Raw genomic sequence first — 576,716 nt, forward strand, 5'->3', positions numbered from 1 at the left:
CATCCATTTTGTGATGCCAAGGCTCGAGTTAACTTTAACCGGGGTTCACAGTTACATACATGTCGTGCCCCTCTAGAAGGGTGGAATGCTACCCCCGTCGCCAGAATTGGTGAGGGGGTAGTATTCCAATTCGTATGACACCTTACTTGACATGTTTTGATAACGTTATACCAGAGTTAGCATTTAACCGCGAGGATTATAATGCACTTAAGAGTATATGGTATAGCGTTATCATGGAACAGCTATTAGGACTTGGTTCCGCAAGCTGCAGACGGGCTCAGCTCATGCCAGAGCACCATCTCACATAATTCCAAGCACTCTGCCTTCAGGATTGATAAGGCCTGCCACAGGAGTGACTGATAGGAATATATGTGTCCATTTTAGGGTTAGATATAGGTACACTATATCTATAGCAAAGGGTGATTACACCACCTTGCCCCAGCTGTCATGCAGGAGTGTGGCTCGCTGATTAGAGCGGCAGACCCTGATGCAGAGGTCTGGCCCGGGACCAGGGTTCAATTCCCGACGCGGCAGGGTCCTGAGCCCAAAATGTCCACGGACTCGATAATTCTCGCTTCGGTCCCTATTCTAATCATGGGGTCCCACGCTGCAACTCTGGGCAATAGTTGCTTAATCTCCACTACGGCGACCCGCCCGCTGCGGGATGCCTGGCTTTCACCCTGGGGATACCCAGTAGGGGTTATCTCACAGGGAAAAGCCAGGACGGGTTCCCAAGGCAAGCGCCTTGATGTCTTCGGGTGATATGTGCGCTATATAAGTCGCAATAAATTTACATTACATTTACATGCAGCCAGTTGTGTCAGTTTTAGATGGCCAGCCAGGGGTGGCATAATACATGCTTCAGCCCCTGGTAGGCCCTGGGTACACCTATGCCCTGGATACCTAAGGTATACTGTACAGGGACTGATAAGGTGGCCCAGTACCAATTGGTAAATGCACCTAAAGTACATGGTTGTCAATTTAGAGAGAGAACAGCTAGGCTGTGGGTCTGATTAGCAGGCCCACAGCCAGGGAAAGTCGTAAACCATTGAAGCAAAAAGCAAAAATCTGGGGTGACCATAGGATTGCAGACCCCACTCTCCTACATACATTAAATACAGTTTTGTATTTACAAATAGTCTAGAAAATGTTCTCCGTCTGTGCCACATACCAATTAAGAACCGCGAAACAGCAAAAACAATTGGGGGATGAGTGTCATACTTTAAAACCCTGCATGCTTGAGTGCATTGACTGAAACCTAAGTTTCTACAAAGTGGTGTCAGCCAGAATTTCCTTATGATCTTATAGGTGAGGTTCTGTGAATTCTGAACCCATGGGTTCCATTTTGTGTATGGCAGCCATTTTGTGGTTGCCCTCACATAGGCCATGATTGTGGCTGAAACTAGTCTTTTAAGGACATGTAGACCTTAGCTTGAGTTCATGCTGACTCCTGTTTGACCTGAGTGAACTGACCATGTTGCCTGAAGCTGACCTTGTTAAACCAGTTCCTGCCCTTTAGCTGATCAAGATTGAGGATCAAAGCACAGGACATTGTAGAGTTTGGTATGCACACCCCCCCCCCTTATATTGCTTCTTATCTGTTTCTATTCCTTCTTTTATGGTCTGTTTATGATATGGGTTGTGGTCCTTTTATTATGGGTTTGTCCGGCTTGTGTAAGAAGGAATGTTAGGTATTTTGCATGCTTGCAAAAGCTAGGACTGCCCCTTACTTGTATGCTGACGTTTGCCTCTGTTTTATGTATTCCTCAGACTACCTCATTGAGTTGCTACGGCTTCTGTGTGACGTGGCCTCACTTATTAAATTTAATAAAGATGTCTTTTCATATTTTCAGCTTCTGTGCCAAGTTCTTTTTTATTAGTAAGTATTCCCTGAGAATGAAGATTACAGTTCTTCAAATGGCGCCCACAACGTGGGCTTCATCAGAGAAGTGACTTTCTGTGGGAGTGATCTGGTCAGAGGACTGAAATCTACTGAGGAGGACAGAACAGGATTCTACTAAGGAGGTACCTGTGCACAGGGATTCTGGAGATTCTTTGATTCTGCAGCCCAGTATATTTCTGATCTTCCTGATTTTGATCCTCCACATGATGTCACTCCTGACTGAGAAACCTTTTTGGCGTGAGTATTCTATAAAAGACCGTTAGGTCATGTAGAACTTGACAGTTAGAATTTGGATAACCTTTTGATTAGTAAAAATAAGAAGTACAAGTGGGTCGCTCCCACGACTTTGTTTGGTTTCTTGGTTTTGATTTGGTTATTGCAATTACCAAAGCCGAGGGATTTGGTTTCTTGTTTTTTGATTTGGTTATTGCAAATTACCAAACCGAGGGGCTCGTATATTTGCGAGTGTATTGGTAGAGGTAACCCCTTGAAGTTTGAAGCTAGATTAGTGAGCTATAAGATGCCTAATCTTAGCAAATTTGGGACTGTAGCTTTGGAACTTTGAAATTTGAGTTGGCCAACTTTGGATTTGTATAGGTTTGGATATGCGAATTGAAATTTGTGTAGGCAGGTAATGAGGAGATATTTCTCCATTTGGTTTAGTTGAACGGTGCACGTACGAAAAGTACCTTAAGCACCACTTTGATTATAATACTTGCGTATTCCGCAGTATTTTTTGGCATGCCTGTTTGTAAGCTCACATGGAAAAATGTGTTGCTGTTTTGGAAGGTACCATATTGTGATGTGAAGTAAATTAGCCGGCCCCCCTAAAGGGAATATCTAAATAGGTTTAGATTTACAAACATATTTCTTCCTTGGTGATTTTGTATCCCCAGGGAATTAAAATATGACATAATACAAAACAAGGATCCTTTGTTCTGTGCAGTTTTATGAATGAAGATATGCAGAACGATTTTGTTTGGTGTTCTGCTAGCCAAAGCTAGTGAATTGAGCGTATTTTCGCTTCTTGGACATACATCTGTCTGTTGGGCTGTTTTTGCAGTCTTTTGAAACACAATTGAGAAGCGTTTCTTGTAAATATGACTAATAACTAGTATTTACAAATGGTTTGGTTTAAGTACAGTCTGTGGGTTGTCCTTGGTTTCTGTCCTGAGTATTGATTTGTGGGTTAAATGTGTGTTTAAATGTCTTTGTGGGTTTCCCATTAGTGCAACTTCTGTAAGTACATAGCGATGGCGCTATTCACGAGATGCATGGCTAAAGCGCGCTGTATTGTGTGTCCTGAGTGGTTTGACCCCTTTCTGTTTATGTCTGAAATGAGCTCAATGTCTGTTCGTGGTTTTTCTTGATGTTTTCAGTCTATTAAGCAACAATTTGTAAGCATATTCTTGGGTAAACAGACATAATATCGATGCAAAAATATCGACTGGACATAATATCGAGGTAAAAATATAGACTAGACAATATATCGACCAGACATAATATAGACTACAAAAATATCGAGTACTATCGATATTAATAGCCAAAATATTGAATCAAAAATATAGACTAGACATAATATCGACTAGATAGAATATAGACAACAAAAATATCGAAAATAAGGTAAGTTTTTAATAATTTGTAATAATTGTGTAATATAAATCTGTAGCGGGTTGTGGGTTTATAAGGGATAGGGTGGGAAGTAATTTAATTATAATTAATTAAATCTGTAATATAATTGTAACTGTTAATTAATTATTAATTGTTAATTAATTAAAATATAATTGGTAATTAATAATAATTGATTAATTGATCAATAATTAATTTTTCGTAAAATATTTTCTGTAGCGGGTTGTGGGTTTATAGGGGAATAGGGTGGGAAGTAATTTAAATATAATTAATTAATTATGTAAAATAATTATAATTGTTAATTAATTATTAATTGTTAAATAATTAAAATGTAATTGGTAATTAATTATAATAGAATAATTGATCAATCATTATTTTCTACTAAAATAATTTTGGTAGCGGGATGTGGGTTTATAGGGGAATAGGGTGGGAAGTAATTTAAATATAATTAATTAATTATGTAAATTAATAATAATTGTTAATTCATTATTAATTGGTAATTCATTAAAATATAATTGGTAATTAATTATAAATATTTAATAGATAAATAATTAATATTTAGTAAATTATGTTCTGTAGTGGGTTGTGAGTTTATAGGGGGATAGGGTGGGAAGTAATTTAATAATAATTAATTAATTATGTTAATTAATTAAAATTGTTAATTAATTAATAATTGTCCATTAAATAAAATGTAATTGGTAAATAAAAGTAATTGGTATTTGAAATTAAATTTAATTGGTAATAATATTTCTATTAATTATATTTATTTATGAATTTTTTACTTTTGCTAATGTTGCACTCACTGGAGTGGGAATAGTAATTTTTACCCCGATGCTATCCATCGTTTTCCCTACTGTTGCACCCACTGGAGTGGGAATAGTAATCTCTACCCCTACGCTATCCTGCGCTTTCCCTACTGTTGCACCCACTGGAGTGGGAATAGTAAATGTAATCCCTACACTATCCAGCGCTTTCCCTACTGTTGCACCCACTGGAGTGGGAATAGTAATTTGAACCCCTACGCTATCCAGCGCTTTCCCTACTGTTGCACCCACTGGAGTGGGGATAGTCATTTTAACCCCTACGCTATCCAGTGCTTTCCCTACTGTTGCACTCACTGGAGTGGGAATAGTAATCTTTACCCCTACCTATCCAGCGCTTTCCCTACTGTTGCACCCACTGGAGTGGGAATAGTAATCTCTACCCCTACGCTATCCTGCGCTTTCCCTACTGTTGCACCCACTGGAGTGGGAATAGTAATCTTTACCACTACGCTATCCAGCGCTTTCCCTACTGTTACACCCACTGGAGTGGGAATAGTAATTTTAACCCCTACGCTATCCAGCGCTTTCCCTACTGTTGCACCCACTGGAGTGGGATAGTAATTTTAACCCCTACGCTATCCAGCGCTTTCCCTACTGTTGCACCCACTGGAGTGGGAATAGTAATTTTAACCCCTACGCTATCCAGCGCTTTCCCTACTGTTGCACCCACTGGAGTGTGAATAGTAATTATAACCCCTACGCTACCCAGCGCTTTTCCTACTGTTGAACCCACTGGAGTGGGAATAGTAATTTTTAAACCTACGCTATCCAGCGCTTTCTCTACTGTTGCACCCACTGGAGTGGGGATAGTAATTTTAACCCCTACGCTATCCAGCATTTTCCCTACTGTTGCACCCACTGGAGTGGGAATAATAATCTTTACCCCTACGCTATCCAGCGCTTTCCCTACTGTTACACCCACTGGAGTGGGAATAGTAATTTTAACCCCTACGCTATCCAGCGCTTTCCCTACTGTTGCACCCACTGGAGTGGGAATAGTAATGTTTACCACTACGCTATCCAGCGCTTTCCCTACTGTTGCACCCACTGGAGTGGGAATAGTAATTTTAACCCGTACGCTATCCAGCAATTTCCCTACTGTTGCACCCACTGGAGTGGGAATAGTAATTTTAACCCCTACGCTATCCAGCGCTTACCCTACTGTTGCACCCACTGGAGTGGGAATAGTAATTTTAACCCCTACGCTATCCAATGTTTCTCTACTGTTGCACCCACTGGAGTGGGAATAGGAATTTTAACCCCTACGCTATCCAACGCTTTCCCTACTGTTGCACCCACTGGAGTGGGGATAGTAATTTTAACCCTTACGCTATCCAGCGTTTTCCCTACTGTTGCCCCCACTGGAGTGGGAATAGTAATCTTTACCCCTACGCTATCCAGAGCTTTCCCTACTGTTACTCCCACTGGAGTGGGAATAGTAATTTTAACCCCTACGCTATCCAGCGCTTTCCCTACTGTTGCACCAACTGAGTGGGAATAGTAATCTTTACCCCTACGCTATCCAGCGCTTTCCCTACTGTTGCACCCACTGGAGTGGGAATAGTAATTTTAACCCCTACGCTATCCAGCGCTTTCCCTACTGTTGCACCCACTGGAGTGGGAATAGTAATTTTAACCCCTACGCTATCCAGCGCTTTTCCTACTGTTGCACCCACTGGAGTGGGAATAGTAATTTTTACCCCTACGCTATCCAACACTTTCTCTACTGTTGCATCCTCTGGAGTGGGGATAGTAATTTTAACCCCTACGCTATCCAGCGTTTTCCCTACTGTTGCACCCACTGGAGTGGGAATAGTAATCTTTACCCCTAAGCTATCCAGCGCTTTCCCTACTGTTACACCCACTGGAGTGGGAATAGTAATTTTAACGCCTATGCTATCCAGCGCTTTCCCTACTGTTGCACCCACTGGAGTGAGAATAGTAATCTTTACCACTACGCTATCCAGCGCTTTCCCTACTGTTGCACCCACTGGAGTGGGAATAGTAATTTTAACCCCTACGCTATCCAGCAATTTCCCTACTGTTGCACCCACTGGAGTGGGATATGTAATTTTAACCCCTACGCTATCCAGCGCTTTCCCTACTGTTGCACCCACTGGAGTGGGAATAGTAATTTTAACCCCTACGCTATCCAATGTTTCCCTACTGTTGCACCCACTGGAGTGGGAATAGTAATTTTAACCCCTACGCTATCCAACGCTTTCCCTACTGTTGCACCCACTGGAGTGGGAATAGTAATTTTAACCCCTACGCTATCCAGCGCTTTCCCTACTGTTGCACCCACTGGAGTGGGAATAGTAATTTTAACCCCTACGCTATCCAACGCTTTCCCTACTGTTGCATTCACTGGAGTGGGAATAGTAATTTTAATCCCTACGCTATCCAACGCTTTCCCTACTGTTGCACCCACTGGAGTGGGAATAGTCATTTTTACCCCTATGCTATCCAGCGCTTTCCCTACTGTTGCACCCACTGGAGTGGGAATAGTAATTTTTACCCCTACGCTATCCAACGCTTTCCGTACTGTTGCTCCCACTGGAGTGGCAATAGTAATTGTTACCCCTACGCTATCAAACGCTTTCCCTACTGTTGCACTCTTTGGAGTTGGAATAGTAATTTTTACCCCTACGCTAGCCAACGCTTTCTCTACTGTTGCACCCACTGGAGTGGGAATAGTAAATTTTACCCCTACACTATCCAACGCTTTTGCTACTGTTGAACTCACTAGAGTTGTTACAATAAATTTTAACCGTTTTGCTATGCTACGGTAAAAATATTATATATGTTTATTTAATAATATGTTTTATATATATATATATATATAGGTATTATTTATGTTATATATTTTTTATTTACATTAATTATTTATTAATATTACATTAATTTAATAATTTTAACTAAGTTTATATTAAATATATTTATTATTATATTAGTTTTAAGTTAATTTAAAGACATTTAAAAAGAACGATATTTTGACAGTCTATATTTTTGTAACTCGATATTTTAGAGTTGATATTTTAGTACTTACCTGTTTGAAGATAGACAGTCGATATTTTGTCCCTCGATGTTGTATCCTCGATAATAATGTATCTCGATATTTTTGTGGTCGATATAATGTCAGTGATCCATATTCTTGGGTCTGTTGCTAAATAAAATTGCTCTTTTTAGAAAGAAAAAAAATGGCGCAAACATTTTGTCATGTTTCAAGTTAGGCATCTGTGCTTGGGCTTATAAATGAATGCGTCTAAAAATGATAGGCAAGGGATGCAGCTTGCTCTTATATGTGGAATTATCAAAAATAATTGGGTTTATTAAAAAAATTATTAATTATGAAAAATAATTATTAAAAATAAGTGCTACAAAATTCGTTTTTTACTATTCATGAAGCTTAATGCTTATACTATGACATCCTAGCATTAAAATTTAATTTAAGTTGTGCTATACCGCATAATGAGAACATTAGCATATGGAATTTCAATTAGCGCAGGCGTACAAAACTCATTTTTCTAAAGATTTACATGGGATATGTCTGATTAAAAATCTCTGTAATTTGTAAAGAACATTCTGAGGATGATTAATATGTATCACAAGTATAGGATATTTATTTTTAAGTGCCCCAAACATCAAAGTCGAATTTGGGTAAAATAGACCATTTAAAACAGAATTCTTGCCATTTATGATAGCTTTAAAGTGCTTTAGGCTTCAGTAAATGCATACATTTAGGTGTAATACAAATTTGCAGACTGTCCCCATTTGGGGTTTTCTTTTAAATGGCCCAGTGAGATTCATTTAATGTTGCTGAAATGAGTACCATGGCATAGGGTAATAGCAAACATCTGTTCTAAAGATGGTTTGTTATGTTATTATGTTTTGCAAATTAGTCACAGTAACTGTTTTAATAATCTAAGTATAGAAATAAATTGTAGCCCCTAACAGGAGTAATATATATATCATGTGTTTTAAATAGGGTTGGTTATTGCAGGTTAGAAAGAGTTGGGAAGGTTTTTTGTCTTTTTTCAGCCTTAAGAGTGAGGAAGAGATAGAGGGCTGGGGAGCCCGCAAGGCAGATTCTGACCTTAAGGTCAGTAAGGTGAGAGTTAGAAGTAAGTGTAAATAGATGGAGAAATGATTGCTTGGAAAAGCAGGGCCTCAAAGGGTGTTGGCGCACGGGACACGCAGAGTGTCAGTGAAAGAATTTTACTTTTGGAAAGTTAAAAGGGCTTCATGTTGCAAACTGACTGACAAGATGGTAACAATTAAGTAATGGATTTTTTTTTGTGTCTGTTAATGTGTATCATGTTTTTTCTTCTGATTAAAAGTTATAATTGATGTCTGTTTGTCATGAGAAATGTCTCTCTTTTGTGTGTTGTGCATTTTTTCTTTTTGCTTCTGCTCACAGATCATTCATGGATTTTTCTGGGTGATTTTAAGGCTGACAAGACACGTGAGTTTGGTTGGTTGATAAGAGATGTGTTTTTGCGTAATTTCTTTGAAAAGAAATGTTTGTACATTTTACATATTCTTGCATTTTATCCTTTTATGAATTGTTCCTGCTGGTCCTGTGTGTCAGAAGTGACACACAGTAAGTTGCATTTGACAGCCAAATCTCCACTACCTGGTGATTTGCTGTCAAAAGGAGGGTGAGGATTTTAAACCTGACAAATTAAGCAGGCCCGAATATTGTTAGTACATGACCTGGTGTTGTGCGTCACCGCTCAATTATATATGCTATTGGTTTGTCTATGCTTTTTGTGCTTGATATACAGCGAGTATATCTGATGGCTTGACATGTCCGTTTTCTCCGTTTTTTTGTGCATGTTATTGTTTTATATTGCTGCTTATAATACTATTACAAGTTTACCTGTTTTGTGAATGGATATACATGACGATGTGTATCCTGCAAACAGTTGGGTAGATTTGCTTTGACACTAAATTTCACAGAAAAACAGACAACACTTCATCAGTGTATGTCAAATTTGGCTTTAATGGCATTTGAAGGAAAATAAAAAAGAGATATACAGAACCAAAGTATGTCACATGCTGTTAGTCACGTACTGCCCCTCCCCTTAAGGAACAGGCAGCCCTAAAATTATGTATCCTGAATTGGACGTAAGGATAAATTATAGATTTGTGACTCTTGTACATGGTGACCTAATTTTTATGTTACATTAGTCAGTTTTGTTCTGCTTCCTAAGTAGTGTATCGCTTTGTACTATAAAGGAAACAAGGTTTCATTTTTCCCTGAAGAAGGAATTGGAACATTAGCTGAGATTACCGTATATGCTGTAGCGGCCAGTGGTAGAGTTTAAATTGTGTACTATTTTGACTTTTTGTGTATCACCCATACTCTTGGTATTGTGTCACAAACTTGACTATCACCTGAGTAATTTCTTGTTCTTCCTATAGATTTTTCTTTTGACATTTCTCCCCTGATTGATGTCACATTGTGCCTAGTTATTGGGATTTTAGCTGTGTCCTAGTTCCATTTCCCTTGTCCATATTCTTTTCATCAGTTACCCCATTTCTTTATTGTTGGTGAATTATTCAGGTTCACCCTTCCAGATTGTAGTAATGTACTAGGAACCCCTATATTATGTATAATTCCCTTTTGTATGACTAGACTGTTTTTTTTAAAAAGAATTTTCTTTAGGCCTAACTCGAGGTTTTTCAGTCTAACCGTTATGGTAGTGATGGACTGGTTAACTGACTCAATGCTATTATAAGACAAGTTTCCACATTTTGATTATTAGCCTGTGTATTGCGTAGTGCACTTGGTGCACAGTTATTAAAAGGGAGGTATCTACATGTCCCTGATAATCTATATTATGCAATTTTTCTTTTGAGATGTTCTAGATAAGGAATTTAGGAATACCTAGCCTTAATCATGTCGCTATCTACCCTTAGATGGTGGAGGATATGCTCTCACACGGAAACCCAATTGAAGAGCCTAGAGGCACTGTTTTGCCTACTGCCTTTGTCTTTGTATTGCCTTTGAGAAATGACAGTGTATTCTAGACCAGAATTGTCCCATGGCATATGGCCACTCCTTTGAAGATTGCAGGCCACCTGCTTGCAGTCCCCTTGTTATACAATGAATTGTTTAAAGCATCGCACTTGCTCCATCAGACGGCATTGGACATCACAGAACAATAATTTCAGTGCAAAGAGCGAAAGAGAAGGATTCTTGTTGTTTGAGGCTTCAGTTTTCCACCCACCTGTCATGTGCTGGCAACCTCTGACAGTGTGCAGTCCCTTGAGCCCCTTGGCCTGAGTTTTGGCCACACAGCCCTTTTTCCTTTGGTCCAACGGAAGTGCAGTGCACCGGAGGATCCAAGATTGGCAAAAGGCACTCCATTTTGGTGCCCATGAAAGAGCAGCCTGAGCGTTCTCTGACACTGAGTAATGAGCGTTGGAGCCTGAGAATGCAGACCCGGATCTGCATAAGATGATCTGTGCCCTTGATCAATGAAGAGCACGCTATCTGTAGTGCCTGCCGCAGAGGAGAGATATTGGTGCACTGCCTTGAGACATTGAGACTTTCAAATGAGCTGTTAGTGTTTGCCAGGAGGGCACTCCAACGGATACTGGAAAGGACCATTTTCATGAAAGGCCTGAACGAAGAGGCCCATGCAACAACTGGAGCAGATATGATGGACAATAGAAGCCTGCCAGAGAGGCTTTTGAACGAACTCTGAGCATAGTTGGTTTCACAAGTGGTTTCCGTGTGATTGCATAAAATAGGTTTGAGGAGACTGATCATTATTGTTTTACTGGCATTGTTTTAATGTAGTATTCTGTTTAGTAAAAGCAGAATAAAGTCCATTCTCTGTGGAAGAGTATCCCTTTTCATCTGAGAGCATTAATAAGGATCGCCACTGTTTCACCTGAATATATAATAAGTTACTGAAGTGCATAGGAGCCATAAAAATGTTACTAGATCATTTTAGGATTTGCTTTCTGCTTAGAGTTGTGAAAAATTATAATTTTGTTTGTAATAGTGGTCATTACTTTCTCCTGTTGTTCATATGTTCTTAATAACATGGTTTCTAGTATTTGTAAGCATGACGTTGTCTTTTGTGGGTTGGATCATTTTCACTACCCAATTGACTTCTGCACCCACCTCCCAACCTATGTCTTTTCCTACTACTACTTCTTTGCATTCTTTTCATATCTTACCTGAACACAAGCAGATTAGAAGATCGGAATTTGTGAATAATTCCTTTGTACAGTTTCAGCATCAATACCAGTTAGTAATGAACACCACTAATTGTTGGGTGTGTGGTCTTATGCCACATACTACAGATAGAGGTATTCCCTATTTGGTTCTGCCATTTAGTTACAACGGATCTGTATGGGCATATCAGCCGATGTTTATTTATGCCAACGAAGTCTATCCCTTGTGTTCCATGAAAATAACTCGAGTAATAGTGCCTTCAAACTGGTTTAACAAGGTCAGCTTCAGGCAACAGGGTCAGTTCACTCAGGTCAAACAGGAGTCAGCATGAACTCAAGCTAAGGTCTACATGTCCTTAAAAGACTAGTTTCGGACACAATCATGGCCTATGTGAGGGCAACCACAAAATGGCTGCCATACACAAAATGGAACCCAAGGGTTCAGAACGAAATCCCTAAATACGTAGTGAATCCATCGGTCTAACCTGATAAAAACACTTATAGTTGTCGTACCAACTAGTTACGGTTCGCTAATATCAAATTCGTAACGAACCCATGACCTTTATGAAACGGGTTCAGAATTCACGGAACCTCAGACCCTCCTTTTACCCTTACATAGGCAATAACCTAAACTCACGTCAATCTGAATCCAGGTCTATATTCATCAGATCATCAAGATGTTGCTGGAGCATAATCCTATTACTTAGTACCTCTCTTGGGACAGGTCTCCTTGCACTTGTAGTAGCACAGAGGCCACATATAGCAGGAGCGCACTGCACACAAAGACAGAACAGGAAAAGAATCGCTAAAGCCATCCCAATGATCATCAGAATCTTCCATCCCCAGGTCGATAACAGTTCCCAGAACCATCCAATCAATGACCAATTTCCTTTATCCACATGTGTAGACTCAGAGATGATCTTAGGTAACTTGGAAATGGCCTGGTATACCGTAGGAGCATTGTCTGGTATGAAAACGCAGCAACTTGATTGGATCACTCTACATACCCCACCTCGATCTGCGAGTATGACGTCTAAAACCATACGATTTAGTAACGTCGTAAGGCGATCCGCTTGAAGCTCAGCTGTCAGATTACTAAGGGCACCAGCAGTTTCGTTTATGGTGGATTCAACCACTCTCGTCAATTTTCGTAAACCTCTACTGTTACCCATAGGTCCCCAAAATGGTAAGAAACCCTTAAAGAAGTCTCCCACTTCTTGTCCAGCAGTATCTTCCTGATCGAAGACACCTCTAACAACTCTCGTCTTGTGGTAATCTGAAGCAACAGTATACGTAGGAGGCAACAAGTATCCAACATAACACGTTCCCGAAAAATCAGGGGGCAACCATGTATATGCTCTGTTGTAACAAACAAAATATGTGCCCTTAGCTGCCAAAAACGGCGGGGAAGATTGAGACGTAAAAACGTACGTCTGAGTACAAACACTCTTCCCCAGCTGAGCTTTCGGATTTTTGCCAATACCTTGCAGACAAAATTGACTTCGGTGGGGTACGACCCAAATCAGAGGGGACCTCTTTCGTTTCTGCCTTTCACTCAGACTAACACTGTAACCAGTCGTGTTCCATCCAACATAAGCCGCTAACTCTTCCTTAGGAATAGTCCAATACGTGTCGATATCTCTGCTCATATTCATAACTCCCTTCACCAAAGCTTGATTACTTAAGTTATCTCTCATGGAATGTAGAGGATAAACTTCCAGGGCGTAAATGAACATAGTCTGAAAAGCCCATATCGACCCATTCTGACTAAACGGTAAAATCAGATAAGGAACAACTCTACCTGTAGTATGTGGCATAAGACCACACACCCAGCAATTAGTAATGTTCACTACCAACTGATGCTGGTGTAGTAGCTGTATGAATGTGTTATGTACAAATTCTGACCTTCTAATCTGCTCGTGTTCAGGTAGGACATGAAAAGAATGCACAGAAGTAGCAGTAGAAAAAGACATAGGCTGAGAGGTGGATGCAGAAGTCAATTGGGTAGCGAAAACAATCCCACCCGCCAATGCTAACGTCATGCTTAAAAACATCAGGACACATGTTATCAGAAAACATTTGCTGTACATTAATTTACACAGTTTCATTTTAGAGTTCATTCTCTCAGCAGCTCTCTCTGTCCCAGGAAACTCCATCCTCTAACCGTGCTGTTCGCGGCAGTTGGTTCTTCCGTGCTAAGGAATGCGTCTGTCAGTCCAGGGAACGCCCTGAAACCAACCAGAACCGTCAACCTTGTGTCTATGGCCTGCAATCCCAAGTCTTTATACCACGACCCTACAGCTGAGCTTGGATGGCAGCTCGAAAAAGAAAAATAGGCCAAAACAGTTTCTTGGATGAGAGAGTGCAGTTCTAAAAATCAAAAAGGAATTGTTTGCTTTATTAGTTCATTGTTCCTAGGTCGTAGATTATAACGATCTTTTCCAGGCTTCGTTTGACTTTGGAATAATAGTTCAGGTTCAGTAGTGTGGAGTCTAAGGCACAGCTTCTTGAAGGACATCGCCATCTTCTTTCTCGGAGCCTCTCCACACCAACTCAGCGTCGCTAAACGGTGAAAACTTCGGCACCCTTTCAGTCTCTGAATCTGCAATACCTTCACGGACCCACTGGTCGTACGGCAGAGGCAACGGCGCCCTCTTACAATGTACGCCGTGGATCCAGTTTTTCTTCCCAAAAACCTTTACTGAAGTCCTCATAGATAGCAGGACTTGGTACGGTCCATTCCAGCGGGGCTGATCATTCTTAGTCCGCTGACAATTCCTCACTAGGACCCAGTCACCGGGATTGATGGTGTGACCTGGATCCACAGATGCTGGTGGCAAGTTGTCATGAACCTGTTGATGCAAGACACGCAATTTAGCCGTCAAATCATACAAATAGTCCACCAAAACAGGATATTCGATGTCACTGAACTTCACTGGCCTCGGCACTCCCCACACATTCGCCGTGCTAATGGCAAAGCATCTGGCCATTTAGGACCAGAGCTCGCCTGTATCTTGGCAAGTTTTAACTTAAGAGTGCCATTATAGCACTCCACTAGACCAGCTGATTGGGGGTGATTTGCAGCGTGAAACTTTTGTCGAATTCCTAAACCATCACACACTCTCTTCATCACTTGACCCACAAATTCACTCCCATTTTCACTCCAGACCATTCTCGGCAAACCATACCTAGGGAAAAACTCCTTAACAAGGGCTTTAGCTGTGGAGAAGGCAGTATTATCTTTTAGGGGATATGCTTCTACCTATCTCGAACAGGCACAAACAACCACGAGTATTTATTTCAGGTTGTTGCATCTCTCCATATGGATAAAATCTAATTGCAAAACCTCAAACGGATATGTCGGGGACGCAAAGTGACCAGCTGGAGTTGGAGTTCTGAGGTTCCGTGAATTCTGACCCTGGGTCATAATGGTCGTGGTTCTGTTACGAATTTGGTAACAGAGAACCGTAAACAGTTGTTGCCAAGAGGTGACCTACTTAAGTCATCTCTTGTCAAAGGAGGGAAGAAGGTTGACCCCAGAACAAATTCAAGCGATTGAGCGAATGACTGTACCAAGCACACAGAGAGAAGTGCGTGCTTTCTTGGGTATCACGTCATATTGCAGACAATGGTTACCGAATTTTTCTCTGCTGGCCAAACCTCTGTTGGCACTGACTTGTAAAGATACACCGAATCCCCTCTCGTGGTCTGACGATTGTCAGAAAAGTTTTTCGGAATTACGTGATGCAATGTGTTCGGCTCCTGTGTTGGGTACCTCAGACTATAGCAAGACGTTTACGTTGTGTGTGCACGAGAGAGAGGGATGTGCGTTGTCAGTGTTGACACAATCTTTTGGGGACAAGCAGCGTACATGCGCGTATTTCTCGTCGACGTTGGATCCGGTAGCTAGAGCGTTGCCGAGTTGTTTGAGAGCCACAGCGGCAGCAGCTGTTTCCATTCGACAGTCTGCTGGTTTGGTGATGGATAGTACGTTGATTGTGATGGTTCCACATGCAGTGGATACCTTGTTAAACAGGACCAAGACACAGCACTTAACTAGTGCTCGATTGTCAGGTTATGAGTTGACACTCTTAGCGAGCCATGTGTATATAAAGAGATGCAACACGTTGAATCCAGCTACGTTGTTGCCGATTTCAGTGGAGACAGTTGTTTCTGAACATCATTATTTTATTTTTTTTGGACAGAGGAGGAAACGAAAGGGTGAATAGACCATAGGGACACTCCTCTTTCAAAGTGTGATGGTACCTTATGGGTAGATGGTTCGTGCTTCAAGCTCCCGAATGGTGATACGACTGCGGCATATGCTGTTACGACTTTGCATACGATTGTTGAAACTACACGTATCCCACATAACTCAGCTCAAGCAGCAGAGCTGATCTGATTGCATTGACAAAAGCGTGTGTGTTGTCAAGAGGGAAACGAGTGACTGTGTACACTGATAGCCAGTATGCGTTTGGTGTGGCTCATAGTTTTGGACGATTGTGGAAAGAGCGTGGGTTTCTGACTTCGCATGGAGCTAAGATTCAGCATGGTCAGTTGGTAAATGAACTCCTTGAGTCACTTACTTTGCCGTTGCAAGTTGCGATCGTGAAATGCAGTGCACATAAGAAGGTTACCGATGACGTTGGTCGTGGTAATGCGTTTGCAGATGAAGTTGCGAAGGAAACGGCAAGGGATGTGATGAGTCGAATGTATGTTGCGGGTCCGGTGAGATGGGTTCCGGATAGAGGAATGTGTGAAGATACGATAGAGAGTGTGAAGTCAATTCAAGCTGAAGCTACAGAGAAAGAGTTGAGCGTATGGAGAGAGAGTACGGGTAAATTGGATTCGAATGGTTGTTGGGTTGAGTTGTCAGAGCATCAGCAATGGTTGTTACCCGATGCGTACGTGTTGGCAGTGGTTACAATGGCGCATGGATTGGCTCATATCAGTACGAAAGGAATTTGTAAGTTGTTGGCTCCAGTATGGCAAAATGCTGGAATTCCTAAGTGTGCAGAGAATGTGGTCAAAAATTGTATGGTTTGTCTGATGTACAATCCTGGCAAGGGAACTCCAACTCCAGCTGGTCATTTTGCGCCTCCGACGTATCCGTTCGAGGTTTTGCAGATAGATTTCATCCACAGGTGCAACAATTTGAAATATGTACTCGTGGTTGTTTGTGCCTTTTCAAGATGGGTAGAAGCATATCCCCTGAAAGATAATACTGCCTTGTCCACAGCTAAAGCCCTTGTTAAGGAGTTTTTCCCTAGGTACGGTTTGCCGAGAATGGTCTGGAGGGACAATGGGAGTGAATTTGTGGGTCAAGTGATGAAGAGAGTATGTGATGGTATAGGAATTCGTCAAAAATTCCATGCTGCAAATCACCCCCAATCAGCTGGTTTAGTTGAGTGCTATAACGGCACCCTTAAGTTGAAATTGGCCAAGATACAGGCGAGCTCTGGTCTTAAATGGCCTGATTCTTTGCCATTAGCACTTCTGTCAACAAGGATGACTGTACATTCTAGAGTGGGACTTAGTCCCTATGAAATAGTTTTTGGTCGCCCGGCAAACATATGGGGAGTGCCGAGGCCGACGAAATTCAGCGAGATTGAACACCCTTTATTGCTTGACTATCTGTATGATTTGACGGCTAAATTGCGTGTCTTACACCAATAGGTTCATGACACATTGCCTCAGGCTTCTGAAGATCCAGGACACGCCATCGATCCTGGCTCCTGGGTTTTCATTAAGAATTTTCAGGGGACAAAGAACGATCAGCCCCGTTGGACTGGTCCCTACTTGGTGCTATTGTCTACGCGATCTGCAGTACGAGTGCAAGGGAAGAAGAACTGGATCCACGGCGTGCATTGTAAGAGGGTTCCTTTGCCTCTGCCGTACGACCAGTGGGTCCATGAGGGCATTCCTGATTCAGAAACTGACACTGTGCCTCGTTTTCTGCCTTTTAGCGATGCATGTTTAATTGGGACGAGTTCTGAGCGTGAAAGCGTCAATCTTCTGCCAGAAGCTGTGCCACCGGCAGTTCGACTGGACACTACTGAGCCTGAACTTTTATTCCGTGACCAGACATTGCCCGATAAAGGCCGTTATAATTTACGACCAAGAGTCATGGGACAAATAAAATAAGAAATTTTCCTTTTTACTATTTTGGAAATTCAGCTCTCCTATCTGAGAAACTGTTTTGGCCGATTTTTGTTTTTCGAACCGCCATCCGGGTTCAGCTGTAGGGTTGCAGTGCAAAGACTTGGGAGTGCAAGCCGAAGACATAAGGTCGAAGGTTCTGGTTGGTCCTAGGGCGTTCCCTGGACTGACAGACGCATTCCTTAGCCGGAAGACCCAACCGCCGCGAGCAGCACGGTTAGAGGATGGAGTTTTTCGAGATGGAAAGACCTGTTGAAGAAATTCGTTTTAAGAGCAAAATGTGCCGAATTATGAGTAGAAAGTGTTTTTTGATATTATGTCTTTTCATGTTACTTAGCTTCATGATGTTCTTGATGGGATATATTATATTCTCTTTTCAAGTGACGTTTGTACCCACTACACAGCCCATACCTTCTTCTACTGTTTCTTCGCATTCCTTTCACCCTCTGCCTGAACATGAGTCCATTAGGAGATTGGAATTCGTTAATAACTCCTTTGTTCAGCTTCTGCACCAACACCAGCTAGTAGTGAACACGACAAATTGTTGGGTGTGTGGCCTTATGCCCCATACTACTGATAAAGGTATTCCTTACCTGGTCCTGCCATTCAGCTATAATGGTTCCGTGTGGGCATACAGAACGATGTTCATCTATGCTCGTGAAGTCTACCCCCTACGTTCTGTGAAAGACAATCCAAAGAATAGTGCTCTAGTTAAGGGAATAGTCGATATGATTAAAGGAGCTAATTCCTATGAGACTATCCGAGAGATGAGACACTAGCGTATATTGGATGGAACGTGACCGGATATGGATCTAGTCTGAGTAAGAACCAGCAAGCGAAAAGATCCTCTCCGATTTGGTTGTACCCCATCAGGGTCATTACTGTCTGCAAGGTAATGGCAAGAATCCGAGAGCTCAGTTAGGGAAAAGTATCTGCACTGAGACGTATGTTTTTGCGTCCCAGACTTCCCCATCGTTCCTAGCAGCTAAGGGTACCTATTTCATCTGTTAAAATAGAGCATATACATGGTTGCCCCCCGATTTCTCGGGCACATGTTTTGTCTCGTTTCTGTTGCCTGCTACGTATACAGCTCTGGCAGATTACCACAAGACGAGAATTGTTAGAGGTGTCTTCAGTAAGGAAGATACTGCAGGACAAGAATTGGGAGATTTTCTGTAGGGTTTTCTGCCGTTTTGGGGACCTATGGTTAACAGCAGGAACATACGGCAATTGACAAGAGTGGTTGAGTCCACCATAGTTGAAACTGCCGGTGCCCTTAGCAACTTGACTGCTGAGCTCCAGTCGGATCGCCTTATGACTCTTCATAACAGGGTTGCGTTAGATGTCATACTTGCAGATAGAGGAGGGGTATGTAAATTAATTCAATCGAGCTGCTGCGTTTTTATTCCAGACAATGCTCCGACAGTGTACCAAGCCATTTCCAAGCTACATAAGATCTCCGAGTCTGTGCATGTGGACGAAGGAGATTGGTTGTTGATGGGATGGTTTGGGGGATTGTTATCCACTTGGGGATGGAAAATTCTGATGATCATTGGGATGGTATTAGCTATCCTTTTCCTGTTCTGTCTTTGCATACAGTGTGCTCCTGCTATATGTGGCCTTTGTGCTACTTCGTGCTCGAGGAGATATGTCCAGAGAGAGTTACTAAGTACTAGGATGATGCTACAGGAACATCTTGATGATCTGATGAGTATAGACCTGGATTCAGATTGACGTGAGTTTAGGTTATTACTTATGTAAGGGCAAAAGGAGGGTCTGAGGTTCCGTGAATTCTGACCCTGGGTCATAATGGTCGTGGTTCTGTTACGAATTTGGTAACAGAGAACCGTAAACAGTGAGCTCAGCAAGCATGAGTGTTTCCGTCATGTTACATTGATGGATTCACTGTGTATTTGACGATTTCGTTCTGAAACCCTTGGGTTCCATTTTGTGCATGCAGCCATTTTGTGGTTGCCCTCACATAGGCCTATGACTGTGTCTGAACAAGTCTCTGGGACACGTACACCCTAGCTTGAGTTTGTGCTGACTCCTGTTTGACCTGAAGTGAACTGACCCTGCTGCCTGAAGCTGACCTTGCCAAACCAGTTCTTGCCCTTTAGCTGGTCAAGATAGAGATCAAAGAGCAGGACATTGCTGATTTTATGGTACACGCACACACCTTTCTATCTTGCTTCTCATCTGTTTCTGTTCCTTCTTTATGGCCTATTTACGATGGGGATGTGCCCGTTTTTATTATGGGTCCGTTCGACCTGTCTAATGAAGAATATTAAGTTTAACATATGATTGATTTTGGGCTGGACAAACTGAAAAATGGGCTTGTCATCATGCTCCTGCTTTTGTCGTGGAAACATGTGAGTGGTCAAACTGTAAATAAGGAATGTTTGCCTGAAGCACAATTTTTTGTATAAAAAGGGATGGCTTGCTTTGTAAAGTTGAGCAGTCTCCTGAGAACATACACTGTGTTGTACTTCTAGGATCTCTGTTACTGGCTGCAGCCAATAAATTTGATCTTTGACGTCACCAAGAAGTACCCCGTGTCTCTGTATTCTAAGACAGGTAGACCCGGAGACTTTGGGCGTTTCCCCTGGCGCCGCCAGGTCTTAAATAACCCGGTTCTTCAGTTCCCTTACCAGGATTGTACATCAGACAAACCATAAAATTCTTGACCATATTCTCTGCACACTTAGGAATTCCAGCATTTTGCCATACTGGGGCCAACAACTTACAAATCCCTTTTGCACTGATATGAGCCATTCCATGCGCCATCGTAACCACTGCAAGCATGTACGCATCAGGTAACAACCATCGCTGATACTCTGACAACTCAACCCAACAACCATTCGCATCCAATTTACCCGTACTCTCTCTCCATACGCTCAACTCTTTCTCTGTAGCTTCAGCTTGAATAGACTTCACACTTTCTATCGTATCTTCACACATACCACCAGCCATAACCCATCTCGCTGGCCCTGCAACATACATACGGCTCATCATATCCTTCGCTGTTTCCTTCGCAACTTCATCCGCAAATGCATTACCACGGCCAACATTATCCGTAACCTTCCGATGAGCACTATACTTCACAATCGCAACTTGCTTCGGCAAAGTAAGTGACTCGAGAAGTTCATTCACCAACTGTCCATGCTGAATCTTTGTCCCATGGGATGTGAGGAATCCTCTTTCTTTCCACAAACGTCCAAAACTATGGGCAACACCAAACGCATACTGACTAACGGTATACACATTCACTCTCTTTCCTTCAGACAAAACACACGCTCTAGTCAGTGCAATCAACTCTGCTGCTTGCGCAGAATTCTGTGGTATACATGCTGTCTCAACAACTGTATTTAAAGTTGTGATAGCATACGCTGCAGTCGTCTCACCATTCGGAAGCTTAAAACACGAACCATCAACCCACAGCGTACCATCCACATTCTCAAAAGGAGTGTCTTATAGATCCACTCTAGCTTTTGTTTCTTCCTCTGTACGAAGAAAACAATCATGCTGTTCTTGAGCATCCGTCTCTGTAGAGATCGGCAATAACGTAGCTGGATTCAACACGTTACATCTTCTGATGTGGACGTGGCTAGCCAACAGTATCAACTTGTAGCCTGAAAGACGTGCACTAGTAAGGTGCTGTGTCTTAGTCCTGTTTAATAAGGTATCCACTGTGAGAAGTTGGCCTGATATATGATGCTCACTAGTTCTAGTGATCACCTTGTATCAGTCCAAACAACCCCTATGGTGATTGGTTGTAAATCAACCTTATAGACCAGCTATCCTAATGGCAGCATAGACAAAGCAGTCTTAGGCTAAACTCTTTTGGCATGTGAAGCCAGCTGTTTTACCACAATATAAACCCTTGAATGCCAGATGAAAGGACACCACACAGGTTGTTATGAAAATAAACAGTCTATTTATTAATAACAACACCTCTGAACTCTTTATGAGGTCAGAGGGCTAAGCACATGACAATCTCTTATGAAAAATACGACAAGTTGCACAAAATTACAATGGTGCCCTAGGGGCACGACAAACCATATACTAAGTAAGTGGAATGTGAAAGTCGATAAAAGGAATGGAGCTGTCCAGAGGCTGTAGGATCGATGGGACCACGCTACACTAACACTAGGTAAGTAATAGGAGGCCCACGGAACGCATGTGCAGAGTGTGAACTCACACGCGAGATGCGTAACAACGTCTATGGACAGTACGGTTCAAGTAAAAGGTAAGTACGGACAATCCTGACTGGTTAGAACAACAACGACTGTGGAATTGGACACTCGGAGAGTTAGACTACCCTTGAGCACCGAAATGCTCTCGTTACCTCACCCACGGGCTGCGGGTGCATAGGTGCCAAAGTGTGTCGGGTTCTCGCGTTGAAGTCAATGGAGCCTGAAAGAAAAGATGCTGCAGGCGACCAGGAGGAAGGTGTACGGTGCGATCCAAGGGTGGATCGGTGAAGGAGAGGACCTGAAAGCAGAGGGGACAGTGTTCAAAGTCACTAGCCAGTGACCGGTGTGGATCCAGGAAGGAACCAGATGCTGTCGTAGCAATCTGGTGAAGAGTGGACGCTTGACTCTGCAGCCATGTGGACCAGGAGATGTCTTCGACAACCAGGATGGCAGCACGAGCTGTCCCATAAAGGCTCTCGCTGTCGGCGGTGTCGGATCCGGAATCGGAGTCAACAGGCCTTGGCAAAGGCAACCCACGCGGTGAAGGAAAAAGACGTCTGGTGCAAACTAGAAGAGCCCGGGGTGCCCCTCTTTTGGAAGGGAGCAAGGGCCAGTCTGGAGCAACCAGACTAGCAGCAAAGATGCAAAGGTTCATCGTCTAGCAGGCCACTAGCCAGCCGGCAAGTGACCAGACAACGCGTCGAGCAGCAAACAAGCAGAAGGGCCCCACACAGATCTCGTGGATGCTGGAGGGCTGATCTTCCGTGCAGGCGCTGCTCGGGGCTGGGGCTTCTCAATCCCCACAGCACTTGGTCGAGTTTACCTCGGGAGTCGTGCTGGAAGAGAAGTGCAGGTTCGTTCTAGAGGGCCAGTCCCACGTGTCTCGTCTCACCCATGGGTCTCAGCTTTGCTGTAGATGTAGGTTGAGGTCGGAGAGGTCTGGGAATCCGGGTCTCGTTGGGCTCTGAAGTCTGGATCCTCGAGGGAAGACGACAAAGAGAAGCCGCTGGACGCTTGATGGTGCCTGCAGTTGCAGGGTGGACACTCCTTGCCCACAAGGGAGATTCTTCAGTCTTCTGTGGAGCAGAACGTCGAAGGCCAGAGTTTCTTCTTGTTGAATAGTTCAGGATAATCTAATTTGGAATGGGACCAGCTCCTACCTTTATTCTCCTAAAGGGGGCTGCACTACTGACTAGGTCCCTCCCCTGGGTGGGACCAGGAAGGGGGGTGGCTACACCCCCTATCCTTTGTCCGGTTTCGCGCCAGAGCTGGGGCAGGGATGCCCCAGCAACTGGTTTGAACCGGTGTATGCACAGGACACCTTGTGTGCCCCAGGCATGTCTCATTCCTTTCAGTCCTCCCTACCTCAATACACAAAACCCTGTCTGGGGTGGTGCTAGCACCTCCCAAGGCAGGAAACTCTTTGTCCAGGCCGCCCTCGCTGGAAGGACTCCCAGCAGCAGGAGGTCAGACTTGTGTCTGTGGTGGCAGCATCCATTTTGTGATGCCAAGGCTCGAGTTAACTTTAACCGGGGTTCACAGTTACATACATGTCGTGTCCCTCTAGAAGGGTGGAATGCTACCCCCGTCCCCAGAATTGGCGAGGGGGTAGTATTCCAAATCGTATGACACCTTACTCAACATGTTTTGATAATGTTATACCAGAGTTAGCATTTAACCGCGAGGTTGATAATGCACTTAAGAGCATATGGTATAGCATTATCATGGAACAGCTATTAGGACTTGGTTCCGCAAGCTGCAAACGGGCTCAGCTCATGCCAGAGCACCATCTCACATAATTCCAAGCACTCTGCCTTCAGGATTGATAAGGCCTTCCATAGGAGTGACTGATAGGAATATATGTGTCCATTTTAGGGTTAGATATAGGTATACTATATCTATAGCAAAGGGTGATTACACCACCTTGCCCCAGCTGTCATGCAGCCAGTTGTGTCCGTTTTAGATGGCCAGCCAGGGGTGGCATAATACATGCTTCAGCCCCTGGTAGGCCCTGGGTACACCTATGCCCTGGATACCTAAGGTATACTGTATAGGGACTGATAAGGTGGCCCAGTACCAATTGGTAAATGCACCTAAAGTACATGGTTCTCAATTTAGAGAGAGAACAGCTAGGCTGTGGGTCTGATTAGCAGGCCCACAGCCAGGGAAAGTCGTAAACCAGTGAAGCTAAAAGCAAAAATCTAGGGTGACCATAGGATTGCAGACCCCACTCTCCTACATAACCCCCCCAAACTTAGGGACATTAAACTAACCTTGACCAGTTGAGTCTTCCTGTTCTAAGTGGAAATACCTGGAGAGACCATCTGCATTGCCATGGTCAGTCCCTGGTCTGTGCTCCACTGTAAAGTCCATCCCCTGTAGGGAAATGGACCACCTAAGAAGTTTGGGGTGTTCACCCTTCATCTGATTTAGCCATAAGAGGGGCTCATGGTCGGTCTAAATCTTGAAGTGAGTTCCAAACAAGTATGGCCTCAACTTCTTCAGGGCCCAAACCACAGCAAAGGCCTCCCTCTCAATAGCTGACCAACGTTTCTCTCTAGGGGTCAGCCTTCTGCTTATAAAAGCAATGGGCTGGTCATGACCATCAATATTCAGTTGAGACAGAACAGCTCCCACACCCACCTCAGATGCATCTGTTTGGACAATGACGGTTTTGGAGTAATCAGGACTCTTGAGAATAGGTGCAGTACACATGGCCTGCTTTAGGTCATCAAATGCCTTCTGACAGCTAACTGTCCACTGAACTTTCTTTGGCATTTTCTTGCTTGTCAAGTCATTAAGTGGTGTCACAATGGACCCATAATTTTTGACAAACTTCCTATAGTAACCAGACAGGCCCAAGAAAGCTCTGACCTGTGTCTGGGTGGTTGGAGGAGCCCAGTCCTTTATGGCCTGTATCTTGCTCTCCAATGGTTGAACCTGGCCTCCACCCACAAGGTGGCCCAGGTCCACAACCTGACTCTGCCCTATCTGGCACTTAGTAGCCTTGATAGTGAGGCCTGCCTTTTGCAGGGTCTCCAAAACTTTCCTCAGGTGGATCAGGTGATCCTCCCAGGTGGAGCTAAAGACAGCAAATTCATCTAGATATGCTGCACAGAAGTCATCCAACCCAGTGAGAACTTGGTTCACCAACCTTTGAAAAGTAGCAGGTGCATTTTTCAAACCAAAGGGCATCACCACAACTTGGTAATGACCTCCTGGGGTAGAACATGCTGTTTTGGCCTTGGCATCCTCAGCTAACCTGACCTGCCAATAACCAGCTGTTAGGTCAAATGTACTTAAGAAAGTTGCAAAAGCCAACTTCTCTATCAGTTCATCTGCCCTAGGTATTGGATGGGCATCTGTCTTAGTGACAGCATTGAGTCCCCTGTAGTCTACACAAAACCTCATCTCTCTCTTACCATCCTGGGTGTGAGGTTTAGGCACTAGAACTACAGGACTAGCCCAAGGGCTCTCTGAGGGTTCAATGACTCCCAATTCCAACATCTTTTGTACTTCCTTCTTTATGCAGTCCCTGACGTGGTCAGGTTGCCTGTAGATTTTACTCTTGACAGGCAGACTGTCACCAGTGTCCACCTCATGGGTGCACCAGTTTGTCTGACTGGGGGTCAGTGAGAACATTTGCCTGAAGGATTGAAGAACCTGTTTACAATCCTCTTGTTGATGTTCAGAGAGGCTGTCAGAAAAGACTACACCATCTACTGACCCATCATCAGGGTTCTGAGTGAGCAGGTCTGGGAGAGGGTCACTCTCTTCCTCCTGTCCCTCATCTGTGGCCATGAGCAAGCCCATGTCCTCCCTGTTGACAAATGCCTTGAGCCTATTCACATGAAACACCCTGTGGGGGCTCCTGGGAGTTCCCATGTCCACCAAGTAGGTGACCTCTCCCTTTTGCTCAATTATGGTATGGGGTCCAGACCACTTGTCTTGGAGAGCTGCTGGGGCCACTGGCTCCAACACCCACACCTTCTGTCCTGCATGGTAAACAGTTAGGACAGCCTTTTGGTCATGCCAAGCTTTTTGAAGTTCTTGGCTGGCCTCAAGGTTTTTAGATGCCTTCTCCATGCACTCTGCTATCCTGGAGCGGAGACCAAGTACATAGTCCACTATGTCACGCTTAGGCTTTTTGAGAGGTAACTCCCATCCTTCCTTCACAAGACATAGGGGTCCTCTTACAGGATGCCCAAACAGAAGCTCAAAAGGGCTGTAACCAACCCCCTTCTGTGGGACCTCTCTGTAAGCAAACAGGAGGCAGGGTAAAAGGATGTCCCATCTTCGCCTAAGCTTTTCAGGTAACCCTTTTATCATCCCTTTGAGGGTCTTGTTGAATCTCTCAACAAGCCCATTGCACTGTGGGTGATAGGGTGTGGTAAATTTGTAATTTACACCACACTCCTTCCACATTGCAGTCAAGTATCCTGACATGAAGTTTGCACCTCTGTCAGAGACAACCTCCTTAGGAAACCCCACTCTGGAGAAAACTCCAAGTAGGGCCTTGGCCACAACAGGAGCTGTAGTGGTCCTAAGGGGAATAGCTTCTGGATACCTGGTGGCATGATCCACTACCACCAGTATAAATCTGTGCCCGGATGCTGTTGTGGGGTCCATTGGTCCAACAATGTCAATCCCCACTCTTTCAAAGGGAACCCCCACCACAGGTAGTGGTATAAGGGGGGCCTTTGTTGTGCCACCTGATTTGTCACTGGCTTGGCAGTTGACACATGAGCGACAAAACTCTTTAGTGTCTTCAGACATATGAGGCCAATGAAAGTATGGGGCAAGCCTGTCCCAAGCCTTGTTCTGGCCTAAGTGACCTGCAAGGGGAATCTCATGGGCTAAGGTGAGAAGGAAACCTCTAAGAGACAAGGGTATGACCAGCCTCCTGGTAGCACCAGGCATGGGGTCTCTTGCCTCAGAGTATAGGAGTCCATCTTCCCAATAAACTTTATGGGCACCTGTAGCATTCCCTGCAGCCTCAGCAGCAGCCTGCTGTCTGAGGGGTTGAAGAGAGGAACAGTCTAATTGGGCCTGTCTCAAGTCTGCCCTGGGAGGTCCCCCTGTCCCAAGAAACTCAACCTGATCAGGTTCAAGCTCTTCTAGGACAGTTCCTTCTGGGGTCTCTGGGTCAGCCTCCTGAGAGGGCTGATCCTCAACCTGAGGCAGGGGGAAGGCTCTGCCTTAACCCTACCATTCCTTCTCTTGGGTAGTGTCTGGTCCATTCTTCCAGGATCCAGCACTTGTTCAGCTGGGCATTTCTTGGCCTGTGACCTAGTCACAGCAAGGACATGTGAGGAGAGACCTAGCATTTCTACATGAGTCCTGTACTCCACATCTGACCACAGTGAGGATTCCAAATCATTGCCCAAAAGACAATCTACTGGGAGGTCTGAACTAACTACAACCCTTTTGAGGCCAGTTACCCCTCCCCAGGAGAAATTAACAACTGCCATACTGTGATTGTTAGTGACATTGCTAACATTGGTCACTAGGTAATCTGAACCTAGCATGATCTGGTCAGGGTCCACAAATGTTGGTGTCACCATAGTGACACTGGCACATGTGTCCCTGTAGGCCTGAGCCATTTTTCCATTGATTAAAGGCGTTTGTCTGTATTTGCCCAGAGTACTAGGACTTACAGTAGGGGTCATATCCATGTCCCCAGTACAAACAAGAACTGCCTGAGTAGGAATTCTGACTAAGTCAGAAACCACCTCAGTTCCCAGTGTTAACCCAACTATAGCCTTGGGAGGTACACTACCACTACTAACTGTACTAGGGGGTGCAGGTGTCTTAGGGACAGTAGTGGTAGGAGTTTGGCCTTTCTTGGTGCACTCACTAAACCAGTGAGTCTTACTTTTACAGTATTGGCACCATGGTTTCTTAGGACCATCATTCTTCTTCTTTTGGGAAGTTTGGGACCCACCCTCCTTAGGTTGTTGGGGCCCTGTTGAAGACTTCTGGTCATTTTGCTTATTCTCATTACCCTTCTGGTCTGCTTTCTTCTGGCCACCACCCTGGTTCTGGTTCTGCTGCTTGACCCTTGTTCTGACCCATTTATTTGCGTGTTTGTATAGCGCTATGAATAAACTCCCAAAGGAGTATCTCCGCGCTTATGACACCTGGAATCAAGACTTAGAAGGAGCCACAGGGAATATGATTTATAACTAAAGCTCATATGGACCAGCGGATTATTATTTAACATGAACTAAACAAAAAAGTTTTTAGGCATTTTCTGAACTCGAGGTGATTCCTACACTGTTTTAGGGAAAGCGGGAGGGAGTTCCAGAGACTGGGGCCTACCACAGACAAAGCCCTATCTCCTTGCCTGGATTTAGTAATTTTGGGAATGTTTAGCAAATGTTGTTCGCCAGACCTAAGGGTACGGGTAGGAACGTATGGAACAAATTTTGTAGCTAAATACTCTGGTCCCAATTCATTAAGGCCTTTGTGAATAATACAGCAGGTCTTAAACTTCACTCGCTGCCGTATAGGCAACCAGTGTAGTTTATGCAATAAAGGTCTGGAGGGGGACCTAGGAGGTGCATTAAGCACCAGCCTCGCTGCTGTATTTTGTACCACCTGTAGGCGGTTAAAAACCTCTTCATTAGCTCCTGCCAGAAGACCATTGCAGTAATCAAGACGGCTGATAATCAGAGCCTGAACCAAGGTTCTCCTGTAAGAATCAGGGAGGAAAGGAAAAATACTCCGAAGGAGACCAATTACGTGAAAGCATGTTCCTACCGTAATGGTGACATGATGTTTCATAGTCAACTCAGGTTCTAATCTGACTCCTAGATTCTTGATCACTGTTTTGGGCTCAGGAACTGGGCCCAGATCGAGAGGCCACCAGTCAGGGGACCATTGGACCTTTACATCACCGAAAAGCATCACCTCCGTTTTTCCAACGTTGCATTGAAGGAAATTGGAGGCCATCCACCTTGCAACTGCCTTCATTCCATTGGAGAAAGATTGTATTATCTCCGATGTAAGATGTTTAAAAGGGAAGATCAGCTGCGTGTCATCAGCATATGACACTGGGTGGAATCCATAAGCTCTGGTTACATCTGCCAAGGGGGCCACATAGATGTTAAACAAAGTTGGGCTCAAACATGAGCCCTGTGGAACCCCCTTGGTGATGTTAACCTCCTCCGACCTAAAGTCACCCATGGTGACAGATTGGGTGCGGTTGGAGAGAAAGCTTCTGATCCATTCCAGTGCAGTACCACCGATTCCACTCTCAGACAGGCGTTCGATAAGTATGTTATGGGAAATAGTATCGAACGCTGCCCATAAATCTAACAGTACCAGGATTACGGAATAACCTTTGTCCTGGTACAGTCGAAGATCGTCTGTTATCGACAGCAAGGCCGTTTCAGTACTGTATTTTGGCCTAAAGCCTGACTGGGATGGATCGAGGCAGCCAGATTGTTCCAAATAGGTGGATAGATGTTTGTTAGAATGCTTTTCGGTGATTTTCCCCAAGAATGGTAAAAGGGAAATAGGTCTAAGATTAGACAGATTGGTCCAAGGAATAGATGAATTCTTCCTGATCGGTCTAACAAGAGCTTTTTTCCAACATTGTGGAACGACTCCAGATGTTAATGAGAGGTTTACTAGCCTCTGAACGTCAGGGGCCAGTGTGCTCCCTAATGGCCCCATGAGTCTGGCTGGAAGCCGGTCTGCCGGACTTCCGCTTTTAATATCCATAAGTAATCTATGGACCTCACTCAGTGAGATTTCTGGAAATTCATTAAAGGAGTGAGATTTGGTAGCTTTAGTAGATGGCATATGCACCAAAGCAGAAAGATCTTGATTACTATTATCAGTGTTTGTCATCTCTATTCTCCTATAAATAGCATCAATTTTGTCCGAGAAGAAACTCGAGATACTGTCGCAAAGATGTTGTGAGGCCATGTCTACGCTCTCGCACGCAGCTGGTTTCAGAAATGTATTGACAATCTGGTACAAGGTCTTTGAATCGTTACCAGCTGCCTCTAACTGAACGGTGATATAATGCTTGCGAGCAGATCGTATGGCTTTATGATAGGTGTTAAGAGCCATCTTATACTTAACTTTATCTCCTTCCAAGTGCGAAGTTCTCCATGTTTTTTCAAGTTTCCTAGCTATACGCTTAAGACTACGCAAATCCTCCGAATACCAAACTTCATGTTTCTTAGTAGGATTTGTTTTGAAGGTCTTTATCGGGGCAAGTTGTTCTACTACATCACCAATTGCTGAATCCCACTTTGAAAAAGCAGTATTAATGTCGTCTGTACATACGACTAAGGGTGGAAGATATTTTTTTCCAAAAGTGATGTTGGTGATTTTATGCCACTGCCTTCGTTTAGATGGAAGATGGGCATGTACAGAGGATCGCGGAACATTTATTGGCATGAAAAACTCAAGCATAAAATGATCTGTCCAAGGATATTGTTTGGGTTCATTACATTCAATACCAAAAAGATGAAGGAAGCTAATCTGAGGATCCAAAGGGAAGAACTTGCCCTGGCCAAAGAGAAGCTTGCCTTTGCTAGAGAGCAACAGTTGAGTGGGGTAGTCCCCACTGGTGGCAGCAATATCCCTAGGGATAGAGACAGGAGTTTTGATAATAGACACCTGAGTAAAATAGTGCCCTCCTATAAGACAGGAGATGATATCCACAAGTGGATAACTGCTTTGGAGAGAGCCTGCAAAGTACAGCAGGTACCCCAGAGTCAGTGGGCAGCTATATTGTGGCTCTCCTTTGAAGGTAAAGGTAGAGACAAGCTCCTCATTGTTAGAGATGAGGATGCTAATGATTACCAAGTCTTGAAAACTGCACTGATTGATGGGTTTGGCTTAACCACTGAACAGTACAGGTTGATGTTCAGGGATACCCAGAAAACTCAGGCTGTCTGCCTTCTTTCCCAATTCTTGGGGAGAGGTCAGATCTGAGTCAATCAAGTGCTGATGCAACAACTGGTTCTGACAATTATTTAAGATTTGCTCTCTCATAATTAGATTATACAATCCTGTGTAATCAGTAACTTTACTTCCCAGTAACCAGCCTTCCAAAGCCTTAGTGGCACAATCAACAAAGTCAGTCCAATCTTGAGCCTGAGTTTTCTGGGTATCCCTGAACATCAACCTGTACTGTTCAGTGGTTAAGCCAAACCCATCAATCAGTGCAGTTTTCAAGACTTGGTAATCATTAGCATCCTCATCTCTAACAATGAGGAGCTTGTCTCTACCTTTACCTTCAAAGGAGAGCCACAATATAGCTGCCCACTGACTCTGGGGTACCTGCTGTACTTTGCAGGCTCTCTCCAAAGCAGTTATCCACTTGTGGATATCATCTCCTGTCTTATAGGAGGGCACTATTTTACTCAGGTGTCTATTATCAAAACTCCTGTCTCTATCCCTAGGGATATTGCTGCCACCAGTGGGGACTACCCCACTCAACTGTTGCTCTCTAGCAAAGGCAAGCTTCTCTTTGGCCAGGGCAAGTTCTTCCCTTTGGATCCTCAGATTAGCTTCCTTCATCTTTGCCTCATGCTCTCTCCTCTGAGGGGAACTCATCCTCCTCTGAGCAGATGCATGAGAGGCACGAGAGTGTACAGATCTAATGGAGTCCCTAGAATGAGACCTATCTCTTCTAACTCCATGGTTAGGCCTGCTCATGGACAGCACTGGGGGTCCCCTAGTATTATACATAAGTAAGTCTATGTTGGTCCTGGTGAGTCTGCTGACTACTACAGGACCTTTGTCTGCCTCATCCCCAGAGGACTCTTTCTCTTCTTCCTCTTCCTCAGCTACATTATCTGTTTCAGGGAGGTTGGAGTCTGGATCACCAGGTGTACCTTCTAAGGGGGGCATACTCCTATCTGGATTAGAGGGGTCTGTGTTGGCAGCCCTTCTGGCATCATATGTCTCTAAGAGACCTAACAGAAAAGGAGTGGTAGGGTTAGGACCCTGTTTCAATTTCCTGGAGGTACACAATTGTCTCATCTCCTGGAAACTGAGAGCTGCATATCTGGAAAGGACCTGTGGAGGGTCACTAACCACTAGGGGAGTCTCTGAAGACTCTCCATGGGTAGACATGCTTTCTAGTGAGGTGTAAGTGATGCACCTACCTACACTATGGGTTTTCCTACTGATCCCTTGCTAAGAGTTGTAGTCAGGGTGTGCTAGGCCCTTTCTACTACAACAGCTGGTTCAGTAGAACTCAGAGTATTTCTAAGCTTGTTATATGTACCTAGGTACCTTATGTGATCTTTCAAATGATATTTCAAGATTATATGTGGTAAAAACAACAGCAAGCTCAAATCCCAACCGCTGCACACCAATGTTAGAAGTTGGCCTGATATATGATGCTCACTAGTTCTAGTGATCACCTTGTATCAGTCCAAACAACCCCTATGGTGATTGGTTGTAAGTCAACCGTATAGACCAGCTATCCTAATGGTAGCATGGACAAGGCAGTCTTAGGCTAAACTCTTTTGGCATGTGAAGCCAGCTGTTTTACCACAATATAACCCCTTGAATACCAGATGAAAGGACACCACACAGGTTGTTATGAAAATAAACAGTCTATTTATTAATAACAACACCTCTGAACTCTTTATGAGGTCAGACGGCTAAGCACATGACAATCTCTTACGAACAATACGACAAGTTGCACAAAATTACAATGGTGCCCTAGGGGCACGACAAACCATATACTAAGTAAGTGGAATGTGAAAGTCGATTAAAGGAATGGAGCTGTCCAGAGGCTGTAGGATCGATGGGACCACGCTACACTAACACTAGGTAAGTAATAGGAGGCCCACGGAACGCGTGTGCAGAGTGTGAACTCACACGCGAGATGCGTAACAATGTCTATGAACAGTACAGTTCAAGTAAAAGGTAAGTACGGACAATCCTGACTAGTTAGAACAACAACGACTGTGGAATTGGACACTAAGACAGTTAGACTACCCTTGAGCACCAAAATGCTCTCGTTACCTCACCCACGGGCTGCGGGTGCATAGGTGCCAAAGTGTGTTGGGTTCTCGCGTTGAAGTCAATGGAGCCTGAAAGAAAAGATGCTGCAGGCGACCAGGAGGAAGATGTCTGCTGCGATCCAAGGGTGGATCGGTGAAGGAGAGGACCTGAAAGCAGAGGGGACAGTGTTCAAAGTCACTAGCCAGTGACCGGTGTGGATCCAGGAAGGAACCAGATGCTGTCGTCGCGGTCAGGTGAAGAGTGGACGCTTGACTCTGCAGCCACGTGAACCAGGAGGTGTCTTCGACAACCAGGATGGAGGCACGAGCTGTCTCTTGCAGGCTCTCGCTGTCGGCGGTGTCGGATCCGGAATCGGAGTCAACAGGCCTTGGCAAAGGCAACCTACGCGGTGAAGGGAAAAGACGTCTGGTGCGGACTAGGAGAGTCCGGGGTGCCCCTCTTTTGGAAGGGAGCAAGGGCCAGTCTGGAGCAACCAGACTAGCAGCAAAGATGCAAAGGTTCTTCGTCTAGGAGGCCACTAGCCAGCCGGCAAGTGACCAGACAATGCGTCAAGCAGCAAACAAAGCAGAAGGGCCCCACACAGATTGCGTGGATGCTGGAGGGCTGATCTTCGGTGCAGGGACTGCTCGGGGCTGGGGCTTCTCAATCCCTAAAGCACTTGGTCGAGTTTACCTCGGGAGTTGTGCTGGAAGCAAAGTGCAGGTTGGTTCAAGATGGCCGGTCCCACGTGTCTCGTCGCACCCACGGGTCTCAGCTTTGCTGTAGATGTAGGTTGAGGTCGGAGAGGTCTGGGAATCCAGGTCTTGTTGGGCTCTGACGTCTGGATCCTCGAGGGAAGACGACAAAGAGAAGCCGCTGGACGCTTGATGGTGCCTGCAGTTGCAGGGTGGACACTCCTTGCCCACAAGGGAGATTCTTCAGTCTTCTGTAGAGCAGAACGTCGAAGGCCAGAGTTTCTTCTTGTTGAATAGTTCAGGATAATCTAATTTGAAATGGGACCAGCTCCTACCTTTATTCTCCTAAAGGGGGCTGCACTACTGCCTAGGTCCCTCCCCTGGGTGGGACCAGGAAGGGGGGTGGCTACACCCCCTATCCTTTGTCCGGTTTAGCGCCAGAGCTGGGGCAGGGATGCCCCAGCAACTGGTTTGAACCGGTGTATGCACAGGACACCATGTGTGCCCTAGGCATGTCTCATTCCTTTCAGGCCTCCCTACCTCAATACACAAAACCCTGTCTGGGGTGGTGCTAGCACCTCCCAAGGCAGGAAACCCTTTGTCCAGGCCGCCCTCGCTGGAAGGACTCCCAGCAGCAGGAGGTCAGACTTGTGTCTTTGGTGGCAGCATCCATTTTGTGATGCCAAGGCTCGAGTTAACTTTAACCGGGGTTCACAGTTACATACATGTCGTGTCCCTCTAGAAGGGTGGAATGCTACCCCCGTCGCCAGAATTGGCGAGGGGGTAGTATTCCAAATCGTATGACACCTTACTCGACATGTTTTGATAATGTTATACCAGAGTTAGCATTTAACCGCAATGTTGATAATGCACTTAAGAGTATATGGTATAGCGTTATCATGGAACAGCTATTAGGACCTGGTTTCGCAAGCTGCAAACGGGCTCAGCTCATGCCAGAGCACCATCTCACATAATTCCAAGCACTCTGCGTTCAGGATTGATAAGGTCTTCCATAGGAGTGACTGATAGGAATATATGTGTCCATTTTAGGGTTAGATATAGGTATACTATATCTATAGCAAAGGGTGATTACACCACCTTGCCCCAGCTGTCATGCAGCCAGTTGTGTCAGTTTTAGATGGCCAGCCAGGGGTGGCATAATACATGCTTCAGCCCCTGGTAGGCCCTGGGTACACCTATGCCCTGGATACCTAAGGTATACTGTATAGGGACTGATAAGGTGGCCCAGTACTAATTGGTAAATGCACCTAAAGTACATGGTTGTCAATTTAGAGAGAGAACAGCTAGGCTGTGGGTCTGATTAGCAGGCTCACAGCCAGGGAAAGTCGTAAACCAGTGAAGCAAAAAGCAAAAATCTGGGGTGACCATAGGATTGCAGAAGCCACTCTCCTACATCCACTGCATGCTGAACCATCACAATCAACGAATTATCCTTCACCAGTCCAGCAGACTATCGGATAGAAACAACCGCTGCCGCTGTAGCTCTCAAGCAACCCGGCAACCCTCTAGCTACCGGATCTAAAGTCGATGAGAAATACGCGCATGGACGCTGCTTGTCCCCAAAAGATTGTGTCAACACTGACAACGCACATCCCTCTCTCTCGTGCACATACAACGTGAAAGGCTTGTTATAGTCTGGAGTACCCAACACAGGAGCCAAACACAATGTATCACGTAATTCCGAAAAACTTTTCTGACAATCGTCAGACCACGGAAGAGGATTCGGTGTATCTTTACAAGTCAAAGCCAACAGAGGTTTCGCTAATAGAGAGAAATTTGGAATCCACTGTCTACAATACGATGTAATACCCAAGAAAGCACGCACTTCTCTCTGTGTGCTTGGTACAGTAATTTGCGCAATCGCTTGAATTCGTTCTGGGGTCAACCTTCTTCCCTCCTTTGACAAGAGATGACCTAAGTAGGTCACTTCTTTGTGACAATACTGCAATTTAGAAGGTGACACTTTATGATGCGAGTCCAACAAATGTCGCAACAAAGAAAGAGTAGCTTCTTTACAATTTTCCTCATCATCAGCAGCCACTAACAAATCGTCAACATACTGAATAAGAGCACTACCAGCAGGCAACGCAATAGTATCAAGCTGAGCTTTCAAAGCCTGGCTATAAATAGAAGGACTTTCACAATAGCCTTGAGGAGCTCTCTTAAACCGGAAGCTTCGGCCTCCTAAAGAGAAGCCAAAAATATCTCTACTTTCCTCGGCAATTGGAATGCTGAAGAAAGCATTCTTCAGATCTATAACCGAAAACCAAGCAGCTGAAGCAGGAATCAAAGTCAACAAAGCAGTAATATCCGGAACAACTGGAAACTGTGGCACGACAATTTTGTTAACCTCTCTAAGATCAATCACAAACCTGTAAACAGGTGGCTGAGAAGAGTCAGTGCGCTTTAGGACAGGCAAAACCGGACTGTTCCACACATTACCTCTCGTTTCTTCAATCACATCTTTCTCAATCAAATCATAGATGATCGCTAAAAGCGCTCTTTCACCATCGCTAGAAATCCTATACTGGGGAATGCGCGGCAATTTAACATTCGCTTTAAGCGTTACAACCTAAGGTGGAATCTCCAAACGACCCACATCATTAGGACCAGTAGCTCAAAGAGTATCAGGGAGAGAACGCAATTCCGGTGGAAGCCGATCTTTAGACAAAGACTTCGGAGAGATCACTTTCTTACCCAATGTAAGCTGTACTCCCGAAGTAGAACAATGCAATGTCGCATTCAACCTTTTCAACAAATCCAAGCCCAACAAATTCTCGCCACAACCTGTCGTTAAAATGAGGGGTGCTTCCAATTCACAAGGTCCTATAGAAAGAGACAAGGGACTAGAAACTGGATTACGAACTGGGGCGCCAGAGAATCCTACCGAAACATTTGTTAAGCCAGACAAAGGTGCGCCAGGGAGTTTAGAGTGCATGATAGAACTCTTCGTCGCACCAGTATCCAAAAGAAAAGGCTCTACTACACCCGATGTGGCTGCTGCAACATAAGGCCCACTCTGATCTACTGGAACCGACACTACTCCCTCTCTTTGTCTATGGCTGTCCTAGCAATCATTATAGTCAGCATTCTCACTCTCAGCATAATAGTCATCAGCATAGTACTAAGTCGATCGACCAGATGTAGTCTTCTGTTGATCAAAGTAATTCATAGAATTTTGTGGAGGAAAGGAACGTTCGTTCTGAGGAAATGCACCTCGTCCTCTACCCCTAGACACTTGCTGAAAACCACCACGACCTCTCGGGGCCGGCATACCACTCGCATGTTGCCGTAAAACAGGGCACTCATTTTTATAATGACCTTCCACCTTACAATACGCACACTGATTCAAACCCAAGGGGGGTCTTGGAGGAAAATACCCAGCGTTCTGTTGCGGTCTCTAAAACTGTGGAGGTTGCTGAAACTGTGGGCGTTGCCGTGACTCTTGCTGATTCAAGCGAGGCGGATACGCCTGCTGCAAAAGAACCTTTGTCTTTAAGTCTTTGGTCTTTTTCTATACTCTTTCTATCTCATCCTTGTCCCTATTCTTGTAGTACTGTGCAGTCACTAATATCTGGGCCGACGAGGAAACAGCCCAAGAACTCTCAGAATCTTTCAACTTATTAGAAAGTTCAGGGAGCAAATTATGACAAATTTATCTACGAACAATCTTTGCCCACCTTCCGTACTCATATCCTGACCACTATGATCTATAAATGTCTCTTGAAACCTAGTGAAGAAATCAGATACACTTTTGTCCTTCTTCTGCTTACATGCTGCTAACTTGTCCCAATTTACTCGTAACGCTGGCATCATCGTCTTCATTAAATTAATAATTCTACCTGGCAATTCTGTAACCAAAGGTTCAGGTTTAGCACCTCCCTGTTGTCTACCATCCACCGCAATAATATTTGCCCAAGTATCTCCTAATTCTACCGCATGATTCTCATGACGAATCTTTGCCCATAGAGGTTGAGGTCCTACATTACCCAACAGCATATCTATGTCTGCCAAATTCATGATGCATGCGTCAACTGTCTGGGTCAATTCTTTGTAATAGCCAGCAGGATTCTTACGGGGATCAGGTAAGGTCTGCTTAAGAGCCAAGACCTCTGCTCTCTTCCAAGGGACATGTACCCATACTCGCTGAAAATGAGGCAGAATAGCTGGATTAGTGTTTGGGTCCCCTTCCTTCCAAACTGGGGGAACTTCTCTCATGGGATACTGTCTTGCTTTTCTTCTAACAGAGGAATCAGGTTCAAACAGTCGCTGAGAAGGGAAATCGCTCCTTAACGCAAGTACCATCGCAACTGCATTCTCAATTCCGGGACCCACTATCGTCCCTTTCGCAAACTCAGACTGGACATTTAGCAATTCTACAGGGACTGAACCCAAATCATTATCTTCCCATTCCTCACGAAGGAAAGTACACATAACTTCAAAAACATACCTTTGCTTGGGTGCTTCCCACTGCTGGAAAACATCCATAACTGACTCTAAGTTATACCTTGAAACCCATCTGCGAGCCAAGAGATCTAACACTGGCCGTTCTTCGGGACCAGGTAGCTGACTACGCATTTGTTTACGTGCAGAAACAGGGGTCATACTCAATGACCCAAAGAAAGGAGACAAAAGACCAGTAACAGTATCAGTCATTTGTTGTCGAGCAGAAGGAGAAGCTGTCCTAAGGACAGGAGACAAAGTATTTTGAGGTGATAGAAGCGTAGGGTTAGTAGCAAGAGAAGTTGAAGGTACAGGAGAATAAGGCAAAGTAGTTCCAGACAAACCCGATAGCAAAGTCGGCGGCCCCAGAGGAGGCTGTGCCGTAGGAGGAAGAACCAGCTGAGGAGGAGCTGGTGGCTGAACAGCAACAAGAGGTTGTGCTACTGGAGGTTGCGGAGGTGCAGTAGCACTCTGTGCATAAGGGGGTGGCAATCTCAACAAATGTGACATCAAGGGATCCTTCTCAGGGTCCTTCGTTGCATTCTCAAGAAGAGATGGCAATGCTGGATAACATTTATCAACAGCCATATTTTGTTGTCTATCTGACACCTCAATTGCTTTATCTTCTTCGTTTTCTTTAAACTGCCTAGCAGCTTGCATTATTGATACATCCTTTTCTCTTTTATCTCTTTTAGCTTGTTTAATTTCTCGTTGTCTGGCTTCTTTACGCCAAAGGCGAAAGGAGTCAAACATTGCCGGACGGGCTTTCTTCCTAAATAATTTAACTTCTAAATTATCTAGAATCTCTGTGTCATAGTTACCATGATGTGGCGATTTTTGAAACACTGTCTTTCCTAGTGTATCGGACCCATACTTCATTAAACATAATGGGGCCCACGCCGTGTTTAGAGTAGAGCTCATAAGTCGGAGCTCCAACTGGAGGTATCGGACATGATTCCTCCAATCGGGAATCCCTGTTACAACCACAACCAAACCAAGTACCAAATTTGCTACGATTAGGCATCTTCGCTCACTAATCGAGCTTCAAACTTCAAGGGATTATCTCTACCGATACACTCGTAAATATACAAGACCCTCAGCTTTGGAAATTGCAATTTTCAAATCAAAACTAAGGACCAAACAAACTAAGAACCAAGAACCAAGAACTAAAGACTGGGAGTGACCCACTTATACTTTACTGAGGTATCAGTCACGCCACCAGAAAATCCGTCTATCGTCTCGGCATACAAAGCATCACAAATGGGTCCAAGACAGGGCGACAGTCAGGGCAGCAGTCCTTCGTAGCCGTCAGGAAAGCGGGAAGCCTCGCAGAAAAGACCTTCAGTCCACATTCGACATGCCAGGGTCGATGAAGTGGTGGCCGTCCTCCAGAATTTCCTCACGAAGCTCCTCACGATCTTCAGGCTTGGACCGGTACCGCTGAAGTCGCCCCACATTGGGCGCCAACTGAAGAACCGGGTTATTTAAGACCCGGCGGCGCCAGGGGCACGCCCAAAGTCTTCGGGTATCACCTGTCTTAGAACACGGAGACACGGAAACTTCTTGGTGGCGTCAAAGATCGAATTTATTGGCTGCAGCAAGTAACAGAAGTCCTAGAAGTCAACACGGTATGAGTTCTCAGGAGACTGCTCAATTTTACAAAGCATGTCATCCCTTTTTATGCCAAAAATCACATTCCAGACAAATACCTAAGATTTACAAACTGTCCAATCACATGTATCCACACCCAAAGTATCGCATGACGGAAAAACACACTTTTCAGTTACCCGGCCCATGATCAATCATTGGTCAAACCCAACATTCTTCTTAAGACAGGTCGAACAAACCCATAATAAAAAAGGGCACATCTCCATCTTAAACAGACCATAAAGAAAGGAGCAGAAACAGGTGTGAGTAGGATAAGGCATATTTGTGTGCAATAAAAGTTTTACGATGTCTTGTGCTCTGATCCTTAATCTTGATCAGCTAAAGGGCAGGAACTGGTTTGACAAGGTCAGCTTCAGGCAACAGGGTCAGTTCACTCAGGTCAAACAGGAGTCAGCACGAACTGGAGGTACATGTACTTAAAGGACTTGTTCAGCCACAGTCATCGGCCTGTGTGAGGGCAACCACAAAATGGCTGCCATCCACAAAATGGAACCCAAGGGTTCAGAATGAAATCCCTAAATACGTAGTGAATCCATCAGTCTAACCTGATAAAAACACTTATACTTGTCGTACCAACTAGTTACGGTTCGCTAATATCAAATTCGTAACTAAACCATGACCTTTATGAAACGGGTTCAGAATTCACGGAACCTCAAGTTCCTGCCCTTTAGCTGATCAAGATTGAGGATCAAAGCACAGGACATTGTTGAGTTTGGTATGCACACACCCCCCCCTTATATTGCTTCTTATCTGTTTTCTGTTCCTTCTTTTATGGTCTGTTTATGATATGGGTTGTGGTCCTTTTATTATGGGTTTGTCCGGCTTGTGTAAGAAGGAATGTTAGGTATTTTGCATGCTTGCAAAAGCTAGTACTGCCCCTTACTTGTATGCTGAAGTTTGCATATAAAAGGCCTCTGTTTTCTGTATTCCTCAGACTACCTAATTCAGTTGCTACGGCTTCTGTGTGACATGGCCTCACTTATTAATTTTAATAAAGATGTCTTTTCATATTTTCAGCTTCTGTGCCAAGTTCTTTTTTATTAGTAAGTATTCCCTGAGAATGAAGATTACAGTTCTTCATAGGCAGGGCAAAAAACCAGGACATGGAGTTTATCCTCTAGGGCATATTTACATGCCCGGCATATGGGGTTCTCTGTATTATCCCATTTGCTGGTAAATGCCCTAAGCGGGAGACTTCCAATCCTAAATTGCATGTAAAGTTTCCTCGCCAATGGGGGGTAGATTAGATCCAAAAAGTCCTCCTTTTTAGGTTCTATTTTTACTTGGAGGAACTCTGCTGTTAGCCTTCCCACTGTAGTACACCTACGAAGAGATATTAGATTATGGTGCTTAAAGTGATGGACCAACTCTGTCTTAGATAACCCTGGGCAAGTTACTTCAGGATTATCCCAAAGCTCGAGTAAGCCAATCCTGGTACTGACTGCCTTAATATGTGAGAGACACAGAATTTTCTCAATTCTTAACGTAGCCCAGACCTCCAGGAATTCTTTTTTGTGGGAGACTAATACAGGCACAGACAATAATCTTTTCCAATACATCAAAGGCTGTAGTGCTACTTCCTCCTCTATAGGGACTAGCCCCAGGTCCATGCGTAGGGAAACAAACGGTGTACTGACTGGTAGACCCAGTAAATTCCTCATAAAGGTATGTTCTACTTTCATGAGGCTGGATGTACTTTGATGTCCCCATAGTTCCGCCCCATACATAGAATCTGTTCTAGCCTGAAGTTTATACATTTCTATGACCGGGGCCGCTGGCTTAAATTCAGATATTCTGTGCATTTTTGCAATCCCCCCCACCACTTGAGATAACCTAAGAGCCGCCTTTTCTGACTGGATGCCCCAGTCAAGATGTTCTGTCAAAGTGATGCCTAGGTACTCAAAGGTCTTGACTCGCTCCAAAGAAATTCCATTCAAAAGTGGATTTGGACGAGTCTGCCTTGGGGGATTAAAAATCATAAATTTGGTCTTTCTTATCTAAGTTTATTTCTAAACCTCTCAATGCACAGAATGCAGCAAAACCATCCAAGGTTCGTTGGATACCCGTTGATGTTTTGGACAACAGCAAAGTTTTGTCCGCAAACATCAACGCGGGCACCCGACCTGAGACTAACCTAGGGGCATCATTATCCTTTACTCCAAGCAGATGGTCTATAAGCCCATTTATATAAAGACAGAATAAGGTGGGGGCCAGGACACACCCCTGGCGCACCCCCTATTTTCACTGGGAAGCGGGCCGACAGTTCTCCGTACTTCCCACACCTGACTTGAGCATAATTGTCAGTATGGAGTCTAATTAGCACATCCAATAGATAAGTAGGTAGGCCCAGATCAGATAATGCACTCCACAGCTTATCCCTTGGCACTAGATCAAATGCAGCCCGTAGGTCAACAAAGATGGGGTAGAGGCTGCCACCCTCCACACTCACCGTTTTCCAAAACAATACCTGGAGTCTAAATATCTGATCAAGGGTTGAAGTACCCGGCCTAAACCCAGCCTGCAAAATGCTCAGGATCTCCTTTTCCTCTATCCACCCCTGGACTCTGTCTAGAATGATCCTACCCATCAGTTTTTGTGTGATGTCTATCAAACTGATAGGCCTGTAGTTAGACGGCAGTAGAGGACAACCTTTTTTGTGGATGGGAACTATCTCCGCTCCACGCCAGGTATCTGGCGGATCCATGCCCTTTAATATTGCATTACAAAGAACACCCAAATATGGTGCCCAAATTTTCGGTTCAGACCGAAATAGATCCCCTGGAACCTTATCCAGGCCAGGCGCCTTGTTGGGTAGGAGTTTGGCTATTGCGGCTTCGACCTCACTTAACGTAATATCCCAGGCCCCCTCCAATCGATACTTATGGAGGGGTCCTAGGGTGGGGAACAAGGAGCCCTCTTCACCGGAATATTCGTAGAGAGCTCCAAAGTGGGCTTCCGAGACGGCAGCTGCTATGTTCGGTTCGAAAGCTGTTCTGCCCTCTCTCGCCCCAGGGCTCATAATAGCCCAGAACGATTTAGAGTCCCTTCGTGAGAGTGCTGTTCTTAAATCTTCGCATCTATTTGTTTCCCAATCTTTCTTTTCCTTTTTAATAACCTGATTATGCTTAAGCCGGCATTGCTTGATACTTGGCTTATCCTTTGCTTTTATTGCGGTTAGCAGTTCTTTTTTTGCTTTCCGACAATCAGCATTATACCAGGGTTGAGTTGCAGTTGGGCTTGCCTTCTTACTTCCTTCGGGGTAGAACACATCAAACAGTTTGGCACCCAACTGTTTATGAATTTCCAAAGGCCTAGTCAAAGATTCTTGGTAGGTGTCCTTATCCTCAGTCTCTCCCATTTCTATCAACTGTGGCAAAGCCTGTTGATATATACCTGCAAGTTTAATTGGGGAGTCCTGTAAGTATGACCATTTCACTCTCCGCCTGTTGTTAGTTAGCAGGAGGGGCTGTTGTACAGCGTTGGGCTCAGGAACAGGGTTTGACAGCCCAAAACTCCCTGGTTTCAATGTCAAAACCAGGGCATTGTGGTCACTGTCTTTCCTCGGGTAAACCCTGAAGTCCAGGACCTTATCCAAATGTCTAAGTTCAACCAGTATATAATCAATAAGGAGTAGTTTCTGTCCTGTAACTCCAGTTCTGTAGTAGGGGTATCTCTGTTATAGTCATAATCTAGTGAATAGTCCCGCCCATGTGCGTGGACCCCGGAGCAATCAAAAATAATCTCTTACAGTGTCAAAAAATGCAGAAAATGCATAGACACTTAAGAGAGAATTTAAAGACAGATAATGCAGCCAAAAAAGGCTACACTGTCCAGTACTTCAACTAGAAATTCCACCATAAAATCCACAAAACAGCAAAGCCTGTACAGATTTCCCTTGCTTAACAGCAAAATCCCTCAGGAATGATAGAGAGAAGAACCTGGACAGACAAGCCCCATAGGCTGCCATTATGTGGCTTAATTAGGATACTGTGCCTTTAAGGAACCTTCCAGAACCTTCTCTCAGTATCCCAGAATGCATAGCAGGTCCAACTTAGCCTCAGTTCTTTTCGAGGGCGTAGGAAACGCCAGACCTGTAGCATTATGATCATGAACAACACTCCACCGGGGAGGCGGGAGGGCGCTTATGACTATAACAGAGATACCCCTACTACAGAACTGGAGTTACAGGACAGAAACTACTCCTTCTGTAGTAGGGGATCTCTGTGTATAGTCATAATCTAGTGAATAGAATGGCAAGCCCATCCCCACACCAAGCGGCGGTGGAGAGTAAAAAACGCCACTACTGTGCGAACAGATTCCGCAGCGAAGCCTGCCCAACCTGAGCGTCTGTCCTGGCATCAGAATCCAGGCAGTAATGCTTAGCAAAGGTATGGACCGACTTCCAAGTGGCCGCCTTGCAGATCTCTGCAATGGGAACATTACGGAGCATAGCTGTCGTAGCAGCTTTGCCCCTGGTGGAATGAGCCTTAGGTTTGCCCCCTAAGGTCTTATTAGCTTTGCAGTAACACAACTGAATGCAGGACACAATCCACCTAGAGATGGACTGTTTAGAGGTAGCAAGACCCGTCCTGACTGAACCATAATTGATGAACAATTGGTCTGACCTACGAACATCTTTAGTCTTATCAAGATAAAACTTCAGCACCCTCCGCACATCCAGGGAATGTAAAGACCTTTCCGCCGGAGACGAAGGATTCTGAAAGAACGTAGGCAAAGTGATAGTCTGATTGATATGAAAATCAGAAACAACCTTGGGAAGAAACTTAGGGTGAGTACGCATAACAACTTTAGCATTATGAAATACAGTATAAGGTTCCTGGCAACACAATGCCTGAATCTCACTCACCCTGCGGGCCGATGTAATGGCCACTAGGAACGCCGCCTTCCAGGACAGGTGCTGCAACGAAGCCTTATGAATGGGTTCAAAAGGCTCCTTCATCAATCTGGACAGCACCACATTCAAGTCCCATGAAGGCGAAGGAAGCCTGACAGGAGGGAACACTTTCTTCAAGCCTTCCAAAAAATCTTTGATCACAGGGATCTGGAAAAAGGAAGTCTGTGAAGGGCCTTTCCTGTAGGCAGTCAAAGCGGCCAGATGAACCTTAATGGAATGGACATTAAGGCCCGACTGCGCCAGATGAAGCAGATATGGAAGGATGACATCTTCCTTGCATGACGTAGGGTCATAGTTCTTAGACTTGCACCAGATGCAAAACCTCTTCCACTTGTAAGCATAGGAAGTCCTAGTGGAAGGTCGCTTAGCCTCCTTCAGTATGCCCATACAATCCTCTGGGAGATTCAGATGGCCATATTGCACTATTTCAGGAGCCATGCCGCCAAACTCAAAGACGAGAGGTTGGGGTGCACCATCCGCCCCCCGAACTTCGTGAGAAGGTCCGGCCTGCACGGCAGCTTCATGTGAGGAAGGAGAGAACGGTGAAGCAGGTCCGTGAACCACCACTGTCTGGGCCATTCCGGGGCAATCAGAATCATTCTCGCCCTGGACTGGGACAGCTTGATGAGAACCGCCGGAATCAGGGGAATTGGTGGAAAAGCGTACAGAAAGCTGTTCGACCAGTTGATCCATAACGCGTTCCCCAGCGTCCCTGATTGGTAGTACCTGGATGCGAAGCCTCGGCATTTGCTGTTTTCGGCGGTGGCAAACAGATCTACGTCTGGAGTTCCCCACCTTGCGAAGACTTCTCCTAGTACTTCGTCGTTTATGACCCATTCGTGGTTTTCCTGCACGATTCTGCTCAGTTCGTCTGCCTGAACATTCTGCACACCTGGCAGATGGGTGGCCGTTATCGACAGTCCTCGAGCCAGAAGCCAGTGCCATATCGCCTGCGCCGCCTGCGACAGAGTGCGCGATCTCGAGCCCCCCTGCTTGTTGAGGTAATACATCGTTGTCGTGTTGTCCGTCTGAACAAGCAGAGAGTTGGTCTGAAAGGACGGATGAAAGGCCTTCAGCGCCAAGTGAACAGCTCTCAGTTCCAGGAAATTGATGTGGTACGTGGACTCCGTCGGGGACCACGTCCCTTGAATTTGCAGGTCTCCGGAATGCGCCCCCCAACCTTGGAGAGACGCATCCGTCACGATGGTCTGTGTGGGAATGTCCTTGTGGAAGGGAACGCCTCTGAGGAGATTCTCCTTCGAGCACCACCACTTCAGAGACTGAAGAGCATGTAGAGACAGTCGTATCCTGTCGTCCCAAGAACCTCTCCTCTGGTCCCACTGATCCTCCAAGCACTCCTGCAGAGGTCGCATCTGTAGCCGTGCGTGAGGAGTGAGAAAAATGCAAGAGGCCATCGATCCCAGTAGAGAAGACACGGTCCTCACAGTCGTAGACGGAGTTTTCATGAGAGCCTGAGCCTTCCGAACGAGCGATAAACGTCGCTCTTCCGAAGGAGACACGCTTGCTGACAGCGTATTGATGGAGGCCCCCAAGTACTGGATGCACTGCACCGGAATCGGGACCGACTTGGACATGTTGATGTGCAACCCCAGCTTGTTCAAGAGAACGCACGTCTTCTGGAAGTGTGCTCGAGCTTCCGAGAAGGAGGAGGCTTTGATCAACCAATCGTCCAGGTACGGGTAGACAAACACCTTGTTCTTCCTCAGGTGTGCCGCTACCACTGCCATACATTTTGAGAATGTCCTGGGTGCAGACTTCAGTCCGAAGGGTAGCACCGTGTACTGATAGTGATTGGTGCCGACTTGAAAGCGCAGAAATTTTCTGTGTTTGCATGCAATGGGCACGTGGAAGTATGCGTCCTGTAGATCTATGGCACACATCCAGTCTCCCCGTTGCAGCTGAGGGTAGATCTGATGCAACGACAGCATGCGAAACTTTTCTCTGCGAATCCACTTGTTTGCCTGCCGCAAATCCAGAATGGGCCTGAACTCGTTTTTGTCCTTCTTGCGGACAAGAAAGAACCGAGAGTACAGACCTCTTCCTCTTTGAGACAGAGGTACGTCTTCGATCGCCCTTTTTCGTAGCAGAACGTCCGCCTCCGTCTGAAGCTCGCGCAGTTGATACTGCGAGCTGACGGGAGGAATCGATGGAGGAGGGCTGGTGAAACGTAGACTGTATCCATTGCAAACAATATTCAGCACCCACTTGTCCTGAGTAATTTTTCTCCACTCTGCCAGAAAAAATTGAACGCTTCCCCCCACCGGAGCGGGTAACGGACGAGGGGGAAGTAACAGCTCAGGGACGGGACCCGGCCGGGCCCTTGGTCGCGGTAGAGGACTGTTGACGACCTCTACCACCCTGTCGCTTCTGGAAGGGCTGCCTGTACTGCTGCTGCTGCTGCCGCTGTTGATGTTGACCAGCAGACTGCCCCCTTCCACGACCCTGCGCCCCAAACCGACGCTGGTACTGTCGGAAGGGTTTCTTTTCCTTGGGCTTTTCCAGGCCCACTGCCGTCAGGGTCTCCGCTTCGGCCTTCATCCTGGCCATCTCATCATCCGCGTGCTTCCCGAAGAGGGTATCTCCGGAAAACGGGAGATTCGCCACGCGTTGCTGTGCCTCCGGTTTCAACGATGTCAACCTGAGCCAAGCATGGCGTCTCTGGTGAATCCCGTGGCAATATCCGTGCGCGGACAGCAACGATATGTCTGCTGCGGCGCCGATGGCCTGATTAGAGACCAACATCCCCTCCTTGACGATCTCCACAAAGTCCTCCTTGCGGTCTCGAGGGACGAGGTCTGCGAACTGCTCCATCGAGTCCCAAAGGGACCGGTCGTAACGTCCCAGCAAAGCCGAGTCACTGGCTGCCTTCATGGACGAGGCGGATGTCCCACACGCCTTGCGACCAGCAGAATCGATCCACCGGCTCTCCTTGTCCGGAGGCACCGTGGACGCAGGGGAGGTGGCATGAAGCTTCCGAGCAGCAGTCACGATGACTGAATCCGGTACCGGGTCCTTCCTCAAGAAGGCTGGGTCTGAGTCCGGAGCCCTGTACTTTTTCAGTATCCTGGAAGGTACAGATTTCACCGTTGCCGGCGTCAGGAATAGCTGTTCGGCGGGCTCAAGGAGCCCCGGCACCAGAGGTAACAGGGGGCGAGACAAGTGCCTTTTGTGTAAAGTCTCAAAGATTACCGAGGTAGAAGCCGTAGGCGCTTCAACCTCAATGCCCAACTTCGCCGCACCACGCAGGAGAACCTCCTGAAATGTGCTAATATCGTCAATCGGAGACACCCTAGTCTCCGGCGAATCGGACAGCGTGGGCGAGTAGGAACGGGTCCCAGACGGAGAACGTGACCTGGACCGACGTCTCTTGTGATGATGCCTGGATCGTGATGAAGATCCGCGGCCACTCCTCGACTTGTCCCGTCTGCCCGAGCGAGACCTCGACCTCTTGGGCCTCGGACGCTCCTTCGGCCTCCCAGGGTCAGGAGCTCCAGGCTTCTTAGGAGTCTTCTTCGGAGGCGTCGGGAACTTAGGCATCGACACCCCCCTCGGTGGGATCGGGGGTGGAGGAGCAACCGGACGCGGGTCCCGCGGAGCCGGCTTCGGAGGCGGGGTAGGGGCCTTCGGAGGAGGACCCTTCGGCACAGCCGGCCGCGGAGGAGGCGTAGACGGCCTCATCGGAGTATCCACCCCGGAATGCGCCGGTCCCGGCGAGCCATCACCTCTACCAGAGAGTGGGGAGCCCCCCACAGTCCTGGGCCTGTCCTTAGGACCTCCAGACGCTGAAGACCGGTGTCCAGACGACGACCGATGCCCCCTCGACGTCGAACGGACCTTCGGCGTCGACCGAATCACACTCCTCGACGTCGAACCGTGTCTCCGTCTCGACGTCGACCCCGACCAGATCGACGAGCCACGAAACCTCGACGACGGGCGATGGTGCCTCGACGGCGACCTCGACCTCTTCGCCGGTCTCGACGTCGACTTCCTGGATCGCTTCGACGGCGAACCTTTGGACCTTCTCGACGTCGACCTCTCCGACCTTCTCGACGTCGATCTCCTTGACCGTCTCGACGTCGGCCTTTTGGAATGCTTCGACGTCGACCTCTTCGGCGCCGGAGATGCCTTTCGTCTCGACGGCGACCTTGACGACGAGGATCCCCTCGACGACGATGTCCTCGACGGCGAACGGCGGTGTCGCCTCGACGGCGAGCGCCGACGCCGGGCCCTCCGATGTCGATCACTCGACGCCGACAGCGACGACGAGGATATCGACACCGGCTTCGACGGCGGCCGGAACACGTTCCTCGACGTCGACGGGCGACGTTTTCTCGACCCAGAGCCCTGGGGAGACCTGGAACTGGCCGTTGACCGTCCCCTCGACGTCGTGGTCAGCGCAACTGACCCAGACGGAGACCTTGGGCGAGGGCTGGTCTTCCTGCCCCTGGGGAGCCCCCCAGAGGCCTCAGCATGGGTAGAAGGAGCCCCTCCTGACCCACCTCGTGCCTTCAGCTTTCTCTCCTCAAGTCCCTGAAGCCTGATCTTCTTCCTCTCCTTCAGGGTCCTTCCAGAGAAGCTTCTGCAGATCCTACACTCCTCAGGGATGTGGGAAGAGGGAAGGCAGAGAATACAGACCTCATGGGAGTCTGTCTTGGCCTTCTTTCTTGAGCACTCAGGGCATTTGTCGAATAATGCAGGCATTATGGACAAAAAAGAGTGCAGAAACACAGAAAGAAAGTCACCAGAGTACTTTAAAAGTACCAAAAATCGAAATCAGTGTAAAACACTAACAAAAACCCTTGAAAGGGAGAGCTCAATGCTCCAGGGTCCTGCTTGCAGGAGCCGGAAAAAAGAACTGAGGCTAAGTTGGACCTGCTATGCATTCTGGGATACTGAGAGAAGGTTCTGGAAGGTTCCTTAAAGGCACAGTATCCTAATTAAGCCACATAATGGCAGCCTATGGGGCTTGTCTGTCCAGGTTCTTCTCTCTATCATTCCTGAGGGATTTTGCTGTTAAGCAAGGGAAATCTGTACAGGCTTTGCTGTTTTGTGGATTTTATGGTGGAATTTCTAGTTGAAGTACTGGACAGTGTAGCCTTTTTTGGCTGCATTATCTGTCTTTAAATTCTCTCTTAAGTGTCTATGCATTTTCTGCATTTTTTGACACTGTAAGAGATTATTTTTGATTGCTCCGGGGTCCACGCACATGGGCGGGACTATTCACTAGATTATGACTATACACAGAGATCCCCTACTACAGAAGGGTATTATGCCCTTCTCTATTAAAGGTTGGTAAACCAGGTCTGTCTGATTTTGTCCTCCCGTTACAAGCCCTCAGGGATGATGAGAGGGAAAAAGAGTTTATTTGAAGAACTAGTGGCGTCCATGCTCTAACAGGTACTATCTGTGGTTCTGGGATGCGCCAATACTGGTCCTCATCAGCTAATCCATCTAAACCTGCGCTGCTAAGAGGCTCAAATTGGCAGTTAAAATCACCACCTACTATTAAGACAACTGCTGGATCAAGGGTCGCGATGAACTGCCTCTGTGCGTCAATAGTTCCAGATTCTTGCCCACTCTGCATAGGCCTCGAATAGATATTAAGTAGGGCAATTTGTGTGGAATCTGAGAACGTTAAAAGAACACATTGAAAATCAGGTGAGTTAGATGGTATATGGGCCGCTTTAGCACCCAAGTGTATGCCCACCCAGGAGCTTAAGCCCCCCGATGGTCTACCCGTGCCCACTGTTGTAGGCAGTATATTGAAGGTGGCAAAACCGCCCATCGAGGTCTCTTCCAGCTCCCACATCTCTTGCATTAAGCAGACATCGCACTTTTCTATAAACAGATCCCAGTCAGGGGAAGATAATTTGCTTTTGATCTCTGCCAAATTCCAAGAAAGAGTTTTAATGTTACCACACGTTACCCTAGCCCTTGTGACACCTGGTACCCTCGGGCAACAATCATTGGCAGTGTGAACAATCGGCTCCCAAGCCGTCAATCTATATGATCTAAAATACTGAATCTATTACTTTGAGGAAACGTGGCAAGTATAGGGGTGAATGTGTTTACTCCCTTCCAGTTTGCTGCCCCCGCTTGGTCTCTATGGCGAGACGTATCCTGAGCCCCCCCAGGACTGTCCACCTCTATTACTAATGGGATCAGGCTGAGGAGTGGGGTAAAAGTAGGATAGATGTAGGGATTGAATTTGCGTTTCAGACCGTGCTGGAGCCCAGTTGCAAATATATTCCACAGCACGTCTGTTTCTGAAATTAATTATTACGCAATCTCCCACAATGGTTTTTTGCCTAGGCCCTACCCAATCCACTCGTCTTGCAAACAATATTTCGCCAGAAACCTGTAAGGGAAGAGGCCTATTGAGGTTGAGCCACTGCATGCATTTATTTTTAAGCTCGCTATAAACCTCTTTTTTTCCCTGGCTCAAAGCTAGGACTCCTGCGAGCACCACCACATATGATAATGACTCTGGAGGAAGATCAATACGTGGCAGAGCTTTTATTAATTCTCCATGGGGCGTATTTCTGCTTGCTCGGGGTTGTTGATTCTCGGACCCACTCACCTCCCCAGTCACCCTCCTTCTAATCGAATAATTATTATTAATTACAGCAATATCCCTTGGTCGGGGTAGGGGTTCATTAGGTACTGCCACCAAAAGAGATGGATCAGGTATGTTATTACTAGTAGACAGGGCATGTTGGTTACCATCTCCATTATGTTGCAACCTATCATGGTTTCCATTCACCCCTGTATCCTGTAAACCATCCTGTACCTGAGCGGATTCGTACAATGATTCTAGGGGCAAGAGTCTGTTTTCTATCATATTGAGTCTTTCATAGATAGGGAGACAAGTCTTTGTAAAGATAAGTTCTAATTTGCCCCCAAAAGACAGCTCCCAGCTCAGTAGGACACACATCACTAAAACTCGTTGTAGGTATAGCCGCTTGTACAGTGAGCGGGCTTTCAACTGGGCTGTTTGGAGTTCTTGTACTTTGTACTTCCCCCTCGTTATTCAGTTTTTGGATTTGCACTTTCCTATTTTTCAAAGGGTTGGGGTCCGATATGCTTTGGGTGGCTGGGGTGGCACCCGTAATATCAGGGGATATATGCAAATCTTCAGTGACTTGTAATAAATTACTCCCCTCGCCATTAGCTCTTATTATTGCAGTTTCAGGCCCTTGTTGGTAGTTAGGCGACATTGCGTGTACCAACATATCCATAGATGACCGTTTGTCAAAGGCAGGCTCCAACGATAGCCTTCTTTCAGTCAACTCTTTTTCGTGTGCCAGCATGGATGATGCCCTCGTGAGGAATTGGTCCAGGGTGTCCACTAATGACCCGCCAGTAATGGACTTCCTCCCCTTACCTGCCTTGGTGGTAGTCATGACAGTGTTGGGAAGGAAGACAGCTTCTACAGTACTTGTTTGTTGAAATCATAGCGTATCAGTTGTCAATCTATCAGGCTGCCAATATGGATATTCGTGCACTAACCTTAATTTGCAAATGGAAAGGGGGGCCCCGTCCTGTCCTCCACCGGCCTCTAACGGGCTCAAACGGGCCCACCCTTGGTCCGGGCTGCGCCTGCGCACGTCCCGCGCTGCGGGAGTCACCGCGACCTTTTAAGTGCTGCCCGGTGCTTGGGATGACGCCTCAGGCAAGCGCCGACTAGGAATGCTGGGACTTGTAGTTCCGGGACCGCCCGCGTTGCCAACAGTGGGACGTCTCGGTGAAGAATGCAGGAGGGCGTCTGTAGGCATCTGGTTTAAGGGCGCAAGGAGTGTGTCCTGTTGAAACCCCCGTCAATGCAACAGGTAAGCAGATAACTCAATCCTGATACTGGTATATAAGCTTTCTACGTCGAGGCATACCAGCCAAAAATATTCTTCCCAATGAATGTTTTCGATTTTCTGGAGAAAATCCTTAGTGTCCTTGATATGTGATGTCAGGTCTTTGACATATTCTGCTAAAAAATGGTCCACGTAGCGGGAAACATTTTCCAGCAAACTATTCTTGCACGATACTATGGGTCTTCCTAGGGGTTGTATAGGATTTGTATGTACTTTGGGAAGTAGATAGAGGGTGGGAATAGTTGGTGTCTCATTTTTTAAGAATTTGGTTTCATCCCAACTGAGTAGGTCGTTGTCAGACCATTCCTGAAGATATTGGAAAATTCTGGTCTGTAGTTTGTTTGGGTATGGTGTATCTTCTCTGGTGTAGCATGTAGTGTCTGAGAGCTGTCTCATAGTCTCTTTAATGTAGCTTTTCTTTTCCCAAATTACAATGTTACCCCCTTTGTCGGAGGGTTTGATTATAATTGTGTCATCTTTTTGTAGATCGCCAAGGGCTTTTCTATGTTCTGTGGTTAGGTTATGTATTTCTACTGGTTTGCCAAGGATCTTTAAAATGTCATTATTCACCAGGTCATGAAAGACATCAATGTTATCCCTTGGTAGTTGAGGTCTATATTTAGATTTGGCTCTAAAGTGTGTACTCACTTTAGTTTGTGGGATGTGTGCTACATTAGGTGTTGCTGTGTCAAGAGGTGAGTCAAGAGAGATATGAGTTTGTGGTGAATCTGCTGGTTCTTCATTTCTAAGGCTCTCAAGTGTTTCTAAGATGTCCACCTCGTTCAGAGATCGGCTACATTATCCTGTCCATTAAGACCCTGCTGTCTATTCTGATGGATTGTAAACAGTTTTAACTTATGTACAAATAGGTACATGTCAATTCGTGTCTGTGCATAGTGTAGAGGTGAATCAGGACAGAATGTCAATCCTAGTTTGAGGACTTGTTTTTCACTTTCAGTTAATAGTCTACACGAAAGGTTCATTACCGTTAATTTCTGTGGTTGTTCTGCCATTATTTGCCTCTCTGGGTCTGGCCCCTGGTTCCCAGGCCAGTATTGTTTGTTTTGATGCGCCGTTCTCGCCGTTTCTTGGTTTTGTTCTTCCCCCTCGGCCTTGATACCTTGTCCTTCCTCGAATCGATTGTTCGTTTGCCTCTAGCATGAGGCGCATTTCCTCGGAAAAAGCCGTTACTTCTGCTGGGCAGATGTTGGTGTTGTCAGTTGATCTGGTTTCTAAGCTGAGGCTTGTCCCGGATTCCCATCTGTCTTTGTCTGCTGCTCCTAGTGCTTTGTCTTTTCAGGAGTGATGGTCGCAGCTTGTCAAACTTTCTGGCAAAATATATATATATTTATTTTTAACATACTTACTTATGAGGGCTGTCAGCCTTCTACCTGTATTCATCAGATACTATGTCATTTAAATTTGATATTTCCCAGCAGTAGTATACAACTTGTATCAATTGGCCAGGTCACTTCAACCATTCGCTATCTTCACTGTGACGACATGGTACTTTTTCAGAAAGAGCACAACCACACACAAAGTAGTTCCCTGCTGTGACCATATTAGCTTTTTGAGACCAAAACATTTATGCTTATAGCCAATTTTTATTTTTATTTCTATTGGTGAGGGCCTAGCAACTTCCCAGCAATAAGATTTTACAAAAACTATGACAAAACAAAACAAGCATTTACAAAATCAAAGACTGGTGGCGAACGCCCAACCTATCGACTTTCTCAATGCTTGTTTGGAATTCCAAGAGAATAGAATAGGGCAGTGAAAGGAAGCCAGTTGCATATCCGTATATTTAATACATTTAGAGAATGTAATATGAGGAGTAAAGCAATGGAGAAGGGACTTGGGCCTCAGGAAACATAAGCTTTGACTCGTCGCTAATAATACTACAAATCACCCCGTGCTGCGTGAATCCTCCAAGCACCACAAGAGGAAACATACACGGGAAGGAATCCTAAATGAAAAAAAGCCTCACGATGCATCCTCTTAGGTTTTGCATTGTCCCATCCTTTCCTACCGAGTGACTTTGCTTGGAATAGATTGGTTTCATGGCAGCAGCACAGAATAGGAAAAGCATTTAGTGTGGGTGGTCCATGTCCTTAAGTCACCTCTGCTTCCCTTCATGGAGCTGGGGCCCTGGCATGCCTGCATTATGACTGAGGGTCCCTCGGGAGGTGGGTTTGCCAGTGCATGGCCGGCTATTATGTGCCAGAGCGCTGACATTTTCTCCCAGGTCAGTGCAGGGAGGAAGTGAGCAGGATGTTATCAGCTTCCCGCCTGTGTGACCTGCTGTGCAGGGGCATGTAAAAAGGTCTGCGTCCTGCACCCCGCCCTGGAGTCAACCTTCTGACTCCTGTCTGCAAGCCATGTCCTGGAAGATGGATGTGTTTCCACCCAGAGTACAGGATAATGCCGCGAATCTGAAACCTCCCAATGTGTCTTTATAAGGGGCAGAAATGGAACAAACATGCAGGATAACTAAAAACAGCATCCTTAAATGCTTGAGTTATTGTTAAAAAAATAGGATCCCTAATTCAGTCTATAATATTGATAACAATATCACAATGCCAGTATTTTTTTTATTATTAATATTGACGATAATTCAAATACTAATACTTCAAACAATAATACTTCTACGAATAATAATAAAAATATTGCGGACTACACTAATTGATTTATTTTGTGGACCTGTAACTTAGATGTTATTGATTGCAACGCAATCATGCCCATTTTGTCGACCTTATAAATAAGTTGAGTCAAAGTCTGTAGCAGTTGCTAAACCCACAGCTATGTGGCAGCTGGAACAACTTGTAAATAAGCCTTTATTGTTTAAACTACTTTCAGTTATTGAAAAAATCTGCATAAACTCCTATTTTTCTCTCACTTCTGCAGACATTCTCAGATCCCACTCTTTCTGCTATTCGTTTCCTTCAGGTACAAATTCCTTCGTAGCAAATCTGTGAAAGAAAATGTTTTGAGAAGGTCACTAGAGTTCAGGTAGTGCTTTTAAAGCAAGAAAGAAAAAAAGCAATGCCACCAAGCAGGGTGGCTGTCTGTCTTTTGCCACAGTGTCTTTTTCTACCTAGAAATGTCATTCCCTAATAGTGAAAATAAAGATTGTCCGGGTGTAAATTAAAGAAGGGTGGGGGATGCCTCCCTATGTATGAGGCAGAAAAAGAAAGGGTCTCTGGGTTCTAAGAATGCGTGGTGTGCTCACATGGAGGGGTGACAACAGGAGGGTAATCCAGGGAGAGCTGATTTGTTCTTGGGCTGTCAAGGCAGAAACCTACCAAGTGCTTCATCTAATTCTTTTAGTTCCTTTAAACTTGTGTCGTGCTAGTCTGGGTTTGGTATGAACCCTGGCCCAACCAGGGGAGATATTGGCCTTTCAAACTAAATGTGAAAAATAAAGGGGTAGAAGGAAAAATGGCAGGGGTGAGAAAACTGACACATTCAGCTGGGAACTTTCATCCTGCAGTGGAACCAGAGGCAGAAAATATCCTTACTATAAATTTGGCAACACCTAAGGATAATCGCAAAGCAATTATTGTCTAGGCAAAAAGCGAATCCGTCTAGATTTGGTTAATTTAAAGGTTGAGGAGGCAGTAAGAATTGTCATGACATTAGAGATACAGAACATTGAAATTCCCTGCACTTTGAGCTCTAGTTTAGCCAACGTTTTGAAAAACTATCATAGGCTGCCTTGTCTCAGTAACCTACAAATGGGAACACATCTTTCTTCTACAGACAGAACTCACTAGCTTCTCGGATTGTTAAAGGTCCAAGGTACAATTTGCATGATTACACACTGTGCCACGTCCTACCAAGGATACAGGGGTAGGAAATGTAAAAAAGTAGTGCCAGTGTGAGCACAGTGCAAGAGAACAACAACAGAACCCTGCCGACACTAAATCAAAATAGGTCCCAAAAAGGAATCCTTTAATTTTAAGGGGGTAACAATATATAGTTTCAAAGCCAAAACAACACTTTATAGTGAGAAATGTAATGTTTATTCATCATTTTATTCATATTTTTTCGATTTCATGATTTTTGAAATTTTATGAAAAGCATTATATATATTAAAATCTATACATGATTTAGATAAATACAATTAATAGAGTCCCACACATTCCACGCACATCACTCACTCAAAATCACAATCATATCAGTTGGACTGCCTATCATTCACACAATCTTTCATATCCTTATACAGCATACAGGTACATCAATGCCTCTACGTGAAGTTTAAGATGGTCAACAATTCATAAACAAAGGGGGGTGTTGGGCAGATGAAAGATGGAACACAGGATCAAAAGATGTACAATAAATCCTGCCACCAACAAGAACCACGCCGACGCGCGTTTCGGTTTACTGGCCCACAGAGGCCACACCTTCGTCAGGGCGATGAGGTACCGAGTTAATGGGGGGACACACAGAGGCTGTAAATAGAAGAAAAATATATGTACATAAAAGAACAGTAGCGTTTATGTCTTTTCATTAAGAGATATAACATCATTTATTTTGTGTGTTTGGCTTTGAAATCAAAGGTTGCTCCAAAGAATGCAAAAATCTTTTAAGAAAAACAGAATAGGAACCAATTAGGGATAGGGGAACAAAACCATAGAAGCATATGATCGAACATATTATACATCAATAGACTCATTTATTCCTCCATATACACACACTCTGTAGAAAAAAGAAACGGAGATCACAGACAATTTCAAAAGGGGTGCTCATTGAAGAACAGGCATTATGGGGGGGGGGAAGAAAAGCATAGGGCCAAATGGTATCATCCCAGTGAATTAAGTTGGCCCAAGTACTCAAAGGTGAAAACGAAAAATACGGCTAATTCAAAGAATAACTCACCTGAACTCGATTTAATTTCTGCTTTATCGACCCACCCTCAAATGCAGGGATGGGGTAAATCCAAAAGCAAAGCTCCTTTCAAAGACCCTCAGGAAGGATCGTATAACGTATGCACGATTTTCAGTAAATTTCACGGGGGGAAGGGAGGGGCCACAACCTATAAATGGATTAAAGGGAAAAAAAGGGCAATACCAGTTTAGAGAATATAGCACAGACAGGGGGCTCATTAGACAGAGTACCGGTGGGCAGGATACAGTAAATCCTAACACCATTGAGTATATCGTCAAAGCCTGTCTAGACCTACCTTAATATGGTCGCCAAAGTGGAATACAGTGACAGGACTTGGGGATGGCTGAAACGTGACAGTGTGGTTCTGAAAATCTGGATTCATATAATAGTTCTGGACTCGAGAATTAAAACTTCGTCGAAATATGACGAATTTGGTATCAAAAGACCGAGAATGACGAGTACATCATGTACATGTATTTTCGGCGTGTTCGAGTGACGATTTCACCTCGAAATCGTCATTTACATTCTGAACCCTTGGCTCCCATTTATATGTTGCCCTTTACATAGGCCTTAATCCAGTTGAATTTGATTCCACAAGGACACATACTCCTTAATCGACTTTTCCCTGACCTCAGTACAAGTTGGAACCATTGCCCCAGGCCGAACTCGTTAGGTCAGTTCCCTCCCAGTGGCCAAGCAAGATAGCATCTAGGCTCAACAAACCATAAAACCATTTCAGCGCGCACACCTGCCATATCTCGCTCACATCTATCTCCACTCTTTTGCTTCACTGACTTTATGGTGGGGAGGTGCCCGTTTTTATTAGGGGTCCGGTGTTATCTGATGAAATGTTGGGCCTTGCCAAATGATTTGTTGCCGGCAGCACGAAGTGAAATATGGACATGTCATCATGACTCTGCTTTTTCTTTGAACCAGAATATGTTAACTATTTTCTTTACAACCAAGAATGTTTTGCCTAGGGCCTAGAATCGTGTATAAAAAGAGAAGCCTGACTTTGTAAAAGTGTGCAGTCTCCTGAGAACATACCCGTATTGTACTTCTAGGACACCTGTTACCTTGGCTGCAGTCTCCTGAGAACATACCCGTATTGTACTTCTAGGACACCTGTTACCTTGGCTGCAACCAAGGTAACAGGTGTCCTAGAAGTACAATACGGGTATGTTCTCAGGAGACTGCACACTTTTACAAAGTCAGGCTTCTCTTTTTATACACGATTCTAGGCCCTAGGCAAAACATTCTTGGTTGTAAAGAAAATAGTTAACATATTCTGGTTCAAAGAAAAAGCAGAGTCATGATGACATGTCCATATTTCACGTCGTGCTGCCGGCAACAAATCATTTGGCAAGGCCCAACATTTCATCAGATAACACCGGACCCCTAATAAAAACGGGCACCTCCCCACCATAAAGTCAGTGAAGCAAAAGAGTGGAGATAGATGTGAGCGAGATATGGCAGGTGTGCGCGCTGAAATGGTTTTATGGTTTGTTGAGCCTAGATGCTATCTTGCTTGGCCACTGGGAGGGAACTGACCTAACGAGTTCGGCCTGGGGCAATGGTTCCAACTTGTACTGAGGTCAGGGAAAAGTCGATTAAGGAGTATGTGTCCTTGTGGAATCAAATTCAACTGGATTAAGGCCTATGTAAAGGGCAACATATAAATGGGAGCCAAGGGTTCAGAATGTAAATGACGATTTCGAGGTGAAATCGTCACTCGAACACGCCGAAAATACATGTACATGATGTACTCGTCATTCTCGGTCTTTTGATACCAAATTCGTCATATTTCGACGAAGTTTTAATTCTCGAGTCCAGAACTATTATATGAATCCAGATTTTCAGAACCACAACAGTCTCCAGCTAGGCGGCTTTATAGGGTCTTATTCTAATCCTGAGACCTATATGGGGTTTAACACCAAAAGAAAACGAGTTAGATTTAGGCTAAGCAACTACTAGGGACAAGCGGAGTTCAAGGGGCTTAAAGGGCCATACCTAAGTTACAGAGAAAACCATTCAGCGGGCCTCCCCTAGACTAAGATGGACAACGGGGCTAAACATGGTTACCTTATGCGTAGTCACATAGGAGGCCGAGATTCGCCCTTGACGTTCAACGCCGCTCTTTATGCAGATAAACTATATTCCAGGATAGACAGAGGGCGATCTGGGGAAAGAATAAAAATGAAAGTAAAAATACACTTCAGGGGAAAGCGCCAATCCTCTTTATAGAAACCCCGTTCTTAAACGATACAGCCTAAAACCGAAATGTCTACGGCTGAGAGAGGCACGACCCAGGGGACAGCCCTCATCCAGTATTTACAGATAAATAATGCCGCAAATGCCCGAACGGAAAAATCAGGAAGAGCGAGCCCCGATAACACTTACCATATGGCTGCGTAGTAGCGCCTTCACGAGGGGGGGTCTGAAACACGCAAATGCGTCTATCTCTTCCAAAAGGAGCCAGGGAATAACCATTGTCTCCTGCTCCATTTAAAACGGAAGTCATCTAGGGCCGCCCATCAATTGGCGGCTATCTGGGAGGTAGTAGAAGTCAAAGAAGGGCCGGATCCCACACTGGGTTGGTAGAAGGAAAAAGGGCAGGGGTGAGACAACTGACACATTCAGCTGGGAACTTTCATCCTGCAGTGGAACCAGAGGCAGAAAATATCCTTACTATAAATTTGGCAACACCTAAGGATAATCGCAAAGCAATCATTGTCTAGGCAAAAAGTGAATCCGTCTAGATTTGGTTAATTTAAAGTTTGAGGAGGCAGTAAGAATTGTCATGACATTAGAGATACAGAACGTTGAAATTCCCTGCACTTTGGGCTCTAGTTTAGCCAAAGTTTTGAAAAACTATCATAGGCTGCCTTGTCTCAGTAACCTACAAATGGGAACACATCTTTCTTCTACAGACAGAACTCACTAGCTTCTCGGATTGTTAAAGGTCCAAGGTACAATTTGCATGATTACACACTGTGCCACGTCCTACCAAGGATACAGGGGTAGGAAATGTAAAGCAGTAGTGCCAGTGTGAGCACAGGTCAAAGGCTCGACTTACATTAGCCCTAGAGCTACAATAGATGAGAAGTAACAGAGTTCACTAGAAAGGGGCAGATGGCAGCAGCGTATTATGTGGCACGAGATGTCCTTTTATGGGAAAATGTCTAAACATAGAGGAGAAAAACAACTGAGACAGGAGTTGGTGACTGTTCTTGCGGTAATACCTTACTGTTATGCCAGATAACTTTATTTCTGGAGAGTTAGTTCATGTTTGGAGATGCAAGAAAATAGGTGTTGACTGTAGCCTATTCATTGTGTGTGATGCACATTTCATACAAAATAAAAATACTCCAGTGAAAGAAAAGTATGAATACTTACAATTCAACTGTCCAAGGCCTTGAGTAATCATCTAACTCCTAAAAAGCCAACGTCAGTGGATCTTGCACCGTTCAAGTGGTAAATCCACAGGCACAGTAAAATAGATGACATACTACTGTCCAACAGATGGAGGAGCTAACGCCCAAATAAGGTTTCTTTGATAGTAGGCACAAAATAAGCCTTTAAGAAAATTCTGTATCAAATAGATTGCGTCAAAATTTGAGCAGCAAGGATACTTTAACACTTTGACACGTAGGCCTGGATTACAAGTGTCACAGAGGGGTAAGTGTGACTTATAGCACTGATAAATTCGAACTTCCCAGCGTTCAGAATTTCCGTGCTTTCGGGGAATTCGATCACTTCACTGAAAATACAATACTCTTTTCTCTTATTAGATCCTGGCAGGTTTGACTGCTGACATTTAACGAAGAATGCACACTTTATTGCACCCGGTAATAACCTAACCTGGTAAACTCAGTACTGCTCAGAATTCTGATCCCTGTGCAAAACGTTGTTTTCACAGGGGTATCGAAATCTCTATCCCTCTCAAATCAGGGCCATTAATTTTAATGACCTTATATTAAGTTCATACTCAAGCTTTCATCGGAATAGAAAATAACACTGAAAATATTTATCTAATTTACAACACCTTGGCGAGAGTAGACATGGCATTGGAGATTCATTAAAAACCTCGGACCACTCGCAACAAAAACTTGCAGTGAAATTAATTAATAAATGCTATGACCAAATCCCTGAGACTATTCCACGCAGATACACCCAGTGAAGTTTTGAAAAACTCTGGATTTTTTAAACTTCATGAAGTTTGAGAAATGTCAACCTAAAAATTCACCTTTACTGATGCAAAAAGTTTTTCAGTGCACAGCAAGATAACAGTCACTGCATTGGGAGATAATTTTTATTATAATGAAACTCAGCCAAGATGCAAAAATGTTTCCCTTTTCACTCTCCATTGTACTATTGTAAATGTAGTTTACTGTACAGTGTTGTTATACATGATACACTCTGCTAAATGTATGGCTGAGTCAGCCTTGTATAAGCACCTATAATAAATAAATAAAATATAAGTATACGCGTAAAGCTCAGTACCTTACTGAAGTCTGCATTGTTTTCTTTAAAACTTACATATCACTAGGGTGCGCCCATTGTTAGCCAATGTTGTGGTGGCAATAGTTCCTTCTCATTTTCACAAAATAAGTAAAATCCACACAATGCTTCAATTGCTTTAATGGACTTATCCTTAATGTGTTGCATATTGAAATGAATATCAAAAATCATTTGTCTTGCAATTACTTTAAGAGTCCTTCTCAAGAGTGAGTGTGCACTCTATAAATACACCTGTTATGGTATTAGGTGTGTAAATGTTAACAAGTTTCAGCTTGCTAGAAAAACATGATTAATTTAGGGATGCTTCATTTTGCATAACTGGGCCACACCATGCCACATTGACAATCATTCATGAAATGCTGCAGAAAAGTGCTTTTCTATTTTAGGTGTACTGGCATTCCATGTGCATGTGTCTTTCTTTATTACAGAAAATGAATAATAATACAGCCTCATCCAAGGGTTGTCTTAAACAAATGTATTAATAGTTGGTTCTTTCTATGGAGAGAAGGATGTGTTTCTGTTACAAGTTCAAGGTCACACAGCCAAGCGTTGCTGTAGTTGAACAAGGTATTGTAGTTCCGTGTTTTATAATTAGGCTATCTGGTTTTAGGTTTAAACCTATAATAACTGATGAAACCACACTGAAAGGAAAATAGCCATCACTGGTGTAAACATAAAAAAACTGAAAAAACACCTTTGCAACCTTAAACTAAGTGCCATTCAAAGAAAGGAAAAGATGAGTGAAAGAGACATTTATATTTATTCCTGGGGGGGCCAATTCAATATAACATTGTTATACAAGGTATCATCAAGAAAGACTGGGCTAACATTATTCTGTTTGAGTTTTGTAATTTAGGGATTTCACTAGAACATTGCCTGTTCTTCCTTCTGCTTTTTTCAGTTTTGTCATCTTTGGTCTAAAGATGCAGTGTTTAGAAGCATGTTTTAGGTCTTATTCAGTTATTTTATGAACAGTATAGAACTGGGAAATATCAAAATCATATTTGATATTTTGGCTACATTTGATTTCACTGATAGGTAAAATGGCTGGTTTCATAAGAATCTTTCTTTATATTTACCATCACATTTGCCCACAGACAGAGAATAGGTGAAATCCTTTGATACATCAGGCCCCTTTCCTAGTGAGTCAGTATTGATTGTAAGTCAATTGCCAAACACCCCAACCTTTAAATATTCAATGCAAGATGTAGTGACAGGTATATGTGAGAAGAATGTTGTCACCAAGCATCTGAGCTAGTGGTGAAAACATGACACCAGACGGTTGGTAAACATGAAACACAGTGTCACTAGGAATCATGCTGAAAAAAGTTCCTACCAAGTTCCCCAAAAATTGGAGTGATATTGTTTGTATTTGCAGTAATTCAGCTACTTATGTGAAAAAGTTGTATGATGGTCTGTACAAATCGATACCTGAGCTGAAGTGCTTCCCTGTAAGAGATCCTTGTAACTGGTTAGATGGCATGCTGAAAGCATCTTTACAATCTTCAGGGTTAATGAAGAATGCTATTGACTTTGTAGTCCATTCTGGTGCAGTAAAAATGTATTTGGACCTCATATATCCTTTTCACACGGTATCTACACACATGCGCTATCAGAGCATAAAGCAAGAAATAATTATAATTAAATTAAAATTCCATAAACACTGGAAAAACACTGTTTCTGTTGATTTTAATGGTGTGAAAATGTGTAACCACTGATTACCACTTTTTTTTAAGGTATTGAAAAAACCCCACCAGAATTTACCAAAAATAGAAACTGAAAACAGGAAAGCCTATTTATAATGTATGATTTCATTGTCCTAATTAAATGTGGACAGGTTTATTCACCAAGATGCTTTAGCAACTAGGAGGTACTAAAAGTGTTGCACCGACTACCATTTTTATTGGTAATATTTGAAAGATTTTTAATCCCACCCTTCTTTGTAAGGGCATGCTATTAAAATGCACGTACCTTCTGTCACAAAATAAATGATATGTTATTTTGAAGGGGAACCAGTGATCTTTTAGGGTTTCTTGGAAGACTCACTTCCTGTCAGTCTATTTTGCTGATTTATTTAGATACTTATAATTATGTTCATTCTCTTTTGACTTATTTAACCTTTTTGCTTTCTATAATTACACTATTTTTTAATAAACCCAGAAGGTTATTAACTTTAGAATCTTGTCAGGAGCCGGTTTTATTAATAGCCTTGGACTAAGTCTTTGAGAGACTCAGATAGTCCCCTTCCCACCTAAAGACCCTTTAATTTCTTAATAAAAGCATCAATACAACTGATAACTATTAATTCATGTTGTACAGCAAATTTCACAACTCTCCTTTCCTTCTCTACCTCTTAGTCCACTCACCTCTTGTTCGTAGAAGTGTACAGTGAAGAAAATCTTACAATTAGGATTGGCAAAGCCATTAGGTCTGGCAATAACTGCCAGCCTTTTGGCCGTAAGCACTGGGAATAGGGATGTGGAGGTGCCTCAGCATCCCCAAAATGGCCATGCTGGAGTTCAGGCGGTAAATGAGCAATAAACATGACTTTAATTATAGTTTTATCCTGTCACATTTGCAGTGTGTTCAAAGACACAGATCAAATGTCAAGCTGTTTCTTCTGACAAAGTACTGCTCATGTGTTTAACATTGAGATTGAGGCTTACTTTCTATAACTGTAAAGTGAGATATTTTTGTAAAGTGTACTATGCGACCATTGTATAAAGCTGCCTATTTATATGGTATACCAAAAAGAGGTATCCCACGCAAAGGGTCCAGGTATTCCCTTACAAGTGGACAGGGGTTTGCTCTATCAATCAATCAATCAGTGACACTTATAAAGCGCGCTACATACCCGTAGGGTCTCAAGGCGCTGGGGGGGGGGGGTGCCGCTACTGCTCGAACAGCCAGGTCTTCAGCTTCTTCCTGAAGGAGAGGTGGTCTTGGGTCAGGCGCAGGTCGGACGGGAGGGAGTTCCAGGTCTTGGCGGCCAGGTAGGAGAAGGACCTTCCTCCTGTAGTCGCTCTTCGGATGCGGGGGACGGCGGCGAGGGCGTGGTTGGCTGATCGGAGGTGGCGTTTGGGAGCGTAGAAGTTGACTCGGCTGTTGAGGTAGCTCGGGCCTTGGTCGTGTAGGGCTTTGTGTGCGTGGGTGAGGAGGCGGAAGGTGATTCTCTTGTTGACGGGGAGCCAGTGAAGGTCTCTCAGATGTCCGGAGATGTGGCTGGATCGTGGGATGTCGAGGATGAGTCTGGCTGAGGCGTTTTGGATCCGCTGGAGTCTCTTCTGGAGCTTGGCGGTGGTCCCGGCGTAGAGGGCGTTGCCGTAGTCCAGTCGGCTGGTGACGAGGGCCTGGGTGACGGTCTTCCTGGTCTCTGTGGGGATCCACCAGAAGATCTTCCGTAGCATGCGTAGGATGTTGAAGCACGCCGAGGAGACGCTGTTGACTTGCCTGGTCATGGAGAGGGAGGAGTCCAGGATGAAGCCCAGGTTTCGTGCATGGTCTGTCGGTTTGGGTGCGGTGCCCAGGGCGGGAGGCCACCAGGAGTCGTCCCAGGCGGAGGGTGAGGAGCCCAGGATGAGGACCTCCGTCTTGTCCGAGTTCAGTTTCAGGCGGCTGGTCGTCATCCACTCGGCTACCTCTTTCATCCCTTCGTGCAGTCCCAAGGTGCTCTTTTAGTGAGTAGTGTGGTCGAGCAGCCTTAGGGTTTTCAGATGGGAGTCTTAGACATCCACTGTACACCAACAGCCAATACAAAATACACACAACTCAATAAGGAGATCCACACCAATGTATAAATATAACATTTATCTTTATATAACTTTAGGTGCCAAAATCGTCAAAATCAGGTGAGTGCTTTAAAATAGCAGGTTTGAACAAATCAGGTTTTTGATACTTTAAATCGTAATTGAAGCACTTGGTGTCAATGTTAACTTTGCAATAAAACATACAGTTAATACGGTCACTTAACAGCAAGTTACAGGACCCTTCCTCAAGTCTTAAGGTTAGCATGGGACAAGATCCCAGGCAATACCAACAGGTCTCTTCACAAGGCACTGAGGCATCAAGGGGCAGAGGGGTGTTTGTCGGCATTGGGTGTTTTTGATACTTTAAATTGTAATTGAAGCACTTTGTAGTAATATTAACTTCTGGAGGAAAAACATATATTGTATTAGGGCCCTCCACAGTGACTTACAGGACCAGTCTTCTGCACTTAGGGTGAGCATGAGGCAAGGTCCAAGGCAGCACCAAGAGTTCACTTCAGGCAGCACTGGGAGGCTAGGTGCACAGATGCCTTACAGCATTGGGTGCCCCATTCAAGTCTAGGGAGATCGGTCTATCAGAAAATAGGCTGCATGCTCAGATTGGAGGATCGGTTGGACTGATCTAATAAGGGGTCCCAACTCTTGCGATGCTTAGGGATGCCTTTGGTCCTCTTCTCCCTTGGCAAGGGTCAACGGGTGCAGAAGTGTCTTTAGGTGTTAGATTTTTGTCACTGGAATCACTCAGGGTAGATGGGGCCTGCACACAGAGGCTGCAGACAGGATCGGGAAGTCCACCGTGGGCAAGTCCAAAGTGGGCTTTGTTTCTGGGCGGCCACATGGCCCACTTCAGCTCAGGCCAGGAAGTGCGGGTGCAGTGGTGCCTTGTGGTGTTGAGTTTTTTCAGTTCAGGAATCTCATAGTCTTCTTTGGTGTTTGGTGTGCCTACAGGTTGCAGGGAAGCAACCTTGCTGCTCCACAGGAGTTCATGAGTCCTTGAAGAAGTGCTGAAAGTACTCCCAGGCTTTGGAGGATCATCAGCTTGCAGGACAAGATGACTTTGGTTCAATTGTCAACAACAAGCAAACAGGCCCACAGGGCTGGTGCCAAGACAGTTGGTTCTTCTGCAGTTCTTGTGTTTGCAGCTTTTCAGCCATTCTCCTTCTTTTGGTCAGCAGAATCTGATTTCTTGGTTCCAGGGCTCGTCCTAAATATGGAATTTAGGGTCTTTAGGGGAGTGTAGGTTAGTAGCCAATGTGCTACTTACCCCTGGGGTCACTATGCCCCATGTGTGACCACTTCCTGGGGAAAGTGGGCATAATCCTCTCCCAGAGATCCTAAATTGGCCATCACCAAGATGGTTACTTCTGAAAAGCCGTATCCACTTCAAGTAGCCCAGGTCTGGGGTGGCACTTGCCTGGGGATGGGCACTCCTGCCTTGCCTCGCTAATTTTCCCACCTGTCCTGCTGCCAAAGGCTCTGGACAAAGGAAATTAGTTCCCTCTCTTGTCAGAGGAGCCAGATTTGTGTACCAAAGGCGACTGGCCTCTTTGAAGCTCCCCAACCCTGGAATGCTAATCCTCAGGTCATCCTGTGGGTGGGGGGTGCAAAGCACCTTCTGTCCGAGCCGGCTTGGTTTATGGCCCCCGAGAGCAATGGGCCTCACTCTTGGGGGTCAGAAACCCATCTCTGGTATCAGGCTGGCATAAAACAGTCAGCACACCAGTAACTAGTAGGTTTTGAGGGGGCACATCTAAGATGCCCTCTATGTATTTACTAAATCCAACACTGGCATCAGTGTGGCTTTATTAATATGAGATGTTTTATATCAAACATTCCTTTTATTCAGTGAAGCCAGCATTACTTTAGGCTCTACGTACCAGGGGTACTATTTACTAGGAACTTACAGAGGGCATAAAGACATCGCCAATTGGGGAAAATAGGTGTACAGATCTGACATTGGGAAACTAGTTAGAAGGAAACCAGTGCACTTTCAGACAAAATCACATCAAATACCAGGCAAAAAGTGGGGGCTAGGGGGTGACCATGTCAAAAAGGACATTTTCCTACAGCCATCATGCTGGGGTACAGGAAGTGTAGAAAAATAGTGGGACATGTAGGGTGTGATTTGTTTTTTAACACTCAACAATATTTAAATACCTGTACAATATTTCAAAATATATGACTAGATAGGAAAGCACAAATGAAGCACATTTTTGTATCTCTGAAGGGTGATGGGACCACATATTTTAATATAATCAAAACAAAGCAAGACACTTTTCTTGATGATTCTCAAAAGATGCCTGAAACCCAATTTCCACTCATTGTTAGAGTGCTATATAGATTCATTAGTACAAATTTAGTAGTTGTGTGCAAATTAAGTAGTCATTTTAATGGAAAATGTGGTTTCTGTACATGGCAGTGTGTTACCACACCATGCTATCTTAAGATATTTGTGACAGTGAGATCCTAAATCCATCACCGGCTACTTACCTCATCCATGCCATTCTCATGCGTAGCTCATTTGCTACACTTGTTCTTTTTTAAACCCTTGTATTTTTCACAATCCACTTCAATGATCCTCTCCCCTTGCCTAAAACTGAATGTGACTTTGTGTGATGTAACTGGTGATCATGTAAAGTGCACAGTACCTTTGGGATAAGTTGTGCTGTATAAAACCACAGATTTTTTTTTTAATATTGATGGGCTATATCAATACTTCCTTTGCTACGTTTTCGGTACTGCTGGGACCACGACAATATAAAAAAGTAACATTGTCTAAAATCAAAAATATTTTTGTGGTCTTTAAAAACACATTGTTATAGTAGTCCATGGCATGGAAGGGAACTACTTTGTGTGCAGATGTGCTCTTGTTAGATTCACAATTGTTTACTGTTTAGTTCATTAAAACCAAAACAAAAGCACTTCATCCTTTAAAAAACAATGTTGAACTACTCCGTAAATGCTGGAAGCTCATAATAAGACAAAAAATTATTTTACTTTTTTGCGTTTTTGGCATCTATCGTTGATTCACAAAAATAAGAAGGGCGAAAACATGGAATAATATTAGTTAAGGGCACATCCATCATATGAGCTATGGAGCAGTGATCGTAGATAAAAAATAATACAGACTATATAAATATTTGCATACAAGATTAAAAAGGAAAAATCGGAACCAGCTTTTCGATGAACAATTTAAGATGAATGCAGCTACAAGCATAACCTGTGTAAAAGCAGCAGTGGGTCTTATGTAGAAGGCTTAGGTATGGCTGTTGAAACGGTCACAGCATGATGGAGTAGCTGGCATGATCTGTCATGCAGTGAGTTTGGCAAGTTCTTATACTATTCTCTGCAAGAGCTAAACATTTCACAAACCTGCAGCTGATAATGGAATCATCTGGTTTAAAACATGCAATTACTGTTTCCCTGCATGTGCCATGCCATGGTCCAGTAAAAGAGGTCTCAAGAGCCATCTCCTTTCCTCCATAAGTTCAGGGAACATGCGATGAAATGCAAAATATCCTCTTTATCAGATCCACAAAGGGAGCACTCGTCAGGGCCCCCCACCTTCTCCCAAGGTGGTAGACTAGATCTAAACGGAGAGAGACCAATTCTGTACCCCATATACCTTAGGTTCAGGTAGAATGAATAAATTTCTTCGATATAATGTTGTTTTGGTTTTTTTATCGTGTAGTTTCCAACTATCATCTATGTATACGACCTCTTTATTTATTCATTTCTTTTTTTATTTAATCTGTAAAGAGACTAAGATTCCCTTCTCACTAGCGATGTTTAAATCACCCAAATTAGTTAGATATAAAATATTGAATTGGTTTTTTAAAAAACGTGATGGTATGCTGAAAAGGTATTCACTCTTTTTGATGAATTCAATGACTCCACTGAGTGACGCTATTTCTGGTTTAAGGATTAATATGGGAGTAGATATTATAGCTAACTAGAACAGATCGAGGTTCTCAACACTTTCAAATTTGTGAAAAATGGATCTTTGTTAACGCCGAATGAAATGGCCACATTATTATATGGAAATTTTCTTTTGATAAACTCATATAATTTGTTGTATAAGTCTTTAGTCCAAATTGATTTAACTCTGATTTATCAATTCTTCCAGTTAACCAATGATCTTTTTTGGTCTTCACTTTTTAAGAACCCTGGAAAATGGAGAAGTAGTTTAGCGCAAAGCAGGGAGGATGATTTAAGCGTTAAAGCAATTAAAAAATGGGACAAACATGAGAACTCTAAATTAACCGATGTTTCTTGGACTATATTAAATAAGTTTAATTTCAGTGTTCTTAGAGGCGCCAACTGGCGAAGAATGCTTTTTTTTAGTAAGTGGCTTTTATACCGCACTCCAGCAGCTATTGTAAAAATGTATAGCAATATTTTATCTACGTGTTTTAGATGTAATCAACTGGACTTAGCCAACTGGTCCCATATAATTGTTTACTGTCCTAAAATTAGGGTATTCTGGGATGGAATATTTACCTTTCTTTATGCCTATCTAAAACTTACGATTCCTTGTTACGTTAACCTAATTATTTTTGGATTTGATCCAGAGCTTAAATTACCCGAATCCTTGGCGAAACTAATGTATATTATAGTAGCTGTCGCTAGATCATTGATACTTCAGTATTGGAGGTCAGAGACAGTTCCAACAGTAGATGAGTGGTACCATAAAATTAAGAAAGTCAGAAAAAATGAATTTATATATGCTCAAAGGATTGGAGGATTGAGGAAATTTACAAAAATTTGGGAATCTTACTTTGACTAGACTATTTTTTTTTTCTGAGTATGAGTATGATTTGTAAATTCAACTTTAGATGTCGGAACTCCTGAGGATATGCTCTTTTGGAAATGTATTCTATTGTTTCTTTACACTATTTGGACTAATTGTATTAAAGGATTGTCATGAACTTCAATAAAAAAATGAAAAAATAAAATAAAAATCTATGTATGCGACCTCTGGACGACCGTAGCTTTGTCTTCAAGCAATGAGGTCTTTTTGACTAGCAAGTTGACTATTTTCTTGAAGGCTTCTAGATGTGCTCTTGTGAAAGAGCAAAATACTATCACTTATAGTGAAGTTCACCAATGGCTGATGTCAGCTGATCACTGCCTCATGCCGCAAGCTGTAGTTTACAGGAGAAATATGTAGATGACACAATAACAGACCAATGGATGAAGAGAACTGGCTAAAAGCCACTGTTGGCACATACAGTATGCATATAATTTTTTTCAAAATTAAAAGATCTTGGCTAACATCAGACCAAAAAGAAATAAATGCTTGAATAGATTCAGATTGTTACGCTTCCTAAAGCGCCGGGCCAGAGCATACATGTACTTGGGTGTGCAGCAGGTACAGTGGCACCATGACCCAAGGTTGTAGTGGGCCAATTTCACCTCAATGACTGCTTTTTTTTTTACTGCATAAGTGAATTGTGGGCCCTCGTGCCTTGCCTGCATTCAATCCCATTACAAGCTATTCACACCACTGGGCATGTTCTTGCCTTGTAACAACATGATAAGTAGTAATAAATAAAAAGCACTCATCACGTAATATTTAATATATCATAAGTATTTGTAAAACACATGTTTCGTTCAATCTAGGGTCTCAAGGCGCTGAATAATAACAGACGTTTATTGTTACCCAACGGTACTAATTTTATCGACCTCGGATGGGTGAAAGGCTGGGTGGCCCACCGGGACTTGAACTTGTAAAATTGAGGTGGAATACAGGCCCCTGGCGTGGGCGCATTAGTCCACTAAGCCATCAGACCCTGTTATCTGATATTTTTGTAAAACGCTATAATGTTGAGGGCTCCATCACAGCCTCACATATCGTAGTAGTGAAAGTCCGCTTGTGCCTCGCGCTCCTAACGCCCCAGGCTTCCGCCTATGTGTTTTTAAGGATCACCGGCCTGTCGACAGCAGTCATGCGCCGAGAGCCCCCGCGAAGGCGACATGTGCTTTCCCCTGTGCATGACGATCGGCTTCCCTTCTGAGCCAGCTGTCTCCTCTGTGAGAAATGGTTCCCAGAGGCAGTTTTGGAAACACAAAGAGCATGTTGCTAAAGCCATAAATTATGCTTAATGTCTGTGTTTGGGCCAAACGAGGCTACGGAGTGCGCACTCGGTTCGTTCATGATTTAGGCGCGATGACAGGCCGACCTCCTGCGCTAAGAAACTTTGCAAGCAGTAAACAAAACACTTTACCTCCGATATTAACGCAGTCAACAATTTTAATGGTGACGCTCACAATAAGACTCGTTTTCAGTGGGAAATTGTTTATCATTCAAGTTCAATTCAGGGAGATAATGCAGGTCCCCGAAGCCACTGTGGCGCGGGGGGTGGGGGGTGGTGGGGGAGCTGGACTCTTTAGGGGTGGGGCAACCATTGAGGGCCCTCCATTGATCCCCCAACCAATGAATATGTGTGAGGAAGCGAGACTAAGGAATCCGCCATCACATTCTGTATGGGGGGTAAATGAAGGGCACCATTTTGCTTCACGCCACTGGTTCAGTATAAATGTTTTTGCAAAAGCTACACAAGTCATCCGTATGGCGCTGGGTCATGTGCTAGTGTAGAAGCGGTGTAAGGCCGGGAAAAGATGCCGGTTGGAAGCTCACGTGCCCCGACTGGATCTCTCATATGTCTTGCGTCTTCTCTCCCAAACATCTGCCTGACTGATAGACTAGGGTTGCCATCCAGGCCCAGAGGGAATGCAGTTTCGGATCGCTCTTTGGAACATCAGGTGCATTGGGGTGCACCAAGTTGTGCAGTGGGTTGGATTGTGGTAGGCTCAGAAGAAACACTGAAGTTCCCACTCACAGTCATGCTTCTGATCTACCGCCACACAGAGTGCCTTGTTCAGTGTTAGCATGAATCTTTCTACTGTGGTTTTGGCCTGGGGCCATTGCAGGGTGAACCTCTGGTGCTTGACACCAAGCATTGACAAATATTCTGCAAATTCTGCTCCCTGGAAGGGGGACCCATTGTCTGTCTTGATTGTGTCAGGGATGCCATATACTCCAAAAGTCTTTTCTAGTTTGGCTTGACGTAGGTAAATGTAGTGGTGGCTACTAGTTCTACTACAGGATGTTTTGATCGATCATCAACCATCGCCATGTTCAGCACCCCACCCGGGAAACTTCAAAAGTCCATGCTCAGCCTTTCTCATGTCATCATGGGCCCCGCCTCAGTCACCAGGGGAGCTGGTACAGTAGGGTTACCGAGGAGCAGCAGGTCAGGCAGAGCTGTACTGTTTCTTCGATCTTACCATCCGTCTCTGGGAACCAGACTCTATTTCTCATTCATGCCTGCATTTTTCCACACCCTGCTGTCCCTCACGTGCCAGGGCAATTGCACGGTTCTCCAACTCTATAGGGATGACATTGTGATGACCCCTCATAATGATAACCTCCACCATAGAGCTTAGTTTGTCTCTCACCTTCCATACTTCTGATGCAATGAGTTTTTGTCAGGGTGCCATTGCTTTTCATCTCACAAGAACAGCCTCCAGGCATTCTTGGTAATTGCTTACTCGACCCGCTGAAGGTTATTGTCCTCTTTAGTTGCTCGCCTGATATCATCAATCGTCATCGTGTCCGAGTAGGTCCCCCGGGTCACTATATGGGCAAACTCCTCTGCACCATCACTGTCAGTTTTGGCGTCTCATTCACATTCGGGCGAAAGCCTTGAAAGAAAGTCTGCCAGATTGTCAGCACCAGGTCTGTAAATTACGCTGAAGCGGTACAGTAGCAGTTGCGAACAGACTCACTAGCGGCTTGTGGTCTGTGATCACCTTAAACTCTCAGTAAAAGACATAAAGGTGAATGTGGTGGCACATCCGCTACATGGCCAGAGCCTCGCACTCAATTAGTGCATAGCAAGCTTCTGTGGCGACTCGCAAACAGTAGGGAGGCCTCAAACCAGGTTCTTGCTCTTGTTTCAGAACTGCTCCTAGTCCTACCGAGCTTGCAGCCATCGCTAGTTCTGTTGCCTTGTCTGGATCAAAATATGCCATTGTGGGTTCTACCAGTAGGACATCCTTGATTTTGTTGAGCGCTTCCTGTTCCTCGGAGCCCGACGACCACCTGACTTCTATTTTTGTGAGTGCCTGGAGGGGCTCAGATAGGCTGGCCAGGTTCGGGAGGAACTGTCCACTGTACATTTCCATACCTAGGAAGCTGCGGACCTCCGTTGGGATTCTTGGAGCTGGTGCCTCTTTGATGGCAGCTGATTTCCTGGGATCCACTTGTAGGCCTTCCTGAGAGAATACACACCCAAAGAATTCCACTTTGAGCTCAAAGAAAGACTATTTGTCCTTGTGCAGTGTCAGCCCACCGTCCTTAAGGTGCTGAAGGGTGGTCTTTAGGCTCTTGTGATGGTACACCATGGTGGACAAGAACATTAGGAATTAATCACTAATGTTCAATGCTCCTACTAGCCCTGACAGAGTCTCTTTTATGGTATTTTGGAAGACCTTAGCTGCTAAGGAAATCTGAAAGTTGAGCTGTTTGTTACAGTGCAGCCCCAGGTGCATTGAAAAAGTGCTTATGTACCTGCTGTCAGGGTGATCCAACAGCTGATGGTAGCCTCATTAAGATCTAATTTGGAGTACCATTTTGCCCCATTGAGGTCAGCAATGATATCATCCATTGTTGGTGTTATGTAGCGTTCCCTTCTAATAGCCCTGTTTGGTAGTCTCAAATCAATACACAACCTGATAACTTCCAGCCGTTTAGGTTTTTCCATAATCATAAGAGGTGAAACCCACGTGGTGAGCCCAGACACCTTTTCATTATTATCCATTGGTTCCAACTGCTGGGGCTGTGTAGGGGATGAGGAAAATGTCTTCTCCTTCTTCTGGATCTTTCTCTACAGAGTCCTCATCCGGACACCAGTCACCACTCATGCCGGCCTCTCATTCACAGACAATTGTTGCAACATTCAGGTCAGGGGTCTTTGGCCTCTGCCTCTGTGCTAGACCTGGTCAGAGCTCACGGAGTTTCACTCTGTGGAATTTCGCAGAATTACCAAAAACACAGTGAAATTCCGCACAGCTCTACCCACCCCTTACCTACACCACACATGTTATTAACGGAGACCCCCAACCTCCTCCTGCGACGGCCGAGATGCACTTCACCCAACAAACACATACACACATTAAGAAAGGTTGCAGAGACTCCTTCCACACTTACACATTATTCGTCATTAGAGTAACACCAACATCCTGCAGTTACCAACATCTTTCCACATTACTAACAAACTAACACGCAAGCGCACACATACTCTTTCTCGCCCCTATTCTCTCTGTCTTTGTAAAAATTCGGGCATCCAGAAGGGCATTCTGGCGCAGGCTGAACATTAGCTGTGACTTCAAGCTATCAAAATTGCCTAGCAGATGTGCAAAATGTCTTCTGCTTTATTTAGATTGTAATGTTTTGTAATCTCATTAGTAAACAAATGAGTGAGGCTGACAATGAAATCATAGGAGCAGTTTCATGGCGCAAAAAGCTATGCACAGTTATTTTGTTCCAATGGTATTTCTTTATAACCCAACATTCCACTCACAGAAAAGGTCTCAGAAATCTAAGCCATTTTTTATATGTGGGGGATAATGGACGTCAGGGAGCACAGATGACTTGCCAGGTCTATAACATGCTGTGGCACACAATTTGTTTTACTTTAGTAAACTAAAAACCACCTCCACCAGCATATGGTCTCCTCATGTTGGCACACTTGTTTGGAAATAACGCACAGGAAAATGCTACAGGGAGCTGCAATACCTTCAGTGATCAGTATAATTAAATAATATGTGTTTATGAGAGCGTATGACCCTAAACTCGAAGGTTTCCTACTTTACTTACACCCTGGTACCAAATTATTTTGTGAGATAATCGTGTTAACTCACAAACATTGTGTTTGGGTCTTTTGGAAGTTTTCAGAGAAAACGTGTATTTCTAATTCTTTTTTATAGTAAATGCACTATTCTGAGCCACTGTTTGTGTGCACGGAGGTCCTTTCCACTGCAGTGTCACTCTGTGCCTAAATTACATTTCAGGCTCTTCATGCCTTGAGTCTAATGATTGACTAATTCAAGTGAACACACCAGGGGATTCATTTATAAATCCCATGGTGTACTCATTTTTGGGGGGAGAGCACAGGCTACTGACAATCAATTCCTGCAATATGGCATCTCAAATAGGTGGCACTGGGGGACCTGGTCTATTGGGCTCCTCTCAGACCAATATACCGAGCACTTTGTCATTAGTTCCCATCCCCACGGAAAGCCCGACAGAGGTATTAAAAATGTGTAGCTTCTTGAGCTAGAATATTGCAGGCCTTAGCTCGAAGCTTCCCTCACCTGAATGGAACTCTTTTATTAAGAATTATGATATTTGTGCCTTTCATGAGACCTGGGCAGACACACCCAGGTTTTGTGAAGGTTATTTGAATTATTCCATAGCAGCTGTGAGGGAGGGGAAAGGCAGGGCCTCGGCAGGTCTAACAATGTGGGTTCGGCAAGAGCTTAAAGCGAACATCCACGTTATCCCCACCAAGAGTAATGACATTCAAGTGATTAAATTAACCCTTAACACCCACTTAGCGATTCTGTTAATCAACATCTATGCTAGAGGTACAAGGGGGAAGCATTCACTAGTTTTAGTGGCTCTGTAACAGCTCCTTAATACCTTACCAGACATTACCAAGGTAATCGTTATGGGTGATTATAACATTACATTTGAACCGCTTACCTTGGAAGACGCCATATGGGCTGAGGCAGAAGATAGGAACTGGTCGGTTCCAACGCTTGAGCTGTTGCCAATAAGGAAGTGGACCGATGTGATCATTCAGATGAATAGTATTTGCATTGAATGAGGCCTAAGGGCCTTGAATGGCCTTACAAAATCAGACAGGCTAGGTTCACCAACCTTTAATAATGGGTACTCTACAAGCAGAATTGATTACATACTGGTAAGTCTGAGTCTATGGTCATCTGTGGAGAACATGATGATTATTGATCGGGTGGAAAGTAATCATAACCCGCTTTGTTGCTGCATGTTTTTAACTTGCTCCTTGCCTGACCTACTTCACGGGGACAGCAGTTATATTGGGGAGATTGTTCAAGCCAATGACCTGAGGAGACTTAAGTGGGTCCAGGCTAAAGAATCTCCAACTCTCCTTGATAATATAGCACAAAGCTTGCAACTTGCCAATAGAGAGCTCGAGAGCAGTGCATTACAGATTGGAGCTCATGACAGCTCAGGAAACATTCATACTGTTTTTTTTAATAACCAAAATGCCCGCACAAGTTGAGGGACGCTGGTACAATGATGAATGCCGGACGGCACGTGAGGCTCTAGGGAAAGCGATTAAGGGGGGTATTCCACTTAAATTACGTGAAGCACGGGCATACTATAAGGCAGCACAACATAGGACCAAGAAAGCATGGGAAGATCAAAGATAACAAGACCTGCGGGTGACTTGTGCTTCTAAGGACCCTAAGCTGTTTTGGAACACACAAACAGGGGCCAGGCGGAGCGCCCTCAGAATTATGTTTCTGTCACCGCCTGGGTCAACCACTTTAAATCTCAATATGCTGCCACCCCCCCCCCCCCCCCCCAGAGGGAAACCTACACCCTGAGGGAGGTTGAGATTGCACTGAGTTCCATCTTACCTGGGAAAGCTCCAGGGCCCGATGGCATACCGGGCGAAACCATGTTATATGACAAACCAAGCTGGTGCCAATACATTTTTTTTACTTTCCAACACAATTGCCCAAGGGGCATTGATTCCTGCATCCTGGAAAAATGCAGAAATCATCCCTGTTTTTAAAAAAGGGGACAAAGACTGCCCTGGGAACTACAGGCCAATTAGTCTTATTGACTGCGCCCAGAAAATAGTTGGAAGGATGGTCCTAAATAGACTCCCTCAGGGAGCCCTATGCAGGGTGCAGCAGACCTTAGCACACACCATCCATGTACTTAACTTTGTGTAAAGCCAGCACCTGGTGTCATCGCATAGTAAAGTAAGAACGCAAACAGACTAGTCCTCAAGGAAACTTGCGGAGTCAGGAAATATTAAGTGTTCACCCTTCCAGAAACATGCCGAGTGATGTTAAACATATTAATGATTTGGTCCAAAAAAAACTTTCAGCCACGTAAGAGATTCTATGAAGTCTGAATTGGGCAAACCAAGAACACAGCAAGGTTCAATATTAAGTCTATTTCTGTTTTTCAGAACGATAAAATGGTAGACCACAACCAGCTACTAACAAATAATGACAATGGAGTGAGGGCTGATAAAGCTATGCCTGACTTATCTGGAAGATCTGCGTCTGGTTACTGAGATTAGAAAAAGCTTGGTTCAACATTCATTGCTGATCCAATCTACCATGGCCATCCAGCCTTATTTCATTTGTAATCTGAGTGGCTACGAAAGGTTCCTGTTGACTCATTTTAGGTTTAACACTTTTCATCGTCTGGTAACCTTTCCCAGATCAATGATTGGTCGTAGCTGTTAACACCTTTCCCATGTGATGACGTATCAAATCAATCGCTAATCCATGTGGTTATTTTTTGTAAATTTTACGTAGAACCGAGAAAGCTCTGGTTAATCCCAAAATTAAAAAATTTTAGGCTTGCGCCAATCTCGTCCTGCCCTTATCATACTGCAACTCGTGGAGACAGAATGCCTGGTGACAAATATTGTTAAATTTCTGCAGTTCTGTATCAGCCATAGGACTTATTTATAACAGAAATACTGTCGTACTTTTTCCACCATTCTACACTCTGCTCTCGATTTGAATCCAATATAACCTTAGCGCACTATTCTGAAAGGTAACATTCTGGTAACTTGCAGAACAGTGCACTAAGGTTATATTGAGCTGTTATGTTTGTACTAATTGATTCAATGCCTATTAGATTCCCAACGTTAGACTAATGTTCTGATTTGTTACCTTTGCCTCAAATTGTAAAGCGCTCTGATATCCTTCGGGATCAAGTTCGCGCTATATAAAACTTTTTAAATAAATAAATAAATAGACTCCAGGGGCGGATCGAGGAGTTCAGAATCCTATCTCCTTTCCAAGCCGGATTCAGAGTTGCAACAAGCACTATTGACCAAGTTTTCAGATTCATTTTAGTTTACTGGAAGCAAGTTATTCTGGGTAAAGGTAGTCTTTATGCCGCCTTTGTAGATCTTAGGGCGGCCTTTGATTTAGTCCCCCGTTGGAAGTTTTGGCTTGTCCTGAAATGAAACAACTAGGTCTTCCACTGGATCTCCTAACCCTCATCAGCAGACTTCATGAAGATAAGAAGGCCCACATTAGATGGGGGGGACAGGGGGAAGTCACTGAATCATTTCCGGTGGAACGTGGTGTTAGACAGTGTGGTTCTGAAAAATATGGATCCGTAATAGTCCCGGACTCGAGAATAAAAACTTCGTCGAAATAGGACGAATTTGGTATTAAAAGACCGGAAATGACGAGTACATCAAGCACATGTATTTTCAGTATATTCGAGTGACAATTGCACCTCGAAATCGTCATTTACCTTCTGAACCCTTAGTTGCATGTTGCCCTCTACATAGGCCTTAATCCAGTCGAATTTGATTCCACAAGGACACGTACTCCTTAATCGACTTCTTTCTGACCCCAGTACAAGTTAGAACCATTGCCCCAGGCCGAGCTCGTTAGGTCAGTTCCCTCCCAGTGGCCAAGCAAGATAGTATCTAGGCCCAACCAGCCATAAAGCCATTTCAGCACGCACACCTGCCATATCTCGCTCACATCTTTCTCCACTCCTTTTCCTCACTTACTTTATGGTGGGGAGGTGACCATTTTTATTAGGGGTCCAGCGATATCTGATGAAATGTTGGGCCTTGCCGGATGATTTGTTATGGGCAGCACGACGTGAAATATGTACATGTCATCATGACTCTGCTTTCTTTTTGTAATCAGTAACCATAAATGAAATACCGCGCACCCAAGGAATGTTTCGCCAAAGGGTGAATATTAGGTATAAGAAGAGAAGCCTGACTTCATGAAAGTGTGCAGTCTCCTGAATATACTTGTATCGTACTTCTAGGACCCTGTCACCTTGGTTGCAGCCAATAAACTAATCTTTAACTTCACCTAGAAGACTCTGAAGTTTCTGTGGGTCTGACTCAGGAGAACCCGAGGTCTTTGGTGTGTTGATCCCCTGGCACCGCTGGGTTACCGGTTCGGTACCGGTTCCTAAAAACCCAGTACCTCATTTGGCGCCCAACGTGGGGCGATTCCAGTGGTACCAATCAGCCTGAAGATCGTGAGGAGCTTCGTGTGAAAATTCCGGAGGAGGGCCCACCACCTCATCGACCCCTGCATGTCGACGTGGTCCGAAGGTCTTTACTACGAGGTTCCCCGCTTCCCGACGGCTACAAGGACTGCTGCCCTGGCTATCGCTCTGATGTTGGACCCTTGACATTTTCGGTAGAGCGAAACGCTGAGACGAGTCTTCTGGTGAAGCCATCGATAATTTTCAGTTAAGTATAAGTGGAGCGTCTCCTAGTCCTTAGTTGGACTTACTTTTGTGATATCTTAGAGATACATAAAGGTTTTTATTGGTTCTTGCAAGTACCATAACCGAAGGACTCGTGTTTTCACGAGCAATATCGTAATCGATAACTCCTTTGAAGTTTTGGAACTAGACTAGAGAAGAAGGATGCCTAGTCTTAGACTCGGAAATTTGTTTTGTCTTGGTAGTAATAATAGGGACTCCCGATTGGAGGACTCATGTCCGGTTCCTCCAGTTGGAACTCCGACTTACGAGCTATACGTTAAACATGGGGTAGGCCCCATCGTTTACAACGAGGTATGGATTAAATACACTAGGAAAGACGGTGTTTTAAAATGGCCCCAATATGGTAGCTTTGATTCTGAAATCTTAGACAACCTTGAAGTTAAACTCTTCAAAAAGAAAGCCCGGCCGGCGATGTTTGACTCTTTCCGCATATGGCGCAAAGAAGCCAAGCAAAAAGAAATTAAATTAGCTAAGAAAAATAAGAGAGAAGAAGGACTTTCAGTAATGCAAGCTGCCGTGCAGTTTAAAGATAATGAGGAAGAGCAGATAAATGAACAATTGCACAGGCAACGTAAAATGGCAATAGATAAGTGCTATCCAGTTTTGCCGTCTCTTCAGCAAGGGACAGAAAAAGAGCGTGAAAAAGACCAATTAATGTCGCAATTGTTAACTTCGCCACCGCCCTATGCGCAGAATGCTACAGCACCCCCGCAACCTTTAGTTGCACAATCTGCGCCTCTGGCTTTTCCACAGCACCCACCAGCTGTTTTTCAGCTGGCTCCTACTTCTTCGGTGCAGCCTCCTCCAGGCCCACCGACCACTTCTGTTGCTCCCGTGTTTTCTACGATCTTGCCTACTGTACTTTCTACAAATGCCCCTTCTATGATTTTGCCTAGTACCACATCTATTATTCCTCATACCTCTTCTGCCATCTCTGCATCCGCTTTACCTCACCCCGTTCTTTCATCTGTTTGTTCTTCCGTTTCACCTTCCCTTCGGCAGAAAATGGCCAGTACTGTTACTAATCTTCTTTTACCACTTTTCGGGTCGCCTGCTACGACCCCTAACATAGGAAGAAGACAGTTGCGAAGTCAACTGCCCGATTATCAAGAGAGAGATTCCCTGAATAATTTAGCTCGGAAATGGGTCATGGACACTGCAAAATATGATTTACAGTCTGTCATGGAAGTTTTCCATCAATGGGAAACAGCGACACAGAGATATGTGTTCGAACAGATGTGTGTTTTTCTTTGCGAAGATTTAGAAGACAATGATCAGGAGTGCCTCCCACAAGAGATGTGTCGTATAAGGTTCAAGTTTAGTCTGGGTATGATTGTAGGTCCCGATGTGGAAGAAGCAGTTGAAATGCTATTATCACATCGAAGTAAGGGAAGTAGTTCTGGGTCACCATCAGAATCTAATGCATCTAGTAGGAAAAAGGCACGACAATACCCTATGAGAGAAGTTCCCCCACAGTGGAGAGAGGGTGACGCGACAGCTGTCCCACCTGTCCTGCCCCACTTTCACCGTGTATGGGTACATGTCCCATGGAAGCGAGCTGAAGTTTTAGCACTCAAACAAACACTACCAGATCCGCGTAAAAATCCTGCAGGGTACTATAAAGAATTATCGCAAACTGCTGGGTCATGTATTATGAATTTAGCCGATATCGATATGTTATTCGGGAACGTTGTTCCACAGCCTTTATGGGGAAAAATTCGTCATGAAGATCATGACCAGGAATTAGGTGACACGTGGGCTAATATTACTGTTGCAGATGCACGACAAGTTGGTGGTGCAAAGCCTGAGCCCCTGATAGCGGAACTACCTGGTAGGATAGTAGATTACATGAAGACAATAATGCCTGCGATACGTGTACATTGGGATAAGTTATCTGCATGCAAGCAAAAGAAAGAAGAAACTGTGTCAGATTTCTTCACCAGATTTGAAGAAACATTCATTGACCACAGCGGTCAAGATATGACCACAGAAGGTGGTCAGAGATTGTTCGTCGATAAATTTGTGCACAATCTGCTTCCAGACTTGTGTAGAAAATTGAAAGATTCAGAAAGCTCTTGGGCAGTCTCATCTTCAGCCCAGATATTAGCTACCGCACAGTACTACGAGAATAGAGACAAGGATGAGAAAGATAAAGTAGAAAAGAAAACTAGAGAACTCAAAACGAAGGTTTTGCTACAGCAAGCTTATCCTCCACGTGGTGGTGGTAATAGAAATAATAATGGTCCGAATCACTACCGGAACACTTTTCAGCAGCCGCAGAGAAACTTGCAGAGATTCGATTACAATCAAAACCGCATAGGTCCCAATCAGTGTTTATACTGCAAACAAGAAAGTCATTACAAATATGACTGTCCTGCCCTGCCACAACGAACAAACACATTTTCTGGTGTAAGAGGTCGTGGTAGTCAGCAAGCGCCCAGAGGTAGAGGGCGTGGAAACACCCCTCAGGACGCACGTCCCCTTCCACCACAAAACTCTATGAACAGGTTTGACCAGCAAAATAACGTATCTGACAGGACAGCGCAATACTACGTCGATGAGTATTACCCAGAAAATGAGCAGTGGGAGAGTAACGATTGCTAGGACAGCCTTAGACGAAGAGAGGGAGTCGTTTCAGTTCCAGTAGATCAGAGTGGACCTTACGTTGAGGTGATTACATCGGGTGTGTCAGAGCCTTTTCTGTTGGATACTGGTGCTACAAAGAGTTCTATCATGCACTCCAAACTCCCTGGCGCACCTTTGTCTGGCGAAATGAACGTTTCCGTAGGTTTTTCTGGCGCACCAGTTAGAAATCCGATTTCTGACCCTTTATCTCTTTCTGTTGGTCCTTGTGAATTCGAAGCACCCCTTATTTTGACAACAGGTTGCGGTGAAAATTTGCTAGGATTAGATTTGCTAAAAAGATTGTATGCGACTTTGTACTGTTCTCCCTCAGGAGTACAACTTACTTTAGGTAAGAAAGTGGTTTCTCCCATGTATTTGTCGAGAAATACGCTTCCAACAGAATTGACACTTCTTCCGGATATTCTTTGGGCTACTGGTCCGAATGATGTAGGTCTTTTAGAAATTCCACCGTATGTTGTAACATTGAAGTCGAATGTCAAAATGCCACGAATTCCCCAATACAGGATATCCAATGAGGGCGAAAAAGCTTTGCTAGCGATTGTTTACGAGTTGGTTGAGAAAGACGTAATTGAGGAAACACGAGGAAATGTTTGCAATAGTCCTGTTCTGCCTGTTTTAAAACGAACTGACCCTTCTCAGCCACCTGTGTATAGATTTGTGATTGATCTTAGGGAAGTAAATAAGATAGTGGTGCCACAATTCCCAGTTGTCCCCGACATTACAACATTATTGACTATGATTCCAGCATCCGCATCCTGGTTTTCGGTGATTGACCTGAAGAATGCTTTCTTCAGTATCCCGATTGCTGAGGAAAGCAGGGATATTTTTTCCTTTAGTTTAGGTGGTCGCAGCTTTCGCTTTAAACGCGCTCCTCAAGGCTACTGTGAAAGCCCCTCAATATACAGTCAAGCTCTGAAAAGTCAGCTCGACGCAATGGTTTTGCCCAAAGGTTCCACTCTCGTACAGTACGTGGACGATTTGCTCATAGCCGCGGATACTGAGAAAATATGTAAAATGGCCACATTGGCACTACTGCGTTATCTATGTGATCTACATCACAAGGTGTCACTTTCCAAGCTCCAATATTGCCGACAAGAAGTGACCTACTTAGGTCATCTCTTATCGAAGGAGGGAAGGAAACTGACCCCAGAAAGAATTCAGGCAATAGCAAAATTAAATGTGCCAAGAACGCAGAGAGAAGTACGCGCTTTCTTGGGCATTACATCGTACTGCAGACAGTGGATCCCAAATTTTTCGTTATTAGCCAAACCCTTATTGGCACTAACGTGTACAAATACACCCAATCCCATTCCTTGGTCCGATGAGTGTCAGAAAAGCTTTCTCGAATTACGCACAGCATTATGTTCGGCCCCTGTGTTAGGTAACCCCAACTACAATAAACCTTTCACATTATATGTCCACGAGAAGGAGGGTTGTGCATTGTCTGTGCTGACTCAGTTATACGGAGATAGACAACGGCCATGCGCCTATTTTTCGTCAACTTTGGATCCGGTAGCACGAGCATTGCCAAGTTGTCTAAGGGCCACAGCAGCAGCAGCTGTTTCTATTCGACAGTCTGCAGGTCTAGTAATGAATAATACACTAATCGTGATGGTTCCGCATGCAGTAGATACATTGTTAAATAGGACCAAGACACAGCACTTAACTAGTGCTCGACTGTCCAGTTATGAATTGACGCTACTAGCAAGCCATGTGCACATCAAAAGGTGCAGTACTCTGAACATAGCCACATTGTTACCAATTACTGAGGAATCGGATGCTTCAGAACAGCACGATTGTTTCCTCAGAACGGAGGAGGAGACCAAAGGGAGAGTTGATCTATCCGATACTCCTCTCGCCGAATGTGATGGTACATTATGGGTGGATGGTTCATGCTTTAAACTCCCAAATGGTAACGTGACTACAGCATATGCTGTCACAACTCTGCACACAATCGTTGAAACTGCGCGAATACCACATGGTTCGGCTCAAGCCGCCGAACTCGTGGCGTTAACGAGAGCATGTGTGTTATCAAAAGGAATGAAAGTGACTGTCTATACCGACAGTCAGTATGCTTTTGGAGTGGCTCACAGTTTTGGACGACTGTGGAGAGAACGTGGGTTCCTGACTTCGCATGGAGCTAAGATTCAGCATGGTCAGTTGGTGAATGAGCTTCTTGAATCACTGACGTTGCCCCTGAAAGTAGCGATCGTGAAGTGTAGTGCACACAAGAAAGTGATTGATGATGTTGGTCGTGGAAATGCATTTGCTGACGAAACTGCTAAAGAAACGGCAAAGAATGTGATGAGCCGAATGTATGTTGCGAGCCCAGAAAGATGGACTGGTGATGTTGGAATATGTGAAGACACGATAGAAAGTGTGAAGTCCATCCAAGCTGAGGCCACGGAGAAAGAGTTAAGCATGTGGAAAGAAAGTACAGGGAGAATGGATGCAAATGGTTGTTGGATTGAATCTACAGAGCAACAAAGATGGATGTTACCCGATGCATATGTGCCTGCAATGGTTACAATGGCTCATGGGATGGCCCATATCAGCGCGAAAGGGATTTGCGACTTGTTGGCCCCAGTGTGGAAGAATTCAGGGATTCCCAAGTATGCAGAGAATGTTGTCAAGAATTGCATGGTATGTCTGAAACACAATCCTGGTAGGGGAACCCCAACTCCAGCTGGTCATTTTGCACCTCCTACGTATCCGTTCGAGGTTTTGCAGCTAGATTTCATACACATGGAGAGGTGCAACAACTTAAAATATGTGCTCGTGGTTGTTTGCGCCTTCTCAAGGTGGGTAGAAGCCTATCCCCTAAGGGACAATACTGCCTTGTCCACAGCGAAAGCCCTTGTGAAAGAGTTCTTCCCCAGGTTCGGAATGCCTAGAATGGTCTGGTCGGACAACGGAAGTGAATTTGTGGGTTGTGTGATGAAACGAGTGTGTGAAGGGCTAGGCATTAGTCAGAAGTTCCACGCTGCAAATCACCCCCAATCAGCTGGATTAGTGGAATGTTACAATGGCACGCTTAAACTTAAATTGGCCAAAATCCAAGCGAGCACGGGTCTTAAATGGCCCGACGCTCTACCCTTAGCACTCCTGTCCACCAGAATGACTGTGCATTCGCGAATGAAACTCAGCCCCTATGAAATAGTCTTTGGTCGGCCAGCCAACATATGGGGAGTGCCTAGGCCCACGAAGTTTAGCGAGCTGCAACACCCCATTTTGCTCGACTATCTGTATGAATTGACGGCTAAATTGCGTGTTTTATATCAACAGGTCCACAACACCTTGCCTCCGGTTTCCGAGACACCGGGTCACTCCATTGACCCTGGCTCCTGGGTTCTGGTCAAGAATTTCCAGAGGACAAGAAACGACCAGCCCAGATGGACCGGACCTCACCTCGTCCTCCTGTCTACAAGGTCGACTGTTAAAGTGGAGGGGAAGGCCAATTGGGTCCACGGGATCCACTGTAAGAGAATACCTTTCCCTCTGCCACATGACCAATGGGTCCGGACAGGAGGCGCTGACTCAAAGCGCACAACTGATGAACGCGTAAAAGAAGCTAAACGCGATTGTGACAGTAAGGACATTTTTCAAGAAACTACGCCGCCATCAGAACAATTGAACTCTGTGGAACCTGAGCTACTATTTCCGGACCAGACAGCACCCGGGAAAAGACGCTATAATTTACGACCGAGAAAAACAGACTAAAGTAAAAGTGATTTATTTTTTTGATCCGAGAGAAAAACCTGTGGACTAATAAAATAATAAGTTTTTCCTTCCAAAATGCTATTTTGAAAATGCAGATTCTCCCATCTAGGTAACTTGCTTATTTTTGTTTTTTTTGAACCGCCATCCGGGTTCCGCTGCTAGGGTCGCGGTTGATTAAAGACTTTTGGGTGCAGCTGACAACAATAGGTTGCTGGTTCCAGTTGGTCGAAGGGAGCCACCCTAGACTGACGGAAGCATCCTTTAGCAGAAACAACCTACCGCCGCGGGCAGCACCTTAGAGAGGATGGAGTTTCCTGATGTGGAGAGAACTGCCAGACAAATGAACTTTAAGCAGAGACTTTTGAAAACAATGAGAAAGAAAATTTTTATAATGATGTGTATTTTTATGCTATTTAGCGTAATGGTGTTTTTGATAAGCTGTGTTTTATTTTCTTCTCATATGACATTCACGCCTACTACATCACCCATACCTCCCCCTACTGTTTCCTCTCATTCTTTCCACTCTTTGCCTGACCACGAATCAAATAGGAGATTAGAGTTCATTAATAACTCCTTCGTTCAGCTATTACACCAACACCAACTTGTAATGAACACAACCAACTGTTGGGTGTGTGGTCTCATGCCCCACACCACGGATAGAGGTATCCCCTATTTGGTCCTGCCATTTAGTCACAATGGGTCAGTATGGGCATATAGGACAATGTTCATATATGCACGAGAAATCCAACCCCTACGTTCGGTAAAAGACAACCTCAAGACTAGCGCCCTAGTCAAGGGTATAGTTGACATGATCAAGGTAGTAACTTCTTACGAAGATACCCCGGATGATGAGATACTTGCATATGTAGGTTGGAATGTGACCGGATATGGCACTACAGTAAGTGAGAAACAGCAAGCCAAGAGATCGTCCCCAATCTGGATCGTACCCCATCAAGGTCACCTGTGTCTGCAAGGTATTGGTAGGAATCCCAGAGCTCAGCTAGGGAAGAGTGTCTGCGCAGAAACGTATGTTTTTGGATCTCAGACTTCCCCTGCCTTTTTAGCCGCAAAGGGTACTTATTTCATCTGCCACGGAAGAGCCTATACATGGTTGCCCCCTGACTTCTCGGGCTCATGTTTTGTTTCATTCCTGTTACCTCCCACCTACACAGCAGCGGCGGATTACCATCGGACAAGGGTAGTTCGAGGTGTTTTGAGTAAAGAAGACACTGCGGGTCAAGAATTTGGTGACTTTGCAATGGGTATTCTGCCGTTCTGGGGAGCCATGGTTAACAGCAGAAACATAAGGCAATTGACAAGGGTAGTTGAATCCACCGTGATTGAAACTGCTGGTGCCCTTAGTAACCTGACTGCTGAGCTCCAGTCGGATCGACTGATGACCCTTCAGAACCGGGTCGCTTTGGATGTAATACTTGCGGACCGGGTGGGGTATGCAAATTGATCCAGTCCAGTTGTTGCATTTTTATTCCAGATAATGCTCCAACAGTGTACAGGGCCATCTCCAAACTACATAAGATTTCCGAATCTATCCATGTGGACAAAGGAGATTGGTCATTAATGGGATGGTTCTGGGGGCTGATATCTGCCTGGGGATGGAAAATTCTGATGGTCATTGGGATGGTCTTAACCATTCTTTTCCTGTTCTGTCTATGCATACAGTGTGCTCCTGCAATATGCGGCCTCTGTGCTACATCATGTGTAAGGAAGCCTGTGTCAAGACACGAACCCAGCACTAGAATGATGTTGCAGCAACACCTCAATGACTTTAGGAATATAGATCTGGACTCGGATTAACATAAGGGTAGATTAATTGCCTATGTAAGGGCAAAAGGAGGGTCTGTGGTTCTGAAAAATATGGATCCGTAATAGTCCCGGACTCGAGAATAAAAACTTCGTCGAAATAGGACGAATTTGGTATTAAAAGACCGGAAATGACGAGTACATCAAGCACATGTATTTTCAGTATATTCGAGTGACAATTGCACCTCGAAATCGTCATTTACCTTCTGAACCCTTAGTTGCATGTTGCCCTCTACATAGGCCTTAATCCAGTCGAATTTGATTCCACAAGGACACGTACTCCTTAATCGACTTCTTTCTGACCCCAGTACAAGTTAGAACCATTGCCCCAGGCCGAGCTCGTTAGGTCAGTTCCCTCCCAGTGGCCAAGCAAGATAGTATCTAGGCCCAACCAGCCATAAAGCCATTTCAGCACGCACACCTGCCATATCTCGCTCACATCTTTCTCCACTCCTTTTCCTCACTTACTTTATGGTGGGGAGGTGACCATTTTTATTAGGGGTCCAGCAATATCTGATGAAATGTTGGGCCTTGCCGGATGATTTGTTATGGGCAGCACGACGTGAAATATGTACATGTCATCATGACTCTGCTTTCTTTTTGTAATCAGTAACCATAAATGAAATACCGCGCACCCAAGGAATGTTTCGCCAAAGGGTGAATATTAGGTATAAGAAGAGAAGCCTGACTTCATGAAAGTGTGCAGTCTCCTGAATATACTTGTATCGTACTTCTAGGACCCTGTCACCTTGGTTGCAGCCAATAAACTAATCTTTGACTTCACCTAGAAGACTCTGAAGTTTCTGTGGGTCTGACTCAGGAGAACCCGAGGTCTTTGGTGTTTTGATCCCCTGGCACCGCTGGGTTACCGGTTCGGTACCGGTTCCTAAAAACCCAGTACCTCAACAGGGCTGTGTGATGGCCCCTACGTTGTTCACGCTATATATTAATGGAATAGCTGAATGCGTGAGCAAAAACTCGACCGATGCCCCCATATTAGCAGGTGATAAGGTATCCATCCTGATGTTTGCCGACGACACGCTGATTCTCTCGAAGACCCGAGAGGACTTAAGAAAGCTCTTAAAATTTTTGAGGATTTCAGCTGTGTGAGGGGATTGGAGGTCAACGTGTCTAAGACAAAGCTAATGGCATTTAATGCACGAAAGGCAAACACGAGAGGTTTTGCAATGAAGGAGGGCCCCCTAGAATTTGTCAATGAGTTTACCTATTTGAGAGTTAACTTCCAAGGCAGTATGAAGTGGGACCGGCAAATTGATCTAGCCTCACTCAAGCTCAGACAGATATCCGGGGCTCTTTGTCAGGAGCATAACCATTCCATATCAAAGCCCATCAGCCCAGCCCTTGAAATCTATAATCTGAAAGCGTTAGTTCAGCATTGTATTGTTCAGAGGTATGGGGCTGTGAGAATCTTGTTGCCCTTACCTCGGCAGAGAATAGGTTTCTAAGAAATATAACCAGACTTCCCCAGAGCTCCCCAATGTGTCCATTATTACTAGATCTAGGCAAAAAAAACATTGCAGCCATAGCCAAATTGCGCCCCCTCTTGTATTGGAGGAGACTGTGGACTACTCCAGAACTTGTTGGCTATGCCCAGGGTTTCTTAGACATTATTAAATCAGACACATTGCATCAAATCAAATGGCTCAGGGCAGTCCGAAATCTTTTAGGGGAGCTAGGATTGACAGCATTGTGGACCGACCCTGCAAATTCTACTTTTCCATCTAAATCTATGCTCAAGGCTAAGTATTGGAAACAGTTTGCATTGAATAATATCAGACAACAAACGTCTTCCTCCCTTACGGGCTGCTTTTTGGATTACAAATTGGTCCCCAGGCTGGAATTATACTGGGATGCAATCACGAAATCCATGGATCGTAAATTGTATTTTCAGTTCAGGGTGGGGTCTCTACCAGTAAGATCTTTCACCGTGAAATGGTCATCACACTTGTCAGCTGGGTGCCCAGGATGCACTGCCGAAATTGAGACAACGGCGCATATTCTTTGGGTTTGTGATATCCATGCTGCCCCACGTCGTGCCTGGCTGTTACCAATATGCAAGCTACTTGGCACCAGGGTAGCGGCGGAGGCTGATCGAATTTTGCGAACAGATACATCATTACCCATTGTACTAGCTATGGCGAAATTCCTAGGCTGGGCCTGGATCTTGAGGGCGCGTCAAATTGCACATTGTCCTTGATTGTATTTAATAACTTTTTATACTGTTTTTGTAGTGGGTATATGTCCAATGTTTCATTCTTTTAACCTGAGGTTTTTACTGGTTTTAAAGCTCGTTTTTATTCATGGGGTTTTAAATGAATTTATGTATAATATCTGTTTTAAATCAGGACCCTTATGTACTCTTGTGGCTTTATATGTTTTTATGATTGTAAAAATCGAATAAAGCTTTATGAACAAAAAAAAAAGAACATTTCAGGAGATAGATAGATAATAAGTATGAGGTCTAAGCGGCAGCCCATGGTAGTCACACTTATTCCAGGACCCCAAAAATGATCCGACATGTGAGATATATGATCCGAGTGACATTTAAAGTTTACATTACTGGTTCAGAAATGCGCTGTGGAAGGGGGAAGCTGCTGCTTGATGGCTGTCCACTTTGTGGAAATTATCACCAGTCACATACTCATTGCAGCTCCTTATGCAGTAACAGACAGTACACAAACATCTGTGTGTTCCCCTCCCACACACCACCAGGCCTCCCAGTGTGAACGCGAAGCCCCCATAATGTCTTAAATCTCATTTCATAATGCAGTCAGCCTCAGTTTTATTAAGATGTTTAAAGTATCGGCTGCATGCGAACAATTCTCTTCTTGCTTTTTTGTTCATTATCAGCTTTTACACCATGTGTTCAGAGCGTATTTGTAATCACAAAGCTAATATTTTGCTCTCAGAGGCGCATTACATATGTGAGAGGATGCGTGTCCGCTCCCTGTACAGTCACCTGCAGGCAGCAGCTGACGCACTAAAATTAAGCACAATGGCCCCACAAAAGAGGTTCAAATGCACAAGTCTCAGGGAAAAGAAAGTCAAAACTTCACCAGTCCATACAACGGCACAAGTGGGCTACAATAACAAGTATCTCTAAGTGTCAACATAGGGTGAGTGCCGGTAAACTCTGGCATGTGGCGGTTGGCAGAGTTTTTGCCAAACTCCATGCTCCAATCAGAGCATGGAGTGGAAAACCTCCAGGAACTCGGCCAGCAGTGCGGCATTTATGGCCCACCCCTACTCTGCGTCCCTTTTCGCAGAATCTGCAGACTCTTGCAAAGTGGTTCAGTTTGTTGCATGCTGAGCAGCTTTCCACCAGATGGTATTCTAGGCCATAGATGTGCAGGATGCATCAGCACTTGTGTTCACTCTTCCTCTACTGGGCAGAGGCCGGCTGTGTACTGCATCCGCCACCTCAGATTTTATTACTTGTAACTTTTGCCTGTACCTACTCCCAGCTCCTTTGTTGAGTTTCACCTCCATCTCCTCAGCCTTCTGCTGAAGTGGTCGCATGTGTGAACTAGGATCAGTATGTCTTCTAGAATTTTCCCTGGTTGTCTTAGGATCAGTTTCCTCAAGTTCAGCGGCCTGCAACCTTGAAGTAATTGAGCCATGACCTCCTTCTGTTGGTTGTCATTGATGTAAGTACTTGACATGGCTCATAGCCATGCATAAAAAGTGTCCACTGCATCCCCTTCCTTATGCCTGGCCTGGCACAATTTCAAATGTTCAAAAGGGGGGTTAAGCTGAGGGTCAAAGTGTGCATTTGGGCCGCATTGTGGGCATCAACAACCCTGTAGCTGGGAGGTGCTGAAATAACTTGAATATTTGAACTCCCCCAAAGTGTATCAACTGGGATCGTTGACCTCATCATGCATTTCTCTTGTGGCCCTAAAGTAGTTTTCAAGTCTGCCCACAAATACTTTCCATCTGGAAACGGCCGTGGCAGGGTCTGAAATTGCTGAATGGTGTGAGGGCTCCGATGGCTGAGGCCAGTGTTGCTGCAATATCCGGGCCTGGGTGGGCACCTTGATCCTCATCCACCTCTACATGGTCCACCATGCTGGATTCCTTCTAGAACTGCAATGATGTGAATAGGTAACGGCGTGTTCGCTGTGTGTGTGTGAGTGGTACTGGGATGACCATATCTACTCCTTGTAAGTGTGCCCAGGTCTCGTGCTTCTTCCCTTCACAGTCCTTAATACTTGCACTCTTTCCTTGTAGTATTTTTTGTTGTCTCTTCTTTTCTCTGCACTTTTGTCATTTTCTCTTCCACTTTTTTCACTTTTGTCCTTAAGCTGTGTGTCAATAACATGTGATTCCCTTCCTGTAAGTGCTTTCTCCCTTTTCACCATTATGTATGAGTTGAATGCATGCCCCACTGTATGGACAATAATCCACTGTACTCACAATGCCATTCCTGTTCTGAAGCCGGAGAATGAATTCACTGAATTCTCCTCAGGTTTCATCTCGATGCAAGCATGCAACGCTGATGGTCGGACTCGGGACTGAGGCCTCACCGGGCCTTCCACGCCAAGTGTCTCCAAGCTTCCCTCACCCTGTGCAGGCTGTCAGCAAGCAGCGCGGCGAGCACCAAAAACCACTAGGTGGAGCTTTTCCATCATCATTCAGCTCCACTAGAGCAGAGATAGGCAGCGAGCAAGTTTCCTGAATGGCTGCAGAGACTAAGGATACATGGAGGTAGCCTGTTACCCTCTTTCTGTCCTGCAGTGTGGTCGTGTGAGATCCAGCACCTCCAGGCACCTGCAAACACTTTCCACCCTTATTGCCAATGTGCTTTTGGGGAGGAAGCGTAAGGCCATGAGCCTAGGCCAGAATGTCATTTAGAGAGCACTGTGAATATTGGCATTGACACTGGGGTGTACTATTTGGGACTAAGACCGAGCAGCTTATTCCTCTTTTATTTATCAGCTCAGCCACTGCCAGCTGAGCTGGTGGGTGCATACATCATGGCTCATTGCAGTGAGCCCGTATACCTTACAACAGGTCCCACAGCGAGTCAATGAGCAAAATTAAAAGTACATGTTTAGTCATCACTTAGAATGACAGTGCTTATCGCATCTGATAACAGTTATAATGCATTGCAATTAAAGCCCCTAAAAGGCATCACAATGATAATCACAGGATTAAGCATGTACAGCCAGACACACTAGCAGAAATGTCCAGTAACATAACCCCAATTTGCTTATCTTTTCACATTACACATATGATTTCCAGTCCCCAAAAATAAACACATCATATCAATGCACCATTGTGCAATTACACCTTTCCATCTCTAGGGGGTGCCACTTCAATGACCATCCAGGTTTCACCAGGCACCCTTCAGTACAGTCCCAAGCTTCCTCTCTCAGCTGCAGAACTAAAGTTCCAGCATTGGAGTAGCTTTAACAACCCTGGCTAACACTTGAGAGGTTCTTTCTTTTAGGTCCCCCAGATACAGAGGGTAGGGACTTCCAAACTTCGTCCTGGGGGAGTCTGTGTGCTCCTGCAGCTCCCCTGCACCTTAGCAACCACTTAGGGGTGACCCTGTCCTCCTGGGGTCACCACACACAGAAAACAAGCCGATTTTCCTCGCAGGCCGGTCTGGGCCAGCAAGGCATTATGGGGCGCTTTCCTCATGCCTGTGAATAATAGATACACCTAACAGAAGGTTCAGGAGGAAAAGTCGCATAGATTGTGCAACCTGACATGTACAATTAAAACAAAGAAAAAAGAGAAAGGGAAGAGAGAGAAGCCTCTAGGATCATAAATTCAACAAGAGTTCATTCAAAAAATGAAGGGATTTATAATTTATTACACATTTTTAAAGGTTAAAAAGAACAATTGCGCTCAAGATAAAGTGTTGGATATGCAAAGAAACACATATCATAAACCAAACAAGTGGCTAGACAAATAAACATTACAAGTGCAAAGGATCAACACACAGAGACATAATAATGTGTCCTTCAATAATTATGGCCACAAAAAAGCGTCGACGGTGTTTCGACCGCTGTATTACTGTACGGTCATCATTAGGACTTGAATTTACTTGAGCATTACACAGCTTAGTCTAGCCACTTGTTTGGTTTATGATATTTGTCTTTTTGTATACCAACACTCTATCTTGAGCGAAATTGTTCTTTTTAACCTTTAAAAATGTGTAATAAATTATAAATCCCTTCATTTTTTGAATAAACTCTTCTTGAATTTGTGATCCTAGAGGCTTCTCTCTCTTCCCTTTCTCTTTTTCCTTTGTTTTAATTGTACAGGTCAGGTTGCACAATCTATGCGACTTTTCCTCCTGAACCTTCTGTTAGGTGTATTGATTATCTGTCCCTGGTTCAGGGTTGTTCGACAGCCCCTATAGTATTTGAATGTGAATAATAGAGCAGCGGCTGCTTCGCTGCTTGGGGAGAGCTGTGCTGCCATCGTTGGTGATCTCAATCCGCATAATTTTCTTCTGGGGGGCAGGATCCCACCGTGGCACCCCGTGTGCAAGTAAGGGTGGAGAGCAGCGCAGGGAGCCCAGCCCCTGTGGCTCTCGCTGGTCCCCCGACTGGAAGACACAGAGGCTGCCGCTGTTCGGGCAAGCCTGTGGGGGAGTGCAACGGAACTCCCAGCACACGGGGGTCCGGAGTTGGAGATCCCGGGCCCTTCCAGTGAAACTTTCACAGGGAGCACCACGACAATCCCAGACTTCCGCCTTGGCTTCGGACTCGGAGTCGGGGTCCCGGCCCTAGGGAAATCTTTGCAGGAAGTGCGACTGCGCTCCCCAGCTTTGGCTTGTCCCACCAAGGGGGACGCATGATGACATGCCCCTCACCTCTTCACCGCAGTCACCTGGGCCCAGAGTTGGGGATCCAGGGCCCCCAAGATCTTCACAGGGAGCGCAATGGCACTTCACAGCTTTATTTTTAGCGGAGCCCAGAGTTGAAGGTCCCGGGTCCCAGAGATCTGTTCGAGGAGGGGCGCGATGGTGCTCCCCTACCTCCGGTGTCATCGGGGGGCCAGTGTGGGCTCTTGGCACCCCCCCTTGGGTGCAATTTCATGGGGGGCTCGATGGGGCACCCCGACTTTCTCTTCTTCAGGGGGCAGCCCCCGGGACCTGACCCACCCTGGGGGCACTTCTAAGACCAGTGGCAGAGCCGCAAGCAATTAAACATCAGTTCTTTTAGAGGTCAAAGGTCACCTACCTTCTGGGGGCCATATCTCAGCCCCCAGGGGACCTATTTGCACCATTTTCATCTCTTCTCGCTCCTGATGGCCAGCCCCAGCCACCTGGAGCAATGTTCGCCACCCTCCTGGCTTACAAGGGGGTGAACTCAGCAGGGAGTTGCCTTCCCTGGCTCCCTGGCCCAGCCTTTCACCTGGTTCTCCTTCTGGGCCTCACTTCTCCTTGCGCAGAGGCCCAGGCTTCTCCTCACTGGTCCTGGAGTTCCCCCAAGGAGAAGTCCTGGATCCTGAGACAGTCAGGGGTTTCCTCCTTCCAACTGCCCATTGCGCCAGGCTCCAGCACCAGTCTTCCCCAGCAAGACCACACCCCAGAGAGAGCTCCTCTTCCTGAGCAAGACCTTTTAAAATAATTTTGAGGGGGTGGCAGGAAGGTACTTCTGCCCTATCCTTCAGCAACACATCACCTCTCTGCCCCTGCTCCCTCCTTCCTGCACAGGCCTCTGGGATTGTTGAAAATGTCGTCGTCCAGGGGTCTCATGCCACATGGTCTCTGAAAATCCCCCCTTGCTGCCTCCATGGCCAGGGGCAAGCCTGGTGCCTAGAAGCGGATGACACCTGCTGATGGATAACCTGCAGCTCCACCCCCATCTCTCCCTCTTGGAGATAAGACCTTCAACCCAGGAATGCTTAGAGGAAGGGCTAGTGAGGTTCCGTGACAATTTTAAGTGATGTTTTCTACTCGCACGAATATGGTCGAGTCTGGTATCTAAGAACCGCAAATGACGAGTTTAGTAAGTGTGCGCAGTTTCGCTGTGTTAACTTAAACCGTTCATTTGATATGTGAGTTTTTCATCTGTACCCACGGGTTCCATCTTAGATACGGCATCCATTTTGTCTCTTGCCCTCAAGTAGCCAGCGAAAGGACGATGTCCGCTTCGCGACCCTGGGACTTCCAAGATATTCGTAGAAGACACATGTTCTTTGTAAATATCTTTTACGATGAGGGGGATGATACTGTAAGGCAGATGGCCCCGCTCGAGGCTCATCTTGCCGTCCGGTTTATTGTCTCAGCCGTGCATCTCATTAGGCACGTCCCTTTGATGCCTGTATCTCGTGTTTCCCGATACCTCCCCTTTTACACTCTTTTTAATCCCCCACTGTTTCCATCTTACTCTGCACCTGTCTTTGTCCCTATTTTTGATCTGTTTTACTGCCGATTGGAATTCACTAAAGTTGGGAAGATGGGTTTTTACAGTTGGGAACCGCCAAATGTTTCCGCACTTATGTTCCGGACCTTATGTGTACCAAAGTGACCAAAGCGACCCCTCTGGGGGATAATTATGGGAACCAGGTTGTAAACTTTTGTGTACCATGTTGTCCTATGAGTTAATTTTGTATAAAAGGAGCGATCCACAGAACCAATTTGAAGCAGTCTCCCCAAGTTGCACGTGTTGTACTTGTCGTGACTTCTGTGTTCCCTGCAGTAATAAACCTTGAATCTTTGACGCCGAAGGAAGTGTCCTGTGTCTCTGTAGTTTGTGCGCCGAAACAGGTATCCCATGAAGGTTATAGGTGTTGTTCCCTGGCACCGCTGGTACTGTTAAAAAGTCCAGTCCTTCAGTTGGCGCCCAACGTGGGGCGACTTCAGCGGTACCGGTCCGGTCCAAAGCCTGATGATCGTGAGGAACTTCGTGTGAAATCTCCGAGGGAAGGTGCACCCCGCTTCATCGATCCTGTTGTCGAAATAAGTGGCCCGAAGTTTTTCCCTGCGAAGATTCCCGCCTCCTGACGGCTGCGACGGACCGATGCCCTGACTGTCGACCTGTCTTCGACGCCCGGCGTAGACCTTATGTACAAGCGAGACGATAGACGGGCCTTCCTGGTGACGCCATTGAAGTTCTGAGTTAAGTATTTGTGGGTCGCTCCCAGTCCTAAGTGGTTGTTCTAGCTTTTTGAAAGCTTTGTGGTTAGCCTTTAAGGCTTTGTGGTAATAGCTCTCCGAGCTTTGTAATAGCCTTAAGGCTTTGTTGTATTGCATGGTTCCATTGCATTTGTGGTTCTTAGTATTGGTTCTTAGTATTATTTGACAGTTGCAATTGCCAAAAACCGAGGGTTTTGACTTACACGAGGTTTTATTGCTTCGGTAATCCTTGAAGTTTGATACTAGGTTAGTGTGCACGATGCCTAGCCATAGTGATTTGTTTCGTATTTTCAAATGTTGCGCAATGGATTCCCGGTTGGAGGACTCATGTCCGATACCTCCAGTTGGAACTCCTATTCATGATCTTTATAGTCGACACGGTGTGGGTCCCATAATCTATAATGATTACTGGATCCGCTATACAAGGAAAGATGGTGACCTCAGATGGCCACCACACGGAACTTTTGAACTTTCGATTTTAGATAATCTTGAGGCTAAATTATTTTTAAAGAAAGCTAGGCCAGCTATGTTTGATTCCTTTCGGATATGGCGTAAAGAGGCCAAACAGAAAGAAATCAAACAACTTAAAAAGGATAAAAAGCAAGAATTTGTTCCGATAATGCAAACTATAAAAGAATGTAGACAAGACAAAGAAGAAAAAGATATGGAAATCGCTACTAGATTGCATCACGTGAAAATAGATAAATGTTACCCAGTTTTACCGAATAATCTAGAAAAGAAAGAAGAAGATTTAAAGGAGGATTCCTTGCTATCATACTTAATGAAATCACCACCTCCTTATGTACAGGGTGCTACTGCTCCTGTAGCTCCTCCTATAGCTCCTCCTGTTGTTCCTCTTGTTGCTCCAGCGGCTGCGGGCCAGCCCGCTGTTAACCCTACGTTTGTTCCACCACCTGTCCTCGTTTCTACTGCTCCTGTACCTGTACCTTTGCAGACTGTTGTTTCTGCTACTCCGACTATCTTGTCCGTTCCTACTATGCCTTCCTTCACCTCTAGTGTTGTTGCTCCTGTTTTTCTTTCTCCTTCTGTTCGTAAGCGTGTTCCTAACTCTGTTGCTACCCTTTATTCACCTCTTCCTGGTCCGTTATTTTCGTCGGATTTATCTGATACTCCTCAGAGACGGAGTCAGATCCCTAGTGGTAGGGAGAAAGAGACGTTAGTAACAATGGCACATAGGTGGATAAGATATCCTGCTAATTACACTCCGCGTGTAGTATTTGATACGTTTTCTCAGTTTAATGAGCCAACGCAGAGATTCGTATTTGAGGAGATGTGTAACTTTTTGAGAGAAGAATGGTACAATGATGAAGTAGAGAATGTACCGTCCGACATAATTGAACTCCAGAGTCACTTTTCGAACGGTATGATTATAGGAGACGATGTACGACGTGCTGTGGAACGCTTATTAGCATTCAGACCCACAGCACATTCTCGGGTGTCATTAGATGATACCACTGAGAATTGGAAAGCGGTTCCTGGTCAATATCCTATGAGAGAGGTTCCGCCGCTATGGGTACCTGGTGACCCCGGTGCAAACCCTCCGGTTTTACCACATTTTCGAAGGGTGTGGATACATCTTCCATGGAAACGATCGGAAGTTTTGCAAGTGAAGCAATCCTTACCCGATCCGCGTAAAAATCCGGCTGGTTATTATAAGGAGTTATCACAACTGATAGAAGCTTCTATTATGAATATTGCCGACATCGACATGTTGTTTGGCAATGTTGTACCGCAACCAGTTTGGGCTAAAATTCGTCAAGCCAATCACGCAGCTGAATTAGGGGGTGATTGGGCTGCACTGCTAGCAGCTGATGCATTACAAGTCGGTGGGGCTAAACCTGAACAGTTGATCTTGGATTTGCCTCAGAGAATCATTACGCTCATGAAAACTCTCATGCCAGCGATGAAGGTGAACTGGGATAAGTTATCAGCTTGTAAACAAAAGAAAGACGAGAGTGTCTCAGATTTCTTTACAAGGTTTGAGGAAGCGTTTGTTGACCACAGCGGCCAGGACATGGGCGCTGAGGGAGGTCAGCGGTTATTCGTTGACAAATTTGTTTCAAATTTGCTGCCTGAGCTATGCAACAAATTAAAGAATTCAGAAAGTGCGTGGGCAGTTTCAACCCCTGCGCAAATATTAGCAACGGCTCAGTATTATGAGAATAGGGAAAAGGAAGAAAGTGATCGTGTAGAAAAGAAAACGAAAGAACTCAAAACGAAGGTTTTGTTGCAGCAAGCATACCCTCCACGATCAAACCAAAATGATGCACAACAGCAGTATCGACCACGAGCGCAGCTCGATAGAACACAGCCGCGCTCTGACAACTTTGATCCCAGATCTTCACTTGGGTATAATCAGTGCGCATATTGTAGGAAAGAGGGACACCTAAAATATGATTGTCTTGCTTTACGGGACCGTCTGAATGGTGTGTCGACACGAGGAAATCGTGGCGGTGGTCCCCAACCGGCACCACGTGGTAGAGGTCGTGGTTCATCCCACAATCAGATTGATCATCATCAAAATCAATCGGATGCAAATAATTATTTTGATCAGCGAAATGCGGGGTCAGTTCGATCTGCACAGTATAATGTTGATGACTATTATATAGACCACGAGACTGTTGTAAATGACCACTACTAGGACAGCCAACGACAAAGAGAGGGAGTAGTGTCAGTTCCGGTCGATCAGAGTGGGCCTTACGTTGCAGTGACTACATCGGGTGTAGTTGAGCCTTTTCTGTTAGACACTGGTGCGACGAAAAGTTCCATCATGCATTCAAAACTCCCTGGCGCACCTTTGTCTGGCTTAACGAACGTTTCCGTCGGATTCTCTGGCGCCCCTGTTAGTAACCCAGTCTCTAACCCTTTGCCTCTTATGATTGGACCTCGTGAGCTAACGGCTCCACTGATTCTATCTACAGGTTGTGGTGAAAATCTTTTGGGCCTAGATTTGTTGAAACGATTATATGCAACATTGTATTGTTCCCCCGAAGGAGTGGAACTTACATTGGGAAGGAGAGTGATCTCTCCCATGTATTTATCGGTTGATAAATTCCCACCGGAATTGAATTCCCTCCCTGCGTCCTTATGGGCCACAGGTCCCAATGATGTGGGCCTGTTAGACATTCCACCCTATGTGATTCAATTGAAACCAAATGCGCGATTACCGCGTTTACCTCAATATCGTATTTCTCTGGAAGGCGAACGAGCACTGTTAGCAATCGTTCATGATCTCATTGGAAAAGGTGTTGTTGAAGAAACTCGTGGAAACGTGTGTAATAGCCCTGTATTACCAATTCTGAAACGAACTGACCCAACTAAACCTCCTGTGTATCGTTTTGTTATAGATTTGAGAGAGGTAAACAAAATAGTGGTTCCGCAATTTCCTGTGGTCCCTGACATTACAGCTTTATTAACAATGATTCCGGCATCTGCCTCCTGGTTCACAGTGATCGATCTAAAGAATGCTTTCTTTAGCATCCCGATTGCAGAGGAAAGCAGAGACCTGTTCGGATTCTCATTAGGAGGTCGCAGTTTTAGGCTAAAACGCGCTCCACAGGGCTACTGTGAGAGTCCATCAATCTACAGCCAAGCACTTAAAGGTCAGCTTGATGCCTTTGTATTGCCTAAAGGTGCAGCTTTGATTCAATACGTTGACGATCTTTTAGTGGCAGCTGATACAGAAGCTATTTGCAAAATGGCTACAGTATCATTATTGCACTATCTACATGACTTGCACCACAAGGTATCACCTTCAAAGCTACAGTATTGTTGCCAAGAAGTTACCTATTTAGGTCACTTATTGTCAAGAGAAGGGAGGAGGTTGACCCCAGAGAGAATTGCAGCGATTTCCCGAATGACTGTGCCAAAAACCCAGAGAGATGTTCGTGCCTTTTTAGGTATTACGTCCTACTGCAGACAATGGATTCCAAATTTTTCATTGTTGGCGAAACCATTGATAGCCCTTACGTGCAAGGATGTTTCATCCCCAGTACCTTGGTCTGAAGAATGTCAGAAAAGTTTTTCTGAATTGCGTGATGCGCTGTGTTCGGCTCCTGTGTTGGGTACCCCTGACTACAGTAAGCCATTTACACTATACGTTCACGAGAGGGATGGTTGCGCGTTGAGTGTTTTGACACAATCTTTTGGTGGTAAGCAACGCCCATGTGCCTACTTTTCTTCGACTTTAGACCCAGTAGCAAGAGCCTTGCCAAGTTGCTTAAGGGCAACAGCGGCAGCTGCGGCGTCCATTCGACAGTCTGCAGGTCTAGTCATGGATAATATGCTCACGGTAATGGTTCCGCATGCAGTCGACACTCTATTGAACCGAACGAAAACTCAACATCTGACAAGTGCAAGATTGTCTGGATATGAGTTGACGTTGCTGGCCAGTCATATACGGATAAAACGATGTAATGTGTTGAATCCAGCAACATTGCTGCCGATCGACGCAGAATCAAGTGGTGAAGCAGTACATGACTGCTATCTCAAAACTGAAGAGGAAACCAAGGGTCGCATTGACCTAAAAGATACTCCATTGACAAATCCCGATGGTACTTTGTATGTGGATGGTTCTTGTTTCAAGTTGCCGAACGGTGATGTGACGACCGCGTATGCTGTAGTTACATTGAGAACGATTGTGGAAAGTGCAAGATTAAATCAAAATTCGGCTCAGGCTGCTGAGCTAATTGCTTTGACGAGAGCGTGTGTATTGTCTAAAGATAAACGGGTGAATGTGTTTACAGATAGCCAGTATGCATTTGGTGTGGCACATAGTTTTGGACGACTGTGGAGAGAGAGAGGATTCCTTACGTCACATGGTACGAAGATTCAGCATGGCCAGCTTGTAAATGATCTTTTGGATGCACTTACATTGCCTAAGCAAGTGGCGATTGTTAAATGTAGTGCGCATCGTAAAGTGATGGATGATGTTGGTCGTGGTAATGCGTTTGCGGATGAGACTGCTAAAGAGACTGCCCGGAACATTAGCACTCGAATGTATGTGACGAGTTCGGTTAGGTGGCCTGCAGAATCAAGTATGTGTGAAAACACTATCGAGAGTGTGAAAGCAATTCAGAATGAGGCCACCGAAACTGAAAAGACGAAGTGGAAAGAAAGTACGGGAAAGTTGGATGCGAATGGTTGTTGGACTGACTTATCGGAACAGAAAAGATGGATGTTGCCTGATGCGTATGTGCTGGCTATTGTGACTATGGCACACGGGTTAGCACATATTAGCGCGAAAGGTATCTGTAAATTGCTGTTTCCTGTGTGGAAGAATGATGGTATTACGAAATGTGCTGAACGCTTGGTTAAGAATTGTATGGTGTGTTTGATGCACAATCCTGGTAAGGGCACTCCCACTCCACCTGGTCATTTTGCCCCTCCTGCGTACCCTTTCGAAGTTATCCAGTTAGACTTTATCCACATGGAGAGATGTAATAATTTGAAGTATGTGCTGGTTGTGGTGTGTGCATTTTCTAGGTGGATTGAGGCCTACCCCCTTAAGGATAATACGGCTTTATCCACGGCAAAAATTTTACTCAAAGAGTATTTTTCCCGCTACGGAATGCCTCGGGTTGTGTGGTCAGACAACGGAAGTGAGTTTGTTGGGAGCGTGATGAAGAGTGTGTGTCGCGGGTTAGGGATTGTACAGAAATTTCATAGTGCCAATCATCCTCAGTCAGCTGGTTTGGTTGAAGGGTACAATGGCACCCTTAAACTTAAGCTAGCAAAAATTCAGGCTACGACAGGTCTTTCGTGGCCTGACGCTTTACCCTTAGCATTACTATCAACAAGGGCAACTCCCGAGTAGGGCTCAGTCCCTATGAAATAGTGTTCGGTCGTCCTGCCAATGTTTGGGGGGTCCCTAGACCGGGTGCCTTTTGTGAACTTGAGTATCCAATGTTAATCGATTATCTTCATGACTTGACTGCTAAACTGAGGTTAATTCACCAACAGGTTCACGAAGCATTGCCAACACAGATGGAGGGTCCAGGCCACCAGCTCCAGCCCGGAGATTGGGTGGTAACACGCAATTTTTCGCGCAAGAACAATTTGGATCCCAGGTTCACTGGACCCTACCAAGTCCTCCTTGCCACAAGAACTGCAGTTCGTCTTGAGGGGCGGAAACACTGGGTGCATGCCACCCATACCAAGAAAGTCCCCATTCCGTTGCCAGCAGACTCGTGGGTGAGGAAAGGCATTGCATCAACTGAAACCGAAGGATTGCCGGCATTTGTACCTTTCAGCGACGCACAACCTGTCGGAGAATCCTCAGTGCAGCAAAAAGGCATTATTGAACACTTGTCATCAGAGGACTTAAGACCAGAACATTCAGCTGATCAACAGGGCGTTGTCCCTTCAACGGATCTTTTGTTTAACGAACAGACACGTCCTGGGAAAACCCGATATTTTTTAAGATCCAGCACTAAAGACTAATAAAAAAACCCCGTTCTGTCCCTTGACAAGTGCATTATCCCGTTTTCCATGATCAGTTTGAACACTCATACTATTGTAATTATTTTGTATATATTCATTGAGCTTCGTTCCTTACACTTTTTGTTTCCACAGCTGAGAGACATTTGTTTTTATACATATATATATATATATATTTGTGAAATAAAGGCCGTAGGGCCGCGCGTGTACTTCCTCCTGGTTAGTAGGTCTTGACGATAGGTTAAAGACCGTCGATTCTTGGGAACTCCTAGGAATTGACTATTGCTACACAGAACGAAGTGCGTCAAGAAACGTTGCGGACGGTCATAGGGAATGGCATTTTTGAAGCTGATGGACTTGGAAAAAGCTCAAGCACAAAGATTCAAGCTGCAGCAACTCAGTCGTACCAAATGTTTTGTCTCCCAAATATTTGTACTGTTTGTGACTGGTTCTGCGTTATTAGCGGGTGGAGTGTATTATACAATGTCTTACTTCTTGCCTTCTACTATACCTACTCCTACCCCTCATCTTAAACTCATCTCCACTGACTCTCCTCATTCTTTTCACATCTTACCTGAACACGAGCAGGCTAGACGTGCAGAATTCCGCAACAATTCCTTTATTCAACTCCTTCATCAGCATCAGTTAGTGGTTAACACCACTAATTGTTGGGTGTGTGGGTTGATGCCACATACTACGGATAAGGGAATTCCATATCTGGTGTTACCGTATAGCTCCCAAGGGTCTGCTCGAGCATTTCAAACAATGTTTCGAAGCGCACTGGGTTTCCACCCCATTCGAGAACCACGTTCCCCCTACTCTGGTCCTACTTCGTACCAAAAATCTTTGTCGATAGCAATAGAGGATTTAGATAGCGATATCTATGATCCTTCGCTTATCCCTGAAGAAGAAGTACAAGCCTATAGGGTTTTAAGTAGAGGCGAATATAGTGTGTTCACTAATGAAAAACAGCTTAAAAGTTCACCTCCGATATGGGTTGTACCCCACATTGGTAATTTTTGTCTAATAGGTCGTGGCCGTAGATCGAAAGCCCGACTTGGAGAGAGTGCTTGCACTGAAAATTACATTCTGCCAATGGTCTCCTCCCCTGTGTTCCTGGCTGCCAAGGGTACATACTTTATTTGTCATGATCGTGCATATGCATGGCTGCCCTCTGACTTCATGGGCTCATGTTTTATCGCAAACTTGTTGCCTCCGACGTTTACTGTAGATGCAGATTATCACAAAACTAGAGTTGTGAGAGGCGTAGTTAGCGAAGAGGATACTGCCGGTCAAGAGGCAGGAGACTTTTTCAAGGGTTTCCTCCCATTTTGGGGACCTATGGTTAATAGTAGGAACCTAAGACAGTTGACTCGAGTGGTAGAATCGACAGCTAATATTACTGCCAGTGCCCTTGGTAATATCACCACAGAACTTCAGGCGGATAGACTTATGACGTTACAAAACCGTATGGTTTTAGATGTGATCTTAGCAGATCGAGGTGGGGTATGTAAGGTGATCCATTCGAGCTGCTGTATTTTCATTCCTGATAACGCCCCGACTGTCTATCAAGCCATCTCGAAGTTGCATAAGATTTCCGAATCCATACACGTGGATGTAGGGGATTGGACGCTACTTGGATGGTTTTGGGGCCTGATGTCGACTTGGGGTTGGAAAATTCTGACGATCATTGGAGTCGTTGTAGTGTTCCTGTTCACGTGTTGCCTTTGCGTGCAGTGCGGTCCTGCCTTATGTGGCCTCTGTGCTACAACGTGTATGAGACAGCCACCTGTTACCAAAGGGTCTCGATTGGACAGAGCTATGCTACAACAACATCTCGAGGGTCTGATGAATATCGAATATGATTCCGACTAGTGCTTGCCTACATGAGGGCAAAAGGAGCGTCTGAGGTTCCGTGACAATTTTAAGTGATGTTTTCTACTCGCACGAATATGGTCGAGTCTGGTATCTAAGAACCGCAAATGACGAGTTTAGTAAGTGTGCGCAGTTTCGCTGTGTTAACTTAAACCGTTCATTTGATATGTGAGTTTTTCATCTGTACCCACGGGTTCCATCTTAGATACGGCATCCATTTTGTCTCTTGCCCTCAAGTAGCCAGCGAACGGACGATGTCCGCTTCGCGACCCTGGGACTTCCAAGATATTCGTAGAAGACACATGTTCTTTGTAAATATCTTTTACGATGAGGGGGATGATACTGTAAGGCAGATGGCCCCGCTCGAGGCTCATCTTGCCGTCCGGTTTATTGTCTCAGCCGTGCATCTCATTAGGCACGTCCCTTTGATGCCTGTATCTCGTGTTTCCCGATACCTCCCCTTTTACACTCTTTTTAATCCCCCACTGTTTCCATCTTACTCTGCACCTGTCTTTGTCCCTATTTTTGATCTGTTTTACTGCCGATTGGAATTCACTAAAGTTGGGAAGATGGGTTTTTACAGTTGGGAACCGCCAAATGTTTCCGCACTTATGTTCCGGACCTTATGTGTACCAAAGTGACCAAAGCGACCCCTCTGGGGGATAATTATGGGAACCAGGTTGTAAACTTTTGTGTACCATGTTGTCCTATGAGTTAATTTTGTATAAAAGGAGCGATCCACAGAACCAATTTGAAGCAGTCTCCCCAAGTTGCACGTGTTGTACTTGTCGTGACTTCTGTGTTCCCTGCAGTAATAAACCTTGAATCTTTGACGCCGAAGGAAGTGTCCTGTGTCTCTGTAGTTTGTGCGCCGAAACAGGTATCCCATGAAGGTTATAGGTGTTGTTCCCTGGCACCGCTGGTACTGTTAAAAAGTCCAGTCCTTCACTAGGCCTCGGATGCTACAGCTTGGGGAGGAAGGTAATTAATCCAGCCTGGCAGGATCACACCCAGCCAGGCTCTGGTTATGAGCTGAGTCGGTGGAATATGACAGTTCCAGATGACCCATAAGCAGTACAGATATGGCATTGGACTCAGCAGAATGCTTCTTTTTACACAACTTACAGTGTACTGTGGTGCGTGTCTGGAATTTGTAGGCCCTAGGGGAGTGAAACTACCCCACCTGGTCCTCATTTTCATAGGAGAGTAATAGAATGTTCCGTCAGTGAAAACAGTAAAGCACACTGACTTTCCCTTACATTTGTCTTCCCATACTATAAAGCCTATTCCATGTAACCATCCAACTCTGCATAATTCATGCCACAACATTCTATCTGTACCTGCTCCTGGGCTGCACACAATAGGAATCTCCCCCGCGCAGCCCCTACATGGGTGCACATGTATGTGCCCACACGTGTCCACATATAATTAGTCTGGTGCCCCTTACCCTGGCCGCAGCGGCCTTCTCTCACAAGGGGTTCACCGGTGAAATCCACATGCAGTCTATTTCATCATGAGTTCACTGAGGGTGAGTCCCAGCTTTTGAGGCTCTCCCACAGTAAAAGCTCAAAAATTAGGGGTTCAAATAGTTAAGAATCCGGGCGGTTTCTACCATAAACACAGAGCATAACATTCCAGAAACAAAACAAAAACCTTCAGCCACGAGTACCCCAGAACCTTTAAAGTGCCCAGTCTTTGAAAGCTCTGCAGGTGTGAACGAAAGGCAGAGTAAAGCGCTATACAAGTGTATATAACATAACATGCGATGTAAATTGTTGCCAGCAGTAACCAATATCAGTCTCTCACAATTGGTGAAATAGAAAAGCGGTGAAATGGTATGGCATCCCAGCGCTGTCTGCAGTTTGTATTTGCAGTTTGTGTCTGACTTTCCAAATGGTTTTGAGGTTTCCATAGACCTAAGTGTTTTACTGTGTCAGTACTGTGAATAGGTCAGTTTCTATAATATGGGCATATATCATCTTTAGTGAGTCGTGGGGGAATGATGGAGGTGGTATAAAATCACCAACAGTTCTGCTAGGATGATAGACATGATGTTAGCATGAAGTATCGGAATTTCCTGTCAATCAATGAAGATGTCAGCATATAAATAAACGTTTCTATTTTTAGTCCTACAGCACATTTACAAAATCATACAGGACTCTCTGCTCTGAATCAGTATAGGGGCTTAAACAGCTATAATGTAGAGAGTTGAAGTACCCAAACCAAGCAACAAGATCTAGATCTATCATCCTTTCAGATACATCCTGAAACCTGGCCTTCAGCTAGGTACTCCTCAGTGATGGCAGCTGAAGAATCCTGGCTGAGGCTCCCTCGCACTTCTTTAGACTATAGGGGCCAGATCTACGAATCTTCCAGTCTGCATTTCTTAAATATTGACTCCTAAAAAATCGCTTTTCAGGAAATGCAAAATAGAATGTACAAAAATAGAGATTTTCTAATAGCAATTCCCTCAGAGTAGAAATCGATATTAGGAAATCGCTATTTAGGAAATGCTAAACCATTCAGTTTAAATGGTCCCACATGGACGAATGGTTTTGCATTTCTAAATCTGTAATTCCCAAATAGAAAATCGCAATTGGATAATGCAAAACCAAGAGTGCCTATGGTCCTAAACCCCCTGTTGATGCAACCCCCAAAAAAAAGTAGTGCACATGTAAAGCTCACAAATGCCCTAGAGGCTTGTGCACGCTCCATGGCATTAAAAAAATGCATTGTAAGTGCATTTTTTTAAAATTGCACTTGATTATCATTGGCTTGGAATCAATGGTAGTAGCATATCCTAAATACCCATTTCTCATTTAGGAAATGCTTTGTGCATGTTCTTCGGAAATCGCAAATAGGAAATCCCTATTTCCAATATCCTACTTAGGGAATTGCAAAATGTGATTGCTACTGGGCATAAATGTCATTTTGCGACCATGCTTAGGCCTTTGGACATATTGAAAGCAAGCATTGCATTTCTTACTGGACCAAAATTGCGATTCAGTCTATTAATAAATGCACTTTCCTTTCGCACATCTGGCCGCAAGCACCTACACACACAGCCAGATTCATCATTGAAAAATGGGCTCGCAAAGGGCCAGATTCTGAGAATCTGGCCCTTTGCGAGCGCAATTTTTGCATTTGGGATTCATCATCCCAAATGCAACAATCGCTAATTGCGAACTCGCATATTTGCGAGGAATTGCATTTAAGGAATCTCTATTTCCAAGTGACTAGAGGCAAGATGGCCGCTGGTAGGCTGTAGGGGGAAGACGTGTCTCTCCTCTCTCCCTGAAGTTCTCGAAAACAGAGATGGAAATGTGCGTGCTGATCAGCGGGTGGTTTCCTTGATTGCACGGAGAAACGGGGATAACGGGGATAACGAGGATATGGTGTACTTGCTCGAGCAGAAGAGCGAGAAAGATTTTTCGGTGCTTTCGAATACAGCAGGATTTAAGTTATACCAGCAAGAACCGACTGCCCAGACGGTGAAGATAACGGCGGTGCGGGCACTGACACGCTCGGCTCAGGTGATTGCTAGGTTTACTGGCTGGACTCGGCTACATTATCATAGAGCGCTTGCTGCTTCATTTAAGTACTGGGGTATGATGGCTCCAAAAGTAGTGAAGAATCCGAGAGGTGAGAGGGAGAAAGCTACCCGGTCCGACTCAGATGTACCGGCAGCTAACCTCAGAGCGAAGAAATTACTTCGGGGCCAGGAGGAGCGCGATAACCTGCGTGCCGGTGATCAAGATAGGAATGCTCTGACGGATGATTGGGCTAACAGCGCGACAGAGAGGAAGAGGAAAAAGGAGAAAACCAAGGCGGCAGCTACCAAGAAATGTAACGCAGGCGGTAAAACAGCTGACCAGACAATCATGAGGCAATCTACAGTATATGAGGCTTTTCTACCTGTAAGTATCAGCGCCTGCACCCGCAGGACATCGGTGAGTGCAGTGGTTCCCCCAGCTCCTGTTGTGGACGAGTCAATCTCCACTCCCGCCCCACAACACTCGGAACAGGACGGCGCTTTGGACACAGCTCTGACGGTGCCGGTGAGCACGGAGGCGGCGGCCACAGCAAACGAGCAAGGGGCGGGGCAATGTGTCTCAGAGCAGTTGGAAGGAGTAATGCTGCAGGCGGACGGCGTGGAGCAAAACAGAAAAGAGAATGAGTGTGATCTAATGGAAGGGGGAGAACAGGCGGTGAGTCAAGTTCGAGCGAGTAGTGCACCGCAAATGGAAGGGACACCAACTTGGCAGGAGCGAGGGGTTGGAAATAATGGAAGAAATATTGGTAACAATGGCAATGGCAGCTGCCAGGCTGAGAAGGGGTTTATCTCTGTCGGTGGAGATAAGGACATGGCACTAACAGGGGGGTCGATAGGGAAAGGGAAAGAAACTGCAGAAATACAGGCTGAGGGTATGATTTTTTCCCCGGAAGACACTACAGGCTGGGTGGCTTCTCAAGAACTGGCTAGATCCGGACCCATGATAACAGTAAATGGTATGGCTATTGTAGACTCTGATGAACTTCATGCACAAAAAGGAGGAGATCCTAGCAGGCACCCTTTGGCAATATCAGGTTCTCCTTCCGATGAATGTTTTTTCTCTGTAAATGAGGGTGAGGAGGATGAGAGAGAGCTGGAGGAGGAGGGGGGGAGCATTTCTATAGCCTCTTCAAGCTGTGTGGAGACAGAGAATGATCAGACAATGTCTGGGTTAGCTACAGAGGCAGTGCTCACGACAGAATCTGGAGAAGGTTCAGCTCAAAAGTTACCTGTTAAAAGTAAGTCAAAAATTTTGACAAAAAAGCAAAGGAAGTCAAAAAGTACTATAAGTCCTATAGATGCTGGTATTGCAAAGCGATTGGATTGGGATTGCCCGGCGACATCACAGATGCACCAAGAGACTGCTGGGGTGTCAGGAGACAAAAATATAGGTGCTGTAGAACCAGCACAGCAGGAACTTGAACAAATGCAGAGGCAGAATCAGAATCAGTCTCAGGGGGAGACGCCACTAAAGGGTTTGAAATGATGTTTTCAATGCTGGAGCAAATACAGACTGAGGCGAGAGTGGAAAGTCGTAGAGCCAGGCAGGAAAGCAAAAAGATACAAGGATCTCTCCGCAAAGTGAATAAGTTATACGCAGATTTGTCGGGGAGAGTCACAGAGGTGGAAGAAAGAACCGGCTTGTTAGAGGATGAGATGAAGAAATGGCAGGAGTCAAGGCAGGAGCAAGAGAAGACTACATCAGATGTCCTGTGGAAATTGGAAGGATTTGAAAATAGACAGCGCAGAAACAATATCAGACTCTTGGGTATTGCGGAGGGGAAAGAGGGGCAGGATGTGAGAGCGTACGTTATTGAGCTACTCAAGGGTGGGCTTCCTGGCATAGAGGGCTGGGACTGGGAGTCGGAGGTACAGCGTGCGCATAGATTTCCATTCGCACAGAGAAAAGGGAATATATCAGGCAAGCCTAGAGCAATACTTATTTACGTTGGTAATTATTTGTTGAGAGAGGAGATAATGGCAAAGGCAAAACCACAGGCTAAGTGCAGGTATAAAGATGTTGAGTTTTTTGCGAGGCCTGACTTTTGCCACACAACTGTAGAAAGGAGGTGGAGACTGCGGGAGCTGATTGTTCCCTTTCAGAAAATGGGATGTGAGGCATACCTGATGTTCCCTAGTAGGCTAAAAGTGGTAAGGGATGGACAGTTTAAAATTTTTGATTCTGAAATTAAAGCTCAGGAATTTTTGATATGGCTGAAAGATAATAGCCCACAGTCCCAGACGCAGGCTGATAAAGAGCGAGTGGTAGCCCTGGTGACGCAAGGAACCAAGAAGTTGTAAAAGTACACAAAATTGATGAGAAGTACAAATGATCATAGCAAAGTAAGCTAGGAATTTGTATATATATAGGTTATTTTCATCTTGTTTGTATAGGTTGGTATTAAGAAAGGGGGAGTGGGGGATACGGCGTTCCCGGATAGTCACAGCTGCTACATATAGGTCCGATGGACCTATTTGCCAGTAGGGGGGGTGGGACAGTCAGGGTGGGAACTCAGGGGGGGGGAGGGCAAGGGAGGGGTGAGGAACAAAAATGTTGGAGATATTGTAGAGGAACAAAGAAAGTAAGTCAGAAGACAATGACTAATAAAAGAAAATGGTATGATTGTTATATGGCTGCTAGCTCATCTTGTATAAGGCTTGTGTTGTGTATTGATATAAGAAATGTTGACTCATTTAATAATCCAGAATGAATACTCGAATAATGACATGGAATGTCTGCGGGTTAAATGACAGACAAAAGAGACAGAAGGTGGCTATTTTAATTAAGAGTCTTAGACTAGATTTCTTAATACTGCAAGAAACACATATTCAGGTGACTGAAATTCATCTGCTTGAACAACTGGGACTTTCCTTGTTAGCGTATTCAAGACAGGGGTCTAGGAACAGGGGAGTGGCAGTATTAGCAAAGCAGAGAGACATTACTACTAGGAAAAAATGGGAGGATGTATGGGGGAGATGGGCTCTGATAGAATGTTTGGTAGGAGAACAATGGGTAACCCTTGGTTCTATATACGGGTCTACAGGGGACGATGCGGACATTTTTGAACAGGTTGATATAGAGTTGGCAACTTGGGCCCCATATGTAGTAATAGGGGGGGATTTTAACATCAATGGAGCAGGAGGTTTGGGATTAGGGTTAGGACCCCCAGTTAAATATCAAGGAAAGAAAAAAAGAGTGTTTCAAGCGGTTTGCTCACTAGCCAGGAATAATGGGTTGCTGGATGTCTGGGATGCACTCAAACCAGGAGAGGATGGATACACATACTATTCTGCACCGCATAAAGTAAGTTCAAGATTAGATTATTTTTTGGTTAGCAACCAGGGTGTTGAAGGCGCACATATCGAGAGATTGCCAAGATTATTGGCGGATCATAACCCCCTGATCATAAATCTGAAAGGATTATTATCGGTAAGGGGGGGTCGGTCTGGACTTTTGAAAGAGCACTGTTGGAAGATGAGGCATATATTCAACACATGAAAATTTGGATAGTTGAATACCTGACAATAAATAGAGATACAGCAAATGTAGGGATGGTCTGGGATAGTTTTAAGGCCGGGGTGAGGGGAGAAACTATAAGTTTTGGAGCAAGGAAAAGAAAGCAGGAACAAGAGAGAAGTCAGGCTTTAAAAAGAGAGATATTATTAGCTGAGGCAGAAGTGAGTAAAGGTCTAGATTCACTCAATATTAATGGATCTGTACCAAACCCTGCTATAGTTAAGTTAGCGAAACTGAGAATGGAAGCAGAAGAACATATAACGGCAAAGGCAGTTAAACAATATGTGACTAATAGGGAAAAATGCTACGAGTTGAGTGATCGAGTAGGTAGGATGTTAGCAGTCAGAGCAAGGCAAAAGGCATCGATTGGCGAGATAAAGGCAATAAAAGATAGTTCGGGAAAGGTGGTAACAAGTGTGCAGTAAATTAGAGAAGTCTTTAGAAAATTCTATACAAAGCTATATCAAGAAAGCAATGTAATAGATTCGGGAGAGATAGCGGCATACTTGAATGACTATGCAGGGGTGGAATTGGATGAATCAGAGAGAAAGAGACTAGACAATCCGGTAGATCAACAGGAGATAGGAAGTGCTCTGAGGAATCTCCCATCTGGCAAAGCAGCTGGGCCGGATAAGATCCCGCTGGAATTTTATAAGGTATTCTGGGAAGAGATAGGGAAGGATATGGTAACTACAATGCAACAGGCACAGAGGGGTTTATCAATACCGAATTCTTGGTCTGGAGCAGAGATAGTTGTCATTTTAAAGAAAGGAAAGGCTCCTACAGACCCGGGCTCGTACAGACCAATCACGCTAATGAACACCGATACAAAGATCTATTCAAAGGAATTGGCAATAAGATTCGCTAGCGTAATAACACCATTAGTTACTATTAGTCAGCATGGATTCATACCTGGGCGAGGAACCACGCATCACACACGGAAACTAATCACTCTTTTCGACAAAATGGAAGTTATGGGCGAACCACTGGCGGTTTTATTGTTAGATGCCGAGAAAGCATTCGACCGCGTATCCTGGCTGTACTTGTGGAGTGTCTTGGAAAGAGTGGGTTTTGGGAGAGGCTTTCTGACGGCAATAAAGACTCTCTACAGGGATCCGGTGGCCACGATCAGGATAAACTCGGGAATAACTGAAAAAGTGATAATTAAAAGGGGTACTAGACAGGGTTGTCCGTGTTCCCCATTACTCTTTGCTATATATCTGGACCCGTTAATACGCAGAATGGAAGGGAATGGGAATATACCTCCAGTGGTTACGCTCAGGGGGGACTGCAAGATATTGGCTTATGCTGATGACGTGGCTGTTGTAACACCAGTACCCACAGAGGCTATCAGATATCTGGAAATGGAGGCTATAAAATTTGGAAAAGTGTCAGGTTATTCTTTAAATACTGGGAAAACACAGATTATAAAGAATAGTAAGGCAATGTGTCAAGATCCACGAGTTGTGCAGACAGGGACATACCTGGGTATAACGATCACTGCAGAGCTGGGAAAGGTAGTAGAACTAAATATAGATCCTATTATAAGGAAGGTTGGGAAAGATCTAGACAGACTTAATAATTTGCACCTTACAATAGTCGGCAGAGTAAATATTATAAAGATGTTAATTTTGCCGAAATTTCTATATATTTTTAGGACAATTCCGTTATGGTTTGATAATCTCTGGTTTAAAAAGATCGAAGGAATGATCAATAGATTTATCTGGTCTAAAGGTAAAACTAGGAGAGCAGCAAGATTTATGGCACTACCAAGAGAGAGAGGCGGGTGGGCCTTACCGGACTTGAAACTCTATTATTGGGCAGCAGCCTTACAGTATATGGTCGGTTTAATAGGTGGGGCAGAAGTAGAAGGGGATGATGATTTAGGATCATTGGCAATATATGGTCTATTGTTGGGGGATGAGGTAAAAAATATATTTTTGAAATTTTTTGACACTGCTTACTTTAAAAGGACACGATTTAAGACTATTTTGGGAGCTCATAACATCTGGAAAGCTTTTATTAAGAAATATGGCTTAGGGAAAATTAATAGATATACGAGAATAAAAGATAATTCATTATTCCCTGAGGATATTTTTTCTGATTTAGTGTATTTAGAATGGTATAGGAAGGGTATTATAAGAGTAGGGGATTTGATGGGCACACAGGGGATGAAGCAATTTGTACAAATACAGGAGAAATACGGTTTGGCAGCAAGGCATTTTTTTAAATACCTTCAAGTAAGAAGTTTTTTGGTGAACAAAAGAGGCGGCCCGAGAGGATTTGAGAAAATCTCTATACTTGAGGCGATACATAACGGAGTAAATTGCACTATTAAAAGGTTTTATGCAGAGTTAGTTGAAATAAAACCAGATGACCTGGTTAAGTGGGGGGAAAGTTGGTCGACTAAGCTGGACATAGATTCGGAATGTTTTAATTTGTCACTAGAATTGGGACAAAATATTTTGTGTTCTGCAACACTACAGGCTCAGCACTATAAAACTATCTACCGGTTGTATTATACTCCGGCAAAACTTGCACAATGGGGGGCGACCACTGGGATTAACTGCCCTAGATGTGGAAGTCTGCAGGCTGATGTAGTTCATATCTTTGCAACATGTCCATGTCTATCAACCTTATTAAATGAAATACAAATTTTTTTACGAAGAGCATTGAAAATAACTGTCAACTTAACCCCCACAATTGTGCTTTTGGGAGTGAATTCAGGCAATGCATATGGAGAGGGTTGTTATTTTATCTTTGTTGCAATGGCCGTTTTTAGATTATGCATTGCCTCAGCATGGCTTGATCAGGCACCACCAGTATTTCAACAATGGTTAGCTAAGGTTTTAAACAGCTACAGTTTGGAAAAAGCAATATATTCTAGAAAAGGAAAGTATGGGAGGAGATTAGGATTGAAAATATGGGAGCCGATAGCAAAATGGAGAGAAGAAATATAATGTATATAATGTATATAATATATGGGTTTGTAATATTTAGTGTGGCAGGAGGGAGGACTCTTAAGTGACTAGTAGGTAACAAAGTGTCACATGTTTCTTCTTTATGGTTTGTTAATTTTAGGTGCCCCACATGATTGGACTGATCAATTACTAATCTTAAGCCCCACCTGATGTATATGTTCCTCTATGTGTAATGTAATATAAGTTATTTTTCTTTTCTTATATTGGATAAATGATTGAATGTACATAGTGATATGTTCCTCACCCCAGGTGCTGGGGGGAAATAATGTGAAAAAAAAGTTCTCAATAAAAAGAATTTAAAATTAAGAAAAAAAAGGAATCTCTATTTGAGATTCCTTAAATGCAATTCATTAACCATTTATTATTTGCGAATTCGCTATATCTGGCCGCTATTTACCGCGAAGTCTGACTTGGTGGTAAATAGCGAAAACTTAGAAAAATGCACTTTAGTGCATTTTTCTAAGTGGTATGTTACACAAACACATGTCCTTTGGACATGTGTGTGCGCAACATCAGGCTAAATTTACATTTCAGGGTTGCTACAGGGTGTCCTTTGGATGCCCCTGGCACCCTTGAAATCGCATCCTTATTTGCGATTAGCAAATTGCTAATTGCAAATAAGGAATAACTCCCCATTCATTCCTGAATCAGCAATTTGCTAATCGCAAATAAGGAACATGTAGAAATCGCAATTATTTTTGCGATTTCTACATGAATCCCGTTTTGCGAGTCTTTAATAGCGATTCCTTAATAATCGCTATTAAGGTCTCGCAAAACGGGACATTGATGAATCTAGGTGACAGTCTTCCATCGCCCCCCCCCCCCCTCACACATCTCATTTTCACCTCGTTGCTACAGGGAATTGTTCCCTCTAGCTGGAAGGCCGCGGTCGTCAAGGCATTACTAAAAAAAACCTCCTTGGACCCCTTAGACTTAGCCAATTATAGGCCAATTTCTCTTCTCCCCGGAACCAGTAAGATTGCCGAAAAGCTCGTGAATAAAAAACTTTCAAAATACCTGGAAACTAACAATCTGCTGAAAAGTTCACAGACTGGATTCCGCCCAGGGCAGGGCACGGACATCGCCCTTCTTGCAGCGGTGGAGGAGGCCAGAGTACTTCTGGACGCAGGAGGATCAGTGGCAGTGATCCTCCTGGACCTCAGTGCGGCCTTTGATACCGTTAACCACCGGCTCCTCATTCACCGACTTAGGAATATCGGTGTGGAGGGAACTGCGCTGACCTGGCTTTCTTCCTTCCTGGGCCAAAGATCCTTTCAGGTCTGGGAGAATGACACCCGCTCCTCCGAAACACCCCTCCAATGTGGCGTGCCTCAGGGTTCTTCCCTGAGCCCGACATTATTTAATATCTACATGTCCCCATTGGAGGAGGTCGTTAATCCGTTCGGAGTGAGTATCATCAGCTACGCTGATGATACTCAATTAGTGGTGTCTTTATCTCACCCAAGTCAAGAACCAGCGGACTCATACAACTGTCTTACGCAAATACAAGGATGGATGAATAGCTCTTCTTTGAAACTCAACGGTTCAAAGACAGACATTCTCCTCCTTGGCCAGAAGGGGCTGTCCCTCTCACAGAATATCTGGCCCCCCTGCCTGGGTGAACCCCCTGAGCCGAAGTCCGAGGTTAAAAGCCTGGGTATTTGGCTTGACAAAGATCTGTCTTTCAAGACACAAGCCAAGAAAGTTGCCGGGATGTGCTTTGGACTCCTTAAGTCGATCAGGAAGATTCTCCCTTTACTTCCGTCGACCTCCCAAAAACTGTTAATCCAAGGCCTTATTTTATCAAGGTTGGATTACAGTAATACCATCTACCTAGGCGCTCCTGAGGCAACCTTGGACAAATTACAAAGGATCCAGAATTCCGCGGCTCGGATCCTCACCAATACCCCTGCCAGAGATTCGGCCAAACCAGCTCTGAAGCTCCTCCACTGGCTCCCAGTGAGAGAGCGAGTGAAGTTCAAGGCCCTAAGTCTGGCTCATAGACTTTTACAAAACAAAGGTCCTCTCATTTTAAGGAAATTCATCAGACCTTACAAAGCTCCAAGATTCTTACGATCCGATCAGGAACATCTTATCACCATCCCTAGAGTCAAGAAGGCACGTACTGGTGGAAGGCGCTTCTCTGTCCACACTGCCCGTCTCTGGAACGCACTTCCCTGCGACCTTAGATCAGATCCAGACTATCTTCGATTCAGGAAGCGGCTGAAAACGCACCTGTTTCCCTAATTTTATTCCCCTTCCCTTGCCCCTCTGACCTCAGATGTATGGATCTTAGCGCTGGGATACTCACGGGTGACTACGCGCTCTATAAAATTTAATAATAATAATAATAATACATTGGCTGTTGTTTCAGTACTCCCAAGTGACACCAAGCTAACATTGTTAGCATTTTCTAAAACTCTGGTCTGGTCAGCAGCCCTCTGCAGCTCTAACAGGCTGAATAATAACTAACTCCCTTACACTACTTAATCCACTTACACTCAGATAAGGCATAACTGATATGGATCTTGTCCATCCCTCAGTACTGTACCAGCCCACGAATCAGTCTTCACCAATCGAAAAAGGCATGGAATAAATTAAAAGTTCTGCCACACACTGCAAGTTGCAAATAGCTACGTTCTATGACTGCTTCTTGATACCTCATAATGACATTCAGATACGGGATGATATTAACAAAGTTAATTCCAGCAGATTTCCCTGACACTTCTTCCTCCACCCATAGCTGATCACATCACAAACTTTAAAAAAAAATATCATACAGATTCATCATAAGATATACCATAAAGAGACCTGCAGAGCTGCTCAAAGCTGCCAGCTTACTGAAAACAATAAACTGTGTGTCTGTCTCTCACACCGTTCATCCACAAAACTACAAGCACTGTGTTTCGGAGCAGATAAGTGCACCTAGTGGTCATCACGCAGAACAATGAAACACTTCTCACATAAAATCAACAAGCATTTACAATGCAACGGTTTCGCCTTTGGAAAAGTTAGAGCTATTGGCAATGTAAAGGACAATGCCATTTATTTATCTGTTTTCAAAACCAACACATAAATACAAATTTTTTCATTTACAATGCCAATAGCTCAAACATTTCCAAAGGCGAAACCGTTGCATTGTAAATGCTTGTTTGTTCTTGTAGTTACATCTTAGTACTATTACACAAAGTATATTTCCAGAACGGCTAACATCCTATAATGGAATTTGGTCATGCACGTTAAATGGGCAGGTGTACGGGAGGAGGGGGCATCTTCGCGGTCTTGTGCTCGGTTTGGAGTTCAGGGATCTCTGTCTTCCAAGAAGGGGGGGGAAAGGGGGGGGACAGATCAATTAACAACTCAAAAGTGAAAGTGAAAGGCAGCAGAAATCTCCAGCTGGAAAGCACTTATCTGAGAGACATTGGGACTCAGGGGAAAAGAGACACTCGGAGACAGGACGGAAAGAGAAGCCCAGGAAGGGGCGGGGCCATGGGGTGGAAGAGACCCCTGTTGTTGTACGAGACAGAGAAACAGACACCCGCCTTAAAGGAAATGCAGTTCAAGTGGGCATAAGACCTGAGAAACAGGAAGAGACAGCCATGCTGGGGATGAGTCGGCCACCAAGGGACTGAGAGATTCATTTTTATGTAGAGACACCGGGGTAGGCAAACAGACACCCCATGAGGTAAGGAGACATGCAGCCAGGGTACAGACAGCAAAGCGGCTTTGAAAACGACCATTAGGGAGAGATACTCACACCCAGAAATTAAGTCCCCCCCAGTGCAGAGACTCACCCGCAGCAGCACTCAGCAGCAGAGACAGTTTGTAGATCGTGGACAGCTGCGCCATCTCGAGAATGCTGAAGAAAGGACGCAGGAGACGTGTGATCCTCTGCTTCCAAGTCAAGCTGCCTCCGACGCTTGGCGTGTCAACACTGGCGATGCGTCCTGCGCTGGTGTCTGTCTTCTGTGTGCCCCGACTGTACTGTTGTCGCTGCTGCAGTGCCCGCCCACTCAGGTACGCAAGCACTGCCACGAGGCGTATCTTGTTGCTGTGCAAGTAATGCCGGAGAACTCAAGGCGGCGCATGGTGTGCTGCAGGCTCAGAAACTGCATCATCTAATCTCGATGGCTGATGTGCCTCGAAAGTGGGAAGGAGGCGTGGAAATACCTTGACAGCAACAATTTACTGTGATTGTATTGAAGAGGGTGTGACACTGACTGCAGCCCTCATTTACTGAAGTTAGTCTTCTGACCAGCGCCATCTGAGAGGACACGGACGGCGGGAGGGGGCGGGAGAGGACACGGACGGCGGGAGGGGGCGGGAGGGGGCGGGAGAGGACACGGACGGCGGGAGGGGGCGGGAGAGGACACGGACGGCGGGAAACGTGCACAGGACAGCGAGGGGGGGGCGGAAAGGCACACGGAGGGGGCGGGAATGGACAGACTTTCAGTGAAAGGGGAGGGAACGGGAAAAAACGTAACTCCGCCCTGGGAAAAAATCTCGGGAACGCCCCCGAATCTGGTCCGGCCTTGACGGACAGATCTCTGTTCCAATGGCTAGCCTCCATTTATGGAGCTAGCCAATGGGACAGAGGGGCGTATTCCAAAGTCCTTACTGAAATCAAGAAATTTCTCTGGAGGCGGAGCTAAGAGCTCCGCCCTCCAGCGAAATCTAAAAACAAATATGTCACACTTCCAACCACACACCCTACAGGACATCGCTTGCTGCCCACGTAAGCAAGCACTTCAGTGCTCCACTTTAGGGTAAGCGCAATACAAAGGCTGCAATATAACATAATGACTTGTGTTTTTATAGAGGTCTTAATATTGCAGTTTTGACATTTCAAAGTTATCTATAAACATGTGTCACTTTTATCCAATATAATGGTACTCATTTCATTGACCTTGAAATTATGAAAGGTCGACATGATGGGGATCTATTGCATGACCTGGAGGTAAAACAATGGTCAGCTGACGGCGGTAAAATAACTCTACTATTTTACCGTATGATGTTATATTAAGTTGATCCAAGAATGAAATTTCAGTGTGACCATCCTTAGAAAAAACACTTAATGAAGTCTGATTTTGAGCAATTTGACGGTCTAAAGTAAGAGGCGTAGTCATTTTCTGTTCAAGTTCATAGTGATAGAATACACAAGCTGACAACCAATATAGGAATAGACTGGTGACACAAACAAGAACAATAGGTAAATAAATCTATGGCACCTTAGCCAAAACTCCAGCTTACCAACAGACTGAGGACAGACCAACTTGCTGTGCTCGTTGGAGATATGTTCATTCTTGACTCTACTGGCCCTCGTCCTTTTTTTGCAACCTTCACCTCATTTTCCATGGTGTAACTCTGGGTGACCTCTAAGTTCATAGAACTAAAAGAGACACTTCGATGTAATTATAGACTGAACTACAGAGAATATGTGTTGATTGTTATTTAGTTCTGCTAGTCTTTTAAGTTTTTCTAATTTCTCTTCTCCTGGGATGCCACTCCAGCTGCACGGTATCGTGGCTCCTATTTTTGTTTTGATTGTGTTCACTCTGGAGTTCCATTTTGGTGTCTATTGTCTGTGACAAGTGGAGTGGAAATTCTATTATTCAAACTTTGCACAAACACTTGAACAAGTCCTACGGAAAGCATCAGGAAGCTGTAAATATTGCAATCTTGGCACAGATCTGCAATGCTGAACTCGATAATCATAGAGCAAAAACTATTGCTGTAAACCTTGCTTCCATGGAAGGGATGCAAATGAACGCATTAAATGTATTATTGTATTAACAGCTACTACTTTATAACCCACAGATGAGTCACCGATTCAGGGCGCTTAAAGTCACTTTAGGTTTGTAGAACTCTGAAAACCCTGACAGCATTAAGTTAATTTAGCCAGTCCTTTGATGGTATTCCTAGAAGTATACAAACTGGCATCCAGAATGAACAAGCATTGGCAAAGACAATAGATCTTACATATGCGAGAGCTATTGGCTTTGCCAATGTGTTTTAACCATGTTGCACAGCTGTTCAGCATGACTAAAAGTTGGTGACATAGTGGGGAGTGGCGTGGAGTGGAAAATAGAGTGGAGTACAGTGTTGTAGAATGGAGTGGTGTAGGTTGCCGCGGAGTGGCACAGAGTGGAGGTTTGTGCAATGCCGTAGAGTGGAGAGACGTATTGTGGAGTGTCGTAGAGTGGAGTGTCATATAGTGGAGTGTTATGGAGTGCCGGGGAGTGTTGTGGAGTGGAGTTGATTAGAGTGAAGTAGAGTGGTGTAGGGTGGAGTAGAGTGGTGTAGAGTGGTGTAGAGTGGAGTGGGGTGGCATAGAGTAGAGTAGTGTTGTAGAGTGCAGTGGCATAGAGTGTTGTAGAGTGGAGTACAGTGGAGTGGAATGGCGTGGCGTGTCATAGAGTAGGGTCGTAAAAGGTCATGAAGTGGAGTAGAGTGGCATAGTGTGGAGTAGAGTAGGGTGGAATAGAGTAGTATTGAGTGAAGTAGAGTAGAGTGGCGTGGAGTGGAGTACAGTGAGTGTTGTAGAGAGGAGTGTTGTAGAGTGGAGTGTTGTAGAGTGGAGTGCCATGGAGAGGAATGTCAGTGTGGATGAGCATACAGTGTAGGGGTATAGAGTGTTCTAAACTGTTCTGGTGTTGAGTGTTGTAGAGTGGAGTAGAATGGAGTGGAGTGTCGTATAGTGGAGTGGAATGGAGTGGAGTGGGATAGAGTAGTTTGCTGTGGAGTGCCATGGAGTGGAGTGATGTAAGTGGAGTGGCATAGCGCAGAGTAAGGTAAAATGTGATAGAGTGGAGCAAAGTGTCATAGAGTGTAGTAGAGTAGAGCGGTGTAGAGTAGAGTAAAGTGTCATAGAGTGTTGTGGCGTGGAGAGGCGTTGAGTGGAGTGGAGTTGGATACAGTTGATTGTCAAAAAGCAGAGTGTTGTAGTGTGGCATAGAGTGGAGTAGGGTGTCAAAGACTGAAGAGACATAGAGTGAAGTCGAGTGTCGCAGAGTGGAGTATAGTCAGGGCGATTGGAATTATGCTATTCTGCGGCTGCCGTGATTTGTGCATAATTAGGGATTTGCCCCATTTGAAACATAATCCATCATCTGCTACATAATCGCAGATTTTAACAAAAAAAAACAGTTTCTTGCTCAAACGGATCAAAAGTTACAAAACATATGGCGAATCGTGTTTCTGTGCACCAGAAGGCTTTTCGAAAACATTGGCTGGTCAACTTTCAGTTGCTTATTGGTGTATTTCGATGATAAATTGGTACTACTTCAGACTGACTCTTTTCTCAGTCACTTTTACCAGGTGTAAAAATGTAAAAATAAGGAATTAATACTGTTATGAAAACGTGCTGCATCATGCTGCATATTTTGCCTTTTATTACTGCATAATTTAGCCAACCCTGCCACATAATTTGGTCTTCTGCTGTCGCATAATTCCTGGGACCCTGAATATAGTGTCTTGTGAAAGAGTAGAATAGTGTGGTGTAGAGAGTAGTGGAATAGAGTGGAGTGATTGAGAGTGGCTTAGAATGAAGTAGAGTGTCTTAGAGTGTCATAGAGTGGAGTAAAGTGGAGTGGGATAGAATAGAGTAGAGTGGTGGAGAGCGGCATAAAGGGTCATAGAGTGGGGTAGCATAGAGCATTGTGGAGTGTCATAGAGTGGAGTGTTGTAGAGTGGAGGAGTATGGAATGGCATACATTGGAGTAGAGTGTTGTAGAGTTGAGTGGCGTAGAGTAGAGTATGCATGATGTGATAGTGCACTGCCAACAGAAACAACGCATTTTCAATTGAAATGACCATTACATTTGCACAGACATGCAGTTTTTCTGATACAAATGTGTGGAAATGGCATCTCCTAGTGTACTGATTTTTTTGATTGGATAAAATACTTGTTTCCAACACACTTAAGAATTACAATTATTGAATATACAATGTACAATATACAATTATTGTCAGATAAATCCTCTTACTTTGAAGTCAGAGAAAGAAAAGTATACATCACGCTCAATCAGAAGACAGAACTCAGTTTGGCCTCTGTCTTTGAATGCACAGCAAATGTGACAAAATAAGATCAAAATTTAAAGGCCTGTTTACAGAAATCAAGCACCTCTGGAAAAATACAATAAACGGGCTATGGTCCACGGGAGGGAAAAATACATACTAGATAGCCTAAAACAAATAAATCCAGCAAATACAAAGCAAAAAAATAAGAGTTACAAAATACAAAGCTAGTGGTAATGCATTCTAAGGTCAGCTTTTTGAATGCTCCCAAGAAGTCTTTAGCAACCAGACAGCTGTGACCTAAAAAGCACAATGCACCATACTAATTGTGGTAAGCACTGTACCAATGTGATTGATATATATTGACAGCACATGGGTGTACAGACATATTTGTTTTTGGGTAATGAGGCCCTTTTTTGATTAGGAGTGTTACGAGCTGTATGCTCCAACCTGTTTTTCCTGGGGTTCTTCCAATTACTTCACTTTCAATGCTGCTTTTGGTGTGGTGTCCTGGGTATTGTTTAAGAGTACAGAAGATGGGTTTCTGGCTTTTTATGCTTCATATGTCATGAATGAGATGAGGACAGGAGGGACCTGGGGGTAATGCCCTATTACTTACCGGTATTCTTCCTTAATCCTGGTCCCGTTGTCCTCTTCTCATTCATGATGTCCCTCCCGAACGGCCTGCCTTCCTGATGGTGGCTCGGTAGTTCAGAAATAATGCTGGGTATGTACTGGTTAAGTTATCCTGGTGGGAGGGGGTGAGGTAGAGGGTCCCAGCATTCCTTTTGTTCTTTTTTCTGTCTGAGAGATGGTTATCTTCATATAAAATGAATGAGAGATGGTTATCTTCATATAAAATGAATGGGAGAAGGGCAATGGTAATGAATATTACTGATAAGTAATAGGGCATTATTACTTGGAACTTGTGTCCCATATACCAGGTCCCAGATTTATCAAACGGTTTTACTCATTCTGTATCTGTGAGAAAATGTATTTATACAGATGGCCGCAGGCTCTTAACATATTATGTTTCTTCATAAAGGCAACGGAAAATTCATAAAACATATTCCAGTAACAAGTGTTGTTTTACAACTTTAATATTCAGCAGGGAAAAGAAAACATTCATTATATATGAATTTAAGAGTTAAATGAATAATGTGCAAAATGGTGAGGTACAGAGGTTGGTGGGATCTTTTAAACTGTTGGGTGGCAGGTGGTGAACATTCAGGCAGGTGGAACTCGAACACACAAGCTGTATTGCACTGACAAATAAAGCTGATAGATCAGCCTTTCTCAAGTGGTGTTTAAGGTATTTAATAATACGGACAGTTTAAAAGCAACCAGCAAACCAAAGTGTGTGAATTTTGTATTATGCATGCACACAAATTTGCACAACATGATCACCGTCATTCAAACATACATACATTATTGCAGAATAACACAACTACAAGTATCCATGCACACAGAAACCAACACAACTGTCTTTATGCATACACAGTGAAAAACCAAATAATACAAGAACCCATGAACAACAAACACACAGAGACATAGACTTACATAGTTCACAGTGTACACACGAGTGACACACGGAAGGGGGTGGACGCATAGTGAGAGGCCTGATCATGCAAACCGCTACATCCATCAATGAACGTATAGTATACTACATGTGCAGACAATAATTCACACAAACTAACAAACATATAGGTACACAAGCACAAAGAAAAACAGGTACCCAAACATTCACTGTTCTGGCGACCCCATTACATAAATCATAAGACACCCAGACACAACTGCACATGGAGATGTAGATACCTTTTCACACAGCCCAATAGACATACAGTCACCAGGATCAAAGAGCACCCATGCAGACAGAACAAAATACATATAGCCACCAATAAACATGGAATTCACGTGTCCATGCTCCCAGACCAACTAACATACAGGCACACAGATTAACAGGCATTCAGACATCCATGCAGAAATCCCAAAAGACAAACAGGCATTTTTGCAAAAATCCATTGGTACACATGTACCAGCCATAAGGTATACAGTGACATATATACAAGTTGGCATGCATGCACGCATAAACTACAAACATAGAGCCACATTCATAGAAATAAACATATTCACACTTATATAACACACATGCAAGCACTCAAAGTTACCACCAACATAAACATAGTGTCAAAGTTATAAACACTGCACATGAAATGTGGAATATAGACAGAATAATGAACAGATGGATGAATGAATCCTTGTGCTTGGATCTATGCATAATTGATGAAGGGAATCACCTATCTTTAATTTGACTTCTCTGTATGGACCATCAAATTTGAGCTGTAGAAAGAAGTAGTCTTAATATCAATCCTGTCCTTGGGCTTTGCTTGGAGAAATTACTTTTTCAATGGGATGGAACACTTCAGTACTGATGACTTTCCGATTCTTGCAATTTATCAAATATTCATTGAGTCATTACAAATATAACTCTATAGAGTCCAAACAGTTTGGGACGTAATCTGGAAGAAAAATGTAAAAGTCCGGATGGAGATTTATTGCTCCACCTGAAAGTATCTTTAAATTCTGTCCTATGCGCAAACATTCCCAGTAGGACACTTAGAAGGATGAAGGATGGTTTTCCAGTCACAGTATAGGGAATGTCTCATGTGACATGTTGTTTTTAGGTCTCTGCTTTAGACAGTGCAAATGTTCTGTCTCGAACCGAGACATGCTGTATCTACTTCTGAGCTTACAGCCCACCTATAGGCTTCCCATTTGCTGGCACCATCGTCGCTCCATTTATTCTACTCCCCATTTGTCAAGGACATGCAGAGGTCCTATCTCTATCTGTGTTTAGCACTCTTTGAGAACACTTCCCAACAAGATTTAAACATATGCTACGGGCATCATAGGACATTGTTTCAGGACTACTTTTTTAGGTTTCGCCTGGAGAACGGAGCGTAAGCTCCGCGTCCAGAGAAAACTCTTGATTTCAGTAAGGACTCTGGAATACGCCCCCCTGTCCCATTGGCTAGCTCCATAAATGGAGGCTAGCCATTGGAACAGAGATCTGTCCGTCAAGGCCGGACCAGATTCGGGGGCGTTCCCTACATTTTTTCCCTCTCCACCCACTTCTGTTCGTCATCACGGTGGTGGGTGGGTGTTATTTTTTTTTTGGGAGTCTGCCTGTTTTCTTCTTTTGCTAAGTGTTTGTTGTTGGAGTTGGCTGCAGGATTCGAGTTCCCACGAGGCGATCAGGTAAGGAGCATTTTGTTTAGAAATGTGCGTGCGCCGTGATCCTTACCCCCCCTCGCTGTCCTGTGCATGTTTCCCGCCCCCCTCCCGCGGTCCGTGTCCCCTCCCGCCCCCCTCCCGCCGTCCGTGTCCCCTCCCGCCCCCCGTGTCCTCTTCCGCCGTCCGTGTCCCCTCCCGCCCCCCTCCCGCCGTCCGTGTCCCCTCCCGCCCCCCTCCCGCCGTCCGTGTCCCCTCCCGCCCCCCTCCCGTCGTCCGTGTCCCCTCCCGCCGTCCGTGTCCTCGTAGGTGCTTGATGTATTTTGTATTAAAGTCCGCGCTATATAAAATTGCATACATAAAAAAAATAATAATAATAAATAACAGTCTGTGCACGGAGGACGGGGCCCTCCTCTTTCTGACTACCAGGCCCTGTCGGCGGCCGGACATGGAGGAGCGGACGGTCCTGCAGGCGCCGGGCTCCATCCGCTGCGGGGCGGGCTCGGCTGGGCGTGCCCCGGGCTGGTGAGGCGGGCCCCGTCTTGATCCCTCATCGCTCCCAGCAGCCTCCCGCGCACAGGCTGAGGCTCCCGACGGGTACATCGGAGCCGGTCGGACCTGGAGCTTCCAGCAGGTACTGAGAGCTGCTGGGCCTGGGGAGGTGGGGGCTCCAGGGAGCAGTGGCGTATCCCCCTGGAAAAGCCTCTGAGTGCTGAATGAGCCCAGAGCCTGCTGCTTCTCACAGATGCGCAGGGCAGTGGCATAACGAAAATGTAGCCTCCCGTTCCTACAAAGTACATCCCCCCCCCCCGGCTCCTGACCCAGTCCTGACCTCTAATGCTAGGGACGTGCCAGTGGTGGAGGGGGGGGGGGCAGGGGGCTCCGGAGCTCCGAGCTGCCCATCCTGCGTTTCAGCTTTTGTTATGCTCCTGGCGCGTGAGCCCCTCTCCCCCTCCTCTTGCAGGGCCCACAGCTGCCGCTTATGCGCAGGGCAGTGGCAGGTGGTGGGGGGTCTGGCAGTGAGGAAGGGTCCAGAGACGTGTGTTATGTGCTTTAACTCCCCATCCCTCAGCAGCAGGGGCACCCCTCACATACATGAACGCCAGCCCTGGCCGGGCGCAGCGTGTCTGTGATTGTTGAACCTCGTTGAGAGACCTGTGACTGCTACAGCGCCACTGCTCTGATGAGGTCACTCACAGCGTCTTCTCCTAGAAGACCCCTCTGCGATGGTGTGGGCGCTGAATTATCTTTTTTCACGTGGGTTGTAAGATCATTTGAAAATACAGTCTGCACCAGGGGGGCTCTGCGGGCCTCTTTGAGGCGCGAATCCTTGATTTACAGGTTGTGCCCAGAGTACACACTACGAGGCCTTCCACCCGCCGAGCGACTCTTCCTGCGTTTTTTGTGAACGTTGCTTGGTTTCCTTTCGGGGTCTGATGGCACATTTAAGGGGCTATCAGGTAAATATGTCATTTTAGGGACGGGTGAGGCCGGTCTTAGTTTATCTTCAGTCAGAACTGTGGGCAGGACAGTCAATGTGGTGAAGTTTCATTGATGTGGTTTGAAGGTCGCACATGTAGATCACTCATAGCTGCGTGGGCCGGTGCGCCTGCTGCAGAGACCTGGGACCCCAACTTGCACGTGTGTTTGGAGCCGGCGAGCTGGTTGGAAAGGTGTGCGGACCAAACATTTGATCCACAGATCAGTGATTTCAGGTGTGTTCCTCTAATGAGTTAAATTAAAGCAAAAAATAAAGACTACAACACCCAGAAGGCTTTTCGCTATCACACAAAAGTCCTGCACTGCTAGCAGTGTCCCCAAAGACCTAGAGGGAGGTTGTCACTATATTTCATTTTTGTTGTCTGATTGGTTGTGGGCTTGCCTTTCACAAACAACTTTTAGTCTCAAGTTCAATAAGCTTTAGTGGAAACTACTAGCCCCTCGGAGAGAGTTAAGACTGCAAGCCCCAGAATGCAATTCGTTTACTAGTAACCTGCACACGTCACTTTTTCCTCCTGTACTTCACCGTTTTCTGCCCCATGTATTTTGTTTGCTCACAATTGTCACTTTTGCCTCATGTAACTAAAAGTTTGCTTTTGTAATTTGTTCACTTGTAATTTTCTCCTCATGTATCAGCTTTGTTCCTATTGTGAAGCGCTCTGACGCCTTTGGGTAAAGTCCGCGCTATATAAAAACGCATAAATAAATAAAAACAAAGTAACGAAAATTTACCCTCCCGTTCCTACAAAGTACATCCCACCCCCCCCCCCCGGCTCCTGACCCAGTCCTGATCTCTAATGCTAGGGACGTGCCAGTTGTGTGGGGGGGGGTTGGGGGGGGGGGCAGGGGGGCCTGGAGCTCCGAGCTGCCCGTCCTGCGTTTCAGCTTTTGTTTTTGCTCTGGCGCGTGAGCCCCCCTCCTCTTGCAGGACCCACAGCTGCCGCTTCAGTAATGTTTCGTGTGGCAGGGGCTGGCAAGCGAATATTCCATGACCACAGGATTCCACCCTGTCGGTCTATTCACATATGTTCCGAGCTCCTTGTCCTACATTAAGAGCAGCCCTCTCCCCTACATTGCACAGTACCTAGAGAATGAGAACAAATGCTATACATTCTGTCACACACAGGCATTGTGTAAAGATGGACTACTGCACACTAGCAGTTACAACAACCAGCCATGAAACACGCATTTCATCCATATCTTAATGGACCTTTTACGGAGTAGGAAGTAGGTATAGGTGGAATCGGCTTGAGCCCCTATTTTTCACTTTTGAATAATGCCTTGCTCTGGTTGCTGTTCGTGACAGTGATTTCTAAGTACTAATCATCTTTGAGCCCCCCGCCCCCCCTGGCTTTTTTCTTACTGGAGGGTGTGGATTGCTGGTGCTGTCCATTTCCACCAAGCTCTTTCATGTTTGGGGGTGGTTTTAAAAAAAAATAACTTAATAGGCATATAGGGATATTACATAGACCGTGTATATCATAAGGATTCCCTCTATTAGCTTACCACGTCTCCCAACCCTGTCCCTGCAGGAATAAATAATCCAAATCCCATTACTTTTTCTGGGATGTTTCTTCTGTTAGGGTTCAGTCCTTCAATGTACGAGGGTGCAGAGGGATTTGATCTGACATTTCTCGAACACCAAGAAATCACAGACGTCCACTAAAGCTTTACGTGCATTGGTCATTTCAGGGAATGGGGTACCAGGGCCAGCCGGGGTAGTGGACGGGTGTGGAATCATTGTGTGAATATGCTGAATGGGATTTTTTTTTAATGATCATGGAGGTGTTCCAGAGCATTTTGTTTGTCTGTTGAGTAGGGGCCTGGGCTAGCTATATGATTAGAAATTACTAGATGACCAGTCCGATCTGGAAGAAGCCTGTCTTTGCATGATGGATAAGATGAAGTAGATATAGTCATGTCAAGGCTGTTGCCTTTGGAATGTGTTTCAACACTGCCAAGAGATGCATTTACATATTGCTGTTAGTAGTGCGTCATGCATGACCGGTGGAATCCTTCACATATGTAAAAAAAATCCTTGTAAAGCTCTTGTTGTGCGCTGGATGGACAGAGAACTCCTTAGGCCATGAAAGGCCTTGCCCGATGTAAGGCCACTGTGCTCTTCACACAAATAAACTACATATATGAGGAATCTGTGTCTAGCAAAGGGCCACATAATCTGGTGAAAAAGCCCAACTGCAGAAAATCACTCCAGGAATGCTGTAAAACGTTGAAGAATCAGGCTTGAAGGAACTCGTGACCACTCAGTCCAGTGTGGCAACACAGCTGGAGTGAGCCCAATTCCAAAAGAAACAAACGCTGGAGATCATAAGAAAAATACAGGGACAAAAATAAATGCACGAGGGGCACTGATGTTACCGAAAAATACTTCAAGTGGGTTGTGATACATACAGTGAAGGCTGATTTTGACACTTAAATAAGCCACGAGAACTGGAAACGAAATAGTCCATCTTGGATTGGAAAGTTTTTCATGCCAGAAACAAGGAAGCCTTCACCTTCTTAGATAGGTCTTAGCGACAGTAGTTCCTGGAGCCAAAAAATATGTTGAGGAGAGTAGTCATACTTGTTTGTGTCACGAGATGCCAGAACAGCCCCAGAACACCCTCCAGTGAGAGCCCACACCATTCTGGAAATTGCCTTTGCACAATGGAAGAGAAGCCCGCCAACAACCGAGGCAATTGTGAGCATGCACTCCAAAGGTCCAGTGAGGCATGGCATAACCACCTGCCTGGAGGAGAGCGGCCAGAAGTGCACCCAAGTCAGGTCCAAAGCAGCAGGCATCAGCCTTTGAACTGAAGAATCTCACACAGGCAAGTTTTGCGTGTGCCTCTGTTGCCTGCTTGTGCTCCGGTTTTGCGTGTGCCTCAGTTGCCTGCATGTGATCCCGTTTTGCGTGTGCCTCTGTTGCCTGCTTCTGATCCCGTTTTGCGTGTGCCTCTGTTGCCTGCTTGTGTTCTCGTTTTGCGTGTGCCTCTGTTGCCAGCTTGTGCTCCGGTTTTGCGTGTGCCTCAGTTGCCTGCATGTGATCCCGTTTTGCGTGTGCCTCTGTTGCCTGCTTCTGATCCCGTTTTGCGTGTGCCTCTGTTGCCTGCTTGTGTTCTCGTTTTGCGTGTGCCTCTGTTGCCAGCTTGTGCTCCGGTTTTGCGTGTGCCTCTGTTGCCTGCTTGTGCTCGGGTTTTGCGTGTGCCTCTGTTGCCTGCTTGTGCTCCGGTTTTGCATGTGTGTGTGTGTGTGTGTGTGTGGCTCTATGTGTGGGTGCAAATGCAATAGGTGTCGCATTTGCGAGAGATTAGGCAATTGGCATTGTAAATGACAATGCCATTTATTTATCTGTTTTCAAAGCCAACACATAAATAAAAATGTTGTCATTCACAATGCCAATAGCTCTAACTTTTGCAAAGGCGAGACCGTTGCATTGTAAATGCTTGTTATTTCTCTAGAAATAGATCTCGTTTTTTTGAATAACACTGCTTTACACGGGCACTATAGTATACATTTCCTCCAAGCGATTTTTAAACGGGCTTGTAAATCGTCTTCTTACGGTCGGTGCCACAATCATATTGCAGTTGTTTGTCATTAGAAATATTTATATTAGTAATGTATTTTAATTTCATATTGCTTTACTGGACATTTTTTGTGATATTTGCTTCTTTTGGTAGGATAAATACTTGTTTTGGGCTTTTTTTTTAACCAGGGGAATATTGCTTGTATTTTACGTTTGGTCTCTATTAGTGAGTGGCTTCTGCATGTGCAGTGTCAAACAGTGTCACTCTATCGTGCCAAGACAGCGCCGGTCCTGCTCTGTATATGTGAATTGTCCAGAAGAAAAGTGAGTATTACTTAAGAATGTGTGATACTTCTCCACACACACACCAGTTGCATGCAGCTCATGAGATTTCAGATCTGTCCCATGTCAAAAGCAATAATCTGAAGTGATCTGGACTGTTCTTTTGGTTCCAGAATGCACAGTAACAGTTCTGGGTTCGTTATTGTCATCGGACTGTGGTCAGCTTGTCACCTCTTCCAAAACAAGGTAGTAAACACATATGTAACAATAGTATATGCCTACTACATATCATGTAAGAGTTTTTTCACACTATTCTGTGGTGCATCAATTTGTGAGCTCTACTTCTGAACTTGGCATTACTCTTGCGCACAGTTCACAGTGCAGGAAGTGGTACTGACTGATATTAACAATCCACAAACAGGAAGATCTACCGTGACTCACTGCCCTTTAATAGCATGGGAACTGGCAAACGATCTGTCAAAGTTAAGTAATATAGTCTGAATAACTGAGCATGATATCACATCGCACCCCAATTTCGCCGTTTCTGTTATCATGCACTCCTATTACCGAGACCGATTGGCTAATGGCTATGCCAAGGTTGTTCTTCTATGGAGAGATCTACTTGGCACAGAAGTACACAAAAGAGAATAGACATCCTGTGCAAATACAAAAAGAAATCTGCACTTAAGCCTTTTTTCACACATTTTTTTTGTTGAATTTACTATTGTGGATTAGTCCACACTCAGAAAAAGAAATCTACAGTAGTAAAGTAATTTATGTTATTTCATGTTATGTCGATTTGTATAGTGCACTATCACCTGTGAGGGTACCCTGCTGCTCTGCAGGTCTGGGTCCTAGCCACATGGGCTAGGGGTTATTCGATGGCGCAAGATTTCAGTTTCTTGCAAAACTCAAGAAGGGAAGTGGAGGCTCTAGTGTGTGTTGGGAGGCGGTTCCATGCTTTTGCAGTGATGTAGTAGAATGCTCTTCCATCGGTTCGGTTTCTGTGTATGCATGAGATGTCTGCAAGAGGAAGTCCAGTGGAGCAGAGGTGTCTGGAAGGTTGATGGTAAGACATGTGGCTTTTCAGGTATGCCAGTCCTGTTTTGTGAAGGGCTTTGAAACTGTGGGTGAGGAGTTTGAACAGTGTGCACTGGTGAATTGGGAGACAGTGAAGCTTCCTTAGGTGTGGTGTGATGTGAGTTCTGCATGGAAGGTTGCTGATGAATCTGGCTGCCGCGTTCTGGATGCCTTGCAGTCTTTTGGTGAAATGCTTGGTGATTCCAGCATAGAAAGAGGATCCATAGCCAAGTGTGCTGGTGATAAGGGCATGGCCGATGGAGTTCCTAGTGCTCCTTGGGGACCAAATCAAGAATTTCTGCAGCAGCCTCAAGGTGTGGAAGCATGATGTGATAGCAGCATTGATTATGTTGGCATGGCCAACTAGTAGTCGATGATGATCAGGAGATTCTAGTCTGGAGATTCTGGAGCTGGGCTAGGCGCAGACAGGCACAGACAGACTTGCCTTCCGCTGTGCATGTTTGCTGAATGTCTGTGCTGTAGCTGCCATTAAGTAGGTCCTGGGAGGGAGGAGGAGGAGGAGGAGGAGCTCAGGGGTAAGGAGAGGTGCAGGAAACGAGAGAGCAATATAGAGGCCAAGCACGAGAAAAAAGGTAAAACGTGGCGCAGAAGAAGGGAAGCAGAAAGAACAGCAAAAACAGTACACACACATAGGAAATGCAGCTGAAAGGGAATTATCAGATAAAGTAAAAAAACAAATGGGCAAACAACCAAACTGGCAGAGAACAATCAAAACAGTGGCAAGGCCACACACCAAGACAGCACATCAATAAGGTAGGAAAAACAATTTGTGGAAAAGACGAGACCGAAAACTATAAAAGCAGGTAGAGACAAAATAGTGAGGAGGTACACATAAACTAGGGACAAAGAAAAAAGATGGAACACTGTAACAACAGGCTGAAGCAACAATGAGGTGGCACAAAACAATTAGCAACAAAGACAAAAGGTAGAAAACGGTAAGAACAGGCTTGGGCAACAATGAGCCAGCACAAAACAGACAACGACTAGTGGTAAGCTAAGGATAGACATTGAAGGATCTGGCAAAACTAAATATGATAGAAAGAGAGCGAACGTAAGGGAGCAGTAGGGAGTGTGAGGGAGCAAGAGAGAGCGAACGAGAGACCCTCACGAGGGAGATGAGCAAGGTGGGCGCCTCATGCACTGAAGCAGGTCTACAAGGGCCTTGCATGGTTGGTTGACCACGCACAGGTAAGTCCTAGAAACTAGGGCTATTCACCTTCTTACTGGCTGGTCCATACTGCTGCACCATTAAGTACATCCGGGGAAGGGGGGCGAGGACTGCAGGAGGCTAGGCAATGAGGAGCGTGGAAGGCAGGAAGTGGGAGAGCAGTAAAAGGGGCAAGCACGAGGAGGCAAGGAAGGACAGCAGAAAGAATACAATTAAATAAACTAAACAAACAAATGGGCAACCAATGGATCTGACAGAGAGCAAACAAATCAATGACAAGACAAACAACAAGAAAGCAAACCAGTGGGGTGGCACAAACAAATGTTGGCAAAGAGAAAGAAGGAAAATGGTAAAGGCAGGCAGAGACCAAACGGTGAAATGGCACAGAACAACTAGTGACAAAGACAACATATGGAAAACAGTAAAAACAGGCAGAGACAACAATGAGGTGGCACAAAAGAGTTTGTGAAAAAAGATGGAAAATGTTAACAAGCATTTTCAATGCAATGGTTTCGCCTTTGGAAAAGTTTGAGCTATTGGCATTGTTAATGACAACATTTTTATTTATGTGTTGGTTTTGAAAACAGATAAATAAATGGCATTGTCACTTACATTGTTATTAGCTTAATCTCTGGAGTCTCTAGAACTCCATAGCACTCCCTAGCACTGTGCACTTCCTAGCTTCCCTAGTCCCTCCGCACCTCTTAGCATTGTGCACTCCCTAGCTTCCCTAGTCCCTCCGCACCTCTTAGCATTGTGCACTCCCTAGCTTCCCTAGTCCCTCCGCGCCTCTTAGCATTGTGCACTCCCTAGCACTCTCTAGTCATTTCCTAGCACTCCTTAGTCACTCCTTAGTCACTCCCTAGTCACTCTGCACTCCCTAGTCACTCTGCACTCCCTAGTCACACATGCACACTTAGAGCCACACCCCCCCAAAGCCACACACTCCTCCCAGAGCCACACACACACCACCCCAGAGCCACACACCACCCCAGAGCCACACACACATACACACTTTGAGCTACACATATATAGCCAGAGCCACACACATACACACTGATTACAAACACACCCAGATGCACACACAGAGCTACACATACATACCCAGAGTCACACACATAGAGTTATACATACACCCAGAGTTACACACACATATACACACACATACAGAGCCACACACACATACACACCTAGAGCCACATACACACACCCAGAGCCACACAAAGACATACACACACAGAGCCACACGCACACACACACATCCTGAGCCACACACACTCAGATCCACACACACAGAGCTCCACACACACACACCTAGAGACACACATACACCTAGAGCTACACGCCGCTTGCAAGCTGTCTAGGCTCGACCTAAAAATCAGAGTGGAGAAAATAAGAGTGGCAAAGTGTTTTGTTTCTAATAGATAGATTACTGTTGTGTGGCAAAGTTCGTAAACAAACTGGGGAATTTTCATCTGGGATTTGTATACACTAGGGTACTGCAATCTACAAGTCAATATGCTAAGCGTAATTACTGGCAAATGTAAAACATTGGCTTTATCAGTCATGTGACAGTACCAAAACTTATCCTAGTAGAAACCACCTTTCACAGAATGCAGAGTTAAAATGATTCATTTTTTACAAAACTGGTAGCGACAGAAGTACGATGTTGAGATTCAGCACCGTGTTGGTTGCTGCTACTGGGCACATGCATTAGTCGTAAAGCTAACATTAATTTAGAGGCTTTATACCTGCCAACAATTATGCCGACATCGCCGCAAAACAATGTCACTGAAGCCAAGCATGCATGCTTAGATAGCTGCAGTACCTTTTTTAGTACAGTAAATTGATCAAACATCCTGGCCATTTACAATTAAGAGTGGAAGTACGGATAGATAGATTTTTTTTTTTTTTTAAACAACGAGATAGAAACAATTACTTTCATATGTAATAATTGGATTTACGATATTAAGAGGCATGGGAAACATGCACAGATGGGCAAATGTTCTATATCTGTGATTTAAAAAACTCTTTCTTCAGCAACACCAAATCCCTGCATTTTTTAATATTAATTAAGAAGCCTCCTTTTCAAAAAAATGTGTGCCCCAAGGCCAAGGGATTCCTGAAACCCGTCCTTCACATCTGACTTGGGCATTTCAGACGAATAGGCCTCCAAGCCCCCCCGAGGTCTGGCTCCTTTTACAAGATGTGCAGAAAACAGGGGCTAATGGGGCTTTGCTGAATGCACGGCTCTGCATGTCTCCTCCTGGGAGGCGGCCGAGCAGATGTGATATGGTAGGGAAGCAGCATTACTGATGGCGTGCAGCCCAAGGAAACTGCCAACCCCGTACACAGAAAGGACACGCCCCTGCAATGTGTTTGCCACCTACATCTACCACCAAAATAGAGGCCAGTTTAATATATCATTACCACAAAAAATGCATATGCAAATAATGTCTGCTGGATTCCAAGAGTCTTTGAAACATTCACTGGCACGCTGAAATATGAGTCAACTCGCCTAGCTTTTAATGGAAAGGGTACAAGGCTGACTAAAATGTGTAACTGACCATGGTCAGGTGCATGACGGGAATATGACTATATGTATCCACTTGTAATAAGTGGGCACCAGACTTAAGCAGTGGCTACAATGATGTTGACTGTGCACGTCAGAAAAACATCCAAGGGTCGCAGTGCACACAAAGCGCCTTGCAGATGCCTGCAGTGTGTAACGCACACGTTTCTCAAGTAACTCAATGCACAGGAGCTCGTGGAACACACAAGCCAAAGATTGTTGTAGGGACCGGATATGATGCCCCTGAGCTCCTCATAGATGCTCTCTGTAATTACATTTACTTTGATAGAGTTTGCACAGCGCTGTGCATGGCAGATATAGCTGTTAATCAATAGGATTCGTTGTTGAGACTCGTGAAGGATGAAAGGCTGATTTAACCCGGGTTAAATGTGAAGACTTGACCTGGTGATTAAACACGGACCTCAACACTGATTAGTTCATTTTAATAAGTTATATTACAGAAGAGCTACAAGTTATCTTGCCAAATGCAAAATTATTTTTCAAAGGCGAGTTCAAAATTAATAAACCTACTGGTCAGTAATGCCAAAAAAAATGGAAAATGCATGTGAAGGGCAAGCTATAAATCAATGCACAACTGCTACAACATAATCCATATTTTACAGGTGTGCTCGTCTTTATGCAGACATACATAGCCATGGCCCTTTTTAAATCGCATATGATATCCTCCCAGTGATGCTCGGCGTAAAAACACTACTCACAGTCGCTTCCACCCCCATGTTTTGGCAGCAGTCGCTTTTCCGTGATCTTCACGATGAGTACTTGAAAGTAACCACTCCACGCACAAAAAATACTCACTCGGCGCGAGAGAAGAGTGGTCGTGGTCAAATGAGGACAAATTTATGCTAATCTTTGATAAACATTCACAAACAAACATTTATTTCGCTTTCGACACGTTGGCCCCGTTTGAAAGCATGGAGGCGAAGCCAGGATGATGTGTGTGTGTGGGGGGAAAGAGGGGGGGGGGCCTAACATAAAGATGCAAAGGACAGCTTACAGGCTGCCACAGAGCATAAATATTCAGAGAGAAGATTATAGGATTCGTGCAGAAATTGCCGCGCTCCTCGTCCACATGACACCGCTCAGCTATCACGCCCAGCTGCCCTGCCTCTCGTGCCTCCCAGCAGCGCTGTCTCAGGATTCGCAGGACGTCTGGTCTCAGAGCAACGGCCGACGCCCCGCAGCGGTGCTCCTCCACTCCAATGGCTGCCAGGCACTTTTCGAGCCCTCCATCTCGGGCCTCGGTGCCTCCGCCTGCCGGCAGTCTCCACGGTTTCATCCGCGGCCCCGTATACGGAGGAAAAAGACACTCAGCAACACGGGAGGGGGCGGAGATGTTCCTAATGCCGTGGTTGAACCCGGGAGGGGCGGGAGAGTACACGAACGGCGGGAGGGGGGCGGGAGAGAACGAGGGGGGCGGGAGAGTACACGAACGGCGGGAGGGGGGCGGGAGAGGACGAGGGAGGCGGGAGAGGGGCAGCTAGGAACAAATAAGGAGACCCGTCCCGAGCAGCAAGGGAGGTGCCGGCAATGCCGGAACAGACTCTGGGGGCGTTCCCGGCGTCGCGTGACGTCGGCAAAAGCCAAAGAATCTCGGGAACGCCCCCGTGTCTGGTCCGGCATTGATGGACAGGCCCCTCGTCCAATGGCTAGGCTCCATTTATGGAGCTAGCCAATGGGACGGGGGGGCGTGTTCCAGAGTGCTTACTGTACTCAATAGATTTCTCTGGAGGAGGAGCCTAACGGCTCCGTCCCCCAGCGAAACCTAAAAACAGACAAAGGCAACAATGAGCTGGCACAAAACAGACATGGGCAAGTATAGAAATTGAAAGATCCGGAAAACCTGAGCGAGAGCAAGAGAAAGAGAGAGAGAGCGATTGAGAGATAGCGATAGCAAAAAAGAGAGAGAGTAGGAGAGAAACAGAGAGAGAGAGAGAGCACCAGGAAGGAGAGGAGCAAGGTCTGTAAGGGCCTTGTCTGATCAGAGGATCTGAAACAGGTAATTACTAAGGGCTAGGTCTATGCACTTGCTTAATGGTGGGTCCACACTGCAGCGGCCATTGTGTAGGTCTTGGGAGGAGTGAAGAGTTCAGGAAGCTGGGCAGTGAGAGGCATGGGAGGTGGGAATCAGGAAAGCGGGAACAGGAGTGAGCATGTGGAAATAGGTCATGCGCAACTGGGAGGAACAGAAACAGCGGCATAATGGCACGCAAACATAGGAAAGGCAGCAGAAAGGGCACAATCGGATAATGTCAAACAACAAATGGGCAAACTCAAAACTTACAAAGAACAAACAAAACAGTGTCAAGGACAAACAATAGGACAACACATCATTGAGGTGGCATAAACAAATAGTGGCAAAGACAAAGAAGTAAAATGGTAAAAACAGACAGAGACAAAACAGTGAGGTGGCACAGAACAGCTAGTGGCAAACACAAAAGGTGGAAAATGGTAACAAAAAATAGAAATAGGCAGAAGAAATAATGCGCTGGCACAAAACAGACAGTGGCAAGGGCAGTCAAAGAAATATCTGTAGAACCTGACAGAGAAAAGAGGGAGAGAGACAGAGACTGTGAGGGAGCGATAGAGGGAGAGAGAGGGAGAGAGGGAGAGAGGGAGAGAGAGAGAGGGAGAGGGAGAGGGAGAGAGAGAGAGAGAGAGAGAGAGAGGGAGAGGGAGAGAGAGAGGGAGAGAGGGAGAGAGAGAGAGGGAGAGGGAGAGAGAGAGAGAGAGAGAGAGGGAGAGGGAGAGAGAGAGAGAGAGAGAGAGAGGGAGAGAGGGAGAGAGAGAGAGGGAGAGGGAGAGAGAGAGAGAGAGAGAGAGAGGGAGAGGGAGAGCTCTTCAGGAAGGAGAGGAGCAAGGCAGGTGCCTCATAAACCAGAGTGGGGTCCTCAAGGGCATTTTTTGGAGGGATTGTGTTGCCATCAAAGTTACATCATGGAAGTCGCAGTGATTGTGAAAAAGCCAATCATCACACAAAGAACATGCATAGCAAATAAATTATGCTGATTCAGGATAGTGTGGTAAGGGGGTGGTATGGAGCTTGTGGTGCTTTCTAGAGCACACGGTTGCACATATATTAGTAAAGCATTGTCATTTACAGGCAGAATATATTTCATTGAAATGCAATCAAAGTTTGTACAGACGCAGTTTTACTGACAAAACTGTACAGCACACAAATGGTAATATGTGGAAATCGGGTTGCAGCAAATATCACATATCAGAATTATAAAAAATTCGCCTCATTTGTGCTTTCATAACTGCTATGTTTTGGTTTGTAAATTTTATTTACAGGTATTTAAATGCTGTTGTGTTAGAATTTGTCAGAATACACAGCCTAACATTTGAACTCTATCATTGAACAAAAGAAAAAGGACAAGATAAAACGAATTTTAATTACATGTTTTGATATATTTAAGGTTGGATGCCTATTGTCAAAGCCAAGTTCTTCCAGTTCTTCCTTAGAAAAACCACACAACCACAAACGACTTACCAAGGTGCATTCTTGCACTTACAGAAGCAACAGGGCCGCTTCTGCTACTAACAAGATAGCGCTAATCTAAAGCATGAACAAGGAACTTTCAGCCTGATTCCTCATTCTCCCGTTTTGCGAGCCCCTAATAGCGATTCATAAGGAATCGCTATTAAGGACTTGCAAAACGGGATTCATGTAGAAATTGCATAAAGAAATGCGATTCCTACACATTCCTTATTTGCGATTAGCAAATTGCTAATCGCAAATAAGGAATAACCATAGGAATGCCCATAGGAATGCATGGGGAGTTATTCCTTATTTGCAATTAGCAATTAGCTAATCGCAAATAAGGATGCGATTTCAAGGGTGCAGGGGCGTCCAAAGGACACCCTGTAGCACCCCTGAAATGTAATCTACATTGGTGTTGCGCACACACATGTCCAAAGGACATGTGTGTTTGTAACATGCAACTTAGAAAAATGCATTTAAATGCATTTTTCTAAGTTTTTGCTATTTACCGAGAGGTCTGACCTCTCGGTAAATAGCGGCCCAAAATTGCATTTTCGCAATTTTAAAATGCTTCATGAATTGCATTTAAGGAATCTCAAATAGAGATTCCTTAAATACAATTCTTCGCAAATGTGCGAATTCTTAAATAGCGAATTTGATGAATCCCAAATGCAAAAATTGCACTCGCAAAAGGCAAGATTCTGAGAATCTTGCCCTTTGCGAGTGCAATTTAGCTTGATGAATCAGGCTGTTAGTGCTCCAAATTCTCTGAAACAAACACATGAATGCACTCACCACATCAATCTGAATGTTTACCACATCAGAAAAGGACCCCAAAGACTCTAGACAAGGGAAGGCCAGGGCAGGCGTCAGGTAAGCCCTTAGGCCTACAGCGAATAGAATGATGGATGCCGTATAGGCGTTATTCCATTCGCTATAGAAAAATGCCGTTTCCTGACCCTCGTGGTTGAATCAGACCATATACGTCCCAAGTGGATCCAGTAGAAACGATGAACAACTGGTCTTCTATCATATCGATCAGGGAATTCATACATCATTGAAAAAAAAGAACTGAAAGCTGGTCTTTTTTGATTTTAATTGATCAAAATCTGGACCAAATCTTTAACTTCGTCATAAATAAATAAGTCATTAATTTAAAGGCAGCAATTTACATCCATTGTTACTATGTGCTATATACAGGTGTCAATTCCAGAACGGCCACCTAAAATCTTCATTCTTCTGAAACCCATAAAATGAGAGGCAAAGTGTTGGGTACTAGAAACAGGCACTATTTATAGCTTCTCAAAAATGGGTAAATTTCAAGGCCTATGTACTACAAGATAGTGCTCTTAATATTCAGACCATAAATGGCAGTACTTGCCTTCACTTCATTAGAAGTAGTTCATTGTAGCTACGTTTTCTACGGTTTCCTGCATATATTTATGTAGAAGGAGGCATTGCATGCAAAAAGGTCAACATTTGCTAATTGTATATACGAGGTACAAACATTTCCTGCCTACAGTTATTTGTGTGGGTGGTCTGTGTTCATTAGTACACGCAGATAGTAAATCTGTTGCTAAACCTCCCGTGTCCACACTCATTATTGCTTTGTGTCGAGCATTATGCAGCATAAAACGTTTTACCTCATACAAAGGACAGATAAACAGCCATGTGTCCCCCTAATCCACAAATGCGCCCTTTATGTGCCTGGTATTAGAATGGATTAGTCCCTTAACCACAACGAAAGATGCTTTTTCCACATCAGCACGAGGCATTAGGGACATGTCAGCAAACAAGTGATAAGAGATCACCCTCTTGTGGGATAAAATACTAGCTAGTTTGGGAAGAGGTGTTCATTTTATGTCATGTTGTGTTATACAAGTGACTCGTTTTTTATAGCGCTTCATAGAGCACGACTGCCATTTCTAACCGCGACGCTAGTGCATCTTATTGTTACCCAATTTAATAGTACTCAATGTATCTCAGTTTGTAAAAAATACAAAATACAAAATAAAAATACTGGGGCAAGCAATCCTAGTTTTGATTCCTCTTTCTTTCACCATTAAACACTTTCTGCCACTTTATCTCACACATTTAGATTCTATTTTATCTCAGTTTACCCCCTTAGTTACATTTTTCCAATCTTGCTTATTCTCTTTCATCACCTCTTTCTCGATGGTCTCTTCCATGCTGAGTTTTAAAATCTGATAATGAAAAATTGCTCTTGGTCACCAAAAATGAGTGCCAACTACCTGCGGCCTGCAGCCCAAATCAAGCAGGGGTATATTAAACTCACAAGGATGAAGTGTTGAGTTGCCTTTTCCTAATTTTGATCTTATGATTTGCAAATCTCAGCAGATGTCAGTACCCAGAGTGTTACCTGCTGGTCCAACCAGAGAGTCTAATCATTCTTCTCTAATTTGCTCCCAACAACAAATCAGCTGCAAGAGAATGCTTCATAAATGGCCCCAATATTACAATATAGAAGAGGCAAGTGCTTGTTGTTGCCTAAGACAGTTATCAAGTAGTGTTGTTCAAACACTAAATCTGCAATCATAGGATAAAAAGGGTCACAGATCGCTGCTTCATTGTGGGCGACCAGCAACGCCAATAATCATGGAGAGATGTATATGATTTATGAGCACGAAGCATAAACACCTATTTCCTTACATGCACCACGTTACCATATTCACTCTGTAATGCTTACTGTCCATTACATATTAGGAAGCCACCATTACACAATTTGGTGGGCTAACAGAAAAGTACATGGTTTCACCCTGGTAGCCCACAATGCAGAATTTTTATAAGGGCGTGACCTATGTGAATGCATCCCACCTTCCGTCAGGTGGGTCTATCATGGGATGCTTAATCAGACCTGCTGGAGGCTTTGTAAAATTGTCCAGAACTAGGGCGTCAATTTCCTTCCTGCTTGCTTGGTGATTTGAAGATCCGCAGGTCATCATGTGAGATGGTTAACACATCTGAGCCCGCATTACACAAAGTGCCCTGAGGGTGCAAAGGGTATTTGCACTCGCTTTGGATACCCCAGGGCACTTTAGCATTACAGAAGGGGCCGCAGACCCTTGTGCAGCCCCTTCTGTAATACCGATAGTGCTGGCGCACATAAAGCGCCAGTGCTATCTTCAGGGGGCATTCCCTCGTTTGAATGGGGGCATGCCTTATGCAAATGAGGGAATCTGTTTGCCTCTGCGCCCGCACACTGTTACAGATGCCGATGAAGAGCCAAAGAAGCTCTCAGGAGGCGCACTGACAGTTCACTGCAAAGCAGCCGCTCTGTTTTTCACAAGAATGTGCTGCCCCCAGGGCAGCGCTAGTTCGCTGCTGCCCTGAGGGCTGCGCATTCATCATATTATGGCACATTTTCCTCCATTGAGCTGGGCGTACCTTTTAAAAGTGTATAATGCGACCCCTGATATCGTATTTGCATCATTGTTTCACGGGAACGGGTATTCCACATTCCTCTGGGTTTGGCCTTTATCCACTGGGAGTAGGTTCATGGTCGCCTTTCCCATACAAGGCTGCAAGAATGTTTATCTCTAGATCCAGTTTTGAGATATGATGAGCTTGTTCACAAATATGGTAATGATAACTGAAGCATTTAACCCCTTCGCTGCGGTGCGAGAGGTGGCGGGGCTGGGCGTGGCGCTGCCATACTGAGGACGGCTCCCGGCCATCATGAGTCACAGTAGGCGTGTGCTCAAGACTGCCGTGAGCTGTCTGAACATGCCCAGTGATTAATTCTCCCGCACAAGCGAGGAATTAACCGTGCGTGGGCGGAGCGGCAACGTTCGGATGGCTCCCGGCCGTCATGAGCACATGACTACCATGACTCATGACGGCAGGGAGCCGTCATGAGCACACAAGGTGTTAAAGCTTCTCACTCATTCACTTTTCTTCTGGTTTGTGAATTGTCAGAAACAGTTTACAAACCACAAGATGGCTGTCACGTGTGGCAAAAAGCTTCCTAGCGAATCAGGAATGACTTTTGGTTCCAAACTGTAGTATGAAAACGAGTTTGTGCATCTAAGGGTGCACTGCAGACACACATACATTGGGAAATGTTTACTCTAAATTCTCAGAACCTAACACATGGACGCACAAACCACATGAACTATATTGTTTACATTGGTCCTAATGCCTAGCGTATGTGTGCTTAGCTTGCTGCAATTCTGTGGAACACATTTTGCAATAGAGGTCGCAAACATCAATAGACTCAAGCTTCAATATCAAATAAAACATCTGAGAGCTCACTGTAATGTTTGCACTCCTTGAACAAACAGCACAACATTGTAAAAGAAATATCTGTGTTGTATGCGTGCTTTTGTTTTAGAAAGCTCCATATAGATTCATCAAGTAGCACCAGAGATAGTATCCAAAATTGTTTCTGCCACAATAAAGATAAGCGCGGAGATACCCTTTCGAGGGTTGACTTCCTGCGCTATATAAGTACAAAAATAAATAAATAAATATAAGATAAGAAGAAAGGCATAGTGACGCCCTCATTGTTGCATGGTATATTTTACATTATGAGCCATTGTGATTGTCAAGCTGCAGTTCCCAGCGGAAATCAGTTTTTGATTTTCTAATAACTTAAAGTCCATTTGATGAATCAGCACAATCTTTGGAAATTTCTTGAAGCATTCATCTTAGTTTGTAGAGGTCGAGGGCGTGGGAGGAGCAAAGGGATCCGGCTTGATATAAAAGAAAGATTTCCATTTATGTCCTGAAAGGATATTTGGTCTAAATTACATTACATTTGAATATGTTGTTTAAAACCTAAGAGTTTATTATGAAAATAATCACTGAGGAGAAGAAGTATGCTTTACGGGATGTATAGCCACATATGTACATGATAAGGACTGGGATCAGCTACATAAACAGTTTGCAAGGGAAAGTAGCTCAGAAACAGACACACGCTTACTCGCTGTATGAACACAACAAATAAGGGTTTTAACAGCACACCTCTTGTTATAATATCAATATCCCACTGTAATCAATGTAGTTACATTAAACCCGCAACATAGAGACACTCATAAAAATATTCTTGTAAGAAGGGATCCAAAGCATGCGATGATCTTGATATTCTTTTATTCAAAAACACTTTATTAAAAGTTCCAGCAACCACCTTGCCGACACGTGTTTCGTCTTACAAAGACTTTTTCAAGGCAGCAAAATTATATATCATATGTCCAAGTGTCCGGATGATTAGATTCGATCTCCAAAGTCACTTTAGTGGCGTGCAATGTAACCACGCTGTCTCAATCCATAGTGCAATCAATATTCGATCATTTGGTGTGTAGGCCAATCCACGGTCCCGTAATATAAGTAAAAGATACCCATGGGTAGTGCAGGAGTTAGATGTCACCTCACACAGGTTGATGTCCGTGGACTGGTTAGAACCTCCGTTTCCAACTAAAATGTGGAATACCCAATAATGCCTCAGTATATAGTATATTCCTGTAATACATTCTCAATAACGTCGCATAATTTAAAAAACCACAGAAAGTGAGCGTTGTGCCCCACAGTTCAGTAGGTCATGACCATAATACGTCTCGACCTAATCCACAGTAGCAATCCGAGGGACGTGATAACCCTCCTTTCCGACCTAGGACGCGGAACACCCAAGTTCAGACTTAGTAATTGTTGATACTACACGTATACATAACTGTTCTTTGAATGTGCGGACGTTTCTCTTGTCTTAGGGAACACTACTACCCAAAGTTTTCTGGTATAATACTCGCTGTATGAATTTGACATGGCTAGAATAAGCCATTAATGTAATGACAGAAGTTTGGAATAGGGCCATTAACCACCTAACCCATACTTAGCTAAACCTAAATCTAGCAAAAGCCCTGACTTAAATTCAACGAGACCTAACACTCGCTCACTCCATCAAGGAGGATGAATATTTGTTATGCTAATAATGAATGAGGTGGGAGGGTGTGGTATGGGTTGGGATTGGGAGACAAGTAGGCAAATAGCAGGGCCACTGCAAATATTGGAAACCACAAAAGCTCAGGTACAGACCTGAGAAGGGAACAAGAGGCCAAGGGGGCTCTAGAAGTAGGTCAGCCTCCAGTTAAATCAATTATCACAAAAATAGACCACTTCTAGACAAATAATTACCAAGTAAATGTGGATTGTCCAGCAGTACTGGGGCATCTCACAAAAAGTGATGGACTGGCATCACACACCGCCTGGTGTCATGCTTCATCATCTGCCAGTCCTTGCCCTCCAGAAACCCCGTTTGGTGGAGGACGGGCATACACCTGGAGACAGGGATGCACTTTCTAAAGTGAGTGGGGGCCCTAAGGGGATAGTGAATTAAAAGGCCATCAAGAATTCCCCCATGAAACTTTATTTAGTAAGGGAACCCTGTGGAATTAAAACCAAAGGTGCGGTGAATAAGAAAACAATCATTCAGTCACCGCCATGTGATTTTCCAAAAGACAAGAGGTCAACATGTTTCAGCCATAGTGTCCCAAAGGTACAGGGCTTTCGTCAGGACCAAAAAAGGGCCTCCAGTCTTACCCTACTGTATAGGTAGTGCCACTCTGTGGATATGACCTATAGTCCTTGTCCAATCTAGAGGTCCAATGACCCAATAGGTAGGAGCAATTTGCTCCATGGGAGGCGAGGGTCTGGGGGTACCCCGTGGTTGCACACGTGCATGTGGGTTGATTCCCCGTCGGATCACCTATGTCGTACCGCTCTCGATTCCTCCCCGGCGACCAAATATTATCATTATTATGTGCCTATAGCTGTTAAAAAATGTGTCCACATTAACTCAATTTATTATGCTGCATGAAACAGTCAAATAAGTTGTGCAAGTTTAATGTGAAAGAAATTTTCTTTGGCAATATAACTGTGTAGCTTCTTATTTTGTTTTAAAACCACATTCATTAAGTGTTTGATAAAAGTGCCATCTCATGATTTCATGCTTTTCAACTTTTTCAGTTACTTGGGTAAAAAACCTTCTTTTAAATTAGTCAGGTGGTCGTGGAGTAATTAATGTCAAGTACTGCAATACATAGTAATTATGCATTTAAAATTCACAAGTGTGCAGAATCAAATAATTCCAATGGCCCAAAATACTGAGCAGCATTGTGTGAATACTACAGTTCCTGTCTTTTTTTTGTTTCCTTAGACTATCCTGTTGGTCCCGCTGAAGGCCAAGAGGAGGAAAAGGTGGAAGACTCTCCAAGGCCTGTCAGAAAATAGCCTCTCTGCCATGCCTTGGAGAAAATTCAGTCAATTGCAATGGCCTTCCATGTGGTGGTACTGAAAGGCGAAGGCTACTGCAGCAGTTTACTCACCCCCCCCCCCCCAGCAGGTAAAAATGAGCCATCAGAGCTGCAGCAGGAAGCCAATTCACACCACCCTCACTGCTTCCAGCCTCCTCTCCACATTGACCAGTCCCATCCCTCCACAACCAGAGGGGTGGGTGTAACTGGCGTAATTTCCTGTAGCGTAATTAGAAGCATAATCTACAATTTAGAGCTATTTTCTTAGTGCAAACTTAACCCTTGTGTGGTAACAAGCCTCAGCCAGGCCTACTAGTGCAAGGGATTCGCCCTTCTCTGCTTAGAGTCCTTAGACCAATAATAACAAGTTGCCACAGAAACTGGAATAGAAAAGACAGAGTTTATTAAACCTCATGAGGTGGAACTACATTCACACAACACCCTTCGGTATTCTTCAACAGAGAATGGGCATGGAAGGCACTGTACTCAAATGGTTTGCCTCTTTCCTCACAGACAGATCCCAAATGATCAAGATTGCAAATAGTCTCTCGTCTCCACTGGTGGTTGGTCAAGGCGTCCCTCAAGGTTCTATCCTTGCTCCCACTCTGTTCAATCTCTATCTGGAACCATTAGGTAACCTTCTAAGCAAATCTGGAATCCTCTACCATCTCTAGGCGGATGACACCCAAATCTACCTCAAGGTGTCTTCCCCTCATGATCTCTCACTACTCAGCTCTACTTTCAACACTATTCACAACTGGATGCTAGTTCACCAACTCATTCTCAATCCCTCCAAAACGGAATTCCACCTCATATCTAGCTCTCTCTCTCCGCCTACTGTTCAAGCCTGGATGGATCAATCAAATGTACTCAACAGTAAACCCATCATTGTGGATTGCGCTAAATCCTTAGGTGTCATACTTGACAAAAGACTCAACCTCATCTCACACATCAACTCCATGGCCTTGAGTGCACGTTATCAACTGCAACTTTTATGGGGGATTCGTCGGTTCTTCCCGGAGAATGACCTAAAAACCTTGGTCCAATCGCTAGTTCTTTCTAGACTTGACTATTGTAATTCTCTTCTGACTGGCCTTCCCAAATCTCACCTTTCTCCCCCTCAAATCCATACTCCATTCAGCAGCTCGCTTCATTTCAGGGTCCAAACGAAGTGACCACATCACTCCTATCCTGTCTTCTCTCCGATGGCGTCCCATTGAGGCTAGAGCTATCTACAAAACAGTGTGCATCACCCACAAAGCTTTGCACTCTTCCTCCCCTCGCTATCTGGCGAATAAACTCAAGCTGTCTGGAGGCTCAAGACCTTCTCGGAATGCGGAAACGTTCCTTCTTGAACCCCCCTCCTTCAAAAGAGAAAAACTGTTGGCACAATCGTTCTCAGGTAATGCAGTGAGAACCTGGAACTCGCTTCCTCCTTCGCTCCGTGCCATCACCTCCATCCAGATCTTCAAAGCAGACCTCAAATCTCTTTTATTCCAAAGACACTCTCAGAACTAATTCCCTCCTTCTCAGACCCTGCCAGGAAGTTCTTTAGTCATTGTAAATTTGTCACATATGTTTATATGTTTGCTTATACATCCTGTGCTTGCTGTGTTTGAAATTGTGTTCCTTTTGCCTGCGTTGTTTTGATTCTATGGCCTGCTATTGTTCGCCAGGAAGTTCTTTAGTCAATGTAAAATTTGTCATATTTATTCTTACTTTTGCTTATACAGTCTGTTCATGCTATTTTTGTTTGGTCTATTCCTGCAACAGTTCTCTCATGTAACGTAACGGGTTCTATTGTACAGTGCTCTGACACCTTCGGGTAAAGTCTGCGCTTTATAAAAATGCATTAAATAAATAAATAAATAAAATAAATAGAGTATGAGGTAGCACACTGACTAGAAGGAGCTTGGTCCTTATATACCCACACAGGGGCTGAAATGAAGGCGGTACAAGGCACAGAGTGTTGGTTTCAAATACATATAAGGTCATACAGAGCGTGTGCTAGCAACAAGTGGGAAGGGCTCACAGTTAGCTAATTCTGGTGGACACATCTTGACAGTTACAAATTGGAGACAGCTGCATGCTCAAGTGAGCATGTGCAAAGCAGAAGAGGATAAATATATCTTGTCTCTAGGCAGATTTCAAGAGCAGTTAACAGGAAGGTAGGACAGAGCACATGGCAAACAAAATGGCAGACAGAAATACAAAATGGATTCCTTAAACGGACAAGATAGTCTCTAAATACAAGATGTTTTTTGCTAATGCTTAACCTAATCATTGCTAATTTACGACAGACGACCCTTTCAGCATTTGCTGAAGACATTCGTCTGTCTAGGGTGATCTGGATCTGCATCCTGTACATTGATGTTAATCATCTCAGTAACTTCACTATTTAGCATTTGTTGTTCTTTTGTAATATTTCTTTTGGCAGGTGTACAAGCAGTGATGCACATGGAGCAAATCATGGGACCACATTGTATACAAGAACAGCATGTAAATAGTATCACCAGCAGTATACATAGAATAGTCAGTAGCTTCCAGCCCCAAGTAACAAAAAGTGTCCATATCCAGTTTGAAAATGTCCATGTACAAGTCTCTAGGTGAATGTCTGCAGCAATCTTATGCAGCTTAGAGATTGCGTCATAAACTGAAGGTGAGTGGTCAGGTATATAGACTCAGCAACTGCTACCGATGATGCGGCATGCACCACCTCGATCAGCCAAAATCACGTTGAGCACCATCCTATTTTGGAGTGCTACAATTCTTGCAACTTGCAGTTGTTTTGTAATGTTCCCAAGTGCCATAGCTGTCTGATTGGTGACAGCTTCCACTACACGAGGCAATCACCTGATCTTTCTGCTATTCACTGCAGCACCCACAAAGAAAAACAAACCCAAATTGAAATCGACATATTGTTGCAGAGCCGAATCTGTCTGGTCAATCTCGTCAGTACTTGTTGTCCGTTTATATCTATTCTTAGAAATATCATTGTACAGTTTCAGGTAAAGATGATATGATGCAGGTGCTAAAAACATAGGTGGTAACAAAAATGATATGTAGCATACCCCTGACCATCCAACAGGTAATTGATAATATCCTTTATTACCACAAACAAAGTAGGTGCTGTGCGACGATATAAAACTACTATTATTAACACCCTCAATGTTCAGCATAGTTATAAATTCACTTCGTCCTACGGGAATTCTCCCAATACTGCCAATACATAAATCTGCTTTTGCTCTGGTTACAGAAATCACAAAGGGTCCAATGTTCTTCATATTCCTCACATTTGTGAAGACATATGGTGTCGAAATATTGTCCGGTTGGTATTCATCCCATTCCCATGTAGTCCCTTTAGCTTGAGGATAACCATTTTCATCTTGGTAACATTCTTTATTTAATTGAAAAATTATTCCATAAGCAAACAAAAGGGCATACCAAGCTTGACATGAACCATTATGGGAAAAAGGTAGAGGAATAAAAGGTGTTCCTCCTTTCTTCTGGTGTGCAGGTATCATCCCACATACCCAACAATTGGTAGTATTTGTAGCATTATGGGTATGATGTAACATCTGAATGAATGTGTTATTCAGATAGGACTGTCTATGTTTCTGCTTATGATAAGGAAGAGTGTAATAGTAGTGTTCCAGTGGAGCTGAAGTAGTTGCAACAAAAAGCTGTCGAGCAGGGACTGTTTTCTCAATGAACCAAGTGGTTATTGCCAAAACCACCAGGGCAACAACAAACCCTACAGCACAAATCATTTTCCTATTATTCATTTCAATGACCACGATGATCGATCTTTCTAAGAACCAGTCAAAAAACAATCGTTGGAGCTCTTCTCCCTTGTGTAGCCGTTGATTTCTTCACCACAGGCCAAGACGGGTGTCACTACACTAATGCACTGCTGATCCCCCCCTTGCCTCATTGGCTCTCCGTTTCAAAAACCCAGGGCGGTAGCTCAACCAGTCTCATGCAAAACTGCAGATTATTTCCTCGGTCTCAAATTGTATTGCGATGTTCCAGGAATCGTGTGGTCCGAGAAGACTTCCGTAGACTCATCAGATGAGATAGCTTGACCCTTCTCCGTCCTTAGAATCTCTCGATGGTCGGTCAGCACAGCAGGTTCCACCAAGGCGGGCAATACGCGCTTACAGTGCGTGGTATGGAGCCAGTTCTTTCTGTTCATCACTCGAACCGCTGTCCTTGTAGCCAACAGCACCTGTTCCGGACCTCGCCACCTCGGCTCCAAGCTGTACGATCTGTCGAATGCTTTTATTATCATGTGATCACCGGGACGGAGGTCATGGGTCTCACCTGTAGATCTGTCAGGAAGAGCTTCTCGAACCTGTTGATGAATAGAGGTCAAACTGTCAGTTATTTGTACCAAATAATCATTCAACAGAACACAAGGTACTTCATGTATGGGGGGTGGCTTAGGAACTCCCCAAATGTTCATCGGTCTTCCAAATACTACCTCATATGGTGTAAGACCTGATCGTGAGTGTGGTACTGATCTTATGGATAACAGTGCCAAAGGCAATGAATCTGGCCACTTTAGGGACGTGGAAGCCAGTACTTTCGCCAGCTTCAATTTTAAGGTAGCATTATACCTTTCCACCAATCCTGCTGATTGTGGGTGGAAGACTATATGGAATTTCTGTTTGATCCCTAATCCTTTCATGACATAATCAACAACTTGCCCAATAAAATGAGGTCCGTTGTCACTCCACAACATTTTACAAACACCATACCTAGGAAAAAATTCCTCCAGAAGCACCTTTGCTGTGGTAAGAGCAGTATTATCCTTTGTAGGGTACGCCCCTATCCATTTACTGAAGGCACATACCACCACTAGGACATATTTTAGATTATTGCAGCGTTCAAGTTGGATGTAATCCATCTGCAAAACTTCAAAAGGTGCGGTTGGTGTAGTAAACCCTCCTGTAGGAGTTTGTGTCCCTTTTCCAGGATTGTACTGCCAACAGATCAAACAGGACTGTACCACTCTTTTAGCTGTGCTGGTAATTTCAGTATGCTCCCAGACTTGTGTAAGCAATTTAGTTATTGCTAGAGCCAGCCCATGTGCTATTTGAACCATCAGTTGTAAATAGGCTGCAGGCAATTTCCATTTATTCATTTCTTTGTTACGCCAACAACCCTCATCGTCTAACATTCTTCTTTGGAACACTGCTCAAGTTCTTCCACAGAGGCAGATCTCTGTATATACAATACTTCCTCCCTAGCATCATGCCAACGCTCAGCTTGTGATTTTACTAAATACATAGGTGTAGTGCTTCGCTGTATTGCAGTTTCACGAGCTACACGATCTGCAAAGGCATTTCCCTGTCCTATTTTGACAGTGATCTTCTTGTGTGCGCTACACTTCATAATGGCAACATTCTTCGGATATGTAAGTGCAGTCAAGAGATTATGTACTAATTCTCCATGCATTATCTGAATCCCTTGGGATGTAAGAAAGCCTCTTTCCTTCCAGAGTAGGCCAAAATCATGAACCACTCCAAAAGCATAGCGGTTCTACATTGAAAATTTTCACACATAAGTCAGTACTAAGCTCACATGCTCGTGTCAAGGCTATTAGTTCAACTGCTTGAGCCGACTTCTGTGGTATGCGAGCTGTATCTACTGCATGACGTACTAGCACCAACAGTTTGTGTGACAAAACTATCCCTTCACTCTGATGTATGGACACAGCTGTTGCTGCAACTGAACCAAAACATCCAGGCAACGCACGAGCAACAGGATCAAGAACTGCAGAAAAATATGCACAGGGACACTGCTTGTCACCATGTGTCTGTACTAAAACTGACAATGCACATCCTTCTTTCTCGTGTACAAAAACTGATAATGCACATCCATCTTTCTCGTGTACATAGAGTGTAAAGGCCTTCGTATAATCTGGTGTGCCTAACACTGGTGCAGAGCAAAGAGCTTGTTTCAACTGGCGAAAGGCATTTTGACATATATCTGTCCAAGGAAGAGGAATCGGAGTGTTCTTAGTCAAAAATGCTAGCAATGGTTTAACCATGTGTGAAAACCCCAATATCCATTGCCTACAAAATGAAGTTAAACTAATAAATGCACGGACATCTTTCTGTGTGGAAGGTACTGGAGTGTCTAGAATTGCTTGAATGCGATCTAATGTCAGTGGAGGCCCTCCTTAGACAGAAGGTGTCCTAAATAGGTCACCTTCGGTCTACAATATTGCAATTTCTTCCGTGATACTTTATGGTGATGTGTCGCAAGAAAAAAAGTAAGGACAAAGTACATTTTTCACACTGCTCAGGTGTATCAGCTGCCAACAAGATGTCAGCGACATATTGTATGAGAGACACTCCTTCAGGAAAAATAAAGGAATCGAGTTGTCTTTTTAAGGCTTGACTATAGATACTCGGACTCTCAATGTACCCTTGAGGAACTCTACAAAATCTGTATGATCTGTTATTTAAAGTGAAACCGAACAAATATCGGTTATCAGGATGAATAGGAATCGAGAAGAAAGTGTTCTTCAAATCCACTACTGAAAATGTAGTTGCTGTTGGAGGGACCAGGGTAAGCAATGTCGTTATGTCAGACACTACAGGGTACTGTGGTACTACAATCTTGTTGACTTCTCTCAAATCAATGATAAATCTATAAATCTTAGTGTCAGTATCTTTTTTCAAAATGGGAAGAATCGGACTATTGCAGACATTATAAGGAACTCCTTCCACCACTCCCAACTTAATCAAATCTTGTACAATACGTGAAAGAGCTGCTTCTCCTTCTCGAGAAATTTTATACTGAGGCAATCTCGGCAGTATAGCACCCTCCTTGACACTAATATGTACTGGTGGAATAATCATTTGTCCTACATCGGTGTCTGAAGTAGCCCACAAAGTACTAGGGAGTGAAGCTAGTGCAATATCCTCTTTAACAATACAGGATCTCTCAATCATGGGGTGGTTGTCATTTAAAATAACCCTTCCGGAGAACATCGTATCGTGGCCCTGAAATATTTGAGCATGTCAAGACCCACAATGTTGACTGGTGTATTTGGAGAAAGCAAAAATGGACATGGATCAGTAAACTTATCAACATGGAGTGCAAGTGGTTGTGACAATGGGCTAAGGGTGGATGTTCCATCAAAACCTATCGATGTAATAGTTAAGCCAGACAGTGGAGCCCTTGGAATCAAGTGTTTAGACAAGGCGCTACCAGTAGCTCCTGTATCAACCAGAAACTGATCAGTAGAACCCAAAACATGTGCTGTAACATAGGGACCCTTCTGATCTACTGGAACTTCAACAGATTCCTTACCCCATCCTAGGCAATCCTTTGCATGAGCAGAATCTTGCAAATTAGACGGCTCATAGTCGGACATTTGATATTGATTCCGTCTGTCAAAAGTATTAGCCCCCTCTTGTCCACGTGTATTAGCATCAAACCTAGCACGATCATTTGTATTTCCTCTAGGCCCTGAATATCCTGAACGATTTCTCATTTGTCCCCGACCACGTGAACCCTGCTGAGCATGTAGCACTGGACAATTAGAAATCCAATGTCCGAATTGTCTGCAATATGCACACTGATCAACAGACAAATCTACATGAGGATAGGGAGGAAAAGACGAACCATAAGATCCACGTCTACCTCTATTATTACCTCTAGAAGGTGGGCCATAAGCTTGAGCCATCATAACCTTTGTTTTTAACTCTTTAGATTTTTTATCCTCCTTACTTTTCGCTTCTAATACTTGTCGTTCATAATACTGAGCCATAGTTAGGAGAGAAACCAGAGAGGAGGAAGTCCATGAACTTTCACTCGCCTTTAGGCGACTAGCTATTTCTGGCAAAAGGTTTGTGACATATTTATTGACAAACAGATGCCTACTCGTGTCATCTGTCAAGACTGACCACTAAAATCGTGAAATGCTTCTTCAAAGCGTGTGCAGAAGTCTGAAACTGATTCATCTATCTTTTGCTTACAAGACGCTAACATAGTCCAATCTATCTTTTTAGGGGGAATAATTGTCTTTAATTTAACCAAGATAGCTGCTGGAAGATCTAAAATTAGCTGACACGGTTTTTGTGCAGGTTCTCTTTCTTCATCTAATTGTTCTATATCTGGCCACAATGCCCCAAATACCACATGATCATCAACCTTACGCACAGTTCTCCACATATCAGGCGGTAATATTAATCCAAAAAACAAATCAATGTCAGACAAAGTCATAGTACAAGAGCAAATGAAACCCTCAATTTCTTCCTAAAAAGCTGTTGGATTCTTTCGCGGATCAGGCAATGCATTTTTAAGAGCCATGACAACTGCTCTATTCCAAGGATTGTAAACCCAATTATAAATAAAAAACCCTTTCGCAGCAATAGAAGTTTTATCATCACTTGTGCCTGTTCCTTTAGGAGGAACATATAAAGGTGCGGTTTCATATTTACAACATTCTTATCTGTTTCGAGCGTCAGAACTCATGCCATGTTGATTCTACATGTTTGTGCAGCTGCGTCTGCTGCATTTTTTGCATCCCGCAAACAGACGGCTTCATCAAGTAGTTTAACCAAGAGCCTGATCGTGTCAGCCACCTGGGAGAAGACAAAAGAACCTTCACGTAATTGCATACAATCAGATGCTATATCATCTGGCTCTACTTCCACCTAATATATCCTAAATCGCTCAAGAACCTCTCCAGCAAATATCTTGGTGAAATATTTTTGTTCCCTTCCTGACCAATTTTGAATAGTATCTAAGATTTCAGAAGCAGTATTAGTACTACGATCGGCTTTAAGCGCCGCAGATCTAATCTGAGAGGAACGTTCGGTATTTAACATTGAGCGATAGTCTCTGGCTTTATCCTGCTCCGTAGGAGAGTCCTCATCTGACTCATCACGAGCAGAGGGAAGAGTATACGGAGGTGGACAATGATCTAATAAGAGAGAATCATCTTGGGGTTTATTAAGAATAGGATAAAGAGGCCTACGAAGAGCGTATTGGCCATTTACCTGTAACTGACGCTCCCTATCTTCCCTTTCTTTAATTTTTTAATCTCTTTATTTTTCATTTCTAATGCTTTCGCATGCACACTTTTATGCTGTTCTTTTTCAATCAAGTCCTGTTCATGCTTCATTCGCTCACACACTTCTTTCTCCCACTTTCGCACACAGTCAAACATGTCTTGCCTAGCCTTTTGCTTGAACATCCTTTGCTCCACATACTGAATTTTTCGCAAATCAAATGACCCATGCATAGGCCAACGCAACTCAGGATCCTTGCGGGTGTATTTATTCCACAATGTGCTGTACATTATGAACGAAATACCATATTTAATACACATGTCGCTATTAGGCGTCCCCTCCGAGGGGGCTGGTTGTGCTTCATCGATTCCCAAATTGGTACCACTACAAAAGCAACACATCTTACGAAGTGTGCTGGAAACAGTCATGCCAAAAATAGTGCAAAGTATGCAGTATTATAATCAAAAGTAGCGCTTAAATTACTCTTCATACGTTGCGCCGTTCAAATATTCTTAGAAGTAGAGAAAAATCTCCTCATTACCTGCCTATATGTATTGCAACACATGTATATACATATTCATAGGACGAGTTACATATTTGGCCAATTCCATATACAAATGCCACAGTAAGCGTTTCTAAACTACCTTACCAATACGATGCGTCAAACTTATAGCAAGTGCCGCCAAACAGCTCTTACCAATCAAATGGTGTCCAGGTTCCTACTGCCAAACTCTCAAATCGACCAAACGGTCACTGCACGGCGAATCAACAGAAGAGATCTCAGTCGAGGACCGGCGCCACCTGGATGGTCAGATCAGAAAGAAAGGGAAAACGCCGTGGATGCCAAGACTCAGGTCTCCTCGGCAGTGATCACGTCCAAAGCGGGATTCCAATCCTTCATCTCGACCAGTCCTTCGGGCATCCGAGTCGCAGATGAGCCCCACGTTGGGCGCCAGTTTGTGGTACCAAGTCTCAGCCAGGCCTACTAGTGCAAGTGATTCGCCCTTCTCTGCTTAGAGTCCTTAGACCAATAATAAGAAGTTGGCACAGAAACTGGAATAGAAAAGACAGAGTTTATTAAACCTCATGAGGTGGAACTACATTCACACAACACCCTTCGGTAGAGTATGAGGTAGCACACTGACTAGAAGGAGCTTGGTCCTTTGATACCCACACAGGGGCTGAAATGAAGGCGGTACAAGGCACAGAGTTTTGGTTTCAAAAACATATAAGGTCATACAGAGAGTGTGATAGCAACAAGTGAGAAGGACTGACAGTTAGCTAATTCTGGTGGACACATCTTGACAGTTACAAATTGGAGACAGCTGCATGCTCAACTAAGCATGTGCAAAGCAGAAGAGGATAAATATATCTTGTCTCTAGGCAGATTTCAAGAGCAGTTAACAGGAGTGTAGGACAGAGCACATGGCAAACAAAATGGCCGACAGAAATACAAAATGGATTCTGTAAACGGACAAGATAGTCTCTAAATACAAGATGTCTTCTGCCAATGCTTAACCTAATCATTGTTAAATTACGACACTTGCATCCAAAATGGGTCAGAGGATGAATTGTGAGCTACGAAAATAGCACTAAAGGACACAGGACTTGAGGACACGAACAGCACTTACCAACAGACACTCGCTTTCACTTAGTTCGGTGTTCCTGTGCTCCTGTGTCGGGATTTTTGACCCAAATCCCTCTTTATTATCCAAGCTGGCATAATCACCTATTTTCCATAATTTTGCATCACAAGAGTAATGCATAATCCCTGAAATTACTCTGATTACTCCTGCACAATTAATAGTTCACCCAGGCCAAGTAGAGATCTTGCCCAATGGCCAAAAGGACATTTTAGAGAGGATGGAGAGACTAGATTGGTATTTCAATTACTGATGGCATGGGTGTGATGTGGGTGGTAGGATTGGGGTGAGTAGATTTGTACCTTTTCAGGTTTTGGTAAGAGGTGGGTCTGTTGCGGGTGGTATGAGTGTGATCAGTTGGTGAGCAGGTAGTGTTAGTATAGTTACATTTTTGTTTAGGGCTCACGGAGGTGTAGGATATGTTATTGGTGGTGTTAGTTGGTATCAGTTGGGGAAGGGCTAGTGTATTCTGTGTTTTTTAAGGCTGGTAAGACTGCCATGCATGGTTGGGTTTATCCTAAAGAAATCCATTTGCTGTTATAGATAACGTTCTCTTATTTTATTAAGTTAATGGTTTGCCAAACCTGTCTAGTCACAAAGAACAGAGATTGTCCATTCATCATCCTCTCCTGAGCTCCCTTACAACGCTACCACCAAGGCTGGCCTCCACTCTCTTGCAATCAATTTTGGAAAACTGAACATGTCCTCCTATGCACTCCCCTTAATGACTGGTGTCGCCATAGCCCCTTTCCATCACTAATAAATATCTGCTTTCCTTCCCTCTGCAGTCACCACAAAGGAGTAATATACGAAGAATATAAGACTTATTTCACTTATTACACTGTCACTGCCAAACCTAAACAGCTCAATTTTCCTCACCTGCCCTGGAATGTATGCCTCCTCCCACAATACTTGTAAGTAGCTGCTGGTGCAGATGCTTTACCCAAGGAACTAGCTGTGGTGTCCCTAATTGGCCAAAAGAGGGAAGACATCACTGCAAATGAGCTTTCCTATTTTGTGAGGAGCAAAATGGTTGTTCACCATTAAAGAAGGCATAATGAGTGGCAAATCCAAGACAGAGTCCAGCGTGAAGCAATATAGTGTTTATTCGTTCAGAAATTGAGATGTCCTATATTTTTTTTCTCAATGGAAACGCAGTCATCAACCATCAAAACGACTTTATTCGGCATGAAACAATACCATAAAAGTACAGTGTTAAAAAGCATCACAGAAGATTTAAACCAGACTAAAAATATATATACAATCAGTTCATAAAATAGGGCCAATTCTTCGTGAAATTCATGACAAGTTACACTTAAAATCTGTCAGGTTGGAGCACAAGTGAGTAATTCGTATATACTGAGGGTTTACCCACCCCCACATAATTCATTATTTAAAAGACATTTTTTACTAGTGTAAAGGTGCTAAAATCAAGTACATTCACCCTCTTGTGTTTCTGAGTCTCACAGCCGATCTTAAAACATTAACAGTACAAAAAAGTGTTAAAACCTCTGTGGACAGTTTCAAGAACAGTACGGACACCTCTGCCTGTTTGAACCTGGCGTTCTTTAAAATGCATTTTAAAAATAACTTCCTAGGGCGAGCATAGTGAGGACATAATAAAACAAAGTGAAGCGTGTCCTGCGGAGACAGTTGATCGCAACCGCATGGAACCTTCATCTCTATAAAAGGTGTGTACCCTGCGGGAACTGCCAAAATGTGGTGGAGTAGGTTCAACCTGAATCGGGTCATTAAAAATCTGTCCTGTACATTGTAAATGTGGGACAGATAAGGTTCCATGTCCAGACAGGATTTGGCCAACAGGTGAGCTCTCACCGATGGTTTGGTCAGCTCCCTATCTTCCCTAATGGATGCCACTTGCTTTAAAAATTCCATCTTAATGAGGCCCTTGTCGCGGGGTAACAATTTTGTTGGATGGTTAAAATAATCAACATAGCCCAGGCCCGTCAGAGTTTCCCTCACATATTTCAGCCAAGTGATATTCCGACCCCGATCCCGGGCAAAATAATCCATTATTATCTGCTTAATTAGTGAAGCTTCAGGGTTTGTCCATATTTTAATCTAACATGTGAGAGGTTTAAGTTGCGACCTGTCACTGATGTAAGTGAGACCCAATTCCTCGTGGATGATATGGGAAGGTGTACTCTGGGGAACTTTTAATACCCGCCGCAAATATTGTTTTTCTTCAGTTTGAAGCTTCTGTAGGTCAATACAGCCCCAGAACTCACTGCCGTACAAAACTTTGGCACAGCATATGGAACTATACAATTTCAGTATTTGCTCTGGGGACCAACGACCCAGCCTTCGTGCGAAGTCCATAATTGCCCAACGGAACTAATTATTGTGCTTCATTTCTCATCTGCCAAGGCTTTAAAACTAAGGCGGCTATCAAATAAAATCCCCAGATATGAAAATGCCTGCACTTTTCCAAACAGTGAGTGCTAATCATATAATTACATTTCCTGTTTGGAGTTTTTCCCATTTCCATGATATATGATCTGGAGAGGTTGGGGGACAGATCTAAGCTCTCCATAAAACGGACAAAACCGTCTATAAGGCACTGGAGTCCACGTGCAGTGCGTGCCAGAAGCACCGCGTTGTCCGCGTAGAGCAAGACGAGGATCCCTCTCCTTCCTATCCTTGGGCAATCAACCCCTAGAGCTCTGAGTGCCTGGTCTAAACCATTTATATATAAAGTGAATTGTAAAGGCGCCATGATTCAACCCTGTCTCAGTTCCTTGGAACATGGGAAGGAGTCGGTGGTACTACCCTCCTCGTTGTATCTGACCTGGGCAGAGGTGTTCTGGTGCAATACTCTTAGGATGTTTACCAATCCTGGATCAACTCCAAGAGCCCCCATTAGTTCCCACAATTTCTTTTGATTTACCCGATCGAAGGCTGCCGTTAGGTCCATAAAAGCCAAGTACACTGTTTCTTCGCTGGCAACAGTGTACTTGGCTACCAAAAGGTTTAAATTAAGGCATTGATCGGAGGTTGAATGGCCATACTGTAGTGGGCTGGTCCCACATGTTGAGCTGACATAAATAGACGCTGTAGACCAGACCAGGTACAAGTAGATGATGTTTATTAGTTCTTTAGATGTAGATATCAATAGCCCCATCAGGAGCAGCCTCCTAGCTGCTCAGCCCCTCCTTAACTGACTCCACTCATGCATCCAACATTCACTCACAGACCAACACTCTAACTGGAACACTCACACTGTGGCTGAGCAGCTTTATGCAGATGAGTAAAGGGACATAAATACAACATGAGGATACTACATTATCCTCTTCTCTCAAAAATGGAAAACAAAAGATAAAGACTAAGAAGAGAAAAACTATGCACAGTAAAAATATACAAACGTCGCAAGAAATCTGTAAACCCAGGGATGAATATGAAATAGCATCGCAAGAGGGAAAACAGACATCCAATTAAAGAAAGAAGTAAGAAAGTGAAAAGATAGAAATACACTAACACCATCCTCCTCCTTTAATAATGAACAGATAAAATAAGAACGTACTGAATAAAGAAGACTGTGGCGAAAACCAAAAACGCCACCCCACTAGTAAGGGACACTATGGGACTAAGACCCACGTGCAAAACTGTTTGGGACTGGCACCCAAAATCATCTAACAAAGGTGGGACTGAAACCCCCTTATAACAAAGGTGGGACTGAAAACCCCCTTTTGAACTGAGAACTGGGGTTAATAACTGTTAACGTGAGTTGGGACTTAAAACCCACTCTGGCTCATGGGACGTAAAAACCCACTTCCATATGTAAAGTGTGAACAATGGGACATGGGACTAAAAAAAACCCACTCCCATCCCAAGGCAGGGATAACATATCTGTATGCAGGGGTCATGGGACTGAAAACCCACTCCCATCCCAAGGCAGGGATAAGCTATCAGTAAAATGGGGTCATGGGACTTAAAACCCACTCCTATACCAACAAAACATCAATAGAGAACACATTTTGAACAGTTGGTATACTGTGGAGATGGGACAAACCCACTCCTATGCTAACAGAAACACCTTTAAATAACACATTTATAGAAGTTAGCATGCTATAAAAATACACTACAAGCATATAGATTTCATAAATCTGTGAAGAAAAAACATTTTTTTTTTGTTGTGGTAACACATTGACAATGGTGTGCCTGTCACCGGGATGAGGTAACAAGCGCAGAGCTATTTTTAAGAACCAATAAACGTTTAATGTTTCTAAAATGTCACAAGTGTGCCTGTCACCGTGTTGAGGAACAGGCATAAAAAACACCAAAGGGCTTGCCGACATGTCGTAAGAAAGTACATCGCAGAAACTGACAAGTGAAGATCGGAAGGACAAAGTACTTGGCAGCATAAAGATTTACCTTGCAGCAGTACTAGAATCGTGTTTGCAGGAGCATAACAGTACTTAAAAAGCTTGGCGAGAACTGAAAACTGACAGGTTGAAATTTCCTGCCTGGTCAAGTGTCTTCAGTGTCCAAAACATCTATAAATAGGAACAAACTCCAGCAAAGAAGTGTCGATGTACTCACAAGAAGAAATGGTGAGGTATAGCGTCGCTGGCGCAGACAATCCATCTTGAATGTCATTAATTTGACGAACAAAACTTGTTGGTCTATGAAACCAATTGCCGCTTGTGAAATAAAACAAACAGGTTGAAGCTTCCAACAACAAAATGGCGTCACGTTTCTAACGCATAGCCGGGTGGCTCACGGCGCGTTACTGAATGCAGGCGTGACAAGGCAGCAGAATTGAGCGACTGAGAAGGACGTCATCCAGCAACACGGAGGAAAAAACGTCACCAAGGAACAGCTTGCTACCGTGCGACTAAAATGAAACGGTGAGTAGCGCGTGCATGTTCTTTTTAAATTTAAACGATGTAATGCTGTTGCTGGTAAACACTTGAGCATTTAGAAGTAAATCGCCCCAAACTCACCAAATAACTCACGGCTCCATTCCTGATTCCACATGACCTGTTAGTCAACACGGCTCCTTAGAAAGAAACTGTTGAAAAACGTTCCAGTTACCGTCTGATCCACTCTGGGGCACAGAAAGACCAAAGTAAAGCACACTTACACAATGGAAAAAGAAACAGTCTCTGCCTCGACAAAAATGAGTAAAAACTCACTCAAAGTTTCTCTACTTGTGTAATAAAATGTAATTTCAATACTTGCCAGTAATTTCCTGAAACTTGCCGCAGTTGTCCTTGAATAAACTCATGTATGTTCCTTAGACTGTACATACTGCCAGCCTCTTCAATGAACACACCCTAAGCGATGTGTTGTAAATAGTTGGGACCACAGGTGTACCACAGGAGGTTTATTGTAGGAGAAAAGCATGGAGCAACCTCAACGCAAGCTGGCCAGGCACAAACTGTCACCAACTAGAACACTAGGAGGAGGCAGAGCCATCTACATTCTGGAATGAATGACACAGGTAAGAACTATGGTAGAGCATGGAAATAGAGGAAAGATAAATATACAACACATCTCCTCTCGTAGAATAAAACACAAGAAAAAAAAGAAACTTAACAAAAAAAGGAAATGTCGTGGAAAGGAAACTTAACTCGAAATAAGAGCATTTGTAAAACGATGGAAAAGTTGTAAGAGCATTTGCAAAACGATGGAAAAGTTGTAAGCAACAGTTGAGAAGCATAAAACAAAAGTTGTGAAGCACAAAACAGTCAATGCAATAAAATTAGTCATAGAAAGGGACACACGTCACCCCTCTAAGACTTAATCACAACAAAAATCATTCAAATAAGAAGGGGTTTTATGGGACCTCTGAGGTCTGGGAACAGGTAAAGAGGGACTGGAAACAGCACTGGGGTTGGGAGCAGCATCAACAGGGTCAGGGGCATCCCCTCCACCATTGTCCCTCACCAAAGGATTAACGGGAACAGGCACAGCAAGAGCCGGATCCGGAACCTGAGAGGGAATAAATATGAACCCTGAAGTGGAGAGATCCCGGGCAGGCACGGGGGAAGTAGGACCAGGACAAACACTAGCTTTGACACCAGCTTTCTGATAGAGGGCAACCCTCCTTAAATTCCATTTTTCCCCATTCGAGAGAACAACATAGTGAGGGTAGACCGTTTTCACAAGAAAAGGACCACGGAATTTTGACAAGCCTCCTGAAACACGACCAGACTTCACCTTGACCAAGTCGCCTTTCGTAAGTTTACAGTGAACAATTTTAGCTGAAAGTTTACCACCAACAACAGGTTTGCATGAGAGGTCCTTAGAGGACATATTCACAGAACTCTTATTGGAGACACTCTTAACTGGTAAAGTCACAGTACTCTTACAAGGAGACTTAGGAGCCACTTTGGACGCACCATCTAAGAGAGACTGAGAGACCAAGTCCTTGAGCCAAAATGGGATGAGTTTGGTGCTGGGAACCCTACCCCTCATCATTTCAAAAGGGGATTTGAGATGGGAGCCGTGAAGAGTGGTGCAATACGCATAGACCATTTCACTAACAAGGGAAGAGACAGACGAACTACTGGAGAGTGCCATTTGAACGGTACCTTTCACTAACCTGTTGAGGCGTTCGCAAAGGCCATTGCCCTGGGGGTTGTAAAGAGAAGTCCTATGGTGAGAAATGCCACATTCAGACAAAAAGGCTTTCATCTCATGTGAGACTAACTGCGTACCATTGTCAGTTATAAGAACGCTAGGAAAGCCTTCCCTAAAGAACAAGGAACTGAGGTGTTTAATGGTAGAGGCTGTGGTGATGTCCTTAAGAAACTCCACGGACAGCCATTTCGAGTGGCAATCCACGATTACAACAGCAAACCTCTGGGAAAGGGGTAGCTCAGCCATAGGACCTATGAAATCCAGACAAATGGTGTGCCACGGAATTTCAGGGAACTGCAGCACACCCATCTCAGACCCCGCAAAAACTTTAAGTCTCTTCTCCCCCTCTTTGCAAGTATGGCAGTCCTCAACCCAAGAAGAAACCATGGAGTCCATACCGGGCCACCAAAAATTCAACTTGAGACGTTGTTGCGTCAGGGTTTGGCCAAGATGACCCTCGTGGGCTAAAGAAATGAGTTTGGGTCTCAAGTCAACAGGAGGCACAAATTTGTCGCCACGCATGACAACATTATCATTGTAAACAGACAGATCATCAATGACCTTAAGGAAGGGGCGAACAGAAACATGGAGACAGCTCTCCCTGCGAGAACCCAACCTTATCAACTGGATGACTTCCTGTAAAACATTGTCCCTGGACATAGCTTCAACCCACTCAGAGCGAGAAAAGGAACCCTCAGTTAGCAGAAGAACATCATCAATCCAGGCAACATTCTCATCAAGACCGTCTAGACTGAAACCAACATCAGTACCTGGTGGAACGGCCAACCTAGACAGGCAGTCAGCCTGGAAATTTCTCCACCCAGAGATGTGGGAAATATCAAAGTGGTATTCTTGGAGTTTGGAGGCCAACCTTGCCAATCTTGGGGAACCAAATGCTCCACCCCCGGGAGAAAGAATGCGTATAAGGGGTTTGTGGTCAGTCTTAAGGTTGAATCGAATGCCCCATAGGTAAGGTCGAAAGTGATGAGCACCCCACGCAGCAGCCAAAGCCTCTTTCTCGATAACAGAATAGTTCTGTTCACTCTTGGAAAGAGTACGCGAGGCAAAAGCAACCGGCCTGTCGCCGTCTTTGTGTGATTGAAGTAGGACCGCACCAAGACCATGGGCACTGGCATCAACCAGGAGAGTAGAGGATTTCGCAGTATCAAATGGTGCCAGCACCTTGGCATTGCAGATGGCTTCCTTGATGCCCTTAAAACACGCTTCCAATTCAGGACCCCAGGAAAATTTACAACCTTTCTTCAACAGAGCTCTCAAAGGCAATGTCTTCTCTGAGAATTTCTCTACGAACTTGGAGTAGTATTCGATTAAGCCCATGAATGACCGCAACTGGTCCTTGTCAGACGGGCAAGGAGCTAGGCGTATTGCATCAAGAAGATTCTTCTTTGGTCTGACTCCATTGACAGAGATTTCATGTCCCAGGTACTCAATGTTTTCTACAAGAAAAGAACACTTCTCCCTACGTAACGTAAGACCAGTGTCCCAAATCCTGTGTAGGACATTTCTGAGAACGTGGTTATGGTCTGCCACAGATTTGCCAAAGACCAAGATATCATCTTGAAAAAATACAACATTTTTGAGCCCCTTGAAAATTTCGCTGACTAACCTTTGGAAGACACTCGCCGCCGAAATCAACCCGAAGGGAAGGCGAGTAAATTGGAAGATCCCCTCCGGGGTGATGAAGGCGGTCAGATGCTTCGAGGATTCATGGAGCTTGACCTGATGATAGGCACTCTTCAGGTCGAGTTTGGAGAAGTACCTCGCCCCCTGAAGAGTGGAAACCATCTCTGTAATGTTTGGTAAAGGAAAGGTGTCTGCAACGACACTCTTGTTTAAGGACCTGAGGTCCACACAAAATCTCAATTTTCCGTCTGATTTTTTGGAAATAACGACGGGCGAAATCCATGCTGATGCTTCTGTGGGTTCAATAACCCCGGATTGAAGCATCTCCTCAATTAGGAGTTTCACTTCATCGCGGATGGAGATAGGAATTCTCCTTACACGATGTTGCACAGGCAAACTATCTTTCTTTAGTTTTATAAGATGGGCATACCCCCGAAGTTCACCCAACTCCTCCCTGAAAACAGACCCAAATTCAGAGAGTATAAACTCAACAGAGTCATCATCCACCACCATTATTTGGTTCTTTGCTCTGGGATTGATCACAATATAAAGATCATATTGGTGTACCCACCCTAAGATGGGAGGACCATCAATAGAAACATAAACTTTCCCAAAGATAGACCTCTTCTCAAAGGTAATCTCGGACTCAAAGAAGCCAAGGATTTCAATTTTCTGCCCATTGAAACCCTTAGGGGAAATATCACTGGGATGTAACTTGACCCCTTCCCAAAAGGCATCAAAGGTAGACTTAGGTATAATAGTATGACGAGAACCTGTGTCAACCATCAACAACACTTCGTGGGAGTCAATCTTAAAAATGGCTTTGGGTCTGGTTTGTCTAGGATCATCACAGATGACATCCACATCATCAATGACCAGGAGTCTATCGGGTTCAACTCCAGAATCATCCACATAGTCATCGACAATATTCACTCTCTGCTTGGCTTTGCCCTTGCACATTTTGGAGAAGTGCCCGACTTTCCCACACTTCAAACACTCTTTGTTAGAGGCAAAGCAAAACCTTGCGTCGGAAGAGTGACTACTGCTGCCACATCTGTTGCAGACCTTGTTCACTGAGGTTTTCTTCGCAGTAGGTCTGGGCCTGTTCTTCACTACAGCAACATTGTCTCCAGAGCAGTGCTCACACTCCACAACACCACCTTTGTCAGAAACCACAGAGACTTCCTGATGAGAAGAAGGTTTGTGTGAATCCAAGACCTTCATGCATTTACTAGATTCCTCAATGACTTTGGCTAGATCTATAGCGTCTTTCAAGGTCGGGTTCTTAGCAGCCCATAGCCTCTCTTGGATTTTCTTACTAGAGCACTGGACTACCAATTGATCTCTAATGAGCTCATCGTTCATTGAGCCGAACTTGCACTTTATAGACAGTTCCCTAAGTCTGGCCACGAAGTCATCTATAGTTTCTGAATCTTTTTGGCGTTGTGTATAGAATTTATAGCGGTTCATAATCAGATTCTCCTCCTTTGCAAATCTGATCTCTAAACGATTAACCGCCTCTTTAAATTCATCAATTTCTTGCCCACTAGCTCCAAGTGTGATCGGTAAAAATCTAAAGACCCTCTGCCCTTCCTTGCCCAGTGTACTTAAAAGAATAGCTTTTTTCCTTTTGGGTGAAAATTCCTGCCCATCCAGCGCTTCCAGATAATTGTCAAACATTATGTACCAGTCTTCCCAAGGTATGTCTGGAACACCAGGCTCGGGCAAGAATTGAGGAGGTAAAGTAACCATAAATTGTTGTGCCATAATTGTCAAGTTGGCTGAGTCAAAAGTGCTGAAAGAAAATTTTTTTTTTTTACAACAAGTTGAGTTCAATTTGACAATAAAACATACCTTTTTCACAGAAATTGTGCAAAAACGATGTCTGGGCGCTGCGACAGGAATATGAAGGAGTTTATATTAAAAACGAGCAAAATCCGCGCTGGATTCGCGTTAGGATGATTCAATATGGCTGCCGATCGAAATCGAGGCTTGAAGGGCAAACACTTGGAGTTAAAATGGCCGCCGCTGATTATAAGGTTATGATTTCACCAAAACGAGGTTTGGAACGCACAGGAAGTGCGCGTGGAAGAAACGAAGTAAAGAGGTGTCTCACGTGTGACGGTAGACACTGTTGTCGTCAGTAGAAGAGGCGTCTCCTAGGCAACTATAGAGCTCGCGCTTCTTCGCCGATGAAAGACGTCTCCTAGGCAACCACGCAGTTCGCTCTTCCAGGCAGGTCAGGCAGCATTGACGCGTCTCCTTGGCAACAATGTAGCTCGCGCTTGAACGTCGATGGAAGACGTCTCCAAGGCAACCATGAAGCTCGCGCTTCTACGGAGATCAAACATCCATGACGTCAGCGCTGGTTGCGCTCGAGCTGCACTGTCCGATGTAATTATCCGTAAAATTACTCACAATTTCTCAGATGGACGTCTTCTTTCCAAAATGAAGGGAACCAAGGAGAAATTGATGAAATCAACACGCAGCAGGTTCGTTTCTTGTTAAGGATGCTCCGCTCTTTCTGGTACAGAATCTTGAAGGGATCCACATCAAGATGAGGTCTTCACCAGTACTGGCCAGCCAATAAACGTCGCCAAAAATTGTTGTAAATATCCCACTCTCGTCGCCAAAAATTGTTGTAAATAGTTGGGACCACAGGTGTACCACAGGAGGTTTATTGTAGGAGAAAAGCATGGAGCAACCTCAACGCAAGCTGGCCAGGCACAAACTGTCACCAACTAGAACACTAGGAGGAGGCAGAGCCATCTACATTCTGGAATGAATGACACAGGTAAGAACTATGGTAGAGCATGGAAATAGAGGAAAGATAAATATACAACACGATGCAGTACCAAAGTCCACTTTGAATGCATAGTCACAAAAACTGGACGCCTCTCGCCAAAAAGTACACTTTAACCCCTCTCTGGTGGGCACTTTTGAAGCACAGTCACAGTTTACTCAGACTTTTATTGTCTTTAAACAAGCAGTTGCCGCTAATTTTAGACTCTGTTTCTTCGAGCATGTCCACCTCTTCTCGAACAGTGCAATTTTGGTTATTCTTTCTTAAAATCACTAGCCTTTCGGTAATAAGTGCACTTTAGCCACACTCTGTTGGGCAATCTTGAAAAACAGTCACAGAAAGTTAAGCGTTTCTTCCAACTTGGCATTCAAATCTCGTTTAACCAAGGAAATAGCCTCTCACAAATGAAGCAACCTCACGCTTTAAGTCACTTTGTAGATATCAATAGCCCCATCAGGAGCAGCCTCCTAGCTGCTCAGCCCATCCTTAACTGACTCCACTCATGCATCCAACATTCCACTCACAGACCAACACTCTAACTGGAACACTCACACTGTGGCTGAGCAGCTAGATGCAGATGAGTAAAGGGACATAAATACAACATGAGGATACTACACATACCTAAACCCATACTGAGTGTCAGTGATTATATCATGTTCGTCCGCCCAATCCATTAGCCGATTGAGGATGGCCCTGCCTAGAACTTTCACTGTTACATCAATAAGGGAAATGGGCCGATAACATTGTGGGCTATCCCTATTACCCTTTTTAGGTCTCGCCTGTCGATGCGCATGCGCATCGAGCAAGCGAGACTATAGGGGCTCATCCAGACTTTATCTAACTTGCAAGGAATCGTGGCGATTCCTTGCAGTGCCCGTGACTTTTAAGCTCAATGCGCATGTGCATTGAGCTTAAAAGCGCGTGCACATGCCCCCAGCCGCCTGCCTTGCCTACTCTCTCTCACAGCCTCCCCCAGCTCCGCCCCCTCACTACTTGATTGCACGGCCGCTAGGCCGTGCCTCCCCTACTCTCCTCCCCCCTCCTCCTCTCCTCCCCTGCCTGCCTGCCGCTAGGCCGTGCCTCCCCTACTCTCCTCCCCCCTCCTCCTCCTACTGCCGTGTCGCACCTCTCCCCTCTCCGCCCCCTCCCCTGCCAGCCGTGTTACGGTGAAAGGCTTGTATTCTCTCCCTGCTCGTCATTTCTAGCATGTTTCCGTCCCCACCGCCATATGTTCACCTCCTCTCCCCCCTCTCCATCCGCCCTTCTCATCTCTTTCTGGCCTCACCTCGCACCTTATTTTCTTCAGGACAGTCTGGATGCTTCACAGCTCCTCTGGCCTCCCTGCCCCCTCCCCCCATTTGCTCCCGAGCCGCATTTCTCCGCCCCCCCCTAATCACAGCAATGCCAAGAGCTTGTTGTTTACAGGAATCCTCTCTACAAACCAGCACATTTATTGCAGCCAAAGCAAGTATCTTTACTTTCCAGGAGGTTCGTAATGTTCATGTTTGTAATCGTACTCCTTGCTCTACTGAAAATACTTGACGGCAGAGAGCAAAACAAACTGGACTCCAGGAATTTTACAATTCCTAAAGCGGACTTCATTTACTTATTTATTTAATGCGCTTTTATATAGCGCAAACATTACCCGAAGGTGTCCTTCCCCTCCCTTGTTCCTCCCCTCCTTCCCGCGTGCACCATGCAGTCCTTCCGCGGCTCACTTCTTTCCCCACATTTCTACCTGGGCTGCTTCTAATCCTGTGACCACCCTCTCCACTTTGCTGTCTCTTACTCCACGTGGCCTGTCTCTTTTCACTTGTTCTCTGACTGCCTTTGTCCCAGTGCCTCCTGATGCACACCACCACACACGTCACTCTCTTGACCTCTCTGCGCAGTCTCTCGTGCTCCTTCACTCCTTCCGCTATGCCACTTCCCCTCACCATTCCATTGCACCTACTCCTCCCCCCCTCCTCCTCTCCTCCCCTGCCTGCCTGCCGCTAGGCCGTGCCTCCCCTACTCTCCTCCCCCCTCCTCCTCCTACTGCCGTGTCGCACCTCTCCCCTCTCCGCCCCCTCCCCTGCCAGCCGTGTTACGGTGAAAGGCTTGTATTCTCTCCCTGCTCGTCATTTCTAGCATGTTTCCGTCCCCACCGCCATATGTTCACCTCCTCTCCCCCCTCTCCATCCGCCCTTCTCATCTCTTTCTGGCCTCACCTCGCACCTTATTTTCTTCAGGACAGTCTGGATGCTTCACAGCTCCTCTGGCCTCCCTGCCCCCTCCCCCCATTTGCTCCCGAGCCGCATTTCTCCGCCCCCCCCTAATCACAGCAATGCCAAGAGCTTGTTGTTTACAGGAATCCTCTCTACAAACCAGCACATTTATTGCAGCCAAAGCAAGTATCTTTACTTTCCAGGAGGTTCGTAATGTTCATGTTTGTAATCGTACTCCTTGCTCTACTGAAAATACTTGACGGCAGAGAGCAAAACAAACTGGACTCCAGGAATTTTACAATTCCTAAAGCGGACTTCATTTACTTATTTATTTAATGCGCTTTTATATAGCGCAAACATTACCCGAAGGTGTCCTTCCCCTCCCTTGTTCCTCCCCTCCTTCCCGCGTGCACCATGCAGTCCTTCCGCGGCTCACTTCTTTCCCCACATTTCTACCTGGGCTGCTTCTAATCCTGTGACCACCCTCTCCACTTTGCTGTCTCTTACTCCACGTGGCCTGTCTCTTTTCACTTGTTCTCTGACTGCCTTTGTCCCAGTGCCTCCTGATGCACACCACCACACACGTCACTCTCTTGACCTCTCTGCGCAGTCTCTCGTGCTCCTTCACTCCTTCCGCTATGCCACTTCCCCTCACCATTCCATTGCACCTACTCCTCTACCCCCCCCCCCGCCCCCAATCTCTGGCTACGCCTCACTTCTTCCACATCATTATTTCCCCAGCCCTCCCTTTGCTCCCTCTCACCATCTGTAAGCATCTTCAGGTGCATTCTTTGCATGCCCTGTCCTCACTCTCCTCGTGTACCCTCTAGAGCAGCACTCTCTTTTATAATGTTCTCTCATCCATTTTCTTCACATCACTTCTCTTTGCCTCCCATTTCTTACAATATTCCACCCTAGAGTCCTCACCCGTCACTCTTTCTTTCCTACCCTTCTTACGCATCCACATTTCATTCTTGTCTCTCTTCCCTCTGCTTCTCCTTTCTCTTCTCCCCTCCACTATTCCCTCAGAATCTTTTTCCCTCCTCCTTCCTATGCTCGCTCCCTCACCCTTCTCCCGCCCTCCATGCCCTTCACTTCTCCAGCCTCCTTCCCATCCTCTCATCCTTATCTCATTGTTTTCGTCCCCTCCGCCATCGTCTCTTCTGTATCTCGTTATCTTCTCCACTCTTGCCTCATTTTCTTTATTTTCTCTCCCTATGCTTATCCGTCCTCATCTCCTTCTGTTCTCCCCACCCCTCTTTCTCATCTTACGATGTTCTTTCCTCGCCTTGCAGCGTCCTACTTCCCCTCTTCCTGCGTAAACCCCTTCTCTTCCCCACATCTGTTTTATTCTCTCCCTGCTCGTCATTTCTAGCATGTTTCCGTTCCCACCGCCATATGTTCACCTCCTCTCTCCCCTCTCCATCCGCCCTTCTCATCTCTTTCTGGCCTCACCTCGACCTCGCACCTTATTTTCTTCAGGACAGTCTGGATGCTTCACAGCTCCTCTGGCCTCCCTGCCCCCTCCCCCCTGATCTCTTTCTTGCTCCTCTCCTCTCCAGCCTCCTTTTCCTCTATAGTCTCTTTCCACTCCCATCTCTTTTGAGTCTGTCTCTTCCACCTACATCCTCGCCCTTATCTCATCCACCCTCCTTTCACCACCTTCCATCCTTTTCTCCTGGTCCTTCTATCCAACTCTTTATCCTCTCACCCCCATCTCTTTCCTGCCCACTCCCCATGCTTCTCCATTTCTTCTATTTTTTGTGCCTTCTTCTCCTCTGATTGTACTCGTTTTTCGTGCCTTCTGCTCCTCTGAAGGCACTCATTTTCTTGCCTTCTGCTCCCCTGATTGCACTCGTTTTTTTCTTGCCTTCGGCTCCCCCACTCCATCCATCCATCCATCCCCCCCACTCCATCCATCCATCCCCCCCATTTCATCCACCCCCCCACTCCATCCATCCCACTCCACCCATCCATCCCACTCCATCCATCCACCCCCCACTCCATCCATCATCCATCCATCCCCCCACTCCATCCATCCATCCCCCCACTCTATCCATCCATCCCCCCACTCTATCCATCCATCCATCCATCCATCCCCCCACTCCATCCATCCATCCCCCCACTCCACTCTATCCATCCATCCCCCCACTCTATCCATCCATCCATCCATCCATCCCCCCACTCCATCCATCCATCCCCCCACTCCATCTATCCATCCCACTCCATCCATCCCCCACTCCATCCATCCATCCACCCCCCCCACTCCATCCATCCACCCCCCCACTCCATCCATCCATCCATCCCCCCACTCCAACCATCCATCATCCATCCCACTCCATCCATCCATCCATCCATCCATCCATCCCACTCCATCCATCCATCCCACTCCACCCATCCATCCATCCCACTCTATCCATCCATCTATCCACCCCACTCCATCCATCCATCCATCCCCCCAATCCATCCATCCATCCATCCCCCCACTCCATCCATCCATCCCCCCACTCCATCCATCCATCTCACTCCATCCATCCATCCCCCCACTCCATCCATCCATCCATCCATCCCACCCCATCCATCCATCCACCCCACTCCATCCATCCATCCATCCCACTCCATCCATCCATCCCCCCCACTCCATCCATCCATCTCACTCCATCCATCCATCCATCCCCCCACTCCATCCATCCATCCATCCCCCCACTCCATCCATCCATACCCCCACTCCATCCATCCATCCCCCCACTCCATCCATCCATCCCCCGACTCCATCCATCCCTCCCCGCCCCACACTCCATCCCTCCCCCGCCCCACACTCCATCCCTCCCCCGCCCCACACCCCATCCCTCCTCCGCCCCACACTCCATCCCTCCCCCGCCCCACACTCCATCCCTCCCCCGCCCCACACTCCATCCCTCCCCTGCCCCACACTCCTTCCCTCCCCCGCCCCACACTGCATCCCTCGCCCACACTCCATCCCTCACCCACTATGCGCTACCACAGCATCACTGAACGCCACAGCATCACTCGTCGCCGCCACAACATCATTCAGAGCCACCACAGCATCAATCTGTGCAACCATTCAACAACAACTGATTCAAATATGTTCTCTCAATGTTTCAAACTTTATTACAAATGTCACAAAAAAATGTTAATATTTCACTTCTGTTCTTGTATTTTCATCACAATAAAATACACTAAACATAATCTTCCAAAAAGTTATTTGCAAAAGTTTAAGCTATTGCAATTAGAAATGACAATAACTTTTATTTAAGTATTAAATATTGGAAAAAATACAACCCATTGTTATTTTTAATATTAATACATCTAAGTCATGTAAATACAACACATATTGCATTACAAATGCTATAGGTGTCACGTTTGCAAAAGTTAACACTATTGGCATTGTAAATGACAAAGTTATTAATTTCGTTATTTTCAAAACAAAAACATAAATAAAAAATTTGTCATTTACAATACTAATACCCCTAACTTTACTAATGCGAGCCCTATTGCATTGCAAACGTATTATTTATAACATTTTTAAAAGATTGTGATTTGTCAGATCAATACATGTAAGACAGGGGAAAACTAAACATGTACCTTTACTAATGCCATAGATGTAACATTTGCTAAATGTATAGCTATTGGCATTTCAAATAACAAAATTAATACTTTTATAATTTGTAAAACATAAACAAAAATTAAAAAATATTTACATTTACCACACCAAAATCTTAAACTTTTCTATTGCGAGACCTATTGCATTTTCAATGCTTGTTAAAGATAGGGACTATTTTGGCCGTGGACCAGGACGCTGGCATACCTGACTCCACTGCTGCATTTATAACTCAGGTTAGTATGGGCGCCCAGAGTTCTACCTGGCTCATTAGGAGATCTGGAGGGATCCCAACTGGCCCGGGACCCTCAATGTCCGCTTTTATCTCTCCCAGGCAGAAAGGTGTCTGAGTTGGGCTCACGCTTCCTTCCTCTGCTACAGTCAGATCGTTAATACTGCCATGATTGTAAAGGCCTTGGAAGTGCTCGAACCAAGACTCTGGTAGGATATGACATGCTAGCTTGTGTCTGTTTGTACAAGGGTCATTAATAACTTTCTAGAAAGCGGTCGACTCGGCCGCTTCTCTTAGGTTCTCCCATGCCTGCTGCTGCAATGAGGATTTGCAGCATTTTAATGCCTGTTTATACCGCGCCCTACAAAAGGACACCTTCGTTTTATCTTTAGGGGCAGTTTTTAAAGCTGACTTCAATTCCCTCAGGGCGGTAGAACATTGACGATCAAACCACCTAGGTCTGTCCAATTCCTTTTTCGGCGTTCTACTCCTGAGCAGGCCATCAATTTGTTTGGTGACACCCTCAAATGCTTTGATCAAGTCTGCCCCCTCCACTGTTAAATCTAGTACTTGCAAACCTGGTGTTCGCTCTCTGAAAGTAACGCTCTATAGAAAGCTTCGCCATTAATATTAGCTCATCTGAGTCTCCTACCCTGATTGGTGGCTTTAATTGTGCCACAGGCCTCCCTTCGGCATAAATGCTTGTTCGGGTTGGGGTCCCTAATAGACAAGACCAGGGGATTGTGATCGCTAAAAATACTGACCTCTTTGTTAAAACTTGTAATCCAGCACTTTAACGTGTTGGTAACAAAAATAAAATCAATAAAAGTGTCCCTTCCTCTGCCTTTAAAGGTTGGGTAAACTAAACTGTCCTCCCCCACTCTGATCAGGTCCATAGTGTGTGTGAGGGCATGTGTACCCAAGACCTTGCTTAGCTCGCTTCCCTCCCTAGCGTGTTCCAGGTGCAAGCCCTCTTCCAATGGGCAAGAGAACCAATCCCCCCTACTAATTTTCAGGTAGGGGCAGAGATGGCAGTTAAAATCGCCCCATAGCACCAACTGAGAACTCATCGCCCCATGCTCTTGTATTCCTGCCAACCGGCACTCCAACACGACCAATCTTATTAAGGTCTGTCCCACTATAATGGCATTATAGAAGTTAATGAAAATTAGTTTTAGACCCTTATTGTGATACCTGGTCCCTTGCATAAAATCCGAGTCCCAGCCCAGGTCATACCATCTCCCCTGTAACCTCAAGTCCACATAAGTGATCATACCACCCTTGGCTCTCCCAGCGGCTGCCTTGCATGCAGGAACAATGTACATTTTGTATCCTTCTAAAGCAGATACACTGCTGTTTACCTCCCACGTTTCCTGTAGGCAAATGATGTGGAATTTATTTATATAGGCTAGCCAGTCATGGTTTTTCAGTTTGGAGGACAGTCCTGCTATGTTCCAGGAGATTATCTTGATGTCTCCCTGTCTTAGGCCGACTGGGCATTCAGGCCTGGAACAGATGTGCGGACTATGGGATTCAGTGGGTGCTCGGGAATTCCCCACTGGGCCTTACCCACTGTACTCTCCATGTCCAGCAGGAAGAGTGGGTTCATTAGACTTTAGCATGACTGTCCCTCCTATGTCTCCATTAAGGGGCAGACCCTCCCGTATAACACCATTCCCAGGTGGCAGCCCTCTAGTCAGTCAATCTATTTCATTTAGGGCTGAGACACTGTGAAGAGGTGCGTACCGATTAGTTAACGGGACTGTCTGACCCTCCCAATCTGGTCCGGCTAGATGTCGACTGTAATCATCACGTTTTTTTACACGCATCATGTCCCTGTAGAAAAAAACCAAGGGGGAGCATTCTGATGCTTGAGCCGCCCTCCTCCTGATACGTCCCCTTGCGTTGATTAGAAAAAAGATCTCTTTCCAGCTCTGGATGCCTTAAGTTTAAAATCACACAGTCTCCTGGAAAACCCATCCTGCTATTTCCAATACAGGACACCCTTCTTGCCATAAGAATGTGCCTATGATGTGAAATATTAAAACCTGCATTATTGATCAGCCAATGGGCGGCCTTGTTAATCAGGGTTCACGGGGTTTCTTCTCTGTCATCACTACAGGCTGGGACCCCTGTCAAAATCACTGTCTAAGGGCATGATGCTGGTGGTAGATCTAGAATCTGGTGCTCCGTGCAAGGACAGCTGATAATGGCACTGTGTCATTGGGTGTGGCTGTTCTTCCCCTAGGGTGTTTGGGGGCTGTGTTAAGGTTAGGCCTATGAGCTGGCCTTTCCGCCCTTATCTGTCCATTATCTTCCCAAGCGCTAGTTGGAACTGGGGCATTGCCATTAGTGGTTCCCACCATTAATTCCTTATTTGCATCCTCCTTTGTTCCTTCAGGCTGTCCGCAGTGGGAGCTGACTACGAGCATGTGGCAGCCTCTATTGCCCCCGCCCTGTGGGAATGTTGCCCCATAGTCGTGAAGGACAGAATGCTGACCTGTGCTAATAACAAGGAGAGTTTCCCTTCTATCGCATTCATTTTCTCATACACGGGCCCCAGATGGGTAGTTAGCATTGTTTCCAACTTAGACCACAATACCTTTTCTGCTCCCTGATTCATCTCTGCCTCCCTTCAATTTTGACACTGAGAGTTAGCTGCGGGCCCCCCTGCTTCTTTAGCCCTGCTCACTTTGGCCGCACCCCTCTGTTTTGGTTTGGGTTTCGACATATAATGCCCCCCCTCCCCCTGATTTGATTACCTGGGGCCATAGAGTCGACTAGAGGGAAGGCCATAATTGGTGTGCTCATGACTTTCAGGGCCCTTTTAGATCCGGTGACCACCTACCAGCATACCCTTGGAGTGGTTCCTGTGCCTGGTGGATCTACAACTGGCACAAGCTCTTCTTCCCCCTTCCCTACCCCGTCGGGTGACAGAGAGATTAAATGGGGATGCCCCTCCGTCTCTTCTGTGATGATCTGTGACTGAATTAGATCGGCAACTGGCGAATCGGTAGATTGTGTTGACAGACCCGCCCCCTGTAAAAAAGGAGTGGCATGAATTAAGGCCTTTATATTGTTGCCAGAGGTTGGATTAGGTTGGCCTGAGGGGATTCCAACATTAGGTGATTTGCACGTAGCTATAGTGCCCATGGAGGATCGCTTGTGTTCTATGATCGTGTCCAACGAAAGACTCTTCTCTGTCAACTGTATTTCGTGGATTAACAGAGACCCCGCTGTCGTGAGGAAAGCATCAAGAGTCCCCTTTACCCCACCCCCCACCACAGAGCTTATGGCTTTGCGTTTGCTCATTCTAGGGACTAATGGCTTATATTAAGCTTATATTAAACAGGATGATAGTAAAAAAGAGTCAACAAAAACAACAAGGGTCAATACATTGATGGCTATTGAAGTTCTATTATGGTTCTGTCCCGTGGGCCCTGGGATATCCTGGGTCCTTGGAGTCAAGAAGGAGTCCATCGGCCGCCTCCTGGCGCTGGGTGATGAGATGCGGAGCAGCTGCTTGATATTTTCAGACCAGTCCGTGGGACTTCTTCCCAGTATCTTCCGGTACAGCAGTAATATGGTGCTCCAACTACAGACGTAAGGGGGGTGGCCCGTCCCAGCCTCTTCCGGCACCTGACGGGTGCGGATGGGCCCGCCCTTGGCCCGGGCTTTGCAGGTAGCAGGTAGGTGGTTGTCTCGGGTGAGAAGAGCCGTTCCCCTCACGGCGTTAATGCAAAGGCTTTTTGGTTCGTCCCACGCTGCGGGAGCGCCGCGCTGAATATGAGGGCCTGCTCCTGCGCCCCCGGTGATGTCAGCACGTGGTGCCCTGCCGTGCTAAGCCCTCTGGAGCCTGAAGTCTGTAACTGCCTAGCCGTCCCCCTCATGGCGGCGTGGTGCAGTGATACAGCTGGGCCCCAAGGAAGCTGGTAGATGGTTGTCTCGGGTGAGAAGAGCCGTTCCCCTCACGGCGTTAATGCGAAGGTTTTTTGGCGCATCCCCACGCAGTCATAAACTATATGTAATTCCAAGGTTATATAAGTCACAGGCAAAGTGTGGATTACATTATCTATAACTATCTATAAGTGAGGAATCATTAGGAAATTACTTTGGCAACCGTCGTCTGTCTATGGTATAGATTTTAAAAAAAAGGACACCCTGTATTGCCTTATCTAACAGTTCAATATTCTCATTAATTTCCAGTACAGTAGAGTGGGGGGCCCCTTTGCAACTTTTTGTGCTCCTCCTCTAATGGTATACAGTTGCTTACACCCCATCTGTCCTGACAAGTGTGAGACCTGACAACGGTGAACAGAGATTACAGCACAATGAATCTCAGAACTTCTGGAAAAGGTTAGGGGCTCAATTAAAGGTTGGGTGGGTGAATTACAGCAAACGTGAGAGGGAGATTGACAGAGCATACAGCCAATCCTTGTGCATGGCACATCTGTCAAGGAAGGAAGGTGACAATTAAGTCAATCAGTCTTTAGCAGACAGCAGACTCCCAAGTTAATTACCTAGGTTGAAGATCGAGGAACAGTTAAAAAATATTTATAATCTAAAAATAAAATCTATTCCTCATAATGGTGCAACTGCATTCTGGCATTGTCTTTCTGGCATTGTCTATCTTGGGAACAAGGCTGAACCATACAGAAGGAGTGCCATGGTGGTCCCCTGCAGAAGAAAAACCCTTTTGAATGACAAAGAAAGGCCAGTATTTGAGAGCCGAGGTAAAAATGGTGTGGGAGGAGTCATAGGGCCAGATGTAGGTAATTGCATTTTACCGATTCTTAAATACCGAATTTTACCGATTTGGTATTTATGAGTCTGTAAATGGGGGAGACACTTACTTGAGGAAGGGGGGAGGCGAGGAGGCCCCCACTGCAGCCGCCACCGCCAGGAGTCATTTCTTGCTGACCACAGCGCCGCCGCCCCGGGACTACACCTCCCGGCAGCCTCAGCGGCGGCGCTGCATTGACACGTCACCAGTGCGCCAGGAGGCGCTTCAAAGCTGCGCTCTGCTCGGCGGAGCGGGGGGAGACACTTACCTGAGGAAGGGGGGAGGCGAGGAGGCCCCCACTGCAGCCGCCACCGCCAGGAGTCCCTTCTTGCTGACCACAGCGCCGCCGCCCCGGGACTACACCTCCCGGCAGCCTCAGCGGCGGCGCTGCATTGACACGTCACCAGTGCGCCAGGAGGCGCTTCAAAGCTGCGCTCTGCTCGGCGGAGCGGGGGGAGACACTTACCTGAGGAAGGGGGGAGGCGAGGAGGCCCCCACTGCAGCCGCCACCGCCAGGAGTCATTTCTTGCTGACCACAGCGCCGCCGCCCCGGGACTACACCTCCCGGCAGCCTCAGTGGCGGCGCTGCATTGACACGTCACCAGTGCGCCAGGAGGCGCTTCAAAGCTGCGCTCTGCTCCGCTTCGCGGGACGCCGGGCGAAGCCCGGGCAAAGGGCGGGCCCTCTGTGGCCCTCAGAGGCACGAGGAGGACGGGCCGGGCTACCCCACTTGGTTTCATCAAAAGAGGAGGTACAGAGACGTTTAATTTTTTTAATCTTTACCGTTTAGAACTGTTTGAACTTGTTACTGTTGTTTCCGGGGTTCTGCTTCCCAACTACTATGTCCATCTGGGAAGAGCTGAATGCCCTGTGTGGCACAAATTATGTCCCGGATGCACCAACCCCCCCCCATAGCGGGCAGAGACACTGATCAAATAATCTGTACGCCCCTGGATGTACCTTCATCCCCCGAAACAATCCTCTCTCAAGTTAATATACTGCCCCGTGGCTTAACCAGTAAAAGTAATCATGACGAGGAAATAGACAATACCAATCAGATTCTATCAAACACTGATCAAATGTGCTGTAGCCCATTATTATCCCCCCCCAACCCAACCTTATTAGCGTCGGATAAGGTTGGGACTCGAACAAATGATTCTGCATCCCCCCTCCAATCGACCCTACTAGCTCAAATCGAGCTCCCAGGAAAGTTCAAACTTCTGATTCCCCCATTACAACACCCATTCCAAGTGGCCGCTATGCTACTTTTAATCCCGGACATGCCCCTCACAGAGTTCCTAGGTTTTCTCAAGAAAGAAAGCATCGAATTGATCTACCCCCCGAAGCCGCCCCATATGTCACCGTTCTCTCTGGGGTCCCTGCACTCATTCCGGGCAAACGTGAATTACACCAGGACCTGCTGAATAAAGCCATCTTTTGGCTCAAAAACAATAGACCGTTACCACCTGCCCTAGATGGCGGGATCCTGAGCGTCAGGAGGGTGGGGTGGCTAGGTTTGCTGCCCAAAGATATTCCGGGGGACTTGATATTAATTAAATTCAAACACAGGAATATTGCCACTTATTTACGATCTACCCAGCCCACAGTTGGAGATGGTCCCATCTCTATCTGGTACCTGTATGATTTTTACCCTGGCCCCCGAGCACCGAATCATAATACCTGGTGAAAAAGGGGACTCTGTGTATCTTGGGTTATTATTTTGAATAGTCGATTTGTTAAATTATTTTAGTTTTTTTTAAATAGTTAGTTTTCTTTTAATCTTGTAATGAACTGTTGAGTTATTTTTTTGCATGTATGTATTTCTTTCTGTTGCTTTTATGATTTTTAAATTTAATAACCGAATAAAGTATTTGAAATTTGAAATTTGAAATTTGAGTCTGTAAATGCAATGTAGGTAAAAAGTCTGTGTTTTTTACCGAATCGGTAAAAATCGGATTCGGTCATTCAGTATTTACCGAATCTGTATTTACCGAATCGGTATTTCCCATTCATTCTAATGGGCCTTTTGGCCCATAGGAATGAATGGAAAATACCGATTCGGTAAATACCGATTCGGTATATACCGAATCCGAAAGCAAAGAAAAGTGAAACTGATTTAGTCAGCCAATAAGGTGCCACCACCCTCCCCCTCCCTACCAGGAAGTGGCTACACAGGCAGCTGCAACTAATTAGAAGCTTCTGGAGAGGCAGTTAGAGCTGAGCTGAGTCCCTGAGCAGCAGAAAGAGTTGTGTGAACTTTTAAATTAGAAAAATGGGAAGCAGCACAGACAAAGATCAGCCAGAGAGGAAGAGGAAACTAAAATTCAGCAGCATGGAGCAGCAGGTCCTTGTTGAGGAGGTGGTGAAGGAGTACAGAAAACTGTTTGGCAGGCAGTCCCTCACTGTGGCTGAATCTGCCAAAAGGAACATTTGGCTGCACATTCAAGATAAAGTGAATGCAGTTGGAGTGACTCCTAGAGATATAGAGGACCTTAAAAAGAGGTGGTACGACCTCAGGAGCCTGACAAAAAAAGAATTGGTGAACACCACAAGCAGGCAAGCAAAACTGGTGGAGGGAAGGACCCAGCACCCCCCCTAACTGACCTGGAAGAGATGGTGAGCTCAACCATAGAACTTGAAAGCGTCTGCGGACTGGGAGAAGTAGACAGCTCAGCCAGAGCTGCCAGCAGAAAAGGTAAGACGCATGCACAGCAATCCCCCCCATACCATCATCCTTCCCTTTACCCTATGTGGCTAAGTGAACCCTAGTCCAGTACAGCTAGCACTATACAGGAGCAATGCATTATGAGACATGTAGTCAGGAAATGAAAGACAATGTCATACAGCATAGCAACCAGCAAGTTAGGGAAATGATTCCAGACAGAAAGAAGCGCAGGCAACATATACATTGTTCAAGTGAAAATTATTTAATTGTAGTGGGTGTGAGGCAGTAGCACTTAGCTAATGTACGCTCATATGTCCACAGGTGAGACATCTCGCAGGCGTTCCCGGGAGACTGAAGGCACGGCACCAGAGAGGGATGGGAGTCAGGAGTCAGGTCCAAGTGCACAGAATGTATCACAGGACACAGGTGCACCAAGTACACAGCCACCATCCCAAGACACAGAAATGGCTCCAGAGTTGCAGACATCCCCAGAGCGTACACAATCCCCTCTGTTACTGTCATCCCCAGAAATGCCAGCATCACTGCCTGTGACAACACCTGCCGCACAACAGAGCAGGAGGCATGTTGTTGCCCCACTATTGGAAATGGAGTCATAAGCAGGTGACATGGAGGGGGAAGACACACACACCTTGCCTGGTGAAGGTAGCACTGCCGTACTGCAGTCCAGTGCAGAGGTGTCCCGTACTGTTTCCAGACGCGGCAGGCTCCGAGAAAGCAGTGTAGCTGCACGTGTTGAGTGTCCCAGTGTGTTCCGTGGCCTGGAGGGGAGCATGGTGAAGATCCAAAGGATGCAGGGAAAGGCCATTATGTCTGTCCAACGCCAAATGACGACCCTAAACAACAATATGGAAGACATACAGAAGGGCATCAGAGAACTAGTTGATGTCAACCAGGAGATTGCAGCAGGGATGCATGATATGTCACAATCGGTGCAGCTTCTGTGCACCAAACTAGATAAGGAAACTGCATCAAGGCGCAAGGAGAAGCAGCGTGCGCAGCAACAAAATAAAGCCATCAATCGCCTTGCCACAGCCACTTCCCTGCTATGCATGAGATGCATAAACATGCAGGAGGGACTCACGCAAAATAGCAATGAGGTTACTAGGGGCATTGCAAGTCTGACCAGTGCTTTTGAGGTGATGATACATGCACAAACAGCACAAACTGCTGCTCTGGATGTGCCAGAGAGTGAAGGGAGCACAAGTAGGAGCAGCATGGCAAGCCCCCTTGTCGCAGAGACACAAAGGAGCAGCAGGCGCCAGGGTGAGGCAGCAGCCCAAACGCCAAGCGAAGACAGCCAGCCACAAACATCTGGCACTGGTAGGCGTGGACAAAAATGAATAATTCAGTTAATGGGGAAGTGACCCAGGACTAACAGCATTGAATGTACATTATTTGAGTTGCACAATTGTGCTTTGGGAACCTGCGTAGTGACAAAATTAAACTACGTTGGGTGCATACTGTCTGTGTCTCTTTACTTACTTAAAAGTAGTTGCGTGTGATCTCTGACCGTCTGTGTCTGCCATCTGTTGGTATTGCAACTCCTGCAGTGTTGGGTTCAGGCAGTGCTTGTTCGTCATCATGGTCCTCATATACAGATAATTCCACCTCGGTGCCCTTCTTCATGGCAAGGTTGTGCAATTTTGCACAGGTTGCAATCATCTTGCAGCAGGTCACTAGTGTGTATTGGCGTGCCCCTCCACTTTTGTGGAGGCAGCGGAACCTGCTTTTCCACAGGCCAAATGTGCGCTCCACAATGTTCCTGGTAGATTTGTGTGCCCTGTTGAATCGCCTCTGGCTGAGGGTTGAAGGGTTGAGGTAGGGTGTAAGGATGAAGGACCAGACAGCATATGCACGGTAAATTTACCGATTCGGTAAATTTTCAGAGTCGGTAAATTTACAGAGTCGGTAACTTTACCGATTCGGTAAATTTACCGATTTTGTCGTTTTTTGAGCCCCTACATCTCGAAATGCAAATACCGGTCGGTAACGGCCAAAAATCGGTATTTTCGGCTGTTACCGACCGGTATTTGGCTACCTTCATCTGGCCCATAGTGAGGAGCATAGGCTTGCATACCTTTACCTAAAAGTCAAAATTAGCTATCCCCATCATGTCCACAATATACAACTTTTTGCCACTCCAGCCTCTAGTCAGCATTATTCTAAATAAATCACCTCTTCCCAAACCATTGGGTGTGCGTCTTTGAGACTGCTTTGAAAAGATGAAGATAGAGTTGCATCCTTCTCCTGGATGTTTTTGATAGGACCTGGGGATCCAGGTTCGAGTCTTGGCATCGGCGCAACATCCTATGATCTGGATACCTTCATGGGTGATTAGCCGCCGCTCGACAGATCCAAGTATTTTTATTATTATGATCTTATTTTCTTCCAAATAGAGACAGACCTGTTGAACAAGAAAAAGAAAAGAAACTTAGACTTACAGTCAAGGTAAACTGATATGTTTCTTTAGAACAAAGAGATGTTGGTGTGCAAATAAACTTATGTAAACTTGAACTTTTTACCGTTTGGGTGATCATTCAGGATGTAGGTTTCTACATGTCTCTGGGAATGTAACTTAATTTGCCTTTGTTATTTGCAGTTTATTTACGTTTCTGGGCACATGCACACTAAATATAAAAATAAGAATGATTTTCTTTTGTTTTTGTTATTATACTTACTACATCTTCTTTTTCTTCTTTTTTTAGAGGCGACGTTTGTTTGCGCTTCTAGTATTCATTTTCACATCCAGGTACATCTTCTAGAGGATGATCACTCCAACACTTGAGATGCCATAGAAATCACCATCATCCACTGTTGAGCCTTCCGGGTTTTATTTTTATTCTAATTTCTTTTTTTTCTTTTTTCTTTTAAGAGAAGATATTCTTTTGTGCTACTAGTATACTACTTTTCAGTATAGAATGTAGAGTTTTGTCTGCATTTGGACTTCCTCCTGACCCTGAGAAGTGCACCAACTGCACTGAAAACTCACTCAGGTGTACTGGCTGTAATATATGCTAGAAACTTTATTGCCAGCCAGCTGAGTTTTGGCCCATGTTCCTTTTTTGCATGCTCATGTATAAATGGCTCTTGATCAATGTGGAATTCTGTTTGGCCATCCAAGCAGTTTTGTAATATCTTCTTTATTGTCATAGTTGTTGACCTTTACTGCTTCTGAGTTCTGATGCACCTTTGCTCTTGATTTCAGGCCCTGAATGCCAAAAACTAACCAATCTAAGATGTTGTCTGTAGTGATGCATTTGGTGTTTTTAATGTTATTAGCCGGTGCGGCTGGGACTGCGGATGGTGCTTCCACTCACAATGTAGCTGCTGCAGTTGGGACATGCTTCTAGATGCGGAGTGACATCAGAGTTCTCCAGAGGTGGGTGACAACTGTACTTTGCTCTATCAACTTTTGTCTTTCAGTTCAATCTCTTTCTTGTTCTACATACATAAAGACATTAGTACTGAACATGCAATAAAAGTAGGTAAACTTGTTGGTATTGTGGAACAGTGTAGTGGCACAGATGTACTCTTCAGAGGGCACAATCTCTACTTGCAGCCTTAAATTTGTACACCAGCTGCTTCTTTGTTAAAATTGATCAATTATTTTTCTATCTAACACAAATGGGCCTACAGCGAGTGCAACAATTGGTTTGCTTGCCTCATGGTATGATTCTTTTTTTGCTAGCTTTCATTGTCACATTATCAAATGACACTGGCATCTCATTTCATTTCATAAAGCTTTATTTCGATAAATTAATATCTTAAAAGCTAGGCAATCCAATGTAAAAAGTATACAAAATGGACCATAATACACACAATTTAAAAACTAAGTATACAATAAAAACTTTAAGATTAATCATTTCTCATTTAAAAAAACCAATGAATAGTTAAAAAAAATTGTCAGGACAGCTGCGTAGTGGTACAAGGAAGAGGGACATGGTTGGAAATTTTAGTCCATTTTCAAATTTCATGCTTCAAGAGTTAGCCTTGATTTTATGCGCTCTAATGCTCCATGCCCATTTAAGATATTTAGCTAATCCACAGGCGTAAAGGTCCAGAGTGTCAGATTTTAAGATGCGCAGATCAACTTTATGGCTTCCAGTGCCCATCTGCTTGCATATTGGTTTCAACCAACAACCCCTTGGCACGTTATATGCTGGGCAGACAAACACAAAGTGTGCAATCGTCTCGATGGGATCCTCGCAGCTTGGACAAAGAGTTGTGGTTTGATTGGGAGGATTCCATTGTGCAGTCATCTCCCTCGTAAGAAGCGTGCCTGTCCTGAACTCAAAGTAGAGGGCTCTATTGCGTGGTTTTTGTATAAAATCAAGATAGGGCTCGTAACGGATAAGAGGCTTATGCAGCATGAACTCTTCTGTGAGCCTGCCCATTCTCAGATTGAGAAGATCGTTTTTAGCAACCCACTGCCAGTACAGCCTCTTAACTTCTGCTTTTGGCGGGGCAGTTCTATTTTGCCATTCTTCATTAAGGTCCAGGTCATGCAGAAGTTTCTTTACGCTTTTGAGCCAATGGACCTTATGCCACCCATCCATATCCATTATCTCCCTCAACCCTGCTGCATATTTCAATAGCTCTGGGGTCCGCCACAGGCGTACCCATAGCAGGAGTGGGCGAAGTCTTGCTGTGTCCCTAGGCGAATGGCAGCCTAGATCATATAAAAGGGGCTTGGTGGGTGTCCTCTGAGGGAGCATCATTAGGTCTTTTAAAAATGTATTCTCCGATTTTACAATTTGGTCTATATTAGAAAAAACCCACAGTTCGGTGCCGTAAAGGGACGAACTTTTACTGCCTTAGCCTTGTAGATTGTAAGGGCGGGGGCAATTGGTCTGGTCGTAGAGGAGCAATGCTATTTTAATATTGACCCCACCACCCTTTTATGGGACAGAAGCATTTTCTGAGTGTGTGGTGACCAATTCATAGAATCGGCGATACGGATACCCAGATAGTCGAAGGTGGTAAACCTTTTCTAATTGGACTGAGTTTAGCAGCGGAGGGTTTCTGAACGTTCTAGATAGGTTAAGTGTAAGGAACTTAGCCTTCAGGGTGTTAATGGACAACCCTCTACTAATACAAAACTGTTGGAAACTGTCCAAAAGGGTTTGCAGGCCATTCGGGGTCTTGAAATGAGGAGGGTGTCTTCGGCGAACAGTAGTGTTGGATCATTTTCACCCGCCAGGGATGGTGCATCCGATGGTATTTGCTGTAACTATTCGAACACCCCATTCACATACAAAGAGAATAGGGTGGGAGCTAGCAAGCATCCCTGGCGCACTCCCCTGTTCACCGGTATGCAAGCTGTTTTTTCCCCTGGTGACCTCCATCTCACTTGGGCATAGTTGCCCTCATGAAGGCGAATCAGTATATTCAACATGTGCCTAGGAATCCCCTGTTCTGCCAAGACCTGCCACAGTCGCTCACGTGGGACCATGTCAAAGGCAGTCTTTAGGTCGATAAAAGCGAGATAAAGACTGCCTTTGCCTATTCTGACCTCCTTTCAATACAGGAGGAGCAACCTGAACGCCTGCCCAATTGTCCCCATGCCTGCCCTGAATCCAGCCTGGTAATCCGAAAGGACTTAATTCTCATCCGCCCATGCAAGAATTCTCTCCAACAAAACTCGTCCCACCACCTTTTGGATCGAATCTATCAGGCTTATTGGGCGGTAGTTTGCAGGGTTGTCCCTGGCCCCCTTCTTAAAAATCGGTACAACTTCACCCCCCTCCCAGGAGTCAGGAATCGGGCAGCCACTGTCAATTGCATTAATTAGGGATGATAAAATTTTTGCCCAGTTGACAGGATCTGCTTGAAGAAGGTCCCCTGGCAGGCCGTGAGGTCCTGCAGCTTTTGCCGGGACTATTCGCCGAATTACGGTTTCTACCTCTAGTTCAGTAAAAGGGTATCTAGCGGAGTCCACGGGAGCTGCCCAAGGGTCAGTTGGTGGACCATCTAGCATAGCTTCCCCATCATCGCCATATAGGCTCTGGAAGTGGTCATACCAAGTTTTACTTGAGATGTTGTTAGTGATGAGTTCGCTGGCAGGACGCGTTTTTTTTCTGAGGAGATCCCAAAAAAGATTGGCATTCATCCCCCGGCCTAGCAGTAAATAATGCCTGCCAATGCTGCTCCTCCCAGTCTTTTTTTGCTTTAAGCACTTCCACCTTATACTCCCTTCTTGCTGTCAGAATCCCAGATGGAGACTTGCTTTTAACAGCCATTATGAGTGCAGATTTTTTATGCCTGCAGGATGCCGTATACCATGTATCAATAGAGTTAGTACGCAGATTATGTCTCCTGCCATTTGTGTAGAAAAAAGTACCCAAAGTTTTAATAGTGTTCTCATATATTAGGGGTGTGTTCTGTATGGCTTCTGCATCAGTGGTGATATTTTGCAACCCAGTTAGGGCCCCTATTAGGGTGGCTCTAATGCCCACACTGGCATTTAGATCAGCCACTTACAGCATTCCCTATTCACTCTCAAGGGGTATTGATCTCATCATTGCTGCCCAGGGGGACAGTGGCTCAAGGACTGATTTATTTCCAATACTGCTGAGTCCCTGAATACCAACCATAAATGTTCATGATCTACAGTAGCCGATCTATTGTCGTCTCAGGGTTTGTCATATGAAGCAAAACATCATCTGAGTCCAGGGCTATTCTGTCATCCTTTGTGGTTTTCCATCTTAGTCACCTCATTGGGGCATCCCACTTGATTCAATTTGCCAGGGGTTCCAGTAGCAACCCAAATAGAATAAGTGACAAGGTAAGTCAATGCCTAGTACCTCTCTGTCGGAGGAATAGTGGGGACAGTGCCCCATTCACACTGACTCTGGCCAGAAAATGTAGGTAAAGGACCCCGCCCTAAGCCATTGTCTTGGTACCTATACCTACTTTGTGAAGAGCTCTGAACATAAAATTCCATTCCAGGGAGACAAATGCCCTAGACCATGGGTACTCACAAACTTTCTCTCGGGGGCCAAATTTACAGTGTGGTTTGTGGCCGAGGGCCGCACAGGTGGAGGCGGGGTCAGTGGGGGATGGGGGCGGGGCTAGAAAGAAAAAAACTGTGACCATGAAGTTGAACACAGGCCCCTGCAGCTGACCCGTTCATCCACTGAGCCAACAGACCTGCATACACACACACCTCTCTTTCTCTCTCTCTCCCTAACTCTCTCTCCCTCTGTCTCCCTCCTTCTATCTCTCTCTCGCTCCCTCCTTCCCTCTCTCTCTGTTTCCCTCTGTCTCTCTGCCTCTGTCTCTCTCTGTCTTACCTCTCTTTCTCTCTCTGTCTCCCACCCTCTCTTTCCTTCCCTCTCTCCGTCTCCCTCCATCTGTCTCCCTCTATCTGTGTCCCACTGTCCATCTCCCTCTGTCTCCCTCCCTCCGTCTGCCCTCTGTCTGTCTCCCTCCCTCCCTCTGTTTGTCTCCATCGCTCCCACTGTCTCCCTCCCTCCCTCCCTCTGTCTCCCTTCCTCCCTCTGTCTGTCTCCCTCCCTCTGTCTGTCTCCCTCCCTCTGTCTGTCTCACTCTGTCTTTGTCTACCTCCCTCTGTCTGTCTCCCTCTCTCCTTCTGTCTGTCTCCCTCCCTCTGTCTGTCTCCCTCTGTCTGTCTGTCTCCCTCCCTCTGTCTGTCTGTTTCCCTCCCTCTGTCTGTCTGTCTGTCTGTCTGTCTCAGTCTCCCTCTGTCTGTCTCCCTCTGTCTCCCTCCCTCTCTCCCTCTGTCTCCCTCTCTCTGTCTATCTCCCTCCCTCCCTCAGTCTGTCTTTATCCCTCCCTCTGTCTCCCTCCATCCCTCCCTCTGTTTCCCTCCCTCCCTCTGTCTCCCTCCCTCTGTCTGTCTCCCTCCCTCTGTCTGTCTCCCTCCCTCTGTCTGTCTCCCTTCCTCTGTCTGTCTCCCTTCCTCTGTCTGTCTCCCTTCCTCTGTCTGTCTCACTCTGTCTTTCTATCTACCTCCCTCTGTCTGTCTCCCTCCCTCTGTCTGTCTCCCTCCGTCTGTCTGTCTGTCTGTCTCTGTCTCCCTCCCTCTCTCCCTCTGTCTATCTCCCTCTGTCTATCTCCCTCTGTCTGTCTCCCTCTGCCTCCCTCCCTCCCTCCCTCCCTCTGTCTTCCTCCCTCTGTCTCCCTCCCTCCCTCCCTGTCTCCCTCCCTCTGTCTCCCTCCCTCCCTCCCTGTCTCCCTCCCTCTGTCTGTCTCCCTCCGTCTCCCTCTGTCTTTCTGTCTCCCACCCTATGTCTGTCTGTCTCCCTCCCTCTGTCTGTCTCCCTCCCTCTGTCTGTCTCACTCCCTCTGTCTGTCTCCCTCTCTCCCTCTGTCTGTCTCCCTCTGCCTCCCTCCCTCTGTCTCCCTCTGTCTGTCTCCATCCCTCCCTCTGCCTGTCTGTCTCCCTCTGCCTGTCTGTCTCCCTCTGCCTGTCTCCCTCCCTCTGTCTGTCTCCCTCCCTCGGTCTGTCTCCCTCCCTTTGTCTCCCTCCCTTTGTCTGTCTCCCTCTGTCTGTCTCCCTCTCTCCCTCTGTCTGTCTCCCTCTGTCTGTCTCCCTCTCTCCGTCTGTCTGTCTCCATCCCTTCCTATGTCTGTCTCCCTCTCTCTCTCTCTGTCTGTCTCACTCTCTCTGTCTGTCTCACTCTCTCTGTCTGTCTCTATCGCTGTCTGTCTCTATCGCTGTCTGTCTCTATCGCTGTCTGTCTCTGACCATATCTAGCTCCGTCTGTCCCGGTCTCTATCTGTCTCTGCCTCTATCTGTCTCTATATGTCTTTATCTGTCTCTATCTCTATCTGTCTCACCTCACCCAGCTCTCACTCCCTGCTGCCCTCGGTCACCTCACCCGGCTCTCATTCCCTGCTGCCCTCCCACCTCACCCGGCTCTAACTCCCTGCTGCCCTCCACCTCCCTCACCCGGCTCTCACTCCCTGCTGCCCTCCACCTCCCTCACCCGGGCTCTCACTCCCTGCTCTGCCCTCCCACCTCCCTCACCCGTGCTCTCACTCCCTGCTCTGCCCTCCAACCTCCCACACTCTGCTCTCACTTCCTGCTCTGCCCTCCCACCTCACCTGGCTCTCACTCCATGCTGCCCTCTCACCTCCCTCACCCAGGCTCTCACTCCCTGCTGCCCTCCACCTCCCGCACCCAGCTCTCACTCCTTGCTCTGCCCTCCACCTCCCTCACCCGGGCTCTCACTCCCTGCTCTGCCCTCCACCTCCCTCACCCGGGCTCTCACTCCCTGCTCTGCACTCCACCTCCCTCATCCGGGCTCTCACTCCCTGCTGCCACCCGGGCTCTCACTCCCTGCTCTACCCTCCACCTCCCTCACCCGGCTCTCACTCCCTGCTCTGCCCTCCACCTCCCTCACCTGGCTCTCACTCCCTGCTCTGCCCTCCACCTCCCTCACCCGGGCTCTCACTCCCTGCTCTGCCCTCCACCTCCCTCACCTGGCTCTCACTCCCTGCTCTGCCCTCCACCTCCCTCACCTGGCTCTCACTCCCTGCTCTGCCCTCCACCTCCCTCACCTGGCTCTCTCCCTGCTCTGCCGTCCACCTCCCACACCCGGCTCTCACTCCCTGCTCTGCCCTCCCACCTCACCACGCTCTCAGTTCCTGCTGTCCTCCACCCCCTCTCCCCTGTGCGTCAGCCTGGCTGACACAGCCTCCCGGGCACCCCAGTACTTAACAGGTCTTTAAACGACCATTTGTTTGTTAATGAGGCTTTGTTCACCTCTTAGCGCCCCTGCGGCTCCACTCTTACTGTGGCTGGATTCGCCCGGGCCCCCACAGAGCAGTGTCTCTGACTCGCACTGCTGCTCCCCGAGGTGTTTGCTGAAAAAAAAACACACACAGGTGCGATGTCTAAAGCTCCGCGGGCCGCCACTGAAGGCTTGCCGGGCCGCTACTGGCCCGCGGGCCGTACTTTGAGTACCCCTGCCCTAGACGCATCCAACTATAGGACCATTGTTGGCTCATCCAACCCTTCTGTGTCCAAGATGCTACATATAGTCTCCTAAGGTTTCATCCATGGTTTCTGTTTCACATGATGCCCCATTGGCCAGGGTGCATCAACCTGTTAACGACCAACACAACGGGTTATCAAGGAACATGGACAACATTTTTGTTTCAACATTCAGAAATGAGATAGGCCAGTTTGAGGCACATTTTTGGGGGGATTCCCCTGTTTATGGATGACCTCTATTGTGGCTAGTCTAAGGTTGAGTGGGAGGCAATCTTCAGCCCTGCTCCACGTGCATATTTAAAAGGAATGCTGACACATTACAAGCAATCATCTTATATAATTCTGTAGGTAGGCCCTTGGGCCTAGAGTTTTCTGTGATTAAAGTAAAGTAAAGTCCACATTTGTAAAGCGCACAATCACCCGTAAGGGTCTCTAGGCGCTGGGGGCCGTCGGGAAGATTAAGCGAGCTATTGCCCAGAGTCACATGGTGCTGGGCTAACCTGCCGCCGGAGCCGGGGATCGAACCGTGGTCCCCAGATTCCAGCGTCAGTCGCCCTGGCCGCGGCGCCACACCTCTTCCCCGGCGCCACACCTCTTCCCCGGCGCCACACCTCTTCCCCGGCGCCACACCTCTTGATTGCAGTTCGTTGATGGTCTCTTCAATTTCATTTAGCAATATTTTAAACACCATGTCCTCTATAGCCCTAGCCAGTACACTGGGTAATAGTACATCTTCCCAGGATGGTTTGCATATCATCCTCCCTTAGGATTCTCTGTGAGGCATTGAGGCCCCAAAAATATCTAGCAAATGTGTTTGCTATGTAAAGGTTCCTTTATGCTTTGGTCCATCTCATGGTCTTATTCCTCATTTCCCACTAGTCAAGCAGCTTGCCTGCAATAATACTGACTTCATATAGCCTTCTTTGTGTCACCAAGAATAAGCTACAAGCCTTTCTGGTTGCATTCTCTCAATATTCCTTTTTTAAGGATTAAGCTTGTACCTCAACTCTTCCTTATTAGTCTGTACTGATCTCCCTTCCAGGTTCAGTATATAGACCCCAATTCTACTCAAATCAATATGCTACATATTGTTGATTCAAGAGTGATCCTCCTCCCAACAACTTCCTGCCCAGAAGAGGTGTAGGAGGTACGCTGTGTTGGGCACATATGTTGAAAAAGAATATGGGCTGCAATTTATGTCAGTGGTGGTAAGATACTTCATCCCCTCATTTGCCACTTTCTTGACAACAGTATCTTTCTTGCAAGCCATTTTGTTCACTTCTTGTTGGTCAGCAGAACAAGCAGAAGCACTGATCAGAGAGATTTCTGAACTCTGGTAGAAGTTACTTTACAGCTATCTCTCCAACTCATCTCAGCATTGTCCACCTACAGACATTAAAAAATGTGAAAGAAGACAGTAAAACTTGGCCATTCTAGGCAATCATATAAAAGTCATTGTCATAAAAAGAATACATCTATGTGTATCAAACACACAAAAGTGAATGGAAGAAATGTTTGCAATAAGTCTAACCACTAACAATCGCTCGGGGTAGAATTCCAACTCATCATTCTTTTGCTCCCATTGCACCTTAGTTTGGACCTAGCCATATGCGAATCATTCTTGACCCAGCTCCAATAGGAACTGTCCAGAACTGCCAGGCCACATCCAGGGCCTCGCAGCAACCCCGGCCTGCACACAGTCTGGCATGGGGTTACTGCTAGACCTGACTTGCTGCCAGTCCCTGTGCCCAACCACCCACTGGTATCCATACCTCTTTGAGTTTGTACAGCTGACTATGTGATGCTACAATATAAAGGGTCTCATTTTAAGCATGGCAGTCCAAATGACTTTGTCAAAGGGTTAATGCAGCAACACTTAACAAGTGGGCCTATTGACTAACATATATAAAGCCGACCTATTATCTTTGCCAAATATCTGCCAGTAATAATAATCAAATGTACATTATGAAATGTCTTACATGGCATCAAATATGTAAACTCATACATTGCAATATTTATTAACAAGGATTGCCATCATGTTTTAAATGAAGTCTTATTTAAAAAAATCTCGGTAAGTCTTACTTTTAACAAATTTCAGGCCACAAAGTGCAAGCAAAGAACCAACCACAACAGAACCTTGCACTCCAGCTGATGATCATACAGCTCCAGCTTGGAATGCTTTAAAAATATATGGTAAGGTCATGAATTTAATGACCCAGCAGACTTACTGTTTGTTTAATTTTGCCCGGGAGAGGGAGCTGGTGCCCCCAACCATGCTAAAAAAATGCTAGATAGAGCTCCTGCCCCTTCTATGAGAACCCACTGCTCCGGAAAATGTATAAAACTGCTTAGATGAGTTCCCTGACGATGGGGACCCCATATCTGATCTAGGCTCAATGAGGGAGGCCTGACACCTTTATCTGCTAATAATGATATCAACCCCAGGAGATGGGGGACTCTATGCCTCATGGAGGCTTGGGTAGGGAGCTTCACGCCCCCCCCTTTAAAATTACAGCAGGCCTCGGGGGATGGTGTCCCTGGGGCCGTAGTCGACTTGGGGAGGTGGGCCCATTCCCCCTTACCCATCATAATATGTGCTAGGACATGGAAGATGGGGTCCTCAAAGCCGAATTCGGTAGGGGACTCACACGTGCCCCCTCCTCATTTTTATAAAAATAAATATAGTTTGACGCAGAGGCCCTGACCTACCCAGGGAGTTATCCCTTTAAAAATAGAAAAAAATGCATGTCATTTCCTTTCTTTTTGTACCACGATCCTGCAGGACCTACCCACAAGGGTTAAGGGGGCAGGGCAAAACCCACTCTGTTCACACATATTGTTTTTCTAAAAAACGTTTTCATTACAGGGGAATAAATCCCTTAGTCCTGTAGTGGCAGCTGCAACATTTCTTTTAATGAGGAGGCCAGCCATCAGAGCGCTTGCATTGGAAAAAAATCCTCAGACAGTCTGAAGAATTACATTTTTTAATTTCAGCCCAACAATCGAGATATACAATGTTTTTAAACATTAATTTCTCAAAAACTACTGTTCAGATTTATACCACATCACTAAAAACAAGCTTTCAGAACCAAGATCTAGCTCTCTGCCAAATGTGGTATAATTGGGTTCAGCCATTTGGGCTGTAGTGCTTTAAAACATCTGTATTGAAATTGCATGAGGAAATTACATTTTGAGACCCTCCTTTTTCTCATCTCCAACTTGACAAATCATCCTGAAACTTTCCAGAAAGGAACGGAAGTAAAAAGAGCACTTTTTGAAAAAAATCATGAAGATTAGTCAAATGGTGGCAAAGTTATTAGAAAACCAAAAAATGATTTTCCTATTGTAACTGGGTCATAGCTCTAACTACCCATTGGTGAACAATGTATAGTTTCTGTAATCTGTTGACAAAACTGAATCAACATGTATTAAACATTTTTTTATAAATATTATAAGCCATGATCGAAAGGGCACAGTTTAAGTCTTCGAACATGTGGGAAAAATTCTACAAAATGAGAAAAAAATGCTTGGTGAACTCCAATTCCCATTGGACGTCAATGGGAGCCAGGGAAAGTGTATAAAAAATATTTAATTGTTTTAAAATAATAAAACCGTGGACTACAAACTACAACAACCATTACACAAACACAATATAGGAACAGGAAATATCGATGAAAAATGCCTAAATCAGCTAAAGATCAGTCGACACCTAAAGGGAGCAGAAAAGGTTTAATTGTGGCTTAAAAGGATTATTAATAAAAAATCAGATACACACATTGGTTTCACAAAATGCTAGCCAAACACACGGCTTGGAAAAGCAGAAGTAATGGAGAATAAAGACAAGATCACTGTGTATGATGCAGACACTGGTTTCTCAAAATGGTGGCCAAGCACATGGCAAAGATCAATGAGTTATGGAGAACAAAGACAAAATGGCCACCTATGGGACACACACTGGTTTCACAAAAGGATGGATGAGCAATTGACAAGGGCATAGGTGGTATGAAGGACAAAAAGACCATGACTGCCTCTAAAAAACATTGGTTTCGAGGGGAGGAGCCAAGATGGCGATCGGGATGGCTGCATAACCGCTTGGCTCCGTGAGCCCTCCCGCCCCGCACATATATCCTGGCGATTAACCTGAGTAGTTTTTGCTAATTTCCGTAGGTGAAGGGAAGCATTCACTTACCGTCTGTATTTTAGGGTCCACCGTGCAGTAGACCCGAAGAATTGTCTCCGTCTTTTTGGCGGCATTCGCGGTGCTGCGGCCGGGATCTCGAGTGAGGGGAGTGTCCGGCCGTGACTGCAACACCAGCGTCCTGTGGTTCAGATGGGAAGCCGGTCGGAGAGAACCTGAGAACCGCGAGCCGGAAGAGGTGATGCCAACCCACTCCCAATAGTGGGTTGCCCAGTGGGAGGTGCGGTGTGGCTGGGATGGAGAGAGTCCATGATGCCCAGTTCCCCTTCGGTGTGATACCCGGTTGTGTTAACGGCCCTCCCTGGGAGCCGGTGGGTGACTCCCGGGCGGCAGGGAGCTTGTTTAGCCTTTCGGTGACTCTCCTTTCTGCTGTGTGCCCTGGCTATTGAGATCCCGCTGTGAAGCCTGCCCCTCCCGGGGGTCGGGCCCGCTCCAGAGGTGCGGTGGAGGGGGAAGAGACCGTGATGGCTGAAATGGCGGATGATCCTTTCCCGTGCACCCCTCACCCAGGCAGAGAAACCGGTGCACAAGTGAGTCCCAGGGTCTGGCTCTGTGAGAAACCGCCCACGCCCAAAACTATCTTGGCTGCACTAACAACCCTGCAGACAGCCCTGATCCGAGAGGCCCGAGATTTGGGACAAAGGATGGCCGCCATTGTTGTCCCGCCATCTTGTAACGGCACGGATCGCTTTCAAGGAGGCGCCGCTGTGTCTGCCTCTGCTTCCTCGACACATTCCCCAGATGAGTCTGCATTCTTGGAGACGTGGATTGATTTGGTTCAGGAGCTTACTGTGGATGTCCCTGTGGCGCATGTGATTGTCTCACCGGGGCCTTTTTTTGGTTTGCGAGTGGAGGAGCAGCGTCGATACGCGGCTTGGGCGGCCCCGTCGGGGCTTTGGCGCTTCCCGCATCGTGTGTTTCCCTTTCCGTGTATGGCGGGACTGTGTTCGGACTCAAGACTGTTGGCGGTGTTGACATTGTTCCAATCAGACTTCCGCCATGCATCCTTGGCGAAACCTTGGCGGCTGGGATCCTATGGAGCGGCGCCATTGCTTTACCCTCTCGGTGTACCCGGACCCTTTGTGCTTCTTTGTCTCCCGTTTGAGGGGTGGTTCAACGTTGGTACTATTGACAAACGGGGCCAGGGGTGAATTCGATTGGACTATGGAGGGACTCATGACTGGTTGATGGTGATTTGAGGGGCGCTTAGCGGGGATGTCTTTGATTGCGTTATACGTGATTATTGCTACCTGTACTTCTTCTACCATTACTGTTTATACGATTTTTGCACGCGGAGGTGGGAGGGACCGGATGACCAGATTGGTGGCCCTTCTCCTGTATTTTTTCTCTTCTTTTTCTCTTTTCTTCTCTGTATTTCGGGTCTCTTATTTTGGGCGACAGGCACGCTGCTGGGGGGGTAGGCCATAGCCTTTTGCAGGGGTGCAGGGTTGAGGGTTGAGGGATGGGTTTGTTATTTTGTTCTATCTTTTTTTCTATGGCCCTTTGCCCTTTTTCTTTTTCGATGTCGTCGTCTTCCATGTCTCCCATATTGTGTTTCGTCTTGAGGGGTGGGGCTAGTTCGCCATGTTCGCTTAGTTTTGATTGCATCTATCCTGACTCACACACCCCCTCCCCCGTCTTTTCATCTCTGGCGAAAAATCTTTTGCATCAGTTACCTGTTTTGGGATGTGTGTGATTATGCGACATTGACTTTCAATTTATTTTTCGTTATTATAAACTGAACCGTCTCAGCTCCTTATTATCGCATGGTACTTAATTTTATGATGTATCCTGGACGCTACTCAGCTTTTGACCTCCGGACCGCTATATGTTTTTGTACTGTATTACTTTTTTAATCAATTTGGATAGCGGCCGGCCGGACTGGTTGTAGGCCCATGTTTGTATCTCCGTGCTATGACAATAAAGGTTGTTAAAAAAAAAAAAAAACATTGGTTTCACAAAATAGCAGCAAATAAAGTGGAGGCATGGAGGTCAATGAGAATATGGCTGTATAGGAGACTCTGGTTACACACAATGGTCGATGAGCACACAAAAAGAGATAGAAGAGGCATGGAGGACAAAGAAATCATAATCAGGTGCCCTGGCAGGAGCTCCATTTCTGCTCCTCCATCCACAAACAGTTGAAGTATTGCAGAGAAAGGATTACACAGATATATACCCAAATGTGTCTGTACCAATCCATGGGCCTATACACAACCAACAAAACAGCAATGGGAATACAAAAATCAACCAAGATAAAAGCAAAATAATAACATTACACCATGTATGATGCAGACACAGCTTTAACAAAATGGTGGCCAAACACATGGCAAAGATGGAGGAGTCATAGAGAACAAAGACAAAATGGCTGCCTGTGAGACAGATACTGATTTCACAAACTGATGGGCAAGCAAATGACAAGGGTAGAGGTGGCAAAGAGGACAAAGAGAACATAACCAGCTGCTCAGGCTGGAGCTCCTTTTCTGCCCTTGCATCAACAAACAGTGTGAAGCATTGCAGAGGAAGGATTACACACACACACATCTATATGCAAAGTGCATCTGAGCCAATCCATGGACCTATACACCACCAGCAAAGCAGTAATGGGAATGCAACAAGAAAAATAATTACCCCAGCCAAATACTTTTAAAAGTTGAAGAAATGCACATTAAACAACAATCTCTCTCTCTCTATCTCTCACTCTCACTCTCTCTCACACACACACACGCACACACACACACACACACACACACACACACACTCTCTCTCTCTCTCTCTCTCTCTCTCTCTCTCTCTCACTCTCTCTCTCTCTCTCTCTCTCTCGTAGGCAACTGCATGGGGAGCAAGGTGGCTGAGAACGAGGAGAAATGCCAGGCTACTTGAGCCTGGCCCCTGGAGACACAGCCCCACCCAACAATTAACAGCCATATGCATGAAAATAACCTAAATTGGGCATGAATTCATGGCCATCCTCAAGCTCTAAAATAACAAAAAATATCACAAGCACAGCAGCAGCAAGAATGTGAAAAATATATTACAAAACGACTTCAGCTACCTATACCAGATTACACCCCAAGCAATAAAACACCATTGTTTAATCACAAAAATAAACCATCGCAAAATGGGCATGGTCTGAACTCCCTAGTCCAAACTCCAGCCCATCCAGCAATTAAACAAACAAAATTTAGACAATCCAAAAAAGGACAAATAATAGACTTGCCTGTCCTCCCTCAAATATCAAACAATTTCCAAAAGGCTACAATGACCTGCTTGATTTTCAGAAAAAAAAATATAAAACTTCCAAGGGTGGTTAATGCAGCAGAAATTGCAGACAAAGGATAAATGATGCTTTCTCTCTTAGGAGAGCACGAACTGGAGGCCGTCTGGTTTCCTTCAACACGGCCAAGCTCTGGAATCACCTGCTTGAGTACATACCGCTCAAACCCAATTATCTGATATAGAATCTTAAGTAAGCACTCTGACACTGTAGATATTTGTGAACGTGTGCTTTATTCCCGGAGCGCCGGGAGCTTCCAACTGCTAGGAACGGTCGGCGCCAATGGTTACAATATGGCCGCCTTCCGTTTCCTGTAATTCCCTTTCCTGTACTGCAAGCGGAACACTAGACCGCTACTACATATCTCCCCCCTTTATGCATGTCAACATAGATTTAAAGTTCTTACTTCCAGTTCATGTCATAGTCCTTGAATTTCTCTGGTACCTTTACTCTTCTTCCCACCCGGGTCTTCACACTTTCTCTGCTCCTGTCTGCCTCCAGCTCATTCCCAATCAACCTTTCTTCTGAGCTCCTTTCTTCATTGTCTATAGCCTCTCTTTCGCCTTCTGTCTTGTATCCGCTCCTTTCTCTTTCTCTAGTGCTCTCAATTTCTCCTTCCTCTGACACTTGCTGTGTTCCTTCCATCACATTCTCTCCATGCCTTCCACTACGTTCTCTTTCCTCCTCTTCTTCTACTTGCTCTGCTCCTTCCTTGGTCTCCACTTCCCAATTCAGAATCTTGCTGCATTTGGCCATCCTGTCCATGGACCACACTTTACCGTCACTTAGCAGTGCCGATCTGGCATAGGGCTCGACAACTTTCAAGGGTGGTGAGAATTTGCTTTCACCCTTTCTCTTCAGAATGGCCAGTTTGACCCGAACCCACTCGCCCTTTTCTAGTCCTGCCTCATGGGTATTCCTCCTCTTATTGTAGTGGGCCGTGTACGCCTCTTGTGCTTTCTCCAGGTTTCTTCTGACTACCGCTGGAGACCACTTACTTTGCACCACCAACTTCCTCCACGCCACATTGTCCTTCGTGAAGGCCTCTCTACCTCTCAGCACTTTAAAAGGGCTGTATCCAGTGCTTCCTGGGGTGATGCGATACGCCCATATCATTTTCTCCAACTCCTTTTCCCAGTCCAAACCATCGTCTATAGCCGCTTGGATGGTGCCCATGATCACTCGATTGAAACGCTCTACCTGACCGTTTCCCGCAGGGTGATAAATCGGTGTATGTTTCACCTCAATGCCGTTTCTGTCCATGAAAGCGGTCCATTTCGCAGAAGTGAATTGGGGTCCATTGTCGCATGTGATTATCTTGGGGATTCCTTCTCTAACAAACGTGGTTCGCAAGAAACGCACCACCGCTTCTGTGTCCACATGCTCCATTATTTCCACCTCCGGCCACTTCGAATACTTGTCAATGAGGACGACTGCATATTTCGGGGTTCCTTCTTTGTCGAGTACCGGGCCCATAATGTCCACTGATATCATTTCCCATGGCCCGTCAGGTACTGGAAATCTTCCCAAAGGAGGCCTCAGCATGCTCTGTGATTTGTCCGACTTGGCGCACGACTCACACTTTCGCACATGACGTTCTACCTGCATGTCGATGGCGGGCCACCAGTACGCCTGTCTGGCAAGTGCTTTTGTTTTTGTGATGCCTTGGTGTCCTTCATGGAGCAAAGACATTAGGTGTTCCAGGATGCTGTGTGGAGGGATCACTTTGTCTCCCCTGAGTAAGAACATCGGGTTGTCTGCTAACGATAGTTCATCACGTACCTCCCAGTACCTCCTCAGTTCCTCCTTAAGGTGTCTTTTTTCCGGCCATCCATGGACTACGTATCCTTTCACTGCTTCTAAATCGGCGTCCTCTCTGTATGCTTTTTCCCATTCTTTGGCGCTTATTACCTCCTCCATGTCTTGTATCGTGGCAACTACATATCCGTCCCTGTCCTGTGTTTCGCTACTGTCTGCTTCCTCCATGGCCGCTGCTCTGCTTAGAAAGTCTGCTACTTTGTTTTGCGGACCTGGAATATGTTCCACTTCGTAAACGAAATCTAGCAGTCTAAGTGTCATCTTGGCGATTCTGGGAGTAGCGTGTTCATGTCCGCTGGAGGTTAGCACTCGGACCAAGGGTTTGTGGTCCGTTCTCACTAGGAATTTGGCACCCCACAAGTACTGCCTGAATTTCTCCATAGCCCAGACCACTGCCAGCATTTCTTTCTCGACAACGCTGAACTTCTCCTCATTGGGGGCCAGGGATCTCGAGGCGAAACTGACTGTCGACGTCTCCCCCGTCACCGATCTCTGTGTTAGGACTGCGCCCAGGCCGCGGTCACTGGCGTCCGTAGTGAGGATGGACTCCGCACTGGGGTCGAATCCTTTCAGAGGAATGGCTACACTCATCTCTTGCTTGAGGGCATCGAATTCCTCCTGTTCATCTTGTCCCCACTGGAATGCATTCTTCTCTCTGAGCAATTGGCGAATGAAATGCGTCTTCGTGGCAAAGTGGGGAATAAATTTACTGTAATACTCGGCCATTCCGAGAAATGACCGAACGTCTTCTTTCTTGCCCGGCGTGGGGGTTTTCACGATGGTATTCATGTTTGTTTTCTTTGGTGTTATCCCTTGCTCGCTTATTTCATGGCCTAAGTATGTGACAGATTTCACTCCCAGCTTGCACTTGGACCATTCAGCCGTCAGACCATTGTCTTGCAACGTGCGCAACACCTTGTGGAGCTTCTCATTGTGGTCTTGTTTCGACCTGCCCATCACCAGGATGCCGTCTTGAAAGAACAGCACGTCTTTTATGTCCTTTAGCAATCTGTGCATGAGTTTCTGGAAGACGGCCGCTGCCGATGCTAGGCCAAACGGCATCCTCACGAACTCATAACATCCGAAAGGCGTAATAAAGGATGTGAGATGGCTGCACGACGGGTGCAATCTTACTTGATGGTATGCCGATGACAAGTCCACAGTGGAGAACCATTTGATGTCTTTTGTCCTTGCCATCATCTCATTGATGCGAGGGAGTGGAAATTTGTCTATGATGATGTTTTTGTTCAACTCCCTGAGATCAACACAGAGTCGTACCTTGCCATTTGGTTTTTGGGCTACCACCAAAGGTGAAAGCCATTCTGCGCTCTCAATAGCTCTGATCACACCTTCTTTCTCCAACCTTTCCAGTTCTGTCTGCACGGCGTCCCTACTGCGGAAAGGAATGTTCCTCACTTTGTGTACAACCGGCTTTGCATCCTCCTTAAGTTTAATGATATGATTATATTTTACGAGTTCGCCAATTGCGCCATTGAACACCTTGGGGTATGCTTGCTGCCACGAACTCGTATCTTCCTCTCTATCCATGTCCATAAGCAGGATTTTCTCAATGCCTCCTGGGTTGACTTGGATTCCCAACGCTCCTTGGTCCTTCCAACTCAACACTGAGGGACCTTTCTCCGCTACGTACAGCTTACAATCGGCGTGGCGGCCTCTGAACTCGAACAGGAGGGGACAGTATCCCAACATGGGGATCTTTTGACCCGTGTACGTGACTGGTCTCAAGTCCATCGGTAGCAATGTCTGTTTGATCTTTGGTGCGAACTTGTCTTCCCATACTTGTCTTTGTATGATGGATATGGGTGCACCACTATCTGCAATCATCTCCATTTGTATTCCCCCAATGTGCATGTTCAGTCTGGGCTTATCCGTGTCTGACCCATCCATTTCCAATACTTGGACATCTATGTACAGGAACTCCACCTCTTCTTGATTGCTTTCCTGGTCGCTTGTCTCCTCTTCTCTTTCTTGGTCCATGTATCGTACCATTGCGTCCTTGGGTTTTCGGCGACATACCTTCTCATAGTGCCCGAAGATGTTGCAGTATGCGCACTTCACCCTGAATGCGGGGCACACTTTGTCGTTTCCTAGATGTGTCGTGCTACCACACCTGTAACAACTGGGTCGACCTCCTTTGTTGGTCTTGTCATCTTTTCGGTACTTGTAGTTATTGCTGGGCTTTCCTCCCTCCTGATTCCTTCGCATGTCTTTCTGTCTTGGTCGGTCATTTCTCGTAGGCGTCATTATCCTGCAGACCGTCTGCGTTTCTCCGGCTTCCTTTTTCGCCGCTTGTGCGCAACGTCGCGACAATTCCGCTTTCTTGACCATCGCCCAAATTTCTTTGAGTGGAGCATCGCCATTAACCCACAACTTCTCCTGTATGTGCGAGCTAGCTGTGTGCATTATTATTTGGTCCCTAATGAACTCGTCGTGTAGCGTGCCAAATTTGCACGTTTGGGCCAATTTTCTTAGCGCTACGACATACTCGTCCACTGTCTCAACACTCCTTTGCTTCCTCTGAAAGAAATTGTATCTGTCGATAGCCACGCACACTACCGGCCTGTAATGTGCATCCAGATCATCGATTGCGTGACCAAACACGTCGACGTCATTGGTGTCTCTCTCAGCCTTCACTATGGTGTCGTACACTCTGATCCCTTCTGGACCCAAGTTATGCAAAATAATTTTCTTCTTCCTCTTGCTCGAGAATGGGGTGTCGCCTTCTTCTTCCAGCGCCTCCAGATAATTTAGGAAGTATCTCTTCCAGTCTTCCCATTTCCTCTCTGGTTCACCCCCTTTTGTCAGGAATGGGACTAGGTGAGTGAGGGATGTTGACTGGGACGCCATTTTGGGTGTGTGTCTGCTATGCTGCACTGTTCGGCTCGCCCCACTTGGCGGACTCCCCGGCGTGTGTTGCTTGTCTGCGTCCCCTGTACTGCTCTCCCCGTCGCTCTCTTCCTCTTTCCCTGTCTCTGTGTGACTGGTCTGCGCCTGAAAGCTATCCCTTGTAAATTTGCTCTCCGAGCCTGTTGCATCCGCTGATTTCCCTTGTTCCGCCAGAATGCCGGGCTGGGGGCACTTTGGAAGGGATAGTTTGTTCCTTGCTGTGTATCCTGCGTACTCTGCGTGCAGTGTGTTTCAGCTAGGTGCGAGGTGCTTCCCCCAGTTATTGGTGTGCCAGTAATGGTTCATCTGCCATTCCCCCGCTTATCTATGGATGCAGGATCTCTGTTATACTCTTTTTGAGGGCTGACCTGTATTTCGCGCTCTTTTTCCTGCTTGAAATCGGCTCCTCTGCCGCGCTCCGGTGTATCAGCGTTAATTCCGCCCAATGCGTGAGGTCTCGCTGTTGTAGCGTGCTCTTGGGATCAGATCCCATCTATCGTCGCCATTATAGAATCTTAAGTAAGCACTCTGACACTGTAGATATTTGTGAACGTGTGCTTTATTCCCGGAGCGCCGGGAGCTTCCAACTGCTAGGAACGGTCGGCGCCAATGGTTACAATATGGCAGCCTTCCGTTTCCTGTAATTCCCTTTCCTGTACCGCAAGCGGAACACTAGACCGCTACTACATCTGATTTCTAGAAATGATCTTAAAACTTTCCTCTTCCCTTGTCTGCTTACAGCTTATCAATCAATCAATACATTTGTAAAGCGCACTACTCACCCGTGAGGGTCTCAAGGCGCTGGGAGGGGTACGTAAGGGCGCCACGGATAGCGCTGGGATGCCCTTGGGTAACCATGCGCTTTACAAATGCCTTTTTCATTTAATTTCTCCAGAATCCAAATTCATAAAGATAAAGGACTCAACAAAGAACAAGGAGGAGCCTTCAGGACAGAAAGAGAAAAAATGATACTCTAAAGCAGCCTCTCTCTATATATAAATGCTAACAATACATAAATAATGTGAAATGGTTTAAAGTATATGAGATTACACCAGTGCAAAGAAAATGTTGCCTTCGCCTGCTTGTAATGGTTTTGAAATAGGAATAATTATTGCACAATGCTTGCTACCATTTCTTCAGTGATGATTTTATTTGCAGATTTATATAGTGCCCGAAGGTATTAGAGTGCTCTATATGAGCATCAGTTACGTTACACAGGACACATACATATTTGGTAGGCACAAGGGAGGTTAAGTGATTTGCCAGAATCACAGGATGCTGAGACAACCCAAGGATCGAACCTTGTTCCCCAGTTTCAATGTCGGCAGCTCTGGCCGTGAGGCCACATCCTCGCCCTGAATAGCATATGATATGAAAGTTTCTTTGGTCTCTTTTAATCTTTTTTCATGTTGATTCTCAATTATTCTGTATGTGATTGAGATGTTAATGCTCCACTGCCTTTTGGCTAGGTTTGCGCTATAGAAATACTTCATACATACATTAATGAGTTGCCATGTAAACTTGATCTTGTGATGTATTCCTATAGGTTCTGAATCGATCCCCCTATTCCTGACCCTATTCTAGTTAAACAAACCAACAAGTTAACTAGCAGTCAGCCCATGAGGCAGAAAACCCCCATGATGCAGATACCGTTATCTGACGCAGTCACACTACGGCACAGGAACGTGTTATCTGATTAGGTCATAACGCTTGCGATCTAATTAGACAAGCGATATTTCTCCAGCCCCTGATAAGGCATACGGAGTTCTCATAACAAATCAAACCTATGACAACCTGGGCAAAACCCTGCGGCCATTGTTTTGATTTCACCGAGAACTTCAGTAAAAGAATGTGCTAACGAGCAAGTCGTATGACATCCTTATTGACGTATCTATGTCCATCCTTACGTCAATCTCGGCACCTTAAAGGTATAAATATTACCGATCTTGCCCTATGCAAACACACGCGTGGTGACGAGACGGAGCAGCCATACTTGCCGAAGCGAAGAGCAGAGCAGACCCCGCTGGCAGCAGCCCCGCCTTTCTGACGCGCTGAGAGAAGCTGCTTTCTCCTGCCGAGAAATCCAGCACCGGCGTTTCTGGGTAGCCCTCGCAGGCAGCCTGGAATATTGAGACCAGAGAGAGAGATACCATTCCTCATTCATCCTAACTTCCAGGTACAGAACTGAATAACCCCTCACAGAGAATTCTTAAGTTATTCACTTGGCAAAAACAAACTTAACTTAAACTGTAACTTTCTATTCCCGCCCTCGTATTAGACTTAGGTCAGGTACACGGGGTAGGCGTATCTAGAAACACCAGTTGAGTACGTTTAGTCAAATGTATATGTGTATGTAATATATTTTATTCATTTTAAAACATCATATGGCTTAGAAACCATATCAATGTTTTTACAGTATTATTTTATGCTATTGCTTTTAATGTATGCACTTTACTTAACTATAAGTATTGCAATAATATCGATCCATTTCTCTTGTATGAGAAAAGAGACTGATCAATAAATAACACCTTTTTATTGAACACGCCCGTCTCTTCCTTTTCTCTACATTCTGATGAGACTAAGAATGCACGTACTGACTGAGTAAAATAATTTGCCTTTTGTTCACACGACTCTCGAGATTTACTCTTGATTAGGGGAGAGCAAAGTTGTCATGTTCTATGGTTGTCAGAAACTAAATCCCTTCTTGTCTAATCAGGGGAGTTAATTCTTTCCTGAACATTCGAGAAAGTTTCTAGTGAACTCTGAGCTAAGCTGGCAAACCCAAAACTTTAAGTCTAGTATCGACAGTAGTAGACCTAGTTAACGTCTGGTCTAGGCCTTTACTGCTGTAGGTATTATTCCAATGCGCAGAGCCTATTGGGATGATAGGAACTACACTACATGGCGCCCAACGCGTTTGGAAAGGGCGATAAAACTAACGTAAGACATTTAGAGTAACTCAGTCGTGCTTTCTCATTCAGACCCCTTTTCCCATAATACTCCAAAGACGTCTGGAGTGGGTGAAAGGTTATATCCGCCAGACCTCGCAGGAGGGAACTCCTATGTATGGTTCTTGGTATAGTCAACGTTGAAGGATACACAGTTCCAAAATATTGTGCATCTAATCTTTGTTTCCACAAGAAACCTGATCTGCATACAAACAAAATAACCTTTTGGACAGTAAAATGTCAGACAATGAGGATGAAAGAGAGGCAATTAGATTAGCAACTGAACTCGCAGCAGCTGATGCTACCATGCAGACAGCAGATGAGGATATAATACTCATCCCGGTCATCAAAAGGAGATCTATAACTTTAAAACTTATAGAAAATGGACTGACACCTAGAGGTGGCACAGTCATATTCGTAATTGAGGCACACGAATATCGGCAGACAGAGGTATACTATTCATGGATACATTTTCCAGCAGCAAATGCTGTAACAAAGTACTTCCACTATTACAAAATAGAGGAACCTCCTGAAACGTACACTCCTTTCGAGGAGGTGGAAGTACCACTCAAATTTCAAGAGCATTTGCTCTTATTTGATGGCGCCCTAAAACATAATAATCACATCACCAGGCTCGGTCCTTTAGGTAGACCAGGAGCAACGTGGCCGGTCCTAGCCGGATACACACCACATCCAGACATCAATGAGATGCCAGCAGCAGAGCTGTTAACACAGCTAAAACAATTAATAAAAATACATAGACAATTAGTCCAGTATGTGATGCGGACTTCAACAATTCAGCCAGCGATTAAACTTCCACAGCTGACCCCTCACCAGGGGAAAACAAATAAAATTACACCACAGAACATCCAGTCCTGTCTAGGGAAGGTACCGGCTAAACGGGAACAAATACCATTCTGGTTGGCACAGAAAATCACCCAAATAGAGGCGGTGTTTCCTGACACCACCCCATTAGAAAAACACAGGATTCTGACTATCTGTCTCCCAATGGGAATCGCACCACACATAGAGGACTGTGACACTTGGGGTACAGTCTTTGCTTCCATCTACACAAAAACGCACGGTGTTCCATCCATTTCGGTAATACCAGATGTGCTAAAACAAATTCAAGATGAATATGGTCCAGAACCCGCTTTAACTCTTGGTATGAAATTACTGAAAGACTTCAAGCAGGTCTCGGCTATACTATTAGCCAACATAAAAGGAGAAGCAGCAAACGTGGCGATCCGCCAGAGGTTAAAAGAGACAGATATAGCAGACCAACCAGCTGAAATAGCCAGAATCATAGAAAAATCCTATGAGGAACTAGGCAGAGATAGTTTAGGTGGGATACCAGTAAAACCACAACTGATTGAGAGTCCTGAAAAAATATTTTATAACAATAAATCTACATCACCAAAAAAGAACTGGGATGGAAACAAACAATCCAATCCTAAAGAAAAGAAATTCCAGTCCCGAGGAAGGTCTCCTAGGCGAAGAGAAAAATCTCCGAACCAGAGACACAGGTCACCACAAAGTGACCCCTCTGGGAATAGATATAACCTTAGAAATAGGGATAATATAAAAAAGCCTGATAGATATCAAGACATTGATACACGTCCCTCTCAATCTTTTCAGACTTCCTCGCAGAAATCGGAAAGAAGAGGACGATCAGAACAAAGAGAAGAGCACGCCAAGTCCAAAGACAAGGAACCTGCTCAGCTAAAAAAGAAATTACAATTTCCAAAAAAGAAGGTAGCCAGTATCAAGGTAGTTAACAATGCCGAGAATACTGAGGACACAACTGAAAAACGGAGAATGGGCTCAGACAATGCTAGACAGCGCAGCAGAAGTGAGCATAGCTCGCAAAGTCCTTATGAATCATCTGGAGACAGTGGACACGAATGAATATCTTCAAGTGGAAACTGCGGACACCAGAGTTAGCAAACCTCACAAAATATACGAAATAACATTGCGTATAGAGGGAGATAAGACTAGGAAAATAAGGGGACTATTTTGGGATAATCTCTCCAAGGGCTACGATATCCTTCTAGCTGAAAAAGACTGGCCACCAGAGTTTGTCAGGGAGTGCCCTCATGGCGAAGAAATAATTATGCCTGCCTTCTCAAATCAAATTCCAATTCATAAAAAATACACACTTGCTAGAAAGTGGGCAGTGGCTCCAGCTCCTGCTTTATATAAAAATCACGTGGGATGGGATGAGGATTCTCCTCCTCACAAAATCTAGTTAAAATCACAACCTACTGCACAAAGGCAGTACCCAATTAAGCAAGAAGCTAAAAAACAGGTAAATGAAATACTAGATCAGCTAGAATACCAGGGGGTGATTGAAACTTGCACCTCACAAATGAACAACCCTTTGTTTCCGGTCTCCAAACCAGACAATTCATATCGTCTAGTTTTGGATTACCGACACCTTAACACATGTTGCAAAACTTTTGCAGTCCAAAACTCACACAGTGCTGCACTAATGAATAACATAGTGCGCAAAAAATACAAAACAACCTTGGACATCTCTAATGGATTCTTTTGTCAAAACATAGCACCAGAGAGCAGATATTTAACTGCATTCTCAATAAATGGCACTCAAAAACAATTCTGTCGGTTAGCCCAGGGGTACAAGAACAGCCCGGGGGTATTCTCAGCGAGAGTAACAGAATTACTACAACTATATGATGATGAAGCATTATCTTATGTCGATGACATTTACTTAACAGATGATGACTTGGAGACTCACTTGAAGAGAGTGAACACCATAATACTTGGGTTCGCAGCAGAGGGTTACAAATTCAACTTTAAAAAATCCAGAATTGCCCATCTGACAGTCCTATTCCTAGGATATGAGTTATCAAGTGAAGGCAAAAGCCTGGCTGACAATTTCCTAGAGAAATGTGCCGTACTCCAAGCACCTAGAACACTAAAAAACTTACAGTCGATTCTAGGCTTCCTAAACTTCGGAAGAACATACATTGCAAATTACGTAGAAAGGGTCAAACCCCTTTATGATCTGATAAAACCAGATTTTAAAAGATCCAATTGGACTCAAATACACACAGAAATTTTGAGATCCCTACAAACAGACATGCTAATTAAAACAAAATTAGAAACACGTGATAACACACGCAATCTTGTGATTCGAGTCATCCCAGGGAGATGCGGATTCACATACCTGACCTCTAATGAGGGAGAAAAGGTACCAATTGCATTCAAATCACACTTGTACACAGAAGCTGAACAGAAATTCAGCAACAAAGAAAAAATTGTTCATGCAGTTCAAACCGCAATAGCTAGAGAAAAAGATCAAGCAGACGGTAGACATATCACAGTCAGAACAGCTGAATCAGCCTTTGAGGCATTAACAACACCGTGTAATTTACCAACAACAACATTGAATCCGGAATGGATACAATGGGTGAATTCAATCACAACGGACAAAGTATACTACTACTTTGATCCAGAACTAGAAGAAATGGAAAATCTAGAATATGAAAAAACATACCCTCTGCCAATCGACATTCTGCCTTTACGACATTACGCCTGTGTAATCTATACAGACGGACAGGCTCAACCCTCCGTTTGGGGAGAACAAGCATACAACCCCACATGTGAGATTACAAAAGAAGTGTGGCGCGGAGGTAAACTAAAACCTCTATTAACAAAGACACACTCAGTAGAAACTAATTCAGAACAACAAACTGAAATATTAGCTTTGAAAATGGCGCTAGATAATGCGGATCGCGAATTCCCGACACTTATAGTGTCAGATTCATATTACTGCGTCAAATCATATAACAAGGATTTGCAGACATGGATTCAAAACGGTTACAAAGATAACACAGATGCACCAATAAAGCAGAAACTGCTCTGGGAACAAATAGCTCTTTTACAAAAAGAGCTACCACAGACTCACGTGACACACTCACTGAGTCATCAGCGTGATGGCGTTCACGTTGCAGGGAATTCATTGGCTGAAACAGCCACAGCGGCAGCCACTAAATCGGCTCCCGTAGTTCGAAAAAAACGTACATTAAAATACATTGACGGTGAAACAGTGCTGGCAGTGAGAACGTCATCAAAAGGCGACTGCTCAGCGTTACCGATCAATTATCCACTCAATTATACATACATAATCGATGCAAACTCCGTCCCTTTTGCTCGAATCCCTGGAGTGGGGGATAGAGTGATTCCAAACATGGACAGGAGAAACTTGTTAATCGCAGACGCACATATGGGCGAGGGTCTCAGACACCTCAAACTAAAAAATTCTCTGGAAGAATTACAATCAAGGGACTGGTGGCCAGGCATGAGCCTGCGTCACACCATGTTTGTAAAAAACTGCCCAAACTGCAACAGAGATCGCAGTGGGGAGAGAAACCGTTTAATACCTCGTCGTTCTACTCCAGAAAAAATCAGGAGTAAAAAGGAAGGGTTGCGATTGACATATACAGGCTAGTTCCACTTATAATGTAGATCACCAGCACTCGGCTGACGTCCGGACTGTTATACAAAGATTTGCGAGTCTAAATGGCATATACGCTAAGAGCATGCTACGTTTGACCATTGTCTCCACTCTAGCCCTCAAGCCTGAGGGGAAACATGACCAAATGAGCATAGCCCAGCGGGAATCTTCTCACTTCCTTCCTGAGGGTACGGGATGGTGTAAAGAAAAAACCAAGGCATAAAGCAATCTATAGCGGAAAGGATATTAGGTTCGGGAGCTGGGTGGGTCAAACATCTAATAAGTGTCCAACGTAGTCTCAATAACTTGCCAAGAAATTCTCTGAAGGGATTCAGTGCGTACGAATTATTATTTGGAACTAGGATGATGATCTCTGACATTGATAGTCAGACTTCAGTGGTGAAAGAAAAAAGCTTTGATATCAAAGACCGTTTGGCTATTTTGCAGGACTTAAACAAAACAAGAAAAGACCTGAGCAACATAAAGTTGAAACAACAGCCAACAACCACTGAAGAACCACCACCTGTCCCAGCAAGACCTGTCTGGATTCCGAAAGTCGGGGATTTAGTCAGGGAAAAGATCGCGGTAAAGAAGGAATTTGGGCCTTCTTACAGAAAAGCAGTTCCTGTCTTGTCTGTCAACGGGACAAGATCAGTTGTACTACCGCCACTTGCTGGAAAAAAGGAGAACCGAGTTGTATCCATCGACCTGGTAAAACCACAACATGTGGCCGATAACAAACAGTAGGCCAAGTGGACTCCCAATAAGTAGCAGAACACCAAGGTTTGCTACCAGTACAGAGGTCCTAACGAAGAGGCTCATCACATTCGAAACGCCTACAGAAAAACAACAAGGACTATGCAACAATGCAATAGAACTCAGACCTCTGAAAACCCAAATAAAAACATTTAGCAGAGACACACCAATCTATAATGAAGTACCAAGTGAAAATGCAAGAAACAGAAATCCTGAACCAATTGGAACAATTGACAGAACAGCATCCGGCTACTTCATAAACTTCGATGATTCCTCTGAAGGCTTCAGTGAATCAAAGACACAGCCATCATCAAAAACCTTTAAAGATAAAGCTAAGGAACTTTTGAAACAACTGAAAGAAACATATCTGATTTCTCCATGGATTGAATTTTGGGTGGGTTTTGGTGCATTTATCCTCATACTTTGGCTCATCATGATACTAACATTGGGACGCTTCATTGAGGGAAAATATGCTAAAATGGACACAGCAAGTCAGAAAATCAACTTGATCCTCAAACCACACACATCTTCACACGTCGAGAAAAGAGAACTTTCTTCAGCCAACTTCACAGCCAATCCGATACCTGGTGGGGTAGCTTGGGACAACACTGACTATGAAATTTATGGTCCGGTCGAGATCCTGAAATATCCACACCAAATTAAGATCTCCTTGAGTGACTTTGTAAAACCAAACTCATTTGATGATGATTGGGACTTCGAAAGCATTAATAATATGATGTCTGACTTAGTAATGTCTGCTAAATTTACCAAACATGATTATTTGCAGGGTTCTACAAATTATGATAGTATGTACTGTTATAACCACTATGGTAACCATTTTTTACATAGATCTGCACAACCTAGAAATGTTTTAAATTATAATCAATGGGAACATTGTGCAACACCTCCAAAAGGGAGCCCAAGAACCGTTTACGACAAATATTCATATTTTTCAGGTTTTAACACAAGTAATGCTGAAATATTTTATTTTAAATTGTCAAACAAAACAGGGACCAAGACCATGATAACCAACACAAAATTGTTATATTCAGACTCATTCTTTGAAAACATGAATACTTTTGGTTTTGATTATTGGGACAAAAATGTTGAATTGAAAAGTGTTTGGGGTACAAAAGAATGGCAAGTACAGGGTATAGAAGCTTTGTTTAGAGCCTGCATGATCCCAGAACAAATGATATTTTTAAATGACACTGTTCAACAAACCACCTGTCTTGGCCTAGCCAAAATCAAAGATTTAAATAAACCGTCTATTCCAAAGCCAACAATGTTTAGCAACACTTCTACAGATGAAGAAATAGACGTAAACCATATATTAAACCAAAACAGAACACATCCTGATTGGAAACAGTGGTTGATCTGGCCCACAGATACTAATAACTGTCAAGACAGATTCCTGAACAAAACACAGGGGTTCAAAATGACCAGGCCAGACCCTAGATATCCCCAAAGACATCACCCAGGGATAATAACAACCTACAGTGTGGGCAAATTATGCCTTCAATGGCTACAAACTTCCACACTGGCAGAAATTAAGCAACACCTAACTTTACTTACTGATGGTGCTGACTTGCGTGATTTCACTTTGGGACCACGCAAACAGCGTCAAAAACGTTTCATAGCAGCCTCTGTATATGCAGCATACAATGAGGCCTGGAAGGTTACTCAAATTGAAACAGCAGAGAGAATACGGGAAATTGACCGTATTAATTTGGAAAAATCACTTTCTGTAGTGGACAATGGGTTAATGACTCTGTCCTCCAGAATTTTTTCTTTGGACAGCATTGTGTCTTCAGCAATCGACATATTATCGCAAGACTTACTGTTATTACAACACGGTCAGTCACAATTGCGCTCTATTGTACAGCTTGGCTGGACGTTACAAAATCTGCGTTCAGGCTATGTGCCTTGGCGTTTAATCAACACAACGTCACTATTCCAAATCTTTAACCTTACTGATAGACAAATCAGTATCAGTATAGCGCAAAGGGGTGCTGATTATACAATCCTGAGCATTGAGAAACTTGAGAGATTACCAATGACAATGTCAGAACGACCTGTCAGTGAATGGATAATACATGGGATAATAAATATTCCAATCTCAACCTTCAGGTTTCAATACTGCCAAAAATATATACAGGCTGGCATGTACGAGAAATTGGGAAAATGGTACCTTAAAACAACATGGAACCTGCCCTATTCACATGCATGTGTCAGTAATAAAGGACAGAAAGTGTTTCTTAGTGGCAACAATTGTGCGATGTCACTAAGTGGCACACTTCTGTGTAACGGAATTAGTTTGCATGGAGCCTGTGAAGGGAATTCATACAACCTTTCATGTCACCAGCAAGGCGCACCTGCAACAGAAATAGAACCATTCTTTCAAAGACTCTATAATGGGAGTTACATTCTTATTGTAGACCGCAAATGTTGTAGTCTTATGCCCGGGACTCCTTATCTAGTAACTACGACTGCGAAGGTCAAGTGCTGTGGACGCTCATTGGTCCCCAGCTCCTTCCCAGACAGGGAGGCAAGGGCATGGCCCGATTTGAAAATTACTTCTATTCGAATAGATACTTTAAGCAGAATGAAAACAGTGCTTCTTCAGACGCCTACCAGGCTCTCGTCATCAAAAGAAACGTATGATCTACAAGTCGCAAGGACGACTGCAGAGATACATACATTATTATCAACTAATTCCCCCGTACATTTCGCGGAAATCCTGAATGAAATCTTAAATATTTCTGATACCAATGGGTTCTCAAAGGTATTTAAGACAGTATTTTCGATGGCATTAACACCATTCAAAGCCATACTGGGTATTTTTCCAGATTTCGTCCATTCGATTTTTGTCGGACTTCCCCTGATCCTGGGACTAATTGCAGGAATCCTATTCCTAGTCCTTATTTTTCGTTATGGCAACCCATGTCACAGACAAAACTCTTGCGACAAGGGAAGAAACAATCCTAGCCATTGGATACCGGGACCGGATATCAAAAATCCTGGGACTCTCCCGGCTTAGAGACCTGAACATGACTTGGTTTCTATCATTTCGACCAATGTGGCAAAGATGTGTTTTACCTGTATTGAGGTGTCTGCTATGCGGAGAAGAATGCGTGTTAGACACCTGTCTGACGCTACAATCGGATGCGCCAATGGATGCAGAAACATTGTTGAGCCCGATCAAGGTTCATGCTTTGTGCTGCCCTCAAAGGCTACCAATCCTGATGACGGCATTCGTGGAAGCTTCACCACTACGATTGATGGGTAGTGAAGTTCAAGATGAAAGCAGCATCGAACAGGTACGACCTTCTGTCAGCAATGCGAATCAGAATGTCAATGGAGACAATCATGCACAAGAATGCATGATTACACCTATTTCCGAGTTAGTGGAACTTTCCCAGGAAGCTGTTGACAGTTTTTTCGAAAGCCTGAATGATATGATGTTCTCACCTGAACAGAAATAGAGACTTTTGAGCAAGCTCGCACACGGCGTTCCCTGAATTCGGCCTTCAACTTTAAAAATAAAGTCACATGAACAGATTTTCCCTCCAGTTCACGGACAGCAATTTTTCAGCGGCCCCAAATATTTTTGCATATTTTTCGGGACACTATCTTCTGCTTAAAGTAAGAACTATTCTTAAAGAACTAAGGTTTCTAAATTTTAGATAGCTTATAGACATAGCTTATAGACATTAGCTGCCCGCTGGTACGTTCATAAATATTTTATTCTGTGATGGAATGGTCTCGAACTTTTTTTCTGTATTAAGAAGCCATTTCATGTGTAATTCTCATATACCAAATAAGCAATAATGTATACAAATGCGATTACTTTGGCATTATTCTACAGCTTGAGTGCATACAATACATATGACTGCAATTTTTCCGTATATTTGAAAAATTTCAAAATGCATTTATGTATTTTGGGGTGGTAAGGTATACACTATACTCTATAGTATGTTGTACTATGTTATACTATGCATAGATTAGTAAATATGTACATAGTTAGCGTGGAGTGGGTGTGATGTATTCCTATAGGTTCTGAATCGATCCCCCTATTCCTGACCCTATTCTAGTTAAACAAACCAACAAGTTAACTAGCAGTCAGCCCATGAGGCAGAAAACCCCCATGATGCAGATACCGTTATCTGACGCAGTCACACTACGGCACAGGAACGTGTTATCTGATTAGGTCATAACGCTTGCGATCTAATTAGACAAGCGATATTTCTCCAGCCCCTGATAAGGCATACGGAGTTCTCATAACAAATCAAACCTATGACAACCTGGGCAAAACCCTGCGGCCATTGTTTTGATTTCACCGAGAACTTCAGTAAAAGAATGTGCTAACGAGCAAGTCGTATGACATCCTTATTGACGTATCTATGTCCATCCTTAGGTCAATCTCGGCACCTTAAAGGTATAAATATTACCGATCTTGCCCTATGCAAACACACGCGTGGTGACGAGACGGAGCAGCCATACTTGCCGAAGCGAAGAGCAGAGCAGACCCCGCTGGCAGCAGCCCCGCCTTTCTGAGGCGCTGAGAGAAGCTGCTTTCTCCTGCCGAGAAATCCAGCACCGGCGTTTCTGGGTAGCCCTCGCAGGCAGCCTGGAATATCGAGACCAGAGAGAGAGATACCATTCCTCATTCATCCTAACTTCCAGGTACAGAACTGAATAACCCCTCACAGAGAATTCTTAAGTTATTCACTTGGCAAAAACAAACTTAACTTAAACTGTAACTTTCTATTCCCGCCCTCGTATTAGACTTAGGTCAGGTACACGGGGTAGGCGTATCTAGAAACACCAGTTGAGTACGTTTAGTTAAATGTATATGTGTATGTAATATATTTTATTCATTTTAAAACATCATATGGCTTAGAAACCATATCAATGTTTTTACAGTATTATTTTATACTATTGCTTTTAATGTATGCACTTTACTTAACTATAAGTATTGCAATAATATCGATCCATTTCTCTTGTATGAGAAAAGAGACTGATCAATAAATAACACCTTTTTATTGAACACGCCCGTCTCTTCCTTTTCTCTACATTCTGATGAGACTAAGCATGCACGTACTGACTGAGTAAAATAATTTGCCTTTTGTTCACACGACTCGAGATTTACTCTTGATTAGGGGAGAGCAAAGTTGTCATGTTCTATGGTTGTCAGAAACTAAATCCCTTCTTGTCTAATCAGGGGAGTTAATTCTTTCCTGAACATTCGAGAAAGTTTCTAGTGAACTCTGAGCTAAGCTGGCAAACCCAAAACTTTAAGTCTAGTATCGACAGTAGTAGACCTAGTTAACGTCTGGTCTAGGCCTTTACTGCTGTAGGTATTATTCCAATGCGCAGAGCCTATTGGGATGATAGGAACTACACTACAATCTGAAACTGATTTTAAATGGAGTGCAAATATTTCAGCAATACATGAACAACAATATTTTAACCACTACACCCAAGCACACCCAATCATTATTTCTTTACTCCAATCAATATACAGGTTCAATAAACATATGAGAAAAAGTCTTTTCAAAATATGGTCCAAGTTCCTCAAATTTCGACTTCAAAAAAGTGTTCCAATCACACTCTTCAATCAAATCTTGTGTGCTTTATTTGAGTCAAGTAAGAGTTGACACAGCAGCAGCCGACGTGTGTTTCGCCCACAGGGCTTTTTCAAGGCTGCAGAAAAATGTATATTCATGGCCTTTTAGACAATAATCCCCCATTATCAATGTTTCAAGTATATACAATCTTATCTTGAATAAAGACATATATCCTATATGTGTTCTGCTAATGTAGCACTGAGCACAACTGAAGAACCGGGTTGTTTAGGACCCGGCGGCGCCAGGGGCACGCCCAAAATCTTCGGGTTCACCTGTCTTAGAATACAGAGACACGGGACTCTTCGTGGTGACGTCAAAGACCGATTTTATTGACTGCAGCCAGTAACAGAAGTCCTAGAAATCGTCACGGTATGAGTTCTCAGGAGACTGCTCACTTTTACAAAGCAAGTCATCCCTTTTCATGCCAAAAATCACATTCCAGACAGAACATCTAATATTTACAAACTATCCAATCACATGTATCCACACCAAAAGTATCACATGACGGTAAAACCCACTTTTCAGTTGTCCGGCCCATGATCAATCATCGAACAAACCCAACATTCTTCTCTAGACAGGCCGAATGAACCCATAATAAAAGAGGCCACAACCCATATCATAAATAGACCATAAAGAAAGAAACAGAAGCAGGTAACAGTAGGATAAGGCATATTTGTGTGTAGTAAAACTTTACGATGCCCTGTGCTCTGATTTTAGTTTTGATCAGCTAGCGGGCAAGAACTGGCTCAGCAAGGTCGGCTTCAGGCAACGAGGTCAATTCACTTCGGGTCATGTAGAAGTCAGCACAAACCCCAGAAAAAGGGCACGAGTCTTAAAGGCTCATTTAGCCGCAGTCATCTGCCTATGTGAGGGCAACCACAAATGGCTGCCTTATATAGAATGATAACTATGGTTCAGAGCAGAATCTTCAAATACACTGCGAGTCTTCGTGTGTAACATGGCGAAAACACTCGTACTTGCCAAACTCATTAGTTACGGTTCATTGTTACCAAAATCGTAACGGAACCATGACATTTAAAACACGGGTTCAGAATTCACGGAACATCACAACATGAATTCATTAATATCTTTTTGATTATCACATCACATTAACATATTGTTTATTACTGGACAGTACCCCCAAAGTACAGTCTTATTTATGTTGGAGGAAAACATATGTGATACTGAAAAGATGAATTGAATCTCATGCATAATCACCATTTGTGATACACTTGTTTATCCAAATAACAGTGGCCATAAAGACCATTGAGTATTTGTTATTTGCTAAATATAGTGATAGCTAGTGAATATAAACACCCATCACCTCATGCACAATTGACTATGAAGTCAACTATTTTATCTCACCTCCAAAACTGTATGTTCATTCAGGACAATACTTTTTGAATATTGGCTGCCAGGGTGTAGTTCAATGATTCATTTTGAACCTTTTATTTTCTCAATGGTTCTCTTTCTATAAAAAAATCATTTGTATGAATTGATTATAATCATACTGGTTACATAGTGTATCTACGGCAAATTGTTTTAGACCAGATGAGATATTTTGTAATTGCAACTTAAATTTAAATCCTAAAATTAAGTGTGTGTTCTTCGATTTTTATCGTTATCTCACTGCCCGATTTAAATTTCAGCTTAATTACGTTGCACTAAGAGTTGTCAAAATGGGACGAGCAGATGAAATATTATGCACATCCATATTCCTCATTGACTTAACAGCCTTTACTGTTAGATGTACTTATGTTTATTTATATAGCTCGAAATGTATTAAATAGACACTATTTAGAGCAATGATATTTTTAACATTGTTTACGTAACCGCATTCTAACCAGTGCATCTTGATTCAATGATGTTTTTCTTTAAAAAAAATAATTACATATATTAATGTTTAAAAGTTACGGAACCTTATCCCATAACTGCACGAAAATACACCCCTTTAATTTAGGCAGCCTCAAGTGACCTTAGGTCGTCTCAATAGATCCAATATTCCAACGGATCTTGATAAATCCAGGATCCTATTTGGTACCCACGTGGTGCACATAAACAAATGAGAAGGAGAAAAAGACAATGCTGCGTGTTAGACAAAAGTGCGGATTTCATACATTCCGCTACCCTACGCGCCCCTCTTACACTTAGGTAGTCCTTATTTAATTGGATTTAATCTATAGTTCCTACCTGTATACGACAAACGTTTTCTTCGGCACGTGTCTCCTTTTACGGTCTCATTGCAAACGCGGACTTAATGTAGCCGCCATTATTTTATTCTCCTTTGACCCGCAATGGGACTTCTGCATAGAAAACAGACTAGCTTGTATATAGAGCAATTCCTGCCTTTCGAACAGAGGCGCCATGATATAATCAGGGTGATTTAGAATTATAATGCAAGAAGCTGTCATTTCTGCTGTATATTAGGGGCATGAGAAGTTCCATTGCCAATTATTCATCTTAATTTATTATATGAATATCCCCGTTGCCTGTTTGTAAAATACAAGTTAAAATTTTAATTTGTAAAGGAAAAATAATTTTTTAAATTTCTATATTTTATTGTTTTCATGTTTTTTTATAAGTAACCAATTACTGGATGTCTTTTTCATATATTAAAACGTTTTAAAACATCAGCATAGCCGACATTATTTATTTCTCCTTGAGACAGTAGACGGAGGGTCTACATGTTTTCTTTTTTTATTTTTTATACCACCAACATAGATGACGGACTTTGGCGTTCTGGCCATATAGTAAGGATTTACATACCGAGACACAGTTAAAGGACATGTCTCTGAGAAGTGAGACCTAGTCACATCATGCTTCTTAATTCAGCTAAATAATCAGTTCAGAGAGAGAAATTTTAAACAATTGTAAGTTATGCACTTGAATTAATTACCAGTGATTTAATGTTACCTGCCTATCAAATCATATCTGATGCTTCTAGTGCATAATAAGCATTCCAAAAAATGATCTATTTCAAACAGAACCCCCATTCTGTGCATTTGGCATGAGATTTGTCCATTTATATAATTCATCAGTCGTTATCTCACATTAACCCCTAGAAGACATGTTCTAATTTCAGTATAAAGAATGGAATTATGTTGATTATTCTTACAGAAATTCATGAATATCCTTATCAATATTGATCCCACATTCTACAGCCCGAAGTTTAATAATCCAAGAACTTTCTGATCTACGGAGGCAAGAAATGTTATTTCCACCTCTGGGACCCATATCAACGCTATCAATTCCATGAAAACGAAGTCTATGTAGCTCATTAGAGTTGTGTGTGGTATTGAAATGTACGGCTAAGGGATATTGAGTATTATTATTTTTTATGGCCCGAATATGTTCTTGAATTCTGTCTTTTAATGACCTAATGGTACTCCCTATATATATTTTGCCGCATATGCAGATGATACAGTATACCACATATTTGGTGTTGCAATTCATAAAGCACCTAATAAAGTAGGTCCTTTCTGTATTATATTTCAAACTCTGTATTTTCTGTATGCCAAAGCAACATATATTACAGCTACCACAGCGATAGTACCCATAGGGTGCGTTTGGTAACCAAGTTGTGTTTTTTATTTCTGGAATGAGGCTTGGACATAGATGTTGTCTTAATGTACGACCTCTAGCATGGGTCATAGTGGGATTCCTGCCTACCACAGATTGTAGGGCCGTATCATGGGTTAGTAAGTGCCAATGTTTCTTGAGTATTCGGTATACATCCGTACTGGCACTAGAATATGGAGTAATAAAGTTGTATTTCTTAAATGTCTGTTTCTTTGTTTTATTCTGTTTGTTTGTCAACAGACTATTTCTTGTGATCTTATCCACCTTCTTTCTAGCTTGTTTAATGACATCCTCAGAATATCCTCTCCTTGCAAATCGATCTTCTACAATATCCAGCTCTTTATTTAATGCGGATTTCTTACTACAATTACGTTGACTTGCGAGGACGGATGGGCACTCGTAGCGTGCAATGTAGAATCACACTCTGTGATTTTCCTAAATGGTAGTGTAGTTAATTTGTCATTTTCAATATTGATTGTGAGGTCTAGAAAGTTGACCCGTTTAGCACTATATTCTTCAGTGAAAGATAAGTTAAACTCATTATTGCTAACATATGCACAGAATTCTTCAAGTTCTCTTATTGATCCTGCCCAAAAGAACTGGACATCGTCAATAAATCTGCCCCAGTATAGGATATGTTCCAAGAGATTTGCTGGGCAATTGCGCCAAATAAGAGTATGTTCAAAAAGACCCACATAGAGGTTTGCAAACGAGGGGAAAAATTTAGCCCCCATCGCCACTCCCCTAGTTTGACGATACCAGTGACCATTATGTATGAAGATGTTATTCTCTAAGACCAATTTGATTAAGTCAAGTAACTTGATCGTATGTTCATAGCAATTTATGGGACGACTATCTAGAAAATGTTCTATGGCTTTAAGGCCTAGCTCACACGGTATACTTGTGTATAATGAACATACATCCATTGTGACCAATAGATGTCCTGTTACCCATTTCACATCAGATACCTTACTAAGAATATCACGAGTATCCTTGATATAAGAAGGCAAGTTAGTTACATTTGGTTAAAGATACATATCAAAGTACTCTGATATTTTTTCAGTCGGCGAGTTAATGCCCTAAATAATTGGTCTTCCGGGAGGAAATTTGCCTCGTTTATGTATTTTTGGGAGTACATATATACATGGATTAGTTGGTGTTTCATTAAAGAGATATTTGTATTCAGTATCAGAAATTAGTCCTTCTCCTCGCCAATGTTGTAGTCTTTTTTCAATTAATGCAACTGTAGATTTAATAGGGTTGCTGGCTAATTTGGTGTAAGTGGTTTGGTCTGTGAGTTGTCTATCTATTTCATGTAGATAATCCGCACGATTCATGAGAACTATATTACCTCCCTTGTCTGCCTCACGGATGACAAGGGAGGTATTGCTAACAAGATTTTTAAGGGCTTCATTTTCATCTTTTCAAAGATTGTGTTTGACTTTATGATGTTTCGCCATAAATCTGTCCTCAAGTTTGTATAAATCATCATGTACCAATTCCTGAAAGGTATCAATTACATTCGGACCAGGAAGTTGTGGTGTAAATCTGGATTTTGTTTTAAGCCACTGTCTGCCCTACTATATGTGTCCAAGTTGAGTTCTGATGACAGGTTTTGTATGGATGTTATTGATTCCTGTTCATTTAAGGACATTAGTAATTGTAATTGTATGGCCTTCACATCCTTTATTGAGTGTGTTTGTTCCACCCTCTCTATAATGATTGAGTTAGAAGACATATGTTGTTTATCTACAAAAATCTTGTGTAGCTTCAATTTTCTAGGGAATTTGAAGCAACTAACATGCAGGGATGTAAAATTCGGATAAGCATTCGGACAAAACCCAAGACCTCTGCTCAAAAGATTTATTTCAACTTCTGTAAGTACATGGATAGAAAGATTGACAACATTGATATCATCTTTATCATTGGTACATTTGTCATGATTTGTGGCTGCTGTGATCGTTCTGCTGATCTTGTAGTCATCCCTACTCTTTTCTTCACATTTGGATCTTGATCTGCATTTGCCCCTACTGGTCTTTTTGAAGCCCGTTCTTTTTGAAGGGCTTGCTTGTTGCCCTTTCGAAATCTTTGAAGTTCTAAAAAAAAGGATGACTGCAGCTCCCACAGGCTCATAGCTGCCACATTTGGGTATTCAGGTCTTTGTCTATGTAGGGTGGGAGGGTAGAATGTGGATCGAGGGGAGTCAGCTGAAAGGAAGCCGGTGGTTCCAGTATACTTGAGCCACGACAGTCACGAACTGAGGACACCCTTAAGTGCACAGAAGTGTATATATTTCAATATTATTAAAGTTACGTTTTTGATTCTATAACAAATACAAAATGAATCTCTAAAATGTCAGAGCTCTCAAACCTGCAACAGGTTGCAAACTCCGCTGGAGGCCCAACTCTTGCCTACATGAAGAAAGGTTCAATATGGAAGCACCAGGGTCCCAGTTGTGAATCCTTAAGTCATGTAAGTGACATCCATGCACTCTGATTAACACCATCAAACATACACACCCACATACAGACAAACACACATACATACCCACATAAGTTCACACCTACCTTCATGAGGACTGGCCCTTGACTGTAATAGAGTGTGCATTTTCGAATCTAATTCTATGCACACTTTGATGCTGGGGTACATTCTAAATTGGACTGAGGCACATATAGTTGCACTTTTAGTTTTTGATACACTCAACAAAAAGAACCTAAAACACTATGGGACTGGTCCTGAGGCTTTAGAGTGCACTGGCAGTCACAAAGATAGTGTTTGTCTGGGCCTGTCAAGGTTTAGGTGTGTGCGTGTGTGTCTGTGTGTTAAACATGCACAAACAAACACACTTTCAAGAAAATCTTTTAAACAGAATAGTAGCCAAGATGTAAAAAAAACTCTGAACTTTCACTGTATCTGTTCTTTTCCTTGAAACTATGACTCAGGAACCAAACAGCACAAGCCACGTAGTCAGAGACGAACATAACAACCTTTAGAGCCATCATGCCATCGTATTTCCACTGCATCTGATTGGCAGGGGTGCATCACATTTCACCTAGCTTGATTTAGAAATTGCTCACTCTGAGGTTTTTCATTGACATTAATGGGAAGTTGCCAGAGTGAGCAGCTTTTACTCCTGGCTTTTCATTTATACCATTGGCACCAACACTGTTTCCTCTGGTCCTGGCAGCCTTGAAGGCAGCAGTGGGAACAGAAAGTAGACTGTGCTCATAACGCTCAGCTTCATTCTGAAGTTCTCATTACCTGTCCAACCCACAGCCCTTCATCAGTGATTAGGAGAGCGTTGAGGGACATGGCCGGACTGGGAACCCAAAGCAGCCCTGGCAATTTTGTAGTATCAGCCCTGGGGGAGAGGGGCTACACGTGTGAAGCACTGATGCTTTTAAAACTGGGGGCTGATATTGCAGCACTGCTGCAAATCAGGCCTGCAGTAACAAACAAGCATTGAAAATGAGACCGGTCTTGCCTTTTATTAAGTTAAAGCCATTTACTTTGCTAATGGTATCGTATAGCAAAGTAAATGGCTTTACCTTAATGAAAGGCGAGACATATTGCATTTTTAATGTTTTTTTTTAATAGCGCTAACCTCTACCGGAGTTATGAAAGCGCCGCAATGGACGATCATGCTGGTACCCGATTCACTGTCACTCATGTCATGCCATCAGAGAGTAGAGAATGAGTAGTAGAGAGTGATTAGTAGAGAGTGAGTAGTATAGAGTGAGTAGTAGAGTAGTAGTGAGTAGTAGAGAGTAGTAGAGAGTGAGTAGTAGAGTAGTAGTGAGTAGTAGAGAGTAGTAGAGAGAGAGAGTAGTAGAGTGAGTAGAGAGTAGTAGAGATTGAGTAGTAGACAGTGAGTAGAGAGTAGAGTAGTAGAGAATAAGTAGAGAGTGGAGTAGTAGAGAATGAGTAGATAGTAGAGTAGTAGAGCGTGAGTAGTAGAGAGTGAGTAGTAGTGAGTAGTAGAGCGTGGTAGAGTAGTAGAGAGTAGTAGAGGGTGAGTAGTAGAGAGTGAGTAGTGGAGAGTGAGTAGTAGAGAATGAGTAGAGAATAGAGTAGTAGAGAGTGATTACAGAGTGAGTAGAGAGTGAGTAGTAGAGAGTAGTAGAGATTGAGTAGAGAGTAGTAGAGAGTGATTAGAGAGTGAGTAGAGAGCCTCTTATCACACATATAAGACCCAGCCTGCCTGCTCCCAGCATTCAAAGTCCATGCCTTGGATACCACTGCCAACACTGACCAGCTGCATCACAGACTGACCCTTCTCTTGCCGTTTCATGTTGGCGGCGTCATTTCCCCACTCAATGCCCCTCATACATGTTATCGTCCTGGGAAGGATGACACGCTGAGTCGGCCCAATTACAGACGTCGAACTCAGCAACCTTTTCCTCAGCGAAATGAGAAGCAGCAACTCCAGGTGACAGCATCGCCCGGTACTGAGGGCTTGCGATGAGACCCCCGTGTCTAACGAGTACCACAGAAGTGAGTCGTGCGGAGCATGAATGTGACGAGGTGGTCGTGGCTGCGCTGCTGTCCGGTGCAGAGGGAAATAGTGTATAACGCCAGCAGAAGATGGAGGCTCAGCATGGCGGCGTCAGATGAGGGTGGGGAAAGTGCGCTCCCGGGGCGAGCGGACGGGAAGCAGACACCCTTGTGAGCAGATGGGAGCAGTACAATGATCCCATCCTACCTTCTATGTTTGTACTGTGTATATTCATCAAACACGTACAGCCGCATTTGAGAAAAAAAGGACTATTTACATACAATGTGTAGTTTTGCGTCGCCCAATCATAACTCTTGTGCACTTTGCTGCTGTGTTGTCTTTTGACTTTCGGGACGTAGACTGTCGGGTTAAGAAGGCGGCGGTCGCAGCCCCTGTTCTCGATCAAGCTGCAGGAAGTGCCTTGTGCCACCTTCAGCCCATACTCGTAGCCACCTTTAATGTCACCAGGACCTTCAGCGTACACAAAGGACTCCGCGCACATGCTTTTCCTCATAACTTTTTTTTTTTAGCTCGATCCTTTCTAAATTAAAAGATGTACAGTGCAAGGAGATCGTTGCATCGCAGGTGAGATTAAATGGCGAGCGATTGCAACACGGTTAACTAAACATAAACGGGGGGCAATGGCGCAGGAGGCTCACCCAATGAGAGACGGGGACCCCATCACTTTATTATATCAACGTTGGACAACGTAAGTTTTGTCTCACGGAGACTCTGCCAAAGGAAGCATGGTTTCCGAAGGGGGCGAGTCTTCCAGTTATCACATATTTCCCTTCAACTGATGCTTCCCCACTCAGAAGCCCACACCAAAAGGATGGGTGGCTGACGCCGCTCTACTACTAACTTCTTCTAAAAAAAAAAAAAATTCTGCTAGGTTAAGAGTGGACTCATCTACCCAACATGGCTACCAGCTATACACAGCAGCCTAAAAGCTCCTCTGCCGCTAGCAAGGCCAGATACTTGGACTGAACTTTCAAAGATTCATCTCCCTGTTCAGTCATATCCAACCTATCCATTAGACACATCATCGCCTTTAAACCAATGCTTGTCAATCTGCGTGGAGAGCAGAGAGCACTGGTCCCGCGCCTCCCATGTATGAATTGATCTTGAGCGCTACACCCCCTCTTATGTCCTTCTCCGGGGGACTTGGTAAACAAACTAATAAACAACAGACATAAGTACAACTCGAGGGGCAAAATACCCACCTTCTGACTAGTGTAACCTTTTTCAACCAGAACCCATATACAAGCTTGATAAAATAAAAGGATCACATATGTCAAATTGTTCTAACCTCAGACGGCGTCCTGTTTCTGAGCTCTAAGTGAATTCTATTTTTCATCTCCGTCTCGCTTAACTTTACTCGTCACTCCCCCTTGACAGTACCTGTAATAGGGGATTGCGGAGATCGGTCGGGGCTCCAATAGAGATTGAATAGGGTAGGCTTCGTGCAATGGATGGCGGAATAGCTCAGCCTCAACGCCAAGTTACTCTTTCAGGAGCGAGGAGGGAAAACAAGCGCGTCCCGAAAACGAAAAAAGGATCGCGCCGGAGCTTATCTTTATGGGGCCATGTGTTTGAAACACATGGCCCCATAAAGATAAGAATCCTTTGCGACACCAGTAAGTCAAGCGAGCCAGTCCAGGTGGGACGGCTCAAAGAGAGAAAGCTTTTTGAAAGAAAGTGCTCTTTCCCAATGGCTGGCCACCGTTTAGCCTAAACGGTGACGTCGGCCAATGGGAAAGAGGGGCGGGGCTTAAAGCCCGCTAGTGAACCCTCCTGTTGACACTAAATCTCACCAGTGAGAATGCGCATGTGCACAGTCTTACGCTAGGCTTCTACCTAAAAAATGCCGAACTGCACAATAACACAGCGGCTTTTGGTGCGGCCCTGGAGAAAGGGCCGCAGCACTAGCTGCAGTGATATTGAGCACTAATAATGTCACACATTCACCCCAGTCCAAAGATCTGGGCCCAAATCCATCGTTTTTCCACTCCACACCACCCTGGGTTAGACAATGGCGATATGCAAATCAGCGCTGACCCTGTGCCCCATGGGAACAGTCCAGTCCGAACTACAAAAGCCATGTCCTTCCCAGAACGGAAACAAGCATCCGAGGACCAGCCCGGTTTCGAGGTAACACCTCTCATCAGCCCGGATAGCTTGATTCCAGTGGTGTGGAGTGCCTGGGACTCACGTCTGAGCATCCCCAGTACACTTAGAGCGGTACCTGCAAACACAACAATGATGGACAGAATGTGGATCAATGTCACACATTCACCCCAGTCCAAAGATCTGGGCCCAAATCCATCGTTTTTCCACTCCACACCACCCTGGGTTAGACAATGGCGATATGCAAATCAGCGCTGACCCTGTGCCCCATGGGAACAGTCCAGTCCGAACTACAAAAGCCATGTCCTTCCCAGAACGGAAACAAGCATCCGAGGACCGGCCCGGTTTCGAGGTAACACCTCTCATCAGCCCGGCTAGCTTGATTCCAGTGGTGTGGAGTGCCTGGGACTCACGTCTGAGCATCCCCAGTACACTTAGAGCGGTACCTGCAAACACAACAATGATGGACAGAATGTGGATCAATGTCACACATTCACCCCAGTCCAAAGATCTGGGCCCAAATCCATCGTTTTTCCACTCCACACCACCCTGGGTTAGACAATGGCGATATGCAAATCAGCGCTGACCCTGTGCCCCATGGGAACAGTCCAGTCCGAACTACAAAAGCCATGTCCTTCCCAGAACGGAAACAAGCATCCGAGGACCGGCCCGGTTTCAAGGTAACACCTCATCAGCCCGGCTAGCTTGATTCCAGTGGTGTGGAGTGCCTGGGACTCACGTCTGAGCATCCCCAGTACACTTAGAGCGGTACCTGCAAACACAACAATGATGGACAGAATGTGGATCAATGTCACACATTCACCCCAGTCCAAAGATCTGGGCCCAAATCCATCGTTTTTCCACTCCACACCACCCTGGGTTAGACAATGGCGATATGCAAATCAGCGCTGACCCTGTGCCCCATGGGAACAGTCCAGTCCAAACTACAAAAGCCATGTCCTTCCCAGAACGGAAACAAGCATCCGAGGACCGGCCCGGTTTCGAGGTAACACCTCTCATCAGCCCGGCTAGCTTGATTCCAGTGGTGTGGAGTGCCTGGGACTCACGTCTGAGCATCCCCAGTACACTTAGAGCGGTACCTGCAAACACAACAATGATGGACAGAATGTGGATCAATGTCACACATTCACCCCAGTCCAAAGATCTGGGCCCAAATCCATCGTTTTTCCACTCCACACCACCCTGGGTTAGACAATGGCGATATGCAAATCAGCGCTGACCCTGTGCCCCATGGGAACAGTCCAGTCCGAACTACAAAAGCCATGTCCTTCCCAGAACGGAAACAAGCATCCGAGGACCGGCCCGGTTTCGAGGTAACACCTCTCATCAGCCCGGCTAGCTTGATTCCAGTGGTGTGGAGTGCCTGGGACTCACGTCTGAGCATCCCCAGTACACTTAGAGCGGTACCTGCAAACACAACAATGATGGACAGAATGTGGATCAATGTCACACATTCACCCCAGTCCAAAGATCTTGGCCCAAATCCATCGTTTTTCCACTCCACACCACCCTGGGTTAGACAATGGCGATATGCAAATCAGCGCTGACCCTGTGCCCCATGGGAACAGTCCAGTCCGAACTACAAAAGCCATGTCCTTCCCAGAACGGAAAAAAGCATCCGAGGACCGGCCCGGTTTCGAGGTAACACCTCTCATCAGCCCGGCTAGCTTGATTCCAGTGGTGTGGAGTGCCTGGGACTCACGTCTGAGCATCCCCAGTACACTTAGAGCGGTACCTGCAAACACAACAATGATGGACAGAATGTGGATCAATGTCACACATTCACCCCAGTCCAAAGATCTGGGCCCAAATCCATTGTTTTTCCACTCCACACCACCCTGGGTTAGACAATGGCGATATGCAAATCAGCGCTGACCCTGTGCCCCATGGGAACAGTCCAGTCTGAACTACAAAAGCCATGTCCTTCCCAGAACGGAAACAAGCATCCGAGGACCGGCCCGGTTTCGAGGTAACACCTCTCATCAGCCCGGCTAGCTTGATTCCAGTGGTGTGGAGTGCCTGGGACTCACGTCTGAGCATCCCCAGTACACTTAGAGCGGTACCTGCAAACACAACAATGATGGACAGAATGTGGATCAATGTCACACATTCACCCCAGTCCAAAGATCTGGGCCCAAATCCATCGTTTTTCCACTCCACACCACCCTGGGTTAGACAATGGCGATATGCAAATCAGCGCTGACCCTGTGCCCCATGGGAACAGTCCAGTCCGAACTACAAAAGCCATGTCCTTCCCAGAACGGAAACAAGCATCCGAGGACCGGCCCGGTTTCGAGGTAACACCTCTCATCAGCCCGGCTAGCTTGATTCCAGTGGTGTGGAGTGCCTGGGACTCACGTCTGAGCATCCCCAGTACACTTAGAGCGGTACCTGCAAACACAACAATGATGGACAGAATGTGGATCAATGTCACACATTCACCCCAGTCCAAAGATCTGGGCCCAAATCCATCGTTTTTCCACTCCACACCACCCTGGGTTAGACAATGGCGATATGCAAATCAGCGCTGACCCTGTGCCCCATGGGAACAGTCCAGTCCGAACTACAAAAGCCATGTCCTTCCCAGAACGGAAACAAGCATCCGAGGACGGCCCGGTTTCGAGGTAACACCTCTCATCAGCCCGGCTAGCTTGATTCCAGTGGTGTGGAGTGCCTGGGACTCACGTCTGAGCATCCCCAGTACACTTAGAGCGGTACCTGCAAACACAACAATGATGGACAGAATGTGGATCAATGTCACACATTCACCCCAGTCCAAAGATCTGGGCCCAAATCCATCGTTTTTCCACTCCACACCACCCTGGGTTAGACAATGGCGATATGCAAATCAGCGCTGACCCTGTGCCCCATGGGAACAGTCCAGTCCGAACTACAAAAGCCATGTCCTTCCCAGAACGGAAACAAGCATCCGAGGACCGGCCCGGTTTCGAGGTAACACCTCTCATCAGCCCGGCTAGCTTGATTCCAGTGGTGTGGAGTGCCTGGGACTCACGTCTGAGCATCCCCAGTACACTTAGAGCGGTACCTGCAAACACAACAATGATGGACATGGGGCACAGGGTCAGCGCTGATTTGCATATCGCCATTGTCTAACCCAGGGTGGTGTGGAGTGGAAAAACGATGGATTTGGGCCCAGATCTTTGGACTGGGGTGAATGTGTGACATTGATCCACATTCTGTCCATCACTGTTGTGTTTGCATGCACCATGTGGTGGCTGGCACACGGGAAACATCATTTACCACGAAGGCATTACCACTAATAACGTTTACCACGTGACACTTACCACGCAAACGTCTTTACAACGAGGGTGCCTTCCACGATGTCTTTACCACGGGCTGGGGGGGAGACGTGGTATTCCTTCAAGTCGTTCTGCGTGGGCTTGGGGGGGCAGGGGGTGGGGGGGCAGGGGGGGGGCGTGGGCTTGGGGGGCAGGGGGGGGGGGCTCGGAGGGGGGCTGGGGGTCTCCCCGCCAAAAAACAAACAAAGGAGCGGATTACTTAAATTAAAAAAACGAACTTCAGTACCACCGAAGAAAAAGGAAAGTGCCTCCCCCAAAGACGTGCCGTGTACGTGAAAATAGCAGTCCTTTTTTAGTTTTGGTAGACGTGTTTTGACGCTTGTTTCGATGGTGAATTGAAGTACGGGCTGCTGGTGAAAGACAGGAAGGTGTCAGGTAAGAAATGAATCTTTATCGTTTGTGCTTAAAGGACGTTAAAATGCGTGGTATAATCCTTCGTTGCAAATTCCAGCGTGGTAAAGCCACTTGCGAACTAAAATTCGCGTGGTAATGCCATGCGTGGAACTTGTAATCGTGGTAATATCATATATTCCTGGCACACGGTGCATGAATGTGTGTGGGGGCACTACATGTGCCCCCAAGGCCACATTACAGTGGCCTACAGGGGACTGGGGCTCTGCTTGGAAACCCCAAAGTACCTTTATGAACAGGCAGTCAGAGAGGGACATCTTAATCCTGACCAAGGTGCCTGAGCAGGTACCACTTTTATTCAGGATCACGCTACCGACTGCCACACCATCGGGGTCAGTAGATCTTGTCGGAGGAGGCAGTACATCCCCCCACAGTTAAGGGTCAAACAGCCTGTATCATAATGCAGTGGTCGGCCCAAAGGGCAGTATGTTGGAGGGACTGCCACCGATGGCCTGTCGGCGGCAGTCCCACTGGTATCGTAATGACGCCCATAATGATTTGGATGTAAGGCCAGCAATAAAGATATCCTTATGCAGTCAAGGTGCTAATGACAATATGCTTTAATAATCAACATTTTCCGTAATGGAAAATGGTTTAGGAAGTATCATCTTCATACGCAAAGCTGGCAACACGGACACAGGAATACATTTAAAATAAAAACAAGTAAAATCAAAAGAAGAAGGGAATGAAGATTCACTGAAGTGACTGGGTTGAAGAAGAGCAAGAATATATGATGTCGCTTGATGTAGGCTGAGCTCCCTCATGTTTTGTCATGTGTTGTGACTGGTGTAATTCACATAATTTAAGGAATTTCACATTACTTTTGTTACTTGAAATTTCGAAAATTGCGCCATTACACCATTTCACATAACTATGTGGCATTCGTGATGAAAAATTACGGTGAACATGCAATTTGCTGTGCCACAAACACACGGGAACAACAGAACACGAGTGGCTGTTGTTCTCAGTGCTTTTGCTTACAAATATCACAAAATGATGGAGTTGTACTTTATGTAAATATGCGTAATTTTGAATAATTGTTTTGACCTGTCATTTCGCATAATTGTGCGAAAGCAAATTACCCGGATGTTGTTTACCCTTTTTCAAAACCACTGGATTAATTTATTTTATATTATATGGATTACGAAGATTAATTCTTTACTACTAGTAACAGGACGTGCACTACTCAGATTTAGTCCAGTTGTCACAGTGTCTGAGGCTGTGATATTTGGGGAGCAAGTCTGAGGTTAATTTCATAGTCTCGCTTAGCACTGGGAGCCCCGAGAGTCAGTGTGCATTAAATACCCCAGCATTGTTTCTCAGTGTTCTCAAAGGCCTGTTCACATTCACTTGAACTTGTCAGCTCCACCGTGTGATAAAGACTCCTAATGTTAATGCTTTTTCGAGTCCATGATAGCGGGGGTTCATTGACTTTTAGTTCTTGCCTCCTGTGGGCTGACAGTATCTTCAGATAATTACGTTTTTAGTTGAGGGAGTTCTGACATTGAGAGCAATCACCAGCCTGTAAGTAGGACCATTTTAGAAAACACTTCTGTTTAGAAAGTCTTGTGATGTGTTTCTGTACCTCTGCAGCAAAACTGAAACACATGTGTCTAACATTACAGACTTTAATTAATATTTCAGGTAGAGGTATTGAAATACTAAATACCTCAGGCCAGTTTTTACATTTTAATTGACAGCACTTTGCATTGTGGGTCTTGTTGGTCTGTTGTTAAAATGAAAAATGCAAAAGAAGAACTCACAGAATGCACTCTTTTGTATAAATATGTGAGCCGTTCATTGTGGTACAAAATCTGGTCTAAGATCTGTTCTACTCCAAGAGCTGCCTATTTTACACATACTTTATTTTTCTATACAATAGAGTGATTATAACCCCTAAATCTTGCAGAAATATAAGGATGTTGATCATGCTCAGGACACAAACCACATTTGTTAATTACTTTTCCTACCTGGGTATTGTGTTTGAAAAGCGGGGCTTATGGAGCATAGCCATGAACACCAGAAAATTGTTGTTTGCATAGGCCATGGGAGCCTGAATACTTTTTTCTAGGAAACTAGATAGGCGCCCCATTGACGATTTATTGACCATCTACAAAGTTAAATGCATTCCCGTTGCTATCTATGGAGCAGGCATCTTGGGTTTTGCAAACACAGCGTCTTTACAGTTGGTTGAGAATAGGTTTTTAAAATACCTTTTAGTAGTCCCAAAGAGTACAGCAACGTATATTTGCCGTACTGAGCTCGGTGTATCATATTCATCCGACCAAATTAAAATCCAGCCAGTGTTACTCTGGCACAAGGTTTGGACCAGTTCTGTGACTGGGCTTAACCTGGATATGACCATTGATTGCCAGAACTTGCAATGGGCACACTGCATCCCATGACTTGCTTTCGTTAAAAACTTCTTGAACGATTTAGGCCACCCTGAGTATTATGCCAACCCTGATAGCTTGTTCCACATCATCAGGAAGGAACTGAAATGACTATGTCTAGACCACCTGGAGACGATTAGACTGTCCGTCAATGTTACGAAATCGTCTGTCAGAGAACACCACCTACTCCTGACACAACCAGAGCTTCAACCTTATTTATCCATTACATCAGGTAACTATGAAAGGATGCTGTTGATGTGTCTACGCTTAGGCAACTTTCATAATAGGGTTACTTTTCCTAAGATAAATGACTGGTCCCATACCATGTGCCCATGTCCATGTGATGATATCTCGGCTCAGTCAATAATCCATATTATCTTTTTTTGTAAATGTTATACTCTTATCAGGAAAAGATGGATCTTGCCCATTTTAAAATGGCAAGACTTGAGACAATGTCGACCTGCTTTTATTAAGTTACAATTCCTGAAAGAAATAATGTTCATTGATCACATTGCCAAATTCCTGAAAGGGGTGGTCAGATCTAGAATGAGCTTGCAGGGTAATGCCTTATTGTAGTTGCATATGAATTTATTGTATGTTCTAATTACCCCCGAATTGTGTTATAAGTTCTTTTTTTAAATTGTAATTTACATATTATTTATTGGACTGTTAAATTTAATACTTACGTTCTGCCGTAATAGTATCTTCTATTTTTATACTGTGCTTTTATGATTTGACATTTTAAATCGAATAAAGCATAATTTGAATTTAAATTTGGTTCACATGATTTACAACTGTGATCATGTTTATCTTTTCCAGGTTCAGCGTTGGAAAATAATTTCCAACATTGTTAATATTATTGTTCTTTTAATGTTTCAAAATTTTCTCTGACGAAATATGGTTTTGGAATGGAATAAATGAACCAGTAAAGGTTTACTGCTATAGAACAGATTATTTCCAATTTGCACGATATTACACAACTTTCCTATAATGCATAAAAGAATAGGTTATTATATGAAAATAAAATATGTTTGCTTAATTGTTCACAATTTCATCTGCCATAGTTTACATTTATTTTCTGTGAAATGAATGTGGTTGAAAGTATTTTTTCCCATTTTTTTTAATTACACCTTATTTGCTATCTTATATCCTTTCTTCCCCGTTCTTTTCTCTCTCTTGTGTTTTTACTTGTTTAAAAATCTATAAAATAAGTTAACTCCTCTTCTGCTAAATATTGTATTATTTTATGTAGTACATTAGAGCTTTTTGTTCATGTTAAATCCGTCTCTTTTGTAATTCGAATATGTTAAAAGCTACTCTTTTACAATTCACGTATTGAAAACAAGGATGTACTTTTTAATTCAGTTAAACATTTTAAACAAAAAAAAATATTGGTTGGCAGAATTGCAGGGACTTGAGATGGCCACTAGTCTTTAGAGCTCTTTATCAAGTGCCAGGGTCCTCTTGCTGTCTCAGTACCACAGATTACCAACTGAACACTGCAGTGAAGTATCAACACAATGAAGATGGCATCCTCATATTGGAGTAGAAATTAGTTTTAGCAGCACAGAGTGCTGTGAGCTTGTGCATACACCCCCTCTAGTTTAGCCACTGAGGCACAAGGCACATTGAGAGATGACCAGTGGAAGTGGTGGGACCCTCCAGTGCCAAGCGATAGGTAGAAATTGACCTGAGGAGCACCAACGGGAGCAGAGAGACAGAGGGGATGATAGAGAGCTCTGTTTATGTTGGGATGTACTGGGTCTTCGGTGTGGCTTGTTCATGACTATGGAGTGAGGCCTGCATTAAAGGCAGCAATTAATGTCCCAAGCTGAGGGGCTGTTTGGACCATCTCACTCATCTCCTGAGGGATCTCGCACCCCTGTTGCGGTCTTCCTCACACATTATGATCTTGGCCTCACAATGCAGTGTAGTGAATTTTGTCAGTGAATCGTTTTGACTGTGTTACAGTTCGCTGAACTGCTGCTTTAAGAGGCCACCACTCAGAAAGGCATAAAGGAAGGAGAGACTTGTTCAAACCACAACATTTAGAAGCCAAGCCTGACCAAAAGGGATCACCAATGGTGACCTGACAACTGGTGAAAGGATTGCGCTCAGTGCTACTAGTTGAAACTAAAGACAGATATGGCAGAGAAAACTGAATCAACTGAAACAGCAACGAAGGCTGTAGAAAATAAATTTGAGTGTCTACAAGGTAGAGTTCTTTGTGTAGAGCATGGTCAGATGGGAGTGGAAGGATCCACTTGCTGAAGAGCCAGAGGGTGACAATCTGGGCTGCGCTGAAGGAGTCCTCTTCTTATAAACATTGTGCAATTAACACAAGAGTTAAACTAAAAGCAGGATTGAGCTCTTGGATGACTTGAAATAGCTGCGTCCATCTCAGCATGCTCAGAGTGCCATCTACAATCCAGGGTGACACTCTCCGTAGAAATAGAAATTATGTCAAAGGTGAAAGGACTACAACCTATGCAGTGGCTTACCAACTTACTCTGAGGCTAACAGTATCTAGTATGGTGACTGGTAGAACAGTAATGGTGTTGCTGCACACCGTGTAGTGGATGTAACAGGTGAACAGTGACAAATGCTCTTGTTCATTCCCTACCTGAACCCTAGTATATTGGCCTGGAAGAGGACAGTGATGCTGATAGACTTCAAGAATAAGTTGGTGACACATGGTTTGGTGAATCGCATCGGCAGGCTTCAAGGAGAAGCTTATTTGGTATATCTGGGTATGTAGAACATTTTATTCTAGTGTCACTCAGCCATATTGGCTCCCAATGGACAGTGGACGTTTTTCTATTTCGCAGTGTGATGTATGTTACCTGGATGTGTTGGTGGGGGTCTGACTTGGTGATCAAAAGGGGGCGTCCTCCCCATGAAAGAATGTGGCAAAGTTGAGTGCCTCATTATCGATTTCAACGAGTGAATTTAGAATTGCTATCTCCACCTTTAGGCCTTATATTGGGCACATTGTTTCCTATATGTTTTAGCTAACGGCAAGAATTACATTTTCTATGTCATTTACTTACTGTAAGAGACATAGGGCCCGATGTACGACAAGATTTAGCTTGAGCAAATGGATTTGCCCTCTTCTGCTCCGTTTTGCCTTTCCTGCTTGTTTATCTACCCTCCGATTTGCCTTTTCTGGTTGTTTCTCTGCCCTCTGTTTTGCCCTATTCTGCTCTGTTTTGCATTTTCTGCTCCTTTTTCTGGCCTCTTGTTTTGCCTTTCTGCTTGAACTTCTGCCCCCTGTTTTGCCCGCTTCTGCTTAGTTTTGCCTTTTCTTTTACTTTCTCTGTCCTCTGTTTTTCCCTCCTCTGATCTGTTTTGCATTTTCTACTTGTTTTTCTGCCCTCTGTTTTGCCTTTTCTGCTTGTTTCTCTACACTCTGTTTTGCCTTTTCTGCTAATTTTTCTGCCCTCTGTTTTGCCTTTACTTCTCGTTTTTCTGCTCTCTGTTTTGCCCTCTTGTGCTCGTTTTTCTGCCCTCTGTTTTGCCCTCTTCTGCTCTGTTTTGCTGCTCCTGCTTGTTTTTCTGCCCTCTGTTTTGCTTCTTGGCTCATTATTCTGCCGTCTGTTGTGCCTTTTTTCTTGTCTTTCTGCCCCTTGTTTTGCAATTTTCTGCTTGTTTCTTCCTTCTCCCCGCCGTTTCCTCAAGACCTGTCGCAGGTGGAGCTGGCACGAAGGAGTCCTCGCTCCCCAGCACCCTGATACTGGTGACAGTGTCGCGCTCTACAAATGCTGTTTGATGGATAGATTTAAGGAGTGTGCTGTGGGTTCCACAAAGCACCCCAGCATTTTGTGTGCATTAAGAATTAGAAGAAAAGTATATTGGCGACTCAATTGCTCTTAGGCCACTTTAATGCTGGATTATGGTCTGCATCAGGGAGGAATCTCAGCTGAGCATGTTGATCCTTAAGGATTGTCTGTCTCATGATCATGCTAGTAAGATCCTGTGGAATGCATATGTTAAGGACACCTTTAATATTTTGAGTAGGGAGTATTTATTTCACAGCCCCCAGTGCTTGAATACCTTCGAATTGAGGTGGGTAAAGAACTTTTTCTGGAACGCAAGATGTTTCATAGAGAGCAGTCAGAATTGATGAAACCCTTTCTACGGGGACACATGCTGGTAAAAACAGTTCAGGTCTTGGAACCGTATAAATCTATTGAAAATAGCGACAATGACAGATTATCTTCTGGCTTTTTCCTAGCAGTTGGAGTCCGTCTTGCTCCCTGGGTCCTTGCGGCTGCGACAATGTGTCTCCGCTGGTCACCATATACTTTATGATGGGGGCCTTCCATTGATCTGGCCGTAACTTTGCTTCTCTGCCAACATTTTTACCTGCTGCGACGGAGGAGAGCCCGGAGTCCTGAGGGGCCACCGCGCTCGAGATGGTTCGCGAGCGCCGCCGAGAGCCGCCATTGTTTGATGGCGCGTAGGGACTACACATCCCAGCGTCCCGCGCGCTAGCTCCACACGGGGTCACGTGCACCAGGTGGTGCTTAAAATCACGAAAGGGCTACCCCAGCGCGGGACTCACGCGGGTGGGCCCGTCCTTGCCCGTCAATGGCCGGAAGAGGCTGGGCCACCTCACTAAGAGGCTGGACTTGGTACTTTATATTAAGTCCTGGGGTATTGTTTTATTGTCTGATTTATTTTGGTCTGCCCTGTATAACTTGCTTAAAACATGAATAAGACCAATACTCCCAAAAACAGATCCATAGTGGGGACCTTAGACGCCTATTTGCTAAGGGTAGAAACAGCTCTAAATCACGAGATTGCGCTCACACAGCGAAGATTGTCCCTTGAACCCCATCTCCCGCCCAATAGACTCTCTCTGACACCTACAATGTTGTCATTGAATGTAATTGATGAGACCCCCTCTTTAATTGATAGTTCTCCAAGTCAGGTGGGAGGTGATTCCCCTCCAAGTCCTAATCCAGCACTATTATCTAGGCTTAATAATGTAAGCCCGCATGTATATAACTAGAGGGCAAAAAGCAAAATGTTAACAAAACCACACAAATAAGGAAGAACTGCCTGCAAATAACCCCAAAGGGAAGGGTAACCCAAACCAACGTAAAGTTGCTGTAAATCCCACTGGAAGGAAAGGGAAAAAGGGCAACGGTCAGGCAGATAGTGTTCCTGACCAAAATAGTTTAGGTAAGTCGGAAGAGGATGAGAACTTTTGGGGACGAATGGAGATTTTGATATCAGCACTCTTAGAGCCTATATATTTAAAAATCACCACTATATAAACTCGGGTAGCTAATATTGAGGAAAAGATGATTAACATCTATCAATCCGTCCAGACAGCTCATACCAAGACATAAGTCCATCCATCCCCGGCCAACACAAGAGAAAACAAATCCCTTCATTTTCTAACCTCTAGGACTGGACTTAAAAACTCTCTGTTTTCTGAATTCAAAATGGCCAGAAGGGTTAGCTGGGTAGGCTCATCCCCTAAATCCCTGAATGGAGATTGTGTCACCTTAACGTTTAGGACCCCGCTTTTGGTATGAAACAACATTGAGGGGGGCTTTAATGGGACGGTTAACACTGAGGTTATCAACATTTTACCCTTGGGTTTCTTTTGTCGTCCCATAGATTTTGTAAGGTACCCAAGCTCCCAACACCTAGTAGAAAATTACTTGGATCCTAAGCAAACAAGATACTGTGTTCCGACATCAAATCACTTTGAGGTTTTGAGTGGCCTAGAAACTAATGATTGACTGCAAATGGAGAACTTCGTAAATCTATCTAGCGAAGTAGTTCACTACAATTACATGCTCAATCAGGGGGACCCTATGAGTAAGAGGGTGGAGAAGTATTTTGGAAAAAGGGGACCCCTATATAATACTCTTTCACTTGCTATACATAGGGAAAAACTTGAATTTAGAAAAGGTCTATAGCCAAGTGACAGAATGATCATATATTTTGATATCTAGGTATGATCAGTTAATTAACGTCATGAACATGTTCAGTCCAACTGTATTGAGAAACTTCAAACGGTAACTAGTTGGATATTCAATTTTATTGATGTTTTATATTTGCATTTAATAATTGTTTATATAATTTTTTTCTTTTTTTCTCTTTCTTTTTTTTGGATATCTTTTTTTAAATATAATATATGAAGTGATTAATATTGCACATGAGAATCGTATATTTACATATTCATAACATTCAATTGAAATTTAAAAACATATTAGAAAAAAACAACACATGATCAATAGACTTGAAAACTAAACAATTGGGTTGAAGGCAAAACGGTAGATAACACTACGCGCGTTTCGGCTCTTGGGCCTTCTTCAGGTGGCCGTCTATTGCTAGTAGAAAAGTTGAACCCAGACTTGATATATTGCAGAGATAAAATTGAACAGCAAAAAGGAGGGAAGAGCGCTCGTGAATAGAGATTTCTTGATATCTGTTAGAGTGCAGAAGAACAGAGGTACTGTTGTGTGCGTACGCTTCAATCGTATTATGATGTAGTAAATATCTAAATCTTCGTAGATGGAGACTGGTCGAGATGTACTGTTTAAAGCTGATGCTGTTAGATGTATGACAACTTTTGCTATAATAGGTATTTATAGTGAAATCTTAATGCTTGAACCTTCTTCTAAAGCAAAAGGAGTTGACAAAGAAAGCGCAGCGATGATTAGGTAGCGTCTTTTTGTTGTTTTTGAGTGACCTTAAATGAAGTGGTCTATAGCTTTCCAGGAGCTAGGATCAGTTAGATGTATGCATATTTTTGGAGACGTAACTGTCGAAAAGCGACCGATCGTACAGAGCTCCCTGTATGTTTGGTGACCGGTGAGCCGGCTGTCTACGGGCGGGAAACCTGGATACAAGAGGGTGGAGAAGGACAGGATCCCGGGGATTGAGGGTACCATCAACGGGAAGGTGGTCTCTGAAGTTGGTTCTGAGCTAGTGCACCCTAATGGGTCTTTGTCGGAAGATGTCAGCCCTTCTTTACTTGCTCCAACCACTGTTGTAATTCCATTATGTTATATCACCTCTGGGAACATTGCTGGAATTAAGTCAAAAATTAATAATCCACTTTGGCAGGACTTTATTCAGTCCCAAGTCCTGCTTTGTTTTCAGGAAACTTGGAGCAAGAAACCGGTCCATTTTAATGGGTATAAGACCTATCATACCCCGGCTGTCGAGGCAGTGTATGGGAGAGCTAAGGGTGGGCTGAGTGTTTATCTTTCAAACAAATTGAATTTAAAAAGGGTTATAGAGCCTATCAAAGATGTTTATTTTCAATTTTTGGTACTTGATCTGGATCCTGTTACTTCGATTGCCCTGGTTAACTTCTATAACAATATTCCCCCGGGTGAAGTATCAAATGTTATTAATAATATGTCTAAAGTAATGGCTTCCCAGGTTATAAGTAACAAGAAAGATGTGATGATTCTTCTGGTAGGCGATTTTAATTGTACTTTATGTAGAATGGCTGAAGATATCAGATGCGGAGTGTTATGGGAAGCGGTACAAAAGGGGGTGGTGATGGACGGAGCATCCGAACCAATCAAACACTCACACCCAGTCAAAAGATCTGGTTTGAATCCATCACTGTTCTTTAGCCCACTCTGCCACCCCAGTTCAGACATGGCTATATGCAAATCAGTCTGACCCTGTGCCTCATGGGAACAGTCCATCCCGAACTGCCAAGCCATGCCTTCTCTGGACCGGAAACAAGCTTCCGAGGACCGGTTTCTGGCATTACAGACATCTTCAGCCCGGCTTGCTTGAATCCAGTGGCAAAGTGAGCAAGGGACTCACGTCTGAGCATACCCTGCCACACTTATGGTGGCCAAAAGCGGTACAAAAGGGGGTGGTGATGGACGGAGCATCCGAACCAATTAAACACTCACACCCAGTCAAAAGATCTGGGTTGAATCTATCACCGTTCTTTAGCCCACTCTGCCACCCCAGTTCAGACATGGCTATATGCAAATCAGTCTGACCCTGTGCCTCATGGGAACAGTCCATCCCGAACTGCCAAGCCATGCCTTCCCTGGACCGGAAACAAGCTTCCGAGGACCGGTTTCTGGCATTACAGACGTCTTCAGCCCGGCTTGCTTGAATCCAGTGGCAAAGTGAGCAAGGGACTCACGTCTGAGCATACCCTGCCACACTTATGGTGGCCAAAAGCGGTACAAAAGGGGGTGGTGATGGACGGAGCATCCGAACCAATTAAACACTCACACCCAGTCAAAAGATCTGGGTTGAATCTATCACCGTTCTTTAGCCCACTCTGCCACCCCAGTTCAGACATGGCTATATGCAAATCAGTCTGACCCTGTGCCTCATGGGAACAGTCCATCCCGAACTGCCAAGCCATGCCTTCCCTGGACCGGAAACAAGCTTCCGAGGACCGGTTTCTGGTATTACAGCCGTCTTCAGCCCGGCTTGCTTGAATCCAGTGGCAAAGTGAGCAAGGGACTCACGTCTGAGCATGCCCTGCCACACTTATGGTGGCCAAAAGCGGTACAAAAGGGGGTGGTGATGGACGGAGCATCCGAACCAATTAAACACTCACACCCAGTCAAAAGATCTGGGTTGAATCTATCACCGTTCTTTAGCCCACTCTGCCACCCCAGTTCATGGCTATATGCAAATCAGTCTGACCCTGTGCCTCATGGGAACAGTCCATCCCGAACTGCCAAGCCATGCCTTCCCTGGACCGGAAACAAGCTTCCGAGGACCGGTTTCTGGTATTACAGCCGTCTTCAGCCCGGCTTGCTTGAATCCAGTGGCAAAGTGAGCAAGGGACTCACGTCTGAGCATGCCCTGCCACACTTATGGTGGCCAAAAGCGGTACAAAAGGGGGTGGTGATGGACGGAGCATCCGAACCAATCAAACACTCACACCCAGTCAAAAGATCTGGGTTGAATCCATCACCGTTCTTTAGCCCACTCTGCCACCCCAGTTCAGACATGGCTATATGCAAATCAGTCTGACCCTGTGCCTCATGGGAACAGTCCATCCCGAACTGCCAAGCCATGCCTTCCCTGGACTGGTAACAAGCTTCCGAGGACCGGTTTCTGGCATTACAGCCGTCTTCAGCCCGGCTTGCTTGAATCCAGTGGCAAAGTGAGCAAGGGACTCACGTCTGAGCATACCCTGCCACACTTATGGTGGCCAAAAGCGATACAAAAGGGGGTGGTGATGGACGGAGCATCCGAACCAATCAAACACTCACACCCAGTCAAAAGATCTGGGTTGAATCCATCACCGTTCTTTAGCCCACTCTGCCACCCCAGTTCAGACATGGCTATATGCAAATCAGTCTGACCCTGTGCCTCATGGGAACAGTCCATCCCGAACTGCCAAGCCATGCCTTCCCTGGACTGGAAACAAGCTTTCGAGGACCGGTTTCTGGCATTACAGCCGTCTTCAGCCCGGCTTGCTTGAATCCAGTGGCAAAGTGAGCAAGGGATTCACGTCTGAGCATACCCTGCCACACTTATGGTGGCCAAAAGCGGTACAAAAGGGGGTGGTGATGGACGGAGCATCCGAACCAATCAAACACTCACACCCAGTCAAAAGATCTGGGTTGAATCCATCACTGTTCTTTAGCCCACTCTGCCACCCCAGTTCAGACATGGCTATATGCAAATCAGTCTGACCCTGTGCCTCATGGGAACAGTCCATCCCGAACTGCCAAGTCATGCCTTCCCTGGACCGGAAACAAGCTTCCGAGGACCGGTTTCTGGCATTACAGCCGTCTTCAGCCCGGCTTGCTTGAATCCAGTGGCAAAGTGAGCAAGGGACTCACGTCTGAGCATACCCTGCCACACTTATGGTGGCCAAAAGCGGTACAAAAGGGGGTGGTGATGGACGGAGCATCCGAACCAATCAAACACTCACACCCAGTCAAAAGATCTGGGTTGAATCCATCACCGTTCTTTAGCCCACTCTGCCACCCCAGTTCAGACATGGCTATATGCAAATCAGTCTGACCCTGTGCCTCATGGGAACAGACCATCCCGAACTGTCAAGCCATGCCTTCCCTGGACCGGAAACAAGCTTCCGAGGACCGGTTCCTGGCATTTCAGCCGTCTTCAGCCTGGCTTGCTTGAATCCAGTGGCAAAGTGAGCAAGGGACTCACGTCTGAGCATACCCTGCCACACTTATGGTGGCCAAAAGCGGTACAAAAGGGGGTGGTGATGGACTGAGCATCCGAACCAATCAAACACTCACACCCAGTCAAAAGATCTGGGTTGAATCCATCACCAATCTTTAGCCCACTCTGCCACCCCAGTTCAGATATGGCTATATGCAAATCAGTCTGACCCTGTGCCTCATGGGAACAGTCCATCCCGAACTGCCAAGCCATGCCTTCCCTGGACCGGAAACAAGACTCACGTCTGAGCATACCCTGCCACACTTATGGTGGCCAAAAGCGGTACAAAAGGGGGTGGTGATGGACGGAGCATTCGAACCAATCAAACACTCACACCCAGCCAAAAGATCTGGGTTGAATCCATCACCGTTCTTTAGCCCACTCTGCCACCCCAGTTCAGACATGGCTATATGCAAATCAGTCTGACCCTGTGCCTCATGGGAACAGTCCATCCCGAACTGCAAAGCCATGCCTTCCCTGGACCGGAAACAAGCTTCCGAGGACCGGTTTCTGGCATTACAGCCGTCTTCAGCCCGGCTTGCTTGAATCCAGTGTCAAAGTGAGCAAGGGACTCACGTTTGAGCATACCCTGCCACACTTGTGGTGGCCAAAAGCGGTGCAAAAGGGGGTGGTGATGGACGGAGCATCCAAACCAATCAAACACTCACACCCAGTCAAAAGATCTGGGTTGAATCCATCACCGTTCTTTAGCCCACTCTGCCACCCCAGTTCAGACATGGCTATATGCAAATCAGTCTGACCCTGTGCCTCATTGGAACAGTCTATCCCGAACTGCCAAGCCATGCCTTCCCTGGACCGGAAACAAGCTTCCGAGGACCGGTTTCTGGCATTACAGCCGTCTTCAGCCCGGCTTGCTTGAATCCAGTGGCAAAGTGAGCAAGGGACTCACGTCTGAGCATACCCTGCCACACTTATGGTGGCCAAAAGCAGTACAAAAGGGGGTGGTGATGGACGGAGCATCCGAACCAATCAAACACTCACACCCAGTCAAAAGATCTGGGTTGAATCCATCACCGTTCTTTAGCCCACTCTGCCACCCCAGTTCAGACATGGCTATATGCAAATCAGTCTGACCCTGTGCCTCATGGGAACAGTCCATCCCGAACTGCCAAGCCATGCCTTCCCTGGACCGGAAACAAGCTTCCGAGGACCGGTTTCTGGCATTACAGCCGTCTTCAGCCCGGCTTGCTTGAATCCAGTGGCAAAGTGAGCAAGGGACTCACGTCTGAGCATACCCTGCCACACTTGTGGTGGCCAAAAGCGGTACAAAAGGGGGTGGTGATGGACGGAGCATCCGAACCAATCAAACACTCACACCCAGTCAAAAGATCTGGGTTGAATTCATCACCGTTCTTTAGCCCACTCTGCCACCCCAGTTCAGACATGGCTATATGCAAATCAGTCTGACCCTGTGCCTCATGGGAACAGTCCATCCCGAACTGCCAAGCCATGCCTTCCCTGGACCGGAAACAAGCTTCCGAGGACCGGTTTCTGGCATTACAGCCGTCTTCAGCCCGGCTTGCTTGAATCCAGTGGCAAAGTGAGCAAGGGACTCACGTCTGAGCATACCCTGCCACACTTATGGTGGCCAAAAGCGGTACAAAAGGGGGTGGTGATGGACAGAGCATCCGAACCAATCAAACACTCACACCCAGTCAAAAGATCTGGGTTGAATCCATCACCGGTCTTTAGCCCACTCTGCCACCCCAGTTCAGACATGGCTATATGCAAATCAGTCTGACCCTGTGCCTCATGGGAACAGACCATCCCGAACTGCCAAGACATGCCTTCCCTGGACCGGAAACAAGCTTCCGAGGACCGGTTTTTGGCATTACAGCCGTCTTCAGCCTGTCTTGCTTGAATCCACTGGCAAAGGGAGCAAGGGACTCACGTCTGAGCATACCCTGCCACACTTATGGTGGCCAAAAGCGGTACAAAAGGGTGTGGTGAGGACTGAGCATCCGAACCAATCAAACACTCACACCCAGTCAAAAGATCTGGGTTGAATCCATCACCGTTCTTTAGCCCACTCTGCCACCCCAGTTCAGACATGGCTATATGCAAATCAGTCTGACCCTGTGCCTCATGGGAACAGTCCATCCCGAACTGCCAAGCCATGCCTTCCCTGGACCGGAAACAAGACTCACGTCTGAGCATACCCTGCCACACTTATGGTGGCCAAAAGCGGTACAAAAGGGGGTGGTGATGGACGGAGCATTCGAACCAATCAAACACTCACACCCAGTCAAAAGATCTGGGTTGAATCCATCACCGTTCTTTAGCCCACTCTGCCACCCCAGTTCAGACATGGCTATATGCAAATCAGTCTGACCCTGTGCCTCATGGGAACAGTCCATCCCGAACTGCAAAGCCATGCCTTCCCTGGACCGGAAACAAGCTTCCGAGGACCTGTTTCTGGCATTACAGCCGTCTTCAGCCCGGCTTGCTTGAATCCAGTGGCAAAGTGAGCAAGGGACTCACGTCTGAGCATACCCTGCCACACTTGTGGTGGCCAAAAGCGGTACAAAAGGGGGTGGTGATGGACGGAGCATCCGAACCAATCAAACACTCACACCCAGTCAAAAGATCTGGGTTGAATCCATCACCGTTCTTTAGCCCACTCTGCCACCCCAGTTCAGACATGGCTATATGCAAATCAGTCTGACCCTGTGCCTCATGGGAACAGTCTATCCCGAACTGCCAAGCCATGCCTTCCCTGGACCGGAAACAAGCTTCCGAGGACCGGTTTCTGGCATTACAGCCGTCTTCAGCCCGGCTTGCTTGAAGCCAGTGGCAAAGTGAGCAAGGGACTCACGTCTGAGCATACCCTGCCACACTTATGGTGGCCAAAAGCAGTACAAAAGGGGGTGGTGATGGACGGAGCATCCGAACCAATCAAACACTCACACCCAGTCAAAAGATCTGGGTTGAATCCATCACCGTTCTTTAGCCCACTCTGCCACCCCAGTTCAGACATGGCTATATGCAAATCAGTCTGACCCTGTGCCTCATGGGAACAGTCCATCCCGAACTGCCAAGCCATGCCTTCCTTGGACCGGAAACAAGCTTCCGAGGACCGGTTTCTGGCATTACAGACGTCTTCAGCCCGGCTTGCTTGAATCCAGTGGCAAAGTGAGCAAGGGACTCACGTCTGAGCATACCCTGCCACACTTGTGGTGGCCAAAAGCGGTACAAAAGGGGGTGGTGATGAACGGAGCATCCGAACCAATCAAACACTCACACCCAGTCAAAAGATCTGGGTTGAATCCATCACCGTTCTTTAGCCCACTCTGCCACCCCAGTTCAGACATGGCTATATGCAAATCAGTCTGACCCTGTGCCTCATGGGAACAGTCCATCCCGAACTGCCAAGCCATGCCTTCCCTGGACCGGAAACAAGCTTCCGAGGACCGGTTTCTGGCATTACAGCCGTCTTCAGCCCGGCTTGCTTGAATCCAGTGGCAAAGTGAGCAAGGGACTCACGTCTGAGCATACCCTGCCACACTTGTGGTGGCCAAAAGCGGTACAAAAGGGGGTGGTGATGGACGGAGCATCCGAACCAATCAAACACTCACACCCAGTCAAAAGATCTGGGTTGAATCCATCACTGTTCTTTAGCCCACTCTGCCACCCCAGTTCAGACATGGCTATATGCAAATCAGTCTGACCCTGTGCCTCATGGGAACAGTCCATCCCGAACTGCCAAGTCATGCCTTCCCTGGACCGGAAACAAGCTTCCGAGGACCGGTTTCTGGCATTACAGCCGTCTTCAGCCCGGCTTGCTTGAATCCAGTGGCAAAGTGAGCAAGGGACTCACGTCTGAGCATACCCTGCCACACTTATGGTGGCCAAAAGCGGTACAAAAGGGGGTGGTGATGGACGGAGCATCCGAACCAATCAAACACTCACACCCAGTCAAAAGATCTGGGTTGAATCCATCACCGTTCTTTAGCCCACTCTGCCACCCCAGTTCAGACATGGCTATATGCAAATCAGTCTGACCCTGTGCCTCATGGGAACAGACCATCCCGAACTGTCAAGCCATGCCTTCCCTGGACCGGAAACAAGCTTCCGAGGACCGGTTCCTGGCATTTCAGCCGTCTTCAGCCTGGCTTGCTTTAATCCAGTGGCAAAGTGAGCAAGGGACTCACGTCTGAGCATACCCTGCCACACTTATGGTGGCCAAAAGCGGTACAAAAGGGGGTGGTGATGGACTGAGCATCCGAACCAATCAAACACTCACACCCAGTCAAAAGATCTGGGTTGAATCCATCACCGTTCTTTAGCCCACTCTGCCACCCCAGTTCAGATATGGCTATATGCAAATCAGTCTGACCCAGTGCCTCATGGGAACAGTCCATCCTGAACTGCCAAGCCATGCCTTCCCTGGACCGGAAACAAGACTCACGTCTGAGCATACCCTGCCACACTTATGGTGGCCAAAAGCGGTACAAAAGGGGGTGGTGATGGACGGAGCATTCGAACCAATCAAACACTCACACCCAGCCAAAAGATCTGGGTTGAATCCATCACCGTTCTTTAGCCCACTCTGCCACCCCAGTTCAGACATGGCTATATGCAAATCAGTCTGACCCTGTGCCTCATTGGAACAGTCCATCCCGAACTGCAAAGCCATGCCTTCCCTGGACCGGAAACAAGCTTCCGAGGACCGGTTTCTGGCATTACAGCCGTCTTCAGCCCGGCTTGCTTGAATCCAGTGTCAAAGTGAGCAAGGGACTCACGTTTGAGCATACCCTGCCACACTTGTGGTGGCCAAAAGCGGTACAAAAGGGGGTGGTGATGGACAGAGCATCCAAACCAATCAAACACTCACACCCAGTCAAAAGATCTGGGTTGAATCCATCACCGTTCTTTAGCCCACTCTGCCATCCCAGTTCAGACATGGCTATATGCAAATCAGTCTGACCCTGTGCCTCATGGGAACAGTCTATCCCGAACTGCCAAGCCATGCCTTCCCTGGACCGGAAACAAGCTTCCGAGGACCGGTTTCTGGCATTACAGCCGTCTTCAGCCCGGCTTGCTTGAATCCAGTGGCAAAGTGAGCAAGGGACTCACGTCTGAGCATACCCTGCCACACTTGTGGTGGCCAAAAGCGGTACAAAAGGGGGTGGTGATGGACGGAGCATCCAAACCAATCAAACACTCACACCCAGTCAAAAGATCTGGGTTGAATCCATCACCGTTCTTTAGCCCACTCTGCCACCCCAGTTCAGACATGGCTATATGCAAATCAGTCTGACCCTGTGCCTCATGGGAACAGTCTATCCCGAACTGCCAAGCCATGCCTTCCCTGGACCGGAAACAAGCTTCCGAGGACCGGTTTCTGGCATTACAGCCGTCTTCAGCCCGGCTTGCTTGAATCCAGTGGCAAAGTGAGCAAGGGACTCACGTCTGAGCATACCCTGCCACACTTATGGTGGCCAAAAGCGGTACAAAAGGGGGTGGTGATGGACGGAGCATCCGAACCAATCAAACACTCACACCCAGTCAAAAGATCTGGGTTGAATCCATCACCGTTCTTTAGCCCACTCTGCCACCCCAGTTCAGACATGGCTATATGCAAATCAGTCTGACCCTGTGCCTCATGGGAACAGACCATCCCGAACTGTCAAGCCATGCCTTCCCTGGACCGGAAACAAGCTTCCGAGGACCGGTTCCTGGCATTTCAGCCGTCTTCAGCCTGGCTTGCTTGAATCCAGTGGCAAAGTGAGCAAGGGACTCACGTCTGAGCATACCCTGCCACACTTATGGTGGCCAAAAGCGGTACAAAAGGGGGTGGTGATGGACTGAGCATCCGAACCAATCAAACACTCACACCCAGTCAAAAGATCTGGGTTGAATCCATCACCAATCTTTAGCCCACTCTGCCACCCCAGTTCAGATATGGCTATATGCAAATCAGTCTGACCCTGTGCCTCATGGGAACAGTCCATCCCGAACTGCCAAGCCATGCCTTCCCTGGACCGGAAACAAGACTCACGTCTGAGCATACCCTGCCACACTTATGGTGGCCAAAAGCGGTACAAAAGGGGGTGGTGATGGACGGAGCATTCGAACCAATCAAACACTCACACCCAGCCAAAAGATCTGGGTTGAATCCATCACCGTTCTTTAGCCCACTCTGCCACCCCAGTTCAGACATGGCTATATGCAAATCAGTCTGACCCTGTGCCTCATGGGAACAGTCCATCCCGAACTGCCAAGCCATGCCTTCCCTGGACCGGAAACAAGCTTCCGAGGACCGGTTTCTGGCATTACAGCCGTCTTCAGCCTGGCTTGCTTGAATCCAGTGGCAAAGTGAGCAAGGGACTCACGTCTGAGCATACCCTGCCACACTTATGGTGGCCAAAAGCAGTACAAAAGGGGGTGGTGATGGACGGAGCATCCAAACCAATCAAACACTCACACCCAGTCAAAAGATCTGGGTTGAATCCATCACCGTTCTTTAGCCCACTCTGCCACCCCAGTTCAGACATGGCTATATGCAAATCAGTCTGACCCTGTGCCTCATGGGAACAGTCTATCCCGAACTGCCAAGCCATGCCTTCCCTGGACCGGAAACAAGCTTCCGAGGACCGGTTTCTGGCATTACAGCCGTCTTCAGCCCGGCTTGCTTGAATCCAGTGGCAAAGTGAGCAAGGGACTCACGTCTGAGCATACCCTGCCACACTTATGGTGGCCAAAAGCAGTACAAAAGGGGGTGGTGATGGACGGAGCATCCGAACCAATCAAACACTCACACCCAGTCAAAAGATCTGGGTTGAATCCATCACCGTTCTTTAGCCCACTCTGCCACCCCAGTTCAGACATGGCTATATGCAAATCAGTCTGACCCTGTGCCTCATGGGAACAGTCCATCCCGAACTGCCAAGCCATGCCTTCCCTGGACCGGAAACAAGCTTCCGAGGACCGGTTTCTGGCATTACAGCCGTCTTCAGCCCGGCTTGCTTGAATCCAGTGGCAAAGTGAGCAAGGGACTCACGTCTGAGCATACCCTGCCACACTTGTGGTGGCCAAAAGCGGTACAAAAGGGGGTGGTGATGGACGGAGCATCCGAACCAATCAAACACTCACACCCAGTCAAAAGATCTGGGTTGAATTCATCACCGTTCTTTAGCCCACTCTGCCACCCCAGTTCAGACATGGCTATATGCAAATCAGTCTGACCCTGTGCCTCATGGGAACAGTCCATCCCGAACTGCCAAGCCATGCCTTCCCTGGACCGGAAACAAGCTTCCGAGGACCGGTTTCTGGCATTACAGCCGTCTTCAGCCCGGCTTGCTTGAATCCAGTGGCAAAGTGAGCAAGGGACTCACGTCTGAGCATACCCTGCCACACTTATGGTGGCCAAAAGCGGTACAAAAGGGGGTGGTGATGGACAGAGCATCCGAACCAATCAAACACTCACACCCAGTCAAAAGATCTGGGTTGAATCCATCACCGTTCTTTAGCCCACTCTGCCACCCCAGTTCAGACATGGCTATATGCAAATCAGTCTGACCCTGTGCCTCATGGGAACAGACCATCCCGAACTGCCAAGACATGCCTTCCCCGGACCGGAAACAAGCTTCCGAGGACCGGTTTTTGGCATTACAGCCGTCTTCAGCCTGGCTTGCTTGAATCCACTGGCAAAGGGAGCAAGGGACTCACGTCTGAGCATACCCTGCCACACTTATGGTGGCCAAAAGCGGTACAAAAGGGTGTGGTGAGGACTGAGCATCCGAACCAATCAAACACTCACACCCAGTCAAAAGATCTGGGTTGAATCCATCACCGTTCTTTAGCCCACTCTGCCACCCCAGTTCAGACATGGCTATATGCAAATCAGTCTGACCCTGTGCCTCATGGGAACAGTCCATCCCGAACTGCCAAGCCATGCCTTCCCTGGACCGGAAACAAGACTCACGTCTGAGCATACCCTGCCACGCTTATGGTGGCCAAAAGCGGTACAAAAGGGGGTGGTGATGGACGGAGCATTCGAACCAATCAAACACTCACACCCAGTCAAAAGATCTGGGTTGAATCCATCACCGTTCTTTAGCCCACTCTGCCACCCCAGTTCAGACATGGCTATATGCAAATCAGTCTGACCCTGTGCCTCATGGGAACAGTCCATCCCGAACTGCAAAGCCATGCCTTCCCTGGACCGGAAACAAGCTTCCGAGGACCTGTTTCTGGCATTACAGCCGTCTTCAGCCCGGCTTGCTTGAATCCAGTGGCAAAGTAAGCAAGGGACTCACGTCTGAGCATACCCTGCCACACTTGTGGTGGCCAAAAGCGGTACAAAAGGGGGTGGTGATGGACGGAGCATCCGAACCAATCAAACACTCACACCCAGTCAAAAGATCTGGGTTTAATCCATCACCGTTCTTTAGCCCACTCTGTCACCCCAGTTCAGACATGGCTATATGCAAATCAGTCTGACCCTGTGCCTCATGGGAACAGTCTATCCCGAACTGCCAAGCCATGCCTTCCCTGGACCGGAAACAAGCTTCCGAGGACCGGTTTCTGGCATTACAGCCGTCTTCAGCCCGGCTTGCTTGAATCCAGTGGCAAAGTGAGCAAGGGACTCACGTCTGAGCATACCCTGCCACACTTATGGTGGCCAAAAGCAGTACAAAAGGGGGTGGTGATGGACGGAGCATCCGAACCAATCAAACACTCACACCCAGTCAAAAGATCTGGGTTGAATCCATCACCGTTCTTTAGCCCACTCTGCCACCCCAGTTCAGACATGGCTATATGCAAATCAGTCTGACCCTGTGCCTCATGGGAACAGTCCATCCCGAACTGCCAAGCCATGCCTTCCTTGGACCGGAAACAAGCTTCCGAGGACCGGTTTCTGGCATTACAGATGTCTTCAGCCCGGCTTGCTTGAATCCAGTGGCAAAGTGAGCAAGGGACTCACGTCTGAGCATACCCTGCCACACTTGTGGTGGCCAAAAGCGGTACAAAAGGGGGTGGTGATGAACGGAGCATCCGAACCAATCAAACACTCACACCCAGTCAAAAGATCTGGGTTGAATCCATCACCGTTATTTAGCCCACTCTGCCACCCCAGTTCAGACATGGCTATATGCAAATCAGTCTGACCCTGTGCCTCATGGGAACAGTCCATCCCGAACTGCCAAGCCATGCCTTCCCTGGACCGGAAACAAGCTTCCGAGGACCGGTTTCTGGCATTACAGCCGTCTTCAGCCCGGCTTGCTTGAATCCAGTGGCAAAGTGAGCAAGGGACTCACGTCTGAGCATACCCTGCCACACTTGTGGTGGCCAAAAGCGGTACAAAAGGGGGTGGTGATGGACGGAGCATCCGAACCAATCAAACACTCACACCCAGTCAAAAGATCTGGGTTGAATCCATCACTGTTCTTTAGCCCACTCTGCCACCCCAGTTCAGACATGGCTATATGCAAATCAGTCTGACCCTGTGCCTCATGGGAACAGTCCATCCCGAACTGCCAAGTCATGCCTTCCCTGGACCGGAAACAAGCTTCCGAGGACCGGTTTCTGGCATTACAGGCGTCTTCAGCCCGGCTTGCTTGAATCCAGTGGCAAAGTGAGCAAGGGACTCACGTCTGAGCATACCCTGCCACACTTATGGTGGCCAAAAGCGGTACAAAAGGGGGTGGTGATGGACGGAGCATCCGAACCAATCAAACACTCACACCCAGTCAAAAGATCTGGGTTGAATCCATCACCGTTCTTTAGCCCACTCTGCCACCCCAGTTCAGACATGGCTATATGCAAATCAGTCTGACCCTGTGCCTCATGGGAACAGACCATCCCGAACTGTCAAGCCATGCCTTCCCTGGACCGGAAACAAGCTTCCGAGGACCGGTTCCTGGCATTTCAGCCGTCTTCAGCCTGGCTTGCTTTAATCCAGTGGCAAAGTGAGCAAGGGACTCACGTCTGAGCATACCCTGCCACACTTATGGTGGCCAAAAGCGGTACAAAAGGGGGTGGTGATGGACTGAGCATCCGAACCAATCAAACACTCACACCCAGTCAAAAGATCTGGGTTGAATCCATCACCGTTCTTTAGCCCACTCTGCCACCCCAGTTCAGATATGGCTATATGCAAATCAGTCTGACCCAGTGCCTCATGGGAACAGTCCATCCTGAACTGCCAAGCCATGCCTTCCCTGGACCGGAAACAAGACTCACGTCTGAGCATACCCTGCCACACTTATGGTGGCCAAAAGCGGTACAAAAGGGGGTGGTGATGGACGGAGCATTCGAACCAATCAAACACTCACACCCAGCCAAAAGATCTGGGTTGAATCCATCACTGTTCTTTAGCCCACTCTGCCACCCCAGTTCAGACATGGCTATATGCAAATCAGTCTGACCCTGTGCCTCATTGGAACAGTCCATCCCGAACTGCAAAGCCATGCCTTCCCTGGACCGGAAACAAGCTTCCGAGGACCGGTTTCTGGCATTACAGCCGTCTTCAGCCCGGCTTGCTTGAATCCAGTGTCAAAGTGAGCAAGGGACTCACGTTTGAGCATACCCTGCCACACTTGTGGTGGCCAAAAGCGGTACAAAAGGGGGTGGTGATGGACAGAGCATCCAAACCAATCAAACACTCACACCCAGTCAAAAGATCTGGGTTGAAACCATCACCGTTCTTTAGCCCACTCTGCCACCCCAGTTCAGACATGGCTATATGCAAATCAGTCTGACCCTGTGCCTCATGGGAACAGTCTATCCCGAACTGCCAAGCCATGCCTTCCCTGGACCGGAAACAAGCTTCCGAGGACCGGTTTCTGGCATTACAGCCGTCTTCAGCCCGGCTTGCTTGAATCCAGTGGCAAAGTGAGCAAGGGACTCACGTCTGAGCATACCCTGCCACACTTGTGGTGGCCAAAAGCGGTACAAAAGGGGGTGGTGATGGACGGAGCATCCAAACCAATCAAACACTCACACCCAGTCAAAAGATCTGGGTTGAATCCATCACCGTTCTTTAGCCCACTCTGCCACCCCAGTTCAGACATGGCTATATGCAAATCAGTCTGACCCTGTGCCTCATGGGAACAGTCTATCCCGAACTGCCAAGCCATGCCTTCCCTGGACCGGAAACAAGCTTCCGAGGACCGGTTTCTGGCATTACAGCCGTCTTCAGCCCGGCTTGCTTGAATCCAGTGGCAAAGTGAGCAAGGGACTCACGTCTGAGCATACCCTGCCACACTTATGGTGGCCAAAAGCGGTACAAAAGGGGGTGGTGATGGACGGAGCATCCGAACCAATCAAACACTCACACCCAGTCAAAAGATCTGGGTTGAATCCATCACCGTTCTTTAGCCCACTCTGCCACCCCAGTTCAGACATGGCTATATGCAAATCAGTCTGACCCTGTGCCTCATGGGAACAGACCATCCCGAACTGTCAAGCCATGCCTTCCCTGGACCGGAAACAAGCTTCCGAGGACCGGTTCCTGGCATTTCAGCCGTCTTCAGCCTGGCTTGCTTGAATCCAGTGGCAAAGTGAGCAAGGGACTCACGTCTGAGCATACCCTGCCACACTTATGGTGGCCAAAAGCGGTACAAAAGGGGGTGGTGATGGACTGAGCATCCGAACCAATCAAACACTCACACCCAGTCAAAAGATCTGGGTTGAATCCATCACCGTTCTTTAGCCCACTCTGCCACCCCAGTTCAGATATGGCTATATGCAAATCAGTCTGACCCTGTGCCTCATGGGAACAGTCCATCCCGAACTGCCAAGCCATGCCTTCCCTGGACCGGAAACAAGACTCACGTCTGAGCATACCCTGCCACACTTATGGTGTCCAAAAGCGGTACAAAAGGGGGCGGTGATGGACGGAGCATTCGAACCAATCAAACACTCACACCCAGCCAAAAGATCTGGGTTGAATCCATCACCGTTCTTTAGCCCACTCTGCCACCCCAGTTCAGACATGGCTATATGCAAATCAGTCTGACCCTGTGCCTCATGGGAACAGTCCATCCCGAACTGCAAAGCCATGCCTTCCCTGGACCAGAAACAAGCTTCCGAGGACCGGTTTCTGGCATTACAGCCGTCTTCAGCCCGGCTTGCTTGAATCCAGTGTCAAAGTGAGCAAGGGACTCACGTTTGAGCATACCCTGCCACACTTGTGGTGGCCAAAAGCGGTACAAAAGGGGGTGGTGATGGACGGAGCATCCAAACCAATCAAACACTCACACCCAGTCAAAAGATCTGGGTTGAATCCATCACCGTTCTTTAGCCCACTCTGCCACCCCAGTTCAGACATGGCTATCTGCAAATCAGTCTGACCCTGTGCCTCATGGGAACAGTCCATCCCGAACTGCCAAGCCATGCCTTCCCTGGACCGGAAACAAGCTTCCGAGGACCGGTTTCTGGCATTACAGCCGTCTTCAGCCCGGCTTGCTTGAATCCACTGGCAAAGTGAGCAAGGGACTCACGTCTGAGCATACCCTGCCACACTTGTGGTGGCCAAAAGCGGTACAAAAGGGGGTGGTGATGGACGGAGCATCCGAACCAATCAAACACTCACACCCAGTCAAAAGATCTGGGTTGAATTCATCACCGTTCTTTAGCCCACTCTGCCACCCCAGTTCAGACATGGCTATATGCAAATCAGTCTGACCCTGTGCCTCATGGGAACAGTCCATCCCGAACTGCCAAAACATGCCTTCCCTGGACCGGAAACAAGCTTCCGAGGACCGGTTTCTGGCATTACAGCCGTCTTCAGCCCGGCTTGCTTGAATCCAGTGGCAAAGTGAGCAAGGGACTCACGTCTGAGCATACCCTGCCACACTTATGGTGGCCAAAAGCGGTACAAAAGGGGGTGGTGATGGACAGAGCATCCGAACCAATCAAACACTCACACCCAGTCAAAAGATCTGGGTTGAATCCATCACCGTTCTTTAGCCCACTCTGCCACCCCAGTTCAGACATGGCTATATGCAAATCAGTCTGACCCTGTGCCTCATAGGAACAGACCATCCCGAACTGCCAAGACATGCCTTCCCTGGACCGGAAACAAGCTTCCGAGGACCGGTTTTTGGCATTACAGCCGTCTTCAGCCTGGCTTGCTTGAATCCACAGGCAAAGGGAGCAAGGGACTCACGTCTGAGCATACCCTGCCACACTTATGGTGGCCAAAAGCGGTACAAAAGGGTGTGGTGAGGACTGAGCATCCGAACCAATCAAACACTCACACCCAGTCAAAAGATCTGGGTTGAATCCATCACCGTTCTTTAGCCCACTCTGCCACCCCAGTTCAGACATGGCTATATGCAAATCAGTCTGACCCTGTGCCTCATGGGAACAGTCCATCCCGAACTGCCAAGCCATGCCTTCCCTGGACCGGAAACAAGACTCACGTCTGAGCATACCCTGCCACACTTATGGTGGCCAAAAGCGGTACAAAAGGGGGTGGTGATGGACGGAGCATTCGAACCAATCAAACACTCACACCCAGTCAAAAGATCTGGGTTGAATCCATCACCGTTCTTTAGCCCACTCTGCCACCCCAGTTCAGACATGGCTATATGCAAATCAGTCTGACCCTGTGCCTCATGGGAACAGTCCATCCCGAACTGCAAAGCCATGCCTTCCCTGGACCGGAAATAAGCTTCCGAGGACCTGTTTCTGGCATTACAGCCGTCTTCAGCCCGGCTTGCTTGAATCCAGTGGCAAAGTGAGCAAGGGACTCACGTCTGAGCATACCCTGCCACACTTGTGGTGGCCAAAAGCGGTACAAAAGGGGGTGGTGATGGACGGAGCATCCGAACCAATCAAACACTCACACCCAGTCAAAAGATCTGGGTTGAATCCATCACCGTTCTTTAGCCCACTCTGCCACCCCAGTTCAGACATGGCTATATGCAAATCAGTCTGACCCTGTGCCTCATGGGAACAGTCTATCCCGAACTGCCAAGCCATGCCTTCCCTGGACCGGAAACAAGCTTCCGAGGACCGGTTTCTGGCATTACAGCCGTCTTCAGCCCGGCTTGCTTGAATCCAGTGGCAAAGTGAGCAAGGGACTCACGTCTGAGCATACCCTGCCACACTTATGGTGGCCAAAAGCAGTACAAAAGGGGGTGGTGATGGACGGAGCTTCCGAACCAATCAAACACTCACACCCAGTCAAAAGATCTGGGTTGAATCCATCACCGTTCTTTAGCCCACTCTGCCACCTCAGTTCAGACATGGCTATATGCAAATCAGTCTGACCCTGTGCCTCATGGGAACAGTCCATCCCGAACTGCCAAGCCATGCCTTCCCTGGACCGGAAACAAGCTTCCGAGGACCGGTTTCTGGCATTACAGCCGTCTTCAGCCCGGCTTGCTTGAATCCAGTGGCAAAGTGAGCAAGGGACTCACGTCTGAGCATACCCTGCCACACTTGTGGTGGCCAAAAGCGGTACAAAAGGGGGTGGTGATGGACGGAGCATCCGAACCAATCAAACACTCACACCCAGTCAAAAGATCTGGGTTGAATCCATCACTGTTCTTTAGCCCACTCTGCCACCCCAGTTCAGACATGGCTATATGCAAATCAGTCTGACCCTGTGCCTCATGGGAACAGTCCATCCCGAACTGCCAAGTCATGCCTTCCCTGGACCGGAAACAAGCTTCCGAGGACCGGTTTCTGGCATTACAGCCGTCTTCAGCCCGGCTTGCTTGAATCCAGTGGCAAAGTGAGCAAGGGACTCACGTCTGAGCATACCCTGCCACACTTATGGTGGCCAAAAGCGGTACAAAAGGGGGTGGTGATGGACGGAGCATCCGAACCAATCAAACACTCACACCCAGTCAAAAGATCTGGGTTGAATCCATCACCGTTCTTTAGCCCACTCTGCCACCCCAGTTCAGACATGGCTATATGCAAATCAGTCTGACCCTGTGCCTCATGGGAACAGACCATCCCGAACTGTCAAGCCATGCCTTCCCTGGACCGGAAACAAGCTTCCGAGGACCGGTTCCTGGCATTTCAGCCGTCTTCAGCCTGGCTTGCTTGAATCCAGTAGCAAAGTGAGCAAGGGACTCATGTCTGAGCATACCCTGCCACACTTATGGTGGCCAAAAGCGGTACAAAAGGGGGTGGTGATGGACTGAGCATCCGAACCAATCAAACACTCACACCCAGTCAAAAGATCTGGGTTGAATCCATCACCGTTCTTTAGCCCACTCTGCCACCCCAGTTCATATATGGCTATATGCAAATCAGTCTGACCCAGTGCCTCATGGGAACAGTCCATCCCGAACTGCCAAGCCATGCCTTCCCTGGACCGGAAACAAGACTCACGTCTGAGCATACCCTGCCACACTTATGGTGGCCAAAAGCGGTACAAAAGGGGGTGGTGATGGACGGAGCATTCGAACCAATCAAACACTCACACCCAGCCAAAAGATCTGGGTTGAATCCATCACCGTTCTTTAGCCCACTCTGCCACCCCAGTTCAGACATGGCTATATGCAAATCAGTCTGACCCTGTGCCTCATGGGAACAGTCCATCCCGAACTGCAAAGCCATGCCTTCCCTGGACCGGAAACAAGCTTCCGAGGACCGGTTTCTGGCATTACAGCCGTCTTCAGCCCGGCTTGCTTGAATCCAGTGTCAAAGTGAGCAAGGGACTCACGTTTGAGCATACCCTGCCACACTTGTGGTGGCCAAAAGCGGTACAAAAGGGGGTGGTGATGGACGGAGCATCCAAACCAATCAAACACTCACACCCAGTCAAAAGATCTGAGTTGAATCCATCACCGTTCTTTAGCCCACTCTGCCACCCCAGTTCAGACATGGCTATATGCAAATCAGTCTGACCCTGTGCCTCATGGGAACAGACCATCCCGAACTGTCAAGCCATGCCTTCCCTGGACCGGAAACAAGCTTCCGAGGACCGGTTCCTGGCATTTCAGCCGTCTTCAGCCTGGCTTGCTTGAATCCAGTAGCAAAGTGAGCAAGGGACTCACGTCTGAGCATACCCTGCCACACTTATGGTGGCCAAAAGCGGTACAAAAGGGGGTGGTGATGGACTGAGCATCCGAACCAATCAAACACTCACACCCAGTCAAAAGATCTGGGTTGAATCCATCACCGTTCTTTAGCCCACTCTGCCACCCCAGTTCAGATATGGCTATATGCAAATCAGTCTGACCCAGTGCCTCATGGGAACAGTCCATCCCGAACTGCCAAGCCATGCCTTCCCTGGACCGGAAACAAGACTCACGTCTGAGCATACCCTGCCACACTTATGGTGGCCAAAAGCGGTACAAAAGGGGGTGGTGATGGACGGAGCATTCGAACCAATCAAACACTCACACCCAGCCAAAAGATCTGGGTTGAATCCATCACCGTTCTTTAGCCCACTCTGCCACCCCAGTTCAGACATGGCTATATGCAAATCAGTCTGACCCTGTGCCTCATGGGAACAGTCCATCCCGAACTGCAAAGCCATGCCTTCCCTGGACCGGAAACAAGCTTCCGAGGACCGGTTTCTGGCATTACAGCCGTCTTCAGCCCGGCTTGCTTGAATCCAGTGTCAAAGTGAGCAAGGGACTCACGTTTGAGCATACCCTGCCACACTTGTGGTGGCCAAAAGCGGTACAAAAGGGGGTGGTGATGGACGGAGCATCCAAACCAATCAAACACTCACACCCAGTCAAAAGATCTGGGTTGAATCCATCACCGTTCTTTAGCCCACTCTGCCACCCCAGTTCAGACATGGCTATATGCAAATCAGTCTGACCCAGTGCCTCATGGGAACAGTCCATCCCGAACTGCCAAGCCATGCCTTCCCTGGACCGGAAACAAGACTCACGTCTGAGCATACCCTGCCACACTTATGGTGGCCAAAAGCGGTACAAAAGGGGGTGGTGATGGACGGAGCATTCGAACCAATCAAACACTCACACCCAGCCAAAAGATCTGGGTTGAATCCATCACCGTTCTTTAGCCCACTCTGCCACCCCAGTTCAGACATGGCTATATGCAAATCAGTCTGACCCTGTGCCTCATGGGAACAGTCCATCCCGAACTGCAAAGCCATGCCTTCCCTGGACCGGAAACAAGCTTCCGAGGACCGGTTTCTGGCATTACAGCCGTCTTCAGCCCGGCTTGCTTGAATCCAGTGTCAAAGTGAGCAAGGGACTCACGTTTGAGCATACCCTGCCACACTTGTGGTGGCCAAAAGCGGTACAAAAGGGGGTGGTGATGGACGGAGCATCCAAACCAATCAAACACTCACACCCAGTCAAAAGATCTGAGTTGAATCCATCACCGTTCTTTAGCCCACTCTGCCACCCCAGTTCAGACATGGCTATATGCAAATCAGTCTGACCCTGTGCCTCATGGGAACAGACCATCCCGAACTGTCAAGCCATGCCTTCCCTGGACCGGAAACAAGCTTCCGAGGACCGGTTCCTGGCATTTCAGCCGTCTTCAGCCTGGCTTGCTTGAATCCAGTAGCAAAGTGAGCAAGGGACTCACGTCTGAGCATACCCTGCCACACTTATGGTGGCCAAAAGCGGTACAAAAGGGGGTGGTGATGGACTGAGCATCCGAACCAATCAAACACTCACACCCAGTCAAAAGATCTGGGTTGAATCCATCACCGTTCTTTAGCCCACTCTGCCACCCCAGTTCAGATATGGCTATATGCAAATCAGTCTGACCCAGTGCCTCATGGGAACAGTCCATCCCGAACTGCCAAGCCATGCCTTCCCTGGACCGGAAACAAGACTCACGTCTGAGCATACCCTGCCACACTTATGGTGGCCAAAAGCGGTACAAAAGGGGGTGGTGATGGACGGAGCATTCGAACCAATCAAACACTCACACCCAGCCAAAAGATCTGGGTTGAATCCATCACCGTTCTTTAGCCCACTCTGCCACCCCAGTTCAGACATGGCTATATGCAAATCAGTCTGACCCTGTGCCTCATGGGAACAGTCCATCCCGAACTGCAAAGCCATGCCTTCCCTGGACCGGAAACAAGCTTCCGAGGACCGGTTTCTGGCATTACAGCCGTCTTCAGCCCGGCTTGCTTGAATCCAGTGTCAAAGTGAGCAAGGGACTCACGTTTGAGCATACCCTGCCACACTTGTGGTGGCCAAAAGCGGTACAAAAGGGGGTGGTGATGGACGGAGCATCCAAACCAATCAAACACTCACACCCAGTCAAAAGATCTGGGTTGAATCCATCACCGTTCTTTAGCCCACTCTGCCACCCCAGTTCAGACATGGCTATATGCAAATCAGTCTGACCCTGTGCCTCATGGGAACAGTCTATCCCGAACTGCCAAGCCATGCCTTCCCTGGACCGGAAACAAGCTTCCGAGGACCGGTTTCTGGCATTATAGCCGTCTTCAGCCCGGCTTGCTTGAATCCAGTGGCAAAGTGAGCAAGGGACTCACGTCTGAGCATACCCTGCCACACTTATGGTGGCCAAAAGCAGTACAAAAGGGGGTGGTGATGGACGGAGCATCCGAACCAATCAAACACTCACACCCAGTCAAAAGATCTGGGTTGAATCCATCACCGTTCTTTAGCCCACTCTGCCACCCCAGTTCAGACATGGCTATATGCAAATCAGTCTGACCCTGTGCCTCATGGGAACAGTCCATCCCGAACTGCCAAGCCATGCCTTCCCTGGACCGGAAACAAGCTTCCGAGGACCGGTTTCTGGCATTACAGCCGTCTTCAGCCCGGCTTGCTTGAATCCAGTGGCAAAGTGAGCAAGGGACTCACGTCTGAGCATACCCTGCCACACTTGTGGTGGCCAAAAGCGGTACAAAAGGGGGTGGTGATGGACGGAGCATCCGAACCAATCAAACACTCACACCCAGTCAAAAGATCTGGGTTGAATTCATCACCGTTCTTTAGCCCACTCTGCCACCCCAGTTCAGACATGGCTATATGCAAATCAGTCTGACCCTGTGCCTCATGGGAACAGTCCATCCCGAACTGCCAAGCCATGCCTTCCCTGGACCGGAAACAAGCTTCCGAGGACCGGTTTCTGGCATTACAGCCGTCTTCAGCCCGGCTTGCTTGAATCCAGTGGCAAAGTGAGCAAGGGACTCACGTCTGAGCATACCCTGCCACACTTATGGTGGCCAAAAGCGGTACAAAAGGGGGTGGTGATGGACTGAGCATCCGAACCAATCAAACACTCACACCCAGTCAAAAGATCTGGGTTGAATCCATCACCGTTCTTTAGCCCACTCTGCCACCCCAGTTCAGACATGGCTATATGCAAATCAGTCTGACCCTGTGCCTCATGGGAACAGACCATCCCGAACTGCCAAGACATGCCTTCCCTGGACCGGAAACAAGCTTCCGAGGACCGGTTTTTGGCATTACAGCCGTCTTCAGCCTGGCTTGCTTGAATCCACTGGCAAAGGGAGCAAGGGACTCACGTCTGAGCATACCCTGCCACACTTATGGTGGCCAAAAGCGGTACAAAAGGGTGTGGTGAGGACTGAGCATCCGAACCAATCAAACACTCACACCCAGTCAAAAGATCTGGGTTGAATCCATCACCGTTCTTTAGCCCACTCTGCCACCCCAGTTCAGACATGGCTATATGCAAATCAGTCTGACCCTGTGCCTCATGGGAACAGTCCATCCCGAACTGCCAAGCCATGCCTTCCCTGGACCGGAAACAAGACTCACGTCTGAGCATACCCTGCCACACTTATGGTGGCCAAAAGCGGTACAAAAGGGGGTGCTGATGGACGGAGCATTCGAACCAATCAAACACTCACACCCAGTCAAAAGATCTGGGTTGAATCCATCACCGTTCTTTAGCCCACTCTGCCACCCCGGTTCAGACATGGCTATATGCAAATCAGTCTGACCCTGTGCCTCATGGGAACAGTCCATCCCGAACTGCAAAGCCATGCCTTCCCTGGACCGGAAACAAGCTTCCGAGGACCTGTTTCTGGCATTACAGCCGTCTTCAGCCCGGCTTGCTTGAATCCAGTGGCAAAGTGAGCAAGGGACTCACATCTGAGCATACCCTGCCACACTTGTGGTGGCCAAAAGCGGTACAAAAGGGGGTGGTGATGGACGGAGCATCCGAACCAATCAAACACTCACACCCAGTCAAAAGATCTGGGTTGAATCCATCACCGTTCTTTAGCCCACTCTGCCACCCCAGTTCAGACATGGCTATATGCAAATCAGTCTGACCCTGTGCCTCATGGGAACAGTCTATCCCGAACTGCCAAGCCATGCCTTCCCTGGACCGGAAACAAGCTTCCGAGGACCGGTTTCTGGCATTACAGCCGTCTTCAGCCCGGCTTGCTTGAATCCAGTGGCAAAGTGAGCAAGGGACTCACGTCTGAGCATACCCTGCCACACTTATGGTGGCCAAAAGCAGAACAAAAGGGGGTGGTGATGGACGGAGCATCCGAACCAATCAAACACTCACACCCAGTCAAAAGATCTGGGTTGAATCCATCACCGTTCTTTAGCCCACTCTGCCACCCCAGTTCAGACATGGCTATATGCAAATCAGTCTGACCCTGTGCCTCATGGGAACAGTCCATCCCGAACTGCCAAGCCATGCCTTCCTTGGACCGGAAACAAGCTTCCGAGGACCGGTTTCTGGCATTACAGACGTCTTCAGCCCGGCTTGCTTGAATCCAGTGGCAAAGTGAGCAAGGGACTCACGTCTGAGCATACCCTGCCACACTTGTGGTGGCCAAAAGCGGTACAAAAGGGGGTGGTGATGGACGGAGCATCCGAACCAATCAAACACTCACACCCAGTCAAAAGATCTGGGTTGAATCCATCACCGTTCTTTAGCCCACTCTGCCACCCCAGTTCAGACATGGCTATATGCAAATCAGTCTGACCCTGTGCCTCATGGGAACAGTCCATCCCGAACTGCCAAGCCATGCCTTCCCTGGACCGGAAACAAGCTTCCGAGGACCGGTTTCTGGCATTACAGCCGTCTTCAGCCCGGCTTGCTTGAATCCAGTGGCAAAGTGAGCAAGGGACTCACGTCTGAGCATACCCTGCCACACTTGTGGTGGCCAAAAGTGGTACAAAAGGGGGTGGTGATGGACGGAGCATCCACAGGGTCAGAGCTGATTTGCATATAGCCAGTGTCTAACCCAGGGTGGTGTGGAGTGAAAAAAAATGATGGATTTAGGCCCAGATCCTTGTACTGGGGTGAATGTATGACATTGTTCTACATTCTGTCCATCAACTGTATTTTTTGCAATTTTCACCCCGAGTGGGCTGGGTATGCTCAGACGTGAGTCCCAGGCTCTCCACACCACTGGAGTCAAGCTATCCAGGCTGATGAAGGCTGATAGCCAGAAACCGGTCCTTGGATGCTTGATTCCGATATGGGAAAGACATGGCTTGGTAGTTCGGACTGGACTGTTCCCATGAAGCACAGGGTCAGAGCTGACTTGCATATAGCCAGTGTCTAACCCATGGTGGTGTGGAGTGCAAAAAAACAATGGATTTAGGCCCAGATCCTTGTACTGGGGTGAATGTATGACATTGTTCTACATTCTGTCCATCAACTGTTTTTTTGCAATTTTCACCCCGAGTGGGCTGGGTATGCTCAGACGTGAGTCCCAGGCTCTCCACACCACTGGAGTCAAGCTATCCAGGCTGATGAAGGCTGATAGCCAGAAACCGGTCCTTGGATGCTTGATTCCGGTCTGGGAAAGACATGGCTTGGTAGTTCGGACTGGACTTGTCCCATGAGCCACAGGGTCAGAGCTGATTTGCATATAGCCAGTGTCTAACCCAGGGTGGTGTGGAGTGCAAAAAAACGATGGATTAAGGCCCAGATCCTTGTACTGGGGTGAATGTATGACATTGTTCTACATTCTGTCCATCAACTGTGTTTTTTGTTATGGGAAGCGGGCATGTGTCAATCTCATTTTAATCATACTCCATTGGGTGAACAACTAAATGAAGTACTTAACAACTTTGATCTTGGTTTTGTAAATGAATTATGTTTATTGCCATCCTCCTTACCGCCAACATTTAATGTTAGGGGCTGTTGTTCTACTATTGATTATGCTCTTGCCACTAGTAACCACGCTAACAGAATTTATTCTTTTAAAGTCTCTGACAACGCACTAAGCGATCACTTCCCTCTCTGTATGGCCATCCTACTGCCAACGAAGAACACCTTAAGGAGTAATAAAAAAGATCGAGTTCGAGAGAACCTATCTATTGGTAGCACAAATGGGTACTCTTTACGATGGGCATGGTCGACCAAACAGAAATACTTAATATAGTTATAGGTAAATGTATGTCAGCGTTTGCGATCTGCCTGGGCAAAGATACCGCCCCTGAAACTTTCCTCACCTCTTTTTTAACCATTACAAATGTAATAAGGAACTCCCTTATGAGGCAATATAAAAACAATAGAGATCAGGGAGGATGGTTTGACTTTAAATGTACCCAAGCCTATGCACTCTTAAAGAAAGAGCTACACAAAACCAAAGAAGTACTACTGAGGTGAGGAGACTTAGGAAAGAATATAAGTTAGCTGTCAGAGACAGGAAGAATATGTTAAAACTAGAGGCCTGGGAAACCTTGCACGTAGCATCTGTAAATAATGATAGTGCAGGTTTCTGGAAGATTATCAGAACTCCCTTTTTAGTGGAAGAGACTGGTCCCAAAATAGATATAGTGATCCCAGAAGCGGACTGGATTGGGCATTTTGCCCATGTGTATGAGGGAGAGGAATTATCATCTTCCCCTTGCCCATCTATTGCCTATTCCAGATCGAGGAATTTGGCGTTTACCTTTGAGGAGGTTAAAAAGGCACTCCATGCTAGTAAGGGTGGCAAGGCTCCTGGCCCGGACGGTGTCCCCATAGACATTTTTATGGCAAGCATTTCTCTGTGGGGGCCCTGTCTGGTCCAGGTGCTTAATGCAAGCTGTACTACGGAATTTTTGTCTACCTGGGTGGAGTCCATAATCGTGCCTATCTTCAAAAAAGGGGATAGACATGATCCAGGTTGTTATAGACCTTTCTCCCTGTTGGATTATTTTACAAAGATAGCTGGACGGATAATCTTGGACCGTCTTTTGGACTGGGCTGATGACAATGCCATTCTATCTGACTTACAATATGGTTTTCGGACCGGCCTAGGAACAGTGGAGCAGGGCTTAAATCTTTTAATGTTGGTGGGAAAGTACACAAGGGCTAAGAAAGGAAATCTGTTCCTAGCTTTTGTGGACCTCTCGGCCGCATTTGACTGCGTGGTCCGCGATAAACTATGGAGTCTGCTAGGACACTTAGGGGTTGATGAAAATATTATTTATTTTCTTAAACGTTTTTACAGTGACGCATCAGCTCGCGTCCGATATGGCCTGAAGGGTGAACGCACGGCTAAGATCCCAATTAGGAATGGAGTCAGGCAGGGATGTGTCCTGGCCCCATTTCTTTTTAATTTGTATATAAATGGTTTGGAGGGAGCCGTGTGCAGAGATAGCTTAGATTCCCCGTACGTAGCAGGCTGCCCAATCCCGGCCCTTTTGTACGCAGACGTTGCTGTGTTAATGTCTCGTACCCAAGTGGGCCTTCAGCGCGTGGTGGATAGTTTTACACTCTTCATGAAAGATCTTGGATTAAGGGTAAATTCATCTAAAACATTCATCATGCGCTGTGGCAAAGATTTTAAGACCAAAAGGGACATTTTTAATGCAGGACAGAAGCTTGAGGCAACCAAGCAATTTTCTTACTTAGGTATATTATTTGCACAGAATGAGTCTTGGGCCCAAACTGTAGCAGCGAAGAAATTGGCGATGGTACGTTCTACTTTTGCCCTCAAGACTTTTGCCAAAAAATTGGGTATAAGACCTCCCGCTGAGCTAATTAAAATCTATAAGGCAAAATGTGTATCTGCTGCTATTTATGGGAGTGGGGTATGGGGCTTTGTAGACCCAACACCCATTCAGGTCGTTGAAAACTCTTTTTTAAAATACATTTTAGCTGTACCAAACAGTACCTCAAGCTATATCTGCCATGCAGAATTAGTACTTCCATTCATATCTGACTTGATTAAGCTTGAGCCTGTGCTACTATGGCACAGGCTGTGGACTAAAGAGGAAACCAAGCTGAATAGGGAAATTTTGTCGGATATCTTGAAATTGGAAAGAGTAATGAGGATCCCCTAGCTGAGTTATGTGTTTAAGTTTTTCAAGGATCTTGGCAAAGCAGAATACTTTTTAAATCCTCTCACTATCTCGGCCGTATCTAGAAAAGACCTGAGGAAAGAGGGCCTGCCTCTGTTGGATACTCTAAGAACGTCAACAGAGGTTTTAAAACCAACTGTCCTGCAACACCAATTGCTATTAACTACTTTCAATATTCAACCCTATTTGGTTTGTGTGCCTGGCAATTACGACAGATTCCTTTTATTTCGTTTTAGGCAGGGGATCTTTCATAGATTGGTTAGTTTTCCAGTCATTAAGGACTGGTTGTGAGATCTCCAGTCTTGCCCCTGTGACAATGTGTCTCTCCAAAGCACTATACATGTTGTTTTATTTTGCAAATTTTACACTACTACTAGGCGCAGGACTTTGTTGCCTTTTTTTGAGACAGATGGGTCTGCGCCAATGTCGTCCAGCCCTGTTATGCTTACAATATTTGGATACTGAAAGAGGCGTTGGAATAATCACATTCCTCCTGAAAAAAGTGATATATTGGAGAAAAACTATGATCATGTAGTGCACTTTATGTATAGTGATGATGACTTGAGCGGAAATCACCCACTAATGAATTGTTGTATATGTTTTTATAGTCTTTTCTTTCAATATGGTGATTTTGTAAAATGAAATGAAATGTGACACATTTTTAACTTGTATGCTTTTATGATTGCTTTCAAACAATCGAATAAAGCTATTTTTGATTTGATTTGATTTGATGTTTTGCAGCTATATTAGGTTACCTATGAGAATGTTTATCATCCCTTTGTTGAGATCCCTGAATTTTATCCAAGTTGGACCTGGTCTTATGTTCTTGCAGTTCTTAACTTATGAACTCATCATTTTTAAAGTCTCTTGTTTTTAAGAGCTGCTATGAGATTGAGGTCTTCTAGGCTTAATTACTTCTCTCGCTGCTATTTGATGATCTTATGTGATTATGGGGGTTGCTATTTTATTGGGTTTTATCTGCTGATTTTATCATTTCATGTTCAATATGAATTTTTATCTTTTTAGTGCATGTTGTTTACATCTATGATATGGCTGTGTTTTTATGCTGTGCTCTTTTATGGTTATGATTATAACTGAATAAAGATTCTACTACTTCTGTGCAATCTGCGTATGCTCCTTTCCATATAATACTTTATTTGCATCTGTTGTACAGAGATGTTTGTCCTCACCTTAATTACATATATACTTACATCTCTCTTCTCTCACATATAATATCAGTAGACTGAATTACACTAGGGTTCTGATTGTGCTATATTAATTAAATAAATAACCATGGAAAATATAGTGTAATACAGGGGTGGGTGGAATTTGCGTAATCGCGTTACACAAATCTCCGCGAACACGCAGAAATTCCGGGAACACGCGGAATTGCTTGTTCGCGATGCTTTTTTACTGTTTGCAATCGCTGTTTGCATGCTCGGGGGAAATATCTTGCGAACACGCATTTTGAGAACGCGAACAAGCAAAAAATGTCACGAAGTCGCGGAACGCAAAATTACCCAAATTCCTCAAATTTCTCGAGCGGGACGGAATTTACCGCCCAGGCCTAAATACAATTACAGCCTTGCAACTCCGACCCGATTGCAGACAGTCTGACATGCACCATACTTGCCTCCAAATTGGACAGAATAAGTTCAACTAGATTATGAATAGTGTGCAGAAACAAATCAGGTATCACAAATAGGAGGAACCTGTGAACTCACTTTGAAGAAAAGTTACTGAATCCCAAATGGGCAATTCATGGTTTAAATGTTGTGGATGTTTAATCCTAAACATGGCTTTGACTATGCCCCCTTTGGTTCTTGCAATTGCTACAACGAAATAATGTCCCTTGGATCACCAGTTCAAGAAAGCAAATGTTCCTGTTTTTTTTAACTTAACATATGCTAGTGGGCTAAGTAGTATCTATAAAATTGTTAGAACCCTCTCCTGTCCAATATGTGATGGATAGCATCAACAATGTAGCAGCACACTGCAAAACAGTTTTAAAAAACACTAGGCTAATTATGACCTTTAATATTTTGTGTACACCTCTGAAAAGGCGAAACCAAATGATGATGAAAATTATTGATTGAGCTCTTCTGTTAATAATACGTTTGCAAACATCTGAGAGTCACTAAGCAACAGTCTTGGATGTCATTGTAAATGTGCACATTGGTTGGAGTGTAAACACGTGTGCTCTTCTGTATGGACGTTTAACAGTGGATGGGTCTACCCAAATGCTAGCAATCAGTAATTTTTGGCAGATCCATACACATTCTTAGGGGACCCCCTTACTTCTGATAATAATCAGAGACACGCTTTGTATAAAATGGCAGTATGCCACCTAGCATATCCTGTACATTTTTCAAACTCATAAATGGCAATTTTCTCACTTTGTGTTAATACCATTGCATGATGTTTTGACCGGCCATAAAAACTGATGACAACCCTCCACCTGTATGGAAAATGTAGAAAGGCATCTGGTATGATGTTGCGCTGACCTGCCTATACCAGAAGCTGTCAGTTATACAATACATTGATTTGTAGTTAATGATTCTGAAGAGTTAATGACTCACTGAAAGTACAGAGTAGAGTTGACATGGTCATAATACTAACACAATAACATTGTATTAACTACTCGGTCTATGCCAGAACACACCAAAACTGTAAAAATAAACCACAAGGAACAAATCAAACAGGTTGTTACTCAAGATGTGCTGGATGGAGCACATGGACCTTGCCCACAGAATCTACAACGGTTCCAAAAGGAGCAGAGGATGACAGTTACATGGTTTGTATGACTTTGAAGGTCTTTGGTGGAACTGACACACAATATGTTAAATAAAAAAGTTCCAAGCTACATCACATGTCACAGCCGTAGCTCATGAAAATCCAGACTGATAAGGTGTATCACCAAAAAATGATTAGACTGAAAGGTGCATCTCTGGAATACCCTGGATTAGATTGAATGGTGCATCTCTGGAACACCTTGGACCCAATCGCAGAGTCCATAGCATCAATAAGGCTATGGATATAACCTTGTTCAATAGTCTATATCTCAACCACCAAGGCAGGCAATGAACCCCTCAACTGCCTATACAATACATGCTCCACTTTCTAGAATCTGATCTCAATGCCTTTCAACACAAAAATCATTTCCATCCATGATGCACTCCCTGCTGCTGATTATCAACTGTGAACAGTGGTTACGTTAGTTGTTCTTGAACTTAGCACTGCGCAGTAGACCCAAGCACCAAGTGGCAAGGAAATATAACAAATACATTCATGGTTTAGGCATATCACATGGATAAAATATTTGTAGTGTTCAGCCACTTTCAGTATAAAACTTGTAAATTAATAAATCCCATGTTTACCATACAGCTTGTCAATTACCATTTTATAGTTGAAGAACAGTGATTTCATTTGAGCACCTCTTTCTCTAACTGGGTGCTGCTCTGTACTCCTTTCAGATAAAGTTTATGTAAGGGAAATAACTTATGAAAAAACTAGCCTCTTATATTTGTGATAACACTAATTCTCTTGTAAGACGTGTAGTACGGACGATAGTGTCATGGCAAGGACAAATTCAAAGTGGATGGATATATGTGCAGGCCGGGCATAGTTTATACTCCCCATTGTTAATATGCAGGATCGTGACCACTATTCTGGGTGCTGTGCGATGACTCTGCAAGTTATTCTTGGTTTATGTAAGTGAGGGAAAGCAAAAAGAGTGGTCTTATGCTTAGAGTGGCTTGGGACTGTTATGAGAATGAACAGTGATGGCGCCAACTCTCTTTTGGAATGTTGAAAGGTTAACTTGTGAATTTTTAGAATGAATCTGAGAATCAGATCGCTCAACCTAATACAACCTGCAGTGATACCTTGAATAGGGGTCTTCTATCGAGGCAGATGCCAACAACATCCGCCTGGGAATGCCTGCGTGATTTTCCTCAGTCCGGAAATGCCTGTGGTTGACCACTCTCAATATCTGATGAAAGAACTCCCACAATCCTAGAAAGATGTATCATGTAGTGACTCATTGCCTTGACCAGAGTGCAGAAGAAGGAATGTCAGTGGCATCAAATAGTGGATGAGTGTTAACATATTGATTAAGAAAAACAGTGCATCAGTATTGCTTCTATATGTTAGTTTGTTAGTTTATTTATTTTTGCATAGTTTGTTAAAACCATTGCAACACAAAAATGTTTCATTACAAACCCATAAAATCTCCATAATTATAAAAAGGTAAAACATTCTATTAAAAAGACTGTACATTAAAAATTCGGATTTAGGCAAACACTTGATCAGGCAGGTTATATCCTGAAATGCATATCGCAATTATTTACACCACGGTAATTCTTGGATATAATACTTTGTTTATAAATGCATAGATAAATATTAAAAGTTAGTTTTCAGTCAGTATTTTTAATTTCCGGCAATTTCTTAGTGCATGCTGTCAAAAATTTTACCAGGGCACAGTTTAGTTGAGGATCACTTGAAGCAAGGCATGCCAGAACTGCTTGTCTCCTTGTTCGAATTCCCCGCTGATTGAATTTTGCTTTTAATATTTGTTGACGTTCTTGCGAGAGTTGTTTACAGTAGCACAATAGATGCAACAGGTCTTCTGATGCTAACCCGCATAGGCGGCATCTAGGGTCCGCCTTCTCCTTCAGCCAGGGTGGACAATGTTGAATACCGGGCAACAAGCCAAGTCTAAACTTCATAAACCTAATTTTTGTGTGCTTAGCGTAACCTGTGTTAAAGTACTTCTGGACTGCTGGATCACAGTACGTATTCAAGGTCATCCAGCCGTGAGACCTTTTTGCAAGTGAATCTTTATCCTCTAACCACGATAGATATTTGACTGATTTCCAGGTTAATTTCTTGAGTATACCGGGGCTAGGGGGAATTTCCCACAACTGGTTCAGTCCAAGTTTTTTTAGTCCATCTTTGAGATATTCCGCTGCAGGTGAGGTAATATATCTGCTTATCTCTTTCCACAGCTGTGCATTTATTGTCCCTGGAGCGGCTCTTCGTATTTTGTCCCACGTTATGATATATGCCCCATGTCTTGCCAGTGATTGCTTCTGGATACCAAACTCAAGCCTTATTTGCGAGGGGGACGTGTATTTGGGCAGTCCGAATATAATCCTAATCGTGTTTGTAACTGTGGAGTCCAGTAATTTGGCATCTCTTCCTTTCTGGGCTTCACTTCCATAAGTTATTGCGGGCAATAACTTTGCACGAATCACCTCGACTATAGGCAGAATCGACGGGCCAGTTAATTTGGAGTTCAACGTTTTTAAAGAGATTGCCAAAGCGATACCTTTGCACCTGATACTGTTTCTTTGTGCAAGGAATTGACCTCCTTTGTCGATCTTTACACCCAGATATTTGTATTCCGTGGTACTGTCTATACGGGTATTACCCCAGTACCAGGTTGAGGACTTTTCCCTTTTTTTACTCACAGTGATGGTTTTGGTTTTGTCGAGATTTATTGTTAGGCCATTTTCCTTTGATTAATCATGAGTTGCATTTATAAGATGTTGAAGGCCTACTCTCGTTTTACTAATCAAGACTATATCGTCTGCATATAGGAGACGCGGTACTAAGATATCTCCCAGTTATGGGGCGTGCGAGTTGCAGGCGTTTAGTTTCAGTACAAGGTCAGCTACAAACAGGTTGAAAAGTGTGGGCGCCAAAACACAACCTTGCTTAAGCCCTTTGTCCGTTGGAATGCGTCTCAACAAGTGTGTTCCATCGCCCAGCTTAATCTGGACCCAGGTGTTAGTATGCAGGCTTATCAGGAGGTTTAGAAGGGGTTGGGGGAGCCCCCAGTTGTAAAGTTTGGACCACAATCTGTTGCGTTTTACATGGTCGAAAGCTGCTTTATAGTCAATAAAGCACAAATGTAGGGAGCTCCCAGTGGTTTCCCCTCTATCGAAAAGCATTGCCATTGTTATTATATTTGTGGTCATCCCCACATTCTTTGCAAAACCAGTCTGATTTAAGGGGATGATAGATTTTGCTTCTGCCCAGGCCTGTAGTTCTTCCAGGAGTGTTCCAGCAAAAGATTTTGCCTCATTATCCTGTAATGCCACTAACCGATAGTTCTGCGGCTCTGACCTATCCCCTGCCTTGTGGATTGGTGCAATGATGGATCCCCTCCATGACTCTGGCAGAATATTTGTCATCCTTATTTCCCAAAACAGTGGTTCTAATGCTTCTGCCCAAAACGTTGGCTCTTGCTTATAGAGTACAGGTGGTATACCATTTGGGCCAGGGGCCCCTTCCCTCCTTCCCTTGCCTATTTGCTTTTTTATGATCATAGTTCGACTAGTTGAAGTATTGGCAGTTAAGCTATCATTATTAGTTTTGTTTTGTATGATCAGGTTTATTCCTGCATGTGCAGCGCTGAGAAAAGCATCGTGGGAAGTACCCGAGGAGTATTCCCCTTTTATTCCTGACTCCATAGCTTCATGGAAGTGGGACCCGAGATATTTTGACCAGACTGCCTCAGAAATGTTAGAGGTAGTTATTTGGATGGACAAAACTGTTCATGGTTCTCCAAAAACGTGCGCTGTTGTTTTGTTTTATATCAGCATGTAGTTTCGCCCACATTGCATTCTCTTGGTCTCTTTTTGCATCCTTTTTTAGTTTTTTTAACTGAGCCTTTTGCCTTCGCAATGAGTTTTGTAGTGTTAAATCTTGGGGGTTCCACCGTAGCTGTCTCAATATGCGGTAGATAACTCTCTTGTTGTGCCTTATTTCTTTCAGCGCAAGTTGAGATATCGATTTCACTCCACCAGTTCTTTGTTGGGTTTTTGGCTTAATGATCGTAGTGTAAGCTGCCATGGTTTCAGTGAAGCTTTCCCACTTTTTGACTTCATCTGATCCGGCTCTCCGTTCAAAATGCTCCTTAGCAACTCCAACCATTCTGCAATGTGTCTCTGGCCCAAATTTGATTCTTTTCAAATTAATAGTATAGTCTGCACCTTCGGTGGACCGGCAGTGCTCAAACACTTGGACTGTTGTTCTAAACTCAATTTCCTGTGGCCGGTGATCACTATCCCCTTTGTCCCCTAAACGAAATAGAGTATTATATTGAAACAGGTCCAGGGAGACAAAAGTGTAATCCAGAATAGTATTGTTTCTGGATGAGCAGAATGTTGATACAGGGGGATTGTCTCCTCTTGATCTGTCATTTAGTGCTCTTAAATGTAAGTGTTCCAGTTCTTCCAAGGCCAACAGTCCTGCTTTTGTTTGCTTGCTAGAAGGTGGCTCCCCTTGCGTTGGGATGTTCCAGATTGTGTTTTGTATCAACATTTCAGCGTCCGCGGAGGACCCAATTAGATTTAGGTTTAGATCACCTGTAAGAATGAGCTCCGCCGATGGTCCTTCAATAATATATTTTTCTATCAACTTGCACATTTCTTTTATTAATTTACCTTTTTGCTTGGGTTGGATATAGACATTAATTATTGTGATGTTGAGGTCCGTTGCTAGTATTGAACCTGAGCAGTTTACGTTTAAAGCAAGACCTGCAGATGAAGAAAAGCCTAGATCCTGGACATTGAGATTGATTCCACATGCAACATATGTGGCCAAGCCCCCCTGTAAGTGGACGTATTTTGCCTCAGCCAGTGCACTTGTATAGAAGCGCATAAATCCTTGCAAGTGTGGAGGTTCTCTCAGCCAGGTCTCTTGTAGAGCCACAATGTCGAAGTCCCTGATATATTCAATGAAATCCGCATCCAACAGTTTGCTTGCCAGGCCATTCACATTCCAGGAACATATCCGTAGAGACCCCCTTATGACTGATCTTTCTCTTTTCCCTCTAAGTCGTCAATCTGTTCCCCTGTTGTTTATAGTTCTTGAGATCCATCTTATGTCGGTGTCCCATTTTGGTATTGTTGTTGGGGCTTGATTACTTTCACGTTCTGCCAGGACGACTTCTCCATTTGTTTTACTTTGCCCCCTGGCTCCCTTCAATACCGAGGTAATGGACCTGCCATCGGGTGCCAAGTTTCCAGTTGTATGCTTTGGCTTCAACAGGTCGGGATATCCTGGCTTGATATGTGGCATAATGGTTATCCCCTAGTTCTTAAAAGTATCCCTTTCTTGATATATCCTTTGTGCGATAATAGAAGAGCTCCATAAAGCACGCGTATTTTCCCCAGAGTCAGCATCCTTGGCTTTAATAAATTCTATCGAGACTAGATCAGTTGACATGATTTCAGACAGGGTTGGTATGTGAGATATTAAGCGAAGAATGTTTCCGCGATTCAAAATGTCAAATCTGCCCTTAAAAACGTATTCCGGTGTAAATAGCAATGCTGTTGTATCCTGCCAATTTATGCCGTTGGATTCTGATTCTTGCATATTTGATTGTGCGGCAGCATATAACTGGTATACTCCTGTTTTTCTATGAGTATTGCTTCTATTTGGAATCCCCATCAGTGGCTAAAGTTATTTTTTCATTAACATGTTAATATTTGACGTAAGTAAATAAATTATTAAGGAAGTCAGTCTAAATATGTCAACATTCATAGTTTCGGGAAAAGGAGAATCTCAAACCAGCAAGTGTATAATTTGAAGTTACTTGTTGTTAGACCCATTCAGGCAACCATAGGGCAGAGAGGGGCTACTGAGCCCAACCGTGGTGGCAGATGTTGTTATCTAAAGTTGTGCCTATGTCCGTCCTGCTATACCTCTACAAACTGGGCTAAGTACCCTCTTTCTGCACTTGACTATCAGGTTATCACAGGTGAGAAGTCAACGGCATGTCATGATGTTTGATTGGGAGGCAAGCTCTCAGAACCCAACAGTCAAATAACAAACACAATAATATACTGCCTTTGCTTAACTTTTAGTTAAAAGAAATACTTTTATCATACACAAAAGGAAATCCTATACACACCAAATGTGGTTCAGGTACAGGATTGCAATCTCCCTACGAGGTCTAGGAAATGATGCTACCCTCTATGTTGCCGTCTCCACCCATTCTCTAGGGACGTTCCCTTGCCCATCGTAACGTTACCAAGGATATGGTTACAGGAGTAGATTAAGCACACGTGCAAATAACTGTCAATTACCCCAAATGTTAGCTTATAGGTCCAGCAAGTTTGCATTTGCAAAGATCAGCATTCTACCAGCAAACATCCTCTGCTTGGATCAGGCACACATTTTTAGCTCATGTGGGCAGAGCCCAATGTTACCTGTTCAAATGGCATGGTAAATCAGCTGCACAGGCCAATGCGGTCAGTGATTGTGCACTCCCAGGCTTCAGCACCGATGACTGGAGACCATGGAAGTTGATCCTGAGTCTTCCTCAACCAATGGGTTTGAACTGCACACTCTGCTGGTTCGACAGTTGTCACAGCCTCTGGGCTGATGACAGCAGTAGGTTGTCTTTAGAAGATGTAGTCGCTGGTGCCCAGGCTGGCAGAGTAATTTCCTCTCTGAGCAAGCAGAAAGGCTTCTAGGCATGTAGGCAGTCCCTCTGCTTCCCCAGTACAGCCTTTACGTTAGGTGAAATCTCTCACAGCAGGTAGCAATGGTACTCGCTCCGAGCAGAAGTACCCATTAAATTTATAAAGGTTGTCCTCTCGCCATACTTCCTCACTTCAGTGTCTGGGTCTCTTTTTCTCCTAGAAGCTATAGGAATGCAGGCAATACACTTCCACTGTGTGGCGGCAAAGCTGTATCCTTTCTGCCTCGCCTGTCATGCTAAACCAGCGAAAATCCCAAATCAATTTAATTGGTCCTAGTACTCAGACTCCCACCACACACAGTGTCCTACTAGCACAAGTTGTGTTACACACCATTGGCGCATATACACACTCAACCTTCACACAGGAAGTCAGTGCAAGGTCTGGAGTTCACATAAAAAACAAGTCTTTACACAAGAGTCAGTAAACTCTGAACATGTTTGGAACATTTTAGGGGGTTGTCTTTGTAAAACAAAAATAATGATGGCGGGTGCATCATCCCATTGTGGCAAGATGGGCTGGTTGGCTTTGATAGTAACTAAAGATATGTTGCCTGAGGGGCTTTCAGGAACTATTTCCTGCTGAATTGACCCAATTAAAAAATACATTAAAGCACTGTAAGCGCTAAAAAATATAATTCTATAAATAAACCGTTTTGTTCTATCTTATTGAGATTATGCAATATTTAAGGTACTTATCCTTCACGGTTATGATGGCGGCTATGCCACATCCTCCACATTGCTCGTAGACATCACATCAAACCAAAGGGTCAAAACATGCATTTAGATAAAGGGCCTGATTTTGTGTTTGGTTGACTGGTTACTTAATAACAAACGTGATATATATCTTGTCTATCTTATTAAAGTGCAGTGTACCCTATCATTCTTGCAATAAGGTAGATAAGCTATCTGTCACATTTGTGATGAGGACCCGTAAGTCCCAAAGTCCTTATCACAAGGAATATAAATGTGAGCTACCAGAGAACTATGCATAGTCCAACCTGAACACAACCATCAGGAAAGTCCAGGGTCTTTAATAGTGCTGTCATTGCTCATGGTGTTAAAAAATAAAAAATACATTTGTGTGCGTACCCTTAGGATGCCATGGATGCTTTTGATGCAAGGGCTTTAGGATGCATGCGTGTTATCGATTTTGATTTTGTTAGCTAAGGTTCTAGCATTCTGCGTATAGACATGTATTAAAGAGTTTGGGTATGAGGGACAAAGATACCTAAAAAGGTGAGAAGTCTACTCTCTTAAGATAACTTCTTCTTTTGGAATAGGTTTCCCTAGTTTGAGGGGAATCACAGAGAACCCCAGCGGTAGTCCGTAAATCTACAACAGTCATAGATATCTAGGAAATCATGATTTAATAATAGGCACTTGTGTGGGCTTTCCTGTAAGTGAATAATTTGTATGAATCAATGATGCACAAATGAGAATTTGCAATATAACATTCAAATATTTTTCTTGTTAGTGAAAATATGTTACTCTGAGATGAAGCCCTTCTCTTACACTTCCATGCATTGAGGGGGCTTCCTTCCCTTTATCTCCCTGGAAAGGCACTTCTTCCTCTCCCTCAAACAAATACATTTGCATGAGTTTCCAGGGTGGGAATCTACCTGTTCAATGTTTGTCAATAACCACAAATCTATGAGTCTACAGGTGTTCACTTAATGTTGCATGCTTCTCTACTCTAATAACACATGGCTGCCTCATACTAAATTTAGGAGGATACAAAGTTCACTAAATGGCATCTTTTCAACTGTGATAAGTGATGGTAAATCAGACTGTATAATCCACTTTATGATATTATTTGATCACCTAATTTACACTATGTTGTGCAAAGCGCTTTGTGAATCTGGCCTATGGGAAGTACAGAACACCTAGAGAGTCATCAATAGTGGAATAACAAAAAAACATTTCTAATCTAAAATGTGATGAATGTAATTGGCCTCAGCTCTGATTGCTTCTACGACTTAGGCTGACTACACAATTTTAAATATGACATAAGTCCCGATTACAAATGTATTATTGGGTCTGATTCTAAATGTGATAATACCATAGGACCTCTGGGCAGGGTCTGCAGATACAATAATATCTTAGCCTCCGCCAAACCTCTTACCCAGCATGGGAAGAGGACAATGTTCCCAGTAAACCTGCTGATGACACGTGCACCCACGAGCCATGAGCCTGAACACAGCAAGACGCTGTGGTTTCCGGCTTCTATTTGACACCTGCTCAGAGGAGGTGGTAAATGGAAGCATTAGACTCCCTGGAACAGGGAAATACATGCAGATTTGGACCCAGTTATCCCGAATTTGCACAGCTATTCCCCATTCCAGATAGTTTAACTCATAACTGCAATATGAGGTGCAGAGGTACCAACTGGAATCCGTATTTCTCCGCATGGGGGACTCGTTATTATCAGCCACATCGAACAGCCTAGCAATCTGAATGCAAATAAAATAATGCAAATGCAAAAGGATAAAAATATTGGAGTTGCTTAGAAAATTACTTTAAATATCAATATTTTACAGAGGATATACAGCACTGTATTTAACATCCAAGGATGTTAATTATGAGTAAATTTGACTAGGAGGTGCTACCGCAGGCTCGTCATGTGGTACCCCAAGCCCTTGCCACACATGGTTTGAGGGATGATAAAGGCAGTGCCAAGAACATTAAGAAAACTGGGCTGTAGGAACTCTATTTACCTACTTTGTATCCCATTCACTTTGGCTAGCCCCAAATAGGTGGCTGCTGGGAGTTTAAAGGGGCAACAAGGGTCAGACCTGTGATGACATCCATGGTTAAACGATGAATGATGCACTACAGCTACCCATAACATGTTTAGTGAAATCATGTCCATGTTTAATACAGTGCACACATTGCTGAAACAAGTTGACAGTTTCAAAACGAAAAGTGGTACATTTACACTAGTATGGATACTCTGATAAGTTGGTATAAATGTTTCACATTTGGGAGTTCACAAGCTCATTAGAAGGCAGCTTTCCAGGTTGACTGTTAGGAATGTCAGATGACATCTCCTACTCCTCCAATGCGGAGTTAAATTGAGTGTATAAGAGTATTGTGGAAATTGCGGTCAAAGTGCAAATGCACATTTCGTTCTTCGACTTTCTTTTGAGGAGGAAAACAAACTTTTCCATGGAGAAAGCCTTTCCCTTACACCCCTACCAAGTTGGTGGGTGTTCCGTCCCTTTCCACCCTGGAAGGGAAGTCACTCCAGCCCTTAACTGAAAAAATCTCTGACCATTTCCATTGTGTGAAAGAGTCAGACAGTAGTTGGTGAATGCCGACAAGTCTAGGAGTTTTTTGGGGAACCCATGCCATAAACCTTCTACTCACCACCCATTGCATGAATTTTCCTGCTGCGTAACAGTAAACGTTTACACGTAAGTAAAAGCGTTTACGTCTTACCAGCATCTTTTTGATGAAAGCTGTCAGGTGTGAAAAGAGCCCTTCAGTGATGTACCACACACTGATGGGGTCCCCGTGTAGAATGTAATGAGGTGCCCCTGAGCCTTCCATATCTCACAGATGTTTATCGACCTTGGGCTGGACGAGGCCCCCCTGAAGATTTGGGGCCCCCTGCACGGTAGGGGCTGCAGGGGTCTGTGTTATGCCACTCCAGCCATTTTGATTTTCAATGTAGTTTTATAGCATTAAGGGGCAGATGTACGAAAGTGAGTATTTGCTATTTCATAATTTTAGTGATTCGCTATTAGGAAATTGCATAGTGTGTCATGCAATAGTGTGATTGATACTGTGAGCAATTCGTAGTGGGTCACAAATAGACATGCCTCATGAGTAATCATGAGGCAGGTTGCAATTTGATACCCTTTGTGAATGGCTAGAATCACAGGGAAGATGGCCTGCTGGGGTCAGCGGACTACCATGTCTGTGATTGCTTTTTAAATAAAGCATTTTTTTCGTAATGCAGCCGATTTTCCTTAAAGGAAAACTGGATGCATTTCAGAAACAAAAATTAAAAGCTGCCTTTCCGTGGGGCCACTGCCTGCTCTTAAAAAAATCTTGGCACCCACATTCACAAAGGGCTTCCCGTTTGCGAATGTATTACCACCGACTTGAAGTCAGTGGTAAATGCAAGTTGTTTTGTGTCCCCTTTCCTGATCGCAAAACATTCCTGCAATATATACCAGTGCAACTCGTTATTAGGAAGGGAGGCCCCCTCCTAATAGTCACTTGCAAACTCTATTGTGCGAGTTGGTAATAGGTTACCAATTTGCAAAATAGGGTTGGCACATGCCAAAAAGCATTTTACCGGGAGCAAATGGCCCAATGGGCTATTTATTAGTGGTAAAATGGTTCGTACATCTGGCCCTTAGTGGCTTTATCAATGTATTTTTCTCTAGGCTAATTTGGTAAAGTCAGTCACTTTCCTTTGCGAACCTCCCTTCCGACTTAGACACTTGAACTGTCCTGCAGTGTAAAATGGAAACACTGGAGACCTCAGAATGAACTGCTAGCAAGAGAATGGGGAGGAGGAGCCTTCAAATGCGCTGCTCGCTGGAAGAGCTCTGCAGACAGGGTGTTAAGAGTGTGTGGACCGGAAAGCAACTTTCGACCAGTTCGTGTTGCGTACAGCAGCCGGCAGCAACAACTTCCGCTTTTTCCAGTCCATTGGGGAAAGGGTAGCTAAGTGCAGCTGCTAAATTAGACTGCAGGGGAAAGAAAATATAGCTTAAAACAACAGAGCACATTGAACTTTTTTAAGGACAGGAGTGATTTACATGGGAAAAATTTAAGGTGGAAAGGTTACACTTGAGGTTGTTTCTCGAAACTGAGGCACAGCTGGGTCGAGGCTGCCCCAAATGTCCTGTGTTGTTTAAAGAAACCTGTAAAATGATTTTAACATATCATGTGACAGGTAATTGTCTTAGAATGTATGTACAGAAAAACAATTAATGTATTACCATCTCTTGTATAACAACCTTCAATACAGTTGTATACTGTGTACATTCCCTATGTCACTTACCAGAAACTGTAGAAAAGTGTTAAAAAGCTGCATGTATGCCTTGAGTATTGCCATCACTGGATTTACCTCATTCCCTCTTTCCAAAGTGTCGAGTCGCAAATCATATTGAGCAGTGCTATATAAATAGAATATATAGGTAAATGAAATTGCATTTTTTCGTTCTGGTGAAACATTGCACTCTGTAAAAGCCATTTGTTCACGTAAATAAAATGCATTTGCAAAGCCAAAAGGTCTGGGTGGCATGTGCTAATTAATGCGGTGCAAGCATAAAGAAGCAAAAAGCTGTTTCTTTTGAAGGTTTCATTCCCTTCCATTCACACCTATTGTTTGCTTCTTTATCAAATAAATGTTGAATAATTTTTGTTTCTATGTCAATTAAATGTTGAATGTTACGAAACTGTTTTTTTAGTATTGCCTCTTTGGGTTTTGAGGTATGGAAAGCAAGAAAAGACAGTAATGAAGGCTCTCTGGCAACTTGATCTTATTTTGAAAGCAAAACAAAAAAGAGCGCCATATGGAAGGCACGGCAGCCTTCGGCATACATAGAATGTCTTATGTTTCTATGAAATAAAATTGTAAAAACTGGTCATGGCAGCACATATGGCACATTCTTGCAGGCAGTCGCGGCCGGCATGATTCGCGGGTGGGGGGCTGTGGGGTCGCGCGGGTAGGGTGGGGTTAATTAAAAAAAAAATTTAAACGTAAAACATACCATTGCCTGGGTCCCACGTCGCGTCTCATTCTCTCTGCTCCTCGCAGAAAGTAGGCAGCCTCCCTCTCCTCCCCTAAGCCAATAACAACGCTGCAATGGCAGTGTTGTGATTGGCTGGGACGCCGACCACACAGGCATCTATGGGGAGGCCGTTTTCTCCATGAAGGCTGCATTCATCCTACATAGAGAAAACGGAGTGTTCATGACTGGTTGGCTGACCGAACAGTCAGCACCCACAACAGTGTGCAAGACACTACTGCCATGCCTGGAGCAGGACCGCCCACTCGCCCACCCACAAAAAAGCCCTGCTTTCTTCTTTCTCGCAGTACGAGAAGCGATACATAAAATGGTCATCCATAATACCATTTTATGTTTCTGCTTCTCACACTGCGAGAAAGCAGTGGGGCGACGCTCCTCCGTCCACGTGGAGGAGCCGCCCCTGCTTGGAGGGAAGTTCTTCAAGGGGAACAAGTGGAATTGTCAGATGGAGATGAAGGAAGGAGCGAGCTGGGAGTACCAGGAACACCTGAGGGAAGGAGGGAAGATAGTCAATGAGATAGTGGTGGGTGAGGGAATGAGGGTCACAAAAGGGAAAAGGAAGGGATGAGAGTGAGTAAGAAGTGAGCAGGCAAATGAGGAACTTGTGTATAAGATCAATTTTCATGATTTTATAGTACTACATAGTCACAAAATGCACTTCACAATGCATTAACCATCCACAACCCCACTGCTGAAGAGCGAGGAGGCTGGTGGTCATTTGAAAAGGAAACTGCTGTCTAAGCAGCCACGGCCCGTGGAGGGAGTTGCGGTTTGGCAGAAAGGCGGGGCAGGGGAGGGGCAGGGCGCGGGGTGCTAAAAACCGGATTATGGATAATTGGAGGTAAGTAAACAATTTAATCAATAAAACGAATTTCGTAGTACGCCCTGCATCGCAAAATGCGATGCAGCCTGCGCTGTGAAATTCGTTGTATTAATTACATTATTTAATTACCTCCAATTATCCATATTCCAGTTTTTAGCACCCCCCACCCTGCCCCGCCTTTCTGCCCCACCTCAACTCCCTCCACCGGCCGCGGCTGTGTCTTAGGATCTCACAATGCAATATTGATGACAAAGCCTTAAATGTAAAATCATTCTAGCCCCGTGAGAATGGATAACGTCTTTAGGCATCTGATTATCTAATATAAAGTCAAATTATTAGACTCAGACGTCTGGGCTACCCAAACAACAAAGTGAAGAGAGGCATCTTCTGGGATTTCCTGAATTTTATGTCATCACTTTTGAGTGACTTAAGTAGGTATTAGAACGTGCCACAATGCAGTTCCTATTTTGCTGAAGGGAAATGCTGAATTTTCCTGATCTGTTTATGTTTGACCTTGTATTTATCCTCAATCAGGGACCTGAGGTTTTGTGATGGTTGATATGGAGTAAAAACTCGGAGATGTATTTAGGTGTGTAGTTATGTAGAGCATTGCGGACAATGCATAAGGTTTTAAGGAGATCCTTTTTTCACAGCAACACAATGCAAGGATTTGAGGGTCATGGTGATGGCACAGTGGCGTTTCATTCCTAACATCATTCGAGCATCTGAGTTTTGTGCACATAGCAATCTTGTGAGGGATGAGTTAGAAAGACCTCTCTAGAGCCCATTGCAGTAACCAAAGCGGAACATAAAAACTGCCTGCATCAAGGTGATTTTCTAGAAACAGAGCAGTAATGGTTAGATCCCTTTCAGCTGTAAGAGGTGGAGAAAAGCTGTTTTTCAAAGTGTGTTGATTTGTGGCAAGAATGAGAGTTTGCAGTGAAAAAGTATACCAAGATGTCATGCGTTGAACACTGGATTGGGGGGAGTCCCGTAATCCACTGGCCATGCTGGAGAAAAAGAGGATGTGTTTGCCTGTCCAAAAGGCATGATTTCAGTATTCCCCACCATTGACGCATAACCAGTTGCGTTGTATCAAATGATGAGAGGAGATAGATATTGGGAGAGCTTGGATAGAGATTCTGATCATCCTCGATTCTTAGGTGGAGATGGATGTCATCAGTATACACAATACCAAATCTTATAGGAGACCAAGATGGGAGTCAGTGTTCCCACATAGACATTGAATAAGATAGGAGGCAAGGTGGAGCCCTGGGGTACACCATCTTGAAGAAGCTATTTTTGAGAGGAAGTTTCCCTTCTTTGGTTGGTGAATGTAGTTGTGCAGGTATGTTTATCCACTTTTTGCTGGGAGATTCTTCATAACACTTTCTACATTTAATGTAAGTTAATCAATTGCTGTAGCCATCAGTGAGTGACCTGTAGGTCAGGAGAAACTTTAAATCTTGTCAAGGCCAATTGAGATTTTCCTCCTACAGATGCCTACTTAGGTAATAGTAGCACACATTATATATTCATAGCATATAAAATAGCATACATTTGGAAGTGGACCCTATATTAACAACTGGTCAATGTTTTATATCTTTTAGTTCTGTAATATTATTCCTGAGTTTCTCCTCCCAGTCTCAGACTATTAGGATCAACCTTTTTAACCATAAATAGAATTTAAATAAAGATCTTTTATTACAGCCGAATCTATAATCAAGTTTCTTCAATATTTCAAAGGTTGTTCTTTAGCATTCCTAGTTCTATTTCGGTGTAAATACAATAGAAGTAACAAAAATAGGCATTGGGGCGTTATAGGCGACATTCCAGTGGATATTTCCAAACAAGAACTGCAATCGCAGTGTTAATTTCGTCACTTGTTTTCCATGAGCGCCCTCACTTGATAAATGACTTAAATTGCACTTGGATTGTTTTCGTAAATTGCCATTCATGCTTCCACTTGAAGCTTTCAGGGCAGAATGAGTTCAGGCTATCGACAGCTCTTCCTGTTCACATTCCGAGCTCGTGATTTAAGGAGCATTTCCCTCCGCTAAAGAGGCCTATGCTGTGTGACTGATCACCCTGAATATGGTCAAGTGGTTTAAACTTACGAACAAGGAAAGTGTTAGATTTTGACGACAGGTTTCAGTGACGACTCAAATAGTCGTGCTGCACATTTGGAAACAGCTGGCTCTTCAAAAGCGGGGTTTATGTTAGCAACAAGATATAGTTTGAGGTTTGAGTCATGAAATTTTGGAATAGTAATAATAATATTTATATGAGACACAGGCAAGGTGTGGGTTGCATAAATGTGTTTTTACACAATCAATAGTTACAGGTTGAACTAAGGCCCTCGTTAGAAATGGCTTGTCAAAAAATGCAATAATTATAGGTTCATTTAAAATCTGAAACTCCGGGGATCCGAATTTCACCAGTGTGGTAATCATCATCTTATTGCCTTTTAAAATATGGAACACCATGATCATTTTGGTGCTTTGTGCACCAAAATCTGTATATACAGGTATTGACTGGGCATTTTCCTCTGGTAAATTCTGAGTGATATGGTAATTACCACAAAACTTGTAATTTAGATTGCTGAGAAAGCAGGAGCATAAACGGGGAATAAGGAATAGTAGATGCCATTTGTAATGTGACCCAAAGTCATTCAAGTGTGCTGATAGTCTTTCAGATTGTGAGCTTCCTAGAAAAATACTTTGGTGTCCTCTAGGTTATTTCTTCATCTTACGATCTTTGCAAGAATATTTTGGTTTACTTTCAGAACAAGATCGCTTTTCCTATAACCACATTTAAAACCTTTCTCCGCACAGACCTTCAGGTTATATTTTATTCCTCATCTGATCATTTTCTACCTGCTTACTCTTTGAAGATGTTTTCTGCCTTCCCCGTTGATGGTGCTCTTTCTAAGATCACATTGATCAACTCTGGGTCACCACCTGTCCCTTGTCCTACGTGGATTGTTATATCCTTCATACATATTTTAGCTTCTCATTATATGCAACTTCGTAAGCACTCTCTGTTGAAGTGTGGTTTCTATGGCTTGAAAGAAAGCCACTATTAAAAAAACCCTAAAGATGCGCGGCCACGAAGGCTAACTTTTACTCCTTATTACTCTTTTCCATTTCTTACTAAGCTCACCAAAGGTGTTGTGAATTTGCAGCTATTTGGCTACATCAAAGAGCACAATTTAATCGACAAGGCCCAAGTTCCTTAAGCTTAGAGCACGAACAAAGGGACTAAGGCCGTTTTGTTCTCTGCTCTCAACAAGCTTAGATTTGTTGCCCCTTATTTTTTTCTCTTGGATCTGCGCCACCTTTGATCTGGTCTTCCACTCTAATCTACCAGAGAGGATCCTGGTCATTGGGATAGGAGATCATGCCTTGGGCTGGATAGAGTTATTCTCCTAGAGTCTCAAGCCAGTCCATTCCGCTTTTTACTTCCAACAGTAGTGCCACAGGGCTTGGATTTAACCCAACCTTGCTTAAAATCGATTTGGGGCCCCAGAAAAATTGATTCAATCTTTTGGGATAACATTTTTGAGTAAAGACACCTTTCCAGAATTGCCTTCGATTGGTAGTATTTTGATGACCACTAACCCTTATTGTTTGAATTCTACTAAAACCAATGTTATCATCTTTGTTGTTAATGCTTCCTAGTTCCAAGTTTGCTGGCCATTCCTGCTCATTGGGCTTTTACCTTAGGCATCAATCAAAGTTTTAAAGCTCATCAATATTTTTGTATCTCTTGAAAGATTTGAAAAGGTTACTATTCTCAAGTTTGTGAGATACATCTAGAAGGTTGTCCGTTGGTTTGAATTATTTATATCTCCTTTGTAAAAATCGTTTGAAAATATCAGCCTGGCCCAATTGTTTTCACTCTGTTGGTGTTTAACATATACTTCTGGATGTGTTTTTCACTATACTGTTTGTCTTATACTTAACCTAATATCACTTCTATATCCTTTTCAGGTCTTGGGTGCAAATAGCTTTAACTGACCATTGTAGAAAGATGTATTGAGGACGTTACATGAGCACCAGTTATATTATGCAAGGTCACATTCATTTTCTAAGGCATGGGGTGATAAAGTGATTTGCCCAGAATTACAGGATGTTCAGCTGTTGGCGAGGCTCTAACCTGGTTATCCAATTCCAAAGTTTGCAGCTTTTGCCACAATGCCAGATCCTCACCCATTGCTCATAGTTGTTGGTTATCTTCTTCTCTATTGCATTTCCTTACTTCTTATTCAATGACTTTCCTTCATCTTCTTGTGTTTGACCCTGTCATGGTGCACAGTTTTGCAATCTTTCTGATTGAATGAGTTGTATCCATTCACCTGGATGCAATCGGGCAGTACATTTTTCTTTTCCTTTAAGCACCCCTTGGGAGTACAATGGTTTTTCCTCACTCTCTGTTGTGTGCTTGTTTTGTTTCACATTCATGCCCCTCTTTATCTATGCATGTTTGTTGTAAACAGAAGTCAATTTAGCTGAGGTGTAGATTACATAAAATGGATTATTTATCTTAGTTGCAGGAAAGTAATATGTTCCAATAGAAAGCTTCAAAGATAAGCGCCTCCAGGAGCAGCTCCCTGCTGCTCAGCCCACACTCCAACTGACACTCCAACACATAACATGCACCATTGCATTCCAACGCATTACCATGCACCAACATTCCACACAGGACACTCATACTGGCTGAGCAGCAGATAGAACACATCTCCTTCTTTTAGAGAACACAATAACCATATTGTGAATTAACAGATGGGCATGTTGCAATTTCATAAAGACAAAAGAGATGCATGAAAACATATTGAATGTAAACATGACATGATGTTGCTTATACATAAAAGACAATGTAAAGCAATAGAGAAAATAAAAACAATTTTGCGCATACCAAATGAACATATAGCAATTTCATACAGTAACAAAAGAGACATGCATGAAACATATTAGATGTTACATGATATGATCTCACATTACATAAAAGATCATGCATGTAAACATATTAAATGTAACCCACATCTCCCACTTCTTCAAAACTTAAGAAGAGTACCATGCACTCTATCACACCCCCACATCTTATACGAAACCCAACAGGAAGTAACAGGCAACCCCAGTTATACCACGAAACACACCAGCTGGCCAGACAATTATAAAAGGCAGCACGCTATGGAAAATAACACATACGTGGTGCAGCAGTCAACAAACAACACAGAGCATAAAAATGAACCCACACACCATTAAACCAGTACAGGACTCAATCGCCCACCAAATAACATTCCCACCAAGTGTACAACAGCAAAGAATGGGTGAAATCCACCCCACACTTCATCCCTAGAAGAAAGGGAAACTAGTATACAGCAAGCAAGCATACAGTCCACAACAGGTAACTTAACATCTAGTCATCCCACACAAATCATCTGAATATCTGAATCAGAAATGGTTGACCTGACCTCTCACAGTCATCCCACTCAAAACATCTGAAGTGGGTGACTTAATCTCTCGCAGTCATCCCACATAAAACACATCGGAAGCCAAAATGGGTGACTTAACCCCTCGCAGTGATCCCACACTTAGGGCTCCATTAGGATGACGGGCGGACATTGTCCGCCCGCCACCCTATCGCTGAACGGGACCGCCCGCCATAAGGGCGGGGGTCCCGTGGGGGGAATTAGGATGTGCCCGCCACAGTGGCGGGCACATCCTGTAGTTTTAGCATTGTGGCGGGCGGTGCACTCTGCACCGCCCGCCACAATGTGAAAAATGCTTTTTTACATTTGCATATGCAAAGCGGCAGGCACCGCGCGGTGCCTGCCGCTTTGCATATGCAAATGTGGGGGGGGTACCATAGGTACCCCCCATGTGCCCCCCGACAGTGGTGGCAACCTGGGGGCCCTGCAGGGGGCCCCCGCACCAATCTCCGCCTGCCTTTCCGTGGCGGCATTGCCGCCGCGGAAAGGCCTCTACATATTGCCATTGTAATATGGCTGGCGGTGTCCATTGGACACCGCCACCATATTAATCTATTACCGCCGCGGTCGCAGGGCGACCGCGGCGGTAAAGCGGCGGACGGTCTTTCCGTCCGCCATTGTCCCCTCCGCCATCCTAATCAGGCGGAGGGGAAAACGAGAGTGGTTGTCGGGCGGATTGCCTCCGCCAGGGTGGCGGATTGCCTCCGCCAGGGTGGCGGTGGCCACCGCCACCCTGGCGGAGGCAATCCGCCCGATATCGTAATGGAGCCCTATACGTCTGAAGTGGGTGGTCTAACTTCTCGCAGTCATCCCCCACAAAACATCTCAATCAGGAATGGGTGACTTATCCTTTTTCAGTCATCCCACACCAAACATCTGTATAAGAAATAGGGGCCAGATGTAGGTAGGCATTTACCGGTCGGTAACGGCCGAATTCGGCCGTTACCGACCGGTAAATGGAATTTGAGATGTAGGGGGCATATTTTTACAGAATCGGTAAATTTACCGATCGGTAAATTTGATATGTAGGTGGGACTCTTTTGAGTCCCACAAGCCTTACCGAATCGGTATTTTACCATCAAATTCAATTTGATGGTAAAATACCGATTCCGGTGTGCATGCACATGTGTGCATGCACACCTGTGCCATATGACAGGCAGACCTGCCCTTAGTGCAGGTATGCCTGCCACATGGCACCCGAATCTGTTTTGGGGGTGCTAGAGGGTGTCAAAGTGACACCCCCTGCACCCTTGTGAAATTCGGTATTTACCGATTCGGTAAATACCGAATCGGTAATGCCCATTCATTCCTATGGGCTTCAAAGCCCATAGGAATGAATGGGCATTACCGGTCGGTATTTACCGAATCGGTAAATACCGACTTTTACAGATTCGGTAAATCCACATCTGGATTTACCTACATCTCCCTCCTTATATATTTCCCATTCATAAATACCGAATCGGTAAAATTTGGTATTTATGAGTCGGTAAAATATATTTACCTACATCTGGCACTAGGTGCCTTAACCCCTCGCAGCCATCCCACGAAAAACTTATGAAGCGTGTGACTTAACCTCTCACAGTCATCCCACACAAATTATCTGAATCAGAAAAAACAAATGAGTGGCAGTCATCCCTCAAAGAAACCACAACTGTATGCACATGTGAAAGGAACCTTGCATACAGTAGGAATAACACATACACCATAAAATACGTCACCACCAGAGATCATCGGTAGCGACATCCACCTAATAGAAAGATTGTGCATCCAAGGAAATGACTCATACACTATGAAAAACTATCACAGCTGTACAGACACTAACACAGCTATCACAGCAGCACACACGCTCCTATTAATCGCACCAATAAAAAGATCACTGACACAGCAATATGCACACACTGACACCCACAAAACGTTAAATGTACAAAACAACAAAGAGCCTTGAGAGACTACTCTAAGACTCCCCCATCACATTATCCTCAAACATAAGCTTCTGTCCTGTAACAAAATACCCAGGGAACCAGAGAATGTTCCAAAAAGTTCCCCATCCCAGACTTCAGAATAGAGCTTCCGGATATAGTCAATCCATAAAACATCTACAGTTTATGCCAACGTCCAATGCCAAATACAAGGCTTTGACTTGCTGACTTTAAATCAATGAAACATTCTGATGAATGCGCTCATTACCACGTGATGTTACAATGATGAGAAAGAGGAACAGCATGTCAGCCAATCACCCATAAAGTTAGATCCAGCATGAACTACTGCTTGCTCCAAACTAGTGAATGTGTGATAGCCACGGCGTCATCCTGATGACTGTATCTTTCGGGAAAGAGGCAGGGCCACAAAATATTTATCTGGTGGGTAGTACTCAGAGACTACATGACACACTGGAAACAATGACATCCAGGCAAGATGGCACCACGCTCGGAAGGACAGGACCGGGTGGCTCCAGGCACATACGTGCAGTAAAACTACCTTGCACAGCTCGCATTCCAGGATACCAGCTGAGACACCACCGATCTCCCCCCAGCAGCTTCACATTACCTGTGGACATGGGAAGGGGTGTGCGTACCTCAGAGAACGCAGGTCTTGCGGTCAATTCAGACACTGCATCTTGTAACGGCAAAAAAGGCACATACATCAGAGTAGACAATTTGCCGCAGTGTAACTCACCAATCTCGAACTGTGGAAGAAAAGTGTAATAATATTGCTGGTCCCGCAGACTGTTACTGCAGGTTTCTTCCTCGATAACCACACGCTGCCAGCATCTTCCACACAGGCATTTGACAACAAAATCTGTGCAAATGTGGACGCCTGTACTAATACACTGGAGTGAAGGCTGTTTGATCTTGTAGAACATGTGTGTGGTGAGCTCCAGGGCATCCTAGATCTCCAAAACACACAAAGTACAGAGGGGTGAGAGGAGAAACCCTCTTCGACCTCCCGCTCAATAATTAAATAACACAAAAAGAAGAGGGATAAACCATTAAGTGGAGATAGAAAACGTGTGTGGGAATGCAGCATTTTTGTCAAACTTCCCTCACACACAGTAAGCTGTGTCATGCTTCATCATAGGGCTGCTAACACACCTCCGCGCCAGCCCAACGCTGGAGGTGGAGCAATAGGGACTGGAAGACAATACAACACAAAATGTGATAGTGGAATCACAGGTGAGATAACAGTGCAGAACAAGTGATGATAAGTAATATAAAACTGGTACCGGGGGATCCTTATTCCAATTTTAATATTAGGTGCCCCGTCCAGAATATAAAATAAATACGTGGGTGACAGGTTGGAGAGCTTATAATGAGATTCCAACCCCCCCTACTCTACAAACATGTCGACATGTTTCAGCCAGTTACGAGAAGAGGGTAAACCCGGAGTGACTGGGACCTGGGTGCTAGACAGTATATATTAGAGTGGTCCCAGTGTATTGGTAGCATTCACATAAAAGGGAGAAATGAACAAATCAAAACTGACATCCAGGGTATTAAATGAAAAAAAATAATAATATTCAACCAATGTTGTTTAATCACAATGGCGAAATGCATCTTATGCAAAGAATAAATCTTAAGGAAAACCTAACTGGGTAACAACATTCACATGAAAGGTGCCCAGAAAAGGGGGGAGGGAGTGCAAGATGGTATGGTGGTGATAGAGAAAGTTTGTGGTGGTGACAAAATATCACAAGCAAATCTGGCATATATTGTTCATATACAGGATGGTCAAAGTACACGTAGTATATACATAATTGCCATATAGCACATGAATTCACAGTCTATTCATTACTGTTGAATGGGTATTGGCAAGAGTTCTAGTGTTGACGTTTCGACCCCTTTTCCCGTGGGTAACACGATTTCCTCAATACTTAAGGATATCATAGTGGTCGGTAAGTGCTTGTGAGACTAAATCCCCCGCCAAAGTACTCAGTAATTGACCCATATCAAACATCCCATCGTCTCAGTAATTTGTAATGCAACAATGTTTTTACAGTCTGGCAACTAAATGCGCACCACCTCCATCCGCCCCCTGTGTGCCCCGCTTACTGCTTTCAAGGTCAGCTGTTTGCCCACATAATTCGTCTCTCCAGCATCCTAGATCTCTGCAGGCTCCAATACCTTGTAAAAGTCTTCATAATTCCACAGCAGTTCTCTTGAAGCTTAATTTACTTGTAGACTTGGTTTCTCAGTTTCGCTCTGTAAATTAACTTCTTTAAAACACCTTACACACATAGTTCCTTCCTTACAATCATCACCAAAATGTTGTAAACAGAAGTCCATTTACACATCACGGGCACCCTCACATTCCAAACCATCACCATGCAACAACATTCCACCCAGGTCACTCATACTGGCTGAGCAGCAGGTATAACAATTTTGTGTCCCTCATTTCCTTTATTGTACTCCCATCGTTACCCACTCTTCTTTTGCTTTTTGTTCCTCCACCAGGTCCTCCATTGTGCTGCCACACTCCATATTCTTCCATTGCTTTTCAATCCCCTCCACCAGTCCCTCTATGGATTTGCCACCACTCCCAACTCATCCCTTGCTTTTCATTCAGTATCTTCAAACTCCTCGCCATTGCTATTCTGTTTGTGCGCCTTACCCCACTTCTTCATTTTCTCCCACCTCTTTCCCATGCTTCCGTTGCTTCTCATCCACACCAGTTGTTCCATCCCTCTGCCACTCTCCATGTACTTTCTCTCTTGTGCTTGTAGAACTGGCTTTTTGGAGACCCCTCCCCACTAGGAGAGTCAAAGCCAGTGGTGCAGGGGACACCTAGAATCTACGGGTTCTTCTTGCTTAAATCATACATTACCAAAGAGACCAGGACAACCAGCCATGGAGGGAAATAAGTTATTTATTAGCTCGAGCTAAGGACAGGGTCCCAGAATGGTACAAAGACAATTCTATGGAGACTGCTGCTTTACTCCGCAGCCTAAACATATTTATAGCACACCATGCCTATTTGCACAGTACAAGTTCCTTATTCAGATAAGTTCCTCTTCTGACAAGTTCTTCGTCAGTCTTGTGTGGTGCAATCGTGGCCTGAGGACATCTGTCTCTGACAATGTACGCAGCCCCGTGCTTCGTTGCCCAACTGGTGTGGTCATGGGGCACAGCCTCATGCTTCCTCTATCAGTTGGTGTGGTCACAGTGCACAGCCTTGTGCTTCCTCTATCAGTTGGTGTGGTCACAGGGCTCAGCCTCGTGCTTCCTCTATCAGTTGGTGTAGTCACAGGGCAGCTGGTCGTGACAGGCTGAGTTACCAACAATGGTCAGGATGTGGCTGAGTCTCTGGTACAACTGGGGGGGTGAGGCACACAGGCAGCTTCTCGGAATCGGCTCGACCACAAGGAGCAGGGAGGGTTGGGCAAGTTTTGGCAGGGACGTGGAAAGCAATTCTTCACCAGGTTGCCGAGAGCATGGCAACACAAAATGGAGTCATGTGGGTCATTTTAAAATGCAGTTCAACAGTCCCTCATTTTGCCATGCAGAGGCAACAATCAATTGTTGTCTAGATCAATGTCCATCATTTCCTGGACCTCTCTCTCGATCTTCAATGCACTGTACTCTAGGACATCTTCATTACCTAAATTACTTAACTTGGAGTTTAATAAATATATATATATATATACCACCATAATTAGGTCTCTCAACCGACACACATATAACTTGAATAGGGACAAAACCAGATCATCTTTTACTAGTCAGAATGGGAAGCAATCCATGGGCCTTACAGCTAGTAGATACTATCATTACCCCATCTGTGTCAGTCCTTGTGTGGTATCAAACGGGCCATAGATATTATCAATGCTTTCAGGTGAAATGGTGATACTCTTTGTCTGAGTACGGGCTTGATACTGTTCTACTAAACAGAATACTACTCTTAAATGATGCCAGCAAACAGTAAGAACAGTCACACAAATTCACTTCTGTTGGGCCATTTTGGATGCTAGAGGCAGAGCCACTTCCTCTTCCATAGCAATTTAGTCAAATGGAAACATATTTAACATTCGCTTTATATTATTGCACTGGAATTGCTTGTGCAACTATGCCCAAACTCCATTCTAAGCCTCTTTGGTAGGCTTCTATCGTCCATCAAATCTGCTTCCATTTTCTTCTTCCGCGTTGGACCTCTCGATCCAGGCCTTTCCATGAAAATAGTGCGTCTTAGTATCTGTTGGAGTGCCCTCCTGGCAAACACTCACAGCTCACTCAAAAGTCTCAATGTCTCAAGGCAGTGCACCAATATCTCTCCTCTGCGGCAGGCACTACAGATACCATCCTCTTCGGTGGTCGTGGGCGCAGATCATGTTGTGCAGACCCAAGTACTGTTAATCTGGAAAGAGCAACAGGCTTTCAGGTTCAGCAACACTCTCATGCTCCAACACTTGTTATTCAGTGTCAGAGGACGCTCGGGCTGCTCTTCCATTCTAATTTACTTTAAACATAGTTATTATAAATGTAGTGCCTTTTGTCAATCTTGGATCCTCCAGTGCACTGCCCTTCTGTTGGAGCACAGGAAAGGAGGGGGTGTGGTCAAAACTTAGACCAAGGGGGTCAAAGAACCGCGCACTGTCAGAGGTTACCAGCACATGACAGGTAGAAAACTGAAGCCTCAAGCCAGCCCTGCCGTCAACAACAGGGATCCTTCTTTTGCGCTCCTTTGCACTAAAATTCTTGTTCTGTGGTAAACAGGGAACCAGCCCAATGCCGTCTTATAATGCAAACACAATACTTTGGAAATACCATTGATGATACGCTGGCGATCGCTGTCCAGCCTTGCTACTTTCTGGTTGCTGGGACGGTAGGTCCAAAACTTCCGCCCCTCATCTGTAGCTGTCACTGATGGGAGTTAGGACTCATCTTTGTCACCGTTCTGCAGGTTATTATGACTCTTCCTTTTACTCTGGAAGATCCCGCAGAACCTAGTGATGTAGGAAATGTGACACAGTTTCCTTCAAATTAGCGAAAAAACAATTTATTGTATTTAACAATGGGACTGCAAGCAGGTGACCTGCAATCTTCAAGGGAGTGGCCAGACTCCATGGGACTTTCAGACTGGAAAACATCGAAGTGGGCCAAAAGAAAATTCTTGAAAACCAGCCTGGTCATACAGAAGGGATTTATACATAATATGGGGATCCCTGGTACATCACTGCAGTCTGGGAGTGTGAACTTGAACAATACATCAACCATAATAAAAAAGGGCTGACTGGTGAAAGGAATACGGAAAAGTGAAATCGGACTAGGACACAGCTAAAATCCCCAATAACTAGGCACAATGCGATATCGATCAGGGGAGAAGCGGCAAAAGAAAAATCTATAGAAAGAACAAGAAATTACTTGGGTGATAGTCAGGCATGTGACACAGCACCAAGAGTACGGGTGATACACAAAAGACCAAAATAGTACACAAATTTTAACTCTACCACCGGCTGCTACACCATATACTGTAATCTCAGCTACTGATCCAGTTCCTTTCCCGGGGAAAATGTAACTTGGTTTCCTTTGAGGAACAAAGCCATAGACTACCTAGGAAGCAGAACAGGATTAACTAGTGCAATATCATGAGAAAAGTATAGGTCACCTTTAGCAAGAGCCACAGATTTATAGTTCCTTCTTAGGGTCCAATCAGGGAGCATGTAATCAAGGGCCGCCCGTCCCTTAAGGGAAGGGGCAGTAATGTGACTAACTGCAGGTGACAAGCATTTAATCCTGTATAACTTTTTTTTATTTTTCTTCAATACCATTATAACTAAATAGACATGCACTGGTGAAGTGTTGTCTCTCATGTTCACAGCATGAAATATCATATCTGTGGAATTTAGTAACCAGAACAGGTCCAACCAACTGTTACGATGGGCATTGTCATGACCATCCCCTCACAACACAGGGGAGCTTGTAATAGTATCAAAAGTAAAATTTGTCAAAACAACGCAAAAATTAAAAAAACACGCATAAGATAAAAACTCACATGCCAAGCCATCAGATATACTTGCTGTATACCAAGTACAAAAAGCATAAACAAATTACAGTGGCACATGCAAATGAGCGGTGACACACAATACTCTGTCATGCACTTTGTGCACAGTGAACCTGCAGCCCAAAACCCAATATTTTGGCCTGCTTAATTTGTCAGGTTTAAAATCAAAAATTCAATTTCCTTACTTTCCTCACCCTCCTTTTGACAGCAGGTCACCTTAGTGGCGATCGGCTGTCATACAACTTACTGTGTCGCTTCTGACATACAGGACCAGCAGGAACAATTCATAAAAGGACAAAATGAACAAAAATAGAAAAACACACGAACATTTCTTTTCAAAGGAGTTATGCAAAAACCACATCTTTTTTCAACATACTGCTGACAGCACCCTTCTTTTTTCAATTTGCATGTTGATTAGGTCCCACAGGTACATATGGAACACTCGTTCCACCACCTCATGGAATGGGCCATCACTGATGCATTTGCTGTTGACCTCTGCTTTTCCACTACTATCCTACACCTACTGTAACATTCTTGGTCCGTTCTAATCTTCTTTTACCCTTATTTCCTACCTGTAGTCATTGAGGGCGCGTATTTCACCTTTTTCCTCACAACTATGACGTTTTATATATATATATATATATATTTTTTTTTTAACCAACTAACGTGTCTTGTCAGCTTTAAAACCACCCAGAACAATCCATGAATGATCTGTGGGCAGAAGCAAAAATACACAACACACAAAAAAAAAGAAACTTCATATAACACATAAAAATATCGATTGTAACTTTTAATCAGGAGATAAAACATAATACACATTAACGGAAGACAAAATAGAAAATATACTTAACCATCTTGTCAACTTTGCAATGACTAAACATGTAAGCATGTCAAGCCACCTTAATTCTGACTTTCTAAAAGCAAAACTTTTTCACAGACACTCTGTGTTTCCCTTGCGCCACAATTTTTCCTGTGCAAAATAAATCTGAATTTGCTAATCATTTTTACCTAGGCGTGTAGCCCACAAAATTCTAAGAAAGAGCTACATCTAAGACTAATGCAATATTTTATTTTCTGTTAAATGAAGGCAACCATGAACACACATTTGTCTAAAACCTGCCGGAGTGTCAGTGTTGCCATCTACGCCAACAACGCGATCTCTCCAGACAGGCTGTACCTCCCTCATTGGAAGACCCTTATTTAACAGAACACCAGATAATGAGTCTCTGTAGGCTACTAGCATGATCAGATGGCATAATAGTGCTGGGCCCTGTATGTCCCATTTTTCATCCTTATGGCGAAGGCCAGACAGACCTGGGGGTGGATCTAATTCTACAAAATCCTCCCACATTTGGATCAGTATGTCACACATTTCACAAAAAATACCAATCTGTTGGATGCGTGTCCACTGATCCATCGTCAAACATATATCCTGAACGATGTACATAGTGTTATTTTCTATCCACCTACGAACCTTTTGACTCATAGCTAGTTGTTCCTGTGTGTTCCCTATCAGTTTGCGCAAAGTGCGTCATCTGGGAGTGGGTGGCCTAGGCGGAGTTACATAAGGGATATGATCACGGACCACTGACCAAGCATTCGCTAGTAGCCCTGCACTGGGGGAAGGTGTCAGACGACTGTCAACAAGGAATGTGTTAGTTGCAACGGGAGTTGAAGGCATATTAAGTTGGGCAGGCACGGGACCAGTGGAAGGTGCAACAAGGGGAAGGGAAGTGTGTACTTGCATTGGTACAGTGGCCTGAATAGTTGGGCCGTTGGGAACAAGTGGCTGAGGAATCGGACAAACCAGGGCATGGGCAGGGGCATCAACTGGAGCAGTAGCGGGAGACAATTGTGCGGGATCAGGGGCTGGATACATGGCGGGGGTATAGGGTGGAGGGGTGCTCAACATAGAGGACATGAGAGGGTCATCCTGCTTGTCCCGGGCCGTTTCGGAAACCTTCTTTGCAATGTAACATCCATCTATCTGCATTCGATGTAATCTGTCATGTATTACTATATCCTCTTCTATTCTCTGATTATCATGATTCTGAGCTTTCTGAATCACACTCATACGTATTATTTTAGCTTTGTTCTTTTTGAGTTTGATTTCTTTCTGTTTGAACTCCTTTCGCCAAACCCAAAAGGAATCAAACATCGCAGGTCTAGCTTTTCTTTGAAACCAGTGCCAAAGCGAGCAAAACATAATTGGGCCTATGCCATCTTTAGCATAAACTTCATGATTAGGGGTCCCCAAAGGAGGAATCGGACAAGATTCCTCCAATGCGGAGTCCTGTGTACAATAACAACACCATTTCCAAAACTTACTAAATCCAGGCATCTCTAGACGTGTATCCTGGTTCCAAACATCAAAGTGTGAAATCTAACGTTTACAGCATATAACTGTACTTACCCTTTGGTTTTCGGCTTTTGCAAAAGTCGAACAATACCTAAAACAAAGATACAAATCACCAAAGAAGTGGGCCACTCCCACTCTTACCTGACCATTAATCTTCCATCACACGGCAGGTGTCACAAAGGTCCCGATCTCCCTAAACTAGGAACCAGAACTGGGACGTCAGTCGGGGCCGCAGTCGGGTAGCCCACTGGAGGGAGGAATCATGCAATCGGAGACCTCAGGACCACAAAGACAATTTTCAGCTAGTGTAGTGGCGCGCCTCCCTTAGCGTTCGATCACAGACTCCTCACAACCACCAGGCTCGATGATGACCACCGAAGACGCCCACGTTGGGCGCCAAATTGTAGAACTGGCTTTTTGGAGACCCCTCCCCACTAGGAGAGTGAAAGACAGTGGCGCAGGTGACACCTATAATCTATGGGTTCTTCTTGCTTAAATCATACATTACCAAAGAGACCAGGACAACCAGCCGTGGAGGGAAGTAAGCTATTTATTAGCTCGAGCTAAGGACAGGGTCCCAGAATGGTACAAAGACAATTCTACGGAGCCTGCTGCTTTACTCCGCAGCCTAAACATATTTATAGCGCTAGCCACACCCATTTGCACAGTACAAGTTCCTTATTCAGATAAGTTCCTCATCTGCCAAGTTCTTCGTCAGTCTTGTGTGGTGCAATCGTGGCCAGGGGACATCTGTCTCTGATTGCACAATGTACGCAGCCTCGTGCTTCCTTGCCCAACTGGTGTGGTCAAGGGGCACAGCCTCGTTCTTCCTCCATCAGTTGGTGTGGTCACAGTGCACAGCCTCATGCTTCCCCTATCAGTTGGTGTGGTCACAGGGCACAGCCTCATGCTTCCTCTATCAGTTGGTGTGGTCACAGGGCAGCTGGTCATGACAGGCTGAGTTACCAACAATGGACAGGATGTGGCTGAGTCCCTGGCACAACTGGGGGGGTGAGGCACACAGACAGCGTCTCGGAATCGGCTCGACCACAAGGAGCAGGGAGAGTTGGGCAAGTTTTGACAGGGACGTGGAAAACAATTCTTCACCAGGTTGCCGAGAGCATGGCAACACAAAATGGAGTTATGAGGGTCATTTTAAAATGCAGTTCAACATGCTTTTCAGTCCCATTAGTTGTTTCTTTGCACTACCATCTCTTGACTCTCTTTTTGAAGCTTTTTCCCTCCATTCTACAGCTCCATGCCATTGTTCCTCCACCTGCTCTATTCCACTATAACTCAAGGAGCCCATCGGACCATTGGAGGAACAGTAACCCCTACGATAGGTGCTTGCTCAGTCACTGCCATAGGCAGTACAATGTCCCTTCCCGCCTTCCCTTTCATGGTGTTCCTCCCACTACCAAAAGGCAGGCAGAAGTGACTGTGGGGCCCCTAGAAATCCCCCCTTGCCCTCTGGGCCTCAGCTATGGGATCTGGGGGCACCTATGGTGCCCCGCTAAGCATCCCTGCACCATGTGGCAGGCACGGCATGGTGCCTGTCACAAGGTGCAGGGGTGTTTCAAAACATGCCTTTTTCGGGCAGCAGCACAAGCCTCAATGCTAAGAGGCATGTTTTCAGCTGCCTCCACGGTGGTCGGATCGTAATTTGCCTGATGGGATCGCCGACTCCCTGTTGGCTGGTCGCATTCCCGACAGGATGGCGGTCGGACGCTCGTCCAACCGCCATCATTATCAGCCCCTTAATATGGGTTACTGGTGTTCTCTGAAATGGCATTGGCCTAGAAGTTCAGTTTTAAATGTCCCTTTTGAGTCAGGGCCAAAGCTGATTTGTATATTGATTGTCTCTGTTTTTAGTGGTACATCAGTGCTACATTGAGTAAAAATAAATATGGATTTGTTCTTCTGATTCAGTCAGATGACTTCATGTTTTTAAGGTTGATAAGAACTTAAGGGTGCTCTGTAACCTGACAGGTGTGACCTCCAGGAAGAGGGCTTGTTGAAAAAGATTGAGGGGCATATTAGCAAGAAGCACGTTAAAATTACCACTGTTTTAGCTGCAGGACACTGCCGCTAAAATGGCGATAATGGTCTTGCTAATATGTGTTATAGAATTCCAATAGAAGCCCAGGTTAGATGTGCAGGATATCTAACCTGGGCTTCTATAACGCATATTAGCAAGCCCATTATCGCTGTTTTAGCGGCAGTTTCCTGCCGCTAAAACAGCGATAATTTTAACGAGATTCTTGCTAATATGCCCCACAGAACTTTCATAGAAGTGAAGAAAGGAGATGTTGGGGTAATGTTGCCTTCAATTGAGTTGATGTAATCTCAAAGGAATTTTTGAGAAGCAAGCTAAACTTTTAAAAAGCCTATTTCTTTAACCTGATAAGAGCATGAATGTTTTTTTATTCTTATCTAATATGTCTGAAGTCTTTAGAAATTGGAAAATCTATCACATAAATATATTGCTTACACTGAGGAAGGCCCACCATGAACTTTTGTATGCAATTAAAGTGTTCGGGTCATCTATAATGCATACATTTATATAAGGAAAAGACTTAACACTCAGAATCTTTACTATTTCAGGACACAGTCTCTCTCTGAAGACCACCCATTTGAAATTAATTCAATACATTTTCATTGACTGTTTTTAGATGAATTATAACATTAATTAAAGATGTCTCAGCATAACAACCAGAAATGGGAATGTGTTGTTAAGAAAGCAAAAACTGTGATTGCCACCAAATAATATAATAATATGAATAAGTGAAGGGCTATTTCTGAAAAGATTGTGCGTCCGTTCTTATTTATCACAATTAAGATACCAACAGGAATTGAGTGGTCAAATCGAGAACATACCTAGTGCTGGGTACAAATACCTATTTATTTCTCAACCATTTCCCATCCATTTTGAAGTAATTATTTATTAGTAATATACATTTTTTTCGTTTTATAAAGGATTATTAAATAAACAATAGAAACAGGGGGAAAGTAATTACAAGTTGCCTTTGTTTGCAAACAGCTGACCTGCTTTGCGACACCTATTCTTAACTGTATTCTCCAATGTCCCATCGTCTTATACAGGTATCTATTAATGCATGTGTGTTTCATAATAAACCAGATAAGCCGGTAAGACTTATGGTTAGTGTTCTACACAGCTTTCATATTCCCAATTAAAAAATCTTTAAAACATTTTCAATTTATTGAATGCATGACATTTGCAAAGCATGACATATTATTTCTCTTCCAACAGTTTTCTTCTGAATTTCATGGTCAATATATTATCATTCAAATCGCTGTATTCCAAATTAATATGAATAATAAATGTTCAAAGTACTCATAACTTCCCCATATTAATCTCCTATTTTTTATATCAATCTACGAGCCATGGAAAACTAAGAGTACTTCTTCTGAAAACTTTCTGATCCATGATCCCACCAGCAGTGAAAAACAGATTGTAATTTTTGTTTACTGAAACCGCTTCAAAAACGAAAGTACAATCCAAAAAAAACTAACAATACATTTCAAATTTATGCTGCAAATTTATACTGCAAAATATAAACTATTGCATGAATAGACGATTTGTGCTTATTAAAAAAATGTATCATAAACAATATGTGACATTTAGATAAACATTTAAGGCTATTGTTGATTAAGATTTAGGTATAGATTTCGGAAGAGGACTGGAGTTATCGTAAAATAAAGTTTTGTAGTTAGGCTTAGTTTGATGATGGTTTTAATCTGTTTTGCTGTGGGAGAATGTGCTGCAGTGATCTGATTGTTAAAGACCAATATTAATGCAAATCTTTGTAGGAAGGGTTTATTTGAAAATGCATTTTTTTGTAATGCTTTATTCAATAAGGTTTTGCCATAACTCCTAAATGTCATGGATATCTGGTTTATCTCTTACTCTAATTCTGTGATAGGTGAGATCCGCTCCACAAGCATTTCTCAAAGTAAAATTAAGATGCAGTCTTTGGGCCTGGTTACGACTTTATGGGTGCTACTCCCGCTTTGCTCCGGCACAGCACTACCAAAGCTGTGCATGGTACGCCCACCAGATTACGAGTTCAACTTGTGTCTGGCAGGCAGGCTTTTCTTTTCCCAATGCTATGGTGGTGCCCTGAAAATGGGCCTGCAATAGGAACACAAAAGCAGCTCCAGCATGGCATGGACTGTGAAGTCCATGCCGTGCTGGAACTTGGGGTGCATGCAGACTGGGGGGCACATGTGCCCCCCTGAATCCATCCCCATGGTGTCAGGAGCATGGGGGCCATTTAGGGCCCCCTTTGTTTCCCCACCGCCAGCCTTTAGAGGTGGGCTCACTGCCATAAAAAGGCTGGCGGTGGGGAAACTCATAATATACTCTGCAGACTGCGGAGGTCCTGCCTTGCATATTGTATACCCCTGTCCGCTGCGCCACCGCCAGGGAACGGCTGTTCACTGGTGCAGCTGGCACAGCTGTGGTAGTTCGAATTGCTGCCTCGGAATACAGCGGTTGCAGGACAGTCCACCGCTGTGCCACCGAGAGTCTGGGGGTCAAAGACCACCAGACTAGTAAAATGGCCCTGTGTTTTTAGCACATTGCATTATATTTAAGCCAGACACAATCTCCTCTATCTCTTCATGTGGCATTCCAATATTACTACCTCTTACATCCACACTTACATTGAGAGTTTACCAGAGGCAGTGCGTTTTCCACAAAAGACCAACATTTTGCACAATTAGACACCGTGTATCAGGATGCCAAGCTCAGCATGCATCTTTGCTTTATCTTGGCCTAGAACACTTAAGTGCTTCTTTAGTCACAGTCATTTAAAAGGGCACGCCACATGCTGTGAGGAGCACCAGGTAGGAAATGCTCCCACAGGACTGCCAAGATCTGTGCCAGATGATATAGGCCGAACTCAGGCTTTTTCTGTGACACCATTTCATAGAAGAGGGGGGCATGGTGAAGCCTTATGAATTTTCTCACACACCCTGGACCTTGCCTTTTTCTGTTAATTCAAACATTTCCAAAATATTTTGAGGCAACATTCTCCCTATAGAGAACACCTGTTTCTTTATCCAGATTCATTTTTTCTCTCACACATTTCATTTTAAGACAACTCGCACAACAATGCCATGATTCTCCTCCCCATCCTCCATTCTCCTTCATTTTTTTCATAAATAATTTGAAATACCTTTATCCACTTGTCTTGGAGATTTCATAGGCACCCATTATCCAACCTTCCACTCTCCCACTTACCTCATATTTTCGTGGTACCATGCCTGAGACTTACTTCACAATCCTCTCTGTCACATTTTAAATCTACTCACACCACTTATCCTACACTCATCTCATTCATACAGGAGAATACTTAGTATCCCCTCTTCTTCCTATCATTAACTGATCATTAACTAAAAGGGTTGACACACTAGTTTTATTTTAGCCACGGTATCCTAGAACATTTTTCTGTGCTCTCTTACTGGCATTCTTCTTGTCACCATGAGTGACAAACAACCCTTCTCCATTGTGTTCGGACTCTTAACCATTCTGTTTGTCTGAGGCAAATACAATGTATGTTTCTGAAGTTGTACTCCTTCCTTCAACCTCTGTCAACCTTTTTTATGTGACAAGCTGCCCATCATTATCTATCTCTATCACCTCTGGCATCCCAGCACTACTAAGTTTCTTCTCAAAACTTCCACCACTGTTCTGTTATTCACAGCCCTTCCATGTTCCACAATCAGCCACCTTGACAAATAATCAGACATCACCAGCAAAGACTGCTTATTGTCAAGCAGCCATCTGATAGGCACATGCTATCCAGACCAAGTTTAATTCATAGCTTGTTGTTCACCTGAACCTATGAAGAATATGGTCTAATACGTATCCAATAGTTTTGCCGGGTTGTACAGTTCACACACGTTCTTACACTTTCCTCCACCTGACTCTCCATAACAGGTCACCAGAAAACCTTTCTGACATTTGCTTTGTTTTCTTCCTATTTCAAATGACCTTTATGTTCCCAAACAGTTGACTTTTTTACAGAAATCAGAGGAAATACAATTATGTTGCTTGTATATAGCTTACCATCACATATACTCAGTTCATCAACATTTCAGAACCTATTCCCTCTTCCATCTTACCTGCATCATCAGCCCATCAACTTGCAATCTTGTTCTTAAATTTGATGAAGAAATCATCATATATCACTTCCTTTCCTCCTCTCTCAAGGTCACTTCCCTCACAATCAATATCTCACATTTTTGTCAAACTTCTGCTTTTTTAGTCTTTCTACTGGAAACCTAGAAAGACTGCCCATTGCTTTATTTTTTGTTCTGTGAATATACTCCACAATAGTATTATGCTCCTGCATCTCAATCATTCATCATGATATTCTGCGCCATGTCATATCCTTACTACTACCTGTAAATACAAGCATTGCATTTGTGTGATCTATCCTAATAATAAATGATAAAACCAACAAATAAAGTCTGAAATGCTCCATCCACCAGGAACTTGACAAAGTCTCTCCTTCCAAAACTGAGTAGCTAATTTTTTCTCCCTTCAGGACCATTGACACAATAGCCACCACAAATGTGAGGCCTGATTACGACTTTGGCGGTTCGGTGCCGGGTCTGTCCTGCCACTACACTTCCAAAGCCATGGACAGGGAACTCATCAGATTAGGAGTTTCCTCCTGTCTGGTGGGTTTTGTTTTTAACGTTCCCATAGTGGTGCCCGAAAATTGGGCACCGCAATGGAACAATAAAAACAGTTCCTGCACGGCATGGATTGTAAAGTCCATGCCGTGCAGGAATTTGTGTGCATGCATACAGGAGGCCACTTGTTGTGTGCATCCCAGGGTTCAGAGGCGCAAGGAGGCCCTGGAGTGCCCCCTTTGTTTCCTCTCCACCAATGGTTTTCATGGAGATGGACCTGGCAAGAAAACCGTAGCAAAGAGGAAACTTACAATATGCTTGGTGGGACCATTGCGGTCCCACCACGCATATTACTGCCTCTACACCACCGCACCACCACCAGTGAATGGCGGTTCCCTGGCGGCTGCGGCAAGGCAATCACGGTCTGACCACCCTAATTTTAATACGGCGGTCCGGAGACCTACACCGCTGTGCCTCCGTGAGTCTATTGGTCCGTGGACTACCAGACTCGTAATCAAGGCCTTGGTTAAGTATCTACTGAAAAATATCAGGTGACAATAACATTGTGTTTACAGTATTGTGTCTAAAAAATTATCATAGACAAAATATCAAAGGTAAGTATATCTTAGTTTGCATTTTTATAATATCAAAGTTTAATATGTAGCTTGCTGTCATATTGTGTTTTTGATTATGTAGCTTTATTGCACCATATTTTGTTGTTATTTCATTTCTTATGATATTGTGAAAATCATGTGTAATTATTTTTAAATAACAATATATTAATACATACATATTGTTGGCAATGAGTGGGTAGAGATTTTTATTATATATATATATATATATATATATATATATATATATATTACCTACTGGCGGTCGCCAGTAGGTATATATGTTTAGGATTTTTTCTCTATGGGATTTTTGAAAATTCTATGTCTAATAACTTTGGCGTTTGTGGACGGAATTGGCATTTTCAGGAAAATGGAACATTTTGTTTCTGAGCAGCCCCTGAAAATTCGGGGGGGTTTCGTCAAGAGGGGGCCGAGAAAAAAGGGGAGTCCCAAAACGGGGTTTTCCCATGTTAATTTCCATAGGGCGGTTGGCCTCACTTTTAGCCCGAACGGCTGAATGGATTTGCATGAAACTTGGCAAAATTGTAAGGACTGTTAGCCCGATGTGCCTTTGCTAGGTCTCAATATATGTGCTCCAGTGGATTTTGATAAATTCAAAAAAATATATATATCTGTAACAGCGCTCCGGGTAGCGCTCCGGTTCGCGTACTTGACGCGTAACGGAACTTCGCGAAGCGAAGCTGATTGGCTCTCCGGTGTCTGTCAAACTGTAAACAGTCCGGAGCGGCCGCCATCTTGTCTCTCGGTAGGATCGAGAGACAAGAGGAGGCCAAAACAAAGGGGGAAATGACCATAAGGGGGCATAGTAGATCCTCCCTGACCCCCTAGGTTTGATGTGGAGGCTTTAAAAGGGCCCCGCGGGGCAAAAAAAAAAAAATCCGGACGCCATCTTGTCTGTCAGTAGGATCGAGAGACAAGAGGAGGCCAAAACAAAGGGGGAAATGACCATAAGGGGGCATAGTAGATCCTCCCTGACCCCCTAGGTTTGATGTGGAGGCTTTAAAAGGGCCCCGCGGGGAAAAAAAAAAAATAATAATAATTTCCGGACGCCATCTTGTCTCTCGGTAGGATCGAGAGACAAGAGGAGGCCAAAACAAAGGGGGAAATGACTATAAGGGGGCATAGTAGATCCTCCCTGACCCCCTAGGTTTGATGTGGAGGCTTTAAAAGGGCCTCGCGGGGCCAAAAAAAAAAAAAAACCATCGGTTTTTTGCGTGGGGTGCGCCCGGTACGCGCACCGGAAAGCGGTCCGGGGAGCGTACTATGAGGAAAAAAGAATGATAGACTTTTCAAATATTGTATGTTTAATGATTGTTCGTTTTGTTGTTTTTTTTTGGTTTTTTTTATTGATTGTTCGTTTTGTTGTTTTTTATTTTTTTATTTATTTATTTATTTATTTTGGTTGTACTTAATGAATTAGATATAAAAATGAATTATGTCTCAAACAATTTTTAATTATTAAATAAAAATTTATTGGTCAGAATTTTCATAGTTCAATAAAACTTCCAGTATTACATCATCTGGAATCTCCTCAAACATGCATGTTTCTATGTCTTGTAAGCATTCAATAAATTGTTCATCCAAAGACTGATCCATAAAATCTTCATCTAAAAATTCTTCATTTAAAATCTCCTCAGATGTAATGTCGAAGGAAACATTGATATTTTCGTGCTCCCCTTCCATTTTTTTGCTGTAAATAGCATAAAAAATAACTATATCAGAAGAGTTAGGGCACTGTTGGGTTTAAGTTCAGACAAGTAATTCTAATTTTTTCACAGTGAAGTTAACTTTGGGTAGTGTATGGTAACAGGCAGGAAGTAGAAATATAAAAAAGTGCCTGTGAAGAAGTGTAAGTAAATTCATAATTATAGCAGAGAAGCCTAAGTCAATCTATAAATATAAAAGAGGAGCCTATCTGTATCTATAACTATAGCAGGGGGACAGTAAATAATTATCAAAACACGTTTTTACAAATTAACTTAAAGTGCTCCTTACAAATTATCAACTTACTTTACAGAGAGGTAAAAATGCTATTGAAATGTACTTCAGGAAGTAGTAGTCAAAATGGCTGTGTTTCTCTCTCTTTCTTTATATATATTCAGGTACATAACCATTCAAATGTCAGGTAAAAAAAGTAGAAAATGAAAGTAACATTTTAATTGGTTGTCAATTCCAACACTTCAGATGTGTTTTGTGAAGTAATTTACCTCAGGGAATTTAGAGAGGTCTGCAGGCTAAATGGTTAAATGGAATTCCAACCAAATTTGTGAAAATGGTAGGGATTGGTATGTAGTATGAGCTAATCTATATTTGGTGAAAGTGTCTCCAGTGGTTTTTCTCTAAATTACTTTCCCACCTTTTTTATGCGATCGCGTCTCACTGCGCGCCCCGGTACGCGAACCGGCAGTGTTACGGGAGTCCTCCATTTTGTGTTTCGGTAGAATTGAGATACAAGATGGAGGGCAAATAATGTTCAGAATGGGTAGAAGGGGGCATGGTAGACGTATCCTGACCCCCTAGGTTTTCCGAGGGTGGCTGAGGAGGCCCATATGTGCGAAAAAAAACCATTTTTTTCAAATTTCCGCACGGTTTGCGTCCGGTGCGCGTACCGGGTAGCGATCGGGAAAGCGTAAATTGTGAAAATTAGTGAAAAAAGGTTACATTTAAAATTTGTTTATAGTGATCATAGTTAGGGTAGCTCTGAGAAGAGCTTTTGGGTCTGTGGTACATTTAGGTACTTATAAGTAGGTACCAATACATAGTCTTAAATTCAGGATGAAAACTCTGTTCCCCTCATCTGAGAAGTGAACTCCATCTCCTCTGTAGATATCTTGCATGTAGTAACGCAAGTTATTGTTGTAGATGCAGCCCATTCCATGGTCTCTAATGTAAGCTGAAACAGACTTATTTACATGCTTCCTCGATTTCTCAATTTGTGGACAAAATTGGTTTGACCACCTCCATTTCTGTCTTTGGCATATATTTGAATATACCAAGGCAGTTTGAGGAAAAAGTGCCAACAATTGGTCGAAGGTGTCCTTTAAAAGCATTTCCAGACCTACCCCAGTCAAAGTGCCCAAGTCATTTCCTCCACAGTGCACAATTAACAGGTCAGGTTTTGGCAAATGCAAAAAGGTTTTCACCAATGGTATTAATTGGTGACATTTTAATCCACTTGATTTCCACATTTTGTAAATTGAGGTTAGGTAAATTTCTGTTATCAGTATACCTTTGAGCCCAGTAGATGTAACTATGTCCAACAATCCAGACAGAAAACATGGTGAGAGAAGGTTCTGCTGCAGTTAGATGAAGTGTGGGAATGAAATGGCAGTTGAAAAAATAAGAGTTTATAATGAAAATAACTGTGGAGTTTCTGTGCTAATGATTCAGTAGCAGTGATTGGTGGATTTTGATTGCTGAAAACAGAAAGTTAGGGAGCATGGATGAGTTCTTTGAAAGATGTAATTTGAATGGTCAAGAAAAAATCATTTTATGAAAGATTGCACTGGATACGCAGGTGCACTGAGAGTTCAGAGTTCAATTGAAACATTGTTGTGTGAACTTTCAAACACCAGAGGTCTTTCAGGAGGTGGTTGCTATGGAAAAAACGCAGAAAGGGCAGAAGGGGGAAGGGTGTTGATTTGAAAAAAGTGAGGGAAGAGTTTTGATTGGGTGACATTAGAGATATGTGTGATGAATTACAGCATTTCTGTGCCATTGTTGGTTGCAATCTCTGGAGTGCATACCCTTTGCTCTTCTGAAGACAAATTGGTGTGTGTCTGAGACTGATTTCAAACTCAAAAAGTATTTGCTAAGGTGAGAAAAGATTCATTTAATTTAAATAGAGAATAGTATGCTTTAGGGAGAAAATTAAGAAGAAAGTTGTGTATTTAAAATGTTGCTTTGTGTCAAGTGTTTTACAAATAGATTTTGATTCTTTGAGTTACATAGCCATGTTAAAAGTGACGCAAAAATGGTGCAAGGGCCTTAAAAAAACGCTTTCATGTGTCTTAGGGCATTTTAAGTCACTTTCCATGAATATGGTTGAATAATTGTTTTACATGATGGGTTTAAAAACGTTTTTTGAAATGAATTAGGTTTCTTAATATGTACTGCTAGAGTTTCATAGGTTGCTTGGGATATATTAACAAGCAATTGAGGGCCCGATGTAGGTCGGTCGGTAACGGCCGAAAATCGGTATTTTCGGCCGTTACCGACCGGTATTTGAGCTTTGGTATGTAGGGACACATATTTCACAGAATCGGTTTATTTACCGATTGGTAAATTTACCGATTCTGTAAAATATCGAATCGGTATTTCTACCGATTAGGTAAATTTGGTATGTAGGTGGGACTCTTCTGAGTCCCACAAGCCTTATCGATTCGGTATTTTAGCATCAAATTGAATTTGATGTTAAAATACCGATTCAGGTGTGCATGCACACCTGTACCATATGACTTAAGACCATAAGGCTTCAAAGCCCATAGGAATGAATGGAGCATTACCGGTCGGTATTTACCGAATCGGTAAATACAGATATATACCGATTCGGTAAATGGAACATCTGGATGTTCCTACATACCCCCCTTCTTATTTAGCGATTCTTAATTACCGAATCGGTAAAATTCGGTAATTAAAAATCGGTAAATAAGTCCTACCTACATCGGGCCCCAGGTGTGCATGCACATGTGTGCATGCACACCTGTGCCATATGACAGGCAGACCTGCCCTTAGGGCAGGTATGCCTGCCACATGGCACCCAAACCTTTTTTGGGGGTGCTAGAGGGTGTCAAAGTGACACCCCCTGCACCCTTGTCAAAATCTGTATTTACCGATTCGGTAAATACCAACCGGTAATGCCCCATTTATTCCTATGGGCTTCAAAGCCCATAGGAATGAATGGAGCATTACCGGTCGGTATTTACCGAATCGGTAAATACAGATATTTACTGATTCGGTAAATGGAACATCTGGATGTTCCTACATACCCCCCCTTCTTATTTAGCGATTCTTAATTACCGAATCGGTAAAATTCGGTAATTAAAAATCGGTAAATAAGTCCTACCTACATCGGGCCCTCGAGTCCCTTTGATGTTATTTTTCCCATTTTAATTTAAGACATTTCCCCGTGGTGCAAGGTCCTTGTAAATACGCCCCCATGTGTGCTTGGCAAATTTAGATTTTGATTGTTTGAGTTACATAGCCATGTTAAAAGTGATGGAAAAAAAGGTGCAAGGGCCTAAAAAAAACGCTTTCTTGTGTGTTAGGGCATTTTAAGTCACTTCCCCATGAATGTAGGTATATAATTGTTTTACATGAAAGATTTAAAAACGTTTTTTAAAATCAATTAGGTTTCTTGATATGTACTGCTAGAGTTTCATAGGTTGCTTGGGGCATATTTACAAGGTCTTTGAGTCCCTTTGATGTTATTTTTCCCATTTTAATTTTAGACATTTCCCCGTGGTGCAAGGTCCTTGTAAATACGCCCCCATGTGTGCTTGGCTAATTTAAGTACTGATAGGGTGTGCTTCTACATAGGACCTGTGTTGTGTATTCAAATTTAGACCAGAAAATCACATTTATGAGAAGGTCATATTGGTGTCTGCTTCTTCAAATAAATATTGAACTGAGAAGTATTAAACTGAGGGTAAATTTCATCTGCAACCCTGAGTAGGTCTCACCTCAAACAAACCTCTAGATAGTCCACACCTTATCGTCATCTTGAATCAATCATTTAAAGTGTTATGTGCAGATTTATGATGGCCGTGCGCCTCTTTTGTGCTGCTGTTCCGTCACTTTTATAATGCAGCAGTGATTTACAAGATGTACCATGTTGCAAGATAGGCCTCACTTCATTGGTAGGCCTGCACATGTATTATCTCCTCTATATTCTTCAACAAGCCTAAATTTCATCAGCAACCCTGAGTAGGCCTCACCTCAAACTTTTGTGACGCAGCGGCGGAGCAAAAGATGCGCTATGTTGTGACATATTTACAACTTGAAGCATCAAGGAAGATGTGTCATGCTGTAAAGTCCTGCCCCACATGAAACGTGCGTTAGGTTTCATGTGGGCGTTTTGTTGCAGGGTGGGCAGTCATTTGCATGAAAGCCCTGTAAAACTAACACAGTAAAATTAAGAAGATTTCACTGAGTCACATTTATGGCATTGCTGAATCAAATCCTTACGCCTGTTTGAAACAGGCATAAGGAGTGATGCACCATGCAATGTGTGGCTTGCCCCTGTGCATTGCAGTAGATATGTCGCGCTTACGACGTGATTCCTGTAATGCGCTGCTTTTGTGGCACAGATGCGTGACGCATCTGTGCTGTTTTTGCTCAATGGTGCTCTGCATTGTAAATGCGGCACATCATGGGTGGCAGAGCAGTGGCGCACGTTAGCTGGTGCATCCCTGGGGATGCGCCAGTTAACATAAATCTGCCCCATTACATTTAAGTATGAGCAGGGGACACAGAGTTGGTGAGGCTTATCCAAGGTTAAGAAGAGATGAGTCCTGTTCACTGAAAACTTGGACATAGGCCCCACCTCCTCAGCATCGCTGGACATGGTTAAATAATATCTGCAAAATGTTACTCTTGTTAAACAATTTTACAATTATAGTCTCTGAGATTTGTCTCTTACTCTGCAACATCTCATTGTTGTTCTCTTTTTTTAAAGATAACGACAACATCAAGCATGAGTGATAATGAGCAAACTGTTGATCTCGATATTATCATTGAAATTGTGATTGAAACATCAGTGGAAGTAGATCCCTTGGATGATTTAAATCCTGAGGATGATGAAGAACATGATGAGGATGCCGATTTGTCAGAATTGTATGACATAGGGTGGGAAGCTGACCTGCTTGAGCCTATGGAACTATAAACATTTATTTTTAAAAGTTACTGGAAATGAAAAGTAAACATGTAAACCGTTTCATTTAAAATTAAACACAACTTCAAAAACAGGTTGTGTGTAGTGTTTTTATTAAAATAGTCAAATATGCTCATAAAATTAGTTCAGATTCACATATAAAAGATCACAGGTCAAATGTAGAAGCATTCCATTTCTTTGCAACTATTTGTGAGTTTTAATTTTCACAATGCACTAAAAATTATTGTATGTAGAATTTATAACTAGTATGTTAATTTTTTGACGACTGTTATTGATTTACTGTTTGGTAATAGTGGTTAATAACATTTTTTATTATATTTTACTACAGATTCAACTGCAGATCATTTCGAAATTAGACAATGCCATCTAAGGATAGAATCCGAAAGGTTACAAAACGTCAAAGACAGCAGATTAGTAAATGCTTGCAGCAGTCCTCTACAATAAAATCTCGTCAAGTCACCAAGAAAGCTCCGGGTAAGAGAACAAAATCATTCCTTAGAAACATTTGTAGAAACAAAGTATACCTACAGAACAAGTTTTAGTCCAGAAAAAGAGAGCCAATTTAAACGGAAAGGAAAGGCCAAACAAAAACGTTACTGGTAGAGCAGGAGATAACTCTGTGCATGGTAGTAGAAGGAAAAATCAGTTTAGGGACATTCGTAGACGAATGTTCCGCAACAGGATAATTGGTAATTTGTTAAAAAATATTAAGAAAGGTCAACAGAAAGTGGTTTTTTATAAGAGAAAAAAAAAAGTTGAGAAAATTATTGATCAGGCTTTTGAAATTAAGCGAAAGTTATTTATTTTGATAATCAATAGAATTAGGAAACTAAACAAGGTAATTTATGATTTAAAAACAAATAGTAGATGGAAGAGAACAGTTAATCGTAGTAATTTTTGTGAAGTTTTTTCAGGAGAATGTTTAGTTTAGTTTAGTTTATGGCATTTGTTAAGCGCTTGGTTGCGCAGAATGGATGCATAGTTCAAGTTCTGAGGCATTTTTTAATGAGGAGAGTTACTTTCAGGATAATGATTTGGTGCATGCAGTTGACACCAGTGGTCGAGCTTATGAGGTGAAAGATGGTAGTCCGGTTGAAAAAGAAAAACTTGTGACAACAGAGGCAGAAGAGGTGTTAGGTAATGAGGTTTTAGGAAGACGTCCTAAGGGACCTGTGTACACCTGGAAGTGTAGTAGTATTTGCAGTGTGCGACAGGATTCCATCAATTTGCTTTGTGATTTTGTACGGACATTTAATAAGAAAAGTTTGAAACAGAAAATGAAGATGTTGCAAGAATTAGATCCTTGCAGAGTGAGGGAAGTGACAGGTTTGCATGGTCATTCACTGGCTTGTCTTTCCAGGAGAGTATGCCTGAGTGTTTTTCATCATTTCAGGATGCTAGCAGTGCATCATAATAAAGTGAGGAAATTAGTTAGAATGTTGTATTATGCTAAGAGTCCAGCAATTATGCTTAAACAATTATGCACTGCTCTTTTGCATGGTTCTGAAGTAGATGTGAAGAATATTTGTGAAGAAATTGAGTTTTGTTACTTTACAAGTAAAGAGGAGAATGTTGAAATTGACCCAGAAGAAGAGGGTAATGTGGAAGATAGTGTACAGGTTTCCAGTACAGATAATTTTCAGAAGGAAATTGCCACGTTTCAGGTGAAATCAAGTGAGAGGCCTAATTTCACTTGTGTGTGTTGTCGACGAACTTATTATAAGAATCAGACTAAGTTAGTGGATTTATATGCGAAAAGTGAAAGGGAAAATAATAGTGAATGGAAGGATTTTGCAACATACTTGATGGTAGAAAATTCTTTTGATTTGGGATTGGATCAACGTGTGTGTACTTATTGTTGTAACAAATTAAATCAAAACCGGATGCCTGCCAGAGCGGTTCATAATAATCTGGAATTGGTTGAGATTCCTTCTGAATTGAAGGATTTAAATACTTATGAATCTATTTTGATTCAAAGTATCCATCCCTTTCAGGCTATTGTAAGAATGGAGCCAAAGACAGGGAAATTGCCTCCATCAGATTTACAGAGAGGATTAAAGGGAAGAGTTGTTTATTTGCCTCTAGATTTGAAGAAAAACATTAATACAATTGGAGTAGAGAAAGTGGAAGAGGAACCTCTGGTTATCTTAGTTAATGGGGTTCCGACAAAGAGTAAGAAAATATGGCAAGATTTAGTAGATGTTAGGAAAGTCAAAAAGGCAACATTGTATTTGAAGAAAAACAATAAGTACTACAAGAATATATATGTTGCAGAAGAGGAAGTAAGTGAAGAAGAGGATAGCGATTTGTGTGCTGGTCAAATTGAGAAAGTAGAACCCTCTAAAATGAAGAAATATATGAACATTATAGTGTTCATCCTTTGCATTCCAAGGAACTCATGGGGAATGCTATTGAGTTGTTTCAAATGAAACAAGCCAAAGGGAGTCCCGTTAGTGTTTGGGAGGAAAGTTTGGAAGCTCGGTGTTTCCCACAGCTATTTCCAACAGGTCAAGGAGGAAGATATGATGAGCGACCTGATCAAATTCCTGCTTCTGAATACCGGACTTTACGATTGTATGCAGAAGATCCTAGGTTTCGTCAATGCATTCCCTATTTGTTTCATCTCCTGTTTGAAAGCGATCTGTCTGGACTGTCATATGCAGTGAACCACATCTTGAAAAGTGGTGTACACATGCAAAACATCTCGGCAAGTGACTTTATGGATAAAGTCAATGTGCAAGACAGTATTTTGGATTCTCACCTGATTAATCTCATGGCGTGTCAGCGTGGTACTAATGAGTACTGGTACCGTCGTCATGGTGATTTAAAATGTATGCTGAGGAACTTAGGAACTCCCACATGGTTCCTCACTCTCAGCTGTGCCGAGTATGGCTGGGAAGACTTACTTGAATTTCTACGAGAGGCAAATGGAAACATTGAAAATATCGAATTCAAGACACCCGGAGAACTGTGCTCTTTGGATCCAGTGAATGTATGCAGGTACTTTAATCATAGATTTGAAGCTATGATGTCTTTCATCATGAACAAGAAAAAACCACCTCTTGGAGAGGTGTTGGATTTCTTCTGGAGGAAGGAGTACCAAGCAAGAGGTGCTCCTCATATACATATGCTGCTGTGGATCAAAGATGCACCCAAATTTGGAACAGATCCAGATGACTTAGTGATGAGTTTCATAGAAGAGTATTCTACATGTGCTGTTCCAAAGGCAAAGGAAGACAAAAGCCTAAGAGAACAAGTTTTACGCTTCCAAAGCCATCGTTGCGTAAAGTACTGTAGTCGTAAATTCAGAAACAAGGACAAGTTCTACACCAAATGTCGTTTCGCCTTTCCACAACCGGTGATTTCTAAAGGAAGAGTGAACAGTTTGATGTCTTCGCTGCGACATAATGTGATGAAGAAATCACCCAAAAATACATACAATTTGAAAAGGAACGAAGAGTCCAAGTACATCAACGACTACAACCCAGTGATTTTGTCCATGTGAAATGCTAACATGGATATACAGTTTGTGGCTGATAACTGTATGGCTGTGGCTCAGTATGTGACATCTTACATCACCAAAAAAGAAAAGACAGAATAGAAGGATATGTGGGAGGACATTTCCCATGAAAAGAGCCTCAGTAAGAAGTTGTACAGTTTCAGTCTGAAGATGTTGTCGCATCGAGAAATCGGAGCTTACGAATGTTCTGACCGGTTGTCTTCAGCAAGTCTCTATGCCAAATCAAGGAGTATCATTTGGGCGAGTCTTGGTCTTGCTGCAACGCGTAATCGAGTTCTGAAACCTGTACGGGAAATTGAGTATTTGGCGGAAAAGGAGCCAAACAGTACAGATATTTTGAAGACCAACATGTTGGATACATATTATCCAAATAGAAGCAGTCACCTCGAGAATGTTTGTCTGTATGAGGTTCTGCAAAATTACATATTCAAGAGGAACATCAAAGAAGATATTGATAAAGGAGTGTATGCTGTAATTGGAAGTGAGGGATGTCTGGTCAAGCAAAGAAAATGTCAATTGGTAAATCATCGAAAATTGAGTGGTGAATCTCCTGAAAGAAAAGAGTTTTTCTATTTAGCTCTTTTGCAACTTTTCAAGCCTTGGCGTGCAGAAGAGGAACTGCTTGGAGATTTCCTCTCTTACGAAGACTCTTTCAATGCCGCCAAAGAGACCATAGAATGTCCTGTTTTTCCCAAATATCTAGAAATGTTGAATGCGGAAATCGAGCAGGAAGCAACGATTGCAGCCGAGACTGCTAGAGACAGTTCTCAGGACAGTCAGAGTTCTGTTTCATTGAGTCAGGATCCACTAGGAGGACCAGTTATCGAAAATGAAGCTGCCACTGCCATGATTGAAGTGGAAAGAGCCATGGCACATGCTCAGGAGGATGCGGTTAACTTAGAAGACTTGGAAAGACAACTGAACGTTGAGCAGAAGAAAATATATGACGAAGTTACCAACCAAATTGATCATGGATTAAGTCATGAGAAGAAAGAGTGCTCATGTACGTTGTTGAAGCCTGTCCGACTGTACGTGAGTGGAGAAGCGGGAACTGGAAAAAGTTTCCTCATTAAAGCAATTTCATGTTATTTGCAGAAAAGGACTGAGTCATCGCTGTCTTGTGTTGTCACCGCTCCAACTCGACTGGCAGCACATAACATTAAAGGTATTACTTTGCATCGTCTACTGATGCTGCCAGTGGAGCATGATAACAAATTACAATACCACAAGTTATCTGGAGATGCTTGTTGTGAAGTTTCAAGAGTGTTGAGGAAAATGAAACTTCTTATCATTGACGAAGTAAGCATGGTTTCCAATGTCATGCTTGCATTTGTGCATTTGAGAATGCAAGAAGTTCTCAAAACAGAGTATGATGTGTTATTTGGTGGCAAACACATCATTGTTTTCGGTGATCTTCTGCAGCTGACACCAGTGAAAGGACAACCTGTGTTCAAAATGCTCACGCATGAAGATACCAGGACAGGAAGTGCCTAGGGAGCATTGGCAACGTCAATATATGGTTAAACTTCAATTATGCTGAACTGCGTGAAAATATGCGTCAGGCGAAGGATGAAGATTACAAGAATATTCTACAAGATGTTAGAATCGGAAAAGTGACCGAGCATGGGAAAGAAGCTTTACATGCACGATTACTGTCAAATTTGTATCCAGAACAAGACGTTGTGCCTGAGAATATTTTTCAGAAAATTACTGAGAAGAAATCTGGAATATGTTTGATGCCAACTCTTGCAGAATGTGCCATCTTCAACAACAAAATGTTGCATTTAGAAAACCAAGAGATTGTGAAACTGGAAGGTATTGACAGAGTAGAGCATATGGGATCAACAATTATTTTGTCTGAGAATTTGAAATCAAAATTGGATTCATTAGAGAAGACTATATCTAAAACTGCAGGTTTTGAAAAGACTCTGAATGTGTGCTTAAATTGCCGTATAATTTTAAGAAGGAATTTACATGTTGAAAGAGGTCTGGTAAATGGATCAATGGGTAATGTTGTTGATTTTGTGAAATACAGAAATAGAGATGGAATTGAATTTTTAAAAATTACATTTGATGTCATTGAGGAAGTACAGCTAATTGGTCGTTGCTCTGCTAGGTTTTTGCTTGTAAAAGACTTATATGTTCGCCGTAAGCAGTTTCCTGTTTGCTTGGCATATGCGGTGACAATCCATAAATCGCAAGGTTTAAGTGTAGACAGTGCATTGGTGAATATTGGCAGTTCTGTGTTCAAGGAGGGTATGGCATATGTGGCATTGTCACGAGTCAGAACTTTATCGGGATTGTACTTGATTGAGTGTGATGTCACAAACATTTGTGCGGATCTAGATTGTGTTAAGGAATACAATAGGTTAAGAAGAGAGTATGCGCCACATTTGCCTCAATATCCTTTGTTTGAGAAACGTGTGGTAGGCCGGAAACGAAGAAATGTGACCGATAGTAGGGAGGTTCTAGCAAAAAGACGAAAAGTCGATGAACCTGAAATTATAAGCAGAAAGAAAAAGGATTCTGTTGAAGATGTTGTTGGTTTTCAATTTGAAAATAGTTCTGGTGTCAACTGCTATGCTAATGTAGTGGTTAATGTTGTCTTGTCTCTAGAAACTTTAAAACAACAGATTGTGATCAATTCGGATCAAAGTTTTTGCTGCTTGCTGAATTCTGTGTTAGAGAAATGTAGCACTGATAGAACAAAATTAGAAAGTGTGTCTGAAATTCGAAATCTGTTAGACAAATGTTCAGGTCAAACGCAATTCTCTCAAAATATTCAGCAAGATTGTCAGGAGTTTTTAATGTATATGCTTGATGTATTGCAAGATGAAGGTGTAGATGTAGATCACCTGTTTGGCCTTTCTTATCAATGGCAGCATGACTGCGAGAATTGTAGGGTATCAAGTACTAGTAGTGTAGACTCAGAAAGATTTATATATTTAACTTTGCCAGACAGTAAATCAGTGTCCTTTAATAAGCTAGTAAATTCAGCCGATCACAACATGGAGTGTAGCCAATGTAAGTCAGCAATGCTGTCCACATTATTTATACAAACATATGGCCAGTATGTCATTTTAATGTTCCGACGATGTAGGCCTGATGGAACAAAATTGACAACTTTAATTAAAAATTTTGTGGCTTCGCAGTTGTCAATATCAGGAAGGACTTTTGTAACTGCAGCAATTATATATCATGACGGTCCTTCAACAACATCAGGACATTACACAGCTTATTTAAAGTCTAGAAACGGCTGGTCATTCTGCAATGATTCTGTTTTAACTTTAAAAAAAAAATTGCCTTTTGACCTTAAAAATTCTTACCTGGTGTTTTTACAACCAAAATTTTAGGGAAAGAATCTCGGGATGTGCTCTGAGGAAATTCAAGAGGTTCTAATGGCTCCTACACTATTTGGCCTTGAGGATAAGTGTAGTACAGAGTCAAAAGTTAAATGTGGAAATGTGGAACATGAGTGAGCAAGAAGGGTGAGATATTACTAGTACAGGATTGTGAAAGTGATCTTGAACGTTTTCTTTCTAAAAGTTGCGGAAAAAGAAAATGACGGGATTTGCTTAGAAGAATTCCAAGTGTTATAAATGGCTCTTACACGATTTGGCCTTGAGGAAATGTGCGGTAGAGAGCGAGAAGTCATTTATTGTATGTAACATATTTGTCAAAACGATGGAGCTTTTCTTTCAGAAAGTGGCGGGCAGAAAATAATAGCAGCACAACAGAGTATAAGCTGTTCATAGGACATCCTTCGACGTCATGGAAAGTAAGTTACTTTTGAGGAGTTCTGATTTCTGATTGGATATGTTATATGGGTTTTTTAAACACAATCATTTTGATTGTGGTTTTTTTTCCCCGCTGTTATATGATGAATACCTTCAACTCACTGTTTTTAGTGAAATTTGATACATTCTGAGAACAGCAAAAATAAACCATTTAACATGTATAATATTTCTGTACCTTTTTGTATTTATGATATTCATTTAGAACTGTGTAGGAGGCATGGAGAAACTGAGGCTTCTGTAAGTGTCAAGGGAGGTGAGTAATGTACATTGCTCTTTTGCATACAGTCCTCACCTTCTCCATACTCTTGGATATGCTATACTAAACCTGCACAATGACATACCTAAGCTGAGGAAATACAGGTGATGTGATTGTGAAATGAGCAAAAAAAATTGCACGTTTTTCAATTACATTACCTGTGTTTCCTAACATTATGAATCACATTGTGCAGATGAGGTTTAGGCCTGTCCAGGGATACAGAAGAGGTCTGGCCTTTGTTCAAGAGTGCAGTGGACATGACTCACTTCCTTGGTAGGCTTGCACATGTATTATCACCTCTGTACTCTTCAACAAGCTTAAATTTCATCTGCAACCCTGAGTAGGCCTCACCTCAAACAAAGCTCTAGATAGTCCACACCTTATCGTCATCCTGAATCAATCATTTAAAGTGTTAGGGGCAGATTTATGATGGCCGTGCGTCTCTTTTGTGCTGCTGTTCCGTCACTTTTATAATGCAGCAGTGATTTACAAGATGTACTATGTTGCAAGATAGGCCTCACTTCATCTGCAACAAGATACCGTCAGTTTAAAATGTATATATTTAGGACTGTGTAGGGGGCATGGAGAAGCTGAGGCCTCTGTAAGTGTCAAAGTTGTTGCATACAATACTCACCTTTTGCGTAGTCTTTCATATGCTAGACTACATCTGTACAATGAGATACCTAAGCAAAGGAAAAACACAAGTGATGTGATTGTGGAATGAGCAAAAAAAATTGCACGTTTTTCAACTACATTACCTGTGTTTCATAACATTACGAATCACATTGTGTAGATGAGATTTAGGCCTGTTCAAGGAGATAGAGGAGGTCTGATGTTTGTTCAAGAGTGCATTGGACATGACTCACTTCGTTGGTAGGCCTGCTCATGTATTATCTCCTCTGTACTCTTCAATAACTTAAATTTCATCTGTAAATCTGAGTTGGACTCACCTGAAACAAATCTGTGGATAGGCCACAACTTATCAGCATTTAGAAACAATCATTTAAAATGTTAGGGGTAGTTTTATGATGGCCGTGCGCCTCTTTTGCGTCGCTGTTCCGTCACTTTTGTGACGCAGCAGCAGTGCAAAAGATGCACCATGTTGCAAGATAGGCCTCACTTCATCTTCAACAATATACCCTCAGTTTAAACTGTATACATTTAGGACTGTGTAGGGGGCATGGAGAAGCGGAGGCCTCTAACTTTATTTCTTTGTAAAATTGGATGATTGTCAATCTTTTCCCTTGTCTTTTTTAATTTTTAAATACATGTTTTAATATTTTTCAAATTTTTGTTCTTTCTTTCACAGATTGAAAGTATAAAAATAACAAGTGACTAAGTTAACGAAAATTATAAGGTAAATGTTTTGTACTCTTTTCGTTACGTTTCTATCACATTTAACTTCTATTAGTTCCACTGGTTCATTTCTTTAACCCTCAGTTTTCTGCCTTTGCTACTTACCTCATTCCTTTCTCTATTACTTACTTACTCTACTCCTTCCACTCCTTTTCTCAGTCCCTCTGTTCTCATAGTTACTCACTCTTGTTCACTCACTCCGTCTCTATTACTCTCACTGTCTCTGACTCATCACTCTTTCACTACTTCTTCATTATGCTTTCTCCGTGTAGTTCAAGCATACTAAGGGGCATATTATCAACACAGGCAATAAAATTATCGCTGCTTTGATCGACAGAAAACTGCCGCAAAAGCAGCTTTAGCGGCAGTTTTCTGCCGCAAAAGCGGATTTAGCGGCAGATTTCTGTCGATAAAAGCAGCGATAATTTTATCGCCTATGTTGATAATATGCCCCTATGTTATTTACATTTCTTTGCTGTTTCAATCATTCCTTTTCTGTTACTTCTTCTTTTCTGCTTTCTGTTTTTTCTCTATGTTATTCCACATGTTTTAATCTTATTTTGAACATTCACTCACATTCCCAAAAAACTCTTGTTTATTATTCTTCTCCTCTCCTTTTTTTCTTTCATTTCCTTATCTATTTTGTTTTTCACAATTATACCCTCTTCCATATTTTCTTTGGTAAATAGATCTATTAAACAGTATTTCTGTGTTACTCCCTCTAGCTGTCTTTCTTTTAACATTACTCTCTGTTTCCTTCCATTATACTTACTCTTTTTTTTTTTTTTTTTTTGGTTCGCTCCCGGTTCGCGTACCGGCGAGCGAACCGGGAAGCGAACCAAAAGAAATAGAGGTTTCCAGAGTGCAAACATTCTAGCAATTTTTTTATAAAGGGGAGGTAGTTCTGAAAAGAACTTTTTTTTTATTATTTTTGTTCTTTTATATTTTTTTTATTATTTTTCTGAACATTTTTTTACTTTTTTTGTATTTTTTGAACGGTTTTATATTTTTTTTGTTTTTTTTGGGGGGGGAACGAAAACGATTCATTGTAAAGGGCTCAACAGGAGCAACAAAAAAAAGATAATTTATTATCTGAATCATTTTGTACAAACATGATTGTCAATTGCTAAGTTGATTAGATTGATGCTACTTTCTCTGTAGCAAATCATCTGACCGCAACGCACGCACACTTGTTTGACTGCCCCGAACCTCATCTGTATATTTGGGACCATGTCCCTCGCCTCTGGTCCCGTCACTTCCTGTACATTTGATCTACTGGCCACAGGAGGAGGGTTATACTGCAGGTGACGTACCTGCGCAGCACTGTAGTTGATAGGGTGCCACCTGTCCATATGGTGATGCATTGTATAATTGCCATAACTGTATTTTTTATCTGTCCCTCTGGACAGATCTTTCTTGCAGATAAGGCAAGTTACATACCGGGCATTCACTTTTTTTTGGCCCCGGGGATATTTAAAAAATTGCCAAATATAATTTTCTTTGACATGAGACCTCCTGGGCTCCTCAGGCAAAAACTGCCTCTCTTGCTGCTCTTCCTCTTCTTCCTCTTCTTCCTCCTCTTGCTGAATGATAACTTCAGCAGGTGGTCCTCTCTTCCTAGGAGGTGGTGGTGGTGGTGGGGGTGCACTAGCTGAAGCTACAACACTTGCCATTGCTAAGTGATGAAAAAAGGTCTTCCTCTCACAAAGATGAAAGTCAGAGTGAGGAAACAAGGAGGGGTTTTCATCATTTGAGAAAAAAAATAGTTCTAAACCAATGAAAAGTGATATTTTTAGGTCACATGACCTAGGCTTACATCATTAGGAAACCAAAAGTGAAATGAACCAATAAAAAGTGTTATTAATAAGTCACATGACCTGTTATGCTTACGTTATGCGCTCCGCGCCGCGGCCCGAATTGCTTCCGGAAGCTGCGCTTCGCGCCTCGCTTCGCGTACCGGAGCACTTCCGGGTGCGCTAACGCGACGCGTCAAATCACGCATTACGCGACAACGTGATACGTCGCGCTTACGCGACGCGTCACGATGTTGTTTTCTAACGCGACAGTTGCGCAAACGGAACGTTTACTGGTTCGCGGACCGGGTCGCGGCAGCAAATTGAGCTAACGGAAAGCTAACCGGTTAGCGGACTGGGAGCGAAACAAAAAAATAATTAAAAAAAAATGTATTAATAAACATATAAAATATATTTTTCCTTTAAAAGAATAATACATTTTACAGCTTTTGATATTTGCTATTAAAAAAACATTGAAATTCACTGAAAAAACCATAGGTTATAGACCATATATAGTTAGGAATTAGCATTTACAAAACCTTGAAAATTCACTGAAAAAACCATAGGTTATAGACCATATATAGTTAGGAATTAGCATTTACAAAACCTTATTTTACTCACACAAAACCATTGAAATTCCATATATAGTTAGTTACACTAACTATATATCGCGCACCCGCAATCCACTGCTGATGATGTCACATATTACATCATTCATGACATGGTCAGTGACATCACTGATGACATCTCAAATGACATCACTGATGACATCACTGATGACATCTCAAATGACATCACTGATGACATCACTGATGACATCTCAAATGACATCACTGATAACATCTCAAATGACATCACTGATGACATCACTGATGACATCTCAAATGACATCACTGATGACATCTCATTTGACATCAATGGTCACATCACTGATGATATCATTCATGTGACAATACAATGCATCTCCTCACACTTTAATATAACCTCTGTTACACCCAGTGTTAAATACAGAATATAATTTTTTAAACCATTGACACACCAATACTAGTTACTACATACGCACTCACTGATTCCTACGTCTACACACACATTCACTCATTCCCCCATACAATCATTCATACATACAATCACTCATCTTTACAACACTATCATATGCACTCATACACCTATACAGACACTCACACTCTGCCACTCATCCGTGGAGTTACTCACACACCTAGTCAGTCCTGTAAAGAATCAATCACACTTCCATTTTCTGATCTATACAGTTAAACATAGAGTACCTTACATTTTCAAACATATACTAACACATACTTACTCTCTTATACAATCATTGATACAAGAACACATTGATCTGCACAGAGTCACACATCTCCCAGCCAGCCACACACACACTCAGTCTCCCATTCATATACTTGGACAATCAATGAATAACCCATATAGTTACTCATATAGCTACTGATCAACACATGCAGCAGTTTACAGAACAACAGACATAATGATGCACAAATTAAGACAGTTTAGTCACTAACCCATGCATTCAGTGAGACACATTTAATCACTCACTCATACAGTCAGTCACGCACCTACTAAATCCTTCATCCAGACACTTCTACATCTACTCATTCTTCAATATGTAAGACATATTTAAACTTTACAGAAACACACAGTCACTGGATGATGTCATCAGTGATGTCATCAGTGATGTCATTTGAGATGTCATCAGTGATGTCATCAGTGATGTCATTTGAGATGTCATCAGTGATGTCATCAGTGATGTCACTGACCATGTCATGAATGATGTAATATGTGACATCATCAGGAGTGGATTGCGGGTGCGCGATATATAGTTAGTGCAACTAACTATATATGGAATTTCAATGGTTTTGTGTGAGTAAAATAAGGTTTTGTAAATGCTAATTCCTAACTATATATGGTCTATAACCTATGGTTTTTTCAGTGAATTTTCAAGGTTTTGTAAATGCTAATTCCTAACTATATATGGTCTATAACCTATAGTTTTTTCAGTGAATATATATATATATATATATATATATATATATATATATATATATATATATATATATATATATATATATATATATTCCAAACGATCTCTTCCTCTATGAAGCTGACAAGGGGACACAGCGGGGTCTCCACGAGAACCATTTATTAACACAACAGCATGACGCGTTTCGCGTTAAGCCTTTTTTGATTGCCTCTGACACCTGAGGTTTTCACTGTCCTTGCTTTTTGAATATGCTGCCCCACTCCTATTGGTGGGAGTACAGCTGACCACAGTCCATTGGAAGAGCATCCATGCAGCACCTCATCACGGACTGCAATTCCCAACATGCATCTTGACTCTTAAGCTGGTAGAATGTCTCTTACAGCCCGTTGATTTTTATGCTTCTCATAATGAGTACGGGCTATTGTTAAAGAAACGTGGTCATATGCAGATCTTTATGTTGCCTTGCCATCCATTATGGCAACAAATCAGTCTCATGGCCCTGCCAAAAATGCCAAACTTGAGCAAACTGGAGACGCTAATACAGTGAACGCGCCTCTCTGTGAAGTCACGGACTGTTCTTTATACAGCAGTACCTTGCTCCATTTGGTTATGGCGGTCCCGAGGTTTATAAATATTAGTTCTGTTTTATTGTTTAAATAGTCAAATTTTTTTTATTTGTTTATTTACATGACCACTATTTTTTGTTGTTGTTTGTTATAATGTAAATTTGAGTTGTAGGATTTACTGGGGAATTCAGTGGTCAGTGTTGTTTTTTAAATGATAAATGTATTAATATCATTTGATTAATATATTGAATTTTCATTCGTTATTTATCTGTTTGCATACTTATTACTTTGTTTATTTACTCCTGAATTTAATATAAATTGATATTACTTGAATGACATGCTTATTATTCAATTTTTATAAATATAAAAACATTTGCTTATTGCTTAATGTATTACCTGTTTAATGGTTGACATTGTTACATATGTTTTACCATTTTTATTATTATATAATTATTTATTATTTGCTTTTTTGCGTGTGGGATAATTGGGAAAATGTGTAAATAGTGTTCTTTAAAATATGGGAAATATATAATTAAAACGTAAAATTAATTATTTTGCTGTTATGTTTTATAGCTCTTGCTAGATCTTGAACACAGCAGGAGAAAACTGACCTGGGGGTGCTGTTTTCACTTTGCTCTACAGACCTTTGCTGCTGTCACCACTTCTCGCCGCAGGTGGGAGCCGACCTGAAAACAACAGCGCAGGAACAAGCGCGAGTCGGGGAGCAACAGCAGTCGCTACAGGGGTGGTGCGCATCAGGGACTCAGTTGCCCAGGAGTCCCTGCATAGCCACAGTTAGCTCGGCCAGGCCCCCTGGTAGCCACGCCCCCCGCTTGCGACGCTCACCTATATCAACGGTCAGTGTAACGCCCAGCGGGACGCGAGCGGGACGCCGGACGAAGCCCGGACAAAGGGCGGACAGTCTGAGACAGTCCGAGACTGACCGTGACTGGACTGGGCCAGGCTCCTTACCCGTTGTCATCGTGGTCCTACTGTGGTATCCTCATCGTAAGATCTACTGTTATCAACATTTTTGAGGATTGTTTGTGCTGCCTGCAATCGTCAACTGTTAATATCTGTTTGCCCTTGAGTTTCTATTGTAAGTGTGAACCATCCCACTGTGTGCAATATGTCCAAACAAAAGTCTTCTTCCGTTTCTAACACTATGGACAACTACCTAGTGCAGGTAGTGAGTAAAATCAACAGCACAATAAGGATATCATTGGGCTTGAGTTCTACACCCAATATCCCAAAACAGAGCTCTTCGCCAGAACCTAACTTGGTAGAAGTTCCGATACAGGTTCATTGTAGTGATTCTCCAGATATTGTGTTTCCCCCTGATGACAACTTCGACAAAACCATTCCTTCTGCCGTTAATTTAGACAATGACTCCTTAGATCAGTCAAACATGATTGTAGATAATTCTCCCTCCCCTGTGTCCATGCCAGTAACAAGAGCAGTTAGAGCGTGTAGAAAGGGCCAGAATAAACGTGGTGGGTTATGCTCTAGTAGGAAAAGGACTGCCTCTCCACCTAAACTTTTGGCCACAAAAGAGACAATAGGGAAGCACGGTGGGAAGGTGATATTGGAGGATGATCAAATCAAAAAACTAGTGAGCATGATTGATTCAAAGATCAAATGCATTGTTAAACCGTTGGTAGCCAAAATTGACCAGCTAACAGCAGAGGTACATAGGTTAGGGGGATTCATAAATAAGTCAGTGGAGGAGGTGGGTAATACACCAATTCCAGTTTCAAATAGAGCTGAACCTATAGTGAATATCCCAGAGGCCGGGATAGAGGGTAGGGATAAAGTGGTACCAAATCTCCATCCGACCCAGCACCCAATACCCAACGACGTTCAGGTAATAGTCAACGAAGTTCCCCCATTAAAATCCACCGGATGGGCATTGAGAAAGGCCCGGTTCAACTCATTGTAGAGGCCTCCCCCCCTAGTCTTGGTCTTGGCTAATATGCCTTCCATAAAGCCGGGCCAAGTGGAATCTACATCTTCTCTGATCAGTAAAGCATTTCATTGGCTATCCAATAACATGATGATATCCCCATGGGTAAACAGCAGTAAGCTGAGGAAATTACTATGGCAAGAACGGTGGACTGGATAGGGAATGGTGTGAAAAAATTTAAAGGTGGTTGTGTAGTATTGCATTTTCAAAGTCCAGAAGTACTCCCTGATGTTTTGAGAAATTTATTTCCTCCACAACGCAGGAGTACAGACATCATCCCGTTAACTTTAGATTTTTTCTACAATAGAGGTAAAACAGGGAATTCGAGTATATTAAAGACAAAGTGGAACCCGGTGTCAAACAAGTGGGGCAGGGGTCCCCTATCCAGTGAATGGGGAATTAGTCTTGAAAACAAATTTGGGGCACTGTCAGACTTGAACGAATGTGATTGACTTGAGATGGCAGACAGCGTAGTGTTTAATGAATCAGTTGAGCTAAAGAATATAGTCATTCCTACAGAGAAGGGGATTGGTCTCACAAATGTTATTTCCTTGATCACAGGGAAAAGGGTAGATGATGTAATCATTCCAAGTAATAGAAATGAGAACAAACACTCTGAGTCACAGTCTGTCTCCTCTATGTTAGTATCACGTCTTGCTCCCGGTCCAGTTGCATCTCCACTCGAACTCTCAGGTTACCAGCATACTAATATAGCTTCAGAAACAGGGTTGGTGGATGTAACTCAAGGTATATTTAGATCCCAGGCTCCGCTGGGTTTAGTAGCAGATGAAGTAGTTGAGACAGGGTTGTCTCTTCTTTCCTGGAATATTGCTGGAATCACTAATAAGCTGTCATCCCCAGAATGGTGCAAATTTATAGACCAATTTGATATTCTACTGTTCCAGGAAACATGGTCAGTGATCCCAATACATCATCTTGGGTACCTTAATTTCCAAATCTCAGCTGCAAAAAATCCTAAGGGTCGTCCTTCAGGGGGCCTGATAATTTGGGTCCGCCAAACATTATGCTGTAGAATCCAGCAAAGGAGTTCTCCACTAGACGACATCTTGTCAGTTAACCTTACTTGGGCTAATGGACAGGGGGTGGCCATTTTTAACATCTATGCCAGGGGAGTAGCGGGTGGCCAAACATCAGAAGTAATCACCGCTCTTGACCTTGAGCTCGAAACTCTCCCAACACAGCTGTCTTTTATTGTTGGGGGTGATGTTAATACCACATTCAAACCGCTTGGCCACGAAGACCAAACCCTAACAGAAGAGGAGGACAGCAAGTGGGGTGTCCCTCAGCTAGAACTACCCGTAGTTAGAAGGTGGACAGCGGCGGCCATCCAACTGAAGGCCTTATGTCTAGCAAGAGGACTCAGAGCAGCTAATGGACGTACCCCTTCAGATCGACAGGGGAACGAAACATTTGATAATGGTAGGTTCTCCAGTCGAATAGATTACTTCCTAGTCGATATTAGAGAATGGCATAGGCTGATTGACATGGCTGTTAAAAACCGAATGGAGAGTGACCACAACCCTCTTTGTATGGTTTTTAAAGCAAATATGGGGTTAAGAGAATTAAACCAGGGGGGTGGTAAAATCCCCTTAGATATTGTAGCCTTGAACAACCAACGCCATATAAAATGGGGTAGATAAATTGAGAACACAGAGAGGTTGGAGGAGCTTAAAAAAGTGGTGGTCGAAGAAGTGGGTAAGATAAATCCATATGTTACAAACCAAAATTTCCCTGAAATCATGCTTGATGCACATATGAACTTTTTTACCAAGCTCCAGGAGTTTTTCAAGAAGCCGACGAAACCAGAAAACGTCCACAAACAATTGCCCAAAATGGGATGGTATGATAAGTCCTGTAGAGTGGCCCGCTAGAATCTCAGCACCGAACTTAGAAATAAGAACATTTTAGGTGTGAGAAAAGCAAGGGATATATATAGGAAGGTACAGAAAGAGACTAGGAAAAAGTGGGACGAGGCCCACTGGCGTGATCTTAAATCTGCCTGTGATACAAAGCACCAAAACCAATTTTGGGCCTTGGTCAAGTGGGATCGAGGAGGGGTGGCACAACCCCCGCAAAATAATGTAGCAAAAAATCAATGGGTTGAGTTCTTTAAGCCACAATACGCTCGTGATCCAGCTGAAGGAGAGTATACCTTACCTCTTACAGTTTTTTATCAATGCCAGTTATTCACCTTAAAAGATGTCAGTATAGCGCTAGATTGCGTGATAGGGGGCCGTGCCCAAGGAATGGATGCCATACCTGCTGATGTGTTCTTAAGCGATCGTCCATCTTGGTGTCAGTACTTTGAGAGGCTAGCTAATTCAGTGGCCAGGGGTGCACCAATACCGACCTCATGGAAGGGTGCAGAAATAATTCCAGTCTTTAAAAAGGGAAATAAATCATTACCTAGTAACTATAGACCTATCAGTCTTATAGACTCTGCTCAAAAGTTAATAGGTCTATTAGTGAAAAACAAACTGCAAACTTGGATTGAAGAAAAAGACATTTTATACCCTTATCAAGCTGGGTTTCGTCCTTGCATAAGTTCAGTTGACCAGGTCTTCTTTTTCATAGCTCTCTACTGGAGGAACGTGATGCTAACCAATGGGACTCTCTACGCTGTTTTTGTGGATTTAAAATCAGCTTTCGATTTAGTTCCTCTTTCTATGCTTTGGAGGGTGCTTGCCGAAGCTGGGATGGCCCCGGAACTACTGACGCTACTCGTCCGCTTACATGAGAACAATTACGCTAGAATTAGGTGGGGGGCCCAAGGTGAGGTGACTGACACATTCCCCGTCGAACGTGGGGTTCGGAAGGGGTGTGTTTTGGCACCGACACTGTTTTATATTTACATCAATGGCATTGTAGACCATCTAAGCCGTTCTCCCACCGACGCACCTGTTTTAGCAGGGGCACGCGTGCCTGTTCTCATGTTTGCGGACGACACGCTCATAGTTTCTCGCACACCAAGTGGGCTCCAGAAGGCAGTTAACTCTTTTGGTGAGTTCTGTCAAACACGTGGACTTGAGATAAATACATCCAAAACCAAGTTCATGTGTCTGAACCAGTGGAATACTTTCAAGGGCTCAATTAATTTTAACGGTATTCCCTTAGAACAGGTTGAGGCTTTCACATATCTAGGGATAACCCTTCAGTGTAATATGAGCTGGAAAAACCACATTGACATGGCTGTCTTAAAATTCCATAGAAAAACAACAAGGAGAGCAAGGGTTATGTTCACCGAGGGTGAACGGGGAGTACTCCTGTACCCCTGGGTATAAATGCAGAAAAACAAATGAAGGAGTACCACCAGCAAGGATTCGCAGGTTGCTATGGGGGTAGAAGGTTCTTTCAAAATGGAGAAAAGTCTCCTTTTGTTAGAAACCCCTCACTCATCACCTAGTGATGACATGCTTCATCATCGGGGTCCACCCTAATGACCTAGCGTCATTAGGGTGTGCTACAACACCTGATTACAGTGGAGCAGGTTGTGAGTGATGGTGTGTGAGAAAAAAGGGAAGTAAGTGTGTTAAAAATTGTCCTGGTTTGAACTTGAGAAGAATAAAGATTTTTTATTAGTAAGCAACTGGACAATGTTAAAATCGTGGCGAGATAAAGTGAGGGCCGTGATGAGCCCGTGTATCTCTCTATGTGATGGGTCTACATGTTTCAACCTTAGAGGTTATAATGAACCAGGTTTTCGTCAGGACCTTAAAACCAAATTGGTGGACGGTCTGCGTCCCCTAAAAGACGCACCCAATCCTACCAAATGGGACCACTGGAAGGCAAAAATGTGCCTGTGGTATCGGCTCGCACCACAATGGGTGAGCTCTAAAAATCAAAAAGCCTGTAAAAGAAAATGCGGACAAATGTCACATATTGAGCGTATTTACAAGCCTGTAACGTAGTGCAGTGCTTCAACCTAGTGCCTGCATGCTGTCTATCCCCATAGAATGGTGAATTCAATAGTAGCTTCGAATTTTTAGCGTTACTGGTATAAGGCTCAACTCCAACATGCCTTAGTGGGAGGAGGGATGTGAAAGTGCACAATGAGGGACGGTGCAAATTAACCGCAACTTGCACACTGAATACCATAGGTGCTGTGATTGTTTTAGTCTATTCACAACTTTCACGCAATTCAGTGAATAACCACAGAGTGGTTCATTGCCATAGCGCCGTGCTGACTCGCATATCGACTAGTTTGTGCGAGGCTATATCCATTAGATAACACATGTACTGTCATGCTAAATTGTACAACACAAAACCAAACAAACATGCCAAAGACACGTGACAGACAAACAGAAAAAGAAACCAAGGCTCACTCTCGATGGAGTGTTCGAGGACTTCATAGGGCAGGGGAGGTTACTCTCGTGACCAAACGTATTCTGCAAGACATTGTTTTGAAAAGGGGCGTTATTCCGAGATAAATCGGTTTCAGGACGGCAGAGCCGTGTCCTGTGTGCGATAAGAGGCGCTCGGTGCCTGAATGCCGCCCTAGATGAAGAGGGGGGATTGTACTTACAGTTTGCCGGCGAGGACTCTGGCTGGTAACCTACTTAAGCATGGGCGTAAAATCCGCTCCGCTCGCGGATTTTTCGGATTTTCGGCAAATCCGCAATCCGCGAACGCTCGCGAATTTGTCGAAAATCCGTGAATCCGCTCGCGGCGGATTTTTTGCTTGGTTGCGGCGCGCGGCGTGGTGCACGGCGTTCACTTTCCGTCATTTTAGCGTTTGCCGAGTTGTTTTTCTTTGCGAGTGACGCGCCATTTTAGATCTTGCTGCGTGTTCCCGCGGGAGTTTGTCGCCCGCGAATACGTACTCGCGGCTTGCCACCTTGCACAGCACACCTCGCGAGAGTTCGCAATTGCGAACATGTAGTTGCGGCGGAAAGGAACAATCTCGCACTTGCGAAATAGAGATTTTGCAATTTCGCACAAGAAAATCACCAGCAAACAGGATAAACCTTCAGAAAATTATGATTTTTATCAGAATCACTCCTCAGGTTGACATTTGCATGGCCTTTTTTTTTGCAAGGAGTCCATTTTGGGGGGGGGGGGGAGGAAGGAAGTGCCCCACAGTCTCCAACTTCCTGTTCCTGTCCAGCAGGCTCCTCCCAGTGCTTTGTCCATCTCCTGGTCACTTTCATTTGGATCTGGAGCTGGAAGGATTACTTTTTGTGGGTGCTGCTGGATATTTGGATTTGAGGCCTTTTTGACTGTCTTTGGATCACTTTTGGATTAGAAATCAACTTTCACAAGTAAGTTTGTTTGGGGCATTACAGTTGCTGCAAGTACAATTTTGGAACTTTTTCAGAAAATTAAATAAATTATATTGTGGGTAGCCACAGTATCCAGTAGGACCAGGGTTGGTTATGGGTGCATGATACAACTGTTTTGTTGAATTTAAACACCATTGAGGCCATGGATGGGCTGGGATTGTGCAGATTTTATTGTTTTTTGTCGTTTTTTTGGGCCTGCTGGTGTGGCCCTTTGCCCAGGGGTGGTGAGTGTTGCATGGGCCTAGTCTTTCTGTGGGGTGTCTTCTTGAATTTAAACATAATTGAGGCCATGGATGGGCTGGGATTGTGCTTATTTTATTGTTTTTTGTCGTTTTTGGGGGGCTGCTGGTGTGGCCTTTTGCTTGCCCAGGGGTGGTGGTGGTGCATGGACTGAGTGTGCCTGTGGTGTTGTCTCACTCTCTTTGATGTAAACATCATGGATGGCATTGGATTGTGGTGATTTCTGGCTGTTTTTCTGTTTTTTGGGGGTGTACTGTTGATGTGGTCTGGCCATGTGGGTGGTGGTGGTGGCCATCTTGAGTGCTGGCTGGTACAGGCAACATGTGCTTGGGGTGTAAGGGGGCCATTTTGAGGAGAGGCAGTGTCTGAGGCCTGCACTTATTTTGCCTACTTTTCATCCCTTATGCCCAGGGGTAGTGAGTGTTGCATGGGCCTAGTGTTTCTGTGGGGTGTCTTCTTGAATTTAAACATAATTGAGGCCATGGATGGGCTGGGATTGTGCTTATTTTATTGTTTTTTGTCGTTTTTGGGGGGCTGCTGGTGTGGCCTTTTGCTTGCCCAGGGGTGGTGGTGGTGCATGGACTGAGTGTGCCTGTGGTGTTGTCTCACTCTCTTTGATGTAAACATCATGGATGGCATTGGATTGTGGTGATTTCTGGCTGTTTTTCTGTTTTTTGGGGGTGTACTGTTGATGTGGTCTGGCCATGTGGGTGGTGGTGGTGGCCATCTTGAGTGCTGGCTGGTACAGGCAACATGTGCTTGGGGTGTAAGGGGGCCATTTTGAGGAGAGGCAGTGTCTGAGGCCTGCACTTATTTTGCCTACTTTTCATCCCTTATGCCCAGGGGTAGTGAGTGTTGCATGGGCCTAGTGTTTCTGAGGGGTGTCTTCTTGAATTTAAACACCATTGAGGCCATGGATGGGCTGGGATTGTGCAGATTTTATTGTTTTTTGTCGTTTTTTTGGGCCTGCTGGTGTGGCCCTTTGCCCAGGGGTGGTGAGTGTTGCATGGGCCTAGTCTTTCTGTGGGGTGTCTTCTTGAATTTAAACACCATTGAGGCCATGGATGGGCTGGGATTGTGCAGATTTTATTGTTTTTTGTCGTTTTTTTGGGCCTGCTGGTGTGGCCCTTTGCCCAGGGGTGGTGAGTGTTGCATGGGCCTAGTCTTTCTGTGGGGTGTCTTCTTGAATTTAAACACCATTGAGGCCATGGATGGGCTGGGATTGTGCAGATTTTATTGTTTTTTGTCGTTTTTTTGGGCCTGCTGGTGTGGCCCTTTGCCCAGGGGTGGTGAGTGTTGCATGGACTGAGTGTGCCTGTGGTGTTGTCTCACTCTTTTTGATGTAAACATCATGGATGGCATTGGATTGTGGTGATTTCTGGCTGTTTTTCTGTTTTTTGGGGGTGTACTGTTGATGTGGACTGGCCATGTGGGTGGTGGTGGTGGCCATCTTGAGTGCTGGCTGGTACAGGCAACATGTGCTTGGGGTGTAAGGGGGCCATTTTGAGGAGAGGCAGTGTCTGAGGCCTGCACTTATTTTGCCTACTTTTCATCCCTTATGCCCAGGGGTAGTGAGTGTTGCATGGGCCTAGTGTTTCTGAGGGGTGTCTTCTTGAATTTAAACACCATTGAGGTCATGGATGGACTGGGAATGTGCAGATTTTATTGGTTTTTGTCGTTTTTTTGGGCCTGCTGGTGTGGCCCTTTGCCCAGGGGTGGTGAGTGTTGCATGGGCCTAGTCTTTCTGTGGGGTGTCTTCTTGAATTTAAACACCATTGAGGCCATGGATGGGCTGGGATTGTGCAGATTTTATTGTTTTTTGTCGTTTTTTTGGGCCTGCTGGTGTGGCCCTTTGCCCAGGGGTGGTGAGTGTTGCATGGGCCTAGTCTTTCTGTGGGGTGTCTTCTTGAATTTAAACATAATTGAGGCCATGGATGGGCTGGGATTGTGCTTATTTTATTGTTTTTTGTCGTTTTTGGGGGGCTGCTGGTGTGGCCTTTTGCTTGCCCAGGGGTGGTGGTGGTGCATGGACTGAGTGTGCCTGTGGTGTTGTCTCACTCTCTTTGATGTAAACATCATGGATGGCATTGGATTGTGGTGATTTCTGGCTGGTTTTCTGTTTTTTGGGGGTGTACTGTTGATGTGGACGGGCCATGTGGGTGGTGGTGGTGGCCATCTTGAGTGCTGGCTGGTACAGGCAGCAACATGTGCTTGGGGTGTAAGGGGGCCATTTTGAGGAGAGGCAGTGTCTGAGGCCTGCACTTATTTTGCCTACTTTTCATCCCTTATGCCCAGGGGTAGTGAGTGTTGCATGGGCCTAGTGTTTCTGAGGGGTGTCTTCTTGAATTTAAACACCATTGAGGTCATGGATGGACTGGGAATGTGCAGATTTTATTGGTTTTTGTCGTTTTTTTGGGCCTGCTGGTGTGGCCCTTTGCCCAGGGGTGGTGAGTGTTGCATGGGCCTAGTCTTTCTGTGGGGTGTCTTCTTGAATTTAAACACCATTGAGGCCATGGATGGGCTGGGATTGTGCAGATTTTATTGTTTTTTGTCGTTTTTTTGGGCCTGCTGGTGTGGCCCTTTGCCCAGGGGTGGTGAGTGTTGCATGGGCCTAGTCTTTCTGTGGGGTGTCTTCTTGAATTTAAACATAATTGAGGCCATGGATGGGCTGGGATTGTGCTTATTTTATTTTTTTTTTGTCGTTTTTGGGGGGCTGCTGGTGTGGCCTTTTGCTTGCCCAGGGGTGGTGGTGGTGCATGGACTGAGTGTGCCTGTGGTGTTGTCTCACTCTCTTTGATGTAAACATCATGGATGGCATTGGATTGTGGTGATTTCTGGCTGTTTTTCTGTTTTTTGGGGGTGTACTGTTGATGTGGACTGGCCATGTGGGTGGTGGTGGTGGCCATCTTGAGTGCTGGCTGGTACAGGCAGCAACATGTGCTTGGGGTGTAAGGGGGCCATTTTGAGGAGAGGCAGTGTCTGAGGCCTGCACTTATTTTGCCTACTTTTCATCCCTTATGCCCAGGGGTAGTGAGTGTTGCATACTTGCATGTCCCTAGTCTTTCTGTGGGGTGTCTTCAATGTAAACATCATGGATGGCATGGGATTGTGCTCATTTTTCTGTGTTTTGTCGATTTTTTGGGGTGTATAACTGAACTGATGTTCCTCTGTCTTCCATTGCTTTTAGGTGCACAAGAAGACTCAATAGAACCACCAGTGCCAGGAAGAAGTCCTGCAGCGGTGTGTGCAGCATAACGTCACGCGACGTCACGTCTGGACACAGAACCCTCTGCAACTCGTGCAACTGCTGCCTGCTGACCTGCTCTGAAGAAGATGGCCCCAAAAAAAGTAACCCGTAGCTCCTCTAGCAAGAAAGGTGCCAGTAAGGAGCAGAAGAAGCAAGTTACCAAGGACACTGGTGTGCCGCCCGCCCCTTTTTTTGTGAGTAAAAAAAAAAGTATGCCTGCAGCAGCTGCAGCGGGATCTGCTGGGGACCAAGCTGGCAGCAGCACCCCCGCTCCATTGGGCTCAGTGCCACCACCACCACCACGCCAACTTAAGTCCAAGCCCTTGAGTGCTGCAGAGGCAGCCAGTATACTTCTTCAATCACCATCGACCAGTGATGTTGGCTCATCGCAAGAAAGCAGCAGCAATGTCCCTCAATCAACACAGGTTGTTGTAGCTCATCTGACGAGTGTTGAACAACCACAGCGGCAACAACAATCACATGTGCAAGTACAAGCCCAAGTACATGTGGAAGGAGAGGCAGCGCAAGGAGATGCGCATGCAGAGGTGCATGGAGGGTCACAACAAGTGCCCACAATAGTTGTTCCTCCCGAAGTAGGGGCACATCAGGAAATCGACAATCAAGGCGAGGTATCATTTGAGGAAGCCACTCCTCCTGATGATCCTTCATTGTCTTCCACAACCCTAGCAAGGAAGAGATCAAGGGTGGTGTCTACATCCTCTTCAAGCACACCTCCTTCTGATGATACGGATCAAACTTGGGAACCAGCACCACAGCCGTCTGAGAGTGAGGCACACCATGATCCAACAAAGGTACTTAAGCGTAAAAGGAAGCTCGTCCAAAGTCTCAGACTTATGGAGTGTGATGAGGCTCAACAAGAAGTGGCGGATACTGCTGCTGATGAAGACTCTGCCAACGACGACCCAGTCATCATAAAGGTCACTGCAGCCCCAGCGGGCATGCAGCAAACAGACATTTTGACCCTAGCCCGAAGAGCTGCTGCGCGTGATGATGATGATGATGATGTTGTCGATGAGGAGGCAGTGGAAACACCACAATCATTGGAGTTAAGTAGTACACCAACTCGTCCCGCTTCCATATTTCTTTCTGGCAAGAAGAGACCTGCGTCAACCTCGACCTTAATTAGTGGCGGTGAAAGTGGAAAACGTACAAAAGTTGGCCAATCCAGATCCTCCACTTCATCTGGCATTAGCTTCATGACCACCACCACCACCAGTATCGCCGCCTCCTCCAGGTCCCACAGACACTTCAAGTCCCCAGTTTGGGACTTCTTTACTGTTTGTCCCAAAAATCCAAGGTTTGCCATTTGTACCCTTTGTAAGCTTGCAGTTAGTCGTGGTAAGCCAGGTAGCAACTATGGTACCGGCGGCCAGAGTGGTCATCTTGACAGAAAGCACGGTGTCCAATGGTTTGCGCACCTAGCTGCGATCAAGAAAGGCCAAAATCAAGGAAACGTTGATGTTTCATCTGATGTTGACGAGCAGGAAGAAGACGTGTCAAACACTTCCCTTACACCCAGTACCCCTCTCAGCAGCACACCCAATGTGAGGCACACTAAGAGTGTTGGAGCGAGTGAGACACCAACGCACAAAAGTTCACCAGCGAGCAAAATTGGGTCAACGAAGTCATTATCAGCCCGTAAATGCTTGGTCCAGGCCAACATTAGAACAATGCTTACTTCAGACGTGCCATATGAACGCAACCACCCACTGACGCGTCTGTATAACACTAAGCTGGCTAAAATGCTAGCTGTGGACCTTCTACCTTTTTCTTTTGTAGAAGCGGTAGGTTTTCTTGAATTAGTTGCAACGCTCTGCCCTAAATGGAAGGTTCCGAGCCGGTTCTATTTTGCCAGAGTTGCGGTTCCAGCACTACATGAAGATGTGCTGCAGGCGATTGGGGCAGCTTTGCAGAAGAGTGCTGTTCACACAATACATCTGACAACAGACATGTGGACCAGTGGCCCAGGCGATGATTACATGTGCATCACTGCACACTGGGTCTCTTTTTCAGGTGTTATAGCAAAGCTAAACGCAGGTGTTGACCCGGACCAAGTTTTCAAAGCTGCTCGGAAACATGCAACACTAGCCATGTTTGCCTTGGAGAAAAGTCACACAGCAGAAAACCTTTTGGAAGAGTTTGACAAAAAGGTGTTGTCAATGCTATCCCCCCTAAAACGCAAGATTGGTTATGTTTCCACGGATAATGGCGCCAATGTAGTTAAGGCCATGTCACAGGGTCACCATGTTAGAGTGCCGTGTTTGGCGCACTGTATCAACCTGGTAGTTCAAAAATTCTTGAGTGATAAAGAGAGTCCAGCGTTCGAGGTAATGGCCACCTGCCGCAAAATGTGCAACCATTTCAGCCATTCTTTTAAGGCCCGGAAGCATCTGCGGAGACTGCTACTTCAACGTGGAATGCCAGTGAAAGCACTCATCCAGGAGGTGGCAACACGTTGGAACTCAACCTTCTACATGCTTGAGCGTCTGCATGAGCAGTATACGGTACTCGATCACTATTTCTTGACAGAGGCTACATCTCAGAAGGAGGACCTGCGGATGAGTAAGGCGCAATGGGCCATAGTTAAAAGCCTGACAGACATGCTTCGTCCTTTTGAGTTCTTCACGCGTGCAGTCAGCCAGGAGGACTGTAATTTGGGAAAAGCTATCCCATTGTTGTGCATACTGGAGCACCAACTGATGGCGGTTTCTTCTGAGTTTGAAAAAGATGAAAAAAAAAAAAACCATTTCATTTTGTCTGAGAAATTATTACATCGCCTACGTGGTGATGAACGTCTTAAAAACATCAACTCAGATCAGCATTACATTTGTGCTACTATTCTGGATCCACGCTACAAAAAGGCGCTGGCAGACAACGCATTCTTTCCTTTCGCTGATGCAGATGTTCAAAAGTACAAACATTGGTTAGCCTGGTCAGCCAAGAGGTTTGAAAAAGAACGGCAGGTTATTGAAGGAGAAGCCAGTACATCAGCATCAGCATCAGCAGGCCATCCGCAGTCACAAGAATCCACTTCTGCACCTGTGGCTGGGGCACAAGTGACCTCTCAGCCGTTAAAGACACCGGCAACTGGATCATCTGCACCACACACAATGACAACACTAACAGTGGCTGGGGAGGAGGATTGGCTAAGTTTGATGGGGTATGGTTCTCTAAAAAATGTCACAGGCACAGCAAAAAGTAAGCAAAGTGGAGGAACAGTTGATGACCTTGAGTCGATGGTGCAGGACTATCTGAATGACTCAACAGTGGTCTTTCTTAATGAGGAGCCATTGCAGTATTGGCATGGCAAAAAACAATTGTGGCCACAGCTCTACAACCTGGCTATAAACTATTTGTCTTGCCCACTCGCAAGTGTGTCTTCTGAACGTGTTTTCAGTGCTGCTGGTGGCATTGTAACTGCCAAACGGAGCCGCCTATCGCCCAAAAATGTGGAGCGGCTGACAATGATCAAGATGAATCAGCACCTCATACCACCAGATTACAAAGTGCGAGAAAGCACGCCACATGAAGACGATGAGGACAGCAACGTAGATGAGGGGATTTTTTCTCTGTTCGGTGCCACTGACCTCATCCAGCCTGAATTCGCAGAGTATGATGACGAAATCTTGTTCTTATTCCCTGACACCGAGCCCTGAAAATGAGACAATCAATCAAGAACTTTCTTTTTCGTCCTTATTCACTTTTATTCCTGTGTGCTTTGTGTCTCTCTTTCTTTGTTTTGCACAGTTAATTTAATTCAAACTTTAATCACCTAATCCCAAAAAGAAGACCATCATCAGAACTGTCTTCACTTGTTTGCTTATTGATTTGAAGGTGCCGCAGTCTACATTCCTCAGGTTCACAAGTTCTGAAGAACATGCTCCTCTATCCTCCTCCTCCAGACTGCGATTTCCCTCCAAGCAGAGTGCTGGATTACGCACAATGAAGAAAGACTCAGCACTTGTGGGGGTGTTGTACTTCTTTGCGGGTGAGTTGACGGTTTTGGGCCCATTGCTGTGAAGCTCTAATAATGGACAAAAGTGTTTTGGACCAAATATGAGGTAAAAATTTCTTGCCGTTTTTGCTGACTTGCTTGCCTTTGAGGTGCTCTTTGGCGGGGTTCCGGGGGTTTGTGTGTAATTTTTGGTGTCTGTCGAAGCACTGCTGCGACAGTCTAATCTTGATTGCATTTGCTTTTCAGGAAATCCGTGGTGGAAAACAGGAGTTATGATGATTGATGATGACCTAGCTGCACAGCGCGTTACTTTGGACCGAAGGCCGAGAGATATTGTAAGTATGAGATTTAGCTTTTTCGCTGTTTGGGGGTGTTGTCGGGTGTTTTTTTGCGGGTGGGTTGGCGCCGGCGGGTCTTGCCTGGGGCATTCCTGGGAAGGTCTAAAACCGGATACAAGTATTTTGGACAAAATCCATAAGGAACAGCCTTTTTTTTGCCATTTCTTCAGACATCTTGCTCAATGTAGCTTTTGGGGGGCTTCCTGCTGTTCGTGGGTGGGTTGCGGCCGGGGTCTCTGTCGAAGCACTGCTGCGACAGTCTAATCTTGATTGCATTTGCTTTTCAGGAAATCCGTGGTGGAAAACAGGAGTTATGATGATTGATGATGATGACGACCTAGCTGCACAGCGCCGCGTTTGGACCGAAGGCCGAGAGACATTGTAAGTATGAGATTTAGCTTTTTCGCTGTTTGGTGGTGTTGTGTCGCGTGTTTTTTTGCGGGTGGGTTGGCGCCGGCGGGTCTTGCCTGGGGCTTTCCTGGGAAGGTCTAATACCGGATACAAGTGTTTTGGACAAAATCCATAAGGAACAGCCTTTTTTTTGCCATTTCTTCAGACATCTTGCTCAATGTAGCGTTTTGGGGGGCTTCCTGCTGTTCGTGGGTGGGTTGCGGCCGGGGTCTCTGTCGAAGCACTGCTGCGACAGTCTAATCTTGATTGCATTTGCTTTTCAGGAAATCCGTGGTGGAAAACAGGAGTTATGATGATTGATGATGATGATGACGACCTAGCTGCACAGCGCCGCGTTTGGACCGAAGGCCGAGAGACATTGTAAGTATGAGATTTAGCTTTTTCGCTGTTTGGTGGTGTTGTGTCGGGTGTTTTTTTGCGGGTGGGTTGGCGGGTCTTGCCTGGGGCATTCCTGGGAAGGTCTAATACCGGCTAGAAGTTAGTTGGACAAAATCCATAAGGAAACACCAGTTTTGGCACTTTGTAAGTTAGGGTTCGTTAGGGTTAGCCCTAGCAGCAGGATTGCATGTGTTTAGGGGGGTTCTATTGCAACGCGGTTCTGTTGTTGTAGAGCACTGTTGGAGCGATGCTGGCTATGGATACTTTTGCTTGCAGGCAAGTGGTTTGAATACAATCCACGGTCTGTATTTGGGTCTACTGTTACTTTCAAAGTACGTTTTGTAACCATTTTTCTGCTAGGCATCATCAAAGTGTGACTTTTTGAACCACACAGCGTACATACCTTTTATTTATTTATCAGTGGTATTGTAATAGCACTTCCTGTTTTCCGTTCAATAATTACAGGCCGGGTTTCAGTCAACATCCGCCAGGCAGGCAGTGGACAGGGTGTCTCTTCTGTCAGTGGTCACCACCACATTGATGGACGAAGCGTCAGCTGGAATGGAGGAGTGCCGCCAATAAGAGGAATTGTTTGCTGCATGCAACTTACTTACCAATTTCAACAGGACAACTCCAACAACATACGCAATACAGATACAGTATCCATTGTTGTCTTTTATTCTATGAGTGTGACTGCATGTGCTTACCTTTACTTTGTAACCAAAGATTGTCTGTAAACTCTGTATCTTCAATTATTGTTTGTCCATGCTCTGCTTTTTTTTTCTTCTCTCAACAAAACCTACCCAAAAAGAAACCCCCATTCCCATCCATTTTACAAACCCTAACCCTCTTCCCCCGGGCTGTGTTGTTTTGCTTGATGTCTGACTAAAATGACATCAATAATTCCACACACTTGCTGGGGAGGATAAGGTGATAGCAGCAACAGGCTGGTGAAGGAATACGAGGATATCTTCTAGACTTACTCAGCTTCAGTACTATATCTTCTAGTAGTAGTAGCCAATGTCAAATAAATTCAACGCAAGTACTAGTTATACTTGCAATACTTTACCATTTGTTAGGCTACATTATGGCACTGTTCTAGTGTACTGTCACCTGCTATTTTCTCGATCGTACCGTAACCGTTGTAATGCTACAGTAAGGAGTACAAACAAGGTTTCGTTTTCTTTTTTTCCATAGGCATGCAACTGCCACTGTGTCACACCACTAGTAACACCGCAATGAGGAAATGTCACCCGCCCAGGAATGACAACGTTAATCCCCATTTCACCTGGAGCCAGCCCTGGGCCTAGCCCTAATTTCTAACACAAATTACAGGTAAGATAAGCGTTTGGTGGGAGGTAGTATAATGGAGTATTATTTCGGAGTAGACAAGAGTTTGACGGTTGTACTACTAAAGTCCTACGACTGTTCAGGAAAACAAAGTTACTGTTACACCCCCGCCCCCCACCCACCAGACTGAAAAGCAGTAAAAAACAGGTATGGTCAGATAAAGTAGTTGAAAAATATATTTATTTATCCCTAACAAAATAATCTCCCTCACCCACCCTAACCCCAACGATTGTCTCTGAAACGTCCCAAAACGATCCCAACTCCCAAATCCCACCCCCCAAAAGTCTATAAAAAAAGGGCAAGGGACACTCCACTACTGGAGGGTGCTGGTGCTGGTGCATGATGCGGCATGGGCATCATACTCCTTGCGGAGGGTGGCAAGCTCGGAGCGGAGGCCCTTAACCAAGGTCTTATACCTCAGGACCTCCTGCTCCAGGTTGGACATGCGGACTCGTAGGCGGTGTTGGCGTTCCTTGCAGCTCCTGTGGGGGGCAGCTGGTGTTTCCGGTGCTTGGCGGTGGCGGTCGGCTTTCTTAGCCCGGCTCGGTCCCGCTGGTTTAGTCACGGAGGAGGATGCAGTCGAAGATGTTGCCCCGCTCGACTGCGTGTCCTCCTCCTCCTCCAGGGCCACCAGCCGCCGATACTCGGCGACTGTGGCCTCCAGCCTCCGTTGCCGGGCCAATCTAGCCTGCTCCCTCCTTGTTGTTGATTTGGAAGAAGGAGCAACTATATGAAGAAAGAAAGACATAGTCTGTAACCAATGCTCCTTATTAATAACACAAAGTGATTGAGCCGAAAGTTGGGTCACAGAGTACAAGTAGCAAATTGAAAGCACAGTACATAACTATTGAGGACAGTATCTATGTAACCCTCCCACTTCTGCATCCTTGCTCTAACAGTAGTGGTAGTTTAATGAACTAATTCTACGACCACTATGGACTTCCATTACAGTCGACTATGACAGTACACCAGTCTTATTCTTCTTCTTCTCTCTTGTTTAGGGAAATGGGTACGTTATCTTATGCAAGCCGGCAGAATGACATGGACACAGCACAGTGAAGTTGCACCCGAGAAAAAAAGTTGCACACCATGATGATGGAGACAGACTTGCGTTACTGTACCGGTCCAGTACATGCAGGTGGTGAAGCTATTACTTTTCTATTACGGGTGGCACTGAGAATACTCTGTTACAAGGGCTACTGCTTAATTAATTTACCTTTCACCCTACAGTGCAAATGAGTACTAGAAAAGGAAACTGAAGAAGCTAACTAATTTGATTATCTATCACTTCACATGGGACGTATTTAATGACAGATGAGATGACTTTAGGTCCTTTGCTTAATATTGAGTGAACACAGTGATACACCCACACATGAATGACGTACTACAAGTAAACTAAAGTTATTAAGAGAGGTACGGAGTGTCCACCGTAATAACCAGATATATGCTGTGAATGCAAACGCAATACAAAGTACTGCTACTATTCATGGAAGTATTGGACACATTTACAATTTCTTTTCCTTGCCTTCCCTGCACTGGGACGGACGTGCGGGTGCGGTGGTACATGCTCTTCAAGGTAACACTTACTTCACCTGGCGACCATCTACTCTCTCTAGATACACATTTGCTATGTAAGAGTCAGAGAATACCATGCTCCAGGCATCCATTCATTCAAAGTATACGCACACATACAGTTTCTGTTTCACCCACCCAGGCTGCTGTCCTTCCACCCATCCTTGCTTCATCATTGACCCAGCCATGCACCATACCATATTCTTTCCTTCCCAGCCACCTCTGGGTCCAAGCAAACACATATCGTTCTTCTTTGCCAGCCATCATACAAGTTCGCGTCCCACTTACTTACACCCTTCTTTCGCTTTTCGTTCATCCCATCCATCACGTTCGTCTAAGAACTTATTGGGATTCTTCTCACCAAAAACTTCACAGCTAAGTCGAAGTACATTTCGAGGAGGCTACTACCTGGTTGATTTGTAATTGTAATACACCCGTGCAGAAAGCACACTATGCAGTCTTCAATCTCAATAAGTAAGGAATATATAGCTTACCTGTTTCCGCCACCACCGTTTGATCCCCCACAGGAACGGCCACCAGCTCTTCTACCGCCGCATCCTCCCCAGAGGCCTCCGAGTCCAAGTCCAACACATCAGCCACCTCCGCGCTGGCCCCGTCACCAGATGTTACACCTACAAAGTACATTTAAGAAAGTTAGAATACACCACTCACTACTATATAATATTTGGTCTAGGAGAAATGTTAAAAAAACAGAATACAATGTAATAATTTGTGACTGTCTACTCCATAGTAAAAATGTCCCATTTTCCAGGGAAGGCTGTTGTCTTGCTGCACTTTTATGCACAACTGATGAATGCTTGCTTTTGATTTTTAACACGCACCACTTTTTCTCCTAACAGACAGAAGCTTGACTCCTGAGTCCTAAGAACACGACCAGGATCAAGTTCAAAGTAGGTGAGAGTTCGGCTCGACCACAAGAAATGTGTCCAATTAATCGTCAGCACTAACCACTTTTCCGTTTACAGTTAAATAGTTTTATGACAAAGTAGATTTCAATAAATGTGTTTACTTTTAATAAAGCTTTTACACTTAAATAGACTCTGTGGTTTTTGTTCCTCTAGACTAGAGTGGATGAGCTAAAGGTTTTGGAATTTTTGCAAGCATGAGTGCCTCTGACACTTCTTGACTGTGCTGTGACTCCGTACTACTCTCTTGTCCTGCGTACGATAATCTAGAGATCATTGGGGATCTATAATCGGTGACTTCGGGAGCTGAATGACTCTGCCACACTATCTAGTCAGTAAGGAGACAGTGCATAGAGGTATTGCTGAATATAATGGGAGTCCAATGGAATTGCCAAATGTCCAATCTTAGTTAGCTACACAGACAGACTAATAAGAATAGTCTAGTAATACCACAGGGAGTCATCATATTCGAGGCAGGATAAGAATTTATATCCAGTCTACAAGAAGATCAAAGACGATTTAGAAAAAATCGAATGAGGAACGCTAGGAAAAAATAGGTACTGTTTAGTAAAATGTAAACTTACTGGGGCCAGCAAAGGAGCCCTCGCCTGCCCGATCCTGGCCTGCATCCTCAGCACCCTCCTCCTGTGTCCTCTTGCCCTTGGGGGGAGCTGATGTACAACATGAAAGAAAGAAAAACCATAAAACATGGATGAGATTTTTCAACCAAATCAAACATTTCAAAAGAACAATAACAACATATTTTGGAAAAATAGCAAATAGATAGACAACTATTCCACGGGATCTATCTCATGTGGTATACTACGTTATTCGTATTGCCTGATTTGCGGAACGTTGACTTAGAAAGTTCCTATGTAACTCAATAAACAGACTACTAAAGAGGTTTGCCTAGGCCTGGCACTGCAGGCAGTAGTGCACAACACGTGACAGACAAAGTCCATCCTGCTTGCAGATCAGTGAATACTCAAACTATCAATCCACCCGCCACCACCGCCACTATTTCTTCTGATAGCCATGTGACTGTCTAAAGGAAGGACACTGGACTTCAGTCTGTTGGGGCTGATTTATAAGTCCCTTGCGGAAGTTGCGGCTGATTTTCCTCCATTGTTGCGTGCCTTTTCTGACGCAGCGGCAGAACAAAAGACTCGCCATGGTGTTGGTGCGGCGTATATATTAAAAAAAAAACACACATATGGGCATATGGGCGATGCATCACGTTGTAAAGCCCTGCGCCATCAGGGGGCGTTCCGGCGCAAGGGAGGGCGTACCTGCGCAGGAACGAATCCTAAAAGTGGCTGAGGGAAATCTACAAGATGTCAATCAGTCATTTTTATGACAATGATGCATGACTCAAACCCTGCGCGCTTGAAGCCGACGTACGGCTTGATGCAGCATTGGGGAGATAGGGTACCCCAGAGCATTGCTGGAGCTGCGCCATCGTTGGCACGCAACTCCAGCAATGCGCTGCCTTTACGGCACAGATGCGTAAGGCTTCTGTGACGTTTTGGGCCAATGGGTGGTGGTGGCATGGCACACAATTACTGCCGCATCCCTGCTACTTTGCAGGGATGCGCCGGTAATTGAAAATATGACCCTTACTGTCTAGCATTACGCAGTTCTTTTCTTTACAGTACACTGATACATAATTTCTCAGGCCAATGAAATGCTTCTGAACACAACATACAAAACAAAGAAGCATAGTAGCAAGCAAGGCTACTGAGAAGGAGAGCAGTGCACCTGAAAATGAAATGCATAGAAGATTTTGAAATATAATTTACCTCAATGTAATCGGCAGCATTATTGCTCTTGGTAAAGAACAAAGATTTGCAAATAACAGAGCAGGATAAAACAGAGTAGTAAATGTACTACTACTACTACTCACCAAGCCCGGGGACCTCTACGCCGAGCGCGTCCAGCAAGTCCCGCTCCCGGTCCATGACATCGGTCCAGCGGTGGGTGGCCTGGTTATATGTGCGCCGGACCCCAGAGATCTTGTACATGGCCCGGCACACCTTCTCCCACCGCTGGCGGCGCTCCCGGATGCCATAGCCGGTCGCGATCTTGCCGCCTCCCAGGATCGTCTTGGGGAGGCGGCGCTGGACATGGAAGATCAGTGCCGCCACTTCCTCCGCGCTAAAGATCTCCCTCGGGACCACTTGCTCCCCCCTTAAACGCCCGCACGGGAGCCGGGCACGGGGTGCGGGACCCTTCCCCTTCTCAGGGTGCTTCCCGGCTCCCTTTACCATGGTCTGGGCAGAAATAAACTTAAATGATAAAGAAGAAATAGAATAGTGAAGAAGAAAATAAAAGAGTTTAAAAAAGTAGTTTAAAAGTAACTAAAAGCTGCAGAAAACACAAAAATATAGAGCTAGAAAAATAGAGGGTTAGATAATAAGTAAAATTAGATCAAAAAAACTTCAAACAAGCAAAGGATGGCAGAGATTGAGAGAGGATAGAGAAAGCATGCCCAGAACCATAGCAATGAATGAGAAACAAGATGGCCGCGCCCGTTCACGACCGCGTGGGTAAGTTCGCGCGAGATTTTCCTTGCGAGTACGCGCGAACTTGTACTCGCGAGCAGCACACTTTGCGAGATTACACATAGCGGGCGGAAACGGAATTACGTCACGCCAACAAGATGGCCGCGCCCGTGTACGACCGATAGGGTAACTTGGCAAACGAATAGCTAGAAGCGCCTCGCGAACACGCGCAAGATCACGCGAACATACACGTCGCAACAAAAACAATTTTGTATTCGCACGTATTCGCGGCTTCCGAAATCGATCTCGCACGGATTCGCGCCCCAAATAACGCGCGAAATTGCAAAAAAAACGATTTTAGCTAAAATGAAAGCAATGAGCAGGTGCAAAAGTTCAAACTTAACATTAGTAACATTCAAGGTAGTGCTTCCTGATGGGCCCCTCCAGAGTTTGCAACAATTCTATGACCCTGCTATGACCCAAACAGCAGGCTCATAGAATAGCACCATAAAGGTCCTGTAAAAAAAAAATTTCACTGCAACAAAAAGCAAATTACAGATAAGGAAGGAAGCAGGTGCCAGCCAGACTGGAACTTTCAAAATTACTGACACATTAATGAAACACAAATTAATTGATGGCAGTTGAAGAAGGGCAGGTGTGCTAGCTTTTTTCAACCACCATAATCTACAGTAATAAATAAACCTAATAGGTGCCTGTGAGGATGTACTAGAGGGTGGCATGGGTGTCCCAGAGGGTGGCAGTGGTGAAACAGAGGGTGCTGTGAACCTGTGATGATAAACCAGACGTAGAAACAACATAGTCGCGGCCGTTGCAAGCCGAAAAGTAAGTTCGCAATTGCGAACTTGTCCCAAAATCGGCGCGAACACGCGCCAACACAAAAAACGGAAAAATCCGCAAGTCCGCTAGAGTTCGCGGATCTTCGCGGATTGCGAATCCGTAAATACGCAAGTTCGCGGATTGCCAATCCGCAAAATCCGCCCATGCTTACCTACTACCTTCTCCGCCCTGCTAGTAATGGGCTGGGCGTAGGCATGAGTAGTTAACTCCGGCGCGCTACCGTGATGGGCGTGGTTAAGCCGCGATCACGTGCGCGGTGTCTAGGCAACCAAAAAGAGTTGGGATGGTGGCTGCACTGGGTCATCGGGGCACAAAACAGTAGTGAGTTCGATCCTTGGGTCTGCTAGATTGTTAGCAGTACCGGGGAGAAGAGAAAATTCCACCAGCTGGCGGGTGTAGTGGCCCATAAACATAAAGCCTCATTGACTAAGCCTATCACCCCTGACCTAGAAATTTATAATATGAAGGTGATCAGTGCCTCTTTATACGGTTCGGAACTTTGGCATTTCTCCAACTTGAAACAACTAACATTGGCGGAAAATAGGTTTTTTCGCCGTCTGATTGGGGTTCCCCAAAGTACTCCAACCGTAGCACTGGCATATGACCTTGGCAGGAAAAACATTGAGGACTTGGCACGGCTGTGACCCCTATTATACTGGAGACGCATCATGACTACTCCTGAACTTGGGCACTATGCCACTGCCCCTAAGGACATCATTAGGGCAGATCGCTTTCATTCGATCCCGTGGCTAAAGGAAATACGAGGGTTGCTCACTAAGCTGGAATTAGACCATCTGTGGAATTCTTCCAATGTTGAAAGCTTTCCACCAAAGGCTATACTAAAAAACATGTATTGGGAAATGGTATGGTCGACCGCTTATAGCATTGGTTCTAACATAAATCTAACTGGACGTTTTTCGGATATCAAACCCGTACCATTTTGTGAGCCATATTGGGACATTATTGAAAGGCCATTTGATAGAAAATTGTATTTCCAATTCAGAATCTTCCTACAAAGGCGTTTACCCGCAAATGGTCAGTAATTCAGGACGATAAATGTCCCCTTTGTAAAGATTTGATAGAGAACATTGCTCATATACTGTTTGTTTGCCCCCTTTATGTTAGCCCACGACAAAAATGGATAAAACCAGTGTGCTTAAATCTAGGTATGCGCAGGTGTATAGAGGCGCTAAGATTGCTGGAATCGGACTGTACACCTTGCTTGGCGACTGCTGTCGCAAAATGTTTAGGTTGGTCATGGACCATACCCACCCGCACTTTACAACAGCTAGATACCGCTCGATGAATTAACTGACACCGTTCACCATAGACTAGTTTTAATTATACAGGTTTTATTGAACCATTTTAATTAGTATGTATAATTTGTTTCTAAAATTGTAATATGACAGCACCATGTTTAATGAGTTTTTTAAAATAATGATTTTAACATTGTTGTAGTATTTATTGTGTAGTGTAAGATGTAAAAATTGCTTTTATGACTTGCTGTCGAATAAAGCTTTTGAAATTTTTTGAATTAGTTTTATTACTTATTAGGTGTGATAATTTAGGTGGTTTGAGGGATACTGTTTATTTTAAAAATGGTTTCTTTAATGCACTGACAAATCGTGACACAATTAATGCTAATTATTTGCTAATTTGAGAAACTTTTTTTATTTTGTTTATATATTTAGATTTTTAAAAGTTTGTATTAAATAAACTTCCATTTATAAAGCACATGGTTAAACCCAATGGAGTAGCCCCATGCTAGGATAGCGACCCCAAAGGTAGAAGAAAGTAGAGCACAGCCTAAGCTGCGATAAAAGGGGAATATTGAGGGGACATACAGAAAGTCCCAAATTAGAGTTGAAACAGCCAGGATTTTGTTGTTTATGAAAATTGTTTTCAGTAGGTTTGGCTCTCAAAGTCAGTGGCAGAGCGTTCCACTTTTTGGCAGCCATATAACCAATCCTGGCCCGTTGGATTTTAGATACCCTCACCAGGTGGGCTCCCCTAGATCTAAGATTGCTGGCAGGTGTGTAAGGGCTTATCATTGAGCGGAGGTAGCTCAGGCCTTTTTTCCACATGATTCTGTGACAATGGCACATAGCTTTATAGGTAATCCTCTTCTCCACTGGCAGCCAGTGGAGAGAGTGGACAGAGCTTTAGTAGTGTATGCTCTTCTGGGCAGGTACAATACCAGGCGTGCAGCAGCATTCTAGATGAGTTGAAGTGTGCTGAGGTTTTTTTTTTAAACACCTAGGTAGAGAATGTTACCATAATCTATCTGTGATGTGACTAGAGCGTGCACAATGGTTTTTCTAGCTGCAGCCGGTAATAGATCTAGGAGTTTCCTTAGGACTTTGAAGGTCCCAAAGCATTTTCCAGCCTTCCTTATTTGGTTCTCATATGAAAGATTAGTGTTAGGAATGGGAGGTCTCGAGTTGGCAGAGGTAGGTACTTTTGTCCAAATAAGGGCCCTTGCTTCGAGTCAGGGTAAGGGGGATACACTTCGAAAGTAACCCCTGGTCACTCCCTTGGTGACCGGTGAAAACACTACAAATGGACACAACACCAGTTTAGAAAAATAAGTAATCTTTATCCAAACCAAAACAAGACCAAACAACAAAAATCCACAATACAGTTATCAAGATATCCTAAAAAATAGGTTATTCACTCCATTAAAGTTTGAAGCACAAATAGCTCCACCTGGAGTTATTACGACGTTGTGACAGATGAAAATACCAAAGAACGGTGCCGACCTCAAAGTGTACGGTGTCAGGCGTGTAGTCAAGCAGACCCCCAAAGAACAGTACTTTGGATTTGATGAAAGCAAAGATGGTGCATGGCGTCAGAGAGGTGATGCTTTGTCGGTGCTGGGCGGCATCGGTTTCTCATGACTCCAGGGGAAGTGAAGCCTCGGTTCTAGTTGACTTCACTGGGGCTAGCTCCTCGAATCTTGTTTGCAGCCATTTCTGAACCAAAATCAGATCAGTATCTAAATTCCCTGTAAGTTTGCATGGGTGTTGACAGAGAGCTGCCGATAGCATATCTGCTGTCACTAAATGGAAAGCTCTGGATTGACGAGTCACCTCCTTCTGTGTTCTTTGCCTGGGCCTAGTCTCTTATGAGATAACAAACTTTATTAAAAATTGGTCAGACCAAAGGACTGGGAGCCAGATGTCCGTCGAGTGACAAGCCAGGGACCTGGTATTCAATAGAGCACAATGATAGTGCTGGGTGGGAGATGGAAGAACAGGATTTGGCGAAGCCGTTGGGCGCCAACCACAAACAGGACAGCCTTTTCCCAGAAGGCGACCTCCGGGGAAAAGACATTTGCAACCCAAAGGATAAGCGCGCAGGGATATCAAAGCATCCGCGCTGTAAGAAAACACCCCGGAAGGTCGTGAGCGGCACATACCTTAAGGCCAATGGTGTGCCCCTGCTAGATATGAGACGTAGCCCAGAGTCCCGCCTCGTACGCCTCCGAGACGCGGACGAGCGCAGACGGGCAGGACTCTGGAACGACTCAGGCGCAGGGAGGGCGCGACCGCTGCGCGTCACCGCTGCGCTCTACAGGCGAGCTTTAAATAGCGTCGTCTCGGCGTCCCAGGTCACCTGGACGCTCCAAGATGGCGCTCGCGCTTCTAGCCCTAGCCAAGATGGCGCTGACAGCCACAACCTCCCAGTAACCCGGACCCGCCAAACAGCGGTGATGATTCCTCAAATTACAGTGCAGGAAAGGGGCAGCCCACAGTTAAGACCAGGGGAGAAGGCAGAAATTAAAATTAAAAATAAATCCAAAAACGGGGATTTTTAAAATTTGCACTAAGCAGACGAGCGCGCGACCAGCGCGACCAGCAGCAAGGTGCCGAAGTAAATCTCGGCGTCAGGAACCTAAACAGGCTCACCTCCCAGCCAGCTCGCCCTAAATAGCGTCGTCTCGGCGTCCCAGGTCACCTGGACGCTCCAAGATGGCGCTCGCGCTTCTAGCCCTAGCCAAGATGGCGCTGACAGCCACAACCTCCCAGTAACCCGGACCCGCCAAACAGCGGTGATGATTCCTCAAATTACAGTGCAGGTAAGGGGCAGCCCACAGTTAAGACCAGGGGAGAAGGCAGAAATTAAAATTAAAAATAAATCCAAAAACGGGGATTTTTAAAATTTGCACTAAGCAGACGAGCGCGACCAGCAGCAAGGTGCCGAAGTAAATCTCGGCGTCAGGAACCTAAACAGGCTCACCTCCCAGCCAGCTCGCCCTAAATAGCGTTGTATCGGCGTCCCAGGTCACCTGGACGCTCCAAGATGGCGCTCGCGCTTCTAGCCCTAGCCAAGATGGCGCTGACAGCCACAACCTCCCAGTAACCCGGACCCGCCAAACAGCGGTGATGATTCCTCAAATTACAGTGCAGGTAAGGGGAAGCCCACAGTTAAGACCAGGGGAGAAGGCAGAAATTAAAATTAAAAATAAATCCAAAAACGGGGATTTTTAAAATTTGCACTAAGCAGACGAGCGTGTGACCAGCGCGACCAGCAGCAAGGTGCCGAAGTAAATCTCGGCGTCAGGAACCTAAACAGGCTCACCTCCCAGCCAGCTCACCCTAAATAGCGTCGTCTCGGCGTCCCAGGTCACCTGGACGCTCCAAGATGGCGCTCGCGCTTCTAGCCCTAGCCAAGATGGCGCTGACAGCCACAACCTCCCAGCAACCCGGACCCGCCAAACAGCGGTGATGATTCCTCAAATTACAGTGCAGGTAAGGGGCAGCCCACAGTTAAGACCAGGGGAGAAGGCAGAAATTAAAATTAAAAATAAATCCAAAAACGGGGATTTTTAAAATTTGCACTAAGCAGACGAGCGCGCGACCAGCGCGACCAGCAGCAAGGTGCCGAAGTAAATCTCGGCGTCAGGAACCTAAAACCTGCATGTCCTGCATCGGCACATTTCTTTTTTTTATATATATATTTATTTATGGTATTTATAAAAATACAAACAAAATATCAGGAGAATCGTTATATGGGTTGGCAGTCTGTTACATGGTAAGTGGTTATGGTAAACATATCGGAAGACAACACCTTAGTTCGTTATACAGTGGTGGTAGGATAAGGATAGACTAGGCGGAGAGTAAAGTGAGAATAAGTGTAGAAGAGGGATAATACTGGAGCAGCTTAACTAACAAACATTCTGAAGGTTGCATGTAGTACGATGGTTACAGCACATTGAGTCATTCTAGTTTTATGATGGGTCATCTGGGGTCAGAATCTTGTCCAAGGCATGCCACAGATTCCTGCAGGAGGCCTTCCAGGGCGAGTAACCTAATGCCAGGGTGCCCGCCCCTCTTAGGTAGGTGATCCAACTGAGCCACCCTCTGTATGACGTTTTAGAGGTATCTTTCCAGTTCGTAAGTATTAGCTTGACTGCAGCAGTTTTCAGTAAGTCCATTAGGTCTCTTTCTCCCTCCGAGGGAAGGTCTGTTCGGGTGAATGCTGTCGTGAGCGAGGCGAATTCTCTTGTTATTTTACTGTTGAGTGATTTGTCTATGAAGTCGAATACCTCTCCCCAAAACCTTTTGAGTACCGGGCACAGAAAGATGAGGTGCACTAGGTCTCCCTTGCTTGTGTTACAGTTCCAGCATGTAGGGCTGTCTCTGAGGCCCAGTTTGTGTAGTCGGTCTGGGGTCCAGAATGTTTTGTGTAGCAACCAAAGTTTAGTCTGGGCCAAGACTGGGGTGATTTTATTGTGGGTGGCGGAGACCCATAGTATGTTCACCAATCGCTTAAGGGGGGCTGTGTGCGGCTGTCCCAGTATTCTTCCGTTTTGTTGTTGATTTTGGAGTTTTGTGGGGTAAGGGTTTTATATAAGAGTGAAGCTTGGTGTCCCAGTTTGTTTATACTAGTTACATATTAGAAGATTGATGAGAGGGTGTTTGTTAGCCTGGCCTTTGTTATGGCTGTCTTAATCTTTAGGAAACTGTAATAATCAATGTCTTCCAGTTGGTGGGAAGTTTTCAGTTCTGCGAGCGTCAGGGGTGAGGCACCAGTTTCTAGTTGAGAGGGATGTGAGATGCCCTTTTCTATCCAATTGTTGAAGTTGAGGCTTTTCCCATTGTACTTTATGGTGCTATTGGCCCATAGAGATTCCAATTTAGACCCTTTGATACTGACCTCCATTTTTTGATCTAGTTTTAGAAGGGCTATCTTGGTGTTTTTCAGTATTGTGTTGTTTGCGAGTGGTTGTGCATTGGCCGTGAGTAGGGCTAGTGGTTCTAGATTGTTCAGTATTCCCTTTTCTACCTGTAGCCACACCAGTGAGTATCCTGGTGTTTGTTCGATCCATTGTGTGCCTTTTTAGGCTTGAAAAGCCAGTTGAAAGACTTTAAAGTCAGCTAGGTTCACCCCCCCTTGATTTTTATGTCTTCTAAGTTTCTACAGACTTATCCTTGCTTTTTTATCCCGCCAGAGGAATTTGGTGCACATTTCATCTACTTTCTGAAGGAACTCATCTGTTAAGAAGATTGGTAACATGCTTGTAAGGTAGCTTTGTTTTGATTCTTCCCCACCATGTCATAAATTTAGGTGACCAGGCTTCCAGCTGTTTCTTGATTTTGTCTAGTAGGAGTTTCTTGTTGTGTCTTACAGAAGAAACCAGGTCAGAGCTGAAATGAATACCAAGATATTTGATGTGTTTTGTCTGCCACGTGAGACCCGAGCTTCCCAGCACTTCCTTCGAGCAGTGAATATTTCATGGTTTACACTCTGACTTATCATTATTCAGTTTGTACCCTGATAGATTGGCATATTCACTGATTGTGGACATGAGTGCTTCTATTGAGTCTTTGGTTGTGTCATTATCAGTATGTCATTGGCATAAGCCGCTACTTTTACTGTCGTTTGGTTTATAACCACCCCCTTTATGTTTTCATTTAGTTGTATATCTTGGATTAATGGCTCTAGGGCTAGGAGGAAGAGTGCCGGTGAGAGCGGGCACCCTTGTCTTGTTCCTTGTTGGAGTGCGAATGGTTCTAAGAGCGAGCCGTTTATAGTGATATTCGCAGTTGGATTCTGGTATAGGGACGTTGTCATCTTGATGAACTCCTCTCCTAGGTTATATGTGTGGATACATTGCTCTAGGAAGGCCCAAGATACTTTATCGAAAGCTTTCTCTGCGTCTAGCACAATGGCTACGGCTTAGGATGGGCTCTCAGAGGTTTGTTCTAAAATGTGGCATAGATGACGGGTGTTGTCGCTGGCCATTCTGCCACGCATGAAGCCTACCTGGGTGTTGCTTATCAGTTTGGCCAATAACTTGTTTAGTCTTACAGCTAAGATTTTTGTGCAGATTTTACGAATCCACATTGATAAGTGAAATTGCCCTGTAATTTTTCGGTAGTTGGGGGTCCTTACCTTCTTTAGGTATTACTGTTATTGTTGCTTCTGTCATGGATGTGGGTAACTTTCTCATTGTAGCTGTTTGGTTAAATACAATTTTTATGATCGGGGCCAGTTGGGGTAGGAAGGTTTTGTAGAAGTCTGCCGTGTATCCGTCTGGGCCGGGGGCTTTGTTCTTTTTCAGTGACTTGACTGCCATTTCTACTTCTGTGTCGCTCATCTCTAGACCTAGATTAGTGCTATCTGTGTGGTCTAGTTTCAGTAAGCCCAGCCTTTCTATATATTTTTTGCATCTTTCCTTTTCTAGCTTCTTACCGTTCCTGTATAGGTCTGAGTAAAATTGTCTAAATGTTTTAAGTATGTCCCTGTGTTTGGTATGTGTTATGTTATCCGCGTCGGTGATCGACGAGATAGATATCTGGTTGCGCTTGTGTTTGAGGTACGATGCTAGGAGTTTCCCTGCTCTGTTGGATTCGCATAGGTTTAGGGCTTTGCATTTGTTGAACCACATCCCTGCTCTCTCACTGACGATTTTGTTGTACTCATACTTTCAGTTTGTACGGTTATGTAGGACCGTGTTGTCGCGTTTATCGTTTATGAGCTCCTTCTCTAGGTCTTTTATTTCTCGCTCCAGTACTGTTAGTCTTAGGTTCGATCTCTTATTGAGTCTAGCGGAGATTTCTATTACTTTCCCTCTGATTGTGGCTTTTAGTGCGTCCCACAGTGTGTTCATACTGACTTCATTAGTGTCGGTATTGGCTATGTATTCAGCTAGGGCTACCTCAACTTCTTTTTTGTGGCTAGGTTCTGTGACGGTGTTACTTCTGAATCGCCATCTTCTGGGAGTGGCCTCGTTGTGGGATCCCACCAGTTTTAGGCTGATTGCAGAGTGGTCTGAGACTAGTCTTGGTTCAGTCATGTGTGTGTGGCTCCCTGACAATAGGATGTAATCTATTCTTGTGTGTGATTTGTGTGGGTTTGAGTAAAAGGTGTAGTCTCTTGTAGTCGGGTATAGCAATCTCCATGCGTCTTTGAGGTTAAATTTTGTGCATATGTTGTGGAGTGCTGCATGGGAGTTGTTGGGGTGGAACTGACAGTGGGATTGTCTATCCAGCAGTGGGTCTAGTGGCATATTGATGTCACCTGCTACTATTAGTAGCCCGTTTTGTCGTAGTTTTGATAGTGCTTCTGCTACTTCTTACCAGTATGGGAGGTCGTCTGAATTTGGACCATATAGGTTACTACGTGGAACTGGTCCTCACCTCTTGAGATGTTTGTGATCAACATTCTACCCCTTTTGTCGTGTGTCTGCGAGTTTAACATCAACTTGGACTTTTTGGAGATGAGGGTTATTACACCACCTCTCTTCTTGGTGGAGGGCGAGCACACCGAGTGTGCTATCCAGTTAGCTCTAAATAATTTGTAGCCTTCCTCATCTAGTTTGGTTTCCTGCAATAGGACAATGTCGCTGTTTGATTTTGCTAGGTACTCTATGACCTTCCTGTGTTTGATGGTGTGATTCAGGCCTTTAACATTTAGCAAGGTTATTTTGAGGTCTTCGGTGAGTGTGAGAAGTTGGCCTGATGTATGATGTCTCCAATTCTGGGGGCACCTTGTATCAGTCCAAACAATCCCTTATGGTGGTGGTTGTGTAAGTCAACCTTGAAGACAAGCTATCCTAATGGTAGCATGGACTAAGCAGCCTTTAGGCTAAACTCAAGAGGGCATGTGAAGCCAGCTGTTTTACCATATGCAATCCTGTTCAAATGAAAGGACACCACACAAGTTATATATTATAAAAATATATGTAGTTATTACTAGAATAATCCTCTGTACTCTTTATGAGTGTAGAGGCACAAGCGTTTAAACAAAAGCACAGTTAAACATTCAAAAGTTGCACATTTATGGATAGGGCCGATGGCCACTCAAACCATATATAAAAAAAGTGTTATAAGTATCACTTTACGAACAGTGGTAAGGCATGGGGCCTTGGGAATTGCTGGGACTACACTGGACTAACAGCAGTTAAGACGGGAGTAGCCCGCGGGAATCGGGTGCAGCGCTAAAAGCACACACATACACCAATGCAAAGTCAATGGTGCGTAAAAGTTACAAAGTTACTGTTTTAGAAGTCTTCCGACTGGACTAGAACTTAGCCACTTAAAACTAGGACACTAGAGGTGTAAACCACTACAGGAGGACCGGCGTTCATGCGTTACCTCACCCACAGGAAGCGGGAGCATAGGTGCCAAAGTGTGTCGGGTTTCGCCGTGGAGTTCTATGGAGCCTGGAGATGAAGATTCTGCAGGCGGCCAGGAGAGAAGAGTCCGGTTGGATCCAAGGGTGAATCTAAGATGTAGAGTACCTAAAAGCAGAGGGGACAGAGTCTGGGTCACTAGCCAGTGACCAGGATGGAACCAGGAAGGAACCAGGCAATGTCGGGCGCAATCAGGTCGTTGTTGTGAAGCTTGTCTCCACCGCCACGTAGTCTCTGGGGCACCGAGGATGACCAGGAGTGAATGACGAGCTGTCCCACAAAGGTTCTCGCTGTCGACGGTGTCGACTTCCGGATCGGAGTAAACAGGCCTTGGCAAATGCAACCCACGCAGGATTTGAAGATCGCTTCTTGGTTGGACCAGCAAGGTCAGATAGATTGCTCCTTTTTAGGGGAGCGAGGGACAGTCTGGACCATCCAGACCAGCAGTGTAAATTTAAGGATTCGTTGGTACTAGGGCCACTAGCCAACGGGCAAGTGACTGGACCAATGTGTCAAGCAGGAAAATGCAAAAGGGCCCCACGCAGCACTCGGTGAGTGTAGAAGGGTGATCTTCAATGCAGAAGCTGCTCGGGGCTGGGGCTTCTTAAACCCCTATGCACAGCTTCAAGGAAGCCTTGGAAGTTGCACGGTCAGCACTTTTTAGATTTTCCAAGATGGCCGGCTCCACGCTTCACATCATCTCCATGGGTCTCAGATTCACTGAGACTGTGGATCAAGCTGTTAGAAGTCAGGGAAGCTGGGTCTTGTTGATCTCTGTTGCTCAAGTTCTGGCGGGAACTGCAACAAAGCAAACTGTTGGGCGCTGGATGGTGCCTGTTTGCACAGGGTGGTCACTCCTTGACCACAAGGGAGATTCTTCAGTCTTCCACGTTGAGTGGGATGTCCAAGGGTCCAGAGTTCTGTATCAAAGTTTCAGTCAGGATAATCTAATGCTCCTGGGCACATCTCCTACCTTTATTCCAAATCAAGGGGCTGGATTACCTGCTAGGTCCCTCCTATGGGTGGGACCACGAAAGGGGGTGGTTACACCCCTTTCCCTTTGTCCAGTTTCGCACCAGAGCTGGGGCTGGAGTTCCCCAGAACCGGTTTGACTGGATTTTGCATGGGACACCTTGTGTGCCCCAGGCAGTGTCTAGTTTCATTCAACCCACCCTGCTACGATCCACTATCTCCTGTCTGGGGTGGTGTGACACCTCCCTGTGACAGGAAACTCTTTGCCCAAGCCTCCCCTGCCAGGTTTCGGTCAGCAGCAGGAGGCCAGACTAGTTTCTGTGGCAGCAGCATCCATTTTGTGATGCTGAGGCTCTGTTTAGAATTAACCGCGTTTAAGTAAAGTAGCATGTCTTCTCCCTCTAGAAGGGTGGAATGCTACCCCCGTCACCAGAACTGGCGAGGGAGTAGTATTCCAAAATGTATGACACCTTACACGACATGTTTTGATAAAGCCAAACCAAAGTTAGCAATAACCGCGGGGATTATAATGCACTTAAGAGTATATGGTTTGGCAATATCCTGGAACAGCAGTAAGGAAATGGCTCAGAATGCTGCAGACAGGCTCAGCTCATGCTAGAGCACCATCTCTCATAAAACCAAGCATTCTGCCTCCAGGATTGTTAAGGCCTGCCATAGGAGTGACTTATATGTATATATGTGTCCAGATATAGGTTTAGATATAGGTATACTATATCTAAGCAAGGGGTGACTACACCACCTTGCCCCAGCTGAGGGATCAGCCAGTTGTGTCGATATAAATGGCCAGCCAGGTGTGGCAAAAGTTATGCTGCAGCCCCTGGTAGGCCTTGGGTGCACCTATGCCCTGGGCACCTATAGTGCACTGTACAGGGGCTGATAAGGTGTCCAGTACCAAGTTGGTGATGTACCTATAGTACACAGTTATGAATTTAGAGAGAGAACAGCAGGCTGCGGGTCTGATTAGCAGGCCCACAGCCACATTAAGTCGAAAACCAGTGAAGCAAAAAGCAAAAATTGGGGTGACCATGGGAAAGCAGACCCTACTCTCCTACAGTGAGTGAGAACGGGTTATTGTTAGCCATTATCTAAGTTTTGGAGCGCTTGCTACCTGTTCCCGATACTCAAGGAACTACTGCAGTGTGTAGACTCAAGCTCAGCAGAGGGTTTTTTCTACAGACGGATAACTACTGGTTGTTTCCATTTCAGTGGAACTTCGCCTTAGGGAAGAATGTATCTCTAAGCTGCTGAACATAGGGCAGAATGGAGTCCATTCTTAGCATCAGAATCTTTGGCAGAGAATGATCAAGAGAGGAGCCCGATTTGATGCTCATGGCCAGGCCCTTCAGATCATCTAGCATTGGGGTCTTGAATCCAGGGAGACCTGTCATCCCAGATGGTATGACACAGGATGTGTCAAGATTGATATGGCTACGTGCTTCTGAAGGGAATGTGTCATATATATTAGCTACTGTGGAGGAGAAGAAGTCAGCAATTATATTACAGTTCTCAGGGGATTTCGGAGGAGAGGCCATTGTGTGCACTAGTGAAGACAAGGATTTGCGAATTGAGAAATGTTCTTTGGATGAATTATTGGCTCGCTTCATTTTATCAGAGTAGAATGCAGAGTGAGTTTTCCTAATCAGTGCATGGTACTGTTTGAGCTTATGTTTGTAGACAGTTTTGCTAGTAAAGCAGTAATCCATCCTCCACTTGCGCTCTAGGCGTTTACAAGTTATTTTGGCTATAATCAGAGTTTCGTTGAACCAGGGCGCGAATGTATCTCTAAGCTGCTGAACATAGGGCAGAATGGAGTCCATTCTTAGCATCAGAATCTTTGGCAGAGAATGATCAAGAGAGGAGCCCGATTTGATGCTCATGGCCAGGCCCTTCAGATCATCTAGCATTGGGGTCTTGAATCCAGGGAGACCTGTCATCCCAGATGGTATGACACAGGATGTGTCAAGATTGATATGGCTACGTGCTTCTGAAGGGAATGTGTCATATATATTAGCTACTGTGGAGGAGAAGAAGTCAGCAATTATATTACAGTTCTCAGGGGATTTCGGAGGAGAGGCCATTGTGTGCACTAGTGAAGACAGGGATTTGCGAATTGAGAAATGTTCTTTGGATGAATTATTGGCTCGCTTCATTTTATCAGAGTAGAATGCAGAGTGAGTTTTCCTAATCAGTGCATGGTACTGTTTGAGCTTATGTTTGTAGACAGTTTTGCTAGTAAAGCAGTAATCCATCCTCCACTTGCGCTCTAGGCATTTACAAGTTATTTTGGCTATAATCAGAGTTTCGTTGAACCAGGGCGCAGAAACCTGCTGCCCTTGTGTGTTCTTTGTGATCCAAGGTGCTAATTTATTTAGAGCATTAACTATCCATTTTTTTATATCAGAGTATGGCTTATTGACGCTGTCTCCAAGTTGTAGGGTAGTACTTGAGAGGGTCTGAATGAAGGTTTCAGACTTCAACTTAGTCCCCTTCCTTCGGGTAATCGTCTGACTAGGCTTAAAGGGCAGGGGGGTCAACAAAAAAGGGGTGGAAAAAGCTATCAAGTGGTGTTTTGACCAGGGAACGATTAGCTGGGTGTCTATGACAATCTCTGTAAAGTTGGAGAGTATAGGATCTAGCATATGCCCTAATTGGTGGGTGGGGTAGTTTACTTTTTGAATCAGATTCGCAGTTCTCAATTCCTTACATAGAGAGTGAGACTCCAAGTTAAATTGTTTGTCAAAGTGCATATTATGGTCGCCTAAGATTATCAGGTTATTATGGTGAAGTGCTGGCTGAACAATCTTCTCAGCAAGACTGGATATGAACTGTGCCGCAGATCCAGGTGGCCGGTAGATTAGGAAGCCCATTAGAGCATAGTCTTCTACTGTGGCCACAGTAAAAAAGATGGCCTTACAGTTTTCCACCGAACTTAGAAATAAGAACATTTTAGGTGTGAGAAAAGCAAGGGATATATATAGGAAGGTACAAAAAGAGGCTAGGAAAAAGTGGGACGAGGCCCACTGGCGTGATCTTAAATCTGCCTGTGATACAAAGCACCAAAACCAATTTTGGGCCTTGGTCAAGAGGGATCGAGGAGGGGTGGCACAACCCCCGCAAAATAATGTAGCAAAAAAACAATGTGTTGAGTTCTTTAAGCCACAATACGCTCGTGATCCAGCTGAAGGAGAGTATACCTTACCTCTTACAGTTTTTTATCAATGCCAGTTATTCACCTTAAAAGATATCAGTATAGCGCTACATTGCGTGATAGGGGGCCGTGCCCCAGGAATGGATGCCATACCTGCTGATGTGTTCTTAAGCGATCGTCCATCTTGGTGTCAGTACTTTGAGAGGCTAGCTAATTCAGTGGCCAGGGGTGCACCAATACCGACCTCATGGAAGGGTGCAGAAATAATTCCAGTCTTTAAAAAGGGAAATAAATCATTACCTAGTAACTATAGACCTATCAGTCTTATAGACTCTGCTCAAAAGTTAATAGGTCGATTAGTGCAAAACAAACTGCAAACTTGGATTGAAGAAAAAGACATTTTATACCCTTATCAAGCTGGGTTTCGTCCTTGCATAAGTTCAGTTGACCAGGTCTGCTTTTTCATAGCTCTCTACTGGAGGAACGTGATGCTAACCAATGGGACTCTCTACGCTGTTTTTGTGGATTTAAAATCAGCTTTCGATTTAGTTCCTCTTTCTATGCTTTGGAGGGTGCTTGCCGAAGCTGGGATGGCCCCGAAACTACTGACGCTACTCGTCCGCTTACATGAGAACAATTACGCTAGAATTAGGTGGGGGGCCCAAGGTGAGGTGACTGACACATTCCCCGTCGAACGTGGGGTTTGGCAGGGGTGTGTTTTGGCACCGACACTGTTTTCTATTTACATCAGTGGCATTGTAGACCATCTAAGCCGTTCTCCCACCGACGCACCTGTTTTAGCAGGGGCACGCGTGCCTGTTCTCATGTTTGCGGACGACACGCTCATAGTTTCTCGCACACCAAGTGGGCTCCAGAAGGCAGTTAACTCTTTTGGTGAGTTCTGTCAAACACGTGGACTTGAGATGAATACATCCAAAACCAAGTTCATGTGTCTGAACCAGTGGAATACTTTCAAGGGCTCAATTAATTTTAACGGTATTCCCTTAGAACAGGTTGAGGCTTTCACATATCTAGGGATAACCCTTCAGTGTAATATGAGCTGGAAAAACCACATTGACATGGCTGTCTTAAAATTCCACCAGCTGGCGGGTGTAGTGGCCCATAAACATAAAGCCTCATTGACTAAGCCTATCACCCCTGCCCTAGAAATTTAAAATATGAAGGTGATCAGTGCCTCTTTATACGGTTCGGAACTTTGGCGTTTCTCCAACTTGAATGTATTAACATAAGAATGGGACCCCCTCTATCTTTACTACAATGGTCAGGGAAAGAGAGGAAAAGCAAAACACTATAAGAAATATTCCCCCTTGACCTCTACAATTCTAACGATATACCTCCAACACTTATACTTTTATACTTTAGTACATAGTGGCAACATCAACATTTTTTTGGATTTATAGTTTTATTATTTTTTTATATTTAGTTATATTTCATAGTACAAAATTTCATCATTTATCAATTTATCATATCAACTTCTACATTTCCAAAAACACATTCTATAAAACACATAGTACTACAATGAGATCAATAAAAGCCATTCCATGCAGAGAAAACAAGTAGAAATTTTTTTTTTGCAATATGTATTGTTTTTTATTTCAAATTGCCAAAAATTCAGTCACTCAGATTTTGTATCAATTGAGTGACATTACCGAAGAGGATATGATCGAATTTATTAGAGTGCCATATATTTCACAAAGGAAACAAAAATCCAACATTTGGACAAGAATGCGATACTACTGCATCAATTTGATATCATATAATATAGGCATAATAATTTTTATCTCTCGATAACATTCTTAGTAAGTTTTTTGGGATGTAATTGTGCGCCTTCGGTGGGGAAATTATTCTGTCACATACCAAGAAATATTTTCGTTGAGGCCCCTTCTGACACTATCGAAATAAAAAATCCAAAAGCATTCCCGCTTTTTCCTGGTTCTTTCCGGTAATTCACCTTTCCTGCATTGGATTTTTTCAAGAATGCACCACTTCAATTCTGACTCCTTATGATTTTGATCTATACAGTGTTGGGTCAGAGGTGATGTCAGCTTGTTCGTTCTTACTGACGATTTATGTTCGCTAAATCTTAGCCTGAATTCGCGTCCTGTCTCACCTATGTATACCGCCGAAACGCGTCGACCTGGCGTATAAATTCTCACTTTAATCTGCGATCCCTCAGACGCAGAATTGGGAGTGAATGTAGTATGTATGATGAGAGTTGGGTGGATGTATTTGTAAGAATGTTAAAAAAAAATTCTACTTGTTTTCTCTGCATGGAATGGCTTTTATTGATCTCATTGTAGTACTATGTGTTTTATAGAATGTGTTTTTGGAAATGTAGAAGTTGATATGATAAATTGATAAATGATGAAATTTTGTACTATGAAATATAACTAAATATAAAAAAATAATAAAACTATAAATCCAAAAAAATGTTGATGTTGCCACTATGTACTAAAGTATAAAAGTATAAGTGTTGGAGGTATATCGTTAGAATTGTAGAGGTCAAGGGGGAATATTTCTTATAGTGTTTCTCCAACTTGAAACAACTAACATTGGCGGAAAATAGGTTTTTTCGCCGTCTGATTGGGGTTCCCCAAAGTACTCCACCCGTAGCACTGGCATATGACCTTGGCAGGAAAAACATTGAGGACTTGGCACGGCTGTGACCCCTATTATACTGGAGACGCATCATGACTACTCCTGAACTTGGGCACTATGCCACTGCCCCTAAGGACATCATTAGGGCAGATCGCTTTCATTCGATCCCGTGGCTGAAGGAAATAAGAGGGTTGCTCACTAAGCTGGAATTAGACCATCTGTGGAATTCTCCCAATGTTGAAAGCTTTCCACCAAAGGCTATACTAAAAAACATGTATTGGGAAATGGTATGGTCGTCCGCTTATAGCGTTGGTTCTAACATAAATCTAACTGGACGTTTTTTGGATATCAAACCCGTACCATTTTGTGAGCCATATTGGTACATTATTGAAAAGCCATTTGATAGAAAATTGTATTTCCAATTCAGAATCGGGACGCTTCCTACAAAGGCGTTTACCCGCTAATGGTCAGTAATTCAGGACGATAAATGTCCCCTTTGTAAAGATTTGATAGAGAACATTGCTCATATACTGTTTGTTTGCCCCCTTTATGTTAGCCCACGACAAAAATGGATAAAACCAGTGTGCTTAAATCTAGGTATGCGCAGGTGTATAGAGGCGCTAAGATTGCTGGAATCGGACTGTACACCTTGCTTGGCGACTGCTGTCGCAAAATTTTTAGGTTGGTCATGGACCATACGCACCCGCACTTTACAACAGCTAGATACCGCTCGATGAATTAACTGACACCGTTCACCATAGACTAGTTTTAATTATACAGGTTTTATTGAACCATTTTAATTAGTATGTATAATTTGTTTCTAAAATTGTAATATGACAGCACCATGTTTAATGAGTTTTTTAAAATAATGATTTTAACATTGTTGTAGTATTTATTGTGTAGTGTAAGATGTAAAAATTGCTTTTATGACTTGCTGTCGAATAAAGCTTTTGACATTTTTTGAATTTGTTTTATTACTTATTAGGTGTGATAATTAAGGTGGTTTGAGGGATACTGTTTATTTTAAAAATGGTTTCTTTAATGCACTGACAAATCGTGACACAATTAATGCTAATTATTTGCTAATTTGAGAAACTTTTTTTATTTTGTTTATATATTTAGATTTTTAAAAGTTTGTATTAAATAAACTTCCATTTATAAAGCACATGGTTAAACCCAATGGAGTAGCCCCATGCTAGGATAGCGACCCCAAAGGTAGAAGAATGTAGAGCACAGCCCAAGCTGCGATAAAAGGGGAATATTGAGGGGACATACAGAAAGTCCCAAATTAGAGTTGAAACAGCCAGGATTTTGTTGTTTATGAAAATTGTTTTCAGTAGGTTTGGCTCTCAAAGTCAGTGGCAGAGCGTTCCACTTTTTGGCAGCCATATAACCAATCCTGGCCCGTTGGATTTTAGATACCCTCACCAGGTGGGCTCCCCTAGATCTAAGATTGCGGGCAGGTGTGTAAGGGCTTATCATTGAGCGGAGGTAGCTCAGGCCTTTTTTCCACATGATTCTGTGACAATGGCACATAGCTTTATAGGTAATCCTCTTCTACACTGGCAGCCAGTGGAGAGAGTGGACAGAGCTTTAGTAGTGTATGCTCTTCTGGGCAGGTACAATACCAGGCGTGCAGCAGCATTCTAGATGAGTTGAAGTTTGCTGAGGTTTTTTTTTTAAACACCTAGGTAGAGAATGTTACCATAATCTATCTGTGATGTGACTAGAGCGTGCACAATGGTTTTTCTAGCTGCAGCCGGTAATAGATCTAGGAGTTTCCTTAGGAATTTGAAGGTCCCAAAGCATTTTCCAGCCTTCCTTATATGGTTCTCATATGAAAGATTAGTGTTAGGAATGGGAGGTCTCGAGTTGGCAGAGGTAGGTACCTTTGTCCAAATAAGGGCCCTTGCTTCGAGTCAGGGTAAGGGGGATACACTTCGAAAGTAACCCCTGCTCACTCCCTTGGTGACCGGTGAAAACACTACAAATGGACACAAAACCAGTTTAGAAAAATAAGTAATCTTTATCCAAACCAAAACAAGACCAAACAACAAAAATCCACAATACAGTTATCAAGATATCCTAAAAAATAGGCTATTCACTCCATTAAAGTTTGAAGCACAAAATAGCTCCACCTGGAGTTATTACGACGTTGTGACAGATGAAAATACCAAAGAATGGTGCCGACCTCAAAGTGTACGGTGTCAGGCATGTAGTCAAGCAGACCCCCAAAGAACAGTACTTTGGATTTGATGAAAGCAAAGATGGTGCATGGCGTCAGAGAGGTGATGCTTTGTCGGTGCTGGGCGGCATCGGTTTCTCATGACTCCAGGGGAAGTGAAGCCTCGGTTCCTTACTGTGGTGCAGGGGAGGTGAGACGTTAGTTCCTTACTGTGTTGGGGAGGTGACATCAGTGGTGGCGAGGCATCGGTTCCTTGCCACAGTGCAGTGTCAATGGATTCGGGAGTCACCCATGTTGAGTATCGGCTCTATGTTGATGAAGCACTTGCATCAGTGAAGTCAGGGTTGCGGTGTGTCTCAGGATGGTGCGTCGTGGATGTCACGAGCTGTGTCCTCGGCTCCGGTGCAGGTAGCAGCCTCGGTGGCGACTTCGGAGTCGATGAGGCACAGCATCAGCAGGCGTCGGGCCTACGGTGCAAGTTGGTGTGGTGCATCGTGCTCTTCACGAGCGGTGCCCAGGGCTTCAGTGCAGGATACGGCATCGTTCGCCAGCGTCTGTGTTGCAATTTTCTTCTGTGGCAGCTGAATCAGCAGTTCCAGATGCAGAGAGACAGAAGAAATGATGTATTTGTGTCCCTGAGACTTCAGAACAGGAGGCAAGCTCAATTTCAAGCCCTTGGAGATCTTTTCCCCGAGCAGGTGACAAATCAAATAGAAAAGTCATTTTCTCCTTCCCTTGGCAGCAATTAGCTACTGCAGGCCAACCCCAGACAGCAAACAGCACAGGGGCAGTATTCCTCCTCAGCTTCTCCGGCTCTTCTCCTTGGCAAAGGTTCCTTTTGATTCCCAGAAGTGATCTAAAAGTCCGGGGTTTGGGCCCCTCTTTTTATACAAAAAACTCCTTTGTTCTTTGAAGGCAGAAATTGTCTGTACCCAGTCAAAACCAGTTCTGTCCTTACTGTGGTAGCTTCCTGGCAGGAGGTGGAGAGAACATTGTTGAAGGCAGACCAAGCCCATTCCGGTGAAATTAAACCTCCTCCTCCCCCTACTCTAAATACAGCCCAGGTCTATTCAGCCCGGCCCGACTCATCAGGCTCTCTGGAGCAACTGACCCTCTCCAGCCCCTGTCATCCAAAAGCCAGTCGTGCAATACACAAACCTAGCAGAGGCACACTGAATGGTTAAGTAAGAAAATACATACTTTCTAAAAGTGGTATTTTCAAACACAGAATGTAAAAATCACCTTCACTAAAAGATGCATTTTTACATTCTGAGTTCAGGCGTACTAACTTTATTTTCCTACCTTGTTCCCAGATGCAGTTATGTTCATAAGATGTTATAAGCAAACTCCCCATTCTCTCCTATGGGAGCAGGTAGCCTTGCAATACTGAAAAACGGAATTGGCAGTGATTCACTATCAGAACATGACACACACATCAGGGCATGTCCTACCTTTCACATACACTGCACCCTGCCCACAGGTAAATCTTGGGCCTACCTTAGGGGTTTCTGATATGTAAGAAAAGGGAAGGTTAGGGCCTGCTACGTGGGTGTCCTTGCCAAGTTGACATGACAGTACTAGATTGCACACAGGGTCTGCAATGGCAGGCCAGAGTTACATTTACAGGCTTCTTATGTGGGTAGCACAATCAGTGCTCAAGCCCACTAGCAGCATTTGATTTACCGGCTCCAGGCACACACAGTGCACTGTACTAGGTACTGGCTAGTAAATCAAATCAGCCAATCATGGAAATACCAAGTCCTACCAACAATTTACAAAGGGAGCACTTGAACTTTCGCACAGAATAGCAGTAGCAAAGTGGCCAGAGCATCTAGACCAGCAAAACTGAATCCAACACACAGCAACACACAGGTAGCAAACGCAAACATGCAGGGGAAAACCACAGCTATGGTGCCAGGTCTAACATTTAGGATCAAGACAGTCCCCCAGATTCTTAGTTTTTGCTTTAGGGACCAGTGTTTGCCGCAGGATCTGGGGCCACCAAGCCGATGACCAGATAGAGGGTGACTTTCCAACTATTTTCACTTTGGTTTTATTGCCATTTAGTTTAAGGCAATTGTTGGACATCCATGAGGCGAGATCTCTAAAACAGGCTGAGAACTGATTAGCCACTGTCTCCGTATCATGAGATAGGGTGACAATAAGTTTTGTGTCCTCCGCATACGGCACAATGGTTACATTGTATTCATCTACACTTTCAGCAAGGGGGGGCAATATAAATATTGAATAAGGTGGAACTAAGTATAGAACCCTAAGGGACCCCTTGCATAAGGGGAATGCTCTTTAATAAGTGTGGGTGTTGTGCGACTTGGAAAATGCAAGAAAAGAGGAATGACATCATCCATCATAGAGCTTAGCCCCTAACCCCACAAAGCCTTAGTCGATGAAGAAGTAGGCTGTAGGATACAGTGTTGAATGCTGGCCTCAGGTCCAGTAGGATCAGTGCTACAGCATGTCCTGCATCGGCACATTTCTTTTTTTTATATATATATTTATTTATGGTATTTATAAAAATACAAACAAAATATCAGGAGAATCGTTATATGGGTTGGCAGTCTGTTACATGGTAAGTGGTTATGGTAAACATATCGGAAGACAACACCTTAGTTCGTTATACAGTGGTGGTAGGATAAGGATAGACTAGGCGGAGAGTAAAGTGAGAATAAGTGTAGAAGAGGGATAATACTGGAGCAGCTTAACTAACAAACATTCCGTAGGTTGCATGTAGTACGATGGTTACAGCACATTGAGTCATTCTAGTTTTATGATGGGTCATCTGGGGTCAGAATCTTGTCCAAGGCATGCCACAGATTCCTGCAGGAGGCCTTCCAGGGCGAGTAACCTAATGCCAGGGTGCCCGCCCCTCTTAGGTAGGTGATCCAACTGAGCCACCCTCTGTATGACGTTTTAGAGGTATCTTTCCAGTTCGTAAGTATTAGCTTGACTGCAGCAGTTTTCAGTAAGTCCATTAGGTCTCTTTGTCCCTCCGAGGGGAGGTCTGTTCGGGTGAATGCTGTTGTGAGCGAGGCGAATTCTCTTGTTATTTTACAGTTGAGTGATTTGTCTATGAAGTCGAATACCTCTCCCCAAAACCTTTTGAGTACCGGGCACAGAAAGATGAGGTGCACTAGGTCTCCCTTGCCTGTGTTACAGTTCCAGCATGTAGGGCTGTCTCTGAGGCCCAGTTTGTGTAGTCGGTCTGGGGTCCAGAATGTTTTGTGTAGCAACCAAAGTTTAGTTTGGGCCAAGACTGGGGTGATCTTATTGTGGGTGGCGGAGACCCATAGTATGTTCACCGATCGCTTAAGGGGGGCTGTGTGCGGCTGTCCCAGTATTCTTCCGTTTTGTTGTTGATTTTGGATTTTTGTGGGGTAAGGGTTTTATATAAGAGTGAAGCTTGGTGTCCCAGTTTGTTTATACTAGTTACATATTGGAAGATTGATGAGAGGGTGTTTGTTAGCCTGGCCTTTGTTATGGCTGTCTTAATCTTTAGGAAACTGTAGAGATCAATGTCTTCCAGTTGGTGGGAAGTTTTAAGTTCTGCGAGCGTCAGGGGTGAGGCACCAGTTTCTAGTTGAGAGGGATGTGAGATGCCCTTTTATATCCAATTGTTGAAGTTGAGGCTTTTCCCATTGTACTTTATGGTGCTATTGGCCCATAGAGATTCCAATTTAGACCCTTTGATACTGACCTCCATTTTTTTATCTAGTTTTAGAAGGGCTATCTTGGTGTTTTTCAGTATTGTGTTGTTAGCGAGTGGGTGTGCATTGGCCGTGAGTAGGGCTAGTGGTTCTAGATTGTTCAGTATTCCCTTTTCTACCTGTAGCCACACCAGTGAGTATCCTGGTGTTTGTTCGATCCATTGTGTGCCTTGTTTGGCTTGAAAAGCCAGTTGAAAGACTTTAAAGTCAGCTAGGTTCACTCCCCCTTGATTTTTATGTCTTCTAAGTTTCTACAGACTTATCCTTGCTTTTTTATCCCGCCAGAGGAATTTGGTGCACATTTGATCTACTTTCTGAAGGAACTCATCTGTTAAGAAGATTGGTAACATGCTTGTAAGGTAGTTTTGTTTTGATTCTTCCCCACCATGTCATAAATTTAGGTGACCAGGCTTCCAGCTGTTTCTTGATTTTGTCTAGTAGGAGTTTCTTGTTGTGTCTTAAAGAAGAAACCAGGTCAGAGCTGAAATGAATACCAAGATATTTGATGTGTTTTGTCTGCCACGTGAGACCCGAGCTTCCCAGCACTTCCTTCGAGCAGTGAATATTTCATGGTTTACACTCTGACTTATCATTATTCAGTTTGTACCCTGATAGATTGGCATATTCACTGATTGTGGACATGAGTGCTTCTATTGAGTCTTTGGTTGTGTCATTATCAGTATGTCATTGGCATAAGCCGCTACTTTTACTGTTGTTTGGTTTATAACCACCCCCTTTATGTTTTCATTTAGTTTTATATCTTGGATTAATGGCTCTAGGGCTAGGAGGAAGAGTGCCGGTGAGAGCGGGCACCCTTGTCTTGTTCCTTGTTGGAGTGCGAATGGTTCTAAGAGCGAGCCGTTTATAGTGATATTCGCATTTGGATTCTGGTATAGGGACGTTGTCATCTTGATGAACTCCTCTCCTAGGTTATATGTGTGGATACATTGCTCTAGGAAGGCCCAAGATACTTTATCGAAAGCTTTCTCTGCGTCTAGCACAATGGCTACGGCTTAGGATGGGCTCTCAGAGGTTTGTTCTAAAATGTGGCATAGATGACGGGTGTTGTCGCTGGCCATTCTGCCACGCATGAAGCCTACCTGGGTGTTGCTTATCAGTTTGGCCAATAACTTGTTTAGTCTTACAGCTAAGATTTTTGCGTAGATTTTACGAATCCACATTGATAAGTGAAATTGGCCTGTAATTTTTCGGTAGTTGGGGGTCCTTACCTTCTTTAGGTATTACTGTTATTGTCGCTTCTGTCATGGATGTGGGTAACTTTCTCATTGTAGCTGTTTGGTTAAATACAGTTTTTATGATCGGGGCCAGTTGGGGTAGGAAGGTTTTGTAGAAGTCTGCTGTGTATCCGTCTGGGCCGGGGGCTTTGTTCTTTTTCAGTGATTTGACTGCCATTTCTACTTCTGTGTCGCTCATCTCTAGACCTAGATTAGTGCTATCTGTGTGGTCTAGTTTCAGTAAGCCCAGCCTTTCTATATATTTTTTGCATCTTTCCTTTTCTAGCTTCTTACCGTTCCTGTATAGGTCTGAGTAAAATTGTCTAAATGTTTTAAGTATGTCCCTGTGTTTGGTATGTGTTATGTTATCCGCGTCGGTGATCGACGAGATAGATATCTGGTTGCGCTTGTGTTTGAGGTACGATGCTAGGAGTTTCCCTGCTCTGTTGGATTTGCATAGGTTTAGGGCTTTGCATTTGTTGAACCACATCCCTGCTCTCTCACTGACGATTTTTGTTGTACTCATACTTTCAGTTTGTACGGTTATGTAGGACCGTGTTGTCGCGTTTATCGTTTATGAGCTCCTTCTCTAGGTTTTTTATTTCTCGCTCCAGTACTGTTAGTCTTAGGTTCGATCTCTTATTGAGTCTAGCGGAGATTTCTATTACTTTCCCTCTGATTGTGGCTTTTAGTGCGTCCCACAGTGTGTTCATACTGACTTCATTAGTGTCGGTATTGGCTATGTATTCAGCTAGGGCTACCTCAACTTCTTTTTTGTGGCTAGGTTCTGTGACGGTGTTACTTCTGAATCGCCATCTTCTGGGAGTGGCCTCGTTGTGGGATCCCACCAGTTTTAGGCTGATTGCAGAGTGGTCTGAGACTAGTCTTGGTTCAATCATGTGTGTGTGGCTCCCTGACAATAGGATGTAATCTATTCTTGTTTGTGATTTGTGTGGGTTTGAGTAAAAGGTGTAGTCTCTTGTAGTCGGGTATAGCAATCTCCATGCGTCTTTGAGGTTAAATTTTGTGCATATGTTGTGGAGTGCTGCATGGGAGTTGTTGGGGTGGAACTGACAGTGGGATTGTCTATCCAGCAGTGGGTCTAGTGGCATATTGATGTCACCTGCTACTATTAGTAGCCCGTTTTGTCGTAGTTTTGATAGTGCTTCTGCTACTTCTTACCAGTATGGGAGGTCGTCTGAATTTGGACCATATAGGTTACTACGTGGAACTGGTCCTCACCTCTTGAGATGTTTGTGATCAACATTCTACCCCTTTTGTCGTGTGTCTGCGAGTTTAACATCAACTTGGACTTTTTGGAGATGAGGGTCATGACACCACCTCTCTTCTTGGTGGAGGGCGAGCACACGGAGTGTGCTATCCAGTTAGCTCTAAATAGTTTGTAGCCTTCCTCATCTAGTTTGGTTTCCTGCAATAGGACAATGTCGCTGTTTGATTTGCTAGGTACTCTATGACCTTCCTGTGTTTGATGGTGTGATTCGGGCCTTTAACATTTAGCAAGGTTATTTTGAGGTCTTCGGTGAGTGTGAGAAGTTGGCCTGATGTATGATGTCTCCAATTCTGGGGGCACCTTGTATCAGTCCAAACAATCCCTTATGGTGGTGGTTGTAAGTCAACCTTGAAGACAAGCTATCCTAATGGTAGCATGGACTAAGCAGTCTTTAGGCTAAACTCAAGAGGGCATGTGAAGCCAGCTGTTTTACCATATGCAATCCTGTTCAAATGAAAGGACACCACACAAGTTATATATTATAAAAATATATGTATTTATTACTAGAATAATCCTCTGTACTCTTTATGAGTGTAGAGGCACAAGCGTTTAAACAAAAGCACAGTTAAACATTCAAAAGTTGCACATTTATGGATAGGGCCGATGGCCACTCAAACCATATATAAAAAAAAGTGTTATAAGTATCACTTTACGAACAGTGGTAAGGCATGGGGCCTTGGGAATCGCTGGGACTACACTGGACTAACAGCAGTTAGGACGGGAGTAGCCCGCGGGAATCGGGTGCAGCGCTAAAAGCACACGCATACACCAATGCAAAGTCAATGGTGCGTAAAAGTTACAAAGTTACTGTTTTAGAAGTCTTCCGACTGGACTAGAACTTAGCCACTTAAAACTAGGACACTAGAGGTGTAAACCACTACAGGAGCACCGGCGTTCATGCGTTACCTCACCCACAGGAAGCGGGAGCATAGGTGCCAAAGTGTGTCGGGTTTCGCCGTGGAGTTCTATGGAGCCTGGAGATGAAGATTCTGCAGGCGGCCAGGAGAGAAGAGTCCGGTTGGATCCAAGGGTGAATCTAAGATGTACAGTACCTGAAAGCAGAGGGGACAGAGTCTGGGTCACTAGCCAGTGACCAGGATGGAACCAGGAAGGCACCAGGCAATGTCGGGCCCAATCAGGTCGTTGTTGTGAAGCTTGTCTCCACCGCCACGTAGTCTCTGGGGCACCGAGGATGACCAGGAGTGAATCACGAGCTGTCCCACAAAGGTTCTCGCTGTCGACGGTGTCGACTTCTGGATCGGAGTAAACAGGCCTTGGCAAATGCAACCCACGCAGGATTTGAAGATCGCTTCTTGGTTGGACCAGCAAGGTCAGATAGATTGCTCCTTTTTAGGGGAGCGAGGGACAGTCTGGAGCATCCAGACCAGCAGTCTAAATTTAAGGATTCGTTGGTACTAGGGCCACTAGCCAACGGGCAAGTGACTGGACCAATGTGTCAAGCAGGAAAATGCAAAAGGGCCCCACGCAGCACTCGGTGAGTGTAGAAGGGTGATCTTCAATGCAGAAGCTGCTCGGGGCTGGGGCTTCTCAAACCCCTATGCACAGCTTCAAGGAAGCCTTGGAAGTTGCACGGTCAGCACTTTTTAGATTTTCCAAGATGGCCGGCTCCACGCTTCACATCATCTCCATGGATCTCAGATTCACTGAGACTGTGGATCAAGCTGTTAGAAGTCAGGAAAGCTGGGTCTTGTTGATCTCTGTTGCTCAAGTTCTGGCGGGAACTGCAACAAAGCAAACTGTTGGGCGCTGGATGGTGCCTGTTTGCACAGGGTGGTCACTCCTTGACCACAAGGGAGATTCTTCAGTCTTCCACGTTGAGTGGGATGTCGAAGGGTCTGTATCAAAGTTTCAGTCAGGATAATCTAATGCTCCTGGGCACAGCTCCTACCTTTATTCCAAATCAAGGGGCTGGATTACCTGCTAGGTCCCTCCTATGGGTGGGACCAGGAAAGGGGGTGGTTACACCCCTTTCCCTTTGTCCAGTTTCGCAGCAGAGCTGGGGATGGAGTTCCCCAGAACCAGTTTGACTGGATTTTGCATGGGACACCTTGTGTGCCCCAGGCAGTGTCTAGTTTCATTCAACCCACCCTGCTACAATCCACTATCTCCTGTCTGGGGTGGTGTGACACCTCCCTGTGACAGGAAACTCTTTGCCCAAGCCTCCCCTGCCAGGTTTCGGTCAGCAGCAGGAGGCCAGACTAGTTTCTGTGGCAGCAGCATCCATTTTGTGATGCTGAGGCTCTGTTTAGAATTAACCGCGTTTAAGTAAAGTAGCATGTCTTCTCCCTCTAGAAGGGTGGAATGCTACCCCCGTCACCAGAACTGGCGAGGGAGTAGTATTCCAAAGTGTATGACACCTTACACGACATGTTTTGATAAAGCCAAACCAAAGTTAGCAATAACCGCGGGGATTATAATGCACTTAAGAGTATATGGTTTGGCAATATCCTGGAACAGCAGTAAGGAAATGGCTCAGAATGCTGCAGACAGGCTCAGCTCATGCTAGAGCACCATCTCACATAAAACCAAGCACTCTGCCTCCAGGATTGTTAAGGCCTGCCATAGGAGTGACTTATAGGTATATATGTGTCCAGATATAGGTTTAGATATAGGTATACTATATCTAAGCAAGGGGTGATTACACCACCTTGCCCCAGCTGAGGGATCAGCCAGTTGTGTCGATATAAATGGCCAGCCAGGTGTGGCAAAAGTTATGCTGCAGCCCCTGGTAGGCCTTGGGTGCACCTATGCCCTGGGCACCTATAGTGCACTGTACAGGGGCTGATAAGGTGTCCAGTACCAAATTGGTGATGTACCTATAGTACACGGTTATGAATTTAGAGAGAGAACAGCAGGCTGCGGGTCTGATTAGCAGGCCCACAGCCACATTAAGTCGAAAACCAGTGAAGCAAAAAGCAAAAATTGGGGTGACCATGGGAAAGCAGGCCCTACTTTCCTACAGTGAGTGAGAACGGGTTATTGTTAGCCATTATCTAAGTTTTGGAGCGCTTGCTACCTGTTCCCGATACTCAAGGAACTACTGCAGTGTGTAGACTCAAGCTCAGCAGAGGGTTTTTTCTACAGATGGATAACTACCGGTTGTTTCCATTTCAGTGGAACTTCGCCTGAGGGAAGAATGTATCTCTAAGCTGCTGAACATAGGGCAGAATGGAGTCCATTCTTAGCATCAGAATCTTTGGCAGAGAATGATCAAGAGAGGAGCCCGATTTGATGCTCATGGCCAGGCCCTTCAGATCATCTAGCATTGGGGTCTTGAATCCAGGGAGACCTGTCATCCCAAATGGTATGACACAGGATGTGTCAAGATTGATATGGCTACGTGCTTCTGAAGGGAATGTGTCATATATATTAGCTACTGTGGAGGAGAAGAAGTCAGCAATTATATTACAGTTCTCAGGGGATTTCGGAGAAGAGGCCATTGTGTGCACTAGTGAAGACAGGGATTTGCGAATTGAGAAATGTTCTTTGGATGAATTATTGGCTCGCTTCATTTTATCAGAGTAGAATGCAGAGTGAGTTTTCCTAATCAGTGCGTGGTACTGTTTGAGCTTATGTTTGTAGACAGTTTTGCTAGTAAAGCAGTAATCCATCCTCCACTTGCGCTCTAGGCGTTTACTAGTTATTTTGGCTATAATCAGAGTTTCGTTGAACCAGGGCGCAGAAACCTGCTGCCCTTGTGTGTTCTTTGTGATCCAAGGTGCTAATTTATTTATAGCATTAACTATCCATTTTTTTATATCAGAGTATGGCTTATTGACGCTGTCTCCAAGTTGTAGGGTAGTACTTGAGAGGGTCTGAATGAAGGTTTCAGACTTCAACTTAGTCCCCTTCCTTCGGGTAATCGTCTGACTAGGCTTAAAGGGCAGGGGGGTCAACAAAAAAGGGGTGGAAAAAGCTATCAAGTGGTGTTTTGACCAGGGAACGATTAGCTGGGTGTCTATGACAATCTCTGTAAAGTTGGAGAGTATAGGATCTAGCATATGCCCTAATTGGTGGGTGGGGTAGTTTACTTTTTGAACCAGATTCGCAGTTCTCAATTCCTTACATAGAGAGTGAGACTCCAAGTTAAATTGTTTGTCAAAGTGCATATTATGGTCGCCTAAGATTATCAGGTTATTATGGTGAAGTGCTGGCTGAACAATCTTCTCAGCAAGACTGGATATGAACTGTGCCGCAGATCCAGGTGGCCGGTAGATTAGGAAGCCCATTAGAGCATAGTCTTCTACTGTGGCCACAGTAAAAAAGATGGCCTTACAGTTTTCCATATTAGCGGCCTTGGTGGTTTACTTTAAGGATAGTTTAAAGATTATTGCTACCCCTCCTCCTCTTTTAATAGTGCGGTCTTGCACATAATATTCCATACCTTTGTGGTAGGGTATATAGGATGTCTGGAGTTAAGGATTCATTAAGCCAGGTTTCTGTTGGAGACATGGCGTCAGGCTGTTTTTCCATAAGAATATCAAAAACGTTGTTTTTGTGTTTAGTCAATGACCTGCAGTTAATTAGCAAAGACTGCAATTTGAGCTTGCTAGAATGCAGCAGCTTTTTTTTTTTTTTTCAACTGTTTATTGCATCTCTCACGTAATACACCGCTTTCGCGCCTACAACCCAGGGGCCGGCAGCATGTCAGTCGTGGCGATAAGAAGATAAGAACAGTTTGACACAGCCTCGTTACCGACAGCCTGGAGGCCCGGTGGCGTTTGGCATTAACGTTTGCTACGTGCAGTGTATTGTGCGCAGAACATAGCAGATACGGTATCACAGTAGAACCATTTTAACGAGTCATATGCATAAGCATACTCAAAATGGAGGTATAACTTTCTTAAAAGAAACACAAAAAACAAAGAGAAGTATACAAATGCAATACCAAATGACGTCTCATAAGGTGTCACTCTAGTCTCAAGCATTAAGTGTACAATGCTTCAAACTTACTCAAATTGCGCAGTCAAAGCAGGGGTAGTGGTCCACAATAAGGGGACACATACACCTCGAGCACTCAAGGCAACATCTCCATCTAGCGTTCCCATTCGCGTATGCACAGGTTGCAACGCCTTAGTGTGACAGGGCGCCCAGTCAAAAAGGGGGGGCGGGGAAACCTCAGAGAGAATGTATGTATCAAATGAATCATCCGCGGGTATCCTCCCAGCCTTCAACCGATACCCTCCGGAGCCATCGCAGGTGTAGGGGTGTGCTGACTATTCTCAATGGAGCCTGCTATATATTCGCGGTATGGGCCCCAGATGTCTATCGGTCTGGATGCGGCAGGGACCATGTCCGAGTATTCGGTACTGTTGAGATTGCAGTGTGCCATGCTCCGGAGCCAAGAGCAGTGCAGTGGGGAGCGTCGGTCGCACCACCGTAGCGCAACTTCTCGTTTTGCTAGTAGAAAACCCAGTGCCGCCAGTCTACGTATTGACTTCGGAAATTCAGCTACATATCCCAGGAGAGCGATCTCTGGGATTGGGGCCAAAGTCAGGTGCAGCATTGAGCTAAGTGTGTTGTGTACTCGGGACCAATAGTCAGCCAACCTAGGGCAGGACCACGACAGGTGAGCAAAGTCAGCGAATGGGCCTCCGCACTTGGGACAGGTGTGAGGTCATGATGGGTCTATTCTGTGGAGCCGCGCTGGTGTGAAATACAGCCTACGTAGAAACTTGAAATGTAAAAGTTTGTGTTTGGCATTAATAGAAACGTTTTGTGTCGCTTTACAGCACCACTGCCATTGATCATCCGAGATGGCGTATCCCAAGTCCGTTTCCCAAGCAGCACGGACCACCTGATCTCGAGAGGGGAGGAGGTCGCAGCACATTCGATACAACTTAGAGACCAAATGAGAGCCCGACGGGTGCTGTATGATAAAAGTAAGGGGTGCCATATCCTCGGGAGGGAGGGGGAAGGAGGCGAATGAGGCGCGTAACAGGGAGCGCAGTCTGGTAAGGACAAAGGAGTCCATGAATGTCCTATCCGCAAAACGGTGATCCTCCGTCAGTGTGAAGGCATGACCTTCCGGGAATAAATCCCCGATAGAGGTTATATGGAACTTGGTCAATGTTTGCCGCACCACCGCTTCTCCAGTGATCGGGAGCCAGGAGGCATTTGGCAACGGGAGGGCCGGGGAATACAGCCGTGGAAGGCCTACCAGGCGGCCCAGCCTCCCCCATGCCCAGCACGTCGCCGAGACTGTCTGGATGTCTTTCGGGTCTCTAGGGAAGCCCGACGGGAGTGTGGTAGATAATAAACCCGGCAGCACCAAGTCCGCCTCCGGTTTCAAATATGGGATTCTAGCGTCAGGGTGAAACCACGGGTATGCGTATGTGCACTGCGCTACCAGAAAATAAAGATAAAAGTCAGGGACGCCCAATCCCCCCGCTCATATGGGAGCATTAACACGTGCCAAGCCACATGCGGGGTCTTGTTACCCCATACCAGTGTCAGGAGGGAAGAGCGGAGCTGCGTGAAGAAAACTTTGGTAAGGCGAATATGGATATTGTTGAACAGCTATAGAAACCTCGGCAATACTATCATTTTAATGATAGCAACGCTGCCGGCCATGGACAGTGGGAGTCTATTCCATCTTTCAACCTGCCCCTCTAGTGTCGTCAGTGCAGTACCATAATTCAACCTGATAATGGATTCCGTCTCCAAGTGTATATGGATGCCTAAGTATCTCACGGAATCCCGGCACCACGCAAGGGGGAAAGAAGTGGGCCATTTAACAGTACTGGGCGTAAGCGGGAACATGACCGACTTGTGCCAGTTAATACGAAGCCCAGAGAATTTGCCAAATCGGGTGATTTCCAAAAGCAAAGGTTCCAGGTTGGTCTGGGGCTGCCTGACATAGAGGATGGTATCGTCCGCATATAACGAGACCAAAAGTGGGTCGGTGCAAAATTGAAGGCAGCGGTGCAAGTGTCTTTCCTGGAAATGACGGACCATGGGGTCCATCGCCAGAATGTACAGCAGTGGGGATAGGGTGCAACCCTGCCTTGTACCGCGCGCCAGCCGAAACTGGGCAGTGAGTGTACCATTTAAGCGCAATCGAGCCACGGGAAGAGTATATAGTAATTCAACTGTGTTGACCAAGCATTCCGGGAGTCCCATGCGGCGCATCACAGACATCAGGAAAGGCCACTCCAAGGAGTCGAACGCCTTTTCGGCGTCCAAAAGAATCGCCGCCGCCGGTGTTTCTGGGTCTACCCGGTGCAGGACAGAGAATAGGGTGCGGAGGTTGAGGGAGGTGGAGCGGTGTGGGATAAAGCCCGATTGGACAGGAGAAACTATGGATTCCATCAAGAGCGAGAGGCGAATGGCGAGAACTTTCGCTAAGATCTTATAGTCCAGGTTCAGGAGGGACAGTGGGCGGTAAGATTCACAGAGTGCAGCGTCTTTTCCCAGTTTAGGTAATAACACAATAACTGCCTCCCGTAATGTGGGGGGTAGACAACCAGTTTCAAGTGCTTCAGCATACATCTCCACCAAATGGGGGATCAGCAGATCCTTATAAGCTTTGTAGAAGTCGGCTGAAAACCCATCCAGCCCGGGGGCCAAAGAGCTCTTCATGGAGTCAATGGCCTCCTCCACACTATCCGCCGTTATGGGATCTGCCAAAAAATCAACCATCCACTTATCCAGATACACCATTGCAATCTCATTCAGATAATCTCCTCGTTCAGCAGTGTCGTTCGTCAATGTAGAGGTGTAGAGTGATGTGTAATAGGATAGAAAAGCGTCGCAGATCTCAGGCGTGGTGCGTAATGTGTCTCCCGTCTGCCCCCTGAGTTCAGTGATATATGAAGAGGAGTGCATAGGACGGAGTAGATGTGCCAATAACCTGCCCGGTCTGTCACCCTCCCCATACTGTCTGGCCGTGTATGTTCTGGTCAAAAAACGGAGCTCACGTTCTGCCTCCTCTCTAAACTCCACCATCAGTTGTAAGCACCTGCGCTCTCTCTCCTCTGTGTGCTGTTGAAGCTGTGCAGTGTCTAGCTACGCTATGTCGCGCTCTATGCGAGAGAGGGCAGCACGCACCTCGCGTAGCATTCCTGTGTGTTTAGCGATGCATACCCCCCTGATGGTTGCCTTAAAACCCTCCCAGAGGACAGCCCAGGTGTCCACCGTGCCCGTGTTCAATTCAAAGTAGTCGACTATGGCCTCTCTAAGTTCTTCCGTAAAAACTGGATCCAGTAAAGCCTTACCAGGGAAACGCCATTTCCTTTCATAGCCCCCCTCCCGCGGGACCCTCAGCCGAAGCACTATTGGAGAATGATCCGATAGCGTGAGTGGAAGTGTAAGCAGGTCCGTTACCCACCCAACCACCTCCGGGGATATCATCCAATATTCGATCCTGGTCCACGTGTCATGAAACCCAGAGTAGTGTGAGTAAGCAGGTGTGGAAGTGTGTAACAACGCCTCAATGTCTACTAGGGAGAAGTGTGCGCAGATGTCACGCAGGACTGGGCGAGACTGGGGTCTCGCATCCGCGGTGGCTGCCGTGCTGTCTCTTGAAGGATCGAGAAGCAGATTAAAATCACCGCCAATCAGTATGAGGCCTGGGTCTGAGTTTAACAATTGTACCTGCAGATCATTGAAGAAAGTGGGAGCATCGGTATTAGGGCCATAGATCTCAACAAGCGTGGTCTTGTGCCCCATTAAGGTACCCGTAACGATGACGTATCTGCCATCCCTGTCGAGGATAGTGTGGTGTAGTTTAAATGGTAGTCGCTTGTGTATGTAAATCGCCACCCCCCTGGAGTATCTATTGTAGTTGGCAAAGAAGCGGTGTGTACCCCAGCTTCTGGCCACTCTGTGGCTGAGTCGGTGGTCAAATGGGTCTCCTGTAGGAAGACAATGTCTATTTTATGCCTATCTATATAGTTCAACACCTGTCTACTCTTTTTGTTGTTGTTCAAACCCCTAACATTCCAGGTCATCATACACAATTCCGAGGGGCCCGAGTGTAAACCTAATGCAGCCATGGGAGCAAAGTAGGGTTAAATGACCAATAGCATGAGCAGTTCAGTACCAAGACAGTGATTGCATAGACTTGTGGACACCTGTAAACAAACCAAAACCCAACAAAACCCCGTTCCCACCCTCCACCCAACCTCTTACAAAACACAAAGAGGACCATCCCACCGCGTGAGGAGGTAAAATAGAACATCATTAACAGTTGAAGCGTAGTTGCAACGGAAACCTCCGGAAGGAAGAAAACAAGAAAATCCCCAAGCATGACGGCGGCCGCCAGGGGGGGTGGCAACGCCACAACATCCGGGCAATCAAAGCACTATTGCTAGGCATGCAATCTAGTGAGTCCCCAGCATTAACGTCAGCGTCCCAACATGTGTAAGGAGAAGTATGTTGAAGAGTACAGGTATCAGCCATGGCCAGTGTCCGTGAACAGGTCCACGCTTTGTTGAGTACCACCCTGCGCTGGGGACGGCGCCCTGGAGCTGGATGAGTTCTGGGAACCCCTGGCCTTGTAAGTGTGACAAAAGTCTTGCACCTCCGACGGGGAGTCGAAGATGCGGGCCCTGCCAGCCACTTCCACCCTGAGGCGTGCGGGGTAAAGCATACCATATTTCAGGTCCAGGTTTCGAAGGGCAGCCTTGACCCCAGTGTATTTTCGGCGCACCTCCTGGACCATGGCAGTAAAGTCAGGGTAGAAGGATAGGGAATCGCCTTGCCATCTCACCTCACCCTTCTCCCGGGCGGCACGCAGGGCTGCATCTCGGTCTCTGAAATTCATAATCCTGGCGATGATAGGACGTGGTGGTAAGCCCTGCTGTGGTCGCGGCCCAATGGAACGGTGAGCTCTCTCCACCACAAATCCCGGCGTAAACTGGTCCCTTCCAAATAGGTCAATGAGGAGTTTCTCCACGAAAACATCCATCCGGCCGGTTTTGGTCGATTCCGCCACACCCAAAATGCGAATGTTGTTGCGTCGTCCACGCGCCTCCAAGTCCTCATTCTTTATGGCCACCTCTTTCAAGATATTTTCCACCCGCTCAAGACGTTTAAGCGTTTTAGCGTCCGCGTCCTTAATATCAGAAATGCGGGCTTCGGCCACGTCCAGGCGGCGGTCATGGAGCTTCCTTTTGGATCCCATGTAAGCAAGCTTTTGTTCCAGCGTATCGAATCTATTGTCCAGTGCCTTGAACCCAGCCCTCATCTTGGACATCATGGTCGCTACCATTGTAGTGGCATTATCCAGCTGGGTAGGGGGCACCACTTCTGATGAGGTGCCCATAGCATTGTCAGTGCTCAGCAGAGGGGTCTTATCGAAGCTGAGCTTACGCTGATTGGGGTCCCTCTTTCCCATGTCGGCCAAAGGTTCTCCAGACCCGTGCTGCAGCAAATGTGCCAGGCGGGGGGCAATTGAACCGTTCTATCGTGGGTGAACCAGGCCAGTAGGATAGTGTGGCAACTGTCCAGCAAGGGGCACAGCGCTCGGAGGTCTTGCAGTGCACAGGCTGTGGCAGGCAGGGCAGAATGGGCTGCCAAGACCAGTTCCCGGTGGGCATCAGGGTGGCCAGTGTCCAGGGGAGTAGGCAACCGGTACACCGCTACTGATCAGGCATCTGGGCCAGGACTGTCTGCCAATTGAGCTGAAGGGCTCTGGGGTCGTGGTAGGGTGGTTTCGTGCTTGCCGCGCAACGGCGCGACCATCAGAGAAGATCGCGGACCAGGGCTGGTCGGGCTGCTGAGCGTTCACTCCACACCCCGCTCCATGCGGCAGACTGTCCTAGGGGAACCTCCAGAGGGGGTAAGGCAGGGTCGCCTAGTCCCGCAGCAGTCCCGAACCGAGGGCCATCCACCCCCGCCCAGGCGTCCCCTCCCAGCACCCAGCCGCCGCCCGCCCCCCCGGTCCCCGCCCAGGGCAATCACAACTCCAGCCCCCGGCTCCGGCCCGCGCACTAGGCCCGAAGCTGCGCGCGGTCCGGAACCACGGAGCCAGCGCCGACAACCCCCCCGGCCGGGACCCGTCAGGCAAGCAGGGCCCCCAGGCGCCCAAAGCAGACCCAGGACAGCAGGCGCAGCGCCCCGGCGCGAAACTCACCGGAGATCCAGGCGCAGGGAGAGCGGTCGCCGGTGGGGTGGCGGCTCGCTCCTCCGCCGGTATGGCCCTCTCCAGGCACCCCCAAGCCCAAGTCCGGTGTCGATCGGCGGCAAATCGCCGCGGCTGCAGGATGGTGAAGGAGAGCGGTGTCAACGAAGCCTCAGGCCCTCAGGATGTCGTGCGGGATCCGCCCGGATGGCGGAGCTTCAAGCAAAGGCGGCCATCTTAGTCGCCTCCGTGGCCACGCCTCGAATGCAGCAGCTTCATATAAACTGGATTATACTGCCCTCATAGTAAGTATAATCCAGTTTATATGAAGCTGCTGCATACTGCTATGTATAAGAATACACATTCCCTCTCCTCCTTGTATACACATTCTCCACTGTTTGTTGAGCTAGTGTGAGATTAGTGAGTTTACACATCCTCCAAATAGACATTTTGCCAAGCTGTTTGTTAGGCTTGAGTTATATCAGTAAATCTCCCCTTACCCCATATGTTAGAATAGTAAGTCTGAAACTGCACAAAGCATGCATTTCCAATATGATTGTTAGACTTCTGTTTGAATATTAAATCTAATTCCACCAAATAATCATTTTCTCCAGCATTTGTCGCACTGCAATTATAATATGAAATCTGACCCCCTCATTCCTCAATGTATGCACTTTTCACAATGTTTGTTTGACTGGAGTTAGAAAAGTAAATGTACCCCTCCCTCCAAATAGACATTCTCCATCAGTTTTGTTAGACTGGAGTTCGATTAGTAGATCTGATACTCCCCCCATAACACTAATGTGTGCATTTTTCCCAGCGTTTGTAGGAGTGCAATTTCAATTGTTTCATTTATGTTCATTTTTTATGATTTTGGATTGAAACTACTGTACTCTGTATTACCTTATCTTGTTAGATTTATCTTGATAGATTTTTTAAAGATATTTTGATCATATTTTATATACAATTGTATATTTTTAATAATGTTTTAATTATTTAAAAGAAATATATATTTTCTGTTGCATATTTAGAAAATATTTCCTGTTATGGTTTTTAGTGTTGTAATAATGATTGACTACATTTAAAATATTGTTTTGAAAAATGAATATGTATATGTTTATGTTGTGTTTTATTCTTTAAGATAAATTATTTATGTTATATATTTATAATAAAAAATATTCTTATTTTATTATAAATGGCATTGTATATTATGATTTACTATTAAAATGTATTTGTTATTCATTGATCTTGTCATTTTACTAATTTCTAAAAAGATATACCTTTAAACTTGCCAAATGATATAAGTTATATATATACTTGGCCATTGTGATTGTTTAGTCTATAACAGGGTACTTTACCACATGAATAACAAAACCAAACTGGCATATAATCACTGATATATTGCAGTGTTATGGCAGTTTATTCAACGTTCCCCGTTTCAGTTACCCCTTTTCTATGCGCTGCTATTATGCAGGCAACAAAAAGGTACTTCACCATATGAACACCAAAAATAAACAGGCAAATATCCACTGTAATGATTTACAACATACTGCATCCCTTGTCTTGAGTTTTTCGTAATGTAGTAAAATGTTTAGACTCACTAATCACAAATAAACTTTGATTCACCTTTGTGAGAAGTTGGCCTGGCATATGCTGTCCACTATTCTACTGGGCACCTTGCACCAGTCCAAACGACCCTTATTGATGGTAGGTTTAAGAGAACCATTATAGAAAGCTATCCTAGTGGTAGCTGTGGAGAGCAGCCTTCAGGCTAAGTATTGAAGGAATGTAAAGCAGCTTGTTTTACCAGTCTATAACTTCATGAATGATCAAATTAAAGGAGAACCACACCAGGTATATATAAAATATATATGTATGTATTCTGAACACACACCCCTCTAGTCTCTTTATGAGGCTAGAGGTAAAAGTACACAAGTTAAACTTAAGTAGCACACAGTAAATTAGCACAGTAGACGTTTTTCCCTAGGGACCTCACAAACCATATACTAAGAAAGTGGTATAAGTACCGCTGTGAGCATAGAGACAAGGCCTAGGGCCTGTAGAACCACTGGGGCAACCAGGAACCACCCAGGGTAGGGACACAGGAGACTCACGGGGGACGCGTGCAGTGTCTAAACACATCCGTGAATCACCATTGACTTCTATGGAGAAAGTTGCGATTAGATTTTTAAAGAATAAGGACACTGAGGAGTGGACTAGGAACAAACCCCTTCAGTACTGGACAGTTCGAGAGTCAAGACCCACGGGAGCACCGAAGTGCTCGTGTTACCTCACTGAGGGAAGCCGGGTGCATAGGTGTCTTTTCGTGTTGGGTTTCGTCGTCGTTTCCCATGGAGAGGTGCAAAGAAGTGCTGCAGGCGACCAGATGAAAAGTGTCCGGATGGATCCAAGGGTGGATCGAAGATCTGAAGAACCTGAAAGCAGAAGGGACTGAGTCTGGGTCACTTGTCAGTGACCAGGGAGGCAACAAGAAGATGCCAGCCGATGTCGGGTCATTTCAGGAGCAGAAGGTGAAGCTTGACTCTTCAGCCACGAGGAACAGGAGGCGACGACGACATCCAGGTGCTGGATTCGAGCTGTTCCTTGTCGGATGTAGAGTGCTGCAGTGTCGGTATCCGGTTTGGACCCAACAAAACTTGGCAACAGCAACCCACGCAGAATGCAAAGATTGGCTTCGGTGCAGACCAGCAAGGTCTGAGGAACTCACCCTCTGGAGGGGAGTCAGGGCACATCTGGAGCAACCAGGAAAGCCCAAGAAACTAAAGAGTTGCCTTCGTGGGGACCCACCAGTTGACGGACTACGGATCGGAAAGGAGCCTCAACCAGGATTGCTAGAAGCGGGCCCACGGAACACTTGAGGAGTGTAGGCCCACAATGTTTGGTGCAGATGGTGCGCAGGGCTTGGACTACAAGTAGCCCAATGTACAAATTCGAGAAAGCTTGGGAAGTAGGTGTACTTGCAAATAGGCACGTGTCCAGGAGTTCTGGTCCCACGTCTCTCGTGATGACTGCGGGTCTCAGCTTTGCTGGGATCTCGTGTCGGCCTCAGAGATGTCTGGAAGTCAATGTCTTGTGTTGCAGATTTTTCGGGATCTGGCAGGAGCCTCGAAAATGCAGACCAGCAAGATGCTTCTTTGGTGCCTGTTTGAACAGGGTGGTCACTCCTTGACCCCAAGGGAGATACATCCATCTTCTAGTCGAAATAGAATGTTGAAGTTCCAGAATATATGTTGCAGAGTTTCGTCCAGGGTAATCTAAAATCCTAGGGACTGGGTTCCTATACTTATACTAAGTTTAGTGGATGGACTAACTCTAAGGTCCCACCTATGGGAGGACCTGGGAAGGGGCTGGTTACACCCCTTCCCCTTTGTCCATTTTCATGCCACAGCTGGGGCTGAGTGCCCCAGCAACCGGTTTGAACTGGGAAATGCACAGGGACACCTTGTGTGCCCCAGGCACTGTCTGAGAAGCATTCACTGACTGCACCCACCCTGCCCCAATACACTAAAGCCTGTCTGGGGAGGTGGTTACACCTCCCTGGACAGGAAACCTATTTTCCAGGCCTCCCCTGCCGGAGTTTCATCCAGCAGCAGGAGGTCAGACTCGTGTCTGTGGCAGCAGCATCCATTTTGTGATGCTAGGGCTCTTTTAAACTATTACCGGGTAAGTAAAGGTGTACATGTCTTCTCCCTCCAAAATGGTGGAATTCTACCCCCGCTGCCAGGACTGGCGGGGGGGGGGTAGGATTCCAAAGAGTTTGACACCAAACACAACATGTTTTGATGCAGCCATTCCAAAGTTGGCATTAACCGCGAGGTTATAATGCACTTAAGAGTATATGGTATGGCTGTATCACAGAACAGCTATAAGGAAGTGATTCCGAAAGCTGCAGAGGGGCTCAGATCATGCTTGGGCACCCTCTCACACAAATCCAAGGACTCTGCCTTCAGGATTGTCAAGGCCTGCCATCAGAGTGACTTATAGGTTTATATGTGTCTGTATATATATAGGCAGAAATAGGTATACCATATCTTATTAAGGGGTACTTACACCACCTTACCCCGGCTGCAGTAGCAGACCTGTGGTACCATTTTGGAAGGCTTCACAGGGTTGGCATAATGCATGCTTCAGCCCCTGATAGGCCTCTGGGGTACCTATGCCCTTGGTACCTAAGGTCCAATATACTAGGGACTCACAAGGGTAACCCAGTAACCAATCTGGAGTGTACCTAAAGTACATGCAATCAATTTAGAGAGAAAGCAGATAGGCTGGGACCCTGGATAGCAGGATCGTATCTAAACTAACTAAAAAAAAATCAAAACACCAGGCAAAAAAGTGGGGGCAACCATGTAGTCAGATTCCACCTTCCTACAACCTATTTAATTTATTGTGAAATGAGAACCCTTGACCTGTATGTCTTGTAATACTATGAAAATTCTACTTGGTACATGTTCCGCCCTAAAGGATTGTGATCATGTGATTGTAGGGCTGAGTTTGGCCTTTTATCAGACACTCTGCACTTTGACTCTATGATCCAGATGAAGGCCGTAGGCCGAAACGCGTTGGTTATTTTTACCTGAATGCACTTGCACTTTGCTGGTGATAATTAGAAAATCTAAAAAGAAAACAAACTTTGTAATACCTTTCTGGCTGCGTGGGTGCCGTCTTCCTGAGCTCCTGTGCGGACACAGCAGTGGCGAGTACAGAGGGCTGGCATTAGGAATTGTATAACAAGTAAAACAGAGTCAGACCACACAGAACGAGCACCTGAACGTGGAGCAACTTCCGGGTTCCGGCAATCAGAGGGAATTCTGTGAAGGGAAGCAGCTTCCATCACCTGTGTCGAGAGAGGAGGGGTGAGATACAATGAAGGATGTGGCGGACTTTAGCTGTACGGTAGGAGACTTGTGTGGGTAACACTGTTGGTCTCTCTGGGGGGCTCGCCGGAGGGATGGTGTCTCAGGGTTGGCCTCTGTGGGTCCCGCCAGGTCTCTTTGCCGGTCTCTACCACCATTACCGCAACGCGCATGCCTGTAAATGAACTGACACGGTAACTGCAGTTAGGAATCCAGGAGGATTGGATTCCAAATTGTGGGCTGAGGACATGCCCCACATGCAATATATTTCAATCACTCACAAATCAGCAGCGGATGAAAGGGACTTGGAAAGTGAGTTCTTCCCACTTTAAGTGCATTCAGGATTAGTGCACACAAGGAATATTGGCCACAATGATCATTTTATAGAACCAAGGACATATATCAGAAATCGAATATCTCACAATGGCTGACAGATGTGGAAAAGAGAACGCCTTCTCAATGAAATGCTCGATCAAGAGGGAGAGTTAACGAACATCAAAATAGAGACATGTTTCCCAAGTCAGGGAAGTACACCCAAACAGGGGAGGATCCTGGTGGTGGGAAGGAGCCATGTTCAGCAAGTATGTCCACTGCAATAGCATCCCCAGGGGATTCAGATTTTTTTCTTCCCGACATTGTGCGATTTAGACCTAGATCTACTATCGCAATGGCGATTGGACACAACCAAAAGCTGCATGAAATTGATTAACACCCTTATAATTCATGCAGAGCGTAGGCTCAAACAAGCAATGGAGAGAGTTACAAATTTGTAGAAATCAATTGAGAAATTCAAGGAGTCCACTGAAGGGGCAAAACTATTTGAGGAGCTGGAAATAAAGACTAGAAAAGCATGAAAAGGAGGTACAGACCACAAAACTCAGGAAGTTCCATCGAGACAAAGTGGACTATGCCACCGGCAGGGTGTATACATTTGCTCGGCGCTATGATGTTAATTTCAATAAGCAAACTATGGATCAGATTTGTGAGCAGGAACAGGTGAAATTATGAAGCGCAGAAAGCTCAAAAGCAAGTTTGGGGGAAGAGGGGCCAACCAACATCCGAGTAAGGATGGACTTCCCAAGTGTCGAACTGTATTTTAAAATGACCAACATGACTCCATTTTGTGTTGCCATGCTCTCGGCAACCTGGTGAAGAATTACTTTCCACGTCCCTGTTGAAACTTGAACAACCCTCCCGGCTCCTTGTGGTCGAGCCGATTCCAAGAAGTTGCCTGTGTGCCTCACCCGCCCAGTTGTGCCAGAGACTCAGCCACATCCTGTCTATTGTTGGCAACTCAGCCTGTCACGACCAACTGCCCCGTGATCACACCATGTGGACGAGGAAGCACGAGGCTGTGCCCTGTGACCACACCAACTGATAGAGGAAGCACGAGGCTGTGCACTGTGACCAGACCAACTGATAGAGGAAGCACGAGGCTGTGCCCCATGACCACACCAGTTGGGCAAGGAAGCACGGGGCTGCGTACATGGTGCAATCAGAGACAGATGTCCCCTGTCCACGATTGCACCACACGAGACTGACGAAGAACTTGTCAGATGAGGAACTTATCGAAATAAGGAACTTGTACTGTGCAAATGGGCGTGGCTAGTGCTATAAATGTGTACGCTGTGGAGTAAAGCAGTAGTCTCCGTAGAATTGTCTTTATACTATTCTAGGACCGTGTCCTTAGCTCGAGCTAATAAATAACTTACTTCCCTCCACGGCTGGCTGTCCTGGTCTCTTTGGTAATGTATGATTTATGCAAGAAGAACCCGTAGATTCTGGGTGTCCCCTGCACCGCTGGCTTTGACTCTCCTAGTGAGGAGGGGTCTCTTAAAAGTCGGTTCTACACAGGGGAGATGCAGCTTCTCCGAATGAAGACAAGAGGGACAGGACGTAGGTCACAGACAAGAGAGGAACCACAACAAAAAGCACAAAAAGAACTAGACAGTGCAACAAAAAGCAAAAAGACAACAACTAAAGAAGTGAAAAAATGAAAACTTTTGATGGAACTGTGGATGAAAAGGTTAAGGATCAACTGGTCATCAATTTATCATCAAAACAATTGAATTCAAAACATCTCAATTTGCTCAGCAAAGGTGTAACTTTCTGCCCATCTAAAGGGATGGATCTGGCTACAACCAGGGTAGATCTTTACAAATTCTGTCAAAAAATTGAATAAAAAATCATTTTATAAATCAAATTTCAAAAGACCCTGTAATCCCAGAATCCCAAACTCTGATACCACTTACAGCAAATGACATAAAAGCTTTACAAACTCTGCATAGCCTGGAAAACGAGAATTCATAAAAAAACAACTCACTCCTAATTGAGGCTGCAGCCAATGAAGAACTCTGTGATGTGATGGGCATAGGGACCACCTGTTCTGTGAGTAGCCAGTCACAGATGTGCTCTAGATTGTGTCCCCAACTCCCACCTGGCAACAAGGTAGATATCTTTCATGAGCATATGAGTGCAGATCTCAAGGATATCTACTTGAAAGAGAAAAAAAGACAGAAACTTAAAAAAACAAAATATGACAAGTAACGACTGGTGGGCTTTAAAAGACCTCCAAGGTGATTATAATATAATCATAAAACCCTCAGACAAGGGGGGAAAAATTGTGCTAATCGATAGCCAGAATATTACCAGGAAATTAGGAGACAACTGATTGACTCTACATGTTAAATTAAACTTAAGGAGGATCCAGCACCACAGACCACTATACAATATCACAAGCTGTTGAGTGATTGGCACAAATAAGAACTGCTTGATGAGGAGGAATATGGATATCTTCTAACAACTCATCCTATCACACCCACAATATATACGTACTTCCAAAAATCCATAAGAGTCTGGACAATCCTCCTGGTTGTCCAATTGTGAACTCATGTGGCTCACTGTTGGAAAATACATCACGTTTTGTAGACATTTTTTTTTTGATTTGTTGAAAACCTGCCTTCTTATATGCGCGACACAATGGACTTCCTCAATTGAATTGGGGGCATACCCTGGAAAGAAGAATATGTGATGGCCACAATAAATGTGGTCTCACTATATACCTCCTTTCAACATGAGGATGGAATAAGGGCAAACTAATTTTTCTTGAGAACATGTTTCCTGAACTGCTACAACATACAAACATGTTGCTTGACATGATGCAGTTCTGCCTGACAGATAATGTCTTTGTCTTTGACAAACAAGACAGGGGAACGGCCATGGGAACATCTTATGCACCAACCTATGCCAACCTGACCATGGGTTTTTGGGAAGCAGAACACATATGGGCTGAAGAGAACAGACAGATAATGGAAAAATTGGTATTGTGGGTACGCTATATTGATGATTTATTTGTAATTTGGCAAGGACCCATAGATAAACTGAAAATCTCTTAATAAGAATCCTCTCCGATTAATATTCACTTACACAATGAGTAAACTAGAAATAGAGTATTTAGATATCCTTGTATATATTCAGAATGAGAAAATCTGCACTACTCTATTTCTACAACCACTCGCATAATCTGCCTTGCCCTTTTGCTTTTGCTATCTGCCTGGACTCTGTGTTTCGAGCGCTGACACCGAGAGCAGCTTTACAGCAGAAAGCTTCGTTTGGTCCTGGGAGCCCGTGCGCTCCATTCCTGATATTTGGTGCAGCAGAGGGAGAAGGCTCTTCATTCTACCAGCGGGAGCGGGACTGCGAGGCCCAGAGGTGCTAGCGCTTGTTAATCGCACGCACCTGGTGCCTCTTCCCGCCCCCTTCCTGAAGGAGTATTTACTTCTCGTGGCCCCCGCTCCGCGGGTGCCACTCGCATAATCTGCCTTGCCCTTTTGCTTTTGCTATCTGCCTGGACTCTGTGTATCGAGCGGTGACACCGAGAGCAGCTTTACAGCAGAAAGCTTCATTTGGTCCTGGGAGCCCGTGCGCTCCGTTCCTGATATTTGGTGCAGCAGAGGGAGAAGGCTCTTCATTCTACCAGCGGGAGCGGGACTGCGAGGCCCAGAGGGGCTAGCGCTTGTTAATCGCGCACACCTGGTGCCTCTTCCCGCCCCCTTCCTGAAGGAGTATTTACTTCTCGTGGTCCCCACTCCACGGGTGCCACTCGCATAATCTGCCTTGCCCTTTTGCTTTTGCTATCTGCCTGGACTCTGTGTATCGAGCGCTGACACCGAGAGCAGCTTTACAGCAGAAAGCTTAGTTTGGTCCTGGGAGCCCGTGCGCTCCATTCCTGATATTTGGTGCAGCAGAGGGAGAAGGCTCTTCATTCTACCAGCGGGAGCGGGACTGCGAGGCCCAGAGGTGCTAGCGCTTGTTAATCGCGTGCACCTGGTGCCTCTTCCCGCCCCCTTCCTGAAGGAGCATTTACTTCTCGTGGCCCCCGCTCCGCAGGAGCCACTCGCATAATCTGCCTTGCCCTTTTGCTTTTGCTATCTGCCTGGACTCTGTGTATCGAGCGCTGACACCGAGAGCAGCTTTACAGCAGAAAGCTTCGTTTGGTCCTGGGAGCCCGTGCGCTCCATTCCTGATATTTGGTGCAGCAGAGCGAGAAGGCTCTTCATTCTACCAGCGGGAGCGGGACTGCGAGGCCCAGAGGTGCTAGCGCTTGTTAATCGCGCGCACCTGGTGCCTCTTCCCGCCCCCTCTCCCTCCTACATATGCCGGACATCTAACGCGAACGCGGGACACGCGCGGACAGAAGCGCGGACGAAGACCGGACAAAGAGCGGGCCCTCTGTGGCCCTCAGTGGCCGAGGTAGGCTGGGCTGGGCCTTGTCATTATCATTTTCACGTTAGCTATTGTAGAGCGCCAACTAGTGACATTTTAAAAGAGATAGATTTCGAACTTTTACAAACATTTAATATTCGTATATCTAAGGATTCACCATAAGACTTAGTTATTGGTATAAATATCATCTGAGCTATATATTGTTGCCTGGTCGCCACTTCCTGTAGGATGACTGCAAAGACATTACGTTCCGGAAGAGTTCTAGGGGGAAGGTCGTGTATAAAAACAAGATCTAACCCCCTGAGGAACAAATCTGATAACGGTGTCTTAATAAAAGGTCAGATGCAGTTATTGAAATTATGGGAACAACCGGTGGATAAATCGTCGACAATCCTGGAAGTTGCTGGTTCTCAGATGGTGCCTTTGGTGGGGGCTCCGTCGGTTGTGGAAAAAGAATCCACCTCTGAGTCAGTCTTTAAAAACCCTTTGTCCCCCCAGCCAATATCTATTGTGGCTAACCTTCCAGTTTACGCTTCTGGGGGAAAACTGCCGGATAATAAGTTAACAGTTATAAATGCACCTCGACCGAAGACTTCAATCGGTGCAGAATGTCCCGACGTGGCCTCAAAAGGAGAGTCTTTCTTGTCTAGTATTGACCTCGAGTTATGTGGCCGCTATATGGAGGATGGAATTTTGAATCATTTGAATCCTAGTAAGACGGCATTGGGAGCTACGCCATCAGGTTTATTGTTATATAGTAGTACTCCCTCTATAAAATCTAATGACATTCCTTCACTACAGAATGATTCTAGGAGTTCACTACTTAACCTATCTGGCATTTGCCCCATTGCCGCTTCTGGACTGCCGAAAGATGATAGGCCTATTTCTGAATGTTTAATAGTATTAGAACATTTACTGGCTTCCATTCTATCTTTATTGAGCAAATTCGTGGGGAACTCTGACTGCACCTTGGATTCGGTTACACAGATATTGAAAGTCCTATTGGAAAAAAGGGCAGAAAAGGGTATTACCGTTCCGGAGATTGTTCAACCAAATCATATAGTCAGCAATAATTTATCGGAAAAAAATGCTCCCGCAGGTATTCCAGAAGTATGTAATAAACATGAGTTATCAGGGATGCCTACTCCATCTGCTTTAAATGACATGAAGGTATTGGAACTTATCCAAAAAGAAGAAAGTGTGTTGGAGGTGGACCCTAATGCGGGAAAGGAGGTATTCCCAATTTTTACCCTTGAAAAAAAGGAGTCTGAAATGATATCTGGTGAAAACGATAAAGATAGTAAAAGCAGAAAGAATAAAGGAAAAAATAGGAAACCCGTTCGTAAGTACAAGAAGAAAAAACAGAGGCAAATTATCTTTCAAAAACATATAAGCATTGTAGATCACAATGTAGCAGAGATTGAAGATAAATCCCTATTGGACATGTTTTCTAATAAGGCGACTAATGGTACTAATGGTTGTGTTGCCAATTGTTCACTTAATATCGGTGTCAATACTACGGAAGTTACTCATCAAGAGGACCATTCAGTATTGCCCAGCGCTCCATCTGTAGAAGTGACGAGAATCATGTCTACTGAATTAGGGGCACTTAACCCTTCAGCGCCTACTTTTCAACTGTCGGTTGATGCTACTAAAAACTCTGCTCCTCTCCAATTTAAAGCTTCTAACTTATATGCGGATACCTTGACTTTGGACTTCTTGCCATTATTTGACTCTGATCTATACCTAAACAGGTCATGGTTGCTTAACTGTTTTAAGGATATTGAATGTTTAAAACTAATACAGTCGAATGACATTGACTTGGTTTCCTTAGTAGGGTATGAAAATGGTCTATGTGTACGGGCAAAGTTCTACTCCAAAATAATAGTTAATCTAGTGTTACAACAGGCAGAATCACTCCAATGTAGAGGGATTGATGTGTTACCCTTTTTGCAGATGGGAAAGGATGTTATACCTAGGTAAGGGGTAACAAGGCGGGGTGTTATGCAGGAGAATATGTCCAAACCTAATAAGGATTTACAAATCAGAGTCTTAGGAGGTAAACGTATGGTTTCCCAGATTTTACCTACTCCTTTGAACATGATTGCTCCTATAACGGAGGATAAACATCAGTGGAACTGGCTTCCAGGTGTTTTGTCTAATAATAACTCAGATAATTCTAGACGGTCTCTACATCTTTAGCAGCCAATTAAAAGTCATATCTTGGAATGCAGCAGGGCTGCATAATAGATCGGAGAAACTTGACTTTTTATTTTCTTTAAATGCGGATGTGATATGCATTCAAGAATCCTGGTGTAAAAATAGTCTATATGGTGGAAAGGATTATTTTGTGCTTGAGGCAGCAGCCACGCCGGCTAAAAAAGGCCTCGCAAAAGGGGGAATTGCCTGCTTTTTGTCTACTTCATTGCAATGGCAATTTTCTCACTACGTTGACACAAGCAACCTTTTTCAGGCTATAACTATTAATAATCTAACCAGTATAGGCAGCCAGCGTTCTTTAGTACTTATCAATGCATATATCCCACCAGAAGTTGGTTTTAATACGGTTCTGAAGCAAATGTTTTTATATGTTAAACAGCTATTAGAAGGTGACCAGCCCCCATATATATTACTCATGGGCGATCTGAATAGTAAAGTATCCCACTCAAGTGTAAATCTGTTCAGAAATAAGTTTAAAGAAGAGGCTTACAATATACCCCAATCTACCTTTCCAATTAAATTAAAAACCAGCAAAAGAGGAAAGATAATGTTACAAGAACTTAGTTATTTAGAGGGGTTAATTGTAAATGGCAGGATGCCATCTGATACACCTGCTAAATGTACGCATAGGTCCCCTAAGGGTGAATCTATTCTCGACTATGTAATAACAGACTATGTCTCTTTTTTTCTTATTCAGGACATAATGGTCTCTCAAACTTCTATGAGCGATCATAACGTGATCAGTATATCCCTTTCATTACAACCACAGGTTACGGACTCTTGGTCTTTAAATGCTGGAGGAGTTTCTTTGCTTTATAAGTCAGGTAGATGTTTCTGGAACCCGACAACTATGAAGGGTTTGCAAAACATTCTTGCAGAAACCTTACTGGAATTAAATGAATGGCAGGGTATGGAATTCTTTCACTTTGAAAATTTTATGAAAAAGCTTACTGCGACTGCAAAGAAGCCTAGATATTCCAGGAAAGTGACTTTTGTTCCTAGTTTATTGTTGCCTTTAAATAAAGAAATAAATAAATTAGTAAGGCAACAATTTCTTTTTAGATCTACGGAAACTACTAATAAGTTATCCTTATTAAAAAGAAAGAGGACCAGAGTGAGAGCAAAACTAAAGAAAGAAAATGAAGACTCTCTCTGGATTAGCCTAAGGGAGGCTTCTGTCTATGGTAAATCTAGAGAATTCTGGTCCTTAATTGGAAAGGGATGTGGAGCAAGAATCTCCCCTATTCCCGTTTCTATTCCAGATGATGTTTGGTGCTTATTCATATTGAATTTGTATGCATCAAATGGTGTAGAGAGCGCAGTTAGTGATTTTATATGGGACTATAGGTTTGCTATGGATCCGCCATCTGAGAAATCCATTGCTTCAGCGATTAAGAGTATGCGCTCTTCCGGAGCATTGGGACCAGATGAGTTGCCCATTTCAGTATTGAAACAAGACGTTACTACTTGGAGCAGGATTCTCTTCCCATTGTTTAAAGCATGTTTTTTATTAAGATCAGTTCCTACATCTTGGAAGGGAAGTATATTAATACCCTTATTTAAGAAGGGAGAGCGGGACAAACCCATGAACTATCGTTTGATCGCTCTATTGGACGCTGTTGGAAAAGTTTTTGCCAAATGCCTTCTAATATTAATTTCTGATTGGGTGGAGGCAAATAATATTTTACCTTTGGAACAGACTGGGTTCCGAAAAAAGCATAGCACACTTGATAATTTGACTGCTCTGCAAGTGATTATGGACAAATATGTAAGAGTCCGTGGAGGTGGGGTATATGCGGCATTCATAGACTTCTCCACAGCGTTTGACAAGGTGGACCGTCCAACGCTGTGGAGAAAGCTTGCTGTAATGGGTATGCCGCCACTTCTACTGGAACTTGTAAGATCTCTTCACTCTAACGCCTGGTGTAAGGTGTTGCAAGGTGGAGAAAGGGGTCTTTCTCAGGCCATTCCATCTGTAAACGGGTTAAAACAGGGGTGCTTATTGGCCCCCTTGTTGTTTTCTCTATACACTGCGGATCTTCCCGCTTCCATTGCAGCGAGTGCTGGGTTAGCTCCGGTAGTTGGAGGTTCATCCATTTCTGTCTTAATGTATGCGGATGATATCCTCATTTTAGACCTAACACCTAAGGGCTTATCTAACCGCCTTCAAGCTTTACACATATTTGCAGAGGTACATTTTATGAAGATTAATGTTTCGAAAAGCAAAATTATGTGTATCACAGGAAGGAAGAAATGTAGATCTGTACATTTTGGATGGGCTATAGGAGGCCAGAGATTAAAACCTACACCTTTTTAGGTAAAGTAATCTCGGCATTCCTTAGCGAAAAACCCCATATTGAATATACTTCCCGTAAGACATTGGCACATGGTATGGGGTTATGTTCACTATACTCTGCTACAGGGAAAAGACACTTTGCCCGTTTTTTGGAAGTGTATAATGCAAAAATCCCTGCAACTCTGCTCTATGGAATAGAATTGGTGGAGTTAAGACATTGGGGCTTTTTGCAGACAATGGAGGGAAAGGTTTTAAGAAGAATTTCTTCTTTTAATACAGCTTGCTCTGTGCCCGCATGCAGGCTGGAATTTGGCCTTCGGAGTTGTTGGGTACAGGGACTGATTGCCCTGGTAAGATGGGTGGCCTGTTTGGCCAGAGGTGATCCAGGTTCCTTACGGGCATATATAAAAAAGGAACTGCTGGGCAATCTAAATGAGTTCTCTTTATTAGTAAAAGTTTTTAGAAAAGCTGTAACATTGCTAGAGTTGGATGAAAATACCCTGTTTTCGCTCTCTCCTTCTCAACTAAAGCTTCAGCTGAAACATGTATCTTGGGAACTCTGCTTTAAATTGGATATGATTGCTTTACATGGAAAGAATGGGGGTGATTTACTCCTAAACTCGTATTCAATAAAGGAGGCCCAACAGTATGTTTCTTGGAATATCCCTCATCGAGTACGAAGGCTATGGTACCTTTTGCAACATGATTTGCTCCCTTTAAATTCCCTTCTAGCAAAATGGTATGGAACATCTCCCATATGTAATTTTTGTAATAAAGCAGTCCAAGACCGAAATCATGTTTTGTTTATTTGTCCTACATTACGTCCATTACGCGCTAAATGGCTGAGATCTATTTGCCTACAATTGGGAATTTTTCATGCTCTTTTTTGTCCACCCAATGAAATGTTTTGCTTCAAAATTTTTTATTTTTTTAGGAGTTTTTTAGACATTTATTAATGAAACCTGTAGACTGCTATTTGTGTATTCTCCGGTCGGTGTTTATGTTGTGATCTTTTAATTGGTTCTTTTGTGTTCAGTATTGTATAATTTTCTGTATATTTCGATGCATTGTTGTGTGATTGATATATGTGGCCCTCGTTTGAGAGCCAAAAACATAATAATAAAAACTTGAAAACTACAACCAACGGCCTGCATTAGCATTCTTACGGCAAACAGTGCTTATCCCAAGTGTCTAAAGTGGAGTGTGCCTTATGGGGAGTTTCTCCAAGCTCGTCAGTGACCCAAACACGTCATGATCAGCTGGAGCAGTGAAATGTAATGAACTGAGTTTGCACAAAATTGGAGTCTGTACCCTTTTTCCATGCAAGTGTGGATTGTTTGGGGACACGTTCTTTGGATATATATATATATACATATATTTTTGTAAAATATTTTATTACCATATGCAAAACTTATTCCCCACCTTCTCAGGCCCTGCATCCAACCCCATACAGTCAAGAAACCCTTGGTCATGAGCAGAATGGGGTTGGTCACAGAGCCTGACTTCCAGTCACGCTCTGCAACCACCCCCCATGGAAATCCTACCCCCACTGTGCAAGGCCATGTTCTGTGCATGGCATGGGGTGGGCTGCACCCAAAGCACTGCAGAGAGTCAAGCCCCTGCTAGTGCATGTAGCACCAATCCTCATGCTGCTATTGGCCCCGGTACCCCATCCCGGGTGCCTTTGGTTTTTAAAAATGGTAGGGGGTCACATGCTCACCTCCCAGAGCCTCACGTAGCCCCAGGAACCCAATACCCTATTCCTTCTTTTTTAATAGAGGAGAGTGTCAGTGTTTGCCCCCTCCTGAAGTCTCTATTAGCCTCAGGGACCCCAGTTCCCACAGCTATCCTTAGGCCCAAACACAACGATGGGGGCCACGGGGGTGCCCCAGGGTCTCATCCCCAGTCAGCTTGGGCATCAGACCCAGCATTGCTCCAGCTTGTAGGAGTGCTGCTTCTGCTTTCTTCCATTGGCCAGGAGTAGTCAAAGTTTTTCCGCCTGCAACAGCGTGGGCAACGAAACAAAAATGTCCTCCCATCCAGTGGGAGCATAATTGTAGCTCTCGTTATAGGGCAGCAGACTTCTTTCCCTGTCTGCAGCGCGGTGGGCATAGAAAATTACTTTGTCGTGGGGTGGGTTTCCGGGACACAGTTCAAGAGCTGGCACTAGGGAGTTGGTTACCCAGGGCCTTGTAGGGCTCAGAGAGGAGGGGCCATGTGCGCAATGTCAATGTAGGAGATTGATAAAGCACACTGTTACCAAACAGTGTCCTGGTGCTAACCAGTGATCGGACAGGGGACAGGTTTCTTACCAAAAGTCTGATGTCCTGAAAAGCCAGGTTTTCAGCTCACGTGTGATATTAAGTAGGAACGTGGCAGATTGAATGGGTAACAGAAGCTTTTTCCAGATTGTTGAGGTTCCTAGATAGAAATGTTTGCTGCCCTAGTTCTTTCTGTTGAATTTTGGTCCACCATAGTACTAGAGTAGGAAGATCTGAGTTGTCTATTAGGCGAGTACCATCTGAGTTTCTGGCCTAAATATTGTGGTCCTTGTTTATGCAAGGCTTTGTATCCATAACACAATGCCTTAAATGAGATACTCTCCTTCACTGGCAGCTAGTGCAGCTGCTTAATGGTTTTCCTGACTGAGACATGATGAGGGTATGAGTTAGAACTCTAGCCATTGTGTTCTGCAATAGCTGAAGTTTCCTAAGATGTTTAACCATTGCAATAATCTAGTCTTGCCAGTACCGAGGCCAATATGACTGATAATGTTCTGGGATAGATGTTAGAATCTTTCTGATTTATCTTAAGATGAAATAGATGGATGATGTCCATGCATTGATCTAGACACTGCACGTCCATTGGGTCTCTGGTCTTAAGAATCGGCTGTGTGCCTCCCACCCTAAAGGTAATCTTTTGGGCCCAGGGAATGGGGTCTCCAAGGTCAGTACAGATTTGAAGATGGGAGCAGTATACCACACTTCTGAATAAATATATTTTTGTCCATGAAGAATGGGGCTATTGAGTTTGGGACGGGGTACTGAAGAACCGGGTTATTTAAGACCCAGCGGCACCAGGGGCACGCCCAAAGTCTTCGGGTCCACCTGTCTTAGAATACAGGGACATGGGACTCTTCGTAGTGGCGTCAAAGATCAAATTTATTGGCTGCAGCCAGTAACAGAAGTCCTAGAAGTCATCACAGTATGAGTTCTCAGGAGACTGCTCAATTTTACAAAGCAAGTCATCCCTTTTTATGCCAAAAATCACATTCCAGACAAATACCTTACATTTACAAACTGTCCAATCACATGTATCCACACCAAAAGTATCGCATGACGGTAAAACCCACTTTTCAGTTACCCGGCCCATGATCAATCATTGGTCAAACCCAACATTCTTCTTAAGACAGGTCGAACAAACCCATAATAAAAAAAGGCACATCCCCATCTTAAACAGACCATAAAGAAAGGAGCAGAAACAGGTGAGAGTAGGATAAGGCATATTTGTGTGCAATAAAAGTTTTACGATGTCCTGTGCTCTGATCCTTAATCTTGATCAGCTAAAGGGCAGGAACTGGTTTAACAAGGTCGGCTTCAGGCAACAGGGTCAGTTTGCTCAGGTCATTCAGAAGTCAGTTAAAGTGTACATGTGCTAAAGACTCGTTCGGCCGTAGTCATCGGCCTATGTGAGGGCAACCACAAAATGGCTGCCATATACAAAATGGAAACCAAGGTTCAGAACGGAATCTTCAAATACACTACGAATCCTTGGGCGTAACGTAGCGAAATCACTCATACTTGCCGAACTCATCGGTTACGGTTCCTCGTTACCCAAATCGTAACGGAACCATGACATTTGAAACATGGGTTCAGAATTCACGGAACCTCAGTACGCGTGGCCCCTACCCTTTGTGATGAATTTGGTCCTGGAGAATAGGGGCCTGAGGGTCCATCCTTAATTTGGAAAGTGGGGCCATATGCCCCTCCTCCCCTAATTAATTTAAAAAGCTAAGTGCAACTGGTGTTTATTTCATTTTTTTAAAGAAGTGATTGCAACTTATTTTTTTTAATATATTAATTTGGCCAAGGCCTGTCCCTCTAGTACCTTCCCACCAACAGGGCATATGAGGGCAGGGTATTCCTACCCTCCCCTCTTATATTATTTTTATAAACTACACTCAGGACAGGGGACTCAGAGTCCTGTAATGGAGGCCAGCAATATTTTTCTCATGTTGTAGTCAGCCAATCAGAGCCTTCCTTCCACAGGAGCAAGATGGCAAAAGAGTAAAAAAGCCACCCTGGACCAATCAGAAAAGTTCAGTTTTTTTTAAACTAGGTTCATTGGACTCTCCCTGAAGTCCTCGAAACAATCATCCAGAAATACAAATATTTGTCAGCTTCAAATCGCCAAAACTACTGAACGGATTTACCCAAAATCACACAAAGCATACTTTCACGTCCAAGATCAGTCTTCGTCTTCTTGCCAAATGTGGTGCAATTCAATTCAGCAGTTTTTGTGATATCACGGACCAAAAAAGTCTATTGAAAATTCATGGAGATTTAGCATTTTAGGACCTTCCACCCCCTTTTTCTCAGCCACTGTTGACGTACCACCCCTAAATTCTCTATGCACAAACTAAGTTTAAAAAAGCATTGTTTAAAAGTTTTGTGAAGACTAACCAAATCATATACATATATATATATATATATATGGAACAAAGAGTTGCCCCTGGGTGGGTATGCACTTACAGGTAGGAATTAATGCCAACGCAAGGGCGCGAGCCGCGAACAAAGTCCTTTTCCTGCCAGATGCATTTCGGGCCAACGCCCTCTTCAGTGGCAGACCATGTGACATGACGGCAAGCGGCAAGCACCAGTAAATACCCACAGTAATTATATGCAGGTGTAACACCTGAAGCAATGCTTTCTGGGACTGGTGGTTTAGTAGAACCCAAGTGGGTCGCTGCCGCCATTCACATGCAAAAAAGTATTAAAAGGATTGCCAATGTCCCCGCAGGCACCCCGCAAGTAAAAGGCACCTCCCGCACCACAGTAAGCTGCCCAAATGAGGTTGCTGTGGACACGCTGTTTTAGGGCGGTAGTGCAAACCCGCGACCGGGCCGGCCGCGAACAAATGGAAGAAAGAGTTGCCCCTGGGTGGGTATGCACTTACAGGTAGGAATTAATGAAACGCAAGGGCGCAAGCCGCGAACAAAGTCCTTTTCCTGCCAGAGGCATTTCGGGCCAACGCCCTCTTCAGTGGCAGACCATGTGACATGACGGAATGCGGCAAGCACCAGTAAATACCAACAGTAATTATACGCAGGTGTAACACCTGAAGCAATGCTTTCTGGGACTGGTGGTTTAGTAGAACCCAAGTGGGTCGCCGCCGCCATTTACATGCAAAAAAGTATTAAAAGGCTGCCAATGTCCCCGCAGGTACCCCGCAAGTAAAAGGCACCTCCCGTACCACAGTATTCTGCCCAAATGAGGTAGCTGTAGACCCGCCGTTTTAGGGCGGTAGTGCAAACCCGCGACCGGGCCGGCTGCTAACAAACGTAAGAAAGAGTTGCCCCTGGGTGGGTATGCACTTACAGGTAGGAATTAATGCCAACGCAAGGGCGCGAGCCGCGAACAAAGTCCTTTTCCTGCCAGACGCGTTTCGGCCTAACGCCCTCTTCAGTGGCAGACCATGTAACATGACAGCAAGCGGCAAGCACCAGTAAATACCCACAGTAATTATACGCAGGTGTAACACCTGAAGCAATGCTTTCTGGGACTGGTGGTTTAGTAGAACCCACTTGGGGAAAGCACGGAAGTATTTCAAAGGGGATAATTAAGAGACATCAGTCAGTGCCTATGGATACCAGGAATCTTTGAGATCTTGACAACATTGTAAACGCCCACCAGAGGGAAGTATTTTAAAGGAATCAGCAATCACCTGGCATCTAATGGCGGAATACATCGATGTCCATAGATCTCTCCCCCGAAGAAGGCCGAGTAAATGTGCCGAAATGCATTGGGAAAAATAAGATTAATGCCCACTTTGATTAAATACTGAAAGGAAACCGTGACTTTGTGCGACTCATTTCTTTCCCAGCTGGGGAAGGTGTTACGATATTACTCACGGCGTTGTCCTGCCGCGGAGTTACGCACCTCAAGAAGAGTGCCATTCCTGCCCGCAAAAGAACGTTTGGGAGAAGAGCAGAAAAGCTTCAGGGCAGCGGCAGCCACCAGAAACTGGATTCTGGCGTGAGACCCCATTGTGCATCAAAGTGGCATGTGGGGAACGGAAGTATTTCAAATGGGATAATTAAGAGACATCAGTCAGTGCCTACGGATACCAGGAATCTTTGCAATCTTGATAACATTGTAAACGCCCACCAGAGGGAAGTAATTTAAAGGAATCAGCAATCACCTGGCACCTAATGGCAGAATACATCGATGTCCATAGATCTCTCCCCCGAAGAAGGCCGAGTAAATGTGCCAAAATGCATTAGGAAAAATAAGATTAATGCCCGCTTTGATTAAATACTGAAAGGAAACAGTGACTTTGTGCGACTCATTTCTTTCCCAGCTGGGAAAGGTGTTACGATATATATATATATATATATATATATATATATATATATATTCACTCAAAAAACTATAAGTTTTAGTGGTGTTATAGTTAGCTGGACATTTTACTCATACAAAACCAATGAAATTGCTCCTATATAGTTAGTTGTACTAACTATATTTCGCGCACCCGCAATCCACTGCTGATGATGTCACATATTAGATCATTCATGACATGGTCAGTGACATCACTGATGACATCTCAAATGACATCACTGATGACATCACTGATGACATCATCCAGTGAATGTGGTTTGCTTCGTTATTTAAATATGCATTATATATATAGCAATTTACATTGAAGAATGAGTGGATATATATAAATAAATATTTGGATGGAGGATTTAGTAGCAGTGTAATTGACTGTTTACTTGACCAATTTATAATGTCTCACTAAATATAGTGGATAGTGACTAAACTGTGTGAATATCTGTATCACTTTGTCAGTTGTTGTGTAAACTGATTCTACAGTTGGTTACTAGCTATGTGAAAGTCTATATTAGTTATTGATAAGTTAACTGAGTATTTGTATGGGAGTGTGAAAGTGTGTGTGGTTCGGTGGGGTGTGTGTGACTGTCCAAAGATGTGTGAATAGTTGATTCAGTAGATATATGAAGTTAAAACTACATGTTCTAACAATTTGGGTCAGGGAATCTCTTTATGGGTGTGGTGATGAGCAAATATATTTCTCAAAGGTACAGGTCCAACAAACTAGAAAAATAAAAGGCAGTGTATGTGTCAGTTGTTGTATATAAATAAGTAAACATAAGACACAATGATTTTGTGAGTGACTGTATGGATAACTGTATACTTGTAATAATGATTTTATAATTCACTAAGTATGACTTACTATCTAAATGAATAGAAGAAGTGGTGTTTGTAAAAGTGTTTTGCTAAGTAAATATGTAAGTATGATCCATTGTTTGCATAAGTGAGTAGGATGACTTCATATGTGAATAGGATGCGTGCTGTTGTTTAATGTCGATATAGTTGTATAAGTATTTTTGATAGTGTTCTATTGTTCATTGACAGCATGTATGAGTGAATCCATAGGTAAGTGATTAGATGTGTGTATACATCTATGAATCACTGAGTGGATTTTTAGATACTTGTATTGCTGTGACAATGGATTTAAATATGATACTCTGTATTTTACAAACAGTGATGAAAAATTGGAATAGTGTATGAAAAGGTGTATGTGATTGTCACGTGGATGATGTCATCAGTGATGTCATCAGTGATGTCATTTGAGATGTCATCAGTGATGTCACTGTCCATGTCATGAATGATCTAATATGTGACATCATCAGCAGTGGATTGCGGGTGCGCGAAATATAGTTAGTACAACTAACTATATAGGAGCAATTTCATTGGTTTTGTATGAGTAAAATGTCCAGCTAACTATAAAACCACTAAAACTTATATTTTTTTGAGTGAATTTCAAAGGTTTTTTAAAAACGAATTCCTAACTATATAACTCCTGAAACCTATGGTTGTTTCAGTAAATTTCAAAGGTGTTTTTAAATGCTAATTCCTAACTATATAAGGCCTGAAACCTATGGTTTTTTCAGTGAATTTCAAAGGTTTTTTAAATGCTGATTCCTAACTATATAAGGCCTGAAACCTATGTTTTTTTTCAGTGAATTTCAAAGGTTTTTTAAATGCTAATTCCTAACTATAACTGGTGTGTAACCTATGGTTTTTTCAGTGAATATATATATATATAACATTTCTATGGCAAAATGAAACCCCTCATTTTGTTCCTTTTCAAATAAAAAGTATTAAGTGTTACCACTTTATTCCAATCAAGATGACTTCAGGTGTGCCATACTTTTGTCATAAGTAAGACTGTTAGCGTTCTAGTTGTTCTATAGAACACTCTGGGACATTCTGTCATTGGGCTATAGTTGGGCTACATCTGGCTGATATTTGGGCTACATTTGGGCTCTTTTGTCTCTGGTGGCCATCTTGGGAGACTGCATATCAGAATTCTTTTAATGAAATATAACAGGATTTGAGAAGTCACTCAAAATGTGCCCTAATTTTTCTTTCTTCAGCACTAATCATAATTTCTATGGCAAAATGAACCCCCTCATTTTGTTCCTTTGCAAATTAAATGTTTTAAGTGTTAACACTTTATTCCAATCAAGATGACTTCAGGTGTGCCATACTTTTGTCATAAGTAAGACTGTTAGCGCTCTAGTTGTTCTTTAGCTATAGTTGGGCTACATCTGGCTGATATTTGGGCTACATTTGTTTTTTTTTGTCTCTGGTTGCCATCTTTGGGCTACATTGGGCTACATTGGGCTACATTGGGCTACATTTGGGGTCTAACATATATATAGCCCAATGTAGCCCAATATATATTTTTTCAAAGTTAATTTTCGTAAAAACCACTGGAGCACATATCTTGAGACATAGCAAAGGCACATCGGGCTACCAGTCCCTATAATTTTGCCAAGTTTTGTGGAAAACCATTCAGCCGTTCGGGCTAAAAGTGAGTCCAACCGCCCTATGGAAATTAACATGGGTAAAACACGTTTTGGGACCCCCCTTTTATCTCGGCCCCCGCTTGACGAATCCCCCCCAAACTTTTAAGGAAGGAGCGGAGCGCCGCGAGGCAACGTTAAGGAACATTTCAGGAAGATTCCTCAACCGGCGCCAAAGTTATTCCCAATAGAATGTTGCGATTTCCCTATGGAAAACAATCCTAACTATATATACCTACTGGCTATCGCCAGTAGGTAATATATATATATATATATATATATTCACTGAAAAAACCATAGGTTTGACACCAGATATAGTTAGCTGGAAATTTTACTGACATAAAACCATTGAAATTCCCGCGTTATAGTTAGTTGGACTCACTATAACTTGCGCGCCTGCAATGCACTGCTGATGACGTCACATATTACATCACTCATGACATGGTCAGTGACATCACTCATGACATCACTGATGACACCATCCAGTGAATGTGTGTCTTTCTGAAAAATAAATATGTTTTATATATGTATATGTAAAGGTCGATGGAAGAATAAATGTTTAAATAAGTGTCTAAATGTTGTTGTTTTTTTTTAATTGATTGGTTATCTGGCTTATTAAGTGTATCTTAGTGAATACATATATTAGCGAGTAATGTTTAAATATTTAAATATATGTATCAGTGTTTCACTTTGTGTATAAGTGGCTGCATGGGTTGGTGAGTAGCTACATGTGTGTGTATATAGGTTATTAGATGTTTTTTTTAGTATCAGTATGAGTGTCTGTATGGTTTGGTGGGGGTATTACTTAGCACATAGATGCATCAATGACTGACTCACTGTTTGTATGTGTTTTGAAGACAGCATATGTGCAGGACTGTATGGGTGGATGAGTGTGTGTATGTGTGTGTTAGTGAGTGAATGACTGTCTCACTAGTGTCTTTATCAGTAACTACATATGTTTTAATCTAGTATATGTGAGTATTGATGTATATAAGTGAGTATATGTGAGAGTGAGAGATTATAAGAATTTCTGTTTAAATAAGTATGTGTTTCTATAAGTGATTGTTTAAGAGAGTAAGTATGTGTAAGTTTCCTTAGAAGTAAGGTGGTAGTGTGTGTATAGCTGTATATGCAAATAAATGGATGTTCAATAGTTTATTTGCATGTGTGAGTATGTGTGTGAGTAACTTTTGGATGACTGTCGGTGTGTAACAGGATGTATAGGTGTATCACTACATATGATGAGTGAGTATATGTATGAGTGACTATATAGAACTGTTGGTGAATGAGTGGATGTGTATATAGATGGTGGAATTACTGAATTGGTTGTTGTAACTGGTATGGGTATCTCCATTTTTTTGAAAAATTTAGTTTCTATTTTTGAATATGTGTTTCAAGGGTTACATTACACTGAAAGGAGGTCTGTCACTCTGTCACAAGGATGGTGTCATCAGTGAAGTCATAAGTGATGTCACTGACCATGTCATGAGTGATGTAATATGTGACGTCATCAGCAGTGCATTGCAGGCGCGCAAGTTATAGTGAGTCCAACTAACTATAACGTGGGAATTTCAATGGTTTTATGTCAGTAAAATTTCCAGCTAACTATAACTGGTGTCAAACCTATGGTTTTTTCAGTGAATTTAATAGGTTTATTAAATGCTAATTCCTAACTATAACTGGTGTGAAACCTATGGTTTTTTCAGTGAATTTCATAGGTTTTGTAAATGCTAATTCCTAACTATATATAGGGCCTCAAACCTATGTTTTTTTCAGTGAATTTCAAAGGTTTTTTAATAGCAAATTTCTATAGATATGAAATATAATATTTTTTATAATGATACCTATATTGTATATTTATGTAATACTATTTTTTATGTATATTGTTCATGTTTATTTTTTTTATTTTTTATGTTTTGCCATGGAGCGCTCCCGGTGCGCGTACCGGTGAGCGTACCGGTAAGCGCAGTCTTGCGGCACGCCCCGGTGCGCGTACCGGTGAGCGTCCCGTTAGCGCTATTGCCGCGAACGAAAACATCATCGTGACGTATCGCGTAGCCACGTGATGCGTCTTATGACGCACGGCGTAAGCGCACCCAGAAGCGCCCGAGCGCATACGATCGCGCAACGTACGCGCCCCGGGGCGCGTAGCGTAAGCACGTCGGGTCATGTGACCTGAAAATAACACTTTTCATTGGTTCAGAACAGTTTTTTTTTCCAAATGATGAAAGCCCCCACCTTTTTTCCTCATTCTCACTTTGTACTTTGACTGAGGAAGACCTGTTTCTAGGAAGTGAGAAATGGCTACAGTAGCAGCAGCAGCAGGAGCATCTCAGCCACCACCACCACAAGGACCACCACAACACCACAGTGGTGGTGAAGAAGAAGAGGAGGAGGAGGAGGAGGAGGAGGAGAGGCAGTTCCTGCCTGAAGATAATACCCCCTATAAACCCAAGGAGCACTTTGTGTGGGAGTTTTTTAAAATCCCAAGGGGACTAAAGAAAGTAAATGCTCCAAAAGTGACATGTCTCATCTGTGGCACTGTACTTTCCAGGGGGAACCCTGCAAAAAAATATTCATTTGGCAACAATACAATGCTTCGCCATATTCAACGCAAGCACCCAAACAACTATGCTGCGGCAGAGGTCAGAGAACTGACAAGAAACCCTCCCCAATCTTCTCCCAGCACCTCCAAAAGAAAACAACCCTCTCCATCGGGTCCAGAGACAAGGGAGATGGTCCCAAATATCCAACCCCAGTTTGGAGATTATAAAATAGTTTGTAAATATTGCGGGACTACCATTTGCTATGGAGAGCAAAGTATCAAACTGATCAACCGTGCTGGAGACAACCACAAATGCAAAAAGAATCCTTAATTTTTTCCTTATTTTTTTTGCTCCAGTTGAGCCGTTTACAATTCCCTGGTTTTTGTTTGTCCCCATAAAAATTACAAAAAAAATATAAAATTGTTCATAAATGCCAAAAAAAGTAAAAAATTTTCAAAAAAACTATAAAAAAATATGAAACAAAAAGAATAAAAAAAACAGTTCTATTTAGAACTACCTCCAATTTATTAAAAAATGCTACATTTTTTAAAAACTCTGTCGCTCTTTTTTTCTCCAGGGTACGCTCCCTGGTACGCTACCCGGTGCGCGTACCGGGCGCTCCCCCCGCGAAAATCGGATTTTTTTTTTTTTTTTGCCCCGCGGGGCCCTTTTATGGCCCCCACATCAAACCTAGGGGGTCAAGGGGGGTCTACCCTGCCCCCTTTTGGTCATTTCCCCCTTTGTTTTTGCCACCTCTTGTGTCTCGATCCTACCGAGACACAAGATGGCGGCCGCTCCGGACTGTTTGGAATGTTGACAGACACCCGAGAGCCGATCAGCTTTCTGCTCGTGAACTCGCGTAGCGCGCTGGAGCGCGCCCCGGTGCACGTACCGGGGCGCGCATATAGATATATATATTTTTTTGAACCTAAATTACTCAAAATCCACTGGAGCACACATCTTGAGACATAGCAAAGGCACATCGGGCTACCAGTCCCAACAATTTTGCCAAGTTTGGTGGAAATCCATTCAGCCGTTCGGGCTAAAAGTGAGTCCAGCCGCCCTATGGAATTTACATGGGGAAAACACGTTTTGGGACCCCCCTTTTGTCTCGGCCCCCGCTTGATGAATCCCCCCCAAACTTTCAGGGAAAGATCGGAGCGGAGCTGGCCATTCTCTTGGATAAATTCAGCCAATTCCGTCCATCAACGCCAACGTTATTCCCAATAGAATGTTGCAGATTTCCTATGGAAAACGATCCTAATTATAACTACCTACTAGCGACCGCCAGTAGGTGATATATATATACATAAAAATATATATAATATTCTTTTTTTAAATATTACTTTTATTTCAAATTATAATATCTATGTTTTTTTAAATAACTTTTATTTCAAAATACAATACTGTTAATTACAATTAAATATACTCACCAATATAATTTTACAATTTTAGACTATGACATTTTGGTAGTAAATATTTGGCTACAATATTTTTGTACAACAATATTTTTGTGATCAGTATTTCACCACATGAAATAAAAATATATGTATGCCTTTTATGTTAGTGTCTGTTATGCAGTTTACATCAAACTTTCCAAGAGAAGGAGCTTCATGTTCTCAAGTCTTCACAACTTAAAATGATTTGTTACAGTCACCATTTCACGGATACTTCTTCCCCTTCTTCATCCTTTCCCCTAGTGGGCGAATAATATTGGCAAAGTCCTTAAAGAGTTTGAGTAGTACTCTATGAATTCACCTTCCCCCATGAAAGAAGCTTACCTTCTCTTTATGGTGATGAGTAGCATCCTTCTTTATTGGTTCCACTAAATCAATTTTGGACAAATACCCCTTCTGGAAATAGCAATCTTTAGGATTGTCAAAGATCATACACTTAGCTGATATTTCTTATGTTTCAATGTCAAATCAATCTTTTCTGACCTTTGCAATAGCTCACACCAACACTCTTTGAAGTCCTCAACACCTTTCCCAGAAACCATGATACTGTCCCGTAACAACACAACTTTCAGTGCAACTGAAAACAATTTCTTCCTTGATCTCTGTAAGACTTAAGCTGTACATGTAATCGTAAAAGGCATACTTTAAAACGTGTAAGCCCCCAAAGGTACTATAAATGTTGTTATGTTAAGTTATGTTATGTTAAATTTCATTTCTATAGCGCACGGCTACTCGAGTGGAGTGTCCCGGCGCTTTATTTTTGGCAGCTCAGAGAAGAAACATAACACCATATAAAACTTTAATGAACAGTGAACAGAAAACACACTACAAGGTAAAAAGCCAGGTTTTAAGACCCTTCCTAAAAGATAGAAGATTGGATGTACCACGCAAGGCCAAAGGCAGAGTATTCCAGAGCTGTGGTGCCCTCAGTCTGAAGGAGCGTCCCCCGATACGGGCCTTCTTTACTCGGGGAACTGCCGCCAAGAACAAAGATTCAGATCGCAAAGATCGGGCCGGGTGGTAGAAAACAAGCCTGCGCTGCAGGTATTTTGCTCCAGAGCCAAACAGCGCTTTATGAATATAAATAGGGTGAGCTAGATAGCTTGAGTCATCATATAAAACTATCTGGTGGTAAGCAATAGGCAAATCCTTAATCATAATACCCCTGACAGTTCCATTAGTTACTCAGAAATGTTTACTAGAGGTGGGTAGCTCAGCCATACATTGCCATTTAGATCTCTTAAATCTACATGCAGTCACACCACATTGTGTCCATCCTTGGCAGTCAAAGCTATTGAGGTACGTGCTCAACTCTACCACATCTTGGGCCAGATGTAGGTAATTTCGATTTACCGACTCTTAAATACCGACCCATACCGAATCGGTATTTAAGAGTCGGTAAATTTGAAGGAGGCAGATGTAGGTAAAAAATTACCGATTCTGTAAGAGTCGGTATTTACCGATTCTGTAAATACCGAATCTGTATTTCACATTGATTCCTATGGGCCTTGAAGCCCATAGGAATCGATGGGAAATACAGAATCGGTATTTACAGAATCGGTAAATACCGAATCCTGCAAGGGTGCAGGGGGGTCACTTTGACACCCTCTAGCACCCCAACTACAGGCTTGTGTGCCATGTGGCACACATACATACCCTAAGGGCATGTCTGTGTGTCATACTGCACAGGTGTGCATGCACAGATGTGCATGCACACCAGAATTCGGTATTTTATCACCCAATAGGATTGGGTGGTAAAATACTGACTCTCAAGGGCCTGTGGCACTCTCAGGAGTGTCATCTACATATGGATTTACAGAATCGGTATGTTTACCGATTCGGTAAAATACCGAAGTGGTAAATTTACCGAATCGGTAAATATATCGATTCCGTAAATTCCGACCCACCTACATCTCAAAAGCCAAATAACGGTCGGTAACGGACGAAATCGGCCGTTACCGACCGATATTTGGCTACCTACATCTGGCCCCTTGTGTGCTACAGAGATCACCTCTGTTTTCAATAATGTCTTGTGTTCAAATCCATCCAAATTTCCAAGCCTATTCTCAAACATCCTAGACAACTTAGCCACTACATCCATTTCCTCCATAGATCTTAACACCAACATCACAAATTGTCTGAAATTGTAACCAAATTTACTCCCTCAGATGTTACCGCCCAGCTCTTTCATGACTGGAACTCTATCCATCAAATTCGTTCAGTCACTGACATTCCGATTAAATAATTTCTCATTTTTCTATACCTTGCTTTGTTAATATCTACTGTTTCTACTCTATCTACTCTTTCACGTAAGTTTGTCTAGAAAATGTTGGGCCTGGTTCACAAATGTAAAGTTACATGTGTAGTTCTACGTATGTGTAGAGATGCTCTTGTACATAGTTGTAACTCTCCAGTTTGCTATTCAGTGACATTTTCCACCTAGGTGTAAAATTACGTCTCCACTCCCTCCAATAAGTGAGTGGGGTCTCCTATGAATTAAATTATGAGTACAAAGTTACTATTATTAACCAGTTGGTGAATATTTCCCGTAATGAAGGGTAGAGAAAATAATATATAAATATTTTAATGTCTGATATAAATGGAAAATTATTTGCACTAATGAATATTAACCTAGAACTAATACAGTGAACAGTTACAGCACATTCCCTTCTCAAATTAAATTTGAAATACTTATAAAATATTTAACTTTCTTAATTTAAATTATAAATATTGATATTTTACAGAATTTCAAAATAAAATGTCCCACTCTCAGTATCATATTTTTTTTGTTTTGTTGGTAGTACTCACACATTTATCAATTATGTAGGTAATACATTTACATACATTTTTATATTTTTACAAAGAAATTGTTTAATGTATGTTTTTTCATTCAATCTATTATTTTTTTAAACAAATATTGCACTTAACTTTTTATCCTTTTAAATTAAAAATACATGTATTTTAAATTTAGAATCAATTTAATTAATTTAACATTAATTTCTATAACTGTCAGTTTAGTTCCCTGTGTCCATTGTTTTCTACAGGAGTGCGTTTCAGTACCAATGTTTGGCCATATGAGGTGGTTGACTATGAGGACTAGCTTATATTTAGAAGTATATTTTATGAATTGCAATGGCATTACTCTTTTATGGGTGTGTGCTTTGTATTAATATTTCCCTCCCCAAAACCCTCCTTCAATTTCTCCATGCCCTTTAGTAGTAATTGACCCTGTAAGACATTGGGTTACTTGTTGACTGGGTGAAACAGAAACCACAAGCCTTGTCAGGGTGAAGTCACAAGCTAACCCCAAAATAACCTGTGCTCAACCCTCTGGTAGCTTGGAACGGAGCAATCAGGCTTAACTTAGAGGTAATCAGCCAGATGCATCAAGCAAAGAAATAGAGAATCCTTATTTGCTATTTTTAAGGAATCGCAAATAAGGATTCGCTATTACCTATGCATGATGGCGATTGCGAAAAAATAAAGAATCGCTAAAAACCGCTAAATACATTAGCGATTCCATGATAAAGAATCGCAATTGTGTAAAACCTGTGTTCTCGCAATTTGCGATCTCGCTATTTGCGAGATCGCAAATTGCGTGATCGGAAAAACTACAGAGTCGCATTGGGAGCAGGCTGATGACCTTACAACCAGGAAGTCAATCAGCCCATGCTGCTTCCTGTGCACAGAGGAACTGAGAGGCAGAAGCCGAGTGCTGGTGGAGAGAGCAGAAAATACAAATTGTTGTTTGCTGACAGGTTAAGACAGCCAAAATATCCCAAACACCAACAGAAGAGTTGTGGCCAGGAAGAGAAAGTTAAAGTTCAGTGAGAGAGAACTGGAGAACCTCATTGAGGAGGTGACAAACAGCCATGATAAGCTGTTTGGGAAGCTCTCACTGAAAGTACCTGAAGCAGAAAAAAGAAGGATTTGGAACAGGATCAAGAACAAAGTAAATGCTGTGGGGGTGACACACTGCAGCATAGATGATTTAAAGAAAAGATGGTACGACCTGCGTAGCAGTGCCAAGGAGCGGATAGCGCAAAGGCTGAAGGAGGCTAATGTGACCGGAGAAGGAACCTCAACTGTCCCAGACAACACAGCCCTGGAGGACCTGGTTGAGGGCACTATCCAGCCTGAAGCAGTGGTGGGAGTAACGCAGCTGGATACATCTGGGGCGGCCAGTAGCACACAAGGTAAGATGCATGAAAATCAACATATCAATGTACATACTAATGGTGCCCAATCTGTATTTAACCACCAAAATCACAGAAAAAAAATCCAGTTCACATTTCACATAGGGATCCAAATGCATTATGGGACCTGTAGGCTGCAGAACTAAATTGCTAGTCATAATACAACATTGTAAGCCCAAATGCTACAAAAATGCAGCACAGTCAGTGATGAGAGACAGTGAGAGCTTAAATGTAAAGTAATTTAATGTCGCACAACATTAGCACCAACACAAAATAATTTTGCACTGTTTCACATCACAGATGCAGCAGAAGTAGACACTGATGACAGTGAATGTGGAGACAGCACACAGGTCATTGAAGAGGCTGCCGTGTCGAAACCTGTGACACCACCAACCAAACCCAAGGCACCGCCAAAACGCAGGGCCACAGTCACACCACTGCAGACAATGGAGACAGATCAGGAACATGAAACTGCTCCTGAGACAAGCCGTCCAAGTGTGAGCCCCACAACTACACCTCAGGCACATGTCTGGATGAGTAGAAGACGCAGGCCAAGGACCCTTATCGGGTCCCAGGAGGCAGGAACTCCCAATGTGTGGGGTGGCGTGGAGTCACAGATTTTGCGGGTGCAGCACCTGCAAGTGAGGCATATGGGAGCCGTTAACCTGCAGATGACAAAAATGAATAAGAACATATCAGTCATGGCCGAGAGTGTGAGGGAACTGACTACAGCAGTTGTAGAAGCAAACAGACAGTCAAACAACACACAGAGGAGGAGGCATCACCAGTTTTTGACGTGCATGGCTGGCTATACCAGGTCTATCAACAAGAAATGCAACAGCATTGCACTGCTGTCACGTAGGTCGGTGGAAATGCAAATAGATATGGGCCATTGTTGTGGGGATGTGTCCAAAGCACTTGGCCAAATGACCACTAACGTTGAACTGATGCAGTCTAGTACTGGTGAGCACAGCAATGTTACAGGGGAAGAGGCTAGTGAGGCATCCAGCCTTAGCAGCCTCTCTGCGCAAGTCAGCACTGGCAGGAGGTGCAGTACCCGTAGACCAACACCTCCAGCTGCATCCAGGATTGATGATGCCGATGCAGGTGAAAGACGTTTGGGTGTGAGAGGGAGGAAACGCTAAACAAAATTAGATTACTGGAATTTACCATGGTGATGTATCCATGTCCAAGACATTCTTTGTGACTGAGTATCAAGTCCTTTGTGTGTCTCATTTGTCCTTTAGTGCATGCAGTTAATGTGCTAATGGCCACCAGCTATGTTTGAATAAACACCCCTACCGCTTCACGTGCTAATAAATATATTTCATTTCCTGAAATTAAGTGTTGTATCTCATCATTACATACCTCAGAAATAATGCTGGGTGATGTCTGTACGTTTCCTTTGCCCCTCCGCTGAACTGGCCAAATGGGCCCGTCGTGGGTGTGCTAGGGGCTGGTTGCCCTCAGTGTCGGATTCCTCTATTGGGATACCTCTCCTTGTTGCTATATTGTGCAACATTGCACATGCAGCCACTATCTTACAGCATGTTTCCGGCTGGTACAGCATTGCTCCTCCAGTTTTATGCAGGATGCAGAAGCGACTTTTGAGCAATCCAAATGTCCGTTCAATGACATTACGTGTCCTGATGTGGGCTGCGTTGTACCTCTGTTGTTGTGGGCTGGCTGGGTTCAAGTATGGAGTCATGATGAAATTCCTCACGGCCTATGCACTGTCACCTACAGGGTATTAAGCAAAGTGTTAGTGTCAGGTATGCAATGCCATTTCATACTTCAGTGTTGAGTATATGTGTTTAATTTACCTAGCAGGTGTCCTTCACCAAATTCGCACCTGAGCAGACGTGTGTGAATGCCACTATTTCGAAAGATGTATGAATAATGGGTGCTCCCAGGGTATTGCGCTACAATGTCGGTTATGATGTTTTTCGCATTGCACACTGCTTGAACATTTATGGAGTGATATGATTTGCGGTTACGGAAGATATACTCATTTACTGCTGGGGGACATATGGCTACGTGGGTGCAATCTATGCACCCGATCACGTGTGGAAACTGGGCAACTTGGTAGAAGTCGAGTTTAGTTTGGGTCAATTCCTGTTGGGTTGTGGGGAAGGTGATGTGGTTGTGGATCATAGCCATCATGGCGGCCAGGAAGGATTTGAAGAACCGCGAAAGGGAGCTTTGTGATACCCCTCCAGCTTTTGCCACTACATCCTGGAAACTGCCTGACGCAAGCAGGTGCAGGCAACATAGCACCTGGACATGAGTTGGGATGGCATGGGTCCTAAGTGCTTGGCGCTGCATTAGTGGTTCCAATTCATCTATTAAGTAGTGAATCATTGCAGCATTCAGCCTGTACTTATCATATATTTGATCAGCAGTTCGTCCCAACAAAGTGATGCGCAGGCGGAAGATTCTCTCCTGGATTCTCCTTCTGGCCTGGCCTGCTGCAAGGATCCTCCTCCTCCTCGCAAACACGTAGAGTGCTGCCATTATGAAAGGCCACTCTGGGCTCATGGGTCAGTTTAAATAGCCTTCTGATGATTTGCAGCTGAGTAGGATTTTTTTTAACACCTGATTGTGATTCCCCTTAATCTGCACTTGCTAAATAGCGATATTCGATTAAATCGCTATTTGCGATTTTTCATGCATAGTATTGCGATTTTTTTTTTAGATTCCTTATTTGCTATCGCATTTTTGATTTCTCGCTAATATGGAATCGCAATATCTCTTTTCCCTATTTTAGCGATTCTGTATTTTGCGAGATTGTCATTTTTGGTTGATGCATTGAAAAATACTAAAAAGCGCTCGCAAATAGCTAATCACTATTTTTGCAAGCACTTTTTGGTTTGATGCATCTGGCTGAATGTGTACAGTATTTGTGCAGAACTTCAAACAGTAATAAAGTGAATACACAACACAAGAAAAATCCCACACTAATTTAGAAAAATAGGGTAACATTTAAAAAAAAAAAGAAATTTGACATCAAAATAAAGAAAATCCAGTTATTGCAAAAATGCAGTTTTAAAAATGTAATTGCAAATAGCGACAAAAATCACAAAGTGCCACTTGCAGCTATGTGGTCGTGGGAGACCGGGTAAAAGCTGAAGCTGACTGTGATGGAGTGCAGGCCAGGCACAGGGATCAGGTTTGTTCCGCTGAAACAGTTACCTTCAAAGTCTAATGCAAAGGTTCCGTACATGATGGAATGCGCCGTGAGGACCAGGGAGAACATTGCCGATGGCCATAAATGTAGCACGAAGAGCAAGCCAGGCATTGCTAATTGTCATTGCTGTAGCGTGAAATACCTGTCGCGGATGGTTGTTGCTGTAGTTTCACCTTGGCAGGCCATGTGAGCCATTGATGCTGTGGCCAAAAGTTCAGTTCTCACACTGCTTGGGTTAATTGGCGATTGCTGCAAGGCAAAGAGTCAGGTTTGCTGGTGCTTCACTTTGGCAGGAGGCAATGCAAGTGTGATCCTGGTGCAAACAGGCCCGTTCATGTGCACAAAGAGCCTCAAAACTTCAGGGGAGCTCTGATGAGACCACACCAAGGGTCCAAGACCTGAGGGGCACCACTTGGGGATCATGGACCTCCTCTAGCAGAGGCCAGCAGGGCTCAGGGAAGTCCAATTACAGATCAACTGGGCAGTTGCAAGGGGCATCTGGAGATTCTTATGTCACTGTAGTGCAAACCAGGAGGTCAGCTAGCTGACCCTTCTTGTCACTTCAGCCTGGGATGTAGGGTGCAGTTCCAGTCGTCTTTCTCAACAAGCAGGGCAGAAGACAACAGAGCTGCAAAATAGCAGGGCAACAGAGGGGTGGTACTTCTGACAGCAAAGCAGCACAGCAGTACTTTTTCTTTAGTATCAACAGGTCCAGAGGTGTACTAAAGAATTAGTGTCTGAGGTCCAATATTATAATAGTGGGAGAACTTCTAGAGGATTCCCTTTGAACTGCTCAGGTTTCCTGACTTCGCTGCCCTGACTCCAGATGAACTACAGGAGGTATGCAACCCTTTGCATGAAGGCAGGACACAACCGATTCAGGTGTAATTGGACTGTGCCTAACACTTCCCTTCCATCTTGCCAGAGATGGCCCAACCAGGCACACCTAGTCTCGCTAACATATATGGGTATCTAGGAAGAACACACAATGGCCACTGCCAGCTACACTTTTTCATGTGACCCAGAGACAGTTTGCATGCACTAAAGGGCTAGGGAAGGAAAATGCCACCTTTCTAAAAGTACTATTTCCAAAAATGTAATTCAAAAGCTGTCTTTTTACCATAAAAGTGGATTTTCATTACTATTCCAAAGACACCAGACATGATCTGCTTACCTGTTACCATTTGCACATGCCAGCTCAATAAATGTAATAAGGTAACTCCAATGTTATCCTAAGGGAGAAGCAGACGCTACAGCAGTGAAAAACAAATGTAAGAGTTTTTCACTACCAGGATATATAACATTTTAAATTGCAGGTCCTACTTTTTAAATACATTTTACCCTGCTCTGTGAGCTGTTTAGGTGTCTTGTAGGTATTAAAGAAGGTAAAGTCCACATTTGTAAAGCGCACAATCACCCGTAAGGGTCTCTAGGCGCTGGGGGGCCGTCGGGAAGATTAAGCGAGCTATTGCCCAGAGTCACATGGTGCTGGGCTAACCTGCCGCCGGAGCCGGGGATCGAACCGTGGTCCCCAGATTCCAGCGTCAGTCGCCCTGGCCGCGGCGCCACACCTCTTCCACTGGTGAAATGTCAGTTTTAGACTGAACACACAGGCTGCAATGGCAGTCCTGAGACATGTTTGCACGGTTACTTATGTGGTAGCTTAACAAGTGCCACAGGCCCACTAGTAGCACTTAATTTACAGGCCCTGGGTATATGTAGTACCAGGGTTTAGGAACCCTTTATTTTGTTCCTAGATCTTAAAAGCAACATGAACAATTACAATATTCAAGCATTCACATAAAACAATACATCCAACCCATAAAGAAATTCATATTCTTCAATATCTCAAAAATCCAGTTATACAAATTGTAATAAAAAGATCTCAGTAAAACACAAATAAATCGTAATGTGCATTAACTGCATATGTGCCAGACATTTAAACATGTCCAAACAAGTAATTACTTTAACATTCAAAACACTAAAAACTTCAACTTTTAAAGATTTGGACTAAGGAAAACGTTGTGATAATCAAAGTGTGCCCTTTCAGTGACATTATACATGTGAGTCCTCACTATGGCATACCCAGCAGTTTTGCTACAACACTAACGCTTTCTTCTTCAGACCATTTCTATCATGCAGCAATGTGCTGACATCTGGTAACAACAATGGTTTGAAGCTTCAAACCATTGTTGTTACCAGATGTCAGCACATTGTTTCATATTGATTACCTGTACACTCACTACTGATGCGTACATATATCAAGCGTACAACTGCTATTTCCTCATCTATGTTGACGACTCCTCAGAACATGCTGATGCTGCAGAGACGCAATCAGAATTTGTCCACAACCATTTTAACATCTCTTGGCCACAGACTACAATATTGCAGTCTTTTATGTATCAAAGTGCACCATTAACTGCTGAAAAGCTAATTGTTTTTCATTTGGACAGTATGTGTCACAAATGTATTCTGCTATGCATGTTTGCTGGTTCCAACACAACACTTATAACTACAGTCAGATCCATTGCTTTTCCTCAGCGAGTTTTCTTAAGTTAGGGATTTGGATCTGTCAACAGACTATGCTTTCGTTTTCCTCAATTTTCATTATTATTATTATTATTATTTATACATTTATAGATCGCAAACAGCTACCCACAAAGGGTTTCCCGGCGCATTCATGAAATGGTACTTTGATGCTGCAGTACAAGTGTTGCTTAGATGTTAAAGAGCCAGGTCTTTAAGGCTTTCCTAAAGCTCATATAATTAGTCTCATTTTTGGCTGTGATAGGCATAGAATTCCACAATGTGGGTCCCAAGAAGGAGAAGGATTTTCCACCCATGCGTGACAGTCTGACTTTGGGAGTCACAAAATTCTTCACTGTGACAGATCGCAGAGCACGAGAGGGGCAGTATGGATGAACCAAAGCTTGGAGATATTTGGGGGCTTTTTTGTGACAATTTTGTGCATAATACAAAGTGATTTAAACTTAATGCGATTTTCAATTTTTAGCCAATGAAGATCTCGGATGTACTTGGAAGTAGGAGTAGAACTGGGGATTTTACATAACACCCTAACTGCTGCATTTTGGACTGTCTGTAGTCTAACAATCGTGGCTTTCTTTGCCCCAAGATATAATACATTTTCATAATCAAGACTTGAAGTGATCAAGGCATTGATTACAGTCTTGTTGGTTGATTCTGGCAGCATCCAACAGATCTTCTTTAGCCATTTTAAAATGGCAAAACATGTAGCAGACGTTTTAACTGCTTGTTGATGCATAGTCAGAGAGTCATCAATAATGATGCCCAAATTGCGTGCCTGTATCACTGGAACCGGAAGCAGGCCTATTTCTGGTGGCCAATGTTGAGGGCTCCATAGTTCCTTGTTCTTTCCCAAGACCATCACTTCGGTTTTCTCACCGTTTAATTTGAGAAAATTGAAAAAAATTCATCATAAAACTTACCGTGGTTTCCATTAAAGAGCCCACATCTTGGTTTGTGTCCCAGAAGTAGTATACAACTTGTTAAGTTGTTGACATGATTATTCATAAATAGCTTAGACTGTGAAATCCAATGCAAAGCATTTTTTTGGTTTTGTTACTATTGTTTCCAAAACGCCTAGATTTGAAATCATACCACAAACAGGATCACAAATAATGATGTCATTAATTAACCAACTTCCTTGGCCTGTGGAAAAAATAAAACGCATTTTGGGATTCAACATAGTCTTTTGAATTCTGATAGATCTGCAAACACACACTTACGCCTGTTGTTGTTTGTCCTTTGCAACCCAGAATTATATAAATATATGTTGAATTTCTCTATCTCGGTTACACATTTTTTATAAAACCAAATAACTTATTTTTAATTGAAGTGAGTTGAATCTTTTTGTTATCAAGTAGTTTGTGAATCCTAACACTCACATTGGAACAAATCTGCATACTGCCCCTGTAATACTAGTGCTTAATTGTCCTGAGAGCACTGAATCTAAATATCCCTTTAGGTTTAAGTAAGACCCATCACACAGCTTTATCTTCCTCACAAGGAGACATATTTCGCTCTTCATCTCATTATATTGGTGTGACTGATATCAGAAGTGCAGCTTCAGACCCACACATGGAAACATAACTCAGGAGATTGCAGTGCCTGCTCCAGACATTCAATTTGTATCACAAGTCAATGAGCCTATTTTGCACTAATCTCCATGCGTGTCCTGTAAAGGTATTTGTTTTAGTTATTTATCATGCCTGTTTAACTAAGTGTATATTTTTTCACAACTGGCTCATTCGGATAAATTGTGACACACACAGATTTCTTCTCATATATCCCGAGAGATTTGGTGCTCATCGAGAGACCTACTAATTTGTGGAGGAGTAGCTGTTTTCCATTGATTATCTTCTTAAACCCTAGTTATATTTGACCTGTCTTGCAGCACATCAATGACAATGACAATTGCTGTGTTGAGTTGGGTTGAAATCTTTGTAACTGTGTGCTAATAAAGCATGACAACCGAAATTTGCTAACACCTGCCTTGTTGCAATCTGATTCAAATTCACGTGAAGTGGCGCACAGCAATTCATTGGTATTCGCTTGGAAGTGCAAAAGGTAGTCTGTGTTGGATCGGTGCCCTTTTTTGGTGCAAAAAAAGTTTTGCCCTGCTTTGCTTGCTTCGTGTGGAGGGGACATTACTGGGTGTTACAGTGCCAACACCCACACTTTTTTTTTTTTTTTAAGTTTAAAGGAAGTTTATTTCAGGAAAAGATTGCAATCAGAAAACATACAATATTATCATAATACAAAATAAACAGCAATCAAATATAAAGTAAGATATCACAATATTAAGAAGGGGAGAAGGAAGGGAAGAAAGAAAGAAAATAAAGGGAAAATACTTGAGAGCCATGTGACTTCTTGTCTCTCCTCCTACATAGAGGAGAATAACATCCTGGCCTCTCACCAGGCTGGCTTTCGACCCGGCCACTCAACCGAGGCCGTGGTCCTGGCGGTCCTGGATGAATTGAAGGGCAAGGCCGACAGTAATCTTCCCCAGGCCTTAGTCCTGCTGGATCTGTCCGCTGCGTTTGACACGGTCGATCATGCCATCCTTCTTGACCGTGTCAGCGCAGCGGGCATACAGGGCTCTGCCCTCTCCTGGATCTCCTCCTTCCTTCAGGGACGGTCACAGGCTGTTCATCTTTCTCACTTTTCGGCGCCCTCCCTTCCCGTCACTTGTGGTGTACCTCAAGGTTCTTCTTTGTCTCCTCTTCTTTTTAATCTTTACATCCGCCCTCTCATTTCCTCGCTTCTTGAGCTGGGGGTCTCGGTGTACAATTACGCGGACGACCTCCAGCTCGTCTTTGACCTTTCTTCCCCCCCTCACTCCCTTTCTAAGCTCAGCTCTACCCTTGTCTTTATTTCTCAGTGGATGAGCTTCAACCATCTGAAGCTCAACCCTGACAAGACTGAGCTTGTTCTCACGGGTGGTCCTTCTAATCCCTGGTCTTCAGCCCACTGGCCCCTTTCCTTTGGTTCCCCTCCTTCTCCTGTTTCCGCTGTCCGGACCTTGGGCATCAAGATCAGCAATGATCTTTCCATGCACGCACACATCAGTTCTGTTGTATCCTCTTGTTTTCTTTCCCTCCGCCTCATTCGCAAAATCTCCCGGTTTTTTTCTGTTGATGCCCTCAAACTCATCATTACTGCCCTCATCACTTCCCGCCTGGATTATGGCAATGGCCTGTATGTCGGCATCCCAGCCTACGAGACTCGCCGTCTCCAGGCCATCCAGAGCCAGGCGGCCCGTCTGGTCCTTCGTCTTCCTAAGTTCTCCCACATCACCCCTGCCCTTAAAACCCTCCACTGGCTCCCCGTTCATTTCAGGTCCCACTTCAAACTCGCCTGCTTGGCCTTTCGGGCTCATGCCCGCTCTGCTCCTCACTTCATTAACTCTCTGATTTCTTCTCACGCTCCCACCCGCACTCTTCGGTCCTCATCCCTTTCTCTTCTTCACGTCCCCCGCTTCCGTAAATCCCGCACAGGTGGCACACGCTTCTCTGTGCGGGCTCCTCAGATTTGGAACTCTCTCCCTCTCTCTATCCGCTCTATTCCTATCTTCTCCCATTTTCGCAAAGCCCTTAAAACTTTCTTTTTTCTCCAGGCTTTTCCTGAATAAACCCCTCTTTCTCGTGCACTCTGGTTAGACATCGAGGTGATCCCCAGCGCCAGGAAGCCGCTTGGCCACAGCGCGCTTTAGAAGTCCCTTTTTCATTTCATTTCATTTCATTTCAAAGGAAAGAAAGAAAGAGAAAAAGAAAGAAATGGGATGGGGCAGGAAAACAAAAACAGAGCATTATGCAAAGTGCTTAAAATATATCTAAATAGATAAACGTTGCTAAATAAAATTCCTTACTGTAAACAATGAGAAAATGCTAATATAATACAAACATACATTTCTATAGAAACAATATCAACATCATGGAGGTTTGGGGACTTCCTCAATAGCAGGAGTATGTAATGAACGGGAAAAAGCAGAAACATCAAGAAAATTAGTAATCGGTAGCCATAAGAGGTCACGTTTAATAGTAAGAGACAGGGGGAAGACATAAGCTCTATCCAATCTGTGATTATAGCAGACACCATACCACCAAGCTTGAAAAGAGACGTTTGATGTATCTTTCCAAGATTTAGTGATCTGCTGAAAAGCCACCGCCAAGAGCAGGTCGATAATAGAAGTATTAATGGTCAGAGAGGACCATAAATCAGATAGGCTACCTAGGAAAATGTGGGTGATAGAATAAGGAAAATGTATAGAAAAAATGGAATTAATTTGCTGCCATACTTTAGACCAAAATAAATGAATAAGTGGACAAGTGAAAAGCATATGTTTGAGATCTGCATAGGGATTGGAGCAGGACCAACACGTGGAGGGGATAGATGAATCAATAGTGTGCAATCGGGCAGGAGTGATCAAAAGCCTATTGTAAACAAAAAACAAAGTCTGAGTAGTATTAGCTGCTCTAGAAGATCTTCTTATTTATTCCATATGTCATGCCATAACGAACTAGAAAAAGTATCAGCCAAGTCAGATTCCCAATCTAGTTCTGTCTTGGATTTATCTCTAACTAGAGGAAAATCATGTATTTTTTTTATAAATTTGTGAAGCCGAAGGCGAAGACAAAAGGAAAGGAAGAGTGAGAGAGGAGGGTACAGGGGGAGAAGAAGTAGTAAGAAAAGAGTTATATGACGTTTGGAGAGCCACGCGTAACAGGTTATATTTAGTAAGAAAGGAATGAGGGAGAGCAAAAAGAGATTGAAGGGACGAAAAAGGAAGGCAAAGGCCATCTTGAAAGAATTGATGAACCCAAACAAGACCACGAGAATGCCAATCTTTCCAGAAAAATGTTCTGTTGTTAATTTTAACAGAAGGATTATACCATATGGGCGATTGCAAAAATTGAGCTCGATCGTAAAGACCATTAAGGAAAAAAGGCAAGAAGAGTTTCCTAGCAGTTTTAAGAATAGGAAGAGACATCTTAGAGGGGACGCGAGAAAGAGAAATAAATTCTTTGAAAGTAAAAGGGTGGAAGAAGGAGGATTCAATTGCAACCCATAACGGAAGTGAGGAAATACCTGACTCCGAGTCTAATTAAAAAGAAGTTGAATGGGAAAGGAAAAATGAAGAATGATAGGACGCGAAATCCGGAAAGTTAACTCCACCTAGAAACTTGGGACGTTTAAGTTTGGTAAAAGACATCCTAGCTTTCTTGTGTTGCCATAGAAATTTTGATAGGACAGAATAAATGGTTTTAAAACAGGACTTGGGAAGATTAACAGGAAGGTTAGAAAGAAAAAATAAAATTACCAGAACCAACATCATTTTAATAGAGTCTAATCTGCCCCACCAGGATAAAAATAGGGGGTGCCATCTAGTCGTGGAGGCTGTTATAATGTCGATTAAAGTTTTAATATTTAAAGCCACTGTATCTTTAATAGAAGAAGTAAATTCAAGACCTAGATATTTGATTTTATTGGGACTCCAATGAAAAGACGAAAGTAAAAAATCAGCATGGAAACAATATTTATTAAGAGGGAGAATTTCACATTTATCAACATTAAGTTTATAACCAGAGACTGTTGCATAGGAAGAGACTTCGGATAAAAAAGCCGGAATAGATGTTTGAGGATGAGAAATAAACAAAATAATATCGTCTGCATAAGCAGATAGCTTTAATTGCGTGTCTCCATATGGAAAACCAGAGATATTCTTATTCAATCTAATTTTTGACAAAAACGGTTCTAAAGCAAGGATAAAAAGTAAAGGAGAAAGAGGACAACCTTGACGAACACCACGAAAAAGGAGAAAAGAAGAAGAAACAAGACCGTTAGCAAAAATAAAAGACCTAGGAAAGGAATATAAGAGGGAGATATAAGATATGAATTTAGAGCCGAAACCAAACCAAGAGAGAGTAGAAAGCATAAAGGACCAATTAACTCTATCGAAAGCTTTCTCTGAATCTAATGCAATCGCAGCTAAGGAATGTTTGAAAGTGGGGGACCTGCTAAGAACGTTAAAGAAAAGGCGAGTATTATCCGAGACAAGACGTCCCTTGATGAAGCCATTTTGTTCTGGACCTATCAGGAGTGGAAGAATTTTATCCTGACGAAGAGCTAAAATTTTAGCAAATAATTTGTAATCTAAATTAATTAATGAAATAGGCCTATAATTTTTACAAACAGTATGATCCTTGTTGTCCTTAGGAAGGAGACAAATGAGAGCTTCTTGGAAAGTACCTTCGGATTTCTGAGAGGATATAAAAAAGCTAAATAATTGGTGGAGTTTGGGAACAAGAAAAGAAGAAAAATGAGAATAAAATTCTATAGAAAACCCATCGGGACCCGGCGCTTTACCTTTTTTAAGTACATGAATGGCATCCAAAATATCTTTGGGGAGGATATCCTTATCTAAAGAGGAAAAATCAACATCAGCCAATTGAGGACGAGGAATAGAGGATAAGTACCGATCAATAGCGGAGAGTATGGGAGAAGATTCTGGAGTATAAAGATTTTGGTAAAAAGCTGTGAATTCATTTAAAATATCCTCATCTTTATGGAGTATATTATTAGAAGAAGAAACAATCGAATCAATTTTCGTTCATTCTTTTTTTACTTTAAGATAGTTGGCAAGAATATTCCCAGCCTTGTTTTGGGCAGAGTAAAATTTAGCGCTAGACTTAAGTAAAAACAAGTTGGCTAAGTTGGTAGTTAATTTATTAAAAGAAAGTTTAGCATTAATGAGTTGGGTAAGGACCGATTGAGATTTGGTTGAATGATAAGAAAGCTCCAGTGGTTTGATCTGAGAAGTTAAAGAAGATAAAGATTGGTGTGCAAGGCAACGTTTCTTGGCAACATAAGAAATAATAAAGTCCCTAGAAGCAGCTTTAAAAGTGTCCCAAATTAATTGAGGAGAAGAGTGTGGTGTTTCATTCTCTGCAAAAAAGCGTGGTGCAAATTCAAGGAAGCAGAAGTAAAAGATGTATCCAAAAGGAGGGCATTATTAAATCGCCATCTTCGTGTTCCTTTAATTGGAGGGAGTAAATCCGGACCTAATGAAACAGGGGCATGGTCGGAAATTAGTATAGACCCAATGTCAGAATGAGTGATATGTTGTGTGGGATTCTTAGAAATAAAGAGATAATCAATTCGTGATTGGGAGGAGTGGACGGGTGAGAAATATGTATATTCTTGTAAAGTGGGATTGGAAAGTCTCCAGGAATCAACAAGAGACCTTTGAGAAATAGTGGATGTGAATTGAGTATGAACGTGAGACGGGGAGAAACGAGATGTGGATTTCCTATCAAGAAATGGATCTACAATCATATTACAATCTCCTCCAAGAATAAAGTAGTCATCAGTATAATTCATAGAGGATTGAAGGATGGAGGGCCAAAACAATTTATCAGGAACAGTGGGGGTATATACATTGAAAATGGTTAAAGGAATTTTATTAACCAATAACGAAACCACCACCCATCTACCATCCGTATCAGTATCCTGGGAAAGAAGTTGAATGTTTAGACGTTTATGACATAAAATTGAAACCCCGTAACGCTTCCCCGAACCTGGAGAGGCATAAACATGACCTACCCTGTTACGGCGTAACTTAGATATTTCAACATCTTTAACATGAATTTCTTGCAATAAAGCTATATCAGCCTTCAAATGTGCTAAATGTGAAAAAACACGTTGTCTCTTGATTGGGGACCCCAAACCCTTGACATTCCATGAAATTACATTAATAGACATTTAAGCTTATCAGCAAAATCGAGTAACACAATATTTAGCAACATTAACATGAGTAACCAGCATAAAATACAACTTAACCACAAGGTAGCAATGGTAGCAAAAGATAAAGGAATATAGATCGGAAATGTGAAGAAAAATAAAGGAAGAAAAGTAATATAGAACAGAAGATGATTGAAACATAAGAGAAAGGAAAAGAGTGAAAAAGATAAAAGAAAAAGAGAGAAGAAAGAGAAAAAAGAGAAAAGAGAGAAAAAGGAGAAAAAAGAAAATGAAGGAAAGGGAAGATTACAGAAGAAAAATAAGAGAAATACATTATATGAAAAACATGCCACAGGGAAACAGAGAAAATAGGGATGGTGAAAGATGGGAAAACTCCACGACGAGACGGCAGAGAGGGAAACAACCCCAGGAAACATCGCAGCAGAGGAAAAAACAGTTTGGGACCATATACGAAACCACCTAGAAAGGGAGAAAAAAGGGGGAGAACAACACCCACACTTTTTGACACAAAGCCAGCTCTGCAGAGATAGCCACACCAGGCGTTGAGTCAGAAACAAAGATCTTCTTGAACCAGGAACTAACAAGGAGAAATCTTTACATTTTTCCCCAAACCCCATGCATTGCATGTGTGTTGAAGTTCATAGCACACATCTAATGCATGGGATTCTTTTATGTTTATCTAAACATGGGAATTTGTAAAAGAAGGATGTGCTTGCAGTACAAATCCTATGCTATAAAGTGCATATTCCTCTGTAGGAGGCTGTGCCTCATGCAGGGCAGCCTTTAACCGTGCAAGCTCATGGAAAGACAGCACGAGAAGGCCAAGCTTAATAGATATATCGGTGCTGTGTTTCTCCCCTTCTGCAAAGCAGAACAGCAAATGTGTTTACTGGGCTGCATGCAGGAACGTGACATATATTTATTCATCAAACATTGACTCAGAGCAAGAGAGAGAAAGGCAGAAAAGGTAGAAAGAAGGAGGAATAGAAAGATAGGAACACGGTTGCAGCGGGAGAAAACAGGAATGAAAAAGCTTGCAAGAGTAAAGACTCAAGCAGTGTGGAGTGAGAGAGAGTCAGCCTTGGTATTCGAGAGCCCCAGCATGTAAATGCACTGGTTCACTGCCAATCGCACCAGTGGTTTAATAAAACTCATACTTCTGGTGAAAGGTAAGCTGTTCAGGCACAGGGGTCAAAACGCCCACGTGTAGATGAAATGTGGGAGGCAAAGAGGCAGGTGCACTTCTCATTAGCAAAAGGTTTAACCTGATCTGGCCTTGCCTTCCCGGGAACCAGGATGGACCTTGTGTGTAGGACTGCGCATTGTACACAATGTCCAGTATGCCTTGCAATGCGCCTTAAAATGACACTTGGATACGGCATGAGTGAGGCCATTCATAATTCACTTACCTCATCACTCAGGGTGAAATTAGATTGGTTTTGTTTCCCCAGATGTGTCCTATAAGGCAATGGGTAATTTATATTTTTAAAAAATAGGTGCCAGGGCTCTCGTCAGTAGGCCACTGCAGCTTACACTACACATTGTCCGTGCTAGTACTGCCAGGGACAGTAACAACACAACTATTAACCATCACACTCCTACAAGTGTGACAATTCGGACAATTTCAGGCCTCCAAAGCTATAAGAATGGCTTGGATGGCAGATAATAGTCATTTTTAATGTACACTGTTAAACAATTACTTCTTGTTGTGGACATCTCTTAATTAGCCAGAGAGCACCACCTTGTGGCAGACTGTCACTAGTACTGGTGTTGACAATTAAGTGCAGGTACCGATCACCGGAAACCACCAGCTCAATTTAAGCACTGCTATAAGAACCATGAAGGGAAAAACTCTCATCTGCCCCTATGGGTGGAGTGTGTGAACAACACAGCCATTCATATAATATTTGTATGTCGAACACAAGGTTTTGCACCCAAATCTCGCATCCCTAGGAGCCAGCAGAGTCACTTTGTTGCAGGATTGGTGCAATCCCTCTACCCTATCCCAAAGATGAGGTTAGTAAAGTACTTGAGTTCTCTTTGCAGAGTAATTACTCTCTAATCACATCATTTGCCAAATAGTTTGTAATATAGGAGGGAACCGTCATTTTCTTAGAATTCATACTTTAGGAACAAAACTGTTCATATATGCTTAACCACATTCATTTTCAACGCGAGGCAGGCACGATTTCCTAACTACTTACCCGTAAATGATTTGCTGGCTCCAAGGTCATTAAGCTAATGATTTGCTTAAAAACTCGGAACAAATGGCTATATTTTTCCTGCTTCCCAAAGTCCCTAGAAGTGTCGGGTTGAAAACACACAGTTATGGAAGAAACATGCCAGACTTGGTCTAAATTCTCTAAACTGGTACCAAATCCGTTTCATATTTGATGGGGAATGGTGTAATCGTTCTGCTGCCAAATTCAGAAGAAGTTGCCATTGTGCGAATGAACTTGGCAGAGGGATCAGCACGGGAGATTTTAATTAAATCTTATGCTACTGAACTTTCAAAAGTGCGAAGAAAGTGTTTTGCTCCAGGCGGCCATTACCCAACACAAGGCAAGTATTCAGGCTGTGTAGCCAAAAACAAGATTTGGACAGCGTGCATCCATCAAAGTGCTTGCTGCAGGGTTACACAAATGTGGAAGGTTACTCGGATGTAAATATGATGGTCTGAAATGTGCATAAGGTTTGGGTTTAAACACAGGGCACATGACAATAAAAGCCTTGCTTCCACCTACTTATTCCTTGACAAGCATTCGGGAGACATCATTTAGTTTGCATGCGATACATCGTATGCCATTACAACGCGGTCGTTACACAACGACCGAGTTGTTACATCGCATACGATTACATCGCAACGCCTTGCGGTAGAGGGCAGAAGGGATTTACAATCCAACACCTTCCCTGCTGTTGCACAAACTGGAGTGGGAATAGTAAATTATACTATTCCTAAGTCCAGCGCGCCCCCCTACAGCAAGTTGTTGTAACGACTTGTGATGTAATAGTATGTAATGTAACAATGCGGTCGTTGTAACAACCGCATTGTAATGCCATGCGATGTAATGCATGCGCTATACCGACATATATTCCGAGCATTCTGTTCAGTGCTTAAAACAATCAAACAATATATTATAAAGTGAGTAGCTCAGGAATCTCAGGGGAAACTGGCCAATCCTTGTAAGAAGTATCATTTAAAATGGCAGGAACCAGTTATTGCTGTAAGGATACTGAATGTCAAAAACCTACTTTTTTGCAGTATCCATAGAATGGACTTTGGGTCAGTCACTTGCTCATGATTCGATGACTTTGGTGTTTATCTCACTTCCCTGCTCCTGGTTCAACAGCTGTATACACTGTTCTGGTGTTTGTCTCATCAAAGAGTATATCAGTTTCACATTGTTTTGATTGTATGAGTTGTATCCTTCCACTGCTTACTTCAGGGGACTATTTAATTAATTTTACTTTAAGCATTCCATGGGAGTGTATGTGTTGTTTCACCCATGTGATACTTCCCCGCTTGTCCCTTCACAACTTGTATTTTGCTTTCCCCACCAATTACTCCTCGCTGGCTTTTATTAATGACACTTCACAAGCAGCTGCTCTGTTTTGCCCCCCTTGCTTTTGTCACTCAGGTTCGTTTTACTTTTCAAATCACCAAACATCCACTGTACCTTGTCCTCTACCCCTCATTATTTATATGAGACGTGGCAGCAGTAATTTGTTGCTGAACTGATTCTTTATTGAATGTGCTTAGCACACCTCTTTTTAAAAAAATGTTTAATTTGGTGCTCTGAGAAGGGGGGTGGTAAATAAAAAATCTTTTAAATGGTAGGTGGGTTATTATGATACACCTATGCCGTGCATATCACAAGACATGTCCATGCATCCCCAGACACGTGTAACATTGCATGTGTGCACATATTATTTGACACATGAGTGAACATGCTCTATGGCACACTGTGGCCATCTTCAAAGGGGTTTTTCCCTCATTAAGGAATCTATTTCGAAATGTCTGGACATAACTTCACCTGTATCTTCTTGATCAATGTGTGTGCATGCCAGTGCAAATAAATTCTGCCAAATTCCATTGGTCATTCATTGAAAGCTGAGGACTTTTGGCTTTACCAGTGCTTGTAATGGTTTGACTCTCAAGATGTAGCAAAGTTGAGCATGTAATGCTTCTTGAGCCTGGAACTAACAAGGAGAAATATTCACATTTCTCCCAAAACCCTATGCATTGCATGTGTTTTGAAGTTCACAGCACACATCTAATGCATGGGATACTTTTATGTATATTTAAACATAGGAATTTGTAATAGAAGGATGTGCTTCCAGGTCAAATCCTATGCTAGACAGTGTACACTCCTCTCTAGAGCACTGTAACATAAGCCTTCCCCTAAGTCCTTCAATTTTGGCCTTGACATACTGGACAGCAGCCACATTTTCAGTCCACAGCATAATTCTTCCTTTGGCTGGGGACAAATTATTCCTCCAAGTTAAAGAGAAACATGGCATTTGGCTCAGAAAACCATCATATATTGCAAAATGGTTTCAGTATTGATGTATGTATATTATATACTGCATTTAATGCCTGCTTGGAGTGGGACAGGTTTAAAATGGTGCTCCTTTGGCATGCCATTAAGAAGATTTTTGGTGCTCAACTGGTGCTGCATAGGGAGCGTCAGAATTAACAAGTAACTTTCTTGTACTCACATTTCTGCAGGAACGTCACGTAATGAAGAAAGGTCCACTACTTCCCCAGTGTGCATATCTCACCCAACAATGTCGGAAGAAGGGAAAGAAACCAAGGAATAGAGAGGGTCCCACGTCGCACCCCAGTCTGAATAAGGATTAGTGGCTCCAATGTACAAGTCTGTTGAAAGGAATAATAGAAGAAGAGGTGAGTATGTTAATATATATATATTCTGTTATGCACTATTTCTTTCTATTTACATATAAGTCTACCTGGATGATTCCCTTCTCCCATGTGTTTTAGCCATTGGGGTGAGAGAGAGGGCATGAGCATCTGTAGATGAAAACAATAAGGTAAGTAATGTGTGTACTAGGGGAACGTAGAAGTATGGTAGTAAATGTAATGTGAGTATCACACCTAAATATGCATAATTGGTGCTCAGTATTTTCTTCTCAATGGGATTACTGTTCTGGTAAACTTCTTTCTAGGTAAATATCTTTAGGCATTCAAATAAATATGCATCTCCTTAATTTCAGGATAAAAAGTAAACTAAAAAGAAAGAGCCGATCTCCTCAACGTTGGACACTAATCAGATAAATATACTTATTCTTTCAAAAGTAATGTCCAAGCATACAGCGAACAAGCGCTGTTGTCAAATATCTCACTGATGTAGCTTTGCTTGCCTTTTTTCTTTGTTTCTGCAGGGGACTAGCTGTGCTGACCAGGAGGACGAGGACGAGAACCGAAGAGAAGCGAGGAAAACTCAGAAGTCAGGATCCCGATAAAGAAGACGCAGCAGCCGCGAGGAAAGCCGACTTTGTCGAAGGATATCCGAAAGTTCAGGTGAGTGATGCGGAACTATGCTGCCCGATCCCAGAGCTGGAACGCGAAGCGTCAGCGGCCAGGATCAGAAAGTTTTATTCTCCTGCGCATGCGTCAATGCGGGAGTCAGCCATTTTTGTAGTTTCCGTCCTCCCGCGCTCCTGGCCATCCTGACAGGGATCTTCATTCCCTGGAAATGGACATCCAGAGATAGTAGTGGATGCTACCGGACGATGGAACAGCGATTGCTCCGCTCTTCCCCAGTCTATTTTACTCCACTCCTATCTCGACTGCACCCCAATCTATCCAACTCCAGTCCATTCCACTCTACTCCAATCTAACACACTTCATTCTACCCACTCACATCCACCCAATCTACCACACTCCACTCTACCCCAATCTACTACACCACATTCCACTCTACCCAATCTATACCACTCCACTTCACTCCAATTTACCAAAAGCCACCCACATATATCCCACTCCAGTCCAATTTAACCCACTTCACTCCAATCTACCCTACTCAACTCAACCCCAAACTTCCCTATTACATTCTACCCATCTAATCCACCCAACTCCAATCTATCCCCCTCCAAACTACCCCACTAGAATCTTCTCCACTACAATTTACCCCACCCTAAACCAATCTACCCCACCCCATCACAATCTACCCCACACCACTCTATCTTACACTTCCCTCTAATGTTCCATAATATACCCCAGTCCAAACTACCCTACCCCTATCTATCTCACACCTCTCTACCTCTACCCCACTCCACTTCAATCTACCCCACTGCACTCTATCTATTTTACCATATTCTACCCAATCTATCCCACTCCAAACTACCCCACTCCATCCTACTCCCCTCCACCCTAATCTACACCACTCCAATCTACGGCCCTCCAGTCCTACCTACCCCACTCCACTCCAATCTACCCTACTCCACTACAATCTACACCAATCAACTGCACTCCACTCTTTCCCAAGTTACACCACTCTACTATAATCTACCCCAATATATTGCAGTCCAATCTATCCAATCTACCCTACTCCAATCTATCCCACTCCAATCTGCTCCACTCCAACATACCCCACCCCACTGCAATAAACCTCACTCTAACCCACTCTTCCCAATCTACTCCACTTCACCCCAATCTACCCTACTCCCCTTCTTCAATCTACCCCACTCCAATCTACCCCAATCCACTCCAGTTCAATCTACTCCACTCCACTCCAATATATCCCACTCTTCCCCAATCTACCCAACTCTACCCTAATGTACCCACCCCCTCCCAATCTATCCCACATAATAACAATATACGCCACTCCCCCAATCTACGCCACTCCACCGTAATCTAACCCACTCCAAGATATCCCAATCTACCCCCACTCCATTCCATTATATCCTACTAGAATCCACCCAATCTACCCTACTTCAATCTACCCCACTCCACTCTAATATACTCCAATCCCCTCCACTCCACTCTTCCACAATATTCCCCACTCCACTCCAATCTACCTCAATATATCCCAATCCACTATACCCCAATCTCCCCCGATCTACCCAGCTCCTATCTGCCCCACTCCAATCTACCTCACTCTAATCTATTCCAATCTACTCCAATCCATTCTATCCCACTCCAATCCACCCCAATCTTCACCAATTCAATCTACCCCACTCCAATCTACTCCACTCAAATCTATCCCACTCCACTGCAATCTTCCTCACTCTGCCCCACTCCATCCCAATCTACTCCACTGCACCAGAATGTACCCCAATTCAATCTACCCCACTCCCCCTCTTCAAACTACCCCACTCAGTCTACCCCACTTCAATCTACTCCACTCCACTGCAATATACCCCACTCTTTCCCAATCTACTCCACTCTACCCCACCCAATCCCAATCTATCCCATACCATACCAATATACCCATGTCCCAATCTACACCACTCCACTCCACAGCGATGTACCCCACTCCAAGCTACCTCAATCTACCCCATTCCATACTAATCTACTATAATCCACCCAATCTACCACCCAACGTACCCCACTCCAACCTACCCCACTCCAATCCAATCTACCTGACTCCACCCCATTCTACCTCACTCCACTCCAATCTACTCCAACCCACTCCACTCCATTCGTCCCCTATAACTCCACTCCACTCCAATTTACCCCATTATATTCCAATCCACTCTATCCCGATCTACCATACTCCTATCTAACCCACTCCAATCTACCCAACTCGGATCTATTCCAGTCTGCTCCACTCCACTTTACCTCACTCCAATCAATTCCACTCCACCCCAATCTTCCCCAATTCAATCTACCCCACCCAATGTACCATGCTAATCTACCCAATTGCCCCATTCCAATCTGCCCTGATCTACTCCCATCCACCCCACTTCAATCTACCCTAATCTAGCCCACTTCATTCTACCCCACTCCAATCTATGCCATTCTTCCCCAATCCACTCTACCCCAATCTATTCCATTCCACTCTATCCCACTCCAATCTACCCCACCCTACGTCCCTAACTTTTGGCCATGTAGAACAACAGGCACACTGGTGTACACCATGGCTAAAACACATTGCCAAAGCCACATGCTTTCGCATAGGTGACACCTATTGGCTTTGCTAATGCTTGTTTAATAATGTCATAGGGCTCATCAAAAGGAATCTGTTGTTCAGAAAGTACCAAGATGCTCATTTGACACCGGCAACGCCAACTCGGATTCATTCCTGACGAGGCCCTTAAGATACGAGATTTACTCCCGTTTCCACCGATCTTCGCTGGGATCGAGGTCACCTTCCCCGCGCCGGATCGACTGACTGGCACTTCACACGGTATCCCGACTGACCCACCGTACCTGACTTCCTCCTTGGTTGATCGAACTGACGACCACACGGACCTTGCTTTTGAATCTCGCTGCCAGAGCACTGCATCTAACCCAAGTCCTGATGATGATCCCGACTTAAATGGGATCGAAACGCCGTCGACCGTCAAGCGCGAACATAGGCGCTCCAGTCCAAATGGTTCCAGCATAAATACCTGCATATCCTAATTCAAGTCTATCTCAAACAAACGTGGAACCATATTGTTTGTATTCACTGTATATATTGATCACCAGTCACCCTGTGCCACCGTCGTTGTCTATTGTCACTTGTTTTGCTACCGTGCATTCACTCACTCGCAATAGTACAATTTGGGTTACCAACAAGTGTCTTACTCTGCTCCTTGCAGTGCTGTTATAACTGCAGAATTACCCTGTTTCCCCCCCCCTTTTTTCCTCTACTTGTACCCAATTAATAAATATGATGTTACCAGCACATATGTGAAAAACCAAAAGAGAGTCTCCTTATCTCCTTATGATAATGTTTTATACATATCTGAACTAACTGTCTCTAAATTATACCTATTGGGATATCATATGTTTTTTACATACTTCCTACCCCAATCCCAACGTGGTTGAAGGGTTAACTCCTGTTGTGTATACAACATTTGACGCTAAAGCACTCAGTACAATAAGTAACTAAAAAAATACTTTTGTGCACCTGTGTTCGATATCACCCCACAATGGCTGATTAATTTATATTTATAATAGTTGAGGAGAAGATGTGCTTTTGTGGCTAAGCAGCTGACTTTAAACCCCGACATCCAGGACTCAGCACTTGATTAAAAATCATGTGCTTCCAGCTAACTCATTTAATCTCCTTCCGTCTATAAATTAGAACTGAATCCATAAATATCTGACAATGAATGGATATGACAATGAATGAAATAATAAATATGTGACAATTAATTGTGCTCGTCAATAGTGTAAATCCCCACTTGGCGCTCACAAGCTTGTTTCATCTACCAAGACTGCTCCTAGTAGAACAGTGCGCCACAGCTTGGTTTGTGTATCTAAATGACAGTCCTAAACCAGGGTGAAATTTGCATTACAAGTGTGAAATCTCTAGGAAATGAGCACATTTAATGTTGCTTCTTGTCAATTACCTCTACCTCATGTAGCTTTGTATGTCGTGAACTCAAATTCTTTACTCTCTAAGTACTTTTTGTGCAATATGAATAAGTCTGTGTTCCTTGTACAAACAAAATCCATATTTCACCCTAACCAATATTCATCCATCCATCCATCCATCCATCCATCACTCACTTGTAAAGTCTTGCTGAGATGTGGACATGTCCAATTAAAGTATATGTGCCGAACACCCATACTTCCTCCAATCAGAAGAAAAGGTTCACACAGGCATGTGATTTCTCCATTTTTAGGTCGAGCTTTCGAGACCTCTTGTATATATGTTAGTTTATACTTATATACTTTAGTATATATATATAAATCTTTATTCGGCTTATTCACGGTGGAAAAACCATAAAAGTACACAAAAATATCAAAACACAGTAAAAGTAAACATGTTACATATGCTTCTAATAAAATTCATTTCACAATTAAAAAGAGAAAAATTAATCAAGAAATGTGCAAAATACCGCTTATGCTCAAACTGACAGGATTGTTAGAGATTCTTTCTATGTTTCATAATACACTTTAAGAAACTACTAATAAAGTAACAGACATTCGGTGTTTCCAACATTTGCAGTCTTAAAAGGGCGGGTCTGCACTGTCTTAGCCCCCAAGATTTTAATATTGGTAAAAGCCAGATCTTTCTGTGCGGTTGGTGATATTTACAAAGTAGGATCACGTGCAGATTCGACTGCGTCGATGTACCGTCACAGGGACACGGCGGGAGTGTGGCTTCCCAACAATTTTGTGAGGGAAAGGTGACCATTCTAAAGAAAATATTTAGCCTGAATCTTGTGATAAGCATTCTCTCGTAAGTTGATATTTGAAGTTCTAAGTACGGGTGAATGACAAAGGCTATTTGTATCATGTTTGAATGAATCACTGCCGTTTTTGTGGAGTTGGATGCGAGTCTTAACGATTCCAAATGACATAAGGCTCGGCGTTTAAGATCTTTTTTTGGAATGACCGTTATAGTTGTCGGGTCTGTATAGTAGTTCTCGAAGCCTAAATCTGTAAAAAAGTTCCTGACATATAAAAGCCACTTTATTTTTGCAGAATTGTCCATATTCATTGCATCTGTGATAATGGCTTGAGTCAGAGCGTTTTTGTTTGATTTCCAAATGCGGCGCCACAACATCAGAGGTTCAATTTTAATTAAATCCTCTAAGTAGGGTATGGCTAGTTCTAGGTGCATTGCGTAGATTGAGGTGCCTTTGGGGGTAGCTAATAAGAATCTTAAAAATGTGTTTTCCACCCTTTGAATAGGGCTGACATCTGTGTACCCCCAGACTCCTGCACCATATGTGGCTATTGCCAGGCATTTGGCGTTATAAATCTTAAGGAGCTCTATTGGCGGTCTCTTGCCTAATTTCTGGGAAAAAGTTATTAGTGCTGCAATTGATCTCCTGAATAAAAGTGCCCTAGTGCTCACTGCTTGCTTCCAAGAGAGTTGGTCATCTATCATAACCCCCAAGTAGGGATAATGTGGGGTAGATTCGAGCTTTTGATTGTTAAGGACTATAGGGTAGGTTTTTTTCCGGTGTCTGCCAACTGTCATTACGAAAGTTTTTTTCACGTTCACCTTTAAATCTAGGTTGCCCATAAAGGACGTGTATCTGTTTACTGCTTTTTGAAGCTCTTTGGGTGTACGTGCTAAAATAACGGCGTCATCCGCGTAGAGCAGGGCTGGGATCAGGCGACGATTTATGCGTGGGAGGTCCTGGGCCCCCCCCAGCATCTCCCCCTCCAAGCCATTGGTATAGAGTGAGAAGAGGAAGGGGGCCAGGACACATCCCTGCCTGACCCCACGCCCTACACCAAACGGAGACGTCAGCTCACCATTGACGCCAAAGCGTACTCTGGCTGTGGCCCCAGTGTAGAGCTCTTTGAGAAAATCTAAAAGGGGTGGATCTATTCCCAATTGAGCTAAGACCCTCCACAGCTTTCTGTGCGACACGCAGTCGAAAGCTGCGGAGAGGTCAACAAAGGCCATATATATCTTGGTGTGAATGGCCTGTGTGTATTTCCCCATTATTAGAGTAAGATTGAGGACCTGCTCGAGGGTACCAAATCCTTCTCGGAATCCAAATTGGATATCAGAAATTATGCCCCGGTCCTCTGACCACTGCTGGAGACGCTCTAGAATCACTCTCCCCACTACTTTCCCGAGCGAATCCAGCAGTGATATGGGCCGGTAGCATTTTACATCTTGTCGGTCTCCCTTTTTAAAAATGGGAACCATTATTGATTTTGTCCAAGATGTTAGGATTCCCTCGCTTGCTGCTGCTGTACATACTCTGGTTAGGATGGGGGCCCAGAGGTCTTGGTTACTTTTAAAAAGGTCCACTGGGACCCCGTCGGGTCCTGGTGCCTTACCTGATTTACTACTCTGTAGGGCATCTACAAGGTCTGAAATATCAAAAGGGACCAGAATAGGGTAGTTTACCTTGGGAATGGGGGATTCTGTTGGGAGGGTATTCTTAAAAATTTCCTCAAAGTGTGAAACCCAAGTATTTTCGTCGATAGCGACTTCTATTTTTGGGGTATCTCTTTCTGTGAGATATGGGGTTCTGACCGTACGCCAGAAAAGCTCGCTATTTTGTGAGACTGCACCGTGGTGGAGATCATCCCACAGCTTTTGCTTTAGTTGGGCAGTTCTCAGCTTTCTTTCCCCTGTATATTGTCGCCTGAGCAACTGAATCTGAGCCGCATCACGTGGGTTATTTTTGAGTGCGGATTTCAACTTTGATAGGGCCGCTGTGCAGTTATGATTAAACCACTTTGGTTTTGTAGGGCGGTTTGATTTCGATTTTGTGGTGAGTAATTCTTTTATAGCATCTAGTATTAGATTAAAATTTCTCAGGACTTCTTTATGGCTAATTGTCAGATCCAGGCATTTCATTATATTAGGGTAGGACCGCGTTATTAATTTTTTCATTATGTCAGATGGGTTAATTTTAGCCCATCTGATTGTTAGTCCATTCCGTTTGCTAATGTCAATCTTGTTCTGCCTGAGAGTGGTCGCCATCTCTGATTTATGGGAGAGGTTTACAGGCATAGACATTGTTAATATTAGAGCTGCATGATCACTAAAAGGAGTGACAATGACTTCAAAGTTTTTGAATTTCGGGGTTAGGGTTTGGGAGAGAAATATAAAATCCACTGTTGTCTTATGTCCCCTACCCACGTAGGTCGGTATAAATTCATTTGGGTCTGCTTTTATATGATTGGCAATCTGAAGATCCAGATCTGATAGAGCGATGTTTATTAGATTTCCTAATTTGGAGTGTGCAAGGTGTGCTAGTGGAACGTTGAAGTCATCAACAATCCCACAACACATTAAGTTGGGGGCTGTGCAGGGATGGAGATTAAAATCGCCTCCCCAAATTAATTGGGTTGCTTTGTCTGCAGGGCTCTGATGGAGTACTTGTTTTAATTTATCAGTTATAGTGGTGAGGAGGATTATAAAGTTATCTTCCGATAAATTATTGTACGTGTTAGTCAGAATAATGATGTCTTTGTTTGGAAGGGTAAGTGATAGGATTTGATGATTGTCATCCTGAGAGAGTGTGACCACTTTATTAAGAGGAAGGGAATTTGAAATATATATTGCTAGCCCACCTTTTGGTCTGCCCATTGTACTGGTTAGGGCTGGAACATTGTAGGTTTTATAGCCTTGTAGATGATGTTCTTCTACGGACCATGTCTCCTGGAGACAAATTATTTGGTATGGGGCTAGAAATTTCTGCGCAGAGCCATCCTCGATTTTATTTCGGAGGCCCGCGATGTTCCAATAAGAGAGTCTAAGTGGTGAAGCATCATCGGCCGATTCTACTTCTGGGGTTATCGTGTCCTTGTTACTGGTGAGTAGGGCGATGGTATTAGACTGCAGAGAGGGGGATAGTTGAGTGTCGATGGGAGGAGCAACTATTGATGGTCAGTCGACCATTTCTAGGCCGCTGAACCTATTGCTTAGTGGGATGTTTTGCCATGGGTCCCAGCGTGGTTGCTCTCTATGTGGAGGCCAATGTGTATGAGATCTTCTATCGTCCCACCTTCCTCCCTGGCGACGTTGTCTCACTGGGTGCCAGGAATAGTCTGGTTCGTATTGATTATGGGGGGCGTTGTAACTGATGTTTGAAAAATCATCCTGCCTGGAGAATGGGACAGACCAAGGGGGCTCTTGATCCTGTATATAGCTGTCTACCTGCCTGAAAGGATAAAAGAAGGGGAGGGACTTGACCTTAATTCCTCCATTCGAGGTGATGTCTTCCCAGGCACAGACATAATCCACTATTCGAGGATCCTCAAATGTGATTGCGATACAGTCCCCGGAAATGGTTTTTCGAGTATTGCCCACCCATGGAACCCTGGCTACAGATCTAATTCTTCCACGCCAGGAAGATGGAATTGGGCGGTTGGTCTGGAGCCAGTGCTGAACTTTATTTTTTAGGGACCAGATCGGTTCTGGGATAGAGTCTATTAGTTCTGGCACTCCAGCCATGACTGCCACATAGGGTGAGGCCTCTGGAGGGAAATCTGCTGGGAATCTTGGCGGGCCAGGGTTCCCCGCAGCATTTCTCCTGGGCCTGCCCGCAGGTGTTTTTGGTGGTACAGGTGGGGGGGGTAAAGTTGTTATTGTAGCGTTGTGCGTGGTATTCCCTGTGGTTTTATTGGCTATGCTGCTCGGTGCCGTCGGAGTTGCGGCAGTGGCAGCAGATACAGCTGTAACAGGCACAGCTGGGGAAGTCGGAACGGTGGACTGTTGTAGGTTGCTAGTAGAACTTTGGGCTACTACAGTTTTTGTTATTTTAGTTTGAATTAAGGTGTTTTTATTATTCGGAGGATTTGACGTACTTATCTGAAGAGTCTTTTGCTGTGGATTAGGTAAAGATGGTTTAGGGATTAATGGATTAGTGCTTCCTGAATTTTTGCTATTGTTTTGTAATGATTTTTGTGGACATGGTGGTAGCAATGGTTGCTGATTTTTTAGATTTTTTAGAAGCTCGGAAATTTGCAATTCCAGGGTTCCTAGCCGATGTTCTAAGGGTTGTAGGGCATGTTTGACTACCCTGGCTATGCTAGAAAGTGTCAATTCCCGCGCCTCGACTGCGTTAGATTCCACCGGGGTTTGTTTTGTAGAGTAAGGGTCCAAAACTATCAAGGGGGGTGGCTCCTTCTCTACCTGGTGGACTAACGCTAGAGTCTCAACATGTATCGCCCTATCATCTTGAATTTGAGGGATAGTTGAGGTTATTGCCAGGTTTACTGGGGAGGGTGGATTACCTGGTGCCCTTTTCTTACTAATTGCTCCCTCCCTCTTACCCCTTTCTGCTCTTTTCTCTGACGAGGAGAGTTCAGCGGGCGTTATTGGGAGCAGTTCAGGGGTTTGTTCTAGGTCAAAGCTGAGTTGAGAGTCCGCTATCTGGGATACCGACAGATCTACCGTATTTGGTAGGCTGCGTCTCTCTCTAGTTGGAATCAGCTCTGCATTTGGGACACCTGATACTGGAGATCTGGCTTCTGCCAAGATACCTAGTGAGGATCTTTTAGCAAATGCTAGATCTAATGAGACCCTTTCCTCAATGAGTGTTATGCTTTCATCTATGAGTGTGTTAGCCTTCGCTAGAAAGTCATCCATGGGACCAAGCAATTTACCTGCTGCGCTAGGGGCTTTAGTTGTAGATTTATTCCCTCTCGTGAGGACCATTGCTATTCTCGTTAGGTAATGGGGACTAGGTAAGCCCTGAAAGGATTACTAAAACGTAAGATCAAATAAATATTTTAAAATCAAAGGAGGTGGCCCAGTCCAGTCTCTACCAGCCTCTAACGGCCTAAAACGGCCCAGTCTTTGCCCGGGTCTTCGCCCCGGGCTGCGACCCGCGGCGCGACCCGCGGCGCGTTAGAGACTGGCTAGATATGGAGGACGGAAGGAGGGCGTGGCCGCCGGGGGAAGAGGCGCCGGCTTCAAGGAGCGGTGGTTTCTGGGCCTCGCAGTCCCCCGGTGGGCTGTTCGTGGACACAGCCAATGCACTGCTACCTGGGCGGGTCGCGCTGAGAGCGAGATGGTGAACTGCCGATTGCAGTAACGCTCCCACCAGCCGACCTCAGCTCCAGGGAGTGCGGGTCAAGATTTGGGCAGACAAGCAGTTCCTCTTTCTGGCACAAAGAGCAGGTCAGTGAGCGGCACCCGCGCAGCGGGTGTCGCGAAAGGTTATAAAGCAGGGATCCAATCAGTGGGCGTGGCCGCCGGGGGAAGAGGCGCCGGCTTCAAGGAGCGGTGGTTTCTGGGCCTCGCAGTCCCCCGGTGGGCTGTTCGTGGACACAGCCAATGCACTGCTACCTGGGCGGGTCGCGCTGAGAGCGAGATGGTGAACTGCCGATTGCAGTAACGCTCCCACCAGCCGACCTCAGCTCCAGGGAGTGCGGGTCAAGATTTGGGCGGACAAGCAGTTCCTCTTTCTGGCACAAAGAGCAGGTCAGTGAGCGGCACCCGCGCAGCGGGTGTCGCGAAAGGTTATAAAGCAGGGATCCAATCAGTGGGCGTGGCCGCCGGGGGAAGAGGCGCCGGCTTCAAGGAGCGGTGGTTTCTGGGCCTCGCAGTCCCCCGGTGGGCTGTTCGTGGACACAGCCAATGCACTGCTACCTGGGCGGGTCGCGCTGAGAGCGAGATGGTGAACTGCCGATTGCAGTAACGCTCCCACCAGCCGACCTCAGCTCCAGGGAGTGCGGGTCAAGATTTGGGCAGACAAGCAGTTCCTCTTTCTGGCACAAAGAGCAGGTCAGTGAGCGGCACCCGCGCAGCGGGTGTCGCGAAAGGTTATAAAGCAGGGATCCAATCAGTGGGCGTAGCCGCCGGGGGAAGAGGCGCCGGCTTCAAGGAGCGGTGGTTTCTGGGCCTCGCAGTCCCCCGGTGGGCTGTTCGTGGACACAGCCAATGCACTGCTACCTGGGCGGGTCGCGCTGAGAGCGAGATGGTGAACTGCCGATTGCAGTAACGCTCCCACCAGCCGACCTCAGCTCCAGGGAGTGCGGGTCAAGATTTGGGCAGACAAGCAGTTCCTCTTTCTGGCACAAAGAGCAGGTCAGTGAGCGGCACCCGCGCAGCGGGTGTCGCGAAAGGTTATAAAGCAGGGATCCAATCAGTGGGCGTGGCCGCCGGGGGAAGAGGCGCCGGCTTCAAGGAGCGGTGGTTTCTGGGCCTCGCAGTCCCCCGGTGGGCTGTTCGTGGACACAGCCAATGCACTGCTACCTGGGCGGGTCGCGCTGAGAGCGAGATGGTGAACTGCCGATTGCAGTAACGCTCCCACCAGCCGACCTCAGCTCCAGGGAGTGCGGGTCAAGATTTGGGCGGACAAGCAGTTCCTCTTTCTGGCACAAAGAGCAGGTCAGTGAGCGGCACCCGCGCAGCGGGTGTCGCGAAAGGTTATAAAGCAGGGATCCAATCAGTGGGCGTGGCCGCCGGGGGAAGAGGCGCCGGCTTCAAGGAGCGGTGGTTTCTGGGCCTCGCAGTCCCCCGGTGGGCTGTTCGTGGACACAGCCAATGCACTGCTACCTGGGCGGGTCGCGCTGAGAGCGAGATGGTGAACTGCCGATTGCAGTAACGCTCCCACCAGCCGACCTCAGCTCCAGGGAGTGCGGGTCAAGATTTGGGCAGACAAGCAGTTCCTCTTTCTGGCACAAAGAGCAGGTCAGTGAGCGGTGTATACAACATTTGACGCTAAAGCACTCAGTACAATAAGTAACTAAAAAAATACTTTTGTGCACCTGTGTTCGATATCACCCCACAATGGCTGATTAATTTATATTTATAATAGTTGAGGAGAAGATGTGCTTTTGTGGCTAAGCAGCTGACTTTAAACCCCGACATCCAGGACTCAGCACTTGATTAAAAATCATGTGCTTCCAGCTAACTCATTTAATCTCCTTCCGTCTATAAATTAGAACTGAATCCATAAATATCTGACAATGAATGGATATGACAATGAATGAAATAATAAATATGTGACAATTAATTGTGCTCGTCAATAGTGTAAATCCCCACTTGGCGCTCACAAGCTTGTTTCATCTACCAAGACTGCTCCTAGTAGAACAGTGCGCCACAGCTTGGTTTGTGTATCTAAATGACAGTCCTAAACCAGGGTGAAATTTGCATTACAAGTGTGAAATCTCTAGGAAATGAGCACATTTAATGTTGCTTCTTGTCAATTACCTCTACCTCATGTAGCTTTGTATGTCGTGAACTCAAATTCTTTACTCTCTAAGTACTTTTTGTGCAATATGAATAAGTCTGTGTTCCTTGTACAAACAAAATCCATATTTCACCCTAACCAATATTCATCCATCCATCCATCCATCCATCCATCACTCACTTGTAAAGTCTTGCTGAGATGTGGACATGTCCAATTAAAGTATATGTGCCGAACACCCATACTTCCTCCAATCAGAAGAAAAGGTTCACACAGGCATGTGATTTCTCCATTTTTAGGTCGAGCTTTCGAGACCTCTTGTATATATGTTAGTTTATACTTATATACTTTAGTATATATTTATATGTATATGTACTTTGTGGGCTCTAGAGATCAGCCGTAGGACTTGTCTGCGTCCGCTTAGGGACGTTTTTTTCTGTTCAACTGCCTCTATTTACCTGTCTTGATAGAAACGACCAGAAGAGGTCAGTAAAATACCAGAATTGCTTTCTGCTGAGGGACTTTCTTTTTTCTATTTTTCTGATAACTGCCTCTATTTCTCTTTCTTGATAGAAAATGACAAGCAGAGGTCAGTAAAATACCAGTATCACTTTAGCATTCTCTGGATTCCAGTCCATAGAAATTGTCTTCCAAGAGTACCCGTAGACAATAATATTTTTTTCAAATCTTGTATTTTCAGTGATATGACCACCGAAGGCCCTAATTTTATATTAAAAACAGAGCTCTGAACTATACCATTTACTGCTGAAAGGAAATAATTCTCTCCATGTGTTCCCATACCTGGCGTGTCACACAGTTTGGTGCTTACTTTTCCTCCATGCTAAAGAACAGTAGATGTTTCAGCACCCAGGCTAATGTGCTGCATAACGAAATACATATAAGGTCCCATAGGCTAGAACGATTGCATTGCAAATGCTTGTTACTTCACTGTGGGGTTGTCAGTGTATTTCAGTACAAGCAACGCCTTTCTCAAGACAAAACGTGCCAAATTCCCATAGAAATAAATAGAATATTGATGATATGTATGCAAAAATCTTATGTGTGCACATCTTGTTATAACATGTGCTAAATTTGGTAAATGTAATGTAAATGTAAATGTACAGGAATTTATATAGCGCAAATCACCAAGCGGTTTCTAAGCACTTGCTTAGGGAACCCGTCCTGGTATTCCCCTGTGAGATAACCCCGGCAGGGTATCCTCAAGGTGAAAGCCAGGCATCCCGCCGCGAGGGGCCGTTGTGGAGATTAAGCAAGCTATTGCCCAGAGTCGCAGAGTGTGAACCCGTGAATCGAGTAGGCACCGGAGCGAGAATTGTCGAGTCCATGGACATTTTAGGACTCAAGACCCTGCCGAGCAGGGAATTGAACCCTGGTCCCGGGCTGACCTCTGCTTCCAGGTCTGCCTCCTCTAACCAGTGAGCCACACTTCTCCAAACATTAAACATCTTCAATTCATATTCCTGCCCTGTTCTTTCATCAGCCTTTTCTTTTGGCTTTGGATTAATATGGAAATAGGAAGGGGTAGGGCAAGGAGAGGATTATATAGAACATCACTTGTTACCCTTTCATGGAAGGGGAAAAAAGCCTGTGAAGACAGACTGCTGAGGAGTAAATGGGCACACTCACTCAAGGAGTAAGTAACGAGACGAGGACGAAAGAAGAGGAGATAATTATAATCTCTGAAGTGTTAGGCATCAAAGATATAGCAAAAAAATAAGATCTATTTTAATAAGCATTGGAAACTACAAAGAAATGGCATGATTGTTATAGGTAAATTTATTTCTAAAAGACCTTGAATTATGCACGGAAAAAACATCTCTCTCTCTCGCTCTCTCTCTCGCTCTCTCTCATTTTGTGGCCAGTTTGAGCAGAGGGAACACTTGGTGGATGAGTGGACAGCTTTAGTATGAATGCATACTTTTTGTAAGGGTGAATGGATGAAGAGTTTGAGTGTGAGTGGTTGAAGAGTTGATGGACGATTTGGATGGAGAGTTTGTGAATGAATAGACAGATGGGGAGGTTGTGTCTCAATAAAAATGAATGGATGGTAGAGTTTTTGAATTAAGCAGTTGTGTGTAGGCAGAAGGATGGACGTACTACCTCGCGGATGGATAAAGAGCGTGTGTGGGTGTGGATGAATGGAAGGAAAGCTGGGTGGATGGATGATACGAGTTTTGAATAGATGTCAAGATTTGTCTTGTAAATGAAAACAGGGTCCATGCTGTTGAGGTAAGTAGATATCTTTATTCTGCACAGAGCAGACAGAAAACGGACATTTTCTCAGCTGGTCAGCAGCAATTGCTGAGACAGTGAACGTTCCGATTTAAAGCATGACATGGAACCTTTAGGCAAGATTCAGCAAGGCATAGAAAAGGAAAACAGCATGACAATAAGAGATCAAATGTGCAAACAAAAGAAGAACAACTTCACAACAATTTGCTAAGTATTTGTCTAATCAGGATGTATGGGTGTAATTTTATGTACCGGTGGATAGATAGATCATGAGTTGGTGTGTATGGGTTGATGTATACTGTGTGTGTCTTTTTGGGTCACTGACTGGTTGGCATGGATGAAGAATTTGCAGACAGGTGGACGATAATTTGGAGTAGATTAGGATGCTGACTTTGTGTATGATTGGATAGACAGTTGGATAGAGAGGTGGTTGGTGTGTGCGTAGATAGATGGGTAGAATGTCTGTCAGTGGATGGGTCGGTCAAAGGATGATGGATGGATGCTGCGTATTTGGCTGTGTGGTTGGTAAATTTGTGTGTGAATGTGTAGGCATTGAGCTTGAGAGTGAACGAATAAATTGAGTTGGAGCTTGCATGTGACAGACTACTCAATGATGCTGAGTGAGTTTGTGGAGGATTGCATGCATATATAGATGTATGGATGGAAACTTTGTATGTATGGTTTTATTGAGTACATTTGTATGTATATGTGTTAAGTGGGAGGATGGATGGTATGGATGGATGAGTGGATAGTTTGTGTATGAATAGATGGGGAGTTTTAAATGGATGAGTGATGGCTGGGTGAGTTTGCATGAAGAAAGAAAGAAAGAAAGAAAGGAAGAAAGGAAGAAAGGAAGGAAGAAAGAAAGAAAGAAAGAAAGAAAGAAAGAAAGAAAGAAAGAAAGAAAGAAAGAAAGAAAGAAAGAAAGAAAGAAAGAAAGAAAGAAAAAGAAAGGAAAGGAAAGGAGTAGGTGAAAAGACAAAGCGACCAAAAGGAAAAAAGAAAGGTCGAAAGAAAGAAAGGGAGAGAGACTAACAGTTTGCCGTCCCTGTATCTGGATTTTATCCTCAGAACCCAGGCCCGTCTCCTGCGTGTATCCACATTGGACAACAAACTGTGCTTCGCTGTTCGCCGTCACGGGGCTGGCTTAGTTTGGCTGCCTACAGAGCTCGCGCCGTGTTAGGGAGTAAATCATCCGTGTTCACATCTCAAGCAGACGAGCGAGCTCTGCAGAGCCTGCAGAAGCGGGGTGTGTTTATGGTCTGGGATGTCACCGTTCACCTGCACAGGAAGGAGCAGCAGACGGTGGGCTTGGGAACGGCGCTAACTCACACCAGGCCGCCTCACAGTGACACCGGAAAATGTAAAGTCTGGCAGAGGTCAGGGAGGCGCACAGACTAATCTTTATGTGACAGCCCCTGCTCTTTATAACATTTGATGGTTGTGTTACACCCCAGGGCCCCGGCATGACAAGGGTCAGCCTCAAAACCCCAAATATAGAAGTTTCCCTTCAGAGTCCGCCTTCACGGTCTGATTCAACCCAGGTTACATAATGCCTGTCAGTGTGCTGCGCTGCATGCTTCAGCGGCCTCCCCTTATGGCTGAAATTCAGTTTATTGTTAGAGCTGAATTTTCAGTCAAGCAGGAACATCCATAAGAAAAAAACAATTTTAGAACCTGCACGGGTAGTTTTTTCGCTGGTGAAATCCAAGATTTTTGTAGTCATACAAATAAAATCGTTAATATGCGGTGTAATAAATGCAGGGGGTGGTCGGTATGTGAGGGAGGAAGAGTTAAAGATTACCATTTTGGTGGCTAACACATGTAAGGAGACGAGGTGGTGGAGAGGTGAATGCGTGCCAGTTGCCATAGTGACGAGGTGCCTGGCTTCTTCTCGAGGAGTGACTATATAATTGTGCCAGGAAATAAGAAAAACTGTGGAAGAGTAGGGGATTTGGCACATTCATTAAGTGGGTTAAGGGAGGAGAGAGTACCTGACTGACAAGGTGAAGGTGAATGTGTGAAAATAAATGGAAAGTAACCAAGTGAGATGTAAAGTGGGGACCTAGGTACGTAGGGAAGGGAGAGAATTAGTGAGTGAGTGAAGGACAAAGTGATGGGTAAGACCAATAATACAATTATTTGTAAGATATTTGAGTGAATGTGTACACTAGTGAATGGAAGGACGCAAGTTATGTTAGTACAAGAGATACTGAATGAGTAACCAAGTGAAGGTTCGTGAGGGAATAAGGAAAACAAAATGTAATTAGACTCATGAAGCAGACGCCCAGCGGTAATTCCTGTCATGGCTACCCTCTTTCTTCGATTTCTATTCATGGCTAGCTCACCAGTGCTAATTAGCGCTTCACCTCTTTTAAAGACACTGCTAGTATATGGAATGCATTCATTTCAGCTTCGACGCCAGATTTTCGTCTAAACTGCAATTTCAGAAACTGTAGATCTTTCTCTAAACATCACCTAGACATTTTTGATTTTATCATTTAGTTGCTATCTGGTGCCCTCGCCTAATCCCAAAATATCGTGGCTGCAGTCCCTATAGGTTATGGCCATTACCTCCTTGACCACCTTAGGAGCGTTCCATAGCCCAACCTACTCTCAACCCCTTGCCAGGCCATGTTTTTCACTCTTAAGCTCGTACGTTCTCTGTGACATTAATTTACCACACTACTACTAGCCTAAAGAACATTTTACTTTTGAATTTATCAACTTTTTAACCCCATCAATATTAAAAGCTGCTAATTTTATGACACTGAGTAATTTGAATGTGCACCTTGGCATTGAGGGCACGGCAGATGCTATAGCCTTTGGTGGTGACGCCATCGCAGAGCTAAGTCACCATATACGTTACAAATCCTATCTCAGAATGGAGATCATCTTTTAGACCCTATTTTCTCCAACCACTCTCATAGTGGTGTCTTGGTCCCTCGACCCTTAACTCGGACTAACCAATGCGCAGCCACTGAACCAGGCTCCCTTCTCTTAACACCCTCACTAACAACTCACTCACCTCTATTAGATTATTGTGGGAAGTTGATGGTGCTAATTTTACTTCTGCTCTTCAGGCTGCACTTCCGGCCTTTTACACAGGTATGTCTTCCTAGGGCTGTATGACGTTACATCGCATTCCGTTGTAGCACATGCCTTTACAACGCATGCGTTACAACGTTAATGCAATAACATCGCAAACCTTTAGCATGCATATTTTTATAACAAATATATAACAAATATATGTTTATCACGCATGCCTTTACAATGAAATACATTGTAGAAGTATGTTTGATAAAAGCATATGTGTGGTAAACGTTTTCCTGACCCCTACTCTCAACCCTAATCCGGGTCCCTGGCACAACCCACCCGAGTCCCCAACCCTTCTAAAAGAAAATATCCTTCCCCTGCCCTAAACCCAAAAACCGTATCCCTGCAGGACCCGCCCCTGGCCCCCAGCCATTGCTCTACCCTAAACCCTAAAACACTACCCCTGCAAGTCCCCCCCTGCCCCAACCCCTGCCCTACCCCAACCCCTGCCCTACCCTAAACCCTAAAACACTACCACTGCACGACCCCCCCGGCTCACAGCTTGCCCAGCCCACAGCCCTTCGCCTATCCTAAAGCCGAAAACTCTACCCCTTCACAACCCCCCAGCCCTTGCCCTACCCTAGAACACTACCCCTGCATGACCCCTATTGACCCCTAGAATAGAAACCCCCGCCCCAGGCCCAATCCCCCTGACCTCTCTCCTCATGGTTGTGCAGTTCAGGCAGCTCGTCAGAGGGGCGGTGCATATCGTTGTGAGGACGTGGAAGAGTCTCTGTTTCCTCTAACGACTTGGTTCACCTATGCTGTTTCCACAAGCATGCCTATACTTTTTTACAACATATATGCTTTTACCATAAATACCTTTGCAACAAACTTTGTTGTAAAGGCATGCGTGGTAAAAGTATATACGTTGTAAAAAAATGCATAGTAAAGTCTACGCATTGTTACAACGCATGCGTTGTAACGCTTGCATTGTAATGGCATGCGTGGAAACAGCTGTGTTGTAATGGCTGTTTCGCCTTAATATGCCAAACCTTACAATACCTGGCTTACTAATGCACTTACTTAAATTGCCACAGTAAAGTCTTTAAAAATCATCAGACTCATCCCTCCTATCCCTGGTCCACACCTATGATCTTAGATCTATAAAATGAGAATGCCAAAAGCTGGTACGCCTTTGCCTTCCTAAGACGACCCAGTTATCAAATCAGCTTGCAGAGATGTGGCCAAAAACAAACATTGTCCTATTTCACTAGCACGGAACAGCTTCTATGTGAGGAAGAACAAATTGGAAGGATTTTCTTCATGTGAGGTCTTTTCCATTATAGTGGCTTGGTACATCCTCCCGCCTGTCATAATCCTAGCAAACCCTCCAAAGAGCTTTACACAAAACTCTCCATTTAATTTTTCTACAGAAAATCCAGGTACTCCTGTTTTTCTATGACCCTCAAGATAACATTAACATAGAACTTTTAAAGGTCGCCCAGTTTGAACCTGTTAGCAATACCTCTTTGCCAAATTTTGAAATTCACTCTGTCAATAGCTTGGTCTGCACCAGGCTCCCATTGGATTCAGCTCACGCTTATTTATTGACTTTAGGTCTTGGTATCGAGTCAGTCATCCCTGGCCTATGCTATCACTTCCTTGGGTTCATGAAGATCCCAGATACTTGGAAGCATGCTCACATTATTCCACTTCTCAAAATGTCCAGTGTTAGTTCCTCTGGCAAGAACAACCACCTCCCCATCTTTCCACCGCCACTTCCTGTCAAAATACTCAAAAAAGTATTCTGTGTCAACTATCCTCATATCTTAAAATAATAACCTTCTTGTTCCATTATAATCTAGATTATGGCCACTCCATAGTATTGGTGCTGCCCTAATACCACTTACAGATGATCTTCGAATGTTGCTTGACAAAGGGCACTCTGCTGCACTTATTCTCTTAATTTTGTTTTTTGTTGTAGTTTTTTATATAGTGCAAGCTCAACCCTAAAGTATCAGAGCACTTTACACGAGCATCCATTACATTATACAAGAAAAAATTAATTTTTTTGAGGCAATGGGAGATTAAGTGATTTTCCCGGAATGATAAGATGTTGAGCCGACACTGGGACTCGAAACTGGTTCCCCAGTACCAGATTTGGCAGCTCTGGCTGTAACGCAGCACTCTCCTTCTTAGATCTGTCAACAGCATTTGATAGTTTCTCATCCTATTGTTATTCAATGACTCTTTCAGTTGGGATCCTGTAAGGGTGCTCTCAGATGGTTAGTTGCCTTTAGTGGTACAAAACCTAATCCATTAATATGCCATCGTATAAATCTAAGGAGCACCATGTCCTTCTAGAGTAACTCAAGGCTGGTCTTGGAGCCCCATACTGTTTAATATTTGTATTTCCCAAATTGATTCCTTGCTTTACTCTTTTAACTTTGATCTGGAATCATTTACTGATGACACTGACCATTGTGTCCATATCTGATCATTTTAATTACACACATGACAAGTTCTGTTCTTTCTCTAACATTGTCACCCAGTAGATGATCGACAACTGCCTTAAGCTTATTAGTGAAAAGTCTGAGATTCTCCTGTTCGACTAGCAATATGAAATCTGGTCTTCTTGGTGGCCAGCAGAGCTAGGTTACCCTTAAACTATGACTACGCTGGCCAAAAATGTAGACATTACCTTAGACCAGAATTTGTCATTTTCCAAAGAAGCTGAGTCTCTAGCGATACAAAAGGGGATGATGGACGGAGCGTTTGAGCAAATCAAACACTCACCCCCAGTCAACTGATCTGGGTTTAATCCATCACCATTCTTTAGCCCACTCAGCCACCCCATTTCAGACATGGCTATATGCAAATCAGTCTGACCCTGTGCCTCATGGGAACAGTCCAGCCCGAATTGCCAAGCCATGTCTTCCATGGACCGGAAACAAGCATCCTGGGACCAGTTTCGGATTCATAATCCTCATCAGCCAGGCTATCTTGAATCCAGTGGCCAAGTGAGACAAGGGACTCACGTCTGAGCATACCCTGCCACACTTAGGGCAAACAAAGCGATACAAAAGGGGATGATGGACGGAGCGTTTGAGCAAATCAAACACTCAACCCCAGTCAACTGATCTGGGTTTAATCCATCATCATTCTTTAGCCCACTCAGCCACCCCATTTCAGACATGGCTATATGCAAATCAGTCTGACCGTGTGCCTCATGGGAACAGTCCAGCCCGAACTGCCAAGCCATGTCTTCCATGGACCGGAAACAAGCATCCTGGGACCGGTTTCGGATTCATAATTCTCATCAGCCAGGCTATCTTGAATCCAGTGGCCAAGTGAGCAAGGGACTCACGTCTGAGCATACCCTGCCACACTTAGGGCGAACAAAGCGATACAAAAGGGGATGATGGACGGAGCGTTTGAGCAAATCAAACACTCACCCCCAGTCAAGTGATCTGGGTTTAATCCATCACCATTCTTTAGCCCACGCAGCCACCCCATTTCAGACATGGCTATATGCAAATCAGTCTGACCCTGTGCCTCATGGGAACAGTCCAGCCCGAACTGCCAAGCCATGTCTTCCATGGACCGGAAACAAGCATCCTGGGACCGGTTTCGGATTCATAATCCTCATCAGCCAGGCTATCTTCAATCCAGTGGCCAAGTGAGCAAGGGACTCACGTCTGAGCATACCCTGCCACACTTAGGGCGAACAAAGCGATACAAAAGGGGATGATGGACGGAGCGTTTGAGCAAATCAAACACTCACCCCCAGTCAACTGATCTGGGTTTAATCCATCACCATTCTTTAGCCCACTCAGCCACCCCATTTCAGACATGGCTATATGCAAATCAGTCTGACCCTGTGCCTCATGGGAACAGTCCAGCCCGAACTGCCAAGCCATGTCTTCCATGGACCGGAAACAAGCATCCTGGGACCGGTTTCGGATTCATAATCCTCATCAGCCAGGCTATCTTGAATCCAGTGGCCAAGTGAGCAAGGGACTCATGTCTGAGCATACCCTGCTACACTTAGGGCGAACAAAGCGAAACAAAAGGGGATGATGGACGGAGCGTTTGAGCAAATCAAATACTCACCCCCAGTCAACTGATCTGGGTTTAATCCATCACCATTCTTTAGCCCACTCAGCCACCCCATTTCAGACATGGCTATATGCAAATCAGTCTGACCCTGTGCCTCATGGGAACAGTCCAGCCCGAACTGCCAAGCCATGTCTTCCATGGACCGGAAACAAGATTCCTGGGATCGGTTTCGGATTCATAATCCTCATCAGCCAGGCTATCTTGAATACAGTGGCCAAGTGAGCAAGGGACTCACGTCTGAGCATACCCTGCCACACTTAGGGTGAACAAAGCGATACAAAAGGGGATGATGGACGGAGCGTTTGAGCAAATCAAACACTCATCCCCAGTCAACTGATCTGGGTTTAATCCACCACCATTCTTTAGCCCACTCAGCCACCCCATTTCAGACATGGCTATATGCAAATCAGTCTGACCCTGTGCCTCATGGAACAGTCCAGTCCGAACTGCCAAGTCATGTCTTCCATGGACCGGAAACAAGCATCCTGGGACCAGTTTCGGATTCATAATCCTCATCAGCCAGGCTATCTTGAATCCAGTGGCCAAGTGAGCAAGGGACTCACGTCTGAGCATACCCTGCCACACTTAGGGCGAACAAAGCGATACAAAAGGGGATGATGGACAGAGCGTTTGAGCAAATCAAACACTCACCCCCAGTCAAGTGATCTGGGTTTAATCCATCACCATTCTTTAGCCCACGCAGCCACCCCATTTCAGACATGGCTATATGCAAATCAGTCTGACCCTGTGCCTCATGGGAACAGTCCAGCCCGAACTGCCAAGCCATGTCTTCCATGGACCGGAAACAAGCATCCTGGGACCGGTTTCGGATTCATAATCCTCATCAGCCAGGCTATCTTCAATCCAGTGGCCAAGTGAGCAAGAGACTCACGTCTGAGCATACCCTGCCACACTTAGGGCGAACAAAGCGATACAAAAGGGGATGATGGACGGAGCGTTTGAGCAAATCAAACACTCACCCCCAGTCAACTGATCTGGGTTTAATCCATCACCATTCTTTAGCCCACTCAGCCACCCCATTTCAGACATGGCTATATGCAAATCAGTCTGACCCTGTGCCTCATGGGAACAGTCCAGCCCGAACTGCCAAGCCATGTCTTCCATGGACCGGAAACAAGCATCCTGGGACCGGTTTCGGATTCATAATCCTCATCAGCCAGGTTATCTTGAATCCAGTGGCCAAGTGAGCAAGGGACTCACGTCTGAGCATACCCTGCTACACTTAGGGCGAACAAAGCGAAACAAAAGGGGATGATGGACGGAGCGTTTGAGCAAATCAAACACTCACCCCCAGTCAACTGATCTGGGTTTAATCCATCACCATTCTTTAGCCCACTCAGCCACCCCATTTCAGACATGGCTATATGCAAATCAGTCTGACCCTGTGCCTCATGGGAACAGTCCAGCCCGAACTGCCAAGCCATGTCTTCCATGGACCGGAAACAAGATTCCTGGGATCGGTTTCGGATTCATAATCCTCATCAGCCAGGCTATCTTGAATACAGTGGCCAAGTGAGCAAGGGACTCACGTCTGAGCATACCCTGCCACACTTAGGGTGAACAAAGCGATACAAAAGGGGATGATGGACGGAGCGTTTGAGCAAATCAAACACTCATCCCCAGTCAACTGATCTGGGTTTAATCCACCACCATTCTTTAGCCCACTCAGCCACCCCATTTCAGACATGGCTATATGCAAATCAGTCTGACCCTGTGCCTCATGGAACAGTCCAGTCCGAACTGCCAAGCCATGTCTTCCATGGACCGGAAACAAGCATCCTGGGACCAGTTTCGGATTCATAATCCTCATCAGCCAGGCTATCTTGAATCCAGTGGCCAAGTGAGCAAGGGACTCACGTCTGAGCATACCCTGCCACACTTAGGGCGAACAAAGCGATACAAAAGGGGATGATGGACGGAGCGTTTGAGCAAATCAAACACTCACCCCCAGTCAACTGATCTGGGTTTAATCCATCACCATTCTTTAGCCCACTCAGCCACCCCATTTCATACATGGCTATATGCAAATCAGTCTGACCCTGTGCCTCATGGGAACAGTCCAGCCCGAACAGCCAAGCCATGTCTTCCATGGACCGGAAACAAGCATCCTGGGACCGGTTTCGGATTCATATTCCTCATCAACCAGGCTATCTTGAATCCAGTGGCCAAGTGAGCAAGGGAATCACGTCTGAGCATACCCTGCCACACTTAGGGCGAACAAAGCGATACAAAAGGGGATGATGGAAGGAGCGTTTGAGCAAAGCAAACACTCACCCCAGGCAACTGATCTGGGTTTAATCCATCACCATTCTTTAGCCCACTCAGCCACCCCATTTCAGACATGGCTATATGCAAATCAGTCTGACCCTGTGCCTCATGGGAACAGTCCAGCCCGAACTGCCAAGCCATGTCTTCCATAGACCGGAAACAAGCATCCTGGGACCAGTTTCGGATTCATAATCCTCATCAGCCAGGCTATCTTGAATCCAGTGGCCAAGTGAGCAAGGGACTCACGTCTGAGCATACCCTGCCACACTTAGGGCGAACAAAGCGATACAAAAGGGGATGATGGACGGAGCGTTTGAGCAAATCAAACACTCACCCCCAGTCAACTTATCTGGGTTTAATCCATCACCATTCTTTAGCCCACTCAGCCACCCCATTTCAGACATGGCTATATGCAAATCAGTCTGACCCTGTGCCTCATGGGAACAGTCCAGCCCGAACTGCCAAGCCATGTCTTCCATGGACCGGAAACAAGCATCCTGGGACCGGTTTCAGATTCATAATCCTCATCAGCCAGGCTATCTTGAATCCTGTGGCCAAGTGAGCAAGGGACTCACGTCTGAGCATACCCTGCCACACTTAGGGTGAACAAAGCGATACAAAAGGGGATGATGGACGGAGCGTTTGAGCAAATCAAACACTCACCCCCAGTCAACTGATCTGGGTTTAATCCATCACCATTCTTTAGCCCACTCAGCCACCCCATTTCAGACATGGCTATATGCAAATCAGTCTGACCCTGTGCCTCATGGGAACAGTCCAGCCCGAACTGCCAAGCCATGTCTTCCATGGACCGGAAACAAGCATCCTGGGACCGGTTTCGGATTCATAATCCTCATCAGCCAGGCTATCTTGAATCCAGTGGCCAAGTGAGCAAGGGACTCACGTCTGATCATACCGTGCTCACTTGGCCACTGGATTCAAGATAGCCTGGCTGATGAGGATTATGAATCCGAAACCGGTCCCAGGATGCTTGTTTCCGGTCCAGGGAAGACATGGCTTGGCAGTTCGGGCTGAACTGTTCCCATGAGGCACAGGGTCAGATTGATTTGCATATAGCCATGTCTGAACTGGGGTGGATGAGTGAGCTAAAGAATGGAGATGGATTAAACCCAGATCAGTTGACTGGGGGTGAGTGTTTGATTTGCTCAAACGCTCCGTCCATCATCCCCTTTTGTATCGCTTTGTTCGCCCTAAGTGTGGCAGGGTATGCTCAGACGTGAGTCCCTTGCTCACTTGGCCACTGGATTCAAGATAGCCTGGCTGATGAGGATTATGAATCCGAAACCGGTCCCAGGATGCTTGTTTCCGGTCCAGGGAAGACATGGCTTGGCATATCGGGCTCGACTGTTCCCATGAGGCACAGGGTCAGATGGATTTGCATATAGCCATGTCTGAACTGGGGTGGCTGAGTGAGCTAAAGAATGGAGATGGATTAAACCCAGATCAGTTGACTGGGGGTGAGTGTTTGATTTGCTCAAACGCTCCGTCCATCATCCCCTTTTGTAGCGCTGAGTCTCTAGCTCCTGCTTCAATGTTTTTCAGCTGTTGAGACAGAGTCCCACCTTACTTCTGATGACTACTTTAAGAACCATAGAACATGCGCTTTTCAAATGTTAGCTGGACTATGTAATGCCAATCATCTCATTCCTGATTTACTCACCTGAAGTGGGTTATGTGAGTCTTAGCTGGGACAGAAGCTCTTCGCACATTCCTGTGAACACAGCCAGAGCTCCTACTTTCTTTTAATTCCTAGGGTGCAACTTCATTCATCACTGCAATCAAATGTTGCAGCATGTGCATAAGAGTGAAGGGTGGGGATCTGTATTGTCCCTCCTTCTGAAAAGAACTAAGTGAAGGGACCTTGATAAGAATTATTTTGGGGAGGGGGTACAGGGCGAACCTCCATTCCTAACAAGAAAGCATGTGTTCAGCATTTATAAGGTAGGAAGCAATCAGCCTGTGAAGCTGGCATCCTTACCATTCTATAAACCATTCCATTACACCATCACCCTTCCATCAGTGACACAGGCAGAGAACGCATCAAAACAATATGGGATGGCACCCCTCCAGAGTGTTAAAGCCCAAGCCTTGAGTGGCACAAGACTTCACCAATGAGAATATCTCACATAGCTATTTCTTAGAAGTAAAACTGTCAATCCTTATGATTCCTTTGTGTATACCTGCTATTTGAATTAAGATTAAGTATAGAATATTATCTCTTTGCCGTTATCATGTTTCTAAGACATACTATAATGCTGCTCAATGTGATGCTTACTTCTGCTGTTATTTTCCTACAGATTTTTTTGATACTATCTCTGTGTTGTGTTTTGTTTCAAGGTTCACTGATACACTTTCGATGTCAAAAATATCGATGTTGTAAATATCGAGAAAGAAAATTATAGAATACAAAAATATCAACTAATTTCCCTAAACAGGTAAGGACAAAATATTGAATCAAAAAAATTGATGTAAAACATATAGATGTAAAAAGTATTGATTTAAATATATATGTAAAATAAAATAATATGTATTAAATATATAACATATATACATTATTTTAACAAAATAAATTAAATTTAACATACATTTTTATAAAATATAACAAATAAACTTATTTAAAAATCAAACATAATACTGTATACATATATTTACTTTAAAATAATTCCTAAACTGTTATCTTTAATCAACCCAAGTCTTCTCAAAAGACTGAAGGAAGATTGGGTGTGATCATACATGTTCTAAATCACATCTGCTCCTTCATCATCATGGTCAGCACATGAAGATTGTCTCTCAGTTCATTGTTGCAAGGAGGCATGCCACAGTCCTTACCTCTCGCTACCAGTGATGAACAAGCACATGCTTCCATTGATGTAAGTGTTGATGAACTACCAGCTCCAATTCCAAATGTATGCAGAAGACGTCCAAATTCTCATCAGGGTGGAGTAAGCCAAACACACACAAACCAATGTATGAAACATGGCTTCCTCTGATTGTACAGAGCTATAACTACAACCTTATTGGTAGGTGGGATTGTACTCAAATCACGCCTGCTTGAATACCCTGCTTTATAGCTTGCAAACACTGCATCACCTCAGAGTCTCAGACACCTTTTCAGGAAATGGAACACTTGGAGGATATCACTGATACAGATCTTGAACTTCCCCCAAGATTACTAAAGTAGTTGAGCCAGTCAATTATTAAGTCAATGTGGCAGAAAATACTCCTTCATATCAAACACAGAAGGTAGATCACTTTTACAGTAGACTTCCCATGAATCATAGAGGTATATTGCAGAGACCACACCATCACACTCCTGGACTATGACTAAATGCAATGCAATGAGACAATCAGCTTTGAAAACACTCACATGGCTCATCAGAGGAGTCAAGAACTGAAGATAGAATTCTATGCAGCACTCAGTGGTCCACTTGCGAAAATGTCTGAGACACTGATAAAAACTGGCTTCTCACTGCACTTCAGCCAGAGATCTTTAACCAGCTGCCATAACCTGGTTCAAACAAAGAGGATTCAAATGGCTAAACAAGAGGGCTGATTGCTGGGACAGAAGCAACCAAAACTCTAGCGCAAATTGTACCCCCTGCTTAAGGCACGACCCAAACATCCGTACTTCAGAAAAGCCATGAAAACCGAGATGTTTTAACAGGGATTTGGTTAAGACTCTACAAAAGAGGGCATCCTCTGAAGGCTACTAAATAGAGGATCCTCCTAGCATGATGATATATTCTAATTAATCTGCACACCTTCTGATATCCATTCTGTTCCTCTTCTGTGATTTACCATAAGATGACACTTTATCACTTCTCTGTATATAAATAAAAAATGAAGAAATGATTCATGATACGTGCCCGGATATAGGCCTAGGTTTCACCATTGATAAAAAAGGGGTATTTTGGTATTATTGGAAATATAGCCAACACAGGGTTTTATTGGACAGCATTATTGATGAAAAATGTTGGAAAGGTAACCATGAGACATGATGTTATTCAAATGTAATAGGCTTTACCTGGTGTTTTCAGAAACTAAAATCTACTTTGAAAAGTTTAATGATTTATTAGATTAAGAGAGTTGTGCAGCTTTATTATCTGGTCTACATAATGGGGTTTCCATCATGTTTGAAGCAGTAGGTTCTCAACAGTTCTGTAAATGCATGTCATGTTCTTTATTGTAAGGAAATGGGTCCTGCCCGTCAAATCTGCCCAGATATTTTACTTTCTGATACCTGCTATATTATCTTTTTACTGTGGGTGAGCATCACAGCTGGTGTCCATGTAAATGTAATATCTGCTATAGAGAATATAAACCCCTATTTAAATGGTGAATGAGGAATCTGATATTCACATTGGGCATTGCCTGAACTATGCATTACTTAATATACAATTATCCCAATAGTTGAAACATTATTCTGTGCGTTAGTGCATAGTTGGTGGGCTGAGAAGAACTTCTTTCTTATATTTTGATTTATGATCGCTGTAATGAGTTCCTGGTTACACTTTTCCTGTTCATTAAGCCCGGCTGGACTAAGGGCCTTTGGCTGGGCTATCGAGCTTCATTTTTCGAGCCAGTCATTAACACACAGGAAACCTGTTGGTTAATATTCCGAGCTTGAATGTGTGTATGAGTGATAGCACATCAATATCCGATATTCCCAGAGGTACTCAATAATCAAGAAATAAGTCTGAGGTTTAATTCTGTTAAGCACATTATTTATATGTAGTAACAAACCTGTGTTGCAGTAACTGTACGTTAAGTTCCTTTTAAAAGACAATGAGTAGCCCCAGTATTTTATTTCAACCACTGCTTCTACATTTGCTTTTAAATCCATTTAAAACAAAGAGCCCTGCAATCATCATCCTGGATTCTGCATGTTTCTAATATTTGTAAACTTAAACCATCTAAAGTCTATTTTGTTAAAATAATTCCAGTCTTAGGCTTTACCAGTTATGCACAAACATTGATAAACATGGTAGAATACATTTATTGCATAAGCATTATTATTGAGTAAGTATCATGACTGAGAAATGCAGTGGCGGCTCCTCCGCTAAGGCGGAGGAGCGTCGCACCACTGCATTCAGCAGTGGAAATAAAGCAAAAATAACATGATAATAACTTGTTGTTATTATTATTTTATTTGTTCCTGCTGCGGGCAGGGCTCCTCTGCTCTCAGATAAGGGGTAAGGAATGGTGCACACTCTGTAAGTGCGCAATAACTGATTGGCCGGCCCAACAGTCATGTGTGCTTTCAAAGTTCTCCACCCACCCTACTACTATCAGCAGTGAAAATAAAGGAAAAATAAAATTATAATAATTAATTATTATCATTTTATTGGCTCCAGCTGAGGCATATTTGTGGGGCGGGCAGGGCTCCTCTGCTCTCAGAGCAGGGGTTAGGAGTGGTGAGCTCTCTGTAAGTGCGCAATGACTGATTGGCCGGCCCAACAGTCATGCATACTTTGCATTTTCTCCTCCCAGGCTGGATTACAGCCTGGTTGGAGAACATGCACAGGCAGCCATTGCCTGGCTGAGCCCAGCACCACGGCACTCAGACAAATCACAAAGCTGCATTTCAGTGTTGTGATTTGTCAGGGGTGCCCGGATTCTTCGTGTTCCTGGCTGGGAGAGACGTGGCAAGAAGATGGAGGAGAGATGCGGTTTGAGAGTACATTTTTTTCATTGTTTTTACACTCCTCTGCCCATGTCCCACCCTTCACCCGCCACCTCCGATCCGTGCCTGCCACCGCTGTAGAAATGGCCAAACAAGCAAAATCGTAACTAATCTACCACCCTGGGCCATCCCTATTTTTCATTCTGTGGTCCAGCGTTGATTTGGGAAGTGAAATATGCAGTATAGGCTGTGGGTTGCTCATCACTATCAATTGATCTCTGCATTGTAATACTAAAATTCTAAAATAGGGTGACCCCTTCCCTGCAGATCACAACGGATATTGCTTCCAGTTCTGAGTTATGTGGTTTGGCTTCTCTTCCATTGAACTAATTGGACTAACACACCTGAAATCAATGATTTGCAGAATAAAAGTTCAGGATTTGAGACACTGTCTGTAATGACCTTACATGAAGTGGTTACACATCATATTCTAAAGGTAAAATATAACAAGACCTTGCTTGGGTTGATTAAGCTCAGCATCCCGTCAACATACTGCGGTAACACTTCACCTCAAAAAGCAATTCTTTGACAAAACATCTTCAAAGTCCTAGTTTATGTCTAACAGCATCTTCAAAGTCCTAGTTTATGTCAAACAGCATCTATGTGGTACGATCATGGAGAGGGTGATGTCAAGACAATGAAAGTAAAAATCAAAATAGATGTTTGTCTCGTTTCATATGAATGAGTCAGATTCCAACCTAGCACCACGGACCTGATTTCCATACCAGCAAAACAGTTATCCGATGTTCAAGGATTGTAAGGAGAGCAGCGAAGAGATTGGGTGCAATTACCTTTCTCAGCTGATTTAGACACGGCTGACAATACAATGTTGATGGATCATTTTTGGAGTTATGTCAGAGTCAAGAAATCATTGGCTTCCTTCCTGTATGTCACAGCATGATACGATTCAGTCATTCTGGTCAGGAGATCATAAAATGGTATCTGGAATTCCATGCTGATTAGCCCTCTTGCTTCTCTCATTGGAGAGCATGCATCTAGTCTTGTATTTCCTGTGGCAAATTTCTAATTGTGTTTGATTTTTGATTTTGCACTTATGGAGATCATGCATGTGAGCTGAAAGATCCACTGTGATATGGAACTGCAAGTCAGAGCACGGTGCATCTTGGACGCCAAGACATGTGCACCAATCCTTTACTGAGTGTGACTACTATCTGCTCACTGGGCTATGTAGCACTGGCAGTGGTGACTGCAATAGATTGTAGAGGGAGGGCAGTCAGTTTTATCTGCTGCATGTCAGGAAAAGCTGCCTCTTTGTTTTTAAATGAGTCTGTCAGTCATCTGAAACAGGGTCCTTCCATAGAGACATGGCTGGTACATATATGTTTACCCTATGTATGGGCAGTAATATGTGGTTGGATTGGTGGTACTTCCCTGGGGGATCCATACTGTTACTTATGCTGATGACACCCAATTAGTGGTGTCTCTTAGTCAGCAAGATAAAGCCGAGCCAGGTTTAGCTGCCTGCCTTGTAAGGGTATCCGAATGGATGGACCGGTCCTTTCTTAAATTAAACGGTGCGAAGACTGATATTATTAATATGATAATAATTTAGATCTTATGTGGCCCAGCTGTCTTGGTTCTCCGCCTGCCCCTAAGAAACAAATCAAGAGACTTGGTGTCTGGCTTGATTGCAACTTGAATTTCAATGCTCAAGCAAGCAAAGTAGCTGCGAATTGTTATGGTCTGCTTAGGCTGATACGAAAGATCCTTCCTCTTCTCCCATTTGATGCTAGGCGTATGGTGGTTCAATCCTTGATTTTATCTCAGGTGGACTACGCAAATCCAGTCTATTTGGGTGCGCCCCATTGAACTATCAAGAGACTACAGATCACCCAGAATTGTGCGGCCGTCTCTTGATGGATATCCCGAAACGTAATTCAGCTAAGTTGGCACTCGGTCAACTGCATTGGCTCCCTGTTTCTGAAAGAGTCAGGTTTAAGGCAATGTGTATTGTTCACAAGTCCATCTCCAGCAATGGCCTGGCCTTGCTCCAGTCCATGGTGCAATTATATGACACCAAGAGGACCCTAAGATCCAATAATAAACATCTGCTGGCAGTTCCTAGGATCAAACAGTCACGGACTGGAGGACAACGGTTTTCATATAATGTGGCCACATTCTGGAACCAGCTTCCAGACTTTATTCGCCTTGAGTCTGACCATCTTAGATTCAGGAAGCCGCTGAAGACTTTTCTTTTTGCTTGATCAGTGGTGAATGATTGGTGTCACAGGAAGCGCTGGGATGCCCGTGGGTAGCCATGCACTTCACAAGTGCGTATTCATTCATTCATTCATTCACAACTATTTTAAATAAAATAATATTCAGTACAATATTAAAAAAACAAAATATACTTTAAAAGGATGTTGTACGGTTTTTACATTCTCTATTCTGTCCCAGGATATTTGTTTAATTGACTCTATTTTTGACACAACATTTTTGATATTTCTTCTTAAACATTTTGGCAGAAAACCAACATCTTTTTAATATAGTGTGTTCATACACTTACAAACAGGACATCTTATATAAAATGCAGCCTGTATTATTGGCCAGGAAATACTGTTAATGTCACATAATATTTTAACACAGTTGTAGCAAGACATAGGGGCTTATTACTATGTGGGTCAGAGTTGCCTCCGACCTACACTGTCTCGGGACCGACCGACCGACCTACCTCCAGTCGGCGGTTCCGACTGCCTGATTATGATGCGACCAAACACTGTTCGGTCGGATACTCCCATTTCTCTAAGGGAGCCTGTGTTACGTCAGTAAACCGGCCATGATACAGGCTCCCATTAAGAAATGGGGGAGTGTAAAACCCTGCACCTGTGGCAGGCACCACATGGATTTTAAGGGTGGCACCCTAAGTACCCTCTCGGCACCAACCGTAGGTCGCAGAGTCAAGAGGGCCCTGTTAGGGGCCCACAAAGTCGCTTTCAGACAGCCTTTCCACGTCGAAGTGGCCTGTATGGAAAGGCAGTGGGAAACCAACATCGTAATCCTGACGGCAGAAACTCCTTCAATAGGGGATTACGGTGCAGTTCCGACCAGCCGGAAGACTCTGCGAGCCGGTCAGAGCCACGTCAGAATAAACGCCTGGTTCACGCTCCAACCGCTGACATCATAATTTGGCATTCAGACCGCAAACCAACCGTGTCGGTTGGAAAGCCTCCGACTATGGATGTGATTTCTGGCAGTTTGTCATGGTATAGCTGTCCAGGAAACTCTCTATCTGGGGCAAAGTCTAATTTATTCTATGATACTTCTATTATGAACTTCTTTTAAGGTTTTACAATTATGACGTTACTTTGCAACCTGAGCAGTGGAAAGAATGGTTTCGAATAACAAATATATTTATTCCGGCGAATACACTTCTGCTCATGCTCTACAGCTTTTATCTCCACATTCAATTTGGGGTAGTACAATGCCAGAATTAACCTCATCATGGTGGTCAAGGCCACTGCAGTTTTTTGAGTGCGATGAGGTGGGTCCATTGCCGAAGGTCCTCCAACCATTTTCAGCAGTGGATGCCACGGCTCTTAAAGCCCTTAGATGACACACTTACTAGACAACGGACAGCCAGATAATTTTCTTGCTGTCAGAGCTGACTGACAGAGAGGAAAATAAGAAAACTAAATTACAAAAGTACATTACTTGCAATGTTTACTTAAACAACACAAGTTATCAAACATACTTATGCCAATGTGTTTTTACTTTTTATTAACATAAAATGACGTGAATTAACATTTTGTTTGATGTGTTACTGCGTCACAGTTGTGATCTAAAATACCATCCACCATATTCTAAGTACCTAAAACACAATGTACAATGGTGGATATGATAACCATTACTCTGTGAGGGACCAAAATGATAAACAACTTACAAATCACAGGTTATGTTTTTATTTTATTGTCCTGAAAAGTACATGCTACTTTTACTTTGTCCATAGCTCAATGTTGTATGATGCAATTAAGGTCCATACTCGGGGACACTATTTTGCAATGAATTTGCTCCCTGGAAATGAGATGGATGAGCCATCCACTGTGGTTAAAATGCCTTATATATTATTGGATTTCTAGTTATGTGTATGGACTATATCTTGTGATGGAGTAGCCATTCTGTTGTAAGTGAACTCAGGGACATTTGGGTTTATGTAGAGGATACTCTTTTCTAAATGTTGCGGAGTACTCAGTCCACAAAAATGAAAAAATAAATATCAATGTCATTGTTAAAGTTGAGCGCACTGTGAATTGTTATAATGCACTTTCACCATTGGCTTAACGGTTAGTAAGTTAACTTCTAAAGCCAGTGCCTCCCTTGGCTCAGATAGAGTCATGTCCTAAAACTTGCATGGCATTAAAACAGCATTCAGGCAAAAACATGAGATGTGTAGTGACACCATGGGTGTTAATCATTTAGTCACTCTGATTGCTGTTTTCGTTTCCAAACAGCTTCCCCATGCCAAGCAGACTTCATGCCTGCCCTCACCAATGTCCGACTGATTAGTTTTTGATCACAACATACCTTGCTGGTAAAGTATATTGGAGTAACAACTTAATTCAATGTTTGTTAAGCAATCATTAATGTCTGTGGAGTGAGTACATAATGCACTAATTCCAGACAAAAATAAAATATTACATTAACCCAAAATAATGTTCCAACTATATGTATTTCTAGTAAACATGTATACAGTTACACATTTCTGGTCAGGCACTGGTTTTTAATTTTAAAAGAAGGACAGTTGCCCATGATGCTATGTTTTTCATGTAAATAGTCATCAAAATTACATTTTCAACTTTGAAGACAAAATAATTAGTGGTTTTGCAGTAGCTGTTGCTTAAATCACAACTCTCTACATCATAGGACTATGAGTATGTTTTCTTATGGTGGATGTGACTTTCAAAAAGCTAGGGTCAGAGTGTGAAGTCACTCATAATCATTAACAAGTAATTACATATAAATTAAGTGCATTTCATGTATGCTGCAAACCTGACTCTCACAGCTGGTTGTAGTTGTTCAGGGCCCCTCTGCAAGGACATGCAACTCCTCAAGAGTGATGTTGGGGGCCCTCTCACCCTCTCACTTGCCCTTTAAGCCATTGTATTCCGCAGCAGAGGAAAATGAGCAGTAACTGTTAAAGAGGTCTGATACACTTGATGGTTAGGAGGCAATCAACGCAATAGCCTTTAAAATGTGTAGGCCAAAGAGACTGAATTTCCATCAATGTAAGCTTACACACCAGACAATGAATTCTGTCACTCACTGACCTTTATAAGACCAATGTAGAACCACAGATGCTGTAAAAGGTAGGTCCAGACTGCACTTAGTAGTCTGTCGTCCATGACAGATACTGCTGGCATCTTCCTTGTTCCATACTTTGTCCGTCATTCAAAACCAACATTGTCAGCATATGGTATGCTGATAATATGGCGGACCTGTAGTTTTTTTTTTTTTTTATAGAAACATCCATCATCCCTGATGTTGCTTTCATGGATAAGAACTAGAACAGCCGTCTGATCTATGTCAGAATTGATGGAGCTTTCAGCAAATAACATTTAAAAAAATTAAAATCATTAAAAATATATGAACACTTGGGGGCAGATTTATGTTAACTGGCGCATCCCCAGGGATGCGCCAGTTAATGTGCGCCACAGCTCCGCCACCCATGGTGCACCGCATTTACAATACGGCGCCCATGGGGCAAAAACGGCACAGATGCGTGACGCATCTGTGCCGTAAAGGCGGCGCATTGCTGGAGTTGCGCGCAAGCGCGACGCAGCTCCAGCAAGGCTCGGGGGGGGGGGTGCCCTATCTGACCAATGCTGCATCAAGACCTACGCCTGCTTCAAGCAGGCGCAGGCTTTTGACGCAGCATTGGCCTGAAAGTGACTGAGTGAAATCTCATAGATTTCACTCAGCCACTTTTGCGAGGCGCACCTGCCCTGGAATGCCCACCCTGCGCCGGAACGCCCACAAGCGGCGCAGGGCTTTACAACGTGACGCATCTGCCTAGATGCATCACGTTGTAAATCGTTCGTAGGGATGCACCACGTTTACGCCGCCTTGCGTGACGCAACAGCGGCGTAAACGTGGCGCAAGGGCCTCATAAATCTGCCCCATGTTATTTAAAAACAAGAAATTAGGAGAATTTTTAAAAAATATAAAAATAATTCCTGTTTATCTTAAAACATGCATTCTTATCTTTTGGTAGATTTTTTGAAAATTGTAGCATTGACAACACATGTTTCTATATTATTTAAAAAATATATGTGTTATAGAAACAAAGGGAGTGATATTGTTACTATTCTTTAATAATTGGGTGTGGTTGTTATTTATCATGATCAAAAACTATAAGCATGTCCGTCAAACGTGTGAACATACAACACTGACACACTGCTCTTGTATGTTGCAGATATGTCTATGAAACATCTCAAAGAAGACAAAGAAGGTTACGTCAACATAATGAATGAGTGCACAATTCCTTTCTGGATCGAGAAACTAGGCAGGGAAGGTGCATCATAAAGATGTACAGGCTGAACTGTGCCACCATTAAGGATTTATCACAATCATTTTGATCTCACCTTTTGCTGAATACAGTCTGCCATCTGGCATATTGTGAAAATTAGATCAGCATTACATTTTTGTGCTACTTGCTCCTCCCAGTACATAGTTAGCAACTCCAATGGGATGTCACGACCAACTGTTTCAGTTGTCCTCAACCAGGTCCTGGACGTTATGCACAATCCAATTTCCAGCAGATAATGCTGCACTGAACAATATCAAGGGTGAGTTCAGTGACTTGGGAGGCCTACCACGTATATTTGGTGTGATAGAGAAAACCCACAATACATTGGTCCCCCCTCATGACTGGTAGCAAGTGTAATGCAATTTGAATCATTTTCACTCCATCAATGTGCATTTTCACTCCATAAATGTGCAGGTGATCTGCATAGCACTACATCCCGAGTGTGCATGCACAAGATGTCCAGGTTCCATGCATGACTCGCTGGTGCTATCCTACAGCTCCATATCACAACAGATTGCAGACTTTGTACCAATGAGGCCCTGGCTTGTTGGTAAGTTAAACATTTCTATTAGTGTGAATTTTTGTTCAAAAGTTGTGCCATTCAAAACATCATTTCACTTATGTTTGCGATATTTTTCAGGGGACTCAGATTATTCCAATCATACATGACTTTTAACGCCTGAGAAACCCAACATCAGCAGGAGAAGTCTGATTCAATAGACCCATGTGCAAGCAAGGAATCCTATGGAATGGGCGTTTGGGCTCCAGAAAATCTGGTTTAGGGCTACAGACAAGACAGGAGGGACCCTCCTCTACACTAGCGGGAAGTTCTGTAAAAAAATTATTTTTTGTTGAATGCTTCATAACAATGCCCTGTGGAGAAATATTCCATTCATCTCTGATGGTTACCAGAAAGACCTCCAGGTTGATGGTGATGTTTTTGTTTCAGCAAGTTGGCAGGGATGAGATTGAAGTCATTGACCTCAGACATGAATTTCTTGAAAACATTTTGCCTAAATGTAATTAAATTTAAGAAAATGTGATTTGTTTGTATTCCCTATGGAGATATCCTCTTTTGAAATGTATGCTACTAGTCACATATCAGATATTTTGATTATATTGAAAGCATGTTTGTTCACTATATATATATATATATTTCAAAATAAGTCTTTTCCCCACACTTGTTATTTCACGTTTTCAAAATAAAACAAATGATGTAATGTGAAATACAATAACATATTAAATATCTAGGAAATAATTGTGTGTATGATGTTTCAAAACCTGTGTTTTAAATAAAAGAATTTGAAAACGCTTAAATTGTTTTTGCATAGTAAATAGCTTAAATATATTAATAAACCACAAATTTAGAATTAAAGTATATACCCACATTCAGAGAAAATAAATATCCAGAGACCTAAAATTAAATTGTCATATACCTCAAATAACAATTCTCACCCTAGAATTAGTTGCCCTTAAAATTATAATCCCTGCCCAGGGCACCTATAGACGTTGCATCCTGTTCCTTAACAAACAATAATTCAAATAGACTATTTAAAATAAAAACAATTAAAATAAATATCCACATCCCACAAAAACTATCTACCCTGAACCACAAAATTAATTTACCCCTTATCCCAAATCAAAACCTGCAACCTAGAATGAATAACCCAAAATAATATACTTTCCACCCAGGGCGCCGATCACCATTGCATTTCACTCTTTAAAAAATCTACAGTTTATTTAAAATAGAAAATAAAATAAATAGATGCACCTTCAAAAAAAAATTCTCTATTTCTTTGGTTGAGGGGGAACTTCACCCCTTTTTTTAAACGTTTTTGGAAAGGTAAACCACACAAGCCCCTGTCCTTTTTTGTGGGTTTGGGGGTGAATTACCAATCTCTATCCTTCTTTGTAGCATTAACTCCTTATCACTACCCATCCCTGAACCCTAAAAACCAATTAGCACCATTACTAACCATTATTACTACCCTTGTCTAAACCCTAAAAATCCCTCTAAACACCAACCACCAGCACTAACCCACCCTTAAACCCTTTAATGCATTGTTATTGTAATCTGTTGTAACTAACTTTGTTTTAACTTACCATGTTGCAGAGGTATATGGGTTGTGACACTTGCGTTGTAGAGGTCCCTCAAGGTAGAGGGTGCTTGGTTGAGGTAGACAGTAGGTAAAAACATCTGTACTACAAGTAGAAATTCACACTGCCACTACTCTCACTTCCTTAGAGCCAAGTGAGTGAACAGTAAACACAGCCACAAATGACGACACACTGGGAGCTTTCCTCCAGGGCACAGAGTGCCCCTCTGGGTCACAGTACCTAACTAGAATTCTCGGTTATGTGCTGAGATGCAAAACATTATGGAGCCAATATATTCCGATAGTTGGCCATTGATTTCTGGTAGGTCTCAGTAAGACCTATAAAAGATCTGGGCCTGTGTTATTGATACCTTCAAAATCAATAGAGTTTGAACCTTGGTTTCAAAATGGCAGAGTTTCCTGTTAACAACTTTAAATCAAAGGTAGGCTACACAAGACTGGCTAATGTAGCATTTGGCAGCCTGGCCAGTTTCATCCTCCTGGATTCTCATCAACATTGCTCCTAGTATTTCAGGTCTTCTTCCCAAGAATTACTGAGCACAGCAAAACACAGCGACCTTTGACCTTCTGGTAGGTCGCTCCCCCCTCCGCTGCAGCACCACCATCTCCTGTGCCAGCCCTGCCTGCTCCTCACTGCCTCCTGCTGTCTGTGTCCCTGATCGCCGCCTCCACTGCCGCCATTCCCCCTGAGTGCCTGCGCCTTAACCATTCTTTCCTGTACCCCGGCTGCCTGTGCCCCTGTCTCCCCGTGTGCCCATGTGACTGCCAGCCTCCCTGCTGCCCCTCCGAGCTGACCTGCCTGCTTCTGACCTCGCTCTCCTCTCGCCGTTTCCTCCTGCTTTCCCCCACCGTTTTTGTTCCTTCCCGCCGCTGCCCTCCAGGCAGCCTCGCCCCCCCGTGCCCATTCGCTGCCATCTTCCCGCCTCCCAGCTGACCCGCCCTCTTCACCTCCCCCTTTTATGGCGGCCGCTGCGCAGCGGGCACACCTAAGGAAAGCCCGTCTGCACCTGTCCGTGCCTGGACCACGCCCAGCGCCAGAACCCCTAGCCCCCGCACCAGAGACGAAGCAAGACTCTGCTACGACGCCAACACCCTCATCACACTCAACCAAGGACGGCCCCCCAACTGCTACAAAGCAACCCCCAAGTGCACCGACGGCCCTTTCACCTGCCAAAACTGCACCTTCACCTGCACCAACGACGCCAAAGCCTCGACAGCAACGGGATCCGATCGAATGCGATACATCCTGCTCAACACCTGCTCCGCACGCAAGCACGCCGTCAAGCTCTGGGGCCTACTCACCACCACAGCACCAGACGTCGCCTTCCTGACCGAGACCTGGCTGAACGAAACCTCCGCCCCTGACATCGCAATGGCCATTCCCGACGGGTACAAGATCTCCCGATGAGACCGTGCCAACGGAGTCGGAGGAGGAATCGCTATCATACACAAGAACACCATCAAGGTCTCCACGAACACCGACAACACCCTCACCACCGCCGAACACATGCACTTCAAGATCCACACAGACCCCAAGACCACCCTCAGAGGCACCCTCGTCTACAGACCGCCGGGCCCACGCCCCCAATTTGGCAACTCCATCGCGGACTTCATCAGCACGCACGCACTGACCTCCACCAACTACATCCTGCTCGGTGACCTGAACTTCCATCTGGAAAACATCAACGACAGCAACTCCTCCACCCTGGTCGACAACCTCGCCACCCTCGGACTGAAACAGATCGTCACAATCCCCGACCCACATCGCCGGCCACACGCTCGTTGCCATCTTCTCCTCCAGCCCCAACGTCACCTTCGGCCACAACTCCGAGCTCACCTGGACCGACCACCACTGCATCCACTTCACCTTCCGGAAACCCGTCACCCACCACCGCACCCCACAGATCCCCCGCCGTCGCTGGGGCAAAGTAACCAAGGAACTGCTGGAAGCTCACCTCGCAATCGACCCTCCGACCAGCCCCACCGACCCAGAGGAGGGGGCCCGCACCCTCAGACTCTGGAATGAAAAATGCGCCAACACCGCAGCACCTTTACGACTACCCACCGACAGAGACACCAACCAGAGAGACAGCTGGTTCACCTCGGAGCTCCTGGCCTCCGAGCGCGCCTGCCGGAAACTCGAAAACATCTGGCTCAGCGACAGAACACCCGCCAACCACGCAGCCCACAAAGACACCATCCGCAACCATCACCACCTCATCAGAACAACCAAAAGAGCCTCATTCACTGACCGCCTCAACAACAACGCCCACAATAGCAAAGAGCTCTTCAACATCATGAAAGAATTCTCCAATCCCAGCTCCTGCACCAATGACTTCCCGCCGTCGCAAGCTCTGTGCGACACCCTCGCCGCCTTCTTCCACCACAAGATCACCGACATCCACAACAGCCTCAACACTCAGTTCAACGCAACGCACCCCACCACGACAAGCACACCCAACCCCACCGACCACGACCTTCTGACCACATGGACCAACGTGAGCACCGAAGACATAATCGAGACCATGAGCACCATCCACTCAAGCGCCCCTTCAGACCCTCTCCCCCACCACATCGCCAACAAAGCCAACAGCCTCATCGCACCCCACCTGCGCAACATCATCAACCTCTCCTTCGAAACCGCCACTTTCCCTGAGAGCTGGAAGCACGCCGAGATCAATATCCTCCTGAAGAAACCCAAGGCGGACCCGAGCGACCTCAAGAACTTCCGGCCCATCTCCCTGCTTCCGATCCCAGGGAAAGTCATTGAAAAGACTGTCAACACCCAGCTCACCCGCTACCTAGAAGACAACAACATATTGGACCCGTCCCAGTCTGGCTTTTGCAGCAACCACAGCACCGAAACCGCCTTCATCGCCGCCACAGACGACATCAGAATCCTCCTCGACAATGGCGTGACAGCAGCCCTATTTCTCCTGGACCTCTCCGCCGCTTTCGACACCGTCTGCCACCACACTCTCCGCACACGCCTCTACGACGCTGGGATCTGAGACAAGGCCCTGGACTGGACCACCTCGTTCCTCACCGACAGAACCCAGAGAGTCCTCCTCCCCCCGTTCCAATACAGAACCACCAAAACCATCTGCGGTATCCCTCAGGGATCTTCCCTCAGCCTGACGCTGTTCAACGTCTACATGGCCCCCCTTGCCCGCATTGCCAGACTACACGACCTCAACATAATCTCCTACGCCGACAACACCCAGCTGATCCTCTCCCTCACCAAGGACCCCCTCATCGCCAAATCCAACCTGCACCAGGGGATGAAGGCCGTCACCGACTGGATGGAGGCAAGCCGGCTCAAGCTGAACTCGGACAAGACGGAGATCCTCATCCTTGGGCCCAACCCATCGGCGTGGGACGACTCCTGGTGGCCTCCTTCCCGGGGAACCCCCCGACATCGACCAACCACGCACGTAACCTAGGGATCATCCTCGACTCCACGCTCAGCATAACCAACCAAGTCAACGCAGTCTCCTCCTCATGCTTCCGCACCCTCCGTATGCTCCACAAGATCTACAGATGGATCCCAATGAACACTCGGAAAACAGTCACCCACGCCCTCATCAGCAGCCGACTCGACTACGGAAACGCCCTCTACGCCGGAGCCCCGGCCAAACTCATCAGCAGACTCCAAAGAATCCAGAACGCCTCCGCACGCCTGGTCCTAGACGTCCCTCACAGAGACCACATCACCCCCCACCTGAGAGACCTGCATTGGCTCCCCGTCGACAAAAGAATCACCTTCAAACTCATCATCCACGCACACAAAGCACTCAACAAGACCGGCCCAGCCTACCTCAACAGCAGACTTTCCTTCTACGCACCCAACAGGAAACTCCGCTCCGCCGACCTTTCCCTGGCCGCCGTCCCGCGCATCCACAGAACCACCTCTGGGGGCAGATCCTTCTCCCACCGCGCCGCCAAGACCTGGAACGCCCTCCCCCTCCACCTACGACAGACTACAGACCTCCCGGCATTCAGAAGACTGCTCAAGACCTGGCTCTTCGACCACTGACTGCAGCGCCCCCCCCGCGCCTTGAGACCCTAGTGGGTAGGTAGCGCGCTTTACAAATTACTTGATTGATTGATTGATTGAGCAATATCATCAAGGTAGGCCTCACAGACCTCCTCCAACTCGGACAACATGTTGCTGACCAGGCACTGAAAAGTGGCAGGAGCTTTCTTCATCCAGAAGGCCATGAGCCTGAAATGGTACAGCTCAACAGCAATAGAAACTACTGTCTCCCCCAACTATCACACAATGACACCACCACTCACACACAAAACACTACTCTATCCTATAATATTAACCAATCCCCTCATCTCCACCAAATCCCTCCTCTTCTTTTTACCACAAGTACACAACGACTTAAGCCTTAGACACCAATGCATCACACATATTACCTATTTTAGCAATGAAATATAACACAAACACTCTTAAATCTTGTTTGTCCCTTCTCACACGCCACATACACTCTTTTCCAAAACACATTACCACCCCCTTTACCTTGTAGTTTCCACTCATCAACAATACTTTATATTCATATTTTCCACAGAAATCAAATACATCACCTCTTCTTACTACTCTTCGAAAACAAAACATAACACACACACCAGCACAACAAAATCTTACACACATAACACCTCATAATACTTTCGGTCACAAACTAGAAACATACACCCACTCCCACCTTCCCGACGCCACAAATAATATACGCCCTAAACCAACTCCACCACCAAGCTTTCTCTCTTCTCCCACACCTAACAAATATACAGCATTACAGCAACACTCTTTTAACCTCCTCTCATGCATTGGACAATTTAGAACCTTACATCATAATCCACATGCTGCACCACACCCCTACCTGATACGCCTTCTACCCTAAACCGGCCAAAACAAAATAAGCAGCATGCTACTCTTCGCAACTTCTCATCTCCATGTCTACTGCACAACAAAACTACTCTACAAAACCAACGCAGCTCACCATCTCCCTCTCAAACACTATGTCCACCGCTTACATACACAGGCCCATCAAAATGCCTTCTTAGCTTGCTGGATGAGGAATGTGATACAGAACAGCTACACTATTGCTATCCTCATACAGGTAGTACCTCCGCTAAGGACATACCTGCTACAAGCGCATAGAATACTGCTCACTCTTCTACAAAACAAAGTCACCCCATCACCAAAGTACATTCTCTACACAGCCTACTAATAAATGCCTAATAACTCTCAAAAAACAATTATCACATCTACGACCTTCTCAGTAACACACAACCTGACTTACTCTTCATAACTGAATCATGGTTGGGAGATGACATGGCTCCTACAAACCAATATAGCTTTTGAACACTGATTATAAGATCTTCTCACGGATAATAGCTTCAAGAGTATCGCAGGTCATTAACCCCTTAATTGCTGCCGTCGGCCAACGGCCGTCGCGAGCACTACCTCGTACCCCGTACAATGGAACGCCCGCAGCGCGGCGGATTTTGCGCCGCGCTAAACGGGTTAAGGGTATTGGGCATACAGATCAGAGAGGCGTCATTTCAGGGAGACAGCTGAATGAGCTTACATACTTGATGCTGAGGGTAATTGATATGTCAGAAGCTCAGAAACTACCTTTAACCATAATTGCGGTAGACGCAGCAAAGGTTTTCGACCAGGTACATTGAGTACACTTCTGGGAAACCCTTAAGAGGTTTGGGTTTTCTCAAAATATAGTGGGGGCTGTACAGAAGCTCTATCTAGAGTCTCCCTAAAGCCAGGGTGTTGGTCAATTAAGAGCTTTCCCATTGGTTCCATATCAAAAGGGGTACAAGGCTGGATGCCCCCTGTCTCCACTTCTGTTCAACCTGTACATTGAGCCCTTCACACAGCAGATTGGAGCAGATCCCAAGATAATTCCCTTTAAGACATCAGGGTTTGTGGCATAATTAGCTCTGTATGCGGATGATCTTACCCTGTATACCACTAACCCACAGGCTGTGATTCCTATCCGGATGGCTAAGGTGCAGAATTTTGGCAAGACATTAGATTATAAAGTTAATGTAGATAAAACCGAAGTGATGGATTGGAGTCAGGCTAATAGTAGCAGGGGGCAAAAACTCAAATGAGATGCATTGGTATCCTAATAACACAGAAGCTTGAAGAAATCCTTAAAGTAAATTGGAAAAAAGTGAGTCAGGGGATAGGTCAACTGCTAGTTAGATGGCTAATTTACAATTAAACATATATGGTAGAGTCAATCTTATTAAGATGATCATTCTTTCAAAAAACTACCTTCCTTTTTAACTCTATAACCATTGACATTTCTGAGGGAGGACATAGCTAAACTGCTGGGAAAAATATGTAGCTTTATTTGGGCATCAAAGGGACCCAGGATAGCGTGGAAAAAACTAAGGAGAAGGTTGGAGTGGGTTGGCTGGTCCACCTGGATTTGGTTAATTATTGTTATGCTTTCCACTTTAAGAACTTTTGGATGCTAGCTAACAAACCAGATTTCTCATCAATGGGCAGACTCTTTGAGGCATTGCTTGGAGATCTAAGTCAGGGGCAGTGTCACTTTTTGTTTAAGTACGGGGATCTGATTTTTTTTTAAAGGCGAGACTAAAGATTTTAAAACAGCCTTAAAAACTTGAGTTTATTTACGAAGGAGGTTTGGTGTACCATATTATTCATCTTTGGCACCGATTTGGGATTCCCCGGATACTATAATTGTTTGTTGGATCAGCTTAGCCAACCCTTAAAATCTGGGGATTTGAGGTGCTGACAGATCTCTAATTGGGGTCCAGTTTAATGGGCTGTGTGGTCCTAAGTAATTGTACTGATGGACAGCTAACGAGATTCAAGTACTACCAGTTACGTTCCTGGTGGTTGCCCAAGAGTGGGTTGAGGAGGAAGATAAGACATGGCTAGAATAGGCAATGAGAACTGGTCCATTAAGAGTTAGAAGATAAGAGCTTATTAGATATATCTAATCTCTGGGAAGAGGGATACGGGGAGGGAGATCTAATGCAATCATGCCAATATTTCTACTCCATTCTACGTGCAGTGGTGAAACCCGCCTCACGTAAGGGAAACCACCTGTTTACCACTCATAGGGTGTATTGGTCTCCGGCGAGGCTCTCAAGAGTGACTGGGATTGAGTATGTATGCCCGAAGTGTGTGCTTCCTTTAGAAGATGACGTGCATATGTTCATCCAGTGCCCAAAGATCGCTGCCTTTTGGATGTCAGTGTGGAACTTCATAGAGGAAGTGACTGGTCAATGGAAAGAGGTAAGCCCTCGACTTATATTCCTTGGGCTGTGTTCAGAAGCATGCCAACGAGTAAATCCCATAATAACAAAATTTGTTTTCTATGCGGTTTTGTTGGCGAGGCAGGAGATTTTCAGACTATGGAAATGCGAAAAAAACCCTCTTGCTGTTGACTGTTTTAGAAGCATCAATTTTACGAGTCAGACAGATATTGCTTGTGGTGTCAATAGTTTGGAGAAGGTTTGGCCACTGTTTGTAACTTGGAGACAACAGCTAAGTGGGTCCAAAGATTAAGCCTTACATGCTGGAGGTCCTGGCTTCCCTCCGTTTATTTTCTTCATTATGTTAGGGTGATGAATGTGGAAAAAGCAGCATTCTTTGCTGGAATATGCTTATTTGCATTCTGTCGAGGAGTAAGAGCTATACCAGCAACAAAAATACATTCCTTGACTGCGGTAATACTTCCTGAAGATCTCAAAAAGTCATACATATGCCCATTACTAAAGTAAACAAACCTGGACCTGCTTAACCCCAACAACTACAGACCAATTACAAATAGACCTTTCCTGGGCGAACTGACAGAAAGAGCTGAGTTACATTTGCCCAGATGTCACAATTCATTAAAGATAAATCCATACTTTCAGACTTTCAGGCAGGGTTCCCCCCTGGAAGAAGCACAGAATCTGCCCCGTTGACATCTGGGTTAACCTAAGAACACAGTTGACTGGAACGAAGTTGCTGCACTACTTCTCGTGGACCTCTCAGCTGCGTTTAACACGGTTGACAATGACACTCTAATACAAAGACTCTACGAAGCCGGCATGGAGGGGACTGCTCTCAACTGGATCCCATATTACCTCCAAAACATAACTAATGTCATCCATACCTCCTCCCCTTTCTCATCCAAACCATAATTCACGAAAGCAGGGGTGTCTCAAGGCTCTCTCATCTCACCCATGCTTTTCAACATTTACATGAAGCCATTACAGGCACTGATCAATCATTTTAACCACATGTTATAACCATGACACACAAATACTCTTTAAAGTGGAGAGCACCAAAGACAGTTGTCTCAGAGCCATAGATCAGAGGATGAAATCGAGCCATCTTAAAATGAATGCTTCCGAAACAGAAATACTCATGTGTGGCAAATGGAAAAATTATGACCCACTGACCGCCGGACGATCTGGGAACACCATCTAAAGTATCTAAGGAAGTAAGAAACCTCAGAATTACCATGGGCTGCAAGCTATCAATGAATGCCCAAGTGGACAAACTAGCAAGATCAAGCTCCGTTTCTACAGAAACTCTGCGATGCATCTTCCCCAGCTGGGATTTCCACACAAGGTCCAGGCGAGTATCTCTCTTGTTCTGTCTAAACTCAATTACACCAATAGCCTATGCCACGGATCATCTTTAACAACTATGAAAAGACTACAATGGATTCAGAATTCTGCTGCCTGACTACTCTTAAATATAAAGCCAACATTTCCCCTGCCTTGAAGGCCCTACATTGGTTACCGGTCACCAGAAGAGCCACATTCAAGCTGCTTTGTATCACCAACAAAGCGATACATGGAACAGGACCGCTCTTCATCAGGAATAAAATCACCAAATACATTCAATAAAGAAACCTCCACTCTAGATTGACTTCTCGCTTCAAAATCCCACCATACAAGAAAAAAACTAGGTTGGGCGGTAAATTCGGGTCCGCTTGCGGAATTTGGGTAATTTTGCGTTCCGTGGAGAACGCGGAATCGCCAAAAAATCCACGATCCATGGCTTCATGGAATTTTTTGCTTGTTCGCGCTTTCAAAATGTGTGTTTGCAAGATATTTTCCCCCGAGCACGCAAACAGCGTTCGCGAACAGGAAAAAAGCACCACGAACGGGCGGAACAAGCAATTCCGCGTGTTCGCAGAACTCTGCATGCTCGCAGAGATTTTTTACCATTTCGAGGAGCTTTGCGTACCGCCAGAACGCAAATTCCGCCCAACCCTAAAAACGCATAGGTGTTCAAGCAGCCAAAGTATGGAACTCTTTACCCACGAACATAAGATCCACGGATAACTGCCTTATCTTCAGAAAACTATTCAAGAGTTGGCTCTTCCTCGCATAACTACCATACTCAAACAGATATATACAGCATATTTCTTTGTATACAAGCATTTATTTGGACTATAGATGTGTACCTACATGTGTGTATTGCTTTGCACAAATGTGTATAATAATTATGTTTATAAATATATGGATATTCAATAGCTCTGCAAAAGCAATTTTACATTTTACTGATGGCTATATTATTATATGTTTAACATGCATATAGGTGACTGCATAAATAAGTAACTCTTTTATCATAACTATCTACAATTGCTTCACTATTGAATTACAAATACTATATTTAAACAAATAAATTTACTTAAAGTATAGCAAAACATGAAAGTCTGAGTTTATTAAATACAACTTATATCTACATATATTACCTTCCTTATACATATATACTTTCCATGTACTACTGTATCTTTATATTTATTACTTTACTTCTAATTTAGCAACTCCAATGCACTTTGGTATATTTCACCCTACATCTCTCTCAATATATCATATACTTCCACTCTCTGACTCATCCCACACCCCACTGAAGAACTGTAATCTTCAATCTCAGGGGTCTCACTAATACAAAGCACTTGGCACAGAAGCTGAAATATGAAAAGACATCTTTATTAAACTTAACTAAGTGAGACTACGTCACACAGGAGCCTTTGCAACTGAATGAGGCAGTCTGAGGAGTACAGAAAACAGAGGCCTTATATATGCGTAGGGTTACAAACTCAGCATAAAATTAAGGGGCAGTCCTAGCTTTTGCAAACATGCAAAATGCCTAACATGGACATGCAAGATCTGCCAAATATTAGCCAATAGAAAAACATTTTCAAACAAAGTATCACATGACAGAAACCTCAGTTTGCAATAACCCAACCCAAAGTAAATTATTAAGATTGTCCCAACTCCAATCTCCACAAGCCGGACAAACCCATAATTAAAAGCACAATGCATGTAATGAAGAAACATAGAAAGGAAACAATGACAGATAACGAGCAAGATAAGGCATGTGTAGAGAAGCTAAAAATTAACGATGTCCTGAACTTTGACTGGCAATCTCAGATAACAATCAACCAAGGAAATTGGCTTAGCGAGGTCAGTTTCAGATAAAGGGGTCAGTTCCTTACAATGCACCTTAGGGTCAAGAAAAGGCTTATTTAATTAGTGCATGAACTACGAAGCCCATGCAACTTTGTGCGTTTGGTTACCTCCACAGGCCTACGTGATGGCAACACAAAATGGAGGCACGGACCAAATGGAACCCATATTCGGGACAAAGTCTCTGAATACGTAATGAACTCACTAGTTAACATGACGAATTCACTCCATATTAGCCGTACTTACTAGATACGGTACAACATCACCAAAATCGTGACGGAACCATAACCTCACAGGACAAGACAGAATTTACAGAACCTCACCATTCTCCTACTATGATCCACAAAATAATCCTTTCTAGACTTTTCTCTCCTCTGTCCCTTATTGCATCAGCTCTTCATTTACTTTTCAGAGCTCCCTAAAAGTCATTGTAAACCTTTTTTTCTGACTCTTCCACCCACCACCTCTCCTTTTACTTATCCCAAACCTCCTCCTACTGTTATGAGCTCCAAAACAAAATAACACTTTCTAGACCCTTACCTCTTCTATCCCTCCACTATCCTCTTCAATCCAACTAACAAACTAACATATCCACCGCTCAAATTAAGTTCATGTTTTCAAGATACTAATTCCCCACTAGTCCTGTTTGGGTTCTGGAGTAGCATCCTTCCTGCCGAAAAGTACTTCGACACCTTATCAGGGGTAGCAAGTGATATGTAAACGCAAACCCTTACCTCCTCTACCCCTCCACTATGCTTTTTCAATCCAAATAACAAAGGGGCATATTATCAAGGAGGTTTATCTCCGCTTTTTTGGCTTTAAAAGCCAAGAAAGCGGAGATAAAATTATCTCCCTATTACCAAGCTGTCGCTAACACCAGTTAGCGACAGCTAATAGGAGATAGCGACCATCTTGGGCCCCGCTTTGCATGTCTGTGATATTTATCACTAATGACATGCAAAGTGGGCGTGCCAAGATGTTAGCGACTGGAAACAGTCGCTAACATCGCTATCTCCTATTACCAACTTTTGGAGATATTCGCGCTAAGCGCGAATATCTCCAAAAGCTAACACCTGCCCTGAGCAGTTCTTAGCCATGTTAACCAATGGGAGGTGGATAACATGGCTAAGAGCATTTGCTCGATAATGCATGAATATCGCTGACTTTTCAGCGATATTCATGCATTGCGGCCGTTTTTTATCGCATTTGCGATAAACCTTGCTAATAGCAAGGTTTATCTGCGATAAAAATCGCCGATGTGCGGCGATAATTTTTGTCTCTAAACAAGTTAGAGACAAAAATTATCTCTATTGGTTGGTAATATGCCCCAAAGTCTCATGTCCACCACTCAAATTAATTAAATATCTCCCTATACTAATTCACCACTAATCCTTTTTGGGTTCTGGCCTAGTGTGCTACTCGCCAAAAAAGGACTTTGATGCCTCTTCAGGGATAGTAAGCACTCTATATATCTAATTACAATTACAATTAGTCTTAGTCATAACAGTGAGAGCCAGATAGTCCACATAGAAATGCAGGTCTGTTGAACCTTGCTTTGGAACCAACACCACTGGGTAAGCACATGGACTATGGGCATCCTCAATCACTCTCATATTTTGATTACCTCAGCCTTATCCCATTCTACAATCTAGTTTGTATTTATCTATTTCATTCTCTTCACAGGCAAACTATCATCAGTGTCTTTGGCCATGAACACAGATAGGTGTTAACCCTGGGACCAAAGAAAAGAGGTGAGCAAAACATCCTTCTACTCTTATTGTTTGGGACATATATCAGGAGTAGGGGTGGGCGTAGTTCGCGAAGTAGCGCTACGGGAAGCTACGCGAAGTGCACTTCGCACTACGGGAACTTCACGTAGCACTACGCGAGCTGCGTAGTAGCATGTTCGCACTGTGCAAGATGCGTTTTCAATGATTGCACAGTGCGGACAAGCATCCGGCACTGTGCAAGCATTGAAAACGGCATCTTGCACAGTGCGAGCTGTAGTTTTCTGCTGCTCAAGTAGATTATTACTCGAGCGGCAGTTTTCTCAACGCGAACAGGTAGTTTCTCATTGAGAGCGGTCGCGAGCATGCGCAACCACTCACAATGAGAAACCTGACCTCCTTGCGTTGAGAATCTCGCCGGGATGTCATTTTGTTTGCTCGCGGTCGCGAACATGACGTTCAGGACCGCGAACAAGCAAAAAATGACCGCTGCACTACGCTACGCTGCACTACGCATGTTCGCACCGTGCTACGTGCAGCTCGCGTAGTGCGAAGTTGCGAAAACTTCACAAACTCCGCAAGCGTAGAGTAGTGCTTCGCCCAGGGTTAATCAGGAGCAAGGTTCATCCGATTTACAAATCTGCCCATTTTCCGATTTATCACTTTGCCAAAGGGAGTGGAAGGACTCACTGATCTCCATAACCTCTTTTGCCAATGTCATGGTGTTCATTATGTAATCTCTCCTGAGCCATAACTTCAGTCTAATCACATGGAACATTATCCTATGACACCTGTGCCAGCTAATGACATAAAAAATACCACATGCCATGCGTTTGCACCACTCCAACTTCATTGCAAAAAGTTTTGTGCGCACCTAAGTGCCTCATTAATGACATCAAAATTCATCCTGCATAGACTACTCTAAAAGACATTATGGTACCAACTATGCACTGCAATATTAACTCATTCATGCAAAGAGTATAGAAAGATCTATACAAATTCTCAGTAGAATTCCAAGAGTTGTAAAATATGAACAGAAAAATCACTTGAGCTCACCTTCCAAAAACAACTTCAAACTTTTTTTATCTCTGGGAGGGAAATGAGTCTTCTGCTGTGTGGTTAAGTTCCTGGGATATATCCCCCAGCTCAGGGACACTCCTTGGAGTAGCCGCATGCTCCAAAAATGCCCTCATTAAGTCAGAAACATTTGGGGGGATATTCTCAAGAACCATCGCAAAAATAGCTTAACGCAACTTTCAACATCACAGTCTATCGCGGGAAAATTACACCGTGTTAACTAAGTATTCACAACACCGAGGCACCATGCGATAGGCCCCTGACAACGCATAAAATTTTCTCGAAAAAGCCAACGTGAAGCCACAAAAATGCGAAACACGAACGCAAAAAAAGTTGCGATGAGGCCAATCGCGATACAAAAAGTAGCCGAAAAGCAGCAGCAGGCCTGCAAATCCCATGCATCTGGCGGGAAAATTCACTATAAAAGCAACCAAAAAAACACACCAAAAACATTTCAAAGTGTGTAGCAACATGGATGCACCCTGACCGAGTGCTGGGGTGAACGAGAACCCCACAAGCCCCATAGCCCACCAGCAAGGGACAACGAAGTTGGGGTAGGTCAAGGAGAAGAGGGAGAGGAAGACGGGGTGCAGTCCACAGGCAAACCAGATCAGAGTCACAGAGGTGACAGAACACTACCATCAACTGACCCACAATTGGACTACCGTGAATGCAGTCAGAGTGTCGAGGAGGTCAATGGAGGAGGCCAAGAGGCGCTGGCATGATGTGAAAACCAAACCAAGGACAAACCCGCTGCCAACAGGAAGGCAGAAACGGCGACAGGAGGTGGGAGTCCTGCACCACAGGAGGAGCTGGAGGAAACCGAGGCCACAGTCATCAGTGTAGAGATGGTGCAAGGAGCTGGGAGTCCGTACACAGCACAAGAGGACCTGACACAACTTCATCAGGGCGAGTAACGACCAGGGACTGGGGGTCCGGGGAAAGATGGGCACAATGGCACACATGCACAACGATGTGCAGCACACTGCACACCCATAATGACCCTGGAATATGTCCCCGATCCCCGTGGTACAATACAGCACACACACATAGCAAGAACAGCACATCCACATTGACGACAATGTGGAACAATGTGCAACCCTGACAAGGCAGAACAGAGAACACAACTGGCTCTGTACATGCGCCAAAACAGGCAAACTACATCCAACAGAGCAGGAAACTGTGAGATGGGAAAGTATGCGTACAACCTCACATCCATCATGTAGTCCAAATGTCCACTGTCCACCATCAAAATACAGCACCTCCCAAACAGTCACAATGTACATTGCCATACAGTCTGCATGTATACAAGAACAATGCGCCAATATACATGTCAACACAATGTCAACATGCATCTCCCCATCACATTACAGAGGGACAAACAGCACCTCCAGCAGAGCAGACCAGACAACTCGTCAGTGATGCCGGAGCGGACCACCACACCTTCGACACCGACGCCGAACAAAAGCTCATGGACATTTCAGGCAACACACCACCAGGGCAGCCAAGCTACATAGAAGAAAACCCAGACCCTGCACAGACCACACAGCAGGAAGCACCAGCAAGCATGGCTGGCTCACAACACTTCACCGAGCCACACATGCCATTCCAATTCCAGGTGACAGAATGCCAAAAGGAGGTGGCCCAACAAGTGGCGGTGGGGTCTGAACCCATGGAAGACAAACTAGATCACATATGTGGGTGTCTAATACCCTTCAGGGACGACCTACACCCTAAACAGAAGACCCACACTGCTACAGAGACACATGCATATGCAGATTTCCAGTACAGATCCACGCCCAGACGCATGTAATTATCATACACACACCCACGTCGGCTCTGCGTATGAAGGCCCAGTCCACTTCTCTTATGCATTGAGTGGGTGACGACAAAGCTACATGTCCAAGCTCTAAGCCTATGCCTGCGGTGACATGCCTGTGTCCGCTGTACACAGCTCAATGTAATGTTGTAGGGCCCAGGACCCTCAAGCATAAAACATGACCACAGAGATACACTCAGATAGTATGTAGAACTGGCTACGGGCACGTGCGCCAGGCCCCTTTATTGGCAGGGCCACTTGTGCAGTGACGCCTGTACTGGATGTGTGTGGGGTGAGTGTAAGCCAGCCCGCACAGAGTGGTTGGTGCTGGCAACACCTTGAACGGTGAACAACATCAAAACGGAAACAGAAAACACCAGCATTACAGAGACAACTGCTGAGCAACTTGGATGTAGCCGGAGTAAGTACAGAGGTAACCCAATATGCATACAGAAGTGTCCGTGAGTTGCAGTGCACTGAGGTTGGGGCACTAGAACTGAGCCCGCTCAAGTGTGCAAATTGTCTAGGATTTTGTCCCTTCAGGATATACCTGATGCAGCTGCAGTGGGGTGTTACACCTGCATCATCTTCCTCATCATGGTCCCAGGTATCCCACACTGCCTGAGGTGACAATTCTGCACAACCTCTCCACAGCACAAAACTCAATCTGTAACAGTCCATGGGTGGCGGTGCACTGAGTCAGTGGCACCTGGAGTGCTGAGCAGGGTATCAGGCAGGTGATGGCATCCACGACAGGTGCGAGCACCTCCGTTAGTCTGCCAGTATGACTGTTGCAACTCTGGCAGCTGGCGGTTGGAGGTGGTCCTGGGGATGGTGGTGTGTGCCTCCTGCGTTGATGCAACGTCCGGGCCGGTCATGTCTCGATTTGATGTGTGAGCCCTGGGGGACCGCAGTTGAGGCCGGAGGCAGCGGGCAGCACAGGGCCACAGACACATGGCGTTGACGACCCCAAGGCCATCGTCTCAGAGGCCATCCAATATTCAATCGGACAGGTTCCCTGACTTGAGCTGCACAGAGTTAGCAGCCCCACATGCACAGCGGCTGGCACAGGCACACCACCAAGGGACAGTGACTTGCGGTCCACTGAGGTAGGGCCACGCGGACTGAGCGGGTCCTCATTTTCTTCAGTTAGGAAAGTCAAAACAGTTTTCTCCTATGATTTGTTGTCTGGAATCAGTGCCCCCTCCTCCTGCCACAGCGGAAGTGGCAACAACTCTGGCAGTAAAATTTCATAATTTACTCTTCTTCCACCCTCAAGCATGATCAGTGGTCGGTATGTGCTTTTCACTTATTAAATCTTTTTTTTATTCTTTAACTTCTTCCCCCTAGCCTCAAGGAAAACAGTTGCTTTTGTTCTAGTAACACTAAGGCTGGATTACTGTAAAGGCCTCTATGCAGGAAGTTCAGATGGTTAAACACTAGGCTGCCAGATTGGTGCTTAAACTCCCTACAGTTCTGAGTCCGAAGCACTTAGGAAATTGCACTTGTTGCCGGTTCATAAGAGGGTCTTATTTAAGATTCTCGTTCTGGTTTTCAGAGGTTTTCCCATGATAGACAGTGATGTCTGAGGTGAATGTGGCAGAGGGTTGCAGGGGACAGTGGAAGGTGTCCTCCAGGGCATGATGCAGAGGGCAGTAGCCGCCCGGAAGCAAGCAGCAAATTGAGGCGTGGAATGCTACAGCCTCGTTTCCACCACCAATTCAGCATTAGCTACATGAGGATGAAGACTACCCCCTAGACTACCACCTAGTCCATAGACTTAGACACCACCAAAGTTCAACTACAGGGTGTCTATGAATGCCGGGTAACAGACTTAGTGGCACCGGGGCTGAGAGGGGATGCAGTCTGCGATGATGCCGGTACAATGATCTGGATTCTGCAATTGTTAAATCAAGACTTCGTCCCAAATGTGTGACCTACTCGACCGCAGTGTAGGCTGGAGGCAGCGGTCAGCAGTGGCCCACAGCCGCGTGTCTTTGGCTCGTGATGCACAGAGTTATTGACACCAGGGCGGTTGTCGGTAGTGTTCGATCACCTCCGTAATGATGATCCTTTTTTCCTCCTGACTGCAACGCATCATTCTCTTACACCTCTCCTTGCGTGCAATGATGTGTACTCTGCCATTGAAAAATCGATGCTCAGTTCCATTTGTGTATCCTACCCTGAGGTTCCGTGATTCTGAACCCATCTCATAAAAGTCGTCGTATCTGGACGATTTTGGTGACAACTGACCGTAAATGACGAGTGTGATATGCACTAGTGTTTTCGTCATGTTCGAGTGACGGATTCACTATGAAATAAGGGATTTTGTTCTGAACCCCCGGGTTCCATTTTGTGCGTGGCAGCCATTTTGTGGTTGCCCTCACATAGGCCGGTGACTACGGCCGAACGAGTCCTTGGGACACGTATACCTTTAGCTGACTTCTGTGTGACCTGGGCAAGCTGACTCCATTGCCCGAAGCTAAACTTGTTAGGCCAGTTCCTTGTTCGGCAGCTGGTCCAGATAGAGATCAAAGAGCAGGATATCGCTGAGTTTATGGTACATGCACACACCCTTCTATCTCGCTTCTCATCTGTTTCTGTTCCTTCTTTTATGGCCTATTTATGGTTTGGGTTGAGGTTTTATTATGGGTCCGTCCGACCTGTTCGAGCAGGAATGTTGGGCTCTCCTGTGTGACTGATGGAGGGCTGGACAACTGAAAATTGGGCTTGTCGTTATGTGATACCTTTTGCAATGTCATCTGTGATTGGATAGTTTGTAAATAATTGATGCTAGCCAGGAATTGGATTGGTCAACTGTGAATAAGGAATGTTTGCATGAAGCCTGATTTTTGGCATAAAAGACCATGTCTTGCAATACGAAATCAAACAGAACCGAACAACGATCACTGTTGTGCTTCGTAGACCTCTGTTCCTGGTTGCAACCAATAAATTTGATCTCTGACGTCACCAAGAAGTATCCTGTGTCTCTGTATGCCAAGACAGGAGGACTCGAAGACATCGGGCGTTACCCCTGGCGCCGCTGGGTTCTAAAACCCGGTTCTTCAACCCAAGCATTGTGTGTCCAGAGGGCAGTAGTCTGCGTGGGCCTACAGACACGTGTGGTTGTAAGGCTATGCACAGACTTGGTGGCACAACATCGAAGATAGTATAGTGACATAAAATCTGCCATAAATAATATTCTTTGCCATAGTGTAATCAAGACTCAGTTCCAAATGTGGGACCTATTTGTCCGCTGTGTATGCTGGTAGAGTACGTTAACGAGAAAGGAGTACTGAGGGCCTGTGTTGCGGAGGGCGTGATGGTCTGAGGAGGCTGCCAGGTTTGCGTGCCTGGGGCTTGGAGCTTGCACCGGCACGTGGTGGGCCCACTTCGGCACACGCCAGTGTTGGCAGATGGGCATTGAGGCCTAGGTACGCAGGGGTGGGCAAGACTGGTTCGGGGACTAGCGTCCCGGGGTGCAGCAGGCGCACTGGGTCTCAGGTAACACCGCTCACGGCGACGGTGTCTCCCTCATGGCGGGGTGAGAGGCGCCACCCTGACAGAGACGTTGGGCTTCCGGAAGAGGACCACCCCCAGAGTTATGTACCTTTTATTCACACACCTACACTGGCCTGGTGTACGCTGCTCACACTTACAGGGGAGACGTAACAAGGTACATTTCTGCGATCTTCCCCACTGGCTGGGGTGACATGGTTGCGTCCACTGTCCACTGCACTACAAACCACAGTGGTGTATGTCAAAATGGATGTGTGTGGTCTGCATACTGCAGTCTGGCTATTACATCCACGCCACACTTGGCATTGTGTACATTCTCATTCATCAGTCACATGCCTCCTTGCAACATTCCTGGTTCCCATCCCCACATTCTGCTAATGTGTGGCTGAGATGCCATGCCATTGATGGCTTGACTACATGGCTAGTCCAGGTTCCCAAAGTAAGTTGTGCTGTCGTGTCTGGTGGGTGAGCATGTTGTTTGGCCTGTTGTATGTGAGCTTGTGACGTGTGCATTCCCAGTGTTGTGAGTTGCATGATTGTGGAGTTGAGGTGTGTGGTGTGTTCATTTGGTATTTGCCAACAAGCAGTGCATGTCCATGGGTGCCATCCTGGTAGTGCTGGTTGATGATGGACTGTCAGAAGATGTAGGAATCATGCACACTGCCTGCGTGGTTGGCTTTGACATTGGTGAAGATTCCCCGGTGGTCTGCTATTGCCTGGACATTGATGGAATACGTGCGCTTTCTGTTGCGGTTATTGTGTGCAGTGTTGCCAGGGGGCACAAGTAGGACATGTGTGCAGTCAATTGCCCCATTACACATGCGGGTAGCCAGCTGTGGCGTAGACGCCTTGCTTGGTCTCCGGCAGTTCCTGCACAGTGTGGGGAAGTATAGATAGTGTGGTACCAAGCTGATGGTGTCATCCATGACTGTTGCGAGGGACTTGGATTGGGTTGGCTGTGTGACTCCTCCGACTCGGGCAGTTGTTGGTTGGAGGGTACCTGAGGCCAACACGTGCAGCACGGCCAGCAGCTTTGTCTGAGGTGGGATGTTGGTTGTCCACTGTGTTGGTACTCTCAGCCTGTGGACAATGGTGGTCAGGATACGGAGGATGGTTGTCCCTTTGAGCCTGTAGTGGGCAATGACATTCTCTGGTGTTGGGTCTGTGAGGTTGGTGCGTTTTCTGAAGGTCCCTGTCTTTGTCTGCGCTGCCTCTGTGTTGGTCCGTGGGGTGGGGCCTGGGGGCAGGGGTTGGCGGTGGGTGTTATGGCCCTGTTGGGGCTCCCAGCTGCATGGTCAGTGGCTCCATGGCTTCTGTCACCCTTCATGTGTGGCTCTGGCCTTGGCTCCCTTTTGTGGTGCAGGCTGTCGTCCTACTTTACACCAGGTCAGAGCAGGTGTAAGTTTCCTGCTGCTAACGTGCCTTATCCCCTGTTTTGAATTCTCATCTCTGATCTGGCTGGTTGAGAGAATGTTACGGAGTGGTGTTGTCGCAGCTTTTTGCACAGGAATGCCTACTCTGCAACTCATTAGCGATAGTTGCCAGGGTCATCTGTGGTGATGTTTTTTGCGGCTGCTATCGCTGACAAACTGGTGATATGGGCTGTTAGCACCAACTTGCTAATGGGGAAATAAAATTATCCCGACATTTGGCTGCGGTAAAGTGCTGATAACTCGGCGATAGCTCCTTGAGAATATGCCCCTTGGTTTTACAGGGTACATTCCCACACTCTGTAAAACCTGGAAATTTGCGGGGTGGTATCTCCGGCAGAGTTACAATTTTGTACAACTCAGAATGGGTCCTGAGGTAAGTCAGTGCGCATTTTGAAGTAGTGTGTGAGGGGGGTGGTGCTATTATTTACATATGCTCTTAGCTCTTTTTTGCACCTTTCTGGTAGACACGCAGACATTCGGAGGTTCACCCGACTGAGTGTCAGCGTAAAAAAAAAAAAATATATATATATATATATATATATATATATATATATATATATATCATCACGGTGCAGGAATCCCATTCAAAGAAAGCCTCAGGAGGAAAACATTGTTCACTTAAATTATTTAATGGCTGCCTGCCGACTGCGAACATGAACAGGAACACACATCCCAAAGTATAACGCCAGACGCGTTTCGGGAACAGGAATCCCTTCTTCTGTGGCGTAACGTTGCAATGAAAAAAGAACACGCTGGTGCTGCTGCACAGTTCTATTTGAAACACCTGCCGCTGTGGGCGGGGCCAGAAACCTGGCCTTCTGGATGTTGTAGTTCATGTACCCCAAGTGGGCGCGCTGTTCTTTTTCCGAATAAAACATAGTTAATATCTCCAGTGAGTAGATGTGGCGCCTGACAGTCACAGCCCCACTTTGTGACAGCCATTGTGAACGAGCCTCCGCTACTCCGCAATAACTTTGGCTCTCCTCCTTCCAAACTGCTGACTCCGGGTTGGTGCCTGCATGGACCCGCTGGGAACGGTGAGCTTTCCTTGCGACCGGGAACGGCCGCTTAAACATCATCACGGTGCAGGAATCCCATTCAAAGACAGCCTCAGGAGGAAAACATTGTTCACTTAAATTATTTAATGGCTGCCTGCCGACTGCGAACATGTACAGGAACACACATCCCAAAGTATAACGCCAGACGCGTTTCGGGAACAGGAATCCCTTCTTCTGTGGCGTAACGTTGCAATGAAAAAAGAACACGCTGGTGCTGCTGCACAGTTCTATTTGAAACACCTGCCGCTGTGGGCGGGGCCAGAAACCTGGCCTTCTGGATGTTGTAGTTCATGTACCCCAAGTGGGCGCGCTGTTCTTTTTCCGAATAAAACATAGTTAATATCTCCAGTGAGTAGATGTGGCGCCTGACAGTCACAGCCCCACTTTGTGACAGCCATTGTGAACGAGCCTCCGCTACTCTGCAATAACTTTGGCTCTCCTCCTTCCAAACTGCTGACTCCGGGTTGGTGCCTGCATGGACCCGCTGGGAACGGTGAGCTTTCCTTGCGACCGGGAACGGCCGCTTAAACATCATCACGGTGCAGGAATCCCATTCAAAGAAAGCCTCAGGAGGAAAACATTGTTCACTTAAATTATTTAATGGCTGCCTGCCGACTGCGAACATGTACAGGAACACACATCCCAAAGTATAACGCCAGACGCGTTTCGGGAACAGGAATCCCTTCTTCTGTGGCGTAACGTTGCAATGAAAAAAGAACACGCTGGTGCTGCTGCACAGTTCTATTTGAAACACCTGCCGCTGTGGGCGGGGCCAGAAACCTGGCCTTCTGGATGTTGTAGTTCATGTACCCCAAGTGGGCGCGCTGTTCTTTTTCCGAATAAAACATAGTTAATATCTCCAGTGAGTAGATGTGGCGCCTGACAGTCACAGCCCCACTTTGTGACAGCCATTGTGAACGAGCCTCCGCTACTCCGCAATAACTTTGGCTCTCCTCCTTCCAAACTGCTGACTCCGGGTTGGTGCCTGCATGGACCCGCTGGGAACGGTGAGCTTTCCTTGCGACCGGGAACGGCCGCTTAAACATCATCACGGTGCAGGAATCCCATTCAAAGAAAGCCTCAGGAGGAAAACATTGTTCACTTAAATTATTTAATGGCTGCCTGCCGACTGCGAACATGTACAGGAACACACATCCCAAAGTATAACGCCAGACGCGTTTCGGGAACAGGAATCCCTTCTTCTGTGGCGTAACGTTGCAATGAAAAAAGAACACGCTGGTGCTGCTGCACAGTTCTATTTGAAACACCTGCCGCTGTGGGCGGGGCCAGAAACCTGGCCTTCTGGATGTTGTAGTTCATGTACCCCAAGTGGGCGCGCTGTTCTTTTTCCGAATAAAACATAGTTAATATCTCCAGTGAGTAGATGTGGCGCCTGACAGTCACAGCCCCACTTTGTGACAGCCATTGTGAACGAGCCTCCGCTACTCCGCAATAACTTTGGCTCTCCTCCTTCCAAACTGCTGACTCCGGGTTGGTGCCTGCATGGACCCGCTGGGAACGGTGAGCTTTCCTTGCGACCGGGAACGGCCGCTTAAACATCATCACGGCGCCACATCTACTCACTGGAGATATTAACTATGTTTTATTCGAAAAAAGAACAGCGCGCCCACTTGGGGTACATGAACTACAACATCCAGAAGGCCAGGTTTCTGGCCCCGCCCACAGCGGCAGGTGTTTCAAATAGAACTGTGCAGCAGCACCAGCGTGTTCTTTTTTCATTGCAATGTTACGCCACAGAAGAAGGGATTCCTGTTCCCGAAACGCGTCTGGCGTTATACTTTGGGATGTGTGTTCCTGTACATGTTCGCAGTCGGCAGGCAGCCATTAAATTATTTAAGTGAACAATGTTTTCCTCCTGAGGCTTTCTTTGAATGGGATTCCTGCACCGTGATGATGATATATATATATATATATATATATATTGGTATTATTATGTTATGTATTCATCCTAAATCAGAAGTCATGGGAAATGGGATTTACTCCACAAATTCGTGCCTGCTGCCCTTAGCCTTTTAGTCAAAATTCCATTAAAAACAGCAACTGTGTGACATGAAATCTCCTGTTTGCAGCTGATCTCCTGCATAGACTATGATGTCCCAGATAGGGTTCTAGTTTGAGGAGCGTTCTGCAAGTTTGCGTTTGGAAATGTGTTGCATTTCAACTGGAGGAAACACAAACGAGCGTGGTCCAACATCCTAGGATATGAGCAGTTTATGTATTGAGGGGTTTTAGCATTTTTCAATTACATATGATCTAACCTTGTTTTTGATCTCTATTTTTCCCAGAAAAGAAGGCACCTTATTGGAGGCATTGTAAATACATGGATAAAACGTACTACTTCTAATCTTGACTTACCAGTGTTTTATCAGAGAATGTGTCCGCAAACCAAGGTTCTTTTCTTACAAAGATGCAACTTCTACTATATATGTATACACTGTTCCTTTAACTCACTATGTTGTCTGATGCTGACAACAACATATACTCATTCTGTACTGCACTATCATTCTTAATAAACAACATATAATACTCTTTACTTTGACATCTCTTCTATATACTGTACTTTAAAACGCTGAAACGTGAAGCTCTCCATGGATGTATCCGTGTTTACATAAAGTCTCCAAATAAATAAAAATATACATGATGCAGGTTTTTTAAAGTTTGTATTCTGTTTGCTCCGGGGTTGTTACGAGAACGTGTGTTGCCCTATTAAGCTAACATTTTATCAGGCTTCTGTCACGGAAATAGAGCGAAATTTACTGAATATATGGGTAATATGGCACACAAGTGCTGGGGGCAAATGTATTAATATGCTTATTATTGCCTTGCCACAGAACGGACCCTAGTTTGCTTTTAGAAACAGTGATAGTGCCCTCATGCGGCAGCTAGGATTGAGCAACTTGTCAGTGAAATCTAAAACCTGGATGGATAAATTAATGGACGTCAATTCACCAAAATGCCTGGGGAAGCGGAAGTGACATCACACCATTTCACCTTTACTTTCACTCACATGCTCACGTACACATACAGACAAATAGTCACACATACACACACTGTCTTTCACACAAATACCCTCTCACCTGCACGCATGCACACAACATATATTTAAAATCATTTTTTACTTACCTCAGCTGCCAAGGAGGATCAAATTCCAGCTAACTGCACTACATTTTTATTACATCAATAGTGAATAATGTTGTATTATTCACTATTTCTGTTATAAAAATTGACGAAAAGCAAAGAAAGTGGAGCCCAATCCAACGTCCCATAAAGATGAGTTGCCACTGTTTTCTGGCATTCATTTTGCCACCTCTGAGGCCAGAGATCGCAAAGGCAGTGCAGGGGGTCTCAAGAAGCAAGCCAGGGGTCACCGCTGCAACCCCTGGAGAGCCCTAAATGACTTCCATCAACAAACTGGCTTTTCAGACTGTGCTTACAGAAGAAACGACATGACCTTGATGAGTAGAGGGGTAACATTCAGTGCCTTAAGAAGGGCAATAAAATGTCAATGGTCATAGAAGGCAAGTTGAATTGGTAAGACTTTGTTGGCGGAATCAAAGCAGTATTACTTGAGAGTAACAGCCAACACTACTTAATATCATATAGAAGACGTGATGAGTTCATGGCAGAGCCAGTTTATATTTAGAAGCATAGGTCAACTGAACAATATGCAGTAAGCTGCTAGAGTCACTGGAATAAATATTTTAATCTAGGCACTTTAAAAGAATGTCTAAATTGATTACACATGCTGCATACTACCTTTCCTGGTACTACCACCAGAGGCTAGATATTGGATGATGATAATACATTCCAGAATATCTCAGTGGAAGACGTAAAAATCTAAAATGCCTCAGCTAAACTCTAACTATAGACCAGTAGCAGAATGCATGAGCAGTAGCAGAAAGCCCCACCTTATCAATTTTAAAGTAAACTAGTGTCTAGTGAGTTAGGAAATCAAATTCAGATATCTCAGAACAGTCCACAGATAGTGCCATGTCAAAGGACCAGAATTCCTCCACATGTTTTAAGTTCCCAAATAAAACAAAGGTTGAATTGAAAGCTTATTGGTACCATTAAAGCTGCCTAATCACATAGAAGAATTCAAGGAAAGCCGGGATAGACGAGGTTACATTGATTAAGGGAATCTTACTGATGAATTTTGAAGGGATAAATGAAGAACCCCTTAGCAATACTAGGAAGTAATATTCTGAGAATACAATAAACAAATACATATTTAATGATTTCCTTAGTGGACAGGATCCCAAGAAGAAACATTCTTAATTTGCAGTGTTGATTTTCAAAAGCAGAATTAGAGGGCAATTCATTTGTGGGAAAATGACATTAAAAGTTACTCACTTGCTTTGGAGGATTTTATGATTCATATGTATGACATATATACTGCTGAGATGTTATGCTTGACTTACATTTGAATGTACATTTGGATGTATCTGGTATTTCTGTAGCATAAACCTAGCCATTGGCGGCGTCATGTTGCACAGGGTCAAGGACGAGCATAAAGTAAACAAGTGATGGCAAAGGTAGCATGTGGACTATAGTGTTCTTTAAAGATAAGTGTCTTCAACTCTTTTCTAAATTGGAGTACCATTGGGTGGCCCCTCTCCCCTTTAATCTTTATATCACTGACTGGGGAAAGCTCCTGAAGGCGCCAGCTTAATCACATCCAAGCTAGGATCATAAAGACTCCCCTAGTCCGTCCATGCAACCCATGTTAAGAGTACTAAAAGCCAAACTGATCCCATCTTTAAACTACGGTCAAAAAGCTTTCTCCAGTGCGCTGTTTACACAACTGGACAACATCTTAAGCACAGCATATAAAAATCCTCGGTGTACCACAGCATGCTTGAAGGAAGAGGCTCAGACTGGAGTTAGGCCTCGTGAGACAAGATCTGAAATGCCAAGGGCACTATTGAGATCTTGCAGGCACCAGAGAACTACCTCAAGAAGTAACTCAAAAGCAGTATTTGAAACAGCTAGCAACACGTTACATGAACATCTGGCACAAGCAATTAGAAATCTAAAAATTGAAGCTTGCAATATTCATCTCCTGACATCTAATTTTCAGCCTGGATAAAGATAGTGATTGCTCAGATAACCAACATCTCTCTAGAACAGGACATGAGCAGCCTACGTTGCTCCCCGAACATGGAGGTAATTGACGCTTCTTATATGCTTGGGAAAGCACAGCCCTACTTGCAACAAGCTCTTGCTGCCTATACCCACAGTAAATCCCTAGACATACACCTCATTCCCCTACCAATCATGGACTTCAACACCTCTTGGGCAAGGAAAGGTGAGGAAAGATCCTGCAGGCTGTGCAACTGCCGCAACAAATCTTGACCCTTATATGCTGTGGTGCTGCCCCAGACTTGCCCGTGGTCAGCGTCGCCTGTTAGTTCCCCTATTACTGGTTCAAGGGACTCGCACCTGCAAAACGGCCAGATCTGTGCTTTTCCAAATCCACCCCGCGACTTTAGCAAGGTTTGGGAAATTTATCAAGGTCATTCGCCCAGCACGTCATCTTTCGCAGGTTGGTTCTAACGGACAAGACTCCATCTGACTTCTGTTCAGCATTTCCAGCAAGCCAATGGGATTTATTTTACTGAGAGCTACTTATGTTCAATGAAACGTATTGAGAGCTACTGATATTATTAGTGTTGTACAATCTCAATTTTGTTATGTGTATATTAATTCAACCAAGCAAAAGCTTTCTAATTTAATAAGTTGGGCTGCACACAGGTGAGCTACTCAGAGGTAGCTGGAGAGCTACCGTAGCTCACAAGCTACTCGTTGAAGACCCATTTTAATTAAATCTGCAAAGTTGCTTTTTAATGCAATCACTGCACTTTTTCAAGGTAGATCTTTAAAACATGAGCACTTTCTATCTTTGTAAAGCCATTGTGGATACTTGTTGTCAGATCAGCTAATTTAATAGCACTTTGCAATTATCAACATGAAGTTGAAGTTGAAAGGATTTGTTAAGCGCACGTTGACCAAGTGGTTTCTTGGTGCTGAGGACAAGTGTAAAAGGAGAACTGCTCACTCAGCGAAGGCTTGTGAAAACAGCCAGGTCTTCAGCCATTTGTGGAACTCCATGTAATGGACCGTTGTTCTGATAGTAAGAGGTAAAGAATTCCAAAAGGAAGGGGCCAGATAAGAGAAGCTCAGGCCACCATGTTTCTTCCTTTTGAAACGAGGGATATGCAGGTGGTTTTTGGTGGAGGATCGAAGGTCACGAGTAGGGACATAGGACTTGAGTTTGGCAGATGCAAACACAGGGGCAGAACCGGCTACGGCCTTAAAGATCAGGCAGCCCAGTTTAAACAGAGAACGTTCAGTGAGGGGTAACCAGTGAAGGGATTTTAGAAGAGGGGTAGTGTGACGATATTTGGGAAGTTTGTAAACTAACCTTGCCGCTTGGTTTTGGATAAGTTGGAGACGGCGAAGCTCATAGGCGGGTATGGATGTACGTTGTTACAACGCAGGTTGTAACAACGCATACCTTTACCACGCAGCCGCTACTACGCAAGTCGTTACCACGACTTGCGTTGGAGGGCGCGGATTTAGGATTTTTATAATTTTATATTCCAACACCAGTCCCCGTAACAGTAGGGAAGGTGTTGGAATATAAATTTATAAAATTCCTTATCCCACAGCGCCCTCCAGCGCAAGTCGTGGTAACGACTTGCGTTGTAACGGCCGCGTGGTAAAGGTACCGCGTGGTAAAAACTTCGTGGTAAAGGTTGTTTACCGCGGGTATACCGACATACAGAGCATGGCTAGCAAGATTAGTTTAAGCGCCTCGATGGAAAAAAAGCAGGACATTTTGGGTATGATGCGCAAATTAAGAAAACATGAGGACACCACAGCGCTAACTTGGTGATGCATAGAAAGGTCGCTGCTGACCTTAATGCCTAGGCTTTTAACAGTATTGGAGGGAGAGGGGGAAGAACAAAGGGAAGGGGGCCAGAAGATGGAAGACCAGGGACTGGGAACGCCACCGGTAAGTACCAGCTCGGTCTCTTCTGGGTTGAGTTTAAGATGGTTCGAGCTCATCCAGTCACTGATAAAAGTCATGACAGATTGAAAATTGAGGATAGAAGAAAGAGAGGAAGAAATATTAAAGATAGGCTGGAGATCAGCGGCATAGTTAAATACCGTGACGTTCAGTTTGTGAAGGGCCAAGATAAGAGGGAGGATATAAAGATTGAAAAGGAGGGGAGAAAGAGAAGAACCCTGGGGGACACCACAAGTGATGGAACAGGCAGTGGCTGAAAAGCCAGCTAACTGAACGGCCTGCTGACGGTTTTCCAAGAATGAGGAGATCCAAGCTAGAGAGGATCCCCGTAGGCCTGCACTCTTGACACGGTCGACCAAAATAGCGTGGTCAACCGTGTCAAATGCAGCCGAGAGATCCAGGAGAACCAAGGCCTGAGAAGAGTTAGCATCGGAGCCACATCTAAGTTCGTCAAGAACAGTGAGGATAACAGACTCCGTTGAGTGCGCAGGACGGAAGCCCGCTTGATGGGGGTCCAAAAAATTCGAAGTCTCAACAAAATAACTTAAACAGGATGTAACATGACTCTCTAAAAGCTTCCCCAGGAAGGGGAGCAGAGAGATAGGGCGGAAATTACTGGGAAAGGAGGGGTCAGCCCCTGTCTTCTTCAGGATGGGTATAACTTTAGCGGACTTGAAAAAGTCAGGGACATAGTATATAAATCATTTTAAAATGCATGCATCAGCATTTTAATGAGAGATACTAATTTTACCAAATTATATAAGTACTGTATATTCTATGCTGGTTCTCATGGCTATCCAGCCTTGCATGCATTCTTCTTGGTTTAACTTTGATTTTACATTTCTTCACGCAATACTTTTGTGCATGTTTTTTTCTGCAATGATTTTAAGTAATTGAACATGAATAAAAAATCACTTGCACTGTCACAGGTGGCCCTAGCGAATACTGGGATGTTGTACCTTCCCCTGGGTGCATTGATGGAAAAGACCTGGGGCCTTATTTATGAAGGTCTTGCGCCGCCTATGCGTCACTTTTAAAATGAGAAAAAGTGATGAACCAGTGGCGCAAGGCCTTCATAAATGAGGCCCCTGGTGCCTTGTTTGATCTTTTTTTAAACTATTTAGTTTCCTGTCTGATGGAGTCCTGTGTGGGTGTGGTAAGAGCCAACAGATATGGTGAGCTTGTCTACAAGATAATGGGGACAGGGGTGCCATTTTGTAGACTTTATAAATGAGGCAGCTGGTTTTAAAGATGGTGCAGGATGACAAGGAGAGCCAATAAAATTCCATCAGGATAGGGATGATGTAGTCATATTTCTTCAGGCCTTGTTTGTGACATGTTGCAGCAGGTAGGATGCCCTTAAGAGATGCCAGTGTAGAGTCTGGGAGACCATGGAACGGGGAGTTACCACCATCCAGATGCAAGAGTACGAAGGCGTGAACAGTAGTTCTGTAGTCACTTTCTGGAAGAAACTGTTTCACTCTCTTTAGAAGAGAGAACTAGTACCAGGCTGCTTTGTTTTATGGTATGGAGTAACTAGAGGATAAGGCTGGTGTTCACGGGTTACGAACAGTCAAAGTTCAAGTGATTAAGTGAGATTTGTTCTGTGTCTTGTGTGCTGTTCTTGGCAACTAACAGGAATCTGTCTTGGTTGGGTTGAGCTTCAGATAGGCACTAAACATACAGATTTGGATGATGTGCAGGCTGTTTGAGGCATTGGATGTCTGAAGCAGGGGCGACTTTCCAGTAGTGTTGGGCATCACCAGCTTTGGTAAATCCTGATCCTATTGCCTGTGAGTAGAGCACCACGATGCTCCATGTAGACGTTGAGATATGAAGGGACAGTGTCTAACCCTCGTAATACTGGAGAAAACAGTGATATTTTTGGTTCTTAAGGTGCTCATGTAAGCAAACTAGTGTCCATTGGAAAGGAAAGACAACCAGTGAAGGACTTTGCCGGGGAATCTCATTCGAGATTCCAGGGTGGGTTGGTTGGCATTTAAATGTTATCCAGATGAGCAAAATCTTCTACTGTGCAGGAAGTCCTTATTGAAGTTATGCCTACATCAGGTACTGTCAAATTACAATATTGTGTACCTGCTTAGAGACCCCTAATGCTCCTTGATATCAGTACTGGTCAGGAGGATGGCAAGAACAGATAACACTTGGACAAAAGCTTAGTGGTTTCAGCAATGGATGGGGATATGACAAGCTGGATTTTGTTGCAAAGAAGAAAGATGCGTAGGCCAAGTGATGTAGAACAGGATCACAGCTTTATTCACAAGATCACTTCTTGGTTACAGGTTACAAGATGTTAAGTAGATCCTTTAAAGTTCCCCACCAGGAGCAGCCTCCTCACTGCTCAGCCCATCCACACCAACTGATTCTCCCTTCCAATACCAACACACTCAACATTCTATCTGACCTCATCATAGGCTGAGCAGCAAGGCAGAGAACTTCTGTAGGGAGAGTGCATTGAATACATAGTGCATTACAACACATCACCCCCCTTATAATGATGGAAAACATTTGGAAAACATTCAAAATGTGTGAAGGTGATAAAACACACATCTCCACAAAGGAGGATGCATTAACAACAAAGTAACTATACATCACCCCCCGCTATAATGATCAAAAACAATCAAATGCATGGAGATTGTAAAACATACAAATGACAATAAATGAGGATGCATAAAACAACAAAATTACAATATCCCCCTTTATACTGATAATGAACAACAAAGAATGCAAGTTGAAGAAATACATTCTTAAAAACGTTCTTTTTTATAACAGTGGATACTATCCACATAACTCACACCCCAAACTACGAGAAAAATACCATCACACTTCACGGAGTACCCATTGCGCCACAAACTAAGGCACAAAACTGCGGCAGAGCAGGAATCTACAACCCTCAACTGCACATACTAATGACGGGTATCTTTAAACCCAAGGCAAATCCAGGGTATCCTTAAACCCATGAAACTCTCGCAACATACAATGGGTATCCTTAAACCCATGACAATCCCGGGTATCCTTGAACCCGAGACTATTGGCCAAAACCAGAATGACAGAAAATCTTGCACAAATGTGCAGTCAAAACACTCTTACAACAAATTATGGGTATATTTAAACCCACAACAATCCAGGGATCCTTGAACCCAAAACATAATGGCCAAAACCTGAAATTCAGAAAATCTAGGAGAAAACGAGCACGGTCCTGAACACACTCAGGCGCAACAGGGAACACACCACCAGTCCATAAGAAACCCCGTAATAAGGGACCAAAAACTCCCTGTGAAACTCTGGAAAGTGTACACTAACTCCACTAAATGAGACACAGCTAAAACAAACAAAAAAAAACAAGCGGAAAAAAAAATCTATGTGACGGCCACACAACCTACAGCTAATAGTAGGTAAACTTCCCTGTAAACAAAACACACACCAGCTTCCAAAACCCTTTCAGTTGAGAATAAAACTGGAGCACTGCACGCCCGCCAAACCATACTTCCCCACCATAAAATAAAGTGACTGTCTGTCTGCCCACGAAACCTCCCCCAGAAAGAGTGGTAAAACGCTAACCAGGATACAGGCTGGAAGTGATAGTAGCTGCAAACTACCCTGCAAACACATTAAAACAAGAGGTAGAATGCACACACTAAGGAAAGCATGATTTAAACATCGAACAGATACATTACGATGTTGTGATGTCCCTTCGGAATGTTCAAGTTGTTTCCAGTCAATAAGGAAGTCTGTCTTGTTCGAAGAAAACTCACAGAGTGTAATCAGGGAATCTGTGTATCGTTGACTTCCTATCATGGTGATGTGGGTTGAATTCAATGTGTAGATCAATAACATCCAAAACCATAGTGGATTGAGACGCGACGTTTGAAGAAGTCTTGCGAGGGTTGCAGACAATTGGGAGCAAGCTGCAATGGAGCGGAACATCGTGGCTGGGAGGCAGGAATACTTCAGCATTGACGCTATGAACAACTCAAGATGGTGATACATTCTTTGACAGCGCGCCGGGTGACTCACGGTATGTTTGAGAGACAGTGGGTGAAGCAGCAGTTTGGATCAGGACATGACGGAACGTCACAGAAAGAAGCTTGCGAGCAACATCAGACTGGTAAGACTGCACGCGCCGAATGTAAGCACACAGTGGAGGGTTCATAGGCTGTTTGAGTGTAAACAGTCAAACTGCCATGGTGCAGAGGCAACTTTTGGGGCATCCCAAACAACAGAGTAAGATATTTCCACACACCGGATACAAGACAGCCAAAAGCCCTGCCCTCCCAAACATCAGCACACCAAATTTGCAGATACTCACTTAACAAGTCAGTGCACTCGTTAACAAAAAATTCTAAGTCACCAGATCACTGTCACTGCAGAGTGACTTATTCAAATATGCGCAGAGGCTTACAAGGGGTGCCGCCTCTCCCAGAACTAGTCGGTTCTTCAGATATCATGCGGCTGCAGTCTATATGTCCAAAATTTGCGCATGAGCTTTCCAACGCTGCCAATTCCTCTCAGGGATGCTAGTTTTCCCTGCACACATCACTGCTTCCCTTCACTGCTGCCAATTCCCAGCCAACATCGCTGCTTTCCTCCGGAGTGTTGAGGCATTCACTTCAAAACAGCTCACTAGAAGTGTAGGTTTTCCCCAGGACACGTTGCAGCTGCTAATTCCTTTGAAGTGTCAGTCAGGGTCAATGTAGTGTGCTCTCTGAACAACAACATGAGGTAGAAAGTCCAGCAGGAAAAGCAGGCAGTAAACAGCAGTGATGCTCATCCAATACAGGTTACAGCAAGTTACATAGACTGGCATCTTGCGTTGTAGGTGACTGCTGGGGCTTCAATAAAGAAATTCTTACACCTTGGAGTCCTTAATGTCTTTAGTTCCTTTGGTCTGGCTTACTCCACGTGTAAGGTGATCCAGCGGCCTATAGAAAATATATCATAAACAACGCTACCCAACTTCATAACCTATAAACAAAATTCTATACTAAATATGGACCCATTTATAAACCTGACATATTTTGGGCCTACTGAATCAGGTGGTCAGATTAAATCTATATACACATTATCTACAAACTATATACAATTTTATACATCTGCGGAAAGAATATTGTCATTAGAATAAAACCTAACCATTTAAACGACCACCATTGGCGACGTGATCTAGCTAATAGTAACCTACACTCCTGAATAACCAAGACCAGCTTGTTTGTCAAAAGTAAGATTTTATTTACTAAATTATGGTATATAAGTTGATAGTTTTATAAATAGATTTTATTAACATTGAAGCAAGTATGATTGTAAAGAAACGTGAGAAAAATACAATTTAAGCAAGTGAATCAAAATTAAAGTGAATATTTAAAGTTTAGCATTTCTAAACCTAAGTCCCTAACTGAGCTAAATAGATAGAAATTAAAGTAAAGTTCTTTGAGGATTCTTACGTGCTCCATGCAATGTCCGACAGCACTTCACCCTCATCGGAAAGTCAGAAAGCAGCAGCCAGCCCATCCCTAGGGGCATGACTTTTTATACCTTTCTACGCTAACTAAACTACGCAAAGGAAAGTTTTTAGAAATCTTCGACGTCCCATTGGCTGAGAGTGACAAGTGACATGTCACCCACATTTCAAAAGTTCCATTAGGTCACTTTTCTTAAGGACCATTGTCTTTTCTGTATGCAACCAGGAGCTTCCTAGGTTTGCTACAAATGTCTCATTGCTTCCAATTGACTTCCGCGGATGCCAAGTTAAGGGCTGACAAAATGTTCTTTTTCGACCTTGGCCATGTCCGACAGAATGATGATAGCACGTCAGTTTTTGCTTTGTGAACGCAGCTTTTGACGAACATTTTATTTCAGAATGGGCGTCTCATGACTTTTGCAGAAGTAAAATTCAGCATTTTGTAGCTCGAGCAGACTAGGCCCAAAAGCAGGCAACTTATGCTTTCTAGTATAAAACAAACACAAGAAAAGTATTAATGTAAGAAATAATGTAGATTCTGTATCCACCCCAAGATTTACTAATTAATTAACCCACCCGATTAATCAAATGTTACCTAGCCAATGCAAACAAATAAAGCAGCGTTTATATCTACCAGTCTTCAATAATCTATGAGACTTATATGCACCTAGAATAGTAGAAATGACATCACACAAACAAGGAAAAGCAAAACAAGCACATGCTTCTTTTGAGTTTGCTTACAACAAGGGGTGGTGATGGACAGAGTCTCTGAATTAAGCAGAGTACTCTCACCCAGTCAAGAGATCAGGGCTAGATCCAACACCGTTTTTTAGCTCATTGCACCATCCCAGTTTCAGAACCTGGCTGTATGCAAATTAGTCTGTCCCTGGCCCAGTGCATCATGGGAACAGGGCAGACCAGACTACAAAAGCCAATTCTTACACTGGGAAGGAAACAAGCTTCCGGGGACCGGTTTCTGCCATTTCAGGCGTCTTCGGCCCGGCTTGCTTGAATCCTGATGGTGCAATGAGCAAGGGACTCACATCTGAGTATACCCTTCCACGCTTAGGGTGGACAAAATTAATTACAACAAGGGGTGGTGATGGACAGAGTCTCTGAATTAAGCAGAGTACTCTCACCCAGTCAAGAGATCAGGGCTAGATCCAACACCGTTTTTTAGCTCATTGCACCATCCCAGTTTCAGAACCTGGCTGTATGCAAATTAGTCTGTCCCTGGCCCAGTGCATCATGGGAACAGGGCAGACCAGACTACAAAAGCCAATTCTTACACTGGGAAGGAAACAAGCTTCCGGGGACCGGTTTCTGCCATTTCAGGCGTCTTCGGCCCGGCTCAGACATGAGTCCCTTGCTCACTGCACCATCAGGATTCAAGCAAGCCGGGCCGAAGACGGCTGTAATGCCAGAAACCGGTCCCCGGAAGCTTGTTTCCTTTCCAGTGAAGAATTGGCTTGGTAGTTTGGTCTGCCCTGTTCCCATGATGCACTGGGCCAGGGACAGACTAATTTGCATATAGCCAGGTTCTGAACTGGGATGGTGCAGTGAGCTAAAAAACGGTGATGGATCAAGCCCTGATCTGTTGACTGGGTAGGAGTGTTCTGATTAACTCAGATACTCTGTCCATCACCACCCCCTTTTTGTAATTATTTTGGCCACCACGAGTGTGGAAGGGTATGCTCAGACATGAGTCCCTTGCTCACTGCACCATCAGGATTCAAGCAAGCCGGGCCGAAGACGGCTGTAATGCCAGAAACCGGTCCCCGGAAGCTTGTTTCCTTTCCAGTGAAGAATTGGCTTGGTAGTTTGGTCTGCCCTGTTCCCATGATGCACTGGGCCAGGGACAGACTAATTTGCATATAGCCAGGTTCTGAACTGGGATGGTGCAGTGAGCTAAAAAACGGTGATGGATCAAGCCCTGATCTGTTGACTGGGTAGGAGTGTTCTGATTAACTCAGATACTCTGTCCATCACCACCCCCTTTTTGTAATTATTTTGGCCACCACGAGTGTGGAAGGGTATGCTCAGACATGAGTCCCTTGCTCACTGCACCATCAGGATTCAAGCAAGCCGGGCCGAAGACGGCTGTAATGCCAGAAACCGGTCCCCGGAAGCTTGTTTCCTTTCCAGTGAAGAATTGGCTTGGTAGTTTGGTCTGCCCTGTTCCCATGATGCACTGGGCCAGGGACAGACTAATTTGCATATAGCCAGGTTCTGAACTGGGATGGTGCAGTGAGCTAAAAAACGGTGATGGATCAAGCCCTGATCTGTTGACTGGGTAGGAGTGCTCTGATTAACTCAGATACTCTGTCCATCACCACCCCCTTTTTGTAATTATTTTGGCCACCACGAGTGTGGAAGGGTATGCTCAGACATGAGTCCCTTGCTCACTGCACCATCAGGATTCAAGCAAGCCGGGCCGAAGACGGCTGTAATGCCAGAAACCGGTCCCCGGAAGCTTGTTTCCTTTCCAGTGAAGAATTGGCTTGGTAGTTTGGTCTGCCCTGTTCCCATGATGCACTGGGCCAGGGACAGACTAATTTGCATATAGCCAGGTTCTGAACTGGGATGGTGCAGTGAGCTAAAAAACGGTGATGGATCAAGCCCTGATCTGTTGACTGGGTAGGAGTGTTCTGATTAACTCAGATACTCTGTCCATCACCACCCCCTTTTTGTAATTATTTTGGCCACCACGAGTGTGGAAGGGTATGCTCAGACATGAGTCCCTTGCTCACTGCACCATCAGGATTCAAGCAAGCCGGGCCGAAGACGGCTGTAATGCCAGAAACCGGTCCCCGGAAGCTTGTTTCCTTTCCAGTGAAGAATTGGCTTGGTAGTTTGGTCTGCCCTGTTCCCATGATGCACTGGGCCAGGGACAGACTAATTTGCATATAGCCAGGTTCTGAACTGGGATGGTGCAGTGAGCTAAAAAACGGTGATGGATCAAGCCCTGATCTGTTGACTCGGTAGGAGTGTTCTGATTAACTCAGATACTCTGTCCATCACCACCCCCTTTTTGTAATTATTTTGGCCACCACGAGTGTGGAAGGGTATGCTCAGACATGAGTCCCTTGCTCACTGCACCATCAGGATTCAAGCAAGCCGGGCCGAAGACGGCTGTAATGCCAGAAACCGGTCCCCGGAAGCTTGTTTCCTTTCCAGTGAAGAATTGGCTTGGTAGTTTGGTCTGCCCTGTTCCCATGATGCACTGGGCCAGGGACAGACTAATTTGCATATAGCCAGGTTCTGAACTGGGATGGTGCAGTGAGCTAAAAAACGGTGATGGATCAAGCCCTGATCTGTTGACTGGGTAGGAGTGTTCTGATTAACTCAGATACTCTGTCCATCACCACCCCCTTTTTGTAATTATTTTGGCCACCACGAGTGTGGAAGGGTATGCTCAGACATGAGTCCCTTGCTCACTGCACCATCAGGATTCAAGCAAGCCGGGCCGAAGACGGCTGTAATGCCAGAAACCGGTCCCCGGAAGCTTGTTTCCTTTCCAGTGAAGAATTGGCTTGGTAGTTTGGTCTGCCCTGTTCCCATGATGCACTGGGCCAGGGACAGACTAATTTGCATATAGCCAGGTTCTGAACTGGGATGGTGCAGTGAGCTAAAAAACGGTGATGGATCAAGCCCTGATCTGTTGACTGGGTAGGAGTGTTCTGATTAACTCAGATACTCTGTCCATCACCACCCCCTTTTTGTAATTATTTTGGCCACCACGAGTGTGGAAGGGTATGCTCAGACATGAGTCCCTTGCTCACTGCACCATCAGGATTCAAGCAAGCCGGGCCGAAGACGGCTGTAATGCCAGAAACCGGTCCCCGGAAGCTTGTTTCCTTTCCAGTGAAGAATTGGCTTGGTAGTTTGGTCTGCCCTGTTCCCATGATGCACTGGGCCAGGGACAGACTAATTTGCATATAGCCAGGTTCTGAACTGGGATGGTGCAGTGAGCTAAAAAACGGTGATGGATCAAGCCCTGATCTGTTGACTGGGTAGGAGTGTTCTGATTAACTCAGATACTCTGTCCATCACCACCCCCTTTTTGTAATTATTTTGGCCACCACGAGTGTGGAAGGGTATGCTCAGACATGAGTCCCTTGCTCACTGCACCATCAGGATTCAAGCAAGCCGGGCCGAAGACGGCTGTAATGCCAGAAACCGGTCCCCGGAAGCTTGTTTCCTTTCCAGTGAAGAATTGGCTTGGTAGTTTGGTCTGCCCTGTTCCCATGATGCACTGGGCCAGGGACAGACTAATTTGCATATAGCCAGGTTCTGAACTGGGATGGTGCAGTGAGCTAAAAAACGGTGATGGATCAAGCCCTGATCTGTTGACTGGGTAGGAGTGTTCTGATTAACTCAGATACTCTGTCCATCACCACCCCCTTTTTGTAATTATTTTGGCCACCACGAGTGTGGAAGGGTATGCTCAGACATGAGTCCCTTGCTCACTGCACCATCAGGATTCAAGCAAGCCGGGCCGAAGACGGCTGTAATGCCAGAAACCGGTCCCCGGAAGCTTGTTTCCTTTCCAGTGAAGAATTGGCTTGGTAGTTTGGTCTGCCCTGTTCCCATGATGCACTGGGCCAGGGACAGACTAATTTGCATTTAGCCAGGTTCTGAACTGGGATGGTGCAGTGAGCTAAAAAACGGTGATGGATCAAGCCCTGATCTGTTGACTGGGTAGGAGTGTTCTGATTAACTCAGATACTCTGTCCATCACCACCCCCTTTTTGTAATTATTTTGGCCACCACGAGTGTGGAAGGGTATGCTCAGACATGAGTCCCTTGCTCACTGCACCATCAGGATTCAAGCAAGCCGGGCCGAAGACGGCTGTAATGCCAGAAACCGGTCCCCGGAAGCTTGTTTCCTTTCCAGTGAAGAATTGGCTTGGTAGTTTGGTCTGCCCTGTTCCCATGATGCACTGGGCCAGGGACAGACTAATTTGCATATAGCCAGGTTCTGAACTGGGATGGTGCAGTGAGCTAAAAAACGGTGATGGATCAAGCCCTGATCTGTTGACTGGGTAGGAGTGTTCTGATTAACTCAGATACTCTGTCCATCACCACCCCCTTTTTGTAATTATTTTGGCCACCACGAGTGTGGAAGGGTATGCTCAGACATGAGTCCCTTGCTCACTGCACCATCAGGATTCAAGCAAGCCGGGCCGAAGACGGCTGTAATGCCAGAAACCGGTCCCCGGAAGCTTGTTTCCTTTCCAGTGAAGAATTGGCTTGGTAGTTTGGTCTGCCCTGTTCCCATGATGCACTGGGCCAGGGACAGACTAATTTGCATATAGCCAGGTTCTGAACTGGGATGGTGCAGTGAGCTAAAAAACGGTGATGGATCAAGCCCTGATCTGTTGACTGGGTAGGAGTGTTCTGATTAACTCAGATACTCTGTCCATCACCACCCCCTTTTTGTAATTATTTTGGCCACCACGAGTGTGGAAGGGTATGCTCAGACATGAGTCCCTTGCTCACTGCACCATCAGGATTCAAGCAAGCCGGGCCGAAGACGGCTGTAATGCCAGAAACCGGTCCCCGGAAGCTTGTTTCCTTTCCAGTGAAGAATTGGCTTGGTAGTTTGGTCTGCCCTGTTCCCATGATGCACTGGGCCAGGGACAGACTAATTTGCATATAGCCAGGTTCTGAACTGGGATGGTGCAGTGAGCTAAAAAACGGTGATGGATCAAGCCCTGATCTGTTGACTGGGTAGGAGTGTTCTGATTAACTCAGATACTCTGTCCATCACCACCCCCTTTTTGTAATTATTTTGGCCACCACGAGTGTGGAAGGGTATGCTCAGACATGAGTCCCTTGCTCACTGCACCATCAGGATTCAAGCAAGCCGGGCCGAAGACGGCTGTAATGCCAGAAACCGGTCCCCGGAAGCTTGTTTCCTTTCCAGTGAAGAATTGGCTTGGTAGTTTGGTCTGCCCTGTTCCCATGATGCACTGGGCCAGGGACAGACTAATTTGCATATAGCCAGGTTCTGAACTGGGATGGTGCAGTGAGCTAAAAAACGGTGATGGATCAAGCCCTGATCTGTTGACTGGGTAGGAGTGTTCTGATTAACTCAGATACTCTGTCCATCACCACCCCCTTTTTGTAATTATTTTGGCCACCACGAGTGTGGAAGGGTATGCTCAGACATGAGTCCCTTGCTCACTGCACCATCAGGATTCAAGCAAGCCGGGCCGAAGACGGCTGTAATGCCAGAAACAGGTCCCCGGAAGCTTGTTTCCTTTCCAGTGAAGAATTGGCTTGGTAGTTTGGTCTGCCCTGTTCCCATGATGCACTGGGCCAGGGACAGACTAATTTGCATATAGCCAGGTTCTGAACTGGGATGGTGCAGTGAGCTAAAAAACGGTGATGGATCAAGCCCTGATCTGTTGACTGGGTAGGAGTGTTCTGATTAACTCAGATACTCTGTCCATCACCACCCCCTTTTTGTAATTATTTTGGCCACCACGAGTGTGGAAGGGTATGCTCAGACATGAGTCCCTTGCTCACTGCACCATCAGGATTCAAGCAAGCCGGGCCGAAGACGGCTGTAATGCCAGAAACCGGTCCCCGGAAGCTTGTTTCCTTTCCAGTGAAGAATTGGCTTGGTAGTTTGGTCTGCCCTGTTCCCATGATGCACTGGGCCAGGGACAGACTAATTTGCATATAGCCAGGTTCTGAACTGGGATGGTGCAGTGAGCTAAAAAACGGTGATGGATCAAGCCCTGATCTGTTGACTGGGTAGGAGTGTTCTGATTAACTCAGATACTCTGTCCATCACCACCCCCTTTTTGTAATTATTTTGGCCACCACGAGTGTGGAAGGGTATGCTCAGACATGAGTCCCTTGCTCACTGCACCATCAGGATTCAAGCAAGCCGGGCCGAAGACGGCTGTAATGCCAGAAACCGGTCCCCGGAAGCTTGTTTCCTTTCCAGTGAAGAATTGGCTTGGTAGTTTGGTCTGCCCTGTTCCCATGATGCACTGGGCCAGGGACAGACTAATTTGCATATAGCCAGGTTCTGAACTGGGATGGTGCAGTGAGCTAAAAAACGGTGATGGATCAAGCCCTGATCTGTTGACTGGGTAGGAGTGTTCTGATTAACTCAGATACTCTGTCCATCACCACCCCCTTTTTGTAATTATTTTGGCCACCACGAGTGTGGAAGGGTATGCTCAGACATGAGTCCCTTGCTCACTGCACCATCAGGATTCAAGCAAGCCGGGCCGAAGACGGCTGTAATGCCAGAAACCGGTCCCCGGAAGCTTGTTTCCTTTCCAGTGAAGAATTGGCTTGGTAGTTTGGTCTGCCCTGTTCCCATGATGCACTGGGCCAGGGACAGACTAATTTGCATATAGCCAGGTTCTGAACTGGGATGGTGCAGTGAGCTAAAAAACGGTGATGGATCAAGCCCTGATCTGTTGACTGGGTAGGAGTGTTCTGATTAACTCAGATACTCTGTCCATCACCACCCCCTTTTTGTAATTATTTTGGCCACCACGAGTGTGGAAGGGTATGCTCAGACATGAGTCCCTTGCTCACTGCACCATCAGGATTCAAGCAAGCCGGGCCGAAGACGGCTGTAATGCCAGAAACCGGTCCCCGGAAGCTTGTTTCCTTTCCAGTGAAGAATTGGCTTGGTAGTTTGGTCTGCCCTGTTCCCATGATGCACTGGGCCAGGGACAGACTAATTTGCATATAGCCAGGTTCTGAACTGGGATGGTGCAGTGAGCTAAAAAACGGTGATGGATCAAGCCCTGATCTGTTGACTGGGTAGGAGTGTTCTGATTAACTCAGATACTCTGTCCATCACCACCCCCTTTTTGTAATTCTTTTGAGTTTGCAGCAGTTAGTAATGACAAAAACGAAAACAATAAATTATTTTATTATTTTGCACGAACAAAAAGATGCAACAATTATGCACATTTATGAGCACACATGTTAGTCCCCCCATGTGTAAAGTTTAATCTAAGTTGTATTAGCACGACAAATCACAAATCATTAATATTATTATTCATGTTATGGAAATGTGACTTCACGAGTTTAAACAAAATTTTGTTTTCTATCTCGCTCCATCAACTCCCTCATCTGGTGATTAACAAATCACCACACCAGCACTCAAAATTTTGATAATTTAAATTTCTAAGAAATCGATTCAAATTCATTTGTATCAGTTAACCTAAAAGTCTGTTTCTGCATAATCTTTGGAATTAGCATAACGCTCTCTATGTAACTCCTGTAATTCGATCTCCCTTTCTTCTTCTTTTCTAAGTTTATAGATTCTTTTCTTTTCTTTCAACTGTTTCTTTCTTTTATGTAACAAACAACCTATTTTGGTCAAAATAAAAATGAATACTATTATAATCAAAGGTGCCAAAATCTTGCCAAGAATTGAACTTCCGATATCATGAAACCAGTTTTTAATTGCTTGAAACCTTTTTGAAAGTTTCCCTGTAAAATCATCTTCTTCTAAAGGAATTATCTCTGAATGCATTTGTGTAATATTCTTAATATACATTTCAATATTCTTACTTTCATCAGGTATATATGTACAACAATGTTGTACATGTAAAATGCCACAGACTCCTCCCTCTTTTGCTAGGAGTATGTCTAAAGCAAGGCGATCTTGAATTACCATGGATCTAATTGCAATAACTTCAACATTTACTAATTGAAACCCATCAGCTGTGTCAGTTGATAATCTATCAACTATAGTGGATAATTTTCTAATTCTCCCTGCATTTAAGGTTATACCAACAAAAGGTATTACTGCTTGAAAAATATCTCCCAGAACTTCAGTAAAAGTTTCTCTTTTAACTCTATTTACATAATTATGAATTTTAAACAATCCTTCTGAATCTCTGTCAACATGAAACACTTTAGGAAAAACAATTCCCACATAACAAGTTCCATACCAGTGGTCTGGAAGGTTGTAGTAGGCTTTGTCACCACAAACAAAATAAATCCCAGGAAAGATTGGATCTTTTCCACCTTTGAATCCCCAACCTCCCAAAATCTGATAAGTATCTTCACAGTTACTTGCACCTACAAAGTAATTATCAAAAAGTGTATTATCTCTTCTAATGCAAAGCTTTCCACTAACTGGTTTGTCTATATGAATTGCAATATTTTCAAGCATTTTGCCATTTAACTTCTCATCCTCTTTCTGCCAGAAACTTGACTTAGTCTGCTTGACTAATTAATTCCTCTTATAAATTGCTCTTCTCTCCTCAACCATATTCAAAAATTTCTTTCCTTCAGCACTTAATTTGCAAGTTAGATTATTTTTATAAGCATACTCATAAGTAAGTTCGTTAGTAACAAGGAAAAATTCTCTCATTTGCTTTGCTTTCTTATGCTTATTTAAAGCATTTTCAATCTTAATATTTGCAAAAATTTCATCATAATTTGAATAGTAATATTCTAAACGTCCAGTTTGATAAAATAAACTGGTTAACACACTACATGTTACAGCATAAGTGAGAGGAAGCATATTATATGTTACTCCCTCAGAAACAGAAGCAGGTAATTTAACGCAAACGTAGCAGTCTTTTGCATCCATTACCTTAACATATTCACTCAATAGCTTTGTGAATGTATTACTTGAAAAATCACCAATTGATTTATCTTGATGAATGTTAGGCTGATGATCAATAACTTTTGCAGACGCACTATGTTTAGTTTGGCTAACCAGAGCTTTGCTTGTTATGTTAACTTTGTGTAATTCTCTATTCATCTCCAAAGGGATAATCACAGCTAAAACCAACCAGAGCAGAATTAAAATGAGCAGACACACCAGAGTCATCTTACAGCATCTTTTAAAAACAGAACACTTTGAAGTGCTCTCCTTAACATAAGGCATTTTTGGTTAATTTTAGCCTCAAAAAATAAAAATAAATTTTAAAATTCTAAATAATTTACACCCCCCTTTTAAAATATATATATATTTTTTTTTTCTTTTTTTTTAAAACCCTAAACAAGATTTCTTCGACCTTATGTCATACATAAGTTTTCTTCAACTAAACAGTTTTTCTTCGACCTTATGTCAACTAACAAATTTTCTTCAGCCTTTTGCCAATTTAATATATCTGTATTTCAATCATTGTCACTAATTTCTTGGATTTCGTTTTCTTCTTCACTACTATCATATATGTCAATAACAGGTGGAATTACTAAGTAAGTCCACTCAGGAGACTTGTATTTTTGGTTTGGTCTTACTATTCTCTTCCCTTTTCTCGATATCACTTCAATTTTTCTTCCAACTCCAACTTCTTTTCCAGGACTCTTTTGACTACTGATTTCTTCAACTTGTTCTTTTGGTTTCTTGATCAATCTGACTCTCAATCTTCCACCAGGCCAGTAGTCTGCTTTTCTCACGTACTTTTTCTTTGGTTCAGAATTATTTGATTCTGACTTCCAAGTCCTTTTCTTTCTGTTTTCACTTTCACCATCCACTTCACTTTCTTCAGTTTCGTCGTCTGAAATTTCAATTGACTCAGGAACTTCTCTATTCGGCAATTTCACTCCTTCAGGAACTTCACTTTGTCTTCCATCACTGGTACTCGGTAATTCGTCTTCCTCCTCTTCCTCAATTACTCCCAACTTCCCAGATTTCGGATTTCTGTTCCTTACTTCAGAGTTTGTTCTCTGCCTTTCGATACTCTCCTGGTCTGAAACTTCTTTTTGTTCTGCTTCTTTGTCTTCAATAGAGACAACCGAATCCTCAGTTATCTTTCCTTTTAACAGATTCTCTTCACCTTCAGAATCTATTTCAATGATTTCTAAGTCTTTTCTTGTTAAATTTCCATTCACTGGCACAGTTTCCAGATGTCGACTTTCTTGTCGATCTTCAGAATCTGGAATTATTTCACCTCCTGTTTCGCCTTCTGCTTCAGAATCAGAATCATCTGTGGTATCACTTTCAACATCAGAACTCTCAGGAGTTGGTACTGGAATAGTATGACTAGGATGAATCCATCGTTTCAATCCTTTGCACTTTACAGCATTAGTAGTGATCAAAATTATCTGCCTAGGTTTCTGCCATCTAGGAGCTAGACAATTCCTTCTCCGATGTACTTTCGTTCTGACCCAATCGCCAGGTCTCAGATCATGTGTCAAAACCTTTTCATCTGATTGTGCTTCAGTTCCCACCTGATTAGACACAGAAGTTACCATATCAGATAACCTTTTACAGTAATCCAAAATAGCACTGTCATTTATGCTCAACAGTTTACCTACAGGTACAAAAGCTTGCCTCATAACTCTTCCCATTAAAATTTCATGAGGACTCAAACCTGTCTTTTTATCTGGTGTACTTCTTAATGACATCAAAACAAGTGGAAGAGCATCAGTCCACTTTACACCTGTTTCAAGACACATTTTTCCAATTCTGTTTTTAATTGTTCCATTAATTTGTTCTACCACTCCTGATGCCTCTGGTCTGTATGCACAGTGTATTTTCTGCTCAATGCTCAAAGCTTCGCAAATTAACTTCATCAGTTTGTTATCAAAATGGCTTCCTCCATCACTCTCAATAGTGACTGGAAAACCGTACCTTGGGATGATTTCTCTGAGCATTAGTTTTGCTACTGTAATTGAATCACAATGTCGTGTAGGGAAAGCCTCTACCCATCTTGAAAATAAGCAAACAATTACAAGCACATATTTCAAACAATTGTGTAAGGGCATTTAAATGAAATCCATTTGTAACCTGGTAAAGGGACCACCCTCTCGACCAATTATTCCTGTCCCCACCACTGATTTTCTGTTTGGATTCATTTGTTGGCATGACAAACACCTTTGACAAAAAGATTCTGCAATAGTTCTAAACTTGGTATTGAACCATGTTTCTCTGAAAAGTCTAACCATAGAATCTCTTCCCAGATGTGCTGGACCATGATATAATCTGGCCATGTCAGCAATCAAGCAGTTTGGTAAGACTACTCTGCCATCTTTGTAAACCCACACTCCATCTTCTTCACGTGGTCTACAATCTGATCTTAACCACAAGTCTTTTTCTTCATCATCTGTTTCATTTTGTAAATCTCTAATCTCATGCCATGTTTCTACAACTGTTGTTAGCATTAATGAATTTGAATCAGTTTCTTTACTCCTCTCCCGATTGTAAGAATAATTTTTCCTTGCGCAGTATTTAGCTGTTTCATCTGCGAAGGCATTTCCCTTGGAAATATAATCAATTCCTCTAGTGTGTGCTGCACACTTAACAATGGCGATTTCTTTTGGCAATTGTATTGCTTCAATTAATCTCCTAATGAAAACTGCATTTTTAATTGGTGATCCTGCTGATGTCATATATCCTCTCTGTGACCAGAGTTGTCCATAATCATGCACAACTCCATATCCATACTGACTATCAGTAATGATGGTAACTCTTATATCCTTTGATATTTCACATGCACGAATTAAAGCAATTAATTCAGCCACTTGTGCTGAACGAACTCCTTCAAGACATGATGCTTCTTCGACATCTGCGACTGTACAAACTGAATATGAAGCTTTTAAGACACCTCCTTCGGATCTTAAGCATGAGCCATCTACAAAGTAGACAAAATCCGATTCAGACAAAGGTCTGTCTTTGATGTCTTTTCTTGGTTTAGTGCAGAATTCCATGACATCTAAACATTCATGTTCTGTTTCAATGTCATCAACAATTTCAGAATCAGGCAGTAATGTAGAAGGATTCAGATTTAAACATCTTGAAATCGAAACATTATCTGCTCCTAGTATGATTTTCTCATACTTTGTCAATCTGCTACTTGTTAAATGTTGAGTCTTACCTCTTGTCAGTAATATTTCTACTGAATGAGGCACAAAAACTTTCACAGGAAATCCCATAATGATCCCTTCACTTTGTTCGAGACTAATACTTGTAGCTGCAACTGCTTTTAAGCAACCTGGTAATGCTTTTGCAATTGGATCAAGAACTGCAGAGAAGTATGCAATAGGTTTCTTTAAATTTCCATGTCTCTGAATTAACACAGATAATGCACATCCTTCTCTCTCACTACAATATAGTTCGAAATCTTTCTCATAATTTGGCATACCTAAAGCAGGAGCTTGGCATAAGCTCTTTTTTCAAGTTCTCAAAAGAATCCATCTCAGCATCATTGAGAATAATTGGATCTTTTACATCTGACTTTGTTAGTCTTTGTAGTGGTTTTGCAATTACTGAAAATCCACTTATCCATTGTCGACAGTAACCAACCATTCCCAAGAACATTCTGACCTGTCTTTGTGTTCTTGGTGGTAACATTGCTTGAATCATTTTTATTCTCTCTATTGTTACTTGTCTTTTTCCCTTTGCAATTCTGTGACCAAGATATTTTACTTCTTGTTTGCAAAACTGTAGTTTTGCTGGGGATACTTTATGTCCTTCTTCTGCAAGGCGATTTAACAGAATTATTGTGTCTGTTACACAATTTTCTCTTGTCTTTGCAGCTATTAACAAATCATCAATATACTGCACTAACGTAGACCTACCAGGTAAGTCTAGGTCTTCTAATGATCTTTTTAACAATTCATTAAAGATTGAAGGACTTTCTGTATAGCCCTGTGGGATTCTTGACCATCCGAGGGTCTTACCTTGGAATCTGAAAGCAAAGATTTCATAACTGTCTGGATGTAAGGGAACAGTAAAGAATGCATTGCAAAGATCAATGACTGTATACCATTCAGCATTATGTGGAATCTGGAATAGAATTACTGCTGGATTTGGAACCACAGGACAACATGGAACGACAATTTGATTAACCTTTCTCAAATCTTGTACGATTCTAAATGTTCCGTTAGACTTTTTAACTCCCATAATTGGTGAATTACAAGGACTACTCTCCATTTCTTTTAATACACCATGCTTGATTAATTTTTCAATTATAGGTGTAATACCTTCAATTGTTTCTGTTTTCATTTTATATTGTGGAATGTTTGGAAATTCTATTCCCTGTTTTAATGTAATTTTTACTGGATCTACGTTTTTCATCAGACCCATCTCATTTCCAGTAAAATCCCATATTTCAGATTTCACTGTTTCCTTGAGTTCTTCAGGTAAATCCTTTTCTTCAAATGCAGGAAACAATTTTGTTTCTTCTGCTTCCATCATCATCATTGTCATTCTGTATAAACCATCTTCCTCCATTGTTTGTAACTCAACTCCATCAGGAGAACAATATATTCTACAATTCATTTTACATAGGATGTCTCTGCCCAATAGATTCACTGGACTACTATTACAAACCACAAATCTGTGTTTGTCTCTGTAATTTCCAATTTCAACTGGTACTGGATCAGTTAAGTCAGTTTTAATTTGCTGATTACTTACTCCGACAACTTGGATGGTATCCCCAGAGAGAGGTAGGTTTTCAATTTCCACTGATCTAACAGTAGAACGGGTAGCACCAGTGTCCACTAGAAAAGTGATGTCTACATCATTAACTTTCCCGTTTACAAAAGGACCAGACTGGTCAACCTCAAGAGTGGCTCCAACAACACACTCTTCCTCCTCTCTCGGGCACCGTCAGCAATAATCATCAGAATCGCTGTCTTGACTTTCTGTTAATAAAAACTGTTGTGAAGCATTTTGCATTTGAACTCTTTGTTGCTTTTGCTGTTTTTGTGGTTTTATTACCTGTTCACTTCCCTGAAATCCCACGTTTGGATTATATTTTTGAACTCCCCCACAATTCGGAAAAGGTGGTTGTGGCAATTGGTCTTGACGATTATTCACCTGTTGCTGTTGCTGTTGCTGCAACTGTCGCTGAATATTTAATTCGTTTAACCCCTGTTGCATCTGTAGCTGTCGCTGCAGGTCAACACCATTCTGCATCTGTGGATTCAATAAGGGATTCTTTAAGTTTTTAGGAGGATGAGGACACTCGTCTCTCCAATGTCCAATTTCGCCACAATTAAAACAAGGTAATCTTTGTTTCAACTCCTCAATCTTTGGGCTAAATTTCTTTGGGAAATTATTATTTTTAAACTTTCCTTGTATTTGGTTTGTATTTCCAGTTTGAACAAAATTAGTGTTTTTATTGCCCATGCTGGCAATCTGTTGCTCAGCCACCTTTACCTGTGCCCACATGGCTTTCTCCTTGAGCTTCTTCTGTTTTACTTCTATTTCATCGCTGCAATATTTAGCCTTTCTCAGTATATCATCTACAGATAGTGATTGCCATCCGACAATGCTATTTCTGATCATTTCTCCAATTTCAGGTTTTAGTCCATAAACAAATCTATAGACAAAATGGCTCATGTCTTTTTCGTCTAGTTTTTCATAACCACTGTATTGTTTAAAGATTAACAGTAGTCTTTCATAAAAAGAATGAACTGATTCTTTTGTTTCCTGTTCTGTCCTTTCTATTTTAACCCAATCTACTTCTTTGGGTGGAATTTTGTTTTTCATCCAAACAATCACTTTTTCATAAAAATCCATTACAAGTGGATTTGGAGCACCTGTTTCTTTAATTCGCTCAGGTTCTGTTTTTGGCCAACTAATCGATATTTTACATTCTGTCCAAAGATCTGATGGAACGACAATATCAAAAAATCCATCCAAATCAATCCACAGAACTTTTGACACCTTGATAAATCTATCGACTTGCCTGTACCACTCAACTGGTTTTTCCCTCAATTTCGGAAAGTCATTTGTAAATAACAGAATGTCCTGTCTCGACCAAGGGACATGAACATATCCTCCACCTGCAATTTCTCTCATTGGAAATTGTTTTGACAATTTTTCCAATCTTTCATCTTCCTTCTTTTTCGTCCATTTTACTCTCCATTTATTCAGTTCTCCTAGCTTTTTGATATAGACAATCAAATCTTTTATATGCACTATTCTTCCCATTGAGTTCAAACTTTCAATGTCACTTTCTGAAAAGTCTAATCTGTAATGTTTCGCAAAATTCTTTTGTTTGCTCACATCAATTTCAAGTTCTGCTGCTAGATCCTCTAGTTGATCATATTTATTTTTTGTTTTCCATTGTATGCTTTTGCAAATGAACAGTAGTTCATCATCTCGATAGTAATTTAAACTATCTGGACCGATTGTTCCGATTATTAATTCTTCGATATTCGCTTTTAATTTGGCCACATCAAGTTTTGGTGTGGTTACCCTGACTTCAGGACTCCCTATATCTGATATAGCACCCATTGGTGTTTTTGGAGATAAATCCTCATTAAAGGTTAAATCAGGCATTCTCGATTTAGAAGAGTTTATTTCAGATAAATCTGAATAAAATTTTTCAGCAGCCTTTTGAATTTCTGTATTTAAAGGAATAGTTAATCCAGTTTTGTTTGTTTCCTTTTGGTCAAATACAGGCTGAACAGGACCAATCGTTACTGGAACTGTCACAGCTTCCATGCCTTTTGTCATTCTTTTTATTAATTCTTCTTTAGATCTTAAATATTCATTATAATCAACATCTTCAACATTTCTTGCCTCTCTTGTATAATCTTTTGGAGCTTCTCTTGCTCTTGGAGCCATTGTAAAATGTCTACCTTCATTTCGAGCATTCTCGAATTCTGGTCTTCTAGGAGTTTCAATGATTTCACAATTATTTGGATAAAGTTTAGGAGCTTCATTAATTGGAGGTGCACTCGGTGAAGTTTCAGTAGAAACCACCGGAGTAGACCATGATCTAGGAGGTCTCAAAGGCTGATTCTTTCTAGCAGTTGTATATATTTCTTCCATAACTGCATCCTCAGATTCACTTTCCATAGATTTCCCTGTAGGAGTACCCATTACCATTTCCTGAATTAAATACAATCCTTCACTCATGTTTCCCTGTCTCCACATTCGCAATCTATCTTCATGAGTTTCTCTTCTCCAAGGAGGATTTTTAGAAGGTCTTTTAATTCCGCTAGCTTCTCTTTGTAATTGATACATTTCGTCTTCCCACTCAACTAAAGCTTCAAATTGAGTTGGTCTCGGTTTTGGAACAAGAGCGTTCATTTTCTCTCGTAAATTTCTCAAGACTTTTACATTAAATGAACCATCATCAGGCCAAGTTAAAACACCGTCGTTCTTAGTATAGCGTTTCCAACTATCGAACCATAAGACAGTATGATATCCATATTCACCTTCCATATATGCTGCAGGTGTTTTATACTTATGAAGTAGTTTACCACCTCGCGTTTCAATTTTCTTATCAGGTGAAAATAAATTCTTAAACTTCTGAAATAATGTTGGCTTTTTCTCAACATGTTTAAAATGATAACTCATTTTTAAAAGTTAAATCTAATTCACAAAATCGTTCGTAAAATATTTCCGGGATGTTCCGCAAAACAACCAATCCGTGCGCGAAACACACTAACAAGCCAATGACAGTTGAGCTACGTCACTTTTCTGCTCAACCAATAAAATTGGAGTTTTTCTGAAGGACCAATCAGCTCACAGGTCGTCAGAGACTCAAGAGCCAATCAGAATATAGCTTGTGACGTAGGTCACCCAATCCCAGCGCGGCTCTGTGACGTACACAGCAGCTGCGGTTTCTCGTTTCTCACTCCTGGCGCTTACCCCTCCTTCACAAAATCTTTTCACAGCGCCATTTTAAGAACACTTTCCAGTGTAAATTAATTCTTAACAATGACTATAAGGACAACATCTGTTCGTTTCACTATTTAGGATAGTTTACATACATTCAAGTATCCACACTTCGGAATAGACGGCGCTATTCACACTAAGGATAATATTCAATTGTCAGTAGAGTAACCCTTACCCCACCCTTCTAACACGTATAATTATGAACTCGCTTTGCTCTGAACGCACCGCGAAGTGACAGTTCTAAGAGTTCCACTTGAACATAAAATACAAATCAAACTCGCACTTTCGCACTGAAAATTCCCTAATTTCAAACACACATGAAATCCGTACAGGACTCTCACCTGTTTATAGAGATCATGCACCGTTAGCAAAATAACGACGTTATCCGTACAGGGCTCTCACCTGTTTATAGATATGAAACATGTACCCGTACAGGACTCTAACCTGTTTATAGATAATCATGCACCGACGCCAATTTACCCTTCACTCAAGCTCGGATATAACTAATACTCTTATCACAGTGAGTTTTATGGAAGGCGCTTTGTCCCTATTCTCATGCTGCTTTAATTTCTTAGAAAACCCTCACTATACAAGATTCACACCTAGCCCTAAAACTGTGCTGCTCGGCGACAACACTATGGTACACGGCGATACCTCTTGTGATACTCGGCGATATCACTACAAACAGAACAGATGGCTTGCGTGACTAATTTCTCGCCACACAATCTATACCGGTATAGCTTACAGATAGCACGAAAAACGAACTCAACATGTGTTAAAACATCGATCCTATTTCCATACCATAACGTTTTAGTAACCCTTAGCAACCAACATATTACCTTGGTTACCCTTAGCAACCATCAATTTCTGCTACCAGAGAATTGATCCAGCGGCCTATAGAAAATATATCATAAACAACGCTACCCAACTTCATAACCTATAAACAAAATTCTATACTAAATATGGACCCATTTATAAACCTGACATATTTTGGGCCTACTGAATCAGGTGGTCAGATTAAATCTATATACACATTATCTACAAACTATATACAATTTTATACATCTGCGGAAAGAATATTGTCATTAGAATAAAACCTAACCATTTAAACGACCACCATTGGCGACGTGATCTAGCTAATAGTAACCTACACTCCTGAATAACCAAGACCAGCTTGTTTGTCAAAAGTAAGATTTTATTTACTAAATTATGGTATATAAGTTGATAGTTTTATAAATAGATTTTATTAACATTGAAGCAAGTATGATTGTAAAGAAACGTGAGAAAAATACAATTTAAGCAAGTGAATCAAAATTAAAGTGAATATTTAAAGTTTAGCATTTCTAAACCTAAGTCCCTAACTGAGCTAAATAGATAGAAATTAAAGTAAAGTTCTTTGAGGATTCTTACGTGCTCCACGCAATGTCCGACAGCACTTCACCCTCATCGGAAAGTCAGAAAGCAGCAGCCAGCCCATCCCTAGGGGCATGACTTTTTATACCTTTCTACGCTAACTAAACTACGCAAAGGAAAGTTTTCAGAAATCTTCGACGTCCCATTGGCTGAGAGTGACAAGTGACATGTCACCCACATTTCAAAAGTTCCATTAGGTCACTTTTCTTAAGGACCATTGTCTTTTCTGTATGCAACCAGGAGCTTCCTAGGTTTGCTACAAATGTCTCATTGCTTCCAATTGACTTCCGCGGATGCCAAGTTAAGGGCTGACAAAATGTTCTTTTTCGACCTTGGCCATGTCCGACAGAATGATGATAGCACGTCAGTTTTTGCTTTGTGAACGCAGCTTTTGACGAACATTTTATTTCAGAATGGGCGTCTCATGACTTTTGCAGAAGTAAAATTCAGCATTTTGTAGCTCGAGCAGACTAGGCCCAAAAGCAGGCAACTTATGCTTTCTAGTATAAAACAAACACAAGAAAAGTATTAATGTAAGAAATAATGTAGATTCTGTATCCACCCCAAGATTTACTAATTAATTAACCCACCCGATTAATCAAATGTTACCTAGCCAATGCAAACAAATAAAGCAGCGTTTATATCTACCAGTCTTCAATAATCTATGAGACTTATATGCACCTAGAATAGTAGAAATGACATCACACAAACAAGGAAAAGCAAAACAAGCACATGCTTCTTTTGAGTTTGCAGCAGTTAGTAATGACAAAAACGAAAACAATAAATTATTTTATTATTTTGCACGAACAAAAAGATGCAACAATTATGCACATTTATGAGCACACATGTTAGTCCCCCCATGTGTAAAGTTTAATCTAAGTTGTATTAGCACGACAAATCACAAATCATTAATATTATTATTCATGTTATGGAAATGTGACTTCACGAGTTTAAACAAAATTTTGTTTTCTATCTCGCTCCATCAACTCCCTCATCTGGTGATTAACAAATCACCACACCAGCACTCAAAATTTTGATAATTTAAATTTCTAAGAAATCGATTCAAATTCATTTGTATCAGTTAACCTAAAAGTCTGTTTCTGCATAATCTTTGGAATTAGCATAACGCTCTCTATGTAACTCCTGTAATTCGATCTCCCTTTCTTCTTCTTTTCTAAGTTTATAGATTCTTTTCTTTTCTTTCAACTGTTTCTTTCTTTTATGTAACAAACAACCTATTTTGGTCAAAATAAAAATGAATACTATTATAATCAATGGTGCCAAAATCTTGCCAAGAATTGAACTTCCGATATCATGAAACCAGTTTTTAATTGCTTGAAACCTTTTTGAAAGTTTCCCTGTAAAATCATCTTCTTCTAAAGGAATTATCTCTGAATGCATTTGTGTAATATTCTTAATATACATTTCAATATTCTTACTTTCATCAGGTATATATGTACAACAATGTTGTACATGTAAAATGCCACAGACTCCTCCCTCTTTTGCTAGGAGTATGTCTAAAGCAAGGCGATCTTGAATTACCATGGATCTAATTGCAATAACTTCAACATTTACTAATTGAAACCCATCAGCTGTGTCAGTTGATAATCTATCAACTATAGTGGATAATTTTCTAATTCTCCCTGCATTTAAGGTTATACCAACAAAAGGTATTACTGCTTGAAAAATATCTCCCAGAACTTCAGTAAAAGTTTCTCTTTTAACTCTATTTACATAATTATGAATTTTAAACAATCCTTCTGAATCTCTGTCAACATGAAACACTTTAGGAAAAACAATTCCCACATAACAAGTTCCATACCAGTGGTCTGGAAGGTTGTAGTAGGCTTTGTCACCACAAACAAAATAAATCCCAGGAAAGATTGGATCTTTTCCACCTTTGAATCCCCAACCTCCCAAAATCTGATAAGTATCTTCACAGTTACTTGCACCTACAAAGTAATTATCAAAAAGTGTATTATCTCTTCTAATGCAAAGCTTTCCACTAACTGGTTTGTCTATATGAATTGCAATATTTTCAAGCATTTTGCCATTTAACTTCTCATCCTCTTTCTGCCAGAAACTTGACTTAGTCTGCTTGACTAATTCATTCCTCTTATAAATTGCTCTTCTCTCCTCAACCATATTCAAAAATTTCTTTCCTTCGGCACTTAATTTGCAAGTTAGATTATTTTTATAAGCATACTCATAAGTAAGTTCGTTAGTAACAAGGAAAAATTCTCTCATTTGCTTTGCTTTCTTATGCTTATTTAAAGCATTTTCAATCTTAATATTTGCAAAAATTTCATCATAATTTGAATAGTAATATTCTAAACGTCCAGTTTGATAAAATAAACTGGTTAACACACTACATGTTACAGCATAAGTGAGAGGAAGCATATTATATGTTACTCCCTCAGAAACAGAAGCAGGTAATTTAACGCAAACGTAGCAGTCTTTTGCATCCATTACCTTAACATATTCACTCAATAGCTTTGTGAATGTATTACTTGAAAAATCACCAATTGATTTATCTTGATGAATGTTAGGCTGATGATCAATAACTTTTGCAGACGCACTATGTTTAGTTTGGCTAACCAGAGCTTTGCTTGTTATGTTAACTTTGTGTAATTCTCTATTCATCTCCAAAGGGATAATCACAGCTAAAACCAACCAGAGCAGAATTAAAATGAGCAGACACACCAGAGTCATCTTACAGCATCTTTTAAAAACAGAACACTTTGAAGTGCTCTCCTTAACATAAGGCATTTTTGGTTAATTTTAGCCTCAAAAAATAAAAATAAATTTTAAAATTCTAAATAATTTACACCCCCCTTTTAAAATATATATATATATATATATTTTTTTTTTTTTAAAACCCTAAACAAGATTTCTTCGACCTTATGTCATACATAAGTTTTCTTCAACTAAACAGTTTTTCTTCGACCTTATGTCAACTAACAAATTTTCTTCAGCCTTTTGCCAATTTAATATATCTGTATTTCAATCATTGTCACTAATTTCTTGGATTTCGTTTTCTTCTTCACTACTATCATATATGTCAATAACAGGTGGAATTACTAAGTAAGTCCACTCAGGAGACTTGTATTTTTGGTTTGGTCTTACTATTCTCTTCCCTTTTCTCGATATCACTTCAATTTTTCTTCCAACTCCAACTTCTTTTCCAGGACTCTTTTGACTACTGATTTCTTCAACTTGTTCTTTTGGTTTCTTGATCAATCTGACTCTCAATCTTCCACCAGGCCAGTAGTCTGCTTTTCTCACGTACTTTTTCTTTGGTTCAGAATTATTTGATTCTGACTTCCAAGTCCTTTTCTTTCTGTTTTCACTTTCACCATCCACTTCACTTTCTTCAGTTTCGTCGTCTGAAATTTCAATTGACTCAGGAACTTCTCTATTCGGCAATTTCACTCCTTCAGGAACTTCACTTTGTCTTCCATCACTGGTACTCGGTAATTTGTCTTCCTCCTCTTCCTCAATTACTCCCAACTTCCCAGATTTCGGATTTCTGTTCCTTACTTCAGAGTTTGTTCTCTGCCTTTCGATACTCTCCTGGTCTGAAACTTCTTTTTGTTCTGCTTCTTTGTCTTCAATAGAGACAACCGAATCCTCAGTTATCTTTCCTTTTAACAGATTCTCTTCACCTTCAGAATCTATTTCAATGATTTCTAAGTCTTTTCTTGTTAAATTTCCATTCACTGGCACAGTTTCCAGATGTCGACTTTCTTGTCGATCTTCAGAATCTGGAATTATTTCACCTCCTGTTTCGCCTTCTGCTTCAGAATCAGAATCATCTGTGGTATCACTTTCAACATCAGAACTCTCAGGAGTTGGTACTGGAATAGTATGACTAGGATGAATCCATCGTTTCAATCCTTTGCACTTTACAGCATTAGTAGTGATCAAAATTATCTGCCTAGGTTTCTGCCATCTAGGAGCTAGACAATTCCTTCTCCGATGTACTTTCGTTCTGACCCAATCGCCAGGTCTCAGATCATGTGTCAAAACCTTTTCATCTGATTGTGCTTCAGTTCCCACCTGATTAGACACAGAAGTTACCATATCAGATAACCTTTTACAGTAATCCAAAATAGCACTGTCATTTATGCTCAACAGTTTACCTACAGGTACAAAAGCTTGCCTCATAACTCTTCCCATTAAAATTTCATGAGGACTCAAACCTGTCTTTTTATCTGGTGTACTTCTTAATGACATCAAAACAAGTGGAAGAGCATCAGTCCACTTTACACCTGTTTCAAGACACATTTTTCCAATTCTGTTTTTAATTGTTCCATTAATTTGTTCTACCACTCCTGATGCCTCTGGTCTGTATGCACAGTGTATTTTCTGCTCAATGCTCAAAGCTTCGCAAATTAGCTTCATCAGTTTGTTATCAAAATGGCTTCCTCCATCACTCTCAATAGTGACTGGAAAACCGTACCTTGGGATGATTTCTCTGAGCATTAGTTTTGCTACTGTAATTGAATCACAATGTCGTGTAGGGAAAGCCTCTACCCATCTTGAAAATAAGCAAACAATTACAAGCACATATTTCAAACAATTGTGTAAGGGCATTTCAATGAAATCCATTTGTAACCTGGTAAAGGGACCACCCTCTCGACCAATTATTCCTGTCCCCACCACTGATTTTCTGTTTGGATTCATTTGTTGGCATGACAAACACCTTTGACAAAAAGATTCTGCAATAGTTCTAAACTTGGTATTGAACCATGTTTCTCTGAAAAGTCTAACCATAGAATCTCTTCCCAGATGTGCTGGACCATGATATAATCTGGCCATGTCAGCAATCAAGCAGTTTGGTAAGACTACTCTGCCATCTTTGTAAACCCACACTCCATCTTCTTCACTTGGTCTACAATCTGATCTTAACCACAAGTCTTTTTCTTCATCATCTGTTTCATTTTGTAAATCTCTAATCTCATGCCATGTTTCTACAACTGTTGTTAGCATTAATGAATTTGAATCAGTTTCTTTACTCCTCTCCCGATTGTAAGAATAATTTTTCCTTGCGCAGTATTTAGCTGTTTCATCTGCGAAGGCATTTCCCTTGGAAATATAATCAATTCCTCTAGTGTGTGCTGCACACTTAACAATGGCGATTTCTTTTGGCAATTGTATTGCTTCAATTAATCTCCTAATGAAAACTGCATTTTTAATTGGTGATCCTGCTGATGTCATATATCCTCTCTGTGACCAGAGTTGTCCATAATCATGCACAACTCCATATCCATACTGACTATCAGTAATGATGGTAACTCTTATATCCTTTGATATTTCACATGCACGAATTAAAGCAATTAATTCAGCCACTTGTGCTGAACGAACTCCTTCAAGACATGATGCTTCTTCGACATCTGCGACTGTACAAACTGAATATGAAGCTTTTAAGACACCTCCTTCGGATCTTAAGCATGAGCCATCTACAAAGTAGACAAAATCCGATTCAGACAAAGGTCTGTCTTTGATGTCTTTTCTTGGTTTAGTGCAGAATTCCATGACATCTAAACATTCATGTTCTGTTTCAATGTCATCAACAATTTCAGAATCAGGCAGTAATGTAGAAGGATTCAGATTTAAACATCTTGAAATCGAAACATTATCTGCTCCTAGTATGATTTTCTCATACTTTGTCAATCTGCTACTTGTTAAATGTTGAGTCTTACCTCTTGTCAGTAATATTTCTACTGAATGAGGCACAAAAACTTTCATAGGAAATCCCATAATGATCCCTTCACTTTGTTCGAGACTAATACTTGTAGCTGCAACTGCTTTTAAGCAACCTGGTAATGCTTTTGCAATTGGATCAAGAACTGCAGAGAAGTATGCAATAGGTTTCTTTAAATTTCCATGTCTCTGAATTAACACAGATAATGCACATCCTTCTCTCTCACTACAATATAGTTCGAAATCTTTCTCATAATTTGGCATACCTAAAGCAGGAGCTTGGCATAAGCTCTTTTTCAAGTTCTCAAAAGAATCCATCTCAGCATCATTGAGAATAATTGGATCTTTTACATCTGACTTTGTTAGTCTTTGTAGTGGTTTTGCAATTACTGAAAATCCACTTATCCATTGTCGACAGTAACCAACCATTCCCAAGAACATTCTGACCTGTCTTTGTGTTCTTGGTGGTAACATTGCTTGAATCATTTTTATTCTCTCTATTGTTACTTGTCTTTTTCCCTTTGCAATTCTGTGACCAAGATATTTTACTTCTTGTTTGCAAAACTGTAGTTTTGCTGGGGATACTTTATGTCCTTCTTCTGCAAGGCGATTTAACAGAATTATTGTGTCTGTTACACAATTTTCTCTTGTCTTTGCAGCTATTAACAAATCATCAATATACTGCACTAACGTAGACCTACCAGGTAAGTCTAGGTCTTCTAATGATCTTTTTAACAATTCATTAAAGATTGAAGGACTTTCTGTATAGCCCTGTGGGATTCTTGACCATCCGAGGGTCTTACCTTGGAATCTGAAAGCAAAGATTTCATAACTGTCTGGATGTAAGGGAACAGTAAAGAATGCATTGCAAAGATCAATGACTGTATACCATTCAGCATTATGTGGAATCTGGAATAGAATTACTGCTGGATTTGGAACCACAGGACAACATGGAACGACAATTTGATTAACCTTTCTCAAATCTTGTACGATTCTAAATGTTCCGTTAGACTTTTTAACTCCCATAATTGGTGAATTACAAGGACTACTCTCCATTTCTTTTAATACACCATGCTTGATTAATTTTTCAATTATAGGTGTAATACCTTCAATTGTTTCTGTTTTCATTTTATATTGTGGAATGTTTGGAAATTCTATTCCCTGTTTTAATGTAATTTTTACTGGATCTACGTTTTTCATCAGACCCATCTCATTTCCAGTAAAATCCCATATTTCAGATTTCACTGTTTCCTTGAGTTCTTCAGGTAAATCCTTTTCTTCAAATGCAGGAAACAATTTTGTTTCTTCTGCTTCCATCATCATCATTGTCATTCTGTATAAACCATCTTCCTCCATTGTTTGTAACTCAACTCCATCAGGAGAACAATATATTCTACAATTCATTTTACATAGGATGTCTCTGCCCAATAGATTCACTGGACTACTATTACAAACCACAAATCTGTGTTTGTCTCTGTAATTTCCAATTTCAACTGGTACTGGATCAGTTAAGTCAGTTTTAATTTGCTGATTACTTACTCCGACAACTTGGATGGTATCCCCAGAGAGAGGTAGGTTTTCAATTTCCACTGATCTAACAGTAGAACGGGTAGCACCAGTGTCCACTAGAAAAGTGATGTCTACATCATTAACTTTCCCGTTTACAAAAGGACCAGACTGGTCAACCTCAAGAGTGGCTCCAACAACACACTCTTCCTCCTCTCTCGGGCACCGTCAGCAATAATCATCAGAATCGCTGTCTTGACTTTCTGTTAATAAAAACTGTTGTGAAGCATTTTGCATTTGAACTCTTTGTTGCTTTTGCTGTTTTTGTGGTTTTATTACCTGTTCACTTCCCTGAAATCCCACGTTTGGATTATATTTTTGAACTCCCCCACAATTCGGAAAAGGTGGTTGTGGCAATTGGTCTTGACGATTATTCACCTGTTGCTGTTGCTGTTGCTGCAACTGTCGCTGAATATTTAATTCGTTTAACCCCTGTTGCATCTGTAGCTGTCGCTGCAGGTCAACACCATTCTGCATCTGTGGATTCAATAAGGGATTCTTTAAGTTTTTAGGAGGATGAGGACACTCGTCTCTCCAATGTCCAATTTCGCCACAATTAAAACAAGGTAATCTTTGTTTCAACTCCTCAATCTTTGGGCTAAATTTCTTTGGGAAATTATTATTTTTAAACTTTCCTTGTATTTGGTTTGTATTTCCAGTTTGAACAAAATTAGTGTTTTTATTGCCCATGCTGGCAATCTGTTGCTCAGCCACCTTTACCTGTGCCCACATGGCTTTCTCCTTGAGCTTCTTCTGTTTTACTTCTATTTCATCGCTGCAATATTTAGCCTTTCTCAGTATATCATCTACAGATAGTGATTGCCATCCGACAATGCTATTTCTGATCATTTCTCCAATTTCAGGTTTTAGTCCATAAACAAATCTACAGACAAAATGGCTCATGTCTTTTTCGTCTAGTTTTTCATAACCACTGTATTGTTTAAAGATTAACAGTAGTCTTTCATAAAAAGAATGAACTGATTCTTTTGTTTCCTGTTCTGTCCTTTCTATTTTAACCCAATCTACTTCTTTGGGTGGAATTTTGTTTTTCATCCAAACAATCACTTTTTCATAAAAATCCATTACAAGTGGATTTGGAGCACCTGTTTCTTTAATTCGCTCAGGTTCTGTTTTTGGCCAACTAATCGATATTTTACATTCTGTCCAAAGATCTGATGGAACGACAATATCAAAAAATCCATCCAAATCAATCCACAGAACTTTTGACACCTTGATAAATCTATCGACTTGCCTGTACCACTCAACTGGTTTTTCCCTCAATTTCGGAAAGTCATTTGTAAATAACAGAATGTCCTGTCTCGACCAAGGGACATGAACATATCCTCCACCTGCAATTTCTCTCATTGGAAATTGTTTTGACAATTTTTCCAATCTTTCATCTTCCTTCTTTTTCGTCCATTTTACTCTCCATTTATTCAGTTCTCCTAGCTTTTTGATATAGACAATCAAATCTTTTATATGCACTATTCTTCCCATTGAGTTCAAACTTTCAATGTCACTTTCTGAAAAGTCTAATCTGTAATGTTTCGCAAAATTCTTTTGTTTGCTCACATCAATTTCAAGTTCTGCTGCTAGATCCTCTAGTTGATCATATTTATTTTTTGTTTTCCATTGTATGCTTTTGCAAATGAACAGTAGTTCATCATCTCGATAGTAATTTAAACTATCTGGACCGATTGTTCCGATTATTAATTCTTCGATATTCGCTTTTAATTTGGCCACATCAAGTTTTGGTGTGGTTACCCTGACTTCAGGACTCCCTATATCTGATATAGCACCCATTGGTGTTTTTGGAGATAAATCCTCATTAAAGGTTAAATCAGGCATTCTCGATTTAGAAGAGTTTATTTCAGATAAATCTGAATAAAATTTTTCAGCAGCCTTTTGAATTTCTGTATTTAAAGGAATAGTTAATCCAGTTTTGTTTGTTTCCTTTTGGTCAAATACAGGCTGAACAGGACCAATCGTTACTGGAACTGTCACAGCTTCCATGCCTTTTGTCATTCTTTTTATTAATTCTTCTTTAGATCTTAAATATTCATTATAATCAACATCTTCAACATTTCTTGCCTCTCTTGTATAATCTTTTGGAGCTTCTCTTGCTCTTGGAGCCATTGTAAAATGTCTACCTTCATTTCGAGCATTCTCGAATTCTGGTCTTCTAGGAGTTTCAATGATTTCACAATTATTTGGATAAAGTTTAGGAGCTTCATTAATTGGAGGTGCACTCGGTGAAGTTTCAGTAGAAACCACCGGAGTAGACCATGATCTAGGAGGTCTCAAAGGCTGATTCTTTCTAGCAGTTGTATATATTTCTTCCATAACTGCATCCTCAGATTCACTTTCCATAGATTTCCCTGTAGGAGTACCCATTACCATTTCCTGAATTAAATACAATCCTTCACTCATGTTTCCCTGTCTCCACATTCGCAATCTATCTTCATGAGTTTCTCTTCTCCAAGGAGGATTTTTAGAAGGTCTTTTAATTCCGCTAGCTTCTCTTTGTAATTGATACATTTCGTCTTCCCACTCAACTAAAGCTTCAAATTGAGTTGGTCTCGGTTTTGGAACAAGAGCGTTCATTTTCTCTCGTAAATTTCTCAAGACTTTTACATTAAATGAACCATCATCAGGCCAAGTTAAAACACCGTCGTTCTTAGTATAGCGTTTCCAACTATCGAACCATAAGACAGTATGATATCCATATTCACCTTCCATATATGCTGCAGGTGTTTTATACTTATGAAGTAGTTTACCACCTCGCGTTTCAATTTTCTTATCAGGTGAAAATAAATTCTTAAACTTCTGAAATAATGTTGGCTTTTTCTCAACATGTTTAAAATGATAACTCATTTTTAAAAGTTAAATCTAATTCACAAAATCGTTCGTAAAATATTTCCGGGATGTTCCGCAAAACAACCAATCCGTGCGCGAAACACACTAACAAGCCAATGACAGTTGAGCTACGTCACTTTTCTGCTCAACCAATAAAATTGGAGTTTTTCTGAAGGACCAATCAGCTCACAGGTCGTCAGAGACTCAAGAGCCAATCAGAATATAGCTTGTGACGTAGGTCACCCAATCCCAGCGCGGCTCTGTGACGTACACAGCAGCTGCGGTTTCTCGTTTCTCACTCCTGGCGCTTACCCCTCCTTCACAAAATCTTTTCACAGCGCCATTTTAAGAACACTTTCCAGTGTAAATTAATTCTTAACAATGACTATAAGGACAACATCTGTTCGTTTCACTATTTAGGATAGTTTACATACATTCAAGTATCCACACTTCGGAATAGACGGCGCTATTCACACTAAGGATAATATTCAATTGTCAGTAGAGTAACCCTTACCCCACCCTTCTAACACGTATAATTATGAACTCGCTTTGCTCTGAACGCACCGCGAAGTGACAGTTCTAAGAGTTCCACTTGAACATAAAATACAAATCAAACTCGCACTTTCGCACTGAAAATTCCCTAATTTCAAACACACATGAAATCCGTACAGGACTCTCACCTGTTTATAGAGATCATGCACCGTTAGCAAAATAACGACGTTATCCGTACAGGGCTCTCACCTGTTTATAGATATGAAACATGTACCCGTACAGGACTCTAACCTGTTTATAGATAATCATGCACCGACGCCAATTTACCCTTCACTCAAGCTCGGATATAACTAATACTCTTATCACAGTGAGTTTTATGGAAGGCGCTTTGTCCCTATTCTCATGCTGCTTTAATTTCTTAGAAAACCCTCACTATACAAGATTCACACCTAGCCCTAAAACTGTGCTGCTCGGCGACAACACTATGGTACACGGCGATACCTCTTGTGATACTCGGCGATATCACTACAAACAGAACAGATGGCTTGCGTGACTAATTTCTCGCCACACAATCTATACCGGTATAGCTTACAGATAGCACGAAAAACGAACTCAACATGTGTTAAAACATCGATCCTATTTCCATACCATAACGTTTTAGTAACCCTTAGCAACCAACATATTACCTTGGTTACCCTTAGCAACCATCAATTTCTGCTACCAGAGAATTGATCCAGCGGCCTATAGAAAATATATCATAAACAACGCTACCCAACTTCATAACCTATAAACAAAATTCTATACTAAATATGGACCCATTTATAAACCTGACATATTTTGGGCCTACTGAATCAGGTGGTCAGATTAAATCTATATACACATTATCTACAAACTATATACAATTTTATACATCTGCGGAAAGAATATTGTCATTAGAATAAAACCTAACCATTTAAACGACCACCATTGGCGACGTGATCTAGCTAATAGTAACCTACACTCCTGAATAACCAAGACCAGCTTGTTTGTCAAAAGTAAGATTTTATTTACTAAATTATGGTATATAAGTTGATAGTTTTATAAATAGATTTTATTAACATTGAAGCAAGTATGATTGTAAAGAAACGTGAGAAAAATACAATTTAAGCAAGTGAATCAAAATTAAAGTGAATATTTAAAGTTTAGCATTTCTAAACCTAAGTCCCTAACTGAGCTAAATAGATAGAAATTAAAGTAAAGTTCTTTGAGGATTCTTACGTGCTCCACGCAATGTCCGACAGCACTTCACCCTCATCGGAAAGTCAGAAAGCAGCAGCCAGCCCATCCCTAGGGGCATGACTTTTTATACCTTTCTACGCTAACTAAACTACGCAAAGGAAAGTTTTCAGAAATCTTCGACGTCCCATTGGCTGAGAGTGACAAGTGACATGTCACCCACATTTCAAAAGTTCCATTAGGTCACTTTTCTTAAGGACCATTGTCTTTTCTGTATGCAACCAGGAGCTTCCTAGGTTTGCTACAAATGTCTCATTGCTTCCAATTGACTTCCGCGGATGCCAAGTTAAGGGCTGACAAAATGTTCTTTTTCGACCTTGGCCATGTCCGACAGAATGATGATAGCACGTCAGTTTTTGCTTTGTGAACGCAGCTTTTGACGAACATTTTATTTCAGAATGGGCGTCTCATGACTTTTGCAGAAGTAAAATTCAGCATTTTGTAGCTCGAGCAGACTAGGCCCAAAAGCAGGCAACTTATGCTTTCTAGTATAAAACAAACACAAGAAAAGTATTAATGTAAGAAATAATGTAGATTCTGTATCCACCCCAAGATTTACTAATTAATTAACCCACCCGATTAATCAAATGTTACCTAGCCAATGCAAACAAATAAAGCAGCGTTTATATCTACCAGTCTTCAATAATCTATGAGACTTATATGCACCTAGAATAGTAGAAATGACATCACACAAACAAGGAAAAGCAAAACAAGCACATGCTTCTTTTGAGTTTGCAGCAGTTAGTAATGACAAAAACGAAAACAATAAATTATTTTATTATTTTGCACGAACAAAAAGATGCAACAATTATGCACATTTATGAGCACACATGTTAGTCCCCCCATGTGTAAAGTTTAATCTAAGTTGTATTAGCACGACAAATCACAAATCATTAATATTATTATTCATGTTATGGAAATGTGACTTCACGAGTTTAAACAAAATTTTGTTTTCTATCTCGCTCCATCAAAGGTTCTTCCAGATCGTCGCCAGTGTTGCAAAGAAGAAAGATGCGTAGGCCAAGTGACGTAGAACCGGATCAAGGCTTTATTCACAAGATCACTTCTTGGTTACAGGTTACAAGATGTTAGGTAGATCCTTTAAAGTGCCCCACCAGGAGCAGCCTTCGCTGCTCAGCCCATCCACACCAACTGATTCTCCCTTCCAATACCAACACACTCAACATTCTATCTGACCTCATCAAAGGCTGAGCAGCAAGGCAGAGAACTTCAGTAGGGAGAGTGCATTGAGTAAATAGTGCATTACAACAGATTTCATTCCATAATACGGTCCGGACCCCTGGGCGCTTTTGTGTACACACAGGTAAGACTCTACAAGAAATGGTACAAGAGACAGTGTGGTTGCAAAACTGTACCTGAACATTCAGAACACCCCAGAATTTCAGATCACCCCCAAATTTATCTCAGAAAGCTCTACCCCATGTTGATCTTGCACGCTCTACAACATCAAATTAGCAGAGTAGCTAAATCAAATCTTGGGATCACTCAATAATGGCTATCCAGCCTTGCATGCATTCTTATTGGTTTAACTTTGATTTTACATTTCTTCCTGCAGTACTTTAGTGCATGTTTTATCATATAATGACTTTAGGTAATTGAGCATGATCCTATATCAGGGGAAAAGTTAAAGGGCTTTATGATGCATAAATAATTCACAGTTAATTTAGCTGATGAAGTACAGTCGATTCAAAACCTATTGACCATAATTTGCTTGTTTATATCCTTAAGAATTGGTGTCTTCCTTACTCTGAAATGTGCTACAAACTGGGTTTCTAACTTCAACATGTCAAGAAATGGCCTCTATCCATCAAAACAACCACCGATTTAAAAACAAATTAAAACCTGTTTAAAATAGCCCATCTATCCAGCCATTGATCCTTCCTACTATGAACGTCTTACTCCACCCATACCCAAGAAAATGAACTGACCAACTCATCCATCCTCCCATCTCTTAAGTTTCCTTTAATGCAAAGACAGTTTATTTTTCAGCACTGTTGTCAAATACATAGGGCCTTATTATGATTTTGGTGGTCTCAGCATGGGCCACCATGTTGCCACCCCGTTCTAAGGCTGCCAAAGCCATTAAATACTGCCTGCCAGAGTTAGACTTACTTTTACTCTTGTGGGTGGTTTTTAGGTGGTCCCACTGGGGTGCCTTTGAAAAAGGAACTGCAATGAGAGTGTCAAAGGCAGCTCTTGCAGGGCATGGACTGTCATGTCCATGCCTTGCAGGAACTGGGGGTGCATGTATACAGAAGGGTACAACATGTACCCCCCTACAAGCACCCCATTGTGGAGAGGCAACAGGGGGCTTTGTCGGGCGCCCTTTGCTTCCTCACCACTAAACTATTCATGTTGGTCGCACTACCATGAAAAGTGCAGCAGTGAGGAAACTCCCAATGTGCATGGCAGTGCTGCAGGGACACCAACAGCATATTACAGGCCTCAGAGCGCTGCGCCACCGCCATGGATCATGGATCCGAGGCGGCAGCAGCGGTCCTGTGGTGGTCCAGATGCCACAGTTCTAATGCGGCGGGTGGACCACCAGTCTGGCAGTCTGCGGGCTGCCAAAATGGGTTTGGCGGTCCATTTGAACACTGAACTTGTAATAAGGGCCATGGATTCAAACAATTATAGTCTGTGACAATTGGCCATCAATGTTTGTACCATACCAGTGTTCCCCATTCATGGTGGTGACCCTATGTATACTGAAATGTGATACTTCCATTGAACCCAAGCTGGCAGTATATTGTCTTTAACATTCTTTGCCTGGGCAAAATTTTAATTATGCATGCAAAGTGAGATTTTCCAAAATTTGCATCATCCGATTTTGCATTATTTTAACACTGGCAACATGCTTTGCACAGAAAATGTCTTGCTAAGAGACGTTTTCTACTAGAACATGTCACAAGACTTGACATGAAGTTTGTGTTCCCCATAAAAAAAAAAAGTGGGATACAGGTAAAGTACATTTTAGGTCAAAAGTCCACTATAGCAAAATTGTCATGAAATTTCGCGAAATTCCATGGAAAAAATAAACAATTTGTGCATTCCTAATTATGATAGTGTGATTGATCACTTTGATCAAACCAGTTCAAATTCTACCACCACACATAATATGGAAACTAATTGATTTGTACAACATAACCAAACAAGTGTTAATCTTTTCAGTTGTAGTTTTGGGACGCCTCTTTTGACACAAAACAAAATCAGTGTTGTTCGGTGGTTGGGAATGGGAAAATAGGTAATACTCATAAAACATTTGAATGTACATGTCCAATTAGATTGTATTAGAGTGAAAGCCCTTGAAAAAATTCAGCTGGGACCTTGTGGTCTGATCTCAGGAAATTCTATATTTTTGGTATGCGATCCACCAGATGAAGTCATCAGTATTTTGTCATTTTCCATACTTCATTCCTTCAATCATGCCCACGGTTAACCCAAAGAATGATATTTCATCACTTATGAAGTATACAAACCGCAGCAAAATGCATCTGTTGATTTGTCATACAATCCTCTCTGTACTGTGTAATGAAGTCATAGACTTGGACCTCCGTTTTATTTATTTTTTTCCCCTCTCTTCACAGTTCACAACAGTTCCCTTGCCTGCTGGTGGTTTGCAGAAATTAGAGCGAGGCAGGATACCAAATAGATGAATCAAAAAAATTCCAGTCTGGTGCATGAATCGATTTCGGACTCGGCCCCAGCACTATCCATCATGCACCAAATATTTGGAAATGTTAAGACTGATGCCAGTATCCTAAAATAGATAAATTCTGCAAACTGTAGATCATACATTTTGACTTATTATCATCCCTCGCCTCTTACTGGCAAGGAAAGGTCCCACAGGCAGTAAACCCCCAATGTCTACTGACAAATTGACTGTAATAATCCATGGTTTACGATCCCATCTGTATTCCAGTGGCCTTTCCCAAGGGTTTGAGAAGTTCTCAGATGTTAATGGTCACAGAGGAAATTTTTGAATATATATTTTGGATCCTTTTTAGGCCTATTTTTATAGCTACCGGTGTTAGTATATTAGCACTTACAGTCCAGCATAACTCAAGGAGCTTCTTTTGTTATACATGTGCCTTGGCCTTGAAAGAGACACAAAATCACTCTAGGGATTTCTGAAATCATTAGGTGTGAACTACCCAGTGATGGAGAGATTCAAATCACTGCCAGAGGGCAAGCAGGAGAGGAGTAAGTTCTGACTTTAATATCTGTCTTTTGCTTGTTCTGTAGTTGAGAATTGCATTTGGAAAAGGGGAAGACTTCTGGTTTCTGAAGTCATGGTTCTAATGTTAACTAATCACCAGATCACATGGTCTCACAATTGGTCTTTCATTTTGAAAATAAAATATTCATTCTTAATCAGATTAATGGTGTCATAATATATCTGTACTTTGGTAAAAAAGCTTCTGAGCTACAAAATGTCCTAACGATAGGACAGAAAACTGAATGAGAGAATGCACTCCTTTCCTTTTGTTTGTACATAATATTTCATAACTCTGAATTAATTTGCGTGTTAACAGTTACTGTGAGCTGTCCCAAAACTCACTGAATAATAGATAATAAAGTCCAAAAGAGGCATGTGATTTACGACCGCATCTGTCACACTGCTGGTTGAAGACAACTCTTCAACCAGCAGTGCGACAGATGGGGTTGTGAACACGTGCCTCTTTTGGACTTCATTGTCTAAGGATAGGACAACCATTTCTGGAGGTCCTTAATTTCAAACATTTCAACCTGTACAGCCTGCAGTTTAAAATTATGCCACAAAAATTCAGGAAATATCTATGCCCCTAAGCTCTCTCTTTTATCATGACCCTATTGTAGTACACACAATGTTTCTGTATCACACTAGATAAAGTTTTTAAAAAGCTGATGAGGGAAAGCAAAACGTAAATATTTAAGAAACATGATTTGTAAGCAGTTGCACTTTACCGGCTGAACGTCCAGTGGCTATTAACATTTGACATGCCAGTGCTTCCCCTTAATGAGGTGGTAAAATTGCTCCCAGCACAGGAACAAAGACTTGACCTTTCACAGCAAGACCTGGGGGTAAGGAAAGTGACTCTTCTCATTCCAGGAGGAACAGCGGAGGAGATTCAAGAAACTTTATTAATTTGAAAGGGACCAGGGTGAGGCCTTCAAATTCATACCTAAGACAAAAAGCAGATCCGGGGAAGAGATGCCCATTGCTCCAAAGGCCCTCTGTAGCCAGTTTGGCACCAGCCCAGTGGGAGGGGCAGATGGTCCAAGAACCAGTTTGGTGTAGCTGAGGAGAAGACTACTCATTTCCCTAAGAGCACATGTTTATTTAAGGGCAGAAACATTCAGCCACATTGGATTTGCCTGAGAACAGTGCACTGTGCTATTGTTTGCAGTAAAACAAACAGGATGTGCTGCATATGTGGGAAGGGTTTCCTGAGAAACGTTTTTCTCACTGGTAAGGAGTTTCCCGGACTCACACTCAACCACTGGCTGGTGAAACCGACATAATTGGCTCCCCAACCCCCCGTTCATTAGAACACTCTCTAGACCTGTGGAAGAACAGAAGAGTACTAGCGCTGCTACTTGAGACTTGTGTGGAGACATGAAGTGCTAGACCCGATCCAACCTATTCCCAGAACTAAGGTGTGGGCTGCTTGGGAATTTGGCTGACATTCTATGTGCCTTCAGAAACATAACAAGCAGCAAGTGACTTGTTTCCTGAAGGCCCAGCTAACCAGTAGAAACTGGAATGAATTCTGGTTGGATCATCTGCTGGGGTAAGTCTTAGTCCCTAAGTGCTGTCGCTGATGTCATGGGAGCCTTAGAAGTGACCAAGAGGAGTTGCTCCAAAACACAGAAAATTTGGGATTTTGACATTTTATGACTTTCAAGGCCTTCGGTTCAGCAGGACCTTTCAGTAACAGTGGCCTCATTTTAAAAAGAGTTTATTGGATACAGCCCCAAGCCTGTACCCATGGAGGATTTTCAGCTCCATAAAAAGAACTATGTCTAAAGGTAGAAATCTTGACTGGGAGAAGGGGCAAAAAACATTTGACATTTGAATTTCTACCTCTCTGAGCTTTTCCTAGCAAAACCAAAGGCTTCAGCATAGCCTTATTCATCTGTTATCCAGCTATGAGAGGACTTTGGTAGTTGCATCCTGCAGGCTTGTCCCGCTGGCAGATTTTGACTTCCGTTTCAGAGCTTATTATGTTGTAGTATGATTTATATGCTGGCTGTAAGCATACTCTTTGGCGATGGAGTATGCTTACTGCTAACATAATGGTCCGCCTGCCAAATTTAGATGCGGGTTGACCTCTGGTTAAATCACGGTTGAGACTACTCCATCTCTGTTGTGATTAAACCCTTCTGATGGCCCTGTGGAGTAAAGCCCCTCTGAGGTAGAACTTTAATTCTGCCCACATAAATTGGATGGTCAGAATTAGAGGTCAGTTTGCACAGCCCATCACAGTCAGGTAAGCCCTGGTGGTAAGGGGCAGTGAAAAATGTGAACCGCTCACCTTGGCATGGTAGAGGCCTCCCATGGGCGAGGGAAGCATTTTATTTTTTAGTTTGAAAAAGAAAATGCCACTTCTGGATTTTCTATTTGAAAATATAAAAGAGAACAGTGTGGTGCAGGGCTCCATTATGTTAATAGAGTCCTGCACAAAACTGTGACAAGTATTGACAGGAACTGCTGTGACAGCAGATTCTGGCAATGCTTGAAGAAATGATCATCTGTTTGATCGTTATTTATAAATCTGGAGGATGCTACATCTGTAAGGGTTATGTAGTCATTTAGTTCTTCACCTGGCGGAGAAACTGGCTATCTGCCAGGTTATAAATCTGGTACTGAGTAAGAAAGTAATATCTTTCAACAGGCAAGCCCGCTTGGTGAATCCGACTCTTGCTCCTTAACGGTCAGCTTGAAGTTGCACTTAAGTCAACCCTGAACAGAAACTACTGATTGGCGCTTTTCTTTTTCTTGGTGCATTTTGCCTTAAATCTTTCAAAATTCATATCACTAGTCCCCCCAATTGGTTTTTGTCATTTTGATATCATTAGTTGTGGTATTTGTATTGAGTTGTTTTTTGACATTAACTGTTTTGTTACTGATAGTGTTTTACACTTTTTCCTAACTTAAGCCTGGCTGCTCTGCACCAGAGCTACCCGGTGTTAAGCTCAGGTTTACATTATTGAGAGTGTGTTTTACCCAGAGAAGTTTACTGTCTTATTCCCTGTGGTGAACTCACATCCACCCCAATTAATAATGTACTTTTTTAAAGTTGTCTCCATTGAGGAAGGGGATAGGCTGATAGCTGCCACAAGAAAGTTGGTCTAAACCGGGTTTGGGAATCACAAATATCAGGGCCTTGTTGGAAATAGGACCCAGAACTCCAGTCTGTTCCGACTACATTTAGGTGGCATATAGGGTGTCTACTAATTTGGTCTTAGTCCATTTATAGGATTCTGCAGGGAAACCCTCTTCCAGCTAAGCTTTATTGTAAAACGTGTTAGAAATAGCTTGATCTATCTCGTCTTTTGTAATCTCACCTGTGAGGATTGACCTGCCCTTCTCACTGATATGAAGTAGCTGAAGGCTGTCAGAGAATCTGTGAATTTGGGCATCTTCTGTGGATCTCAGGAGCATAGAGGTCTCTATAGTACGGAGCAAATGTGCCCGCTATCACCTGAGGGTGTCTAACAATATGACCCTCCGGGTTTCTGACGGCCATCGCTACTTCCTGTTTCAGAACTGAGCCACGAGTAAATGTGTACAGTTGGGTCTGTTACTTTATCGCCATCTTGATGGAAACCTGTCATGCTGGCCTACATTTTTTAATAAGGGCTGCATCTCACATGCTGGCCTGCGCTCCCGTCCATATTGTTTGTGCACATATGATTGACCTTATTTTGGAATCCATTTACATCTTAAGGTGGAATTTGAGGCATTCTTTCTCAGTAGGCATTCTGTAATAAGAGGTGTTTTGGAGTGTGGGCTTGCGGATCAGTTTTACCAACCCAAGTTTGAGCAGTTAGCCTGTCAGGGAATAGTCCGAGAGCGCACTGTCAAGTATGGCATCTTCAAACAGTCCCATTAGGGGCTGTGAAAAGAGAAAGCAGTCCAATCTAAATCGAGTGCTATGTATGGGAGATATGTCAGAGTACTCCTGGTCCGATTGGTAGAGAATCCAAAATTAAGGAGGCCTTTGTCCATCAGAGCGCTTAGTTTGTTGGCCATGTCAAGGTGCCCCATATGGTCTAAGATAGAATCAATGCCTAGATTCCAGTCATCTCCGATAAACATAAATGTGATGCCCCGTTCTGTCAGGATCTAATTGAGTCAGGAGAAAAAAAAACATTTTGGGAATAAATGGCATGTAAACTGAACCCACGTGTACCACTTTGTCACCTATTTAAAGCCTTGAGAAAACATACTAACCTTTCAGGCCAGTCAATATTTTGAGCACAATGCAGTGTTTTCCGAAAGAGAATGGCAACCTCTTAGGCATGTTAGTGTCACCATCTACCATCTGAGGTGTGCGGCTCCTGTGTATGACCTTACTCACCCAGTCCTGCTTGAGTTTGTCAGTTTCAGCATTAGTGAGGTGAGATTCTTGCAATAGGGCAATGCCAGCATGCTTAGAGGTTCAATGGATGATTGATTTCTTACGCTTAATATAGTGCGTAAGGCCATGTGTGTTTTAGTACAGAACAATCAAAGACCACACCATCGTAGTGCAGGAAAAATGTCTGTAAGTGTGGGCCACTGGCCGGGTTAAGCTTGGTGCAGTGTCAGGAGCAGAGGGTAGTGTGCAGTGGCGAGGTGGAGAGGAGGAGGTGGGGGATGAGGTGAACGTGTATGTGTGGGTGCTGAGGATTGGCAATTACGGAGTTGTAGCTCCTGTGAACATGAGTTGAGTCTGCACATACACTCTCTTTAAAGTGAGTATTCCCAAGGACTTCATTTATAATATCAAGGAGAGAATCCAGAAAGGGAGGTTGGATTTGTAAAAACTCCAAAAGGGGGGGGTTCACATAAAGTGGGGTTGGAGGGGAAGGAGATAGGGGGAGTAAACAGAAAATCTAAGTCTAGAGTGGGACATTGATTGGTGGGTATAACCCTCTGAATCACCAAGATTCTGGGAGCCTATGAGGCCCTGGGGGGGGGGGGGGGGGGGGTGCAGGAGGGAGAAACCAGGACTTGTACCCGTGAGGTCCAAGTGGGCGGTGCTCGCTGGACAGAATTAAGATGATGAATCAAACTGAACCACAGTGAGAGTTCAAGTATTGGTACAGGGTGACCAGAGCGGCATGAATGGACAGTTTCTGTTTGAGATTCTCCTTTTGCCCTAGGGGGATAGCCAAGTGATGCATGGCGCAACAAATTATAAGTGATGGCACACAATCGATCCCACCCGCATGAGGTTCAGACTTGTTTTGGGACCACCCAAGGGCGGACAGGAGGCCATGGCAGCAAGGGAAAAGGGGGCTGTATGTCCAGTTAAGAGGCAGGGATTAGGCCAAAAAAAGCAAACCACAATTAAATTGATCTGCCTATCTTTGTATCAACATTGTATGCAGTACAGAACAATAACAAATACAAAATACAATATCTGATAAATAGCACAGAACAAAAAAGAGTCCAAAATACATTATATTGGTACACATCTGTAGGTAAACAGTGCAGAACAATACAAAATACAATATAGAGGTACTCATCTGCGGGTCTTGCAGCATGGCACAGAAAGCACCAGTATTCATATTTGCCTTGTTTAGGGGTCCAGGACAGCATTTATTAGTGAGCAAGATTTATCCCAGCCCTTATCTTGCTTGAGCTCCACACCACCCGGGTCACCTTGTTCCTCCTGGATTGGGCTCTGGGAGCACTGTCTTTCAGTCTGCCTGTTTGGTTTGACTTCAGGTTGTCTCGGAGTGCATGGGTAACCATAACAGGAAGAGTAGGTGTTGTGTTCATATTGGAATTTTGCAAGCTGTTCAAGAAGAATTGGGGTCTCCCAGATCCAGGAAGGCTTTGGATTTGCCATCAGGCGTGAGCCACATCTGTGCCAGTTCAAGTAGTCCATATTGAATTTCCCATTTCCACAGCATTGGTCAGAGCGGGAGAGAAAGCCCTTCTATTTCTCATTCGTTTCTCTGGAGAAGTCAGTTGTCACATGCATCTTATACCCTTTGTAATCATAAGATCCATGCTTAGTGGTCACAATCAAGATCTGGCAAACCTGGTTGTGTTGCAGGAAGCAGATGATATTCAGGATAGAGCGGTCTCTGGGGTCATGTCTGCGTGGGCGGATATGGTGAACCCTCTTCAGTTCCAGAGGTGTTGAGAAGAAGAGGTGCATAAGCTGGGGGAGCGGTTCACAATGGAAGCCTCTAATGTCATCCCATCCAGCTTGCTCAGTGATGCCACAGGAGCGGATATTGTTCTGGCAGCTCCTGTCATCCAAGTTGATAACCTTGTTCTTTAGATGCCAGATCACTCAGTCTGTAGTCAGCTCTCAACAATCTATGCGGTCCACAACGTCTCAAGGCCAGTTTCCCTCATCATAGTGGTGCGAGAGGTTCCTGTGATAGAAGCTCAGATCGCCTAAAATAAGAAAATTAAAGTAGTGCAGGACATAAGTCGACAAACATTCTGCAAGGGCAGGAGCAAAAGCTGCCACACAGCCATGTGGGTGGTAAATGAACAACAACAACAAAACCTTTTCGTTTTTTACAAAGAAAACCATAAAAGTCAAGCAAACACAGTTGAAAATCAATATCACGGGCTAGAAAAAGAGGCAATACTATGTATCCATCATGTCCCCACAACTTATATCTAGGGGTGAACAAATCCAGAAATGAAATGACATCATCACAGCCCCAAAAGGTGCGAAATGAACACACTATTGTATCAGACACAGTAAGACCATTCATCTAGGCCACATAAAATACAAGTTGTATTACAGGGACTATGTTAGAAACAGTCTCATCAAAGTTATAAAAACCCTCCTCCATGGCCCCATAAAATGTGAAATAAATAAATACAAGATCTCATTTCACAACCATAAAACCATCTATCCTGGCCACGCAAAGACCAAGATAAATAACAGAGTCTCTATTAAGAAGAATTTCAAGACAAAACTGTGCCCCAGAATTGTCCATAACAGTTAATCACAGCTAGACTGAAGTCTAATTACAGCCCTTGAAAAGCTCAAAACATGCAATACAGTATTGTTTGAAAGTACTTGTAAAAAAATAAAAGTGGGTCTGACCTGCCTAAAACTTGCTTTTTTAACCCCTTGACCGCAGCGATAGTTTCGCTGCGGTGCTGGGGAAATAATGAGTGGGCGGGGTTCGGACGGCCCCCAGCCGTCCTTCGCACACGCCCACTGCTGGGCCGTCCGACGCATGAAAGGGGTTAAGAATAGGAATAATAAAAGACTTTCTTGGTGCCTCATAAAAACTACAAAACATTAAAAATGCATCATGTCCTGTGGAGACTTCCTGTCACAGCCAGAGGTTGGGAGGTACTGCCCTTTATGCACCCCACAAGGGTGGGCCGAAAAGTAGTGAAAATGATCGAAATCTGGTCAATAGAAAGCGGTCGTGGGTGCTTTTGAACCATAGAAGATAGGGCTCCGTTAAAGAGACTGTTTTCAATAGGGAGTACTCTCAAACACTGATCTTCCTCAGCTCAACTTCTTCTCTATCCCAAGGGCGCTTCCTAAAAAAGTGCCCCTTCACTAAATGGGTTCTCGAGTAGTTCTAACCTCCCCAAGCTCGTAAAACTTTCTCTAACATACTTGAGCCAACAAATGTGGTTACAGTAATTAAGAGAAAGACAGTCCCTTAAGATCCTTGCTTAGGGCAATTCCATTCTTGAGCCAGATTTTCAACCTCTTGTGAAGTTTCTATAAACCTATATAGGATCTGCACGTTTAGACAACATAGACTGTGGGATTGATGTCCAGACTGATTCCGGACAACCCCACTGGGTATGTTAGCCTGTTTACCAGCTAGCTCACAGTGCCACTGTAAACTCCTCTTTCGAAGGCGAGAATAGTTCTTGGCAACTATCGAACATGACAACTCTGTCCCATCAGGGATCATGGATCGTGCAATTCTTTTCTCTCAGTCACTCGTGCTCACTTTGTCTCAGAGAGATACACAGAATAAATGGTGGGGACGTTTTCAATAAGTACTTATTGAACCAGCATAATTCTAGTGTAAAATAGGTATGCTGAAACAACCATAAGACAGAAACAGATATAAATGATTATAAGCAACAGAGTAAAAGGATAGTAGATTTCTACCATAGTGCTAAAACAATGTATACAGACAGGTATATAAATACATGACAGTAATAATGCGGACTCCTAAGATGAAACCCTAACTAGATGTACCTCAGTGTACCGAGCATGTATGTAGGTGTAGAGCCAAGAATCCCTCTAGGGTAAAGTCAATCACATTACCTGAAGTGAGAGACTGTGAGACCCCGTCTTGGTCTCGAGATGAACACCCCGCAAGGGGGCTGCGAGCTGGAGTGTCTGCATGTAGGAACCTCAGCGTCTTGCTTCAGTGTTTCAGCATGGAAGTCTTTTTTCTCCTCTCCCTGCCTCAGCAAAGATATAGCGTTTATATACCCAAAGTGGTACCCACAGTGGATCTACCATGCTGTGTAATGTCGGACTAGGATGATGGAAGGAATGACCCTTAGACATAGTTATTATGCAGGAGAGGGTAGTCCTGCTGAGATTCCAAGAATCCTCATGTATAATGAATGAGGATAGTATTCGGAGTAAACCCCACATCCTTTAAGCAGTATTGTAATTAGGAGCTAGGTAAAAGGTCAGTACCGTTATGTAGTGTAATGTCAGGGGAAATATAGGTGAAACGTTTGGTTATTGCCTGAGGCTATATTGAGGTACCTGTACGAAAGCTTTTAAGAGCCCATGAGGCCTACTATTCAGTGTCAGCCACATAGTGTAGTTTGATCAGCTTGATGGAGACAAATCTCTTTTCTTATTTGTCTGGAAGAGGTGGAAGAAGTACAGTTCTTGGTCCTTCGACAGCCAGGACAGGTACAGGCTTTCTGTATGATAGCCCAAATTCTTTCTTGTGCACAATCTTTTCTCTGACCAGATCCCCGACTTTTGGGATCCAGGCAGGTCTTGCCATGACTGATTTGACTTCCCCAGTGGGGGTTCATTTTACTTGTTTGTTGCTTTGTAGTGCCCGGAATTCATTCAGATCCTGAACAACAGCCAAATGTTTATTGATCTCAAAGGACTTTTCATCGACCACTGTGCTTTCATAGTCGGGATCAGGTACCCACATTCTCGTTCCAAATAGAACTTTGTACAGAGTGACACATCCTAGAGAACTTCTGGGCTTATTGTTGGGAGCCTACTGGACCCCATATAAGTGATTGACCCAACTACAACCCAAAACTAAAACCCTTGCTGTTAAAGTTTGCTTTAAGTCTGGGTTTTTCCTCTCCATGACGGAATTTCCCTCGGGATGGTATGCAGAGGAGTACTGCAGTGCAACACCTAAAATTCCCATAATGATTTCCCTATTGTTTTTACCAGTGCTTGTTTATTGGTTTTGCCTGTGTTTATTGTTTGCACTGTCACTTGTTTGTACCAATGCTTGTTACAGACTGTTGCAGACTTTATTTTCCTATTTCTTTTACCAGTGCTTGTTTATTGGTTTTGCCAGTGCTTATTGTTTGAACTGCCACTTGTTTGTACCAATGCTTGTTACAGACTGTTGCACCCTTCAAACTCATAGTCTACTGCCCAATTTCTATTGGCCCTTCCCGGCTCCAGTAGTTTACCTGAGAGCTGTCATCTGGAAACTTCTTGAGAAAGCCTTTAAATAGGGGACACACCCTGTTCTCTTTGCTGGTTATTGAGAACTCTTAGCGTGAGCAGCAGCAGCAGCAGATCTCCGGTTTCAGTGAGAAGATCTTTGAAGACTTAATGCAGGTTGTAGATCCTTCCCTTGACCATCAACAGGTAGGATCATTCCATTTTGTTTAGAGAAGCAACATGCTAATATTTGCATATTACCTCGAGCTCTCTCCGTCGAAGCGATGTATTGGGCCTTTGTTTATTGGACTTTGGCACATCGCGCTGAAGTGCTTCTTGGGCATTTGTATAGTGCAATGTTGCACATCACGCTGAAGCGCGTTTATGGGCATTTGCATATTGAACATTGGCACATCGCGCTACAGCGCTTTTTGGGCATGTGCTTATTGGAATGTGGCACATCGTGCTGAAGCGATTTTTGGGGCATTTGTATATTTAACATGGCACATCGCGCTGGAGCGCTTCTTGAGCATTTGCATATTGACTGTGGCACAATGCGCTGAGGTGCTTTTTTGAACATTTGCAAACTGAACGTGGCAAGTTGCGCTGAAGCGCTTTCTTGGGCATGGGCATAGATAATATTCGCATTACAGGTTGAAACAAACCTATTGTGCATTATTGAAACGGTTGTTGGAAATAGTGCTGTGATTCTCCCAAGTGTTACAAGCAAATCATAATTAAAGAAAGAGACAGTGTGACAAAAGCTAATATACTCTTTTATATAAAAGAGTGACTCGTTCTGGAGCATAGTGTTTATGAAAGCGCAAGATTAATCATAGAGTCTATATTGTTATGTTTTGTTTTGAGGATTATAGGAACAGAAATTCCATTCCTTGTGAAGAAGGTATTAGAGTATTTTCATTACAGATATGGTATTGTTATTTACCCATGCTAGTTTAGCCCAAGAGTTCACATGGTATATCAGGAAAGCTAATTGAGGACAACATCTCGTTCCAGGTCTCCCTCCCTGCAGTACCCTTCCCAAATTCTTTCCCCCAGTCTAGCCACTTTGATCCTCAGTGCAATTAAGCTTGAGTAAAAGCTGCTGGAAAGTGGGCTTCTTGAGTGTACTGCTCCTGAGGAACCCAACAATATTTACCAGTTCGGACTATAGCTTCCTTGTAAGCCCTAGAGCTAAACGCAGGACCACGGTCAGAATGTAATGTACCAACTTCATATGTCCTTATGTAGACTTGCAAATCTTTTATGACAGTTCGAGCATCAGCTGAGTGCTGAGGCCAAACCCCCAGGAATCTAGAGCATGAATCCACTGCCACCAATATATATTGCAAGCCCCATCTGATTGTAGGGGGCCGTAGTGGTCCAAATAGACACAAGTGAGTGGTCTGTCTGATATTAGTAATGGTGTCTGCACTGGACGTGCCATGGTGCAGCCCTTCATCTGCTGATAGATGTCGCACTTTAAAACAAAATTCTTCATCTGTTTAGTTAGTCTTGGCCACCAACAGCATTGTTTCAGTAAAGAAACTGTCGCTGTAATCCCTGTGTGTGCAGAACCTAGACCCTCGTGTGCAGCTAGTATTAAGCCTAATCTGCGATCTATGTTTGGTATTACTCTATCCCACACTCCTGACAATCGAGCATACGAAATGTTATTTGCATCTAACTTGTAGGAGCACTTGAATGGAAAACCTTTCGGCATGGCCGTGCTGTTTTTGCCCGAAGCGTTGACAGCTATCATTATGCTTCCACCTATTCTCATTTTAGAATGAGTGATTGCAGCTAGGACAGCAGTTCATACTGCCCCTTTTGAGCATTCATCAGCCAATCAATTCCCTTCTATGTGAAGGCCATTACGTTGATGACTCAGAGTGTGTATCACATGAGGTCTTGGTAGCTCGTTTTTCAACTCATCTACCTGTTCCCATAGAATATTTGACATTACTTTGCATGTGTTTACAACGCATGCCTTTACAACGCAGTCAGTACAATGACTGCATTGTTACTACGCGTATCATTACAACACAAGTCATTACAACGACTTGCTGTAGGGGGCGCTGGAGTTTGGAATAGTATACTTTACTATTCCAACTCCAGTCTGTGCAACAGTAGGGAAGGTGTTGGATTTAAAATCCAACACCTAAAGCCCCCTACAGAAAGTCATTGTAATGACTTGCGTTGTGATGGTATGTGTGGTAACAACGCAGTCGTTGTACTGACCGCATTGTAATGACACCGCGTTGTACCGACAGCGTTGTAAACTCTGTTTCCCGTTCCCATAGGGATTTATGCTTGATTGTGCAACCTTTTGAGTCCTTTAAACCCATTCTGATCCCAGTAGTGAAGATATTCATTGTTGACTGGACACAGTAAAAAGAATCGCACACAATCAATGTGAGGAATTCACAATTTGTATTTATTAGTGCCAGAAACAGGGCTTTTAATTCTGCCAGTTGTGCTGTGCAGTCTCCTAGAGACTGTGCCATCGTAATGCTAGGATTCAACTTGCCTTCCTGCATACGGTTTTCACAATCACACATGCAGCGCTGTATTGTTGTTTACTTCCTATGGCCGGCTGAGCAGATCCGTCAGTGTAAATAATATATTCAAATTGATCTAGAGGCATTATTTCATTCGGGAGAGGATATTCTTGTTCATATTGCAGGAATGCTTGTGTTTTAAGTGTAGAGTCAAATTTGTAATCTACATCTGTTGCAGTGAGAGAATTAGCCCATTATATCCATCTTGGATGTAAAGCTTTAGCATTTGGAATGCTTGCTTTTGTGACAGTCTCTAAGGCCGGTACCGGAGTTACGACAATTATTCGTTTCCCTGAGCCTGTGCTATTTCCCTCACCACAAAAGACACACAATTGATTCACGGAATGCAAAACAAATCAAAACATTCACCCCCAGTCAAGAGATCTGGGTTAAATCCATAATTCTCTTGCTTACCATTCCACCCCAATTTAGACCTCTCACCACAGCAGTCTGTACTGCTGTCAGAATTTTTTCTGTGGAAGGAAAACGCATTTTGGCGTTTGTGTACAATTGTTATTTATATGCTATAGGTACCGTTTAGCCTTCATTGAAGGATATGTAAGCATGCCTGGATTGACCCACTATAACACGGATCACCACATTTGTGGTGTTAACACATCTGTGCAGGGGGGTCATTAGGATAGCGTGTGGAAAACCACCCCGACCGCCATGGAGGTGGAAACCAACCACCCGCCTGCCCCGCGGATACACCGGCGGCCACATTAGGATCAACCGCCACGAAAGACCGACCGCGGCGGTAGTGGGCCAAGCAAAGCCGTCCGACGTGGGTGGTGATGGCCAAAAATCGACCGCGGCGGTCGGTAAAGCTGCGGAAAAGTAACAACCCGCCGCAATGACAGCGGACACACCGCACGGGAAATTAGGATATCCCTGAGGGTGTCCCGGTCGGAACCGCCTTTACCGACCGCCGCGGTCGCACACAGGAGTGAATGGTAAAAATAGCGGAAGAGCTGCAGCATAGACACCGCAGCGCACGAGACATGAAAATCATGGCGGACGATGCCAAAAGACCACAGTGATGCCAAACAGTGCACTAATAAAATCCGCCATCCCCCTAAAATAAATAACACACATAAATAAATAAAAAATGAAAGTACAAACATACGAAAATACCCTGGAAAAATCCCACAACACACCTGACACCCAAAATCCACTTTGACACACCCACACAGCTGAGTATAAAGCCACCCCCTTCACTAACCACAAGCCTTTGCAACACTCCAGATTAGAAGGCCATACCCCACAACTAACAGGAGAGGCAAAAGAGCACAGCACACACACACATCCACCACCACCACCATCACCACCACCTTTACACCAGCACAAATAATCCCTCAGCACACAACACATCTCACACCTCCACACCATACCCCTGCACCCACACCCCTGCACCCACAAACACCTCAACCACCACACACAATGACAACTCAAAAAATGCCCAAATTCACCGACAGTGAGTTGACAGTTATGGTCAATGAGATTGTGAGAGTAAAGCCACAACTGTTTGGTAGCCTGGTCCAACAGACACCATTAGCCACTAGGACACAAATGTGGGAAAGGATAGTCCAAAGGGTGAATGTAGTAGGGACCACCCCAAGATCCAGGAAGGAGATCATGAAGCGGTGGCATGACCTCAAGAGGGTTGTCAAGGAGAGGAGGAGTAAGAACTGGACGCTGGCGAACGTGACTGGCAGTGGCCCTCCCATCCCACCGAAAACATTCACACCATGGGAGGAGAAGGTGCTTGCCATACTGCTGCCTGAGAGTCTCACAGGAGTACCCGGGGGAGCGGAGGCTGGTAAATACAAACAAATGCCAAACAACAGACTGAGAAGTACTCCCTTGCAAAACCTAAACACCATTACACTGTCCACCCTCACCCAACAGGTATCTAGCCGTCTTGCTCAGGAGGCCTGTATGGGGGAGGGAGGCCTGCACTACCACTACCACCATGCCCCCTGGCTTACAGCTGAGCAGGATACAGGCCACCCCCACCCAGGAGCAAGTGTCAGCCATTACACTGTTAACAAACAAACTTACAGGTAGGTAGCCATCTTCACTTGGAGGGTTGTTTGGGGGGGGGCTGTATCACAACTCCAAGCATGCCCCCTGGCCCACACTCCTGCAGCATGGAGGCCTCCCCCAACCAGGAGCAAGTGTCAGCCATTGCACTGTTAACAAACAAACTTACAGGTAGGTAGCCATCTTCACTTGGAGGGTTGTTTGGGGAAGGGAGGCCTGTATCACAACTCCCAGCATGTCTCCTGGCCCACACTCCTGCAGCCTGGAGGCCTCCCCCACCCAGGAGCAAGTGTCAGCCATTGCACTGTTAACAAACAAACTTACAGGTAGGTAGACATCTTCACTTGGAGGGTTGTTTGGGGGGGCCTGTATCACAACTCCCAGCATGCCCCCTGGCCCACACTCCTGCAGCATGGAGGCCTCCCCCAACCAGGAGCAAGTGTCAGCCATTGCACTGTTAACAAACAAACTTACAGGTAGGTAGCCATCTTCACTTGGAGGGTTGTTTGGGGGAGGGAGGCCTGTATCACAACTCCCAGCATGTCTCCTGGCCCACACTCTTGCAGCCTGGAGGCCTCCCCCACCCAGGAGCAAGTGTCAGCCATTGCACTGTTAACAAACAAACTTACAGGTAGGTAGCCATCTTCACTTGGAGGGTTGTTTGGGGTGGGGGGCCTGTATCACAAATCCCAGCATGCCCCCTGGCCCACACTACTGCAGCATGGAGGCCTCCCCCACCCAGGAGCAAGTGTAAGCCATTGCACTGTTAACAAACAAACTTACAGGTAGGTAGCCATCTTTACTTGCAGGGTTGTTTGGGGGTGGGGGGCCTGTATCACAACTCCGAGCATGCCCCCTGGCCCACACTCCTGCAGCATGGAGGCCTCCCCCACCCTGGAGCAAGTGTCAGCCATTGCACTGTTAACAAACAAACTTACAGGTAGGTAGCCATCTCCACTTGGAGGGTTGTTTGGGGGTGGGAGGCCTGTATCACAACTCCTAGCATGCCCCTGGCCCACACTCCTGCAGCATGGAGGCCTTCCCTACCCAGGAGCAAGTGCCAGCCATTGCACTGTTAACAAACAAACTTACAGGTAGGTAGCCATCTTCACTTGGAGGGTTGTTTGTGGGTGGGAGGCCTGTATCACAACTCCCAGCATGCCCCCTGGCCCACACTCCTGCAGCATGGAGGCCTCCCCCACCCAGGAGCAAGTGTCAGCCATTGCACTGTTAACAAACAAACTTACAGGTAGGTAGCCATCTTCACTTGGACGGTTGTTTTTAGGGGGTGGGAGGCCTGTATCACAACTCCCAGCACGCCCCCTGTCCCACACTCCTGCAGCATGGAGGCCTCCCCCACCAAGGAGCAAGTGTCAGCCATTGCACTGTTAACAAACAAACTTACAGATAGGTAGCCATCTTCACTTGGAGGGTTGTTTGGAAGTGGGGGCCTGTATCACAACTCCCAGCATGCCCCCTGGCCCACACTCCTGCAGCATGGAGGCCTCCCCCACCCAGGAGCAAGTGTCATCCATTGCACTGTTAACAAACAAACTTACAGGTAGGTAGCCATCTTCACTTGGAGGGTTGTTTGGGGGTGGGAGGCCAGTATCACAACTCCCAGCATGCCCCCTGGCTCACACTCCTGCAGCATGGAGGCCTCCCCCACCCAGGAGCAAGTGTCAGACATTGCACTGTTAACAAACAAACTTACAGGTAGGTAGCCATCTTCACTTGGAGGGTTGTTTGGGGGTGGGGGGCCTGTATCACAACTCCCAGCATGCCCCCTGGCCCACACTCCTGCAGCATGGAGGCCTCCCCCGCCCAGGAGCAAGTGCCAGCCATTGCACTGTTAACAAACAAACTTACAGGTAGGTAGCCATCTTCAACTCTTCCTGATGTGTGTGTGGGAGACCTGCATCCCGAAACGCAGCTACAATTGCATGCAATGCAGTGACATCCAACATGTATCAGTAAATGATGTTCCTCTGTAATATGAAATACACACACTGTTGCCATGAATTGTACTACTGCAGAATTCAAATTTGTGTACTGTACAGACAGGCCACTACACCCAGCTGAGACAATACTTGCACTGTGCCTAACACTGACCATTCCCCATCTACTCCAAAGGTGATGAAGAACTCACTGCTGAGGACCACACCAACGACAAGCAGAGCCGGTCTCCACCCCCGGCACATGGACTCTCAGATGCGGAGACCCAGGACAGTTTGGACGATGAGCTCCAGCCAGGCCCATCTGGTGTGCCACAGACCCAGAGGTCCCAGGCCCCCATCCTCCCCACCACCACGTCTGCTGCAACAACAGCGCAGCAGACCCCTGCTATCAAGCCCTCTGCCTCCACCGCAGCCAACACCACCACCACCGTCACTACCACTACTACCACCAGTACCAGCTGCAGCACCCTCCCTGTCCCAGGACGACCAGGACGACCAGGCCACAGCATCAACTGTTGAGGGCAGAGAGAGAGTGCGTGGACCCACAGTGGTGAGGCAAGAGGTCCGTGGCAGCAGAGCAGGTGGGAGGGCCAGGGTCACCAGCAGACCTCGGGAGGAGTGGACACCATCCCTGGACCACTTCACCAGAGTAGTGGAGGCATACCAAGAGCTCCAGGGACAAAGTGGCTGGTCGGATGAACTTTTAAGGGAGCTCATCCTGCTGATGAGGTCCATTGACAACCGCCTTGGACAGATGGTGGACCTCATGGGCCAGCAAGTGGCGTTGCAGAGGGACAGGCCTGTGTCCCAACCACCACCTCCGTCCCCTCCTGTTGTGCCGCAGGATGACAGTGCACCATCCTCCCCTGCGCCAACAGAGAGGGACGACTCCCCTCACACCGCTGGCCATTCAGCAGGACCCCCACCACCAAAAAGATCTAGGGGGCGTAAAAAGAAGGGCCAGGGAGTCTCCGGAGGCAAAGCACCTGCCACACGCCAGTCACGGAGCCAGCCGTGATGACAACCCTCTTCCCTACTGCATTGATTGTTTGGACTGTCATTACCCACATTTCCTTGCCAATGGCACCTGTCTGTTGGACTGGGTCACCACATGCATGTGGACTCTACTCTTGCATCTCATTGAACAGGACTGTCAACTCACTGCTCATTCCCCACTGTCATGTAAATATTTCCGCACAAATCACATGCCCACTGTCGAAATAAAGATCCTGATGCACCAGTTTGTGTGCTGTATCGTCTTTAGTGCAATATTTACAATATTGACAATGTCCTTTCTGTGCCCTAATGATGTACAGTATGTAGTGCAGGATTCGTCTGTAGCACCTTGGGAGACACAACAGAACTACAGTCACTGGTCTCATTGTGGCATCACAGGCAGAACAGTACACTAAACATACACAAGACACTACAGGCATACTAGACAATGGGCTGCAGGTGTGAACAAATAGGGTCCACCATACGTTCACATATGGAACGGCAATGTCACTTTTACCACACACAGGTGACAGAACGTGTGCCTGTCAGTTACATCCGCGCATAGCCCTTCACAACCACACCAGACAATGTACACGTTCTACCTCGTCACCCACCTTCAAGTGAAGTAGCATTCGATGAGCTGCTGGCGCAGGTATACTCCTTCATCCTCTCCACTGTCCTCATCACTGGACTCAGGTCCATGAGCGGGTGGTGGTCTTGGTTCCTCACCATCGTCCAGGAGCAGGGGGACCCTCTTGTGGATGGCCAGGTTGTGCAGCATACAGCATGCCACAACGATCTTGCACACCTTCCCAGGTGAGTATGCCAGTGCACCTCTGGTCCTGTCAAGGCAACGGAATCTTGACTTCAGCAGGCCAAAAGTGCGTTCGATTACCCGTTGGGTCCTGCCATCGGCCTCATTGTAGCGGATGTCAGCCGGGCTCCTGGGATTCCTTAGCGGGCTCAACAGCCATGGCCGACTGGGATATGCAGAGTCACCTGTGAATGACAAACACCAATTGCAATGTTGCACAGCCAGGGTGCATCAGGTAACACAGCACGCCATATCAGTAGGCATACTCACCCACAATCCAAGCACGCTCGGGATGCAGATTCTCCATCATCCGTGGCACCATGCTGTTCCTCATGATGAACGAATCATGCGCAGTCAGGATACTTCGCACACACATGTGAAATGGTCATGTCCGCAAGGCACACCACCTGCACATTGATGGAATGGTAATGTTTGCATTTCCTATATATGTGCTCCGTCGCCTGTGGTGCCACCAGACCTACATGGGTGCAATCGATGGCACCAACAACATGTGGGATGCGCCCAAGGGGATAGAAGTCCCCCTTCACGGCAGCCAATTCTCCTCCCCGCGGCAAATGGATATAGCGATTCCGATACAGCATCATGGCTGCAAGAACATCCCTCAGCACCATGCTGAACATGGGCTGTGACATCCCTCCAGCGTTAGCCACCGTCTCCTGGAAGGAACCGGTTGCAAAAAAGTGGAGTGCTGCCATCACCTTGTATGTGGGTGTGAATGCCGTTGGATAGTGACGGCGAGGCTGCAGGTGGGGCTCCAATAGATCACACAGGATCTTCAGTGTTGGCCTATGCAGGCGGAATTTCCGTATTAATGCCTCATTCTCCATGTCCTCCAGCACTGTCAGGTGACGTAGGAGATTTGGCCTCCTCCTAGTACAGAAGTAAAATATGAAATGTCAGTGACAACCATCATGAGATGGCCACAGCACATACCATCAATGATGTCATGGGGAAAAACGACTGCTTGAGATATGCATGGCACACCAGGTGACATGGCAGGCCTTGTGATACACACAGAGGGCACACCTCGCCACTGTCAATACACAAGTGACACACACACATCGGACAATGTGAATGCACACATACTGGAGAACACAATTCACATGTTCAGGCAAGGTACAGCAACATCCGCGAATGTTTTAGAAATTACCATGTCTGTATCATACCCATCTGCTGTACCTGTCACACCTCAATGCATCATGTAAACTCTGCACACATCCATCAACACAATGATCACAGTAGCAGGAAAACATTCTGTTGTGTGCATGAGCTGTTGTGAATGCACCAGTCTGATACGATACAATGCTGTGACACAATCCTTGTGAAGGTCATCACTGACCCACAACTAATGGATTTGTACCACATCATGAACACAAGCTCAAGAGTGTCAAGCATCATCAGCCATTAAGTGCATGAGTAACATGGCAGGTAGCACAGACCAAAGTGTGTCACATATAACGTGCGTACAACTGTGGATGACATGGTAGTATGGTATTGTGTGTACAATGATGTGCCCTTTAGCATGTTGCTGCTGTGTACTGATACACTCTTCATGATTGACATAGCCATTAGTGGTAATGGAAATCGCGGTACCTACCGCGTGTCCCCGGCGGTGTGACACCAGCACCACCCCCTTCACAAGTGCGGAAGCCATTGGCATATGGACATGTGTAGATGGTGGTGGGCAAGCTCCGCCGCATAAATCGCGGTACCTACCGCCTGTCCCCGGCGGTGTGACACCAGCACCACCCCCTTCACAAGTGCAGAAGCCATTGGCATATGGACAGTTGTACATGGTGGTGGGCATGCTCCGCCAGCGCGTAGATGGTCATTGGATAATTTTTAATGATGCACCATCGCGGTAGCGCACCCCGGGCACCCACGGTGCATCACCGCCATGGAGCATTGCCTACAGCCAATGGGAGCGATGATCGCGGTGGCATGATGCAGATTTGAAAGTCGCGGAAGGTGTGCTCCGCCAGCTCCTAGGCGGTCATTGGATGATTTTGAATGATGCACCATTGCGGTAGCGCACTCCGGGCAGCCGCGGTGCATCACCGCCATGGAGCATTGCCTACAGCCAATGGGAGCGATGATCGCAGTGGCATGATGCTAATTTGAAAGTCGCAGAAGGTGTGCTCCGCCACCGCGGAGGCGGTCATTGGATGATTTTGAAAGGGGCAGACCTGGACAACCAATTGTTACAGTTTTGCAGCTTCCAAATGACCCCAGGGGGCTATACATCTGTGGGAGTGAGCCTCACATTTCCACTGCTCACAGAGCCTGCTGCCTGGAACCCTCTCCTGCTGCTGCCTCCAGAGCCTGCTGCCTGGGACCCTCTCCTGCTGCTGCCTCCTGAGCCTGCTGCCTGGGACCCTCTCCTGCTGCTGCCTCCTGAGCCTGCTGCCTGGGACCCTCTCCTGCTGCTCACCACTCACTTCCACCACAGGTGTTTCATGTCCATAGGGATGGCAAGGACAGAGAAGATCCGTGCCAGTCCATTCACCAGCGAGGAGCTAGAGGTCCTTGTGGATGAGGTGCTGGCACAGTACCTAAGGCTGTTTGGTGGCCCCAATGTTGTGGTAAGTCACCATGAAGGTAGCTGTTGGGCAGGGGGTGTCAGACGTGTAGTTGTGCTGCTGCAGTATATGCCTGAGGGTGTGGGGTTGTGTCGAACACTGACAGACAAGCTGTCTCCAGGGCGAGGGAGTGTGTGTCACAATGTCAGTCTTCTCCATGCCTGTACCTGTATGTGTGAGTGGGGAGTGTTACATTGTCAGCCATACAGAGCCAACAAATGTATGCCATGTAGGTGCCAGGACATTACTTGATTGTGTGAGTATTTCTGTGTGCCCCTGTTGTATGACTCAGGGTGACCCAGGGAGTTGGAGCAGTGGCTGCCCACACAAATGATAAACACCACCAGACTCACATGTTCCTTGCACCACTTCCTTCACAATGATCAAAAGCTATGCCACATCTGTGCCCTGTGTAATAGCAGACTTACACACTTCAGTCGATGCATAAATTGTAGATGCATCTGGTATTTGTGAGATTATCCTGGACCCTCTATGCCCCAATGTGTGCATGCAATCACATCTGTGTGGGCCATGCACACTGTCCTTGTGAGGGGTCCCCCAGTTTGTGAGGGAGGGAGGCTACAATAGGTCCTGAGTCTGGGTCTTGCTACTGTACTGATAGATGTTGCTACGTGACAATGTGGAACTGGTAATTTACCCTTCTTTTCTCTCATACCTGTAGCTCAAGGTCAACCAGCGTAAGGCTGTGTGGAGGGCCATTGCGGCAAAGGTGCGAGCCCTGGGGGTATCCAACCGCCGACGCACACACTGTCACAAGAGGTGGGATGACATCAGTCGGCTTGCAAAAACCGTGGCTGAGATGACATTGGGGATGCTACCACGCACAGGGTGTTTGGCACGGCGCAGCATGACTCCAGTGTTGGCCCACATCATGGCAGTGACTCATCCAGACCTGTATGAACGTCTGAAGGAACATGGCGAGCAGTGCAGGGCTGGTGAGTATCTGGGGATCATGACTTTTGCTTGGAGTGGATGCATGTGTACAGGGCCTGTGGCAGCGGTGAGCCATGTGATATGCGTGTGTTGCTGTGCTGTGCTGTGTCATGTGAGTGGCTGCTGTGATGTGTGCTTGTATCGGGTATTGTGCCACCCAGGCCTTACTGAGCAGATACTCCCTGCTATACTTTCCCATTGCCAGATGTGTTGGGCTCCACATGGTCATTCAGCGTTGGGATGGTGTGGGTGATCTATTATGGGGTGAACAGCAGTGTCCACTTGCTGAGTGTGAATTCATGTATGCCGACTTTGCCTGCACCAAGATCGTTGGTTCCCCAACATATGCAAATGATGTTCCCCAGATTACCACATGGTGCTTGATATGGCCTACGTGGCATTGTGGATTGTGATGTCCTAATAGGTGTGAGTGTTGTCCCCTCCTGTTCCCTGAAGGTCAGTTAGTGGTAACAAGTGTTGTGCCCTCATCATGTCCCAAGGTGTGGGCAGGCAAGGTTGTGTGTGGGGCACACTTCATGTAGGGGCAGGGTGTAGTGCTGTGTGGCATCAACATGCCTCACTCATGGCAGATTTTCAGCGTTGCAGGCAGTGGTGTGGTCTATGTTGTGTGTAGCTGCACAGTGATTGCTGGGTGTGGTGGTTAGCATGTATATTTGGACCTCTCCTGTACTGCATTGCTTTGAATTCGTGTGAACAGATGATGACACTTACACAACCCTGTTTCTCTCTCTCATGCAGAATCATAAGAGACCACGGAGGGACATGAGCCAGAAAGCAGTGGTGGCCAGAGTAGCACTACAGCTGCAGCGGAGGCCAGTGACACAGAGCCCACCAGCGCATCTGAGGGGGACAGAAGTATGCAGGAGGAATCTGTGTCTGAGACACAGAGTAGCACATCATCTGATGCCAGCAGGGATGCATCCATGTTGGCAGGCACAGGGGATGGGGAGTCAGCATCATCATCTACAACCCAGCGGCCAGGTCCCACCCTCCCATCCACTTCCTCAGGAGCTGCCCGTATCTGTGTCACTAAGAGGGGACGTGTGACATTCACACCTGGCACTGCTGCCCCTGCACCTGTCCCCCCTGCTGCCCCAGTGCAGAGTGTGTAGAGCTCCTGCGCCAGCTCTGTGTGGGCCAGACCGCCCTGCTCAATGCCTTCAGTGCCCAGGACAAGAAATTAGGCCAGGTTGTTGCATACATGGAGGGCATACACTCTGACGTGGGTGGGCTACACCAAACAGTCCAGGCGTAGTCATCCACAGTGACGTCAGCCATTCAACAGGCACATGCTCCCATTGCAGCTCAGGTGCCTTTGTCCATCCCCCAGTCAGTGGCCACATCAGGTGACAGTGACAACGGGTCACCTGCGTCACCAAAAAGATACAGCACAAGGAGCACACAACAGACACAACCCAGGCACTCCCGCCCACAGACACCATCCCCACTGAAGAGCAGGGCCACCCCACAATGCACAGACAAGAGCCAGTCAGGGAAGACCAAGGCCAGGCGATCAATGAGGCTGACATCAGGCTCACATGCCGCAGAGGCATCACCAGCAAAACACTTTCCTGTCACTGAAACTTAACACAGACCTACCCATGCAGTGTCTGTGTCCACTGAGGAGGTGTTGCATATCAGGGGTACACCTAGGAATAGCACAGGGAGTTATCCACCCACCACTTCTACCCCAATTCCGAGTCCATTGAAGCAGGTGGAGGAGGGCACTGTAGACACCACCCCTGGCACAAAGGCAAAGCAGGGCTCTGTAGACACCACCCCTGGCACAAAGGCAAAGCAGGGCACTGTAGACACCACCCCTGTGAAAAAGGCAAAGCAGGGCACTGTAGACACCACTCCTGGCACAAAGGCAAAGCAGGGCACTGTAGACACCACACCTGTGAAAAAGGCAAAGCAGGGCACTGTAGACACCACTCCTGGCACAAAGTCAAAACAGGGAACTGTAGACACCACCCCTGTGAAAAAGGCAAAGCTGGGCACTGTAGACACCACCCCTGTGAAAAAGGCAAAGCAGGGCACTGAAGACACCACCCCTGTGAAAAAGGCAAAGCAGGGCACTGTAGGGGGTACACCAGGAAAAGAGGGGAAGGAGGACCTGAGGCGTAGCCAGACCAAGCGCTCCGCAGGATCCAGCACATCACCTGAGGTAGTGCCAGTGTCTGCACCTGATGTGGGACAGTTGGTGTGTGTGCCTGTTGGGTCATCAACACTTCCCATCAACCCCAAGACAGGGAAGCCAATTCATATTCCCAAAAAGTTGAAGGGCACCCCTCCAACCTCTCCCACCCACACTGTGTCAGGAGTCTGCATTAGTCCACCTCCACGTGCCACTATGCCACCTGGTCCACACAGCCCTCAAGCTTGCCAGGCCACTGTTAGCCCCTCAGCACCTGGGGCTCTGTCACCCCAGTTAAGTGGGCCTACTGTCACCGACACACAGCCGGGTCCAAGTCTGCATGACTTCCAGGAGTGAGTTGACATCCCCCTCATGCGCCTGTGCCTCATACAGGTGTGCTAGTCCTGACCATTGTTTACAACCATGGACACTGGCCCTGTTGCTCTGCTGTGTCATGCTCTCACCTGTGCCTTGGACACTGGCCCTGTTGCTCTGCTGTGTCATGCTCTCACCTGTGCCTTGGACACTGGCCCTGTTGCTCTGCTGTGCTGGCCTCTCCCCTGCCTTGGACACTGGCCCTGTTGCTCTGCTGTGCTGGCCACTCCCCTGCCTTGGACACTGGCCCTGTTGCTCTGCTGTGTCGTGCTCTCATCTGTGCCTTGGACACTGTCCCTGTTGCTCTGCTGTGTCGTGCTCTCACCTGTGCCTTGGACACTGACCCTGTTGCTCTGCTGTATCGTGCTCTCACCTGTGCCTTGGACACTGGCCCTGTTGCTCTGCTGTGTCGTGCTCTCACCTGTGCCTTGGACACTGAGACAGTTGCTCTGCTGTGTTGTGCTCTCACCTGTGCCTTGGACACTGGCCCTGTTGCTTTGCTGTGCTGGCCTCTCACCTGTGCCTTGGACACTGGCCCTGTTGCTCTGCTGTGCTGGCCTCTCCCCTGCCTTGGACACTGGCCCTGTTGCTCTGCTGTGTCGTGCTCTCACCTGTGCCTTGGACACTGGCCCGGTTGCTCTGCTGTGTCGTGCTCTCACCTGTGCCTTGGACACTGGCCCTGTTGCTCTGCTGTGCTGGCCTCTCCCCTGCCTTGGACACTGGCCCTGTTGCTCTGCTGTGCTGGCCTCTCCCCTGCCTTGGACACTGGCCCTGTTGCTCTGCTGTGCTGGCCTCTTCCCTGCCTTGGACACTGGCCTTCCTGTTTGTGTTTCACCTGTGCATGGTATATAGTATTTTGCATCATTTTGAGCCTTGCTGTTGTCTACTATTGTTGTTCCGCTGCATCTGCGCAATATGTGAATAAATACAGTTACTTCTGGTGTGTGTTTTGTCGGTGTCCTTGATGATTAAAGTTTTGTTTCTGTTCCCATTTGATTGCCTGTGCACCATGCACCATGTATCACTTCAACAATGCATGGCCCTTTGCAGCCATCATAATTTTGGGCGGGGGTGACAGGGTCTTAAGTTCATTATGAGCCTGCAAATTGTGTGATCTGTGATGGCTATTTTACCTGGCATGCAGTAATCTTGTTAGTGATTTGCTGTTGTTGCCTACACTGGTCACATGTGTGGTTGGGGGACACTGCCAGCACAGGGTGTGATGCTGTGCATGATGTTTCGAAGCTGGCTGGGATATGTAATGTAGTATGTGTGTGGATTGCTTTCTGTGTGCCCAGCCTTTTCTGTGTATGGTCATCTTGTGTTGGTCCTTGGTCCTGATGCCATGGCCTACATGAGATGCGTGGTATTGGGTATAGCAGAGGTGTGCAGTGTGAAGGGTGTCAGTTTGTAGTGGATGTGTGTGTGCCCCTGTATTGTGTGAGACACACATGTGTCACCCAGGAGTTGTATGCCTGTTGTTTGTTTTGTCTTGCCCTGGGTGGAGGATTGTATGCCCTTGTGTGAGCTGTTTGTAGTGCACTGTGCTGTTTGTAGGTGTATCCATGGTGTTGTGTGAGTCTCCTCCTTGTTGTGTTTGTCACTTTGGAGAGTACAGAGTGTGTGAGTTGCACGTCAGTGTTGTCTTTGATTGGTCCTCAAGGTGTCTTGGGTGTTCTTGTGTGAACTGTGTGGCCCTGCTGCTCCACACTGGCATTGTGTTTGTGTTTGTCATGCATTGCAGGCATATGTTGGTTTTTCTACTCCTGTATGGCATGGTGTGAGTGGTTTTAGGCCATCCCCTATGTGTGCCACTTGTGCTTGGCCATTGTGGGTGTTCCGTCCCTCTATTTGTGTGTGGTACACCCTTACATGTCTGCTACTGACATGCAGGCTGTTTAAATTAGATGTCAGCTTTCCCCTTGGTTTCCATGTATGTGTGCCTCCTCATCACTTCATATGTGGGCTTGTGCTTTGTGGTGCAGTTCTTGGGCCATATGTGTTGATCCACTCTGGACATTGCCCCAAAGGTTTATGTGTGCTGTCCTTGTGCTAATGGTCATTCTGTAGTGGTCATGTGCACTTCAGCTGTGTGTGCTGGCCAGTGCTGTGGTGGAGGTGGCTTTGCTCTTGTATCCCAGAGTGGTGCATGTGTAGTTGTTGTGTTGGATGTGTGGATGTAGGGTGTGATATGGCTTCAGTTCCTGGGTGTGGTGTTGTATCTGTGCAGTGATGATTTGTGGTGTGTAATGCGGTTGTGTCAATCATGCCTGTTATGCAGACAATGCTTGTCGTGCAGGAGGTGCTGTGTGCTGTGTGTATGTGGCCTTGGCATTGCCTGATGTACATCCCCTGTAGTCTTGTGGTGTTTGTTGATAGAGGTTTCATGTGCATCTGTGATGGGTTTGATGTGGCTGTGTGTGTTGGTCCCGATGCACTTCTTGTATGTTTCCTGTTATGGTGTGTGTGTTTATTTCCTGGGTGTTGTTGTTGTGTACTCCTGTTGTGTCTGTGCTCCCATTGATTTCCCCCAGTATGGATGACAGGGTATGTGTGTTTGTGTTTGAGTTTAGTATTGGTTCCTGTATTGTTTGTGTGTTGTTCTTGTGCAGGCATCGGTTGAGGCATCACTGTTTGTGTGTGGTGTTTGTGGCTACACCCAGGGTGTGTGTTTGTGTGTGTGTGTGTGTGTGTGTTGGCAAGTATTGTGAGCCTGGAGTGTGTGTGGCAGTGGTGTTGTGTGTTCCTTGTCAGCCACTCCTGCAGTGGCTGTTTCCCTGGTTGTGTGTTGTGTGGTGCAGGGTGTGTATTGTGCTTGTTGTTGCAGTGCTTGTTGGTGTGCATGGGGGTGCACGAGATGGGCACCCGGCCTGTGGGTTGGTGGGGTGTGTGGTTGGGGGCTGTGTGTCCCTGTGGTGTTTGTGGCCTGCCCATGCTTTGGAGTGGCCCTGCCTTCTGCATAGTGCGCCTGTGTTGACCGCGGCGGTGTCGTGACCGGGACCGGGACGTTGCTGCTAGTTGGCGGTCGCTGTGTGTCCCGGATGCTGAGGGGTGCCTTGTTGTGAGGTGGGTGATGTGTGGGTGCCCGTGTAGATGTGTTGTGTCCCCCAGCAGGGTGTCTGTGTGGTGATTGGACCCTGTGTCGACATGTGTGTTGCGTGTTGCCATTGTGTAATTGCGTACCTGCGACGGTGTCCGCGGCGGCCCATCTGACGATAGTGTTGTAGGAGGAACATCACCGGATGCATATGGAGGGCTGGGTTCATGGCGGTCAGGACCGGGTCTCGCCTATCTTGCTCCGCTGTCGAGTTTTCGCCTGCTCAGGCTGGGCGGTGTATCCGCGGCGGTGCGTCAGCTTGTTTGGCCCATCCTAACTTGTCGAGCGGGGCGGACGTCATTCAGCACGCTGGTGAGTCTCGATTGGCTCCTTCCGCCGCGGTTGCGTGCGCACTTTGATGGCGGTGCGCGTAGTTCCACGGCGGACGGGAAACAACTAAGCATGAGCTGAAAATTCGTTCCGCTCTTGGAATTTGCGGACTTTCCGCGATTTCGCGATCCACGAATCTCGCGAAATCGCCGTAAAATCCGCTAATCAGCGGGGACGAATTTTCAGCCAAGCACTTACAGGGTTACAGCAGCAGGTGCAAAAGTTGAAGCTAATTTTTTGTAACCTTTTACAAAAGGGTTAGAAAGAAATTAACTTCAACTTGGGCACCTGCTGCTGTAAGCCTGTAAGTGCTTCCTGGCGCCTCATTGCCTACTTGCAACTATTCTCTAACCCTGCTCTGAACCTTGAAACAGGATCAGAAACAAGTTACAAGTAGGCAATGAGGCGCCTGTCACGAAAATTAAACCTCAACAGGAAGCACTGACAGATATAAAAACAAGCATTTGCAATGCAATAGGTCTTGCATTAGGAAAGTTTGAGCTATTGGTCTTGTAAATGACAATTTTTTTTATTTATGTGTTGGTTTTGAAAATAGCTAAATTAATAGCTTTGTCATTTACAATGCCAATAGTTATAACTTTCGCAAATGTGACACCTATAGCATTTGTAATGCAACATATTTTGTATTTACGTGACTTAGCTGTATTGATATTACAAATTACAATGGCTTTTAATTTTTTTAAATAATTAATACTTAAATAAAAGTGATTTTAATTTATAATGGCAATAGCTTAAACTTTTGTAAATACCTTTTGTGAACATTATGTTCAGTGTATTTTATTGTGACGAAAATCCAAGAACAGAAGTGAAATATTAACATATTTTTGTGACATTTGTAATAAAGTTTGAAACATTGAGAGAACATATTTGAACCAGTTGTTGTTTAATGGTTGCGTAGATTGATGCTGGGGTGGCGCTGATTGGTGCTGTGGTGGTGCTGAGTGGTGCTGTGGTGATGCTGAGTGGTGCTGTGGTGGTGCTGAGTGATGCTGGGGTGGTGCTGAGTGATGCTGGGGTGGTGCTGAGTGGTGCTGTGGTGGTGCTGAGTGATGCTGTGGTGGTGCTGAGTGATGCTGTGGTGGTGCTGAGGGGTGCTGTGGTTGTGCTGAGTGATAATGTGGTGGTGCTGAGTGATGCTGTGGTGGTGCTGAGTGATGCTGTGGTGGCGCTGAGTGGTGCTGTGGTGGTGCTGATTGGTGCTCTGGTGGTGCTGAGTGATGCTGTGGTGGTGCTGAGTGGTGCTGTGGTGGTGCTGAGTGATAATGTGGTGGCGCTGAGTGATGCTGTGGTAGCGCTGAGTGGTGCTGTGGTGGTGCTGAGTGGTGCTGTGGTGGTGCTAAGTGATGCTGTGGTGGTGCTGAGTGGTGCTGTGGTGGTGCTGAGTGATGCTGTGGTGGTGCTGAGTGATGCTGTGGTGATGCTGAGTGGTGCTGTGGTGGTGCTGAGTGATAATGTGGTGGTGCTGAGTGATGCTGTGGTGGTGCTGAGTGATGCGGTGGTGGCACTGAGTGGTGCTGTGGTGGTGCTGAGTGGTGCTGTGGTGGTGCTGAGTGATGCTGTGGTGGTGCTGAGTGATGCTGTGGTGGTGCTAAGTGGTGCTGTGGTGGTGCTGAGTGATAATGTGGTGGTGCTGAGTGATAATGTGGTGGTGCTGAGTGATGCTGGGGTAGCGCTGAGTGCTGATGTGGTGATGCAGAGGGCAGAAAGGCACAACAAGCAGTCTAACAAAGGGCAGAAGGGCAGAAAAACAAGGGAGAAACGAGTCTAACAGAGGGCTGAAGGACACAAAAAACCAGTCTAACAGAGGATAGAAGGGCAGAAAAACAAGGGAAAAACAAGTCTAACAGAGGGCAGAAGGGCACAAAAAACGAGTCTAACAGGGCAGAAAGGCACAAAAACGAGTCTAACAGAGGGCAGAAAGGCATAAAAACGAGTCTAACAGAGGGCAGAAGGGCACAAAAACAAGGGAATAACAGAGGGCAGAAGGGCACAAAAAACAAGTCTAACAGAGGGCAGAAGGGCAGAAAAACAAGGGAAAAATGAGTCTAACAGAGGGCACAAGGGCACATAAAAACGAGTCTAACAGGGGGCAGAAGGGCAGAAAAACAAGGGAAAAACGAGTCTAACAGAGGGCAGAAGGGCAGAAAAACAAGGGAAAAACGAGTCTAACGGAGGGTAGAAGGGCACAAAAAACGAGTCTAATAGGGGGCAGACTGAATCCCGCCCTGCGTGTTTGTCCACGAAGATGCCACCTTTTTGTGCAATACCTCTACTCAACTGGAGTACTTTCTACTGTCTAATCAGTAAGTGTTCCCTCGTTGGCTAAATGTATAGGGGCAGATTTACAATAACTGGCGCCAGTTATAGTGCGCCGCAGCTCCGCCACCCACCATGTGGCAAAACCGGCACAGATGTGTCATGCATCTGTGCCGTAAAAGCAGCGCATTGCTGGAGCTGCGTCGCGCTTGCAATGCTCTGGGGGGCCCTATCTCCCCAATGCTGCATCAAGCCTTGCGCCTGCTTCAAGCAGGCGCAGGGTTTTGACGCAGCATTGGCCTACAAGTGACTGAGTGAAATCTTGTAGATTTCACTCAGCCACTTTTAGGAGGCGTTCCTGCGCAGGAACACCCTCCCCTGCGCCGAAACGCCTCCTGCTGGCGCAGGGCTTTACAACGTGACACATCTCTCAGATGCGTCACGTTGTTAATACCCAGCACCATGGCGCATCTTTTGTGCTGCGGCTGCGTCACAAAAGGTCTCGGTAGAGGGTGGCAGTGGTGAACCAGAGGGTGGCAGTGATGAACCAGAGGGTGGCAGTGGTGAACCACAGGTGCTGTGATGAACCAGAGGGTGGCAGTCGTGAACCAGAGGGTGGCAGTGGTGAACCAGAGGGTGGCAGTGATGAACAAGAGGGTGGCAGTGGTGAACCAGAGGGTGCTGTGCCCATACAAGACCGCATGGGTAACTTCGCCATGCAAGCGGCCCGCGAACACGCAAAAAGCCCTGCGAACACGCAAAAAACCCCACGAGCACGCAAAAAACCCCACGAACACACAAAAAAACAAAAATCCACAAATTCGCACAAATTCGTGGATTTTTCGGATTGCAAATTCGATTTTGCGCTAATTTGCGGAACGAGAATTCGCAAATTTCGCCCATACTTAGAAATGACCTATGTTTACCTATCCTAATGTGGCGGACGTGAGTTCCGCAGCTCGCGGGCGGAAAAAGCTGTTTTTCCGCCCCACCACCACCGCGGTGGTCCCAC

The 576,716-nt window shown here is 44.5% G+C and overlaps 1 long non-coding RNA gene across 1 annotated transcript; it reads left to right on the top strand.

The window, feature by feature from the left end:
- Positions 1-186,592: 186,592 nt before the first annotated feature.
- LOC144798925 (uncharacterized) lies at positions 186,593-476,122 on the top strand. The gene is made up of 6 exons (XR_013603699.1): positions 186,593-186,759; positions 438,098-438,274; positions 438,772-438,910; positions 465,166-465,263; positions 474,942-475,605; positions 475,696-476,122. It is a non-coding gene; the product is annotated as an uncharacterized LOC144798925 (long non-coding RNA).
- Positions 476,123-576,716: the final 100,594 nt, after the last annotated feature.

Source organism: Lissotriton helveticus, chromosome 12 (genome assembly GCF_964261635.1).
Source record: "Lissotriton helveticus chromosome 12, aLisHel1.1, whole genome shotgun sequence".
NCBI classification, from domain to species: Eukaryota; Metazoa; Chordata; class Amphibia; order Caudata; family Salamandridae; genus Lissotriton; species Lissotriton helveticus.